This window comes from Pan paniscus, chromosome 2 (genome assembly GCF_029289425.2).
Source record: "Pan paniscus chromosome 2, NHGRI_mPanPan1-v2.0_pri, whole genome shotgun sequence".
In the NCBI taxonomy this organism is placed as follows: domain Eukaryota; kingdom Metazoa; phylum Chordata; class Mammalia; order Primates; family Hominidae; genus Pan; species Pan paniscus.
In genome coordinates this window covers 46,877,803-47,445,037 of record NC_085926.1, presented here as the reverse complement: position 1 = coordinate 47,445,037, position 567,235 = coordinate 46,877,803, and the positions used below count along the sequence as shown (strand labels likewise).

Below are 567,235 nucleotides of genomic sequence, written 5' to 3'. Positions count from 1 at the left end.
CTTGTGAATAGCCACTGTACTCCACCCTGGGCAACATAGTGAGACCAAAAACCATTAAGCCAGATACAAAAGATAGGCCAGGCGCAGTGGCTCACATCTGTAATCCCAGCACTTCAGGAGGCTGAGGCAGGCATATCACTTGAGGTCAGGAGTTCGAGACCAGCCTGGCCAACATGGTAAAATCTCATCTCTACTAAAAATACAAAACTTAGCCGGGTGTGTTGGTGGGCTCCTGTAATCCCAGCTACCCGGGAGGCTAAGGCAGGACAAATTGCTTGAACCCAGGAGGCGGAGGTTTACAGTGAGGCAAGATTGTGCCACTGCACTCCAGCCTGGGCGATAGAGCAATATATATATATGTATATATGTGTATATATATATGTGTATATATGTATATATATAGTGTATATATATATATTGTGTGTGTGTGTGTGTATATATATATATATAGTATGATTCCATGTATATGAAATGTCCAGAAAAGGCAAATCTATAGAGATAGATGATAAATTAGTAGTTGCCTGAGGCTGGGAGTGAGAATGGAAAGGGGGTGATGAAAATGTTCTAAAAGAAGATTGTGATGATAGTTTCACCATACATTTACTGAAAGTCACTGAAATATACACTGGACAATGGGTAAATTTTATGGTGTTTACATCTATTGAGGTTACGATCCTGACTCAGCCACTTACAGCTCTCCTGTAGTAACAAACAGCCCTCAAATCCCAGTTGGCTTAAAACGGACAGCACATTCCTCACTCACATTACATATAGGGGACCATGGGTAATGTGCTGCAGTTCTGCTCCACATGGCTTCTCATCCTGGCACCTGGTCTGAAGGAACAGTTCCAACACAGGACTATGTTCTCCTGGCTAAGGGGAAGAACAAGAGGCACACAAGCAGTGGCTCTTAAAGCTTCTGCTAGACTTGGTGTAGGTCGTGTTCACTCATGCTTTATTGGCCAAGGCTGACAATGGAGAGGGGAGGTGCACTCATCCAGCCAGGAGGCTCTACAGCCACTGGACATTGGGCAAGGGGTGCATGTGTATGATCGATCAGCTTACAGAGAAGACAACAACGAAATAACTGACTATAGTGATCTTACTCAAGTGATTGGACATTTCTTTCTTTCTTTCTTTCTTTTTTTTTTTGAGACAGAGTCTCGCTCTGTCGCCCAGGCTGGAGTGCAGTGGCGCGATCTCGGCTTACTGCAAGCTCCGCCTCCTGTGTTCACGCCACTCTTCTGCCTCAGCCTCCTGAGTAGCTGGGACTACAGGCACCCACCACCACGCCCAGCTAATTTTTGGTATTCTCAGTAGAGAAGGGGTTTCTTATCTTTTCTTTTCTTTCTTTTTTTTTTTTTTTTTTTTGAGATGGAGTCTAGCTCTGTTGGCCAGGCTGGAGTGCAGTGGTGCGATCTCGGCTCACTGCAAGCTCCACCTCCCGGGTTCACGCCATTCTCCTGCCTCAGCCTCCCGAGTAGCTGGGACTACAGGTGCCCGCCACCACACCCGGCTAATTTTTGTATTTTTAGTAAAGACGGGGTTTCACCTTGTTAGCCAGGATGGTCTCGATCTCCTGACCTCATGATCTGCCCGCCTTGGCGTCTCAAAGTGTTGGGATTACAGGCATGATCCACCGCGCCTGGCCGCGATTGGACATTTCTAGGCCCCAGTTTGTTTTATTTATAAAATGGGGAGACATGCTGGCCGTGGTGGCTCACACCTGTAATCCCAACACTGGGAGGCCAGGGCGGGCGGATCACGAGGTCAGGAGATCGAGACCATCCTGGCTAACACGGTGAAAACCCGTCTCTACTAAAAATACAAAAAATTAGCCCGGCATGGTGGCGGGCGTATGTAGTCTCAGCTACTCTGGAGGGTGAGGCAGGACAATGGCGTGAACCCGGGAGGCGGGGCTTGCAGTGAGCCGAGATTACGCCACTGCACTCCAGCCTGGGCGACAGAGCGAGACTCCGTCTCAAAAAAAAAAAAATGGGGAGAAAAGAGTGCCCATTTCATGGGTTTTATTGGGGTTGTTAGGATCAGTAAGCAATGACATATAAAGTAGGCCTGGTAACTGGTTTAAGGATTAGCCACTGCTGCTGTTCTTTTTATTAATTATTATTATTATTTTTTGAGACTGAGTCTTGCTGTGTCACCCAGGCTAGAGTGCAGTGGCATGATCTCGGCTCACTGCAGCCTCTGCCTCCTGGGTTCAAGCAATTCTCCTGCCTCAGCCTCCCGAGTAGCTGAGACCACAGGCGTGCACCACCACGCCCAGCTAATTTTTGTATTTTTAGTAGAGATGGGGTTTCCATGTTGGCCAGGCTGGTCTCGAACTCCTGACCTCAGGTGATCTGCCCACCTCGGCCTCCCAAAGTGCTAGGATTACAGGCATGAGCCACTGCGCCTGGCTGACTGCTGTTGTTCTTATTGCCTGACAAGCTCTTACCCTATAAGGCCCTACCCAAAATCACATCAGCATCTTCTTCATGATTCCTGGTCTTTGGTTTCCAATTCCCTTTTCCTCATAGCATTTGGAAGCTCAGTGGCAGAAGTCCAGGGGCTTTGGGGATAGGTGGATCAACATGTGATGATGCCTCTGCAACACGGCAACTGTGGAACCTCAGAGAAGTTGTCAGAGCTCTGGATGCAATGGTTTTTACAACTTAAAATGGGGTTTATCGGCCAGGCGCGGTGGCTCACGCCTATAGTCCCAGCACTTTGGGAGGCCGAGGCGGGTGGATTACCTGAGGTCAGGAGTTAGAGACCAGCCTGGCCAACATGGCGGAACCCCGTCTCTACTGAGAAAACAAAAGACAAAAATTAACCGGGCATGGTGGCGTGTGCCTGTAATCCCAGCTACCGGGGGCGGCTGAGGCAGGAGGATCGCTTGAACGTGGGAGGCGGAGCTTGCAGTGAGCTGAGTTCCTGCCACTGCTCTCCAGCCTGGGCAGCAGAGCGAGACTCCGTCTCAAAAAAATAAAAATAAAAAAGAAGGGGTTTATCTTACCTGCCTCTAAAGGTCATCACAAGGATTATTTGAGATAAATATATTGTAAAACCTGCTTCTGGCAAGAACCCAACAATCAATAATTGGTTATTATTATGGGCTATTATGACCTCTGTAATAAACCTTATATTTCCTATAAGGTTTTGTTTAAAGGTTCAACACTAAGACAGTTAACTTCTTTAGTACAGGAAATTAACTTATTGTATTCCTGGTCTCTGACACATGGTAGGAATTTGATAGGTAATAAAGACATTGAATAAATGTATTCATTCAACTTTGACATTTTAAATATTTTTAAATGATTGTATCATGGTTATTGAAGCTACCATTGGGGCCAGGTGCGGTGGCTTATGCCTGTAATCCCAGCATTTTGGAAAGCCAAGGCGGGCGGATCACGAGGTCAAGAGATTGAGACCATCCATCCTGGCCAACATGGTGAAACCCTGTCTCTACTAAAAATACAAAAATTAGCTGGCTGTGGTGGCGCGTGCCTGCAGTCCCAGCTACTCAGGAGGCTGAGGTAGGAGAATTACTTGAATCCAGGAGGTGGAGGTTGCAATGAGCTGAGATCACGCCACTGCACTCCAGCCTGGGCGACAGAGTGAGACTCTATCTCAAAAAAAAAAAAAAAAAAAAAAAGCTGGGCGCGGTGGCTCACGCCTGTAATCCCAGCACTTTGGGAGGCCAAGGCAGGCGGATCACGAGGTCAGGAGATCGAGACCATCCTGGCTAACATGGTGAAAACCCGTCTCTACTAAAAATACAAAAAATTAGCTGGGCATGGTGGTGGGCGCCTGTAGTCCCAGCTACTCGGGAGGCTGAGGCAGGAGAATGGTGTGAACCCGGGAGGCGGAGCTTGCAGTGAGCTGAGATTACTCCACTGCACTCCAGCCTGGGCGACAGAGCGAGACTCCATCTCAAAAAAAAAAAAAAAAAGCTACCGTTTATTTCAGTGTAGGCATTTTACATGTGTTCACCCTCCAATTTTATTGTTTTCAAAACCCACAGCTGTTGGTGTTGTTTGCATCTCGGAACCTGACTCCTAATTCGAGGTTCCCTGAGGTGAAGTTAATTCTCCCAGCCACAGAGGTACTGCTTGTGTCAGAGCCAGGATTTGAATAAAAGGAGTCTGGCCCTGAAGCAGCTCTTTCCACTTTGAGATGTTGCCAGCTGCTATCACTAATTGCTAATTCATGATAAGCATGATCCTCAGTGTGAGTGATTGCAAAGACACATCCACATAATCATGAAACTCCTTTATTGTGCTCATGACAGGGTGAGGCAGCTGGGCAGTGGGCTGGAACCTGGAGTCTTGGGTCCCAGAAGGCGGCCCTCTGTTCAGTTCTCAGAGTGACCTTGGACACATCATCTCCTCTTTGCAGAGAAATTTTCTACATTTGTAAAATAAACTTAGCCTCTATATTTCAAGATTGTTCTGAGGATTAATTGAGATCAGGTTTGAGAATTGGCCCAGGGTAGAAGCTCAAGTATTAGAAATTGTTATCATTTCTTGATTTCCATGCCACATTTAGTTTTTAAAGTTTTTGAATGTACCTTTCTTTTTTTTTTTTTGAGACAGTGTGATACCTTACCTTGTTTTAATATGAATAGACTCTTCCTTAGCTGAGAAAGCCGGACAGACTCCATTTGGCTCCTTCATTTGCAAGACATCAAGGGCTCCTTACCCACCCCCTTCCTCAAGGACTTAACTTGTGCAAGCTGACTCCCAGCACATCAAAAAGTGCAATTAACTGATAAGGTACTGTGGCAAGCTCTGTCCACAGTTCCCAGAAATTCGCTCAGGTGATAGTATCCTAAGCCCCCGCATTTGTGTCCTGTAGATAGCACCCAGAGCCCCCGCACCTATCACCTTGTGATGAATTTAAAGCCCCTGCACCTGGAACTGTTTTCCTGTAACCATTTGTCTTTTTAACTTTTTTGCCTGTTTTTACTTCTGTGGGATTGCTTCAACTCGATTTCCCTTCCCCTTGCCAAACCAAAGTATAAAAGAAAATCTAGACCCTTCTTTGGGGCTGAGAGAATTTTGAGTGCTAGCCGTCTCTCGGTCGCTGGCTAATAAAGGACTCCTCAATTCATCTCAAAGTGTGGTGTTTCTCTATAACTCACTCGGTTACAACAACAGAGTCTCACTCTGTTGCCCAGGCTGGAGTGCAGTGTCATGATCTCAGATCATTGCAACCTCCGTCTCCCAGGTTCAAGGGATTCTCATCCCTCAGCCTCCGAAGTAGCTGGGATTACAGGCATGCATCACCACGCCTGGCTCATTTATGTATTTTTAGTAGAGATGGGGTTTCACCATGTTGGGAGGCTGGTCTCGAACTCCTGACCTTAAGTGATCCGCCCGCCTTGGCCTCCCGAAGTGCTGGGATTACAGGCGTGAGCCACCATGCCTGGCCTGAATTCAAATTCACCTTTCTTTTTTTCTTTTTTTTCGAGACGGAGTCTCGCTCTTTCTCCCAGGCTGGAGTGCAGTGGCGCAATCTTGGCTCACTGCAAGCTCTGCCTCCCAGGTTCACGCCATTCTTCTGCCTCAGCCTCCCCAGTAGCTGGGACTACAGGCGCCCGCCACCACACCCGGCTAATTTTTTGTATATTTAGTAGAGGCAGGGTTTCACCGTGTTAGCTAGGAAGGTCTCGATCTCCTGATCTCGTGATCCACCTGCCTCAGCCTCCCAAAGTGCTGGGATTACAGGCGTGAGCCACCGCGCCCGGCCTTGAGGTGTTTCTTTTCAGACTTTTGCATTTCTGCTGACTCCACCCAGAGGCTGACTCAGCGCTTGAGGACTCCTCCTATGATTGCATCCCCAACCAATCAACATTTCCCATTCCCTAGCACCCTGCCTACCAAACTATCCTTGAAAAACCCTGACCTCTAAGCCTTTGGGGAGACTGATTTGAGTAATAGCTCCATCTTCTGCGTGGCCTTGTGCATCGCCAGCCTTGCGTCAGTGAAACTCTTTACTGCAATGCCAAGGCCTCAGTGAATTGATTTTGTCTGCGCAGTGGGCAAGAAGAACCCTTGGGCAATTACAGATAGATGGATAAAAGGATAGATTTTTTTAGATAGACATGAGATACTAAGCAAAACATTAATAGTTGAATCTAGGGTATATGAGTGTTCACTCTATGGTTCTTTCAACTTTTCTGTTATGTTTTCATATTAAATGTTGTAGGAGGCTGGGCATGGTGGGTCATGCCTGTAATCCCGGGATTACAGCGGGTGGATCGATTGGGCCCAGGAGTTCCAGACCAGCCTGGGCAACATGGCAAAAACCTCGTCTCTACTAAAAATACAAAAATAAACCTGGCGCGATGGCGCAAGCCTGTAGTCCCAGCTACTCAAGAGGTTGAGGCACGGGAATCGCTGGAACCTGAGAGGTGGAGGTTGCAGTGAGCCAAGATTGTGCCACTGTGCTCCAGCCTGGGTGACAGAGACTTGGTCTCAAAAAAAAAAAAAAAAAAAAAGGGCCAGGTGAGGTGGCTCACGCCCGTAATCCCAGCACTTTGAGAGGCTGAGGCGGGTGGATCCCACCTGAGATCAGGAGTTTGAGACAGCCTGGCCAACATGGCGAAACTGTCTCTACTAAAAATGCAAAAAAAAATTAGCCAGGCATGGTGGCGCACACCTATAATCCCAGCTACTCAGGAGGTTGAGGTGGGAGAATCACTTGAACCTGGGAGGGGGAGGTTGCTGTGAGCCAACACCTCACCACTGCACTCCAGCCTGGACAACAGAATGAGACTGTGTCTCAAAAAAAAAAAAATGTTGTGGGAGAAGCCCAAAAATCATGTCCACTTCATTATACTCCATGGGGGGCATTCTGTAGCAGATTTACCAGGGCCCCATAAACCCCAGCTTCCCCAGAGGCTCCACAGGATTCTCAGTGGGTTCTCTTAGGGCAGTGGAGGATTGTTTGCCATGCTTCAAGGCACAAAGGTACTTAGCTAGGTGCTTGTCAGTTTTGGAGCCTCTTATTTTTTGTGGGGGAGTGTCCAGACTTCACTGAGGGTCAGTCCTCTGCAAACACAGCTTTGATGGAGTGGTTGGGTGGGAAGAGGTGGTGAGTGAGGAGAATGACAGCAGTTCCCAAGGCAGTCTGGCTAAGTCCTGCCATGGAGGTGGTTAGAAGACAGGCTCCTGACCCTCTCTGGAGAGAAGACTTTGGTACAGTGGGCCCAGGGCTCAGGAGGACTCCTTCATGCCCAAGGTTTCTGAGGGGACAAGTGATGGTATTTCAAGGGATCAGACCTGGAGAGAGTGATGTCAGGATAGGTAAGGGGTGTAGGTAAGTTCCCCTGAATGCTCTCTATTGTTGCTTCTCTCTCATTTAATACAACAAACAGGATGGGCACGGTGGCTCATGCCTGTAATCCTAGCAGTTTGGGAGGCCAACATGGGAAGGCTGCTTGAGCCCAGGAGTTTGAGACCAGCCTGGGCAACACAGCAAAAGACCCCATCTTGATAAAAATAACAAAAACAAAAATGGCATGGTGGCGCTCATCTGTAGTCCCACCTTCTTGGGAGGATCACTTGAGCCCAGGAGGTTGAGGCTGCAGTGAGCTATGACCACACCACTGCACTCCAGCCTGGGTAAAGGAGTGAGACCTCAAATGTAAAAATAAAAATAACCTAAAAAATTCTTTCTTTCTTTTTTTTTTTTTTTTTTTGAGACGGAGTCTCGCTCTGTCGCCCAAGCTGGAGTGCAGTGGCATGATCTCGGCTCACTGCAAGCTCTGCCTCCCAGGTTCATGCCATTCTCCTGCTTCAGCCTCCCGAGTAGCTGGGACTACAGGCACCTGCCACCACGCCCGGCTAATTTTTTTTTGTTTTGTTTTGTATTTTTAGTAGAGACGGGGTTTCACCGTGTTAGCCAGGATGGTTTCGATCTCCTGACCTCATGATCTGCCCGTGCTGGCCTCCCAAAGTGCTGGGATTACAGGCGTGAGCCACCGCACCCAGCGAATACTTTCTTTATAGGATCAAAATTCCCATATTAAGCCAAAAGACAATGCTGAAAATGTCATAACCCTGAAAGTCACTTTGGGCCAAGGCCCACTGTCCCCATTGTTACTTTCATTGTGACAATAGTGTGGTGGGCAAGGAGGGAGGCCAGAGTCCGGTGGGAACTGGGTTTTAGGAGGAGGTATCTGAAGAATGTGTAGTGGGTCAGGGGGCTGGTGCGGTCAGAAGGGCCACCTCTAATTTCTGCCTTGCATTGGTGACTAGATCTGCACTTTCTGGAACTCCCAGAGAAGTTTGCTGGTGCCTTTGAGGGCAGGTACAGGGCCTGCCTTATCCAGGTAGCCCTGGGGTGGGTGCGGGTGTCTCGGGCAGTAGGCAGGGGCTGAGGGGAGGCTTACCTCTGACACAAGACCTGGGTACAGCAAGGGCATGCAGTAGCATGATCAAAGTCCCCCCAGAGTGGTCCGGGCAGCGTCTCTAGTTGGGCCAGAGCTGGGCAGGTGGGGACCTGTGTTTCCCTCGGGGGGAGGCAGCCTCCCCTTCCCCTTCTGTGAGGCCCTGTAACAAGGCCTACCTCGGATTTTCAGGAGGGCCAAATGCGAGGACATGTACAATACCAGCTCCGCAACTGACACCTAGTAAACAGTGAACGTAGCTGTTGCTATTATAACAAATACCTGTTCCCTGTGGAAAATGGTTAAATGTCAACTTATGCTTTTAAATGTCTATAGGGAAACTAGTTTTATGGACATTATTTATTCTTCTCATCTGCATTTGCAGTGTATCTCGGCCCAGGTGCTTCTAATTTTTTGCCATTATAAAACAGGGAACATGAGCATCTTGTGCAGGATGGGTTTTTTGTTTTTTGTCTCACTGTAGCCTCGACCTCCCGGGCTCAGGTGATCCTCCTACCTCAGCCTCCTGAGTAGCTGGGACCACAAGTGCGCGCCACCACAGCCGGCTAATTAATTTTACTTGTGGAGACGGAGGTCTCCTACGTTGCCCAAGTTGGTCTCTAACTCCTCGGCTCAAGCGATCTTCGCGCCTTGGACTCCCACAGTGTTGGGATTACAACCGCGAACCACCGTGCCCGGCTTTCTGCAAGTTCTTGATGACCGATGAGGGCCGGTGGGCCCTAACCCGGCGGGCCCTAACCCGGCTTCACGCTCCGCCCGGCCCGGCCCGGCCCGGCCCGGCCCGGCCCGGCCGTCCATACTTCCCTCCGGTGTCCACCAGAGGGCGAACGGGAGACGCGAATGTGGTTCGACTACGCATGCGCACGCTGCTGGGCGCACGTGCGGAGGGCGGCGGGGCGGGAGGGTAAAGGTAGGAGGTGAGAGGTGAAGGGGCGGGCACCCGGCGGCCAGGAGGGAGAGGGAGGGCGCCACGCACCGGACTGCGGGCCGAGAGCGCGCACGCCGCGCTCCGCCCCTGCTGCCGCCCCCGTCGCCGCCGCCGCCGCCGCCGCCGCAGCTTGGGAGCTGCTGCCACCACAGGTACCGTCACGCGGGTGCTCAGGGCGCCTGCCCGCGGGCCCCAGCTCGACCCCAGCCGCGTGGAGCTGGGAGTTCCGGAATGGGGGCCGCTAGGGGCGGGGGTGCGTGGGCATGGCGCTGTCCAGCAGCCGTGCGGGCCGGCCCTGGAGACCGCAGGCCGGCAAGGAGGCAGGGCCGCGCGTCCCCACCCCCAACCCGGCCGTGTCCCTGCACCGGCCGGCCCCTGGAGCTCCGCGTCCCCACCAGACCTCCGCGAGCCCCTGGTGTGACGGGGGGAGATGCGCGGCGTCGCATCCCCTGGCCTAGTTGCTCCGGGCAGCTGTTGTAGAACCTGCTTTGGTGCTGTCTGGGTTTTCCGGAGTGCGGGGGAGAGCAGGTTCTCCACTTTGCCTCTTTTGGAAGATCTTATTGAGAGACAACGCTAGTTGCTTTGCTGGTTTTGCTTGGTTTCTAGTTTTCCGTATTGCTTAAACCTCAACTTTGCTCACTAATGTTGCTTCTGTTTACTTCTGAGTGGGTTTATGACCTCAGTATTTAACCGGCTTATAATGTCACGATAGCGTTAGTTGCAGGGAGCCCTGGCTCCGGACTGTTTGAATCACAGAAAGTTGTGCAGATGGGAATGCGGAGGGGGTGGGGGGGGGGGCAGTGAGTCGCTGTGGGGGCTCTGGCAGGGGTCAGCCCCTGGTTCGGGTCACTCACTGCTCCACCTTGTATGGCGACAGTCGGAGCTAGGTGAATAAACTCTTTCTGGGGATTTTGTAATACTTATCGTGAAGCGGCCATAGAAAAGGTTTAATGTTAGCGTTGCGTGTGTTTCTTTTATTTGGCCAAAAATTTGTGGAGTTTGGTTATGCCGTGTCTTTATTGGTTTGCTGTCAGGTCAGGATATTGAGCAAAAGACTGACGCTTTTATTAGGGAGTCAGGGTCGAGGGTGTCTAGTTAGTGTTGTATCCATTTTAGGTGTTCCTCAGTGATGCCTAAAGACTTGTTTTTTGTTTGTTTGTTTGGAGACAGGGTCTCACTCTGTCTCCCAGGCTGGAGTGCAGTGGCGCGATCTCTGCTCACTGCAGCCTTGATTTCCTGGGCTCAGGTGATCCTCCCACCTCAGCCTCCCCAGTAGCTGGGACAGCAGGTGCGTGCCACCACGCCCGGCTAATTTTTGTATTTTTTGTAGAGATGGGGGTCTTGCTGTGTTGCCCAGGCTGGTCTTTAACTCCTGGGCTCAAGCATTATACAAGCCTTGGCCTCCCAAAGTGTTGGTATTACAGGCGTGAGCCACCGTGCCCGGCCAAGACCTGTATCTTTTAAAATGTGTGTTAATATAGTTTACATTTTAGGTGTTTTACACATTTGCAGTATTCCCACTGAGCACATGATGTAAAAAACACTATATAAATATATTTAACACTGTATAAATATATTTCCATATTTATTCTTTTGGTCATAAATTGAAATGGAAAGAATTAGGCTTTTTAAATTTATTATGAACTGATCTGATGTTTGAATGCTCTCTCTTTTCTTTCTTTCTTTTTTTTTTGAGGTGGAGTCTCGCTCTGTCGCCCAGGCTGGAGTGCAGTGGCGCCATCTCGGCTCACTGCACCCTCCGCCTGCCGGGTTCAAGCGATTCTCCTGCCTCAGCCTCCCAAGTAGCTGGGACTACGGGCGCCCGCCACCATGCCCGGCTACTTTTTTGTATTTTTAGTAGAGACGGGGTTTCACCGTGTTAGCCAGGATGGTCTCTATCTCCTGACCTCATGATCCGCCCGCTTCGGCCTCCCAAAGTGCTGGGATTACAGGCGTGAGCCACCGCGCCTGGCTTGAATGCTCTCTCTTTTCTTTTGCTGTTGCGGCAAAAACACCCCCTCTCTAGAGATCTCCATGGACTTTATAATCACTGGTTTGGGGCCCTTTCCCCGTTCCCTCAGTCACTGTCATTAGGTGGGTAAAAAGTTTACTACAAGTTTATTACTAGAAAAATGGAGGCATATGCGATTCAGAAATTAAATAAACTAAAAAAGGAAAGAAAAAGTGTGCCTGTGGGCTTCACTGCAGGTATGTATATTAACATTTGGTGGTAGACTTTAGGGATGTTTTCTCTCTCAGAATCTAGCCATGCATGTGAATGTGCCTCAGGGATCCTGGAATGACAGGTTCATGTGCTGTTTGCTTACTGTCACCATTGGTGGTTGCCAGTGTTTTACCGGCTCTGACAGGTACTTCATATACAGTTTGTGTCATCACCCCCGTTGAACAGATGAGAGGACTCTTCATAGAGAAGCTGGGTTCTTACAAGGTCAGTGGATCATCCTTCAAACCAGGTCTGCCACACCTCTGCCACCTGAGCTCCTTCCGTTAGAACTTGCTACCTTACTGAGTTGGCTAAAGAAACAAGGTTCAGGTGTCGTCTTTTGCCACTCAGAGTAATAATTCTGGGTGATATCGAGCACTTGTGCTGTTTAGGCAGTGTCCTAGATACTGTAATATTAGCTTATCTCACTTACTTTTCATAATAACCAGGTGAGATAACACTGTTATCACCCCCTTTACGGAGAGTTTTAGAAAAGTTATTTGACTGGCCCTGGGTCACCTAGCGAATTTGAGACGGAGTGTGTTGTGTGCAAACTGAGATTTGGCTGACAAAAGAGTCCATCCTTTTATGCTGTTCTTGTACCTGCTTCCACAGTCTGTTTTTTTTTTTTTTTTTTTTTTGAAATGGAGTTTCGCTCTTCTTGCCCAGGCTGGAGTGCAATGGCGTGATCTCAGCTCACTGCAACCTCCGCCTCCCAGGTTCAAGCGATTCTCCTGCCTCAGCCTCCTGAGTAGCTGGGATTACAGGCATGCACTACCACGCCTGGCTAATTTTGTATTTTAAGTAGAGGCGAGGTTTCTCCCTATTGGTCAGGCTGGTCTCAGACTCCCGATCTCAGGTGATCCGCCCGCCTCGGCCTCCCAAAGTGCTGGGATTACAGGCGTGAGCCACTGCACGCAGCCCACAGTCTTTTCTGTTGCTCATTGGCAGGTAAGGGTAGTGGAAGAAGGTGGTAGGGGTGGTGGGAGGAAGCCAGCGTCACTGACTCGAGTGTGGGGATGGTGGAACTCAGCAAGAAGGTGACAGCAATTTGACCACTGCCATTTGACAGTTTCTGCTTAAGCAATCAAGGGCACTAACCTAGAATGGTTGCAGGGATGCTAAATCATAAGGAAGCTTTGCAGTGGGGTCCAAAGTTGGTATGTAAGCATAAAGATGCACGTGGATCTCAGGAAAAAAATAAAACTAATTTTCCTGTTTATTTCAGCTTCATTTAATTATTATTATTATTTTTTTGAGATGGAGTCTCACTCAATCTGTTGCCCAGACTGGAGTGCATTGATGCTATCTTGGTTTACTGCAATCTTGGTCTCCTGCCTCAGCCTCCCGAGTAGCTGGGATTACAGCTGTGCACCACCACACCTGGCTAATTTTGTATTTTTAGTAGAGATGGGGTTTCACCATATTGGTTAGGCTGGTCTCAAACTCCTGGCCTCAAGTGATCCACCCACCTTAACCTCCCAAAGTGCTGGGATTACAGGCATGAACCACCATAATAATTTTTATTATGTACTTTATAATGTACACTGTATTATCACTGTAGTACATATGTAATTTATATGTAAGTGTACATGTATTGGGAGCATATACTTGAATTTTTGTTGTTGGGCATTCATGATCAAAACATTTGGGAACCAGTGGCTTATTTGATATTTAGCATTTTCAGAAAGCATAAAATATACAAGGTGTTGGCCAGGCGCAGTGGCTCATGCCTGTAATCTCAGCACTTTGGGAGGCTGAGGCAGGTGGATCACCTGAGGTCAGGAGTTCGAGACCAGCCTGACCAACATGTGTGAAACCCCGTCTCCACTATAAATACAAAAGTTAGCCAGGTGTGGTGGCATGCGCCTGTAGTATACCTCTAAGTATACTAGAACTATGTTGATGTTTTCCTCTCTCTGCCTTGGCCACTAGGAAGCTCAGAGTCAGGTTTGTATCCAGGGTCTTCCGGCTTGTGCTTAAGTGTTTTAATCGTCTAGATTGTTTTTAATGGTTTCTGCTCTTTGTCTCAGGTTTTACTATAAAATACATAACACATTTCCTTCCCGTTCTAAATATTACTGTGATTGTATTCTTATAGCCAAATCTTTGTTCTTATTCTTATTTTCTTTTATTTTTTATACTGTTGAATCCCTCTGAGCCTTGCCTTTCCCTGCCTCCTCTTGTGTACTCATTTTTGCTAAAATTTGTAAGGGGATAAATTCTTGAAAAGCTTTGCACATTTTGAAGACTTGTTTGTTTTTTAATATTTATTATAGTAAAACTCAAATATACATCCAAATAGAGAGCAATAAGCCCTTGTGTACCTATCACTCAGTTATGTCTGTCACTTAGTCATTAACTTGGGGACACTCTTGTTTCATCTATATCCTTTAATCCTCATTGTACTTTTTTTTGGGGGGAGAAGTTTATTAATTGATAGGTGTTACTTTGGGGTAAATGAGGAGGGAGCCCACTAGTATGCTGGGGAACTGGTAAGGTTTTTTTGTTTTTTTCTTGAGACAGAGTCTTGCTCTTGTCGCCCAGGCTGGAGTGCAGTGGTGCGATCTCGGCTCACTGCAACCTTCGCCCCCCTGGGTTCAAGCGACTCTCCTGCCTCAGCCTCCCAAGTAGCTGGGATTACAGGCACCTGCCACCACGCCTGGCTAATTTTTGTACTTTTAGTAGATGGGATTTCACCATGTTGGCCAGGCTAGTCTTGAACTCCTGACCTCCGGTGATCTGCCTGCCTCGGCCTCCCAAAGTGTTGGGATTATAGGCGTGAGCCACTGCGCCCCGCCAAGGTTCTTTTCTTTGGGATCCTTTCCTGTCCTTAGAGAAGACCCTTTAGCTTTCTGCCTGAGGAGCTGATGCCTAGTTGTCAGGCTTTCTTCTTGCCCAGATAAGGGTGTTAACTCCTGTGTACAGATGTTCACTTAATCCTTTTTACCAGTCCCACATCTCACTATAGCCCTATGCTATACCTGGGTTTCTCCATCCCAAGCCCCTTTAGGGTCTCTAGTGCCAGTCTTCTTCCTCATTGGCTATGTCCCCTAGGTTCTTTTTTATTTTTCCCAACGGTGATGCACTTACTGAGCAGATGCAGTAATCTTCTTACCTGAGCCTGCATATAACCATTGGCCTAAATGTATGATGGTTTGCCAGCATCAGCAATAAGACTGGTAATGGGGTAAAAAACAAGTTCTCTTAAGGCTAGCTCTTGATCCCCTGTTGTAAGCTGACCAACTTAATCTGAAAATAATTTGCAGCATGTAAATATTTTAGGATTAGAGCCATCTGTATACACACTTAAAAGTAGTTTTGCTACCATTACATTAGTCTAAAAGAGTTACCTAAGAATGCCAAACGATATTTTGTTCGAATGCCTTGGTTATTTTAATTTAAAAGCATTTCTTTCAAAGCCGCTTCTCTCTTCACAATAGTAGAGCTGTGGCAGTGAACTAAGAGGTCAAGGATTCAGTGAATCTGTGGCTAATTTCTTGTTCCAATCTGAGAGCTCTCTTTGCACTATGATCAAAATGGAGTCTTGCCAACTGCCCAGGGTAATAGCCTTGCAGGTCTCTTCCTTGTTGAGCAATGAATATAAGTTCCACATGGCTGGGGAGGCCTCACAATCATGGCAGAAGGTGAAAGAGGAGCAAAGGCGTGTCTTACATGGTGGCAGGCAAGCCTCTTCTCATTATACTTTTAAAATTATTTGGTGGCTGGGTGCAGTGGCTCATGCCTGTAATCCCAGCACTTTCGGAGGCCAAGGTGGGTGGATCACTTGAGGTCAGAAGTTCAAGACCAGCTTGGCCAACATGGTGAAACCTTGCCTGTACTAAAAATACAAAAATTAGCAGGGTCATGGTGGCACGCACCTGTAATTCTAGCTACTTGGGAAGCTGAGGAAGAATTGTTTGGACCCAGAGGTAAAGGTTGCAGTGAGCCAGGATCGTGTCACAGCACTCCAGCCTGGGTGACCGAACAAGACTCTCAAAACAAACAAACAAAAATTATTTGGTGATTTTTTTTTTGAGACGGAGTCTCCTTGTCACTCAAGCTGGAATGCAATGGTGCGATCTCTGCTCACTGCAACCTTTGCCTCCCGGGTTCAAGCGATTCTTCTGTCTCAGCTTACCAAGTAGCTGGGACTACAGGCATGTGCCACCACACCCGGCTAATTTTTGTATTTTTTGTAGAGATGGGGTTTCACCATGTTGGCCAGGCTGGTCTTGAACTCCTGACCTCAAGTGATCTGCCCACCTTGGCATCCACAAGTGCTGGGATTGCAGGTGTGAGCCAACGCGCCTGGCCCATTTTAACCATTTTTAAGTGTACTATTTAGTGACATTAAATGTATTCACATTGTTATGCAACCATCATCACTATCCATTTCCAGAATGTTTTCATTATTCTACATGGAAACTATTGATCCAGGAGCCATATGTAGAAAGCTGAAACTGGATCCCTTCCTTACACCTTATACAAAAATCAATTCAAGATGGATTAAAGACTTAAATGTTAGACCTAAAACCATAAAAACCCTAGAAGAAAACCTAGGCAATACCATTCAGGCCATAGGCATGGGCAAGGACTTCATGACTAAAACACCAAAAGCAATGGCAACAAAAGCCAAAATTGACAAATGGGATCTAATTAAACTAAAGAGCTTCTACACAGCAAAAGAAACTACCATCAGACTGAACAGGCAACCTACAGAGTGGGAGAAAATTTTTACAATCTACCCATCTGACAAAGGGCTAATATCCAGAATCTACAAAGAACTTAAACAGATTTACAAGAAAAAAATCAAAACAACCCCATCAAAAAGTGGGTGAAGGATATGAACAGACTCTTCTCAAAAGAAGACATTTATGCAGCCAACAGACACATGAAAAAATGCTCATCGTCACTGGCCATCAGAGAAATGCAAATCAAAACCACAATGAGATACCCTCACACCAGTTAGAATGGGGATCATTAAAAAGTCAGGAAACAACAGGTGCTGGAGAGGATGTGGAGAAATAGGAACCCTTTTACACTGTTGGTGGGACTGTAAACTAGTTCAACCATTGTGGAAGACAGTGTGGCGATTCCTCAAGGATCTAGAACTAGAAATACCATTTGACCCAGCCATCCCATTACTGGGCATATACCCAAAGGATTATAAATCATGCTGCTATAAAGGCACATGCACACGTATGTTTATTACGGCACTATTCACAATAGCAAAGACTTGGAACCAACCCAAATGTCCATCAATGATAGACTGGATTAAGAAAATGTGGCACATATACACCATGGAATACTATGCAGCCATAAAAAAGGGTGAGTTCATGTCCTTTATAGGTACATGGATGAAGCTGGAAACCATCATTCTGAGCAAACTATCGCAAGGACAGAAAACCAAACACCGCATGTTCTCACTCATAGGTGGGAATTGAACAATGAGAACACCTGGACATGGGAACATCACTCACCAGGGCCTGCCGGGGGATGGGGGAGGGGAGAGGGATAGCATTAGGAGATAAACCTAATGTAAATGACGAGTTAACGGGTGCAGCACACCAACATGGCACATGTATGCATATGTAACAAACCTGTATGTTGCGCACATGTACCCAAGGGCCAGTGGGTGGGAATTGGTATCTCATTGTGATTTCAATTTGTATTTTCTAAGGAATATTGATGTTGAGCAATTTTTCATATGTTGATTGGCCATTTGTATATCTTCTTTTTTGTTGTTGTTTGGGTTTTTTTTCCTTTTTTTTTTTTTGAGACGGGGTCTTCTTGCTCTGTTGCCCAGACTGCAGTGGCGCAATCACAGTTGACTGCAGCCTCAAGCCTCTGGTCCCAAGTGATCCTCCCACCTCAGTCTTCCAAGTAGCTGGGACTGCAGGCATGTGCCCCCATGCCTGGCTTATATTCATATTTTTTGTGGAGATGGGGTTTCACCATGTTGCCTAGGCTGGCCTTGAACTCCTGAGCTCAAGTGACCCATGCACCTCAGCCTTCCAAAGTGGTGGGATTACAGGCATGAGCCACCCCACCGAGCCTGTATATCTTCTTTAGAGAAATGTTCATTCAAGTCCTTTTCTCACTTTGAGTTATTAACTGTTATTTTGTTGTTATTGTTGAGTTGTAGGAATTCTTTACAAATTCTGGATATTAAACCCTTGTTAGATATATGATTTGTGAATAGTTTCTCCCATTCTGTTGGTTAGCATTTCACTCTCTTTATTGTGTGATTTGCATAATTTTTAACTTTTTTTTTTTTTTCTTTTTTAAGACAGAGTCTCCCTCAGTCACTCAGGGTGGAGTGCAGTGCTACAATGTTGGCTCATTGCAGCCTCCACTTCCTGGACTCAAGCAGTCCTCCCACCTCAGCCTCTCAAGTAGCTGAAACTACAGGTGCACACCACCATGCCTGGCTAATTTTTTTTGTATTTATTTTTTTTTAAGATATGGGGTCTTGCCATGTTGTCCAGGCTGGTCTCGAACTTCTGAGCTCAAGCAGTCCGCTTGCCTTGGCTTCCCAAAGTGCTAGGATTAAGGCGTGAGCCACCACGCCCGGCCAAAAGTTTTTAATTTTTATGAATTCCAGTTTATCAATTTTTTTCTTTTGTTGCCTATACTTTTCAATCCTTGCTAAACTCAGCATCATGAAGATCTTTTTCTTATATTTTCTTCTAAGGGCTTTACAGTTTTAGCTCTTCTTTTTTCATTTATTTGATCTATTTTGAGTTAATTTTTGTGTATAAGAGTCCAACTTCACTTTTACATGTAACTATCCAGTTTTCCCAGTAGCATTTGTTGAAGAGACTGTCCTTTCCCCAGTGACTGGTCATGGCACCTTTGTCAAAAATCAGTTGATTATATTTGTGAGAGTTTATTTTTGGGTTCTTTTTTCTTCTTCTTTTCTTTTTTTCAGGTTAGATGGGTAGTGCTGACATCATAACAAGGTTCGAGAATGACTCATCTCACATGTGTGTGAAACACCCAGGTATCATACCGATGAACTACAGAAGATCTGGGCTCTCTATTGTTTTATATGTCTGACCTTATGCCAGTACCACATTGTTTTGCTTACTGTAGCTTTATAGTAAGTTTTGAAATCAGGAAGTGTGAGTCCTCCAACTTAGTTCTTGTTTTTCAAGTTTGTTTTGGCTATTCAGGGTTCCCACTTTTTTCTTTGGACAAAGTAATGGGGAGAATTTCTTTCTTTTTGTTTTTTTTTGTTTTTTAAGACAGTCTCACTGTTGTCAGGCTGGAGTGCAGTGACGCGATCTTGGCTCACTGCAAACTCCACCTCCTGGGTTCAAGCGATTCTCCTGCCTCAGCCTCCTGAGTAGTTGATATTACAGGCACCTGCCACCACACCCAGCTAATTTTTGTATTTTTAGTAGAGACGGGGTTTCACCATGTTGGCCAAGATGGTCTCGATCTCTTGACCTCATGACCCACCTGCCTTGGCCTCCCAAAGTGGTGGGATTACAGGCGTGGGCCACTGCACCCAGCTTTTTTTTGTTGTTTTTTTTTACAAGTAAATGGAAAGAAATCCCACGTTCATGGATTGGAAGACAATATTCTTTTTTTTTTTTTTTTGAGACGGAGTCTTGCTCTGTCACCTAGGCTGGAATGCATTGGCGCAGTCACTGCTCACTACAGCCTTGAGCTCCCAGGCTCAAGTGATCCTCCCACCTCAGCCTGCTAAGTAGGTGGGACTACAGGAATGTACTACTGTGCCTGGCTAATTAAAAAATTTTTTGTAGAGATGGAGTCTCACTGTGTTGCCCAGGCTGGTCTTGAGGACTCCAGGGCTCAAGCAGTCCTCCCCACTTGACCTCCCAAAGTGCTGGGTTTACAGGCATGGGCCACCGTGCCTGGCCAGCTGTTAGAATTTTGATAGGGATTGCATTGCATTTTGATATGGATTGCATTTGTAGATAGCTTTGGATAACGTTGTCATTTAAAGAATATTGTCCACCCAGCCTGGCCAACATGGTGAAACCCTGTCTCTACTAACAATATAAAAATTAGCCAGGTGTGGTGGCATACACCTGTAATCCCAGTTACTCAGGAGGCTGATACAGGAGAATCGCTTGAACCTGGGAGGCGGAGATTGCAGTGAACCGAGATTGTGCCACTGCACTCCAGCCTGGGTGACAGAGCAAGACTCTGTCTAAAAAAAAGAAAAAAAAAAAAAAAGAATATCATCTTCCAATCCATGAAAGTGGGAAAGTGGGATTTCTTTCCCTTTATTTTACGTCTTTAATTTGTTTGAGCAATGTTTCAGTTTATGTCTTTTGTCTCCCTTGCTTAAATTTATTCCTAAGTATTTTATTCTTTTTGATGCTATTATAAATGGAATGTTTTCCTAATTTTGTTTTTAGATTGTTTACTGTCAGTGAACAATAGAAATGCAACTGATTTTTGCATGTTCATTTTGCATCCTACAACTTTGTTGAATTCATTTATTAGCTGTGTGTGTGTGTAATCTTTAGGGTTTTCTACATGTAAGATCATGTCATCTAGGAACAGAAATAATTTTACTACTTCCCGTCCAGTTGAGATGCCTGGAGAGAAAGGGTAAATGAGGCAGTGAGAAGGTTCTTGCTTAATTTCTCTGGCTAAAACTTTTCAGTACTGGATTAAATAGAAGTGGCATCCTTGTCTTGTTCCTGATTTTAGGGGAAAAGCTTTTAGTCTTTCACCATCAAGTGTGGTGTAAGCTGTGAGATTTTCATATATACCCCTTTATTATGTTGAGGATATTGCCTTCTATTCCTATTTCATTGAGTGTTTTTTAATCAAAAAGTTATCTTGAATTTTGTTAAATGCTTTTTCTGCATCAGTTGGGATGATCATTGTTTTTCTCCTTCATTCTAGTAATGTGGCATATTACCTTAATTGATTTTTGTTAAACCATCCTTGCACTTTGGGAATAAATTCCACTTGTCATCTGAGATGTATGTTTAATATCTACTTTAAAAAAAAAAACACAAATCAGTCCCAGCCTGGGCAACATAGTGAGACCCTCATCTCTACAAAAAATAAAAAAAGCCTGGTGCAGTGGCTCACGCCTGTAATCCCAGCACTTTGAGAGGCCGAGGCGGGCAGATCACCTGAGATCAGGAGTTCGAGACCAGCCTGACTAACATGGTGAAACCCCGTCTCTACTAAAAATAGAAAAATTAGCCGGGCTTAGTGGGAAGCGCCTGTAATCCCAGCTACTCAGGAGGCTAAGGCAGGAGAATTGCTTGAACCTGGGAGGCGGAGGTTGCAGTGAGCTGAGATCATGCCACTGTACTCCAGCCTGGGTGACAGAGCGAGACTCTGTCTCAAATAAATAAATATTAAAAAATAAAATAAAATAAATTAGCCAGATGTGGTGGCTCATGCCTGTAGTCCCAGCAGTGTGAGAGGCTGAGATGGGAGGATCACTTGGGAGGTTGAGACCGCAGTGAGCCACGATTGTACAACTGTATCCAGCCTGGGTGACAGAGCAAGACCCTATCTCAAAAATAAAACAAAAAACCAAAAAACTTACAAGTCAACAGATGCTTATTGAATTCTTCCTAGGTGTCAGACACTGTTAAAGTTCTGGGGATTCAGCAGTGAACAAGGCTAAGCCCCTGTTTTCTTTTAATTTTTAATTTTAATTTTTTTTTTAGGGACAGTCTCACTTTGTCACTTAGGCTGCCAGGCTCGAGTGCAGTCATGCATTCTCAGCTCACTGCAACCTCTGCCTCCTGGGTTCAAGTTATTCTCGTGCCTCAGTTTCCCGTGTAGCTGGGATTACAGGCACTACCACACCCAGCTAATTTTTGTATTTTTAGTAGACACAGGGTTTCACCATGTTGGCCAGGCTGGTCTCAAACTCCTGACCTCAAGTGATCTGCCTGCCTCTGCCTCCCAAAGTGCTGGGATTACAGGCATGAGCCACCGCACCCCGGCCCACTGGAGTGTTTTGAGCAGGGTAGTGACATTAGTGTTTTGTGCTTTAGAAAGATTTATCGAGGATGGAATGAGGCAGGAATGAATAGAGGCATTCCTGCTGTCCCCATGGTCAGTGATGGGAGAGTAGCCAGGGAGATGATGATTGTTGGTCAGGTTGGGGATCTGACTTGGAGGTAAAACTGTTGTAACCAGCTGTTTCAGATGTGGGCTTGTTGTAGGATGTTTCCTAAACTTTCGGCAGGAGGAATAAACAGGGTAGCTAGTGGTATAATTAACTGAGATGGCTGGGAAAGAACAGCTACTGTGGGGAAATCAAGAATTCTGTTTTTGGTCTTGTTAGATTTGAAGTGCTTATTAGGCATTTGAGTGGAGATACCAAGTGGAAATAGTGTAAATAAGGAGCTTAGGGGAGAGGCTTGAGAGGTGTGTATGTAAGAGACATCAGCAAACAGATGAAAATTGGAGCCAGGAGTCAGGCTGAGAAGCCCTGGGGAGAAAGGGTAGATGAGGAAAGCTGGCCAGGAACAAAGCCTATGGGGAAGCAGGAAGGGAGGCTGAGAAGCACAACCTTCTAGGACATCAGTCGGGACATGATGTCACTCACAACTAGGAAATAAGTAGGTGTTTTCCTTTCTTTCTTTCTTTTTTTTTTTTTTTTTGAGACGGAGTTTCGCTCTTATTGCCCAGTCTGGGGTGCAATGGCGCGATCTTGGCTCACTGCAACCTCCGCCTCTCAGGTTCAAGCGATTCTCCTGCCTCAGCCTCCTGAGTAGCTGGGATTACAGGCATGTGCCACCACGCCCGGCTAATTTTTTGTATTTTTAGTAGAGACGGGGTTTCACCGTGTTAGCCGGGATGGTTGTAGGCGTTTCTCATTTCAGCATAGTGTCTTTATGGTCAGCCCTTTCAGTGGCTGCCTCTGATGGTGTTTGATCGTAAGTCATAACTCATCCATGAAGGTGTTTTACAGTCTGTCTTCAAGCAGGCAGGTCCTTAGATTGAAAGAATGGAGGCTTCACTGCGTGTGCCTTTACTACACAGATAGCCGATGGGGCAGAGGTTGTATAGCCGATGGGGCAGAGGCTGTCAGATGACTGTTTTACAGAAAAACCTTTGACAAGTTATATAGTAAACTAGTTAAAAGAAAAAGTTGATCTCCTAGCTAAGACAAAAGGTTACAGTTTAGGAAGATAAAAAAGATGGATGGTGGTGATGGCTGCACAACAATATGAATGTACTTAATGCCACTGAACTGTACACTTAAAAGGGGTTAAAATGATGTTTATGTTAATAATTTTTTTTTACCACAAAACGAAGTAGAATACTTTGTCACTGATTATAGTAAACATTTAAATCTGAATGCTAGATTGCTTTTTTTTGAGATGGAGTCTCACTCTGTCGCCCAGCCTGGAGTACAGCAGTGTGATCTCAGCTCACTGCAACCTCTGCCTCCTGGGTTTAAGTGATTCTCCTGTCTCAGCCTCCCAAGTAGCTGGGATTATAGGTGCCTGTCACCATGCTCGGCTAATTTTTGTATTTTTAGTAGAGATAGGGTTTCACCGTGTTGCTCACGCTGGTCTCAAACTCCTGACCTGAAGTGATCTGTTTGCCTCAGCCTCCGAGAGTCCTAGGATTATAAGAGTGAGCCACCGTGCCCGGCCTAGACTGCTCTTACATAGGTTAAAACACATTATTTTGTTGGGAGGTGCTGGGGAATCAACTCTGTCATGGAAATGTTCCCCGGGCTGGGAGTTGGAACCAGAGTGTTGATTGTTGTCATTTGCTACATGACCAGGGTCATCTGGCATGAATCTTCCCTAAGCCTCAGTTTCTTCCTTACCAATAGGATATTGTGCTGGAGGATCCCATCTCTCCTAGCTCTGAAATCTGGTAGCTTTCTGTTCCTTTGTCTCTATAAATGTCTGGAAGGCAAGCAAGTTCCAGTCTGAGAAGTGACTGTGAACATTTGGAAGAATTGTGTGGTCCCAGTGCATATCACAGTCCACAGTTGTCCTGTTAGCTGGAAAGTTTTACTTAGTACCAGATTATAGATATGAAAAACAAGCAATTAAAACTTACAGCAGGCCTTACAATTTGAGACAGAAACAAAATCTTTGTTTTTTAGACTTTGACCAAATATTTGGGAATGAGCACCATGTAGATGTGATTTGTTTATCTGTGAGGCTTCACACATTGTGACTTGACAAGAACCCATAGCACTTAGGTTTGTGAGCCCAGAGTACCACCCTTTGCCTTGAAGAGTGTGGAGGGAGTCTTAGGGCCAGCGGTGAGCAGGATGAAAGGTTCTTAGAAGCTGGTGGGCATGAAGGGGGTACAGAGGGGAGGCTCTCCTGGGAGATAAGGTGGTGGAAGGGGCCGGTGAAGTCTGGTGTGCTGGAGAGAGCTCTAGGGGCTCCTGGACCCTCACCCCAAGGAAAAGGGGCCCAGGTGAGCCTCATCTCTTGGCTTTCTTCTTTGCCACATTTCCCCTCACAAACTCCTCCCCTCTTTGCACTGTGTTTGGAACCCTCTTCCATGCAAAGTTTATATTAAGAGTTCTTGCTGGGCGCAGTGGCTCACGCCTGTAATCCCAGCACTTTGGGAGGTCGAGGCGGGCGGATCACGAGGTCAGGAGTTCAAGACCAGCCTGGCCAGGATGGTGAAACCCCATATCTACTAAAAATACGAAAATCAGCTGGGCACAGTGGCAGGCACCTGTAATCCCAGCTACTTGGGAGGCTGAGGCAGGAGAATCGCTTGAACCTGGGGGCGGGGGCAGAGGTTGCAGTGAGCCGAGATTGTGCCACTGCACTTCAGCCTGGGGGACAGAGTGAGACTCCGTCTCCAAAAGACAACAACATCAAAAAACCAAAAAACAGTTCTTGAAGTGTTGTGGGAAGTCAGGGACCCCGAACGGAGGGACTGGCTGGAGCCGCGGCAGAGGAACATAAATGGTGAAGATTTCATTTTAATATGGACATATATCAGTTCCCAAAATTAATACTTTTATAATTTCTTACACCTGTCTTTACTTCAATCTCTGAACATAAATTGTGAATATTTCCTTTTAATATGGACATTTATCAGTTCCCAAAATTAATACTTTATAATTTCTTATGCTTGTCTTACTTTAATCTCTTAATCCTGTTATCTTCGTAAGCTGAGGATGTACGTCACCTCAGGACCACTATTGTGTTAGCTGTACAAATTGATTGTAAAACGTGTGTTTGAACAATATGAAATCAGTGCATCTTGAAAACAGAATAACAGCTATTTTAGGGAACAAGGGAAGACAACCATAAGGTCTGACTGCCTGTGGGGTCTGGCAGAATAGAGCCATATTTTTCTTCTTGCAGAGAGCCTATAAATGGACATGCAAGTAGGGAAGATATCGCTAAATTCTTTTCCTAGCAAGGAATATTAATAATTAAGACCCTGGGAAAGGAATGCATTCCTGGTGGGAGGTCTATAAATGGCCGCTCTGGGAGTGTCTGTCTTATGCGGTTGAGATAAGGACTGAAATACGCCCTGGTCTCCTGCAGTACCCTCAGGCTTACTAGGATTGGGAAACCCTGCCCTGGTAAATTTGAGGTCAGACCGGTTCTCTGCTCTTGAACCCTATTTTCTGTTGTTTAAGATGTTTATCAAGACAATACATGCACAGCTGAACATAGACCCTTATCAGTAGTTCTGAATTTGCCTTTGTCCTGTTTCCTCAGAAGCATGTGATCTTTGTTCTCCTTTTTGCCCTTTGAAGCATGTGATCTTGTGACCTACTCCCTGTTCTTGCACCCCCTCCCCTTTAGAAATCCTTAATAAAACTTGCTGGTTTTGCAGCTCAGGTGGGTATCACGGTCCTCCTCATATGTGATGTCACCCCTGGAGGCCCAGCTGTAAAATTCCTCTCTTTGTACTGTTTCTCTTTATTTCTCAGCCGGCCGACACTTACGGAAAATAGAAAGAACCTATGTTGAAATATTGGGGGTGGGTTCCCCTAATATTGAAGTAGTAATGCAACGAGACTCGTCACATCTCCCATTTTGGGATTTGATTGTATAAAACTGTCAAGAGCTTTGATGCCCTCCAGCAAAGCACACTTCTTGCAGGAAATCAGGCAAAGGGTGTTTAGCCTGTGTGGCCTGATATGCTCATGTGTAGCTGGTGGCAGGAGGCTGGTCCTGGCTGTGCTCCTACAAGTACCTGCTGGAGTGGAGGCTGAGGACACTCTGTCCATGGGCCAAGACATTGTGTGAAATGACAAGGCTGCCCCCATGGGCTCTCAAGTTGTTTCTAGCTTTAAAACAGATTCTTGGCTGGGTACGGTGGCTCACACCTGTAATCCCAGTACTTTGGGAGGCCAAGGCGGGCAGATCACCTGAGGTCTGGAGTTTGAAACCAGCCTGACCAACATGGTGAAACCCCATCTCTACTGAAAATAAAAAATTAGCCAGGCATGGTGGCGCATGCCTGTAATCCCAGCTACTTGCGAGGCTGAGGCAAGAGAATCGCTTGAACCCAGGAGGCTGAGGTTGCAGTGAGCCGAGATCATGCCGTTGCACGTCAGCCTGGGCAACAAGAGCAAAACTCTGTCTCAAATAAAGAAATAAATAAAAATAAAACTGATTCTTAGCAGCAGCAGTTCAGTCCCTTTGTTAGTCATTCCTGACCAGGTCAAGAGGGAGTAAGAATGTAGGTAACTGGCATTGTGGAAGAAAATCTTTAATAGGTTTGTTGGTGTTCTATTGTAAAGAGGGTTGACATTATGCACGTGGTTATTTGTGACAACCATTACAACCAACTAATATAATTTGGTCTTCCTTCAATTTGGGTGTTGCTGTGCCATCCCAACAGTTACTCTAAAATGTGCCAGTACTCATCTTCTTGAATATGTGTGTTTTTAGGCTTTAAATTCTCTGAAATCAGCTTTCGTTCATTAACTGAAATTCCTTTATTTTTTCAATACTATTTAATTATTATTATTTTTTTGAGACAGAGTTTTGCCCCTGTTGCCCAGGCTGGAGTGCAGTGGTGCAATCTCAGCTCACTGCAACCTCTGCCTCCAGGGTTCAAGCGATTCTCCTGCCTCAGCCTCCTGAGTAGCTGGAATTACAGACACATGCCACCACGCCCAGCTAATTTTTGTACTTTGAGTAGAGACGGGGTTTCACCGTGTTGGCCAGCTGGTCTTGAACTCCTGACCTCGTGATCCACCCGCCTTGGCCTCCCAAAGTGCTGGGATTATAGGCATGAGCCACTGCGCCTGGCCACGCCCTGCTGATTTTTGTATTTTTAGTAGAGACGGGGTTTCACCATGTTGCCCAGGCTGGTCTCGAACTCCAGACCTCAGGTGATCTGCCCACCTCAGCCTCCCAAAGTGCTGGGATTACAGGCGTGAGCCACCGTGCCCAACCTTTTTTCAATACTATTAACTTGATCTGCTGAAAATTCTCCCAGGTTACTGGCTAATTTTGAAGCTTAGAGAAGCAATTTTCTTTTTATTTATTTATTTTGAGACGGAGTCTCGCTCCATTGCCCAGGCTGGAGTGCAGTGGCGCCATCTCAGCTCACTGCAAGCTCCGCCTCCCGGGTTCATGCCATTCTCCTGCCTCAGCCTCCTGAGTAGCTGGGACTACAGGCACCCGCCACCAGGCCCAGCTAATTTTTTGTATTTTTAGTAGAGATGGGGTTTCACTATGTTAGCCAGGATGGTCTCGATCTCCTGACCTCGTGACCCACCCACCTCAGCCTCCCAAAGTGCTGGGATTATAGACGTGAGCCACCGTGCCCGGCCCAGAGAAGCAATTTTCTGCCCTTAGCATTGGTCCGCTTGACAACTTTCAGAAAAACATTATCCCAAAGGGATGAATTGTTTGCACCAGTGGACTAGTTTAGCTCAGTGAGCAGACCTATAGTGACTTTCTGCTCGGCACCAGGTGAGGTGCTGGGTGCTCTAGGGAACACAAGGTGATTCAGTTATTCCCTTCTCCTGAAGGGGAACGCAGTCAATCCAGGAGGCTGAGAGAGTCAGAATGAGCAAGGTGGAAGTTCACAGTTAGAGAAGCTCAGAGAAGAGGGCTGCTGCTTCCACAGGAAACTTTGCTCATTATTTTTTAATTTCAGCTTTTCAATGTAGAAATACATTTACATGACACAAAATTGGAAAGGTAAACTACATGGGAAAGTTTCCCTTCCATCCTGCACCTGGCTACCAGATCCTCTCCCCAGAGGCTGCTGGTGCTGCCACTTCTCATGTGTCCATTCCCAGGTGTTTTGTGCATTTATAGACAAATAAGCAGAGACTTCTGTTCTCTTACATGAAAGTAGGACACTGCTCCCTTGCTTTTTTCTCTGAATGTTTCTTTATGGTAGTTTATCATTAATTTTTGTATTTTTAGTAGAGACAGGGTTTCACCATGTTGGCCAGGCTGGTCTGAACTCCTGACCTCAGGTGATCCACCCGCCTCAGCCTCCCAAAGTGCTGGGATTATAGGTGTGAGCCATTGTGCCTAGCTGGGCTTTGGTATTTTTAAATTGATTTTGTCAAAATTGCTTATATACGCGGGAACTTAGCACCTTGTCAGCGATATGAATTGCAGTTGTATTTTTCCAGATCTTATTTATCTTTTTTTTTGAGACGGAGTCTCGCTTTGTTGCCCAGACTAGAGTACAGTGGCACGATCTCACACGATCTCGGATGATCTCGGCTCACTGCAACCTCCGCCTCCCAGGTTCAAGCAATTCTCCTGTCTCAGCCTCCTGAGTAGCTGAGACTACAGGCGTGTACCACCACACTGGCTAATTTTTGTATTTTTAGTAGAGACAGGGTTTTGCCATATTGGTCAGGCTGGTCTCAAACTCCTGACCTCAGGTGATCCACCTGTCTCGGCCTCCCAAAGTGCTGGGATTACAGGCTTGAGCCACTGCACCTGGCCTAAAGTAATTTTTATATTTCATATTTTACCTTTAAATCTTTTCTCTATTTGGAATTTATTTTTATTTTTTATTTTTATGTTGAGGCAGGGTCTTATTCTGTTGCCCATACTGGAGCACAGTAGCGTGATCATGGCTCACTACAGCCTGGACCTTGCCAGGCTCAGGTAATCCACCAGCTTCAGCCTCCTGAATAGCTGGGACTACAGGTGTGCATCACCATGCCCAGCTAATTTTTGTACTTTTGGTAGAGAAGGGTTTTGCCATGTTGCCCAGGCTGGTCTTGAACTCCTGGGTTCAAGTGATCTGTCTGCCTTGACTTCCCAAAGTGCTGGGATTGTAGGCCTGAGCCACTGTGCTTTTTGGAATTTATTTTGACGTGAAGTGTTAGATCCAGCTTAATTTTTTTCCGTGGCTACCCATTTGTTGCAATACCTTTTGTTGCACAATTAATCTTTCTCCTACTTGTTTATCATTTACTGTATATAATATACTTTGCCATATGTGTACATTTTGGTCTATTCCTGGACATTCTGTTCTGTTACATTAATCTGTGTATTTATGTGTTAGGACCACACTGTTTTAATTACTCTAGCATGTTTTGTTATTTGGTGAAGTTAGTTCCCTTTCATCATCTTTATTTTCCAGAACTTTCTTGGTTATATTTGTTTTTCTGTATAAACTTTAAGTTTGTTTAGTTAAAGAAGTCCTGTTTTTATTGGGACTGTTACATTTCTAGATGAATGTAGGAAGAGTGACACTTTGGTTACGTTATATTGACTTTTCCTCATTAAGAATGTGGCATGTTTTTCTTTTTGTTGAAGTCATCTTTTCTGTCTTTCGGAGTTTCAGAGATTTCTTTTGGTTTCTTTTTTTTTTTTTTTTTTTTTGAGATGGAGTCTTGCTCTGTCCAGGCTGGAGTGCAGTGGTGCAATCCCGGCTCACTGCAACCTCCACCTCCCAGGTTCAAGTGATTCTCCTGCCTCAGTTTCCTGAGTAGCTAGGATTACAGGAACGTGCCACAATGCCCAGCTAATTTTTGTATTTTTAGTAGAGACGAGGTTTCACCATGTTGGCTAGGCTGGTCTTTAACTCCTGACTTCAGGTGATCTGCCCACCTCGGCCTCCCAAGTTGCTGAGATTACAGGCGTGAGCCACCGTGTCCTGCTGGGAGTTTCAGAGATTTCGTACATTTCTTTTTAAGTTTATTTTCAAGTTTTTGGTTTTGTTATTTATTTTAGTGTTAATGAATCATTATTATAATCAATATTATCATTATTTTACTTCTGCCTGCTTGTTGTTGATGTATGTGAAGGCATTGATATATATTAGTTTTCACTACCTTATGGTGATTCTTTTATCAACTGTAAAAGGTTTTCAGTTGATTTTATATATATACATATGTAATTTTTTTGTATATATATTTGGATTTTGTACATAATATCATTTGCAAATAATGATAATTTAACTTTTTCCTTTCCAGTTGTATACCTATGTTTTCTTTGTCTTGACTAATTGTGATAACTAGTAGTTCCACAATAGTAATAAATAATGATGGTTAAATGCATAGCCTGTATGGCCCCTGACGTTAGTGAGAACACTTTTAGTGTGTTCCCATTGGGCTTGATTTTAGCTTTGAGATTGAGAAAGATGTAAACATTTAGTTGAAGTCTGTATTTATTTTTTATATATATATGTGTATTTATTTTTTTTTATTATTATTTTTTGAGACAGAGTCTCACTGTGTCATCTGGGCTGGAGTGCAGTGGCACAATCTTGGCTCACTGTAACTTCTGCCTCCTGGGTTCAAGCGATTCTCCTGCGTTCAAGCGATTCTCCTGCCTCAGCCACCCAAATAGTTGGGATTACAGGTGCCCGCCACCATGCCTGGCTAATTTTTGTATTTTTTAGTGGAGACGGGGGTTTCACCTTGTTGGCCAGGCTGGTCTCGAACTCCTGACCTCAAACGATCCACCAGCCTTGGTCTCCCAAAGTGCTAGGATTACAGGTGTGAGCCACCATGCCTGGCCTAATATGTATGTATTTATGTATGTATGTAAATCAACGTACACATATCTACTAAGCATCTGTCTATTCTTTTTTTTGTGTGACGGAGTCTCACTCTTTCGCCCAGACGGGAGTGCAGTGGCGTGATCTCTGCTCACTGCAGGCTCCGTCCCCCGGGGTTCACGCCATTCTCCTGCCTCAGCCTCCCGAGTAGCTGGGACTACAGGTGCCCGCCACCTCGCCCGGCTAATTTTTTGTATTTTTAATAGAGACAGGGTTTCACTGTGTTAGCCAGGATGGTCTCAATCTCCTGAACTTGTGATCCGCCCGCCTCGGCCACCCAAAGTGCTGGGATTACAGGCATGAGCCACCGCACCCGGCCTGTCTATTCTTATTTTAAAAGGATGAGGGTTGAATTTTATCAGATGTCTTCAGCATTGGCAGAGATGATCTCTGTTAATATGTTGAACATAACATTGTTTTAACATTAGTACTTACATGTTTCTGGTACAAAATGAATAGGATGATGTTTAGAGAAGGCTTATGGAGGAAATGGCATTTTATCTAGTGCCTGAAGGCTGAATGGAGAAAATTAGAGGTGGGAAATTAGAGTGGGAAGATAGGAAAAGGGCATTCAGTAAAGAGAGAGCCTTGACTGCAAAGGTGTGGAAAGTGGGAATGTAGGTTATTTTGGGGAAGAATGCCAACATCCCAACATTACTGTGATATTCATGAGGGCCTTCTAGATGGGTAACATGGGGGCGTATTACACCTCTGGACTTCAGATTCTTCCTTTGTGGAACTGAAATAGTAAAAGTAGTTATTAGTTTAAGGGTTGTTACAAGGATTCAGGAGATAATGTAGGCAAAAGTCTTAGGCCAGAGGCTGACACATGGTTTATAAATACCAGTTATTTTTATTTGACAAGAGAATAAAGCTGGAAAGAGGTTTCAGTATATTTTGAGTGTACCTGTATAATAAGCAAAGAAGTATGGCCTCAGATATGCAGGCACTGGAGAGCCATTCAGAACTTTTGTGCAAGGGGTGACATAAGCAGGTCTTTTTTTTTTCCATTAAAATTTTTTTTTAAAGAGATGGGGTCTCACTATGTTGCCCAGACTGGTCTCGAACTTCTGGGCTCAAGCAATCCTCCCATCTCAGCCTCCCAAAGTGCCGGGGATTACAGGTGTGAGCCACTGTGCCTGGCCATAAGCAGGTCTTTATTTTAGGAAGCTGTCCATGCTGACCATGTGGGAAGACAAACCAGAAGTGAAGTACAAATGGAGGTAGCAAAATCAGGTAGGAGACTATTAGAATTTTTCAGGCTGGTGGTTTTGGATATCTACCACTAGTCCAGTTCATTTTTTATTTTTTATTTTTTGAGATAGGCCTTGCTCTTCTGCCCAGGCTAGAGTGCAGTGGCGGAATCACAGCTTACTGTAGCCTTGACCTCCTGGGCTCAAGCAGTCCTTCCCACTCAGGCTTCCAAGTAGCCAGGACTACAGTCATCAGCCACCACAATTGGCTAATTTAAATTTTTTTTTTTTTGTAGAGACAGGATCTCTGTATGTTGCCCAGGCTGGTCTTGAACTTTCCTGGCCTCAAGCAATCTTCCTGCCTCAGTGTCCCAAACTGCTGGGATTACAGACATTAGTTAGCTACGATGCCTGCCCTGCTCGTCCAGTTTAGACATATGTTCAAGATGTGGGCACCATAGAGTTGACTTAGGCAACTCTTGGGCTCCAGGTTTGGTAGGGCAGTGTTTCTCAAATTTGAGCATATCACTGTCAGCTGGAGTGTGTGTTAAATAGAGATTTCTGGGCCTCACCGCCAGATTTTCTGATTCACCAGGTCTGGGATAGGCCCAATAATTTGCATTTCTAACAGGGATTTAGATTGGGACATTTGTGAAGAACAGGATGGATGAAGTGTTCCTTGTTTATGATTTCATTCAGAGAGAGGGGATTATTAGCTCTCTTTCTTCCAGAATGCCTGAGGTGCTTTGTATCACAGTTAGAAGTTGAGAAGATATGTACTGAGCACTGTCCTAATAATATCTGATCCTGGTTGGGTTGGTTGGTTTGTTCATCACTTATTCAACAAGTTGTTTGTTTTCAGAGACAGGGTCTCACTGTGTTGCCCAGGCTGGCATCAAACTCCTGGGCTCAAGGGATTGTCCCACCTCAGTCTCCTGAGTAGCCGGGATTATAGGTGCATTTAATAAAAATTTAACATGCCAAGTACTATTAAAGACCCTGAAGAACAGACAGGGAGTTTATTTATAGTCTTGACAGAGGACAGATAGTAAACCAGGGAATAAGTCATTTGTACAATTACAGAGTTTTAAATGCACTGAAAAAGAAGAAATAGGCTCTGTAAGGAACAATAAAGAGAACTACTGGAAAATATATGGTCAAGGGAGGTCTTTTTGTAGAAGTGATATTTCAGCTGAGACTTGAAGAATGAAAAGGAACCAGCCTATAAAGAGAAGAGGGAATAGAGGATGGAACAGTATGTGCCAGGCCCCTGAGATGGGAATGAGGTTGGCACACATAAGGCATTGGAAGAAACCAGAACAGGGAGAGGTGACACGAGGTGAAGTTGCGGAGGACCGGGGTGGGTTGTGCAGAGCCCTGAGAGCTAGGGGGAGGCATTTGGGCTTTGTTCTAAGTGCAGAAGGGTATCCAGCTCACAGCATTAGTAGAATCTGACTCTGACCTCTGAGATAAAGTGAATTGTAAAGGGATAGGAAGGGGTCTATGAGGGCCAGGCATGGTGGGTGGCTCAGCCTGTAATCCCAACTCTTTGGGAGGCTGAGGCAGGAGGATTGCTGGAGTCTAAGAGTTTAAGACCAGCCTGGGCAACATGGTAAAACCCCATCTCTATTAAAAATACAAACATTTCGTTGGGTGTGGTGGTGCACGCCTATAGTCCTAGCTACTTGGGAGGCTGAAGTGGGAGAATTGATTGAGCCTGGGAGGTGGAGGCTGCAGTGAGCCATGATCGTGCCACTGCACTCCAGCCTGGGTGACAGAGTGAGACCCTGTCTCAAAAAAAAAAAAAAAAAAAGGCATTCCAGGACTGTTTGAATATTTGAATATAAACATGTATATTTTTACTTTTATAGTTGAAAAATAGTCAGCATTGGGGCTCATAAAGGGGACCTTTGGGGTAATGTTCTGTTTCTTGATGGAATAGTGTTTAGGTTACATGGCTTTGTTTACTTGGTGGTAATTCATGGAGCTGTGTGCTTATAATTTGTATGCTTTTCTGTGATATACTAAACTTCAAAAGTTTATTTAAAATAGGCTTGCACGGTGGCTCATGTCTGTAATCCCAACACTTTGGGAGGCTGAGGCAGGAGGATTGCTTGAAACCAGGAGTTCAAGACCAACCTGGGCAACATATTGAGACCCTGTCTCCCCACAACATTTTTTTTTTTTTTTAAATTAGCTGGCCATGGTGGCACATGCCTGTAATCCTAGCTACACGGGAAGCTGAGCTGGGAGGACTGCGTCCAGGAATTCAAGGCTACAGTAAGACATGATAGTGCCACTGTACCCCAGCCTGGGTGACAGAGTGAGACCCCATCTCTAAAAAAAGAAAAATAAATAAATGCTTATAGTGAAAAATGTAAAGATACTGAGATTTAAGTTTAAAAATTTCTCTGCTGGGTGTGGTGGCTCACACCTATAATCAGTTTGGGAAATTGAGGCAGGAGGATTGCTTGAGCCTAGGAGTTTGAGACCAGCCTGGGCAACGTGGCAAAACCCTGTCTCTACTAAAATTACCAAAAATTATCTCTCATGGTGGTACGTGCCTATAGGCAGGCTAAAGTGGGAGGATCACCTGAGCCTGGGAGATTGAGGCTGCAGTGAGCTGTGATCCTGCCACTGCATTCCAGCCTGGGTGACAGAGTGAGACTCTGTCTCAAGGAAAAGAAAAAAAAAAAAACCCTGCATATAATCACATTACACAAAGACAAGCAACCACTACTAACGTTTCCCTCTATTCTCCTTTTGTGCACTTTTTGTATATAATTTTTATTTTTTCAAATTGTAAAAGTAATGTGTGCTTTTTGTAGAAAACTTTACTACATGCTTCTCACAATGAAATGATGTGATTGACAGAAAAATGCCAGTAGGCATAGTGTGAAAAGTTTCCTTAGGGCCAGGAGCAGTGGCTCACACCTGTAATCCCAGCACTTTGGGAGGCTGAGGCAGGCAGATTGACTGAGGTCAGGAGTTGGAGACCAGCCTGGCCAACATGGTGAAACCCCGTTTCTACCAAAAATATAAAAATTAGCTGGGTGGGGTGGCGCACGCCTGTAACTCCAGCTACTTGGGAGGCTGAGGCACAAGAATTGCTTGAGCCCAGGAGGCGGAGGTTGCGGTGAGCCGAGATCACACCACTGCACTCCAGCCTGGGTGACAGAGCAAGACTCCATCTCAAAAAAAGAAAAAAAAGTTTCTTTGAAGGCAAAGAATCCTGAAATGTAGGAAGATTATCACATTAAAAAAATTTAAGAGTTCTGATGTGATAAAGATGGAGTAAACATACTCCACCCTTTATGTCTGACAGAGAGCAACTGAAATCCCTGGACAGAATGCATGGATCAGTGGAGTAACCCCAGAAAGATAAATGTTAGCATGCGAATTGGAGAAGGAAACCAGAACTCCAAATACCAGTGAACTGGTAGTGAGTTTCCCATAATTTTTTTTCCTCCATACAATATTTTCCAGCCTGGACTTAAAGTCAGCCCCAAACCTGGAAATGTGTGCTGGATGTGCACAGAAAGAGGTCTAACAGAAGCCATCTTTCTAGTTTGAGGAGCAGGAAAGGGGATCCTCATGGGTCAGGAATGGGGATGGAGGAAGAAATCTCATGTGTTGTTTGCTTTGTCTTTTCTCCTTTTCTCTTGCTCTGGCCCTCCACGTAATTGTGTAGTGGTGGAGACAGCAGTGACATTGGCAAATGGATAGGAGAGGAAGTCTTCTATTTAAAGGGACTGTGGTCCCAGGAGCATGGAGGGAATCCTTGATTTTGTTCTTTCCTTTCTCTCATTGCTTTTCCTTGGAGGTAGTCACAGTTGTGGGAGGTACTCAGCAGGTTAGGGAAATTAAACCCCTGACTTTTAGCCAGAAGACCAGGAAAGGGGCCCTTGGGATCTGGAAAGTGTTAGCAAGATTGTGTAGAGGAAGGAGCTCAACAAATTGAACTCATAAAGTTGCATATGAACTCTTGGGCTGTTCCTCAGAACTAACATACGTGCATCTGACCCTAAACAGCATACCAAAGGCTTTGAGGACCAAACTGTGGAGTAGATTACTGCTCAAGTAGTTCTGCACTGGCCCCTGGACGGTATGCTTGGGAAAAATCAAAATAATACTTAAAAGGCTTTGAAAACTGATATCATGTTGGTACCACAGCCCACAGAAGGTGGGTAGGAACTTGTGGACTGGACCTAATTAGGTTGACTGCTGCAAAGACAAATTCAAAATTTTACGTGGGACTTAAACAAGAGCTAGAGTCACATAGCATAATATTCAAAATGTCCAGTAATTCAGAATTACTTCAGCTATGAAAAATCAGGAAAATCATAAGGGGAAAAGACAGCCAACAGATGGCAACCACAACATGACACAGATGTTGAAATTATCAAAAAATTAAAAGCCAAAGTATAATTAAAGTATTAATTAAAACCTTGCTATAACAAGTAAGGGTGAATACTCTTGAAATGAACAGAAAATCAGAAATTTATTTACTGCAAAATATGACAACCTAAATGAAAAATTAATTGGGTGGGCTCAATAGCAGAATGGAGAAGACAGAAGAGTCAGTGAACATGAAGGTAGAATAATAGAAATTATCCAGTCTGACCAACAGAGATCGAAATAAAATGAAAAAAAACAATGAACAGAGAGCTTCAGGGACCCATGGGACAATAACAGAAAGTTTATCTTTTATGTTTTTGAAGTCTCAAAAAGAGAGGAGAAAGAGTGGTGCAGAAAAAAATTTGAAGAAATTATGGAAAGGAATAAATATGTTTCTGTTCACAGATAACATGATAAGTCTACGTAGAAATTTCCAAAGAATCCACACACACACACACACACACGCACAAAGACTCTGGCACTAATAAGTGATTTCAGGACAGTTGCAGGATAAAAGATTAACATAAAAAAATCAGTATACTAGCAATGAACATGTGAAAATCAAAATTGAAAACATAGTTGCTAAAAAGTGAAATGGTAGGTATAAATCTAACAAAACATGTACAGTCATGTATGCTGAAAACTACAATGCTGATGAAAGAAATCAAAGATCTAAGTAGATGGAGAAATATGCCATGTTCATGGATTGGAAGACTCAACATGCCAGTTCTTTGCAAATTTGATAAACAGGTTTAATGCAGTTTCTATCAAAATTCTATCAAGTTTTTTTTTTTTTTTTTTTTTTTGAGACGGAGTCTCCCTCTTGCCCAGGCTGGAGTGCAGTGGCGCTATCTCAGCTTACTGCAACCTCTGCCTCCTGGGTTCAAGCGATTCTCCTGCCTCAGCCTCCAGAATAGCTGGGATTACAGGCACACGCCACCATGCCCGGCTATTTTGTATTTTTCATAGAGACGGGGTTTCACTATGTTGGCCAGGCTGGTCTTGAACTCCTGACCTCAGGAGATCTGCCTGCCCTGGCCTCCCAAAGTGCTGGGATTACAGGCATGAACCACCACACCTGGCCTTTTTTTCTTTTTTCTTTTCTTTTTTTTTTGAGTCAGAGTCTCGCTGTATTGCCCAGGCTGGAGTGCAGTGGCTCAGTCTTTGGCTCACTGTGGCCTCCGCCTCCCGGGTTCAAGCAATTCTCCTGTCTCAGCCTCCCAAGTAGCTGGTATTACAGGCACTCGCCACCACACCCAGCCAATTTTGGTATTTTTAGTAGAGAAGAGGTTTCACCATATTGGCTAGGCTGGTCTTGAACTTCTGACCTTGTAATCCGCCCACCTTTGCCTCACCAAGTTCTAGGATTACAGGCGTGAGCCACCGCGCCTGGCCTTTTTCTCCTTTTTTGAGACGGAGTCACAGTCTGTCACCTAGGCTGGAGTGCAGTGGCGTGATCTCGGCTTGCTCAACCTCTGCTTTCTGGGTTCAGGTGATTCTCAGCGTACCAAGTAGCTGGGATTACAAGTGTGTGCCACCGCACCCAGCTAATTTTTTCTGTTTTTAGTAGAGAAGGGGTTTCACTGTGTTAGCCAGGTCTCACACTCCTGGCCTCAAGCGATCCGCCCACCTCGGTCTCCCAAAGTGCTGGGACTATAGGCGTGAGCCACTGTGCCTGGTCCAGACAACTGCTTTTTGACAAAGATGCCAAGCAATTCAATGGAGGAAGGATAGTCTTTTCACCAAATGGTGCTGGAACAATTGGCTATCTTTAGACCAAAGGGGAAAAAAAGGAATTTATATCTCACACCTTATCTAAAAATTAACTCAAATGGATCACAGATTTTTATTTTTATTTTTTGACACAGTCTCGCTCTGTTGCCCAGGCTAGAGTGCAATGGTGTGGTCATAGCTCATTGCAGCCTCAAACTCTTTGGCTCAAGTGATCCTCCCACTTCAGCCTCCCAAGTAGCTAGGACTACAGGCATGTGCCACCCTGCCCTGCTAATTGTTAATGTTTTTTTTTTTGTAAAGACGGGGCCTCACAGTGTCCAGGCTGGTCTCAAACTCCTGGTTTCAAGTGATTTCCCACCTCAGCCTCCCAAAGTGTTGGGATTACAGGCATGAGTCACTGCACCCAGCTGGATTACAGACTTAAACAAATGTGAAACTACACATTTTTAGGAGAAGACATTGGGGAAAATTACCTTATGACCAAGCAATTCCACTCCTAAGAATGAATATACTCAAAAGAAAACAAAAAGAAAAAAAATACAAAAACCCCAACTGAAGAACAACAACAACAAAAAAAGTAAACATAAGAATTGAGGGGGGCCAGGCACGGTGGCTCACGCCTGTAATCCCAGCCCTTTGGGAGGCCAAGGAGGGCAGATCATGAGGTCAGTAGTTCAAGACAAGCCTGGCCAACATAGTGAAACTTCGTCTCTACTAAAAATAAAAAATTAGCCGGGTGTGGTGGTGAGTGCCTGTAGTCCCAGCTACTTGGTAGGCTGAGGCAGGAGAATCGCTTGAACCCAGGAGGTGGAGGTTGCAGTAAGCTGAGACTGTGCCACTGCACTCCAGCCTGGGCGACAGAGCGAGACTCCATCTCAAAAAAAAAAAAAGGTTGGCCAGGTGCAGTGGCTCATGCCTGTAATCTCAGCACTTTGGGAGGCTGAGGCGGTCAGATCACGAGGTCAAGAGATTGAGACCATCCTGGCCAAGATGGTGAAACCCCATCTCTTCTAAGAATGCAAAAATTAGCTGGGCGTGGTGGCGCGCATCTGTAATTCCAGCTACTCAGGAGGCTGAGACAGGTTAATTGCTTGAACCCAGGAGGTGGAGGTTGCAGTGAGCCGAGATCGCACCACCGCACTCCAGCCTGGTGACAGAGCAAGACTCTGTCTCAAAAAAAAAAAAAAAAAAATTGAGACAGGGTGTGGTGGCTCACACCTGTAATCCCAGCACTTTGGGAGGCCAGGCTGGCAAATCATCTAAGGTCAGGAGTTCTAGACCAGTCTGGCCAACATGGTGAAACCCCATCTCTACTAAAAATACAAAAATTAGCCAAGTGTGGTGGTGTGCACCTGTGCTCCCAGCTACAAGGGAGGCTGAGGCACGAATTGTTTGAACCACCGGAAGGCAGAGTGTACAGTGAGCTGAGATCGCGCTGCTGCACTCCAGCCTGGGCGACAAAGCAAGATTCCGTTTCAAAAAAAAAAGTTGGAGTTCGAGACCAAGTAAACAAGAATAATGTGGCCCGGCATGGTGGCTCATGCCTGTAATCCCAGCACTTTGGGAGGCCGAGGTGGTGGATCACCTGGTTAGGAGTTCAAGAGCAGCCTGGCCAACATGATGAAATCCCATTTCTACTAAAAATACGAAAAAATAGCTGGGCGTAGTGGCGGGCACTTGTAATCCCAGCTACTCAGGAAGCTGAGGCAAGAGAATCGCTTGAATCTGGGAGGTGGAGGTTGCATTGAGTGGAGATTGCGCCACAGCACTCCAGCCTGGGCAACAAGAGCGAAACTTTATCTCAAAAAAAAAAAAAAAAAAAAAAGAATTGAAAACAGGTATTCAAACAAATACAGGAATGTTAGAATGTTCATCACAGCAGTATTCACAATAGGCAAAACATAGAAACTGCCCAAATGTTTATCAACTGATGAATGGACAAACAAAATGTGGCATACCCATTTGATGAAATATTCAGCCATAAAAAGTAATGAAGTGGCTGGGCTCGGTGCCTCATGCCTGTAATCCCAGCACTTTGGGAGGCTGAGGCTGGCGGATCACTTGAGGTCAGGAGTTTGAGACCAGCCTGGCCAACATGGTGAAACTTGGTCTCTATCAAAAATACAAAAATTAGCCAGGTGTGGTGGCGGGCACCTGTAATCCCAGCTACTTGGGAGGCTGAGTCAGGAGAATAGCTTAAACCCAGGAGATGGAGATTTCATTGAGCCAAGATTGTGCCACTGCACTCCAGCCTGGGCAACCCCATCTCAAAAAAAAAAAAAGTAATGAAGTACTGGCCGGGTGTGGTGGTTCGTGCCTGTAATCCCAGCACTTTGAGAGGCTGAGGCAGCTGGATCATTTGAGCCCAGGAGTTTGAGACCAGCCTGGAAAACATAATGAGAACCTGTCTCTACAAAAAAATACAAAAATTAGCAGGGCATGGTGGTGCACACCTATAATCCCAGCTACTTGGAAAACTAGGTGGGAGAATCACTTGAACCTGGGAGGCAGAGGTTGCAGTGAGCCAAGAGGGTGCCCACTGCACTCCAGCCTGGTCGATAGAGTGAGATTCTGTGTCAAAAAAAAAAAAAAAAAAAAAAAGGTTCCTGGATTGGAAACTTGCATGTGCGCTTAACGCTTCTGCTTTCGGAAAGGTAGAACGAGCAATAGGCATTCCTTTTGGCTTTTGAGTTGGCTGTGGTGTGACTCCTTTTCCTTCTTGTTTCTGGTCTTGACACTTATGAGGAGTCATCTTTGAGTCTGGGTTTTCATCAGTGAGTACAGTCAAGCCAAGAAATGTGTCTGGGCAGGTTCCCTCTAGCACAGACCGAAGAAAACAGCAACATGGAACAAGAGAAGTAGGTTTAAACTTGGATTCCATTAGAAGGCTCAGTAGGGAAGATAATTCTAGATCCCTGGGCCTCCTAGAGTTTTCTATTCTGATTTTATTGGTTTAATGTTATTTGTTTGAAAGCACCAGAAATTAACTTTGGCCAACATAAGCAAAAAGATAATTTATTAGAAGGGTATAGAATAGCTTACAAAACGGAAAAAAAAGTTGATGAGCCAGTCCTCAGAAAGGATGGGAGCCAGAACAGCCTGGGGATCTTGGGAGCAGGAACCTCTGTGGGATGAATAAACATCATGAATATCCAAGTTCCTGTTTCTTTGTGTTCAGAAGTCAAAGTCCAGGGAGAGAGGCCCAATTTGTGTAGCTTGGGTCAGCACGGGGCACCTTGACTCATAGTTAATCCAGGTTAAATCCTGTGGAGCGAGGTGGTTCCCCTGAGCCATACCAGGCTGCTGTTAACTTATAGAAGGGGACGGCTACTGGGCAGGCAGGAACAGGAGCTGCTCTCTGCCTTTGCACTCCCAGGAACAACTATAGGACCAAGAGCAGAGAGTTCTACCAGAGTGAATTTTGCTTGGTGACCATTATGTCAGAGACCTAAGCTTTTTAGCGTTTTTATGTTGAGGGCTGACCTCACTAGACCTTCTTCATGAGTGTATCACTATTTGTACAACAGTGTGTTTTGAGGAGGCCATCCCTATGTAAAGGGTTTCTCTGTATCCCTATGTAAAGGACTTCTCTCAGTGGGATTTGTGCATAGAGGAGGGTGGGGAAGAATGCCTGTTTGACAGAGAGCAGCTGAAGGTGACATCTGTTACACAGGCATGGTTTCGTGTGCCACACATGAGAAAAATGCCCTTTGGGGAGTGGCCTTTTAGCATTGCCTAATATAGGAGGGAGGGAGTTGGGCGGGGAGGGAGAGGGAGAGGGAGAGGGAGAGAGAGAGAGAGGGAGAGAGGGAGAGAGAGGGAGAGAGGGAGAGAGGGAGTGAGTGAGTGTATTTTGGGATTGAGGTCACTAGACCTTGCATATAGGCATTCTGAAACCATTCCCCAGCCACATAACTATCGCCTCCCTCCAGCAGCCCTAGTGTGCAGAGCCAAGTACTCTTTGTTAACTGGCTTTTCTCCCTTCTTACCAGGTACCTGCACATGCTGTTCTTTGTCAGTGCTGTCAAGTGTGTGCCAGGGTGATCCATGGTCACTTTCCGGGATGGCAGCAAGGTGACTTCGGCTGAGGATGACCCTGACTGAAAGGCTGCGTGAGAAGATATCTCGGGCCTTCTACAACCATGGGCTCCTCTGTGCATCCTATCCCATCCCCATCATCCTCTTCACGGGGTTCTGCATCTTAGCCTGCTGGTATGTTTTTGGGTTGCCTTGGATATGGTGGGCCAGTGTCTTAGGACAGTAGGTTTTCTAACCCTAACCACTATGGAGCCCTTGGCCTCTGTATGCTTTTTACACAATGGGAGCTTGGGCTCCTTATAACTGTGAGTGGAGAACTCTAGTCCTGGCCTGGTTAGCTAATATAATAAAATAGTCCTGGCTGGCCCTGACCTACTGATTCACCAGATTTATTCATATCACTGGTACTCTATCTCAAAATAATGTTTAGATACTTCTAAGACACTGAAATAATTGAAAGATATGATATTTCAGTTTTCTTTCTCAATAGTAGTGGTTTCCTTTTAGTACCTGGTTAAGTGCAAGAGCCTTTTTTGTGTGTTGCGAGGCAAAGTCCATTAGAACAGTACCTTGGACAACCTGTGGCAGGCTAACCTCAGAGACTTGCTTCTTTGCTCTCTAGTCATTTTCTTGTGTTCACATGGAGCTTGCTTCAGACTTCTTGTTGATTCTTGTGGCCAGCTGCACTTGCCAAGGACAGTTGTGAGAGCTGTAGCTGCCCTTGTTCCTGTCTGTCTTTCTCAAGGCCTCATAGAAGCCTGAAGGCTATGGCTGACAATGACGTCGTAAAGGAGGAGTTTGATATGAGATGACATCTGATGACCCTTTTAGCTCTAAAATGCTGACAGCTGTGAAAAGAGCCCATCTTATTCTTTTCTCTGGAAAGAATTCTGTTCTTCAGATTCATTGTCTAAAACATTTATAGATGTTTTCAGTGCTATGCTGAAGGGAGGATGAGAAGTCAGGAGGGAACTCCCTGTTCAGTTCAGTTGCTAATGATCTCAAGCTCTTCCCTGATTATCAGTAAGAAAGATGAACTTTGGCCAGGTGCAGTGCTCATACCTGTAATTCCAACACTGGGAGGCTGAGGTGAGAGAATCACTTGAGGCCAGGAGTTCAGGACCAGCCTGGGCAACATAGCAAGACAAAAAAAAAAAGAAAGATGAACATCACTGAGAGTTTCTTGCTGGGTGCTGTGTTGATGCTTCAGGTATAACATTAGGAAATGGTCCAGTTATGTTTCCATTTAACAAAGAGGGGTAGGGACTTAGAGATTTGTCTGGTCCACATAACTAATAATTAGGGAAACTGGGGTTCAAATTCAAATCCAAGCCATAGGGACTCTGGTGCCCGCCTGCACCTGTGTTACTGTCACCTGGTTTCACTCTGGCTCAGTATGTTTGTATTGGTGTTTAAACTGCTAAATTGTGTTGTACAAGATAAAATACTTATAGCTGTGTCCCATAAGTGATGAATTTGGAGTGCTCTAAGAACTCAGCTCTTGGGGTTTTTTTTTTCCTTTAAGTTAATTGACCTTTCTTTTTTCTTCTTTAAAATAATTTTTTTGAGACATGGTCTCACTCTGTCAGCCAGGCTGGAATGTAGTGGCACAATCACAGCTCACCTCAGCCTCAACCTCCTAGGCTCAAGCGACCCTCCCATCTCAGCCTCCTAAGAAGCCACGACCACAGGCGTGCGCCACCACGCTGGGCTGTTTTTCGTCTTTTGTAGAGATGGGGTCTCATTATGTTGCCCTCCTTTGGTTTTACTCTCTGATGGTACTATGGTTTCCTCTTTTGTAGTCACCCTGTTTTTCTTTTAAGAGGAAAGACCTGGCCGGGCGCGGTGGCTCACGGCTGTAATCCCAGCACTTTGGGAGGCCGAGGCGGGCAGATCACGAGGTCAGGAGATCGAGACCATCCTGGCCAACATGGTGAAACCTCGTCTCTACTAAAAATGCAAAAATTAGCTAGGTGTGGTGGCCTGCACCTGTAGTCCCCGCCACTCGGGAGGCTGAGGCAGGAGAATCGCTTGAACCCGGGAGATGGAGATTGCAGTGAGCTGAGATCGCGCCACTGCACTCTAGCCTGGCGAAAGAGTGAGACTCCATCTCAAAAAAAAAAAAAAAGAGGAGGAAAGACCCTTCTGTATTATCCCATTCTTTTTTTTCTTCCTTGAGACAGGGTCTCGCTTCCGTTGCTCAGGCTGGAGTGCAGTGGTGCAATCACTGCTAATTGCAGTCTCGACTTCATGGGCTCAAGTGATTCTCCTACCTCAGCCCTCTGAGTAGTTGGGACTATAGGCGTGCACCACTAATTTTTTGTATTTTTAGTAGAGCTGGGGTTTCGCCACGTTGCCCAGGCTGGTCTCAAACTCCTGAGCTCGTGATCCCCTCACCTCGGCTTCCCAAAGTGTCGGGATTACAGGTGTGAGCCACCAAACCTGGCCTTGTACTGTCACATTCTTAGTGCTGTGTACTTATTTTCCCAAATGAGTATCTTTGTCATGTGATCTTAAAGTTTTTTTTTCAATTTTGTTTTTTTCTTAAAACCTGATTGACTTGAGAAAATTTTTCCAAGGCTGGGTGAAGTCTCTCAGCCTCCAAAGACTAATAAAAGGTTGTATAAGAGAATCCGTAGATTCTGGGACTTGGCCAGAAAACCAGAGATCATGGACCCAGGGACACAAGCCTCACCATTGTCTTCAACCCACTGAAGCTTTTCTGTCCAGAGCAGCAGAGCAGTGCCCCCTTCTTCCAGAGCCTGGGATTGCCTACAGAAAATAAAGTATGGATATAGACTGCTTCTAGTAGTTTTGCTAGACATTCAGTTTCCATTTAATTGCTTACCTTTTATTGTTCCTGGGATGAAAGACTTGTACAGCCAAACCCAAAGGACTGCTGCACTTAATTTCCCTATTCAGATCTAACAGCCACCTGAGCTGCAGAAATACTTTTTGCACACCACTGGCTCACCCCAGGGAAAGTACAGAGCAGTACTGGGGGGATGGTGATCAATGACAGCTTGGGAATGTGCCTGTCTCCATCAGGCAGAAGAATCCAGGGAGTGAGAGAGGGCATCTGTATATGCGTCAGGCTCACCCCAAACAGCACTGAGGATGTGTGACTTTCTTCTCTGAGCTGCTGTTGAGGCTGCAGGTTTCAGTGACTGAGAGCCAAGGACACTACTTCAAATGAACCCAGTGCTGAGCCTTGCAGGTGAGCTAGAGTTAGCTGTTCTTCCTGCCTGGCCCCTGGGTGCAGTGACTGTTCTTTCCTCTGGGAAAATCTGATGAAATGTGTAGCAAATAGGCATTATGGCAAGAGGTGTCTGTTTATAACTCTTGGAGGTTAGACCACTGGGCCCAGGATATGTTCCAGCAGCAGCCCAGCAAGACAGAGGGTACTGTTAATCTGAACCTGCCCTGGTAAACGGTGGGTGCGCCATGGGGTAAAAAGAGCACCCAGATGCCATGTTAGTTGGACTGCCCTATGTGCAGGTCAGAGAGTGATGTGAGTCATTGAGACATTTGATTCAACAAGCTGCTGCTCATGGTGAGAGGTGGATTTTAATTTGGAGAGGAAATTGGAATCACATTGTGTTGTTTTTGATTTTGAGACGGGGTCTCACTCTGTCGCCCAGGCTGGAGTGCAATGGCACAATCATGGCTTACTGCAACCTCTGCCTCCCAGGTTCAAGTGATTCTTTTGCCTCAGCCTCCCGAGTAGCTGGGATTACAGGTGTGAGCCACCACGTCTGGCTATTTTTTGTATTTTTAGTAGAGACGGGGTTTCACCATGTTGGCCAGACTGGTGTCAAACTCCTGACCTCAAGTAACCTGCCCACCTCAGCCTCCCAAAGTCCTGGGATTATAGGCATAAGCCACCTTGCTCAGCCTAGTCATGCATTTTTGACTTAGGATATTTTCAATTTACGACAGCGTTATCAGGACATAACCCCATCGTAAGTCAAGACGTATCTGTACATGTCAAGTGCTTAGAATAGTGCCTGGCACATATTAAATATCATGTATGAGTTTTTCATTGTTATTATTCACTGTCTTCCTAGTCTTCTACCTTCACAGCCAGAAAGCACAAGCAGAATCCAAAAACATGTATAGTCTAAACATAGAACAAAAACTGACTATACTCTGTGATTACTATGCAAACGCTGTAGCCACAGCCTAAAATTTTTTTTTTTTTTTGAGACAGGGTCTCTCTCTGTTGCCCAGGCTAGAGTGCACTGGCATGGCATGATCTTGGCTCACTGCAACCTCCACCTCCCGGGTTCAAGCGATTCTCCTGCCTCAGCTGCCCGAGTAGCTAGGATTACAGGCGTGTGCCACCGCGTCCGGCCAATTTTTGTTTTTTTAGTAAAGATGGGGTTTCACCATGTTGGCCAGGCTGGTCTTGAACTCCTGACCTCACGTGACCCACCCACCTCGGCCTCCCAAAGTGCTGGGATTACAGGCATGAGCCACCGTGCCCAGCCTAAATTAACTTTTTTTTAAGTGAAAGCAAGTTTATTAGAAAAGTAAAGGAATAAAGAATGGCTACTCCATAGGCAGAGCAGCCCTAAATGAATTCTGATCACATTCTCTTGTAGTCGTTTCTCTCTTCCTACTTAGAGCATCTTGGAGGCAGACCGTAGTATTATCTTTTGTATTCTCAGTGCCCAGCATATAATACATACTTAATAAATGGTTTTTGAGTGTAGGTAAAGATGGAAAAGCCAGAGAAAAGTAAAAATTGATTTTTGTGAAGGTAAGGAGATTGTGTAATTGTTTTCTGTAATTAACATAGTAAATGTATTTAAAATATTCAAAACATGGTATTGTCAAAAGACTTGAAGAGGCGTTTCACAAAAGTTGCTATATCCAAGTGGCCAGTAGTAAGTATATGAAATAATTTTTTAATTGTTTCTTATCAGGAAAATGTACATTAAAACCATGCTGAGATACCACTGTCTTTTCCTCTAAATGGTTAACATTAATTGGACTGACAATATCAAGAGATGACAAGGATTTGGAGAAACTGGAACTCCTATTACACTGGTGATAGTGGGAACATAAATTTGTACAACCACTATGGAAAACTGTTTGGTATCATCTACTAAGCTCAATGTGCATATAACTCCATACCCAGCCATTTCATCCTAGGAATATACCCGACAGAAATAAGTGCTTATGGGGCCACCAAAAACCAATAAAGGATAATAGTTTTATTCTTTTTTTTCTTTTTTTTAATTAAAAACAATTATCCAGCCCAAAATGTTTTGTTTTTTTGAGACGGGGGTCTCACTCTGTCACCTAGGCTGGAATGCAGTGGCATGATCATGGCTTATTGCAGCCTCAGCCTCCCGGCTCAAGCGATCCTCCCACTTAAGCCTCCCGAGCTGGGACTACAGGTGTGCACCAGCATGCCTGGCTAACTTTTGTATTTTTTTTTTTTTTAGGGATGGGGTTTCACCATGTTGCCCAGGCTGGTCTCAAACTCCTGGGCTCAAGAAATCCTTCTGCCTTGGCCTCCCAAAGTGCTGGGATTACAGGCATGAGCCACCTCACCTGGCCAACTTTATTCTCCTTTTTTTTTTTTTTTTTTTTGAGATTGAGTTTCACTCTTGTTGCCCAGGCTAGAGTGCAGTGGCGCCATCTCAGCTCACCGGTTCAAGTGATTCTCCTGCCTCAGCCTTCTGAGTAGCTGGGATTACAGGCATACGCCACCACGCCCGGCTAATTTTGAATTTTTAGTAGAGACAGGGTTTCTCCCTGTTGGTCAGGCCGGTCTCGATCTCCCGATCTCAGGTGATCCACCTGCCTCGGCCTTCCAAAATGCTGGGATTACAGGCGTGAGCCACTGTGCCCGGCCCAACTTTATTCTTAATAGCTCAAACCAGAAACAGCCAAATGTTCCTCAACCAGTGGAATAGACAAATGCACTATACTTTATTCATTAGTGGACTAGTATGTATCCAAAAAGGAATGATCTGCTATGTGCGCCAGTGTGGAGAATCTAGCAGATAGAATTTGAGTGAAAGCAGCCAGTCACAAAAGAGTATATAAGTAGAATGAATGGTTTCATTTATATGACATTCAAAAATAGGTAAAACTAATTTATGGTGATAGAAATTCTAATAGTTACCTTTGGTGGTGGGGAGCGGTATGCTGTTGACTGGGAGTGGGCACAAGGCTGCCTTCTGAGGCTCTGGAAATGTTCTATAGCTTGATCTAGATAGTAGTTACACAGATACACACATGTAAAAACTTACTGCACTTTATACTTAAGATCTGTGCATTGTACTATATAGAAGTTATTTCTAAATTTTAAGAAAGTGAGATCTGAAACAAAATGTACATCTGTTTGCCAACTTTTTCTTTTTTTTCTTTTTTTTTTCACTTGAGATGGGGTCTCACTGTGTTGCCTAGGCTGGAGTACAGTGGCATGATCTCAGCTCACTGCAGCCTCTACCTCCCAGGGTTAGATGATCCTCCTGCCTCAGCCAGTAGCTGGGACCACAGGTGCACACCACCATGCCCAGCTAATTTTTTGTATTTTTGGTAGAGATGGGGTTTCACTGTGTTGCTCAGTCTGGTCTCAAACTCCTGAGCTCAAATGATCTGCCTGCTTGGCCTCTCCCAAAGTGTTGGGATTACAGGCTTGAGCCACCGCACCCAGCTTATTTGCCAACTTTTTGATGAAAGGTCAGGGCTTTTCCTTGCATATATCGGGTCCATTAACTTAACTTTCCTCATGATCCTAGTATAAACCACATCCTTAGTTAATTATACGTAATTTTCATGGTCTGTCCCTTTAAGTGGAATAGTTGCTTAGCTATCTGAATTGGAATCCTTCTGGATTTTTAAAGGTACCCCCACTTTTGTTTTTTATTGTTCCCTTATATCTAATTTGGCAAGGTGATTTTTTTTGTTTGTTTTTAGCATCTTGCTTTTATTAAGTCTCTGAAAACTTTTTTCTTTCAGAGACAGGGGTCTTATGTTGCCCAGGCTGGAGTGCAGTGGTATAATCATGGCTCACTGCAGCCTCTACCTCTAGGCTTAAGCAGTCCTCCCACCTAAGCCTCCTGAGTAGCTGGGACCACAGGTTCACACGGCCATGCCTGGCTAATTTTTTTGATTTTCTGTAGAGATGAGGTCTCACTATGTTGTCCAGGCTGGTCTCAAACTTCTGGGCTCAAGCAGCCCTCCAGCCTGGGCCTCCCAAAGTGCTGGGGTTACAGGCATAACCCACTGCGCCCAGCCTGAAAATATTAATATAATGTTATATATTATAACATGTTGGTGTTTCCTTTCAGTAAAAGTTACTCATTAAATGTATAAACTAGCCAGGCACGGTTGCTCACGCCTGTAATCTCAGCACTTTGGGAGGCTGAGGTGGGTGGATCACCTGAGGTCAGGAGTTTAAGACCAGCCTGGTCAACATGATGAAACCCCGTCTCCACTAAAAATACAAAAATTACCTGGATGTAGTGGCAGGCGCCTATCTATCTATCTGTGTGTGTGTGTGTGTGTGTGTGTGTGTGTGTGTGTATGTATGTTTATATTATATATATTAATGTTATATATAATGTTATAACTAAGTATATTTATACATACTTAGCTTATACAGCCTGAAAACATTTAACAGAACAGTCTATTTTACCAGTTGGGCTTCTTCGTAAGGTTTATGTGACTAAAATAAGTTTGAAAAATTCTAATCTAGATGACTTCTGAGTTTCAGCTTTGCAATTTTGTGATTCTAATATTTTGCACATTTGTACAGTCCTGACAGAATTTAGTTATTAACTCCAGTGGCTCCTGTGTCAGTGCTGAGAGAGGACTGCCTCTCTTAGTGTCTAATTCTTATCTCCTTTTTGTACATCCCAGCTACCCACTGCTGAAACTCCCCTTGCCAGGAACAGGACCTGTGGAATTCACCACCCCTGTGAAGGATTACTCGCCCCCACCTGTGGACTCTGACCGCAAACAAGGAGAGCCTACTGAGCAGCCTGAGTGGGTGGGTACTCGTCATGTTCCTGAGGCCAGCACAGAGCATTGGGTGGAGACTGGCTGAGGCAGGGGTCTGCCAGTGAGATTGAGGTTGGTCAGCTTCTGATTTGTGAATTCATGTACTTTAACAGCTTTATCAGTGTACCATATAGATACTTAGTTTATACATTTTTTTTTGAGATGGAGTTTTGCTCCTGTTGTCCAGGCTGGAGTGCAATGGCACAATCTCGGCTCACTGCAACCTCCGCCTCCCGGGTTCAAGTGATTCTCTTGCCTCAGCCTCGAGTAGCTGGAATTACAGGCGCCTGCCACCACACCTAGCTAATTTTTGTATTTTTAGTAGAGCCAGGTTTCACTTTGTTGACCAGGCTGGTCTTGAACTCCTGACCTCAGGTGATCCACCCATCTCGGCCTCCCAAAGTGCTGGGATTACAGGTGTGAGCTACCGCACCTGGCTAGTTTATACATTTATTGAGTAACTTTTTTTTGAAAGGAAACACCAAATGATGCCAAAGCCTGACTATTGTAGTAAAACTGAGATCTGTGCTTGTTCTAGCTGTGGCCAGCCGGGTCTGGGTTCATACCCTGAGTTGCTCACACATGCTGCATGGGTGTGTGGCAGTATCCTGGCAGACACACAGGCCGTCTCCTTCTTGTCCCTGGGCAGTCAGAACAACTGCACATCCCTGAGAGTGTTCTGACACAGAGTGCCAGCACTGTCTAGTATTTGTATCGCGCACCTAATTTTTTCAGGTCTATCAGGTCCTATTTTATCCTCACAATCCAAAAAGTGCAGGTTTTAGATCTCTTTTCCAGGTAAGGAAGCTGGGCTCAGAATGATTAAGTGCCTCAGTTACTTATTTATTTTTAAAATTTTTAAATTTTTATATTTTAGTCTTGCTCTGTTGCCCAGACTGGAGTGCAGTAGTATGATCTCGGCTCACTGCAACCTCTGTCTCCCAGGTTCAAGTGATTCTCCTGCCTCAGCCTCCTGATTAGCTGGGACTGTAGGTGTGCGCCACCACGCCCAACTAATTTTGTATTTTTATTAGAGATGGAGTTTCACTATGTTGGCCAAGCTGGTCTCGAACTCCTGACCTTGGGTGATCTACCCGCCTTGGCCTCCCAAAGTGCTGGGATTACAGGCGTGAGCCACCGCACCTGGCCAGTTATTTAGTTTGGAACTCTAGGTCTCCTGACCCCAGCCCACTCCTCCTTCTGGACTGTACTGTTTTCAGTTGACTGTCTCTGGGCCGAACACTGATATAAATGAGAAAAAAGGTCTTCAGTTGAGGGGCTCAGTCAAGGGACCTAACTCACCATCACACCGCACTCATTATTTGGAGCTCAATGAAGCTTGACTAGCTCATCTGTGTACCTTTTGCCTGTCAGGTGTGGACAAAGTGCCCTTTCTTCTGTGTTGTTCTGTGGTCCCTGGATTCGTGCTGGACTTGCTGAATCTGTTGTTGAGGAAAACCAAAGCTCAGCGAACAGAGCTCTCCTCCCCCTTCTCTCTGACAGTCATAGCATATTCCCATTTCCTTTTTGGTTAACGTAGTAGTCAGGTAACTTGTTATGAACTTGACTCTGCGGCTGAAATAGAGGCATATCTGGCAAGATAGGTCTGTGGCACAACTATACATGGTGTCAGTGGGGAGTGCACCACCCTGGCTTCATGGGGCTCTGCCTATGAAGGTCAAAGGATGCATGGTCTGATGCTGGCTGAAACCAGTTTTGTGGTGAAACCAGTTTTGTGGCTTTATGTCCCAGGTTGGCCATTGGCTCACTGGCTTATTGTGGGACCTTCTTGCTTAAACCTTTTACCTTCATTAACCATTTTTTTTTTATTGTTTTGAGATGGAGTCTCACTCTGTTGCCCAGGGTGGAGTACAGTGGCGTGATCTCAGCTCATTGCAACCTCTGTCTCCTGGGTTGAAAGCGATTCTCCTGCCTCAGCCTCCTGAGTACCTGGGACTACAGGCATGTTGCCACCACGCCCGGCTAATTTTTGTATTTTTAGTAGGGGTGGGGTTTCACCATGTTGGCCAGGCTGGTCTCAAACTCCTGACCTCAGGTGATCCACCTGCCTCAGCCTCCCAAAGTGCTGGGATTACAGGCGTGAGCCATTGTGTCTGGACTTCATTAACCTTTTAATGCAATGTTAGCACATAAGGGAATATTTGTGTTTCCTGACTGGAAGAGTTCATTTGGCCCATTGGTGTGGAATAGATGTTTAATGATGAGGCTGTAAGGGGTGTGATGTGTTTGTGAGCTCTTTGAATGATGGGATGATGATAGAAAGTGTTGGTGCAGAATAACTAGAGGGCTCGGGAATCAGGAGCATTGTCCATTTTCTCTCTCTCTGATTGGAGCGCTCATCCCCTGCAGGATTGAGAAGGAGATGGGCCCAGGGCAGTCACCTGGTGTCACACAGCTCAGTGGTCAGTTATCTCACCTCCATTGACTGTCCTTGATAAAGATACAGGCCAGCGATACTGAAGTGGGTGGTAAGGACTGTTTTAGTTATGAAGAACAGAAAATTCAACCCAAATCAGAGTAAGTGAAAGGGAATTTTTGGTTCATATAACTCAGCCAGGTGCAGGGCTGACTTAAGCACGATATAGTTTGAGCCTCAAAAGGAGTCCATCTCTTGACTTTGTCCTCTCTGGGTCAGCTTCACTTTTGGTCTTCCCAACAGTGGCCCTAGCAGCTTCAGCCCCATGTTTTTGCATCATCCAATCCAGTGGAGGATAAAAGGGAGCCCAGTTGGCTATGAATAGGGTTACCTGCCTGTCCCCTTCCCAAGCCCTATGGCTAAAGGCAGGTATTTCATTGTTGTTGTCAGCACCTTGCTGGGAATGAGAGAAGATGGTTTCCAAAGGGACAATAGGGCCGGGTGCAGTGGTGCATACCTGTAATCCCAGTACTGAGGATCACTTGAGCCCAGGAGTTTAAGGCTGCAGTGAGCCATGATCACACCATTGCAGTCCAGCTGGGGCAACAGAGTGAGACCTTGTCTCTAAAAAAATAAAAAATAAATAAATTTTAAAAAAGGGAAAATAGGAGACTCGGGCAGTAGACAGTACATTGCAGGCATCTGCTGCCTATACGAAGGAGCCAAAACTTCCTTCCCTACTCGACTCACTGCTCAGTTCAGCACTCGTTTATTGCATACGCATGGTGTGGGATGATGTGGGGTACAGATAGAGGCTCACTGTCCTTGAGGAGATCCTATACTGTTTGGAAAGAGAAGACAAAGATTTTTCAAAGTTTAAAGTAAATATAGTGTATGTCAAAGAGACATAGGGGGGCAATCGAAAGAGCTCCCCAGTGGTCAGTGCTAGAGCAATTTTTTTTTCTTTTTTTTTTTCCTTTCTCTTTTTTTTTTTTTTTTTTTTTTCGAGACGGAGTCTTGCTTTCGCTAGGCTGGAGTGCAGTGGCGCGATCTCAGCTCACTGGAACCTCCGCCTCCCGGGTTCAAGTGATTCCCCTGCCTCAGCCTCCCGAGTAGCTGGGACTACAGGCACGCACCACCACGCCTGGCTAATTTTTTGTATTTTAGTAGAGACGGGGTTTCACCATGTTGGCCAGGATGGTCTTGATCTCCTGACCTTGTGATTGATCCATCCGCCTCGGCCTCCCAAAGTGCTGGGATTACAGGCGTGAGCCACCATGCCTGGCCTAGAGCAATTTTTGCAACAAAATAAACTGGTATTGAATTAAGACCCAAAATATAAAATAATTCTCTGTGAGTCCATTCCTGAGTCCATATGCTTGAATAAATATAAATAAATGAATGGATGACAATAGACAAATCTCCTGGGCAAAAAAATTCTAAGTAATGTATCCTAAAGTGTGGACTATGCATGATGACTTTCTTCCAAAGAGGACAGTGTGACTGTGGGAAAAAGTAACTTTACAGTGAAGAAGCCTGACAGACACCTCCTACAGTAAGTGATTGGGGTTAAAGCAGCAGTGATAAATCACATTGATTGATTGTGCCCTTGATATGTGAGGAGGAGGAGGACATTTTACCGCTGATCTTCCTCTCCCAAACCCATAACCGCAGTATAATCAGAAGTAAAACATCAGACAAATCCTAGTTGAGGAACACCCTACAAAATGCCTGACCAGTACCCCTTGAAGCTGCCAAGATCATCAAAAGCAAGGGAAGTCTGAGAAACTGTCACAAGCTACAAGAAGCCTCAGACACTACAGCTAAACGTAACGTGGTTTCCTGGATGGGATCCTGGAAAAGAAAAAGGACATTAGGCAAAAACTTAGAAAACCTGAATATACTTTGGACTTTGGTTAAGAATTTCACTGTGGACTTTGGTTTTCAGAAGGAGGACTACAGAGATGAAATGTCCTTCTTTTTATATACCTCAGCCTCCTAAATTATTTAAAAATTCACGTACATTAAGATTCAGTCTTTGTGCTGTAAAGTTCTTGGTATCTTCAGTTGTTTGGATTTTTTAAAAAGCCGTATTCTGATATAGGGACATGTCATTGTGATTGTGATTTGAATTTTCATTTCCCAGATGACTAATGACCTTAGTCACTTTTTCAAGTGCTTATTGTATTTGCCTGTCTTCCTTTGTGATGTGTGTGTTCAGATGACCCCATTTTGAGTTGTTTGACTTCTTTTTGTTAAATTGTGGATCTTTCTCTATGCTGGAGATGGCTCTCTTTTTATGTAGCCCTCCTCCTCCCCTTTTGCTAGATGCTTCTCCACAATGGGATTGATGGCTGCACCCTACAGTTAAACCTTTATGTGTCCTCCAGAAAGGACTCCAGTCAGTTCTGCCATGTCTTTGTGCTCTGAGTTCGGCTCACCCTGTGTTGTCACTGTGACCACTGGCCTCTGTGGCCACTCTTGGGGAAGGGCATTTCTCTCTGGGCAGAGGGATGTTTTTACCAGAGGAAGAGAAGAACGAAGCAGAAACAGTAGAGACTTTACGTTTTCCAGCACTGTGACCTTGGGCAAGTTACTATCACCTTGTGCTTTAGTTTCCACATCCATAAAGTGGGATAATTATACCTACATTATACATTGTCATTCTTATGATTAAGTGAAACAATGCAAGGGTTTAGTACAGTGCCTGGCTCATCACTTGCATTCAACAAATGATTGTGGCTGTTGCCATTGTCATCATTGTCATTGATCAAGTCTGGCTGGTCAAGCAGAGGGGAGAATGAAGATTCATGTGCTTGGACTGCCCTGTGGTGTGCACCAGAAGTACACTCCTGAGGCTTTATCAACCTCAGCTCAGAGTCACTTCCTCCAGGAAGCCTTCCCCAGCTCCCTTACAATATGTCCTCTGCTTCTTCTCTGTGTTCTACATGACGACCCCATTGGAGTCATGTTTCATTCAAGTTTATACACTCCAATGTTTTACACACAGTAGATGCTCAAGAAAGGTTTCTTGTTGAATAAAGAAACAGTATGGCTTATTTAGGAGACAGTGAGTCTGCAGTTTTTCCTGGAGCATGTTAGGTGGAACCAAGTTGAATCTCCTGATCTGTGAAGTTTAAACTTTTAATTCCATAGGCATTGGGAAGCCATTCCCTTAGAGGCAATGACTCGACGACAGTGGTGATAAGAAGACCCATCGTATTGAACTTGGAGAAACCTGTAGACTGAGATGATTGTGCGTGGGACACCAACTCGTTTTCATAGTTTTAAGGGATAATATAAATGATATAACTAATATATTTTCAGACACTTTGCTAGATCTGGATGGTTCACAGGAGTTGTTTCGTTTGGTCCTCATGGTGCTCTGGTGAGGGCTGAGGTTTTATTCTCATTTCCCTCAGTAAGAGACAAGGCTTGGAGAGTATAGAGACCATCATCCAAGGGACACAGCCAGGGAGTGGTGGCGCTGGGATTTGAACTCAGGCAGGTCTCCTGAGCCTGCTCTTCCCACCACAGCCCTTGCCCACCAGGGTTGGAGGGCAAGGATCAGGAGGCCTTTTCTCTAGGAAGAGCTGAGTGGCAGGAGTCCTCCACATCCTGTTCTGAGGGAGCCCACGGGTACACTGGTGTAAAGGTAAAATACCTGGAGCTCTAGGTTGCTGTATCTAAATAGAAAGGAAGGATTCCATTTTTCAAAAACCTGAGGTCTCCAGCACTGCCTGGGTCCCCAAGACTAGCTCATTGTGAAAACCTGAGCCTCACACGAAGGCCTAGCTGGCAGGTCCACAGAGGTGGCTGGGTTTGTTCCATGCTGGACTTCCACGGCCAACATTGCAGTGTTTGTGGTGGCTGCGTGAGCGTGGACACAGGGTTTCCAGGAAGCTCTGGGTGGGAGCCTCATGCTCTGAACTGTGGTGGCTGGAGACTCCAGGGCTCCCAGGACCTCAGCTCCTCTCCCACGCCGCTTGTGCTAGGCCTTTCCTTCTGTGTCTTGTTCTCCATAAGACTCATATTGTTCAGAGCTACCCAGCCCTGGGTTTCAATCCTGGCTCTGTTGCCTATCAACTGTGTGACCTCGGACACTTCATTTTATCTCTCTGAGCCATGGTTTTCTTATCTGGGCCCTTTAGCTCAGGGTCTCTCACAAGACTACAATAGAGCTGTCAGCCAAGGCTGCTGCCATCTCAAAGGTCAACTGGGGGAGGATCCCCTTCCAAGCTCACTTAAAGGTAGGTTCCTTACAGGCTGTTGGGCTGAGGATCTCAGTTCCTCACTGTGCATTGGCTGAAGGCCTCCCTCAATTCCTTGCCACATAGGCCTTCCCTGAGCAGCTCACAATGTGGTGGCTGGTTTCATCAGAGCGGTGGCTCCCAAAAGAAGGGGGCCAGGGTGGGAGAAGGAGTCATAGTCTTTTGTAACCTAATTGGAAAAGTGATTTCTTATTGCTTTGGCTGTATTTATTGGTCAGAAGCAAATCATTAGGTCCAGCCCACTGTTAAGGGGATGGGATTACACAAGGGCATGAGCACCAGGAGGTGTGGACTGTTGGGGACCGTGTTAGAAGGCTGCCTACCACAGCCTCTCTCTAGTTAGGAGTCTTTTGCCTAGGGGCATCTGGACTCCACTGGCCCTTACTTCCTCCATCACCCACTCAAGATACCAGTGTTTCCATGTCCATTTCTCTCTTGAATATTAAGTAGGGATTGTGGGAGCTCACTCAGCACAGTGAGTGTGGGCCCTGCCCACATCTTCCTTACCAGGTTAGTGCTCCTTTCCTGCTCAGACCTGTGTGAGCTTCTGTTCTGGTCAGCCTGTGGCAGCCAGCTCCATCCAGGTGCCTCTGTGCCTCCCAGCAGCTTCTAGTGGCTGAGCGTGATACAGAAGACAAAGTGGATGAGGCCTTCTGTCCCCAGAGCCCTCACTAAGGCACAGCCACATAAAGTTCACAAAGGCTCAGACGGTTGCCTCTGGTTGTTCCTTTGTGCCCAGGGTCCCAGGAGGCATTAACTTGCTGTGCTTGGTCAGCATCTTGGCCCTTGCTTATGCTGTAACCTGGAGTACTGCATTGGTGAGTGGCTCCATGGCCTCCCTTTCATCCACACGCATGCCCCTTGGAATTCCCGACTGCAGCCCAGGCGTGGAGACAGCCCCTCATCCCTCAGCTGGGCTGGGCCCTGCCCCCTTCAGTCCACACCTCGCAGTACACCGCTGTCTAGGGCCATGTTTCCTTGTCTCCAGTTGTCACCAACTCCCGGGGAGTCTTTACAGAGCACTGCTTTCATCAGGTTGCCCCTTCACCTCAGAGACACTGGGCTTTGCTTTGTCAACTGATTAAAATCCTGACAGCTCAGTCAGGCTTCAGTCTAAGCCTGCTTGTCATCTTCCTCGTAATTTCTGTTATCCCCTGACAGGTTTCCTTGGTGCAGATGTCCAGGCCTTCTGTGCTCTCAGCATCCCTTGCAACTCACATTCCCTCGTGCTCCTCTCCTACCTGTTCTTTTCTAACCTTATGGCTCTACTCAGCTTCTCCTGGGCCATAACCCTGCTGTGGCTGACCCAGCATGTTTTGGGGTGCTCCGTGACATGCCTGTTACTGAGGGTTGCATATGTGAACACTTGTCATTTACATCCCTGTTAAGCTCTCGAAAGGTAGGTGGCAGATTCTAGTGAGAAAAGTATGTGATATTTAGTGAGGAGACCTTGGTTTGAGTCCTTACACCACCCTGCCTGGAGTGTGAAGCTCTAGGCAGGCACAATGCCTGAGCCTCTCCTTGCTTCTCATCAGGCTGTTGTGAGGGTCAGATGAAGTGAAATGCCTGATTGTTCATTGTTAATATTTCTGCTAATCTCTCAGACACTGTTTGTATGCATGTGTGGTGTGTGCATACATCTTGATGCTGCAGGATGAATGTCGTTATTCCTCTTTCACAATGAGGAAATTGAAATCCAGAGATGTCAAAAGTGTTTTCAAGGCCATATGTTTGGAAAGCTGTGATTTAAAATTGGGTCCTTTGATCTTCAAAACCCGCTACTCTGCTGCAAGTGACAAAACCTGAATCAGTAAGACAGGTTACATGCTTTGGGGAGTGTAGAGTCTATAGTGCGGTCAGCAGACATGTTCCATAAAGGGCTAGATAGTAAACATTTAGGCTTTGCGGGCCAGACGGCCTCTGTTGCAGCCATTTGACCCTGCTGTTGTAGAGTGAAAGCAGCCATAGACAATAGTAATGGTAGGGGTGTGGCTGTGCTTCAGTAAAAATTGGAAGTGGAAAAACAGGCACTAACCAGCCTGGGCAACATAGTGAGACCCCATCTCTACAGAAAATAAAGAAGTTAGCCAGGTGTGGCACTTTGGGAGGCCAAAATGGGAGGATCACTTGAGCCCAGGAGTTCGAGACCAGCCTGGCAACATAGTGATACCCTGTCCCTACAAAACATTTTTGAAAATTAGGCATGGTGGTGGTGCACACACCTCTAGTCTCAGCTACTTGGTGGGTGGGGGTGCTGAGGTGGGAGGATCTCTTGAGCCTGGGAGATTGAGGTTGCAGTGAGCCATGATTGGGCAATAGAGCAAGACCTTGTCTCAAAAAGAAAAACAGGCATGGGCCCTGATTTGGCCTACAGGCCATCGTTTGCCTACACCTGGTCCCACAGTGCTTTGCCCATAGTAGATGTGTTATTGAGCAAAAGAGGCTCGCTGCCCAATGTGCTAGAAGCCAATACTGTGACACCAGGATTTGGGGAAAAGAAAAGCTTTATATTGAAGGTTGACTCCCTAGGAGACAGGAGTCCAGCTCAAATCTGTCTCCCTGTGCTGGCTTTAAGGCAGTAATTTTATTAGGAAAGGTTTAGAGGGTGGCTACTAGGATTAGCAGATGATTGGTGGAAGGAAGGGTGATTTCTGGGAAGTCTTTGAGCATGCCCAGTTATCTCTTGATGCCACCTCACAGGTCCCATGTGCAAATTCCGGGGGAGTTAGTATGAAACATGCAGTGGAAATTCAGGCTGTGACATCGGCAAGCTCATTCTGCACAACTCCAGTCGGCCATCTTGGTTCCAGCTTATTTCAGCCAGTTCTTTTATCTCATAAGCGGAGGGAGTTTCTGGGTTTCAGCAAATTGTTTCTTTTCTTATCTGCCATCCTGCAAACTCAAGAACTTGTATTAGTCATTGGTTTCTTTAACTCTGTGGGGCACGGTTTCCAATGCCCATTAAATCCCTTGAATTGGACCGTCTTTCTTCTTCCTGTGCTCAGCTGCCCTTTCTGCCCTCCCTCATTTCTTCTGCAGTATGTGGGTGCCCCGGTGGCTTATGTCCAGCAGATATTTGTGAAGTCCTCAGTGTTTCCCTGGCACAAGAACCTCCTGGCAGTAGATGTATTTCGTTCACCTTTGTCCCGGGCATTCCAACTGGTGGAGGAGATCCGGAACCACGTGCTGAGAGACAGGTACCCCTCTCAGGGACCCTGGCCTCCCTGAATCCCATTCTGTACTGAAGGGAGAGTTACAGTCCTCAGTGTAACTGCAGTGAGCCAGTCAGCTCTGCAGAGATAGAACAAGCAAGAAGGATGGAGCGTGAACTAGCCTTGAATTTCTCAGCATCCTTGTGGGTCTACGGTGGCTGCATTCCGCTTGGACCTATGCAGATGGCACACACATAGCCTTGAGTCTCATCCTTACATCTCAGATGGAGTCAGTGTCCACTGTGCTAACTCATGACCCACATGGCTTCCTGCCTGTGGGTTATGGTGTGAATGTAATGGTGGTGTCTCTGCCGACGAGAAGCAAGCTCTACCTGGGGGTACCTTCTGAAGCCCCAGCCCAAGTCGTGCTCCCCTGCCTATCAGTGGGTCCCTGGGTTATGCTGGCTTGGCATACAATGTGTGTAATTGGCAAGCTGCATCACTGCCAGGTTTTAGTTAGCTAGTGGCGTTGACAGATATTTTGGTGAACTAAATGAAGCCCCTAATTTACCCCAGTCCCTGCTCATCCACTGAACTGGCCAGGGTGTTTTAGTGGGTGGGGTTGTGCATGCTCTTATAGTACACTTGCCCGTCCTCAGAGCTGATGGGCTTTTGGGCTTCAGATGCACTTTGAAAGTCAGACAGCCACATGTTTAGGTTATTGGCCACCTGGAAGTACTTCCCCCTGCTGCCCTAGTGGTCAGGCTCTTTGGCGATACCAGAGAGCAAATATGGGGCATTGAAGAACAGACAGAGGATGTCCCCTAAGTACAGCAGGTCTGCCCTGTGGTGGCAGACACAGCAGGTGCCTTGTCCTGTCTCCTGTGCAGCTCTGGGACCAGGAGCTTGGAGGAGTTGTGTCTGCAAGTGACCGACCTGCTGCCAGGCCTCAGGAAGCTCAGGAACCTACTCCCTGAGCATGGATGCCTGCTGCTGTCCCCTGGGAACTTCTGGCAGAATGACTGGGAACGCTTCCATGCTGATCCTGACATCATTGGGACCATCCACCAGCACGAGCCTAAAACCCTGCAGACTTCAGCCACACTCAAAGGTAGCCCCAGTACAAGTTCCCTTCAGACCTGTAAAGGTGCCCATTGGTCACCGTCTTTTTGATGGGTGCTTAGGCAGATCAGGGTTTACCTTTTGTTTCCCAGGGTGGGGGTGAAAAAGGGGTCCTTGGTGGCTCTGCAGTAGCTGTCATTTCTTTGTCAGTACCTGCTGGTTTCTGCTTGCAGACTTGTTATTTGGTGTTCCCGGGAAGTACAGCGGGGTGAGCCTCTACACCAGGAAGAGGATGGTCTCCTACACCATCACCCTGGTCTTCCAGCACTACCATGCCAAGTAAGATTGACAGTACCCTGGGCTCTTGACTGGTCTGCTGGGTGACATGAGGCTTTGAGTAGTCCCTCTTCTGGTTAGAGTGTTCTGAATGCCCCCTGGAAACTTGGGAGAGTTTCCAGGCCTCCTGTTGAATGTTTACATCCCTCAGACTAGATGATGCTGTCTACCACATTTTAATGGGGATGACCTGACAGCTGGTTAAGCATAGGGGACTAAGGCAGGGCTGGCGGTCTCAGTGTCCTGGTGCCTCCTCTGGTCTCTCTTGAGCCTAGGGCAGGCATCCCCAGCTGGTTACTACTGAGCGCCCTATATGGCCTGTGTCCTTCCCAGTGGGGCACTGCAGGCAGCTCCCCAATTGGCAAGGGCACTCGAGGTGCTTCTGATCGGCTCTCCTAGGCCTCTGGCAATCAAGAGTGTTGGAGGCCGGGCGCAGTGGCTCACGCCTGTAATCCCATACTTTGGGAGGCCGAGGCAGGCGGATCATGAGGTCAGGAGATCGAGACCATCCTGGCTAACACAGTGAAACCCTGTCTCTACTAAAAATACAAAAAATTAGCCGGGCGTGGTGGCGGGCACCTGTAGTCCCAGCTACTTGGGAGGCTGAGGCAGGAGGATGGCGTGAACACAGGAGGCGGAGCTTGCAGTGAGCCCAGATGGCGCCACTGCACTCCAGCCTGGGTGACAGCAAGACTCTGTCTCAAAAAATAAAAAATAAAATAAATAAATAAATAAAAAAGAGAGTGTTGGAGTAGGTCCGGAAAGGGAGACAAAGAAAGGAGCAGGGGGAGCTCCTGAGAAAACTTTGTCCCCTTTGTAATTTTCCCAGTGCCCCTGGAGACTATAGAGAAGCTCAGGCACCATAGAGAAGTTCCCTTTCAACACAGGGGCAGGAGGGAGGTCCTGATGGACCCTCTGTCCGGGGATTGTCTTTGTCCCCAGAACCAAGAGCAACACATCCATTTACCCCCACCCTGCTCCTTGACCAGGTTCCTGGGCAGCCTGCGTGCCCGCCTGATGCTTCTGCACCCCAGCCCCAACTGCAGCCTTCGGGCGGAGAGCCTGGTCCACGTGCACTTCAAGGAGGAGATTGGTGTCGCTGAGCTCATCCCCCTTGTGACCACCTACATCATCTTGTTTGCCTACATCTACTTCTCCACGCGTAGGTTCATGGCAGGGAGGCTGAGGGCTTTCTCCAAGCTAAACGGGCATTTCCATGTCACCTGCTTCCCTGGCTCTGGAGGTGGCTTGGGGTAGAGAGATAGAACACACCTGGTGGTCGTCAGAGCTAGGGCTTTGTCCCCCAGCAGGGTCTTAGGAGCTTGGGTGGGGCCGGGGCTCTTCCCACTTTCAGCCCCTTCCTGGGTTAGGGTTCCTAAAAGGTGTACTGTGTCCATGACACTGGGAAGTGCTTGTGCCTGTCCCTTTCCTTTGGTGAAACCAGGAGTTTTCCCTTCCTCGACTGTCAGGGCAACCTTCTCCCGGGAGCCCCAGTGGGCCGGGGGCTGGGGGAGGGGCCGCCCTGATATGCCCTCTCTGCCCTCCAGGGAAGATCGACATGGTCAAGTCCAAGTGGGGGCTGGCCCTGGCTGCCGTGGTCACAGTGCTCAGCTCGCTGCTCATGTCTGTGGGACTCTGCACACTCTTCGGCCTGACGCCCACCCTCAATGGCGGGTAGGTCCCTAGCAGGCTCCACTGGGCCACAGGGTGGGCTCAGGCCAGAGAGCCTTGCACTTCTGGGTTCTTGGCCTTCCCTGGACTTTGCTGTGACCTCACGTCTTCACATTGTTGTTTTTGACATTTAAGAGGTACATTTTCTTCCTCTTCTTTGTCTGGCTTGTATTCATACTTGTGTTTGTATATAGCATATCTAGCTATAGTGAGTGTCCATATGTGCAAAAGTGCATATTTGTGGGCTGGGTGTGTATATAAGGGGTGTGTGTTGGTATGTTTGTGTATACATGAGTATGTATTGCATGTGTGTAGTCGGATTTGTGTGTCTGTGTTTATGTATTCTATATACACACACCACACACACACTGCAGCTTGATGGCTTAAGCCACTGGAGGTGTGAGATAGAGAAGAGAACATTTTTTTTTTCATGATTAGAACATTTAAATGCCTAATGAAATAGGTCATTTTAGAGGAAGCTCTTTGGAGGATATGAGCACACTGTAATTTGTCGCCTTTTTCACTGATGTTTACTTTCCCCTTGCCACTCCTCTCTGAACCTTAGTCTGGAAGCCCTTCCCTCGGCTTGTCCTCAGGCTTTGATCTTGGCTCTGGCTAGGCCCGCCTGCCTGTCTATTAATGGTTATTAATGGATTATGGATTGGCCTGTCCACCACTTTGGCCCATCAGGCTGGTCGTATGAAAAGCGACGTCGTATTTTGTTTCTGGTAGTTTCGTTGCTCTTAGATACCTGCTCCCTTTCCTGAGCCTGACAGTGTTAAACACCACCCTCCCCCATACCATCTGCCGTACCCTCCACAGGGCCCTCCCTTCCTTCGGCTCCAAAGCAGAGGTCCTGCAAGGTATAACTTGGCTGGCGTTCCTCGCACATAGACTTTCTTAGGGTTTGCTGCGGGGAGTGTGGGACGGTGGGCTCAGATAGCTGGTAGAGCTTTCTGTAGGAACAGTCGTTCTTCTCCACACACAGCTTCTCAACAAAGGTGAGTGGGCCTTCAGGGTAGTTTCATCTCCTTGCATTTAGCTGTGATGGGTCCACCCAGAGTTACTGGTGTGGGTCTTGGCAGCAGTCATTGTCTTTAGCCAGCAGTCTTCTCCTGGGAAGGGCCAGCAGAAGTGTGGTCTAGCAGTGGCGCTGCACAGCTCTCCCTGAGGGGTCTCTTCTAGCCCTCCTGTGCTGGATGGCTAGAGACAGGATGGCTGCTGGCCCCTCTGCAAGGCTCTGGAGCCTGCCTGAAAGCTGAGTGCTGTGTAGATGCAGGTCTTGTTGGGTGAGGTGGACAAGGGAGGGTTTCTGCCCAGCACCTGTGGGAGTCACTCAGCAGCCCCCATGACAGGCTGGAAACCCCACAGCCTTCCCGAGGGCCCCAGTCTGTTGGGAACCACCACAACACTGTCCTCACCTTCTCCTTCTCTGTCCCCAGCGAGATTTTCCCCTACCTTGTGGTGGTTATTGGGTTAGAGAATGTGTTGGTGCTCACCAAGTCTGTGGTCTCAACCCCGGTAGACCTGGAGGTGAAGCTGCGGATCGCCCAAGGTAACGCAGTGGGAGAGTTGGGCAGAGGGCTGCAGGAGGGGCTGGAATGGGGCCTGTTCCTCTTGCTGTTAACGCTCTGTGAGCAAACAGAGCCCTTGAAATGTCCCTTGCTCTTGCCTCCGGCATAATATGCAGTGGGCCACTGGGCCCTGGCAGCTCTTGAGTGTGTGCCCTGGGGAGCCATGGGGCCATTGGACTGTACTTCGTCCTGGTTCATGTGTCAGTAAGAAAGTAAACCAGGCTGGGTGCCATGGCTCACACCTGTAATCCCAGCACTTTGGGAGGCTGAGGCAGGTGGATCACTTGAGCCCAGGAGTTCAAGACCAGCCTGGGCAACATGGTGAAACCCCATGTCTACAAAAGATAGAAAAATTAGCAGGGCATATTGGCATGCACCTGTGGTCCCACCTACTCAAGAGGCTGAGGCGGGAGGATTGCTTGAGCCTGGGAGGTCAAAGCTGCAGTGAGCCGTGATCACACCACTGCACTTCAGTGTGGGTGGGGCTTGTGTTTGGTGGTGGCTTTCTGTCTGGGGAGTTTAGCGCCTAGTATTTTCTCTTACTGCCTCACTCCAGCACACTAGGCCCAAGCCCCGGGGGCTGGCCATTTCAGAGACGCTGCCTTCACGGCTGCAGAAAAGCTCTCTCTGGCCCTGCTGGTAGAAGCTGGGGATCTGGGGTTCTAGGGAAAATGAGAAAAGGGAGAGCCTGGCCTTGGAGGCCTGGTCACTTGAGCCTCTTCTTTGTCATCACCCATGTCTGTGAGGAATGGGGCTGTAGGCAGCCGTCCATTCATCCAGACCTCTGTGAGCCTCTGTGATAAGCCAGGCCCTGTGCTGGATATGGAGTTAGGAAGAGATGGGGCGAAATTGTCCTTACCCAGTAAGAGCACAGAGCCTTAGACATGCGACAGTGTGATAGCGTGGGATCAGGGCTCACCACAGGAAGGGGCTTGAGGAGGAACGCAGCCAGGTCCTCTACCCGCCGAGTGCTTCTGCCATGTGGTTGATGGGCACACTGTCATGCTGGCCCGTGCAGACCAGACAAGAACCACATGCGGAGGTTGGATGTGGTTGTTGTGGGTGGCACTTGGCTTTCCTTGTGGATTTTCTCATCTCCACACTCTGCTTCTTCCCTCTTTTGATGATTATAGCTCTCCTCTGCACCCTCCAGGCTGTGAACACCCGTTCCCCGTAGCAGCTGTGTGGTGGTGATGGCCCCTTAAAGTCTGGGCATTAGCAGGACCCTGAGGGTTGGGGTGCTTTGGTGGAATGGCTCCTTCAAAGGGCTGGGGGGCCTCGCCATGCCTCTGCCACTCCGAGGCCCATGAGGTTGTGTGAGTCATGTCGCAGAGTGGCCACGTGTTGCCCTGTGCCCTGTTGCTGCCCACTGCAGGCCTAAGCAGCGAGAGCTGGTCCATCATGAAGAACATGGCCACGGAGCTGGGCATCATCCTCATCGGCTACTTCACCCTAGTGCCCGCCATCCAGGTAAGGCCCCAAGGCCTGCCACCTGGATGAGCATGGAAGCAACTGCTGTGCTCCCCAGCTGTGCAGCCATGGGCAGGGTGCTCCCCTCTTCAGCACAGGCATCCTTGCTTCTGAGGTGGGACCTCTTTGCCTGGCAAGCAGATCACTACAGCACACAGATGGCCCCTGGCATGCCTGGCACAGAAGTGCTCAGCAAACCCTGGCTGGGTTCCCAGATTGAGCACCTAGCCAGGCAGACTCTGCCCTTGACCCTGTCTTCCTACCCCTCCCTGCCTGCTTCCCCTTCAGCCAAGTGGCAGGAGGAGGCTGCAAGGGCATGGCAGGAGCTGGGGACTGGCTGTGCAGTTCGTCACACCTGTTTCCCATTTTTGAGGGAGAAGCACCGTGGGGTTCCTAGACCCTTCCTCCGGTCTCCTCCCTTGGCCCTGGCCTGTGCCGCAGTCGCCAGACGCATGGCCTTGCCTGGCCTGACCAGTGGGAGGGCCACCACCCATTGCCCAGAGTGACCCTGCTCTTGGCAAAGTGCCCTCACTCAGCTGTGGGCTGTGAGCAGAGGTGGAGGTGGCCCTGCACTGAGCTGGAACCCCAGACTGATGCCAGCGATTCCAGAAGGAGTTGCAGGAAGGGGAGGATGCCATCTTTTCTCCCCCGTCTTTCCCCCAGGGCTGGCAGGCCAGCTGAGGGATGGGGGTGAGCAGAGAACAGATGGGCTGTGGGCTGCTTCTCCTGGAAAAACAGTAGTATCTGCAGGATAGGGTACAGTCTTGGGACGTTAGAGCTGAGACAACCACTGTGCCACTATCTGCACTCCATGGTCTTACCCCAGATCGGAGTAGCACTGTGGTGATGTGCTAGAGGTCTCAACACCGACATCTCAGAAAATTTTGTCTGCTGACAGCTTGGGGAGCAGAGAGCTCACCCTTTTTCAGTTTTAGAGAATTCCTCTCTCTCTCTCTTCATTGTTCCGGGGCAGTTGCTGGCTGGGAACCTTTCTGAGAGCCCCTGAATCAGGCCTGGGCTCTAGCTGGGTTGGTGATGCATGAGCAGGGCGGGGGCTCAGTGGGGAAGGACTTTTTGGGGAGCAGGCTGGTGGGGCTTAGAGGTTTCCGGGTTGGATCAGACCTTCAGTCCTCTCTAGAGGGACCGCAAGATTCAGGGAAGGTACTTCCCCTTCCCTTTCAGCCCTTTCTGAAGAAAGTGTGAGGGTTTCTGCTGCCCCCTGGTGGAGACGGGGTGAGCTGCTGCTGGTATGTGAACTGAGGACCAACCAGCATCTCTCATCTCTGCTGTGCCCTGCCTGCTGCTGCCCTGCCGGTTATGAGGTGGCTGCAGTCCGGGCACTGCTCCTCTTGGGCTGGGACAGTGAGGTCACGGCACCCCCCCACCCCCATGTGCTCTGATTCCAGGAGTTCTGTCTCTTTGCCGTCGTGGGGCTGGTGTCTGACTTCTTCCTTCAGATGCTGTTTTTCACCACTGTCCTGTCCATTGACATTCGCCGGATGGAGGTAGGAGTGGGCTGAGCCCTGCCCTGCCCGCCTCCTCAGCCCTGGCTGTACTGAGGGAGTCCTGGGTGAGAAGGGTGTAGACCTCGGGCAGGACAGCGGTCCTGTGCGGGCAGCCTCTGGACGGTGGACTCAGGCCCTGACCACTGTGCCCCCAACAGCTAGCAGACCTGAACAAGCGACTGCCCCCTGAGGCCTGCCTGCCCTCAGCCAAGCCAGTGGGGCAGCCAACGCGCTACGAGCGGCAGCTGGCTGTGCGGCCGTCCACACCCCACACCATCACGTTGCAGCCGTCTTCCTTCCGAAACCTGCGGCTCCCCAAGAGGCTGCGTGTTGTCTACTTCCTGGCCCGCACCCGCCTGGCACAGCGCCTCATCATGGTACCTGCCACCCCTGCCCTGCCCTGCCCTCTTCTGGAGGGCCGGTGCTCCAGGCCCCTTGTGGTGCTGCACTTGGCCTTAGAGTGGCAAGCGGTATTCCTCAGGCCCTGGTGGCCCCTGGAAGCCTGGCTCTGGGGAGTTGCCCGTTGTGTCCTCCCTGCCCAGACCCTAGTGGCTTCTGAGGAGATAAGCCTGTGGGAGAAGCAGCTCCAGGGTTCTCAGGTACAGGAGCCATCCTCTCCCCAGAGTGGCCCAGGACAGGAGCCTGTTAGTTGAGTGCTCTGGGATGGACCCACTTGTGGCCACCACATTGCCCTGGGTCGGGTTCATCGGCCGCTGCATGGTGTGCAGACACTGGAAAGTGCTGGGCAAAATCATTCACCAGCCGGGCTGGGCTGGCCTTGGGGCAGCAGTGCCTCTTCCAGGGAGCTGAACTGAGATGGGAGGAAAGCTGAGGCCCCCTGGGACTCGGACCTCTGGGGGACTCTGGAGCAGGTCAGGTAGCTGGCCCTCTGACCGTAGGAATGGTAGCAGCTTTCTGGCTCCAGCTGAGGTGGAGCTTAGGGGTGGGGACATTCTGTGTCAAACCTCAGGGTGCTTCAGTGTATTTCCAGGCCAAGAAACTCAGCCTCTAACTGTGGAAAGGCAAGCAGGCCCCTCCAGCAGCAAGTGTTGGCAGGTGTTAGCAGGAGGACTTGGAGAGGCAGGAGAAAAGGACGCAGTGGGGCCTGTGTCCTCTCTCCATCCCCAGGCCTGAGGTCCCTGTGCTGCTTCCTCTCAGCATGAGGGCTGAAGCTGCTGGGGGTTGGGGCCCATTCCTCCCACTGAGTACCCCCTGCCCCACTGCAGGCTGGCACCGTTGTCTGGATTGGCATCCTGGTATACACAGACCCAGCAGGGCTGCGCAACTACCTCGCTGCCCAGGTGACGGAACAGAGCCCACTGGGTGAGGGAGCCCTGGCTCCCATGCCCGTGCCTAGTGGCATGCTGCCCGCCAGCCACCCGGACCCTGCCTTCTCCATCTTCCCACCTGATGCCCCTAAGCTACCTGAGAACCAGACGTCGCCAGGCGAGTCACCTGAGCGTGGAGGTCCAGCAGAGGTTGTCCATGACAGCCCAGTCCCAGAGGTAACCTGGGGGCCTGAGGATGAGGAACTTTGGAGGAAATTGTCCTTTCGCCACTGGCCGACGCTCTTCAGCTATTACAACATCACACTGGCCAAGAGGTGAGCTGGGCCGTGCCAGGTGCCACCTCACTCGATGGTGTCAACTCACCATCCCCTTTCCCCAATGCAGGAGGCCCACAGGTTTGAATTATGCAAATAATTAAAACAGTTCATAAGGTTGTGAGGTGGGAACTGGTGGTTTAGGCAGCCATAACCCAAGAGAGGAGTCCCAGGTTGCTCTGAGGAGTCACTGGTGGCTGCCAGCCCTCACCAGAATGAGACCCACCCACCTGTGCCAGGAGTGGGGAGGGAGATACCCCACACGGCCACCAGGGCTGTTTGGGTGCTGGTATCTGGGACAGCAAGTTGGCTGCTAAGCTGGGCTGGGGAGGGACCTACCTCTGTCCCCAACCCCCATGCTGGGAGAGTCTGGCCGGTGGAGCTGAGGCCTGCCTGGGGAGGAGGGAGAGGACTGGCTGGCGAGCACAGCAGGAGGAAGCCCTGGGAGGCCCCCCGCTGAGGCTGCCCACTGTCCGGATCCAGGTACATCAGCCTGCTGCCCGTCATCCCAGTCACGCTCCGCCTGAACCCGAGGGAGGCTCTGGAGGGCCGGCACCCTCAGGACGGCCGCAGTGCCTGGCCCCCACCGGGGCCCATACCTGCTGGGCACTGGGAAGCAGGACCCAAGGGCCCAGGTGGGGTGCAGGCCCATGGAGACGTCACGCTGTACAAGTAAGGCTGCTGGGTGGGGTGGGGTGGGATAGAGTGCGGGGAGGGGGACGGGTGGGCAAGAGTAGGGGAGAGGGAGGAGGGGAGGGGACAGGCTGTGAGGTGTGTCTCACAGCAGTCCGCCCTCCCGTGCAGGGTGGCGGCGCTGGGCCTGGCCGCCGGCATCGTCCTGGTGCTGCTGCTGCTCTGCCTCTACCGCGTGCTGTGCCCGCGCAACTACGGGCAGCCGGGTGGTGGGCCCGGGCGGCGGAGGCGCGGGGAGCTGCCCTGCGACGACTACGGCTATGCGCCACCCGAGACGGAGATCGTGCCGCTTGTGCTGCGCGGCCACCTCATGGTGAGCAGGGGCACAGTGGCCGGGTAGGGGAGGGCCGGGGCCTGGCCCATACCAACACCGGGCTTCTGCAGGACATCGAGTGCCTGGCCAGCGACGGCATGCTGCTGGTGAGCTGCTGCCTGGCAGGCCACGTCTGCGTGTGGGACGCGCAGACCGGGGATTGCCTAACGCGCATTCCGCGCCCAGGGTAGGTGCGGCTGCCCTTTCCTCCTTTGTGCCCCCCCAACCCCCCTCACCCCACCCCCCGCCGCCACGTATCTCCCCTCCTTTCTTCCTCCGAGGTATCCCCCAACCCCTCCAGGCCCCCTCTCCCCCCACCCCCGCACCCCCTCCCACCACCCCGTACCCCCCTCTCCCCACCCCGCACCACCCTCTCCCCCCACCCCTTTTTCCCTTGCCCCTTCTCACTCCCACGCCCCCTCTCACTTCTCCCCCGCCCCCTCTCACCCCCCTCCCCCGCACCCCCTCTCACCCCCCTCCCCCGTGCCCCCTCTCACTCCGCCCTCCTGGCCCCCAGCAGGCAGCGCCGGGACAGTGGCGTGGGCAGCGGGCTTGAGGCTCAGGAGAGCTGGGAACGACTTTCAGATGGTGGGAAGGCTGGCCCAGAGGAGCCTGGGGACAGCCCTCCCCTGAGACACCGCCCCCGGGGCCCTCCGCCGCCTTCCCTCTTCGGGGACCAGCCTGACCTCACCTGCTTAATTGACACCAACTTTTCAGCGCAGCCTCGGTCCTCACAGCCCACTCAGCCCGAGCCCCGGCACCGGGCGGTCTGTGGCCGTGCTCGGGACTCCCCAGGCTATGACTTCAGCCGCCTGGTGCAGCGGGTGTACCAGGAGGAGGGGCTGGCGGCCGTCTGCACACCAGCCCTGCGCCCACCCTCGCCTGGGCCGGTGCTGTCCCAGGCCCCTGAGGACGAGGGTGGCTCCCCTGAGAAAGGCTCCCCTTCCCTCGCCTGGGCCCCCAGTGCGGAGGGTTCCATCTGGAGCTTGGAGCTGCAGGGCAACCTCATCGTGGTGGGGCGGAGCAGCGGCCGGCTGGAGGTGGGCAGAGGGGCTAAAGGTGGGCAGAGTGGCTGTCCGCCCCGGGGATTGTGGGCTTTTCTGGCTGGCAGGTGCTCACAGCCTCTGGACTCGTAGGTGTGGGACGCCATTGAAGGGGTGCTGTGCTGCAGCAGCGAGGAGGTCTCCTCAGGCATTACCGCTCTGGTGTTCTTGGACAAAAGGTGAGCGTGGCCTGCCTCAGCCCCAGATGTCCCCAGCCTTTGTTGGCTAGGCCATACTCTCTTGAGTCTTGAGTTCTGGTTCTTTTCCACTGCCGTACTGTATGATTCGATTGACCTTCTTGGTGCCCAGCTCCACACCTGTGAGCAGAGGGCAGTCCACTTGGATGGGAAGGTAACAATTAAAAGCGTTAGGGGTGTGACGTGCTTGGAATAGGGCATGGCACATGGTGACCTCCCAGGGCCTTAAGCAGTGACAGTGGGGAGTGATACACTCCTATCCTTTCTCGCCCTTCTCAATGAAGCCAGTTTCTCTGATTAGCTTGTCAATATTGAGCCTTTGGGGTATCTTGGTTGCATTTTTAGTTACAGAGTGCACTTGCAGAACCCTCTCTTCTCCTTGGCCGCTGGCAGCTGTTCTCTGCTCTCCCTGCCTCTGTCGTGCTTGGCCTCCTCAGCAAGCCTGTTGGCTGTGGGCGTCCCCAGTACTCCGTCTGCATGCACACTCCTTGGGGAGTCTCAGCCACCTGGGTTCTGGCCCCACCTCCAAGCTGGTGAACCTGGGTCTCCACCCAGTGGCCAGGTGCCTTCTGCCGGACGCCTTCGCCTGCCTGTCCCACACTGGCTCCTCCTCCAAGGCTCCTTGACTGTTGGTGGCAGCACCATCTGACCTAGAGCTGGAGTCTTTTTCCTTGGGGAGGGGGCGTCCCTTGCCCTTAGTGATACTGATTTCTGCCAGTGGGCTGCTGCCGTCATTCCTGTCACCACAGGTTCTGCATGGGCTTTGGCTGACATCCTCCCCTCCAGCCTGGCCAATTTCACCAGGCCTCTCCATGCTTCTTGGAAATTCTCCTTTGCTGCTTGTTTTAGCTTTAAGGAAAGCCCCGATGTCTCAACCTGACCATCAGGGTTCCTGGTGACTGTGGTCTCTCCTTGTCCACCCACTTCCAATCATAAAACTGGCTTCCCCAGCTCTGGTGTAGGCCCTTCAAATTCATGGGCAGAGGTTGTAGGCAGACGTGCATTGCTTTTCCCTGCAGTAAGATTTTGAACCCCATCTGCTTTGAGGCTTTGGGGTTACTGGGCAAATATACCCATCCCTGCCTGTCAGACTGTACCTAGGAATTTTGGAGAGCAAAGAAAATCCTTGTTTCTTTATGGAAAAAGGAATTGATGTGAGCTGTGCTTGGTTTGAAGCTGCTTTTATGTGGAGAATGGAGGCTTCCGCAACACCCAACATAGCCCACCCTGCATCCTGTTTCCCCTCAGCAGCCCTCCCTTCAGCTCCAGGCTACATGGAGCCCTCTGCTTGTTTTTAATTTACAAACTTACGTGATATTCACCAGGTACCACCTTACACGTTAGCTCACTTGATTCTCATGACCACCCTGTGAGGTGGGTACTCTTATCCCCATTTTACGGATGAAGAAACTGAGGCACAAGGTGGTTAATATTTGGAGTTGCCCTCTGGCTCCAGCATCTGTTCTGGCACCATGCGCTTTCCTCTTGGCCATGTCCCTCCTGTGCCTTCTTGAACTGGCCCTTAACTCTCATGTCCACATGCGCAGCCCCAGGGCTGGGGCTCTAAGGGAGAGGCCCCTGGCAGCTGTTCTTCTCTTCCAGGATTGTGGCTGCACGGCTCAACGGTTCCCTTGATTTCTTCTCCTTGGAGACCCACACTGCCCTCAGCCCCCTGCAGTTTAGAGGTCGGAGGGCCTGGGGTGGGCAGGTGTTCACACTTGGTGGGACGGGCAGGGGCTGTCTACCCATTGCTTTCTCAGAGATCCTTCACTTGGCCTTTTGTCCTCAGGGACCCCAGGGCGGGGCAGTTCCCCTGCCTCTCCAGTGTACAGCAGCAGCGACACAGTGGCCTGTCACCTGACCCACACAGTGCCCTGTGCACACCAAAAACCCATCACAGCCCTGAAAGCCGCTGCTGGGCGCTTGGTGACTGGGAGCCAAGACCACACACTGAGAGTGAGTATTGTCTTGTCTCTTGGGTGCTGGAGTGGCCCGGCACGGGGTGGGAGGCTGATGCATTCGTCAGGGAGAGGCTGGAAGAGTCCTGGTGAAGAACAGAGGGCGTTTCCCAGCCAAAGTATAACTTGGAAAATCCCAGAGACCAGAACCTGAGGCCCATCCCTGTCCCAGGTGTTCCGTCTGGAGGACTCGTGCTGCCTCTTCACCCTTCAGGGCCACTCAGGGGCCATCACAACCGTGTACATTGACCAGGTAAGCGGCCTGCAGGTGGGGTAGGGGGTACAGAGTCTGTGGCCCATGTTTGCTGACTCCTGGGAGCTGGTCCCCAGGGGCCTTCCAGGAAGCAGTCAGGGCCCCACCCACTGGGGCACAGGGACACCACTGTTGACAGAGGTATTACACCATGGTGACCCCACTCCCCTGGCCTGTTTCCCCAGACCATGGTGCTGGCCAGTGGAGGACAAGATGGGGCCATCTGCCTGTGGGATGTACTGACTGGCAGCCGGGTCAGCCACGTGTTTGCTCACCGTGGGGATGTCACCTCCCTTACCTGTACCACCTCCTGTGTCATCAGCAGTGGCCTGGATGACCTCATCAGCATCTGGGACCGCAGCACAGGCATCAAGTTCTACTCCATTCAGCAGGTAGAGGGGATGGGGATCATAGGATTCTTGGGATTTTAGGGAAGGACTCAGGACTGAGCTTGTCATGTCCTTGCCTCCAGGACCTGGGCTGTGGTGCAAGCTTGGGTGTCATCTCAGACAACCTGCTGGTGACTGGCGGCCAGGGCTGTGTCTCCTTTTGGGACCTAAACTACGGGGACCTGTTACAGACAGTCTACCTGGGGAAGAACAGTGAGGCCCAGCCTGCCCGCCAGATCCTGGTGCTGGACAACGCTGCCATTGTCTGCAACTTTGGCAGTGAGCTCAGCCTGGTGTATGTGCCCTCTGTGCTGGAGAAGTTGGACTGAGCGCAGGGCCTCCTTGCCCAGGCAGGAGGCTGGGGTGCTGTGTGGGGGCCAATGCACTGAACCTGGACTTGGGGGAAAGAGCCGAGTATCTTCCAGCCGCTGCCTCCTGACTGTAATAATATTAAACTTTTTTAAAAAACCATATCATCTGTCAGGCACTTTGGGAGCTACTTGTGTCTCTTGGAATTGTTTGTGCACACACTCTGCCTGGACCCTCCTCAGAGCTGCTGAGGAAACATACATACAGTGTGGCACGGGGAGGATGAGCAAGCCAGAACTGCAGGGCCCTTAAAGAACTGTCCTGGTAGTGTGGCAGTTTAGTACCATCCTGTCATCCACAAAAGGTGCTAAAAGTAAGTTAAGTTCCTGGCAGTGCTACTGGAGCTGAGGCAGCAATGGGCAGACTCAGACACGGGCCACAGAACAGGGTGGTTTATTATTTCAATAGCAAAGAGCTGAAAAATGTCGGGTCCCATAAAGGAGCAGAACCTGACCCAGAGCCTGCAGTACATCTCCACCCCACAGGGGTGCAGGCTGGGCCAGGCAGGGCCAAAGGCAGCAGAAATGGGAGTAAGAGACTGTGCCCACTGAGAAGCTCTGCTGGGTGTGGGCAGGTGGGCATGAGATGATGATGATGTAGTGTAAGGACCAGGTAGGCGAAACCTGTTCAGGTCTTGTTGAGTGTCCAGAGTGGATCCAGAAGGCTGAGGGGGTCGTCAGAGGGCCGGGTGGCCCGCAGCCCTTGCCCGTTATGGGCCTGCAGAAAGTTATGTTTGCTCATCCGCTGTTTGCCCCGCAGGGAGCTGTCCAGGGAGAAGGCCTCTGGGGTCAAGGAGGCCAGCAATTCCAGGGAGGAGGAGGGGGGCCCCGAGCTGGGGGCTTCAGGCACTGGCGGCTCCTCCTTAGGCTGGGGAGCCTCAGGTAGTGGGGAGGAAAGGTGGGGCGGGGAAGAAGATGGGATTGGGGTAGACTCTGGGAGGCTGGCTGGCGGGAGGCCTGGGGGCTCTGCAGGGCCTGGCAAGCTGGCAACCGGGGACTCCAACCCCCCAGGAGGCCGAATGCTGAGCTTGGCAATGGTGGCCTGGATGGAGCTGATGGGCACATCCCCACCGAGGACCAGGTCCTGGGAGTCCTGAGGAAGGTGGTTCTGAGAAGACAGAGTGAGTGAGGAGAGGGAGTCCCAAGGCTGTGGCTCTCCCAGCAGCTTCCACGGAACCTTCCTCACCTTCTGGCTGATGCTTGCACTGGCCAAGGGTTTGCATGGAGGAGGCACACCATGGCGCTGCAGGACCTGCTCCACGTGTCTCACCACTGCCTCATAGCAGAACCTGAGGTGCAGCTGCATAGGTGCATTTGGCCAGGTCAGCTGGGCAGGGGCCCGTCACCCTGGGACAGAAGGCCCATCCCAGCCCCATCTGCCCAGATCCTCACCTTCTCCTGCAGCATGTGCTTCCTCTGCTGCCGCATGCGCCGCACCAGCTGAGGCAGCTCAGGGATTCCGTTCCCAGCCTCCACCTCCTGCACAGCTGCATAGAGCAGTGCAAAGGCTCCCGTGCGGCCCACACCAGAGCTGTGCCAAGAAGGGGGTATGAGGCTATGCCAAGAGCCCATAAAGGAGAGACCCTCAGGCCCACCCTCTACCTGCAGTGCACAATGATGGGTGTGTGCAGCGGCCGCTGATGCAGGTAATGTGCGTGCACCTCCTGGATGAAGCACAGCAAGTTGCTGGGGCTGTCGGGCAGGCCTCTGTGGGACAGGATGGGGCCAGGAAGAGCCTGTGAGCCAGGCCTGACCTGAGGCTCTCATCCCTCCCAGCACCAAGGACTGGACAGCACTTAGACCCCCAACCACCATCCAGAGCAGTGGACGCACAACTCAGGCCAAGTGGGGAAGTGCAGGTGCACAAGAGAGCGCTTGAGGCTCTGGTCTCGGAACTGCAGGCTCAGCACGCGCTCCACATGGGTTTCGGTGCTGCGGACGCTGCTCAATGCCAGGCTCAGGGCACCGTGCACCATGGGCTGGCCCCTCTCGGTGGGGAAGTAGCGTGCCACTTTTTGCTGAGGGACAGACAAGCCAAGACAGACCTGGTTTTCCAGGATCCCCTGCCCTGCCACCCCACACTGCCCTCGTGGGCACCCACCCCCTCTTCTCACCTTCTCCATCTCAGCCTCAGAAACCAGCATGACAATGACCGACACTTTCTGCTCATGGACCATGAGCCAGAAGTCAGCAGCTGTGCCAGGCAGTGGGGCCTGGGTTGCCACTAGCGGGGGGCAGTATGGGGAGAGCCCCTCCACGCAGCTGGCATTGATGTAGTCATCCTTGCCTGAGCGCAGCACCACACGGTTACTGTCATAGGGCATGACATCCTGGTGCCGGTTCTTCAGTGAGTAGCAGCGGGCGATGGCGATGGAACGGCCTCGGGCATCATGTTCCTGCGCATCTTGCAGCTCTCGCCAGACAGTGTCCAGAGCTCCCACATCCCCCAGCTGGCCCCGAAAGGCCTCCAGCTCCTGCTGCAACTGCCGCAGCCTCTCAGGATGCTCATAGGGGTCCCGCTCAATCAGCCGCAGGGCCTGCGGCCGACGACCCTCAGCTGCATCCACCTTGGTGGGCTGCAGCAGGGGCTGCCCACCCCCAGGAGGCTGAGTGCCGCCATGCTGGCTCTCCGGGCTGGAGGAGAGCAGGTCTGCAGCTGCGGCGCCTCGGCGCAGGCAAGGGGGTGGTTCTGCTGCTGGGGGGCGAGGGGGTACCGGACCAGGCCCTGGAGATGGGGCAGGTGAAGGCACCAGGTGGGGACTAGGGGTGGACTGGCCAGCAGACGAGGGCCCTCGAATGGTAAGAGGGGCTGCCTGGGGGCCCATGGGTCTGGTAGAAGTGGCAGGACCATATGCCAGTGGGGGATGGGGAGGCTGAGGGGGCCCAGGGCTGGGGAAAGGCAGAGCCCCTGAGTGGGCTGGCAGAGGGTCTTGAGCGGGACCTGGGTAGAGCTGGGTGTGTAGGGGGGGTGGCGGCTGCCCCAGGACCCCAGGCTGAGGGGCATAGGGGTAGGGGGATTGTGGGGGTAGGAGTCCTGGGGCCCGGGGTGGGAAGAGATGTGGATGCTGGAGTGGAAGGGGCTGCTGTGGGGGCTGAGGCCCAAACGCTTGTGAAGGATGGGGCTGAGGATGGGGCTGGGGCTGGGGCCCAATCCTTGGGGCTGGAAAACCTGCGGGGATCCCTGAAGAGAAGTGGTGCTGTGCTGGGATGGGTTGCTTGGCCCCTGCAGGGTAGGTGTAAGGCGTGGGCAGTGGCTGCGGTGGGGGCACAGGGAAGCAGGGCGGGGGAGGAGCAGGGGTGGGGTTTGGCCGTGGGGCTGTGTGGCTGGGGATGGGCGCCTGGATGCTATCTACTGTGGTGGTGGCTGGCCGAACCGCCATAGCCAACTCGGGGCCTGAGAATTGAGGAGGTGGGGCCGAGGGGAAACCTGCAACTGGTGGGGCCGGCCCTACCCCCACATAGGGACTGCTCACCACGCCATGCTGTGGGGAGGATCGGGGCACAAGGCCCAGCTCCGGTGTGTAGGCAGGGGCTGGGTAGAGGGCAGGCCCAGGTGCTACGGGCATTGCAGGGGGCCCTGGGGCCCTGGGCTGTATCAGCTGGGTGGGGCCAGAGTAGGTACCAGGGGGCAAGGGGCCTGAGAGATAGTGGGGTCCTGGGCCTGTGGAGCTGGGGAAGGGGCTGGGAGGAAAGTGGAGTGGGGTGGCACTTCCCAGGAAGGTGTCAGGCAGTCGTGGGCCAGCCACCATGTCAGGGGTGAGGCTGTGCAGCTCCTCAGGGGGGTCTCCTGCTTCCACTGCCTCACTCTCCTCCCTGCGGGGCAGCAGCGGCTTTGGGGCTGTGGGCCGTGGCGGCGGCTTCTTCTTCAGCTCCCTGTGCGACAGGCAGGGAAAAAGTGGGGCCAGGCTCCCATCACCCCAGCCTGTCTGGACCCGAGCCGCACCACAGCCCCAGGGCCACACAAACCTGTCCAGGAGCTGCTGGCGGGCAGCCTCGCGGGCCTGGCAGGTGGACTGCGTGCGCTCCAGCAGAGCAGCCACCTTGCTCTCCAGATCTGCGTAGAAGTCCCTGCCCTCCTGCGACTTCTTCATCAGGTCCTCATAGGCTTCATACGAGGCCACCAGGGTCTGCAGCGTGGAGTTCCACCTGGTGGGCAGAAGGGCCAGCTCCAGGTGAACCATGGGGCTGGGCTCCAGGTGGCTCCGGGAAAGAGCAGAGGACTGGGCACTGACTTTTGGTCCAAGTCGCTGAGTACCCGCCGCACGGCTGCGTACTGCACGTTGGCCTCTGTCAGTGCACGGAGGACACGGTCCTGGGCGGCCAGGTTCTGCTCCAGGTACACCTTCAGCTGGTCATACTTTTTCAGCTGCTCCTCGAACAACTTCTGAGGAAGGGGTGGGGGCCAGGGACGGACACTCAGGGCCTCGACTCCTAAGGGTGGGGCCTGGAGCCAGAGCCCCTCTACCCTGCTCACCCAGCCCACCTTCATCTCTGAGTGGTCTGTGGTGACCAGCGAGGCAGTGATGTCATCTTTCTGGATAAGCTCACGCAGCTGCTGCTCCAGGGACACGCGCTGGTCCCGCATCTCCTGCACCTTAGCCAGGATGCGCTTTAGGTTTTGCAGCACGGCCTTGTCCTCTGTGGGCAGCAGTGGTCAGTGAGGCCAGAGAAACCCCCAGCTCGAGTCTCCCAATGGGGTCTGGTGGGGCTCACCTGGGGAGAGGGCCGGTGTGGGCAGGGCAGCCCGGACCTGGTCAAGCGGCCCGCTGAGCAGGCGCAGGTTGCCGACGTGCAGGTTCATGGCACGGTGCAGCTCACTGTTGGTGAAGGAGGCCTTCTCATGGACTTCCATGTACTTGGCCCATTCTCGCCTCACCTCTGCCAGCTCAGCCTTGGAGGTGATGGAGATGGCCCCTGCCTGGCCCACCGCCTCCTGAAACTTCTGCTCTAGCAGCTCATCCTCCTCCAACAGATCTCTGATGTCCTTCAGGGAAGCCTCCACATCCGTGAACACACCTGACAGCACTGGGGTTGTGGATTGTACAGGCAGCCCCTGAGGCAGGCTGACCAGGCACCCATGGGCCCCTCCCCCAAGAGACAGAACCGCCCCCTCAGGTCAGGGCTTAAGTGAGGCCCAGCGCACACTGAGCAGGGTGCATGAGGTATGCTGATTCAGAGGAGTGGGTGTGGATGCCCGAGCCAGGGCCTAGAGGGGTGCAGCCTCCATCCTCAGTGACCAGGGACACGGAGGAGGCCACAGCAGATGACCTCCACACTCCCTTCCACCTGCTTGCTCTGCCCCTTACTCACCTTGCATGGACTGTACAAGGTTCCTGACAGTGTCGGGCCGGACGCTGAGAGCCGCGCACTTCTCCATGAGCTGGGGTGGGATGTGGCTGTAGGCATCAAGGTTGTCCACCGTCTCAGGATCCAACTGCATTGAATCCATGAACTGGCTGTGGGGAGCAACAGGGCCAGGTGGGTGCTGGGTGCTGATCCAACTCTGACCATGTCAAAGGAGCCGCTAGGGCGAGCCTCACCACTCAATCTGAGGTCTCAGCAGAGAGCAAATTGTGACCTCGGACCCCTACTACCAGGTCTGGCCTGGTCTCACAGAACATGCCCAGGGCACTGCTGGAAACAGTGGAACAGAAGGCACCTCCTCCTCCCAAGACATGACTCCTGCCTTACACACTAGCCCCACCACCCTGGGCGGGAAGGCAGCATTGGGAAACCTGTTTGGAATGGACATTTCATTCCTCTCCCAGCATAGGCAGCCCTGGGGCCCCCAGAGGCCCGGGAAGTGCTGCCTGCCTCCGCTTCCCTGCCCAAGTCCCACACTCACTCCAGGACCTCATTCTTGTCCTCAATCTTGGCCATCATCTCCCGGAGCAGCTTGGCCTTCTCCTCACTGCAGAAGCGACAGAGCATTTGCTGAAGACCCACATCTCAAGACACCCCACCTCCCTCTGTGCCACACTCCACCCACCTGTACAGTGATGAGGCCTCGTGGGCAGCCATGGGTACCAGTTTGGCGAAGATGTCAGGGCCTGTAACAGCTGGGTCTGTGGGGTTCACTGGCAAGGGCTTCACCAAGGGGGCTCCTGGGGGGGTGGGAATTGTGGAGATCAGGCCCACGCAGAGTCCTTGAGGCAGCCTCCTGTGTCCTGTCCCCACCCCACCGTCACCTCTGCCCCCACCTCTCAGCTCCCCGACCTTTTACAGGCTGAAGGGTGTCCAATGCTGGGACAGCCTCATGGTAAATGAAGTCATTGTCCTTCTTGGCAGAATTGTACCTGGGGATCAGGAGCAGGGGGAGTGGGCAGTCACGGGGTGTCAGTGGGGATCCAGAACCTACTTCCCATGTAGATGCCAGCAGAGGGACAAGACCCTTCACAAAAAGAGGGAACCAGGGCCACCCCCACAGACTCACTTTCCCCCAATGACATCCATAGTGAAGCGAAGCGCGTCTTGCACAGTGTCAGGCTGGCCCTGTGGGGTTAGGGACGGGGTGGGGCCTTAGCACTAACCAAGGCTGGCACCAGGACACCCCCTCAGTCCTACCGGGCTTGCTCCTATACCCTCAGGGCAGCCAGGCCTTCCTCAGCTTTACCTTGGCCAACTTGATGGCTTCATTGAGCTTGTCCAGGGCGCTCTGGAAGTATGCAACCTGTGGAGGGTGGCAGGAAAGCCTGCTCTGTCCTCCTCTGCTTGGACCCCTTCTCCTCCTGCCTCCCACCCGGCCCTACCTGTCCATCAGATGACAAGCAGCTCAGGAGGCAGCCGGGCACCACCCCAGCCAACAGCAGCAAGGTAGTGCCACACCCTGCCCCAGCCACCTGCTCTGTAGGGAGCCTGCCCCACCTCCTCAGACCCGGAGGGACGAGGTCTGCACAGATGGGACAACACTTAAGACACCAGGCCTCCAGCAGGGTGATGGCCAGGGTGAGACAGAGAAGGCCACCCCCTGGTGTGTAAGGAGCGGGAGCACACCGGCATCTCACTGAAGGCTGCCATTGGTCCCCAGTCCCCTCCTCGCTGTAACTCACTCACCCGCTCCCCGAACTTCTGCTGCTCCTCGGCCTGCTTTCCCATGTGCAGCTGGGAAAGAAGAAGAGACGCCACGACTTGCTTCCTGAGCTGTGGCCACTCAGCCCCGCCCTGCCCCGCCCTGGGGCCCCAGGCCCTCACATGAGCCACGGCTGCGAAGTAGTAGATCTTCATCTGCACGAGTTTCTTCCAGTCCTTCTGGATCCGGCCCAGCAGTGAGGCAGTGTCGGGGTTCTCCAAGGCCCGGCATGCCTCCTTGTAGTAATCTACCACCTGAGAACAGGGTGGGGCCCAATGAGTGGGGGAGTCAGCAGTAAAGTGAAGGCCTCCCCTCAGCCCCGTCCCTACCTGTGCACTGATGCGGGCCACCAGAAAGCTCTTCCTGTTGTCCAACATCGACTTCTCCAGGAGGCACTCCTGAGCCTGGCCCTGGGGCGACACGTGAGGTGCACTCCCTCGCTCACCCAAGGCCTCCCGCTTCCCCTTCCCTTTATCCTTCCCCAGGGGCAGACTGAGGGATCCCTCTTCACTGCCCTCTCCCCCAGCTGTCCCCACTCCAAGCAGCACCACCGTGCTCCTGATTCAACAAAGCCAAGGCCCCTTGCTTGTCCCTCACTGCCTTGGTCCAGGATCCAGGCCCAACTGCCCCCTCCGTGGCCATCCCCTTCCCTGGATTCAACTCCACTCCAACCAGGGCGCCTCCTCACCAGCATGAGGTTGACGTTGAGCGTAAGGATCTGGCGGCTCATGTCGACGCTGTAGGCTTGAGGGAAGTGCTCCCGTAGGTAGGCGAAGGCGCCGGCTGCGCACTGGAAATGGGTACAGGAGACCTTCATGCCCTAGGAGGGAGTGGGAGGATGGCCTGTGTCCACTCCATGGGTCAGGATTCATCCATACTTGGGAGGCTGCCCCTCCCTGGTATGTCCACATGTTCCACTACTGCCCCTCTCCTCACCTCCTCAGACACCCGCTTGTCCATGGCCCCCAGCATGGAGTGCAGCGCTCCTGGGGAGGGAGGGGACAGTGTTAGGGGCCTGGGGCTGCTCACACCCATGTGAAGGTGAGACAGAGGGGGCACTGCTGTTATCCACAATCAGGACAACACGGCTCTGAGAACCAGGGCAACGAGTCCAAGGACACCCAAGCTGGAGGGAACAGGGAAACTCAGAAGTCCTGCCCAGCCCTCAGTCTCCTGCTCTGCATTTGGCAGAGGATGGAAGGGCTCCTGTCCAAGGGGTCCAATCTTCAAGCTTCAGGGATGTTTGCACAGAACTCTGGGGCTCCCCAAGCTTCTCCCTTGAGCCAGGCTAAGGCTGACTAGCAGGGCAAGCTGAGGCCAGCCACGCTCTCCTCCTGCCTGAAGCAGCCCAAAACCACAGTGGGGAGGGGCTGTCCAGTCAAAGAAGAAAGGCCCTCTCTCCCAGACAGAGCACACAGTGGCAACTCTGTGTGGCAGCCAGCCCAGTAGAGCCTCGCCCCAGCAGAGGCTCCCCACGGGCCCAGCCCAGAAAACAGTGGAGGAGCTGGCAGGGCTGTGGGGAGGTCAGTGGAGGGGCGGGAATCCTGGAGTCCTCCCTTTATCAGCCCACTGCCTTTGTGGCCATCTGAAGAGCTGAAAGCTAGGCTGGCAGGACTGGGGAGTAGGGCCATGGGGAAGGGATCAGGCAGCTCACCAAGGTTGTAGAGAATACAGGCCTGCTCGTACTTGATGTCCTCATGGGCCACAGACTTGCCTGAGAAGATCTCTGTCCTGCAGACATGGCACCCCAGTTATCTCGAGGGCAGGAGCTAGCCAGGGCCCTGAGATTAGGTAAGGGGACTAAACACCCCATTGTGGGGATGTGGGGAGGCCTGGGGGGACCATATGAGGCCATTCCCCATCCTATGCAGCAAGGAGAAGGGGGAAGGGAGGGGAGGAGCACCCCCACCACCCAGACTCCCCGTGGGATCCTCCAGCCCTGCCTGCGGCTCTCACCAGGTGACAGGGACAGCGGCCTCCTGGCCCGAGCCCATGGGGACCCGACTCTGCAGGTAATGAAGCTGGCCGAGGTACTTGCGGAGGACACTACAGCCCTCAAAGTCTCGTGGGACACGGACAGCATTCTGGGGGGCAGGATGGGAGAAGCAGGCCTGTTGTCATATGGGGCAGTGGACCCGCAGGCCAGCTAACTCACAAATGCCAGGAAAATGCATCACAGCTGGCCGACTGCACACACCAAGGGATCCCAAAAAGTCCATGGCTATACCTATAGTCGTTCAACAAAACATTCCACAAGCCAGGGCTGGCAGCTGGCCGACTGAATCTATCCCACATAGTTTTTCCTTTTTTTAAAAAAAAAACAAAAACGGAGTCTCATTCTGTCACCCAGGCTGGAATGCAGTATTCATTGCAACCTCCTGGGTTCAAGCAATTCTCCTGCCTCAGCCTCCCAATTAGCTGAGACTACAGGCACACGCCACCATGCCTGGCTAATTTTGTATTTTTAGTAGAGGCGGGGTTTCCCCATTTTGGCCAGGCTGGTCTCGAACACTTGACCTTGTGATCCACCCGCCTCAGCCTCTCAAAGTGCTGGGATTACAGGCATGAGCCACTGTGCCCAGCCCATCTCAAATATCTGAAAAGCAGTTTGCAACATGTTTTAAGTTTTTTACTCTACTTAACTTTTGGCCCACAGTTTTTTTAATTTAATAGAGACAGGGTTTTGCCATGTTGCCCAGGCTGTTCTCAAACTCCTGGGCTCAAGTGATCCTCCCATCTCTACCTCCCAAAGTGATGGGATTAAAGGTGTGAGCTGCCACACTCAGCATGACCTACAGTTCTGTATCTAAAAGTTTACAGTAACAGACTTCCAGGAAAGCAAATGCTTGGATTTGAATGCAAGGATATTCATCACAGCATTATTACCAGGGTCAAAAACTGGACTCCAGGTCAGGTGCAGGGGCTCACACATGTGGTCCCAGCATTTTGGGAGGCCAAGGTGGGAGGATCGCTTGAGGCCAGGAGTTAGATACCAGTCTGGGCAATGTAGCAAGACCCTGTCTCAACAAAAAAGAATTTTAAAAATTATCTAGGCGTGATGGTGCCTTTGGTCCCAGCTCCTTGGGAGGCCGACGGGAAAAGATCGATTGAGCCTGGGAGGTTAAGGCTGCAGTGAGCTATGGTTGTGCCACTGTTTTCCAGCCTGGGTGATGAAGCAAGACCCTGTCTCTCAAAAAAAGCAAAAGGTAAAACTGGATACCCACCAAAATTCCCACTAAAGGGGACTGTTTTAAATTAATTATGTCAAGGCGCCTCACAAGAGAATATGCTGCAGCCATGAAAACTAAAGACAAGAGTCTCTAGTTACTCATATGTTAAGATGCCTATGGCATGCTATTGGGGGAAAAAAAAAGAAAAGGATGTGGCTGGGCGCGGTGGCTCACGCCTGTAATCCCAGCACTTTCGGAGGCCGAGGCGGGAGGATCACGAGGTCAGGAGATCGAGACCATCCTGGCTAACACGGTGAAACCCCGTCTGTACTAAAAATACAAAAAATTAGCCGGACGTGGTGGCAGGCACCTGTAGACCCAGCTACTAGGGAGGCTGAGGCAGGAGAATGGCGTGAACCCCCGGGGGGCGGAGCCTGCAGTGAGCCGAAATCGCGCCACTGCACTCCAGCCTGGGCGACAGCGAGACTCCATCTCAAAAAAAAAAGAGAATGTAACAAATGGGATCATACAAATACTGATATCCAAATGGGTACACAGGCCAGGCAAGGTGGCTCACGCCCATAATCCTAGCACTTTGGGAGGCCAAGGCGGACGGATCACCTAAGGTCAGGAGTTCGATACCAGCCTGGCCAACATGGTGAAACCCCGTCTCTACTAAAAATACAAAAATTAGCTGGGTGTGGTGGTGTGTGCCTGTAATCCCAGCTACTCGGGAGGCTGAGGCAAGAGAATCGTTTGAATCTGGGAGGCGGAGGTTGCAGTGAGCTGAGATCATGCCATTGCACTCCAGGCTGGGCAACAAGAGCAAAACTCTGTCTCAAAAGAAAAAACAAAAAAACCCACAAATAGGTACATAAACAAAAAGAAAATTCAGAAGACTGTACACCATAATGTTAACCGTGATTATCTCTGAATGACAGGATTTAAGTAATTTATCTTATTCTATATAGATAGATAGATATGGCTGGGCGAGGTGGCTCACGCCTATAATCCCAACACTTTGGGAGGCCGAGGCGGGTGGATCGCTTGAGCCCAGGAATTCGAGACCAGCCTGGGCAACGTGGTGAAACCCCGTATCTACTAAAAACACAAAAAGTAGCCAGGCATGATGGTGCGCACCTGTAATTCCAGCTACTCAGGAGGCTGAGGCAGGAGAATCACTTGAATCCAGGGAGCAGAAGTTGCAGTGAGCTGAGGTTGCACCACTGCACTCCAGCCTGGGTGACAGAGTGAGACTCGGTCTCAAATAATAATAATAATAATTAATAAATAGATAGATAAATATGTATACATCTGACAGACATGTATTTAATTCTTCATATTGTTTATGTATTTATATTAAACATTTTCAATATTTATGATAAACAACAGAGCTATTATTTTGGGGGGAAAACAACAAAAAAATGAACCCTCTGCTTAAACAAACAGAAAAGCAAACAATACACCCTCCAAGGAGCAGGTGCACAGTGAGGGGGATGGCTTGACACCTGTCTGCCCTCAGCCCCCTGCAGAGAGGACCAGAGCCTCTCACTAGGACTTAGCCAGAAGAAATCCTCCAGGACACTCCACTCTGGGAGCTCGGCTCTGAGCTGCCAGCAGGGATGCTCTCAGATGGGGTACATACACCCTGGGGACAGTGGAACAGAAGAGTCAGGCACCAGTTGTACTCTACACCACTTCCCAGCAGTGTCTTGGGAGACTCTGAAACTCAGTCTCTTCTTTAAACAGGGACGATAATCTCCCTGGTAGTGAGGCTTCTAGAATGCCCAGTGCAAGGATAAGGCATGTCACAGCTGCAGCTCACAGCATTAGGCCAATGCTTCTCAAATCTAGCCATTCTTATCATACCCCTCCATCATGACCTCTGCCATATCCAAATACCACTTGTACTTAACATTTTTCTTTAAACAATCCATTTTTAAAATTAAGAGCCACATCCTAAGCAATAACAGCTCTAAATCACAGGTGTGATGCGCTAGCCACACAGTTTTTTTCAATACTCACTAAAATAGCACATATAAAAATATTGAAAAATCTTGGCCGGGCATGGTGGCTCATGCCTATAATCCCAGCACTTTGGGAGGCCAAAGTGGGAGGATCACTTGAGCCCAGGATTTTGAGACCAGCCTGAGGAACATGGCGAGACTCCGCCTCTACAAAAAATACAAAAATTGGCCAGGTGCGGTGATGCATACCTGTAGTCCCAGCTACTCAGGACTACAGGCTTGGGAAGGGGGAGAAGTGATTGAGCCTGGGAGGTGGAGGCTGCAGTAAGCCATGATCATGCCACTGCACTTCAGCCTGGGCAACAGAGTGAGACCCTATCTCAAAAAATAAAATAAAAGGCCGGATGCAGTGGCTCACGCCTGTAATCCCAGCAGTTTGGGAGGCCGAGGCAGGCGGATCACGAGGTCAGGAGATCAAGACCACCCTGGCTAACAAGGTGAAACCCTGTCTCTACTAAAAATACAAAAATTAGCCAGGCATGGTGATGGGCACCTGTAGTCCCAGCTACTTGGGAGGCTGAGGCAGAAGAATGGCGTGAACCCGGGAGGCGGAGCTTGCAGTGAGCCGAGATTGCGCCACTGCACTCCAGCCTGGGCAACAGAGTGAGACTCCATCTCAAAAAATAAAATAATAAAACAAAATAAATAAAATAAAATAAAATAAAAGCCGAGTGCTGTGGCTCACACCTATAATCCCAGCACTTTGGGAGGCCAAGGCGGGTGGATCACCTAAGGTTGAGAGTTTGAGACCAGTCTGGCCAACATGGAGAAACCCTGTCTCTACTAAAAATACAAAATATAGCTGGGCGTGATGGCGAGTGCCTGTAATCCCAGCTACTCGGGAGGCTGAGGCAGGAGAATCGCTTGAACCCTGGAGGCAGAGGCAGAGGTTGTGGTGAGCCGAGGTTGTGCCATTGCACTCCACCCTGGGCAATAGGAGTGAAACTCTGTCTCAAAAATAAATCAATAATAAAATAAAATTTGTCTTGTACTTCCTAAAACCATCTTTGGGAAACAATGGAAGCAGTCTCCCCTCCAGATCCAAGAGATCACCTGTACCCTTTAATCCACCCAAGAATGCAGCCCCCTGTGGTTCTAGCCTGGTCTGTCAGACTCTCAGACGAGCTGCGCAGAGCCACACAGAGGAGTCTGAGAGAGAGCTTGATGCTGTGACGCCCCCATAGCATCCCCTGCACCTGTCAGTTTTATTCCCTGTAATCACAGAGCCAAGAATTTATTTCAGAGTTTAAAAAGGAAAGTCTTCCTAGAAACAACTATTCAAACCCTGGTTTTACAGATGAGGAAACTGAGGCTCAGATCAGGGAAAGAGGACTGCCTAAAGCTTCCAGTAACTTTTTCACTGAAAGATTATTATCAACGTCCTATGTAAGAAAATTTGTTCTGGGGTTTCACAAGTTTAAGGAACAGTGATCTAGACTAGGCGTGGTGACTCACGCCTGTAATCCCAGCATTTTCGAAGGCTGAGGCAGAGGATTGCTTGAGGCCAGTAGTTTAAGACCAGCCTGGGGAATATACGAGACTCCATGTCTACAAAAAATACAAAAATTAGCCAGGCATGGTGGTGCATACTTGTCCCAGGTACTCAGGAGGCTGAGGTAGGAGGATCGCTTGAATCCAGGAGGCAGACGTTGCAATGAGCCGAGATAGACTGCACCCCAGCCTGGGTGACAGAGTGAGACTCTGTCTTTAAAAACAAAAACAAAAAAAACAGTGATCTAGTCCAACTCCCACATTGCTGGGATAAATTAAACCAAGTCCCAGGAAGGGGAAGTGGCTACCCCAGATGGCCATGTGTGAGCTTTTTTTGCACTGGAAAAGCACAGGTCTGAAGGCTGCTGGCTCACAGCTCTCTCGGGGGCTGCTCTACCCAGCCCATTGCTCTGTGCAGGTTGCCTGCCTTATGCTTTGGAGGATATGTCTCAGAGGATGCTTTGGAGATTGGTGGTAATGCTCCTTCTAGGGTGTGTTGCGTCCTTGTGTGTAGTGTGTGCCTGTGTGTGCAAAATGACGGTTGCCCCAGGGGCTAAGATTATCTCACTAGTTTTCAAACTTTGTTCAAATAAACCCTTTTTAAAGATTCAATTTATGAGGAGCATTCTGAGAAGACAGCATAAGAAGAAGCTTGGTCTCCCCACCAAGACAAGCTGCACTGGCAGAATCTGACTTAACTCTGGAGTCTATTAAAGGCTTGCAACTTCTAGGCAAAGGCTTTGACAGTACAGCTCACTGCCATTAATTTTGGTCAATTTCAGCCCCTACCATAGTAGCAGCCACCCATCCCCCACCCCCAGCACCAGTTCCAGGAGCAGCTTGTGGGAGCCAGCATGGACAAAAAGGACTCTGTCCTCCAAATACAGGAGATCTTGCTGATTGCTGCTTCTGATCACAGAGGTACAGAGAAAGAGGCAGCTCCTCCACTATTGCACCTCCCTCCATGGCTGTAAGCTTCTTCACCTCTAGCTGAAGGAACTTCCAAGGGATCTAAAGGCCTGGCATCTTTTCCCTTCATTTTTCTCTTTTTCCTCCTTTGGGAGGCAGACACTAAAGAGTAAGATGTTCAAAAGCAACCACATATATAGGGCAAATGAGAAAGTCTGCGCATGTGCAGGGAATGGTACAGGCTCAGAAAAGACCTGTGAAGACCTTAAGTTTACAAGGCTGGGTGCTGCGGCTCATGCCTTTAATCCCAACACTTTGGGAGGCTGGGGCCAGAAGATCACTTGAGCCCAGGAGTTTGAGACCAGCCTGGGCAACACAGGGGAACCCCGTCTCTACAAAAAATTTAAAAATTGGCTGGATGCGGTGGTGTGCACTTGTAGTCCCAGCTACTTGGGGGCTGCAGTGGGAGGATGGTTTGAACTGGGGAGATGGAGGCTGCAGTGAGCCGTGATTGTGCCACTGCACTCCTGCCTGGACGACAGAGCGAGACCCTGTCTCAGGAAAAAAAAAAAAAAAACTTTAAGTTTACATTTCAGGCTGATTCTTGGCACAGGGGTAGCCTACAACAATCAAAAACACACAAAAAACCCCAGCAAATCCCAGGGAAGGGGGAGAATCTGATATCCAGAGATATGACATCATTCGATTCTTTTTTAATTTCCTTCAAGAATTTTTTCTTTGCATTCCTAACTTGGTGATCTGGTGCAAGAGGCCTAGCTTTTGGCCTATCTCAGTTTTTCACATGCCTTCCTTACTAAGTGTAATAATTTCTAGCTTTTCTTTTTTGAGAGTCTCACTCTGTTGCCCAGGCTGGATGCAGGGGTACGATCTTGGCTCACTGCAACCTCCGCCTCCTGGGTTCAAGTAATTTTCCTGCCTTAGCCTTCCCTAGTAGCTGGGAATACAGGCATGCGCTGCTACCATGCCCGACTAATTTTTGTATTTTTCGTAGAGAGGGGGTTTCGCCATGTTGGCCAGGCTGGTCTCGAACTCCTGATTTCAAGTGATCCACCTGCCTCAGCCTCCCAAAGTGATAGCATTACAGGCGTGAGCCACTGCACCTGGCCTTGTACTAATTTTGAATAACTGACATAGAAAATATCTTCACCAGGCCGGGCGCGGTGGCTCACACCTGTAATCCCAGCAATTTGGGAAGCCGAGACAGGTGGATTACCTGAGGTCAGGAGGTCGAGACCAGCCTGGCCAACATGTTGAAATCCTGTCTCTACTAAAAATACAAAAAATTAGCCGGGCATGATGGTGGGCGCCCGTAGTCCCAGCTACTTAGGAGGCTGAGACAGGAGGCTGAGGCAGGAGAATCACTTAGGAGAATCTCTTAGGAGGCTGAGACAGGAGAATCACTTGAACCTGGGAGGTAGAGGTTGCAGTGAGCTGAGATCGCGCCATTGCACTCCAGCCTGGGTGACAGAGTAAGACTAGGTCTCAGAAAAAGAAAAAAGAAAATATCTTCACTCAGTAGACTAAATGAAAATGTATCCAAAAATTTACTGATGGGTAGTATACTGACAATAGTTGCTAGTACTGCTGGGTTATTGCAAGGATTGGTATGTGGTCCATGATAGACAAGAAAACACTAACAGCTACTGATTTCTATGGCATGTATCTACATCACTGGTACTCAAGCTCAGCCATGCCAGTGCAGACTCTCACCCTTCTAACAAAAACATAAGGGAAAACATGTTGTTATCCAATAGTACATACAATAATCAGGAAAAAAATACAGCATACCTCATTTTATTGCACTTCACAGGTGCTGTGTTTTTTACAGACTGAAGGTTTGTGACAATTCTGCATCACACAGGCCTGTCGGCACCATTTTTCCAGCAGCATGTGCTCATTTCATGACTCTGTGTCACATTTTAGTAATTCTCACAATATTTCAAACTTTTTTATTATATATCTGTTATGGTGATCAGTGATCAGTGATCTTTGATGTTACTATTATAATTGTTTTTGGTGCCATGAATTGCACCCATAGAAGACGGCAGACTTATAAATGTTCCGTGTGTTCTCACTGCTTCACTGGCTGGCCTTTTCCTGCCTCTCTCCCTCTCCTCAGGCTCCCTATTCCCTGAGACACAATAATATTGAAATTAGGCCAATTAATAACCTACAATGGCCTCTTAAGTGTTTAAGTGAAAGGAAGAGTCACACATCTTTCACTTTTGTTTTGTTTTCTAAACAGTCAGGGTCTCACTTTGTCACTCAGGCTGGAGTACAGTGGTATGAACATGGTTGGCTCACTGCAGTCCCAACCTCCTGGGCTCAAGTGATCTTCCCTCCTCAGACTCCTGCGTAGCTGGGGACATAGCTGTGCACCATCATGCCTGGCTAATTTTTTTTGTTTTCTATAGAGACAGGGCCTCACTATGTTGAGGCTGGTCTCAAACTACTGGGCCTGAACTCCAGGAGGAACCAATCCTCCTGCCTTGGCCTCCCAAAGTGCTGGGATCATAGGCATGAGTCACACATCCAGCTGTCTTTCACTTTACATCAAAAGCTAGAAAGGGCCGGGTGGTTTCTTTTTTGTTGTTTTTGAGATGGAGTCTCGCTCTATCACCCAGGCTGGAGTGCAGTGGCATGATCTCAGCTCACTGCAACCTCCACCTCCTGGGTTGAAGCAATTATCCTGCTTCAGACTCCTGAGTAGCCGGAACTACAGGCACATGACACCACACCTGCCTAATTTTTGTATTTTTAGTAGAGATGGGGTTTCACCATGTCGGCCAGGCTGGTCTCAAACTCCTGACCTCAAATGATCTGCCCACCTCGGCCTCTCAAAGTGGTGGGATTGTAGGTGTTGAGCCACCATGCCCAGCCTAGGCAGTTTCTTTATCTCCCTATCAAACCAATCCTGTCTACCCATGCATAAAAAGACAATACTATCCTCCTACCTGTCTGAGCAACTCCAGCTTCTTCAGTTCTTCATTGTAGGCTTCTGGGTTCTCTCCATAATTCTTCAGGACAAACTATAGAGAGAGAAGAACATAAGCCAGTGGCAGAGAAGACCCCCGCCTTGCCCTCTGAGTCCTGGCCAAGCACCAACCAGGACTCAGGATTAAGTGCAGACCTACAACCATAAGCGTGTCTCCTGGACCACCAGGAACTTCGCCTCCTGAACAGGCAGCACCAAAATGCTGACCACGAGAGCCTTGACCCTGCACCAACACTCTGGCAGGTCCTCCTAATGCTGCAGTCTCTCTACAAAGTCCAGGAGTCTGCCAGCTCAGGAAGCCAAGGAACTCAGCGGACTGAAATGGGGTCCTAATAAGGATTCCAGAAAGGGTCACGAACTCAAGCCTCCCTAGAAGATTGGGCCCTGCTGCGTTTTGGGGTGACTACCATAACCCTAAGCTGATAGCAACTGCAGGCAAGAGGCACCAAACAAGAGTGGGAACAGAAAGCCTCTCTCACCAACCCATTCTCCTGGCCTGGGAAAGGATAGCATAGAAATATGTGATCTGCAGTGTCCTCATCTGTGAGGAAAGACTTGCAGCTGTGTGAGGAGAATGGCCCAGGTGGGAGAAGGTGAGAAGGGGAGGTCACTACCCACATCAGAGAGAGCACTGGAGTGCCTGTCCACAGTGGCACTCACCACCTCCAGAGCAGACTGTCTTGGACAGTGAGCATACACACCCACCTGGAGGCACAGGCTTAGCCCAAAGGGCCCCCTGTTCAACTCAGATCACCAGACTAAGGCAACTGCAACTGTCCCTGTTGCAGTACTTGCTGCTGGTGTCTTGGCTAGCAATCTGGGAGGCCAGATCCACTCATGCCACAAACACTATGAGCACTGATACCCACCTCACAGGGCTCCTTAAGGCCATGACCAAGGTTTGCAAGGTAGAGAGAGGTGGCTGAGAAAGGCTGAGATGAGGCAGCCTGCTCTGTCTGGGAGCACACTCACTCACACCATGTGTGTGGCCCACCCATCTTTCCTGAGGTCCCTTCCCAGGACCCAGGATGCATAGCTAAGGAATCAGCCACATGGGAACCGGGAAGCCTGGGTGACAGCTTCTGTCTGCCTGGTGAGCAAAGGGAGAAGAGGAACAGATGGCAGGGAGGCGACAGCTGAGCTAATTACAGCATCAAGCAACCCTTTCCCAAACCTCTGAGTCTAACCCTGGTTCTTCTGTTGGTTTCAGCTCCTGAAAGTCCCTGTGTCCATAAGCTCTTTTCTCTCTCCCCATGCCACCTCTGTCCTGGACAACCCACCCCTTCAAATCCGTCCCTTACCAAGTGGCCAGAATTGTTATTTCTAGCACAACTCTGAGGTCACTTCCAGCTTTAAATCCTTCTGAAACACACACACACCCTTAGGGAGAAGATAGACCAAAACATGCTTATCTCAGGACAGTGAGATGATAGGAAATAATATATAATCTAAAAAGAATGTGTGCAGTAGCTTCCCAAAGCCTCTAGGACCAAATCTAATTTTGGCACAGAGTTTATGACCCTGCATAACCTGTTCCTGGCCGGGCGAGGTGGCTCAAGCGTGTAATCCCAACACTTAGGGTCGCCAAGGTGGGAGGATCACTTGAGGTCAGGAATTAGAGATCAGCCTGGGCAAAAGAGCAAGACCCGTCTCTACAAAAATAAACAACCTGCTCCCCACAACCTTCAAGGATTTTCCTCTGGCACCTCCCAGGGACAACCAGCCAATAGTACTTGGGAATTGCTGCTGTCAGGTATCAATGCCTATCTACATTGTCCCTACTTTCTCTACTAAGACTCAGCCGAAATGTCACTGCCTTGAACATTAGCTGCTCTTCCGCTCACATTCCAAACATGCCTCCAACATACTGTGTGCCGACGGCAGGGTCATGCCAGTGACCCCAACCTCAAACAATAAGCATTAAGGAATGGTAGGGGCCTTATCAGATGTGTTGTATACTCAGCAAATGATTGCTTTTACAGGAAATGCAGAGGACAGATGAACATGAAAAGGAAACACTCAGAAAAATTCAGAAAATGGGGCAACAATGAACCCACTCTCTTCAAAAAATTAATGTCATGTAAAAGGAGGGGGTTGAGCAGTGGACTATTCTAGATTAAAAATGATTAAACAGGTTGGATATGGTGGCTCAGGTCTGTAATCCCAGCACTTTGGGTGGCTGAGGTCAGAGGACTGTTGAGCCCAGGAGTTCCAGAGCAGCCTGGGCAACATGAGACCCTATCTCTACAAATTAAAAAAAAAAAAAAAAAATTAGCTGGGTATGGTAGCCCACGCCTGTAGTCCCAGCTACTGAAGAGGGAGAGGTGGGAGAATCAGCCTGGGAGGTTGAGGCTGTGGTGAGCTGTGTGCACACTCCAGTCTGTTTCCAAAAATAATAATAATAATAATAAATAAACAAATAAATAAGTGATTAAAGGGACAGAACACAACTAAATGCAATATGAGAACCCCAGCTGGATCTGAGTCTGCAAAAAAAAGAAAAGTCATAAAAGATAGGGGAAAATTATTGTAGATTTTCTTAGGTATGATAATAATATTGTGATTGTGTAGAATGTCCTCACTCTTAGGAAACACATGCTGAGATGTGTCCGGGAAAAGTGATGTCCAAAACTTACTTTCAAAGGGCTTGTGGGATCTCTCTCTCTCTCTATCTATCTATCTGGAGAGAAAACAAATAAGGTGAAATACATCCATCAAAACTAGGTAGCCGGGCACAGTGGCTTATGCCTGTAATCCCAACACTTTGGGAGGCCAAGGCAGGTGGATCACTTGAGGTCAGGAGTTCGAGACCAGCCTGACCAACATGGTGAAACCCCATCTCTACTAAAAACACAAAAATTAGCCAGGCATGGTGGTGGGCACCTGTAATCCCAACTTCTCGGGAGGCTGAGACAGGAGAATCGCTTGAACTCAGGAGGGGGAGGTTGCAGGGAGCTGAGATTACAACACTGCACTTCAGCCTTGGCCACACAGCAAGACTCCATCTTAAAAAAACAAAACAAACAAACAAACAAAACTAGGTAACACACTGGGTGCAGTGGTTCACACCTGTACTTCCAGCACTTTGGGAGGCTGAGGCCAGAGGATCACTTGACCCCAGGAGTTCAAGGCCAGACTGGGCAACATAACAATAAATCCCATCTCTACAAAAATTTAAAAATGAATCAGCCAGGTGCAGCGCACATCTGTAGTCTCAGCTACTCCAGAGGCTGAGGCAGGAGGATCACTTGAGCCTAGCAGTTCAAGTCCAGCCTGGGCAACAAAGAGTAAATCCCGTCTCTAAAAACAAAACAAAACAAAAAAACTAGATAGTGAGAACTTGGGTGAGCACTGAATTATTCTTCCAATTTTTCTATATGTTTGAAATTTGGAAAACAAATGTCTTAAGAGTTGCTGAAGAGCTAAATGATACCTGAATACCACTTTCCCCTATCAGTGGTTTTTATTTAGCCTTTTGTGGGTCCTTTGAGAATATGATAAAAGCCATGAAATAAATCCCCCTAGAAATTTTCAACTATGCACAAACATAAGGATTTACCAAGAACTTTAGGGAGCTGACAGGCATTTAACAATCCTCACTCTGATCTATCCAACTCCACCCCCTCTCCACTCCCTCCCTCAAAAATAATTATGACAACAACAACAACAAAAACACAACTATAAAAAGTGGCCTTGGGTTGGGCATGATGGCTCATGACTATAATCCCAGCACTTTGGTAGGCTGGGGTGAGAGGATCACTTGAGGCTAGGAGTTCCAGACCAGCCTGGGCAATATGGCGAGACCCCCATCTCTATGAAAAAAAATTTAAAAATTAGCCAGGAGTGGTGGTGCATGCCTGTGGTCTCAGCTAGTTGGGAGGCTGAGGCAGGACTGCTTAAGCTCAGGAGTTTGAAGCTGCAGTGAGCTATGATGGCACCACCTCACTTCAGCTGGGGTGTCAGAGTCAGACCCTGTCTGTATTAAAAAATAAAAATAGGCCAGGCACAGTGGCTCATGCCTGTAATCCCAGCAGTTTGGGAGGCCAAGGTGGGCCGATCGTTTGAGCCCAGGAGTTCAAGACAAGCCTGGGCAACATGGCAAAACCCCATTTCTACAAAAAGCACAAGAATTAGCCACGTGTGGTGGTGTGCGCCTATACTCTTGGCCAGTTGGGAGGTTGAGGTGAGAGGACTGCTTGACACCAGGAGTTCAAGGTTGCAGTGAACCATGATTGTGCCACTGCACTCCAGCCTGGGTGACAGTGTGACACTATCTCAAAAATAATTAATTAACTAAAATATTTTTTAAAATGTGGCCTAAGCTATGAGGTAAAACTTGACTATATGAGAGAATGTTCTGTGGTTAACTCCTTTGCAGTAAGAGGTTTTGCCCACCCTTAGGTTAGAGAAAATGAGTAAAAGTGTAGCTCAGAGGTCTCGTGGGATAGAGGCCAAAGGAATCAGATGGACAGGGGACTCCTACGTCCTAGAAACAAGGCTTCCCGTGATATCACTAGGAACATCTGACCCTGCTGTTCACACAATGGTGACAGAAAGATGCTGCTCCCACCCCTAGCAAATCATGCCTAGAGGTCACATTCTATCTGAATCTCATCTCCGTCCTCCTATAAGATCAGCAGCAGATGCTTAACTGAGAACCTACCACAGGTCAGGCACTGTGCTGAGTGCCTAGTAATCACTCCATCCTTAGAACAACCCTAAGAGGTAGACACTATTATCATCACCACTTTACAGATGAGGAAATGAGGAAACTGAGGCAAAGAGTTAGGGTATTCACCAAGGTGACGGTGCTAATAACTGATGGGGATATGACTGAAACCTAGGCATTTGGGCTCCAGAGCCCATGTTCTTTCCATATTAGACCATTCCATTTCTATTTAAATTGTTTTTAGTTTATTTTTTATTGTTTTATTTTATTTTCGAGACAAGGTCTTGTTCTGTTGCCCAGGCTGGAGTTACAGTGGTACTGCAACCATAGCTCACTGCAGTCTCAAACTCCTGGGTCCAAGTAATTCTCCTGCCTCAGCCTTCCAAGAAGCTGGAACTACAGGCACATACCACCATACTCAGCTAATTTTCTGTAGAGGTAGTGTCTTGCTATATTGCCCAGGCTGGTCTGGAACTTCTAGCCTCAAGCAATCCTTCTGCCTCAGACTCCCAAAGTGTTGGGATTACAGACATGAGCCATCACGCCCAAACTTTTTTTTATTTTATAGAGATGGGAGTCTCACTATGTTGCCCAGTCTGGTCTTAAACTCCTGGGCTCAAGCAGTTGACCCACATCAGCCTCCCAGAGCATTTCTATTTTTTAAAAATATGGTTCTTACAAACAACTCTGAAAAACAGGCACAGAAAATGAATCCCTGGCCACACAGTGAGTCAGTGGAGCAGCCAGGATATTTATGTTATTATTATTATTTGCAGCCTGTTAGAAGCAAAAGGATATTTTTAAAACCCTAACAAAATCCTCTGTGACTGCTGATCACTCCTCCACTAAAAAAGAAGAAAGAGGCTGGGTGAAGTTCCTGGAGTAAGGGACAGAGACCTTGTCCCCATTTCGCTATGGTCTGGGACTCTGCAGAACTCGGAACAGTCTAGCGGGAAGTATGAAGCTCCAGTGGAGGCTGAGAAGGCAGGCCCAGCAGCAGATGAGGAGAAAGAACCAGAGGCCCTGACAGGACCCCAGTACCTACACAACTAACAGGAAGAAGACCAGAGAACCTCCAAAAACAGCCAGGCTTTGAAGTAGCTGGGGATCCTTTTCTGAAGGAATAAGAGAAGACCTGTGGAGAGCTCTCAGTGAGGGCACGTCCAGGGATCACAGCCACCGAGGGGAAAAAGAAAAGAAAGGAGTTACCAGATTACAAGTGGGAAACAGTGCCCCTGAGTTGCTGTGAAATCTGGGCTTGGTTTTTGTTTTTTGTTTTTTTAGAAATTGTCTTGCTCTGTCAGGCAGGCTGGAGTGCAGTGGTACTATCATAGCTCAATGAAGCTTCAAACTCCAAGTGATCCTCCCACCTCAGCCTCTTGTGTGGCTAGGACTACAGCTGTGTGCCACCATGCCCAGCTATTTTTTTTTCTTTTTTTTTTTTTTTGAGACGGAGTCTCGCTCTGTTACCCAGGCTGGAGTGCAATGGTGCCATCTCGGCTTACTGCAACCTCCACCTCCTGGGTTCAAGCAATTCTCCTGCCTAAGCCTCCCAAGTAGCTGGGACTACAGGCGCATGCAGCCATACCCAGCTAATTTTTGTATTTTTAGTAGAGATGGGGTTTTGCCATGTTGGCTAGGCTGATCTCGAACTCCTTTTTTTTTTTTTTTTTTTTTGAGACGGAGTCTCGCTCTGTTACCCAGGCTGGAGTGCAGTGGTGCCATCTCAGCTCACTGCAAGCTCCACCCCCCGGGTTCACGCCATTCTCCTGCCTCAGCCTCCTGAGCAGCTGGGACTACAGGCACCCGCCACCACGCCTGGCTAATTGTTTGTATTTTTAGTGGAGACGGGGATTCGCCGTGTTAGCCAGGATGGTCTTGATCTCCTGATCTCGTGATCCACCCGACTCGGCCTCCCAAAGTGCTGGGATTACAGGCGTGAGCCACTGCACCAGGCCCTGCTCCCGAACCCTTGACTTTGTGATCCACCCGCCTTGGCCTCCCAAAGTGCTGGGATTACAGGCGTGAGCCACCATGCCTGGCCCCAGCTAATTTTTATTTTTATTTTGTAGAGACAGGGGTCTTGCTATGGTGCCCAGGCTGGTCTCGAACTCCTGGCCTCCAGCTATCCTCCCACCTCGGCATCCCAAAGCGCTGGGATTACAGGCATGAGTCACCATGCCCAGCCTAGGCTTGGCTTTTTTCATGTGTAAAATGGGGTTAATATCACTTGCTACGTCTAGCTCAGAGCTGTCATAAGGATTCGAGTTATTTCCTAAACAGGGAAGGAAGATGCTCAGGTGAAAATATTGTTTACAATAGGCCAAGACCTGTACTAAGAACTTAACAAGCATTAGAAAGACAAACTCTGCATGTTCTCACTTATTTGTGGGAGCTAAAAATTAAAACCACTGAATTCATGGAAACTGACAGTAGAATGATGAATACCAGAAGCTGGGAAGGGTAGTGGGAGTGGGGTGGGGGGGTGGAGTGGGAATGGTTAATGAGTACAAAAATATAGTTAGATAGAATGAATACAATCTAGTATTTGAGGCTGGGCGTGGTGGCTCACACCTGCAATCGCAGCACTTTGGGAGGCCAAGGCGGGTGGATCATCTGAGGTCAGGAGTTCGAGACCACCCTGTCCAACATGGCAAAACCCAGACTCTACTAAAAAGACAAAAATTAGCTGGACATGATGGCAGGTGCCTGTAATCCCAGCTACTAGGGAGGCTGAGGCAGTAGAAACGCTTGAACACGGGAGGCGGAGGTTGTGGTGAGCCGAGATTGTGCCACTGTACTCTAGCCTGCGTGACAAGGCGAAACTCTGTCTCGAAAAAAAAAAAAAAAAAGATCTAGTAGTGACAGCAAAACAGGGTAACTATAGTCAGCAATAATTTATTACATTTAAAAATAAAAGTATAATTGGATTGTCTGTAACACAAAGAAAGGATAAATGCTTGTGGTAATGAATACTCCATTTACCCTGATGTGATTACTATACCTGTTTGGCCATATCAAGTACCCCATTAATTTTTGTGGGTACATAGTAGGTGTATATACTTATATACCTACTTAAGCCCAGGTGTTTGAGACCAGCCTGCGCAACACAGTGAGACCTTATCTCTAAAAAAAATAAGCAAAATTAGCAGAGTGGTGCGTGCCTGTGGTCCCAGCTATTCAGGAGGATGAGGTGGACGGACCACTTGAGACCTGGAGGCAGAGGCTGCAGTGTGCCAAGATCGTGCCTTTGCACTCCAGCCTGGGTGTTACAGCAAGACCCCATCTCTAAAAAAATAAAAATAAAAAAGAACTTAGAAGCATTAATTTTGATTCTCAGAAGCTTATGAGGTATATTATTAGTTCCATGTTTCAGGTAAGAAAAGTGAGGACTACATTAGTTATGTAATCTTTGTGACAGCTCAAGGTCATTCAGCTATTAAAGGAATGAGAGGGGACCTAAACCAAGGTCTGATTCCAATAGCTATGCTATTTCCATGATGCTACTCTGCTATTTTACTGAGCACCAAACAGTAGAGAATTTTGTAGCTAGGTGAGATCACTGGAAACAACCATCCTGGTCCTGCCATGATTTTGCAGATTAGAGAAAGGGCAAACCACAGATAAGCAATGATAGTGCTAGGACCCCAAGACAGATTTCCTGACTCCAGACCTAATATTAATCCCTCTGTGTCACCTTCTCTTGTACTAGTATGTTCTCATTCTTCTATGTATGCTTTGCTCTTAATTTGATATAACATTTGGAATTTCATCAAGCTAATTAAAGCAATAAGACAAGAAGAAAAGGCAATTAAAAGGCATTCACCATTGGTGAATAAAGTTTTACCTTTATTCACCAATTACATTATGTTTCTTTTTTCTCCAGTTCCAGAGTTGACTCAAATGTAGGGCATTCCTTGGGCTACTCTAAGAAACAAACTTTTTTTTTTTTTTTTTGAGACAGGGTCTCTGACACCCAGGCTGGAGTGGCGAGATCTTGGTTCACCACAGCCTCGACCTCCTGGGCTTAAGCCATACCCCCCACCTCAGCCTCCTGAGTAGCAGGGACTACAGGTGTGTGCCACCACACCACGCCTGACCTTTTTTTTTTTTTTTTTTTTTTTTTTGTAGAGACAGGGTCTTGCTTTGTTGCCCAGGTTAGTCTCAAACTCCTGGTCTTGACTGATCCTCCTGCCTTGGCCTCCCAAAGTGCTGGGATGACAGGCATGAGCCAACATGCCTGACCAGTATTGTTAATTAATACAGTATATGTTCAGCTACTAAATTTCAAATGAGACTAATTATATTCAGAGAATGGCGTATTGCCAAGTGAAATCTTCAGCTCCTTGGTCCATGTCAGCAAGCCTGAAAGAAAACCGCCATAGGCCAAGAGTACTGGGGATAAAAACATACCTTCATCCTCCCCTTGTCTAATCCCTACAATAATACTCAAGGCCTCGTTCCCACATCTTTTCTGAATGGCCCCTTGCCTGTCTGAACAACACAGTGAGGAAGACTCAGGTTACCTCTCCCAGAAGGTCCTAGAACTAGACTAGGTCATTCAACCAATGCTTGTTAAGCACTCCCTATATACAAATATTTTATTACGTCCTGAGTAAAGGAAAGAATCTGGTCTAAACTCTAACTGAAATGGATATAGGCCTCTGGTGTATGAGATTCAAGTCAGAGAATAATGGACAATCCAGGTCATCTGTGCCTGGAGCTGTTCCGCTGCAAATACAAGTGAACAGACAGGCTCAGGCAACTGGGTGACTCCAAATCTGTGACAAGAGATAAGACAGGTCACCACCACAGGTAACTGGCAATGTCCCATGCCCCTCACTGCTGAGCAGCCAGAGGCCTTTTAGGCCTTTTAGGCCTCTAGTCCTCTTATTTACCTTTCTATGTGTGTGTCTGTGTATGTACATACATGTGCAAGCTAGTTTTTCAAGAGCCAGCCATCCCATGGAAAATCTGGAAGGGGAAAAAATTCCATAAGCCTGAAAAACCAGGCTTCTACCCGGATGTGAATAAAATGAACAGTAAAAAAAAGGCAACAAGAGTGTGCACTGTGGGCTGGGCACGGTAGCTCATGCCTGTAATCCCAACACTTTGGGAGGCCGAGGTGGGCGGATCACTTGAGGTCAGGAGTTCGAGACCAGCCTAGCCAACACGGCGAAACCCCATCTCTATTAAAAATACAAAAATTGGTTGGGCGTGGTGGTACACACCTGTAATCCCAGCTACTCGGGAGGCTGAGGCACAAGAACTGCTTGAACCCAGGAGGCAGAGGTTGCAGTGAGCCAAGATTGCACCATTTATACCCCAGCCTGGGTGACAGAGCGAGACTCTGTCTCCAAAAAAAAAGAAAAAAAAACCAGCGTGCACTCTGTGGTGCAGGCTAACCCAGTGGTGGACAGCAAGACAGTCTGAATTCAGAGGAGGGAAAAGTTCTTTCTTGTTTCTGGCCCAAACACTTGCTGGGTGGCTGAGAGGACCCTAATGACGTACAGTTCAACCCATGTGATAAACAGGAGGAAGGGAATTCCAGTAAGGGCCTGAGCAAGGGCAGTGACCAGATGTGGAAGGAAGAGAAGCTGAAAGTTCTCATAGGAGAGGACTGGGGAGTGAAGTTAGAGAGACAGGCTGAAGCAAGCTGGGGACAGGCCATGAGCAGCCTGATGGGAAAGTAGAGATTTAGAGATCAACTCAGCCAGAGTGGGAGAATGGGAGATGAAGAGAAGCCAAGTGACAGGCAGGGTGGCTACCAGCCAGATGTACACCTGCACTTGAGGATGAGGGTTACTGTGTAGATTACTAGAAGGTAAGTTTCATGAAGACAGGGTTTTGTGGTGTTTTTTTGGAGACAGGGTCTCACTCTGTCGCCCTGACTAGAGTACAGTGGTGTGATCTTGGCTCACTGTAACATCCACCTCTGAGTTCAAGTGATCCTCCCACCTCAGCCTCCTAAGTAGCTGGGCCTACAAGGCACGCACCACCATGCCCAGCTAATTTTTGTATTTTTAGTAGAGATGGGGTTTCATCATATTGGCCAGGCTGGTGTCAAACTCCTGGACTCAAGCAATCCACCTGCCTCAGCCTCCCAAAGTGCTGGGATTACAGGTTAGAACCACTGCTCCCAGCCAAGACACAGGTTTTTGTCACCACTGTACCCAGGGCTGGCACATGACAGGCACTCAATAACTATTTGTTCAATGAATGAATCAGGGATGAACGTAACAGCTCAGTCCAAGTAAGCTGGACTTGAGCTCAAGTACAGCTGGTTAAGGGCAAGTGTTTGGGCCAGAAAGAATAAAGAACTTCAAACAGTAATACCTGAGGCCAAATCACTCACAAAGAGGACAAGAGTCATCCATCATCAGTTTCCAGTGAATCAGCACTCTGGCCTCCAAAGCACAAGTTAAGAAGATGCAAGGCCAGCAGCATTTCCCCACTAAAAAATTACGTGGGTCTGGCTGGGTGTGGCGGCTCATACCTGTAATCCCAGCACTTTGGGAGGCCGAGGCAGGCAGATCACCTGAGGTCGGGAGGTCAAGACCAGCCTGACTAACATGGAGAAACCCCGTCTCTACTAAAAATACAAAATTAGCCAGGCGTGGTGGCACATGCCTGTAATCCTAGCTACTTGGGAGGCTGAGGCAGGAGAATCACTTGAACCCGGGAGGCAGAGGTTGTGGTGAGCCAAGATGGTGCCATTGCACTCCAGCCTGGGCAACGAAAGCAAAACTCCATCTAAAAAAAAAAAAAAATTCACACGGGTCCAATACCCTAACCTAAAGTTTGCCACTGCAGTTCAAAACCATCCTGCTTTTCTGGCTTCTATTTCACATTATGCCATAATGGAAGGCTTGTCCACTGGGAGTGAAAATCAATACTAGCCACCATGAAAGATTTGTCAAAAGCCCAGCCTTCTCAAACAACGAACCCCTTTACCTGTCTGGAAAACTCCTATTCATCCTTTAAAATCCATCTCTGGCAAGCCTTCCCTGATGGCCCCTCCTCAGGCTGGTATTTCTATACACTGCAAATACTTCTACTCTTTTTTTTTTTTTTTTTTTTTTTTGAGACAGAGTCTCGCTCTGTCGCCCAGGCTGGAGTGCAGTGGCACGATCCTGGCTCACTGCAAGCTCCGCCTCCCGGGTTCACGCCATTCTCCTGCCTCAGCCTCCCGACTACAGGCACCCGCCACTATGCCTGGCTAATTTTTTATATTTTTAGTAGAGATGGGGTTTCACCGTGTTAGCCAGGATGGTCTTGATCTCCTGACCTCGTGATCTGCCCGCCTCGGCCTCCCAAAGTGCTGGGATTACAGGCGTGAGCCACCGCACCCGGCCTACAAATACTTCTACTCTTAATGTCATCACTATAATTTTTAAATTTCCTTTATGAATTCCTTGAAAAAAAAAAAAAAAGGCTGTCTCTTATTTGTCTGCTTATCAAGGTTCAGCATAGTACTTAACCAGTTGATGTAAACAGAACCAATTTTCACCCTTCTATTCTAAACTAAATTCTAACCCTCAGCTCCAATTCACTGGCAGAGGTTCCCGCAGCTCAGAGCAAGCATAAAGCAGGACAAGGGTGCCAGTGGCAGAAGGCAGAGAAGGGGCTCTGCAGTTGGGGAAGGGTGTGCAGGTTGGGAAGAGTCCCCAGGCTGCAGTGGTGTCTGCACAGTCTCCTCCAATGTCTATAGGAGGAATTGTTTCATATCTGATACCACCTCGGGCTAAAGGGCTAATGAGCAACTCCTCTCCTGGAGGCCCAGGTGCATGGAGGGAAGTCACTGGTCACACAATACCCTTTGGGTCGGTGTGAATTGTCAGAGCAGCAAAGGCTAAGTTCAAACAAAAATACTTCCTAGGAGTTTCTGGGCCAAGATTTTATCTACTGCATTCCCATATATTTATGGTCACCATCTCTAAATTTCCGCTCAGCTGTAATTCAATCATTTGAGAAATATTTTTCTGACTGCCAACTATGTAGAGGGTACACTGTTAGGCTCTGGGGAACACAGAGATGCTTCTCAGGTAACACACTTGAACAGGGGGGTTAAAACACAGCATACATAACTGTCACCAGGGAAAGGATGAAAAGAGTTAAGGAATTAAGAGAAGAGAAAGATTAATCCAGGTAGAAAGATTAAGAAAGGCTCTGCAGAAAGGAGAGCTTAAGTAGACCTTGAAAGTTGGATGGGAGACAAGAAAATGGAATTCACGGAGATTGAAGAAGGGCACCTCACCACTCCACAGGGCAAAATGAGATCTCTTCTAGGCAGGAGGAATTCCATGACCAACGGCACAGAAGAGGAAACAGAGTATGGTAAGGAAACAGCAAGTGACTGAGAACAGAATCTAGGGTACCTCTATCAGATGCACACAGTAGATGAAGCACACAGTGGGGACTCAATAAATGCTGAAAGCAGTGGGATAAGTCTGGAAGAACTCTAATGGAAAACTAAAGATACTGGCTCTATTCCAAGACTCCGTCTCCAAAAAAAAGATACTGGATCTATTCTGTAAAATAGAAAACAGGAGTTTTGGCCAGGCGCGGTGGCTCATGCCTATAATCCCAGCACTTTGGGAGGCCAAGGTGGGTGGATCAGGGGTCGGGAGATCGAGACTATCCTGGCTAACACGATGAAACCCCCTCTCCACTAAAAATACAAAAAATTAGGCAGGGGTGGTGGCGGGTGCCTGTAGTCCCAGCTACTTGGGAGGCTGAGGCAGGAGAATGGCGTGAACCCGGGAGGCGGAGCTTGCAGTGAGCTGAGATTGTGCCACTGCACTCCAGCCTGGGTGACAGAGTGAGACTCCGTCTCAAAAAAAAAAAAAAAAAAAAAAAAGAAAAGAAAAAGAAAACAGGAGTTCTGTTGTGTCTTAGAAAAATTCATCCAATTGTATTTGTATGAAACAGCAGATGAAGGCCTGTAATCCCAGCACTTTGGGAGGCCGAGGCAAGCGGATCACCTGATGTCAGGAGTTCGAGACCAGTCTGACCAACATGGCGAAACCCCATCTCTAATAAAAATACAAAATTAGCCGGGCATGGTGGCGCATGCCTGTAATTCCAGCTACTTGGAAGGCTGAGGCAGGAGAATCGCTTAAACCCGGGAGGCTGACGTTGCAGTGAGCCGAGATCGTGCCATTGCACTCCAGCCTGGGCAACAAGAGCGAAACTCCGTCTCAAAAAAAAAAAAAAGGTAGGAAAAAGAAACAGCAGATGAAGAAGAGAGCAACGTCTGGATAACCGTTAACAAAATTCTAGAATTTTGGATCAATTACCCTCATTTCCTGGGCCCAAGAGGCTAGATGATGGACTCAAACACTGTCTGAACTAAGGCAATGGTGTATGGCGATTAGAGGGGAGACAGCTTCTTGGGAAACTACTTCCAAACCCATTTTCTTTTTCCTATTTGTTTTCCCAAGCGTCTCGCTAAGTGGTGCACCATCTAGATTGGGGCTTACTCTGGCATCTGCTGTGCTAAGCCCACAAGGCCCCCCACCTGCGACGGCCTCCTGGTTGTTCCTTTTCATTTCTGCTCTAGCCCTCAGTGCTACCAATACAGCGGATGTCTCGGAGGGCACCTGTGTTCAATCACCACACCTGAACCTCTCCACAGAAGTTCCTTGCCTTAGTCAACGCCAAACCTGCCCGTCTGTTCTTCCAACACAGTAAGATTTCTCTGAGCTCTACAACACTGTTTATGCCCTCCAATCGGTTACGAAAAGCAGTAACCCTCCTAAAAATGTCATGGGATTGTATTGTTTGGTCCAAAGAGACTCCCGAATGGGAGACCATACAGAATCGCAGCAATTGTAAAACAAACCCTCACCGCAGGGGTCGGGCATCTCCCTGGGCCACCGGGGCTCACGTCTTAAACACACGCCCCTGAGCCATCCCCAGTGTCTGTCCCAGGCGGGCGTGGACTTGACAGCGCACCGAGGGCCGGGCGCAGCAAAAGAATCCGCACGGTCAGGGCCGCCCACCGCTGCCGAGCGGGGCGGTCCTGGCATGGAGGAGGGGCGGGGCAGAACTGGGTCCGAGCGTCAGAAGGAGGAAGTGTGCTGCCTCAGTGGGAACAGCGGATGACTCGGGGCAGAAGTCGGGAACCGGGTTCAGATGAAGATGCAGGTGCTAGCACGGGGCTATCGGGGAGGAGAAGAATGGCCTGCGGGCGCCGGGGTGTGGGACAGGCTGAGGAAAACCAGCGAAGGCCCCTCCTGGCCTCACCGGACCCTGCGACCGGGCCTGAGGAGGTGATGGGCGCGCAGGGGGGCGTCACGCGCTTGCAGACGACGGAGATACGCGGCGGATAGGGGGGAAGATGGAAGGCAAGCTCACCTTCTTCACAGCTGGCTGGAAGTGAAAGTCACCGGCCTCCTTCAGGTCCAGCCAGATCATGGGCATGCGGGGCACGGCCTCCATGGCGGCTGGCACCCGCCGGCCACCCGGCCACTCCCGTAGCTGCTGCAGCTGCTGGCTCAGCCACGAGCCCTGCCCCGCCCCTTCGTGCCGGAAGTCACTGGTCACGGGAGGGAATGAAAAATGCCACCGGCCTGCCGGGAGTTGCAGTGAACCCAGCCACCCGTTCGCGTAGTCTTTTGCGCAGGCGCTGTCCCTGTTGCGCATGCTCAGTCTTCTTCGCGCGGAGGGAGTAGGGCGGGGAGGAGCTCGCCAGCCCGAGGCGAAACGGTTTCTGGGATAGTAGTCTTCATCCACTAAACTGAGAGGCGCGGAGCGAGCTTATTCCCCGCTCCCGGGCCAAGCCCAGCTGCGGGTCCCGCCCGCCGCGCTCCTCCCTCCTAGGAAGAGCATGAGACCTCACCTATGAACTTGCCCTCCCACGTATTGTCAAGAGCCGTGGAGGACTGGTGCTGTGGTAGAGATGACGTGGCGGGCGGGCCGCTGGAAAGAAATGACGCGAAAACGGGCCTTAGAGAGGGTGCGGAGGGAGCACCTGGCCTGAAGGAGTCGGGGCTGAGAGCTGGGGGTTTCAGTCCCAGTGCTGCGAAGGCTTTCGAGCTTTGGAACAGAATCACTGACCGGAGACTGGCCTACTCAGCCCAGCCTGGGAGGCCGGGCAGTGCCCAAGAGAGACGGACAATAGGGAGGGAGCGCCTGGATGGAGGGTCTCAAGCGGAGCGAGGAGGCCCCGGGCCCTGTGGGGAAGTGGGTGGGGGAAGGTATACGGCCAGGTGAGCACCCAGGGACGCCCACAGTATCTGGAAGGAGACCACGGAATGGAGAGCACCTGTTACCTCTGGAGAGGGGACCTATAGAACAGGAATTGTTAAATCATATGGCTGTATCACCTACTTTTAGAAATAAATAATAGGCTACTCGGGAGGCTGAGGCTGGAGGTTCAATCGCTTGACCTGGGAGGCGGAGATTGCGGTGAGCCTAGATCTTGCCACTGCTCTCCAGCCTGAGCGACAGAGCGAGACTCCGTCTCAAAATAATAATAGTAACAATAAAAATAACAGAGAATGGCCTGGAGATAGTGAGTGCAAAAGTGTGAGCTGGGAGATCAGTGAGCCTTTTGTAGTCTTCCAGGAGACAGGTGATTGTGGCTTGGAGCAGAGGGAAGTAAAAAGTGAGCAAAGAAATATTTTGCCCACTTTGAGAAATATTTGAGGAATATTTTGGAGACAAAAGTATCAGAACTTGGAATGGATGGATGTAAGGGCATGAGGACGTCGAATATGATTTCCAAGCTTCTGGCTTGTGCAGCTGGGTGGCTGTGGGGCTGTTTACTGATAAGGGAAAACAAGGGAAAAGCAAAGGTTCAGGTCCGTGTTAAGCTCGAGGTCAAGGCCTTTGACTCGTTCTGGATGAAATGTGGAGACCACGATGCCAGGTGCGGTGGTTCACGCTTGTAATCCCATCACTTTGGGAGGCCGAGGCGGGCGGATCGCTTAAGCCCGGGAGTTCAAGACCAGCCTAGCCCACATGGCCAAACCCCGTCCCTACAAAAAATATAAAAATTAGCAGGACATGGTGGCTCATGTACGCCTGTAGTCCCAGCTACTCAGGAAGCTGAGGCGGGAGGATCCTTGAGCCCGGGAGGCAGAGGTTGCAGTGAGCCGTGATTGTGCCATTGTACTCCAGCCTGGGCGACAAAAGTGAAACCATGTGTTAAAAAAAAAAGAAAAAAGAAAAATTGTGGAGACCGTGGGATGTGGGTGGAATCTGGGATTCTAAGACAGGCTTCACCCACAAGGTAGAGCCCAGGTCCCTTTGTTATGAGACCTCAAACCCTTTCAAGACTTAGTCAAGGGCCTAGCTTCATTCCAGTTGGAGTTAGAGCAGAAGAAAATGAAATTACATGAATGTTCATAGCAGTACCATTTCACAGTAGCCAAAAGAGAAGCAATCCATGCAGTGATGGATGGATGCATGAATAAAGATGATGTGTGTACATACAATGGAATATTATTCAGCCTTAAAAAGGAATGAAATTCTGTTACATGCTGCAACATGAATGAACCCTGAAGACATTATGCTAAGTGAAATAAGCCAGTTGCAAAAGGACAAATACTGTATTCTGCTTATTTGAGATACCTAGTTAGTCAGATTTATGGAGACAGAAAGTAGAATGGTGTCTGTTGGGCTAGGGGAGGGGAGAATGGAGAGTTACTGTTTAATGGCTATATAACAATCTGAACAATTTAATGCCACTGAACTGTACGCTTGAAATTGTAAACTTTGTGGCTGGGCACGGTAGCTCACACCTGTAATTCCAGCACTTTGGGAGGCCAAGGCGAGTGGATCGCCTGATTTGGGAGTTCAAGACCAGCCTGACCAACAGGGAGAAACCCCATCTCTACTAAAAATGCAAAATTAGCCTGGCGTGGTGGTGCATGCCTGTAATCCCAGCTACTCGGGAGGCTGAGGCAGGAGAATCGCTGAACCCGGGAAGCGGAGGTCGCGGTGAGCCAAGATTTGTGCCATTGCACTCCAGCCTGGGCAACAAAGAGCGAAACTCTGTCTCAAAAAAAAAAAAGAAAAATTGTAAAGTTTGTTAGGTATATTTTACCACAGTTTAAAAAAAATAAAATATAAGACCTTGCAAATAATTTATTTAAAGAGAAAGAAAAATTTTGCCATTTCTTCCAGCATCTTAGAAGAGCTTGTTTCTGGAAGACTTTTTTTTTTTTGAGACAGAGTCTTGCTCTGTTTGCCCAGGCCAGAGTGCAATGGTGTGATGTCGGCTCACTGCAGCCTTGGCCTCCTGAGCTCACTCAATTCTCCAACCTCAGCCTCCCTAGTGGCTGGAGTACAGGCCTGTGCCACCAGGCCTGCCTAATTTTTTCTTGTATTTTTTGTAGAGATGGGTTTTTGCCATGTTGCCCAGGCTAGTCTTGAACTCCTAGGCTCAAGCAATCTGCCTGTCTCAGCCTCCCAAAGTGCTGGGATTACAGACAAGAGCCACTTCGCCCAGCCTGGAAGACCATCTTGAGGTCACCTGGTCAGAGATAGAGAAATTTCGGGCAAAGCCGGGCATGGTGGCTCACGCCTGTAATCCCAGCACTTTTGGAGGCCAAGGCGGGCGGATCACTTGAGGTCAGGAGTTCAAGACCAACCTGGCTAATATAGTGAAACTCCATCTCTACTAAAAATACAAAAATTAGCTGGGTGTGGTGGCGTGTGGCTGTAGTCCCAGCTACTAGGGAGGCTGAGGCAAGACAATCGCTTGAACCTGGGAGGTGGAGGTTGCAGTGAGCCAAGATTGCACGACTGCACTCCAGCCTGGGTGACAGAGCAAGACTCTGTCTCAAAACAAACACAAGAAAGAAAGTATGGGAAGGCCTACACCCTGCAAAACTGCCCGAACACAATTTGTAGTAAGTAAAATACAAAAGCATAAAGCAGCCTACCTTGGGGCTTTCTGATGGTGAGGTAGTGGTCAGCCATGAGGGAGCTGCAAGACCTAGGCACAACAGCTGAGTCCAGAGCAGGCTGGGAATTGGGAGACTACATCATAGCATTACTGAGCAAAGAAGGAGGCGGCTGCTTGGCCACAGGACACAGACAGCCCAGGACCCAAACTTGAGGCCAGCAAGGGGTCAGGATTAAGCTGTTGCAGTTCAGTATGGGCTGGAACAGGAAGTGAGAGAGGAAGGGGAGAAGTAGGAAGCCCTAAATTGGGCCTTGCAAGACAGAGAAGACCTATAGAGATGGGCATTCCAGGCAGGTGGAATTGCAGATGCAAGAGGGAGCTCTGGCGAGGCTCCAGGATTCAGGAGAGCTGGGCAGATGGGTCCCTATCTCATGAGCTTCCTACAGTGATAGCTTTGGCCCTACTGCCTTTCCTTCCCCTGGCCTCTACTCCCGAGGTGGAATGGGAACACCTTGTCCCCACATGGTGCTTCTGGAGTTGAACTACAACAAAAGAAATAAAGTATTCTGTGAGTTCCAGGGTGTATTCATTTGCTAGAGTGGCCATAGGAAAGTACCACATACTGAGTAGGTTAAGCAGAAATGTATTTCCTCACAGTTCTGGAGGCTAGAGGTCTGAGATAAGGTATTAGCAGAGTTGGTTTCTTCTGAGGCCTCTCTCTTTGGCTTGTTAATGGCCATCTTATCCCTGGGCCTGGTGACCCTGCCTTTAAACTCAGTCACATTCTGAGGTACTGGAGGTTAGGACTTCAAACATGAAATGAGGAGTAATGGAGGGGGCACATTTAGCCCATAACACAGGGTCACAGTGACATGAAGGGCAATTGGTGTGAAAGGCATCAAAGACCAAGAGGACCTTCACAGGCCTCGAATGCTGAGGGTGGGGATGGGTTGGTGGAGGTGAGACAGCAGAAAGGGTGACTCCGGGGCAGGGAGTGCCCTCCTAACATGTATTTCCAGGCAGGGTTGGGAGTTAGAAGCCTAAGACTTGATGGTCCTGGGGAAGAGTCTGCCTCATCACGAGGGGGCAGCACACCCTTTTCTCAAGACAGCCTCCCCATCACACCCAGCAGAGTTGGATGGGCCCTTAAAAACACACACACCCTTCCCCATTTTACCAATGTAGAAACCCAGGCCTGGACTGGGGAGGGGACCACCCAAAGTCTCAACAAGTGAATATACATGAGTCTGGGCTGCACTTTGGGAGGCAGAGGCAGAGGCAGACAGATCACCTGAGGTCAGGAGTTCAAGATCAGCTTTGCCAACATGGTGAAACTCCATCTCTACTAAAAAATACAAACATTAGCCAGGCATGGTGGCGGGCACCTGTAATCCCAGCTACTTGGGAGGCTGAGGCAGGGGAATCGCTTGTACCCGGGAGGCAGAGGTTGCAGTGAGCTGAGATCATGCCACTGCACTCCAGACTGGGGACAGAGCGAGACTCTGTCTCAAAAAAAAAAAAAAAGAGTCTGGGCTGGGCATGAGTCTCATCTCTCTCAGTTCTTTTATTCAACAAATATTTATTCAACACCCACAGTGTCCTAGACATTTGTTCTAGGTGCTTTTGATCAAAACAGGTAAAGAGCTCTGCCCACATGAGGTCCCATTTTAGGGAGGGACATAGACATTAACACAATAAAGAATAGACAGTATGTTAGATGGCAACAACTGTTGTGGTTGGAAGAAAATCAAACAGGGAGAGGAAGGTGGGAGTATAGGTGGGGACAATGCAATTTTATATTGGGTGGTCAGGGGAGGCTTCACTGAGAAGATACTATTTGAGCGGAGATCTGAACGAAGTGAAGGAGCAAGACAGGGCATAACTAGGGGAAGAATGTTTCAGAAAGGGGGAACAGCAAATGCAAAGTTCTTGGACCAGGACTGTGTCTGGCATACCTGAAGAACAGCAGGGAGGCCAGAGTGTCTGAGGTCGAGTGAGTGTGTAGAATAGAGGAGATGGGGTCACAGAGGCAATGAGGAGGGGTGAGGTGAGGGGTTGCAGATGGAGTGGGGTGGTTGCAGATGGAGTCGGGTCTCGAAGACCATGATGAGGACGTGGGTTTTCTTTGGACAAGCTGGGGAACCATGGGGAGGGTTTGAATAGACCTAGGGATATGATCTGGCCTAAGTTTGTTTAAGGGTTACATAGACTGAGTAGGGGATTAGAGGAAGAGCCCTACCAAGGATTCCTAAGACAACACTCTGGGCTCTGTAGAGAGGAGAGTGGAGACAGGAGGACTGTGTCACTCAGATCTAGCTTTCAGGGTCGTCATAGTCAGATCTTGGTCTGGACACACGCAAGAGACATGAAGGAGACTTTTGAAAGGAACATACCCTTGTGGTTTGCGGTATTCAGGCCAGTCAAGGGGGCCAGATCACCCCCACAGAATGGGGTGGGGATAGTGTGAAACCAGAGGGGACAGAGAGCCTAATGGGGCTAGTGAGGAGGGAAGGTTTTCTGGAACCTGGAAGAGGAGACGTGATCCATAGGCTCAGTGCAATTCCTGCCAAACTCCCAAGTTTTTTTGTGAGAAAGTTGGCATACTGTTTTTCAAATTTATATGGAAAAGCAAAGACCGCAGAAGGGCCTAGACAATCTCTCTCTCTTTTTTTTTTTATTTTTTTGAGAGACAAGGTCTTGGTCTGTTGCCCAGGCTGGAGTGCAGTGGCATGATCCTAGCTCACTGCAGCCTGAAACTCCTAGGCTGAAGTACTCCACTGGTCTCAGCCTCCTAAGTAGCTAGGACTACAGATGTGTGCCACCATGCCTGGCTAATTTTTAAATTTTTTATGGAGAAGGGTCTTGCTATGTTGCCCAGGCTGGTCTCAAACTCTGGCCTTCAGTAATCCTCCTGCCTTAGCTTCCCAAAGTACTGGGATTATAGACATGAGCTACTGTGCCCAGCCACTAGACAGTCTTGAAGAGAAACAAAATGAGCAGACTTGTTTTACCAGATATCTAGGCCTGCTAGAAAGCTGAGTAATTGGGACAGTGTGGGTGTTTGTTCAGGAATGCAACATTAGACCCTCAGAACTGAACAGAAAATCCAGAAATAGACCCAAGGCATCCACATCTACTTAATGGACTCAGAGGTAGTATTGCAGGCCAGTGAGGAAGGATGGCTACTGAATAAATGATGCAGGCTAACTGGTCATCCATATGAAAAAAAAACAAAAAACAAAAAAACAAATTGGAGTCTGTTACAGGTTGAATTGTTCCCCTTAAAAGATATATTGAAGCCTTGGCATCCCCCACCAGTATCTGTGAATATGGCCTTATTTGGAAATAAGGTCTTTGTAGATATAATCAAATTAAGGTGAGGTCATACTGGATTAAGTAGGTTCTAATCAGGCCAAGCACAGTGGGGCTCACGCCTGTAATCCCAGCACTTTGGGAGGCCAAGGTGGGTGGATCACAAGGTCAGGAGTTCAAGACCAGCCTGGCCAAGATGGTGAAACCCCGTCTCTACTAAAAATACAAAAACTAGCCGGGCATGGTGGCAGGCGCCTGTAATCCCAGCTACTTGGGAGGCTGAGGCAGGAGAATCACTTGAACACGGGAGACAGAGGTTGCACTGAGCTGAGATTGTGCCACTGCACTCCAGCCTAGGCTACAAGAGAGACTCCGTCACAAAACAAACAAACAACCAAAAGCCAACTAATAGATGTATGAGGTATGAGGAAGGATAAAATTAGAAAATCACTATTTGGCAGCCATATTAATAATTCGACAAAAATCATCAATGGACATAAAAACCAGTAGACTTGAGAAATAAACTAATAGGGTAATTACACAGTCCATGGTATCTCCCCTAGATACTTAATAATCACAAAGGGAAAAACAGTAGCTTTATATGGAGAAACTTAGTAGACCTCATCTTACTCACGTGATGAAGTTTAATATCATCAGCAATGAGAGAAATCTAGATCATGTGCCTTCTGGTATGATGCTCTCAGGACACAGTACCCAAAACGCATTAGCTTAATCTAATCACGAAGAAACATTAGATAATCCCAAATTGAAGGACATCCTATAAAAGAACTGGTCTATCATCTCCAAAAAGTCAGTCTTATGAAACACAAAGAAATACTATTCTAGATTAAAGTATAAAGAAACATAGACATAACCTCTTTAGCATACTAAAGAAGTGTAACACATGATATGGGATGTTCTTTTTGTTCTGAGGAAGCGGTCCCCAAACTTTTTGGGACCAGGGACTGCTTTCATGGAAGACGATTTTTCCATGGATGAGGGGCAGGGGATGGTTTCAGGATGAAGCTGTTCCACCTCAGATCATCTCTCATAAGGAGCACACAACCTAGATCCCTCACCTGTGCAGTTCACAACAGGATTTGCACTCCTATGAGAATCTAATGCAGCTGATCTGACAGGAGGTGGAGCTCAGGTGGTAATGCTCGCCACCCACCACTCACCTCCTGCTGTGCGGTTCCTAACAGGCCATGGACTGATACCAGGGGCTGTGGACCTCGGCTCCAAGGGACATTACTAGTATGAGTGATGAAATCTGAATAAAGTCTGTAGATTAGATAATGGTAGTGTTTCAGTGTTAATTTCCTGAATTTGACAGTTGTTCTGTGGTAATGTTTACATATAGGATAATGTTCTTGTTTTTCAGAAATATACACCGGGCCAGGTGCAGTGGCTCACACCTGTAATCCCAGCACTTTGGGAGGCCAAGGCAGGCAGATCACTCGAGGTCAGGAGTTCGAGACCAGCCTGGCCAACATGGTGAAACCCCATCTCTTCTAAAAATACAAAAATTAATCAGGTGTGGTGGTGTGTGCCTGTAATCCCGGCTACTCAGGAGGCTGAGGCAGGAGAATCACTTGAACCCAGGAGATTGCAGTGAGTAGACATTGCACCACTGCATTCTTGGGCAACAAGAGTGAAACTCCATCTAAAAACAAAAATGAAATATACACTGAAGTATTTAGGAGTAAAAAGGCAGTATTCTGCCCCTTACTCCCAAGTGACTTGGGGCTCAGGAAAGGGGAGGGGAGATATGTGTGTATATATGGGGGCACTGAAAGAAAGAGAGAGGGACACAAATGTCAAATGTTAACATTTGCGGAACTGGGGTAAAGGGTATGAAGAAATTCTTTGCACTATTCATGCAACTTTTCGATGTAAGTCTGAGATTATGTCAAAATAAAAAGTTAAAAAGAAAAACAGGACATCATAAAGAAAATGAACAGACAAGACCAAATTGGGAGAAGATATTTGTGAGACATAATCAAAAAAGGATTACCATTAAGGATATGTAAAAAAGTCTGATGAGTTCTCAAGAGAGACAAACAATCCAATGGAAAAATGGGCACACAACTTGGATGGGAACTTACAGGAACAGCCAAAATCACATGGAAAGATGTCCAACCTCATCAGTAACCAGGAAAATGCAAACCCCAACTACACTGAAATGCCACTTGATAGTCATCAGAATGATGAGTATACATCTGTCAATAATAAGTGTTGGTGAGATGGGGCTGTAGATAGGGCTGTGAATCGGTGCCACCATTTTGGAAAACTGGCCTTATTTAGCCAAGTTGACACTATCAGCCCCTGTGACCTGCTGGGTGCCTGTATACCGTTGAAAGACTCCTGCGTACAGCACCAGGAGCTGTGTCAGGAAGGAATAGTCATAGCCACCCAAACAGGAAACATGGAGTCCTCCCCTGCTGCCATCTCCCATGTATGAGAATCCAGAACCACTGCATTACAGGTGGGGAAACTGAGGTGTGCGATGGGAAAGGGGCTGTCCAAAACACCATGTGGGCTCTGAGGGAGGGCCAGAAGAGAGGTCTGCTGTGGCAGGAGAAGTGGGGAGGAGGATAAGAGAAGGCGAAAGGGGGAAGGGGAGCTCTCTTGGTCTCACACTTGGCAGAGTGGAGGCCAGAGCAGGAAGCATCCCCATCTTATTCCTTCCCTCCCAGCCACCAGCCAGGATCCTAGAGGTCGGGGAGGGGCCTCTGAGGCAGCCCTCTTCCACTGGCCTAGAAAGCAGTGGGGACCTTCCCCGTCAGAGCAGAAAAAAGGCTGCTCAGTGGTGCAGCACTCCTCTTCCCTCCAGAGGGTCCCAGACCCTCCAGGAACTCTAGGAGCGCTGGGCACATTCTCCCTAGGAAAGGATCCAACATCCTGGGTTTGCAAATATTCAGGAAGGTTGGAAGCCTCTGAATCCATCCACAAAATCACAACCCTTCCCCAGCTCCCAGCCTAGGGGTTGGGGGGCCAGCGGGGGGGTGGGGGTTGGGGGGAGGGGGTCACTTGGCCAGCAGATGGCGCCAAGGCCACAGTGTTGCCACAACACAGCCACAATCCTGGGGTGCCTTTGGCTGCACAAAAACACACCCACATATTTAAAATCAGGGCTTTTTGTTGCTCAGGACCAGATTTAATTCTTATGCAAGTGGCCCTTTGGTACCAGTGTCTGTGAAAGGAAAGGTAGCAATGGAGAATTTATTCCTCTCCTGGCTGGTACAAACTCCCAAGTTCAGGCCACTGAAAGGAAGGAAGGGCCTCCGGGGCGGATGGGGCCTTCAGGATTGCCCAGGTACACCCTCCGAGGTTGTCTGGTGCCAGGCAGTGAGCTACAGCACAGCAGAACATGGTGGAACTTTGAGACATCCTCGCCTTTGCAGTGAGACCCTGCAGGCTCGCTGGGCAGCACCCTCTTGAGGGTGCCAAAGCCACTGGGTCAGGACTGGGATCACCTGTGGGACTCTCAGATGCAAAGCCTTCCTAGTCAAGGTCTCTGTCTCCATGGGTAATAGAGTGACTTGTATCCACCATTTGGGTTTTGGAACATCAGGTGGTGCCCCATGTGGCCCCACTGTGGCCACAGCCGCTTTCTTCACCCCATTCGACTTGTGCAGGCCGCTTAGGCAAGGGTTCCTAGAATCTGTGCCCGCCTCCTGGCTACTTCATTATAGCAAAGAGAAGCTGCCACTGAGGTCCGGGGCTTACACAGGCCCACCAGGGTTCTTTCATCACAGTTCTTCAGCCCTTGTGAAAGCTTTTTGCTCCAGCCATCTTCTCAAGGGAGGTGTAGAGGCTTTGGGGACATCCAAAAGGAGTCACAGGTCTCAGCTGCCTGTAGTGCTGGCTCTGTGCGGAGAAGATGGAAGTAATAACTGTGGAGCGGAACCACTCACCTGAAAGGGATCTTTCATCTCCTGCAGGTGAAGACTTTTCCCACGGTGAGGTAGGGGAATCCACTTCCGGCTCTCTGCACCTTCCAGCTGTCACCCAACCTCAGGCCCCAGGGTCAAGTCACATGTGGGTGGGTCTCGGAGAAAGCTCTTCCTGGGTGTCTGGAATCCTGCCCTCGCCTTCTGCAGCTCAGGCCCCAGCAGCCAAACCAACATCAGACTGCCGCTCCTCCTCTGACTGCCGCTCCTCCTCTGAGAGCAGAGCAGCCTGGGGGGGTGACACTACCCTGGGGTGGATCCCCAGCACCTCCACTTACCAGCTCTGTGCCTGGGTCCTGTTTTTGTTGTTGTTGTTGTTGTTGTTGTTTTTGAGATGGAGTTTCACTCTTGTTGCCCCGGCTGGAGTGCAGTGGTGTGATCTCAGATCACCACAACCTCCATCTCCTGGGTTCAAGTGATTCTCCTGCCTCAGCCTCCTAAGTAGCTGGGATTACAGGTGCTCGCCACCACGCCCGGCTAATTTTTTTTTTTTTTTTTTTTTTTTGTATTTTTAGTAGAGATGGGGTTTCACCATGTTGGCCAGGCTGGTCTCGAACTCCTGACCTCAAGTGATCCACCTGCTTTGGCTCCCCAAGTGCTGAGATTACAGGCGTGAGCCCCCGCGCCCGGCCTGCGTCCCGTTCTTCACCTCCCAGTGCCTTTGTTTCCTCATCTGCAAAATCGAGTTAATGGTAGTCCCCTTGTCTATGCTTGGCAGGGGTAAGAGCTCTGTGTTTGATAAGGGTCTCCAGTGCATCTCTGCGCCATGACTGCAGCAAAAGCCACCATACCTGAAGCTTCCCCTACCTCCCACACTGGCCCAGGTTGCCCATATTAGCTTTCTGTCTGTTTTATAGATGAAGAAACTGAATCCCAGAGAGATTGACTAAGAAGCAGTGGGGAAGTGGCAGAGGTGGGATTTGAACCCAGATCTATGGGACCCTGGAGCAGAGGAGGGGCTTATACAGCTGTACCCTGAAGCTGCTCTGGGTTGATTATCAAGCATAGGTTATTGAAGGGTTTTCATGTAGCTATAACAGAGTTTGATCATTTGAACTTATACCCTGTAAAGTCTACCTATCAAAAACACCTTTCTTCCACTTGAGAGCCTCCCACCTGAGTTCCCAAGACTGACTACTGCCTTCCAACCTCAAGTCTTTAGACATGTTATAGAGGCTTAGGGATTGACAGGATCATAAAGGCTACAAGGTTTTGTCCCCACCCCTCTCCATTGGATGCCTGAGCCCTATATTTATTGCATTCATGTTGCCAGTAACAGAAAAGCCCACTCAAACTAGCTTAAACAGTAAACTCCAGAGGCCCCCTCCACCTTCAGGCAAAGTGTGACCCAGCAGCTCAGCGATATCAATAAGGATTTGTTTCTCTCTCTCCTCTGTGCCTTCTGTGCTGCTGATCTCATTTTAAGGGCAGCCCACCTCATATCCAAGATGTCTTCTTTGTCACATCTAGTCAGGCTCCCTTATTATTTCCAAGGAGCAGGAAATATCTTGGTCTGGTGCAGTGGCACACACTGGTAACTCCAGCAGTTTATGAGGCCAAGGTGGGAGGACTGCTGGAGCCTAGGAGTTTGAGATCAGCCTGAGCAACATAGTGATACCCTGTTTCTACCAAAAAATTAAAAAGATTAGCTGGGTGTGGTGGTGTATGCCTGTAGTCCCAGCTACTCAGGAAGCTGAGCAGAAGGATTGCTTGAGCCTGGGAGGTTGAGGCTACAATGAGCTAGGATTTTGCCACTGTACTCCAGCCTTGGTAACAGAGTGTCTGTCTCAAAAGAAAGAAAGAGAGAGAGAGAGAGAGAGAAGAAAGGAAACAAAGACAGAGAAGAAGAGGAAAAAGAAGAAGGAGGAGGAGGAAAGAAAGAGAAAGAAAAAAGGAAGGAAGGCAGGCAGGCAGGCAGGAAGGCAGGCAGGCAGGCCAGGCATGGTGGCTCATGCCTATAATCCCAGCACTTTGGGAGGCCGAGGTGGGCGGATCACCCAAGGTCAGGAATTCAAGACCAGGCTGCCCAACATGGCAAAACCCTGTCTCTACTAAAAATACAAAAAAACTAGCCAGGTGTTGTGGCAGGCACCTGTAATCCCAGCTACTCGGGAGGCTGAGGCAGGAGAATCGCTTGAACCCAGGAGGTGGAGGTTGCAGTGAGCCGAGATCGCACCACTGCACTCCAGCCTGGACAACCAGAGCAAAACTCCGTCTCAAAAAAAAAAGAAGAAGAAGAAGAAGAGAGGGAGGGGAGGGAAGGAAGAAAGAAAGAGAAAGTGTTCTGTGTTCCCACCAAAAGTTTTGAGATGTATTCTAATTGGACCAGCTAATCACATGCATACCCTGAACCACATTAATGGAGGGATGGGAGGCACTGGTAGACTTCGGCTAAGTCTAGTTACTCTAAGTTCCACTCCTAGAACCATGCAGATCCTCAAAAGGAAATTGAGGCCCTATTCGAAGGGAAAAAAGGTAGGGGAAATAGATGCCGAAGAGGCCAAGCATCAGATGGCCCCTACAGTTTCCTATGATTTTCCTGCCAGTGGATTGTCCAGACATAGTTCAATGTTTCCCAAGCCGCCTCCATCATGCTAGGCTGTAGCTGTTGTCAGGAGGCCTTTCCCATTGACATGTCTCCCTCTGAGAGTGCAATCTCTGATTCTGGCTCTGAGGCCACAAAAACATTCTGGTTGTCTTGTTTGTCGCAGCCTTTCAAAGGCAGAGCCGGGAACTGAAACCTTGTTGCTCCTCTCCTCCAGGTAAATCTCCCCAGTTTCCCACTATTCTACATAAGACTTGGCTGTGTAATTTGAACAAGTTTCCTAACTTTTGTTGTTATTGTTGTTGTTGAGACAGAGTCTCACTCTGTCATCTAGGCTGGAGTGCAGTGGCGTGATCTCGGCTCACTACAACTTCCGCCTCCCAGGTTCAAGCGATTTTCATGCCTCAGCCTGCTGAGTAGCTGGGATTACAGGCGCACACCACTATGCCCAGCTAATTTTTGTATTTGTAGTAGAGATGGGGTTTCACCATGTTGGCCAGGCTGGTCTCGACCTCCTGACCTCAGGTGATCTGCCCGCCTTGGCCTCCCAAAGTGCTAGGATTAGAGGCATGAGCCACCACACCCGGTCAACATTTTTTTTTCTTTTTTTTTTTTTAAGAGACAAGATCTTCCTGTCACCCAGGATGGAGTGCAGTGGTGCAATCATAGTTCACTGGAGCCTTGAACTCCTGGGCTCAAAGAATCCTCCCACCTCAGCATCCTGAGTAACTGGGACTACAGGTGCATGCCACCACCCTTGGCTAATTTTTTATTTTTTGTAGAGATGGGGTCTTGCTATGTTGCCCAGGCTGGTCTTGAACTCCTGGGCTCAAGCAATCCGCCTCAGCCTCCCAAAGTGTTGAGATTGCAGGAATGAGCCACTACACCCAGCCAGTTTCCTAACTTGTACAGGCCTCATTTTCCTCATCTGTCAATGCTGGGGGCAATCTAAGCTTCTCAAACTGATGGGGAGTCACATATTGGGAGTGCAGAGTCCCTGAACAAACACGCTACAGCATCTAAAGGCTTGATTTTACTGGAGTTTCTGCCCCACCGTGGAAATATTAATACAAAATGTTTCAATGTTAAAACAGTTATGGACAACTCAACAATAAAAAAACATAATAATTTGGCTGAGCACAATGGCTTACACCTGTAATCCCAGAACTTTGGGAGGCCGAGGCAGATGGATCACTTGAGGTCAGGGGTTTGAAACTAGCCTGACCAACACGGTGAAACCCAGTCTCTACTAAAAATACAAAAATTAGCTGGTGTGGTAGCAGGCGCTTGCAATCCCAACTACTCGGGAGGCTGAGGCAGGAGAATCGTGTGAACCCAGGAGGTGGAGGTTGAAGTGAGCTGGAATTGCACCACTGCACTCCAGCTTGGGTGAAGCGAGACTGTCTCAAAAAAATAATAGTAATAATAATAATTTTAAAATGTGCAAAGGACTTGAATAGGCATTTCTCAAAGATGATATGTAAATGGACAATAAGCACAAGAAAAGATATTCAACATCATTAGCCATTAGGAAAATGCAAATCAAAACCACAGTGAAATATCATTTCATACACACTAGGATGGCTGTAATAAAAAAAAGAGGGGCAGACTGGGCATGGTGGCTCACAGCTGTAATCCTAGCAGTTTGGGGGCCAAGACAGGAGGATCATGTGAGCCCAGGAGTTCAAGACCAGCTTGGGCAACATAGTGAGATCCCATCTCTACAAAAAATTTTAATTAAAAAAAAATTAGCCAGGTGTCATGACATGCACCTGTAGTCCCATCTACTCGAGAGGCTGAGGTGGAGGATCGCTTGAACCTGGGAGTTCAAGGCTGCAATGAGTCATGATCATGCCACTGCACTCCAGCCTGGGCAACAGAGTCTGTCTCAGAAAAAAAAAGCGAGAGAGACAAATGTTGGCAAGGGTATGGGAATATTGGAACCCTCCCAGATTGCTGGCGGAAATGTAAAATGACACAGCCTCTGTGGGAAACAGTTTGGCAGTTCCTCAAAAAGTTAAACATAGAGTTACCATATAACCCAGAAATTCTACTCCTAGCTATACATTTCTGGATAATTGAAAACATATCTCCATACAAAACCTCATATATGAATATTCATAGCAGCATTATTCATAATAGCCAAAACATGGAAACAACCTAAATGGCTATAAACTGATGAATGAATAAATAAAATGTGGACTATTCATACCACAGAATACAGTTCAGCCATACAAAGGAATGAAGTACTAACACACGGCAGAACATAGATGAGCCTTGAAAATACCGAACTAAGTGTAAGAAGCCAGACACCAAATGCCACAGATTAACACGATTCCATTTACATGAAATGTCGCAAATCCATAAAGGCAGAGTGGATTGGTTGCCAGGGATTGAGAGGAGGGGAACATGGGAGAATGACTGCTAATGGTACAAAGTTTCTTTTTGGGGCTGATGACAATGTTCTGAATTGTACACTTTAAAAGCGCGTATTTTATGGTACATAAACTTTATCTCAATAAAAAGAGTTCTATTGAACATTTTAAAAAGCTGGCTAGGGGCCTCATTTTCCTCATCTGTCAATGTTGGGGACAATCTAAGCTTCTCAAACTGACGGCGGGTCATGTATTGGGAGTACACAGTCCCTGAACAAACACATCCGCAGCATCTAAATGCTTGATTTTACTGGAGTTTCTGCCCCACCATGGAAATATTAATACAAAATATTTCTTTTTTTTTTTTTTTTGAGACGGAGTCTCGATCTGTCACCCAGGCTAGAGTGCAGTGGTGCAATCTTGGCTCACTGCAACCTCCGCCTCCCGGGTTCACGCCATTCTCCTGCCTCAGCCTCCCGAGTAGCTGGGACTACAGGCGCCCGCCACCACACCCGGCTAATTTTTTGTATTTTTAGTAGAGACGGGGTTTCACCATGTTAGCCAGGATGGTCTCAATCTCCTGATCTCGTGATCCGCCCGCCTCGGCCTCCCAAAGTGGTGGGATTACAGGCGTGAGCCACCGCGCCCGGCCCAATACAAAATATTTCAATGTTAAAACATTTATAGACAACTCAACATAAAAAATATAATAATTTGGCCAGGTGCAGTGGTTCACTCCTGTAATCCCAGCACTTTGGGAGGCCGAGGCGGGCAGATCACCTGAGGTCAGGGGTTTGAGACCAGCCTGGCGAACATGGTGAAATCCTGTCTCTACTAAAAATACAAAAATTAGCCCAGTGTGGTGGCAGGCATGTGTAGTCCCAGCTACTCGGGAGGCTGAGGCACAAGAATCACTTCAACCCGGGAGGTGGAGGTTGCAGTGAGCCGAGATGGCACCACTGCACTCCAGCCTGGGCGATAGAGCAAGACTCTGTCTCAAAAAAAATAAAAAATAAAAAGCTGGCTAGGCATGGTGGCTCATGCCTGCAATCCCAGCACTTTGGGAGGTCAAGGTGGAAGAATTGCTTGAGCCCAGGAGTTTGAGACCAGACTGGGCAACATAGTGAGACCCTTGCCTCCTCAAAAAATTAGTCAGGCTTGGTGGCTCATGCCTGTAGCTACAGATGCAGAGCACCCAGCTATAGAGCGACAGAGCAGGACCTACCTCAAAAAAAGAAAAAAAAAAAGTTGCAGATGTATTGTGGAATAAAATGCAGACTCCGCATGGGCATTTTTAAAATACTTTTTTATTTTTGTAAAACTGAAAGTTTATTATTTTGAAAGTTTTCAAATAATAAAAGCTAAAAGAAGAAACATAGAGATAAGCATTGTTAACTTTAGTGAACATTCTTTCAGATGCCCTACTAATGATATTGTTAGGATGTTGATTGGTGCTTAATTTTATATACAAGGAGTTATGCCTTAATCGGGGGTGGGTTGACATGCTATCTTCCTTGGTCTGCGCAATCCCCCTCTCTGCTTTTATTTTTATTTTTCCCACCCCATTTCCTATCCCATCCCATTTTCCATCCCCTCAACCTTTAATCTTTTTTTAAATACATACAGTGGCATGATCATAGCTTATGCCATGAGCTATGAGTGTCTGTTCTCACACTTGAGCCTCTAACTCCTAGGCTCAAGCACTCCTCCCATCTCAGCCTCCTGAATAGTTAGGACTACAGGTGTGTGCCACCATGCCTATCTAATTTTTTAATTTTTTGTGGAGATGGGCTCTTGCTGTGTTGGGGTCAGGCTGATGAACTCCTGGGCTCAAGCATTCTCCCTCTTCTGTCTCTGGAGTAGCTGGGACTATGGGCATGTGCCACAACACCCAGCCCTTTAATCATTCTTACTGGCATTTTGGGGGTGTTAGAAAATGTGTATCATTTCAAGAGATGAATTCTAATATCTATATATAAAAAGTAGTAAGTTACACATCTCTTCTTCCTAAAAGTGGCAGTCTATCAGAGAAGGGATAATGGCAGGGGCCTGGAGGGCGTGAGTGTTGGCAGGCTTGACAGTGGTGGCCCAGTGCTGTTGAGCTATGAGATTGTCACCCAGGCCTTAAAAATCTACCATGGGGATAATTGGGAAAGTCCCGTTTCCACTGCTGGAGGCCATCCCATTAGCTAGGTCGGTGAGTGTCTCAAGGGCCCAGGCTTGGGTAGGAGACAGTGGGGAAGCAGGTATTACCTGCCTCATACCTGTAAGGATGGCTGGCAGGAGAGAATGCCTGGCACAGGCACCAAGTGCTTGGTTACTGTTCGTTCTTGATGTTATTATAATGTTTCTCTCACCTGAAGGTAAGACAAGATAGTAATCTTGGGCCTGAAAGCCGGCTGGCTGGTAAATTTAGAGCTTCATCCAGCGAAGTCTGGGGATCCAGACTATACTCAGGTCCTGGGCTTGGGGGAATATGCAGAGCTGTTTCAGAGGACAGACAGGAAGGGAACTGGTCTCACCAACACCTTTGGGGGTTTCCGGTTTCGCCTTCCTGCACTATTACCTCACGTGGCAGCTGAACATGCAGGGCAGGGATTCTTCTTCCTGTTTCCTCACACAGAGGAGGAAATTGAGGGACAAAGACAGGAAGTGACTTGTATTAGGCCGTTCTTGCATTGCTATAAAGAAATACCAGAGATTGGGTAATTTATAAAGAAAAGAGGTTTAACTGGCTCACAGTTCTGCAGGCTTTATAGGAAGCATGGTCCTGGCATCTGCTTGGCTTTTGAGGAGGCGTCAGGAAGCTTGCCATCATGGCAGAAGGTGAAAGGTGAGCAGGCACGTCATATGGTGAAGGCAGGAACAAGGTGGAGGGGACGTGCCACACACATTTAAACTACCAGATCTTGTGGGAACTCAGAGAAAGAGCTCACTTATCATGAAGGGGATGGCCCAGGTCATTCATAAGGGATCCACCCCCATGATCCAAACACCTCCCACCAGGCTCTACCTCCAACACTGGGGACTACAATTTGACATGAGATTTGGTAGGGACATACAGTCAAACTATATCATTCTGCCCATGGCCCCCACAAATCTCATGTCCTTCTCACATTGCAAAATACAATTATGCCTTTACAACAGTCCCCTAAAATCTTATTTGTTTTTTGTTTTTTTTTGAGACAGAGTTTCACTCTTGTTGCCCAGGCTGAAGTACAATGGTGCGACCTCGGATCACTGCAACCTCTGCCTCCCAGGTTCAAGTGATTCTCCTGCCTCAGTCTCTGGAGTAGCTGGGATTGCAGGTGCCCACCACCATGCCTGGCTAATTTTTAAATATTTTTAGTAGAGACGGCGTTTCACCATGTTGGCCAGGCTGGTCTTGAACTCCTGACTTCAGGTGATCCACCCGCCTCGGCCTCCCAAAATGCTGGGATTATAGGTGTGAGCTACCGTGCCTGGCCTAATTTTATTTTTTTGAGACAAGTTCTTGCTCTGTCACCCTGGCTGGAGTGCAGTGGTGCTATCTCGGCTCACTGCAACCTCCACCTTCCAGGCTCAAGTGCTCCTCCCATCTCAGCCTCCAGAGTAGCTAGGCCCACAGGCACATGCCACCATGCCTGGCTAATTTTTATGTTTTTTTTGTAGAGTTGGGGTTTCACCATGTTGCCCACGCTGGTCTTGAACTCCTGGACTCGAGTGATCCACCCACCTTAGCCTCCCAAAATGCTGGGATTACAGGTATGAGCTACTGCTCCTAGCCTACTTATTTATTTATTTTAAAAATTGTTTTATCAACTCCCAAGCACTTAGACTCCAAAGTCTTAACTCATTCCAGCATTAACTCAAAAATCCCCCAGCCTGACCAACATGGTGAAAACCTGTCTCTACTAAAAATACAAAAATTAGCCGGGCTTGGTGGCACGTGCTTGTAATCCCAGCTACTCAGGAGACTGAGGCAGGAGAATTGCTTGAACCCGGGAGGCAGAGGTTGCAGTGAGCCAAGATTGAGCCACTGCACTCCAGCCTGGGTGACAGAGCAAGAATCCTACTCAAAAAAAAAAAAAAAAAAAAGTCTCAAGTCCAAAGTCTTATCTAGAGATGAGTCCCTTCCACCTAGGAGCCTGTAAAATCAAAAAGAAATTATTTACCTCCAAGATACAGTGGGGGTATAGGCATTGAGTAAACATCATTTCAAAAGGGAGAATTTGGCCAAAAGAAAGGGGCTACAGGCCCCATGCAAGTCCAAAATCCAGAAGCCATTCATTAAATCTTTTTTTTTTTTTTTTTTTGAGATGGAGTCTCATTCTGTCACCCAGACTGGAGTGCAGTGGTGAGATCTCGGCTCACTATAACCTCCGCCTCCCAGGTTCAAACCATTCTCCTGCCTCAGCCTCCCAAGTAGCTGGGACTACAGGCATGTGCCACCATGCCCAGCTAATTTTTTTTTTTTTTTTTTTTTTTTGAGATGGCATTTTGCTCTTGTCGCCTAGGCTGGAGTGCAATGGTGGGATCTCGGGTCACTGCAACCTCCTCCTCCCAGGTTCAAGCAATTCTCCTGCCTCAGCCTCCTGAGTAGCTGGGATTACAAGTGCCCACGACCACGCCCAGCTAATTTTTTGTGTATTTTTAGTAGAGACAGTGTTTCACCATGTTGGTCAGGCTGGTCTCAAACTCCTGACCTCAGGTGATCCACCTGCCTTGGCATCCCAAAGTGCTGGGATTACAGGCATGAGCCATCGCACCTTGCCTAATTTTTGCATTTTTAGTAGAGATGGGGTTTCACCGTGTTGGCCAGGCTGATCTTGAACTCCTGACCTCAGGTGATCTGCCCACCTCAGCCTCCCAAAGTCCTGGTGTTAGATATGAGTCCTAAATTTCTCTTCAAAGAGTCAATATGTCAGTATGTTCCATTCTTTGCCTTCTACTTTTAAACTTAACTTCCTCATAAAGCAACCTTTTTCCATCACCTGCTCCACCCTGACTCATTCCGATTACCTGCTCCACCCTGACTCATTTCAATTACCTGCTCCGCCCTGACTCATTCTCCACCCTGACTCATTCCATAACCATTTTTCCTGCCAAACCACTTACCTCATCACTCTCTTTAAATTAGCCAGTCAGAATTAGTTTAGCCTGTGCAGTCTAACCCTAGCCAATAGGGGAACAACACAGCAGCAGGAGAAATTCTTCCCCTCCCTTGCCCAGGTTTGCACTCACCATTGCTCCATCTGTGAGGGCGCACCCTTCTATAGAAGTAAATTGCCTTGCTGAGACGAAAAAAAGAAAATTTTATATTCAAGTGCTATTTCTTTTGCTGCACCAAAACTTTATAACACTGGGATTACAGGCATGAGCCACTGCGCCCAGCCCATTCATTAAATCTTAATGCTCCAAAACAATCTTCTTTGACTCCATATCCTGCATTCAAGGCACACTGGTGGGAAGGGTGGGTTCCCAAGGCCTTGGGCAGCTCTGCCCCTGTGACTTTTCCATGCTGAAATTGCAAGCCATTGGTGGCTCTAACATTCCTGGGTCTGGAGGATGGCAGCCTCCTTCCAACAGCTCCACCAGGCAGTGCCCCACTGGGGACTCTGTGTGTGGGGTCTAACTCCACATTTCCCCTTGGCACTGCCCTAGTAGAGATTCTCTGTGAGGGCAGTGCCACAGCAGCAGGCTTCTGCCCAGACACCCAGGCTTTCCTCATACATCCTCTGAAATCTAGGCGGAGGCTGCCAAGCCTTCACTTTTGGACTCTGTGCACCCACAGGATTAACATAATATGGAAGCTGCCAAGGCTTACCACTTGCATTCTCCAAAGTGAGACTGCAAAGTGGCAGCAGCCTGAGCTATACTTGGGCCCCTTTGAGCCCTGGCTGGAGCTGGAGTGGTCGGGATGTGGGAAGCAGTGTCCTGAGGGTGTGCAGGGCAGCAGGGCCCTAGGCCTGGCCCATGAAATCATTCTTCCCCACTAGGCCTCAGGGCCTGTGATGGGAGGGGCTGCCACAAAGGTCTCTGAAATGCCTTCAAGACCTTTTCCCCATTGTCTTGGTTATTAGCATTTGGCTCCCTTTTAGCTATGCAAATATCTCTAGCAAGTCGTTGTGCCACAGCCTGCTTGAATTCTCTCCTTGAAAATGGGCTTTACTTTTCTACCACATGGCCAGGTTGTAAAATTTCCAAACTTACACATTCTGCTTCCCTTTTAAATATAACTTCTGCCGAGGCATGGTGGCTCATGCCTATAATCCCAGCACTTTGGGAAGCTGAGGCAGGTGAACTGTCTGAGGTCAGGAGCTGAAGACCAGACAGACCAACATGGTGAAACCCTGTCTCTACTAAAAATACAAAAAAATTAGCCAGGTGTGGTGGTGCATGCCTGTGATCCCAGCTACTCGGGAGGCTGAGGCAGGAGAGCTGCTTGAACCTGGGAGGTGGATGTTGCAGTGAGCCAAGACTGCACCATTGCACTCCAACCTGGGCAACAAGAGTGAAACTCCATCTCAAAAACAAACAAATAAATGAATAAACAAAAAAAATATATATGTTCCAACTTTAAGTCATCTCTTTGCTCCCACAGCTGAGTATAGGTTGTTAGAAGCAGCCAGGCCATATCCTGAGTGCTTTGCTGCTTAGTAATTTCTTCTGCAATACCCTAAATCAAACTTCCACAGATCCCTATGGCATGAACACAATGCAGCCAAGCTCTTTGCTAAGGCATAACATGCATTACTTTTGCTCCAGTTACCAATAAGTTCCTCATTTCCATCTGAGACTTTGGCAGCCTGGATTTCATTGTCCATATCACTATCAGCATTTTGGTCACAGCCATTTAACCAGTCTCTAAGAAGTTCCAAACTTTCCCTCATTTTCCTGTCTTCTTCCAAACTCTCCAAACTCTTTTTTTTTTTTTTGAGACGGAGTCCCACTCTGTTGCCAGGCTGGAGTGCAGTGGCATAATGTCGGCTCACTACAACCTCCACCTCCCGTGTTCAAGTGATTCTCCTGCTTCAGCCTCCTGATTAGCTTGGAGTACAGGCACGTGCCACCATGACCGGCTAATTTTTGTATTTTTAGTTAGAGACAGGGTTTCACCATATTGGCCAGGCTGGTCTTGAATTCCCAACCTCAGATGATCTGCTCACCTCAGCCTCTGAAAGTGCTGGGATTACAGGTGTGAGCCACCATGCCCGGCCTGAGCCCTCCAAACTCTTCCAAACTCTGTTACCCAGTTCCAAAGTCACTTCTACACTTTCAGGTATCTTTATAGTAATGCCCCAATCCTCGCTATCAATTTTCTGTATTAGGCCGTTCTTGCATTGCTATATTAAAAAAAATACCTGAGACTGGGTAATTTATAAAGAGAAGAAGTTTAACTGGCTCACAGTTCTGCAGGCTTTATAGGAAGCATGGTGCTGGCATGTGCTTGGCTTTCAGGGAGGCCTCAGGAAGCTTGCAATCATGGTGGAAGGTGAAGTGGGAACAGGCACATGGTGAAAGCAGAAACAAGAGAGCGAATGGAGGGGGAGTTGCCACACACTTTTAAATGACCAGATCTTGTGTGAACTCAGAGCAAGAGTTCATTTATCACCAAGAGCATGGCCGAAGCCATTTATGAGGGATTAGTCTCCATGATCCAAACACTTCCTACCAGGTCCTACCTCCAACACTGGGGATTACAATTCAACATGAGATTTGGCAGGAAGATACGCTCAAACTATATCATGACCCCTCAGGGTTGTACAGTTAGTAAGCGGTATCCTTTGGCTACTTTCCAAAAGCTGAAGCACCTTAAACCTCTGCTGAGACTACTTAACAAGCCCCCTGGCTTTGGTGAAAAGTGCAGACCTGGGGTAAGACCCTTCCAGCCGTGTAACCTTAACCTCTCTGTGCCTTTGTTCCCTCACCTGTAAAAGGGAGATGATCATGACTTTTTTGTTGCTTCTTTAGAACTCAGCTTTAGGATTAAAGAGATAGTATGCATTTCCAGCTGGGAGATGGCCCCAAAAATGTGCCTTCAGGGAGGAGGGCAACTGAGTCTTCATCCCTCCAGCTCCCAGCCCTGTGAGCAAAAGGTCCCCTCCTCTCTTGCTCTAAAGAAGATGTGTGTCTGCCTCCACCCACCTCACCTGATCACTTCACCTGAGGTTCGAATGTGGAAAAAATCTGATTTTTTCTCATTGTTTTTTCTTGCTACAAATTATTGCAAATCCTTATTTATAAAAGCAATACATACTTTAAAAATTACTAAATGTATATAAAAAGAACACACCTGACAGGGTGGCTCAAGCCTGTATCCCAGCACTTTGGGAGGCTGAGGCAGCTGGATCGCTTGAACTCAGGAGTTTGAGTCCAGCCTGGGCAACATGGGGAAACCCTTTCTCTACCAAAAATACAAAAACTAGCCGAGTGTGGCGGTGTGGGCCTGTGGTAGCAGCTACTGGGGAGGCTGAGGTGGGATGATCGCTGGAGCCCAGGAAGTCGAGGCTACAGTGAACTGAGATCTCACCGCTGCACTCCGGCCTGGGCCCTGGGCGACAGAGCGAGACCCTGTATCTAAATAAATAAATAAATAAATAAATAATAAATAAATAAATAAATAAGTGGCCATCCTTTATTTTAATGGACGCGCATCTAGTCCACTGGGGTTCTTCCTAGCGATTGTCTCTCGCTCCTGGCTCTGGCTTGCGTCTATGGTTTGAGGATGACTTAGGGGAAAATACCACAGTGGGGCATGGGATTCCCATGGGTCTACACGGCCCTCCAGGCTCCGGCCTTCCTGGACGGCCGGGGTCCTGGGCTCGGGCAGTCCTGCCACTCTCGGGGTGGGTGGCCCGGACCGGGGTGGGCTCACTTGTGGCTCGCGCCGGGGTCTTTGTTGCAACCGAGGGTCAGGAACCGCAAATGGCCCAGTGTGAAGAATTCTCCCGTGCAGATTGGCCACGGGGGAATTCTTCACGCGGTATTTGCGATTCCTGACCCTCGGTTCCAACAAAGATCCCGGCGCGAGTCAGAGGTGAGCCCGCCCCGGTGTGGCCCCCCGGGTCCCTCCTCTAGCCCGCAGACGCGCCTCCCTGAAACTCCTCCGTGAATCCCGTCCTTCCCCTCGCCGGCGGCTTTAGCCTGGTTACCTCCCGACCACTGGGGTGCCGCCGCCTGGGCCAGCAATTTAGAGCATGGCGCCTCAGTTTCCTCATCTGGAAAGTAGGAGCGGATCCAGCACTTAACGCAAGCTGTTGGGAAGGGGGAGGCCTGTAGTGTGTGGGGAATGCGAGGGTCTAGGTTGTTGCTAGTCCTCCGCAGGAGACGAAGAGGAGGGGTCCGGGCTGGCTGAGGGCGCTCGGTGCTCTCAGGGCCCTGGCTGTGCTCCGGACCCTGGGCTCTGGCCCCAAGAGATTCCTTGGAAACCCACCCTCCCCTTAATCCCACATTTGGGAAAACTGGAGGCAGAAGTGGAGCCTCCTGGCAATTCAGAAGAACAGCCAGGACGGAAACAAGTCTCAGAGTCTGGGCCCTCTGGGATCTGGGGAAAGGGGTTCAGCCAGTGGCCGCCTCTAGCCCCATCCTTTAGCCGTCTGCCGGCGCCTCAGCCCCCTCACCCAGGCCTTGAGGGAGGGGTCGGTCAGTGACGGTGATGGTGGTGACTATTCAACGTAGCTTCTGCAGGTGCCTCCAGGGAGTTGTGGGTCCTCTGAGGCAGCCATGCCCTCCTCCCAGCCTGGGAACACCAAGCTACCGCCTGTGGTCAGGGACCTATATGAGAAAGTCAAGTAGACACCATTACCAACATCCTAAGTCATTTCTAGGGCTGGAAAAGGGAGGGGAGGCCTGCCACAGACCTCCCTTTCCCCACCTGTCCAGCTCACTCTGGGGCCTTCAGCACCCCTGTCCTGCACAGTCCGGGGGTGTCCCTTTTAGACAGCCCCCAAAACTCTAAGCCTGTCCACACTCCTCTGCCTTCGCACACCTGCTTTCCTCTGCCTGGAATTCCTGCCGCATCCTGTATCTGTAAACCCTACTCATCCTTCAAGGCACAGCTCAAAAGTCACCTCCTCCAGGAAGCCTCTCTGCTCTCCCAGGTAGAAATGCCCTTCCCTTATCTTTTTACTCTCACTGTTCAGACAGTACTGTGTTGGCTCACAGCGCACCCTCCTAAACCAGCTGTAGGTGGCTGTGGAACAAGGTTCTCTATAAGGTGCTCCTGGCATCCTGAGAGGCAGTTTGTTTTGTGAGGGACCTGAACACCTCTGCTCCCTGCCCAGTCACGTGACAACCAAATGCCCTTTCACATATCCGGACACCCCCAAAGGGGGCTGCCCATCCTTGGGAGAGAACCACAAGCAAGGCTTAATAAAGCATTTCTGAAAAAAATGATTAAGTGAATGAGTGAATGAATAAAGTGTTAGAGAGAGGCTGGACTGGCTTGATGTGGGGTAAGGAGACCAATGAGTCAGGCTCTGGGTGGGTAGGAACCATGGAGATAAACTGGGGGCCATCAGAGGGCGGGTCTGGAGGCTCAGGAGGGCAGAGGAGTCGACTGCCAGCCCCCTCAGCCCCTTAGTTTCTTAATGCCCCCACCTTTATAACACAGCTCCAGCCAGAACTTCTCCCTGAACAGCAGACTAGGACTATGGGCACGCACCACCATATCCGGCTGATTTTTGTATTGAGGAGACTTGGTTTTGCTTTGTTGCCCAGGCTGGTCTCGAACTCCTGGCCTCAAGTGATCTGCCCCCCTCAGCCTCCCAAAGTGCTGGGATTACAGGTGTGAACCACCACGCCCGGCCTAGTTGACACCTAAATCCTGGTTGGCACCCACTAGTGGGTAAGAGGAGGGGAAAAGGGATGCTGCAAGAGGTGACTCTGGAGTGAGGTTGGGAAATGGGCAGGTTTGGGCTGAGCAAGATAAGTCGAGACCCTCAGATCCTCTCCCACAGTGGAGAAATTGATGTTCAGCTGGCAAAGGCTACTTCCAACCCTTGCAGGCCCACAGAATGCAAAGGTACCTCATTCATGCCACATCACTCCCTTGCAGAACCCTCCACTATGAAAAAAGAGTGCTTCCTGGCCTCATCCAGGTCTTCTGTGGGTCACTAGGCCCAGCCTCTTGGATCCTGCACACGATGGGACTGGGTTGGGTGACTTCTCCCAGGAAACTCAGGGCCCATCTATGGTGGTCAACATCACACATCACACAAGGTCTGGGGAAACTGGCCCTGCAAGATGAGGCTGGCCTGTAGTACCAGCCACAAGGCCCTGCTTCCGGGTGATGCTGATGCTGCCTATCCATGGACTACATGTTGAGTAGTGAGGCTTTAAAGGACATGCACTTCCAAAATTATTTAAACTTTGCCAATAGTTTACATAAAATAATTTATGTGTGAGCACCTATAGTTATTTAATTTGGCCAGGCACAGTGGCTCATGCCTGTAATCCCAGCGTTTTGGGAAGCTGAGGTGGGTGGATCACTTGAGGCTAAGAGTTCAAGGCTAGCCTGGCCAACATGGTGAAAACTAGTCTCTACTAAAAATACAAAACTTAGCTGGGTGTGGTGGTGCATGCCTGTAATCCCAGCTACTTGGGAGGCTGAGGCAGGAGAATCACTTGAGCCAGGGAGGAGGAGGTTGCAGTGAGCTGAGATCGTACCACTGCACTCCAACCTGGGCAACAGAGTAAGATTCCATCTCAGAAAAAAAAAAAAAAGTTATTTAATTCAAAATCAAGAAGATGTAAAGCTCCTCAATCCATGCTTAATGCTAAAACTTAAAGATGGTATAAAAAATAACATTATGAACAAGTTTGCCATAGTCTACTGGCAAATAATAAAAGTAATGCTTGGAATAGTGTCCGTGGCCCTGCTCTCCCGGGGTCCTTCACCCACACTGTTACACCCAGCAGACATGAAGCCAAATCCTTTCCTACCCTAAAACTCCCAGTTTAGGCTTCCTCTAGATTCTTGCAGATTAAGTTCAACCAAATTACAGCCCAATCGTATTAAAACACACAAAATTAGATCTGAATACGACGGAAAGACAGGTCTTGTTCTAGTTTAAGCTCTAAGATGCAGGGAATTTTATCAGTTTTGTTTACTGCTTTGTCCCCATACCTAAAATTCAGTATTTTTAATTAAAAATAAATCGTGAGGCTGGGCACGGTGGCTTACGCCTGTAATCCCAGTACTTTGGGAGGCCAAGGCAGGCAGATCACCTGAAGTCAGGAGTTCAAGACCAGCCTGGCCAACATGGTGAATCCCCCATCTCTACTAAAAATACAAAAATTAGCCGGGCGTGGTGGCAGGTGCCTGTAATCCCAGCTACCCCAGAGGCTGAAGCAGGAGAATTGCTTGAACCCGAGGCGGAGGCTGCAATGAGCCCAGATCGCGCGATTGCACTCCAGCCTGAGTGACAGAGCAAGACTCCGTCTCAAAAAAAAAAAAAAAAAAAAAATCAAGAATGAAGGAGAGTTCTGCTTGGAATGCAGGGGCTAAGTGCCCCAGCCCCTCCATCCTGGGTCGGGGGCACACATCCTGTCTGTTAGGGGTGCTACGTGTAAACTGTTCCCCAGGCCATCCCAACAGGAGAATAAGCCCTGAGGTCCTGGGAGCCACTGGAGGGATCTGAGCATGCTGCAATTTACAACTTTACAATTTCATTCTGGCTGCTCTGCTGTCTATAGATTGGAGGGTGAGCAAGGGGAAGTAGGAAGACCAGTTAGGAGATCATTGTAGTAATCCAGGTTCTTTTTTTTTTTTTTCCTGGGCTTGGGGGGACAGAGTCTTGCTCTGTTGCCCAGGCTGGAGTGCAGTGGCACAATCTCGGCTCACTGCAATTTCTGCCTCCTGGGTTCAAGCGATTCTCCTGCCTCAGCCTCCCAAGTGGCTGGTATTATAGGCACCCACGACCATGCCCGGCTAATTTTTGTATTTTTAGTAGAGACAGGGTTTCACCATGTTGGCCAGGCTGGTCTTGAACTCCTGACCTCATGATCTGCCCTCTTCGGCCTCCCAAAGTGTTGGGATTACAGGCGTGAGCCACTGCGCCCGGCCCATAATCCAGCTTCTAAAAGATATGCTGATGGTGTGGACTAGTATGGCAAGAGAGGAGAGAACTGGATTGGAAGTAGCGTCAACAGAACTAGGTCATGACTTGGTTATTGGAGAGGAGGAAGAAGGAAATGAATGACCCTCAACTTCTCCCACCTCCAAAACCCACGGCTGGGTTCCTGAATGAGCAACTGGGTAGGTGAGAAGATTGGGGGAAACTGGGGGATGACCAGGTTTGAGGATAAAATCAAAATTTCCACTTTGAACTGTGATCATATTGGACATATCCAAGTGAATGCATGAATCTGGGCCAGTCCAAAAAATAAGATTCCAGACACCTTCCTCACATGTGGGATGAGGTGATACCAGCTAGGGAGAATGCATGGAGTGAAATCAGAACCCAGGGCTGAGCTCTAAGGCCTCTTATATTCAGAAGTTAGAAAATGGTGGTGGTGGGCAGTATGAGTGGAGAACAGGGATGGTCTCTGAGACGAGGAGAGGTGAGCACCCTAAGGCAAGGGAGAGAGGAAAAGTGAGGAGCTTGTAAGGACACACACCATGCTCACTCTGGTGATCTCAATCCCTGCTGGTGGGGCAAGAATCTCCCTAACCACAAGGGTCCCACCCCCTAAGAGAAGCAGGTGCCCACCCTAAGGGGGACCCCAGATGAGTGAGGAAAATGAATTAGAAATTTAAAAATTGCCCACAAAAACAGAGGCTCAGATGGCTCCTTTGGTGAATTCTATCAAACATTTTAAAAAGAAAAAATACCAATCCTTCACACACTCTTTCAGAAATAGAGATGTAAGCAACACTCCCTAACTCATTCTGTAAAGCTGGTGTTACTGACCAAAGACATCACATGGAAAGGAAACTACAGAAAATATCTCAAGTGAACACAGATGCAAAAATACTTAATATTAGCAAACCACATCCGACAACATAAAAAATAATTATACACCATAACCAAGTGGGATTTATCCCAGGAATGCAACGTTGGATCAACATCTTAAAAATAAATTAATGTTATAACAACATTAACAGGCTAAAGAACAAAAACCACATGTCACCTCATAGATGCAGAAAAAGCATCTGATGAAATCTCACACCAATTCATGATACAAACTCTCAAGAAACTAATAACAGAATGAAACTTCCTCAGTTTGGAAAAGGTATAGATGAAACACCCACAGGTTAACATCAACTTGAACAGTGATGGACTGAAGGTTTTCCTCCCTAAGATTGAGAACAAGGCAAGGATGTCCACTTTTGCCACTTTCATTCAACACTGTACTAGATTTCTAGCCAGTACAATAAGACAGGAAAAAATTAAAGGCATACAGATTGGAAAGAAAGAAGTAAATGTCTTTATTTGCAGATGACATGATAATGTAGAAAATCTCAAGGAAGACACACACGGACATTTTTTTAAAAAATGATAAAACTAACAGATTGAATTTAGACAGGTCACAGGATATAAGATCAATAAACAAAAATCAATGGTATTTCTATATACTAGCACCAAAAAGTCTGAAAACAAAATTCAGCAAGCAATTCCATTCGTAATAGCAAAGTAATATGAACATTTTAACAAAAGGAGTGTAAGATGTATATACTGAAAATAACAAAATATTGCTAAGAGAAATCAAGGAATATCTAAATAAATGGACACAAACTCCATGTTCACAGACTGGAAGACTTCATATTGTCAAGATGGCAATTCTCAACTTGATCTGTAAATTAAACACAATATATATTTAAAACCTCAGAAGGCTTTTCTGTAGTAACTGACAATCTGATCATAAAAGTGACATGGGAATGCAAAGTATCTAGAAAAGTCAAAAGAATTTTGAAAAATAACAAAGTTGGAGGTGTTACATTACCTGATTTAATGACTTACAAATACTTTAAAGCCAGAGTCATCAATAACACACAATCATGGACAGGCACAGATCAATGGAACAGAACTAAGAGTTTAGAAATAAACCCTTATATTTATGCCCAATTGATTTAGACAAAGGTATCAAAGCAATTCAATGGGGAAAAGATACTCTACAACAAATGGTGCTGGGACAAATGGAAATCGGTCCATGAAAAGATGAATTTAGACTCTTCCCTTACACCATGCCCAAAAATGAACACAAAGTGGATCACATACCTACATGTAAGAATAAAACAAGAAGACTTCAAAAAGTTCTTAAGATACGACACCAAAGGCATGATCCATAAAAGAAACAACTGATAAACTAAACTTCATCAAAGTAAAAAACTTTTACAATTCAACCACCACCACTAAGAAAATGAAAAGAGCCCTTGTTAGTATAGTGGTGAGTAAAAAAAAAAAAAAGAGAAAGGGCTGGGCGTGGTGGCTCATGCCTGTAATCCCAGCACTTCGGGAGGCCGAGGAGGGCAGATCACGAGGTCAGGAGATCAAGACCATCCTGTCCAACATGGTGAAACTCCGTCTTTACTAAAAATACAAAAATTAGCCAGGCGTGGTGGCAGGCACGTGTAGTCCCACTACTCAGGAGGCTGAGGCAGGAGAATTGCTTGAACCTGGGAGGTGGAGGTTGCAGTGAGCCAAGACCACACCACTGCACTCCAGCCTGGCGACAGAGTAAGACTGTCTCAAAAAAAAAAAAAAAAAAAAAAAAAAAAAAAAAAAAAAAAGAGAGAGAGAGAGAGAAAGAAAGAAAATGAAAATAAAGACAAGCCAAGACTGGGATAAAACATTTGCAAATAATATATTTGATAAATAAAGGATTTGTATCTAGAATATGTAAAACTTTCTTACAATTCATTAATAAGACATGTGAACCAATTTAAAAATGGGCAGTAATTGAATAGATATTTCACTAAAGATATACAAATGGTTAACAATCGCATGAAAAGATGCTCAAAATCATTAGTTGTCAGAGAAATGCAAATGAACCACAATGAGATGCCACTTTGCATCCACTAGAATGGCTACAACAAAACAGAAAAGTCCAAGTGCCGACAAGAATGTGGAGGAACCTGAACCATTCATTATACATTGCTGGTGGAAATATAAAGAGGGACAGCCACTTTGGAAAAGCTTGGCAATTTCTTAAAAAGTTAAACCTAAACCTACTATATGATCCCAGCAGTTTCACTCCTAGGATCTACCCAAGAGGAATGAAAATATATGTCTAACAAAGACTTATAAATGAATGTTCATAGCCGTATTATTCATAATAGCCCCAAATTGGAAACAATCTAAACATTTATCAATCGGTGAATGAACAAAATATGGTATAGACATACAGTGGAATATAACTTAAAAACAATAAAAGGAACTATTGGTACATTCTACAATATGAATGAACTAAATTATTCTAAAGTAGGAAGCCAGACACAGAAGGCCACATATTATATGATTCCACTTATGTGAAATGTCCAGAATAGGAAAATCTATAGAGACAAAATAAAATAGTGGTTGCCTGATGATGCAGGTGAAAAGGGGAACTGCAAAAGGGATTAACTGAGTGATGAAAATATTTTAAAACAAGATGGTGATAATGGTTGCACAGCTCTGTACATTTACTAAAAGTCATTGAGTTGGACACTTAAAATGAATGAACTTTAAGGTATGTAAACTATGACTCAATGAAACTATTAAAAAATCAGTGACGTAAAAAGGAGGAAGACAAGGGAAGCATGATTAGGTGACATTTGAATGTGGATATACCTGATTGTCCCTAAATTCTTCAAGAAGCTATTGTTCAGCCTCTTCTTCATGCCCATTGCTGTGTCTACAGTAATGGAGAGTCTCACAGAGCTCACCATGTAGCAGGTAAAACAGGCAAACAGGTCACTGCATGGTAGAATATGGCCAAGGGCCAGCACAGCAGATGGAGGAGGAGTGCCACGCTGACCAGAGATGTTTTCATGAAGGTAACATCTAAACTGAGATCCTGAAGACCGTTGCTGGGCAGCTGAGAGGAAGTGTCAGTATCTCAGTGACATTCTATGTCATGCTATGAAGTTTAGGTTTTATGAACTGCAGAACTAAGCTGGGCGTGGTGGCTCACACCTGTAATCTCAACACTTAGGGAGGCCAAGGCGGGAGGATTGCTTGAAGCTAGGCATTCAAGACCAGCCTGGGCAACATAGTGAGACCGATTCTCTACAAAAAATAAAAAAAATAGCCAGGCATGATGGTGCATACCTGCTGTCTCAGCAACTCAGGAGGCTGAGGTGGGAGGATCGCTTGAGCCCAGGAGTTCAAGGCTGCAGTAAGCAATGTTGTGTACTGTTAGGTTACTGTGAGTAGCAATAAAAAGCAGCAGTGCTGGACTTTGGGGTGAAATGGAGTGGGCTCTGCTGTTGGTCATGAGGGGGAAAGGAGTCCAAATAACAAAAACAAAGAAAGAAAAAAGAAATGGAAAGTCAAGCAGATGAATCCAGTTTGACTTAGCAGTCCACTCTTCACCTATGGGGCTCTTTGGCTCTGGTCAAGGGGGCATAGATTACATGGAAAGGGCTGCTACTACTTTACAAGCAACAGGCCTTTCTCCCAGAGGGCAGAGTTCCCAGATAGTCTGGCTATCCCTTTCAGCATGAAGGCACCTGCTTCTTCACTCTTCCCCTTGCTGCCCAGTCTGCTTTTCCAAGGTCTATGACTGTTGGGAGGAATGCTGCTCCCTTCACAGGTGGAAGACACTGCTGTCCTTAGGCAGACTGGACTGTGAGTGTGGAGATCTGGTCTCAATTTCTCACAATACCACTGGTTAGCTGGAGTCAGGTTAATTACTTGGCCATTCTGAGGCAGTTTCCTTATGCTAAAATGTTACCTGCTCCGTGGGGATTACTGAGGACCATGTGAGATTCAACTGATAAGAGTGTTTATATGTAAGACATGTCCTGGTGGGGTGTGTGTGGGAGTGATATGCCTTCCAAAAACTTAAAAAATTAAGTTGCCATCCAGGAGTCCAATGGACAAGATTGATCACAAGCTGACTTTTGGAAAAGTGTGACTGAAGAGTTTCCCAACAGGCAAAACCACACTAACCACAGCGTAATCTTGGAAGAGCAGATCTGGAATGCGGCTGTATTTGGGGAAGTGAAACTGAAGATGGGAGTATAGTTCTCACACTGAAGAGCATGCAAATCACCAAGGAAACTTGCTCACACCAGAATGCTGAGCTGCACCCCAGCCCTAGGGAACCTGTCTCTAGAGAGGGACTTAGGAACGGATCTGTGGTTTAAACATTTTCCAGTGACTTTTATGTGCACCAAAGTTAAAGCACCTCTCGCCTAGAGCATAAAAAAGGAGCTGGAGATGCTGATTCCAGGCAGTCAACAGGCAGCCACATTCCACTGGGAAACTCTGGAGTTTTAGGGCAGTGAATGGAGAAAAGGGGAAATCCGAGAGTAGGGGCGATCAGGACAGGCACCAATATGCAGTCCCAAAATGCAAATGAAGTCTTTGCATATTTTTCACCAGAAGTGACTCTCATAAAATAAATCTCTCCAAAGACTACTTTTGCTGTACATCTGGCTTTTCCCTTATATTCATAGAAATATTCCCATTTTGTCCAATATATTTTTTTCAGTGAATCACAATTAAAAAACAAACATGTACTTCTAATATCTGAGAAATAAACCAAGAAAGGACAAGAGCTATTAGGAGTGTTCTCTTTATTTCTCTTTGGTTTCTTAACACAAAAGACATGCATTCTATAAATAAAAGGAACTAAGATTTTCTGGGAAACCATAAATTGGGAGGAATTCCCACAGTCACACCTCTGTGGTCAAGAGGATGGTCTTCAGCCCCCATCTGGCTGTAATCTCTGATGAAATCCAGAAGAGAAGGCCCGTGTGTTATCCAAGAAGGTGAAACACTCAAGGACAGTGAATGCCACAGTCCTCTGCTCAGAGCTGGGCTAGGCCCCAAGGCCCACTGAGCACAATGTCTACCCTATCTCCTTGTTACATCCTTTTCACAATATCCTTGGGTGATGCTTCTTTTCATGGGGCTATTGGAAAGGCTCCAACACCAAAGAGCCAGACCAGCCATTTACGAATAGCCATTCACCATCAGACTGAGGAACCTACTGGGAGAGTGTGAATATGTTGGTGTTTCCTGACTTGTGCTCAGAGCCCAGATCAAAACACTGGCTTGATCTTACTTTGAAACATCGACGTCAGGTGCAGCAGTGTAAATTCTACACCAGGAGGTGGGATTGGACTCAGGAAGTCCACTACAAGAGCAGCAGGCCATGGTAGAAAATGATCTGCCATACCCAGTGGCAAAATCTGGGCCAGTATCCTAAGGACCCACTCAGTAGCCCACAGACCGATTCTTAATACCTTCACAATCCAGGCTTGTTGGTGCTACTTCAAATTCACAAAAGAAAGGGGCTTATAATAAGACAAGCACTGATAACACTCCTAACAGGAAATGCACACCCCACCCGCCTTCCGAGTCTACCCCTACAGGCAAACCAGGAAGCAGGGAGAAATGCTGGAGCTCTACCACGAGCCCAGGTTAAACGACATCCGATATCAGATTGTTGAGACGTTAAAAATAAAAATATCATTTTCAAGTGCTTGTAGCAGAGGCCTAGCTCCTAAGTTGTAGGTAACAAAGGTACTTCCCTCTGAATACATGGCGATTGCATACACTGGTAAACCTGACGGTCCTGGGGTGGGGGAGACACCCCAGGCTCCACATTGTGCCTTTCTGAACAGGCTTCCAGGCCACCCCAGGCAGGCAGCAAAGGACAGGAAACCAAGCAGGTGGAGACTGGAGCCCTAAGACTCAGTCTTGGGTTACAGGAATTGAATCTTCTTTTAGTCTCTACTGGAAGAATTTTAGAAAACCAATTTTGGCAGCAGCAGTTGAAGGACAGCCCCACTGCCCAGTGCACTGGCAAGAGAAAATGTCCTCCTCTTTGAGTCCCGCTGTGCTACATTAGGTCCTATCCAGGGAGAAGGAGGAAGCAGTATGAAATCTTTCCAAAAGGTAAAGGTCATTTGCCAAGATTAGAGGAAGAAATATAAAATCTGTTCTTTGCAGCAACAAGAGATTCTTTCGGCCTTTAGTTCTTTATGTCATAAAAGCCAGCTGTGCTTGAATGTAAAGGTCCACCTTGCTGGTCAGTCTGCCCAGGGCTGGAGGGAGGCCAGACTCTTGGGATTGGCGAGTGGATGGAGGAGTAGTGGAATGGCAGGGCAGACAAGGTTACCAGACCAAGCCCGCCCACAGCTGGTAGAAGGAAGCCCTGGTTAGGTTCTAGAGGTGCATATGGTCAACGTGCCCCAGAAGCATCACAATGAGGGAAATCATCCAAGAACGAGATTGATGGGCAAGTGAGAATCTGGCCAGACCTGCTGTTTCCTGCTGGTCAAAAAAGGAAGCAATGTTAGTGAGAGTGGGGAATCTGAATGAGCGCCATGGTGGCAGTAGGAGGTAATCACAGGGGCGCCTGGAGCCCCCAGCCACAGCTAGGAGCCCCCACCAAGAAGAGTGGCAGTAATTCAGCAGATAGCTAACTCTCTACGCCTATGATTTTAAAAGTCCTCTGATGGTGGGTGTGAAGACAAACCCCATGAGCACCTTACTACAGGCCCAGTCAAGAGTGCACTGATTCCACACACACTGGGGCTCAGAGGGAACCCCCAGCTCAATGCGAGGCCTCAGGACCCTGGGATCCGAATGTGGGGTGGATACCGCCCTTCTCCAGTTAGACGGTTTTCCATTTAAACATAGATTTGCCGTTAGTGTCTTTTATGCTTTTTTCTTCTTGCAAAATTTGTTCACATAAAAAAATTATTTTTCTTTCCAGTTTCTTTCAAGTGTTTCTTTGTTTAAATTTCCTTCAGTTTCTTTCAAGTATCTTTTTTTCCCTTCTGTTCTCCTGGACAGATGGAAAAGGCCTCACTGAAATCCCAAAATTAGACATGGGGAAAACTTCTCTTCTCCCTGCTTACCCAGCAATGAGGACAGAATCCTTGGTGCCCCACTGTGGAAGAAGGAATGTGCCTGTGTGCAGCCCTCCACTGCTGTGGCCACACCATCTCAGGCAGGGAGAACGCTTGGGTCTGTCCTTTCGTCCCCAGCTACATCCCAGTTTCCAGCAGGCTTGGACACTGCAGCCTCCCCATGGCAAATTGGCCAGACTCGGCTGGAGAGCAAGCAGGCGATGGGGAGCATCAGATGGAAGGCCTTCTGTGAACAGCTGGCCCACAGAGAGGCGGTGGGTAGGAGCTGGGCCTGGATGGAGCCTGTGTTCATGTGGACCAGAAAACAGTTCCATGTCACCAGCTGCAGGATCCAGAGGAGCTTGTGTTCCGTGCTGTGCATCTTGATGACCCAAGCCTGAAGGTCACAAGGGTGGCACAGTGGGGGAGGGCTTAAGCACCTGGAAAAACTGTACCTCCGGCGAGCTCACGTTTCGCCATCTCTTCTGGTCCACTGCCTCTCCTGAGGGACTGTTCCTGGAAGGAAGCGCCTATGTCTGTACCAGATCCCTGCCCCACCACATCCCATCCTCTGCCTTAGATGGTGAGGAGAGGGATGCAGCCCACACCGACCCCTCCCTCATGGCACGCCATGGGGGCCATGAATGTCCAGCGGTCTGTCTCTGGGTCATACATCTCCACTGAGCTTAGGTTTGACTGTCCGTCGTAGCCCCCAACAGCGTAGAGGCGCCCACAGCTGGCCACCAGGGAGACCCGGCTCCTGCGTGTGTGCATGGGGACAATCAGGCACCACTGGTCTGCCACAGAGCTGTACATCTCGGCAATGCTGAGGAAGCCAGAGCCATCGTAGCCCCCACAGACAAACATCTTGCTCCCCAGGGAGGCAGCTCCGTGCCGGCAGCGCTTGTTGAGCATGCCAGCTGCAGGGTGCCAGGTGGCTGTATGGTGGTTGTAGTGTTCCACCTGCAGTGGGGAGAGAGGCACAGGTACAGGACAGTCAGAGGCAAAGCTCAGTCCATGGAGTGACCGTGCAGGGCACAGCAGCCCCCCATGATGTCAAACTCCTGTGGGAGGTATGGGGACAAGGAGCTCTCCCAGTATTCCCTCTGCTGCAGGCCTGCTCTTTGGTGTATGGGGACAGGGAGAGGTCACCTCACCTAACCCTTTCTGTTTGCATCTAAGGAAACAAAAAGGATGTGCCCAAGGATGCAATGCTAGGTAGTGACAGAACCTGTATGAGAGCTGGGTCTCCTGTAATCTCCAGGGCTCTCCACTGCAGCACTGACTGACTATGGAATGACTAGTAAATGGCTGTTGAGCCTTTTTTACAGAATAAATACAATTTCAAACAAATTATCCAAAAGAATACAACTGTTTGCAAATTTACACTTGGTCTATAACTGAACTTACTTTGGGCAGGAATCTCACAAGTTCTATGTAGTGTTCAACAGACAGTAGAACAGGGTGGTGGCTGCAGATGTGACTACCCTTTGCCCTTCTTTTGTGTACACTGGCTCATTCTCTGGAAGTTCAGAATTTCAGAAGGTGCAGTGGATAGCCTGAAACCTCACTAGATGATACTTTATTCAGCTGTGGCAAGGCTGAAGTTTTTTCAAATAATGATCTTCTAAAATAAATCTCAAAGACAGAAGTAGGTGCCCTTATCCCAGGGGGAGCCCAGACTCACACTGCTGAAGATCTGCAAACCATCATGGCCGCCTGACACATATATCCTGCCCTCAAAGACTGTAACCCCAGCAGCACTGCGATTCGAGCTCATCGAGGTCACCACTGTCCATCTTCAGGAAAGAGTCAAAATAGGAGGGGAAGCATGAGATTCAGGGTTCTTGTTCCCTCAAGACAGCCTAGCAGGGTTCAGGTGAACTGTGCTGGCCATCTCTCCACCTCTTATCACCTCTCCCACCACCTCTCTGACAGTTCTCCCTGGCTGCCGCCTCTCACCCAAGCTGCAAACCCACAGCCCATCTTCTCTGCTCATCTCCATGGCTGCTCAAAATCATTGTCTCATACAAGACCTCTTTCTCCTACAGTTCTGCTCCTCCCTGCACTCCCTGCCTTGTTAAGCAGACCACCAGCCCTCTAGCTGCTGTACTTATAAAGCTCAGTGCTATTCTGGCTGCTTCTCCCTCACCATCAACATTCCTGTGGTCCCCCAAGTCCTGGCTGGTTTGCTTCCTAGTCAGTGCTTGCTCCCATCCCCCCTACCAGTGCCCTACCCCTGACCTCTCATCTGGACCACTGCAACAGCCTCTTTACAGGCAGCCTGGCTTTCATACCAGTCCCATCCGACCCCACCCAGCCAGAGGGATTGCTCCTCCTGTACCTGCACCATGTCCGTCCAGTGGCTCCTCACTGTCTCCTCTAAGAGAATCCAGGTTCCTTCATGTGGTTTTTAATTTTTTTTTATTTTTGAGACAGGGTCTCACTCTGTCACCCAGGCTGGAATGCAGTGGTGCTATCATAGCTCAATGCAGTTCTGACCTCCCAGAATCAAGCAATCTTCCTGCCTCAGCCTTCTCAGTAGCTGGGACTACAGGCTCATGCCACCATGCCTGGCTAATGTTTTTTTCTCTCTCTCCTTTTTTTTTTTTTTTTTTATAGAGACAGGGTCTCTCTTATGTTGCCTAGGCTGGTCTCAAACTCCTGGGCTCAAGTTACCTTCCTGCCTTGGCCTCCCAAAGTGTTGGGATCACAGGCGTGAGCCACTGTGCCCAGCCCTTCATGTGGTTCTTCACCTCTTGGTCCTCATTCACCCTTCAGCTTCACCCCACACCACATGCCACCCACCCTGCTCCGTCTCCCATCCACACGCTGTGCTCTAGCCCATGAGAGGATCATTGCTGTTCTCGATTACAGTGAACACTTTCTTATTGCAGCCTCACTCCTTGTTGTCTCCCTATGATGAGCAAACACCTCCCATTGGCTATCCATGACAGGTCTCACCTTGGAAGACATCCCTGCTACCCTGTCCCTTCCTGCAACCCTGGGGAAGATGAAGGTTCTCTCTGCTCTGTGCCCAAGAGCTTCTGACACAGGCCTCCAGGGTAGGATGATCATGATGCAACCCATGGCCCAACCACATTGGGTGCTTTAAAGGATCTCAGACACCCAGCTTGCTGTCTGATCCACAGTAGATTGGTCAAGTGAACAGAATACTGGCTTAAAGGCATCCTAATAAGTCCATTCAACTAATTTGTTTATATTTTATTATATAAGATGAGAGGATTCAAATACTGAAATGAAAAACTCGGGCTAACCTTGTCAATGTTTTTCAAAGAGTGTTCCACAAATGAGTCCCACAAGATGGTGACTGGTGTGTATATAAAACCCGAGGTTAAACAGAGTTATTTACTGCAGGGTTTCTTAGAGTCTTTAAAATGTTAATATATCTTATGGAAAGACAAGGACTCTGGCAGTTCAGACATCAACATTTCCCAAGCCTACCTGACCATAGAACTTAAAAACATTTTTTTTTTTTTTTCCAAATCATATCCTACCCACTTTGGAACATGCTGTTCATCTACTTCCTATTCCCTCTTGCCTGTATTTCCATTAAAATGGGCTGATTTAGCTAAGAAGTACAGACCATTAAATAAGTATTTCCAAGCAACTATGTAGACTATTTGTTTTAAAATTTTATTTACTCATTCTTTCACTTAACCAAGGGTTATTAAATATCTAGTATATACAAAGTACTATAGGGGCAAAAAGGTAAGACATTCTCTACCCTTGAGAAGCTTAAATTTAAAAAACTACAGTTCTGATTTTTATACTCTCTGTTTATAAGCTCCAGTTGCCCCAAGGGAGCTGGAGTCCTTACTTGTCCGTCTCAGGTGAGTAGGTCTCCACGGAGCTGAGGGAAGAGTTGCCATCGTAGCCCCCACAGACGTAGATCTGCCCATCCAGCACGACTGTCCCCATGGCACTGAAACAGACAGAGCTGTCATCCCAGATGAGCCGCAGCCTTCCTGGAGCAGCCTCTCTTGCCCACTGAGAAATAAACCTATCAATTGCCTCTTTCTGCAACGTAAATCTAAGGTATGTGACTAAGTAAAGGCATAAAACTGAGGTGACAGAAGCTGCCCCATCATTCCTCTTGTGCCCCACCCTTCTACCACAGGCTGCCTCCCCTCCCTGCTCTTCTCTGTCCTTAATCTTTCTAAAATGCTTACCTTCCACCTCACCATGTGAAGGTCGAATTTACCTTGAAGGCCCAACTCAACTTCCACTCTCCTCTTCCTCCCCTTTGTAAGAATTACTCTTTCCCACCCCCACGTTCCCTGAGTGGCTTATTAATCAGCAGTTGTTACAATCATTCATTCATCCATCAGATCTGTAACAGCTGGGGTTTAGAGTGGTAAGCAAGCCAAAGTTCCAGCCCACAAAGCACTTATGTTCTGACATTATAGGCTACCAGGAATCTATCTGCCACTTCTGTGTGTGTGTAATTTTTAATCAGAGCCTTGCTCTGTCACTCAGGCTAGAGTGCAGTGGTACCATCATAGCTCACTGTGCCTTGAACTCCTGTGCTCAATTGATCTTCCTGCACTTCAGCCTCCAAAGTAGCTGGGATTACAGGTGTGCACCACCACACCCAGCTAATTTTTTTTTTTTTTTTGAGACAGGGTCTTGCTATGTTGCCCAGGCTGGTCTCAAACTTCTGTCCTCTTGTTTCAGCCTCCCAAAGTGCTGGGATTATAAGAGTGAGCCACCACACCCAGCCAATCTATCTGCCACCTCTTAATAAGTGAGGAGCTCCTGGAAGACAGGAAAGGGCCTTCATCTGTGTGACCCTCACAGTGATAAGTATGATGTCCTGTATGTAACAGGCACTGAATGTATGTTTGTTGTGTTACCTCTGCTTTTTCCCACTCAATTCACAGATGTTGTTTTCATCATGTGCATGGCCTCTAATTTATCATAGTGGCTGATGCCACAGCTCCTGTTTGCTGTGCATTTACTACATGTGTTAGGTACTCTACATTTGTTATTTTCTTTTTTTTTTTTTTGAGATGAGGTCTTGCTCTATCATCAGGCTGGAGTGCAGTAGCACAATGATGGTTCACAGCAGTCTTGACTTCCTGGGTTCAAGGGATTCTCCCACCTCAGACTCCCCAGTAGCTGGGACTACAGGCGCATGGCACTATGCCTGGCTAATTTTTTTTTGTATAGACGGGGGTCTCACTATGTTGCCCAGGCTGGTCTTAAACTCCTGGGCTCCAGCAATCCTCCCGCCTTAGCCTCCCAAAGTGCTGGCATTACAGGTGTGAGCCACTGTGCATGGCCCACTTGCTATTTTCAGCCCTTAGCACACCCTGCAAGGAAGGAAAGAGCACCATAATCACTGTACAGACAGGCAGCCATAGCTTGGGGAGGCTGAGGTCTCTCCTCAAGACTGCCCAGAAAGAGGCCTGCCTCAGATTTAAATGAGACAAGCCCAACTCCCCAACTCCTTACATGCCAAGCTCTCCTAATATCAAAGACCCAGGGGTCTGGTGTAATCATGTAATCTTCCCTCCTACACAACGCCTTATAAGGAATTCAGCACAAATGCCAAGCTGCCCAATTCACTATTTTCAAATGTGATGCTGGTGAAGATTAAAAATGAATCTAGGTTTCTAACAAACAGGAAAATAAAACATACCAGGCTTAATGCTACCTTTTCTTTTTTTTGAGACGGAGTCTCACTCTGTCAACCAGGCTGGAATGCAGTGGCACGATCTTAGCTCATTGCAACCCCCGCCTCCCCGGTTTAAGCAATTCTCCCTGCCTTAGCCTCCCAAGTAGCTGGGATTACAGGCGCCCGCCACCGTGCCTGGCTAATTTTTGTATTTTTAGTAAAGACAGGGTTTCACCATGTTGGCCAGGCTGGTCTCAAACTCCTGACCTTAGGTGATCCGCCCTCCTTGGCCTCGCAAAGTGCTGGGATTATAGGCGTGAGCCACCGCGCCTGGCTTGCTGCTACCTTTTAAATGTACATAGTAATCAAACTGATCCACAGAATGTCCCTTTCAGGGACATGATAACTGACCCCCTGAACCAGCCAGAAAGAGGAGAGGGACTTGCCTTAGGCAAGTATTGTGGGAAGATCACAAATTTACTAGACATGATCACTATCCTTCTGGATACGGACACAAAACAAACATAAAAATTACATAACAAAACAGGTGTTGAACAATATGAAAATGAATTAAGAGGTGCCCCAAAACTGCATGAGAATAACTATCAACTAGGTGGTAAAGGCGAGTGTGAAGAGAAGGAGAAAATGCTGATCAGCATGGACTGGAATAGTCCAGTGTAAGAAAGCTCTATGGGATGGCATAGAACACTGGGGGAGATAGGAAGGAAAGATGGCAGGATGTCACTAACTGGCAGAACAGACAGCTGTGTGGGATGTCAGAAGAGAAGTGACTAGGAACGTTTTAAGGTAGCCTGTAATTTAAAAGGGATGTAATGGAACCGGGCCCACACTAATAACAGGATATTAACCACAGTGAAGGAAAGGAATACCCAGAGAACTTTCCTCCAAGACAGCCCTCTAAACCCAGTAACATCAAAGCAAGGAAGTGGTCCAGAGCAGACACACAAGGAAGGACAGCTGACTGCAGTCAAAGCAAAAAAGCTACTCATGGTTGGGGACATGGAGCAATGAGTCACTCAAACATAGGAAGCTGCAAAGTATCCAAGGAGCAAAAGTGGGGATGGTGGGAGGAAAGGACTCTCAATGCGTTCTTGGGAGGGGCAGATCTTACGTATTTTTTTCTTCCCAAAGGAACCTACTCCGATGCTTTGTGAACTGGTCTCACCAGTACAAAGGCAGATCCCTCCCAGCTCACATCCACATGCGAACGCTGCTGGATGTGGAACAACATTAGGCATATATCAAGGAAGCTCAATGTGTAAAAGCAATCAGTGCAGAGCTGTCCTGGGTAACGGCCAGGGGGCCCTGGGCAGCTTTCCTCTCCCCTCCTTGGGCTGCGCCAGCTTTTCAGCTGCCCACACATGTGATGACTCCATCACGTGTCTGACATAATGAAACATGCCACCTGTCACCTCAGCAGTAAGAAGGGCTAAACAAAGGCACTGGGATGTCTTCTAATCCCACTTCTTATTCAGACAATATAAGCAGAGAAGTGGAGAGAGCAGGTAGCTAGAATGTACTGAGTGACATATCGACTTGGCCCACCTTGCAAATACCTATGTGCTCCTGTCTGGGAGAATGTGTGTGACCTAAATAAAAGAACATTGCTTTGGTTCGTATTCTCCCCAGGTAGTGGAAGTGCATGTGTGAGGGGAGTCCTGGGGAAGGAAGGTACACAGAAAAACACCTTGGATTTCCTTTTATCACTAATAAAGGTAAATCCTCCTTATTCTTCAAGTTTCAACTTTAATCCCACCTCTTCCCTGAAATCTTCCAGAAGTTCCAGTCCAGTTTCTCTCCCTCTTCGAATCTTCCATAATACACATTTCCAGTCCTTATCTGGCACTTAAAATAACAACACAACTTCCACATGTCCGCGCCTGGTTTCCCCAAGTTCCCCAAAGGACAAGGTGGATATTTTACTTTTAAGCAGATGGGGGCTCGCTCCCAGGAGGTACTGGCAGTGGCTGGCCTGGCTGCAGGAAACTCCCAGGCCAAAGCTTGTATTTTACTCTACTGTGTGCCCCTGCTCGTCTAGCATGGCGCTCCCCAGGTGCTCAGTGTGTATGTTCGGGCTGCACGTGGCTTCCAGAATACCTTCTCTTGCTATTCATGCTCCCCACTCTGGTCCATGTGTCTGTCTCCGGGTTGTAGGCTTCCACAGTGCTCAGCCGTAGCTGGCCGTCATATCCTCCGATGGCATAGAGAAGCCCATTCACCACAGCCACGCCAACGCGGCTGCGGGCTGTTGTCATGGGACGGCATCTCTCCCAGCGATTGGCAATAGGGTCGAACACTTCCACCACATTCAGGGAATCACCTGCATAAAAATTTGCTACTCAAATTAAAACAAATGAGACCACTTGTTTAGAGCACAGCTATTGGGCATTGATTATATGGAACATTCGACTCAATTCTATTAGCTCTTCCCACAGAATTACTCAAGGCACAAGGGCCCACTAAGAAATTTCAGCCATGATCACCTCAAACCTAATTCTTTCAGGAAAATCAGAATCAGACAGGAGGTATTTATTTTTTAGAGAGGGTAGTTTTCAGTTATAATCAGGTACTCCACCTGCTTAAAGCCAAAGGTATAGGTGAATCGATACAATATTTCCTCCAGGCAGGAGGCATGCCAGAGGGACGGGCATGCACTCCAGTGCTTTCATTTGCTAGTGGGTGACCCAAGGCAAGGGGCTTTGTGTCCCCACCCTCTGCTTCACATGTGAAATGGAGATAATCTCTATGGATTAAATGATATAACAGGTAAAGCACCTAGCATGGTTCTAGAATAAACTTAGCACTCAATAAATAGTCATAGTAGCAAGGAATGATCATTCCAGCCCTACCTTTTTCATCAGGTTTTTGTGATGATCAAATAAAATAACCCCCTCTTCCTGTGGTATGCTGCTATGGGGCACTTAGCATTTCATTTGCATGCTGCTCCAGCGTGCACTGAGTTGAGGATTTACCTGTTCCAGGCCCTCTGATTAACAAGCAGCAGCTAGTACCCAACTCTCATTAACCTTCAATTAAAAACAAAACTGGGCCAGGTGCGGTGGCTCACACCTGTAATCCCAGCACTTTGGGAGGCCAAGGTGGGCAGATCACATGAGGTCAGGAACTCAAAACCAGCCTGGCCAACATGGTGAAACACCATCTCTACTAAAAATAGAAAAATTAGCTGGGCGTGGTAGCATGAGCTTGTAGTCTCAGCTACTCGGGAGGCTAAGGCGGGAGAATTGCTTGAACCCGTGAGGCAGAGGTTGCAGTGAGCTGAGATTGCGCCACTGCACTCCAGCCTGAGTGACAAGAGTGACATTCCATCTCAAAAAAATTAAAAACAATAAAAAATAAAAACAAAACTGCCTGGGAGTGCCCACCAACTGCCCCCAAGTTGGGAGGCCATGCAGCTTTCTGAAAACCTTACTCTTAGATTCAAAAACTGCCAATAACCCACGGACTGTAAAGCATGTGTGTGTTTCACAGGGGGTGGGGCTGAAGAGTAAAAAGTATTATTGACAGTGGTAGACCCTGTGTATTTGGATAATCTTTCTCTTGGGGACTTTCTCAGTCTAACCCCAGAGATCCATATGACAAAATGTGAATAGCCTGGTATGGAACTGGGTCTCTGACTGTATCCTATCCAGGGCTGACAGGATGCTATACCATAGCCAATGTGATATTAGGGCAAAAGTGCTGGCTCAGGAATCAGAACACCCAAGTTCTAGTCCTTGCTCTGCCAAAAACAATTGTATGAACATAGTGAAAGTTCTGTGGGGCTCAATTTCCTCACTTGTCAGGTAAGAAGGCTAGGCCTCAAAGATTTCTAGAAGGTCTCTTTAGCACTGATATTCTGATTCAATGGCATGAATATGTGACATGCTCTAACTGTAGAGCAATTGTATAAAATCAAGAGGGGCAAGGGTGGTGACAGTACAAAACAGAGAAACCAGAAGGGCCAGGCTAATTTGTCTGGTGCTTCCTCATCCATGGAGTCCAAGAGGAGGGTCTATAAAGGGGAGCCGCAAGGTACCTGCTGAGTTGAGGCCCCCTACAGCGTAGATAAGTCCAGCGATGGATGTGCAGCAGCGTGGCCGGGTTCTGAAAGCTGGCAGGTGGGGCCGGCGCTCTGGCATGAGGTGGTAGTCCTTTGCTTCGTCTACCAGGTCCCTAGAATAAGGTGGAAGATGCTAGAACAGGAGGTATCCCCCTGACTTAGTCCTCGTTTGCATCTCTGAGCCTGGCTCCCCACTGCCAACTGCAGGGGAAACCTGGGAGGAGAAGCCTTCTGGAAGGTCTGGTCTCAAAGAAACCAGGTGAGTTCTGGGAAAATCATACATGGCTACTGAGATATACTCAAAATTAAAGGGGCAAGACAAGCAAAGACCACCTCAGCTAGTGTAGATTAGGCATGAGAAAAACAAGGTAGTGGCCAAAATGGCTGGACCTGGGAGTTTCGACAAGCAGCATGCACCCTGTTGCCACTCAGACCTAGCCCTTCCTTTCCATCCCTACGACTGCACCGTGGCTTGCAACCTGCAATTAATCACCACTCATCTCCACGGTGGCAGCTCCTGACACATTTCCCTGCCTCAGGCCTGCCCCTCCATTCCACTTCCACACTAGAGTTCAGGCTAAGAACCTTCAATAGCCACCCACTGCCGACAGAATAAAGTCCAAACTCCTCAACAGCACCCTTGAGACCGCTGGTCACTGGGCCCTAGCTACCTCCAGACACTACTCCACCCCATCCTGACACACACCTTCACACCATCTGCCATGGACAGGCACTTACTTCCTCCTGAACCAGCTGATCCCAACTAGGAGTTGGAAAATGAAAGAAAGCTGAATGTGTGTAAAGTTTTTATCAGCAAAGGAGAAAAAAATATTTCAGGGTTGTGAATTTGATAAGCAATCTGGAGGAGAATGAACATTTTTCTCTGCTGTTCTACTTTTACAGCAATTATCCTATAGGGCTGCCATCTTCTGAACTGGGTAACTCTGCTGTACCATGTTGTCATTGATTTGCTCTGGGTAAAAGTTTCATGTGTTGGTAAACACGTCTGCCCCTTGCCCATCATCATAGATGTAAAGCCTACACCTGGCAGAGGCCCTCCATGCCCACAGCACTGACTAATATTTACTGAAGAGGGCAATGAGCCCCAGGAAGTCCCATTTGCGCCACTGAGTGAGCTGCTGGTGTGGACAGGGTCAGAGCAGGCAGTAAAGATGGTTGCACATTCATAAATAGCTCAGTGGGGAAAGATGCTGGAAAATCCTCAGATAACTCAGCAGGGGAAAGCCCTTTCTGCTTTGATGCTCCCACATGGCACATCTCTCTGCCCAACGCATAAGATTCGGGCTCTTCACACTTCCTGTTCCAGCTTCTAGACAGAGGGCAGACCAATCTGTGTGCCATGAATTAGACTGATCACTCTAAATGCTTTCTTTCCAGAACTGGAACAGGTGGCCAACTCCTCTTCCCTGCTTAGACCTTTGGCAGTGTCCTGTGCAGGTCCACCCTCACTCACCTGCATTTGTGGCAGCAACGCACCAGGTCATCCTGCTGTACTCTGTCTGAAAGGAACTGGGGCCGACAGAGGGGCAGGCGGATATTGGACAGCAGCTCAGGCAGGTAGGGACCCCTCTGCTCCCGGTCGTATCTGATCCAGGCCAATGCAGCTTCAAAGACCTGTCATGAGAGTGGATGTTCTGGCAGCAAATCCTCCTACCCAGGGGCCACACCCCAGGCCTCCAATCTCAATGCCTCCACTTCCTATACTGAAGCAGTCCCTTGGGCCCATCAATCTTTTCTCCTACTTGTCTCTGAAATCCCTGATTTCTCTCTACTTCCTAGGCTACTAGAACAGCTTCCTGAATTTCATTATGATTATGATTTCCTAGTGAAAAATCATCAATGGCATCTTATTACTTTCTGTGAAAACAAAATGCCTGTTTCCCTTCCCGCTGCTCCTGTACCCCTGCTCCCTCTAAACTCCCTCCATCACCCTCTCTGTACTCTGGCAAGGCTGGGCTGGTTCTCCTGTTTACACTGTCCCCCCTCATCTAAAATGCCCTCATCTCCTCCTCTTCATCTAAACCCACTCCCCTATTTTTAAGGCCTGGCTCTAGATCCATGTTCTCCAAGGAGCCTTTCTTAATGGCTCCAACCACAAGGACCTCTCCCTCTAAAGCCCTACAGCCCTTATGAAATGTATCACTCAAAGAAATGTGAGCTGCCCCCCCGCCCCCCATCATATTAATTAGTTTAAGAGCTAGGGACAGGACACCTAGTTTTTGGAATGAGGCTTTTTCCTCGAAACCACAGTGTCTATGCTGCCAAGCCCAGGGTCCACTTTTCTCCCAGGCTCCTATCAAGCCCGCTTCACCTCTCTAGCATCCCCCTTTTCTGGAGGAAAGAGGAAAATAAATCATACCTTTTAATCCCTCCTCAAATTTCTTTTTTCTTTTCTTTCTTTCTTTCTTTTTTTTTGGAGATAGGGTCTTGCCCCATCGCCCAGGCTGGAGTGCAGTGGCGCAATCTCAGCTCACCTCAACCTCTGCCTCCCAGCTCAAGCAATCCTCCCACCTCAGCCCAAGTAGCTGGGAGTACAGGCCAGGAGTTTAAGCTGGACCAGGCCTGGCTAACTTTTGTGCTTTTAGTAGAGATGGGGTTTTGCCATGTTGCCCAGGCTGGTCTCAAACTCCTGAGCTCAACAAATCTGCCCACCTTGGCCTCCCAAAGTGCTGGGATTACAGGCGTGAGCCACTGCTCCCGGCCTTCCTTAAGTTTCTAACATTCGTCCCTCATCCTCACTCTCAGGTGAGAAAACAGAAAATCAGAAGAGAATTTCAGTAAGAATCTACCTGTCCCCTGTCCCTGGGCGTGTGCCCCAGCTCTCCCTCCTGCTACTGTGGATATGGATGGCTTGTGCTCCTATCAAAGATGCACACCCTTATGCCCTAGACTGTCCTCACTTATTCCAGAACATCATTCCAACAACTGCTCTCCCATTTCTCCAATATTATCAATTCTTCCCTCTCTTCTGGAAAACTCCCAACAGCAGTCAAATATGCTGTAATTTCTCTCACTTAAAAAAAAAAAAAAAAAAAGGCCGGGCCTGGCGCAGTGGCTCACGCCTGTAATCCCAGCACTTTGGGAGGCCGAGGTGGGCAGATCATCTGAGGTCAGGAGTTCGAGAACAGCCTGGCCAACATAGTGAAACCCCGTCTCTACTAAAAATACAAAAGTTAGCCAGGCATGATGGCGCGCACCTGTAATCCCAGCTACTTGGGAAGCTGAGGCAGGAGAAATGCTTGAACCTGGGAGGCTGAGGCTGCAGTGAGCTGAGATTGTGCCATCGCACTCCAGCCTGGGTGACAGAGTGAGACTCTGTCTCACAAAAAAAAAAAAAAAAAGGCCTGGCATGATGGCTCATGCTTATAATCCCAGCACTTTGGGAGGCCAAGGTGAGAGGATCATGTGAGGCCAGAGTTCAAGACCAGCCTGGCCAACGTGGTGAAACCCCATCTCTACTAAAAATATAAAAATTAGCCAGGCATGGTAGCGGGCACCTGTAATCCCAGCTACTTGGGAGGCTGAAGCAGGAGAATTGCTTGAACCCGGGAGGCAGAGGTGCAGTGAGCTGAGATTGTTGCCACTGCACTCCAGCCTGCCTGGGCGTCGCAGCAAGATTCTTTCTCAAAAACAAACAAACAACCCCTCTTGATTTCACAGACCCCTCCCACAGCTGCCCCAATGTTCTGCTCTTCCTTAGAACAAGATTCTTTCAAAAAGTTATCTATACTAGGCTGGGCACAGTGGCTCACGCCTGTAAACCCAGCACTTTGGGAGGCCAAGATGGGCGGGTCACTTGAGGTCAGGAATTCGAGACCAGCCTCGCCAACATGGTGAAACCCCGTCTCTACTGAAAGTATAAAAATTAGCCTGGCATGGTGGTGCATGCCTGTAATCCCAGCTACTCAGGAGGTTGATGCAGGAGAATTGCTTGAACCTGGGAGATGGAGGTTGCAGTGAGCCAAGATCGCACCACTGCACTCTAGCTTGGGTGACAGAATGAGACTCTGACTCAAAAAAACAACAAAAAAATTATCTATGCTTGCTGTTTCTGGTTCACAGGAGGATTATTTCTAATAGTAAATATTGGAAATAACCCAAACATGCAAGAATAAGTTGAGTAGGTTGAAAAAAATCAACAGAATGCTATTTAGACACTAAAATGTATGGAGGCCAGGTGCGGTGGCTCACGCCTATAATCCCAGCACTTTGGGAGGCTGAACTCACTTAAGGACAGTAGTTCAAGACTAGCCTGGGCAACATGGTGAAACCCGGTCTCTACAAAAAATACAAAAATTAGCTGGGTGTGGTGGTATGTGCCTGTAGTTCCAGCTACTCGGGAGGCTGATGTGGGAGGATGAGGCTGCAGTAAGCTATGATCTTGCTACTGCACTCCAGCCTAGGTGACAGAGCAAGATATTATCTCAAAAAAATAAATAAAACATAGAAAGTTTTCATGAAAAATGCATGATACAGTAAAACAAGCCCAATAATATACAACAGCCACATACATGTCATGATCTTAACTTTGTAAAAAAATACATAAATAAAACAATGATTATAAAGAGCAGCATCTCATGTCACCTGCACAGACTGCTACTGGGCTCACATACCTGCTCCTCAGATTTGACATTCAGCTCATCCCGAGACACCAGCTCAAGCACGTCTTCCAAGGGCAGGGCCAGGAACTCTTCCGACATGGACACCTCCACAAAGTGCTGGTGGATGAAGCTGTTGGCAGCGTCGTACAGCACAGCACACATCATTGTCTCAGCAAACTGGCGCACACCCAGGCAGTTTTTTGGGTGAAGCCTTTGGCATAAGGAAAGAAAAAAAAAATTAGAGGAAGAAAGGATGTTATCTTTGATCATTCTCAGGCTGGTTCTGGGTAGAGCCACAGAATGAAAACAAATTCTTAACCTCAGCTTTGTTGGAAACTGTATTTCTCTGGGACTCAACTTCTAAAGGTATAAAATTAAGAAGAAAGATTATCCTCAAAGGTCCCTGCCTTTTGGGCCTGGTGCTCTGTGCGTCAGGTGGAATGAGCTCTCTGAGTAGTTCTGTAAAGTAACTGTCAGAAGGTGAGAAGTAACCATCACAGGAGTGCAGGCACTGAAAATCTGCTTGAGACGTTCCACCACTGAAATTCCTGGTTGAGTGTCCAGGGCATTATCTCAACTTTGGTCACAAGGAAGGCACTGAAGTCACAGAATTAGAGTTTAAAAAACATAGACAGGGCTGGACACGGTGGCTCACGCCTGTAATCCCAGCACTTTGGGAGGCTGAGGCAGGCAGATCACGAGGTCACGAGATCAAGACCATCCTGGCTGACGCGGTGAAACCCCGTCTCTACTAAAAATACAAAAAATTAGCCGGGTGTGGTGGCGGGCGCCTGTAGTCCCAGCTACTTGGGAGGCTGAGGCAGGAGAATGCTGTGAACCCAGGAGGCGGAGCTTGCAGTAAGCCGAGACTGCGCCACTGCACTCCAGCCTGGGCGACAGAGCAAGACTCCGTCTCAAAACAAAAAACAAAAAACAAACAAAACAACAACAAAAAAAACACAACACGGACAGATGGCTTCTTTAGTATGGGAACTCTTATACTTTTTCTTTTTTTTTCCTTTTTTTTCTTTTTTGAGACAGGGTCTCACTTTGTCCCCCAGGCTGGAGTGCAGTAGCGTGAACACGGCTCACATCACCCTTGACTTCCTGGGCTCAAGCGATCCTCCCGCCTCAGCCCTGCAAGTAGCTGGGACTACAGGTGCCACCATGCCTGGCTAATTTTTGTACTTTTTGTGGTAGAGACAGGGATTCACCATGTTGCCCAGGCAGGTTTGAACTCCTGAACTCCAGCGACCCACCTGCCTCGGCCTCCCAAAGTGCTGAGATTTTTTCTTGTTTTAGATAGAAAGAGACTCCATGGGCCTAATTGTTCAGACAAGCAGAAACAACAGCAGCAGCTATCATTTATTTACCATCAGTGAGTCAAGTGTTTTGCTAGGCCTTTTATACACATTCTCCAGAATCTTCTTAACCTGTAAAGTAGTAACGCACTCACAGATGGAAAACAGGCTCAGGGAAACCAAAAATGGTGCTCACAGTCCCTTGAGACAAGCAAGTGGTGGTGCTGAGATTGAAATCAGGACTCTTGTGCACATTCCCACGGTAGCCTGGCAGACTTACACTCATCAGGGCTAGAGAAACCCAGGATAAATCCTGGCCCTGATGCTCATGGGGCAACTTGGGTGGGTTATGTTCTTCCAAGTGTCAGTAATTTGCTCACCTGAAAGAAGATGATGACAACAGCTACCCACCTCTTAGGGCTGAGCCATGATGCATGGTACCTGGTATGAAGTTAATGGCTGTCTTAATTTTTTATTATGGTTGTTTTTGTTTTTTGAGACAAGGTCTTATTCTGTCACCTAGGCTGTAGTATAGTGGTGCAATTATGGCTCATGATAGCCTTGACCTCTTAAGCTCAAGTGATCCTCCTACCTCAACCTGCCAAGTAGCTGAGACCACACACCTAGCTAATTAAAAAAAAAAAAAGTGTTTTTTGGTAGAGACAGCATCTCCCTATGTTGCCCAGACTGGTCTCAAACTCCTAGGCTCGAGCAATCCTCCTGCCTTGGCCTCCCAAAGTGCTGGGATTACAGGCGTGAGCCACTGTGCCCAGCTTGTTTTTCTTACTACTGTTGCATCTAAGAAAATTCCAAATGAGCCCAGTGCGATTCTAAAATTTTAGTGACAGCAGCAGACCCTGGGGGATTCTTATTTGGCTCCATGACTGATTCTCTGTAGGGATGGTATTGATCAGATTAAAAATTGGCCGGGCATGCTTTTCTTCATTAGAAAGGTTTATGTCTTTTCCCCGACGTTAAGATTTTAGGCACAGGGTTATATTTATTTAGCAATATTCACTATTGTCCCCTAGCAGTTGACCCGTCAAGGACTGAATGAATGGGCAAGGTACCTTGGAGCCTCGCTTTATGACTAGTCAAAATTCTACATAGTTATTTCATTCCAGCCTGAGCTTGCTCTGTCCATTGCTTTGGAAACTGATGTGAATTTAGAAGAGCACAGAAACATAAGCAGAGAGCAAGATGTAGGCAAAGTTCATGGCCACTGAGGAATACAGCGCTGAAGGTCAGAATGTCAGCTCAGTCATCTGTCAAATGCCTTTCTTCTAAAGCACTTATAGTGATTGAATGAGACTTGTTAAAGCACTTTACAAATATAAGGCAGATATAAAGATAAACCTTCCCTGGGCCTCTACAGCATGTGCTTCACTATTTCCTAACACTTTGACATCAACCCGAGAGGAGGATTCAAAATGCCACGGGGCAGAAGCTGGATCAAGTCCAAGGATATGGGAGCCAATGATCAACGTAGCCATTGGCATTCATTTCCAAACTCTCCTTCTCAGGTTAGGATTCTCGTACCTTATTTTTGGGTGTCTTTGATTAGCTTGGCATAATACTGAGCACAAAACACACCTTTTTCTTTCCCTTTTGTTTTTTTTGAGACGGAGTCTCCTGGTGTTGCTGAGGCTAGAGTGCAGCGGCATGATCTCAGCTCACTGCAACCTCTGCCTCCTGGGTTCAAGTGATTCTCCTGGCTCAGCCTCCCAAGTAGCTGGGATTACAGGCGTGCGCCACCACGGCCGGCTCATTTTTGTATTTTCAGTAGAGACGGCATTTCACCATGTTGGCCAGGCTGGTCTCCAACTACTGACCTCAGGCGATCTGCCTGCCTCGGCCTCCAAAAGTGCCAGGATAACAAGCGTGAGCCACCACGCCCGGCCAAAACACACCTTCCTTTTTTTTTTTTTTCTTTTTTTTGAGATGTAGCTTTGCTCTTGTTGCCCAGGCTGGAGTGCAATGGCACGATCTCGGCTCACCGCAACCTCCACTTCCCAGGTTCAAGCGATTCTCCTGCCTCACCCTCCCAAGTAGCTGGGATTACAGGTGCCCGCCACCATAGCCAGCTAAGTTTTTTGTATTTTTAGTAGAGATGGGGTTTCACTATGTTGGCCAGGCTGGTCTCGAACTCCCGACCTCAGGTGATCCACCCTGCCTCGGCCTCCCAGAGTGTTGGGATTATAGGCGTGAGTCAACGTGCCCAGCCAAAACACACCTTCTTAACTGAACTGGGCTTTTACATCCAAGAGGATGGGGGATGTGGGGAGCCTGTTTGTGAGGCAATTAGTGGGGGAAAAGGAAGGAGAGTGGCCACACAGGAAAGGGGCCCATGCAAGAGGAGGAGGGAGATATGAGGGAAAATAAACCTACAGCTAAAGGGTTGATGGAGACACACGTCTTTCATTAGCCACATCACAACCTTCTTCCTTGCTGACACAGCTTGACTTTGGAAGCAAGAAGACAGCATAAGACATAATGCTTTATCAGAGGCAGGAAGCGGTGACTTGAATTAAACAGGTTACTGACGTGGTTCATTGACGCATTTGGTGTTCCAATCTACCTCTGAGATAATTTCAGAAAATACACAGCTCCAAGGCTGGGTGTGGTGACTCACGCCTGTAATCCCAGCACTTTGGGAGGCCGAGGTGGGCAGATCACTTGAGGTCAGGAGATCAAGACCAGCCTGGCCAACATGGTGAAACCCCATCTCTACTAAAAATACAAAAATTAGCTGGGTGTGGTGGCGCACGCCTGCAGCCCCAGCTGCTCGGGAGGCTGAGGCAGGAGAATTGCTTGAACCTGGGAGGTGGTGGTTGCAGTGAGCTGAGATCATGCCACTGCATTCCTGCCTGGGCGACAGAGCAAGACTGTCTCAAAAATAAATAAATAAATAAAAATACAAAAATTAGCCGGGCATGGTGGCAGGCACCTGTAATCCTGCTACTCCGGAGGCTGTGCAGGAGAATGCTTGAGCTCAGGAGGCAGAGGTGGCAGTGAGCCGAGATCGCGAAACTGCACTCCAGCCTGGGTGACAGAGTGAGACTCCATCTCAAAAAAAAAAAAAAAGCAAGAAAATACACAGCTCCAGTGCTTGCCTAAAAGCAAGGAGGCCCATACATTTGAAGGCCGGAAATAGGGCCACCAGAAAAAGTCAACCCCAGCCTCAGGGGGAAAAAAAAGCAGCGGGCTGAAGATGTAATAGACTGAGCAGCCTCAGGAACTGTGGCTTTAAGAACTCTGATGGCATTGCAGCTTCTCTGTGCTGTCACATATCTTCCACTGGTGCTCAGAATGGTTTTCCTCAAGTCGCTGGCAATCAAATCTTGAAAATGATGCACCCTCGGCTGGGCGTGGTGGCTCACGCCTGTAATCCCAGCACTTTGGGAGGCTGAGGCGGGCGGATCACAAGGTCAGGAGATCGAGACCATCCTGGCTAACATGGTGAAACCCCGTCTCTACTAAAAGTACAAAAAATTAGCCAGGCGTGGTGGCAGGCGCCTGCAGTCCCAGCTACTTGGGAGGCTGAGGCAGGAGAATGGCATGAACACAGGAGGCGGAGCTTGCAGTGAGCCAAGATCGCGCCACTGCACTCCAGCCTGGGCAACAAGAGTGACACTCTGTCTCACAGAGCAAGACTCCGCCTTAAAAAAAAAAAAAAAAAAAAGAAAACGATGCACCTTCAAGGGCACATACGAAGTGGGGAGCTGGGAGACACCACCACATTCTGTAGCAAGGCTCAGGGAGAATCATTCCAAGGAACAGAGACAATAATAGGAATTACTGGTGAGAAAACAGAAAGCAGGCCATGGCTCTGGATTCTGTGGCAGGAAACAGGAGAGGTATAGGTTTAGGTCTCAGAAAGGGTCCTGAAGGGCTGAATGAAAAAATGTCAAGGATAGGCTCAAAACATCAGGTTTATGCGTAAGTACTTATTCCTAAAATGCTACTGGTGCATGCAAACCTGCACTGGCCTAAAAATGACTTTTCTTTTTTCTTTTTAGTTTTTAGAGATAGAGTCTTGCTCAGTCGCCCAAGCTGGAGTAAGGTGATTATAACGCACTGCAGCCTTGGGCTCCTGGTTCAAGCAATTCTCCCACCTTAGCCTCTCCAGTAGCTGGGACTATAGATGTGAGCCACTGCACTTGACTAATTAAAAAAAATTTTTTTTTGTAGAGACAGGGTCTTGCTCTGCCATACAGGCTGGTCTGGAAATCCTAACCTCAAGCAATCCTCCTGCCTTGGCCTCCCAAAATGCTGGGATTACAGCATGAACCACCTCATCTGGCCTAAAAATTACTTTTCTAAGCAACTTTTAGATAACAGTACTTTACAACATAGCCTGGATCCAGTGTTGACAGTGACAATCTCAAAAGCCCCCTAGGTGGAGCTGTTGTCCATTGGTGAAGATCCGAGGCTCGCCAACAATCCTTTCCAGGATTAATCCTACTTAGCCACAGAAAGTCATTTCAGCAGTGGTAAAGCCCAAGGCCTCCAAGCCTGGGGCTCTACCTTACAGAAAAAAAAAAAAAAAAAAAAAAGAAAGAAAGAAAAAGAAAAAAAGGAAGTCATTTTCCAAGTTCTGTGGGAAAAAGAGGTGAACTAAGTCCAGTCTGTGTCTTAAAAAGCTCACAAACGAGCAGGAAAGATAGTGTGTGCTCCTCACATCTCCATATGCACCCTCTGGCCTGCCCCAGAAGGCATCCCACAGCAGGGACAAGGTTGGTTCCGCAGCTTTACTCTTACTACAAGGTCTTTATAAAACTGCGAACAGCACCACTTACCTCAGGATGAAACCCTTTACCCAGTGTTCAGCAGATGAGCTCCCCACTAAATCTTAGGCATCATTATCATGGTTATTTGACTAGCTGTACACACAGCAGTACTCAGTGTGATGACCATGAGCACCGTGTGGGCAGGATATGAACAGACAGCGGGTGTGGTCCATAAGCTGCTAACTGAACTGGATAGGTGGAGTGAGAATGGGGGAGGGGAGGTCAGCTCCATGAGGGGATGAGGTTCGGAGGGCAGATCTGAGTCAGGAGGAATGCTGACAGACCAGATACCTAGTGATCAGAGTAGGCTCAGGTGAAGGCTGGGTGTGCGAAGCACCACAGACACAGGGGTGCTGTTTGGGGTCCTCCTGCCTGTCTGTGGCCCAGCACTAACCCACATCCCCAAGCCTCTGCTGGTTAAAAGGCCTTTACCTTATGACTAAGAGCTCTGGCTCTTGAGGGGGAGGGAGAGCCCTCTTAACTGCTCAGGCAGAAGGTCATAGGAGACCCACGAGGCCTACTGCCAAGCACTGGAAATAGGTGGGGGTATAATCCATGGTCCCAACCATAAAAGTGCATACAATGATAGTTCCCAATGGACTAAGGAGGATAGAGAATTCCAGTAAGTGAAATTTGGGTAGGCTCTTAAATAACTGAAGTATGAAAAGGAAGGTCAAGAAATTCAAAGAGGGCTGGGAGCAGTGGCTTATGCCTGTAATCCAAGCACTTTGGGAGACCAAGGTGGGCAGAGTTTGAGACCAGCCTGGGCAACATGGCAAAACCACATCTCTACCAAAAAAATTACAAAAATTAGCCAGGTGTGGTGGCACGTCCCTGTAGTTCCAGCTACTCGGGAGGCTGAGGTGGGAGGATTGCTGGAACATGGGAGTCAGAGGTTGCAGTGAGGTGAGATCATACCACTGCACTCCAGCCTGGGTGACAGAGCAAGATCCTGTCTTGAAAAAAAAAAAGAAAAGAAAAGAAATTCAGAGAGCAAAGTACCTAAACAAAGATGGAGATGGCTATGGAACAGTAGGGGAGCACTGCACAAATCAGTTTGGTGAGAAATCAGCTAAATTAGTGGCTGGTGAGATTGGAGGGGGAGGAACAGAACATGTACATGTCAAGCCAAGGGAAAGGGCAGGCTGGACTATGTAAATCATGTTCTGAAAAAATTCATCTCAAAGAAGTGGGCACTGCTACAAACTGATTTCAAGAAATGTAAGTGCTGCAAAATAACCTTTCCAGCTCACTCCCTTCATAAACCTATATATGGTCCCAAGAACTCAGCAAACTGGCAGAAGATTCCAGAAATGAAATAGTCATGTTCTCCACCAGGCCCACCACATCACCTCACCGTTCTCGAAGGAATGTGCAGCAGGCGTCTTTGATGCTCTGCAGCTGCAGGAAGCTCGCCCCCATCAGCAATGACTGGACATTTTGCTGGTCAATGGCAAGGTTGCCGTTGTAGGCAAAGTTGATCAGAGCCTCCAGGGCACTAGAGGAAAGAGGGAAAGCTGTGAGGTGCTTTCAGAGACCAGTCTTGGCCCACGGGAGACTCAGGCCCTAACTGAACTGACATTACTTAGCCCAGGCCCTTTGAGAATCTATCTAATGGACTAACTACTTCACCACAGCCTAAAACTCATTCTACCAAGCGGTCTACATTGCCCTACAGAAAATTCTAAAAAAGAGAACACAATCACCTACAATTTCACTACTGAAAAAGTCAACAGCGGTCATTTTTCTACATTCATTTTTAGTCCTTGATCGCCAACACGCATGAATTATATGGCTATAATCATAAAATACTTATCAAGCCTTTCCCATGTTGGTACACTGTCTTCATGTTTATTGTTTTTAGTGGCTGCTATATAATATTTCAACATGCAAATATGCTATCATTTATTTCCTTTATTGGTAAGCATAATAGCCATTACCATCTTATTGCTGTTAGAACGTTTTTGAATTATTTCTTTGGGGTAAATTTCTAGAATGAGATTTCTAACATTTTTTCTGCTTTCAATTCACACTGAAAATGAAATCCAAATTCCACCTATAAGGCTGTATGTGCTCTGGTCCCTCTCCATCTATCTATCTTCCTCACCTCCACTTTCTCCCTTTCTTACTTGATTCCAACATTCTGGACATATTCTTACCTCAGGGCCTTTGCAATGACTGCTCCCTGTTTGGAGGGCTCTTCCCCCAGATGGCTCATTCCCTCACTTCAATTAAGATGTCTCAGCTCAAATGCCACCCCATGACAGGTGCCTTCCCTGATCACCTGAAAATAGCACAGACTCCACCATCCTTCACTAGCCTTTACTCTGCTTTACTTTTCTCATATCACTTTCACTCTTAGCCATACCATGCATGTATTTGGTGACTGCCAAATCACTACTAGAAAGCTGGCAGAAGCCGGGCGCGGTGGCTCACGCCTGTAATCCCAGCACTTTAGGAGGCCGAGGCGGGCGGATCACCCGAGGTCAGGAGTTCGAGACCAGCCTAGCCAACATGGCAAAACCCTGTGTCTACTAAAAATACAAAAATTAGCCGGGCGTGGTGGCATGAGCCTGTAGTCCCAGCTACTTGAGAGGCTGAGGGAGAAGAATCGCTTGAATCCAAGAGGCGGAGGTTGTTGCAGTGAACAGAGATCATGTCATTGCATTCTAGCCTGGGCGACAGAGTGAGATTCCATCTCAAAAAAAAAAAAAAAAAACAAAAAACCGGCAGGTGCCTGTAATCCTAGCTACTCATGGGAGGCTGAGGCAGTAGAACTGCTTGAACCTGGGAGGTGGAGGTTGCAGTGAGCCCAGATCACACCACTGCACTCCAGCCTGGGTGCCAAGAGTGAGACTCCATTGCCTCCCCCCCCCACCCCCCCCAAAAAAAGGTTGGCAGAATGAGAAGAGGTGCTGTTTTCTCACTGCTATACCTCAGATATATGATAGAGCTGTGCTCATCATGGATGTTCAGGCAATCTCTGTTAAATGAAGCCCCTGGACTATTCATGGGACGAGCATGCCTCCTTCAGACACACACCTCAGAGAATAGGAGGGCACAACTGCCCTTGGACACCTTACTTCTACGTCTTTCCTCATAAGTAACTGGCCTAAGATTTCTTTCTTTCTTTTTTAAGAGTCAAGGTCTCACTCTGTTGCCCAGGCTGGAGTGTAGTGGTGTGATCACAGCTCGCCGCAGCCTTGACCTCCTCGGCTCACCTCCTACCTCAGCTTTCTAAGTAGCTGAGACTACAGGTGTGCACCACCATGCCCGGCTAATTAAAAACAATTTTTTTTTATAAAGATGTGGTTTATGTTGTCCAGGCTGGTCTTGAACTCCTAGCCTCAAGCAATCCTCCCGCCTTGACCTCCCAAATTGTTTGGATTTCAGGCGTGAGCCACCTTGCCTGGCCTGACCTGAGATTTCTACCTTGCCATGGGTATATAAATCCTCTTCCGGTATTGGGGCACTTTGATCATCCAGAGGGTAACACACAGTCTCCTAGCTCTTTTCTCCCTAGTTGTCACCACTGTCAGATTAAGAGGTTGGGCAATAACTGACTACCAGCTAAGGGGATAACCTTGGGCTTGATCTCCTTGAGCTTCAATTTTCTGAACCATGAAATAACCATAACATCTGCCACCTTCTAGACCTGTGTTGTCTAATATAGTAGCCATTAGCCACATGTGACTATTTAACTTTAAAATTAAATTGATTAAAATTAAACAAAATTTAAAATTCAGTTCTTCAGTCCCACTAGTCGTATTTCAAGTGCTCAATAGCCATCTGTGTCTAGTGGCTACCATTTTGGGCAATACAAATAGAAAGAACATTTGCATCACTGCAGAAACCTCCAGTGGACAACACTGTTCTAGACTGATAAGAAGGGATGTAAATGAAGACACTTATTTGAAGAACTGTTTTGTCAGCTAAAATGACTAGCCCAGAAAAGTGCAGAGAATAATATACCACCATTCTTAAACCCAGCCCCAGTCAAAAAAAAAAAAAAAAATCATGGAGTCTAGGTCCTATTAAATGTATTTCTCTTATAGTAGGGTAAAAACAGCAGCATCAAAACTCCCTTCATTTTAACCCTATCTCAGACCACTGGCCCAGGTTCTAATCTGCTTATTAATCACTTATTATTTGTGTAGAGCTAGGCTATTAGACACTGTGTTCTGCTGCAGGTCCTCAACGGAACCGTGCACAGGCTGAAACTGCACTTGGAAAGCAGCCTGAGAAACCGAATGGTGGGATTCAGTACCTTGGGTCCATTCCTTGCATTACAATCTCATCCTGCTTGCACTCCATCATGTCATTTGTAAACATAGCATGGAAATACGGGATCGAGGCTGCTAAGACAATCCGGTGGGCACTGAATTTGTGGTCCCCAATCTGTGAGCAAAGTAAAATACAAAGACAGATATTGAGGAATGCAAAAAAAAAAAAAAAAAAAAAAACCCACCCTGCCCCTCCGCCCGGCTCCACAGCATACCCCACTGCACATTGCAAAGGCGGTGAAGGCATCCCAGGGCATGGAGGCCAAGGCTTAGCATGATGACCCTGAAGTATTTTAAATGCAATATACTCAGTTACAGTAGAAGAATGTAAACAATACATTTTAATGAAGCGTTAAAACAGCTAAAAAATTTAAGCCTGAATGGTTTCATGTAATCATTTTTACTTATATGGTAGTCTCCAATGCACCCCTTTCAGCTACTCCACCAACTCAAATACCTGATTCCTGTAACACTTTATCCCAACCTCAGGCAGATGGACTAGACAAATGGTCCAAGAATGCTGGTGCTCCTAACAGTATGCTCCTCAAGAAGAGTAAATATGTACTGACTGGGCCGGAGGCAGGGGCATGAGGAGATACACTGGTGTTGTGGACTGGCTGCTGCTCTGCATGGCTAGCAGGGACAGAGGCCAACTCTTCCTCCAATGAGCGTCAAATCCTCACTGACACACCCTTAGCCTGAGGAATTCTATAAAGTGTTTTCCAACTATCTGCCAAAAGGCTCTTCCCTTCAATAAGCCATTTATAGCTCCAAGCTATATAAACATTTCCACTTAAGAACTTTCTATTCTCCAGGAAGAGCAAAACAGTCATTTTTTCCTTTTTATCAGGTTCCACATTAGTGAAATGCCAGAGAATCTCACTATCTGATGGTCATCTCTTTGTGTCATGTTTATCCAAGGATTGAGGTTGGAAGATCGAATCCTTGGATTAAATAGGCATGAGCCACCGCACCCATCCTCTGCTCAAATTTCTTAGAGTTGTTCTATGAGGTTTATTACAAAAGAAAAAACAACAACTAGCAGTCTCTGTTTTCTTGATTCCTTGCCCGTGATTCCTACTCCCAGGGGCAACCTCTTGCTTCTAGGACTTTTCTCCATCTTTCTAAATAATATGTGCTTACATATTACTTGTTGACTTTTCACTTTGAGTTATTCCCTGTGGTACCCAACCTCTAAATAGCTCCCAGTAAATGCTCACTCTTGGTATTTACACCCTTGTGCAGTCCCCTCCCACAACATGTCAGGGTTGGTCTATGTGACCAACAGAATATAGCAGAAGTGACGATGGTATGTCACATTCAAAGCTAGGTCATAAAAGGCACTGAAATTCCTCTTACCCTCTTCTTCTGGATCACTTGCTCTAAGAGAAGCTAAATAACATATCCTTAAGAGAGGCCCATATGAAGAAGACTGAAGACTTCTACAGCTACCTGAGTGAGCTTGGAAGAGCATCCTCCAGCTCCAGCCAAGCCTTCAGATGACAGCAACTTTGTGAGAAATGTCTAAGCTGCTTCTGAACTCCTGGCCAGCAGAAACTGTGAGATAATAAATACTTGTTTTAAGTCACTAAATTTTGGGCCGGACGCAGGGTGGCTCATGCCTGTAATCCCAGCACTTTGGGAGGCCAAGGAAGGTGGATTGCTTGAGGGTGGATCAGGAGTTTGAGAGCAGCCTGGGCAACATGATGAAACCCTGTCTCTACAATAAATACAAAAATTAGTGGGCGCATGCCTGTAATCTCAGCTACTTGGGTCACTGGGGCAGGAGAGTCGCTTGAACCTGGGAGGCAGAGGCTGCAGTGAGCCAAGATCGTGCCACTGCACTCCTGCCTGGGATGGAGTCTCAAAAACAAAAAAGTCACAAATTTTGGGGTAGTTTGTTATGCGGCAAAAGATAACTATTATATTACTAATCTAATTCCTATTATGGAAGATTAAGAATTTGTCCTGATACCTTTCTTCATGTACTATCCCATACACTCTCCCTATCTTTCCAATATAATTAGGTCAAATTTTGGTTAAATTAATATGAAGAGTTGCATTAAGTCTATGTAAATATTATTTGTAGCCAAGCCATGCTGTATACTGTCAGTATATATTTCCTTTTTGTATAATTTTTCTTTTCCCTAGAGCATAAAACTCTGGTTAATATATTCAGTCAGGTACTCTATCAGTTGTTTGTTTTAAGTTGTCTGTTTCTTGAGACATTATCTACTGGAACTCTTCCTGGGAATTCTGTTTCCCTCACCTATACTAACACCCCCGTTTCCTGAACCCCACGTAGTCCTCTTTCTCATTTATTCACTTGTTCTGGTAGAAAGTGTCTTTTAGGCTGGGCATGGTGGCTCACACCTGTAATCTCAGCACTTTGGGAGCCTGAGGCGGGTGGATCACCTGAGGTCAGGGGTTCGAGACCAGCCTGGCCAACATGGTGAAACCCCGTCTCTACTAAAAATGCAAAAAATTAGCACAGCGTGGTGGCAGGCGCCTGTAATTCCAGCTACCCGAGGTGCTGAGACAGGAGAATCACTTGAACCTGGGAGGCGGAGGTTGCGGTGAGCAGACACCGTACCACTGCACTCAGCCTGGGCAAGAAGAACGAGATTCCATCTCAAACAAATAAAAATGTGTCTTCTAGTAGAGCCCCATAAGAAGGGGTCTATGTACAATGTCTGAAAATGTCTTTACTACCCTCAAGCTTAGATAATAATTTAGTTGGTTAAAAAATTCAAAGTTTAGACTTTTTTCCTGTCAAAATTTTGAAAGTATTGCTCCATTGTCTTCTAGTTCTTTGTTTTTAGAGATGGGGTCTTACTCTGTCCCCCAGGCTGGACTTGAATTCCTGAGCTCAAGCAATCCTCCTGCCTCAGTCTCCTGAGTAGTTGAGACTATAGGCATGCTAGTGTGCACCTGGCTATGTTTAAAAATATATATATACATATGTGTATATATATACATATGTGTATATGTATATATACACATATGTGTATATATACATATACACATATGTATATATGTGTATATATACACATATACATATGTGTATATATACACATATATACACATATATACATATATACACATATATACATATGTATATATATACACATATATACATATGTATATATATACACATATATACATATGTATATATATACACATATATACATATGTATATATATACACATATATACATATGTATATATATACACATATATACACACATATATACATATGTATATGTATTTGTACAGACAGGTCCTGCTTTGTTGCTCAGGCTGTTCTCAAACTCCTGGCTTCAAGCAATCCTCCCACCTCAGCCTCTCAAAGAGCTGGGATTACAGGCGTGAGTCACCACACCTGGCCTAGTTTGTTGTTATTGAGAAATCGAATGCTATTTTGAATCCTAACTCTAAGTATGTAACTGTGCTCTCTAGAAGCCTTTAGGATTTTCTCTGTATTCTTGTAGTTCTAAAATTTCACAGTATTGTATCTTGGTATTGGTTTTCTTTTATTGTGCTGTATCAATCTACAGACATTATTTCAGTTCTGGAAAAATCTCTTTACACCATTTAATCCTTGATACTTTCCTCCCTCCTATTGTAATTTTTTCTCCTCAGAAATTTCTATTAGTCAGGTGTTAGATTTCTTGGAATAATCCTCTAATTTTCTTATTGTTCTTCCTCACTTTCCATCTCTTTCATTTGGTCTATCAGTGAGGAAACTTCTTCAACCCTATCTTACAATCTTTCTGTGTTGTAGGTTTTTATACTGGCTATCATATTTTTAATTTCCTAGAGTTCTTGTTTTCAAAAGCTTCCTTTTTAAAAGAATCCTGTTCATCTTTCATGAATGCAATATTTTCTCAAATCTCTCCTGAGATAGTATATAGTTACAACTTTTTTTTCTTCTTTATCTCTCTGCTTTTACTGTTTCCTGAGATATTTTCTCTTCCAATTGTTTTGATCTCTGTCTTCCATGTTAGAGGTTTTCTTTAAATGTCTGGTGACACTTGGCTAGGGGGTAGGCTTGTCGATTTGTGGGCTTCACATTAGGGTGATCAGGCAAGAATCGGCCATTTGATTGAGGACCCCTAGAAGTATTCAGTATCTTCAGGACTTTTTCTCTGGAGTTAATTTTATCAGAGCACGATCTTCCAGTCTCTTGCAGGGAAATATCTGTCGGCCTACAGATATTCTGGAAACTGGGTGTAAGAGGTGGATGGTTCTACCATGCACTACTGATAACTCTTATCTTAAAGCTCTTCTTTTCAGTTTTGCTCCATATTGCACCCCTTCTCCTATGCTTGGTGTGCCTGATTCGGCGCCTCTGGTTCAGTATCTAAGACTAAACTTCCTATCTCCTGAGAGAGTGGGGGAGGGGGTGCAGGCATCTAATTGCCTTTCATGCAGACTTCCAAGTAATCTTCCTGTTTTCAGTATTTGGTGTCTCCAATTCTGGAACAATTCCAAGGTTCTACACTAGAAATCCTCTTCCTTCTCAGTTTCTCCCCCGGGAGGCACTTTCAGTTCCTCTGGCCCACTAAGTCTTCCACACATGCTCTCTGGCTTTAATATTCCATTGATTTCTCATTTGCTGATATGTCTTTCCCCTCTTACTACTATTTTAGTGGGGTTATGGAGGGGAATGAAAGTTAAGTATGTGTTCAACTGGCTGTGTTTAACTGCTGTGCATTTATTTTTCATCTAGAAAATAAACAGAAGACAAAAGAACAAGCTGTATGTGCACCAACAGAGTGACCTGGTTTCAAAAAAAAACCAGCTACAGAGAAGATAGGCCTATCTTGGGATATGTTAGCCTGATTACATTTGAGTTCTGTATTCAGCTAAGGGGAACAACAAATTGGACCTTGTCTAGATGAGGAAGACCAAGATGGGCAAGAGTCTGAAAGCTACATCTTATAAGGAATAGCTAAAGGATAGTCTGGAAAAGGTAATTTAGGAGGAACATGATAGTTGTTGTCAAATCCTAGAAGGGCTATCACATGGATTAGGGCAGATCTAGAAAATTACAGGAAGGCCGATTTTCTTTTATCATAAAGAATAAGAGCTAAGTGCAGGGCGCGGTGGCTCATGCCTGTAATCCGAGCTCTCAGGGAGGCAGAGGTGGGAGGATAGCTTGAGCCCAGGAGTTCGAGACCTGCATGGGCAATATAGCGAGACTCCGTTCTTCACAAAAAGGAAGAAAAAAAAAAAAGACAAAAAACAAATAAGCGTAAGAATAAGAGCTAAGAACACTTAGCAGGGTCCTGGACTGGTTTCAAAACTATTAAGTGACTACTTAGAGGCCTTCCAATTCTACAATCCTGTGATACTACATTTTTGTGAAAAGCTTTTAAAAACCCAAACACTCTCATTTGTAATCTCAGTTTTTACATGTCTCATTTTTCGCTGGGCACAGTGGTTTATGCCTTTAATCCCAGCTCTTTGGGATGCTAAGGTGGGAAGGTTTCTTGAGGCAGGGATTTTTAAGACCAGCCTGGGCAACACAGCAAGACCCCATCTCTACAAAAAACTAGCCAGGCATGGTGGTGCATGCTTGGGAAGATGGTTTGAGTCCAGGAGTTCAAGGTTGCAGTGAGCTATAATTGTCACTGCACTCCAGCCTGGGCAACAGAGCAAGAGAATGTCTCGAAAAATAAAATAAAATAAAATGTCATTTTTTAAAAAAAGAGATGATCATTTATTGAGCTCCTTTTGTATGCCACTGACTATGCCAGGTACCCATTCTGCACATTTTCTCATTTCAGTCCTCACAGCAACCCTCTGCAGTAGGCAGCTACTGTGAATCATGTTCTATAGATGAGAAAACCAAGATTTGGAAGTTAAGTAGCTCACCCAATGTCAGGTAGCTATTATGTGAAGAGAAGGAATTATGCTTAGGTTGTTACTGGTGGAATTGGAGAGGGACCTAATAAATAGCATACATTCTCTCAGCTTGAGTTCTCAGTCAATTGAGAAAAAAATTATAAATAAAAAACCTACACATGATAAAACTACATGGAATTAAATATACATATACACAGAATGAATAAAAGTAAAACTGAAGAAATCTGAATAAGATTGCAACTGAATATTCTAGTTGCAATATTGTACTTTCAGTTTCTCTGGCTTAATAGTTTTGCAAGATATTACCACTGGGAGAAGCTGGGCAAAAGGAAAAAGTTGTGGGCATGGTGGTTCATGCCTGTAATCCTAGCACTTTGGGAGGCTGAGGTAGGAGGACTGCCTGGGTCCAGAAGTTTCAGACCAGTCTGGGCAATATGGCAAGACCATGTGTTTACAAAAAATAAAATAAAATGAATTAGCTGGGTGCAGTGGTATGCGTCTGTAGTCCCAGCTACTTAGGCAGCTGACACAGGATTGCTTGAGCCTGAGAGTTGGGGGTTACAGGAAGTTATAATCACACCACTGCATTCCAGCCTGGGCAGCAAAGTGAGACACTTTCTCTATTTAAAAAAAAAAAAAAAAAAAATTAGGCCGGGCACGGTGGCTCACGCCTGTAATCCCAGCACTTTGGGAGGCCGAGACGGGCGGATCACAAGGTCAGAAGATCGAGACCATCCTGGCTAACACAGTGAAACGCTGTCTCTACTAAAAATACAAAAAATTAGCTGGGCGTGGTGGCAGGCGCCTGTAGTCCCAGCTACTCAGGAGGCTGAGGCAGAAGAATGGCGTGAACCTGGGAGGCGGAGCCTACAGTGAGCCGAGATTGCGCCACTGCACTCCAGCCTGGGCGACAGAGCGAGACTCCATCTCAAAAAAAAAAAAAAAAAAAAATTAAAAGGTATGTGTGATTTCACTGAATTATCTTACCACTGCATGTGATTCTACAATTATCTCAAAATAAAACATCCATTTAAAAAAAGGACTAAACTAAGCATGGTGGCACATGCCTTGGATCTCAGTTACTAGGAGTTTGAGGCCAGCATGGGCAACATAATGAAACCTAGCCTCTCGGGGGGCGGAGGGAGCACAAAGCGAATGGGAGATAAAAATATTATTTTCTTACCAATAAATGTAATATAAACTATAGCTTATATAAGAGGGTAAGTGGGTTCCCTATAATTAATATCTAGAATTACATAGGCCCATGCAAAGGCCACTTTCTCCACTGATCTGCAATTACCTCAAATCTCCCCTCTTCCCCACTCCTAAGGTGGCAAAGACATGTGAACTGGTGCCACACAATTTTTTCAAAAAAATTCATCTGTAAGAAACACATAACTGGTTGGTTAGAAAACTTAAGCCTATTTAGCATACATCTCTACCTTTAGTCACATTTTGCTACATACCCACCTCTAAAAATATACTTCTTATAAAATATTATCAATGAAATGGAATCAGACAGTAGATTTAAAGTATTAGAGTTAGGTTCAAAGTCCAAGATAGGACAGAAAAAAAGAAATGAATCTATGGTATACACAAAACACTCTACACTAAAATAGCTACACCCATGAATACACATGGAAGCTGCTGAGGCTAGATCAGGACATGAGATCTCCTTGTGTATTCAACAAACAGTGCCCCTGCCCATACTACCAACTGTGAAATTATTTGCAATGAATAGCATCTACGAAGCAAATTTGGGGCAATCATGGGACTTCCTAGGTATGCACAACACCTCCGAATTTGCTTCTAAGAAAAAAAGATCAATTAAAATGAGAAAGACTAAACCACTTCCACTAAAACTAGCAAAGACTCAGCATTCATGCCCCTTGGCTTCTACAAAGAGTGGATACAGAATTCTTCCTGAGCAGGGCTCTGCATAATACACTCTGAAGACTGAAAATGCAGTACTCCTGCTTGCCTCTATATTATTTTTTATTATTATGGCCCTGAAACTTTAACACCTGTCAACGGCTTTGTTTGGTAAATTAAAAGAAGCGATGGAGTTACACAAGGGGGAAGAAGATTAGGTCTACCAGTCAACAGATAACTTAAATGTTCATATGTTGTAACTCTACTATACTTGTTTTGTTTGTTTGTTTGTTTTGAGACAGAGTCTTGCTCTGTCACCAGGCTGGAGTGCAGTGGCGCAATCTCGGCTCACTGCAATCTCCGCCTCTCGGGTTCAAGCGATTCTCCTGCCTCAGTCTCCTGAGTAGCTGGGACTACAGGCACCTGCCACCATGCTCGGCTAATTTTTTGTATTTTTAGTAGAGACAGGGTTTCACTATGTTAGCCAGAATGGTCTTGATCTCCTGACCTCATGAACCGCCCGCCTTGGCCTCCCAAAGTGCTGGGATTACAGGTGTGAGACACCACGCCTGGCCTATACTTGGTTTTTAAAATCATGAACATACTATTCCTTTGGTAAATGTTTGAGATCAGTGGCTTCCATGATTCAAGAACAGCTATGAAAAGCAAAGTGATGTGATGTGAGGCTGACTAAATAGATGGGACACTCAAGAATTCTACGTGTTACTTTAAAAGTATCAAGAGGCCAGAAGATCGAGGTCATCCTGGCTAACATGGTAAAACCCCGTCTCTACTAAAAATACAAAAAATTAGCTGGGCGAAGCGGCGGGTGCCTGTAGTCCCAGGCTGTACTCAGGAGGCTGAGACAGGAGAATGGCGTGAACCCGGGAGGCAGAGCTTGCAGTGAGCCAAGATCGCGCCACTGCATTCCAGCCTGGGCGACAGAGCGAGACTCCGGATCAAAAAAAAAAAAAAGTAACAGGAAACCAGGGAACAGGACTAAGGAAGAAATTCGAAGCTGACCAGGCCACTCTGTGGAGATAGAGTATGAACTGGAGGGACAGGAGTGGCAGCTAGGAGTCCAGCCAGGAGACCACTGCCTGGTCCAGAGAGAGAAGAGCTGAGCTCGGCCTGGATGGTGGCAGTGGGAAAGGAGAAAAGAAGTCAGACTCAGGAAAGATGCTGACCTTAGAACTGCTGTGACCTGGTGACTGAGTAGATGTGGGAGTGAGGGAAAAGAGGTGTCAAGATGACTTCCAGGTTACTGGTGCGATCTGGCATGTGGAGGTGCCATATACTTAGATCAGAAACGACAGAGAAGGACAAAGTCAGGAGTAAATGACCAAATAAAGTTTTGGACAAGCTGACACCGAGTGCCTGGGAGGCATCTAAACAGAGACTATGTAGAAAGTGGATGACAGAGTCTGGAATACAGAGATAAGTCTGGGCTCAAATAACACTTTTGGAAATAATCAGTGAAGACAGAAAAAAGATCATTCAGGGAGAGAACTCGAAGTGTGAAGAAAAGAGGCTATAAGACAGCCTTGAAGAACTTCAACACCTAAAGATCACCTAGTAGAGGATGTATCAGCAAAGAAGACACAGAAGGGAGGTACACAGAAAGGAAATGAGAAGAGAAGCAGGAAGATGTCTGGAGGTAGAAGAGAGTGTAGGTCCACCAGACAGGCAATGTGGCATAGAGACTGGATGGAATCAGAAGGTCCTCACCAGCTCTGCTACCTCAGACAGGGCTGCTCAACACAAATTCTGTTCCCTACCACAGGCAGGTGGGGCTCAGCATTCAAACAGTAAAGCAGCCCGGCAAAATCTGAGTTAGGAGTAATCTGAGACAGGTGTTCCCAAAGAAAGTAAAAGATATACCCAGAGTAGATTTCTCTTTGATGGAAAACATTTTGATACTACTGTTCCTACCTTCAGGAGCTCACAATGAATATAAATAAGGCATTAAGAACAGTTAACCTCCCCCTCCCCCTCCCTCTCCCTCCCTCTCCCCACGGTCTCCCTCTGATGCCGAGCCGAAGCTGGACTGTACTCCGCCATCTCTGCTCACTGCAACCTCCCTGCTTGATTCTCCTGCCTCAGCCTGCCCAGTGCAGGCGCCTGCCGCCACGCCTGACTGGTTTTCGTATTTTTTTGGTGGAGACGGGGTTTCGCTGTGTTGGCCGGGCTGGTCTCCAGCTCCTAACCGCGAGTGACCCGCCAGCCTCGGCCTCCCGAGGTGCCGGGATTGCAGATGGAGTCTCGTTCACTCAGTGCTCAATGTTGCCCAGGCTGGAGTGCAGTGGCGTGATCTCGGCTAGCTACAACCTCCACCTCCCAGCCGCCTGCCTTGGCCTCCCAAAGTGCCGAGATTGCAGCCTCTGCCCCGCCGCCACCCCGTCTGGGAAGTGAGGAGCGTCTCTGCCTGGCTGCCCAGTCTGGGAAGTGAGGAGCGCCTCTTCCCGGCCGCCATCCCGTCTAGGAAGTGAGGAGCGTCTCTGCCCGGCCGCCCATCGTCTGAGATGTGGGGAGCGCCTCTGCCCGGCCGCGACCCCATCTGGAAGGTGAGGAGCGTCTCTGCCCGGCCGCCCCGTCTGAGAAGTGAGGAGCCCCTCTGCCCGGCAGCCGCCCCGTCTGAGAAGTGAGGAGCCCCTCCGCCCGGCAGCCGCCCCGTCTGAGAAGTGAGGAGCCCCTCCACCCGGCAGCCGCCCCTTCTGGGAAGTGAGGAGCCCCTCTGCCCGGCCGCCGCCCCGTCTGGGAGGTGTACCCAACAGCTCATTGAGAACGGGCCATGATGACGATGGCGGTTTTGTCGAATAGAAAAGGGGGAAATGTGGGGAAAAGATAGAGAAATCAGATTGTTGCTGTGTCTGTGTAGAAAGAAGTAGACATAGGAGACTCCATTTTGTTCTGTACTAAGAAAAATTCTTCTGCCTCGGGATGCTGTTGATCTATGAGCTTACCCCCAACCCGGTGCTCTCTGAAACATGTGCTGTGTCCACTCAGGGTTAAATGGATTAAGGGCGGTGCAAGATGTGCTTTGTTAAACAGATGCTTCAAGGCAGCATGCTCGTTAAGAGTCATCACCACTCCCTAATCTCAAGTACCCAGGGATACAAACACTGCGGAAGGCCCCAGGGTCCTCTGCCTAGAAAAACCAGAGACCTTTGTTCACTTGTTTGTCTGCTGACCTTCCCTCCACTGTTGTCCTGTGACCCTGCCAAATCCCCCTCTGCAAGAAACACCCAAGAATGATCAATTAAAAAAAAAAAAAAGATGGCAACAATAGACACTGAGGACGATGAAAGGAGGGAGGGAGGGAAGGAAGGAGGGAGATAAGGGTTGAAAAATGACATATTGGCCGGGCACAGTGGCTTACGCCTATAATCCCAGCACTTTGCGAGGCCAAGGCGGGAGGATCACCTGAGGTCAGGAGTTCAAGACCAGCCTGGCCAACATGGTGAAACCCTGTCTCTACTAAAAATACAAAAATTAGCCAGGTGTGGTGGCATGCACCTGTAGTCCCAGCTACTTGGGAGGCTGAGGCAGGACAATCACTTGAACCTGGGAGGTGGAGATTGCAGTGAGCCAAGATCGTGCCATTGCACTCCAGCCTGGGGGACAGAGCAAGACTCTGTCTCAAAAGAAAAGAAAAGAAAAACTACATATTGACGACATATTGGGTTCTCTGTACACTATTTGGGTGACAGGTTCAATAGAAACCCAAACCTCAGCATCACACAATATGCCTATGTAACAAACTTGCACGTGTACCCCCTAAAAATCTAAAATTTTTAAAAAAATAAATGCCTGCACCCAGGAAAAAAAAAAAAAGAACAGTTAAGTGCCCAGACTGCATGGAAAGAATGCCCTTGGGATCAGTGGGGTTAAGACTAAGCTTTAACGCAGTCACAAAGGATGCTGAAAGTGCATGATAAGTAGTAATCCATAATTTTATTGACACACATATTTGAATCATAAAGGCCATGAAGCTGGTGGGTAAGAATGAGTCTATAAAATGGAGAAGCAGTAGGGATAAATTAATCCCCCCCAAAAATTTAAAAGAGTAAGGTAGGCAGAACTGCCCTATCAGATGTCAATACCTATAAAGCAATAGAAATTAGGAAATTGTGGTACTGAAACAAACCGACCAAATGAACAGAATAAGCAGTCAGAAATACATCCCATATATATGTAAACTTGATAAATGACAGAAATGGCATTGCAGATAATATGGAAAAGAGAGTCCACTTAAAAAATGGTGTTGGGACAACTAGTTATCCACATGGAAAAAAAATCAAATTGAATTTCTGCTTCACATCACACTCCAAAATCAATTCCAGATAGAAAAAAGCCTTAATGGCCAGGTGCAGTGGCTCACGCCTACAATCCCAACACTTTGGGAGGCCGAAGTGGGAGGACTGCCTGAGCCCAGGAGTTTGGGATTGGTATGAGCAACATGGCAAGACCTTGTCTCTATTTTTTTAATAAAATACAAAAAAAAAAAGAAGAAGTAAAATCTTAAGCATTAAAGGCAAAACTTCAAAATTTTGGAAGAAAATATTGTAGGTCTTTTTGACCTTGAGATTAGGATTTCTTAAACAATAATTCAAAAAGCATTAACCTTAAGAGAGAAGACTTCAATATCTGACTACAGTAAAATTAAGAACTTCTGTCCAGGCCAGGTGTGGTGGCTCACGCCTGCAATCCGAGCACTTTGGGAGGCTGAGGTGGGCAGATCACTTGAGGTCAGGAGTTCAAGACCAGCCTGGCCAACATGCTGAAACCCCGTCTCTACCAAAAATATAAAAAATTAGCCAGGTGTGGTGGCATGCACCTGTAATCCCAGCTACTCGGGAGGCTGAAGCAGGAGAATCGCTTGAACCCGGGAGGCGAACATTGCAGTGAGCCAGGATCTTGCCACTGCACTCCAGCCTGGGTGACGGAGCAAGACTCCATCTCGAAAAAAAGACAAGTTACAAGTGAGAAAAGATATTTGCAAACATAAAACCAACAAATAATTAGTATCCAGAGTACATAAAGAACTCCAATAAATCAACGAATCATAATTTGAGAAAAAAAAAAGTGAGCTTAAGACTTACCTAAAACTAGGTATTTCATAGGTAATGAAACAGAATGGTCTAAAACAAAGGAAAAGATGATCAATCTCAGTAATAATCAGGGAAATGCTAGCATCACAATGAGATATAATTTCACATCCAGGAGAAGTCCAATTAGGAAGTCCAATAATACCCAAAGCTGATGATGATGTGGATGGACAGAAGAGCTCTTAAGCACTGCTAGAATGTATGTAAATTTATACAATTTCCACTTTGAAAAATAATGCCAATACTAACATGATCATGAAAAGTTGAACACGCACATACTCAATGACCTAGCAATTTAACTCCTAGCTATATACCTTAGATGCATACGCTCCAGAAAATATGTAATAAAATGTTTACATCACTATTCAGAAAAGCAGAAAACTAAACAAAACAAAAAACCACCTAAATAACCACTGAGAGGAGAATCCTAATTTCTGATATTCATATAATGGAACATTATTCATCAGTGAAAATGAATGAATTAAAAGCTACACACAACACAATGTAAAATCCCCAAGGGCAGGAATCTGACCATGTCAAAAATGTTTCCTCTCTTACAATGATATTTGCATTATGCAACATTTGATACATAGAAAATAATATCTGTAAATTAGGAAAATAAACCCTTGAATCCATCTAAGGTCCAACATGCTTCGAAATAGTCTGTAGGTCAAAGAGGAGTCTCTAAAAAAGGAACAAAAATTTAAAAATACATTGAATGAATGAAAGTGAAAACACAACATATCTAAAGCAGTGGTGAGATTATGACACTAAATGCTTACATTAGAAAAGTCTCAAGTGAATAACCCAAACTACCTCTCCAAGGAACTAGAGAAAAAATAAACTCAAAGCAAGCAGAAGGAAGGAAATTAAAAGGAGCAGAAATCAATGAAATTAAAAACAGGAAAACAGTAAACTAATGAAATTAAAAGATGCTTCTTTGAAAATATTGATAAAATTGACAAAGACAGAAAAGACACATCACCAATACAGGAATGAAACAGTCGATAATACTACAGACCCCGCAATCATAAAAATGATAACAGGAGAATACTATGAACAACTCTACACATAAATTTGACAACTGATGAAATTGACCAATTTCTTGAAAATGACAACTTACCCAAGATGGGGGAATAATTGAAAAGCCTTATAACTAACAAGAAAACTAAATCTGTAATTTTAAAATGCTTGAAAAAGAAATCTACCAGGTCCAGATGGTTTCACCAGAGAATTCTACCAAATGTTTAAAATAGAATTAATACCAATTTTAAACAATCTCTTCCAGAAAACAGAAGATTAAGGGATAACTCCAAGTTCATTTTATGCAGTATTACCCTAGTACCAAAACTAGACAGACAGTATAAAATAAGAAAAGTACAGACCAATATCCCTCATGAATATATATGCAAAAATCCTTAACAAAATATCAGCAAACAGAATTCAGCAATATATAAAAATAATTATATACCATAACCAAATAGGGTTTATCCGGGTTAAGGCAGACTTAATATTTGAAAATAAATCTATGTAATCCAGTATATTAATAGACTCAAGAAAAAAGAAGTGACACGACCCTCTCCATGCAAAAAAAAAAAACAAAAAAAAACTTGACAAAATTCAGCACTCATCCATAATAAAAATTCTCAGAACACTAGGAATTGAGGGGAACTTCCTCAACTTGACAAAGAACATCTACAAAAAACTTCTAGTATTCTAGTAAAACACTGAACGCTCACCCCTAAGATGCTGAACAAGGCAAGACTCTTACCACTGCTATTTAACACACTCTTGGAAGTTCTAGCAAGCTCAGTAAGGCAACAAAATGAAATAAAAGGAATACAAATCAGAAAATAAGAAATAAACTATCCCTATTTGCTGATGACATTATGGGTTTTTTTCTTTCTTTTTTTTTTTTGAAACAGGATCTCCCTCTGTCACCCAAGTTAAGAGTGCAGTGATCCAATCTTAGTTCACTACAACCTCCACCTCCTGGGCTCACACCATCCTCCCACCTCAGCCTCCCAAGTAGCTGGGAGTACAGGTGCGCACCACCACACCCAGCTAATTTTTGTATTTTTTGTGGAGATGGGATTTCACTATGTTGCCCATGCTGGTCTTGGACTTGTGAGCTCAAGCGATCCACCCGCCTCGGCCTCCCAAAGTGTTGGGATTACAAGTGTGAGCCACAGCGCCCGGCCTGACATTATTTATGGTTTATGTAGAAAATCCAAAGCAGTTTGCAAAAAAACAAATAACCCTAGAAATAATAAGCGAGTTCAGCAAAGTTACAAGACACAAGATCAACATACAAAAATCAGTTGTGTTTTCCATGTACCAGCAAGTAACACTTGGAAACCAAAATTTAAAATAAAATTACATTTACAATCACTAAAAAAATTAAATACTTATGTGTAAATCTAACAAACCAATGTACAGGACTTGTGTGTCTTGCTCTGTTGCCCAGGCTAGAGTGCAGTGGCATAATCATAGCTCACTATAGCCTCAAACTCCTGGGCTCATGCAATCCTCCTACCTCAGCCTCCCGAGTAGCTAGGACTACAAGATGCGCACCACCATACCCAGCTAATTTTTTATTTTGGAGACACGGAGTTTTGCTATGTTGCCCAGGCTAATCTCGAATTCTTGGCCTCAACTGATCCTCCCACCTTGGCCTCCCAAAGTTCTGGGATTACCGGCAAGATTGTTTTTATAGCTACAGATGATATTATTCTAAAATTTATATGAAAGACAAAGGAACTTGAATAGCTAAAACAATTTTGAATGAGAAAAATAAAGTGCAAATGGCCAACAAGTACATGAAAAGATGTTCAACATTGTTAGCCACTGTATGTGTGTATGTAGAGATAGGGGATATAAGGAAAATCTCTGTAGCTTTCACTCAATTTTGCTGTGAAACTAAAACTGCTCTAAAAAAATAAAAGTTGAACTTTGGGAGGCTGAGGTGGGAGAATCACTTCAGGCTAGCAGTTTGAGACCAGCCTGAGCAACATAGGATAGAGCTCATCTCTATAAAAAAAAAAAATTAAAAATTAGTTGGGCATAGTGGCATGTGCCTGTAGTCCCAGCTACTTGGGAGTTTGAGGTTGCAGTGAGCTATGATCATGCTACTGCACTCCAGCCTAGGTGACAGAGAGAGGCCATGTCTCAAAAAATGATGATAATAAAACAAATAAAATCCATTTAAAAAGGGAATGAAATTCTGGTCAGGCACAGTGGCTAATGCCTATAATCCCAAGACAGGAGGCCAAGACAGGAGAATTGCTTGAGCCCTGCAGTTTGAAGCCAGCCTAGGTGACAGAACGAGAGCTTGCCTATAAAGCTGCTAAGCCCTGAGACTTGAACGGAAAGGATGACACCAGCTGCCAGTCTTTTGGTTGTACAAGAAGATAAGGACGATGAAAACTTTTTCTGGATTGGTTCCTTTGAAGTTTTGTCACTGAAGTCAGGAAGTACCTTGCCAGTAAGGGATGGTCTTTTAAAGTTCTTTGGTATTGGACAATGCCCCTGGCCATCTGGAACCCCAAGAATTCACCTATGAAGGCATCAAAGTGGTCTACCTGCCCCCAAACACAATGTCTCTAACTCAGCCTCTAAATCAGGGTGTCACAGGACCTTTAAAGCTCATTATACACAGTACTGTATGGAAAGGATTGCCAATGCTATGGAAGAGAACCCTAGTAGAGAGAACATCATGAAAGCCTGGAAGGATTATAGCATGGAAGATGCCATCATTGTTATAGAAAAACCTGTGAAAGCCATCAAGACTGAAACAGTAAGTTCCTGCTGGAGAAAGCTGTTCAGCTGTTGTACATGACGTCACGGGATTTATGACATAGCCAGTCATGGAAGAGATCATGAATATGGCAAAAAGGTGAGGGGTGAAGAGTTTCAAGATATAGATCTTTGAGAAATTAAACAGCTAATTGATACTATACCTGAGGAATTAATAGAAGACAACTTGATAGAGATGAGAGCTCCCAAACCAGTGCTGGACAACAAGGAAGACATTCAAGAAGCAGTGCCAGAAAACAAATTGACATTAGACAACTTGGCAAAAGAGTTTCAATTATTCATGGTTTCTTTTATGACATGGACTCTTCTATGATACGGGCACTGAAACTAAAACAAATGGTGGAAAAGAATTGGTACCATATAGAAAAATGTTCGGAGAAATGAAAAGGCAAAAAGTCAGACAGAAATGACAATGTACAGTTGATCCTTGAATGACACAGGCTTGAACTGTGTAGGTCCACTTGTACACAAATTTTCTTCCGCCTCTGCCACCAGGGACAGCAAGACCAACCCTTCTCTTCCTCCTCCCAGACTACTCAATGTGAAGATGATGATGGTGATGAAGGCCTTTATGATGATCCACTTCCACTTAATGAATAGTAAATATATTTTCTCTTCCTTATGTTTCTTTTTGTTTGTTTGTTTGAGACAGAGTCTCGCTCTGTTGCCATGCTGGAGTGCAGTGGCGCGATTCTTGGCTCACTGCAACCTCCACCTCCTGGGTTCAAGCAATTCTCCCACCTCAGGCTCCTGAGTAGCTGGGACTACAGGTGCGCGCCACCACACCCAGCTAATTTTTGTATTTTTAGTAGAGACAGGGTTTCGCCATGTTGGCCAGAATGGTCTTGATCTCTTGACCTCATGATCTGCCCACCTCGGCCTCCCAAAGTGCTGGGATTACAAGCGTGAGCTACCATGCCCAGCCATTGAGTTTTTAAACAACATTTTATTTTCTCTAATTTCCTTTATCGTAAGAATACAGTATAACACATAACATAATACACATAACATACAAAATATGTGTTAATAAGCTGAGCACAAAGGTTCACGCCTGTAATCCCACTGCTTTAGGGGGCTAGGCAGAAGGATTGCTTGAGGCCAGGAGTTCAAGACTAGCCTGGGCATCATGGCAAGATCCCGTCTCTACAAAAAATAAAAAAGTTAGCTGGGCATGGTAGTGGTAGTGTGCACCTGTGGTCCCAACTGCTCGGGAGGCTGAGGTGAGAGAATTGCTTGAGCCTGGGAGGTCGAAGCTGCAGTGAGCTATGATCATGCCACTGCACTCCAGCCTGGATGACAGAGCAACATCCTATCTCAAAAAGAAGAAGAAACAAAACAAAACAAAGTTAATTGACTGTTTATGTTATCTGTAAGGTTTCCTTCTAGTCAACAGTAGGCTATTAGTAATTATGTTTTTGGGAAGTCAAAAGTTGCACTTTGATTTCTGAATGGGGGCAGGGGGTCAACATTCCAACCCCCACATTGTTCAAGGGTCAACTACATAGCTACAGTAAGACTGTGTCATATTGGTGAAGGGACAGGAACAAAGAACAATAGAACAGAATAGAGAACCCAGAGGTAACCTCACACAAGAATGGCTAGCTGCTTATTGACAAAGGTACAAAAGCATTTAGATGGAGAAAAGAGTTTCTTCAACTATCAATGGGGCTGGAACAACTGGATATCCATATACAAAAAAAAAGAACTTCAACCTATACCTCACACCTGAGGCAAAACTTAACTCAGAATGGACCAAAGATTTAAACATAAAACTTAAAACTATAAAACTTTTAGAATAAAATATAGCAGAAAATATTCAGGACTTGGGGTTTGGTGAGAAGTTCTCAGACATGAGACCAAAAGCACAAACCATTAAAAAAAAAAATTGGACTAAATCACAACGAAAAACTTTTGCTCTGTGAAAGAACCAGTTAGAATTAAAAGACAATCTACATACTAAAAAATATATCTGCAAACTACATACCTGACAAAGATCTATCTGTATCTATAATATGTAAAGAACTCTAAAAACTCAACAATAAAAAAACAAAAAGCAATCCAATGAGAAAATGGGCAAAAGACATGAAAAGATATTTCATTAAAAAGGATATACAGATGGCAAATAAACACGTAAGAAGATGTCCAACATCATTACCCATTAGCAAAATGCAAATTAGAATCCCAGTGAGGCCGGGCATGGTGACTCAACGACTGTAATCCCAGCACTTTGGGAAGCCAAGGTGGGCGGATCACCTGAGGTCAGGAGTTCGAGACCAGCCTGACCAACATGGCGAAACCCTGTCTCTACTAAAAATACAAAAATTAGCCGGGCATAGTGGCACATCCTAGAATCCTAGCTACCTGGGAGGCTGAGGCTGGAGAATCACTTGAACCTGGGAGGCGGAGGTTGCAGTGAGCTGAGATCGCACCATTGCACCCCAGCCTGGGCAACAAGAGTAAAACTCTGTCTCAAAAAAAAAAAATCACAATGAGATACCACTACTCATTTAACAGAATGGCTAAAATAAAAAACAGTGATCATATAAAATGCTAGGCTGGGTGTGGTGGTTCATGCCTGTAACATGGTGGTTCATGCTTCTAATCCCAGCTGGTCTTGAGCCCAGGAGTTCAAGACCAGCTTGAGCAATGTGGCAAAACCCATCTCTACTAAAAAATAAAAATAAAGAGAATTTAAATATATACACACACACACACATATATATACACACATATACATATGTACACACATATATACACATACACACGTATATACATATACATATATACATATACATATATATACATATACATATATACACACACACACATATATACACACATATATATATATATAAAATGCCGGTGAGGATGCAAAAGAATTGGGTCACCCATATTAGTCAGGGTTTTCCCGAGAAATAGAATGGGGAAGAAAGTAGGAAGGAGGAAAAGAAGGAGGTGGGGAGAGAGAGAAGGTGAGGGATAAGAGTGGAGAGGGGGAGAGAAGGGAAAAGGGGAAGACAGCGGGAGGGAAGAAGGGAATGGAGAAGGGAAAGAGGACAGGGAGTGAGAAAGAGAGAGGGAGGAGGTATGGCGGGGAGAGACAGAGAAACTTATTTTTATTTTAAGGAATTGGCTCATGCAATTGCGGAGGCTAGCAAATCCAAAATATACAGTGTGGCTAGCAGGCTGGAGATTCAGATAAGATTTGATGTTACAGTCTTGAGTCAGAAATCTGCAGGGCAGGTGAGCAGGCAGGAAACTTAGGTAGGGTTTTTATCTTGCAATCTTTTTTTTTTTTTTGAGACACAGTATCACTCTGTCACGCAGGCTGGAGTGCAGTGGTGCAATCACGGCTCACTGCACCCTGGACCTCCCAGGCTCAATCAATCCTCCTGCCTCAGTCTTCTGAGTAGCTGCAACTACAGGCATGTGCCACAACATCTGGCTAATTTTTCTATTTCTTGTGGAGACAGGGTCTCACTATGTTGCCTGTGCTGGTCTCAAACTCCTGGGCTCAAGCAATCCTCTTACCTCAGCCTCCCAAAGTGCTGGGATCATAGGAGTGAGCCACTGCGCCCAGCCTATTTTGCAATCTCGAGGAAGAACTGCTTCTTCAGGGGAAAGCTCAATTTCTGCTCTTTAAGGCCTTACACTGACTGGATGAGGCCCACCCACATTATGGAAGGTAATCGACTTTACTGAAAGTCTACTAACTTATTATTATTTTAAAATGAGATGGGGTCTCACTATGTTGCCCAAGTTGGTTTCAGACTCCTGGGCTCAAGCAATCCTCCCGCCTCAGCTTCCCAGGTAGCTGGGATTACAGGCACATACCACTGTACTCAACTAAAGTCTACTAATTTAAATGTTAATCACATCTAAAAAATATCTTCACAGCAACATCTAGACTGGTGTTTGACCAAACAACTGGGCCTAGCCAAGGTGACACATAAAATTAACCACCACACTTATATATGCCAATGGGAATGCAAAATGATATCGCTACTCTGGAAAATAGTTTGACAATTTCTTCTAAAATTGAAATACACAAACTGTATGACATAAAATTCTACTCTTGGGCATTTACTACAGAGAAATGAAAACAAGTTCACTCAAAATCCTGTACATGAATATCCATAGCAGCTTTATTCATAATACCTAAAAACTGAAAAATGTCCTTCAATGGTTGGAAATGGTTAGACAAATTATGGTACAATCATATCATGGACTACTACTGAGAAATATAAAGGAAAAAATGATCAATACACACAATAACTTGGATGGACCTCATGGGCATTAGGCTGGGTGAAAAAAGGTCACGAACTCTACGATTTCATTTATATAACAATTTCAAAATGAGAGACAACAAATTCACGGTTGCCAGAGATTAGAGATGGTGGGTGGGAGGGGGCTGGATGTGACTATAAAAGGTGGCACATGGAGATCTGTGTGGTTATGAACTAGCTCTGTATTGTGGAGGTCATTAGTAACCTTGACAAGAGCAAATGGTGGTGGCCTGATATAATTAACTTATCTAATCCTTACTAAAACATAGGCTGCACCAAGGGGGCAATCTTCATGTTTCATGTTTCCTGGAATAGTCGGAAATTAATATTCAGTATTTGTTGAATAAATGATGTTTTTGAATGAGTCAACTCAACATATAATTGAGTCTGGTCATGTCAGTCCCCATTTTAGGGGGCTCCCTACTGCCTACAAGTCAGATCCAAACCCTAAACAGGTTTTTTTCTCTTTTTTTTTTTTTTTTAAGAGACAGGGTCTCACTCTTGCCCAGGCTGGAGTGTAGTGACACAATCATAGCTCACTGCAGCCTCGAACTCCTGGGCTTAAGTGATCCTCCCAAGTAGCCGGGACTATGGGTACCTGGCTAATTTTTTTATTTTTGGCAGAGATGGGGTCTCACTTTGTTGCCCAGGTTGGTCTTGAACTCCTGGATTTAAGGCTTCCTTCTGCATCAGCCTCCCAAAGTGCTGGGATTATAGGTGTGAGCCGCTGCACCTGGTCCCCATCCAGTTTTATCCCCCACCATGACTCTCTTCTAAAAACTGTTGGCAATTCCCAGAAATTGTCTTGTTCCCTCAGGTTGGATTCTTATCCCCTCATTTTTCTGCCCAGTGAATTATTCCTCATCCTTGAAGATTCAGCTGAAATGTTCCCTCCTCTGAGGGGCCTCTGACTTCCAGGCAGTCAGCTCTCTCCTTTCTGTGGCACTTGGTACAAGCGTCCACTACAGCACACATTATATTGTCCCTAATGAATGTCTCTCCATCCAGGCTGAATATTCTTCCCAAAGAAAGGAAGGTTATATCCTAGTACTTAACACAGTGCCTCATACTCAGTTGTACTTAATGAATTCTAAAGCCTATTTCATCTAAAAATAGGCTTCATCTGAGATACAAACAAGTAACAAAATTTCTGATGAATTTTACCTCTTCTTTTTAACCGTTGACCTTCTGGCTCAGGACTGGCAGAGCTGGTCAAAGTGGGAGCTCAAAGGTGGAAAAGCATGACCTTCTCATCTCATCTGAAAATTCAGTTGGCTGAAGTAAAAGGCTCAAGAAAAAGATGGTGAGGCTTAGGGTCAATTTGTGGAGGGCCTGACTCCCAGGGTAACAGTGCATTCCCAGTCCTGAAGAAATAAACAGACCACACTACCTACTTTGTGGGTTTCTAACAAGATGGCATATAAGGAAATGGAAGTCAGGGGGATTCTTTCACCTTCAATGCTGATGGCCTGACTGCCAGCCTCAAATATGGACAGAGAGACACAGGTTCATATAGTACTACCACAAGCAGAAATGATGAGTCCTCATAAACTCTTGGGGTTAAGAAACTGATGGCAAGTATAATAAAATATACTGGGCTCAGTCTGCAGTTTTCGATAGCATTTTAGAGCACGCTCTTTGAACACTCTGTGATGGAGTTTTGGTCTCTCTGCTTTAGAGTGCCCCACTGGGTAGTGACACAGGAAGGGGGTGAGGAAGGAAGTAGCTGACCAGCTGACACTAAAAAAGGACTTGGGGCTCCAGTCCCATATAAACAGCTGGCTAAAACATTCAGGCTGCTTCCCACTTCTTCTAAACCCTCCCCCCACTTCCTACCACTCAGATCCAGCAAGGTAGAATGGGAGCAGAGGAAGGGAGAGAAGTGGGCAGAGTCCTCAGGAACCACTGAACATGTAACTATACCAACTTCAACTGATTTGCAGGTGTTTCTTAGCAGTCTAGACTCCTCACCATGAAAATTTAAGGAGTACACAGTCTGTACTCAATCCACCTCTCCAATCCCACCTTCCACCTTGCTCCTCTATGTCTTACTTATTTAAGAAACACTGTAGGTGTACTTTCATGCCTGGGCCTCTGAACACTCTCCCCTGGCCTGGAATGCCTCTTTCCACTGTGCCTGTCTGTCAAAGTCCTATTCATCTTGCAATGTATCAACTAAATACCATCCTTTCCATGAAACAGTCACAAACCCTCAGAACTGTAAATATCAGCTACTCCTTTGATGTTCTCTTAGGCCTCTGGTGATGCCTATGCAGTTACAGAATTTATCAGACTCTGCCTTTTCTCATAATTATTAATAATTGATGCATAATCTATCTTCCCCACTCATCTATAAATGCCAAAGACAGAGGCTGACTCCCATTCACAGCAGGGTGTCTCATGCACCTACAAAGCACCAAGCGCAGGTAAATGCATTTATATAGTATGTTGACTGAAGAAGCATCTCAAACATAAGGTCAGGGGTTAGTTAGGGTAATTCAGTAAATACTTTTAAGTGCTTGAAACATGCTAAGAACTATACTAGGTAAGAGATGGCTCACAATTCAGGAGTTCAACATCTAGAGGGGAACAAAAACACTCGAACCATCTACATCCTGCTCAGACCGGTAAGGGGAGTAGGACCAATGTGTGGCGGCAATGCTTCTCAAACTTTAATGTGCACAGGATGTAAGAAGCACCAGATTCTAGTTCAGTAGGTCTGGGGCGGGACCTGAAATTCTGCACTTCGAACAGGCCCCCACCCAGGTGATGCTGACGCTATTAGTCCAATGACAACACTAAGTAATGAGGGGTTAAGGTGCAGTGGAAGAGGGGGAGATGAACTACACCTGGAGGGATATGAGAAGACTGTCTTCAGAGAGATGGGACTTCACACAACCCCCCACTGTGATAGGACAGAGCACAAGAAAGAGGGCATGGGTCCCTTTGAGAAAAGAAAACTTTGAAGGGGCCGGGCACAGTGGCTACACAGCACTTTGTGAGGCCGAGGTGGGAGGATTGCTTGAGGCCAGGAGTTCGAGACCAGCCTGGGCAACAAAGCAAGACCCTGTATCTACCAAAAAAAAAATTTTTTTTTTAAATTAACTGAGTGTGGTGGCAACACACCTGTAGTTCCAGCTACTCAGAAAGCTGAGGTGGGAAGATCGCTTGAGCCCAGGAATTCGAGGTTACAATGAACTATGATTGCACCACTGCACCAGCCTGGGCAAGAGCAAGACCCTGAAGAAAGAAAAAAGAAAAGAGGAGAAAGAGAAAGGGAAAGGGAAAGCAAGGGAAGAAAGAAAAAGGAAAGAAAGCAAAGGAAGAAAATATGGAAGAAAGCTTGAAGCATGGATACGGCTCTGCTTGGCAGATGTGAGCAGATACTCCAAGCCAAAGGAACACTAGAGCAAAGGCCCAGAGGAGGGAGAACACAGTCATAGAGAGATGGCCAGCTGATGCAAGAGGACACTGGGGGAAAGCAGGGTAGAATAGCAGAGAGGGGCCACATCTGCAGGACTCTGAATATCAAGAATACAGCTGGCAGTCTTAGAGAAGTCAACCAGAATGGCTGTCAACAACAGAACATGCTTAAGCTTCTCCCTCTGACGTCTGAGACAGCAGTGACTGGCGGATTTCTATGAGCAGCTTAGAATAATCAGAGATTCAGTTAAATCAGCAGTCCTTTCCTAAATCCTACAGAAAACTAGCCACCACCTGCTGCTCCTGCATTCCCATTACCCCTCAGATATCTTGATTACTTAAAATGCTAAGCCATATACACGGAAAACACAAGCTTTCTCCAACATGAGGTAGAGGCACGTTTTACAACCACCAAGAGCTGAGCAGCTCTGCTCGACTCCCGGCTCCGCTGACAAGTTTCTAACCTCTGATTGTCACTGTGTGCAGAACAGAATTTCCTTCAAGAACAAGTCAGAATTAGTCTTCTGGCTCCGGCCATTATCATCATCTCTCCTAAACCGCAGAAGGGGAAAGTGCAAGCAAAACGCAGTGCTGTTTTCATGAACCATGGAATATGCATCCTAACTTTCTATACCTTAGGTATACCTCTAACACCCTGCCCTGATTCTTTATTCATAAATACATAATTATTGATTGGTTTCATTCATTCATTCACAACGTATTTACTGAGCCATACCATACACATGCAAGGAACTGTGCTGGGCTGGGTGGCTACTTCTCTGACCTCGTGTCCTTCCACTTTTCTCCTTGGTCACTCTGCCCTTACCATTCTGGCTTCTTGCTGTTTCCCCAAAACACCAAGTGTGCTCCTGCCTCAGGGCTCCGTGCTTACTGTTCCCTCTGCCTTCAGATATCCTCATGGATTGCTCCCTCACTTCATTTAGATCTCTATTAAGAGAGGCTGGCTCCTGCTTTACTTTTCTTCATGGCACTGATCACCACTGGACATCTTCCATCTGTTTATTGTCTGCTACTCCACTAGGATGTAAGCTCATACTCAAAAAGGCTTGGCCTACTCTGCTCACTGCTGCACCCTCAGCACCTAGAACAGTACTTGGCACATGGAAGGTGCTGACATACCTGCTGAGCACCCTGCTGAATAAAAACGAAATGAGAAGCCACTCAGAGCAGAATAAGATCAGAATTAAGCCTGGGGAAAAACAATCTGTTAGTAGCTCATTCCCTAGAATGAAATCTGTTTTTCCCTAGAAAAACAATCTGTTAGTAGGCTCATTCACTAGAAGGTCGGTAAGAATTCTCTCAACATGCTAGTAAAGTTAAAGAAATCCTGGGTTAGGTAAAAGATGAAGAGGATCTCAATTAGGACAGTGGTTTACTGAGCAGCTATTATGTAGATACCTCAGTAAATAATTCAGTCACAGCCCTGCTCTTGTGGAGTTACAACACTATAAATAATTATGTAATTACTATTGTAATAAGTGTCACAAAATACACATAAGAGAGGATGAGCCAAAGACAATCCCAGAGTTTCAACTGTGCACGACTAGATGGATTGTGTGCCCCCCTAACACAGAGGAAACAAAAGATGGGCAAGGGTGTTCACTTTAGACATAATGAGTATGAGGACCCACAGGACAAATGGGGTAGAAATATAGGTTTGAAAGCTATTTGTAATTTGCAGATGATGCCAACACACCTTTACTTGGAAGACATGTTAGCACGGCTTGTTTTGCTGGTCCTCAAAATAGCTCTGTCAAGGTTACACGACATTTAGAGCTTACAAACCAACCCAAGAAAAATAAGCTTACAACACATCTGCATCTCCTAAATATGTACCTCTTAGAAGGCAATTCCTTTTAAGTGACCATTTGAAGTGCAGCTACAGGGCTGAACTAATACAATTTGACTCTTAACAGCTGAGGCACCAAGTACAAAAATAAAGAGTAGGAAAGATTACTCCTTAGCATCAGATGTTTCTAATCATTGGGTTTCAATAGAAAGACAAATTCTGTTTTTAGTGTCTACAGTCTCAAAGCACTATAAGCAATCTCTCTTGCCCACCTGGTAACAAGTCTTCTTGAGCTAATTATCTTTTGAAAATTGGATTAAATATAAATAACATACAGTTTACCATTTTAACCATGTTCAAGTGTACAGTTCTGTGGCATTAAGTACATTCTACAACCATCACCACTATCTGTCTCCAGAATTCTTCATCTTCCCAAACTGAAACTATACCCATTAAACAGTAACTCTCCATTCCCCCTCCTCCTGGCCCCTGGCAACCATCATTCCACTTTCTGTCTTCATGAATTTGACTATTCTAGGTAGTTCATATAAGTGGAATCACACAACATTTGTCCTTTTGTAACTGGCTTATTTCACTTAGTGTAATGTCTTCAAGGTTCACCCATGTTGCAGCAGAATTTTCTTCTTTTTAAAGGCTGAGTAATATTTCACTGTATGTATATACTTTTTTTTTTTGAGACAGGGTCTCGCTGTTGCCCAGGCTGAAGTGCAGTGGTATAATCATGGCTCACTGCAGTCTTGACCTCCCGGGGCTCAGGTGATTCTCGCACCTCAGCCTCCCAAGTAGCTAGAACTACAAGTGCGTACCACCACGCCTGGCTAATTTTTGTATTTTTTGTAAAGACAAGGTTTTGCCATGTGGCCCAGGCTGGTCTCAAACTCCTGGGTTCATGCCATCTGCCTGCCTTGGCCTCCCAAAGTGCTGGGATTATAGGCATCAGCCACTGTGTCCAGCCATATACCATATTTTGTTTATCCATTCACCCAGTGGTAGACCCTTGGGTTGCTTCCACCTTTTGGCTATTGTGAATAATGCTGCTGTGAACATTGGTGTACAAGTATCTATCTGTTCTTGAGCTTATTTTTTGAAAGCTTTTTTTTTTTTTTTGAGATGGAGTTTCACTTTTGTTGCCTAGGCTGGAGTGCAATGGCATGATCTCGGCTCACTGCAACCTCTGCCTCCTGGGTTCAAGCAATTCTCCCGCCTCAGCCTCCCGAGTAGCTGGGACTACAGGCATGCGACACCATGCCTGGCTAATTTTATATTTTTAGTAGAGATGGGGTTTCACCATGTTGGTCAGGCTGGTCTCGAACTCCTGACCTCAGGTGATCCACCCACCCTGGCCTCCCAAAGTGCTGGGATTACAGGCGTGAAAAGCATTTTTGTGTTCTGATCAGCTATTCAGAACACTCTGCCCACATATACCATTATATTGGGTCATATTTGAACTACAGATCCCCTATTTTGCCTGCCAAAAGCCCAAGCTCTGACCTTTACCTTCAAGGCCCTGAACACAGACTGTCTGTTTCACTGGAACGTAAGAGCCATCAGGGTCTCTAGCCTGCCATTCTGCCAGCAGCTAAGCATCCTCAGCTTCAACTGAGACAGAATGGGAGCATGGTGTCTTTAGTTAAGACTTTGGAAACATTCTGCTTCAAGTTCCAGCAGAGCGCGAAGGCTTTACAAATGAGATGCTAAATTTAACAGTAACTTCTATGTTACTTACTCACTTACTAATCAGTATAGTCCCATGATCACCTGTAGTAAGCTGGGAAAATTTTTTTCACTTCCGGTTCATTTGTATTCTTTAACAAGAAATGCTTCAATTCCTAAATACTGTGTTGAAACTACAGAAGTATATGCTAGAGCAATAAATAATAAAAATAAAACCTACTTCAAAAGCCTTAGAGGCCCTATCAGTATATAACAGGTCAGTAAACTACAGGCAACGGATTCAGCTCATGCTTCTTTTGTAAAGTTTCACTGGAACACAGCCACACCCATTCATTTATACATTGTGTATAGCTGCTTTTGCACTGTAGCATCAGAGTTAAGTAGCTGCAACTGAAACTATATTACCCACGAATCCTTAAGTATTTACTATCTGGCCCTTTACAGAAAATGCTTGTTAACTCTTAGTTCACGCACCTTGGTTCACCCACTTTTGTCCCCAATTGGAAAAAAGTAGTGATGTAATCAGCTGCTTGGATGTTCTTCCTAAGGTCTTCCTAAGCTAACCACAGGCCAGCTGGCTGGTTCCATGCCAAAGAGGCAATGACAGTGCCAATACTCAACAAGTTCGAAAGTAGAAAGGTAGCTGCCATGCTTGTAATTTGGGAAGGGCTTGGAACACACATTTAGAAAAACAATGTGGTCTCATCTTCCATCAACTAGCCTACAAGCTAAACCAAGTGGGGCTAAGGGGCAAACAATGGAGTCTCATGTACAGAATAATAAAGGAACCGTCTGCAGTTAAGAAACATCCCCAAGCACAGGCTTCTTAAATGTACCTGGCGAGCCAGTCAGCCAGCCAGCAAGCTCCAGAAGACTTAGGGTGAACATGATGAATGTTGCTTGGCTGGTAACGGATAGTCCAGGCTGTACCTCCAACTCTCTTTCCCCACCCACATGTCAGGCAGCATCAAGCTCTCTAATTCACCTAATTGGTGTCCAAATTTAACAGCATTATTCACAACATAACTTGAACAAGGAGATTAAAACTGAATTTTTGATAGGAAATTTGTATAACAAGTGCTGTGCCCCTCAAGGAGCATGTTCTTCCTCTCAGTTCTTATTGCTCATTAGAAAGAGACAAGGCTGGGCCAGGTGTGGTGGTTCATGCCTGTAATCCCAGCACTTGGGGAGGTGGAAGCAGGAGGATCGCTTGAGCCCAGGAGTTTGAGATCAGCCTAGACAACACGGTGAGGCCCTATGTCTCAAAAAATAAACAAAATTAGCCAGGCGTGGTGGCATACACCTGTGGTCCCAGCTACTTGGGAGGCTGAGGTGGGAGGATGGCTTGAGCCAGGGATTTCGACGCTGCAGTGAGCTGTGATCCACCACTGTACTCCAGCCTGGGCAAGAGATGAGACCCTGTCTCAAGGAAAAAAAAAAAAAAAAAAAAAAGAGGGAGACAAAGCTAACTACACAGAGAGAGATAAACCTAACTACATGAAAAATGTCAGTAGAAAACCCTGGGAATGAGCAATATTCAGAAGCACAAGTTTTCCAATACAATGTCATTTCAAAATCAGAGTCAAGAATTCATATGTCTAAAAGACTAGTAGAAAAAGCCTGCATCTTCTCTCCTGAAATAAAATGTTGGTGTGGCATCTGGACATTCACATCTTTGCCCTCTGTGCTCAAGAATGACACTAAGGATGCTTTGTTCCCTACTATGCTTCATACCATCAGCAGGGCAGGTGAATAATCTGACAGGATGTAAAAGCATGGCTTCCACCAATAAACAGCTGTGTTAGATCTCAGCTGATACAGCTTTGTGCCATGGGCAAATCCCTTAATAGCTCTAAACCTCAGGGATTTTTACATCTGTAAAATGATGGCTTAAAAATGTTTTTATTTGTATAAATTTAGGGGTACAAGGGCAGTTTTGATACATGGATATATTGCATAGTGGTGAAGTCTGGACTTTTAGTGTAACCATCATCCAAATAATGTACATTGTACCCAGTAATTTCTCATCCCTCATCCCACTCCAGTCTCCATTCATTCCACACTCTATGTCCATGCATACACATGTAAAATGGTAGCTTTGATAGGGAACCTCTACAATTCTCTTTTTTCTTTTTTTGAGACAGAGTCATGCTATTGCCAGGCTGCAGTGCAGTCATTCAACCATGGCTCATACTGCAGCCTTGACCTCCTGGGCTCAAGCAATCCTCCCACCTCACTTCCCAAAGTGCTGAGATTACAGATGTGAGCCACCGTACCCAGCCTACAGCTCCTTTTAATATGATTATTCTAGCTCTATAATTAACCCTGTGTAACTCACTGTACTATATACACAACATAAAAATGGTATGCATCAACAAGCCCTTACTTCATTTCCTCATATCCTTCTCCACCTACTCTTTCATCACAAAGCCAGTGGTGACAACAAATTAGGCAAGATTCCAGATTCAAATGTGTAGCTCTTGAAGCCAATTTCGTGAAAACTGTGTGCCTACATTTAGTGGGTAACACAAGGAAATATTCTAATACTGTACCTTTCACCCATGGAAAAAACATTTCCTTCTGAGGGCTAAATTATCAGAGCCAGGTTCGAAACCTCAGCAGGGGCCTTGGGAAAATGCTGAGAAGACTAATGCCAGCAGATCTTTCAGGAACCATTTATCAGCGGTTGCAAAATAAAGGGTGTGTGTCTATATAGGGAGCTCCTCTCTCCTTTAAACTTATGGCCCTGTGAATAATACTCAGGTTTGGTGACCTCATTCTGCTGTCACTCAAAAAGAAAATAAATGTGTGAGATAAAGGGAGAGCAGAAATATATGAATTTCAATGCCTTACAGAAGCATAGGGGAAAAAATAAATATATAAATCTGGCTCCAAATCTCATGAATAAGAAGAAAAACTCATTAAACCTAGCAAGTGTGCCCAACTGGCTAGACCCAGATGAATCAGACAATGCTTCCTGAGCCTTCGGCTCCTGGCAGCCCAGAGCAAAGGACACGAAACTCAACGCTGGGAAGAGGGGATGAGAGTGTCCATGGACACAAATCTCTCTACCTAGGCCAAGCCTTATGCCAACAAGTCTTGCACTACAATCCTCATAACTTTTAAGATAAAATGATTTGTCAAGGAAAAGGACCATGGGCTTTTTCTCATAACAGGTTCAAGCCATGGGAGATACAGAATGTGATTTTTTTTTTATGAATATGTTACTCTTTTCTGTCATGCCTCTACCTCACTATCCGACAGACTTCCAGTGAATTTAAATTTCAAATATTTTCCAAAAGGAAATTAAGCCTAGGTTCAAGTGTTGGCAGTTAATTTTGAGAATGTGGCATGCCTGCTAATATTTTTCACGTTCTCCCTAAAATTCAGGAAGATAGAAAAGATGACACGCCATTAAGGATGAATACAGTAGACCTGAGGCAGATTAATTCACGTGGTAGCAGCCGAAATCAGTTCATTTACCGTCAGTGACAGAAGATGCAACAGGAGAGCATGAGAGAACACCTGACCCTGAATATGGAGACGAAGAGTCTAGTCCCAGTGCTGCTTAACTCAACCTGTGACCTTGAGTGAGTCCCTTCCCTTTCTGGGCTTGGGTCTTCATTTGTAAAGTGCAGGCTAATGAATTAGTGCAGTGGTTGGCAAAGTCTTTTTTTTTTTTTTTTGAGACAGAGTCTCACTCTGTCTCCAGGCTGGAGTGCAGTGGCATGATCTCGGCTCACTGCAACCTCCGCCTCCCAGGTTCAAGCGATTCTGCTGCCTCAGCCTCCTGAGTAGCTGGGACTACAGGCCCGCGCCAGCATGTCCAGCTAATTTTTGTATTTTTAGTAGAGATGGGGTTTCACCATGTTGGCATGGATGTTCTTGATCTCTTGATCTCGTGATCTGCCCATCTCGGCCTCCCACAGTGCTGGGATCAGGCGTGAGCCACTGTGTCCAGCCAGCAAAGTCATTTAAGGCAATGAACATTTTGTCCAGATAAAATCATTCAAAGTTCAACAGAAGCGAAAACAAATTCAAAATGGCAGGTTGAACACATGAATTTATCTCCACTCCTTCTAGAAACTCCATTAAGTTATTATTAATAAATATATACTACTGGCCGGGCGTGGTGGCTGATGCCTGTAATCCCAACACTTTGGGAGGCCGAGGCAGGCAGATCACTTGAGGTCATAAGTTTGAGACCATCCTGGCCAACATGGTAAAACCCTGTCTCTACAAAAATTCAAAAATTAGCCATGCATGGTGGTATGTAGCTATAATCCCAGCTACTCAAGAGGCTGAGGCAGGAGAATCGCTTGAACCTGGGAGGCGGAGGTTGCAGTGAGCCAAGACTGCGCTACTGCCCTTCAGCCTGGACAACAGAGCAAGACTCTGTCTCAAAAAAAGAAAAAAAAATACACACACACACACACTACTGAGCATTTACTACATGATTATTTGAAGTACATTAACTAATTGAATCCTCAGCACTCAAGTAGGTGGTGATGTGCATTTTACAGACGAGACAGAGAATCACCAGTGTTTAAGGAAGCTGCTCATTTTCACAGCTAACAAGTGGCAGACCCAGAACTCAAACGTAGGCAGTGTGGCTGCAGAGTCTGTGTGATACTGCCTTTCGGACTGATGATCAAGGAACAGCAAAGCTCTGAAGGAAAAAGATGCAGAGAGAGACAGCACATTAGAAGGGTCAACAAAATTTTAGAAGAAGAAGACAAATGAGTAGTAACTGACTTAGAGGATACTGAGTGTTGCGGATGGCAAGCCACTGAAGAATCCCCTCCAAAATGGAACCACTGGAGGTACCAGTTTCCTCTGAAGTTGTGAGCAAGAAGAAGGGCCGAAATCAGGAAGTACTGGTCCCCCTCCCCAGACAAGCAACTGCAGAAGACTGGAGGTTTACTCTTCAGACAGGATGAACAAGAGCCTCTGGACCTGGGTAACCAGGGCACCACAGAAGACAAGGAAGTGGTACCATTTAGGGGGATTAAGTGAAAGTCTGCATACAGAAGGGAGAACCTCCAGACCTCTCCTACCATAAGGCTCCCAAAATAACAGCCAGGCTTATACCACCTAGGAAGAAGCCTGGAGGAAGATCTACGGACTTTGAACACATCCCACAGAAAACGACAGGTCCATCACCCTACAATCATGGCTCTCAGAACGTGGTCCCAGACTAACAGTAGCATCACAGGGGAACCTGTCAGAAATATGAGTTTTCAGATCCATGCCAGACCTAATGAATCAGAAATTCTGGGTGAGGTCCAACAACCAGCGTTTTAACAAGGCCACCAGGTGATTCTGACGTCCACTGAAGTTTAAGAACCACTGCCTGACAGGGAGGCCCACCAGTCAAGAAAACATCTCACACCCAAAAGCTTCCAACCAGTTTTTCAGTGTCTGTTTACTTGAAAAACACTGTGGAGTCACCAGAAAACTGAAGGAAGACTTTGACAAGAAAGAGAGACAAAATAGATTTCCCAGGACAGCTCTGGTGGCAAGTAGTGAAATGTGCAGAGCCTGGTTCGCATGCTCTTTCCCCGGTCCCACCATTATATTGCTACAGAGCTACTCCTTGGGCTCTACAATAAAGTTTTCAAAATCAGTGAAGTAAATGCTCTCTACAGTCCCGTCCAGCTCTAGCCCATGCGTTTATACTAGTCCTTCCCACTGAAGGCTTTTTATTAAAGAGAGAAAAAAATAAATATACTGGTCCTTATGTTCTAGATCCCTGAAGCTAACACAGCAATTCGGGCTGACCGTCTCAGTTGAAACTACGTCTGATTCTTTTTTTTTTTTTTGAGACAGGGTCTCACTCTGTTGCCCAGGCTGGAGTGCAGTGGCACGATCTCGGCTCACTGCAGCCTCTGCCTCCCAGGCTCAAGTGATCCTCCCACCTCAGCCTCCTGAGCAGCTAAGAAAGACTAAAGGTACACACCACTACAGCTAATTTTTTGTAGAGATGGGGTTTCACCATGTTGCCCAAGCTGGTCTCAAACTCCTGAGTTCAATGCAATCCACCTGCCTCGGCCTCCCAAAGTGCTGGGATTACAGGCGTGAGCCACTGCACCCAGCCATGTCTGATAATTTACTTGTCCCTTTGAATGAATAAGCAATATTCTGCTAAAAGATTACCATATTCAGTATCTGCATTAAATGTACTATTAATACTTTATGTAGAAGTATCTGTGACCATCCCACGCTGCCACGCCCTTTTTGATTCCCCGTGTCTTATAAGATTCCCCTGGTTCACCCTTACAGCCTAAATCTTTTTTTTTTTTCCCCAATAGAGACGGGGTTTTGCCATGTTGCCCAGGCTGGTCTCAAACTCCTGGGTTCAAGCGATCCACTCGCCTTGGCCTTCCAAAGTGCTGGGATAATAGGCGTGAGCCACGGTGCCCAGCCTACAGCCTAAATTTTAATCTAGAAATTCACACCTATTACTGCTTTTCACTAGTCTCTATTTACACCAAGTGTTGCTGCCAAAACCGGATCATTTTTCTGCTTACAAGTTTCTAGTGGCCTTAACATCTTCTACCATGTAATCACTGTGGACAAAAACTTCTAATTTACTTTTACTTCCTCTGCTTCCTTTAGTCTAGCTCATTTTTTCTCAATTCTCTTGGTTCCTCTTTCCCATATGAGAAGATCTCACGCCTTCTCAGATCACTTCACTCCTCTCCTGGAAATACAACCTCCTTCAGGAGGGGTTTAGAATGATGAAAAGGGCCGGGCTTGGTGGCTCACGCCTGTAATCCCAGCACTTTGGGAGGCTGAGGTGGGCGGATCACGAGGTCAGGAGCAGTCTGGCTAACGTAGTGAAACCCTGTCTCTACTAAAAACACACACAAAAATTAGCCGGGCGTGGTGGCGGGCGCCTGTAGTCCCAGCTACTTGGGAGGCTAAGGCAGGAGACTGGCTTGAAGCCAGGAGGTGGAGGTTGCAGTGAGCCAAGATCATGCCACTGCACTCCAGCCTGTGCCACACAGCGAGACTCTGCCTCAAAAAAATAAAAATAAAAACAAAAAACCGAGGCTTACAGAGATTAAGTAACTTGCTCAAGGTTACAACTAGGATTTTAATCCAAATCCTTCTGCTTTCAAAGCCATACTCAACCATCCTACTCTACCATCTCCAGAGGTCTGACTCAACTATGTTGCAGAAGAAAAGTTTCCTTAACCATGTAGAAAATAAGAAGAGCAGGCTGGGCGCGGTGACTCACGCGTGTAATTCTAGCACTTTGGGAGGCCGAGACAGGCAGACTGCTGAAGCTCAGGAGTTCGAGACCAGCCTGAGCAACATGGTGAAACCCCGTCTCTACTAAAAATAGAAAAAATTAGCCAGGGGTAGTGGTGCGTGCCTGTAGTCCCAGCTGCTGGGGAGGCTGAGATAGGAGAATCGCTTGAACCCAGGAGAGAGAGTTTCAGTGAGCCGAGATAGCACCACTGCACTCCAGCCTGGGCAACAGAACGAGACTCCGTCTCAAAAAAAAGAAAAAAGAAAAAAGAAAACAAGAGCAAAAGGATCTCTGCATAGTTTTATTTTTTCTTTTATTTATTTATTTGTGTGTGTGTGTGTGTGAGAGAGAGAGAGAAATAGGAGAAATAGGATCTTGCTCTGTGTGTGTGTGTGTGTGTGTGTGTGTGTGTGTGTGTGTGAGAGAGAGAGAGAGAGAGAGAAATAGGAGAAATAGGATCTTGCTGTGTTGTCCAGGCTGGAGTGCAGTGGTGCGATTACAACTCACTGCAGGCTTGACCTCCTAGGCTCAAGCGATCCTCCCACCTCACCCTCCTGAGTAGCTGGGACTACGGGCACAGGCTACCATGCCCAGACAATTTTTTATTATTTGTAGAGACAGGGTCTCCCTACATAGCCCAGGCTGGTCTCCAATTCCCCCATTCAAGTGATCCTCTCGCCTCTCAAAGTGCTGGGATTACAGGTGTGAGCCACCATGCCTGCCCTGTTTGTTTTTTAAACAGGGATCACGCACAGATGCTGAGAGCTTTCCAGCTAAAGCCCAACAGGGAGCCCCACTCATCATCTCCCCAACCGGACGTCTCCACATGGTTCGGTGGCTTGGCCAGGCAGCAGCACAGCATGCCTCTTCCACACGAAAAGACCCAGGCACAGGAGGGAGGCTGGCTCTAGCTACCAGAATGCTGGTGGAGAACAGGTGGTTAAGATATCTTTCCCTCTTAATATCAGTCAGCATCCCTCTCCCCACGCGGCCAGCAGGCCCAGCCCCGGGGACCTTTGTGGTGGTGAGTGGTGCCTTCCAGTATGGGGCAGGGTGGCTTCCCACCTCAAAAAATTTCCAGATAAGATTTTAAAAGCTCTTAAGAGACAAAGTAGTAATTCAACAATTAAGGGCAATGATTCCTAAGGAGAAGCCTTCTCTTCTAGAACAGCACAGCCAAGTTCGACAGGCACAAAGAAATATCTGTAGTGACAAGAGAGGGTGCTTCAGTGGTGCCCATCAGCATGTGGGGCCGGCCACCGCCCCTGCCTCCATAGAAGGTAAGTCCATTTTCTCTTGTCTGCATGACAGAAAAAGGAGGCTGTCACCCCAATGTCTCCCACTCCAAGGGCCTAAGCGGCGCACCTCTCAACCTTTCCTTTCAAGGGCTGAAAGGTTGTCCTCTTCCTCTCCCCACTCGGCCCCGATCCCCTTTTGCTCGGCACCTCTCTCCCCACTACTCGGCCCCCCTCACACCTCTTTCTCCCCACCCCTCTCCCTGCTAGACCTCTCTTTCTCTGTCCCCCGCCCCTTTTTACTCCCCGCTCGACCCCTTTTCCCTCAGCCCGCTGCCGCCCAGTCCGAGGTACCTTGAGGGTCACGTCGCACAGCTTGCCCTGCCGCCGGATCTCCTCCATGACGCCGTAGCCGCGACTAGGCAACTCAGACACGGAGAAGTGCACCAGATCCTCCAGCTCCTCCGCGCCGTCCTCCACCATCTTCCCCGGCCGCTGCAACTGCGCAGGCCTCGCCGGCCGGCTAGACACTAACCAGGGCGGGGCGATAGCGCACGCCGACAGCCGCTCGGAGCGCGGAGCAGCAATCGGACGGGCCTCCGCGGCCGCCGTAGTTGAATCTCCTCGGCGCCGGAAGCCCCGCCACCCCGCTTCCTGGTTCATGTGCGGCCTTCGTTCCCTCGCTATCTCGACCTTGACTTCGCATGTGCATCCGCCGAAGTCTTTCTAGATCAATTGGCCCCATCTCTCGTCTTCCCGATTCGGCCATGACCTCACCCGTATCCTCGACGTAGGACCTCGGACTTCATTTCCGCCACCCCGACACTTCCGGAATCCCCGGAAGCGACCCGTTGCCATGGCGACTGTGTACACAGCCAGGCAGCCCCGAGTGGGGAGTGCAGGTGGTTTCGGTTGCGGCAGTCGCGTCCCAGGAGCGTCGCTGCCTGGTGAACGGTGAGCAGGGGCTGCTCGCCGGTGGGAGTGGGGAGACGGGAAAAGGGTGTGCGCCCGGACTGCTGAAAGTGGCTGGGGTCCAAAAACCGCTTTATCTGGGGGTTCCCAGCTGGGTCGCTCATCTCTGAAACCCAGGCGAAGGAGGGCTCGACGTCGCGGGAGTCCTTTCAACCTGACCGCGGCTTACGGTCTTCGGAGCTAATGTTCATTGGTCCCACAAAGGGGTCCCACGTCGCGTCCAGGACATAGAGGCCGTGAGGCAGGGAGCCAGAGGTCGTCTGGACTCTTCCGTACTAGTCAGTTTTCGAACTAGAGGGGGCTTTGGGATCACCAGTCGGAGCCCTTCGTGTTACAGGTGAGGAAACCTCTCCAGAGAGGGACCGGAATGGATCCAAAGCCCACTGCCGCCCAGGCTCCACGCGGGGGTCCGGCACATTGGGTGAGAAAAAGGAGAAAGTCTAGTTTTGCCTGCATCCTAGTCTTGTTCAGCCAAGGCCAGGTGCAGTTGGACCCAGTGTTTTGGATTCGGGTGTTGCTGCTGCCGCTACAGGTAGCTATGAGGGTTCCCCATGACAGCCCCTCATCTGGACGGGAGCACTGGAAGATAGGGACCCACCTGGTGCCTTCCACCCCACCAAAAGCTCCCTTTCCTCTTGTCGAGTCTTCATGGCTGCTTGTTGCCAATTCTGTTCATTCCCACTAAAGACAAATGAGGAAACCTCGAGCGCCTTAACACAGAAGTCTCCTGATGGCCACTCAGAGGCTTGCTTTGTTATACCAGAAATATCAAAGGGTGGTTCCCCAAGGAGAGACATTCCCCACAAGGTCCTGAGGGAGAAAGGGAGGGGGCCGGGCGCCGTGGCTCACGCCTGTAATCCCACCACTTTGGGAGGCTGAGGTGAGCGGATTGCTTGAGCTCAGGAGTTCAAGACCAGCCTGGGCAACATGGCGAAACCCTGTCTCTACGAAAAATACAAAAATTACCCGGGCGTGGTGGTGCACGCCTGTAGTCCTAGCTACTTGCGGGGCTGAGGTGGGAGGATCACTTGAACCCAGGATGTGGAGGCTACGGTGAACCGAGATTGTTTCACTGCACTCCAGCCTAGGTGACAGAGTGAGACCCTGTCACAAAAACAAACAAAAAACAAAAACAAAAAAAGTGTGTGGTGAGGTGCTGGATGTGGATTTTTGCACCTGGAAACCAAGTGTCCTCCTGGAAGGGCTGTGGGCTTTGGTTGGAGTTGTCATGGAAGGGGAGTGACATCATATGCCCCTTGGGACTCTCTCAGTAGTGACTGAAGATAGACCCACATATGAAGATTCAGCTGCCCTCTGACTTCCAGCCATTACCATCACCAACCACCGCCATTTCCTGAACACCTACTCTGTGCTGGGCTCTGCCCTGGACATTGTGAGGGGATTCAAAAGAGACAAAAAGCACAATCCTTGCCTTCAAGCAGCTTGTAATTTAATTTTGGGAACTGAAACCCACTCAAATGAAGCGACCTAAGAATGGTAACAAGCAGTATTTCAGTAAGTGCAAGATGGCATGGGGTCCCTAAATGTTTGGGTGTTAAAGGGCTGCTGAGTAGCAGGCTCACAAGACGGGTGTGCAAAGGAAGACTTATTGCAGGTGGATATGGCTCCTGGCCTGCTTGGAGCCATGGTGTCAGCATGGGGAGGGCCTTGGGAAGCATACATGGGGTGACTGTGTGTGCATGTGCATGTTGGCAAATAGCAGGGCAGAGAAGGGCCAGGCTCTGGAGGGAGAGTGATGCTTTTGCTTATTTGTTTTGTTTTGTTGAGACAGTCTCACGCTGTTGTCCAGGCTGGAGAGCAGTGGTGTGCCATCACTGCTCAAGTGATCCTCCTGCCTCAGCCTCCTGGGAAATTGGGACCACACGCGTGCACCACCACACTTGGCAAATTTTTAAAATTTTTTGTAGAGACAAGGTCTTGCTGTGTTACCCATGCTGGTTCCTAATTCCTGGCCTCAAGCGATCCTCCCACATTGGCCTCCCAAAGGCTGGGATTACAGGCGTGAGCCACCATGCCCAGCTGAGATTGATGCTCTGAACTGGCCTGTGCTACTCTTGTGCAGGGGCTTCAGGGAGGGAGGCCTGGGCACCTGCTCCTAGAGCTCCCCTGCTTCTTCATGGTCCCTTTCAGAGCATACCCTGGATGGCATCTGAATTTCCCTGGGCAGGAGAATGGGCCCTTGGATGTGAAGAGTGGTTCCCCGGTTCCCCAAGCTTTAGAAATTGAGTGTGAGGCTGAGGTGGGTGGATTGCTTGAACCCAGGAGTTTGAGACCAGCCTGGGCAACATGTTGAAACCCCATCTCTACAAAAATGCAAAACGTTAGCCGGGTATGGTGACACACACCTGTCCTACCACTACTCTGGAGGTTGCTTGAGCCTGGGAGACAGGCTGCAGTGAGCTGAAATCACACCAGTGCACTCCACCCTGAGAGAGAGATCAAGACTCTGTCTGAAATAAATGTCTCAAAAATAATAAATAAATAAAATCTGGAATAACTTTTGTCAGGTAACACCCATTGGACCTCTCTTAGATAATTTTATATAAAATGATCCGCTGAGGCGGGCAGATCACGAGGTCAGGAGATCGAGACCATCCTGGCTAACACGGTGAAACCCCATCTCTACTAAAAATACAGAAAAATTAGCGGGGCTTGGTGGCAGGCGCCTGTAGTCCCAGCTACTTGGGAGGCTGAGGCAGGAGAATGGCGTGAACCTGGGGGGCGGAGCTTGCAGTGAGCTGAGATGGCGCCACTGCGCTCCAACCTGGGTGATAGAGCGAGACTCTGCCTCAAAAAAAATAAAATAAAATAAAATATTACCATTATTTTAATGTACTTTTTAAAAAAGCAAGATAATCTAATTAAAAGTAGTCCCTGTTATACATGAGGGGTTTTTATGGTTAACATCTTAAAAGTTACTTAGATTTTTTTATTTATTTATTTTTTTTGAGACTGAGCTTGCTCTGTCACCCAGGCTGGAGTGCAGTGGCATGACATTGGCTCACTGCAACCTCCACACTCCAGATTCAAGCAATTCTCCTGTCTCAGTCTCCTGAGTAGCTGAGATTACAGGCGCTTGCCACTACACCCAGCTAATGTTTGTATTTTTTTTTAGTGGAAACAGGGTTTCGTCATGTTGGCCAGGCTGGTCTTGAACTCCTAACCTCAGGTAATCTGCCATCCTCAGCCTCCCAAAGTGCTGGGATTACAGGCAAGAGCCAACACACTTGGCCCACGTTAGTTTTTTTTTTTTGAGATATGGTCTCACTCTGTCACCTAGGCTGGAGTGCAGTGGTATGATCAAAGCTAACTGCAGCCTCAGCTTCCCCAGGCTCAAGTGATTCTCCCACCTCAGCCTCCTGAGTAGCTGGGACTATAGGCATGCACCACCATGCCTGGTAATTTATTTATTTTATTTATTTATTCATTTATTTATTTTTTGGAGATGGAGTCCCTCTCTGTCGCCCAGGCTGAAGTGCAATGGCGCAATCTCAGCTCACTACACCCTCCACGTCCCAGTTTCAAGCGATTCTCCTGCCTCAGCCTTCTGAGTAGCTGGGATTACAGGCGTCTGCCACCACAACTAGCTAATTTTTGTATTTTTAGTAGAGATGGCATTTCACCATGTTGGCCAGGCTGGTCTTGAACTCCTGACCTCAGGTAATCCACCTGCCTCGGCCTCCCAAAGTGCTGGGATTACAGGTCTGAGCCACCGCACCTGGCTACCTGGCTAATTTTTGTATTCTTTGTAGAGATGGGTTTTCGCCATGTTGCCCAGGCTGGTTTCAAACTCCTGGCCTCAAGGGATCTGCCCACCTCGGCCTCCCAAAGTGCTAAGATTATGGTATGAGCCATTGCACCCAGCCAAAAGTTAGTTTTTTTTTAAAGCCAAGCCATGTGCCTGTAGTCTCAGCTACTTGGAAGGTTGAGATGGGAGAATCACTTGAGCTCAGAAGTTAAAGGCTAGCCTAGACAACATAAAGAAACCCTTGTCTCCAAAAATAAAACAATGAAATAAATGTTAATTTTTAAAAAAATATTGAACATCGGCTGGGTATGCCTGTAATCCCAGCACTTTGGAAGTCTAAGATAGGAGGATCACTTGAGGCTAGGAGTTCAAGACCAGCCTAGGCAACATAGTAAGACGCCATCTCTGCAAAAAAAATGTAAGAAAACTAGCCAGGCACAGTGGTACACACCTGTAGTCCCAGCTACTGGGGAGGCTGAGGCAGGAGGATCACTTAAGCCTGGGAGGTCAAGGCTGCATTGAGCCATGATAGCACCACTGCACTCCAACCTGGGTGACAGGGTGAGACTCTGTCTCAAAAAAAAAAAATGTATGTATATATGTCCTATGTCTTCCTTTATTTATACTACTATATATGTGTATATGCACACGCATACACACACACACACACACTGAAAGAAAATGATGAGAATATAGTTAGGTTTTAGGAGAGCAAGAGGAGGTAGGGGACTGTCTGTGATATTTTTTCTCAATATGGTAATAAGAGAAGAAAGTTTATTATGGACTAAATATACGTCTGGGTCATCTATTTCTGATGTAGTTAGTCTATTGGAGAAGAGGATGCTGTATCTGAAGCAAGATAAGTTAATGAAAAGAAAATTAGTTTTAATGTATTTCATAGTAAGTATTTTAGAAGAAAATATAATAAATGAAGGAAAGCATAAGTGGACTCATCATCTTAGTTGCAGAACATTTCTAGAAATGACATCTAAGATTAGACCACTAAAGGAAGCATTCTTTTTACTTTGTATTTCAGTCTCTCTGGGGTCATTGGTGGAAAATGGCAAAGCAGTCTGTGAAGCAGAAAGTGTGTGTATTTGTTGAGCAGTGTCTTGTGGGTAGAACACTGAAATGCTGAGGGGTGAAAAGGAAAACTGGCTTTCAGGGAGAGAGGGAAAAATGGACTGCTCGTCACTCTTTTCTGATCTTCTTAATGAATGACCCCTCTCCTCTACTTGTTATTTGATAATGACTACTCAAAATTTCATTGTTCCCTTCTTTTTAGCTAGAATGGGTACTAGGAAAAAAGTTCATGCATTTGTCCGTGTCAAACCCACTGATGACTTTGCTCATGAAATGATCAGATACGGAGATGACAAAAGAGTAAGTGCGATGTGTTTGCCTTCACCTGACTGGGCCTCTCTGTCCCACCTTGCTATAGTGTGACCGTATTTCCAAGCAACCTTTGAAGGACCAAGACAGAATTGGACAGGATCCAATGGACTCTAGAGCCCATCAAATCCAAACCACCCCCTCACAACACTGCTAATGAAGAAATTAATAAAATCCCATCTTTAATTGTCTTTTAATAATTTTACCTTTAATAAATTAATGTTTACCTTTACCCTCGTATCTGACACAGAAGAATTGACATTTGTTCACATTCATAAAGCTTTCTAATGATTGATCTGTCATTGTATAATCTCCCATGGGGTGCAGTAAGAATATCTTGAGTTCATTACTGTTTAGCTTATCAAAACAGCTGGAGAAATACTTATCAAGAGAAGTGGAAAGATATATCCGTCCCTATATCCTCACCCTGAGAATGCTTCTGAAGGCTTAGGACAGTGTGAGAGTGTTAGATATTTTCATTCAGCAAACAATTATGGGCCTACTCTGGGCAGCATTGAGACATTCTTCAAAGGAAAAATTCAAGGGCAAACTGCCCAAGCCTCGCAGGTCCTAGCGGTCAGAAAAGAGCTCACATGCAGCCCTATCAAATGTGTCCTGCTGGACATGGTTTTCAGCGAACACAGAAGCACAGAGCATTTAATGTGTGAGTGGACCAAGTCTTTCTTTCTTTCTTTCTTTTTTTTTTTTTTTGAGACAGAGTCCCACTCTGTTGCCCAGGCTGGAGTACAGTGGCACGATCTTGGCTCACTGCAACCTCCGCCTCCCAGGTTCAAGCGATCGTCCTGCCTCAGCCCTGCTAGTAGCTGGGATTACAGGCACGTGCCACCATGCCTGGCTAATTTTTGTATTTTTAGTAGAGACGGGGTTTTGCCATGTTGGCCAGGCTGGTCTGGAACTCCTGACCTCGGGTGATCCACCTGCCACGGCCTCCCAAAGTGCTGGGATTACAGGCGTGAGCCACCATGCCCGGCCAAGTCTGTCTTTCTTCATCTTAATTTTTCTCTCTGTAGCCAGGTATAGCTCCTGCATTAGGGCAGTCAGTGTAAGATTTCAGCAAGAGTCTTTACATCGGAAGTTCTCATCAAGAAGATTGGAAGCTACCACTGACCTTACCCAGTATGTCCCTAAGCCAGCTGCTACCACAATGGCTTACTATGAAGGGGCATGCATCTAAAAATCTGCTGATGACACCCTCAATTTACTCTTAATTCCTATGTCTGAGAAGTCCGTAGCCTTCTCTGTGGCTTTCATTTCATCATCACTCACTTTGGCTCATAGCGTGTGTGTGGAAGTAGATGTTCACCATAATGCAGAGCTGAGGGAGGCCTCACTGCCAGCAACCAGAGCAATGAGGCTGGAGCCCAGGCCTCTGTTACCAGGCTCACTATTCCCTCTGGCATAATTCAAGGCCTCCCTATGCTTATGGAATCTATCTAAAACTTGTTTAATAAGAACATGATAAATTTGACCTCATATCATAGGTGGGGAAACAAAGACAGCACCATGTGAACTAGGGTTAGAGGTGCTAAAACTAGGAAGTGCTCCACTCTCCTGATCTTTCCATCTCCCTGCAGGAACTCTCTTCTCCCATCCCAAAGAATTCATCTGGAATATCAGCCCCTACGTGGGAGTCCCCATTCATCCTACAGTTCATTTCCTCTGTTCCCTCCAGATTAGGCCTCAGCTATCAGTGATTTTTTTTATACCCATTTTTGAACAAATAACATTTTTTTTTCTCACTCTTTTTTCCTAGAGCATTGATATTCACTTAAAAAAAGACATTCGGAGAGGAGTTGTCAATAACCAACAGACAGACTGGTCGTTTAAGTTGGATGGAGTTCTTCACGATGCCTCCCAGGACTTGATTTATGAGACAGTTGCAAAGGATGTGGTTTCTCAGGCCCTCGATGGCTATAATGGTAACTTAATTAATTAACTGTTGTCTTATGTAAGAACCTGAAGAGTAAGAGATGCAAATATTTTATGGTGAATAAAATAAAAGCTCACTTACTATCATTTGTATGTTTGTCTGTCTCCATGTTCTTACGTTGCAAAACTTACTGTTTGCTTGTTGACATTGTGGGCATGGCTTGATCCAATGTCCTGGGATTCTACCTTCATAGGAAAATTAAAAGACTGTGGCTCTCTATAGGTCACAGGGGTTCAATTATCCTGTTTCAAATCTCTCAAGTATTAGTTTTGAAGATGCGTCTTTATGACAAATTTGATGGAGTCCAAACATTTGTCTTCCTGCTAGGAGCTATTTTCATGTATTCTACCAACACAATCAATGTACAGTTGATATTCTAGTATAGGATTGTATAAAAGAATATGTCACAGTTTGTAGACTTTGCCATCTGGTGGCTGCTGACTAGGATGTTCCCTGTTTTGCAAGTTTAGGTTTTATATTTAAAAGTGCATTGAGTGTAGATGCTGTAATTTATCCTGAATGTGATACGTAGGTGTGGTCCCCACTGACTTAAGGAGATTCTCTTTTGGTTTTCATGATGCTCTGATTGTGACCTTGAGGAGGTGAAGACAGAGGAACTAAGGCCCAGGGAGGTGAATAGCCTTGAGCACTGGTGCTGTGGAACCACAAATGGGCTCTGATTTGCAGCTGAAGTGACTCCTTCCTGTTCATTTGTGTTGGGTTAATAGACACCATTTCTGGCTCCAACTCAGATGCTGAATCAGGATCGCTTGTGTAAAACCTGCTACCAGTCCCAAGAACTAGAGTGTCTGTGTGACAAAGGCAAAAAATTTCCACAGCCCAGCATTGCCTGGGCAGATCTGCCATGTAAATGCCCATGGGCAGCCTGTGGGATGGGGTCTGGCTCAGGCTGCCCATGCTAAGGGGAAGAACAGATAGGAGCCGGAGCTCAGGGTGACTGCATGGTTTGTGTCCCGGAGCCTGGTGGTGATGGTAGACCTAAAGGATGTTGAGAAGTGCAATGAAAGTCTTCCCAGGGTGGGCAGTGGACCAGATCAGGGCCTGATCATGGTGGTACATTTCTGGAAGTGACATGGAACCAACTAGGAGCCCTGTTTCATCCTGCAGGAATTTGTAGTCTACAAAGAATTCTCACCCTTGACAGAAAATGCCCTTTCCACTCCATCTCTTCCTGGAGATTTTGAAAGCCCCTCTTTGCCTCTGTGGGGAAGTTGATGCCTCCTGCCAACCCTGAGACCCTGGCAGTTCATAGCTGTGCTAGAGAAGGGCTGGAGTCTAATGCTCCTATCTCCCTCCTCATCTTTTTAGGAAAAGTTCCAGTTCCTCTGTACCCTGAGATTCCCTGTCCTTCTCAGAAGCCCTAGGGCCGGATCATCTCTTGGTGGAGGGAACAGCAGAGCATTGTGGGGACCACAGATTCAGGGCAGATGTCCTTGTTTTGACCACTTTTGTCCCTGTTCCCCTGCCCACCCATCCTCTTCCATGGTGGAATTCCTGATGTTCTTGGCTGCTCCCACTGGCCATCTTCATGCAAAGGGCCCTGGCTGGCACCAGGCATGCTGGGAGAGGGGAGAGTTATCCTTGGAGCTATTTTCCTGGATGTCACCGTGTTTTGAAATGTTTGCAGGCACCATCATGTGTTATGGGCAGACGGGAGCTGGCAAGACATACACCATGATGGGGGCAACTGAGAATTACAAGCACCGGGGGATCCTCCCTCGTGCCGTGCAGCAGGTAGAGAGTGGGCCCAAGGGTGGGATGCCACACAGGTTCCCTCTCTCTGCCATAGATGTTACTGACCCTGGGCCAGCTACTAGAGACAGTGGGGACCAGGCCTCAAAGGAGTTGCAGTGGATACTGGTACTGGAGACAACATACACAGGGCTCTGGAGTCAGTAGAGTCGGGGGCCTCAGGAAACCAGGAGGTTGGGTGTCAGACTCTGAGCCATACCCACACTGAGCCTGTTTCCTCATTTGGGAAGGAGGGAGTCAGGCATGCTAATCAGCCTCTTGCTGCTCCAATGGTCTGTGATCCTGTAATTAAGGATTTGGAGGTCCTAATCATTCTCTCCTGGTTTTAATGAGGGGCATACAGACCCTTGCAGAGCTTCCTTACTGGCCTACTCTGGCTTTTTTCACCACCACAGCCCCTGAAAGATCAAAAGCAAGAAGGAGGGCATGACTTGAGCTTTCAGGACTGTGTCAGCCCGGGGGGTCTCAATAGCATAACTGAAGATAAGACAGAAGGGCCTTCCTTTGGGCCCCACTAGCCTGGGTTCTGTAAGGACCCTCTGGTCGGAGGTAGGAGGCAAAAGCTGCCAAGAGGCAGCTTTACAGCCCTGTCCTATAAGAAGTGTTATAGGACAGGATTTTTTGCAGCCCTGTCCTATAAGAAGTGTATACATTCCTCTAGTATGTGAACCATCCATGCTCCTGTTTTTGGAGCAATACCCTTAATATCCCACTGTCAAAGCTTCAGTATCTCAGCATCTTAGACTTTAGTAATCTAGCCCAGTGCCACTAATAGAAATATACTGTAAGTCACATGCAAATTTGAGTTTTCCAGTAACCACATTTAAAAAAGTAAAAATAAACATGAAATTAATTTTAATGATATATTTTATTTAAATATATTTAAAATATTTCCGCATGTAATCAATATAAACTTATTGAGATAGTTTACATTCTTTTTCTCATACTAAGTCTTTGAAATCCAGTACATATTTTATACTTGGGGCACATTTCAGTTTAGGCATAAATATTATCAGAAATGCTTGATCTGTATTTAGATTTCATAAAATGTTGAAAAAGTAGATTTACATACCCAAGTTGTTCCAGACATACTTAAAGTTTACCAATAACTGAATTGCATCAGTTTTTAAATCTAACTGTAATTAAAATTACATAAAATTTAAAATTCAGTTCATTTGTACTAGCCACATTTTAGATACTCAGCAGCCATCTGTAACTTGTGTCTACCATTTTGAACAAAACAGGTCTAAATTCTTAGAGGAAGGCAGGACCTCAGGAATTATCCCTTCCTTGATAAGCACTGGGGAGGGAATTAGGAGTTGAGAAGGCTGAGTTCTGGCTTTACTTCTACCCTTACTAGCTGAGTGACCATAGACAAATTATTTTATTTATTTATTTATTTTTTAGATGGAGTCTCACTGTCACCCAGGCTGGAGTGCAGTGGCGTGATCTCATCTCACTGCAAGCTCTGCGTCCTGGGTTCAAGAGATTCTCCTGCCTCAGCCTCCCGAGTCGCTGGGACTACAGGCACACGCCACCACGCCCAGCTAATTTGTGTAATTTTAGTAGAGACAGGGTTTCACCATGTTGGCCAGGATGGTCTCGATCTCCTGACCTCATGACCTGCCCACCTCCGCCTTCCAAAGTGCTGGGCTCACAGGTGTGAGCCACCACACCCGGCTGACAAATAATTTTATTTTGTAGTGCCTTCCACAAATACGTATTGCCCCTGCTCTGCCTCATTCACAGAGATTTATATGCGGATGGAATTAAATAGATTTGAAAGAGGCATATAAATGATGAGACTCTAAAATAAGAAATCCTCACTCCAGAGTCCTTTCCACTCATTATGCCTCTACTTCGTGAGATGGTTCAAGTGTTAGCCAATCTGATGTCAAGCCTCAAAACACTACAAGATGATGCTAAATATCACCCAATTCCTTTAGGACAATAATTATTCTATACATCTTGATGTTCCCTTCTGAGTTAGGAAGCCCCCCCTTATGCTAGTTGGCTGTTGGAGTTCTGCTCTTGGTGACCGCTGTACGATCTGTCATCTAGGTTTTTAGGATGATCGAAGAACGCCCCACACATGCCATCACTGTGCGTGTTTCCTACTTGGAAATCTATAATGAGAGCCTGTTTGATCTCCTGTCCACTCTGCCCTATGTTGGACCCTCAGTCACACCAATGACCATCGTGGAAAACCCCCAAGGAGTCTTCATTAAGGGCTTGTCAGTTCACCTCACAAGTCAGGAGGAGGATGCATTCAGCCTCCTTTTTGAGGTGAGATAATAAAACCTGAGGGTTCCTTTCCTTCTCTCCCTCCCTGCCACCCTGCTTCTCAGCTTTTCTTTTTCTTTGTTCTTTTTCTTTTTTTGAGACAGGATCTTGGTTTTTCTCCAAGTCTGGAGTATACTGGCATGAACATGGCTCACTGCAGCCTCGACCTCCTGGGCTCAAGTGATCCTCCCGCCTCAGCCTCCCAAGTAGCTGGGACCACAGGCGCATGCTACCATGCCCACTTAATTTTTTTTTTTTTTTTGTAGAGACAAGGTCTCGCCATGTTGCCCAGGCTGGTCTTGAACTCCTGGGCTCAAGCAATCTTCCCACCTCGGCCTCTCAAAGTGCAGGGATTACAGGCAAGCTACTGTGTCCAGCTAGTTTTTTACTTACTTTGATTATCAGAATGGAAATTAATATATGCACATTTAGCAAGTTCAGATAGTGCTGAAAAAAATATATAGGAACAAAAAAGAATTTTATTTCCTCTTCCTTTCCTGTTACATAAATAAAAAGAAAAAATGATTCATGCATAATCTGTTTTTTACATAAGGCAACAATAATGTATATTTTAGCTCATTTCCTTCCAGTCTTTTTTCCTGTGCAGCTTTTTCTTTACATAGTTGAAATGATTCTTATGTCCCTTTTTTCAGTTAAATTATGAGCTCTTGTATGGAAAAAAATAAGGCCAGGTACAGTGGGTGATGCCTGTAATCCTAGCACTTTGGGAGGCTGAGGTGGGTGGATCACCTGAGATCAGGAGTTTGAGACCAGCCTGGCCAACATAGTGAAACCCCATCTCTACTAAAAATACAAAAAATAAGCTGGGTGTGGTGGCGGGTGCCTGTAATCCCAGCTACTAGGGAGGCTGAGGCAGGAGAATCACTTGAACCCGGGAGGCACTGGTTGCAGTGAGCCAAGATCGTACCATTGCACTCCAACCTGGGCAACAAGAGCAAAACTCCTTCTCAAAAAAAAAAAAAGAAAAGAAAAAGAGAAAAATAAGAATTAGCATCCTTACTATACAAAAGCTCTTAGAGCCAGGTGTGGTGGCTCATGCCTGTAATCCCAGCACTTTGAGAGGCTGAGGTGGGTGGATCACCTGAGGTCAGGAGTTCGAGACCAGCTTAGCCAACATGGTGAAACCTCATCTCCACTAACAATACAAAAATTAGGCTGGGCACGGTGGCTCATGCCTGTAATCCCAACACTTTGGGAGGCGGAGGCAGGCGGATCACAAGATCAGGAGATTGAGACCATCCTGGCCGACATGGTGAAACCCCGTCTCTACTACAAATACAAAAATTAGCTGGATGTGGTGGCGCTAACTCCCAACTACTCAGGAGGCTTAGGCAGGAGAATAGCTTGAACCTGGGAGGCGGAGGTTGCAGTGAGCTGAGATTGTGCCACTGCACTCCAGCCTGGCGACAGAGGGAGACTCCATCTCAAAAAAAAAAAAAAAAAAAAAAAATTAGCTGGGAGTGGTGGTGGGCACCTGTAATCCCAGCTGCTCGGGGGGCTGAGGCAGGAGAATTGCTTGAACCCAGGAGGCAGAGGCTGCAGTGAGCTGAGATTGCGCCATTGCACTCCAGCCTGGGCAACAGAGTAAGACTCCATCTCAAAAAAATAAAATAAAGGCTCTTAGAAACCAGTCAAATGCACTGGCACAGTGGCTCACGCCTGTAATTCCAGCACTTTGGGAGGCCAAGGCTGGTGGATCACTTGAGCTCATGAGTTCAAGACCAGCCTGGGCAACACAGTGAAACCCCATCTCTACCAAAAATACAAAAATTAGCCAGGCATGGGGGCGCATGCCTGTGGTCCCAGCTGCTTGGGAGGCGAGGTGGGAGGATCACTTGAGCCCAGCAGGTAGAGGTTTCAGTAAGCTGAGATCATGCCACTGCACTCCAACCTGGGTAATAGAGCAACACTCTGTATCAAAAACAAGAAAAGAAATCAGTCAAGTGTATGTTATTCTTTTAGAAGTCATATAGGCTAGGAACTCTTTATTTTTTTATGCAAGTTCTCGCTATGTTGCCCAGGCAATGGGCACATGTGCAATGGCTATTCACAGGCATGATCATAGTGCCTTCTCACAACATAGCAACTTACTTCCTCAACGTCAATAGCAGGATCTTTTTTAAAGGGCCAGAAAGACAAGGCAAGGCCAGGCGCGGTGTCTCACACCTGTAATCCCAGAGCTTTGGGAGGCCGGGGCAGGTGGATCACTGGAAGTCAGGAGTTTGAGACCAGCCTGGCCAACATGGTGAAACCCCCTCTCTATTAAAAATACAAAAAAAGAAAGACAAGGCAAGAGGGTACTTCAGAAGGGGGACTGAAGAGTAAAGGTGAATGACCTGCTGTGGTGGCTCATGCCTGTAATCCCAGCACTTTGGGAGGCTAAGGCAGGAGGATTGCTTGAGCTCAGGAGTTTAAGACCAGCCTGAGCAACATGGCGAAACCCTGTCTCTACAAAAAAATATAAAAAATTAGCCTGGCATGGTGGCCTGTACCTGTGATTTTAGCTACCTGGGAGGCTGAGGTAGGAGGATCACTTGAGCCCGGGAGGCAGAGGTTGCAGTGAGCCAACATCACGCCACTGCACTTCAGCCTGGGCAACAGAGTGAGAATGATCTCAAAAAAAAAAAAAAAAAAAAGAAGAAAAATGAAGTGACCCCTTATATTCTTGGTGAGTGTCACTGGATTTGTAGAACAGGCCTGACCATAGACTATATAGCCTCACTACTATAAGCTATAGAGGTATGGCCACAGGAGTCTGCTAGGCTTGCTCCACAGCCTCAGGCCTTCCCTCTTCAGCGGGTGCTCTCCTCTCCCCAGGGGGGGCTGTCCCCCACCCTCACTTTGGGGCTTGTTCATAGCACTTCTTATCAGCATTTAAGGAGACATCAGTCTATCCCTCAAGGACCTTTTTCTCCAAGAACAGCCATTTCTACCACACCACCACCCTGTCTCTACAAAAAATTCCTTTTTAAGTATATTCTGGTCATAAGGCCTCCTCCTGTAAATTAGAGGTAAGGGCCTACTGTCCCTTTAAAAATACAAATTACTAGGTCAGGCACAGTGGCTCATGCCTGTAATCCCAGCACTGTAGCAGGCCGAGGCGGGCAGATCTCTTGAACTCATAAGTTCCAGACCAGCCTGGGCACATGGTGAAACCCTGTCTCTACAAAAAATACAAAAATTAGCCAGGTGTGGTAGTGCACGCTTGTAGTCCCAGCTACTCAGGAAGCCGAGGTGGGAGGATGGCTTGGGCCCGGGAGGCAGAGGTTATAGTGAGCCGAGATCGTGCCACCACACTCTAGTATGGGTGACAGACTGAGATGCTCTCTCAAAAAAAAAAAAAAAAGGAGAACACAAAATAAATAAAAACATAAATTATTATTTTTTATAGTAATACATGCTCACTAAAAAAACCCCACAAAACTGTATAAAAAAGAAAAAATAACCTATAAACCCCAACCCAGAAGCAACTATTATTAACATCTTATTAGCAGAATTCTGCTTCTTTCTTCTATGAATGCTTTTGCATTTCTTAGATCATGCTATAATATGATTTTGGATTCTACATTTCTCTCTGTTATTAAAAACTATGTGTCAGCATTTTCCTGGCTGCCCAATATCCCACTGTATACATAGATCATTCCCAAATTGTTGGACATGCAGGTTGATTCTGATTCAATATTCATAAACATTTTTAAGGCTCTTGATTTTTATTGTCACTTTGCTTTCCAGAAAGCTATACCAATTCACACTTCCCCAGCGGCGGGTGAAAATGTAGATGTGGACTCCAATTTGACTCCCTTTCTATTAGTTTATAAAAGAGGTTTGCCTGGAAGGCCCAGCTGATCACAGTGATATGAGACCACTTGTGTAGCTATTGGTATAATTGAAAAATGACCCAAGTGCCTTGTCGTTTTAGTTTTTCGAAATGTTGCCTATGATTCCCTTCCTCTTCAGGGTGAGACCAACAGGATTATAGCCTCCCACACTATGAACAAAAACTCTTCCAGATCACACTGCCTTTTCACCATCTACATAGAGGTAGGTGCAAGCTCTTTGATCAGCCCAGGCGGGGCAGTCAATTCCCACGGGGCCTGCTCAGTTAGAAACTTCTCCCTGTGACAGTCTGACTTCTGCTTGGATGTTTTGTAGGCCCATTCCCGGACCTTATCAGAGGAAAAGTACATCACTTCCAAAATTAACTTGGTGGATCTGGCAGGCTCAGAGAGGCTGGGGAAGTCTGGGGTAAGTGATGGGGGCTGGAGGTTGCTACTCAATAAGCCACAAGCCCTTTTTCTGGCACAGTGCCTGCACATCTGGTCCATGACTCATTGGATATTTGTGAACACAGTCCTGAGCTAGGTGAAGTGGGACATGTGGGCTTGCTGGAGGGACAGGATTTGCAAAAAGGGAACGGCTATTACCTGGGGGCGGTTCCTACCTCAGAGGATTTTTGTAAACATTAAATGAGACAGTGCCCTCTACATTCTTAGCAAAGTGCCTGGCACTCAGTGCTCAGTAAATATTCTTTGCTGGTATAGCATTTCTCTGTGTGTGTTTTTGTTGTTGTTGTTTTGAGACACAGTCTCGCCGTGTCTCCCAGGCTGGGGTACAGTAGCACAAATACAGTTCACTGCAGCCTTGACCTCCCGGGCTCAAGTGATCATCCCACTTCAGTGTCTCAAGTATCTGGGACCACAGGTATGCATCACCATGACCAGCTAATTTTTAAATTTTTTTGTAGAGACGGAGTCTCGCTATGTTGCCAAGGCTGAACTTGAACTCCTGGGCTCAAGCGATCCTCCTGCTTTGGCCTCCCAAAGTGCTGGGATTACAAGTGTGAGCCACCACACCTGGCTTCTTTGTGAATGAATATGAGTATTCATATGAGTATTTGCATGAGTATTTCAAATAAATATTTGTATGAGTGTATTAGCAGAAGTATTAACAAGAGTATTCAGATGAGCATTTGTATGTGCATTCATGAGTGTTTGTGTGAATATTCACAGGATTCTTTGCTCAAATATCTAGACAAGTATTTCAGTACATATTCATATTAGTGTGAATCTTTGAGTGAATGTCCATATGAATATTCATGTAAGCATTCACATTCGCATGAGTATTCACGTGAGTGTTCACATGAATATTTCCGAGTTTTGGTATTACCATTATTAGCCCAAGATGGAATACAATCGCATGACATTGAAAGAAGACCCTGGTTCTGGGAAGGAGGCGCTGACCTGACCACAGACTTATAGCATTTCTCCAGACCAGGAAGACTGCTATTCTTAGTGGGGCAGCTGCTTTATTCCATCCAAAGTGGAACTGACCTTTGCTTTGTAGTCTGAGGGCCAAGTCCTGAAGGAAGCCACCTACATCAACAAATCGCTCTCATTCCTGGAGCAGGCCATCATTGCCCTTGGGGACCAGAAGCGGGACCACATCCCCTTTCGGCAGTGCAAGCTCACCCACGCTCTGAAGGACTCGTTAGGTGAGGGGGTACAGTTGCTGCCCAGGGAGGAGGGTCTGTGTCTTTGGGGAGGGACAGGTTTGGCACATCTGCCACTGGTGACGATAGAATTGCTCCCTCCTGGTGGCATGGATTCACCTGCAGCACATTCACAGTGACTTCAGACACCTGGAAAGGCAGAATCAAGCACTGTGCCCAGAACACACTATGCTATTCACTCCTCAGAACCTTCCTTAGGCTTTTTACCTGTGCTAGGAATACCTTCTCTTTTCCCCTTGTCCTGAGGAGACAGCTGGCAGAATCCTTCACAGCCTGAAGACCTGGGGCGAGGGCCTCTCTCCCATGGTGTCTTCCCTTCCCCTGCAGCCTCCTGTACAGAGCAGCGGGGGCTTTGTCTTATCATCCCCATAGCCCTAGGCCTTTGTGTTGAGCCTGACAACACAGTCACTAGTGTCTGATTGTTAACTGAGTGCCACCCTGAGCAAAGCTCCAACTCATACCTCCCTCTCCTGTCCCTGCCCCTCCCTGCCCTGTATCATCTCTCCTCTGCTGTTTTCTCCTGGATCCTCTTTTAGGTACATGTGGTGGCCTCTCTTTCTCTCTTCCCCTTACCTCCCAGCCTCACAGATGTGTGTGTCCTCTCTGACCCTGTCTCAGTTCAGGCTGCTATAAGAAAATACCATAAACTAAGTGGCTTAAACAATAGGCATTTATTTCACATAGTTCTGGAGACTGGAAGGTTCAAGATTCAAGTGCCAGCAGATTCAATGCCTAGTGAGGGCCCTCCTCCTGGCTTGCAGATGGCCACCTTCTCGCGTATCCTCACACAGAAAGAAAGAGAGGGTTCTGGTCTCTTTCCTTATAAGGACACTAACCCCATCATGGGGGCCCCACCCTCTGACTTCAACTAAACCAAATTACCTCCCCCTCCCCAAGTCCTCCATCCAGATGCCATCACGTCGGGGTTACAACTTCAACATATGAATTTTATAAGGACAAAAACATTCAGTCTTGACCAGGTGTGGTGGCTCACACCTGTAATCCCAGCATTTTGGGAGGCTGAGGCAGGAGGATCGCTTGAGGCCAGGAGTTCAAGACCAGCCTGGGCAACATAGCAAGACCTCATCTCTACTAAAAACAAAAAAAATTAGCCAGGTGTGGTAGTGTGCACCTGTGGTGCCAGCTACTTGGGAGGCTGAGGCAAGAGGATCACTTGAGCCCAGGAGACTGAGGCTGCAGTGAGCTGTGATTGTGTCACTGCACTACAGCCTGGGTGACATAGTGAGACCCTGTTTCAAAAAAACAAATAAAAAGCATTCAGTATATAACAGACCCCATCAACTCCTTTGGAGCAGAAAAAACACATGGTTCATAGCCCTTCTGTGTCTTGCTTTCCGCAGGGGGAAACTGCAATATGGTCCTCGTGACAAACATCTATGGAGAAGCTGCCCAGTTAGAAGAAACGGTATGTAAAGACAGTCAGTGAAACCAGGCTGGAATCCCCCTTCATGGGTGCCAGGGCAGGGTAAGGCTCCAGGCTGGCTACCCTGGCACAGTGGCCATAGACATTGTCAAGAGTGGAAGGATCCAGGGGTGAGTCTGAGCCACAGTTGCTGAGGGGGCCCAGAGCTAGGATCCACACACCAAGCACTAAGCTGTGCGGAGGAAAAGGGCCAGCCAGCAGGCAGGCTCAGCATGGGAGACTGTGTGAGGAGGGAGGCTGAGAGCCAGCTTTGTGAAGACAAGGACCACGTTTCCTGGGGTGCTGCTCCTGGAATTGGGATCAAGAAGGATCGTTGGTGACTTGTTCTTTATAATCACACATGTTTAAACATCTTGAAAACCCCACAGGGTTCCAGGCTGTGGTTATAAGGCCAGTATGAGCAGATGGTATTAAGCACCTGCCATGTGCACCATGGTAAGCAGGAGTAACCTGGTAGAAATTAGTCTTAAATGCCCTTGGGCCTCAGCATCCTCAACCCAGAAAGAGAGAGAAGCCATGGTCCTAAGTAACAGGAGGCCCAGAGGGAGGAGACCTTCAGAGGAGGCCAGGATGGGGGTGATGGGGAACTTTTCCTGAAGCTGGAGTAGGGAAAGATGGGCACTGAGCTGGCTGGGGTTAAAGGATGGGCGGTAGGATAAGCAGAGGTATTCCTGGCAGAGGTAATAGTGGGACTGAAGATGTGACCCACACCAGGAACATCTATCTACTGCGGGGGGTGGGGGCTCTCAGCAAGAAGAAGAAAAGAAATCACAGGGGCTGAATCGGCTCTGGTGGCCTGGCCGAGGCCTTGGCTGTTTTCCTGCAGGTGGCTGGAGCTGTCACAGGGTTTGAGTAGGGGAGGGCTGTGGCCAGAGGTGGGATTAGTCAGGGAGATTATCCAAGTGGCAGGACACAGGTGGCCTGGGGAAGGGAGAAGCTTGTGAGAATTAGAGGCAGGAATAAAGGTCTAGCCCAGTGACACAGGTGAGTCCACACAGCTGAGCACCTCCAGCTTGGGGCTTTCCCAACCTTCCTCTGAAGTGCCACCCATCATAAATAAGACAGATTAGGGGCCGGGCGTGGTGGTTCACGCCTGTAATCCCAGCACTTTGGGAGGCTGAAGCGGGTGGATCACCTGAGGTCAGGAGTTCAAGACCAGCCTGACCAACATAGTGAAACCCTATCTACTAAAAATACAAAAATTAGCTAGGCATGGTGGTGCATGCCTGTGGTCCCAGCTACTCGGGAGGCTGAGACAGGAGAATCACTTGAACCTGGGAGGCAGAGGTTGTAGTGAGCTGAGATTGCACCACTGCACTCCAGCCTGGGTGACAGAGTGAGATGTCTCAAAAAAACAAAACAAAAAAACCCCACAAAAGACAGATTAGGAAAGCTATCATTAGACATTTTACTTTTCAAGTGTGGATGTTTAAGGCAAGCTTCAGTCACCTGGAGAATCTACTTAGGAGAAACAGATTATTTCCAAAGATGCTTCAGGGCAAGACATGCCTGCAGGGTCTCGCAGCTGTGTGCATTAGGGACTGTCCCAGCTTCCAAGAAGAGTGCTCCTGTCGTACATCCAGCACCCTGGGACTTGGGAGGCAGGGGAGGAGAGCTCCAGCTGACGTGCAGGCAGCATCCCCAGAGGAAGGCTTCTGGAACTTCTTGGTCTCATGGCATAAAATGCATGGTTGAGGCCAGGTGTAATGGCTCATGCCTGTAATCCGAGCACTTTGGGAGGCTGAGGTGGGCAGATCACTCCTTGAGGTAAGGAGTTTGAGACCAGCCTGGCCAACATGGTGAAACGCTGTCTCTAGTAAAAACATAAAAATTAGCAGGGTGTGGTGGCGGGCGCCTGTAATCCCAGCTACTTGGGAGGCTACGACAGGAGAACCCTGGAGGCAGAGGTTGTAGTGAGCGGAGATTGGGCCACTGAACTCCAACCTGGGTGACAGAGCAAGACTCCATCTCAAAAGAAAAGAAAAAAAAAAACAAAAAAACCCCGCATGGTTGAACCCAAGAAGAGCCATAAGAAATGGGCCTCCTGGCTGCCTTGTTAACAAAGATGCCCTCCAAGACAGTAGAAGCTCCCTGTCTCCCTTTATCCCCACCTCCTGTGATGGTTACAGCTCAGGAAACAACTGCTGGTACCCGCAGTCTCCGGGGGCTTGTGCCCATATACCACTTGGGTTCTCTGCCCAGGACGGAACCCAGAGCTCAGAGGAGCTGTTGGAGGGGTCTCAGGGGTTTGGGACAAAGGTATATTGGGGGTATGGAAGCTAATGATTGTCTCTTCCAAATGTGTTGAAACTTTAAAACTATTCTCATCGTGGATTGTATTGCTTTATGCAGTGACACTGTACATGTGTGCTGAGTAACCACAGGGATGGGACATGGCCATACTTGCGGCTGTACTTGGAGTAGGAGAGTCTGACTTGGCCCTGCACAGAAGCAACACCACCTGTAATGACAGAGACGTCTTCTTGAGGGCTCGCTGTGAGCCAGCTCTGTACAGAGCGCATATACACCTTATCAAGGCAGCTCTCCCTTCACCTTACAGAGAAGTTGTGAGATCTGTCAGTGGTCATGCAGGGGGTCAGTGGCTGAGCTCTGAGCCACCAGAGTAGACTGCCCAAGGAAGAGCCCTTTCAGTCTTTCCTCTGGCCCACTTAGGGGCCAGCCACTCCTAGACTGCTTCCTCATTTCAGGATCATTCATTGAGATATGAGACAGCCCAGCATGGCCTGAGGCAAGAATCTCTGGGCCTGCCTCCTGAGACCCCTGGCTGTTCGTCACTGCCAAGGAGGAGCTCTCCACCCCTCAGCTAACATCCAAGCAATGAGGCATGGCATCTGGGCCTGCTCCCATAGCTGCCTCATAGGCCTCCAGCCATAATTATCTTTGGCTGGCTCCCCCTCCAGAGAGACTCTGCTGGGACCCCCCAGGCATCACTCTTAGTGTCCCGGGGACCCCAGAGTCCATTTTGGAGCATGCTTCTATGCAGAGATTTATCTTTCCTAGTGGTCTCATTTTACCTATTTTGCAAATAATCTCTATTCACAAGCAATGGGCCAAAGACACAGAGGCCAGTCAGCACACACACACATTTTAGACCTCTGCTGAGTTGAATTTTTGGCCTTGTTACTGAGTAGCAAAGGCTAACGAGCATTCCAATGCTTCCCTCCTTTCAGGTTCAACATTTACCAAACACCTACCACTTGCTGGCCTTACCTGAGAAACTGATTCCCCAGGCCCATGATTCCTCAAGGCCTTTCTCAGTTCCACTGCCGGTACCACTGAGCCTCCTCCCAGAGCACCCTGTCATTGTCTCAGTCCACCTGAGATGCTGACCTGGCTCTCGCCTCCCTCACACTTGGGGCGTACTGTCCCTCCATCAGGATGCACTTATCCCTTCCCCATCACCTGGCAAACTACTCCTCTGGCCCCTCCCAGGCCCCACCCAGGCACTAGGATGGGTTTCCTATTGGTCCTGCTCCCAGCTGTGAAGAGCACAGACTTGGGAGCTGGAGTGCCTGAGTTGAATTCCTGTGTGGCCACAGACCAGCTCTGTGGCCATGGGTGGGTGCCTTGACCTCCCTGTTTTTCAGTGTCCTCGTCTATAAAACTGGGTTGATGATACGTCTACCTTATAGGAAGTTGCGAGGATTAAATGAGCAACCACACTTCTACACTTAGAACAGAGCCTGGCCACAGCAAGCGCTGTGGAAGGGTTGGCCCTATCATAACTTGGCATGAGCTTACCTACCCATTATCTGCCCCTTCTCTCACAGAATGAAGGGCTGAGCAAGCTGAGGCCACCCTGGGAGGTCCAGGCCCCAGATGTTGGATGCAGGGTTAGACATGATAGCCATAATCCTTGCTGAAGGGAGGCTGAGAGAGCCCAGTACACCTCCTGTCCTGACATGGCCTCGTGGCTTGGCAGCAGAGAGGTCCCTGAGGGAAGTGTATACAGGGGACAAGACTGGTAGGAGCCCATCTCTGTGCTGGCAGTGAAGCCTTTCAGCTCAAACCTGTGGAGACTCCCTGTGGATGGTGGGGAGGACACTTGGCTGAGGCTGGTGGGCAGAGTCCAGGCTTCATTAACAGATCGGTCACGCCCCAGAGCAGCCTTTCTTAGCATGTGTGGCTAGAGACCCCTGCCTCCAAATGCAGCAGAACTACCCATTCCCACCCAGACTGCTGAGTCTATTCATCAGGGGGCCTGAGCATCTGCCCTCCCAGGAATGGCTCAGGGGGGTCTTCACAGGGTAAAGTTTGAGCAGACGCTGCTCAGGGGCTAGACCTGCACTGGCCACTATGGCAGCCACTGGCCACATGTAGCTATGGAGCACTCAGATGTGGCTGGTCCTGACTGACATATAATGCAAGTGTAAAATGCACACCAGATTTCAAAGACCCAGCACCAAAAAAGAAGGTGTATTAGTCCATTCTCACACCTGAGACTGGGTACTTTATAAAGAAAAGAGGTTTAATTGGCTCATGGTTCCACAGGCTGTACAGGAAGCATGGCAGCATCTGCTTTGGGGGCGGCCTCAGGGAGCTTTTACTCATGGTGGAAGGCAAAGCGGGAGAAGACGTCTTACATGGCAGGAGCAGGAGGAAGAAAGTGAGGGGCAGGGAGGTGCCATACGTTTAAATGACCAGATCTCATAAGAACTCACTCACTACCATGAGAACAGCACCAAAGGGGAAGTCCATCCAATCACCTCCCACCAGGCCCCCCACCTCCAGCATTGGGGATTATATTTCAACATGAGATTTGGGTGGGGACAGAGATCCAAACCATGTCAGATGGTAAAATATCTCAATAATTTAAAAATGTTGATTACATGTTGAAATTATAACATTTTGGGGCCAGGTTCAGTGGCTCACACCTGTAGCCCCAGCTACTTAGGAGGCTGAGGTGGGAGGATTGCCTGAACCCAGAAGGTAGAGGCTGCAGTGAGCTATAACTGTACCACTGCACTCCAACCTGGATGACAGAGCAAGACCCTGTCTTAAAAGAACAAAACAAAACAAACAAAACCCCACAAACAAACCATAATATTTTTGATATCTTGGGTTAAAATTTAAATAAAACATATTAAAATTATTTTTACCTGCTTCTTTTTAGCTTTTCTTACATGGTTACTAGAAAATATAACATTACACGTATGGCTTACATTTGTAGTTTGCATTGTATCTCTGTTGGACATGGCTGATCGAGACCCTGAAAACTGCGTGAAGGAGGGGGAACACTGTGGTTTGTGGAAGGGGCAGAGACGTTTCATGTGAAGGAAAACCAGGAGGGCTTCAGGAAGGAAGCTGATTTTCAGCTGAGCCTTGGAGAGAGAGTGGAACGCAGGAAGGCAGACAGCATAGGGGGACAGAAAAGGGTACTCCAGGCAGGGGGTCACCTGAGCAGAGGCCTAGAGATAGAAAGTGGTCAGGTTTGGATGAAGAAATAGACCAGTGCGCATCCTCACAGTCTACATGACGAGGACCAGGCTGCTGGATGTGCCCTCTGTCACCTTCCTGCTCTTCTCATGGGGACCTCATACCCAAGAACTCTTTTGACCAATGTCCTCCGGGGGAAGGGAACCAACATGGGTTGACAAGGGAGCTTAAGGAGCCAGGAAGGGGCAGGCAAGGTCTCTGAGAAGGCCGGTCTCTTGGGGTCTCACTTTAGTGGCGAGCCATCTAATGTCTACCTGCTCTGTTTTGCAGCTATCTTCACTGAGATTTGCCAGCAGGATGAAGCTAGTCACCACTGAGCCTGCCATCAATGAAAAGTATGATGCTGAGGTACAGCAGGGGTTGTGGACAGGTGTCCCACTGTGGGGAAAGTGTATGGGTTTGCTACTTGGGTCACACAAGCGAGCCTTCCCTTCCTGCCTCAACCAAAGATCCCCATGCAGCCCTGGGTCAGCCCCTTTCCACTCCTGGACTGGCCAGAGTCTTCAGAGTCCCTGGAGACCCTTAGGGGCTGTCATGTGGTAAAAGGGCTAGGTCAGGCCACCAACAAGTTCACATGTGAGGCCTAAAGAACTTATTAGAAATGGGATAGAAGCCGACCTTAAGATGAAGAAAAATTTTTTTTTTGCCAGTCAATAATTTTTTTAAATTAATTAATTAATTTTTTTATTGATCATTCTTGGGTGTTTCTCACAGAGGGGGATTTGGCAGGGTCATAGGACCATAGTGGAGGGAAGGTCAGCAGATAAACAAGTGAACAAAGGTCTCTGGTTTTCCTAGGCAGAGGACCCTGCGGCCTTCCGCAGTGTTTGTGTCTCTGGGTACTTGAGATTAGGGAGTGGTGATGAGTCTTAACGAGCATGCTGCCTTGAAGCATCTGTTTAACAAAGCACATCTTGCACCGCCCTTAATCCGTTTAACCCTGAGTGGACACAGCACATGTTTCAGAGAGCACAGGGTTGGGGGCAAGGTCACAGATCAACAGGATCCCAAGGCAGAAGAACTTTTCTTAGCACAGAACAAAATGAAAAGTCTCCCATGTCTACCTCCTTCTACACAGACACGGCAACCATCCGACTTCTCAATCCTTTCCCCACCCTTCCCCCCTTTCTACTCCACAAAACCGCCACTGTCATCATGGCCCGTTCCCAATGAACCGCTGGGCACACCTCCCAGACGGGGTGGTGGCTGGGCAGAGGGGCTCCTCACTTCCCAGCAGGGGCGGCCGGGCAGAGGCGCCCCTCCCCTCCCGGACGGGGCGGCTGGCCGGGTGGGGGGCTGACCCCCCCACCTCCCTCCCGGACGGGGCGGCTGGCCTGGCGGGGGCTGACCCCCCACCTCCCTCCCGGACGGGGCGGCTGGCCTGGCGGGGGCTGACCCCCACCTCCCTCCCGGACGGGGTGGCTGCCGGGCGGAGACGCTCCTCACTTCCCAGATGGGGTGGCTACGGGGCGGAGGGTCTCCTCACTTCTCAGACGGGGCGGTTGCCGGGCAGAGGGTCTCCTCACTTCTCAGACGGGGCGGCCGGGCAGAGACGCTCCTCACTTCCTAGATGGGATGGCGGCCGGGCAGAGATGCTCCTCACTTTCCAGACTGGGCAGCCAGGCAGAGGGGCTCCTCACATCCCAAACGATGGGCGGCCACGCAGAGACGCTCCTCACTTCCCAGACGGGGTGGCGGCCAAGCAGAGGCTGCAATCTCGGCCTTTTGGGAGGCCAAGGCAGGCGGCTGGGAGGTGGAGGTTGTAGCGAGCCGAGATCACGCCACTGCACTCCAGCCTGGGCACCATTGAGCACTGAGTGAACGAGACTCCGTCTGCAATCCCGGCACCTCGGGAGGCCGAGGCTGGCGGATCACTCGCGGTTAGGAGCTGGAGACCAGCCCGGCCAACACAGCGAAACCCCGTCTCCACCAAAAAAATACGAAAACCAGTCAGGTGTGGTGGCGCGCACCCGCAATCGCAGGCACTCGGCAGGCTGAGGCAGGAGAATCAGGCAGGGAGGTTGCAGTGAGCCGAGATGGCAGCAGTACAGTCCAGCTTCGGCTCGGCATCAGAGGGAGACCGTGGAAAGAGAGGGAGAGGGAGACCGTGGGGAGAGGGAGACCGTGGGGAGAGGGAGAGGGAGAGGGAGAGCAAAGAAAATTTTTTAAAAAGAAAGAAAAGAAAAAGGGCATCTTCAGGTTCTACCCTAGACTGGCAGAATCAGAAACTCTGGGAATGGATCTAGTGACCTGTAGTTCAACATCAGTCAGGTGATTCTGATGCCTTGTCACATTTGAGAACCGCTGCTCTAAGCTCCACTCCCTCCCCAGTCTCCAAACCATGGGTTAGTTCTACAAACTCTGGGTGCTCTAGGCTTCTACATGAGATTTCCTTAGAGCTAAGGGCTAAAGTGTGGACCATCTTTCAGAATCACCTCGCTATGTCACTACAGAATCTCTTTCCTCCCAGTAAACAGCTGGCCAATCAGAGGGAGTGCTCAGCATCACCATTAACAAGGGAAATACAAATTAAAACCTCGTTGGAATTCTACCCTTAAATTGGCAAAAACTAGAATGTTTTTGACAACACAAAATGATGATGAGAATGTGGAGAAATGGAAACTCTTGTCCACTTCTGGTCAAAGTGTAATTGATACAACCACTTTGGGGAGCATTCTGGCACCATCTGGTGTAGTAAAAACACATTTATTGTTAATTTGGCTTTCCTCTAAGATGCTCATGGAATCATAGCTCATGGAGAAAGGAGCATTTGTAAGCCCTAAGCTCGACAAACCAGTTATACTTTTCAGATTCTAAATCCTGAAGGAAAATGACAGTCCCTGTGGCTCTGTAGAACTAACCCATGGTTTGGAGACTGGGGAGGGAGTGGAGCTTAGAGCAGCGGTTCTCAAATGTGACAAGGCATCACAGTCACCTGACTGATGTTGAACCACAGGTCACTAGATCCATTCCCAGAGTTTCTGATTCTGCTGGTCTAGGGTGGGGCCTGAAGATGCCCTTTTTTTTTTCTTTCTTTTTTAAAAATTTCATCTTAAGGTCGGCTTCTATCCCATTTCTAATAAGTTCTTTAGGCCCTTTTATGACACTGAGGCCTCCTCTCTTGAGGTCACACTTGAGAACCACTGGCATCCTAGTTAAGGCCATGGTGACTGGATTGGGCTCTCCTGGGTTTAGCACCCTGCTCTTTCCTCCATTAGCTGTATATAGCCTTAGCAAAATACCTACACTTTTTTGTGTGTGTGTGAGACAATCTCCCTATGTCACCCAGGCTGGAGTGTAGTGGCACGATCTCTGCTCACTGCAACCTCTACCTCCCAGGTTCAAGCCATTCTTCTGCCTCAGCCTCCCAAGTAGCTGGGATTACAGGCACATGCTACCATGCCCAGCTAATTTTTGTTTTTTGAGATGGAGTCTCACCCAGGCTGGAGTGCAGTGGTGCGATCTCAGCTCACTGCAACCTCTCCCTCCCAGGCTCAAGCTATTCTCTTGCCTCAGCCTCCCAAGTAGCTGGGACTACAGGCGCACACCATCACACCCAGCTGATTTTTGTATTTTTAGTAGAGACAGGGTTTCACCATGTTGGCCAGGCTGGTCTCGAACTCCTGACCTCAGGTGATCTGCCCGCCTTGGCCTCCCAGAGTGCTGGCATTACAGGAGTGAGCCACCACACCTGGCCAAAATACCTACACTTTCTAAGGCTCAGTTTCTTCATTTGTAAGTTGGGTAGATAACACAATCCATGCTCAAAGAGATCTTGTGAAGAATGAGATAATGTGTAGAAACCTCTTAGCATAGTGCTGTCATGGGGTAAATGTTCAATAAATGTTGTTTAGCACTCCTCTCCCTTCTACAGAGCAGCAGTATTGCTTCTAGGTATATATAGTCTAGAGACATTCTCACATGTGTGAGAGACTACAGGTCACTATTAAAACAAGCACTGTGAGCACCATTCTTCTATAGAGTCTATAAGTCTCTTTATAGACTTATTGTAATAAGGATTAAATAGTGACTCTTTATAGTACTTACTATAATAGCAAAAAATTAGAAACATAATATCCTTTAACAGGGGAGTAGCTAAGTGAGTTGTGGGATGAGGGAGCCAGAGCTAGAGCTACCTGCATGGATAAACCTCAAGTGAGAAAAAGACTAGATGCCTGAAGTGGCCCAAACAACAGTCTCTATTATTTACACCACATATAAAAACATGCAGAGAGATGCTGATATCATTAATGGATATATGTGTGTGCAGTAAAAGAAAAAATGCATGGGAGTGAAAAAACCAGACTGAGGCCAGAGGTTTCCTTTTGGGATGGGAGGGGAGTGGATTTGTAGCATGGTATGCAGAAGCTTCACATTTATCTGAAATGTTTTACTTCTTAAAAAAAAAAAAATCCCTGGGCCGGGTGCGTGGCTCATGCCTGTAATCCCAGCACTTTGGGAGGCTGAGGCAGGCGGGTCACTTGAGGCCAGGAGTGCGAGACCAGCCTGGACAACATGGAGAACCCCATCTCTACTAAAAAATGTAAAAATTAGCTCAGTGTAGTGGTGCATGCCTGTAATCCTAGCTACTCGGGAGGCTGAGGCACAAGAATCGCTTGTGCCTGAGGGGCAGTGGTTGCAATGAGTGGAGATCATGCCATTGCACTCCAGCCTGGGCAATAGAGGGAGAATCTGTCTAAACAAACAACAACAAAAAAACCACCCCTGAAGCCAATGTGACAGCAGGCTATTAAAGTCACATTTTGGGGCGGTTTGCCCAGGTTTTATGGCATTATTTTGTATGGTTTTCTGCTTTTCTGTATTCTTGAAGATTTTCTTATCTTTTTTTTTTTAGATGGAGTCTAGCTCTGTCACCCAGGCTGGAGTGCTGGAGTGCAGTGGCACAATCTCGGCTCACTGCAACCTCCACCTCCCAGGTTCAAGCGATTCTCCTGCCTCAGCCTCCTAAGTAGCTGGGATTACAGGCACCTGCCACCACCCCCAGCTAATTTATGTATTTTTAGTAGAGACGGGGTTTCATTGTGTTGGCCAGGCTGGTCTCAAACTCCTGACCTCGTGAGCCTCCAGCCTCAGCCTCCCAAAGTGCTGGGATTGCAAGCATGAGCCAACATGCTTGGCCTTCTTATCTTTTCTTATTTGGTGTTCCCTTAGCTTAGGATTATCAACATTGCTACCCGTGAACCTGGCTGGGTGGACGTTGTACCTGTCTTGAAGGTTTTTCATGCCCCTATTTTTTATTTTTTATTATTGTTTTTTAGACAGGGTCTTGCTTTGTCACCCAAGCTGGAGTGCAGTGGCGCTGTCATGGCTCACTGCAGCCTCAACTGCCTGGGCTCAAGCAATTCTCCCACCTCAGCCTCCCAAGTAGCTGGGACCACAGGCCTGCGCCACCACGCCTGACTTAATTTTTTTTTTTTTTCTGTAGTGATGGGGTCTCCCTATGTTGCCCAGGGTGGTCTTGAGCTCCTGGGCTCAGGGGGTCCTCTTAGCCTTCCAAAGTGCTGGGATTACAGGTGTGAGCCACCACGCCTGGTGAAGTTGGACAATCATGCTTTTTCATGTAATTTGTGTTCTAAGATCTGCATTGTTGGCCCTGGCCAACTGAGTGAGTCTCTGTGCCATCCAGTGTGAATGTGTTTATAATCTTTCTGATAAGCATTTTTCTTTACAAACATGAGTTCTTGAGAGAGATGTGGAAAAATTATTTTGGTTGCTGCCTTTCCTAGACTGTAGCCAGTATTCTCAGGTCATTTTCAGCACTGTCTTCGGTATTGATGCCTGTTTTCAAGAGGGTAGAATTGCTTCTTCAGAATTTCTTTGGCTGATGGGGCTGGCTATAAGGCAGAAGACTGGGTTCCTAATCCACCTCTTCCACAAGCTCTCTGTGGCGAGTTGCTCAGACCCTCTCAACCTCAGGGTTGTCCTCTGTGAACAAGGAAGTTGGCCTGATAACCTGCAGTGACCCTCCCATTCTGCCAGTCGGTAATTCTGTGAAGTGGTGTAAAGGGCTGTGAGCCTCAGGCATAAACAGACAGCAGGGAGAGACTTAGTATACCCCACTCTGCCAAGAGAAGATATACTGGCAAGCTGCAGTGGGATGAAAATCGGAAAACTGCCTGCCCCAAGAGCTGCCCCACAGCCTGATGTGCAGCTTAAGCAGAATTCTCTGAATTATCCTCATTACATTTATAATGAAAATGCCTATTAGGAAACTTACATGAGTCTATGCTGTTTCCAAGGCATTTTTTTCCTATCTAAAAAATGCCCCTGTTTGTTGTTGTTGTTTTTGAGACAGGGTCTCACTCTGTTGCCCAGGCTGGAGTGCAGTGGTGCAATCTTGGCTCACTGTAACCTCTGCCTCCCAGGTTCAAGCCATTCTCCTGCCTCAGCCTGCTGAGTAGCTGGGATTACAAGCATGTGCCAGCGCACCCAGCTATTTTTTATTTTTTATTTTTAGTAGAGATGGGGTTTCACCATGTTGGCCAGGCTGGTCTTGAACTCCTGACCTCAAGTTATCTGCCCGCCTTGGCCTCCTAAAGTGCTGGGATTACAGGCATGTGCCACTGCACCCAGCCTCCTACATCACCTTCTGATTGGCCCAGACATGTAAGTTTGGCTCTGCTGTGCCTCACTGAACAGAGTCATCAAGCTGGAGGACCTTGATGGCTCAGTCGAACTTTCTGTAGCTGGGCCATGATACATTTTCTAGAGCTGGGAGAAGGAGGGCATGTGGACAGGTGAGACTGGCCACCAAGCCTCTCCTGTTGACCCCACAGGAAGTCCACACCTGAAGGGGACCTTTGTGGGGCTTCCAGAGGGGCAGATCCAGGATCTGGACACTGGTCACATGCCTTGGGTCCCAGGCTTTGTGCCTGAATTGCCACAGAGCCATCAGGATGCCAGGGGTTCTGTTGACCCTTGCTATGTGAGGGCAGTTGGGCCTCAGTGCCCAGGTGACCTGGTTGGATGAGGGCTAGAATACAGCAGGCCTTTGGTCTGGGAGAGGGCCAGTGGGGCAGTGGAGTGGTCACAGTTTTGGTCACCAGTCCCAGGATCCAGGTGTCAGGGGCTCCCTCCAGTGGCCCTTTTATGACAACTAAAGGAAGTCCTATTGTTCACAGCGAGGGTTCTCAGCTTGGTTCCTTGTGCCTCTTTTAGGGAAGACACTCAGATGGTATATCGAGTATAAAATGACTTAGCGATTCTTCTCCTCAAAATGTGTCATTTATGATCCTTTTGTAGTTCATGAGCGTGATGATTGTGTGTTCATATGCTTGTGTGAGATATGCCACCCTTGAACCTTGTTACGACATTGGCACATTACCCATCTGATCTGAAAAAAAAAGTATCATTTATTTACTTACCTAAAATCTATGGAGTGCTTACTATGTGCCAAGTGCTTTTTAAAGCACTTGGAATACCTGACTGCATGAACAGAAACACAAATCTCTGAGCTTGCAGTCTGATGGGAATAGGGGAGATACATAATAATAATCACAATAAATAGGTAAGTTCTAAAGCTTCACTGTTTAATACGGTAACTGCTACTCAAATGTGGCTATTTAATTAAAATTAGAATTACTTCTTCAGGCACCCTAGCCACATTTCAAGTGTTCAGTAGCTGTATTTGTCTCATCATTACCATACCGGGCAGCACAAATATGGAACATTTCAATAATTGCAGAAAGTGCTATTGGACAGCACTAATCTAGAATATGTTAAAAGGCAAAACGTGCTATGAAAAAAAAATTAGAGTTTTTAAAGCATGTTGCAGGGGTGGAGAAGGTATTACAATTTTTTTTTTTTTTGAGACAGTGACTCGCTCTATTGCTCAGGTTGGAGTGCAATGGTGCGGTCTCAGCTTACTGCAACCTCTGTCTCCCGGGTTCAAGCAATTCTCCTGCCTTAGCCTCTCTAGTAGTTGGGATTACAGGCGCATGCCACCATGCTTGGCCAATTTTTGTAATTTTTGTAGAGACAAGGTTTCACAAGGGTGGTCTCGAACTCCTGACCTCAGATGATCCACCTGCCTTGGCCTCCCTAAGTACTGGAATTGCAGGGATGAGCCACCGCACCTGGCTGGAATTACAATTTTAAAGAGTAATTGTGGTGCACCTAATTTAGAAGCTTTTGAACAAAGATTATCAGGAGGTAAGTGAATGAGTCTTGGAAATACTTAGGAGAAGAAAATTCCAGGGCAGCGGACAAGCAATGCAGAGGCAGAAGCATACCAATTTGTGGAAGTGTTTGGAGTGCACCAGAGAAGAGAAGCAGAAAAGAGGTAATGGGGGCAGATCTCAAAAGCCTCATAGATCACTGTGTTATTCTACAGAAATCTATAAGGACATAAATATATGAGTACAAAAATGTTCTTGCAGCATTGTTTGTAAGCAGCAAAAAATTAGAGGTGAGGCCAGGCACAGTGACTCACGCTTGTAATCCCTGCACTTTGGGAGGCTGAGGCGGGCAGATCACCTGAGGTCAAGAGTTCGAGACCAGCCTGGCCAACATGGTAAAACCCCATCTCTACTAAAAATACAAAAATTAGCCGGGCGTGGTGGCACATGCCTATAATCCCAGCTGCTCAGGAGGCTGAGGCAGGAGAATTACATGAACCCGGGAGGCAGAGGTTGCGGTGAGCCAAGATCGCGCCACTGTACTCCAGCCTGGGCGACAGAGCGAGACCCCATCTCAAAAAAAAAAAAAAATTAGAGGTGACATACATGATTATTATTGGGGAGTGGTGACATGTTCATGCAGTGGTTGGTGAGGATGAGGGTGAAAGGATGAGGTTATAACCATGCATAGAAAGCATCCTGGAGGCCAGGCACAGTGGCTCACATCTGTAATCCCAGCCCTTTGGGAGGCCGAGGCGAGAGGATTGCCTGAGCCCAGGAGTGTGATACTAGCATGGGCAACATAGTGGGACCCCTGTCTCTACAAAAATTAGCTGGGCATGGCAGTGTGTACCTGTAGCATGACCTACTCAGGAGGCTGAGGTGAGAGGATTGCTTGAGCCCAGGAAGTTGAGGCTTCAGTGAGCCATGATGGTGACACTGCACTCCAGCCTGGAGGACAGAGCAAGAGCCTGTCTCTAAAAAGAAAGCATTCTGGTGCTGGGTATGGTGGCTCATGCCTGTAATCCTAGCACTGTGAGAGGCTGAGGTGGGCGCATCACCTGAGGTCCGGAGTTCGAGACCAGTCTGGCCAACATGGTGAAAACCTGTCTCTACTAAAATTATAAAAATTAGCCAGGTGTGGTGGCGGTCACCTGTAATCCCAGCTACTCAGGAGGCTGAGCCAAGAGAATCACTTGAACCCGGGAGGCGGAGGTTGCAGTGAGCTGAGACCATGCCATTGCACTCCAGCCCGGGCGACAAGAGCAAAACTCTGTCTCAAAAAAAAAGAAAGCATTCTGGAGTCTGTAGGCTGCACCAAAAGGGCCATTATCCTGGTAGACTGGAAGGAGCCTGGGGCCCCTGGGAGTTGGGGTTTGAGGTGGCTGTGTGGCTTGTGCTGTCTCTTCTACTGGCAGTAGCAAAGGCCAGGGGACTGTTGAGGTCCTCCCAGACCCTAAACTCACCCCAGTTAGGGAAGAGTCACCAGTCGGGAGGGAATCACCAGAAGCTGAAAGCATACCCTGTGGATCCAGGAATGGCCGGGATGTCTGGCACAGAATGAGGAATTGTGCTCTTGCTGTGGAAGAGACAGGGTAGCTTCTCTGATGATCCTTCCTGTCGGCCCCCACCCTACCATGTTTCCCGGCAGAGAATGGTCAAGAACCTGGAGAAGGAACTAGCACTGCTCAAGCAGGAGCTGGCTATCCATGACAGCCTGGTAAGAGGCTAGAGGCAAAGAAGGAGGGCAGAGGTGCTGGGGTAGGGGGTGACTAGAGGGACTGGGGCTAGGGGCAGACAGCATCATGGGTCAAGGCCGATGGTGGGCGGGGTTGGGGGGCAGGCTCAGTGGCAGGAAAGGGGCAGCAGCAAGGGTCCATGAGGACAGGGGTTGGGAGCAGAGTCCTCCAACGGTCCTGAGGGGCCTCGAGGCAGAGGCAGCGCATGCCTCCCGTCCTCGCCGTTCTAATGCTGCAGAGTCTGCTGGGACTCAGCCAGCAGAGCCTCTGTCTGGAGTAGCAGGCCCCATGTCTGAGGGTCTTTCCTTTCCTCCCCGACCCCATTATCCCTCTCTGACCCAAGCACCTGGCCTGTTGTGTCAGGCCCTCTGGCAGGACCCAATGATGAAGGGAAGGAGCCAGCTTGGGCAGCCAGGGCCTGTGCCCAGCCTCCCCACTTTGCCTCTCAGAATGGCCCCTGCCACTCCCCTGTGGGCTCAGGTTCTTGTTGCTTATCCACATGTTCTTCATCCTCCTTCAAGACCAACCGCACCTTTGTGACCTATGACCCCATGGATGAAATCCAGATTGCTGAGATCAACTCCCAGGTGCGGAGGTACCTGGAGGGGACACTGGACGAGATCGACGTAAGGAACCCCTCTGTGACCACTATGCTCAGCCAGCCTGGGCCTCCCAGTCCTGGGCACACCCCAACGCATGCTCTGCTGGCCTCAGAGCCTCATGTGAATGGGTGCAGTGGGTGGAGGGTGGTGCTGGACTCTTGATGTCAGGGTCCCTTCAGCTCATCTCAGGGGCACAAGCACAGGCCCTAGAGCCAGGCTTTCTAGGATTGAATCCCAGCTCAGCTGCCTCTTTGCTGAGTGACCTTGGCAAAATACTCAACCTCGTGTACTTCAGTGGCCTCACCTGCCTAGTGGGGAGGGAAACAGAGTGGGGATTAACTGAGCTGCTGCACCTGGGGTGCTTGACTGTGTCCGCAGAATGAAGCTGATAAAGGATGATAGTCATGCTGGTTGTCTACAAGGTAGACCCCAGGGCCCATGTTGGAGTGGGCCAAGGAGGGGGAAACCACCCCACAAGGAAGTGTCCTCAGGGGGAAGGCTGCATCCTGTTTTCACAGTGCAGTCCATCAAACCCCTCTTCTTGGAGACATGGGCAGACCCCCCTGGCTGTTACTGTGGGCAGCTCCGAGAAGCAGGCCTGGGACACTAAGGGATGGACTCTTCTGGCCTTCACAGGAGGGGCAGTCCCAAATTAACCCTTGATCAAGGGGAATGCTGTGGGCTTTAGGCTGGGGGGAGGCCAGTAACCTTCCTCCAGCCTCGTGTGTGTGTCTGTGCCCATGCAGACAGGTCCATAAATGGGCTCCATCTGAAGACAGCAGGCAGAACCTTTTGGAAGTAAGAGAAAGCTGAGAAATACATTTTATTTAAAAAAAAAAAAAACCTTTAGAAGGTATTTTCAAGGTATAGAATCATTTCATTTTATAGAGGTCTCCACTTCGAAAAGGTGGTTTTTATAGCCTCAGCAAATACTTAGTTTTAAAATTATTAATCAGGTGTTTCTCTGCTCTGGAGGAGGGCTTGGCTGCCACTTTGCTGAGAGGCTGTGTGCACATGTCCTCTTCTCGAGACAGATGGTCCAGGGGTCAGCCAAGGGGTCTTGATTTCTCTACTAACATAGATGCCCCCTGGTCCCTCGAGGTGCCCTTGGTCTAACCTCTGCCTTGCTGTCTTCCCTCCAGATAATCAGCCTTAGACAGATCAAGGAGGTGTTCAACCAGTTCCGGGTGGTTCTGAGGTGAGAGACCCCCACCCCTACCTCATTCCTACATCAGGCTGCCATTTTCATCTCCTGCGATCTGGGCACTTGCCTCCAAGAGCATCCTCTTCTTGCTTGTGGATGAAGAGCCAAATCAGAGTCCTTGGGGGCATGCCTGGGTCCCTGGTGGATATTCAGTGAGTTCATTAATTGGACAGGAGGTGTTTATGGAGTGCCAGCTCTGAGAGTGCCCAGAGCAGGGCATTGTGAATATTCACCTTGTGAATATTGCAACACACACTCCCACCTCAGGAGGCATTTGTGGTTTATTTGAGTGCAAACATACCCATAGTCTGAGCAGCTTATGCTAGGTGGTGTCACTAAAGCTGGTCATGTGATTCCAAGTGGCCTCTTAGAGACAGAACCTAAGACAGAACCCCACATGGTCCCAAGTGAGGCTTACGGTCCTTATCAAGTGTCATCTTGGAGCAGACACACATGACATAAGGTGGCCCTTGTGGGTTTGGGGGTCGGACAGTGGGTATATGCAATGGGGCAGGGGGAAGTGAGTCCTTTGTCCTTTTGTCTGGTCTGGTTCATGATGAAGGTGTGGCCCCACACAAGGGGCCTCACCCATATGACTTTTAACCCCAGTACTTGGTTTTTGCCCCAGTGGATTCAGCATGGCCCCAGGTACAAGCTGTTCTCTCTTGCTGTCTCCCAAGCCAACAGGAACAGGAAGTGGAGTCCACTTTGCGCAGGAAGTACACCCTCATTGACAGGAATGACTTTGCAGCCATTTCTGCTATCCAGAAGGTAAGCATAGTTGCTACTTGCCGACAGCACTCACCTCAGATTTCCCATCCTCAGACCTTTGCAGAGCCAGCAAGTATTAATGCATTAAACCAGAGCTAGGATTGCAACAGATAAAGGTAACACCAGAATGAACACAGGTGACCTGTGTTAAGAGTAAACCACCTTTGAATTAAAAATAATTTCCATAAGGTAGAGACATGGATAATAATATTAAAGACGAATTCCTGGAATTAGGTTGGAAATAAGCTTTAAGATCCCCAGAGTATGGAATGAGGTGCCATACTGGTGAGGGGGTGCATGTGGAAAGTGGACATTTGGCAGAGTGGTCAGGGACCGCTCTACTGGGGACAGCCTGAGGCTGGCATCAGCAGCTGTCAAACCTTGGTGTGTATGGTGAACATGTCCACCCTGAGCCTTGGGCCATATACATGTGGGTCCCCAAGGGGTCCAAGCCCTTAATCTAACTCACAGACCTTTGGCTGGCCTCTCTATGTAGGCGGGGCTTGTGGATGTTGATGGCCACCTAGTGGGTGAGCCTGAAGGACAAAACTTTGGACTCGGAGTCGCCCCTTTCTCTACCAAACCTGGGAAGAAAGCCAAGTCCAAGAAGACATTCAAAGAGCCACTCAGGTGAGTGACCTTGCCGCTCTGCCTCCTCAGCAGCTGGCCCTCCTCGGTGGGTGAATGGGAGGATGTGCACTGTTCCCACTTTCCCCCTGGTGTCTCAGCTACTGGGTTGGCACAATGGACGTCACTGCTACCAATACTAGCAAGTCTGTGGGGCCCGGGCTGGGGCTGGTTTGGAACCCCACAAGAATCATCTCTCATCCTCACAGCAACCTGGTGAGGTGGGAGTTAATGTCTTTATTACACTGATGAAGAAACAGAGGCTTAGAGAGGGGAAGTCACTCACCAAGGCCATACCACCAATGAGTAGTGGAATGGCAGCAAGAAGCTGGACCAGCTCTCCAGAGCCCATGCCCTCTGGTACTTTATGTTGTACCCCCTCCCCTCACTTCACTAGGGTCTTCCCGCCGACTGGCACTCAGGTCACCTAAAACTCCAGTTCACCTTTCAGGCAAGACTCGTTTGTATGTGCAAGGTGGGAAGAGCATTTAGGTTCACTTAGTGAGCCCTCCCAGGGTGCTGTGTAGTGGTGGGTAAGAGCACAGGCTCTGGAGCTGATGCCCGGGCTCCCTTCCCTGCTCTGCACTTCTCACACCCAAGGGGTCACCCCATGTGAGACATGAGAACCGCTCTGTGCCTGTTTCTGCATCTCCAAAATGGGAATAATAATAATAGCATCCAAGTCATTGAGGTTGTTGTGAGCAAGAGTGTGTGAGCGCAGGCCACAGGCCAGAGCTGATTGTAGAAAACTGTTACACGCAGGACAAGAGTCAGGCAGCAGAGGATGCCAGTGTCCCTGGCTTCCTCCTGCCTCTTCATGAGTGCAGTCACACCCCAACCCTCTCTGTTCTGCTTCCGGATAATCAGTGCAGTATTCAATGGGTTGAGGCTCAGTTCCCTGAGCCATACTCGTTGCAAGGAGGAGGAAAGAGGAAGAAACAGATTTTCTATCCTCAGACCTTTGGGAAGAGCCATGGGCATCCTCCTGCCAGTTCGGTCCTCAGATCTGCCTCTTCTCGGAGAAAGGCACCAAGCACTGTCACTTCGGCAGGGAGGACAGCTACTTTTCTGGGAGCTGGTGTGGAGAACAGGGTGTGGACCAGTAAGAACGGCAGGGCAGAGCCATCCTGCTTTACCATTGGTCCACAGACAGAACCACCCTGTGTGGGGCTCTGCCAGTCCTTCCCGGGGAAGCCTGTATGACTCAGACCTCAGCAGCCATGGTGGTTCCTGAGAACCTGTGGCCCATCCTACAGGTCCATACACTTTCAATCCATGGAGATTGTACCCATTTTTCCCAAGCGTCTCCTGCCAAGACCACCGAGGGCTCTTTGTTCTGATAAAAGGGAGAAAAATGCCCTCTTCTTCCTCCACATCTGCCTGGCTTAGCATCACACTATTTGCGCTTTTACCTAGGCATATGAACAAGATGGGAGCTGAATGAGGTGGGGTTCCCAGTGTAGTCAGTGCTGAGAAAGGTCACTCATCCTGGCATCTGATACCTCACTGTCCATGACTGAACCCTGGGGCTTCCGTGCCTTCTTCCAGCTCCTTGGCAAGAAAGGAAGGTGCCAGCAGCCCTGTGAATGGGAAGGACTTGGATTACGTTTCCACCTCCAAGACACAGCTGGTCCCATCCTCCAAAGATGGGGATGTCAAAGACATGCTTTCGCGGGACCGGGAAACTTCCAGCATTGAGCCCCTTCCCTCAGACTCCCCGAAGGAGGAATTACGCCCAATTAGGTAATCAGCTAATGTTAGCTTCTGCACCAGATCAAACAAAACCATATGTGATCCTCAACATGTAAAGAGTACCTGCAGATAAAAGAGAAATAAAATAAGAAATAATAGGCAAAGACTAGGAGCACAGTCCCCAAAGAAGAAACATGACTTATGCATCTGCAAAATGATCCAACCTCAGGAGTCATCCAAGATGCGCAATTAAACATGGAATCATTTTAGACCCTCCAAATAGCAATTATTTAAATAATTAAAGTTATGTATCTTTTGTACAAGTACTGCATTCAAAAGATTTAAAAATTTTAAGGTATGAAAGAATATAACCTCTTCCCTTTCCTCAAATCACTCAGCCCCTCTCCCTCATGAGTTTTTAAGGATCTATCCTAAGGAAATAGATGTGAAACAAGATTTATGCAAAAGATGTTTATTTCATCATTTATTTAAAAAGCAAAATATATATATTTTTGAAAACCTTCAGTAGCCAACACTAGGGAAAGGGCACTAAGTGAATTGTTCTCTGCCATTGGGTTGTCCGTGAAGAATTTCAGCCTATGAACATTTCTAAACATTCAGAGAAGTTGAAATAATTGTACAGCAAACACCTGTACACCAACCATCCTCCCAATTCTACAATTTATATGTTACTATTCTTGTTTCATTCTGCCTCTATCCTTCTATCCCTCCATGTTCTTTTTTTGATGCATTTCAAAGTTGCCCACATCAATCCAATTCCCCTTACCCCAACACTTCATCTTACACTCATTAACCAGAGTTCTCAAAGGGTTTTTAATAACATGAAATGCTTTTTTGAAAAAAGTAAGATGTAAAATTAAACATACTGCATGGCCTTAGCCATTCAAAAATATATCAAAAAGGCCAGGCACGGTGGCTTATGCTTGTAATCCCAGCACATTGGTTGGCCAAGGCGAAAGGATTGCTTAAACCCAGGAGTTGGAGAGCCTGGGCAACATAGTGGGACTCTGTCTCTATAAAAAATTAAAAGGGAGCTGAGCATGGGAGTACATGCCTGTAGTCCGAGCTACTCAGGAGGCTGAGGCATGAGAATTGATTGAGCCCAGGATCTCGAGGCTACAGTGAGCTGTGATCGAGTCACTGAACTCCATCCTGGGCAACAGAGCATGCTGTCTCCAAAGAAAAAAATATATATATATGTGTGTATACATATAGGTATACACATATATATGTGTGTATATATGTATATACGTATATACATATATATACGTATATACATATATACGTATATATATACACATATATGTGTATATACGTATATACATATATACGTATATATATACACATATATGTGTATATACGTATATACATACATATGTATATGTATGTGTGTATATATATATGCAAGGAGTATGTATATATGTATACATATATGTATATACGTATATATGTATATACACATATATACGTATATATGTATATGTATATATACGTATATATGTATATGTATATATATACACACATATAAAATGTTTTATATGTGTGTGTATGCATATATGTATATATGCGTATATGTATATACACATATATATGTATATACATATATATGTGTGTATATATATACACACACACATATATATGTATACACACACACACATATATGAAATCCAGGGCCAGGCACAGTGGCTCATGCCTGTAATCCCAGCACTTTGGGAGGCTGAGGCGGGTGGATTACCTGAGGTCGGGAGTTCGAGACCAGCCTGACCGACATGGAGAAACCTGGTCTCTACTAAAAATAAAAAAATTAGCCGGGTGTGGTGGCACATGCCTGTAATCCCAGCTACTGAGGAGGCTGAGGCAGGAGAATTGCTTGAACGTAGGAGGTGGGGGTTGCAGTGAGCCGAGATTGTGCCATTTCACTCCAGCCTGGGCGACAAGAGCAAAACTCTGTCTCGAGAAAAAAAAAAAAAAGAAAGAAATACAGAAGGAAATACACCACCATATGCCATTGTTCTTTTCTTTTCTTATTGTTGTTTGTTTCTTATACTTTTCCTTGCTTTCCTCACTTTCTGCCATGGGCATATGTCCTTGTACGTGTGCTGAGTAAAACAAAGAGGAGGGAATGATTCACACACGGTTTAGCTCCTGTCTTGGGTAGGTGGTGCCTAGCACTTCTGCCTCCTGGCCACAGAAGTCCCAGGGAAGAAAGATGAAGTGCCTGGTGGCTCCAAGGCAGCCACCTCATTTATCCTCTTTGGTCTCACCTTTTCATCTCAAGGCCCGACACCCCACCCTCCAAACCAGTGGCCTTTGAGGAGTTTAAGAATGAGCAAGGTAGTGAGATCAACCGAATTTTCAAAGAAAACAAATCCATCTTGAATGAACGGAGGAAAAGGGCCAGCGAGACCACACAGCACATCAATGCCATCAAGCGGGAGATTGATGTGACCAAGGAGGCCCTGAATTTCCAGAAGTCACTACGGGAGAAGCAAGGTAAATGTGTTGGAAAGAGGGCTAGGGAGCTTTGGGGTCTCAGAGTCATGCTGGTCGAAGCAGAACAGCCCTTGGCACTAGAGGACTGAGATGGGAGGGGGCCAGTGGGGGTACTGGGATGTGGCCTTCACCCATAGGTCAGATCACTTAGCTCTGGTCAGCCCCTGAGAGCCGCAGAGTCCTCCCTGTCAGCCAGCCTCTGCCTGTGGGTCCCTCATTGTTGCATTATCTCAGACCTAGGTGCTGGGCCTTCCACCCCATATGTGCTACTGTCCCTGGTGAAACAGGCCCTTTGTCCTGCAGAGGTATCACTGGGAGATGGGTAGCTGGTGACCTCTACAAGGTCCGTGGGTCTCTGTGTGGTTTCCTCACTGCCCCAGGTGGTCAGATTGAGGTGGGGCTGCTGGTAGGGACTATGAAAAACCAAGTAAGGGAACAAGAATGTGGATGCCAGAGAGCCAAGGGACTCACTTTCAGTAAGGCCATTCCCTATGCTGAATCCCTGACACCCGTGCTGGTCTGTCAGAGTCTTATCTCCTAGAGCTGGTGGCAGGGGGTGCTCCAGGCTCAAAGAGCAAAGGACCCCAATGTGGGGAGGGTGCTCACCTGGTTACCCTGACCCAGTGTCCTTGTCCTGGTGGCGTGCACCGCCCACACCTGCACTGAGGGCCAAGGCCCATCAAGCTTGCGTGTTCAGATGACTTATCTGAGAGGGCTGGTCAAGTGCAGATTCCCAGCCCCTCAGCCAGTGGTTCTGACTTGGGAGAGATGGAGCAGGGCCCAGGACCTGCATTTTAGTGAGTGACCATTCCAACTCTGGGACAGGTGGTTCAGAGGCCACACTGTTCTTCACACTCCTGGCTCAGTCTTATTGTCTTCTTCCAGACAGGAAACACCACAGGTTACTGGGCTTTCCCTCGCTAAATCACAACCCTGTTCCAGGCCAGCTTCCATGAGTGATCTCCAGATGTCACTTGGTTTATTCCTGCAAGTCAGATGCATCATCTCACTCACAGGGGGTGCATTTTACTCATTTATTTCTCAGAGGAGCAGGGCGTGGTGGCACACACTTGTAATCCTAGCATCTTGGGAGGCTGAGGCATGAAAATCGCTTGAACCCAGGAGGCAGAGGTTGTAGTGAGGCAAGATTGCGCCACTGCACTCCAGTCTGGGTGACAGATGAAGACTGTCTTGGAAAAAAAAAATAATAATAATTAAACAATTATTATTTCTCAGAGGGCAACTTTATTTTCTAATTCTTGGGGCCATTCTTATCATACCTCACAGACCAATTATGACATGCTATTCCTGAGGGCAAAGCCCTCCACGGGTCTGGGAAGCTGGAGAAGGCCAGTGATGGTGGCTATAGACATACCCCTATCCAGAGCCACAGGGAGAGGACATGGTGAAGATTTTATGGGACAAACAAGCACTTCTTTGTCCTCTCTGCTCACACTTTCTTTGAACATACAGCCCCTTATTACATATTTAAGAAAAAATATACGCATGGTATGCTGGCATATCATTTACTCCTAAATACACCTGAAAGTGGACAGTTTCAAAGGATGAGATGAGGAAGACATTAAATTTTTTTTTTCTTTTTTGAGATGGAGTTTCACTCTTGTTGCCCAGGCTGGAGTGCAATGGCATGATCCCGGCTCACTGCAATCTCCGCCTCCTGGGTTCAAGTGATTCTGCTGCCTCAGCCTCCCACGTAGCTGCGATTACAGGCATACCCGCCACCATGCCCAGGTAATTTTGTGTTTTTAGTAGAGATGGGGTTTCTCCATGTTGGTCAGGCTGGTCTCGAACTCCCGACCTCAGGCGATCTGCCCGATTTTCGGCTGGGCGCGGTGGCTCACGCCTGTAATCCCAGCACTTTGGGAGGCCGAGGCGGGCAGATCACGAGGTCAGGAGATCAAGGCCATCCTGGCTAACACGGTGAAACCCTGTCTCTACTAAAAATACAAAAAAATTATCCGGGTGTAGGTGATGCACGCCTGTAGTCCCAGCTGCTGGGGAGGCTGAGGCAGGAGAATGGTATAAAACCTGGGAGGCAGAGCTTGCAGTGAGTCGAGATTGCGCCACTGCACTCCAGCCTGGGAGACAGAACGAGACTCTGTCTCAAAAAACAAACAAAAAAAATTTATCAGTATTAAAAAAAAAAACCCATTTTTGTGCTGTCCCCCCAAAGTAGTTGTTTTTCCACTGATTATTAAAATATTAATAAAATACCTTTATTTTATTGAATTTACTTGAACAGATCAAGTAAACTCATATCTCCTAGGCCAGGCGAAGTGGCTCACGCCTGTAATCTCAGCACTTTGGGAGGCTGAGGCGGGTGGATTGCTTGAGTACAGGAGTTCGAGACCAGCCTGGGCAATACAGTGAGACCCCTGTCTCTACAAAAAAACATAAAAAATTAGCTGGGCGTGGTGGCACATGGCTATAGTCTCAGTTACTTGGGAGGTATGGTGAAAGGATCACCTGAGCCCAGAAGGTTGAGGTTGCAGTGAGCCATGATCATGTTACAGCACTTTAGCCTTGGCGACATAGTGAGGCCCTGTCAGATCAATCAATCAATCAATCTCTTAGATACCTTATTATTGACAGCCACTTGTTGACCCAGGAAGGTCAACATATTTGGAACATTAGTCTCTTGTAAAAGAACTTGAGGCCAGTAATTCAAGAAAAAGAAAAAGAAACAAAAGAAAAATGTAAAAATGTAAAATCATCTTTAAATTCAACTCTTTTTTTTCCTGGAGATAATCAGAGATCCTCTGAGTAGAACAAAAGATGTTCACAGTTACTCCCCATCTCCATAGAGTACTGTAAAGCCTCTACTCTGTAAAGGATTGTGGCTTATCCAAATAATCACATCAGGGACCTCCCACAGCATAGAGACCACAGCAGATTGCTCTGCATTGAAGGTGAGACACCTGGTGAGGGTGACTCCCACACCCCACTCCAGATCCCAGATCCCAGAGTCTAGACATTTGCTTTTCCATTAATGACTCCATTAGTGGCTTTTAATGTGTCTCACTTTTTTCTCAATAAACATCAGTGGAAGTGCTAACACTTTCCTCTAGCACCTGGGGGCTGCCTCATGCACCCCAGCCACACACCTCAGGTCACATGCAGAACACACTTACCCTACACTTGGGGATGGCGGTTGATGTGATGCCTTTGCTAAGCTTTCAGGTGCTGTGAGCAGTGGAGAGCAGGGTGAATGGTTTTGCACACCAAATTATTGTCTTAACCCAACAACTGTCACTGAACTGACAGACCTTAAAAGATCCATGCAGAGACTAATAGCACTGACCCTTGTCCCTGGAGCCCTTTGATAGCTACTCAACACGATATAGATGTCTAATCATCTCTAACAAGAAGGTAGCTGGTGAGCTGCGCATGGTGGCTCACGCCTGTAATCCCACCACTTTGGGAGGCCGAGGCGGGCGGATCACCTGAGGTCAGGAATTCAAGACCAGCCTGGGCAACATGGTGAAACCCTGTCTCTACTACAAATACAAAAATTAGCTGGGATTGGTGGCACATGCCTGTAATCCCAGTTATTCAGGAGGCTAAGGGAGGAGAATCGCTTGAACTCAGGAGGCAGAGTTGCAGTGAGCCGAGATTGTGCCACTGCACTCTAGCCTGGGCAACAAGGCGAGACTCCATCTCAAAAAGAAAAAAAAAGAAAGTAGCTGGTGGATGTGTGTATCAGCAAGAGACAATTTGAACATCTGCTGTTATTAATAAGGAGCCTTGCCCAAGTGCCTTGTAGTACTAGCCAGTGATGGCAGTTTGTAGATGTAATTTACAAGAAAAATAGACATTTGTATACTAGGGGTGCTTACTAAATATCTTTGGCTACTAGAGTTTTAAATAAAATAAGCATGGAGCATGGGCCTTCTGTACCTTCCCCTGCCCTCTGCTCTTGTTTGTCCTAAAATGCCAGTGTGGCCCCACTGAGCTGAGCTCCCCTCCCTGTGAGATTATGCCCTGGCAGCCTGGCCTTCTTGTGCTTTGCCCATCTCCTTGCCATGGGTCTGCCCTGCCTGTGGTCTCCTGTCTTCATGATTTGCCAGCTCTGTGCCCACCTTCTGGAATCCCTTCCTCCCCCAATTTCAGGTGGACACCTCCTCATTTCCTGACTTCTTCCATCACCTTGCAGGCAAGTATGAAAACAAGGGGCTGATGATCATCGATGAGGAAGAATTCCTGCTGATCCTCAAGCTCAAAGACCTCAAGAAGCAGTACCGCAGCGAGTACCAGGACCTGCGTGACCTCAGGGCTGAGATCCAGTATTGCCAGCACCTAGTGGATCAGTGTCGCCACCGCCTGCTCATGGGTGCGACAGTTGGGAAGGTTGGCCGCCACCTGAGGTACAAGGAGACTCAGGGAGAGGCCACAGCCTGAGTTCTGGAAGCACCCTCAGAGTTTCTCTCTGGCAGAGCCAGGGGCTGGGCAGGGGCTTCAGATGTGTGGTTCCCAGGACTGTGAGGGCCAGAGATGGAGATGGGGACAGGGTAAGACCTTGGAGCAGGAAGTGAACAGATGGTGAGCCTGCAACAGATATAAGACAGATGAGAGCACACAGCCCTTACCGGCTTCCTCAAGTTCTGTCTCCTCACCTCCTTGTAGAATTTGACATCTGGTACAATGAGTCCTTTGTCATCCCTGAGGACATGCAGATGGCACTGAAGCCAGGCGGCAGCATCCGGCCAGGCATGGTCCCTGTGAACAGGATTGTGTCTCTGGTGAGCGGCACAGGGGCAGGGGTGTGGCAGTGGTTGAGCATGGGGCAATGGGCAGTGCCCCTTGACCTCTGTTCTCAACACAAAGATGGCAGTGTGTGTGGTGCTCCCAGCCTCTCCACAGCCAGCCCAGGCAGGTGGGCAGGTACAGGTCTCTCCTCGGTTACCAAGGGATGGGGGAAAATACCACTCTTGCTACTGCCACCTTTCTAAAGCAGTTCATCCTGCTCAGGCAGCAGTTACAGGTTGTCTGTGGGAACACTGACAGACATGGGGGCTGGAGGGCTGTGAGATGCCCTTTTGGTGGCGGGGGTGGGGGTGTGTGGCACAAACCCAGCAAGGGACTGCCCTGATGCACACCACAGGCTCTGCTAGGGTATATCCTGACAATACCATGCTAAAGGGACTGTCCTCCCCCAGGGAGAAGATGACCAGGACAAATTCAGCCAGCTGCAGCAGAGGGTGCTTCCTGAGGGCCCTGATTCCATCTCCTTCTACAATGCCAAAGTCAAGATAGAGCAGAAGGTAACTCAGAGGCCTATGTCTCCAGGAGGATGGGGGCCTCAGTGACTAGGAAACCCAGGATCATATTCCCTACTTTAGAGAGGTAGGGGAGGAATGGCACCATTCCAAGGAGATTAGTCACCCTCAGTCAGCGGGTGTCTTCTGCCAACTAGACTGCAATTGGGCTGGACCCTAGAGGAGTCCCACCAACCACGGCCAGGCCAGGACATGGCTGGTGAGTACTGACTAGCCTATGTATGGTTCGCAGAACAAGGCCCAGGGATCCCCTGAGGCTTCCACCTGTCAGGGAGGACCTCTCCAACGGGGTCCACTCTGCACAGGTGGCAGGGGACAGAGGATCACATGCAGCTGAGGCATAGCTAGACATGGCGTTAGCTATAGATTGGGTGGGGTACTCTCCTCCTCGAGCAGGTTAGGCTGGTGCAGAGGGTCTCCATTCTACTAAGGCCTTGTCTGGAGCCAGAACACAGAGGGCCCTATGCACTGCACACTCCTCTTTGCACAGAGGCAGTGCTTATACAGCAAGTGGCAGATGCACACGGGGCAGGAGCCCAAGTGAGTTCATTCTTTCGCAAATATTTTTGTAGTTAATTTATTAACATACTCATTAGGTGATACATTCAGGTGTTTCAAACATTAAGAAAGCATGAAAGTATATGGCTGGGCACGGTGGCTCACGCCTGTAATCCCAGCACTTTGGGAGGCCGAGGTGGGTGGATCACTTGAGGTCAGGAGTTCAAGACCAGCCTGGGCAACATGATGAAACCCTGTCTCCTAAAAATACAAAAAATTAGCCAGGCGTGGTGGCACATGTCTGTAACTCCAGCTACTCAAGAGGCTGAGGCAGGAGAATCGCTTGAACCTGGGAGGTAGAGGTTGCAGTGAGCCAAGATCACACCACTTTACTCCAGCCTGTGCAATAAAGCGAAACTCTATCTCAAAAAAAAAGAAAAAAAAAATGCTGGGCACAGTGGCTCTGGCTGGGCACGGTGGCTCACGCCTGTAATCCCAGCACTTTGGGAGGCTGAGGCAGGTGGATTGCCTGAGTTCAGGAGTTTGAGACCAGCCTGGGCAACATGGTGAAACCCTGTCTCTACTAAAATACAAAAACTTAGCTGGGTGTGGCAGCATGCTCCTGTAGTCCCAGCCACTCGGGAGGCTGAGGCAGGACAATTGCTGGAATCTGGGAGGCGGAGGTCGCAGTGAGCTGAGATTGTACCACTACACTCCAGCCTCGGTGACAGAATGAGAGACTCCGTCTCCAAAAAAAAAAAAAAGAAAGTACAAACGCTGTCCCCCTCTATCAGCTTCTGATAGGGCACCCCTGTCACTTGTTTCAGATCCTGGCAACCCCTTCTGACAGGACACTCCATCACTTGTTTCTAGTGTTCCCCTCAATTTTCTCTCTTTCTTTTTTTTTGGGGGGTGGGATGGAATTTCACTCTTATTGCCCAGGCTGGAGTGCAATGGCGTGTCCTCACCTCACTGCAACCTCCGCCTCCCAGGTTCAAGTGATTCTCCTGCCTCAGCCTCCTGAGTAGCTGGGGGCGTGCTACCATGCCCGGCTAATTTTTTGTATTTTTAGTAGAGATGGGGTTTCACCATGTTGGCCAGGCTGGTCTCGAACTCCTGACCTCAGGTGATCCACCCGCCTTGGCCTCCCAAAGTGCTGGGATTACAGGCGTGAGCCACCGTGCCTGGCTTCCCCTCAGTTTTCTGCATCTTGCTTTTTCTACTTAGCAACACATCCTGAAGATCATGCTGTGTCAACCTATAGGTGCTTCTGTGTCTTTTTTTTTTCTTTTCTTTTCTTTTGAGACGGTGTTGTGCTCTGTTGCCCAGGCTAGAGTGCAGTGGCATGATCATGGCTCATTACAGCCTCGACCTCACAGATTGAAGCGATCCTCCCACCTCAGCATCCCGAGTAGCTGGGACTATAGGCATACACCACATGCCCAGCTAATTTTTTTTTTTTTTTTGGTAGAGATGGGGTTTTGCCTTGTTGCCCAGGCTGGTCTCAAACACCTAGGCTCAAGTGATCCGCCTGCCCTGGCCTCCCAAAGTGCTGGGATTACAGGCATGAGCCATTGTACCTGGCCGGTTTTTTCTTATTAATTTTTAGGAACTTTTTTTTTTTTTTTTTTTTTTTGAGACAGAGTCTCACTCTGTCGCCCAGGCTGGAATGCAGTGGCACAGTCTTGGCTCACTGCAACTTCTGCCTCTGGGCTCAAACTATTCTCCTGCCTCAGCCTCCTGAATAACTGGGACTACAGGCACCCGCAACCACACTCAGCTAATTTTTTTGTATTTTAAGTAGAGACAGGGTTTCACCATATTGGCCAGGCTGGTCTCGAACTCCTGACCTCAGGTGATCCACCCACCTTGGCCTCCCAAAGTGCTGGGATTACAGATGTGAGCCACTGCACCTGACCAAGAAATTAGCTCTTTGTGATATGATTTACAACTATTTTTTCCTGTTTGTCATTTGTCTTTTGACTTTCCTTATGGTTTTTTTTTTTTTTTTTTTTTGAGATGGAGTCTCGCTCTGTCACCCAACCTGGAATGCAGTGGCATGATCTCGGCTCACTGCAACTCCGCCTCCCAGGTTCACGCCATTCTCCTGCCTCAGCCTCCTGAGTAGCTGGGACTACAGGTGCCCACCACCACGCCCAGCTAATTTTTTGTATTTTTAGTAGAGACGGGGTTTCACCGTGTTAGCTAGGATGGTCTCGATCTCCTGACCTCTTGATCCACCCGCCTCGGCCTCCCAAAGTGCTGGGATTACAGGTGTGAGCCAGCATGCCCGGCCGACTTTCCTTATAGTTTTTTGTAGGTATTTTGTTATTTTTAAGAAATCAAGCTTAGTCCATTTAGGCTGCTGCAACAAAATACCTTAGACTGGGGAATTTATAAACAGCAGAAATGGGCTGGGCGCGGTGGCTCACGCCTGTAATCCCAGCACTTTGGGAGGCTGAGATGAGTGGATCACCTGAGGTCGGGAGTTCGAGACCAGCCTGGCCAACATGGTGAAACCTTGTCTCTACTAAAAATACAAAAATTAGCCGGGTGTGGTGACGCATGCCTGTAGTTGCAGCTACTCGGGAGGCTGAGGCAGGAGAATTGCTTGAACCTGGGAGGTGGAGGTTGCGGTGAGCTGAGATCGCACCACTGCACTCCAGCCTGGGTGACAGAGTGAGACTCCGTAAACAAAACAAAACAAAACAAAACAAACAGCAGAAATGTATTGCTCACAGTTCTGGAAGCTGGCAAGTATAACATCAAGGCATCAGCAGATATGGGCTAGTAAGGGTTTGCCCTCCGCTTCAGAGGTGGTGCCTTCTAGTTGTGTCCTCACACAGCAGAGGTGCAATAAACTAACGAGCTCCCTCAGGCCCCTTTTATAGGGCACTAATCCCATCCCTGAGGGTAGAGACTTCAAGACCTGTCACCTCTCAAGGCCTCACCTCTTCATAGCATCACCATGGGGGTTAGCTTTCAACATATGAATTTTGGGGAGACACTGATATTCAGACCATAGCATGAGTTTATCGGTATTCTTTTTCTTAGTTTCTGGATTTTGTGTCATCATTTCCCCCAGCTGAATTCACTCTTTACGTTTAGGATTAAGCTGACATCTTCACTTACCTGATGGCTGTGAGGAGCTGAAGCCCATCCAGAGAGGCTTAAGCATAGGGGTCTCTTACATGGATTCTGAAGGTCCCATAGAGCAGCACGTCCCATCCTGTGCTGTGCACACAAATCACCAGGGGTCTTTTTAGAATGCAGATGGCCGGTAACAATAGCTCGTGCCTATAATCCCAGTACTTTGGGAGGCTGAGGCGGGCAGATCACTTGAGGCCAGGAGTTCGAGACCAGCCTGGCCATTGTGGTGAAACCCCATCTCTACTAAAAATACAAAAATTAGCCAGCCATGGTGGTGCATGCCTGTGCACGCCTGTAATCCCAGCTACTTGGGAGGCTGAGGTGTGAGAATTGCTTAAACCAGGGAGGTGGAGGTTGCAGTGAGCCAAGCTTGCACCACTGCACTCCAGCCTGGGCAACGAAGAGAAACTGTCTAAAAAAAAAAAAAAAAAAAAAAGTAGATACTGATGGAGCCTGAGATTCTATATTTTGAATAAACTCCCAGATGATGTCCATGCTGCTAGTCCAGGACCACACTTGGGGTAGCACACTTAGAGGCTTTACCTTAGAACCTGCTCTTTATTAGGTTGAAGATGTTCTTTTCTGTTCCTGTTCATTGAGTGTGTATTTTTTTTCTCAATCATGAAAGGAATATTGGAACCATTATCTTTTTGCATACTGCCTCCCTTTTCTTTCTATTCTCATTCCCAGGACTCTGATTAGATGTATTTTATTTCATTCTGTCCTCTGTATCTCTTAAAATATCTTATGTTTCTTCCAGCTCCTCATTTCTCTATGCTGTAATTTAGGTAACTTTTTTTTTTTAGACGGAGTTTTGCTCTTTCACCCTGGCTGGAGTGAAGTGGCGCAATCTCGGCTTACGGCAGCCTCTGCCCCCTGGGTTGTAAGCGATTCTCCTGCCTCAGCCTCCCAAGTAGCTGGGATTATAGGCATGCGCCACCATGCCTGGCTAATTTTTGTATTTTTAATACAGACAGGGTTTCACCGTGTTGGCCAGGCTGGTCTTGAACTCCTGACCTCGTGATCCACCCGCCTTGGCTTCCCAAAGTGCTGGGATTAGAGGCATGAGCCACTGTGCCCAGCCTGGGTAACTTCTTCCCCCCCCCCCCCCCCCCCAAGATGGAGTCTTCCTCTGTCACCTAGGCTGGAGTGCAATGGTGTGATCTTGGCTCACTGCAACCTCTGCCTCCCAGGTTTAAGCGATTCTCCTTCCTCGGCCTCCCGAGTAGCTGGGATTATAGGCATGCGCCACCACTACCGGCTAATTTTGTATTTTTAGTAGAGATGGGGTTTTTTCTGTTGGTCAGGCTGGTCTCGAACTCCCGACCTCAGGTGATCCGCCCGCCTCGGCCTCCCAAAGTGCTGGGATTACAGGTATGAGCCATCGTGCCTGGCATTCTTTTTCTTTTTAATTAAAAACAATTTTTTAAAAATAGAGACTGGGTCTCCCTATGTTGCTCAGGCTGGTCTTCAGTTCCTAGACTCAAGGGATCCTCCTGCCTGGGCCTTCCAAAGTGCTGGGATTACAGGCATGAGCCACTGCACCCAGCCTTTTTTTTTTTTTTGACAAGGTCTTGCTCTGTCACCCAAACTGGAGGGATGCAGTGACATGATCATAGCTCACTGCAGTCTTGATATCCTGGGCTCAAGCAATCATCTCACCTCAGCTTCCCAAAGTGCTGGGATCATGGGCGTGAGCCCCTGTGCCCAGCTAGTTATTTTAAATAAATTCTTATTTTATGCTTTTTAAAAGGCTTTATTGAGACAGAATTTGCATACCATACAATTGGCCCATTTAAAATGTGCAACTCGCCAGTCACGGTGGCTCACGCCTGTAATCCCAGCACTTTGGGAGACTGAGGTGGGTGGATCACTTAAGGTGAGGAGTTCAGGACCAGCCTGGCCAACATGGTAAAACCCGTCTTTACTAAAAACACAAAAACTAGCCAGGGATGGTGGTGCACACGTGTAATCACAGCTACTCAGGAGGCTGAGGCAGGAGAATCGCTTGAACCCGGGAGGCAGAGGTTGTAGTGAGCCGAGATTGCACCACTGTACTCCGGCCTGGGTGACAGAGCGAGACTCCATCTCAAAAAAAAAAAATTCTAAATCATTAAGCAGAGGAGTCCTGTATTTCTACAGGTCAAAATTCTATTCTCTCATTCCCCAATCTCTATAATTCTCTGTGTTGGCCATTTTTAATGTTTAAGATATGCCCATGCACAGACTTTTTATGCAAATGTTATACTCGAACCATTCCATGTTCTTTCAATTCTATGTTTTAGTTATTTAAATATGTACTTTTATATAGGAAACATATAGATCAGATTTTTCATGGTCAAAATCTGTTTCCTGTTTTACTGAGTCTCATGGTGGCTTGACAGTGGCGTGTGTATGTGTGTGTGTTTGTGTGTGTATTGAAATCGTGACCTTGTGTTTGATTGAACTTAAGCTCAAGGAGACCTGAACACATAAATAGAAATTATTTTCCCCCTGAAAAGGTTTGCACTTGCTTTCTGCAGTTACCCATGGGGCATTACCAACCCAGGACCATTTTAACCCTCTTCAAGAATTCCAGTTTAATATGGGAGCTTCAATTCAGACTCCTACTTTGTGGGGAACCTAAGATTCCATGTTCCAAGCTAGTTTTAGCATTTGCTGGCTTACAGCCCACTGTTTCTGTTTCAGCCTACACTTTTCACCTGCTGTCTAAGAGCCTAGTGATGCATTAAAAAGGTATAATTTGTGAACATCTGATTGATTGCAGTGGCAAAGAGAGGGCCCTTCTGAATACCTGGCCCCTAACTCCTCTGGAGATAGAACCCTCTTCTTTTCTTTCTGAACCTATTCCCTATCAGAAACTCCCAAGAATGCCCTTGAAACCTACAGGCCTCCTTTCAAATATGCCTGCCAGACTGTTTTAAAATAGTTTTACACACTTTCTTTAGGATAAAAGAATGAAAGAGTTTGAATGGAATGTTATTTCTCAGAGAATTGGGGCTACTCAGAAGGAATCCTTGTCCACAACCCATGATGTTTGCAGGAGGAATGATAGGGTGAATGTGAGTGGCCTGGTCTGAGTCCCTGCTATGTCTGTCCCTCCTAATAAGTTCCTGTTTTCTCTTCCCTCTGTGTCCAGCATAATTACTTGAAAACCATGATGGGCCTCCAGCAGGCACATAGAAAATAGAACCTCATCGCCAGTACCTTAAAGGACAGACCAGCAACTCCGGCCTACTGTAGTGGAGCTGCTCAACCACCTGCCCAGAGCTGCAGCCCCCTCTACTCCAATGCTGGGACCCAGCACAGAGAACACATTTGGCCTGCATGTTGGGAGGAGCATCCTCCAAGGACAACCTTGCTCATCTCCACAGAGCACTTTGGGTTTTAATTCACTGTCTTATATGCAGGGACAGGATAAAATAACTTTCTAGTTTGGACTTTCAGTGCTCATCTGAGAACTTTGTCTTATTTCCTGTCTGAAAGGACATATTCTCTATGTATGTGTGAGGTCAGAACTGAGTCTCAAGTAGGAAGGCAGAAAAGTAGCTCAGCCAGGCTCCTCCTGGCAGGCCTTTGTCACACTGGTCAGCCCCTTTCCTGGATAGACATCCTAGGGTGGGGGTGGTGAGCTCGGTCTGAGGAGCTCTGCTTCTCACAGCTCCCTCAGACCCTAAGTTCTCTCAAGACATCTTTTCTGTGTTTCTGAGCCAGTGAAGAAGACAGGAGGAGGCCCTCCTTCATTTGGCAACCAGGGAAAGATAAGGTCTAGCCACAGAGACCAGAAAGGGATGAGGCAGAGCTGGCTCCATGTACCAGGGAATAAATGAGCAGCTTCTGGGAGACACGTCCTCTGCGTGTTTCCAGAACACCACGGCCTTCCCTACGCAGCATGCACAGCCACCAGGCGCCAGGGTGCCTCCCCTCCCCGCTTTCTCTCTCCGTGTAGGCTGCACTGAGCAGAAGTGAAAGTGAACGATTTACCCTGAATAGGAACTGGGATCACTGTCAAGGCTGAGCAGGGAAGAGAGAAGATATCACTCTCTATCAAGTTACCAGGCTGCAGCTTGGGCCCTTGGTGGTGGCACCAAAGGGAAAGAGTTCACTACTTTGCTCAGAGAACAAACTCAGGCCCTCTGGGCCTTCCAGGCTGACTGATACGCCCCTGGGTTGGTAAACCAAGTCTCCACTGAGTGAAAAGTTTCAGTGCTTCCTTGGAATTGTATCTCACCCCCTCTTCTGTTCTTATGGGTCAAGGCCTTGGCCTGGCACTCTGTGGGTGCTCCCCCGTCTGACACCCTCATCAGGGCCTTGAGGTTTCTGTTATTCTTCCAACAGTGGGAGAGGAGGTTCTGCTCACCTGGCAGTCCTGTCATGGGAAGCTGTGAGAGAAAAATACATCACTTCTGGTGGGTGATATCTAGCTCTGGGACCACTTTGTATGAGGAAAGATGGAAGGAACTAGGTCTGCTTACCTGAAGAGGAAGAGAAATGTGACAGAGGCCATGAGGGGCTGCCAGGTAGAAGGGAAAGCAAGAGGATGTGGATGTGGGCTGAATGAGTAGCAAACATTTTTCCCAAAGGTTTTGTTGTTATTGTTGTTGTTTTTGAGACAGGGTGTCACTCTGTCATCCAGGCTGGAGTGCAGTGGTGCCATCACAGCTCCTTGCAGCCTCAACCTCCTGGGCTCAATCCTCCCACCCCAGCCTCCTGAGTAGCTGGGACTACAGGTGTGCACCACCATGCCTGGCTAGTTTTTTAAATTTTTTCTGGAGATGGAGTCTCACTATGTTGTCCAGAATGGTCTTGAAACTTCTGGGCTCAAACGATCCTCCCACCTCAGCCTCCCAAAGTGCCAAGGGATTACAGGTGTGAGCCACCTCTCCTGGCTAAGATTGTTATCTCAAAATAAGAAGAGGCTTAAAATGAGAGCAGTCCTGGCATGAAGTCATTAGTGAGGGCCCTGCAGCAGTAGGCTGTCTGGCAAGGAGGTTGCACCTGGTTGAAGGTTGAACTGGATAGTATCTATCCAATCAAAAACCCTGTGATTCTGCTCTTCAGCCCATCAGCAGATGGACATGGATTTTGTTGAAGAAAGTGATAGGATTGCCTTGAGGGCTCTGCCCTCTCCCTCCTCCAGCTCCTTTCTCTTCCCCTGACTGATGCTTCCAGGAGTCGATGCTTCCAGTATGGCAGGAAGGTAGGGGTGTTGTGTTCATTCAGATGGGTCTGTCATTCCAGAAAATAGTTCCTGCTGAGTTAATTTGCCATCCAAGTCACCCCTGGAGGGACTTCCAGTTGCAACAATGTGACAGGTGAGATAATCTGAAAACATTCCTGCTACAAATAGAGGTGCTGACTAAAGTATAACATTCTTTTAAATACAGTTGACCCTTGAGGCCACATGTGGTGGTTCATGCCTGTAATCCCAGCACTTTGGGAGGCTGAGGCAGGTAGATCACTTGAGGCCAGGAGTTTGAGACCAGCCTGGCAAACATGGCAAAAACCTGTCTCTACTAAAAATACAAAAATTAGCCGGGTGTGGTGGTGCACACCTGTAATCCCAGCTACTTGGGAGGCTGAGACACAAGAATTGCTTGAACCTGGGAGGCGGAGGCTGCAGTGAGCTGAGATCATGCTGCCGCACTCCAGCCTGGGGAACAGAGATTCTGTCTCAAAAAAAAAAGAAAAAGAGAAAAGAAATACAGTTGACCCTTGAACAACACGGGTTTGAAATGCACAAGTCTACTTATACATGGGATTTTTTCAACCAAAGGTGGATTGAAAATACAGTATTCAAGGGATGCAAAATCTGCATATGTGGAGAGTCAACTTTTTGTATGTGCAGGTTCCGCAGGGCTGAGTGCAGGACTTATGTGTGGATTTTGGCATATGGAAGGGGCCCTGGAGCCAATCCCACATGTATACCAAGGGACGACTGTACAAAGTAAGATTTGCAAGCAAGAAAGGGAACTGTCAGGAGCTGAACATAAAGGAGGAACTGAAAACCTGAGTGGTCAGCGTGTGAACTGGCTATGTCTTCTAGGGACCAGGAGAAGGTATGTGAGCGGATTGTTACTTTTGAAGGTTAAATGTCCACATAAGTATGAGAAATAAGACTTCAGTTCATGCCATATAGGAAGCTGGAAATGGGACTGCCTGAATAAAGATGGCACCCTGAAGGCTTCATCACTGGTGAAGAGGTGAGCTAGAAAACCGAATGTCTAATTGTCTCCCTAAACATACTTTACCCATAACCTTCCTTAGCCTAATTGCTCAGGCTAAAATCCTTAGTTTTGTACTTCATTCCTCTCTTCTCTCAGACCTCACACTGAATCTATCCAGAAATTCAGTAGGCTTTACCTTCCTCCTATATTCAAAATCTGACCATTTCTCACCACTTCTTGCCTGGATATTGCAACAGCTTCCTGTCTCCTGGCTTCTCCTTTTGCTCACTATTTCCAGAACAGCAGCCTGGCTGAACCTTTTTTTTTTTTTTTTCCTCATGCTGGAGAGCAGTGGCATGATCCTAGCTCACTGCATCCTCGAACTCCTGGGTTAAAACAATCCTCCCATGTCAGCCTCCAGAGTAGGTAGGATTACAAGCCACCAGGTCTAGCCCTGGTTGACCTTCTGAAATATGTTAGATCACATTACACCTCTTCTCAAATTTTTAATGGTTTCCTATTTTGCTCAGAGGGAAACCCAAGTCCTTAAAACATCCCACAAGATCCTATATAATCGTGACTTCTATGATTTCTCTACTCTTGTCTCGTCTACTGTCCCCTTGCTCACTCTACTCCAGCCACATGGGCTTCCTTGCTTTTCCTCCCAACATGCCAGACAGACAGCTCCTGCTTCCAGGCCTTTGCAATGGCTGTTTCCTCTGCCTAAAACATTCTTTCCCTACATGTCCACATGATTCACTTTCCTAAGTCCTTGCTTAAATGTCACTTTTTTCTTTTCTTTTTTTTTTTTTTGAGTCAGAGTCTCGCTGTGTCTCCCAGGCTGGAGTGCAATGGTACAATCTTGGCTCACTGCAACCTCCGCCTCCCAGCTTCAAGTGATTCTCCTGCCTCAGCCTTCCGAGTAGCTGGGATTACAGGCACGTGCCACCACACCCAGCAAACTTTTGTATTTTTAGTAGAGATGGGGTTTCACTATATTGGCCAGGCTGGTCTCTTGGCCAGGCTGGTCTCAATCACCTGACCTCGTGATCCGCCTGCCTCGGCCTCCCAAAGTGCTGGGATTACAGGCGTGAATCACCACGCCTGGCCCTTTTTTGAGACAGAGTTTCACTCTCTTGACAGGCTGGAGTGCAGTGGTGCGATCTCTGTTCACTGCAACCTCTGCCTCCTGAGTTCAAGCAATTCTCACACCTCAGCCTCCAAGTAGCTGGGATTACAGGCGCGCACCACCACGCCCAGCTAATTTTTTTTTTGTTTTTTTGTTTTTTTGTTTTTTTTTAGTAGAGACGGGGTTTTTCACCATGTTGGCCAAGCTGGTCTCAAACTCCTGACCTCGAGTGGTCTGCCTGCATCAGCCTCCCAAAATGCTGGGATTATAGGCATGAGCCACCACGCCCGGCTTTAAATGTCACATTCTGTAGCAGATGCTGTCATGCCTTGACACAGTCCCTTGCACTTGCCATTCCTGCTAATGGCTTCCTAGTGAAAGCATCTGCAACTTTCCACATAAAGGCTTTGTCTACATAGGTGTTCATCTGCTTCAGGGTAGTTCCAAATGCCAGGGAGTTAACGACACCTTTAGGAGCAACCCTCAACCAATAAATCAGTGGATTATTATCTCAACTTTCTCCCCTTTGGGTAGAACAACTCCTCTGGGCATGTTTTCCACTAAATGGAACTTTCCCAGGACTTCCCAGCATAAACACACAAATTCACACATACACGAATGGAGCCAAAGAAAAAAATAGTTGATATATATTTGTGGGCTTGTCAATGAAATGATAACATCTTAAAATACTTAGGCTAGGCACAGTGACTCATGACTGTAATACTGGCACTTTGAGTGGCTGAGGTAGGAGGATTGCTTGAGCCCAGAAGTTCCAGACCAGCCTGGGCAACATGGCAAAATCCCATGTCTATAAAAATAAAATAAAAAATTAGCTGGGCATGGTGGCACTCCAACCTGACAACAGAGTGAGACCCTGTCTCTATATATATATGTAAATGGAATTTGAGGAGAAAAGTAAAAATAAGAAAACAAAAAAGAAGCATAAAAAGAATATATGTATGATATATATAACATTATTTTAACAGCTTTAATTTTTTTTTAATGGGCTCAAGCAATCATCCCACTAAAAATCCTGGCTAATTTTTTTTTTTTTTAACTTTCTATAGAGACAAGTTCTCACTATATTGCCCAGGTTGGTCTTGAACTCCTGGGCTCAAGTGATCCTCCTGCCTTGGCCTCCCAAAGTGCTGGGATTATAGGCATGAGCCACTGCACCTGGCCTATATTTTTAATAATATATATTATAAAAGTGTAATGAAAAGGATACAATTGAATCAGTATAGCACCCAAAGTTTCTTTCTAGAGGTCTGAGATTCAAGGTAGGACAAAAAGCTCTGGAGAGTCCCTCCTATGTTCCATTATCTTTAATCCAAAGAGCTCAGATACCTCTATTGCTATTTCCTCTGGCACTGCAGGGAAGTTCCAATCCACCTGGTCCGCACTAGCTGGGCCCAGGGAGTATCGGTCTGGGCTTGATTGTTGGTCAGTGGATTGCACTTTTATGAAGCAATACAAAATAGGGACAGATCACAGGCTTTGGGCCAGAGACACCTGAGTTTAGATTGGGATTCTGTATCTTACTGACATTTGACATTGAGTAAGTTGTCTAATTTCTCTGCCTTCCTTTCCTTGTGTATAGAACCATGATCACCATAGGGCTTTGTGGAATGATGTGAAGTGCACAGCAGGTCCTCAACCAATTGAAACAGCCATGACAGTAACAATAACTATGAAAATAAAGATGCGAATGTACCCAGCATTATGTTTGATAGGCGATTAGCTTGTACACACACACACACGCACATACATATACATGCATGCACACATACAACCAATGTTAGTCTCCCTCTCCACTCCCCAAAATGGATTTTGGATTTGAAGAGGCAGCATTTGGGCCAATATTATCTCTCTCCAATTAATGCTGACTGTCATGGCATTTTAAGACCAATCTCTGGCCGGACACGGTGGCTCACACCTGTAATCCCAGCACTTTGGGAGGCCGAGGCAGGCGGATCACTTGACGCCAGGAGTTCGAGACCAGCCTGGCCAACATGGTAAAACCCCATCTCTACTAAAAATTTTTAAAAATTAGCTGGGTGTTACAGCTGGGTGAAACAGTGAGACCCTGTCTCAAAAAATTAAAAAAAAAAAAAAAGGGCAAACCAATAATCTAAGGGCAAATTCTTATGCCAAACCTTATTTTAAGATTGGACTCTGGGCCAGGCACGGTGGCTCATGCCTGTAATCCCAGGACTTTGTGAGGCCAAGGTGGGCAGATCACTTGAGGTAAGGAGTTCAACACCAGCCAGGCATGGTGGTAGATGCCTCTAATCCCAGCTACTCCGAAGGCTGAGGCAGGAGAATCGCTTGAACCTGGGAGGTGGAGTTGCAGCGAGCCAAGATTGTACCACTGCACTCCAGCCTAAGCAACAAAGAAAGACTCTAAAAAAAAAAAAAAAAAAGACTGGACTCTGAATAAAGTGAAAAAGAAAATGTGTTATGTACACACACACAACAAAGAAAAAGGGAGGTGCATTTTTGAGCTCTGAGACAGCTGTTCTTAACCCTGGCTGCATATTATGATCAACTGGAGTGCTTTTATAAAATCCTGATGCCTAGGCCACATGTTAGATAAATTAAATCAGAGCCTCTGGGACCTGAGCCTCAGTATGTTTTAAAAGCTCCCCAAGTGACTCTAATGTGCACACTGAGTTGAAAACACCCTTGGCCCCTGCCCCATAGAAGGAAACTTGTATATATATTTGTTCTTCACCTTTGGCATGCACTGTTTACCTGATTAATATGTTGATGAGCCGTTAACCTTAATTAGCAACTATTTCTTTTCTTCTCTTTCTTTTCTTTTCTTTTTTTTTTTTTTTTTTGAGATGGAGTTTCTCTTTTGTTGCCCAGGCTAGAGTGCGATGGCATGATCTCGACTTGCTGCAACCTCTGCCTCCCAGGTTCAAGCGATTCTCCTGCCTCAGCCTCCTGAGTAGCTGGGATTACAGGCATGTGCCACCATGCCCGGCTAATTTTGTGTTTTCAGTAGAGATGGGGTTTCTCCATGTTGGTCAGGCTGGTCTCAAACTCCCGACCTCAGGTGATCCGCCCGCCTCAGCCTCTCAAAGTGCTGGGATTACAGGCATGAGCCACCACACCTGGCCAATTGGCAACTATTTCATAACACGTACTCTCTTAAAAACAAGCACAGAAGCTTCTCTACTTATAAACTTTCAATTCATAAACTTCCATAGTTTCTTATTATAAAGCTCTGAATAGTCCAAGGTGATATCTGAGTGGTAACTATGTTGTACGTGCTCCACAGGTGATTCTGATTTGCAGTCAATATTGAGAGACAGGCTGGGTGCGGTAGCTCATGCCTATCATCCCAACACTTTGGGAGGCTGAGGCAGGAGGGTCACTTGAGGCCAGAAGTTCAAGACCAGCCTGGTCAACCTAGTGAGACTCCCCGTCTCTTAAAAAATATATATATTGAGAGACATTGCAATAGGTGCTCAATAAACATTTAGATGGATGACTATGGATGAATAGATGGGTGGATCACTGGACAAGGTAGAGCAGGGGTTCTCAACCTTGGTACCATGGACATTTTAGGCCAAATAATTATTTGTTGTTGGGGTAGGGGTGCTGTTCTATGTGTTAAATGGGAGGTTTAGCAGCATCTCTGGCCTTTACCCACTAGATGCCAGTAGCATCCCCCAAACCCCCTACTGTCCATTATGACAGCCAAAAATATCTCTACACGTTTCCAAATATCCCCAGGGAGCAAAATTGCCCCGATTGAGAACCACTTGGATAGATTAATGAATAGGTAAACAGATCAATGGATGAATGGATGGACAGGTGGTTGGATAGAAGGATCGATGGATGGATGGCTGAATGGATGGATTATATAGGTTGATGGATTGATGAATGGTGGTTGGATGGGGTAGATTAGTGTTGAGTTGATGAATGAGTGGGTGGAAAAATAGATGAATGGCTACGTGGATGAGCGAGTGGGCAAGTGGATGAGTGAGTGGAAGGGTGGATGGATGAAAGATCAGGCCTCGGCCAGGCGGGGTGGCTCACTCCTATAATCCCAGCACTTCGGGAAGCCGAGGTGGGTAGATCATTTGAGGTCAGGAGTTCATGACCAGCCTGGCCAGCATAGTGAAACCCCCATCTCTACTAAAAATACAAAAATTAGCCAGGCGTGGTGGCAGGCGCCTGTAGGCTGAAGCAGGAGAATCACTTAAACCCAGGAGGCGGAGGTTGCAGTGAGCCGAGATAGTACCATTACACTCCAGCCTGAGTGACAGAGCAAGACTCCGTCTCAAAAAAGAAAAAAAAAGAAGAAAAAGAGAAAAAGGAAGATCAGGCCTCATAAACCTAACTGAATGTCTTTGATCCTGAAGTTTTGACTTTGAGGACATTCTTTGCTCTTTGTCCATAACATAGCATAACATGGAGAGTAAATATTTGGCATACAAAATAATTGGAAGGGTAAAATAGGGCTAAATTTAAAATTTCAGACCTTGACATCATGCTATGACGTCACCTTTGGTCAAATCTGATCCAGGAAAAAGCAGACTTGGTAAACCTAACTGAGATAAAATAAAACCAATTATAGCTAAAACTGACCATAGTAAGTTGTTACTAACTGAAAATTGACAAAAAAATAAAATTTCATCACAACATCAAAATATAAAAATTTGACCCAAGAAAACTAGATTTGATAGCAATAAATGCCACAAAATAAAATTCAGATTGAGAAAAGCTATAGTTATATTTAGTATAAAAATGGTCAAAGATTTAAATATTTTAAAATAAAATGTACAGTAATAACCTCAATAAAATAGTGTTTAAATATTTGGGTTTTTTCAAATTATTATTTTTGAAAATAAATTTTAAATGAAAAAAATCACTTTAGTAATAATGTGTAGAAAATGTGTGAAGGGATTAAACAGACTTAGTAGAGCCTGCTCAAGAAATATTTTCCCAAATTTATCATTGTCGATATGATCCTGATTAAAATATTTGTATTTCCAAACAGTCAAAACATCTGGCTGGTAAAATAATAACAATAATGAGATCAGAAGTTTATCTGGGTAAGAAAAAAAAAGTTTCTCTGGGTAAAATCCAGCTATTGTCTAGCCATTGGGCCTGATGTTCAGAAACAGCTCCCCGACTTTTTTGCAGGTCATTGTTTTTCCAGTTGCTTGGAATTTTTTTTTTTTTTTTTTTTTTGAGACGGAGTTTTTGCTCTTGTTGCCCAGGCTGTAGTGCAATGGCGTGATCTTGACTCACCACAACCTCCAGCTCCTGGGTTCAAGTGATTCTCCTGCCTCAGCCTCCCGAGTAGCTGGGATTACAGGCATGCACCACCACGCCCGGCTAATTTTTTTGTGTTTTTAGTAGAGACGGGGTTTCTCCATGTTGGTCAGGCTGGTCTCCAACTCCCGACCTCAGGTGATCTGCCCGCCTCAGCCTCTCAAAGTGCTGGGATTACAGGCGTGAGCCACTGCGCCTGGCCTCTTTTCTTTCTTTTTTAATGAAAATATAGGTTTCTGTAAATATAAAGATTTATAGAAGATAAGTTTGCCCAGAGTGTAGGGAAAAACTGTGAAAGACTTTAAAATGCAACAAAAGATGAAATCTGGTGTCTTCAATAGACAACAACAAGGTGGTATCTAGCAGCCCCTTCCCAATTATGGGATTTTTTTTTTTTTTTTTGAGACGGAGTCTCACTCTGTCCCCCAGGCTGGAGTGCAATGGCATGATCTTGGCTCACTGCAGCCTCCACCTCCCAGGTTTAAGCGATTCTCATGCTTCAGCTGGGATCCCAAAGTGCTGGGATTACAGGAGTGAGCCACCACGCCCGGCCCAGTTATGGGATTCTAAGGGGGCTCTGGCCTTTCATTGTCTTTCGAGTTATTTTCAGTCCAGTAAATTGTAGATAATGGATAGAAATGCAAATGTAATTGCCCCTAGACTTCAAATTCTCTTTCCCCACCCAACCCCTTTTTAAAAAAGGCCAGTTTTACATCTATTTGTAAATTCATTTCAGCATTCCTGACCTATATAAGTATGGTACTTTATTATTTTTTAATTTTTAAAATTGATATGTAGTAGTTGTATGTATTTTGTGATATATGTGATATTTTGATACATGTATACAATGTATAATGATCAAATCAGGATAATTGGGATATTCATTACCTCTAACATTTATCATGTAAGTGTGGTACTTTATATTCTCCTTTGAACTTGTAAAATCTTACTGGTTCCCTCATTAATTAATGAGTTAAATAAAATTATTGGCTGGGCGCTGGTGGCTCATGCCTGTAATCCCAGCGCTTTGGGAGGCCGAAGTGGGAGGATTACTTGAGGTCAGGAGTTCAAGACCAGTCTGGCCAACATGGTGAAACTCCATCTCTACTAAAAATACAAAAATTAGCTGGGTGGGATGGTGGCCACCTGTAATTCCAGCTACTCTGGAGGCTGAGGCAGGAGAATCACTTGAACCTGGGAGACGGAGGTTGCAGTGAGCTGAGATGGCACCACTGCACTCCAGCCTGGGCGACAGAGCGAGACTCTGTCTCAAAAAAAATAAATAAAAATAAAATAAATAAATAATAATAAATAAAATATTTGCTACATATTCATTTTAACATATGTATGTCAGTCACAATGATAACTTGTTTGAAAAGTTATCCTTTAATAAAAAATACACAGGCATTCTTTTTCACTGTTGGAGACAGCATCAATTGGTTCATGTTTTCTGGAGAACAATTAAGTAGTGTATCACCAGAGGCTTGAAAATGTATATATTGGGCCTGGTGCAGTGACTCATGCCTGTAATCCCAGCACTTTGGGAGGCCGAGCCTGGTGGATCACGAGATCAGGAGATCGAGACCATCCTGGCTAACACGATGAAACCCCATCTCTACTAAAAATACAAAAAATTAGCCAGGGGTGGTGGCAGGCACCTGTAGTCCCAGCTACTCAGGAGGCTGAGGCAGGAGAATTGCTTGAACCTGGAGGCAGAGTTTGCAGTGAGCCAAGATCGTGACACTGCATTCCAGCCTGGGTGACAGAGCCAGACTCCGTCTCAAAAAAAAAAAAACCAAAAAATGTATATATTGGTACATACTTTAGTACACACTTTTTGGATAAAACTTGGCGATACCTTTCAGAATTTTAATTGTCTATACTAGTGGTGTTTCATAAACACATTTTGTTCAAATGTAAATTTTTAATAGTTTTATATTATTTAGATCCCACTGCCGGGTGCAGTGGCTCATGCCTGTAATCCCAACACTTTGGGAGGCCAAGGCGGGCGGATCACTTGAGGTGAGGAGTTCAAGACCAGCCTGGCCAACATGGTGAAACTCCGTCTCTACCAAAAATATAAAAAATTAGCCAGGTGTGGTGGCATGTGCCTGTAATCCCAGTTACTCGGGAGGCTGAGGCAGGAGAATTGCTTGAACCCCAGAGGCGGATGTTGCAATGAGCCAAGATCGTGCCACTGCACTCCAGCCTACGTGATAGAGGGAGACTCCATCAACAAAAAAAAAAAAAAAAAGAAAAGAAAAGAACCTAGTGGTGGCTTATGCCTGTAATCCCAGCACTTTGGGAGGCAGAGGCAGAAGGATTGTTTGAAGCCAGGAGTTCAAGACTAGCCTGAACAACATAGCGAGACCTTGTCTCTCCAGAAATTTTAAAAATAAGAAATTAGCCAGATGTGGTGGCACACACCTGTGATCCTAGCTACTCAGGAGGCTGAGGTGGGAGAATAGCTTGAGCCCAGGAATTCGAGCCCAGCCTGAGCAACATAGAGAGACCCCGTTTCTACAAAGTAAAAAGGAATATTAACTCTCCAAAACGCCCCCTGAAAAAACATGTTTGTTAAGTAAAGCTAATTTTATTAAACTTAAGGAGAACACCAATATGAGAAAGTTGTAATTGTTTTTCAGAAGGGGAGAGTTGGGAGGATATTTTTAGGGTTTTAGGGCCTTAACTTGGATATTTTCAGGAGGGTCTTGCAAAGCAGGAAACTGAGATTAGGCAGAATTTATGATATAATAATTTTGGATTGATGGGCACAGTGAGGCAAAAGTCTTTAAGCAAGTCTTGGTGACTTAGCTTTTAGTTTTTTGCTTTTTTTGAGACAGGGTCTCACTCTTGCCCGGGCTGGAGTACAGTGGTGTGAGCCTCAACATCCTGGGCTCGAGTGATTCTCCCACCTCAGCCTCCTGAGTAGCTGGGGCTGCAGGTGCGTGCCACCAAGCCCAGCTAATTTTTGTATCTTTTGTAGAGACGGGGTTTCACCATGTTGTTCAGGCTGGTCTCAAGCAATCTGCCTGCCTCAGCCTCCCAAAGTGCTGGGACTACAGGCATGAGCCACCACACCTAGTCAGCTTCTAGTTTTTATAAATATGCTCTTTTTGCTAGTTCACAGTCTTATCTTCCAGGAACGAGTTTGTTTGTTGTTGTTGTTGTTGTTTTTGAGACAGAGTCTCACTCTTTCGCCCAGGCTGAGGTGCAGTGGCACCATATCAGCTCACTGCAACCTCCGTCTCCTGGGTTCAAGCAGTTCTCCTGCCTCAGCCTCCAGAGTAGCTTGGATTACAGGAGCCCACCACCATGCCCGGATAATTTTTATATTTTTAGTTGAGACAGGGTTTCACCATGTTGGCCAGGCTGGTCTTGAACTCCTGACCTCAGGTGATCCGCCTGCCTCGGCCTCCCAAAGTGCTAGGATTACAGGCATGAGCCACCGTGCCCGGCCTGGAACGAGTATTTCTTAAAGCAAATAGCTAAGTTATTTTTGCTTGTTCTCAGTATTATTTAATGTAAGGACAGGAAAGTATTCCTGGTCCTAGTATTTTCTAACCCAGGGGAAGGAAATTAATGTTGGTATCAGTTCTGTTTGTCAGGTTTCTGCAAACTATTTTTGTTGTGAGAGGAGATTGGTTGTTAGTAAGTCCTGCTGTGGTGGCATAATTACTGAAAAAAAACAGTGATAAGGCTTGTAGTTGTTGTAGTTAACACCTAACGGATGCCATTTTATCTTTCTTGAGCAACTTGTATAAGTGTATGACAAGCCAGTCCCCAAGTCTGTGGCAGGTTACATAATGTCTTTGGCTGAAAATAAATTATGAAAGCAGCTCACTCTGTGATTTGACTAGTAATTTTGTTATACCCTGCGGTGCTAAAGGAATTGTCTGAACAACACCTGAAGGGTATAAATAAAACACTGTATGTTTATTATTCCCAAACCCCTCATGGTCTTCACCATGTGTGTGCCATTGTCAAGAATGCTCAACAAGCATTTGTTTTGTTTTGTTTTGTTTTACCAACTTTCCATCCTATAAATATTTCCTTAACCAGATTTACTCTGTTCCTGGCTGTGTGAGACCCAGAACTCTCCTGATGACTGTATGAGTTTTCCATTGTTGATGTAACAAGTTATTATAAACTTAGTAGCTTAAAACAACACAAATTTATTATCTTAGGGTCAGAAGTCTGATGTAAGGCTAAAATCAAGGTGGCAACAAGGGAGAATCAATTTCCTGGCCTTTTCCAGCTTTTAGAGGCTGGCCACATCCCTTGGCTCATAGGCCATTTCTCTCATCCTCAAAGCCATCCCTCTGACCATTCTTCCATAGTCATGTCTCCCTCTGACTCTCCTCTTCAGCCTCCTTCTTCTACCTTTTAGAATCCTTGTGATTATATTGGCTCTATCTGCATAATCTAGGATAATTTCTCTGTTTTAAAATCAGTTGGTTAGTAACTTTGATTCTATCTGCAACCTTAATTTGCTTTTGCCCTGTAATCTAACATATTTATAGATTCCAGGTGTTAGGACATGGACATCTTTGGGGATGAGTGGGGAAGGGCACATTATTCTGCCTATCAAAGTCACCAAGTGACTAGATGGACTTGCTGATGTCCTGGGCTACCACATGGGCACTGATGACAAGGTCAGGAAAACCAGAAATGAGTATAAGGTAGCTATTTTGCTGTTTGGCTGAAGTCAAATTCAAATAATAGATTTGGTAGACTACCAAGGCTGAGACTGAAATTCAGTACATCCCTAACACCCTATGACCCAGCAATCCACTGCGAGAAATTTATCCTACAGAATAAATTACTCACACAACCTTGCAAAGTTATACTACAAGAATGTATACTGCCACATGATTTATAAGAGAGAAAAATTGGAGACAAATATCTATCCATAAAGGAACAGTTCACAAAATATGCTACACCTGTATCCTGGAATACTTTGCAACTTAATGAGGTAAATTTAGGCTGGGCACGGTGACTCATGCCTGTAATCCCAGCACTTTGGGAGGCTGAGGCAGGAGGATCACTTGAGATCAGGAGTTCGAGACCAGCCTGACCAACGTGGTGAAACCCCGTTTCTACTAAAAATAGAAAAATGAGCTGAGTGTGGTGGTGGGTGCCTGTAATCCCAGCTACTCAGGAGGCTGAAGCAGGAAAATTGCCTGAACCCGGGAGGCAGAGGTTGCAGTGAGCCGAGATTATACCACTGCACTCCAGCCTGGGCAACAGAGTGAGACTCCATCTCAAAAAAAATTAATTAATTAAATAAAAGGTAAATGTATAATCTATAGGCTAGGAAGATGTTCATGAACTATGGTAGTTTTTATTAAAAAGCAAGCTATGGAACAATATGCATAGTATGACACCATTTTACCCTTTATTAATGTGTGTGTCATACACATATGTGTGAGTGCACAGAGCAAAAGGGCTGGAAGGATATTGCTCTGGTCAGAATGTTTGTGTCCCCCCACAAATTCATATGTTGAAACATAATCCCCACTGAGGTGGTATTAAGAAGTAGGGCCTTTGAGGGGTCATTAGGTCATGAGGGCTCTATCTCATGAATGAATGATATCAGTGCCCTTGTAATGAGGCCGAGGGAGCGTGTTTACCCTTTCCACCATGTGAGAACACAATGAGAAGGAGCCATCCATGATAAAGAGAGCCCTTACCAGACATTATCCTGACAGGGCCTTGATCTTGCACTTCACAAACTCTGTGTAAGAAATAAATTTCTGTTGTTTATAAGCCACCTAGTCTAAGGGTTTTTTTGTTTGTTGGTTGGTTTTTAAAGACAGGGTCTTGCTCTGTCACCCAGGCTGGAGTGCAGTGGTGCAATCACAGCTTACTGCTACCTCGATCTCCTGGGCTCAAGCAATCCTCCCACTGCAGCCTCTCTAGTAGCTGGGACTACAGGTGGTCACCACCATGCCTAGCTAATTTTTTTAAATTATAGTCTTTTATTTTTCCACAACAAAAGCCACATTCAAAAACCTGGCTAATTTTTATATATTTTGTAGATACAGGGTTTCAACATGTTGCCCAGGCTGGTCTCAAATTCCTGGGCTCAAGAGATCTGCCTGCCTCGGCCTCCCAAAGTGCTGGGATTACAGGCATAAGCCACCATATCTGGCCCAGAAATTCTAATTCTAGGAATTGACTAAGGAAAACACCACGATGATGCACTGAGATTTATCTGCAACAATATGCAGCATTATTTATATAAGAGTGAACAATTGTTAGAACGCAAAATGTGGAGGGTGCAACCCAAAATGAGTTGCACATTTATACTATGGAAGAGTATAAGTGAAAATAAGCTATTGAAAATAAGATAGATATATTATTAAGCAAAATATATAATAAAACATTATGTATATTGTGTTCCATTTCACTCAAATACATATGCACAAGAAATAAAAAATATCACTCTGCAAATATTTTCAGTAGTTATCTCTGGAGAGTGGGATGTTGGGTGATTTTTTTTTTTTTTTGGAAGAAGGAGGAGAAAAGAAGTCAGAGGCTCTAGTCATACTCTCTTTTAGGGTTGAACTTCAGAGGATGGTGTAGGCAATAAAGGTCCACAGTTTTGGCGGTGGTGTCAGAAGTGCCAGAGTGGGCAGCTCATCCTAGATTCCCTGGAGCTGCCATTAGAGAGCCTGTGGAGCATTCAGTAATAGCCGACTAACATCCCCCTTCCAACTTGTCACCCCTGCCAACGTGGTGCTCTAGCCAACATGGTGTTCCTCCAACATGGTGCCACCACTAATATGGTGCTATATCCAACAGGGGGTTCCCACCACAGTTGTACTCTATCCCCCATGGCACTAGACTCAACGTGACGTCAGGACCAACATGACCTGAGCCATAGAGTGCCTATGCCTGAGGAAGGCTATCAGGCAGCAGAGTCTGAGGTCAGCCTCACTGACTAGCGTATCCCAGTGAGGTGCCAGAACAGGGGTAGACTCCAAGTGGTCTGAACAAGTAAGAACCATTCACCTTTCCTGTTCAGGTTTCCTTACTCAGGTTCAAAAATAGAGTTTTGCACACATTTGATTTGTGGTTGTTGAATTTATACCTACTATATTTCCCACTGCACCAGCATTGGCTGGTTTTCTCACTATGAGAAGGAATGTCAAAACATTTAAGCTTATCAACAGGATCAGGTCCTTGGACCTGCATTCTGCAGATTCATTTTCTGCCCCAGGAGCCTGTTACTTTGGCTTTTTTTTTTTTTTTTTTTTGACAGAGACTTGCTCTGTCACCCAAGCTGGAGTGCAGTGGCACAATCTTGGCTCACTGCAACCTCCACCTCCCAGGTTCAAGCGGTTCTCCTGCTGCAGTCTCCTGAATAGCTGGAATTGCAAGTGCACAACACCACAGACAGCTAATTTTTGGTTTTTAGTAGAGACAGGGTTTCGCCATGTTGGCCAGGCTGGTCTCGAACTCCTGACCTCAAGTGATCCACCCACTTCGGCCTCCCAAAGTGCTGGGATTACAAGCATGAGCCACTGTGCCTGGCCACTTTGGCCTTTCTTGAAGTTACCCCCTAGAGAGATGTTTTAGGGCTTTTTCCTTCAGAATGCCCTCTTCAGGAATAATTATGACTCTGTTCTTCCTAAATGTACCCGTGTCTTTGGCAGCATTTTGCCACATAGGTTTTTCTATAACTAACCCCCCCTTTTATAATTTTAAGTTCTTTGCCCTTTGAAAGACCTTTTATTTACTAATTAATTTGCAAAGAGTGCTTTAGTTTACTCATTAACAATGACCACTGCTCTTGACAGACTGTATACTCTTATTATACAATCCATATTTTAACCACATTGAAGAAAATTTAAGAAAAACACAGTCCTCTTATATCTCCCACCTAACACATCAATTTTTTCCAGTTTACCTTGAAACCAAAACAGACTCTGACTTGTTGAAATCAATGTTCTAGCTTTTGTACCTAAAATGCTATTATACACATCTCCACATGGTTTGTCTTCGACATTGCAAGTTCTGTTGATTGCCTGGTATTTCATCACACTGATAAATTAATTTTTTTTATAAAAGTAAAAAAAAATAAAATAGAGACAGGGTCTTGTTATGTTGCTTAGGCTAGTTTCAGACTCCTGGGCTCAAGCAGTCTTTGCGTCAGCCTCCCAAAGTGCTGGGATTATAGGTGTGAGCCACTGCATCCAGACAATTAGCATCTTTTGAGCCATTTTCCAAGTATAGGCAGTTTGATCCTTTAAAAAGTGCTCTGCAATGGCCTCAATATAGGAAATTAAACAAGGCCACACAGTGACTACAGATCTTTTTTTATTTTTTATTTTTTGAGACGAAGTTTTGCTCTTGTTGCCCAGGCTGGAGTGCAATGGTGTGATCTCAGCTCACCGCAACCTCTGCCTCCCAGGTTCAAGCGATTCTCCTGCCTCAGCCTCCCGAGTAGCTGGGATTATAGGCACGCGCCCTTGCCTGGCTAATTTTGTATTTTTAGTAGAGACAGGGTTTCTCCATGTTGGTCAAGCTGGTCTCGAACTCCCAACCTCAGGTGATCCGTCTGCCTTGGCCTTCCAAAGTGCTGGGATAACAGGCGTGAGCCACCGCACCCAGCGACTACAGATCTTTAAACAAAAAGAGCTCTAAAGGGAAAATCAAATTTTGATTTTACACTATTCAAAAAAATGAAAACTATTAAACTATTAAAACTAAAAAATCATGAAACTGTTAATGAAAAGGTCTCTCTTGTCAACTTCAATGTCAAATAACATTCAACACTAATAAAAATTAGTGTATGTGCAAACTAGGCATAAATAATAAAAGAAGCTGTGTATGGTTTATTCGTGAAAACCACATATATATATACATATATATATATATATATATATGAAAAAAAGAGTGAAACTAAGTTAAAACCTGGGCACTCTGCCCCCAAGATCTGAATTCAGATAAATAAGAGCAGGGTGGTGGGAGAAATGACAATTTTTGTTCAACAATTTTGCCTCTTCCATCCCTTGATTTGCCCTAGAATGCTTACCTCTTATTAGAGAATCACTCGAGAGTGAGCAGAGACAGTATGGGTAAGAAATTCAGTTCTAGATGCTAAAAATGTCTCTCTACATATGTTTAACATAAGCCAAGTCTTTAAATGTGCATTCCTGGAATGAAAAGGAGTATAGTTATTGGCAGTGATTCTTTTAAATATAATTGAAATGTTTTAATGGGACTACTAAATCTTTCCAGGTACATTGGGTAAAGTATCCAGATGAAACTTTTATGTGATTTCTTTCAGTTTGTTGTTCATTATTCAATAAGGTAGTTAAAATCATTCTAAACAAATCATGTCACAAAATATTTATTATTACAGTAAATTCTTATTTATCTTAAAAATTGTTAAATATTTTCTATCTTCTGTTGATTAGTTTTTAGCAGTAAATATCTTTATCTTTTATTAAATACATTGGAAAATATTACCTAATGAAAATAATGGAGTTAGGCTGGGCACAGTGGCTCATGCCTGTAATCCCATCACTTTGGGAGGCCGAGGCAGGTGGATCACAAAGTCAGGAGTTCGAGACCAGCCTAGCCAAAATGGTGAAACCCTGTCTCTACTAAAAATACAAAAATTAGCCAGGCGTGGTGGCACATGCCTGTAATCCCAGCCACTTGTGAGGCTGAGGCAGGAGAACCGCTTGAACCCAGGAGGCGGAGGTTGCAGTGAGTGGAGACTGCGCCATTGCACTCTAGCCTGGGCAAGAGCAAAACTCCGTCTCAAGAAAAGAAAAGAATGGAGTTGTTTATAGTTTTTCGACTTGATTTTTATTTAATTTTTTTCAAAAACCAAACACTAGAATTTGGTGGGATTTTTGTTGTTGTTGTTCGCTTGTTTTTGAGACAAGGTCTCACTCTGTTGCCCAGGCCGGAGTACAGTGGTGTGATCATGGATCACTGCAGCCTCAACCTCCCCAGGCTCAGGTGATCCTACCACTTTAGCCTCTCACATAGCTGGAACTACAGGCATGCATCACCATGCCCAGCTAATTTTTTTGAAGAGACAGAGTTTTGCCATGTTGCCCAGGCTGGTCTCCAACTCCTGAGCTCAAGCTATCTGCCTGCCTTGGCCTCCTAAAATGCTGGGATTACAGGCATGGGCCATCATGTCTGGCCATACCAGAATTTGAATCACTTACACATACACATATGCACAATTTACCAGGGAAATCATGCATTTATCATATACTCCTTGCTTCAAAAATAATGTATAATTTGGCCAGGCCCATCTCAGAAAACAAACAAACAACAAAAAATTAAGCAGTGAGAAACAGTACATTGATGTTCTACCTTGTTTTTAATAAAATAAAAGTGATAACCTAATTAGACCTATATAATTTTAATCCTGATGATAGGTTTTAGTAACCGATTTATAAGATTTATTTATTTCCTATTGGTTACAATCACATTCCTTGAAATATATACTAACACGGCCGGGCACAGTGGCTCATGCCTGTAATCCCAGCGCTTTGGGAGGCTGAGGCGAGCAGATCACAAGGTCAGGAGTTCGAGACCAGCCCGGCCAATATGGTGAAACCCCGTCTCTACTAAAAATACAAAAATTAGCCAGGTGTGGTGGCAGGCGCCTGTAGTCCCAGCTACTCGGGAGGCTGAGGCAGGAGAATCGCTTGAACCCGGGAGGCGGAGGTTGCAGTGAGCCGAGATTGTGCCACTGCACTCCAGCCTGGGTGACAGAGCGAGACTCCGTCTCAAAAAAAAAAAAAAAACTAACACATTTATTTGAGGTAAAAAATGAATATTTTTCTTCTAACAGAAAGTAATTCTGATTTGACTGAATGACAGAGAAGACGAGCATTACCAACTGGATTGTAGGGCTGACATTTTCCACTCTTAAATGAGGTAACATTGCAGTTCCAAAGTCAGGAATTGTTTTATATGTAAGATAGTCAGTAAAACTTTATGATTTAGAAACAAATCAGTAAAACTTTATATTAATAATTTAGAAATAAATTAGTGTTTTTTTAGTGTTGGTAGGTTACACACTAATCAGTACATCAAGTCTGAGGAACTTGGCTGGGTGCAGTGGCTCGTGCCTGTAATCCCAGCGCTTTGGGAAGCTGAGGCAGGTGGATCACCTGAGGTCAGGAGTTTGAGACCAGCCTGGCCAACATGGCGAAACCCCATCACTACTAAAAATATACAAATTAGCTGGGCATGGTGGTGTATGCCTGTAATCCCAGCTACCAGCAGGGCTCAGGCAGGAGGATCATTTGAATCTGGGAGTCGGAGGTTGCAGTGAGCCAAGATCTTGCCACTGCACTCCAGCCTAGGCAACAGAGTGAGACTTTGTCTCAACAACAACAACAACAACAAAAAAAGTCTGAGGAACTTCTGATAAGATTTGAGGGGTTCACAATAAGATTTTTTTTTAATTTTTGTGGGTACATAGTAGGTGTATATATTTGTGGGTTACATGAGATATTTTGATACAGGCATGCAATGCATAATCACATCAGGCTAAATGGGATATCTGTCAAGTCAAGCATTTATCCTTTGTGTTACAAACAATGCAATTATTTTTTTATTATTTGAAAATATACAATTGAATTATTATTGACTGGCCGGGTGCAGCGGCTCATGTCTATAATCCCAGCACTTTGGGAGGCCAAGGCAGGTTGGATCACTTGAGGTCAGGAGTTCGAGACCAGCCTGACCAACATGGTGAAACCCCATCTCTACTAAAAATACAAAAAATTAGCCAGGTGTGGTGACAGGCACCTGTAATCCCAGCTACTCAGGAAGCTGAGGCAGGAGAATCATTTGAACCCAGGAGGTGGAGGTTTCAGTGAGCTAGGATTGTGCCACTGCATTCCAGCCGGAGTGACAGAGTGAGACTACATCTCCAAAAAATTATGTATATATTATTGAGTATAGTCACTTCAGGAATGGTTAATGGGTACAAAAAAATAGTCTCGGGAATGGTTAATGGGTACAAAAAAAATAGTTAGAAAGAATAATACCTAGTATTTGCTAGTACAACAGGGTACTTTCCAGCCTCTGGTAACCATCCATCTACTGTCTGTCTCCATGAGTTCAATTATTTTAATTTTTAGCTCCCACAAATAAGTGAGAACATGCAAAGTTTGTCTTTCAGTGCCTGGCTTATTTCACTTAACATAATGACCGCCAGTTCCATCCATATTGTTGCAAATGACAAGATCTCATTCTTATAAGGATTTTTATACAAGGACAGGATGTAAGACATGAATCACAAGACCTTCCCCAGACAGCTAATTTGAAAATCTGTCAAATGTGACCTGTAGGTTATCATTTTCCCCATTCAATCAAAAATCTTCTCGTGGAAGCATTGATGAGCAATCTCTGCTAAGGTTAGGGTGTTTTTTTTTTTTTGATACAGAGTCTCACTCTGTTGTCCAGGCTGGAGTGCAGTGGCACGATCTCAGCTCACTGCAACCTCCGCCTCCTGGGTTCAAGAGAGTCTCATACTTCAGCCTCCCAAATAGCTGGCTACAGGTATGTACCACCACACCCAGCTAATTTTTTGTAGTTTTAGTAGAGAGCAGGTTTCACCATGTTGGCCAGGCTAGTAGTCCTGCCCTCAAATGATCCTCCCACCTCGGCCTCTCAAACTGCTGGAATTACAGGCGTGAACCACCGTGCCTGGCAGTAGATTTTTTTTTTTTAATATTTCAGCATTGGGAATGCTCATTTCCAGGAAGTCATGTCTTTTGATTTGGAGAAAGAACCTTGTTATTGCAAGTCGGATGTTATGGCTCATGACTGTAATCCCAGCATGTTAGGAGGCCGAGGTGGGAGGACTGCTTGAGCCCAGGAGTTCAAGACTAGCCTGGGCAATATAGTGAGACCCTGTCTCTACAAAAATAGAAAAACATTGGCTGGATGTGGTGGTGTGCACCTGTAGTCCCAGCTACTCAGGAGGCTGAGGTGGTAGGATCCTTTGAGCCTGGGCAGTTGAGGCTGCAGTGAACTGAGATCGCACTACTGTAATCCAGCCTGGGCAACAGAGCAAGACCCTGTAGCAAAACAAACAAACAAAAAGAACCACCTCGTTATTTCAGGCAGGCCAGGTTGTTAGTAAAAAGGGGCCCAGGGGTCCATCATGACAGGAGGCTATATGTTATTTTTTGAATAATAAATTATCTCTAGTCTCTGGGGGACTATGATTTTGGCCTTCCTTAGCCATTGATTGTTTATGAATTTTGCAGAACTTAGGTTGAAAGAAAGGTAAATGTTTTAATTTTCTTTTCTTTGTTTTGTTTGTTTGTTTGTTTTTTGAGACAGGGTCTCACTCTGTAGCTCAGGCTGGAGGTCAGTGGCACAATCACAGCTCATTGCAGCCTTGACCTCCCTGGGCTCAGTGATCCTCCCACCTTGGCCTCCCAAGTAGCTGGGACTACAGGCACACTCCAGCATGCACAGCTAATTTTTGTATTTTTTGTAGAGACATGGGTTTACTATGTTGCCCAGGCTAGTCTTAAACTCCTGGGCTCAAGCGATCCACTTACCTTGGCCTCTCAAAGTGCTGGGATTATAGGCATAAGCCACCATGCCTGGCCAATGCTTTAATTTTGTTTATCAAAGTATATGTTAGCCTGGACAACATGGTAAAACCCTGTCTCCACAAAAAAATACAGAAATTTGCTGGGCGTGGTGGTTTTCACCTGTGGTTCCAGCTACTTGGGAGGCTGAGATGGAAGGATCACTTGAGCCAAGAAGGTCGAGGCTACAGTGAGCCGTGATTACACCACTGCATTCCAGACACTGTCCCAAAAAAAAAAAAAAAAAAAAAACCAGTAATGTTTTTAAAAAAAGTCAAAAAGTCATAAAAATCATCTTAGCATTTTATCAGTTTAGTCTCATGTAATTTTGTTTTGTTTGGTGTTGGGTTAGCAATCTTTATGAATGTATTAGATTTCATTAGAGTTTTTGAAATTTTTCTTTAGTCTATTAATCTTAAAGTTATTAGAAACCTGTGTTTAGGAGTACTTGTTAGAGTCTTTTATGAAAAGCAATTTTGGATTATAGCTGATTGTAAATGTTTTTAGAGAAGAATTTAAAATAATGGCTGTGCCTGGGCAACATAGTGAGACCCTGTCTCAAAAAATAACAACAATAATAATAATGGCTGTGGATGACAAAAACTTAGAATAGCCATGGTCAGAGTCTGATGAAAGTTTTTAATTGACAATTGCTACATTTTTATTATATGTAGCATTTTAACATAAAAATTAGAATTATGACTGACAATATCACATCAGGACTATTAGACCTTTATAAATGTTATATGACCTTTAGAATAGTTATATTAATGATATATCTATGTAACTTTAGAAAATATTTAACATAATTAAAATTATGACTGATAACATTAGATTTTTATGAATTTATATAATTTTAAGAACATTTATATTAATAACATATCCATTAGATGTAACTAAAAGAGGATTTAGTATTATTTATCAAAACAAGTTGAATTGTTTAAAAGACTTAATTTAGGATTTTGATCTTGGAGAAATTTGTAAAAGATGTCAAAAGGCTTAAAACACTTGATCAAGATAGAACTATATGGCTGGGCCTGGTGGCTCACACCTGTAATTCCAGTACTTCAGGAGTCCAAAGCATGAGGATTGCTGAGCCCAGGAGTTCGAGACCAGCCTGGGCAACATAGGGAGATCCCCATCTCTTAAAAAATTAAACAAAAATTACCCAGGCATGGTGGCATGCACCTGTGGTCCCAGCTACTTGGAAGGCTTAAGTGGGAAAATTACTTGAGCCCAGGAGCTTGAGGCTGCAGTAAGCTGTGATCATGTTACTGCATTGCTGCCTGAGCAACAAGCCAGACCCTGTCTCAAAAATAAAATAAAAACAACAACAAAACCCACAAAAAACCTACACAGATAATACAGAAATTATTATTATTGTTATTATTATTATTATTTTGAAATGGAGTTTCTCTCTCTCTCTCTGTTGCCCAGGCTGGAGTGCAGTGGCATGATCTCAGCTCACTGCAACCTTTGCCTCCTGGGGCTCAAGGGATCCTCCCACCTCAGCCTCCTGAGTAGCTGGGACTACAGGCACACACCACCATGCTTGGCTAATTTTTGTATTCTTTGTAGAGACAGGGTCTCCCTATGCTGCCCAGGCTGGTCTCCAATTCCCAGACTCAAGGGATCCTCCTGCTTCAGTCTCCCAAAGTTCTGGGATTACAGGCGTGAGCCACAGTGCCCGGCCTAGAAGTTATTTTTATTGTTTTTGTTTGTTTGTTTTTTGAGACGGAGTCTCACTCTGTCACCCAGGCTGGAGTACAGTGGCACGATCTCGGCTCACCACAATCTCCGTCTCCTGGGTTCAAGTGATTTGCCTGCCTCAGCCTCCCGAGTAACTGGAATTACAGGTGCACTCCACGACACTTGGTAATTTTTTATATTTTTGGTAGAGACGGGGTTTCACCATGTTGACCAGGCTGGTCTCAAACTCCTGACCTCAAGTGATGTGCCCACCTCGGCCTCCCAAAGTGCTGCAATTACAGGTGTGAGCCACCCCGACCAGCCTAGAAGTTATTTTGATAAAATGCAGAATATTTGGTTTTGAGGCCAGTTACCAAAATGGTAAAGAAAAACCTCTTGTAGTGCAATTGTATGGGAATTGCCCTACTAAATGGGAAGCCCATTTAGATAACCTGGAAGTCAAACTTAACATTAAAAAAAAAAAAAAAAAAAAAAGAGGGTGGGCCTGGCATAGTGGCTTACGCCTGTAATCCCAGCTGTTAGGGAGGCCAAGGCTGGCAGATCACCTGAGGTCAGGAGTTTGAGAACAGCCTGGCCAACAGGGTGAAACCCATCTCTACTAAAAATACAAAAATTAGTCGGGCGTGGTGATGGGTGCCTGTGATCCCAGCTACTCCGGAGGCTAAGGCAGGAGAATTGCTTGATCCCAGGAGGCAGAGGTTGCAGTGAGCCGAGATGGCACCATTGCACTCCAGCCTGGGCAACAAGAGCGAGACTTTGTCAAAAAAAAAAAAAAAAAAGAGGGTGCTCACATTAATCAGACCCAGGATGAGTGTGTCTAGGGTTATAAATGTATATTAAATCATAAAGGAATGTAAATAAGAAAACTAGTATCTTGAGCAGTGGGATATATGGCTCTTAGTAACAGCATGGGAAGTTTTTTGGTTATGTGGAACAATTTAGATATATCAAGAAAAGCCTAGAACACAGAATCAAGTTATACTGGAGGAAAACATTGCCTATTTAGACCTTCAAGACAAACGTTTTAGTATTAGCCATCACAGTAGGGTTAGAAAAAGTTACACAAAAAGTTCACAAAAAGGTTGAAGGAGAGAGTTAACTCAGCTAAGCAAAAAGATATACCTTTTTATGGAAAAAAGGAACAGAAGACAATGATGTATGTAACCTGTCAATCATATGTAGTGAGGCATAGAAAAAGCTGAATTTTTTAGATATAAATCTGGTAAGTTTTAAACAGAAACAGATTTTTTTTTTCTTTTGAGACAGGGTCTCACTCTGTCATCCAGGTTACATGTTGAAATCACTGCTTACTGCAGCCTTCACCTCACTGCAGCCTCGACCTCCTGGGGCTCAAGCAATCCTCCCATCTCAGCCTCCCAAGTATCTGAGACCACAGGTGTGTGCCACCACGCCTAGCTATTTTTTCTTTTTCTTTTCTTTTTTTTTGGGAAACAACAACAACAACAAAAAAAGCCACCATGTTACCCAGGCTAGTCTTGAACTCCTGAGCTCAAGCAATCCTCCTGCCTCAGCCTCTCAAAGTGCTTAGGTTATAGACGTGAACCACCGCGCCTGGCATCATTTTGTTTCTTATTGTCAGTTTAGAAAAATTTGTTGGATCTGAATATCAGCAGTTTTGTGTTTTGTAGTTGTTCTGTTTGTTCTTTTTGTTCCAAATTTAAATATATTTTAACCTATTGAGAGAAAGAAATATGCACATTGTGAAATTCTAAAACTCTCTGCCTAAGAGATGTATGGGAGCCAAGGGAACCAGTAGAAAGGGATGCGTTCATATCACAGGGATCGAAGGAGGAGGAGCAGTTGGAGTCAAAAGGGAGAAAACCTCCAGTCTTTTTCAATTTAGAAATAGTTTTATTTTTCTTTTTTGTTTGCCTCAGTTTCATCATCTGTAAGAAATAATTTTAAATATATTTACCTTTTGAATGGGGCAAATTTTTTTTTAGAATGTATCTTAAAAGCTTTTAGGTGTTATTGGAATTAAGTCTCCCATTCTATTTGGTTCTAAAACCAGCTTTTCTAATTATGCGTGCAAATAAATTATTTTAGGCATATTCAAAAGATCCCCATTTTGGCCATTGCTGTTTTATAACCAATCTGGGTTAGGTAAGTAGAAGGACCCATAAGCATTATTCATAAAACCTAGCTGGCGCATCTTCAGTTTTAGAGGACCCCTTTTCCATCCTGGTTGTTTTGAATGAAACAAGCTATGTAGTGGAGCAAGAGCACGCTCATGCAATTGAAAAAGGAGGAAGCTAAGGAAAAGTTGTCTCACACCAAAACCCCAGTGAGACAATTTACAGAGGTCCCATTTTATCCTGGCCTAGAATTCAACAGAAACTCTTGCCTTGAATTCACAGCAGTAACTCTGATTCTGAGAGAGTCATTGTACCTCCTAGCCAAGGAGGAAACTAGCTTCAATAAACCAGGACCTCAACTAATTAGCCAGGCATGGTGGTATGCACCTGTGGTCCCCAGCTACACAGGAGGCTAAGGAAGAAGGATCTCTGGAGCCTAGGAGGCAGAGGTTGCAGTGAGCTGAGATCACACCATTGCACTCCAGCCTGGACAGCATAGTGAAACCCTGTCTGAAAACAAAACAAAACAAACAGAACTTTGACGAAGACACGAAGTTCATTGAATTTTTTTTTTTTTTTTTGGAAACAGGATCTTGCCCTGTTGCTCAGACTGGAATACAGTGGCTCCATCACAGCTCATGGCAGCCTTGACCTTCCGGCCTCAAGAGATCCTCCCAAGTAGCTGGGACTAGAGGCCCATGCCACTAAACTCAGCTACTTTTTTTTTTTTTTTTAGACGGAGTCTCGCTCTGTCCCCAGGCTGGAGTGCAGTGGTGCGGTCTTGGCTCACTGCAACCTCCGCCTCCTGGGTTCAAGCAATTCTCCTGCTTCAGCCTCCCGAGTAGCTGGGATTACAGGCACGCACCACCATGCCCCGCTAATTTTTGTATTTTTAGTAGAGATGGGGTTTCGCCATGTTGGCCAGGCTGGTCTTGAACTCCTGACCTCATGATCCGCCCGCCTCAGCCTCCCAAAGTGTTGGGATTACAGACGTGAGCCACTGTGCCCGGCCCCACTCAGCTAATTTTTGTACGTTTTGTAGAGACGGAGTTTCACCATGTTGCCCAGGCTGGTCTTGAACTGCTGGGGTCAAGTGAGCTGACTGCCTCAGCCTCCCAAAGTGCTGGAATTACAAGCATGAGCCACTGTGCCCAGCCTGATTTTGGTAGAAACTCACCTGTAGCCCAGCAGGGCATCCAAGTTCGGGAACACAGTGGATTTGTTGCCGGTACATGCACAAAGGCTGGAAGCTGCTTTTGGTCTAGGGAGGTCACTCTGAAATCCTGCCACCTATGTCATTTTGCCAACCAAAATTAAGGTTGCTGAGGCAGAAATAATTTGATAAAGGTTATTGGAAGCCAAATGTGAGGATAAACCTAGGAAGATAAATAAACAAAGTTGGACGTGTTCTAAACTGTTATAAATTGGAATGGGTTTTTTTGTTTTATTTTGAAACAGTCTCTATCGCTGAGGCTGGAGTGCAGTGGTGCGATCTTGGCTCACTGCAACCTCCACCTCCTGGGTTCAAGTGATTCTCCTGCCTCAGCCTCCTGAGTAGCTGGGATTATAGGCTCCCACCACCACGCCAGGCTAATTGTTTTGTATTCTTAGTAGAGACAGGGTTTCACCATGTTGGCCAGGCTAGTCTCAAACTCCTGACCTCAAGTGATCCACCTGCCTTGGCCTCCCAAAGTGCTAGGATTACAGAGGTGAGCCACCACGCCTGGCCTGGAATTTTTTTTTTTTTTTTTTTTTTTTTTTTTTTGAGAGGGAATTTCCCTCTGTCGCTCAGGCTGGAGTGCAGTGCAGTGGCGCCATCTCGGCTCACTGCAAGCTCCACCTCCCGGGTTCACGCCATTCTCTTGCCTCAGCCTCCCGAGTAGCTAGGACTACAGGCGCAAGCCAGACACTACGCCTGGCTAATTTTTTTTGTATTTTCAGTAGGGACGGGGTTTCGCTGTGTTAGCCAGGATGGTCTTGATATCCTGACCTCGTGATCCGCCCGCCTCGGCCTCCCAAAGTGCCTGGCCTGGAATGTTTTTATAAGAAATTTTAGGAGAAGCGATGGGGACTCCTCATATCAGAGCCCTCTCTCTCTCTCTCTCTCTTTTTTTTTTTTTTGAGATGGAGTTTCGCTCTTGTCATTCAGGCTGGAGTGCAATGGCACTATCTCGGCTTACTGCAGCCTCTGCCTCCCGGGTTCAAGTGATTGTCCTCCCTCAGCCTCCCGAGTAGTTGAGATTACAAGCATGCACCACCACGCCCAGCTAATTTTTTTTTTTTTTTTTTTAAGAGGGAGTCTTTCTGTGTGCCTAGGCTGGAGTGCAGTGGCGCCATCTCGGCTCACTGCAAGCTCCGCCTCCCCGGTTCACGCTATCTCCTGCCTCAGCCTCCCGAATAGCTGGGACTACAGGCGCCCGCCACCACGCCCGGCTAATTTTTTTGTATTTTTAGTAGAGATGAGGTTTCACTGTATTAGCCAGGATGGTGTCAATCTCCTGACCTTGTGATTCGCCCGCCTCGGCCTCCCAAAGTTCTGGGATTACAGGCACTGTAAAATTGCCCAGCAATTTTTTTATATTATTAGTAGACACGGGGTTTCACCGTGTTGGCCAGGCTAGTCTCGAACTCCTGACCTCAGGTGATCCACCTGCCTTGGCCTCCCAAAGTGCTGGGATTATAGGCGTGAGCCAACGCGCCCAGCATTTTTTTTTTTTTTTTTTTTTTTTTAGAGACAGGGTCTTGCTCTGTCACCCAGGCTTGAGTGCAGTGGAAAATCATAGCTTGCTGTAACCTCACGGTTCTGGGATCAAGCGATCCACCTGCCTCAGCCTCCCAAGTAGTGGGAGTACCGGTGTATGCCACCACGCCTGGCTAATTTTTTTTTTTTTTTGAGATGGAGTTTCACTCTCGTTGCCCAGGCTGGAGTGCAATGGCGCTATCTCAGCTCACCGCAACCTTCGCCTCCCAGGTTCAAGCAATTCTCCTGCCTCAGCCTGCCGAGTAGCTGGAATTACAGGCATGCACCACCATGCCCAGCTAATTTTGTATTTTTAGTAGAGACAGGGTTCTTCCATGTTGAGGCTCGTCTCGAACTCCTGACCTCAGGTGATCCGCCTGCTTCGGCCTCCCAAAGTGCTGGGATTACAGGCGTGAGCCACCGTGCCCGGCCAGGCTAATTATTTTTGTAGAGACAGGGCCTCAGTATGTTGCCTAGGCACAGCATTATTTTTAATTCTTCTCTAAAAATTCTACGCTTATCCCAAAGCCTTGGGATTACAGGCATGAACCACCACACCAGGCAGAGTTATCTTTGTCTTTTTCCACTAGAGGGTATAATATAGAGGGTCAATCATTGGCTACAGATTACAACATATAGGCTAAAATGTTTTACATATAAGATAATCAGTAAAACTTCATGATTTAGAAAGAAATTAGTGTCTTTTTCAGTCTCAGTAGATACATATTAATTAGTATGTCAACAGTTTGAGGAACTCACATTAAGACTGAGGAACTCAGGTTAAGAGAGAAGGTTCTTGGCCAGGCGTGGTGGCTCAAGCCTTTAATCTGAGCACTTTGGGAGGCTGAGGTGGGCAGATCACCTGAGGTCAGGAGTTCGAGACCAGCCTGACCAACATGGAGAAACCCTATCTCTACTAAAAATACAAAAAATTAGCTGGACATGGTGGCACATGCCTGTAATCCCAGCTACTTGGGAGGCTGAGGCAGGAGAATTGCTTGAACCCGGGAGGCGGAGGTTGTGGTGAGCTGAGATGACGCCATTGTACTCCAGCCTGGGCAACAAGAGCAAAACTCTGCCTCAAAAAAAAAAAAAAAAAAAAAGGTAATTTTTTCTTTTTTTTTTTTTTTGAGATGGAGTCTCGGTCTGTCGCCCAGGCTGGAGTGCAGTGGCGCGATCTCAGCTCACCGCAAGATCAGGCGTGAGCCACCGTGCCCTGCCTGTTTTGTTTGGTCTTTTTGAGATGGGGTCTCGCTCTGTTATGCCCCAGGCTGGAGGAGTGCAGTGGCTCACTGCAGCCTTGAACTCCCCCGGCTCAAGCAATCCTCCCACTTCAGCCTACCAAGTAGCTGGGACTATAGATGGCACCACCACAACCACAAAATTTTTGAATTTTGTGTAGAGATGGGGTTTCACCGTGTTGCCCAGGCTGGTCTTGAACTCCTGGGCTTAAGTGATCTGCCTGCCTCAGCCTCTCAGAGTGCTGGGATTACAGGCATGCCAAGATTTTTTATTAAGGGACAGAATGTAAGCCAAGAATCCTAAGACCTTTTCCAGGCAGGTTAATTTGGAAGCCTGCCAAATGTGACCTGTAGATTATCAGTAGTTTTGTTTGTTTGTTTTTGTTTTTTTAGAGACAGGGCCTTGCTCTATCACCCAGGCTGGAATACAGTGGCACGACTGATCATAGCTCCCTGCAGTCTTGATCTTCTGGGCTCAGCGATCCTACTGTCACAGCCTCCTGAATAGCTAGGATTACAGCCACTTGCCACCACACTTGGCTAATTTATCTTTTTATTTTTGTAGAGGTGAGGTCTCACTAGGTTACCCAGACTGGAGTAATACATTTTGAAATCAGGAATGTGAGTGCTGGTCAGTTGATTTTTGATTAAGGTGCTAAATCGGCTGGGTGCAGTGGCTCATGCCTGTAATCCCAGCACTTTGGGAGGCTGAGGTGGGCGGATCACTTGAGGTCAGGGGTTCAAGACCAGCCTGGCCAACATGGTGAAACCCCATCTCTACTAAAAATACAATAATTAGCTGGGCATGGTGGCGGGTGCCTGTAATCCCAGCTACTCGGGAGGCTGAGGCGAAGAATTGCTTGAACCCAGGAGGCGGAGGTTGCAGTGAGCCGAGATCGCACCACTATACTCTAGCCTGGGCGACAAGGTGAGACTCTGTCTCAAATGAACAAACAAACAAAACAAAACAAAACCACTTCTATAAGAAAACATGGGAGAAAATATCTTGTGACTTTGAGTTGGGCAAAGAGTTCTTAGATACGACATCAAAAACATCATCCGCTGGGCGCGGTGGCTCATGCCTGTAATCCTAGCACTTCAGGAGGCTGAAGCAGCAGATTGCCTGAGCTCAGGAGTTCGAGACCAGCTTGGGCAACATAGTGAGATTTTTGCATTTTTAGTAGAGACTGGGTTTCACCATGTTGGCCAAGTTGGTCTCAAACTCCTTACCTCATGATCCACCTGCCTCAGCCTCCCAAAGTGCTGGGATTGGCGAGGGGGGCCAACGCGCCTGGCCAAAAAATGATTTTAAAATTAGCTAGGTGGCTGGGCGCAATGTCTCACGCCTGTAATCCCAGCACTTTGGGACGCCAAGGTGGGCGGATCACAAGGTCAAGAGATCGAAACCATCCTGGCCAAAATGGTGAAACCCTGTCTCTACTAAAAATACAAAAAATTAGCTGGGCGTGGTAGTGCACGCCTGTAGTCCCAACTACTCGGGAGGCTGAGGCAGGAGAATCGCTTGAACCCGGGAGGCAGAGGTTGCAGTGAGCTGAGATCGCACCATTGCACTCCAGGCTGGGCGAGAGAGCCAGACTCGGTTTCCAAAAAAAAAAAAAAAATTAGCTAGCTATGGTGGCACACACCTGTGGTCATAGTGTCCTAGCCACTCAGGAAGCTGAATGGGGAGGACCACTTGAGCCCAGGAGATCAAGGCAGCAGTGAGCTGTAATCACACCACTGCACTCCAGCCTGGGAGATAGAGCAAGATCCTGTCTCAAAAAAAACAAAAAGTTAATGACAATAGCAAAGAGATATATACACTTCCATGTTTATTGCAGCAGTATTCATATTCATAATGGCCAAGAATGAAATAACCTAGGTGTCCAACAACAGAGGAATGGATAAAGATATGGTACTGATACACAACAGGATACTATCTAGCCATTAAAAAGAATGAAATCCTGTCATTTGTGGCGACATAGATAGAACTAGAGGATATTATGTTAAGTGAAATAAGCCAAGAGCAGAAAGTTAAACATCACATGCTCTCACTCATATATAGAAGCTAAAAAAAGTTGATCTCAGAAGTAAAAAGTAGAACAGAGGATACTAGAGGCTGGAAAGAGTAGGGTGAAAGGGGAGACAGGGAAAGATTTGTTGAAAGACACAAAAGGATAGCTAAATAGGAAGAATAAGTTGTAGTGTTCGATAGCACTATAGGATGACTATAGTTAACAGTAATATATAGTTTCAAATAGCTAGAAGGAGGGTATTAAATGTGCCTAACACAAAGAAATGATAAATGTTTGAGATGATGGATGTGACAATTATCCTGATCTGATCACTCTACATTATATATATCAAAACATTACTATGTACTCCATAATATGTACAATTATTATGTGTTACTTAATTTGTTTTTAAGTTTAAATCTGGGTGTGGTAGCTCACATCTATAATCCCAGTGCTGTGGAAGGCCAAGGTGGAAAGATGAGTTGAGGCCAGGAGTTCAAGAGCCTGGGCAATATAGTAAAGCCCCCTCTCTAAAAAAATTTTTTTTAAATTAGCAGGGCACACTGGCACACACTTATAGTCTCAGCTACTTGGGAGGCTAAGGTGGGAGGATTGTTTGAGCCCAGGAGTTTGAGACTGCAGTGAGCTATGATTGTGTCACTGCACTCCAGCCTGGGAGACAGAGCAAGACTCTGGAAAAAAAAAAAAAAAAAAAAAAAAAGAGTTGGCCAGGAGCAGTGGCTCACGCCTATAATCTTAATCCTAGTACTTTGGGAGGCCAAGGTGGGTGGATTGCTTGAGTTCAGGAGTTCGAGACCAGCCTGGGCAACATAGTGAGACCCCCGTCTCTACAAAAAATACAAAAATAAGCCAGGTATGGTGGCATGTGCCTATAGTCCCAGCTACTCAGGAGGCTGAGGTGGGAGGCTGGCTTGAACCCAGGAAGCAGAGGTTGCGGTGAGCTGAGATTGTGCCACTGCACTCCAACCTGTGTGACAGAGCCAGACTCTGTCTAAAGAGAAAAAAAAAAAAGGCCAGGCGCGGTGGCTCACGCCTGTAATCCCAGCACTTTGGGAGGCTGAGGCAGGCGAATCACCTGAGGTCAGGAGTTCAAGACCAGCCTGGTCAACATGGTGAAACCCTGTCTTTACTAAAAATGCAAAAATTAGCTGGGCATGGTGGTGGGCGCCTGTAATCCCAGGTACTTGGGAGGCTGAGACAAGAGAATTGCTTGAACCCAGGAGATGGAGGTTGCAGTGAGCCGAGATCGCATCACTGCACTCCAGCCTGGGCAACAGAGTGAGACTCTGTCTCAAAAAAAAAAAAAAAAAAAGTCAAACTCATGGTAAGAAAAAAAAAAATTAACATATGGTCCAGTAATTCCTCTCCCAGGTATATATACAAATAATCAAAAGTAGGGATTCTAACAGATATTTGTACACCCATGTTCATAGCAGCATTATTCACAATAGCCAAACTTTTTTTTTCACAGAATATAATTTATTTTCATGTTTATACAAGAATTATTTTGCATTAATATCAGTTATCTACAACTTACAGAGTTGTAAAGTAGCTCAAAGGCAATGATAGAGTTATATTTAGATTACCTGTAAGAGTGTGCACTAAAAATGCATAGCTTTTTATTAGAGACACCAAGTCCTCTTTTCTGCCTATTCCAAAGTTCCTTACATTGTCACATTCTGGTTGATAGGTTACCTCCATCTCTGATTACTTACTGTATATTTGTGAATCTTTTCGCCACAAGCTACAGATTGAGCATCTCTATCTTGTACTATTTTTGTCTCCCCATTTTTCCAAATATAGTATTAGAAGAAAAACTGGTGCTTCTTAACTATAATACTTAGTGTAATTAACTTTAAGAACTCAAATATGCAACAACAGATAAATAGGTAAACAAAATGTAATATATACATACAATGGAGTACTTGTTCAGCCTTAAAAAGTAACGAAATTCTGATACATGCTACTAAATGGACAAAACTTGAAAACATTATGCTAAGTGAAATAAGCCAGACAAAAAGAACAAATACTGTATGAGTAGTCAGACAGAAGTAGAATGGTGTTTGCCAAGGGTAGAGAAAGGAGGGAATGAGGAGTTATCATGTAATGAATACAAAGTTCTTGTTTGGGATGAGGAAAATGTTCTGGAAATGGATAGTGGTTATGGCTGCACAGCAATGTGAATGTACTTAATACTACTAAATTGTATACTTTATGGCAAAAAGAGAACATCAGAAATGTACGAAAAGGAGGATACTGCACGTGTAACTAAGCTCACTCAGCAGTTAAATGCCTGTAGTCCACAAGCCTTACATCAGATGTGATACAACCTCCTATTATGCCTAAATTAGAAATGATTTCTTCGCTGGGCTTGGTGGCTCATGCCTGTAATCCAACCAATTTGGGAGGCCAAAGCAGGTGGATGACTTGAGGTCAAGAGTTTGAGACCAGCTGGGCCAACATGGTGAAACCCTGTCTCTACTTAAAATACAAAAATTAGCTGGGCATAGTGGTGAACACCTGTAATCCCAGCTACTAGGGAGGCTGAGGCAGAAGAATTGCTTGAATCCGGGAGGCGGAGGTTGCAGTGAGCAGAGATCGTGCCACTGCACTCCAGCCTGGGCAACAGAGCAAGACTCCATCTCAAAAAAAAAAAAAAAAAAAAAGAAAGGAAAAGAAAAGAAAAAAGCTGTTGGCTGATGTGTTTGAAGGAGAAAAGGGAGAAGCTGATTATATTTTATTTAATTCCTTGATATTATCTGATAGCATTCAATAGTGGAAAGAACATAGCTGTGGAATAAAAAAGCCCTGGATTCAGGCCAGGCATGGTGGCTCACACTAGCATTTTGGGAGGCTGAGTCAAGAGGACTGTTGAGGCCAGGAGTTTGCGACCACTCTGGCCAACATAGCAAGACCCCACCTCTATTATTTTTTAAAAAGTCCCAGATTCAAGCAGTTTTAACACAGAGAGACTGGATATGCAAATGGACAATAGCCAGACCGTACATAAAAATAGGACTCTGATACATAATCTGCAGCCATCAGCCCAAGAAACCAACCCATTATCTACAGTAACTAGCCTACTATCTATAAGTCAGACTTGAAGGAAGTCAGACCCCTATCTTTAGCAACCAGTCCAGGAAGCCAAACAACAACCCTGTAACAATCAGCCCCAAACAGCCAGGACTTGAATAATAACAGATAGCTTCCGTAATTTTTGTCCTTGCTTCCAATTTAGGACCAATGAAAGAAAGCCAAATATCCAAATAGGATGTCCCACTTCTGATTAGACCACTCATGGGTTCTAATTGAGTCACACCTGAAGTCTTCCCTTTTTTCCACCATAAAGCTTTCCCACTCCTTTGCCTGACTTTGAGTCTCTGCCAAAACATGTGATGATGTCTGACTCCTTTGCTATAGCAAGCTCTGATGAAATCGCTTTTGCCTGTTCTTATTTGGTTGGTCTTCATTTATTTCCACACCACATATAAGCTACATGACTCTATATTGGGAAAAATGCCTCCTCTACCTCATAGGGCCTAGCAAAATGCTAAGAACAGTTAAGCTCCACATCCCATTCTCTGACATCATCACAAGCCAGCCTGTAAGGCCACTTAACTACACAATACAAGAAACCAAGATCTATGAGGTTGTGTTCCTCTCAGGGTATCTTAATTACTGAAATTTAATTTACCCTAGCACAGTTTTTAAGTGTTGTAATGACAGTAACACAGGCTAACAGCCAGAGTTAATTGTCTATCACCCTTCTTTGGTGGTTCAGTATTTAAGGTTTCGTGATTTTTTTTTGCATCAAAAATTCAGTCAAAGCTGAATTTAATAATTTTAAGTCTCAATCTGAGATTGCAAATTTCTCAGCGATTGTACAAAATGTCCCCTTGGGCCAGTTTTAAATTAGGCCCATGCAACAAAAATGCACATTTCAGGCCGGGCGTGGTGGCTCACACCTGTAATCCCAGCACTTTGGGAGGCTGAGGCGGGCAGATCATGAGGCCAGGAGATCAAAACCATCCTGGCTAACACAGTGAAACCCCGTCTCTACTAAAAATACAAAAAATTAGCTGGGCGTGGTGGCGGGTGCCTGTAGTCCTAGCTACTCGGGAGGCTGAGGCAGGAGAATGGTGTGAACCCGGGAGGCGGAGCTTGCAGTGAGCCAAGATAGCGCCACTGCACTCCAGCCTGGGCAACAGAGCGAGACTCCGTCTCAAAAAAAAAAAAAAATGCACATTTCATTTGAAAGCTTTTGTGCAGGTGTGCCCAAGCAGTCAAATCCAATTAAACAGGGCCAAATGCCTTAATAGTTGAAGACTTTCTTTTTCATCAGGATGTCTCTAGAGAGATTCCAAGTAAATAAAATAGTGAAATCCCAAGACACCTTTTGTTTACGCAAGCTAAGAAAGATAGGTATTAAGTAATTTGGAAGAATGATCAAGGGTGATTGGATTCATTACAGCACTGATTCTATGGGGGAGGTGCCAACCATATTGCCCTTGAGGAAAAGTAGTACCTTGACTTCAGCAAAGAGCCACAGGGTTCTTGGTTGAGGGGAGAACAGGGGGGCAATGATTCTGAGGTGTAAGTGTGTGAAATGCATGGGGGGAAAGTATAGAAGGCATTGGGACATATAAAGGCATACTGATGAGTGGTGAGGGACAGAGGGTTCAAATGCTTGGCTGAAGAAATATAAAGGTGTTAAGAAAAATTATTTCAGCCAGGGTGTGGTGGCTCACGCCTGTAATCCCAGCACTTTGGGAGGCCGAGGCGGGTGGATCACCTGAGGTAGGGAGTTCAAGACCAGCCTGACCAACATGGAGAACGCCCATCTCTACTAAAAATACAAAATAGCCAGGCGTGGTGGCGCATGCCTGTAATCCCAACTACTCGGGAGGCTGAGGCAGGAGAATCACTTGAACCCGGGAGGTAGAGGTTGTAGTGAGCCGAGAGTGTGTCATTGCACTTCAGCCTGGGCAACGAGAGTGAAACTCCGTCTCAAAAAAAAAAAAAAAAGAAAAATTATTTCAAACGTGGGAACAAGATAAAAGGTAGGTGGCATGTACTTTCAATGTCATACTGGAGATTGAGAGACATGATAGTCTCATCCAAGAATAATTTAGTTATCCAGGCTAAGGGAATGTGCTTTTGTTTGTTTTACTTGTTTTTTTTTTTCTTTGAGACAGTCTTGCTCTGTCACCCATGTTGGAGTGCAGTGGTGCCATCTCGGCTCACTGCAACCTCCACCTCCCAGATTCAAGCAATTATCATGCCTCAGCCTCTCAAGAAGCTGGGATTACAGGCATGTGCCACCACACCTGGCTAATTTTTGTATTGTTAGCAGAGACGGGCTTTCACCATGTTGGCCAGGCTGGTCTTGAACTCCTGACCTGAAGTGATCTACCTGCCTTGGCCTCCCAAAATGTTGGGATTACAGGCATGAGCCACTGCACCCCACCCGACTTTGCTATTTATTATCCATTAACTTAGACTCTGAAGTTGTATGCTACATGTTATCCAATAGAAAAGATAGCCCTAAAGGTTAACATTTTACTGCCCTATGTATTTAAACATAAACTGATTTAGACATAAACCAGTTTTATATCTAATCTAGTACTTTAACACCTCTTCCCTGCTAATAACATTACTTCTTCTTCTTTTATTTTTTAAGAGATAGAGTCTGGCTCTGTTGCCTAGGCTGAAGTGCAGTGGTGCCATCTTGGCTCCCTGCGGCCTTTACCTCCTGGGCTCAAGCAATCCTCCCACCTCAGACTCCTGAGTAGCTGGGACTACAGTCACCCACCACCATGCCCAGATAATTTTTTGTATTTTTTGTAGAGATGGGGTTTTGCCATGTTACCCAGGCTAGTCTCAAACTGAACTCAAGTGATCCTCTCGCCTCAGCCTCCCAAAGTCCTGGGATTACAGGTGTGAGCCATCACATCTGGCCATTCCTTCTTAAATATCTGTGAATACTTAGTTCTTCAACATGCTCTTTGAACCAGCTTTACTTACCATGTTATCGGTTCCCTTATAATAAGTTAATAAATACTTGACACATGTTCATACTATATTTGTATGAGTCATGTTTTCAACTTTTTGAAAATTATACCTTGACAGGGTTCAACTGTGATGACCCAAACTAACCAAGGTTAAGGGTACTTTGTGAAAAAAAGCAGTCCTCACTCCACCAAGGAGCCCAACTCTAAATTGTCATTGGATTCCTCCTCATTCTTCATGGATTTGTAAAGGACTAAATTTTAAGAACCTGGGAAAATGTATTGCAGGCTGGGCACGGTGGCTCACACCTGTAATCCCAGCACTTTGGGAGGCCGAGGTGGGTGGATCACTTGAGGTCAGGAGTTTGAGACCAGCCTGGCCAACATGGTGAAACCCTGTCTCTACTAAAAATACAAAAATTAGCCAGGTGTGGTGGTGCATGCCTGTAGTCCCAGCTACCTGGGAGGCTGAGGCAGAAGAATGGCTTGAGTCCTGGAGGTGGAGGTTGCAGTGAGCTGAGATCGCACCATTGGACTCCAGCCTGGGCGACAGAGTGAGACTCCATCTCAAAAAAAAAAAAAAAAAAAAAAAAAAGAAAAGAAAATGTATTCCAAGGGAGAGAGGAGCTCTTTCCCAAGGACCACTGTGATATTACACCATAATACAAACCTCAGGCCAGGCGTGGTGGCTCATACCTATAATACCAGCACTTTGGGAGGCCGAGGCGGGAGATCACTTGAAGTCAGCAGTTCGAGACTAGCCTGGCCAACATGGCAAAACCCTGTCTCTACTAACAATACAAAACTTAGCAGGGTGTGGTGGCAGGCACCTGTAATCCCAGCTATTCGGGAGGCTGAGGCAGGAGAATTGCTTGAACCCGGGAGCCAGAGGTTGCCGTGAGTCGAGATTGTGCCACTGCACTGCAGCCTGGGTGAGAGCGAGATTCCATCCCCCCCACCAAAAAAAATCCCAAAAAACAAACTCCAGGTTTGTACTCACAGACATGGCAGGTAAGTGAGGCATTCTCACATGAGCATGTGTTTAGGAATGATTTCAGGCAGTCTTTCATCTTAGACCCTGCTTTGGTTAACTGCTGTTCCATTATTATAAGTCCATGTTAAGATATTCAGATGCTTGCTGGGCACGGTGGCTCGCGCCTGTAATCCCAGTACTTTGGGAGGCTAAGGCGGGCGGATCACTTGAGGTCAGGAGTTCAAGACCAGCCTGACCAACATGGAGAAACCCCGTCTCTACTAAAAATACAAAAAATTGGCCGAGCGTGGTGGCGCATGCCTGTAATCCCAGCTACTCGGGAGACTGAGGCAGGAGAATTGCTTGAACCTGGGAGGTGGAGGTTGCAGTGAGCCGAGATCGTGCCTTTGTATTCCAGCCTGGGCAACGGGAATAAAACGACGTCTCAAAAAAAAAAAAAAAAAAATATATATATATATATATATTCAGATGCTTATAATCTAGCGCATACAGCTGATTGGCTACTGCTTGGGTTCTCTGTAGTACAGGAAGGAACACCCCTCTTGTCTTCTAGTATGGTCCGCAAAGTTACTAACAAACTCACCAATGGAGCTAATAATGTTCACTGCCTGAAAAGACCCTTTCCTGCCTCCTTCTTTAAAATTTTTAAAAAAATTTCTGCCTCCTTTTTTGTCAAATAACTGTTCATCATTTAGTGCTCAGCTTATATATCACCGCCTTTCTCAACTCTCCCAGGCAGAGAGGTACTTCGTTTTCCTTTAGCACTCTGTTGCCATCTTTACAGTACTTTACAGCATTTTTAATACAGTTAGTGCTCCTTATTTGTTCATTTTATTTATTTATTTATTTATTTTTAGATGGAGTCTCACTCTGTTGCCCAGGCTGGAGTGCAGTGGCACAGTCTCAGCTCACTGCAACCTCCGCCTCCTGGGTTCAAGCGATTCTCCTGCCTCAGCCTCCCGAGTAGCTGGGATTATAGGTGCCTGCCACCATGCCTGGCTTTTTGTATTTTTAGTAGATACGTGGTTTCACCATCTTGGTCAGGCTGGTCTTGAACTCCTGACCTTGTGATCCACCCACCTTGGCCTCCCAAAGTGCTGGGATTATAGGCGTGAGCCACCATGCCCGGCCTTATTTTATTTTTTTACAGATAGGATCTGGCTCCGTTGCCCAGGCTGGAGTGCATTGGTGTCTTGCTGTGTCACCCAGGCTGGTTTCAAACTCCTGGGTTCAAGTAATCTTCCCCCCCTCAGCCTCCCAAAGTGCTGGGACTTCAGGCCTGAGCCACCATGCCCAGCCCTCCTTATCTGTTTAGAAGTGTTTCTCCAGTTAGTTTGGGAGCTTCCCAAAGGCAGGAATTATCTCATTTATCTCTGTATCCTCTATTTATTTTTTCCCTTTTATTTTTTTGAGACAGAGTCTCACTCTGTCACCCAGGCTGGAGGGCAGTGGTGTGATCTCGGCTCAATGCAACCTCCGCCTCCCAGACTCAAGCAATTCTCCTGCCTCAGCCTCCTGAGTAGCTGGAATTACAGGTGCGTGCCACCACGCCCAGCTAATTTTTGTATTTTTAGTAGAGACGGGGTTTCACCATGTTTGCCAGGCCGGTCTTGAACTCCTGACCTCGTGATCTACCCACCTCAGCCTCCTAAAGTGCTAGGATTACAGGCATGAGCCACAGTGCCTGGCCTGTATGCTCTATTTCTATCCATAGTGTTTAGCATGTAAAAAGCATTCAATAAATTGCTGTCGAAGGAACATTTTTTTCAAAAAAGTTCTATTGGCAGATGCTATTACTGGGAACCAAAAAATAAAAATAAAGGATGTTGATAGGGAGAAGCAGAAATCTACTTTACTAATTTAACCTACTTTACTAATCTAATTTACTACTCCAAGCTTGGGGTTTATTTCAACTTGTTTAGGTTTCTCATGGTGGGGATGAAATGTTGTTGGGTTAAATGAAACAGTAGAAAAATATAACATTTGTATAAGTCAGTAAAAATTAGCCTTTTGCAGTAAGATCTGAACACCAATTCTCTAGATAGAAACCATCTTCTCAATTTTTTTTTTTTTTTTAAAGCCCGAGGTGGGCCGGGAGCAGTGGCTCACTCCTATAATCCCAGCACTTTGGGAGGTGAGGCGGGCGGATCACGAGGTCAGGAGTTCGAGACTAGCCTGGCCAATATGGTGAAACCTCGTCTCTACTAAAAATTCAAAAAAATTAGCTGGGTGTGGTGGCACATGCCTGTAGTCCCAGCTACTTGGGAGGCTGAGGCAAAAGAATCACTTGAACCCAGGAGGTGGAGGTTGCAGTGAGCTGAGATCGCACCACTCCACTCCCACCTGGGCGACAAAGAGAGACTCCATCTCAGGAAAAAAAAAAAAAAAAAAAAGCTCAGGTGATCACGAGGGTGGATCACAAGGTCAGGAGTTCAAGACCAGCCTGGCCTACATGGTAAAAACCCGTCTCTACTAAAAATACAAAAATTATCTGGGGGTGGTGGTGGGTGCCTGTAATCTCAGCTACTCAGGAGGTTGAGGCAGGAGAATTGCTTGAACCCAGGAGGCGGAGGATGCAGTGAGCTGGTATCATGCCACTACACTACAGCCTGGGTGACAGGGCAACACTCCATCTCAAAAAAAAAAAAAAAAGCATAGGAAGTGATTCTATAACACCTCCTTGTAGCGTACATGAGTCTTCTTTCTGAGAGAGATATAGTTGTGAGTGCTATCTGAAGAGGCAGAAATGAGACAGTGTCAGAGGGATGAAATGACATAAAAATGTCTATACACGTGGGGGAATTGGCTATGCTGAATTACATTCATAGGGTAGAGTTAAATATAATAGTATGAACTAAATTTACAGAAGCTGTGCATGTTACAATGGGGTTAAAAGATGGAGTTTGTGAATATTAGACAAAAAATTTCTAGTTAAAATAATATACCATTTTTGTATCTCAAGCACTAATAATTTTATATTTGCTGTTTGGCACTAATAATCTTGTATTAGCTAAAATTTGGCACAATAGATCCAGGTATTTACAGCACAGGGAATATACAAAATATTAGCAATATATATTCTGTATTTTGATGGGCTTGACTTCAGAAGTTGTAACTAGAAAATTCTACATTTCAAACAGATATATTTTATCTGTGAATTCAGAAAAGGTTCTTTTCCTAAGAGGAATCCATACCCTAATAGTCCATGGGAGGGCTTGAAGGAGACACCATTTACTAAAACTGTAAGGAATGAATTGGTGAGGGGACACCAAGCATCACTAAGTCAAACAGTGGCTTTTCTCTGTAGGTCAGGGTTGAAGTTAGAAGAAGCCATTAATCTGGGCTCTCTAATAGCAATGTGAATAACAATAATTGTGCACACCCCCATAGATATCAGATAGCTTAACCATTAAAAGCCAGGTGGATATAACCATAATGACTGGCAAAGTCAGCATGGTAGCCAAGGGAACTTGCACAGATGGTTAAAAAGATAATTTTTATTTTATTTTTTTTTGAGACAGAGTCTCACTCTGTTGCCCAGGCTCCTGTGTAATGGTGCCATCTTGGCTCACTGAAACCTCCACCTCCCAGGTTCAAGCGATTCTCCTGCCTCAGCCTCTTGAGTAGCTGGGATTACAGGCGTGCACCAACATGCCCAGCTAATTTTTTTGTATTTTTAGTAGAGATGGGGTTTTGCAATGTTGGCCAGGCTGGCCTCCAACTCCTGGCCTCAAGTTGTCCACCTGCCTTGGCCTCCTAAAGTGCTGGGATTACAGGCATGAGCCACCACGCCCAGCCAAAATATACAACTATCTTAAAGACATCAGGGATAGTGTACTCCTTATATCCCCATTTAATTAACCAATACGACCCCCAAAAAACATCAGATGGATCCTGGAGAAAGACATTTGGACTACTGCAAACTCAGTCAAGTAGTAGTCCCAAATGCAGCTGCTGTGCCAGATGTGGTATACTGGCCTAGGCAGATTATCACAGCCTCAGGAAGATGATATATGGCGATTATTCTGGTGAGTGTGTTGTTTTCCTGCCCCTGCCAGATATGAGAATCAGAAACAGTTCACATTCACTTGGAATGGACAACAGTATACATTTCAGTGTTGCCCAAAGTTATCTTACCTCTCCTGCCTCTGTCAATCTATAAACTGAAGAAAAATAAATAATCTGGCTATCCTTCAGAATACTATATTCAGAATACTATAGGTCTGTTATATTGATGGCACTGTACTAAACTGATCAAATAAGTAATAAGTGGCTAGCATGATATAGTCCTTTGGAAGATTCATATGTTACAATGAATGGGAGATAAACCCTATGGCAATTCAGAGGCCCACCACATCAGTACATTTTTTTTTTTTTTTAGATGGAGTCTCGCTCTGTCACCCAGGCTGGAGTGCAGTGGCATGATCTCGGCTCACTGCAACCTCCACCTCCTGAGTTCAAGCGATTCTACTGCCTCAGCCTCCTGAGTAGCTGGGATTACAGGCGTGCACCACCACGCCTGGCTAATTTTTGTATTTTTAGTAGAGATGGGGTTTCACCATGTTGGTCAGGCTGGTCTCAAACTCCTGACCTCGTGATTCACCAGCCTTGGCCTCCCAAAGTGCTAGGATTACAGGTGTGAGCCACTGGGCCCAACCCAGTAAAATTTTTAGGGTCCCAGTAATCTGGGACATTTCCTCCAAAATAAAAAACAAATTATTGCATCTTCCACTTTCTACCACCAAGTAGAAAGCACCAGACATTGTCATAAACACTCAATATGCTCACTCTTTTTAACTTCAGCTACTCTAATAGGTGTGTAGTGGTATTTGTTCTGATTTAAATTTGCATTTCCTCTATGACTAATGATGTTGAGTATCTTTTTGTTTGCCATCAGTGCATCTTTGGTGAAGTTACTGTTCAAATCTTTTACCCATTGCAATGGACTGTTTGTGTCCCCTCAAAATTCATATGTTGACATCCTAATCCCCAAAGTGATAGTATTAGGAAGTAGGGCCTTTGGGAGGTATTTGGGTCATGAGGGTGGAGCCCTTGTGAATGGGATTAGTACCCTTCCTTTAAAAAGGAACCCTTATAAAAGACTACACATTGGGTGCAGTGTATACGGTCTGGGTGACGGGTGCACCAAAATCTCACAAATCACCACTAAAGAACTTACTCATGTAATCAAACACCACCTGTTTCCCAATAAACTATGGAAATACATTTTTTTAAGTTAGAAAATAAATAAAAAATAAAAAGGAACCCCAAGCCAGGTGCAGTGGCTCACACCTAGAATCCTGGCACTTTGGGAGGTTGAAGTGGGAGGACTGCTGGAGGCTGCAGTTCAAGACCAGCCTGGGCAACATAGTAAGACCCCATCTCTATTATTAAAAAAAAAGAGGCCGGGCGTGGTGGCTCACACCTGTAATCCCAGCACTTTGGGAGGCTGAGGTGGGCGGATTACGAGGTCAGGAGATCAAGACCATCCTGGCTAGCACAGTGAAACCCCATCTCTACTAAAAAATAGAAACAATTAGCCAGGCATGGTGGCAGGCGCCTGTAGTCCCAAATACTTGGGAGGCTGAGGCAGGAGAATGGCGTGAACCCAGGAGGCAGAGATTGCAGTGAGCCAAGATCATGCCACTGCACTCCAGCCTGGGCGACAGAGCGAGACTCCGTCTCAAAAAAAAAAAAAAAAAAAAAAGAAAAGGGGGCTGGGCTCAGTGGCTTATGCCTGTAATCCCAGCACTTTGGGAGGCTGAGGCAAGCGGATCACCTGAGGTCAGGAGTTCAAGACCAGCCTGACCAACATGGTGAAACCCCCTCTCTACCAAAAATACAAAAATTAGCCGGGCATGGTGGTGTGCACCTGTAATCCCAGCTACTTGGGAGGCTGAGGCAGGAGGATCGCTTGAACCTGGGAGGCGGAGTTTGCAGTCAGCCGAGATCGTGCCACTGCACTCCAGCCTGGGTGACAGAGCGAGAGTCCATCTCAAAAAAAATAATAATAAGAAGAAAGGGATCCCAGAGAGTGTCTGTTTCTGCCATATGAGATACAGTGAGAACATAGTAGTCTGCAATCAGAAGAGGGCCCTCACCAGAACATGAACATGCTGGCACCAAAATCTCAGACTTCCTAGCCTCCATAGCTATGAGAAATAAATTTCTGTTGTTTAAGCCACCCAGTCTATGGTAATTTGTCATAGCAGCCTGAACCAACTAAGAGTTGTGTGAACATATTTGTAATAGCTGCTTGGAAGTATTTGTATGCTAGGCCAGGTGTGGGGGCTCCCGCCTATAATCCCTGCACTTTGGGAGGCTGAGGTGGGTGGATCACTTGAGGCCAGGAGTTCAAGACCAGCTTGGCCAATATGGCGAAACCCCATTTCTGCTAAAAATACAAAAATTAGCTGGGAGTGGTGGCGCATACCTGTAATCCCAGCTACCTGGGGGGCTGAGGCACGAGATTCATTTGAACACAGGAGGTGGAGGTTGCAGTGAGCTGAGATTGTGCCACTGCACTGCAGCCCAGGAAACAGTGCAAGATGCTCTCAAAAAAATAAATAAATAAATAAAAGGCCCGGCGCGGTGGCTCACGCCTGTAATCCCAGCACTTTGGGAGGCTGAGGTGGGCGGATCTCAAGGTCAGGGGTTCAAGAACAGCCTGACCAACATGGTGAAACCCCCGTCTCTACTAAAAATACCAAAATTAGCCGGATGTGATGGTGTGAACCTGTAATCCCAGCTACTCAGGAGGCTGAGGCAGAATTGCTTGAACCCAGGAAGCGGAGGTTGGCAGTGAGCTGAGATTGCACCTTTGCACTCCAGCCTAGGCGACAGAGTGAGACTCCGTCTCAAAAACAAACAAACAAAAAAAAGTATTTGTTTGTCTACTAAAGTCAACATCTGGGCTCTTCAAAGGCAGTTTCTATTACCTGTTTTGTTTTCTCCTGTGTATGGATCACACTTTCATGTTTTTTGCTCATCTTGTAACTTCGTGTTACAAAGTGGACATTTTAAATAATATATTGTAAGGCCGGGCATGGTGGCTCACGCCTGTAATCCCAGCACTTTGGGAGGCCGAGGCGGGCAGATCACGAGGTCAGGAGTTTGAGACCAGCCTGGCCAACATGGTGAAACCCCATCTCTACTAAAAATACAAAAATTAGCCAGAGGTGGGAGTTGTAGCTGATGTGAGTCAGGGAACCAAGTTCCAGCCCAACTTGGTCTTCTTCATACCCTGTTCCATGATTATGACTTGATAAAAGAAAAAGAAAAATATAAATCTTTTTTTTTTTTTTTTTGACAGAGGAGGCTGAGGCAGGAGAATTGCTTAAACCTGGGAGGTGGAGGTTGCAGTGAGCCGAGATCATGCCACTGCACTAAGTCTGGGTGACAGAGCAAGACTCTGTCTCGGAAAATAATAATAACAATAATAATATATTGTAGCAAGTCCATGTCCTGATCTCTATTCTCACTCTCTCCCACCCACCATCCTCCCCTCTAGACTTTTGCTGTTGTTTCCTTGTTTTCTTCTGTTAACCAAAAGGAAAAAAACTGAGGAAAAATTAACTAAGTACAGAGTCTGTTTGGGCCAAGTTAATGGACTACAACCCAGGAGCATAGATTCAAGTTGCCCTGAATATACGCTCTGATTAACAGCAGTTATAAGTGGGTTTTTAAAGGAATATAGAAGAGGCAATTTCTAAGTTGCTTATCAAGAATTTATGTTAGGGCCGGTCATGGTGGCTCACCTCTGTAATCTCAGCACTTTTGGAGGCTAAGGTGGACAGATTACCTGAGGTCAGGAGTTTGAGACCAGCCTGGCCAACATGGTGAAACCCGGTCTCTACCAAAAATACAAAAACTACTGGGGCATGGTAGCATATGCCTGTAATCCCAGCTACTCAGGAGGCTGAGGCAGAAGAATTGCTTGAACCCGGGAGGCGGAGGTTGCAGTGAGCCGAGAACGCAACACTGTACTCCAACCTGGGCAACAGGATGAGACTCTTGTCTCAAAAAAAATAAAAAAAGAATTTATGTTAAAGTAATATAAGCTATTGATTGGCTGTACATTGTTCTTTATATCACAAATTCCAGGAACAGGAAGATAATGGCTGAGGCTGGGCATAGTGGCTCACACCTGTATTTTCAGCACTTTGGGAGGCTGAGGCAGGTGGATCACTTGAGCCCAGGAGTTGAGACTAGCCTGGGCAACATGGGGATACCCCATCTCTACAAAAAATACAAAAATTAGGGCCGGGCACGGTGGCTCACACCTGTAACTCCAGCACCTGAGATCAGGAGTTTGAGACCAGCCAGTCCAACATGGTGAAACCCTGTCTCTACTAAAAATACAAAAATTAGCCAGGCGTGGTGGCATGCACCTGTGGTCCCAGCTACTCAGGAGGCTGAGGCAGGAGAATTGCTTGAACCCAGGAGGTGGAGGCTGCAGTGAGCTGAGATGGTGTCACTGCACTCCAGCCTGGGCAACAGACTGAGACTCCGTCTCAGAAAAACAAAAGGAAAATTAGCCAGGTGCATGCCTGTAGTCTCAGCTACTCAGGAGGCTGAGGCAGGAGGATTGCTTGAGTCCAGGAGGTCAAGGCTGCAGTGAGCTGTGATTGCACAACTGCACTCCAGCCTAGGTGACAGAGTGAGACCCTGTCAAAAGAAAGATAAAAAAAGATAATGGGTGAGGCAGTCAGGAACCTATAGGGAAGAAAAGAAATAACAGGCCAGGCACGGTGGCTCACATCTGTAATTCCGGCACTTTGGGAGGCTGAGGTGGGAAGATCACGAGGTCAGGAGATTGAGACCATCCTGGCCAACATGGTGAAACCCCGTCTCTACTAAAATACAAATAATTAGCCGGGTGTGGTGGTGCACACCTGTAGTCCCAGCTACTAAGGAGGCTGAGGCAGGGCAATTGCTTGAACCTGGGAGGTGGAGGTTGCAGTGAGCCGAGATCACGCCACTGCACTCCAGCCTGGCAACGGAGCAAGACTCTGTCTCAAAAAAAAAAAAAAAAAAAAAGAAAGAAATAACAAAATGCCTTTAAACCATTGTCCCCAGGCATGAGTGCAGGAGTGTGTGGCTGAAGTCCCATATTCATGTGTGTTTTTTTTTTTTTTTTTTTTTTTTTGAGACAGGATCTGTCTCTGTTGCTCAGGCTGGAGTGCAGTGGCGCGATGTTGGCTACTGCAACCTTTGCCTCCCCAGCTCAAGCAATCCTCCTACCTCGGCCTCCTAAGTAGCTGGGACTACAGGTGCATGCCACCATGCCTGGCTAATTTTTTTGTGTTTTTTGTAGAGATAGAGTTTTGCCATATTGCCCAGGCTGGTCTTGAACTCCTGAGCTCAAGTGATCTGCCCACCTCAGCATTCCAAAGTGCTAGGATTCCAGGTGTGAGCCATGGCGCCTGACCACTCATGTCTCTTTATGCCTGATAAGTTTTGCATACCTCATGTAGCTCAGACCGCTCTGATTTTTTTTCTCATTTCTCTCTTTTGATTGAAATCTTTCTCTTCTGAAAGCATTGATGTTCAACATTTTAGATGTATGTTTCTCCCATGTAGCTGGGAAGGCTCATTCCCAGGTAACCTTGTTCCATGTCAGAGGAAGAGAGGAGAGGTATTGTGGCTTATGAACTTAGTGATGTCTCAATGCTGAATTGATTAACAAAAAAAAGAGACAGAGCAATGGGACGTTGGTCAGGCCATCCGCTTACAAGGAAGCTGCAGAATATTGGATTCTTTCTAAGCATCTAACTATCATAATTCATTTTCTGTTGTTGACCTTAGTTATCTAAAAGTACAAAGCATAATCAGCTTAAGAATAAAAAATATGATGCAAGTAAGGACAATTATTGACAAAACAACTTGAAATCCAGGTCTGAAAAGTGTTCTTATTTCTAAAAGTACCAGGCCAGGTGCAGTGGCTTATGCCTATAATTCCAGAACTTTGGGAGGCCAACGCAGGAGGATCACTTGAGGTCAGGAGTTTGAGAATAGCCTGGGTGACATAGAAAGATCCTATCTCTATAAAATAAAAATAGGCCAGGCTCAGTGGCTCACGCCTGTAATCCCAGAATTTTGGGAGGGCGAGGCGGGCGGATCACGAAGTCAGGAGATCGAGACCATTTTGGCTAACGTGGTAAAATCCCGTCTCTACTAAAAATACAAAAACAAAATTAGCCAGGCATGGTGGCAGTCGCCTATAGTCCCAGCTATTCGGGAGGCTGAGGCCGGAGAATGGCATGAACCCAGGAGGCGGAGTTTGCAGTGAGCCAAGATCGCACCACTGCATTCCAGCCTGGGTGACAGAGCAAGACTCTATCTCAAAAAAATAAATAAAAATAAATAAAATAAAAAATTAGCCAGGTGAAGTGGCATCCACCTGCAGTCCGTTACTCATGGGGCTGAGGCAGGAGGATCACTCAAGCTCAGGAATTTAAGGCTACAGTGAGCTATAATCATGACACTGCATTACAGCCTGGGTAACAGAGCCAGACTCTATCTCTAAAAAAAATTTTTTTAAACAAATAAATGTAACCAAATAAATATTTCATCTATTCCTTGTACTAGTCTGAAAAATAAGGTATTGAAGATCTCTGCTGTTGAAGATGCCCACTGAGGCAGGGCTGCCTGATATGGTTCCTTCTAACATGTTGGAAAGAGTCCCCTATTTGATGTTTTTGTATTTAAAAAATCTCCAGGTTGGAGACTGTGATCTTTGATGGTCTTATATTCTGGGAGCTCACTGTTAAAATAATCCTTAGGCTGGGTGTGTGGCTTGCACCTGTAATCCCAGCATTTTGGGAGACCGAGGCAGGTGGATTACTTGATGTCAGGAGTTTGAGACCAGCCTGGCCAATGGTGAAACTCTGTCTCTACTAAAAATACAAAAAATTAGCTGGGTGTGGTGGTGTGCGCCTGTAATCCCAGCTATTCAGGAGGCTGAGGCAGGTGAATCGCTTGAACCTGGGAGGTGCAGGTTGCAGTGAGCCAAGATCGCACTACTACATTCCAGCCTGGGTGACACAGCAACACTCCATCTGGAAAAAAAAAAAGAAAAATCCTTCATTAATCCTTAATTTTAGTGAGAAGCTTACAAGCCCTTAGCAAAAACAAAGAATATCACCTTTAAGGAGAGCTGGTTCATAGGCTCCTTCATCCTAGGCACATGGACCTTCCCATTACTATTTCAAAGGGAGAAAGAAACCTGATGTTTTCCAAACCAGGTAGAATGTAAGTCAAGCAAATGGAAGAGCCTTAAGCCAGGGAAAGTTAAAAGTTTGCATAAGCTTTGCCAATTGATTCTTTTATTATGCGATTTGTGTTTTCCACCACTCTGGAAGACTAAGGGTGGTATGTACAATGGAAATGCTGATCCATCTTATTGATTGATTGATGGAGTTTTGCTCATTCACCCAGGCTGGAGTGCAGTGGCGCCATCTCAGCTCACTGCAACCCCTGCCTTCCAGTTTCAAGTGATTCTCCTGCCTCAGCCTCCCGAGTAGCTGGGATTACAGGTGCCCGCCACCACACCCGGCTAATTTTTGTATTTTTAGTATAGATGGGGTTTCACCATGTTGGCCAGGCTGGTCTCGAACTCCTGACCTCGTGATCCGCCCGCCTCAGCTCCCTAAGGTGCTGGGATTACAGGTGTAAGCCACCGCGCCCAGCCAACCCATCCAATTTCAATCAGCTTTGATGACACAAGATAAGCTTTCTAGAGACTTTTATAATTTGTTACTTTTTTTTCCCAATCTCTTTCTTTCCTCAACCTTCTATATCCATTCAGTTTTTTTTTTTTTTTTTCCTGAGATGGAGTTTCGCTCTTGTTGCCCAGGCTGGAGTGCAATGGCACGATCTGGGCTCACCGCAACCTCTGCCTCCCAGATTCAAGCGACTCTCCTGCCTCAGCCTCCTGAGTAGCTGGGATTACAGGCATGCGCCACCATGCCTGGCTAATTTTGTATTTTTAGCAGAGACGGGGTTTCTCCATGTTGGTCAGGCTGGTCTCAAACTCCCGACCTCAGGTGATCCGTCTGCCTCAGCTTCCCGAAGTGCTGGGATTACAGGTGTGAGCCACTGCACCTGGCCTCCATTTAGTTTTATCTATCATTCTTTCTTATCCTTTCAACTTAAAATAATCTTTAGGAATCTCTAGACAAAAGTACTTTTCCTTTAAGAAAAACTACATTCTCATGCCTTCTTTATAATCTTCTTTACCAAAGACACATTTGGTTTTTAAATGCTGTGTACACAGAATTGTTTCTCTTATAGCTAGAAATTTTTTTTGTTTGTTTTTGAGACAGAGTCTTGCTCTCCCAGGCTGGAGTGCAGTGGCGCAATCTCTGCTTACTGCAGCCTCCACCTACTAGGTTCAAGCGATTCTCCTGCCTCAGCCTCCCAAGTAACTGGGATTATGGGATTACAGGCACCTGCCACCACTCCCAGCTAATTTTTTTATTTTAGTAGAGACGGGGTTTCACCATGTTGGCCAGGCTGGTCTCGAACTCCTGACCTCAGGTGATCCACCTGCCTCGGCCTCCCAAAGTGCTGGGATTACAGGCACGAGCCACCAGGCCCAGCCTAGTAGTTTTAATATATATATTTACTATAATTTTAACTTTTAGTAACCTAATTTCTAGTGAAAAACCTAGAAAGTAATTTTGAACTTTTTTTTATCAATATTTGTAGATGAAAATTACTTCATAATTTTTTAAAGATGTTTCTTCCATTTTTATTAACAGATTGAAATATATTTAGCTTTGTTAAACCATAAAGACAACAAAGTATATAAGCTTAAGCTTAAAAGACTAAGTATCATTAATATTGATTAATATTTTATCCCAGAGCTTGGGCCACTAGCTATAACCTGCCCTGCAGCTGGTAGGCCTAGGCAAGCCACTGTGCCTGGCCTGGTTACCTTTAGAAACACTTTTTTTTTTTTTTTTTTTTTTGAGACAGGGTCTCGCTCTGTCACCCAGGCTGGAGTGCAGTGGCACAGTCTCGGCTCACTGCAGCCTCTGCCTCCCGGGTTCAAGCGATTATCCTGCCTTAGCCTCCCAAGAAGTAGCTGGGATTACAGGCATGCACCACCACACCTGGCTAATTTTTGTATTTTGAGTAGAGACAGGGTTTCACCATGTTGGCCAGGCTGGTCTTCAACTCCTGGTGTCAAGTGATCCACTCACCTTGGCCTCCCAAAATGTTGGGATTACAGGTGTGAGCCACCACGCCTGGCCAGAAACACTTTTCAGATACGGATTTCAGATTGTTTTGTTAATAATTGTCCTTATTTGCATAGTTTTTGCTTTTTGAGACAGGGTCTCACTCTGTTGCCCAGGCTGGAGGGCAGTGACACAATCTTGGCTCACTGCAACCTACACCTCCCAGGCTCAAGTGATCATCTGACCTCAGCTTCCCTAGTAGCTGGGGCTATAGGCGCATACTACCACACCCACCTGCCATTACACCTGGCTAATTTTTTATATTTTTTGTAGAGACAGGGTTTCTCCATGTTGCCGAGCTGGTCTCCTGGACTCAAGCGATCTGCCCGCATCGGCCTCCCAAAGTGCTGGGATTATAGGCATGAGCCACTGTACCCAGGCCGTATTTTTTATTCTTAAATTGATTATGCTTTATATTTCTAGATGTCTAAAGTCAACAACAAAAAACTAAAAGATTAAATTGATATCTCAGCATTTTAACTTACTTAGAAATGACTCAGACACTTTATGATTATCTATTACATAATTTAACATAACATTACTTCAAGATACACAGTTCAAAGACATATGCATGCTATGGACATACATATGTCTTCAAAGGTCTCACCATGGTCACCTGTCCAGGTCCCAAAATATATATATATTTTTTTGAGACAGAGTGTCACTGTGTTGCTCTGGCTGGAGTCCAGTGGCATAATCTTGGATCATTGCAAACTCCACCTCCCGGGTTCAAGTGATTCTCGTGCCTCAGCCTCCCAAGTAGCTGGGATCACAGGCATGTGCCACCACACCTGGCTAACTTCGGTATTTTTAGTAGAGGGGGGTTTCGCCATGCTGGCCAGGCTGGTCTCAAACTCCTGATCTCAAGCAATCCACCCACCTTGGCCTCCCAAAGTGCTGGGATTACAGGTGTGAACCACCACTCCTGGCCTGAATCACTCTCTTATGTGTCTCAGACTGCCTCTAATCACCAGGTAGCAGTAGGGTTCTCAAGTTATCAGGGTTACCAGTTCCTTATTTATGCCTTTCTGGATAAGTAAGTGTCCCTAAAATGTTCTTTTAGTGAGGAATGCCCTGTAAGTCTGCTTTGTGTCCTAGGCAACAGTCCTGACATCTCTGCACAGTCTCTAGTCACCTAGACCAGCTGAATGGTTCAGACAGAGTCATTGTCTCATCTCTTCAGGGTAATATAATTCACCCTCATGCACTCTTTGGTTTTGAAATAACAGGAATTGGTTATTTCATTGGAATGAAAAGACAAGTCTGAATTATAAGAAATAGAAAGCAGTTGCAATTTCAAAGGCATGCTAGGTAGTTTTAGGCTATAAGAAGTGAAACCACTTGTATTAGTTCTTTCTTACATTGCTATAAATAAATACCTGAGACTAGGTAATTTATAGACAAAAGAGGCTTATTTTGCTCATGGTTCTGCAGGCTGTACAGGAAGGATGGCAGCATCTGCTTCTGAGAAGGTCTCAGGAGGCTTTTACTCATGGTGAAAGGCAAAGCAGGAGCCAGCATTTTATATGGCAGGAGCTAGACCAAGAGAGAGGGTGGGGAGGTGCTACACACTTTTAAACAACCAGATGTTGTGAGAACTCACAAGGGGGCATGGTACTAAGCAATTCATGAGAAACCATCCCCATAATCTAATCACCTCCTACCAGGCCCTACTTCTAACACTGGGGATTCGACATGAGATTTAGTGGGGACACAGACCCAAATCATATCATTCCACCCCTGGCCCCACTAAATCTCATGTCCCTCTCACATTGCAAAATACAATTATGTGTTCCCAATAGTCCCTCAGAGTCTTAACTTATTCCAGCATTAACTCAGAAGTCCAAAGACTCATCTGAGACAAGGCTAGTCCCTTCTCCCACCTCAGCCTCCCGAGTAGCTGGGACCACAGGCGTGTGCCACCATGCCCAGCTAATTTTTGCATTTTTAGTAGAGATGGGGTTTCACCATGTTGGTCAGGCTGGTCTTGAACTCCTGATCTCAGGTGATCCACCCGCCTTGGCCTCCCAAACTGCTGGGATTACAGGTGTGAGCCACTGCACCTGGCCTGGTATTTTACGTTTAATGTATTGTTAGATTTATCAGGCGTGGTGGCTCATGCCTACAGATGTGATTACAATCCTAGCCTTTTGGGAAGCTGAAGTGGGTAGATCACTTGAGCCTAGGAGTTTGATACCACCCTGGGCAACATGGCAAAATGCCATCTCTACAAAAACAAAAACAAAAGAAAAAAACAACCAACCAAATCAAACAAAACAAAACAAAAACTAGCTAGGCGTGGTGGCTTGTGCCTATAGTCCCAGCTACTCAGGAGGCCGAGGTGGGATTCCTTGAGCCCAGGAGGCAGAGGTTACAGTGAGCCATGAGACTCGCTCTGGCCTGGGTGACAGACCAAGACCCTGTCTCAAAAAAAAAACAACAACAAAAAAACAAGGCCGGATGCAGTGGCTCACGCCTGTAATCGCAACACTTTGGGAGGATGAGGCGGGCGGATCACTTGAAGTCAGAAGTTTGAGACCAGCCTGTCCAACATGGTGAAACCCCATTTCTACTAAAAATACAAAATTAGCCAGGCGTGGTGGGGCATGCCTGTAATCCCTGCTACTCGGGAGGCTGAGGCAGGAGAATCACTTGAATCCAGGAGGTGGAGGTTGCAGTGAGCCGAGATCATGCCATTGCAGTCCAGCCTGGGCAACAGGAGCAAAACTCCGTCTCAAAACAAACAAACAAACAAATATAGATATATAGATAGATGTGGGGGTGGGGGAGACAGTTGGATTCAATTTGCTAAAATTGTGATTAAACATTTTGTATCTATGTTAATGAAGGACATTGGTATATAGTTTTTTTCTTATAGCATCATTTTTTTTTCTTTTTTTTTGAGACAGTTTTATTTTGTCACCCAGGCTGGAGAGCCGTGGCGCCATCAGCTCACTGTAACCTCAAACTCCTGGGCTCAAGGGATCCTCCTACCTTAGTCTCCCAAGTTGCTGGAAAAATAGGTGCACACCACACACCCAGTTATTTTTCCAAATTGGCTGTATAATTTTGCATTTCCATCAGCAATGTATGAGGGTTCCACTTGCTCCAAATCCTTGTCAATATTTGGTATTTTCAGTTTTTTTTTTTTTTTTTGAAACGGAGTCTTGCTCTGTCACCCAGGCTGGAGTGGAGTGGCATGATCTCGGCTCACTGAGACCTGTTGTTGACCAAATACACACATTGAAAAATGTAATTCAAGAGTGGGATATCAGATTCTTGGCTTATAACTAATGATCAAGATTGTACAATGAGCAATAGTCAGATTATTCCTTTCAATGGTTCTTATGGCATCTAAATTACTGATTAATCCATCAATCAATCATAAATTGTGATTAAAATTATCAAATGAATTTTCAGCATTGAAAACTGTTGTGTGAAACATGTCTAACCAGAGAAGTAACATCCTATAAACACTACTTTAGCTAAATTGTTTTAAAGTATTATAAATAAAGTGAATTTCAGAGTAAAAATAAGGTACGTTTTCTGAGCAATAATCAATAAGTTAATCAATAATTTCTTAATTTGCAAATTTGTTTCTTATTTCAGGATTTGGAATATAGTGTGAGGGTTTTTTTGTTTGTTTTTTTTTTTTGTTTGTTTTTAAGACGGAATCTTACTCTGTTGCCCAGGCTGGAGTGCAGTGGTGTGATCTTGGCTCACTCAACCTCTGCCTCCTGGGTTCAAGTGATTCTTCTTCCTCAGCCTCCCGACTAGCTGGGATTACCAGCGCGTGCCATGCCCGGCTAATTTTTGTATTTTTAGTAGAGACAGGGTTTTGGCATGTTGGCCAGGCTGGTCTCAAACTCCTGACCTCAGATGATTCGCCTGCCTTGGCCTCCCAAAGTGGTGGGATTATGGGCGTGAGCCACTGCGCCCGGCCTAATTTCTTAATAGATATCTAAATACATATGCATATACTATGTATTTATTTTTTGAGACATGGTCTTGCTCTGTTGTCCAGACTGGAGTGCAGTGGCGCGATCTTGCCTCACTGCAGCCTCCATCTCCTGGGCTCAAGCAATCCGCCCACCTCAACCTCTTGAGTAGCTGGGACTATAGGTGTATGACCCTATACCCAGCTAATTTTTTATTTTTAGTAGATATGAAGTCCTGTTATGTTGCCCAGGCTGGTGTCCAACTCCTGAGCTCAAGTGATCCTCCTACATCGGCCTCCCAAAGTTCTGGGATTACAGTTGTGAGCCACCATGTCTGGCAAACTCAATTCTTTTTAATGACAGTATAATACTCCTCTGTATGGATGTTACAAAATATATTCACCCATTCCCTTATTTATGAGCATTCACTTCATTTCTCCCACCACAAATTATACCATTAATTTGTACATTTAGTCTATGTACGAGTGCTTTTATTTCCGTGAACCAAAATTTTAGAAATAGAATTTGCTGGGTCAAAGGACGCACACACATAGTTGTTACGGAATAATAAATAGATATAAATAACATTCATTACATCTAGTGTAGACAAAATAACAAAACAAATATCTGTCCACTTACTAACTAGTTTAAGAAATACAAATTTACCTGTGCTCTGAGGCCTCCTGGGTGTCCCCTATATAATCCCTTTTCCTGTTCAGAAAGGAAAACCAAACCAAACCAAAACTATCCTAAAATTTTTCTTTACCTTTCTCTTGGTTATAGTTTTCCCATATTTAATTCTCAACACCATCTGTTGTTTAATTTTGACTCTTAAAACTTTACATAAATGGAAAAACATTCTATGCCTTTTATTTCCTGTTCATTATTATGTCCCCAAGACTTTACCATTTTGGTAGGCATAGCTAAAAATTTCAGTTATGGCCAGGCTTGGTGGCACATGCTTGTAATCCCAATGCTTTGGGACACCAGTGTGGGAAGATCACTTGAGGCCAGGAGTTCAAGACCAACCTGGGCAACATAGCGAGACCCTGTTTCTAAAAAAACTAAAAAACAATTATACATCAGCACCATAAGACAGGGGAAAAAAAAAATCCAGGCATGGTGGAGTACACCTGTGGTCCCAGCTACTTGGGTGACTGAGGTGGGAAGATCGCTTGAGCCCAAGTGTTTGAGGTGATACTCCTGCCTCAGCAACAAATGCAGACCCTGCCTTTTAAGCTGTTTAATAGTAGTTCATTATATATACTATAGTTGATAGACATTTGCCCATTTGCCAATACTGCTATGGACATTCCTAGACATGTCTTTTGGTGTATATTTGCAAGAGTTTTAATTTGTATATCTAAGAACAATTGTTGGGTTTTAAGATATGCCCATATGCAACTCTACTAGGTAATGCCAACCAACTTGTCTTCCAAAATGATTGTATCAATTAACACTCTGACCAGCACCCTGATTTCCCTGAAACAGCTTTTCAAATGTTTCCTGGACATTAATTTTTCCTCTTCTGAGGTATTTACCAATTTAAAAAGCTGGGTTGTCTTTCTCTTATTCACTTACATTAGTTCTATATATATCCTAGATCAGTGCTGTCCAAGAGAAATAAAATGGAAGTCACAAATGTGATTTTAAATTTTCTAGAAGCCACATAAAGAGGTGAAATGGTTTTTTGTTGAGACAGGATCTTGCTCTGTTGCCCAGGCTGGAGCGCAGTGGCATAATCTCAGCTCACTGCAAACTCTGCCTCCCAGGTTCAAGCGATTCTCATGCTTCAGCCTCCCAAATAGCTGGGACTACAGGTGCATGCAACCATGCCTAGCTAATTTTTGTATTTTTAGTAGAGAAGGGGTTTCACCATGCTGGCCAGGCTGATCTCGAACTCCTGACTTCAAGTGATCCGCCCACCTCAGCCTCCCAAAGTGCTAGGATTATAGGTGTGAGCCACCATGCCTGGCCTTTTTTTTTTTTTTTTTTTTAAAGAGACAGAGTCTTGCTTTGTGATCTAGGCTGGTGTACAGTGGCAAGATCATTGCTCACCGTAACTTTGAACTCCTGGGCTCAAGAGATCCTCCCACTTCAGCCTCCTGACTAGCTGGGACCACAGGCATGTGCCATGATGTCTGGCTAATTTTTTTGAGATGGAGTCTTGCTCTGGCTGGAGTGCAGTGGCGTGATCTCGGCTCACTGCAACCTCCGCCTCCCGAGTTCAAGTGATTCTCCTGCCTCAACCTCCTAAGTAGCTGGGATTACAGGCACATGCCAGCATGCCCGGGTAATTTTTGTATTTTTAGTAGAGATGTGGTTTTGCCATGTTGGGCAGGCTGGTCTTGAACTCTTGACCTCAGGTGATCTGCCCATCTCAGCCTCCCAAAGTGCTAGGATTACAGGTGTGAGCCACCGCACCCAGCCAATTTTTTTTGTATTTTAGGTAGAGATGGGGTTTCATCATGTTGTCCAGGGTGGTCTTGAACCCCTTAGTTAAAGCAATTCACCTGCCTGAGCCTCCCAAAGTGCTGGGATTACAGGCGTGAGCCACCATACCTGGCCTAAGTTTTATTTTCTTGTCCATTTTGCACTCTTTAAAACTGAAATGTATTCCCCCTGCCTCAGCCTCCCAAGTAGCTGGGACTATAGGTGTGCACCACCACAGCTGGCTAATCTCTTTTGTTTTTTGTAGAGCTGGGAGGGAGTCTGGCTATGTTGCACAGGCTGGTCTTAAACTCCTGGTCTCAAGCAATCCTTCCACCTCAGCATCTCAAAGTGCTGGGATTACAGGCGTGAGCCACCATGCTCGGCCTTTTTTTTGTATTTTTCTTTATTCTATTTTCTTCTGTTAATTTGGAAAAGCAGTTACCCTACATATTTTATCTTATACACTTAAAAGAGTAAAGGTTAAAGTTAATCAGTATTTTTACCCACTTCCCAAACAATACCAGGACCTTGGAAAACTTCAACTCCAACCATCACTCCACTCATCCTGCTTCTAAATATATGACTTTGTTGTCCAGAGTATCAGTTCCATCTTGCTTTACCTTATTAACCACACAAATTACTTACTATTACTTTGTATGGTAAAAAGTTTTTAGTTTTAACCACTTATTTACTAATATTTTTATCATTCCTTCTTGTATAAGGGATCATTTCTTTCTTTTTTATAAAATTATTTACTATGTAAAATTAAAAAAAATTTTTTTCAGCACCTGACACTCCCAGTGTGGGCTGAGATGCTGAGGCTAGGATCATTTCTTGTTGGTGGCAAACTCCAGATTTTTTTGTCTGAAAATGTCTTGAATCAGATAACCTGGCTGAAATCCTGGTTTTATCATTTCTTAGTCATGTGACTCTAGATATGCACCATAACCTCTGGAATCATTGGTTTATTCATCTGCAAAACTGGTAATCTCGAGTACATTCATTCTCTGCTGGGTAAGACAAGTTTGGGAGGGAAGATGCACTGAGAAGCTCCTGAGCAGATGAGTTCTCTAGAAGAACGCCAAGATCCAAAGCAAAACAGAATAAAAGATACACCATAATCACCTCTCTGAATGTTTGAAAACTGTAGGGAGGCTGGGCGCCGTGGCTCATGCCTGTAATCCCAGCACTTTGGGAGGCTGAGGCGGGTGGATCACAAGGTCAGGAGTTCAAGACCAGCCTGGCCAAGATGGTGAAACCCCGTCTCTACTAAAGATACAAAAAATTAGCTGGGTATGGTGGCGCGCGTCTGTAATCCCAGCTACTCAGGAGGCTGAGGCAGGAGAATCACTTGAACCCAGGCAGTAGAGGTTGCAGTGAGCTGAGATTGTGCCACCGCACTCCAGCCTGGGCGACAGAGTGAGATTCCATCTCAAAAAAAAAAAAAAAAATAGAAAAAGAAAATTGTAGGGAAGACAAGGTTAACGCATATTGAAAAAAAAATTACCTAATAACAATATTCCTGTATACTTGAGAGTCACAGTGCATGGTTCTTTTTAGTCAGTCTTTTCAAATCCAGTGAAATAGCTGCTTGTAGGAGTTTACAAAAGAGACTTTACAGAAGAGAGTGCCTGACTGGAAGTCATCAACTTGTTAGCCAACTCCAACAATCTATTTTTAACAGAAAAATCCAATGTGAACACTAAGAAAAAGAATTGGTATTCCATGGATGAGCCTGAAAAAAAAGAAAAAGGAATTGGTAAAAAGGAAAAGTATTAATCAAAAAGTAAGCTTTTCAGAAGTAACAAAGTAGTTATTCATTCAACACTTGCTACCTACAGCCTCAAACACTATAAAATAGGAAAGACAGATTGCTTCTGCCTACAACAAACTTATAAAGTTGGTAAGATAGATATATTATGTAATTAAAATCTGTTAACAAAGCAATATGTAACAGAAAGATTATCTGTATAGGAAAAACAACTACAGAGTATAATAATACTATGTAGGAGGGTGCTGACTTGATACAAATAACATCTAATAGGAATTATAGGAGGTGGAGCTCAATGTAGGTTGTGCATTGTTTTCTAGATTCTTCTTGCCTTGTGTTGGGATGTGCAGAATGAATAGGAATAAAAATAAGTTGTAATTAGGCTGGGTGCGGTAGCTCATTGTTGTAAAATAAGTTGTAAAATAAAAATAAGTTGTAATTAGGCTTGGGACGCTGAGGTGGGTGGGTCACAAGGTCAGGAGATCGAGACCATCCTGGCTAACACGGTGAAACCCCGTCTCTACTAAATATCCAAAAAATTAGCCGGGCATGGTGGCGGGTGCCTGTGGTCCCAGCTACTTGGGAGGCTGAGGCAGGAGAATGGCATGAACCCGGGAGGCGGAGCTTGCAGTGAGCTGAGATGGCACCACTGCACTCCAGCCTGGGCGACAGAGCAAGACTCCATCTCAAAAAAAAAAAAAAAAAAAAAAGTTGTAATTACAGTAGTCCCCACCTTATCTACAAGGGATAGGTCCCAAGACCCCTGGTGGATGCCTGGAACCCTAAATATACTTTGTTTTTTCCTATACATACATACTTATGATGTTTAATTTATAAATTAGGCACACTAAGAGATTAACAGTAGTTAATAAAACAGTTATAACAATATAACAAAACTTATGTGAATGAGTAATTTATTCTAAATTATGCTGCCTTTATTCTGTATACTGACTAAATCTAAATCTTCAATTGTATTGAGCCTCATATATCTACCTAAATTTATAAGGTAGCCAATTTTTTGTTGTATGGCTATTAGTTTACAGGCATTAGGTACTTTGTCAGACATTATCTCATTTCCTGCTCCCCAAAATGCTAAGATGTTGATAGTAAATGTTTCTATGCTACAGAGGAGAAAATACATATTTATTTATTTTATTCATTTTTTTTGTTTGAGACTGAGTCTCACTCTTGTTGCCCAGGCTGGAGTGCAGTGATGCGATCTCTGTTCACTGCAACTTCCACCCCGCTCCGGGCTCAAGCAATTCTCCTGCCTCAGCCTCCCGAGTAGCTGGGATTATAGGCGTGCGCCACCATGCCTAGCTAATTTTTGTATTTTTAGTAGAGATGGGGTTTCACCGTATTGGCCAGGCTGGTCTTGAACTCCTGACCTCAAGTGATCTGCCTTCCTCGGCCTCCCAAAGTGCTGGGATTATAGGCATGAGCCACTGTGCCCGACCTACATTTCTTTTTTTTTTTTGAGACGGAGTTTTGCTGTTGTTGCCTAGGCTGGAGTGCAGTGGCGCGATCTCAGCTCATCATCGCAACCTCCACCTCCCAGAGTTCAAGCGATTCTTCTGCCTCATCCTCCAGAGTAGCTGGGATTACAGGCATGTGCCACCACATCCGGCTAATTTTGTATTTTTAGTAGAGACCGGGTTTCTCCATGTTGGTCAGACTGGTCTCGAACTCCTGACTTCAGGTGATTCGCCTGCCTTGGCCTCTCAAAGTACTGGGATTACAGGCGTCAGCCACCGCACCCGGTCTACATTTCTTCTTTCTACTACCCCTTACCAGGTACCCGAAGCCTACCTGTGGAGAGTGATTGACCTTTGGCCTTCTGTCTTCCCTAAGGCAAGAGATGATTTTGTTTCAGGGTCACTACTGGCAACCCTGGAATCTCCTGGGATAGGGTTGGTCTTGACCCACAGGAGACAGTAACAGTAGGAGAAAGTATAAATATATATATTTTTTTTGAGATGAGTTTCGCTCTTGTTGCCCAGGCTGGTGTGGAATGGCATGATCTCGGCTCACTGCAACCTCTGCCTCCCAGGTTCAAGTGATTCTCCTGCCTCAGCCTCCCTAGTAGCTGGTATTAGACATGTGCCACCACGCCGGGCTAATTTTTGTATTTTTAGTAGAGACCGGGTTTCTTCACGCTGGTTAGGCTGGTCTTGAACTCCCAGCCTCAGGTGACCCACCTGCCTCGGCCTCCCAAAGTGATGGGATTACAGGCGTGAGCCACCACACCCAGCTGAAATTATAAAGGCTTTTACGATTTTAGCACTCTGGGAGTGAATGCCTCAAATATTTCATGCTAGGGCTTTTTAGACATTTTTCCTTTAAACATGTGCAGAAAGTAGGGGATGGTCAGTATTTAATAACACGAAAAACCGAATTATTCCACAGCTTTGATCAGGAGGCCAGGCCCAAGTATGTGCTCCAAGCATGCATTCTCTTTGACTTAAAAATATGAGTCCAAAGAACTCTGAGTGCAGTTATAGATGAAGGCACTGCCTGTAAAAACCCAGTTCATTTGTTTCTGTTTGGGGCTTAGAATTCTCACTGATTCCCATGGCTTGACAAGCTTATTGCACTGGGTTCTGACCAAACCAATGCTATCATGAGACCAGGCATTCCAGTGCCCAGCTGTAACTCCTGCAAGAGAATTGCTTACTTTCTTATTAAGGAAATAGGAAACCTGCACCTGACTGCTTTTTTCTCATTCACCTCAGCTTAGGTCCTTACCACCTCACATTGTTTCAACCACCTCCACCTAAAATTGTCCTTTCCTGCCTGTCCAAGGTCAAGTGACTCCCAATTGCCTATGTGGCATCTAAGGCACAGGGCCTCAATCTATTCTTTCAAAGCCCAAAAGATAACACTTACTGGGCACTTACTCAATGAAAGGCACTGTGCAAGCATGTTCACAACATTCTCTGCACAGTGGCTAATACCCCATTTACAGGTGAGGCACGGGAAGCATAAGAAGCAAGCATCCCAATGTCACAGGGCTAGAAAGTGCCTGGTACACAATGCCAGGTAGAGCTAGCTCTTAAACTCTGCACTATCATGGCTGAAGAATGCTGACGTTTACTGAAAGTTTAAGCCTTTAACAAATAGCTCATTTAATCCTCACAATAATGAGAAGACCTGTCGGCAGCAATATTCTCATTTTATAATGAGAAAAACCACAGGGAAATTAGTAATAATCACGGTGTGTTAAAAAAATGGCCTTGGGAGATTCGAACCTAGGGAGTCAGATGGACCCTGGACCTCCATGCTAACCCTAAAGGTACCAGGAAAAAAAAAAAAACAAAAGCCAAAATAATCCCTAAGTGAAAAACAATGATTATAAAACACTAATAGACACTGTAGCCTACATACATATAAAGGCTATTTTAAAAAGTTAACCACTGAAGGATGTTTATTCTCTCGTATCATATTTCAGTTTTTTTTTGTTGTTGTGGTTTTATTTTTTTGAGACGGAGTCTCGCTATATTGCCCAGGCTGGAGTGCAATGGTGCGATCTGGGCTCACTACAACCTCCGCCTCCTGGGTTCAAGCGATTCTCCTGCCTCAGCCTCCCGAGTAGCTGGGATTACAGGCGCACCACCACGCCCAGCTAATTTACTTTTTATTTTCATTCATTTATTTATTTTTTTGAGATGGAGTCTTGCTCTGTCGCCAGGCTGGAGTGCAGTGGCACAATCTGGGCTTACTGCAACCTCCGCCTCCTGGGTTCAAGCGATTCCCCTGCTTCAGCCTCCCGCGTACCTGGAATTACAGCCGTGCGCCACCACGCCCGGCTAAATTTTGTATTTTTAGTAGAGATGGGGTTTCGCCATGTTGGCCAGTGTGGTCTGGAACTCTTGACCTTAGTTACTCCGCCCGCCTCGGCCTCCTAAAGTGCTGGGATTACAGGCGTGAACCACCGCGCCTGGCCCACTTTCAGTTTTTAACCACTGTTTCTCAATTGGAAGACACATCCTTTCCTTTCCGTTACCAATTGCTGGTAAAATCCGATTCAAAATTCTAGTGGAAAAACAACAGCAACAACAACACAAAAAACGCTAACCCTATGAACCCCCAATGTCAAAATGATCTATCGCCAAAAACTCTTCAGCGTCTAGAAAGTTTAGCTATTGGATTTACGCGTTCCTATCTCTCCTTCCAAAAATAACAACTCGTAGCTCTTTCAAGTTATTCTACTTAGTCTCATCTTATCATTTCTGTAGGAAAGTGATTAATACCCTTTTTTTCATGACATTGCCTCTAAGGCCCCAAGAACCACACAGGAGAGGGGAGCTGCCGCCTTGGAGACTTCGGGTGGGGGCAGAACGCCGCGCCAAGGTGGAGGTAGGAGCCCCGAGGGCACAGCGGGAAGGAGGGCGGAGGAGGCTGCCGGGAGCTCGGCCTCCGAGCAATCCCCCGCCTCGCTGGGCTTCCATGCTTGCTAAAGGGTCGAGATGAACGGGCAAGGGAGAGAGAGGGCGAGGAAAAATAAAAAAGAGAGGGGCGAGTGGGACGAGGGGCCCGGGAGCAGCCGCGGCCGCGTTACCTCAGAGCCCAGAGGCCTGGGGGAGGGGCCCTCGGCGCTGCCGCGGACTCCGGGGCTCCCGGCGGGCAGGTCCTGCAGGGCCGCGGAGCGAGAAGGCTGATGTCTCGTGTGTCTCGGGGAGTTCTCCCGACGTCGCCTGCTGTTTGTCAGTCGCCAGCTGTGACACGGTAGCGGGCCGGGTCACGCTGCCCCCGGCCGCCAGGCGGGTTGCGGGAGGGGTCGCGGTGCCGCCTCTCCAGGTCCGGTCTGGCCCACATCACTGGGGCCGGGGGTTTATTGTTCCGGAGAGCCACAGGCACGGTCGGCCTGGACCCGCCGGGCAGTGTTCCGCTCCGCCCGTCCCGGCCTGGGGTCAAGCCAACAGCTGCAGGCACGCCGACTGGCGGCAGATCGGTGGCCCGTGTGTGTCTCTTTAAGGGGCCGGGCCTGCGAAGCTGAGGGGCGGGTGGGGTGTGCGTCGCTCCCGGTGTGAGGGTGAGAGGGAGAGAGCGGCTGGCGGGCGTCCGAGGGAGGGAGGGAGCGACGAGCGAGGTAGCGACGCGGGCCGCCCCTGCCGCCGCCGCCGCGGTCGGACCTGCGGCCTCCTCCCCTCCCCTCCCCCGCGTCGCCCTGCTGCGGGGAGGGGGCTCGCGTCGCCGTCTCCAGCCGCTCCCGATGAAGCAGCTGCAGCCGCAGCCGCCTCCGAAGATGGGGGATTTCTACGACCCGGAGCACCCGACCCCTGAGTAAGTATCAGCTCCGCGGCCCCCCGCTGCTGTCGGCCGCCTTATTCCCAGCCGAGGGCGGCGCGTCCTGACGGGTGGCGGCGCGGGCCGGCGCGAGGAGTAACGGGCCCACGGTGGCCTCGCGCGGTCGGTGTCGGGAGCAGGCCCGCGCCGCCACTTCGAGCCGCTTGGCCGGGGCCGCAGCAGGCCCGCGGTTGGGCCCAGCGTTGGCGCCGCTGCTCGTGTCGCGGCGGCGGTTGGGCCGGGCCGGTGGGGGAGGGGCGGCCACGGTCCCTACGGTTACCGCCGTGTCCGCACCGACCCGGCCATCCCGGGGCTCGGCGGTCCTCGCGGGCTCCTCGCGGCTCGTCCGGGCCCCGCTGCTAGCCAAAGGGCAGAGTCGGAGGAGCTGCCGGTGCCGGGCCCGGCAAGAGGGCGCCGGTGAGGGTAGGCCGCGAATCCCCGGGCTCGGGTGGAAGCTCGACCCGTCGCCCGACCTCCCCGCGACGGCGGCGCCTCGGACCGGAAGGGCCTAGCGCGGGTTGCCTGGCCCCCGGGCCGTGGAGGGGCCCGCGCTGCACTCCTGAGTTTGATTTTTTCCTCCTGGGAACTCGATCCTGGCCTTGCAGTGCTTCCGGCTTCACATTGTGCACCTTTGGCACTTGGGTTTTGTAATGGCGAGGTTTGTGTGGTCCCGTTGTTGAGGTGACACCGGGTTTGTTTTTCCGCTTGAAAATGAAAGCCTCCTGAGGGACATACATTTTCTTGCAGGTTGTGAGATTTTCACACTTTCGGACACAATTTTCTTGGTAACAGGAATCTCTTACCCTAACCGGATGACTTTCTATTTCTTGTGAAGACTTGGTTAAAAACCAAGAATCGTTTGAGGATTCTCTAAAGAAGACAATGTTGTGGAAAACCGAGACACAGTTTTGCCCAATAGTAATTTTTCAGTCTAGGACACCTTTACATTTCTCTTGAGGTCTGAATCTGCTGCTGTATCTGCTACCTCAGAAAGCCTGGAGTCACTTCTTTCCCTGAACCCTCACGAGATCATTGTTTTGAAAAGCCGTTCTTAAACACCGTTTGCTGGTGTTAGACCTAGGAATATACTATTGATTTAAAACTTATCGGTTGATAGGGGTTTCACATGAAACTGTCAAACTTTTATGACCAGGATGATTCCAAGAGCTTTGCTGTTTTGACACATTTTACCTTAGGTTTGCTCTGGCTCGTTTTTGAATCCCTTGCCACATCTTCTCACATTGGTCCAGAAATGTCTGGATCTTAATTGATAGTTTTGATTGCAACACAAACGGATTCTGTTGAGGTGTTGGTCATTTCTGCACAACAAGATAAATCATTATTTTGCTTTTCTAAAAACCCAACTCTTACTTGCAATAGTAAGTTAACATGGCTTTTTCCTTTCATGGGTTCTTGGCCATTGGTTAACATTACCTTAATTAGATTGGTCTTTTTGTTTTGCTACTGGCAGGGTCAGTTAGGTAAGATTGTTTTGATTTACTGCACAATCAGTCCAATTACAAAGCTCATGTTATAGGTTTTTAGTTTGAAAAACCTCAAAAAAAATTTTATATTACGATTCAATAAATGTTTATATAGCACTTGCTCTGTACAAAGTAACATGCTAACCCCTGAATAGGCTAAGTGCCTGCTTTCACTTCCTTTTACCAGGTTGTTTGGTGAAGTCCGGAAGCTTTAAGGATCACATCCTTACACTTCTTGGGGAAAAACAATTTTTCATAATATGTGGGAAAATGGACTCAGAAGTGCATCTTTGGTAGACCTGAGTGGGGAAGGAATCAAGAATGTTTTATGGTTTTACATGTTTTGGAGTTTTAATTTTTATTGCTTTAATGTAGTAGAAGTCCACTGCTTTGGATTTCTAACAGTGATTATATATTTTTAAATTCTCGTGTATTTTTTACTTTTTTTTTTTTTTTTAGAGGCAGGGTCCCACTCTGTCACACAGGCTGGAGTGCAGTGGTGTCATCATGGCTCATTGCATCCTTGAACCTCTGGGCTTAAGCAGTCCTCCTGCCTCAGCCTCCTGGGTTGGGACTATAGGCATGTGTCACCACACCTAGCTAATTAAAAAAAAAAATTACGTTACTCAGACTGGTTTTGAATCCCTGGCCTCAAGTGAGCCTCCTGCCTTGGCCTCCCAAAGTGCTGGGATTGCAGGCATGAGCCATTGTGCCAGGCCTCTTCTTGTGTATTAACCTGTATGGAGTAAAGAATTGTAACATGTTTTTTGTTGTTGTTGTTTTGTTTTTCCTTTTTTTCATAATACTATAAAGACTGGAGGGGATCGTGGTAGGTATCCTGAGCAATATCACCTGTTTGGCATATGAAGAAAATGAAGGCTAGAGAAGTGAAGTGACAGCAAACTCTTGAGATAGTAAGCTAGTTAGTGTTTATAATGCTAGAGAGAGGAGAGAGAAAGGCAGTATAGGGTTTAAAAAACCTGGATTTCAGAGTCAGACCTGAATCTGAACACTATTTTAACCTTGGACGATGACTTCATCTCTCTGAACTTGGGTTTTCTCATCTTTTATATAGGTATTATAATGGTTAACAACTTACTGGGGCTTTTTGGGAGGATTGAATGAGATAATGCATGAAGAGCACTTGGCGCAGAATGTGGCACGTGTAAGTGCTTCTAGTTGGGGTCATCAGGGAAAAGTTAAAAGGTAGGATTTAAGTTGAGGATGAAAAGACTAGGTGGGCAACATGGCTCAGGGGAGGAATGACCAAGTGCCCTTTTTAGACTTTGGATGGTTTGAAATGGTACTTAGACATATGAAGAAATTGAGGCAAAAATGTAAATTCAGTTTGACTGAAGTAACACTTAGCGTCTGATGTTCTGGGTTTGTCTTGTACCCATGCTTTTAATCAGACACAGCTGCAAGATGTCTTTTTTTTTCAGCAGCATAGAGGACATTGTGTTTCAGGTGAAAATGGCCGTAATCACTTGAGTATCTGTGCAGTGGGTGTCCATTATGGGGCAGGCCCAGGGACAGGTGTTGAGGACACGGCAAAGTAGATCCAGTTAGTCTTTAAGGAACTCTTTTAATGAAGGAGATAGGCAAGTACTTTACAGTGATAGAGGTGCAGGTCTTTGAACATATGCATGTCTGTTGTATGCCAAACATAGGCACACTAGGGGTAATTGGTGTACAAAACAAAATTTTGCCCTTGTGGAGTTTACATCCTAATAGGGGTGATAATAAATGATATAGAATGTTCTGGCCAAGTGGGGTGGCTTTCATCGGTAATCCCAGCACTTTTGGAGGCCGAGGTGGGTGGATCACCTGAGGTCAGTAGTTGGAGACCAGCCTGGCCAAGATGGTGAAACCTCGTCTCTACTAAAAATACCAAAAAAAAAAAAAAAAAAAAAAATTAGTCTGGTGTGGTGGCAGGCGCCTGTAATCCCAGCTACTCGGGAGGCTGAGGCAGGAGAATTGCTTGAACCTGGAGGCGGAGGTTGCCGTGAGCTGAGATTGTGCCACTGCACTCCAGCCTGGGGGACAGAAGGAGATTCCATCTCGAAAAAAAAAATAATAAAATTAAATAAATAATGTAGAGTGTTCAAAGGTAAGTGCTTTGGAAAGTTGAATAGAGTAAGGGGGATTCAGAATTGTTGAGGAAGAGGTTGCAATTTAAAGTGAGGTATACTGGGTGAGTATCCTTGAGAGAGTGATATTTAGGAAAGATTTAAAGGAGAAGTAGCCATGTTAATAACTGGGGTGAAGGCATTTCAATAAGAGGGAATAGTTTCAAGGTGTTGAGGCAGACCTGTGAGTTTTGCCCATTATGGCTAGAATGGAATGAGCAAGAAGGTGTAATAATAAACTGGGTTAGGGTGAGATGGGGTTTAGCTTTTTTTTTTTTTTTTTTTTTTTTTTTGGGATGGAGTCTCACTCTGTCCCCCAGGCTGGAGTGCAGTGGTGTGATCTCGGCTCACTGCAACCTCTGCCCCCTGGGTTTAAGCGATTCTCCTGCTTCAGCCTCCTGAGTAGCTGGGATTACAGGCGCCTGCCACTGTGCCTGGCTAATTTTTGTGTTTTTGGTAGAGATGGGGTTTCACCTTCTTGGCCACACTGGTCTTGAACTCCTGACCTCATGATCCACCTGCCTTGGCCTCCCAAAGTGCTGGGATTACAGGTGTGAGCCACTGCTCTCGGCTGAGGTTTAGCTTTTTTACAGTCTTGTAAAGCCATTCTAAGAACTTTGCCAAGAGTTTTGAACAGAAGAGTGACATAGTCTGCTTTCAGTTTCAAAGGATCATTTGAATTGCAAAGGGAACAACAGTGGAAGCCTGGAGACTAGTAAGGAAGCTAGCTAGTAATCCAGAAAAGAGATGCTGCCAGTACCAAGATGGTAACATAAGAGTAGTGAGAAATGGATGGATACTGGATATGTTTTGAAGATGGAACTAATATGACATGTGAGAGAGGAACCAAGGATGATTCCAGGGTTTCTGGTCTCAGCGTTAGAAAGTTGCCATCAACAAAGACAGTGATGACTAAAAGGAGCAAATTTGAGGACTAGATTAGGAGGAGTTCAATTTTAGGCATAGTAAGTTTGAGATTGCCTGTTAGATATTGAGTTGATTTGATAACCAAGTCTGAAGTTCAGGGGAAAGGTCTGGAATGGAGATAAATTTTGTTTTCACCAGTTTAGGTATTATTCAAGCCATGAAGCTGGATGAGATTACCAGAGAATCCTTGGTAGAAAGAGAGAAGGGCCAAGGATTGGTCTTTTTATTTTTTTTTTAAGATGGAATCTTACATTTTCCCCAGGCTGGTCTTCAGCCTGGGCTCAAGCCATTCTCCCACCTCAGCCTCCTGAGTAGCTGGAACTATAGATGTGTACCACCACACTTGGCTTGATTGGTTTTTTAAATGCCTGTGTTAAGAAAACTGTTTTAGTGTGCAGTTTGAGGTTTTAACATGGATGACATCTGTGAACTTGGGAAAATTACCTCTTCAGTAACCTCTGACTAGAAGTTAGCATTTCTTTCAATTACTAATATAAATAACAAACTACAGTAGTATTAATTGTGATTTGTGTAGAAATCAGATATTTTAATAATAAAATATGCAGGTGACTCTTGATCAACATGGGAGTTAGAAGTACCAATCTGCAACACAGTCAAAAATGTGCATATAACTTTTGTCTCCCTCAAAACTTAACTGCTACTAGGATACTGTTGACTTTACTGAAAACGTAGTCTACTAACACATACTTTGTTGTATGTTATGTGTATTATATACTGTATTCTTACAAGAAAGTAAGCTAGAGAAAAGAAAATGTTATTAAAATCATAAGGAAGTGAAAATATATTATTCATTAAGTGGAAGTGGATCATCATAAAGGTCTTCATCCTTGTAGTCTTCACACTGAGTAGGCTGAGGAGGAAGAGGAGGGGGTTTTAGTCTTGCTGTCTTGGGTGACAGAGGTGGAGGAGGTAGAACTGGAGGCAGGCACAAGGTGTGTAACTTTTATTGAAAAAAATCTGTGTATAAGTGGACCTGGACAGTTCCAGCCCATGTTGTTCAAAGGCAAACTGTATTGTGGTTTTTATAGACTCTTGAAATATGTTTATCATTATATCAAAATCCACTAGATTGAGAAGCACATACTAAGCAATATGACACATTGGTTTTTTCCCCTCAATATAATTGTCTTCCTTTGCAATCATATGTATTTTATCTTATGCATTAAAAAATATTAGACTGAGAAGGAATCCACAAGCTTCATTAGATTGCCAAAATGGTATAGGGCACAAAAAAAGTTAAATCCCTGGGCTCTGGAGACAGAACTCCTGGTTTAGAATCTCATCTCTTTTACTTAATTGCTTTGTGAACCTAGGCAAGTTTCTTAATTACTCCTTACCTATAAAGTGGAGATCATGGTAGTATCATCTGCAAAGGGTTTTATGAGAATTTAAGAATTAGGACAGTGTTAGTTTCTTTTTTTTTCCTTTTCTTTTTTTGTTTGAGATGGAGTTTTGCTCTTGTTGCCCAGGCTGGGGTACAATGGCGTGATCTGGGCTCACCACAACCTCTGCCTCCTGGGTTTAAGCAGTTCTCTTGCCTCAGCCTCCCGAGTAGCTGGGATTACAGGCATGCGCCACCATGCCTGTCTACTTTTGTATTTTTAGTAGAGATGGGGTTTCTCCATGTTGGTCAGGCTGGTCTCGAACTCCTGACCTCAGGTGATCCACCCACCTGGGCTTCCCAAAGTGCTGGGATTACAGGCATGAGCCACCACGCCCCCGGTCAGTTCTTTTATTGTTAGTATTGAATGGAACAAGTCAGCTAGAAAGAACGGTACTTATGAGACGCCATGATGTGAAAGTATGGCAAATTTGGTCAAAAGAAAGTTTAACTGGGAAAGAATATTTCAGCATGTTCAAATGAGATACAAAGCAGTCAGGATAGTCAGATTCTATATTAATTTTTTATTTTTAGGGACTTGTTCTGTTGTCCAGGTTAGAGTACAGTGGCAAGATTATAGCTCACTGTAACTGAACTCCTGGGCTCAAGTGATTGTCCCATGTATCTAGGACTGCAAATGTGCACCACCACTCCTGGCTAATTTTTTTGTTTTGAGACAGGGTTTCGCTCTTGCCCAGGCTGGAGTGCAGTGGCGCGATGATGGCTCACTGTAGCCTCAACTTCCCAGGCTCAGGTGATTCTCTCACTTCAGCCTTCTGAGTAGCGGGGACTATGGGCACATGCCACCATGCCCAACTAATTTTGTTTGTAGAGTTGGGGTTTCACCATGTTGCCCAGGCTGGTCTCAAACTCCTAAGCCCAAGTGATCTTCCTGCTTCGGCTTCCCAAAAGTGCTGGGATTATAGTCGTGAGCCACTGCACCTGGCCCTGGCTAATTTTTTATTTTTTATAGAGACAGGGTTTTGCTGTGTTGCCCAGGCTGGTCTCGAACTCCTGTCCTCGGCCTCCCAAAGTGCTGGGATTACAGATGTGAGCCACCGTGCCCAGCAAGTCAAATTCTTATAATTCATGTTAGAATGGAGAAGATAGAGATACCTTAGGAAGCCAACTGAGAGAAAGTATCATGTGGTTACCAGATTTCATATATAATCTGGACCTTTAGTAGCTTTATAGACAGTTGAATCCATTTTTCTGATGAGAGAGAGAGCTTTGTAGTGATGGAGGTATGGTGCTACAGGCCAGGTTACCTTCTTTGGGCTACTGAGATGCACAGGAGGCCAATATAGTACTTGGAGGGTTTGCTGGTAAGTATGGAAAGCCTGTTGAACTATCCTAGTGCTTAGGCTAGGGTATACCCCTTTAATATTCATGTCCCTCTTTGCCATTTGCTTTTGCTACATTTTAGGCATACCATTCTCCTTTTATTGACACATTATGTCTTTAGAAAAGTATCAAGCAACTGTTGATACAATTGTGTTTTCCTAAGAATTGTCTCTAGTTGCCAAGCCATATTTTATACATACAAGATTATCTATCAGTCATACTTTCCTAGTTTCCTTAGCAGGACTTTGGTGTTTCCAGATCTTCTCAGTCATTTTTCACTGTAGTGACTCATTGATTTAATTTATTCACTTAAAAATTTTGTTTAATACATTACAGTTTATTCTGTAATAGATATTTGTAATAAATTTTCTCAACCCTAATATTCATTGTTCCATGAGCATTGTCAGGTTTTGGATGGAAGCAGGATGGCCAGCCTGGGTTTGAGAATCAAAAGTTGACCAGCTTCTCTGTCCATAAATCTACTACGTGGCTCTGATGGAGCCTCTCTGAACCTATCCTGGTTAAGAGGCTGCTCAATTTGCTAATTGTTCTTTGCTCAGTTTCTTAAAAAAGTTGACTAGCTTCATTTCTGTTAATTCTTCCAAGAGTACCGTAGAGTACTTGATTTTGTAATACACTAAGAACTATTATTGTAAAACCCTGAGAGATAGTTTATATTGGAAACTAAGCCATTTACACCTAAGTCACTGAAATCAGGTTAGAATGTTTTTCTGACAGAAAAAAAAAAAACAACAAAAACAAAAAAACACTTTTTTATGTGTGTGTGAGACAGGGTCTCACTCTGTCACCCAGGCTGGAGTGCAGTGGCACAATCTTGGCTCACTGCAACCTCTGCCTCTGAGGCTCAAGCGATCCTCCCACCTCAGTGTCCTGAGTAGATAGGACTACAGGTGCACACTACCACACCCGGCTAATTTTTGTATTTTTTGTAGAGATGGGGTTTGCCATGCTGCCCAGGCTGGTTTTCTGACCTCAAGTGATCCACCCACCTCAGTCTCCCAAAGTGCTGGGATTACAGGTGTGAGCCACTGCGCCTGGCAGAAAACACTTTTTATTTTGAAAAAATTTTAAACTTTCAGGAAAGTTGCAAGAATAGCACAGTGAATTCCCATAATGTACTTTTAACCTAGATTAACCAGTAATTGGAATTTTGCCACGTTTGTATTACCTTTCTATATTTTAAAAAAAGTTTTATTTACTTTTGGCAGAACCTTTTGAGAGTAAATTGCAGGCATCATGATCTTTCTTTCCTAAATATCTGATAGTGTTATCTAAGAACAAGTATTGTCTTAGATAATCAATATACAGTAATCAAATTCAGACATTTTAACATTTGTAATCCCACTGTTACCTGATATGTAATTTATACATTTTGCCAGTTGTCCCAAAGATGTCTTTTTTTTTCAATCTAGTATTACACATTGCATTTAATTGTCATGTCTCTTAGTCTTTTTCAATCTCTGAGGATAACTTTAAATTTGTTTTGGAAGTACTTTATTACTATGTACTAACCATGAATGTGATATTTTAAAAACAATAACAGGGTCTGATAGTATGTTTAAGATTTTTTTTTTTTTTGAGATGGAGTCTTGCTCTGTCGCCCAGGCTGGAGTGCAGTGGTGCAATCTCGGCTCACTGCAAGCTCCGCCTCCTGGGCTCACGCCATTCTCCTGCCTCAGCCTCCCAAGTAGCTGGGTCTACAGGTGCCCGGCACCACGCCCGGCTAAGTTTTTGTATTTTTTTAGTAGAGATGGGTTTCACCATGTTAGCCAGGATGGTCTCGATCTCCTGACCTTGTGATCCGTCCGTCTCAGCCTTCCAAAGTGTTGGGATTACAGGCCTGAGCCACCGCGCCCGGCCAATGTTTTGTTTTTTTAATTACCACAACAATAAATGTTTATTGCAAAAGGGTCAGACAATACAAATGTTTATAGAAGAAAAAGTAAAAATCCTCCCTGAGTATCTCTTCTCTGCTCCACCTCTCCAAATACCATATCCAAGAACTTAATGTATTTTTCGAGATCTTTTCCTTTTTTTGGTTTTTATTTTTTTACACAAATGGAGTCATATTACTGTATGTATTTTTCTGCCTTTTTCTTACATTCTGTATTTGTTTCCATTTACATATAAGATATGCTTATCTTTCTTTCTTTCTTTCTTTTTGATATGGAGTCTCACTCTCTTGCCCAGGCTGGAGTGCAGTGGCACAATCTCGGCTCACTGCAACCTTTGCCTCCTGGATTCAAGCGATTCTCCTGCCTCAGCCTCCCAAGTAGCTGGGACTACAGGCGCGCACCACCACGCCCAGCTAATTTTTATATTTTTAGTAGAGACGGGGTTTCACCATGTTGGCCAGGATGATCTCCATTTTTTGACCTCATGATTCGCCCTCCTTGGCCTCCCAAAGTGCTGGGATAACAGGTGTGAGCCACCGCGCCTGGCCAAGACGTGCTTATCTTTTTAAATAGTTGAACAATATTCTGTAGTATGGATGTACCATGTTGTTTGATTTTCTTAAGATGTCTGGTTAATATGTTAGGCAGTTTAAAAGAGCCTTAGGGCATATTGTGCTACGTGGAAGGTGTCTCTTTCCAAATGTATTTCTCCACAGAGTGAGTTTTTCTGGTTATGATGGTGTTTGGGGGATTTTGTTTAGAGTTTTTAAAAAAATCTGTACTTATTTCTATTTGTATATGGTACTGATGGATTAAGCAGATAATTTTTATTCCTGCCTTACTTTGATTAGTTACTTGTTTCTTTTAAAAAGCAAACTGAAGGCATTTAAGTGGGATCTCTTTTTTTTTTTTTCTTTTTTGGATCAGGGCCTCCCTTGTCACCTAGGCTGGAGTGCAGTGGTATGATCCCAGTTCACTGTAGCCTCGAACTCTTGGGCTCAAGCAATCCTCCTGCCTCAGCCTCCCAAGTAGCTGGGACAACAGGCATGCGCCACCACACCTAGCTAATTTTTAAATTTTTTTTGTAGAGATAGGAGTCTTACTATGTTGCCCAAGCTGGTCTCAAACTCCTGGCCTCAAGGAATCCTCCCACCTCGGCCTCCCAAAGCACTGGAATTACAGGGCTGGGCACCCCTGTGCCTGGCCTTAAGTGGGGAGTCTCTTGAAAATGGTTGGTTTGAGGCTGGCCAACAGAGCTAAGACAAAATTTGATAGGTTTGTTGTTGTCATTTTTCCATAGTTGGACTTACACAGTATTTGGAAGTCTCTCATTCAAATGAAAGGCAATTACCTTGTATAATTTTTGGTTAATTACCTTGTATAATTTTTGGTTAATAAAAATTGTGTAATAAAATGTTGTATTTGAGTCTCTTAGCTTTGGAATTTGTGTAAATTTACTTTGTTTAATTTGGTTGTCTTTGCTTTTTAATTTTTTAATTTTAAAAATTAGATAATCACTTCACTGGGTCTCACTTCACTGCCCAGGCTGGTCTTGAACTCTTGGTCTCAAGTGATCCTCCTGCCTCAGCTTTCCAAAGTGCTGGGATTACAGGCGTGAGCCACCATGCCTGTTTTTTGTGTTTTTGGTCAAGCTAATGGTTACTTCAGTCTTTTTTCCAGCTGAGCAAACATATTGTCATTTCAATGGAGGTTTAAGATAGGTCTGAATTCCCATAGTTGCTTTTTATTTTAGAATGCTTTTTCTGTCAAATGCTAACATCTTGCAAGTGAAAATATCCTTGGGATGATGTGGGTGTTGATAAGACTGCAATTGTGCTGGCAGGCTTCTGGGAGGTCTGCTTACTGGGAGCACTGCTCTGGGCTTGCAAGAACCTAGAGCAAGTGGTGGTTTCCAATTGTAGTTCTTCCTGTGGCCCACTTCCCTGCCAAGTGTGGTTGGACCCTCTCTTTGGGGAGGACTATTATCGTAATCAACACTATTTGCTTCATGGTTAGCTCTTTGTGAATCCGTGGTCTAACTTGTGTTTTGAGCCTTTTGTCTGATATTTGGCCTCATGATGAATAGTTATTAATTACATACTCTATTTGAAGAAGCAGAAGATGCTAGGTTTAAAGTTTAAATTTTTTATGAGTTTTGTGTGAATGTAAAGTGGAGCAAATACTGTTTTTCACAAATTATATTAAATGACTGTAAAAACTCTTTCTATAGAAATCCATTTATTCTGGCCTTGAGCACACACAGACCTGGTTGAAAATACATCTGGTTAAAAATTGCCTGGTTAAAAATACGACTCTTCCATTAATTTATCAATACTCGATTGGAGTATCAACTCTAAAACATAAGCTACACATTTTATGGTACTGGTTCTGTGCTGAAAATGTAGTTAAGAATTATCTGTAGTAAAGGCAAATTTCTTTGAGGTACAATACAACATTTTAGAAATTGGTGAAAATCTCTTCAAGTTTGCCTCAAGGTAACCATAATAGGTATATTTTCAAGCTTAAGCTTACCATGTCTATTGAGGAACAAAAACAAAACAACTTTTGTTGTACAATTATTCAGGAAACCAGTTGTCACAATTATGAAAAGTATAGTATACTTTTTGGCAGATTAGCAGTTTGTGTAAGGAAGTAGTGTTACTAGCTGATACGAACACCTTGAACACATTCAAACCGTAGTGATTGAATATAAAAAGACTGTTCCCCCAATTATAGTATTGCTCATATGAATTAGGGAGATGATGAGATTTGCAAGAAGTATTTGGTGCTCTTCCTTCTTTGACTACCTATTTTCTTTCCAAACTTTTTTTTTTTTTTTTTTCGAGACAAGAGTCTTGGTCTCTCTCCCAGGCTGGAGTGCAGTGGTGCGATCTTGGCTCTCTGCAACCTCCGCTTCCCGGGTTCAAGCAATTCTCCTGCCTCAGCCTCCCAAGTAGGTGGGATTACAGGCGTGTACCACCACGCCCGGCTAATTTTTGTGTTTTAGTAGAGATGGAGTTTCACTATGTTGGCTAGGCTGGTCTCGAACTCCCGATCTCAGGTGATCCACCCGCCTTGGCCTCCCCACATGCTGGGATTATAGACATGAGCCACTGTACACGGCATACTCTTAGAGAAGATCATGATGGTGTCAGGATATGAAACTGGGAGCAGGAGTTAGAATCTGTGATAGGACTTTTTTTCCAGTTGTGCGTATGTGTGCTGCACAATTTTTTTGTTAGCTGTGTGCTTTTTTGAAATGTACCGATTGCTTAAGCTTTTTTATTTTCATCGATGCTATTTTTTCATATAAGTTTTTAAAAGATATGTTTTTATATATGTATTTTTATAATTCTGTAATTTTTAAGATGTTTTGGTTGATTATTAATACGAAGTATCAAGAAAGGCTAACATTTCATTGAAGCCTGGCTATCTTAGCATTCATCTATTCTCATTAGACCTGTTTGGTTTTGTTGCTAGGACCTAAGGGATTTTGTAGATCTATGTATCAGAAAATTCAAGACCCATGATGAATATATTATAGAATATGTTCTTCTCTTTTAATGGAGGAATCCTAGTAACTAGTAGTTGGGTACATGGTAGTACATGCTTAGTAAATGTTTGAATTGACCTGATTCTTTGTAACGATCATTATTCTAATTTGATTACCAGCAGCATTGTTAATAATTGCTGACCTCTATTATAATACATTCTTTTCTTTTTTCTTTTTCTTTCTTTTTTTTTTAAAGATAGGGTCTTTCTCTGTCACTCAGGCTGAAGTGTAGTGGCACGATCACGGCTCACTGCAGCTTCAACCTCCCAGGCTCAAGAAATCCTCCCACTACGCCTAATTTTATTTATTTATTTTTTGTAGCGACAGGGTCTCGAACTCCTGGGCTCAGGCAGTCTCCCTACCTCAGCTTCCCAAAGTGCTGGGATTACAGGCGTGAGACACCGTGCCCAGCCTATTACCAGACATTCTTAAATAACTATAAGATTAGGACAGAGGTCAGGGAATTGAGTGGTATGTGTTGGGCTAATGGCAGTGACTTGGTGCTCATAGCACTTTTTATACTTCTTCTGTTGGTATGCTAGACCACTTTTTTCTCCCAGCCTTTTCAGTTGTTTTGTACTTGTGTATTTTCCAGGATGGGTAATCCTTAAACTAAGGGTAAGCTGCACTTTACCCTTGTTCTGTTGACTTTCTATCCAAATTTCTCAGATCAGTAATCTCATTTATCTCTTTATAAATATTATGGGCAAAATATTACGGGCAAAAAGGAAGTGAGGAACCTCAGATGCAGTGGTAAATCAAAGGATATTTTTGAGGCCGTGCACGGTGGCTCATTCTTGTAATCCCAGCACTTTGGGAGGCCGAGGCGGGCGAATCACAAGGTCAGGAGATCGAGACCATCCTGGCCAACGTGGTGAAACCCCATCTCTACTAAAATACAAAAGATAAATTAAAATTAGCCGGGCGTGGTGGCAGGTGCCTGGAGTCCCAGCTACTCAGGAGGCTGAGGCAGGGGAATTGCTTGAATCCAGGAGGCAGAGGTTGTAGTGAACCGAGATTGCGCCACTGCACTCCAGCCTGGCGACAGAGCGAGACTCTGTCTCAAAAAAAAAAAAAAAAAAAAAAAAAAGTATTTTTGGATATACCAAAAGACACTGAAAAATGATAGAAAATTTAGTACTCCAAAAATAGAGGCTTTTGTTCTTCTCTAGGGTAGCTGATACTTTTTATACCTAGCATACAAAAAAATTCAGTTTTCTAAAGTCTGTCAGTTTCTAACTGTATGAGGCAATTAAAAACGTTATATTTAAACTCTTTTCATTATATCGAGCCTTTTAACCTAATGTTTAGAACAACTAGCTGAGATTGAACTCTTGAACTCTTGACAATTTATTCAGCTAACATTTGTTGAATGCCAGACCTGTGCTAAGGATACAGAAGTAAGCACAATGTGCTATGGCAGGGATATCTGACTTCTACTGGGATGGGGATCAGGTGGGCAATCAGGGAGGGCAGCCCAGAAGAATACCTGAACTTAGCCTTGAAGAGTAGGACTTAGGCAAAAATGGAGTAGGCAGATGGTAGAGGATGTTGTAGGGCTACATTATGGGGGAGGATACAGAGAGAGGATGAACCCTATGCCCATTTCCCCTTCAGTTTTTAACCAAGTGTAAATTGCTGAGTGCTATAAGAGGTGTCTAGTGTAGGGAGTCCTTTTACTATATCTAATAATTCCTCATTTCTGTGGCTCCCAACTTTTTTTTTTCCCCCTTTAGCTTGCTCATTGTGACTTGCCATGAGTGTGATTTTAAAAGGGCAGGGGAGCTAGTGCCTCTAATTTTATAAAGGGAAGAAAAGGAAGTCCAAAGACATACAGGTTGTGCTCACTAGCTAGTTTAGTGGCATATCAGAACTTGGGTAATATTCATTTACCAGTTTGTCCAAAACTGACTTTTTAATGATGTTAAGGAATAACATTTAGAATAGCTGCCATTCATAAACAACTGGATTTCTGTATTGAGTTACTTGTTTTCCTAAAGGTCTTCAGAATTGACCTTGATGTACTTATAATTGTTCAATTTGGAGGGTGCAGGTGATTCTGTATTTGAATTGGTTCTTTACTCTGACTTTGCAAATGTATATGCTGGAGGATTACGGGTATGAATATCATTCAGCAAAAGGTAAACTGGATATGGGGATCATTCAGATCTGCCCGTTTTTCTGTCCAGGTGCCTTAAGTAGTCTGAAATCTTCACTGGAAATGAGCTTAATCCCGTATGAAACTCAAGCCTTCATTCACCATTATTCCATGTAGTGATCCGCCCGCCTCAGCCTCCCAAAGTGCTGGGATTACAGGCGTGAGCCACCGTGCCTGGCCTATGGCCACTTTTAAAAAAGAAACTTGTATGTAAGTCCATTGGATGTCTATAAAGTTTTTCCTACTGGAAAATGGGGTTTTTATTATTCTAACCTCAGTTCTAAGTCAAACATCATTAATTTAAGACCCTAATTAATGATTGTCTGATTCAGAAATGTGCATTTATTTGAAGTTCATTTAAAAACCAGTGCTCATTTTAGAATAGTATAGAGGTAGAAAGAAGGTATAAAAAATTGGAGAATACTTGAACACAGATTGTACTTTGAAATTTCCCTGTTAGTTTCTGTATTTTTTGTCTTCATTAAAAGAAAGTTTGAGGGGAGTAACATTGTTCTGTTTCAATAAAGTTTCAGGGCCAGGCACAGTGGCTCATGCCTGTAATCCGAGCACTTTCGGAGGCTGAGGTGGGCAGATCCCCTGAGGTCAGGAGTTTGGGACCAGCCTGGGCAACATGGCAAAACCCTGTCTCTACTAAAAATACAAAAATTAGCCCGGCCTGGCAGTGGGTGCCTGTAATCCCAACTACTTGGGAGGCTGAGGCAGGAGAATTGCTTGAACCCAGGAGGCAGAGGTTGCAGTGAGCTGAGATCGCGCCACTGCAATCCAGCCTGGGTGACAGAACGAGACGCTTTATCAAAAACAACAACAACAACAACAACAACAACAACAAAACAACCAAAAAAACAAGTTTCAGTTGGTTATGTTATAGTTGAAGCCTAGGTTTACTAAAATATATTTTTAGCCCACCAATGAGTATAATACTTTAATTTTGTAAGAGGGTTCTAAGCATACCTTTATGAACAAGAGTGCAGAAAGTATAGGAGCTGAAAGAAAATATCTTTTTTTTTTTTGAGACGGAGTCTTGCTCTGTCGCCCAGGCTGGCATGCAGTGGTGTTTGCTCACTGCAAGCTCCGCCTCCCGGGTTCATGCCATTCTCGTGCTTCAGCCTCCCAAGTAGCCGGGACTACAGGCGCCCACCACCTTACCCGGCTAATTTTTTTTGTATTTTTAGTAGAGACAGGGTTTCACTGTGTTAGCCAGGATGGTCTCGATCTCCTGACCGTAATCTGCCCGCCTTGGCCTCCCAAAGTTCTGGGATTACAGGAGTGAGCCACCGCGCCCGGCCTAGAAACTATCTTAAAAAATGACATGCTGGCTGGGCACAGTGGCTCACACCTGTAATCCCAGCACTTTGGGAGGCCGAGGCAGGTGGATCACCTGACATCAGGAGTTCCAGACCAGCCTGGTGAAACCCTGTCTCTACTAAAAATACAACAATTAGCTGGGCGTGGTGGTGCATGCCTGTAGTCCCAGCTAGTTGGGAGGCTGAGGCAGGAGAATCATTCGAACTGAGGAGGCAGAGGTTGTAGTGAGCCAAGATCACGTCACTGCACTCCATCCTGGGCGACAGGGTGAGACTATGTCTCAAAAAAAAAAAAAAAAAAAGACATGCAGTGGCTAGGCTTGGTGGCTCACGCCTGTAATCCCAGCACTTTGGGAGGCTGAGGAGGGCAGATCACCTGAGGTCGGGAATTCGAGACCAGCCTGGCCAACATGGTGAAACCCTGTCTCTACTAAAAATACAAAAAAAATTAGCGGGTGTGGTGGCGAGTTCCTGTAATCCCAGCTACTTGGGAGGCTGAGGCAGGAGAATTGCTTGAACCCGGGAGGCAGAGGTTGCAGTGAGCTGAGATTGCACCACTGCACTTCAGCCTGGGCAACAGAGTGAGACCCTGTCTCAAACAAACAAAAACAAATATGTTACAGCTCTCATTTATTGAGTATAAACTCTCTGCCAGGCACTATATGAAGGAATTTTTTTTTTTTTTTGAAGACAGGGTCTCACTCTGTCACCTAGAGTGGACTAGTAATGCAAAACTGGCTCACTGCAGTTTTGACTTCCCGGACTCTCAAGTGATTCTCCTGCCTCAGCCTCCCAAGCAGCTGGGACCACAGGCAAACGCCAGTATACCTGGATAATTCTAAAATTTTTTTGTAGAGGCAAGATCTCTCCATGTTGCCCGGGCTGGTTTTGAACTCCTGGCTTCAAGCAGTCATCTCGCCTTGGCCTCTTAGAATGCTGGGATTACAGGCATGTGCCATCATGCCTGGCCTATATGAAGGAATTTTTTTTTTTTTTTTAGACGGAGTCTCACTGTGTCACCCAGGTTGGAGAGTAGTGGCATGACCTCGGCTTACTGCAACCTCTGCCTCTGGATTCAAGTGATTCTCCTGCCTCAGCCTCCCGAGTAGCTGGTATTAGAGGCGACTACCACTATGACTGGTTAATTTTTGTATTTTTAGTAGAGACGGGGTTTCGCTATGTTGGCCAGGCTGGTCTTGAACTCCTGACCTCAGGTGATCCGCCTGCCTGGGCCTCCCAAAGTGTGGGAATTACAGGCGTGAGCCACCACACCCGGCTATATGAAGGATTTTAAATAGACACTCGTTCTCTTTTTAAAGTAAATATAGTACTATTTCAGTTTTATAGCTAGCTTCTTTGGCCTCCATTTCTTTTAGTAACTTAGGTTAAAAAACTTTGGAGTCAGTATTCAAATTCAGGTTGACTGAATATAAGAGCTTTTGCTCTTAATATATTGTACTGTGGGTGGTACCTCTCCAGCTGACATTTTGAGAGTACAAGATGGGAGATAAGAGCAAGTGGGATATGCCTTCTGGACAGAGGCACTAGAAAGACCATAGCAGACAATTTAGGCTGTATAGCTTTTTTTTTTTTTTTTTTTTTTTTTGAGACAGGGTCTCTCTCTCTCACCCAGGCTGAAGTGCAGTGGCACCATCATAGCTCACTGCAGCCTTAGACTCCTGGGCTCAACTGATCCTCCTGCCTCAGCCTCTTGAGTATCTGGGACTATAGATGTAAGCCACTATACCCAGCTAATTTTTTATTTTTTGTAGAGACAGAGCCTCGTTATGTTGTCCAGGCCAGTCTCAAATTCCTGGCCTTAAGCACTCCTCCTGTTGGGGGCCTCCCAAAGTGCTGAGACTACAGGCATGAGCCACCACACCTGTTCAGCTGCATAGTTCCTTTTAGGTTATATAGTTCTTAAACTGTATACAGGCCTCAGCTGAATCCAAAAATGTGAAATCTGAAATGCTCCAAAAGTTAAAACTTTTTTAATGCTGACATGATGCCACAGTGGGAAATTTTACACATGACCTCATGTGAGGGGCTGCAGTCAAAACACAGCCAACCTGGGCATGGTGGCATGCACCTGTAGTCCCTTCAGGAGCCTGAGGTAGGAGGATCATTTGAGTCCAGGAGTTCAAGGCTGCAGCAAGCTGGGATTGTACTACTGTACTTGCTCCAGCCTGGGCAACAAAGCAAGACCCCGTCTCTTAAAAACAAAAACAAAACACAGGCATACAACACAGTTTATTCCATGTCCCAAAATTATTAAAAAATATTGTATAAAATTACCTTCAGGCCATGTGTATAAGGGGTATATGAAACATAAACAAATTTGGTGTGTAGACTTGGGTCCAAGATATCTGGCCCCAAGATATCTCGTGTATATGCAGATATTCCAGAATCTGAAAAAGTTGGACATACTTACTGTCCCAAGTGTTTTCAGTAAGCGTTACTCAACCTGCAGTTTTTTTTCATCATTCTAGTTATGTTTACACATTGTCAGTTTTGATTTTTCAGTGTTCTCACCTCTGTAGATGTAGGCATGAAAACCAGCTGCGTACTTTGACTTTTGGATATAATATTGTCTACTATTTAATTCCAAGCCATATTCTGTTATTTTTAAAATATTTATTTATTGTTTGTTTGATTGATTGATTGATTGTTTTTGAGACAGAGTCTCACTTGTCGCCCAGGCTGGAGTGCAGTGGTGTGATCTCAGCTCACTGCAGCCTCAGCTTCCCAGGTTCAAGCGATTCTCGTACCTCAGCCTCCCGAGTAGCTGGGATTACGGGTGTGTGCCCATCTAATTTTTGTATTTTTTGTAGACATGGGGTTTTAACCACGTTGGCATGAACTACTGGCCTCAAGTGATCCACCCGCCTCGACCTCCCAAAGTGCTGGGATTACAGGTGTGGGCCACCGTGCCTGGCCTTATTTCTTTTTCTGGACTTACTTATTTTTTATTTTTATATTTTGAGACGGAGTCTCGCTCTGTCACCAGGCTGGAGTGCAGTGGTGCGATCTCGGCTCAGTGCAACCTCTGACTCCCTGGTTCAAGCGATTCTCCTGCCTCAGTTTCCCGAGTGGCTGAGACTGGGACTATAGGCATGCACCACCACGCCTAGCTAATTTTTGTATTTTTAGCAGAGACGGGGTTTCACCATGTTGGCCAGGATGGTCTCGCTCTCTTGACCTCGTGATTCGCCTGCCTTGGTCTCCCAAAGTGCTGGGATTACAGGCATAAGCCACTGCACCCGGCTGGACTTACTTATTTTTATAATTTTTTTTAGAGACAGGGTCTCACAGTGCTGCCCAGGCTGGTCTTGAACTCCTGGGCTCAAGTGATCCTCCTGCCTTGGCCTCCCAAAATGTTGGGATTACAGGTGTGAGTCACTGCACCTGGCTTCTGATATTTTGCCCTGTGTTGTTTCTGTGAGGTATACATTTACTTTGTCAGCTTGGAGTAGTTCTTTGTCATAGAGCATAAGATTTGGCCTCCTCAAGTGAGCTGTTTATAGCACTTAAGTTTTGTCTCTGATTAAGTGGCTAGAAACTTGACAGCTAGAGCTGTGGGACAACTGCATTTTCTTAAGTTCTGGTGTAATGTGGCCTGGCGCAGTGGCTCATGCCTGTAATCCCGGCACTTTGGGAGGCCGAGGCGGGCAGATCACGAGGTCAGGAGATCGAGACCATCCTGGCTAACACGGTGAAACCCCGTCTCTACTAAAAGTACAAAAAATTAGCCGGGTGTGGTGGTGGGTGTCTGTAGTCCCAGCTACTCGGGAGGCTGAGGCAGGAGAATGGCATGAACCCGGGAGGTGGAGGTTGCAGTGAGCCGAGATCGCGCCACTGCACTCCAGCCTGGGCAACAGCGAGACTCCGTCTCAAAATAAAAAAAAAAAATTCTGGTATAATGTAACTTGACATTTGAGATATAAAACCAATGGGATAAAGTTCTGATAAAAGTTTGTTTTATAGATCAACTAGCTTTATTATATGAATATACAGTTACATACTGTTAGTATTTAATAATGAGCAATTTACAGAAATTAAAAAGATCAGTAGACTAGATAGCAATTCTAATCTGCAAAATGATGTTCAAAAATACTCTTATTTTTCTGTTTCCCTTAAGAGCACAAAAGATAATTTTTGCAGGAAATGAAAATTTAGCACTGTAGTGCCTTATCCTAAAAGATTACAGATAGGTGGAAAGTGGATTTAAATATTTGGAATATTAGTGTTTCTCTCCTTGAACACAGAAGAATTTTATGTCTACTTTTGTTAAGGTTTTTTCCCCAATAAAGTTTTTTTGTTTTGTTTTTTGAGACGGGGTCTTGCTCTGTTGCTCACGGTGGAATGCAGTGGTGAGATCGTAGCTCACTGCATCCTTGACGTCCTGGGCTCAAGCAGTGGTCCTGCCTCATCCTGCTGAGTACCTGGGACTACAGGCATGCATCACCAACGCCTGGCTAATTTTTAAATTTTTTGTAGAAATGGGCTCTCACTATGTTGCCCAGACTAGTCTTGAGCTCCTTGAGCTCAAGTGATCCTCCTGCATCAGCCTCCCAAAGTGCTGGGATTACAGGTGTGACCCACCATGCCCAGCCCCAACCTTCATTTTTCCATTTTGAAAATAAGAAGCCAATGAGCCAGGCGCAGTGGCTCACGCCTGTAATCCCAGCACTTTGGGAGGCTGAGGTGGGGCAGATCACCTGAGGTCAGGAGTTCAAGACCAGCCTGGCCAACATGGTGAAACCCCATCTCTGCTAAAAATACAAAAAATCAGTTGGGCTTGGTGGCAGGCTCCTGTAATCCCAGCTACTCAGAAGGCTGAGGCAGGAGAATTGCTTGAACCTGGGAGGCGGAGGTTGCAGTGAGCGAGATTGCGCCATTGCACTCCAGCCTGGCCGACAAGGGCAAAACTCCATCTCAAAAAAAAAAAAAAAAAGACAATGTATATATGGTATTCCCCTTCCCCACCTCCCCCCACCACGAAGTAGCATACTAAATTTACTGTTTTGTTTCTTGCTTTTTTTCCTTAACAGTACATTCCGGAGCAGTATACAGAGATCTTCATTATGACCTTTTATTTTAATTTAATTAATTAATTAACTTAGATTCTTGCTCTGTCACCCAGGCTGGAGTGCAGTGGCACCATGTCATCTCACTGCACCCTTGGCCTCTGGGGCTCAAGCAGTCTTCTCACCTCAGCCTCCTGAGTAGCTGGGACTACAGGCGCACACCATCACACCTGGCTAATTTTGCTTATTTTTTGTAGAGGCGAGGTCTCACTATGTTGCTCAGGATGGTCTCGAACTCCTAGCCTCAAACAACCCTACTGCCTCAGCCTCCCAAAGTGCTGGGATTACAGATGGGGGAGCTACCACATCCAGCCCATTATTATGATCTTTTAGATCAAAGTTCGTAATTAGAACTTTTTGAAGCTGCATACTACCACATTGAACGGATGTACCAGGGTTATTCAGTCACTGTTACAACCTTTTACTAGCACACAGATAGCCTTTTGCAGTTTATTTTAACCTTTTTCTGTATGAAATGATGGATAGTGGTGCATTCAGTGCATTGTAATTCACAATCATCCTATATTATCATTTGGCTTTGCCTTGTAAGAATATGTGTTTCAAGTGTTTTTTTTAAGGTATGGATAGCTTTTACCCTACTTGTAGTTGTGTTAGTTGACTTGAAACCTTTTCCTTCTATACCTCAGACATTAATTACAATGAAAAAAAATGCTTAAACTCTTTACCAAAACCAGAAAATAAACGATGGCTATTTTTATTGCATTTAAGCTTTTGTTCCGTAAGAGTACTGAATTGTTTTTTAATGTGTTTTGATTTTGGTCGGGTGGTAACTTATGCTAGAAACTTTTTGAATTGTGGTACTTGGTATGTTTCTAAAATAGAAAGCAGCCCACGCATTTTTTTAATTTTTTCTTTATAACAAAAGAAAACTTACTTGTGAAACATGAAATAATAAAATTATTTTCAGAAGCATTTTTAGTATTAAGATGAAAGTAAGCAGTTATTTATGATGGAAAGAGATCTGAAATATGTATAAAAAGAGAGACCTTGTCTTTCTCATGTCTTTCCATTTAATCACATCACAGGTTTTATTTCTGTGTTTTTATTTAGAAGGTGGGTTTTTCAGAGCTAATTTGCATGAAAGGCTGTAACTTGAAAGAGCTGTTTTTGTATTCTCATTTAATGTGGTTAAGCAAGAGTAGGACAGGAAGGCTGACATAAGTACTTAGTATGGTACAATACAGGATAGGTACAGTTTAAACATTAACCAACTGGGTGCGGTGGCTCATGCTTGTAATCCCAGCACTTTGGGAGGCTGAGGCAGGCAGATCGCTTGAGCCCAGGAGTTTGAGACCAGCCTGGGCAACATGGTGAAACCCCGTCCCTACTAAAAATTCAAAAATTAGCCAGGCATGGTGGTGTGTGCCTATAATCCTAGCTACTTGGGAGGCTGAGGTGGGAGGATCACTAGAATGGGGCGGGGGTGGGGGGTGTGAGGTTGCAGTGAACCAAGATCATGACACTGCACTCCAGCCTGGGTGAGGGCGGTGAGATCCTGTCTCACAAAAAAACAATATTAACCAAGCGAGCTTAGAGTCTACAGTCTAATGATAATAGTCTAATTATAACAAGCCATCTCCCTCAGAAACCTATCTCATGTCTTTCTTCGTATTCGATACTTAGAATTTTTAATTTTAATTTTAATTTTTTATTTGAGACAGTCTCGCTGTGTCACCCAGGCTGGAGTGCAATGGCGCAATCTCAGCTCACTGCAACCTCCACCCCACTGGGATTCAAGTAATTCTTGTGCCTCAGCCTCCCGAGTAGCTGGGATTACAGATGACTGCCACCATGCCTGGCTAATTTTTGTATTTTTAGTAGAGACAGGATTTCACCATGTTGGCCAGGCTGATCTTGAACTCCTGACCTCAAGTGATCCACCCGCCTCGGCCTCCCAAAGTGCTGAGATTACAGGCGTGAGCCACTGCACCTGGCCAGTCAACTCTTTCTGTGTGATTCACTGGCTTGTACTAAAGATGAATTTCAGCATTTATGCATATTTATCTTTTGAGGCTTATTTGGTATTGGGGGTTTTCCTCTCTCACTTTTTGCTAATGAGGAAAACAAATGGATAATTGAAAAGATTAACTCAGAGTAATGAGTAAAATTACTGGAATTCAATTGAATACAATAGTCTTCAACACTGGGCTCTAAAATGTTCAGGTTAGGTCACCCAACGTTCCAACTTATGGGTTTTGGAAAAAGCAGATGGCTTTAACAGGTGAATATCATACACTTTAGGTAGGTATTCTTGTGTATCTATTTGGCAGACAAGTAGAGAAACATTTCAGGCATAAATACAGTTGTTAACATTTGGGATTATAGTCTTAACCTTTCCTCACTGATTAGAATTCCGTAGTGACACATTTGAGATTAGCTTTTTAACAAAGTCACTTCTTGTTAGAAGTGACTTTTTTAAAGAAAATAAGTTAGCTTTACTCACTTGTGTAGTAATTCCACATTAAAATAAAGTTTCAGCTATTTTTGGGGTGTAAGAATAGTTGGTGAGTATGATCAAGTTATTTTTTTCTAGATTTAGTCGGTATATATTGATCAATAGGATTCTCTGTATGTTTGAGATACTATACCAGTTGAAGATGTGGACTTAAGTGAGAAGGAGTGCTTGTATATCAAGTCTACTCATGCTAGTTCAGGTTAGCATACTTACTCCAAAGTGCTTTACCTGAAATTTCAATGTCTTTGATAAAGCAGTGTATCACTCATAGCTTTATTGACCACATAAATAACGTATATTTTTCATCAGTGTTTTTTTTTTAATTCACTTGTCTTCACGTGTCCTTGTTCTTAGATGAGAATGCGGCAAATTTCATAAATTTTATGGCCTATATATCTTGCTTTTTCTACATGTCAGTTTTGAGATGTTTCCCTCTTTTCCTTTAAGAATTGCTTGAAGTGAGGAAGCTAAAAACTAGTACTGTTGTTAAGGAGTTTCTTTGATTCAAAAAGTAACGAGAATGTATGATAGGAACGGGAATGTTAGGCCCAGGGGAGATTATATAATAAGGACAAGATGTTGCCTTTGTCTCTTTGAAATTTAAACTCTATATGGGGAGACAAGAACAATAAATGCAAGTCAAGGCTGTATGTGATTGTCAGATTGTAAAGTATATGCTGTAGGAGTTGAATTTAGTAGTAGTATCTGGAAAGGTAAGAAAAGGATAGGAAAAGGCATAATAGTGCTGAGTACCTAGTAGACATTCAGATAATTGTCAAAGGAAGGAAAGGCTTTAGTGGTCCCTGAGTGGATTAAGGTAGATATGGGGGTGATGTGGTATGTGTGTGGTGTGGAGGCTGAGAGGGAGGAAGGTGGTGAAACAAGAGCAATACAAAAAATAATTTGAGAGCTTGGGCAAGATAAGTGAGCCCGTCTCTATAAAAAGTTAAAAAAAATTAGCCAGCTGAGGAGACTTGGGAGGGAGGATCGCTTGAACCCAGGAGTTCGAGGCTGCAATGAGCTATGATCGTGCCACAGCACTCCAGCCAAGACTCTGGGTGACAGTGGGTAACAGAGCAAGACCCTGTCAAAAAAAAGAAAAGAAAAAAAGACGTTGAACAAGACTGATCTAGATTTGAACTTAAAAGAGACCACCATAGCTATTGAGATTCCTTCTGGGGAGTAGTGTAAAAGCAGCTTAACTAGGTAGGAAAATGATAATCCCAGCACTTTGGGAGGCTGAGGTGGGCAGATCACTTGAGACCAGGAATTTGAGACCAGCCTGGCCAACATGGTGAAACCCCGTCTCTACTAAAAATAAAAAGTTAGCCAGGCTTGACTGGGTGCGGTGGCTCACGCCTGTAATCCTAGCACTTTGGGAGGCCAAGGTGGGTGAATCACCAGAGTTTGGGAGTTCAAGACCAGCCTGACCAACATGGAGAAACCTCATCTCTACTAAAAATACAAAATTAGCCAGGCTTGATGGTACATGCCTGTAATCCCAGCTAGTTGGGAGGCTGAGGCAGGAGAATCACTTGAACCTGGGAGGTGGAGGTTGTGGTGAGCCGAGATCGCGCCATTGCACTTCAGCCTGGGCAACAAGAGTGAAATTTCATCTCAAAATATAATAATAATAATAACACCTGTAATCCCAGCTATACATGGGAGGCTGAGGCAGGAGATTCGCTTGAACCCAGGAGGTGGAGGTTGCAGTGAGCTGAGATTGCGCCACTGTACTCCAGCCTGGGCGACAGAGTGAGACTTGGTTTCAAAAAAAAAGAAAGTGGGCCGGGCGCGGTGGCTCACGCCTGTAATCCCAGCACTTTGGGAGGCTGAGGCGGGCGGATCACGAGGTCAGGAGATCGAGACCATCCTGGCTGACACGGTGAAACCCCGTCTCTACTGAAAATACAAAAAAATTAGCCAGGCGTGGCGGCGGGTGCCTGTAGTCCCAGCTACTCGGGAGGCTGAGGCAGGAGAATGGCGTGAACCCGGGAGGCGGAGCTTGCAGTGAGCTGAGATCGCGCCACTGCACTCCAGCCTGGGCGACAGAGCGAGACTCCGTCTCAAAAAAAAAAAAGAAAGTGATAATACTGTAATCCTAGTACTTTGGGACACTGAGGCGGGTGGATCACCTGAGGTCAGGAGTTCGAGACCAGCCTGGTCAACTTGGCAAAACCCCATCTCTACTAAAAAAAAAATAAAATTAGCTGGGTGTGGTGGCGGGTGCCTGTAATCTCAGTTACTTGGGAGGATGAGGCAGGAGAATTGCTTGAACCTGGGAGGCAGAGGTTGCAGTGAGCCAAGATCGCACTATTGCACTCCAGCCTGGGCAACAGCAAGATTCTGTCTCAGAAAAAAAGAAAAAGTTATAATAATGTCAGATATTTATTGAGTGCTCCATATCTTCTAAGTGGTGTTTTTGGCAGTTAAATGCAGCTGTAAACAAGATAAAACCAAATCTCTGTCCTAAAGAAGCTTGTATGCTAGTGGGAGGAAATGGGCATTACATAAAATATTTATAAATAAAAAATAAACAACCAACTCTTATAGTAATAAATACTAGGAAGGCTGGGCGCGGTGGCTCACACCTACAATCCCAGCACTTTGGGTGGCTGAGGTGGGTGGATCACAAGGTCAAGAGATTGAGACCATCCTGGCCAACATGGTGAAACCCCATCTCTACTAAAAATACAAAAATTAGCTGGGTGTGGTGGTGCTTGCCTGTAGTCTCAGCTACTCGGGAAGCTGAGGCAGGAGAATCGCTTGAACCCAGGAAGTGGAGTTTGCAGTGAGTCGAGATCCCGCCACTGCAATCCAGCCTGGCGACAGAGTAAGACCCCATCTCAAAAATAAAAATAAAATAAAAATAATAATAAATGCTAGGAATAAAATAAGGTACTATAATATAGAATGATGGGAGAATCTCAAAGGAAATAACATTTGAGGTGTCATCTTTTTAAAAAAATTATTTTAGATTCAAGGGGTACATGTGCATGTTTGTTACACGTGTATGTTGCATGTTGGTGGGGATTGGGCTTCTAGTGTGCCCATTACCCAAATAGTAGTGAACATTGTACTCACTAGGTAATCCTTTTTTTTAGATGGATTCTTGCTCTGTTGCCCAGGCTGGAGTGCAGTGGCGTCATCTCGGCTCACTGCAACCTCTGCCTCCCGGGTTCAAGTGATTCTTCTGCCTCAGCCTCCCAAGTAGGTGGGATTACAGGCACCCGCTATCATGCCCAGCTAATTTTTGTATTTTTGGTAGAGACAGGGTTTTGACATGTTGACCAGGCTGGTCTGGAACTCCTGACCTCAGGTGATCCACCTATCTTGGCCTCCCAAAGTGCTGGGATTACAAGCGTGAGCCACGGCACCTGGCCCCCATTAGGTAATTTTTCAACCCACTGCCCTATCTTTTGGAGCCCCAAGTGTTAATTATTTCCTTCTTTATGTCCATGTGTACCCATTGTTTAGCTCCCACTTACAAGTGAGAACATTTAGTATTTGGTCTTTTGTTTCTGAGTTAGTTCACTAAGGATAATGGCCTCCAGCTCCATACATGTTGCTGCAAACAACATGATTTCATTCATTTTTATGGCTGTGTGAGATGTCATTTTATTATCGAGAAGCAGCAGTCTGGTGAAGATCTGGAGGGAATGGTATTCCAAGAAGGAACAGCAGGTGAAAGGGCTGTGAGCCAGAAATTATCTTGGAATGTATGAGGGACAGAGAGAAGGCTAATGTGGCTAAAACCTAGAGAATGAGGAGGAGGGACTATGGAAAGAGGTAAGGTCAGAAAGAGGATAAGCAGGTATATGGAGTGGGCTGTGAGTGGAGAGAGAAAAATTAAGGACAAATGAGGTTTGATCTGAGCAATTGGGTAGATGGTAGTATTACTGTCATAGGAACGACTTGGGGGAGGACTGAATTAGGTATATGGGATAATCGTCATCAGTTCAATTTTGACCATGCTATATTTGAGATGTAGGAGGTATCCAAGTAGTACCTATTAGTTGGATGGGTGGGAGGAGCCAACAAATGAGATTAAGGAGGAGTAGCAGTGAGGGGAGGAGGAAAAACTGAAGAATGTGGTCTGTGAAAGCCTAGGAAAGAAATTGATCACTAGCTTTAAGATGCTGGTCTAGTAACTTATTAAAAGCTGTTTGGCTTATGAGAATGAATAGAGAGGAAAGAGAGAGAGACTGATGATAGAGGAGAGGAAATAAATAGAAAATGGAAGTCCTTGAGGCAAGAGGATAGGACACTGAGCAAAGTGGTGGGATCGTCAATTGAGAGTGGTCATGGAGATCATGGTGATAGAGATTTGGGGTAGGGGAATGTGTGAAATAGGCATCTAGGAGAGTAAGGGAACAGAGTGGCACAAGCCATAGAGTTAATAAATGGCAGGGATAGGATTCTGACCTAGGTATCAAGTTTGATTTTTTTTCTGTATTAAATTGCCACCCCTAGGCCAGGCGTGCCTGTACTGGCTCATGCCTGTAATCCCAACACTTGGGAGGCCAAGGCGGACAGATTGAGCTTAGGAGTTCTGAGACCAGCCTGGGCAACATGGTGAAACCCTGTCTCTACAAAAAATATAAAAATTAGCTGGACGTAAGTGGCGTGTGCCTCTAGTCCCAGCTACTCAGGAGGCTGAAGTGGGAGGACAGCTTGAGCCCGGGAGGCAGAGGTTGCAGTGAGCCAAGATTGTGCCACTGCCTCCAGCCTGGGTGACAGCCAGGTCCTGTCTCAAATTTAAAAAGCCACCCTAACAAGCAAAGTAATAAATACTAAAGGTGTGTTTTCATAGAGAATCAGAAAAATTGAGACCAGGTGAGCCCAAAAGTGAAGCTTAAAAGAAAGCACCTTACTGGCTTTTCTACTCATGGCAATTATTATTTATTACCTTGTATTATAGTTATTTGATGTACCTCTGTGCCATGTTACTTCAAGTAAGTATGAAATTCCTGGTGGGGTAGAGACTGTGAACTGACATTTTGCCTTTACAGACCTAGCACTGCTTTTACAAGGTGGATCCTTAAATAATTATTGAACAAATAGCCTCTGATTGATATGAGAGGTGATATTTATAGTTAAGTGTTACCTTTCTAAAATGTCATTCAGGCCGGGTGTGGTGGCTTACACCTATAATCCCAGCACTTTGGGAGACCGAGGTGGGTTGATCACTAGAGGTCAGGAATGCAAGACCAGCCTGGCCGACATGGTGAAACCCTGTCTCTACTAAAAATACAAAAATCAGCCATGTGTGGCGGCACATGCCTATAATCCCAGCTACTCCAGTGGCTGAGGGAGGAGAATCACTTGGGAGGCAGAGATTGCAGTGAGCCAAGATCGTGCCATTGCACTCCAGTCTGGGCACCAGAGTGAGACTCTGTCTCAAAAAAAAAAAAAAAGTCATTGAGCAGTCCATCAGCATGGTTGTGTGCTACTGAGATACGTTCTGATGTAGTTTTCACATTTGCCATAAGCCCAGCTCACTCTTGGTAGTTAGCTAGGACATCCATTCCCTACCAAAACTCTAGCCTACAGAAGGATTGGCTCAGTGTGTTTAGAAGAGGTTTGCAAATGTGTATGACCATAGTCCAAGCAGAGAGCTAGGTAGGTGTGACCTTTTGTGATAAAAGTTTTAATTTTGAAGATTTCTGCCTGATGCATATTTCTAGATCAGTGAAGATTGGAGGAAGTTTAACTCTTGAATATATAACGCCATAGGTGCTTAAATGTGTAAATGTCAAAACATGCATGACTTTAACTCATTCGTTCCAAACTTTTCCCCCCCACAACAGAGGCTTCCACCTGTACTTGCTGGGAAGCAGATCAAGGATTTAGAAACCTAAAATTAAAACAAAACATGAGGTATAGTGTAGGATGGGGCAGCAGGAGCAATGAAATTCCTGGTTTCCTAATGGTGAAGGTAATCACTTAGTAATTGAGAAGAGTTCCCTGTCAATATTTCTGTTTCTGTCTTGCTTTGGGCAGGGGACAACAAGCACCTTTCTTCTAGGAAGTTAAGGGTACTGCTATCCTACCTCTGGGCTAGGATATGTTAAAAGCAATATTATGAAATACTCTTTGATTTGTAATTGGTGGCTTCCTTTCTTTTGTTATCAGTTTTCCTGTCTTTGAGTTTTCTCTTCACAGTATCGTTACCCCTGTAATCTCATACTCCAGAGTCTAGTTTTTATGTAGCTTATTTTTATCAGTGCTTACCAGAATATAAATTTAGGAAGATTTGAGGTAATGTTTTTCCAGCTGAGGCTCTAGGATTTCCAAGGGTCCACATACTCTTTTTTTTGAGACAGGGTCTCACTCTGTGGCCCAGACTGGAGTACAGTGGCGTGATGTTGGCTCACTGCAACCTCTGCCTCCTGGGTTCAAGCGAATCTCATGCCTCAGCCTCCTGAGTAGCTGGGATTACAGGCATGTGCCACCACGCCTGGCTAATTTTTGTATTTTTAGTAGAGATGGGGTTTCACCATGTTGGCCAGGCTGGTCTCCAACTCCTGGACTCATATGATCTGCCTGCCACAACCTCCCAAAGTGAACCACCACGCCTGGCCCACATATTCTTAAGGGTTGGGGGGGATTCTGTGAGAATTTTTAACAACTTTTCATATTTGATTATCTTTAAGTTTAAAAAATAATTACAGAATGGTTTAAAAAATAGAGATTTCCACTGGGTACAGTTGCTCATGCCTGTAATCCCAGCACTTTGGGAGGCTAAGGCGGGAGGATCGCTTGAGCTCAGGAGTTCGAGACCAACCTGGACCACATAGACCCCTGTCTCTACAAAAAATATGTATTAAAATATATTTTTTAAAACACAGAGATTTCCTATATACCCTTCACCCAGATTCCCGAGATAAGAACATTTTACCACATTTGTTTTGTCATTCTTTGTTTATATACATATATGTATACATCATTACTTTTTTCCTGGAATGCTGGAAATTTGCAGACATGATGCCTCTTTACTCCTATATCCTCAAATATGTATTTCCTAAAAACAACATTACAATGATCAAATTCAGGAAATTAACACTGATACAATATTATTTTCTAACCTATAGACCTTAAAAATTATTTTGACAAGTTTTAAGTTTAAAATTCTCTGCAATGACAGTTTTCAAATGAAATAAATTTTAATAGGCTAATTTTTGTTTTCTGTCAGAATTCTTGAACTGTGATCTATTCTTATATGTCTGACAGTTTTTTTCTTTAAATGAGACCTATACTACACTCAAGTGTAAGAAACACTGTATTTTAGTTTTAGTAAGAAATCTTTAGGTAGGAGTGAATTTTTGAAGTCTTTGCTTATTAAAATCAAGATAAAGTAAAAAGCTATTTCTGATTTGTAGTTACGAAATTCAGTAGAAGGTCTGGAGTGAGACCTAGGACCTCACTTTTGGCTGTCCACCTTGAGGACAGGAATATTCTTTGTCTTATCTTAGTTAAGTTCTTATCCAGATTCTTAAACATTTTTGATGTCAAGGAATCTTAAGTGTCCTGTACAGTGACACATCTAGTTTTGTTTTTGTTTGAGACAGAGTCTCCCTCTATCTTCTAGGCTGGAGTGCAGTGGCACAATCTCTGCTCACTGTAACTTCCACCTCCTGGGCTCAAGGGATCCTCCTGCCTCAGCCTCCCAAGTAGCTGCGACTATAGGCATGTACCACCACACCTGGCTGGTTTTTGTAGTTTTGTAGTAGACTTTGTCTCAAAAAATATTAGCCCGGTGCGGTGGCTCACACTGTAGTCCCAGCTACTCAGGAGGCTGAAGCAGAAAAATCACTTGAGTTTGGAAGGTTGAGGCATCAGTGAGCCAAGATTGCGCCACTGGACTCCAGCCTGGAAGATAGAATGAGATCCTGTCTCAAAAAAAAAAAAAAAAAAAAAAAAAGATATGTGTATGTTCATATATGCACACAAAGTATTTGAAATAAGAATATGCAAACTAGGCCAGGCACAGTGGCTCACGTCTGTAATCCCAGCACTTTGGGAGGCTGAGGTGGGCAGATCACGAGGTCAGGAGTTCAAGACCAGCCTGGCCAGCATGGTGAAACCCTGTCTCTACTAAAAATACAAAAATTAGCTGGGCATGGTGGCTCGCGCCTGTAGTCCCAGCTACTCGCAAGGCTGAGGCAGGAGAATTGCTTGAACCCAGGAGGTGGAGGTTGCAGTGAGCTGAGGTCACACCTCTGTACTGTAGCCTGGGTGACAGAGTGAGACTCTGTCTCAAAAAATAAATAAATTAAAAAAAAAAAAAGAATATGCAAACTTAACAATAGTTGCTCTGGGGAGAGTGATTTGTTTTTAGTTGTATATCTCTTTGTATTATAAAATTTCCCCCAGCTACGTATAGTACTTTTTCAAATAAAGAAAATTAATTTGGCCAGGTGCAGTGGCTCACGCCTGTAATCCCAGTACTTTGGGAGGCCGAGGCAGGCGGATCACGAGGTCAGGAGATCGAGACCATCCTGGCTAACACGGTGAAGCCCCGTCTCTACTAAAAATGCAAAAAATTAGCCGGGTGTGGTGGTGGGCGCCTGTAGTCCCAGCTACTCAGGAGGCTGAGGCAGGAGAATAGCGTGAACCTGGGAGGCGGAGCTTGCAGTGAGCTGAGATCGCGCCACTGCACTCCAGCCTGGGCGACAGAGCGAGACTCTGTCTCAAAGAAAAAAAATTAGTTTAAAATGTACTAAAAATGAGCTAAAAGCTGTCATTCTGTAACTTCTATTTGTTGGTCAGAGTTCTGACTTTCAGAATTGCACAAAATAAGATTATTTCATCTTCTAAACTTTCTGGTAGTTTGAAATAAACCACTATGGTCCTGTAAATCTTTTTTCTTCTAAGGTAGATAAAAATACTTCTATTTAGCTGTAACCATTTCTTGTGTGACATGGTATCCAGAATAGATTTCTTTACTATCCAACTTGTTTATATTTATTAATGCGCTTGATAGGGCCAAATTGCTCTCATTTATCGGGCTTCCCTTTGTAAACCTTACTTCTAATGTCCTAGCCTGAGAGATTGGTTGGTTGGTTTTTTTTAAGTCATGTCATTCTTTGGTTCCTTGAGCTTGCCATGACTAAAACTCTTAACTAAGTCTTTTTCTATATATACCATGTGACCTAATAGAGATTTATCTTCATGTTGATATGGATTCTTTAAATATATAATTCCATCAGCAAGCTGCAGATTTGCCCACTTCACTATTTTTTTGACAGATAACTGGCTAACATATTCTTTTTTTTTTCTCTGTAGTAGTTTTTTGAAAGAAGAAATAGGCTATTCTAGCATGATCTCATCCTGTGGAGTTAAATACTTGTTTTCACATGCCTCCTTATTTTTTATGGTAGGGAGTACAGGAAGTTTAATACTCTTAACTTCTTGTTTCTATACCCTTGTTTCATCAACCTTTCTTCAAAAACTCTCTTCTTTGCTCTTGATATTATTTACCGAAACAAGTGTTCTTATGTTAAAAACATTTGTAGCTAATTCTTGCTGTTAATTGTGGTCTCACAATTGTATTAATTTCTTCAAAAAGGTCCTGCCTTCTTATTGCTGCAGCAATCTACTCTTCCTGGCCGTACCTAGGTCTCCTACCCAAGAAGACTCTCCTGGAAATGTACTTCAACTCTAAAATAATACTCTGACCATAATTTCCAGTTCTTCCACCTTATTGACCCTTCTACCTCTCTTCCTGGTTTCCACCAAATCCACTCTTTAAAGCCCCCAATATCTTGTCCCTACCCTATTGAGTTTATGAGCTTCCTTCAGATTTCACTCCCTGTCTATTATCTAGGGATCTTTAGGTCAGTTATTTTAATATTTTTGAGAAATCAGTTCTCTCAACTTCTTGCCTTCTACCCCTCTTGTCCCGCCAATCTTGCTGGATTAATTCACTAGTTGTTGCCTCTGATGGCTTAATCCCTTCAACAAAAATAGAATAAGTATGCTAATGAGCTCAATTATAAATTGGTAATGTCCAACTTTGGGCAGCAACATTGAGGATTACAGTCTACTTCCATTTCTGTTGCCTAACGCTTGAATTTTCTTTGTCTTTTACCCTGTCTCTTCCCCCAGCTTTCAACTAATTATGTCAGAAAAGTAGAGACCAATTTTTTCTTTTCTTTTTTCTTTTTTTTTTTTTTTTGAGGCGGAGTCTCATTCTATCGCCCAGGCTAGAGTGCAATGGCGTGATCTCACTGCAACCTCCGCTTCCCGGTTCAAGCGATTCTCCTGCCTCAGCCTCCCAAGTAGCTGGGATTACAGGCACTTGCCATCATGCCTGGCTAATTTTTGTATTTTTGTAGAGATGGGGTTTCACCACGTTGGGCAGGGTGGTCTTGAACTCCTAACCTCAGGTGATCCACCCGCCTTGACCTCCCAAAGTGCTGGGATTACAGGCGTGAGCCACCGCGCCCAGCCTGTATCTCCTTCTCTTGAGATCACTTCCTCAATCTAATTTGGTGATTCCATACTTTTTCTGTGATCTAAACAACTTGTCTGCTCACCAGCTCTATCATGAGGGAGGGAAGCAAGATACAGAATGGCTTATATGTTTTTAAAAAGAAAAACAATGATCTCTGTTTAAAAACCACACTCAAGTGCATGCACAAACGAGTGCAGAAAGCTCTGTAGATCAAAGTGTTAACAGTAGTTGTCTCTGGAAAGTTGGATTGTGGACTTTTCTTTTGCTTGTTTGTAATTTGATTTTTATTAACACTAAATGCTTTTAATGATGAGAAAATTTCCCTCCAAATTTCTGATTGTGCTTATATTCTTTTATTATAAACATTTTATTTTATCAAGTTCTGGGAAATGTCATTTCTTTTCTTTTCTTTTTTAAACACTTCCCCCTCCTGTCTTGTCATTTCTGTCAAACAATTCTTTGATTTCTAAAATGGACCTTCATTATGCCCCCTTCCCTCCCAACTCCACAAATTTACAATATAACCTGAGCCTATTTTCATCATATTTTGTCAGGATTATTCTTTTCATCTGCCTGTCCAAAATAGAACTGCTGAGGCTTAAGAAAGTGTTCTGGTCACTTTTGTATTTCTAGCATTTCGTATGTGTGCGTACTATGCAGATAAGCCTTGGTTGGACATCTCCTGGTACCTTCTGTCTTGAAAAAATTTCAAATGGTACTAATTTAAATCAAATTGAATATACCATAGGTTCTAATATGCCATCGATTGTAAGAAAATGATTATTTTATGAACGTTGAGACGTGAAAAAAATTTTCAGTTAAAACTATGATACCATTGATAGCATGCATCCTGTGGGCAAAATGTACATCATAGAATTGATGAAGTACAGTAGTGCTAACATCACATTTATGAGGTTTTTAGTGGTTTTGGAGTAGAAAAAAATGGTTAATTTTGGCACTGCTTCAGATCTCATTCATGTATTATCAGGTTACTGCCCCCTCTCCCCCTGTCATTACTTGGTTTTGTATGGCTACCACAGACACTGGTGAATGGAATGAATTATGATGAATTTAGGCCTACATTTGGGGAAAAGGGTTTTATATGTTTCCTTTCAGGAACATTGAAAACAGATTGTTGTATTCCAGTCTTGCCACATAGCCCAATGAGTGACTAGCTGAAAATACAAATCTCGCTGTCATGTCCTTTTGTAGCTTTCTTTTCTCCAAGTAGACAGTCCCTCAGTATGCGTTGGTGTGCTAGTGTACACTAGACTTGTGGCTTTTGATTTCTCTTAGTCAGTGTGGTTACCTTTGTTAGAACATAACCCAGAGAGCTGCGCATTGTGTTATGGAGCAGATGCACTGTAATGTGGAATAGTCTTGCCTTTGGAACTGTTGAACAGATACCAAAAACGATTGAGAAGCATTGATCCATAAGATGAAATATGATTCTTCTCATGAGAAACCTGACCACTGCCTCCTACTCCATCTTATTGTTGGCTTCTTTCTGCCTTACACCTTATATTCAGGTAATATTGAACTGTTTATAGATACTTTACACATATTATTCTATGTTATTTTGTGTGTGTGTGTGTGTGAGAGAGAGACAGGTTTTCACTCAGTTGCTCAGACTGGAGTGCAGTGGCATGATCTTGGCTCAGTGCAATTTCTGTCTCCCAGGCTCAAGCAATCCTCCCAACTTAGCCTTCCTTTTAAAAATTATTTTTCATTTTTTGAGATGGAGTTTTGCTCTTGTTGCCCAGGCTGGAGTGCAATGGCACGACTTTGGCTCACTGCAACCTCCACCTCCCGGGTTCAAGTGATTCTCAGCCTCCCCAGTAGCTGGGATTACAGGCACGCACCACCATGCTCGGCTAATTTTGTATTTTTAGTAGAGATGGAGTTTCACCATGTTGGCCAGGCTGGTCTCGAGCTCCTGACCTCAGGTGGTCTGCCGGCCTCGGCCTCCCAAAGTGCTGGGATTACAGGCGTGAGCCACCGCACCTGGCCTAAAAATTATTTTTAAGAGAGATGAGGTTTTGCTATGTTACCCAGGGTGGTCTCGAACTCCTGAACTCAAGTGATCCTCCCAATTTAGCCTCTTAAAGTGTTGGGATTACAAGTGTGGGCCACTACACCCAGCCTTATTTTATGTGTTAATCTCTGACTCTGCCTGGGATCTTCTCACAAATGTATTCGTCAAAAACGAATCGTCTCTTCAGGATTTTTTTTTTTTTTTTTTTAAAGACAGCCATCACCACAGCTGGAGTGCAGTGGTGTGATCATGGCTACCTGCAGCCTCGACCTCCTGGGCTCAGGTGATCCTCCCACCTCAGCCTCCCAGGTAGCTGGGACTATAAGTGCACGCCACCATGTCTGGCTATTTTTTTGTATTTTTTATAGAGACAGGGTTTCACCATGTTGCCCAGTGTAGTCTCAAACCCCTGGGCTCAAGTCTTCAGCCGGCCTCAGCCTCCCAAAGTGCTGGGATTACAGGTGTGAACCACCACACCTAGGCAGGAAAAATTCTTTGCATTCCTATTTTCCCACTAAACTGAGTTGCTTATCGTCCTCTTTGCTGCCTTACTATATATATTTCTATTCTTATATTTACTCCATTATGTTGGTATTACTTTCGTTACAAATTTCTTTTTTGTGACTTACAGGAAGCTGAGCTTTTTGAGGGCGGGGATGCTGCTTTATTCAAATTTGGTCTCCAGCCCTTAGCACAGTATGTGACACTATCTCGAGTAAATATTTGTTAAACTAAATGTAACTGAGTGTGAAGGAATGGACAATCCATATAGAATATACCTGTAGGTAGTAAGTATCCTAAGTTTTAATACAAATAACTATTATTTCAATCGTTTTTAAGTATTTATGATTTCTTTTTATTCTTTTGCATGTTTTCTTGGCTGAATGGAAATAGAGAAGAAGAAAATGAGGTAAGTATAATTTAACTAGTCATTCAATGATTATGAGATGGACCACTAAACACATTTTAGAAATTGGGTAAAAGCTGAAAACACTCAAAATGTAGCTATCATTTTGAATGTGAAATGAAGTAATAGTTTTTAATTTTGTTTTTAGAGCCATGGTAACTTATCCCAGTGAGGGATGTTGTGTATCTCAGAAAAATGGTTTTTAAACTTTAGAGCTTCAAGAGATTTAGGAAAGGTAGAGAAAGTTGGAAGTTCTAAAAATATCTTTTACTTGTTTTTTATGTATTGAGCTTCCATTTAAGATTTAACTTGAAAAGTGGATTCTGTTTCTTAAAAGTATTTGGCTCATGCCTGTAATCCCAGCACTTTGGGAAGCTGAGGCAGGTGGATCACTTGAGGTCAGGAGTTTGAGACCAGCCTGGCCAACATGGTGAAACCCCATCTCTACTAAAAATAAGAAAATTGGGCAGACATGGTGGCTTAGTCCCAGCTACTCAGGAGACTGAGGCAGGAGAATTGCTTGAGCTGGGGAGGAGGAGGTTGCAGTGAGCCAAGATGGTGCCCCTGCACGTCAGCCTGGGCAACAGAGCAAGACTCTGTCTCAAAAAAATAAAGTATTTGGAATTCACTGCTCCATGATAATATATGTGAAAGTATTTACTTTCCAACTTGAATGACTACTATGTAATTTTGAAAACTGATTTCAGATTTTACTGTGTTGAAAGGGAAGTTATTCTCTTAAATAGCCAAAGTGGATTAAAGAACATTAATTACAAGAATTTTGCATATGAGAAGTATACCACCATCTTTAATTTAGGATTGAGTTTGTTGCTGTAGATTTTTCTGATGCTCTTTCTACAACCTACATTATGCCTCAAACTTCCAAGGCTAACCATTTCCTTTGGTGATTTGGCAAACATGGAAGAAAAGTAGTCTTCTTAGGTTTATACTTTGTAACTGTTGCTTATACAGCAGTATTATTACTTGAGGGTGGGGGGCCCAGGCAGAGACAGTGATATGTGCCAAGGCAGAGTACTCTCCAGGAAGGCAGAAGGCCTGGTCCTCATTTGGTTACCTCATCTGTAAAACAAGTAAGGTGGGAAGTTCCTCTGTATCAGTGGTTTCCCAAACCTGGGACATTGATTAGAATTGCCTATGTAATGCTTTTTTTTTTTTTAAACCAAAAACCTCAAAACACCCCAAAAAACAAACCCTTTCCTCATCTTAGAGCTCAATAGCTCGTTGATATTTGATATTTCCTAGAGTGTGGATCACAGATGAGTATTTTTTTTTAATTTTTAAATTTTTTATTTTTTTGAGACAGAGTCTCGCTCTGTTGCCCAGGTTGGAGTTCTGTGGTGCCATCTTGGCTCACTGCAACCTCTGCCTCCGGGGTTCCAGTGATTCTCCCACCTCAGCCTCCCAAGTAGCTGGGGTTACAGGTGCATGCTGCCACACCCTGCTAATTTTTGTATTTTTAGTAGAGATGGGTTTTCATTATGTTGGCCAGGCTGGTCTCGAACTCCTGACCTCAAGTGATCCTCCCGCCTCGGCCTCCCAAGGTGCTGGGATTACAGGTGTGAGCCACTGTGCTCGACCCAGATGAGTATTTTTACTGTGCACTCAATGTGATGCCAGGAGACCACTGGTCTTGATGACCTCTGATTTTTCATCTCTGATAGAACACAAGAACAAACCATATTGAGTACTGAGATGTTAGATTTTGCCCTTTATACAAATGTCTTTGAAACATATGTCAGGTTTTTAAAAAATTCTTTTTAAAAAATGCTACCTGGAAAATAGTTATAAAACTGAAAAAAGTTATTTATGTACGAGAAAGTAAGAATGGGGAAAATAGGTAATTGTTGAACCTTGGAGTGGATACTTAGGGATTTATTATACCATTTTTTATACTTTTGACTGTGTTTGAAAATTTTCATAATAAAGATATATATAGCTTAGTGAAATTCATACTATTTGTTATTAAAAAGGGCTTTTCATTTCTCCAGTAAACATTTTAAACTGTGCAGTCCATTTGAAAGTAACTATTTATTGTAGTAGTAATTGCTTATTTTGTTCATTTGTAGGCAAAGATTGAAAATGTGCAGAAAACAGGTTTCATCAAAGGACCAATGTTCAAAGGTGTTGCTTCTAGTCGATTTTTGCCCAAAGGCACCAAAACAAAAGTTAATTTGGAAGAACAGGGACGACAGAAGGTGTCATTCAGCTTCAGCCTTACAAAGAAAACTTTGCAGAATAGGTTTCTCACTGCACTTGGCAATGAAAAGCAAAGTGATACTCCAAACCCTCCAGCTGTACCTCTTCAGGTAGACTCGACTCCTAAAATGAAAATGGAAATTGGTGATACCTTATCTACTGCAGAAGAATCTTCCCCACCAAAGTCAAGGGTGGAATTGGGCAAAATTCATTTTAAGAAACATCTGCTTCATGTAACATCCAGGCCACTGCTGGCTACTACCACAGCAGTAGCATCTCCACCTACTCATGCAGCACCATTACCAGCAGTGATAGCAGAATCAACAACTGTAGACTCACCGCCCTCATCTCCGCCTCCACCGCCTCCACCTGCCCAAGCCACAACACTCTCATCACCAGCACCAGTAACAGAGCCAGTGGCCTTGCCACATACACCAATAACAGTTCTAATGGCAGCACCAGTACCCTTACCAGTAGATGTAGCAGTTAGATCTCTGAAAGAACCACCAATTATAATTGTACCAGAATCTTTAGAAGCAGATACTAAGCAGGACACTGTATCTAATAGTTCAGAAGAACACGTAACTCAAATATTGAATGAGCAAGCAGATATTTCCTCAAAAAAAGAAGATTCCCATATTGGGAAGGATGAAGAAATTCCAGATAGTTCTAAGATTAGTCTGAGCTGTAAGAAAACAGGTTCTAAGAAGAAATCCTCACAATCTGAAGGCATCTTTCTTGGTTCAGAATCTGATGAAGATTCTGTACGGACTTCTTCAAGTCAAAGATCACATGATTTAAAAATTTCAGCAAGCATTGAAAAGGAAAGAGATTTTAAAAAGAGCTCAGCACCTTTAAAAAGTGAGGATCTAGGGAAATCTTCACGATCTAAAACAGACAGAGATGATAAATATTTTAGCTATTCAAAACTTGAAAGAGATACTCGGTATGTATCTTCCCGATGTAGATCAGAAAGAGAGCGACGGCGGAGCAGGTCTCATTCTAGGTCTGAGAGAGGCTCCAGAACTAATTTATCCTATTCCAGGTCAGAACGATCTCATTATTATGACTCTGATCGTCGCTACCATAGGAGCTCCCCTTATCGAGAGAGGACGCGCTATTCTCGGCCATACACAGATAACAGAGCACGAGAGAGTTCTGACTCAGAAGAAGAGTATAAGAAGACATACTCAAGGCGTACCTCATCTCATTCCTCTTCTTACAGAGACCTAAGGACATCATCCTATTCTAAATCTGATCGGGACTGTAAAACTGAGACCTCTTACTTAGAGATCGAAAGAAGAGGCAAGTATTCTTCAAAACTAGAAAGAGAATCTAAAAGGACTTCAGAAAATGAAGCAATTAAAAGATGTTGTTCTCCCCCTAATGAACTGGGATTCCGACGAGGGTCATCATATTCTAAGCACGACAGTAGTGCTTCCCGTTATAAATCTACCCTTTCAAAACCTATACCCAAGTCTGATAAATTTAAAAATTCTTTCTGTTGTACAGAATTAAATGAAGAAATCAAACAGTCTCATTCTTTTAGTTTACAGACACCTTGTTCAAAAGGTAGTGAATTAAGAATGATTAATAAAAATCCTGAAAGAGAAAAGGCTGGGTCTCCAGCTCCATCAAATCGATTAAATGATTCACCTACTTTAAAAAAGCTAGATGAATTGCCTATTTTTAAGTCCGAATTTATAACACATGATAGCCATGATAGTATTAAGGAATTAGACTCTTTATCTAAAGTGAAGAATGATCAATTAAGAAGTTTTTGTCCCATAGAATTAAATATAAACGGATCTCCTGGGGCAGAATCTGATTTGGCAACATTTTGCACTTCTAAAACTGATGCTGTTTTAATTACTTCTGATGATAGTGTGACTGGATCGGAATTATCCCCTTTGGTCAAAGCATGCATGCTTTCATCAAATGGATTTCAGAATATTAGTAGGTGCAAAGAAAAAGACTTGGATGATACCTGCATGCTGCATAAGAAGTCAGAAAGCCCATTTAGAGAAACAGAACCTCTGGTATCACCACACCAAGATAAACTCATGTCTTTGCCAGTTATGACTGTGGATTATTCCAAAACAGTAGTTAAAGAACCAGTTGATACGAGGGTTTCTTGCTGCAAAACCAAAGATTCAGACATATACTGTACTTTGAACGATAGCAACCCTTCTTTGTGTAACTCTGAAGCTGAAAATATTGAGCCTTCAGTTATGAAGATTTCTTCAAATAGCTTTATGAATGTGCATTTGGAATCAAAACCAGTTATATGTGATAGTAGAAATTTGACAGATCACTCAAAATTTGCATGTGAAGAATATAAGCAGAGCATTGGTAGCACTAGTTCAGCTTCTGTTAATCATTTTGATGATTTATATCAACCTATTGGGAGTTCAGGTATTGCTTCATCTCTTCAGAGTCTTCCACCAGGAATAAAGGTGGACAGTCTAACTCTCTTGAAATGCGGAGAGAACACATCTCCAGTTCTGGATGCAGTGCTAAAGAGTAAAAAAAGTTCAGAGTTTTTAAAGCATGCAGGGAAAGAAACAATAGTAGAAGTAGGTAGTGACCTTCCTGATTCAGGAAAGGGATTTGCTTCCAGGGAGAACAGGCGTAATAATGGGTTATCTGGGAAATGTTTGCAAGAGGCTCAAGAAGAAGGGAATTCCATATTGCCTGAAAGAAGAGGAAGACCAGAAATCTCTTTAGATGAAAGAGGAGAAGGAGGACATGTGCGTACTTCTGATGACTCAGAAGTTGTATTTTCTTCTTGTGATTTGAATTTAACCATGGAAGACAGTGATGGTGTAACTTATGCATTAAAGTGTGACAGTAGTGGTCATGCCCCAGAAATTGTGTCTACAGTTCATGAAGATTATTCTGGCTCTTCTGAAAGTTCAAATGATGAAAGTGATTCAGAAGATACAGATTCGGATGATAGCAGTATTCCAAGAAACCGTCTCCAGTCTGTTGTGGTTGTGCCAAAGAATTCTACTTTGCCCATGGAAGAAACAAGTCCTTGTTCTTCTCGGAGCAGTCAAAGTTATAGACACTATTCTGACCATTGGGAAGATGAGAGATTGGAGTCAAGGAGACATTTGTATGAGGAAAAATTTGAAAGTATAGCAAGTAAAGCCTGTCCTCAAACTGATAAGTTTTTCCTTCATAAAGGAACAGAGAAGAATCCGGAAATTTCTTTTACACAGTCCAGTAGAAAACAAATAGATAACCACCTGCCTGAACTTTCTCATCCTCAGAGTGATGGGGTTGATAGTACAAGTCATACAGATGTGAAATCTGACCCTCTGGGTCACCCAAATTCAGAGGAAACCGTGAAAGCCAAAATACCTTCTAGGCAGCAAGAAGAGCTGCCAATTTATTCCTCTGATTTTGAAGATGTCCCAAATAAGTCTTGGCAACAGACCACTTTCCAAAACAGGCCAGATAGTAGACTGGGAAAAACAGAATTGAGTTTTTCTTCCTCTTGTGAGATACCACATGTGGATGGCTTGCACTCATCAGAAGAGCTCAGAAACTTAGGTTGGGACTTCTCTCAAGAAAAGCCTTCTACCACGTATCAGCAACCTGACAGTAGCTATGGAGCTTGTGGTGGACACAAGTATCAGCAAAATGCAGAACAGTATGGTGGGACACGTGATTATTGGCAAGGCAATGGTTACTGGGATCCAAGATCAGGTAGACCTCCTGGAACTGGGGTTGTGTATGATCGAACTCAAGGACAAGTACCAGATTCCCTAACAGATGATCGTGAAGAAGAGGAGAATTGGGATCAGCAGGATGGATCCCATTTTTCAGACCAGTCCAATAAATTTCTTCTATCCCTTCAGAAAGACAAGGGGTCAGTGCAAGCACCTGAAATAAGCAGCAATTCCATTAAGGACACTTTAGCTGTGAATGAAAAGAAAGATTTTTCAAAATACTTAGAAAAAAATGATATCAAAGATAGAGGGCCTCTTAAAAAAAGGAGGCAGGAAATAGAGAGTGATTCTGAAAGTGATGGTGAGCTTCAGGACAGAAAGAAAGTTAGAGTGGAGGTAGAGCAGGGAGAGACATTAGTGCCCCCAGGTTCAGCACTGGTTGGGCCCTCCTGTGTCATGGATGACTTCAGGGACCCACAGCGATGGAAGGAATGTGCCAAGCAAGGGAAAATGCCTTGTTACTTTGATCTTATTGAAGAAAATGTTTATTTAACAGAAAGGTAAGTCTAATTAATACTTGTTTGACAAATTTTAACTCTTTTTTTGTTGTTAGAAAAAGCCTTTAAACAATTCAGACTGTATGAGATTAAACACATGAAAGAGTTGTGGGATAAAGTAAATTTAAAAGTCTAAAAAAGTGTTTTTACCTATTTAGATTTGATAGTATAGATTCCTTTCCCCATTCCCCGCCCCCACCCCCCCATCCCCAGGAAAGGAGATGTCTATTTTTTTCTTTCATTACTTGTTTGGTTTTCAAGGTACAATTTAGGCTAGCCCAGTATTTCTGTAATTCCTTTTACATGTGAAAGTCTGACCAAAAAAATAGAATAAAACCCCAGCAAAATAATCTGTACTTAGAGAAGAAAAAAGTGGTTACTTTGGATTTTATTTTCAAAAATGTGCAGAATGAAGTATCTTTGGGTACTGTATTAGTCCGTTTTCATGCTACTGATAAAGACATACCCGAGACTGGGAAGAAAAAGAGGTTTAATTGGACTTGCAGTTCCACATGGCTGGGGAGGCCTCAGAATTGCGGCAGGAGGCAAAAGGCACTTCTTACATGGTGGTGGCAAGAGAAAAGGAGGAAGAAGCAAAAGTGAAAACCCTTGATAAACCCATCAGATCTTGTGTGACTTAATCACCATCACAAGAATAACACGAGAAAGGCCGGCCCCCATGATTCAGTTACCTCCTCAAGTTGAGTTTGGGTGGGGAAACAGCCAAACCATATCAGGTACTTATAAAGTTAGAACTAGACTAGAACATAATTTTCTTCTCTCATTTTTTTTTAGACTATTGTTAATAGATTAAATCTGGCAATAGTGTAATAAATATTTTAGAAATGATAAAGTGGTTTATCAAAAAATCCCTAACATGAAACAAATTATAATGAGAATAAGAGTAATGAAAACATAGTCCTCTAGAGCAGGGCTTCTCAGTCTGTTTTAACTTTAACCCCTCCTTGATAATTTTCTCATTTTCCTGATGTAAATTTATATTGATTGTGCTTAAAAAACCAAAACAAAAAGTATCCTGCCCCCTTACTCTCCTTTTTTGGAAGTTTTCCTGCTAGTTGAGAATCAACCTAGCCATTGTATCTTTAAGGATCAAAATGTTATTAAATCAAATTTTCCTCTGTGTATAAGGTAAAAGACTTAATTTTAAAGGTAGGTCCTACCAGAGATTTTTTTCTATTACAAAATAACCTTTTAACAGAGAGCCTATTACAGCTATTTTCATTTATATCTAGTTATAAATTAGGTTTACATTTAAAATATTCAATATTTTAAGTAGTACCCTTTAGGAATTGTGTGAGTAGACTAATGGAACTTACAAGATCTTTGTAAAAGAATATAAATAAAACGAATCAGTCCAATTCTCTGACTTTTCTTTAGCGTTGAGAATCAGATATATATATATAAAACTGTGCATATAGATTTGGTTAGTGGAGGCATAAGAGGGCTTCCACCACTTTGCAGTGGGAAGGATTTATATATATTTAACTTTTTTTTTTTTTTTTTTTGAGACAGAGTCTCACTTTGTCTCCCAGGGTGGAGTGCAGTGGCGCGATCTCAGCTCACTGCAACCTCTGCCGGGTGCCACCACGCCCAGCTAATTTTTGTATTTTTAGTAGAGATGGGTTTCACCATGTTGGCCAGGCTGGTCTCGAACTCCTGACCTCAGGTGATCCGCCCGTCTCAGCCTCCCAAAGTACTGGGATTACGCCTGGCCTATATATTCAAAATTTTGAAGTGCCTGTTATATGCTAGGCATTTAGGAGCCACTAAGAAGACAAACTCTTATAAAAAATAATATGAATATAATGAAAACATTTTTCTTATGTTTAATGGAAAAGGGCTTACCTGCCAAAATCTATGCCCATTCGTCCTATTCCAGCCTTCTAGAGCAATACAAAATAAAGCTGCTGCTGATTCTTCAAAATTGTAGCTAAGTACTTCTAAATAGATAATTTCGTTCAGTCATCTTCAGGCTAAGCATATTCATATACTCATTAACGAATTGTGTCTTTAATCAAGAGGAATCATTCTTTTCACCTAAACTTAGTTAAAACTATCATAACACTCTTGAGGCACTTCATAAAATTGGCACTAGAATAGAACATATGTTGAAGATCAAAGCAGATTAGAGGTAGGAGATTAGATAACCATTTAGAGCAGCTATGCTGTTTCCTGTTTGATAGTCAAAGAGTGAGTTATAGTTCTTATAGTTCCCTAATCTTAAACATAACAGATCTTTTTTGACCATCTTTGGTTGTTTTGTTTTGTTTTTAGACCAGGGTAAAAGACTAGTTCATCAGCAAAAAGGCCAATAAATAATCACATTTTCACTTTTGCTTTGCACACTCTGGCATGGCTTATTATGAACGCAATCAAATTTTAGCAGTTTATGTTCTTCTCCAAAATAAATCTGTCTGCATGGAGAAAGTTGAGCCCTCTTAAACATTTACCTGATTATTCTGTAATTACACTTCATTTAAAAAATTCAATCTGCTTTTAAACAAAATTTATGCAGATGTGATGTTACTGAAAGATTCTCTAAAATATTGGATTGAGTTAGAACTCACTCTTATTTTTTTAGAAACCCCTTTTCTCCCTCAATCTTATATCTCAACTATTATTTGCTCATCCATGAGGTCTGATTCTTAAACTTAACTTTAACCAGCTATGTCACTATTTGAAGTGCATGAGTTTTCCTATTTTTCCTAGAACCTAGTATGACTTTAACACTTGAAACTGTTCTGAATCCAAGGCTTAGCTGACCTGGAGTAGGAAATAAGGGCTGAGTTCCAGAATGATTAGTCTTGAACTCATCTCATCTTCCCCATTTGCCAAGGTTAAGGTTGCCCTTCTCATGTTTTTTTTTTTTTTTTTTTTTGGTAATGCAGGTCTTAGGATTTTCAGTCTCACAAGTACTAATAATTAGATGTTTTATTTTGAATGGTTGACTTACAGGAATCATTAAATGTGAATCTAGCCAGGCGTAGTGGATCATGCCTGCGATTGCAGCACTTTGGGAAGTGGAGGCAGGGGAATTTCTTGAGCCCAGGAGTTCAAGACCAGCTTGAGTAACATAGAGAGACCCTGTCTCTACAGAATATTAAAAAACAAACAAACAACAACAACAACAAAAACCAAGCGTGGTGGCATGAGCTGTGGTCCCAGCTATTCAGGAGGTGGAAGTGAGAGGGTCATTTGAATCCAGGAGGTTGAGGCTGCAGTGAGCCATGATCGCATCACTGCACCCTGGCCTGGGTGACAGAACAAGACCCTGTTTAAAAAAACCCAAAAGAATCTAATGAGATTTGGCACATATGTTATATCTTTACCAGGAAATTTATTTAATCAGTTTTTATGAAATTTTACCCAATAGAAAGAAGAATAAATCTCATCGAGATATTAAGCGAATGCAGTGTGAGTGTACACCTCTTTCTAAAGATGAAAGAGCTCAAGGTGAAATAGCATGTGGGGAAGATTGTCTTAATCGTCTTCTCATGATTGAATGGTAAGTAAATTAGAATACTCGGCTTTTGCTCAACACTTCTATTAAATGTCTCTAAATATTGAATTATCAATGAAGAATAAAATTTAACCTTTCTCCTACCTATGGATGACTACAAGCAAAAAAGTATAGTAGACACTTTGATGTATAGTAGAAAACATATTAATAGGGAAACAAATATCCCTTGCATTGTGCATTAGATTACAGTACCCACCATGTTTTAAGTGCTTGGTAAAGTAGTCCTATAATATTAATTTCTATTCAGTACTTTTTTATCTTTTATAATATTTATGTCCTAGAGGTAAATGTTGGTATTTTTTAGCTTTCACTATAAAGTGAAATAAAACCCTAACATTTCAGAAATGCATAAAGTGAATGTCTTCTCCCAAACATCAGTCCCATTGTTTTGTCATTTTTCCAGAAAACTTTTAATGCCTGTGCTAGCATAGGTAGATGTTTTCCTCTTTTTATGTATACAGATAAAATCTTATTCTATATACTTGCTTGGATTTGCTAATCAGACCTAATCAGAGCTCTGTGTACAGACCTGCCTAAATCTTTCTCTTGACTGCATTATGTATTCTATTCATAGTTAGCCGGTAATTTGTTGACAGACATTTGCTTCTGTATTGTTCTTATAAATAGTAAATATCTTTACATTAAAAAATTTAATTTTGGCCAGGCGTAGTGGCTCATGCCTGTAATCCCAGCTATTTGGGAGGCTGAGGCGGGCAGATCACTTGAGGCCAGGAGTTTAGGATCAGCCTGGCCAACATGGTGAAACCCCATCTCTACTAAAAAATACAAAAATTAGCCAGGCATGATGACACACACCTGTAATCCCAGCTACTCTGGAGGCTGAGGCAGGAGAAGCACTTGAACCCAGGAGGTGGAGCTTGCAGTGAGCTGTCATTCCACTATACTCCAGCCTGGGTGACAGAGCGAGACGTTGTCTCAAAAAAATTTTTTTAACCAATCTGATTGATGAAAAATATATTCTTGTCTTTAACATGGAAAGAGTATACCTTATTTTTGATGTTAGTGAAGGGTTTTTTTCCCCAAAGCTCAGTTTTTGGTTTTGCTCATGTTATAGTGTTGCAAAAATAAAATATATATACCTTGAAAAAATAAAGAGAAAGGATTTTTGGTATTCTTTTATCCAAACTAGAGAGAGAGATGACAGTACAGATGTAAGAAGAGAAGACATAGAGTTAGCATTATTCTAACTTCATATTGTTGCCCTAGTCATTCTTCTGGGTTTTCCTGCCAACCTTGTGAAGCATACATGAAGAAAAATATTTCTTCATATTATTCACACACTTAAGCTTCTGGTAGTTCTCGGTTGTTCTCATGATTAGGTTCAAACTTAGCCTTGTATTCAGAGCCCTTGGTAGCATATCATCAGCCTGTCTTTTCATCCTCCAGCAACTCACCTTTCTTATCAGTTATCTTTAGTTGTTTCATTTCTCTTTGTCCAAACAGGGATTGTTTTCCTATTTCTGCACACAGGCAGGGACAGTTGTATCTCCAGCTTTCTTTATGCATATCCTATGTATCATTAGAGATTCTGCCTTAAATTCTCTTCCCTCCTGAAAGCTTTCCTTTATACTGCCTCACTCTAGAGCAAATCCTTCATCCTTTGACCATTGCTAAAAATGTTGTTTGCTGCTGGGTTGGCAATAAATAATAATATATTCAAAATGATTGGTAATTTCCAGTGGTCTTTTTTTTTTTTTTTTTTTGAGACAGTCTCCCTCTGTCGCCCAGGCTAGAATGCAGTGGCGCAATCTTGACTCACTACAACCTCTGCCTCCTGGGTTCAAACAATTCTCCTGCCTCAGCCTCCCAAGTAGCTGGGATTATAGGCGTGCACCATCATGCCCGGCTAATTTTTGTATTTTTCAGAGAGACAGGATTTCACTGTGTTGGCGAGGGTGGTCTTGAATTCCTGACCTCAAGTGATCCACCTGCCTTGGCCTCCCAAAGTGCTGGGATTACAGGCATGAACCACCGTACTCAGCCCCTTCTGGTGTAGTTTTAATCATCGTTAAAACCTTTTATCTATCACATATTAAGAAGTCAATCAGTGTTCGATTTTATCATTTTTACTCTAGGATCCATGGGAGAAGAGCCATGCCATGTTATTCTGTTTACTCTGAACAAGGATATATTTAATAATGACTTTAGATTTTCTCAATTGTAGATCAAGTAGTTAGCTGCATTCAAAAAATGAAATTAAAAGTGATTAGAGTAGAAGGAGGGGAAGGTGCACTTACAGAATATAAGTTCTGCAGAGTTGTCAATGTACTGAAAGCTTACATGCAGCCTGAAAATGTATTCTAGACACCTAGGGAGTGGTAGATATTTCTGTGATGACCAGATATCAAGGCTGTATTGTGGGTATGATCTGTTTAAGTAACAATGTAGATACTCAGTTCTAAGGAATCCCTTTGTGATGGAAGGAAAGGAAGACTTAGTTGGGGGTTAGTCATACATATGCTAATTATACCATAAAAGTATGTATATATGTAGTTATACTAACACATTTTTTCAAAGTTACTTTGGTTCTTTTGCTGCTTTAAAGAATTAAATTTCCTCCTTTTCTCATTTCAGTTCTTCTCGGTGTCCAAATGGGGATTATTGTTCCAATAGACGGTTTCAGAGAAAACAGCATGCAGATGTGGAAGTCATACTCACAGAAAAGAAAGGCTGGGGCTTGAGAGCTGCCAAAGACCTTCCTTCGTAAGTTCTTTTTAAATTACCTTTCACTTTCTTTTTTGAGACAAGGTCTCACTCTTTCACCCAGACTGGAGTGCAGTGGCACGATCTTGGCTCACTGGAACCTCTACCTCCCGGATTCAAGCAATTCTCCTGCCTTAGCCTCTCAAGTAGCTGGAACTACAGGCTCATGCCACCATGCCCAGCTAATTTTTTTTGTATTTTTTTGGTAGAGACGTTGTTTCACCATGTTGGCCAGGCTGGTTTCGAACTCTGACCGCAAGTTTTCCGCCCACCTTGGCATCCCAAAGTGCTGGGATTACAGGTGTGAGCCGTCGCGCCCGGCCTTCACTTCATTTTTGTGTTGTTGAACTTAGATGTTTTTGTAGGGAAACAATTTCTTTATTACACTGAGGTTTAATGATGATTATTATGTAGAATGACCACTTGGTAGCTAGTTTGTTGTTAAAAAATCTTTTTTTCTTTTTTGGTAATTATGTTTTCTTTAATTCCAAGCAACTACCAAGTGTTTACTGTGGACCCCCAGAATCTCTATGAAGCTATATAAAAAGAAGTTGGGACAGAATCCATTAGTATACATAAAATTGAGTTGGGATAAGAGTAGAAGAGAAGGCCAGGTGCAGTGGCTCATGCTTGTAATCTCAGTGCTATGGGAAGCTAAGTGGGAGGACTGCTTGAGCCTGGGAGTTCAAGGTTACAGTGAGCTGTGATCACGCCACTGCATTCTAGCCTGGATGGCAGTGATCTCTTGTCTCTTAAAGAAAAAAAAAAAAAGAGTAGAAGAGAATACCTGAGCATATCAAGGTTAAGAATTAAAACATACTTGATAGATAATCATTAAACATTTCTTGAATGAATAAATGTTGCTTTCCATGTAACTGATGTAAGTTTTTAATGTAATACAGCAAAAGGTTCACTTTATTTTCTACCATATTCAGTATTTCCTGGAAATGTTTAATTTTCTTATATATAGCATATTTAAAGTATTCTTGGCCGGGCATGGTGACTCATGCTTGTAATCCCAGCACTTTGGGAAGCCAAGGTGAGTGGATCACCTGAAGTCGGGAGTTCGAGACCAGCCTGGCCAACATGGCGAAACCCCGTCTCTACTAAAAATACAAAAATTAGATGGGTGTGGTGGCGCACGCCTATAATCCCAGCTACCCGGGAGGCTGAGGTAGGAGAATCGCTTGAACTTGGGAGGTGGAGGTTGCAGTGAGCCGAGATCATGCCACTGCCCTCTAGCCTGGGAGACAGAGCAAGACTCCATCTCAAAAACAAACAAAAAACCCAAAATTACGCTGGACGTGGTGGCTCACGCCTGTAATCCCAGCACTTTGGGAGGCCGAGGTGGGCAGATCACCTGAGGTCAGGAGTTCAAGACCAGCCTGGCCAATGTGGTGAAACCCTGTCACTACTAAAAATACAAAAATTAGCTGGATGTGGTGGCAGGCACCAATAATCCCAGTTACTTGAGGGGCTGAGGCAGGAGAATCTCTTGAACTGGGGAAGCGAAGGTTGCAGTGAGCCGAGATTGCGCCATTGTACTCCAGCCTGGGCGACAAGAGTGAAACTCTGTCTCAAAAAACAAAACAAAAATTAGCCAGGCATGATGGCGCACAGCTGTAATCCCAGCTACTCTGGAGGCTGAGGCAGAAGAATTTGCTTGAACCCATGAGGAGGAGGTTGCAGTGAGCCGAGATCATGGCACTGCATTCCAGCCTGGGGGACAGAGCGAGACTGTCTCCAAAAAAAAAAAAGTATTCTTAATGAAGGTCAAGTGCCTCTTTGAAGTTAAATATAAACAGATTACATGTGTTTATGGTTGAAACATTTAAAAAATATATAAAAGAAAAAATGGAAGGAAATAAAACATTTGCTGGATTCTAGTAACTTAGACATAACTATTCTTTCAGAACCCTCTGAGCATATGGCCACAGTTGGATGGGAGTTGGAGTTGGGGCAGGACTTGGTGGGGTTTAATCTGTTTATTGTGGGAATTCAAAACACAGGTAATAAAGACAATAATTTTTTTTTCTCACTGTTTTCCCCTTGGCAATAATTTAGTTTTATGACAGGAATCCTCATATATCTTTTGATAAGCAAATTGTTCTTTTTTTTTTTCTTTGAAGATAAGAAATGATGTTGATATTAATCTATCCTTTTGGGAACCAATCAGAAAACAACATGTTTTGTTACACAAAAAGGGGGCTAGTAGGAACCTCATAGATTTCTCTTCTCCTCTAAGTTTTGTAAAAACACACCCTGGCTCATAACTGGTTTTTATTGTTTTTTATTTTTTTGAGACAGGGTCTTGCCCTGTCACCCTCGCTGGAGTATCCTGGCGCAATCATAGCTCACTGCAGTGTCGACCTCCCAGGCTCAATTTATCCTCCTGCCTCAGCCTTCTGAGTAGCTGAGACTATAAGTGTGAGCCAGTATGCCCAGCTACTTTATTTTTCTATTTTTTGTAGAGATGGGGTCCTCACTATGTTGCCTAGGCTTCTCATAACTGGTTTTTAATTGTTTATTTGAAGCGAATATCCCACAGAATTGTCATATGCCCCACATCCATTCATTGGATTCTTTATAATATTTTAAACAAATAATTGGTTACACTTCCTTTGAACACTGTTAATGATACAGAACTCAATACCTCTCAAAGCAGCCCATTGAATTTCCAAAATCACTAGTTCTAGTCCAGATGCACATTTTCAAAGATGCCTTCTTTCATTCTGCCCTAGCCAGCCAGGCCTTCTTGAGAGTTTTTTTTTTTTTTTTTTTAAAGGAACCACAGTTTGGACACAAGCCTCTCTTACAGGGACAATAGTGGATGAGCTGTCTGGACGCTGGTCTTTTGTGGTATCTGCAGTAAAACACATAGCTTCAAACCTGATCTAAATTCTGTTACTTGCAACAGACACTCTTTGATAGCTCAGTGCTCTTCTCATATTAAGGGGAAAGGAGACTGGGGAAGGGAGGAAAGGATATATGGCTCCAGTTTATAAGCCAGGTTAAAATTTCCTAAAGCTCTTTCGTTTTCTTCAGCTATTCACAGAGAACCCTGCTTTGGTAAAATATACTAGGACTTAATGTTTCCATGTTTCCCATACCTTCCTACTCCTATAACTGCCACATGATGATGGTAATACCAATAGTTTATGAATTTCATAAACTAGTCAAAACTCTTGAGTTGTTTACTGGTAGAGTATTACCATTTAATAAGGACAGATTGTCAGAGCTACACAGGATGAGAAATTATTTGGAGCTAAGTTACTAGTTAGTGTTAAAGTGCCATGGCGGACCCCACCAAAAAAGCAGATTATTACCAAAACCCCTGTAGTTTTAGGAAATCTCCCAGTTGTAGGAAGAGAAGGCAGTCCAGGTTGACTTAATGTAATTGGATACCAGATAGGGTTTTAATTGAGGTAAAATTCACATAATATAATATTGACCATTTTAAAGTTTACAATTCAGTACCATTTAGTGCATTCATAATCTTGTGCAACTGCCACTTTTGTCTGTGTCCAAAACATTTTCAACATCTGAAAAGGGAACTAACTCTGCCTGTTAAGCAGAATCTTCTCATACCTGCCTCCTCCCAGGCCTGGCAGCCACTAATTTGCTGTCTGTTTCTGTGGGTTGATCTATTCTCGGTATTTCGTATAAATGAAATTATACAATATGTGGCCTTTTGTGTCTGGCTTCTTTCACTTAGCATTATGTTTTTGAGGTTTCATCTGTATTGCAGCATGTGTCAGCACTTAATTCCTGTTTATGGCTGAATAATACTCTCTTGTATGGGTATACGATATTTTGTATATCCTTTTGTTAGTTGATGGACATTTGGGCAAATGAGGCTTTTTTTTTTTTTTTTTTTTGAGATGGAGTCTTGCTCTGTCACTCAGGCTGAAGCACAGTGGCACGATCACGGCTCACTGCAACCTCTGCTTCCCGGGTTCAAGTGATTCTCCTGCCTCAGCCTCCTGAGTAGCTGGGATTACAGGTGTGCGCCGCCATGCCCAGCTAATTTTTCTATTTTTAGTAGAGAGGGGGTTTTACCATGTTGGCCCAGCTGGTCTCGAACTCCTGACTACAGGTGATCCGCCTGGCTTGGCTTCCCAAAGTGCTGTAATTACAGGGGTGAGCCACCGTGCCTGGCCGAAATGAGGCTTTTTTAGAAGCCATCTTTCCCCTCCACATTTTTTTGTTGTTTTCCGACACAGGGTCTCACTGTGTTGCCCAGGCTTGAATGCAGTGGTGCGATCACAGCTTACTGCCACCTCAACCTCCTGGGCTCAGGTGATCCCCCCACCTTAGCCTCCTCAGTAGCTGGGACTATAGGTGTACACTGCCATACTCTGCTAATTTTTTTGTATTTTTAGTAGAGACAGGGTTTTGCCGTGTTGCCCAGGTTGGTCTCGAACTCCTAAGCTCCAGTGATCCTCTCACCTTGGCTTTCCAAAGTTCTGGTATTACAGGCGTGAGCCACCACACCTGGCCCGTTTTATTAATAAAAAGTTTCAAACTTACAGAAAAGTTGAAAGAGTTGAACAGTTAGTGTCCATGTAAGCACCACTTAGATTTTATAGTTATTAACATTTTGTTCTGTTTGCTTTATTTTACATTCTCTGTCTGCCCGTCTCTTTTTTATCTATCAGTCTTTTTTTGATGAAGCTTAAAGGGAGTTGCAGACATTACCCTTAACCCCTAAACCTTCCATAGCTTTGCAGTGACAGTGACAATTTCTGTCCCCACCCACCTGCCATAGTAGAGCCCTGTTGCCCTGAACAGGCTTTAAGGAGAAGGAGTTCAATGAAGCGACCCTATTCAGCCAGGAGCAAATTTCAGGCTTAGAAAAAGATTAATAAGAATCATGAGAATCACACTTCTCATTGCCTTTGCCTTCATGGGATTTAGTCACTGCATGCCAGGCAATATGATGTTTTCTGCTTTGTTTTTGTTTTTATTTTGGTTTTTAATTGAGACACGTAGCTTCTCTAAGAAACCTAAATCTTAGAGTTTTAAGGACTGCATGATAGACTTTTACACTGGCCTCATTTAGTTTTTTGGAGGTTAGGCAGCTGGAGGGTCTAGCCACTCTTCCTACATTCCCCAAATTCCTGAGGACTTTGAGATGCTTCTCTCAGCTACTTCCTCAAGCTCAAACTGTTAGATCCATGTGTGTTGGTATATCCTTCCAACTTCCTGATGTGGGGTCTCTACTCTGAGTGATTTACTGGCTGGTCAGGCTCTGATATTTAAGAACTTTTTCTAAATAAGGTGATTTGAGAGTAATATCATTAGAATTGAATATTTTAGTAAAATTCAAGAAAGCATCTTTATAATATAATGAGGTAGTTATTTAGGTGGAGTTTGAATCCCAGGCTGTAATTGAGCTTTATGAAGTTGGATAGATCACCTACATTATCCAAACTCTGTCTTATTTGTCAAATGGGCATAATATCGATGCCAGATGACATCAATATGCTTTATTTATATTTTTCATACTACCTTTCAAAAGCAGGTAATCAAGCCTTAAATGAGTAAGTTTAGGGAAGATAGATTTTTGGCAGAAGAGGGATTGGAAATATTTTTTATGTGTGCAGTTCCAGATCCTGGATAATATATATTTTGTATGTTTTGTAGTCACCACATTTAATTCACAAGGCAGTCCATGATGTCATTTTTCTTTTTCTCTCTTTTTTAAGTTTTTAAAAAATGTTTTAAAACATTTTTTTAAATTTATTTATTTTGGTAGAGACGGGATTTCACCATGTTGCCCAGCTGGTCGGAAACTCCCAGGCTTAAGTGATCTACCCACCTCGGCCTCCCAAAGTGCTGGAATTACAGACTTGAGCCACTGTGCCCAGCTTTTTTTTCTTTTTTAATGCAATGGGGTCTTGCTCTGTCACCTAGCCTGGAGTACAGTAATGTGATTGTAGCTCATTGTAGATTCAAACTCAGGGCTCAAGCAATTCTCCTGCCCCAGGCTTTCAACTGGTGTAGTGGACTATAGGCACATAATACCATGGCCGGCTAATTTTTTAATTTTTTATTGTTTGTCAAGATGAGGTCTTCCTGTGTTTTTCAGGCTGGTCTTGAACTCCTGGGCCAAAGCAATCCTGCACCCCCCCGGCCACCCAAAGTGACTTTTCTTTTTCTTGAGGGAGGGCACTAATCCTGGAAGTGGAGAGTCCAACATTGTAGGACCTCAAATTTTGTCATCATTTTAAATTATTTGCAAGATGATAAGCTTCTGGGGTTAGAAAGGACATTTCAAATATTGGTTATAGAGGTAATAATTTGACTTTCTAGGTTTACCCATGAATAATCAGATTTTTATTATTGAGACCTAAATGTGTTTGTGATGGACTACTATATAAATATATATATACATCCACTATAAACTTCTCCAATCCTGTTTTTGAGCTCTGCTTTTTAATATATGTGTTCTTTTCTCATTTGTTTTTAATTGCTTTATTTTTTAAAGTAAAAGGATTTAATTTTTTTCAGTTGGCGAAGTTAACTCCTTTAATAAGTACATTGATTATGCCAGTATGTTGTAAACAAATACAAAAGATTTACATTAAAAAAATTTCTTTCATTAGAATTAGGGCATGTTTATTTTGAGGGGATAAGAAAAGACTTTCAGGCAGGCCATTTTATGTCAGAACTTCAGAGTAAAACATAGTATAACATTTGTCTACATAGAACTAATAGTTGAAGTCATTGGTTAGAATGAGCTTTTAGAGAATAAAGAGAAGGGGAAAAGACTGAATTTAATATCTTCAGTTCAGAATAAATAGGTAAATAATCAAGAAAAGAACATTCAAAGATAAAGGGTAACTGAAAGATGCCAAAGAAGAAGATAAATAACAATTACCAATAACATTCTAAAGAGACGTCAAAGAGAATGTCATTACATAAAGGGAATTAGATTTGATCTTTAACATTTTTAGAGACCTTTGAGAGTAAAGACAGCAGAAGGGCTGCTATATTTAAGTTGCCTTCTTTTTTTTCTTTTTCCTTTTTTTTTTTTTGAGACAGAGTCTCACTCTGTTGCCCAGGCTGGAGTGCAGTGGCGCGATCTCGGCTCACTGCAACTTCTGCCTCCCAGGTTCAAGCAATTCTCCTGTCTCAGCCTCCCAAGTAGCTGGGACTACAGGTGCATGCCACCACGCCTGGCTAATTTTTGTATTTTTAGTAGAGATGGGGTTTCACCATATTGGTCGGGCTGGTCTCGAACTTCCGACCTCAGGTGATCCACCCGCCTCTACCTCCCAAAGTGCTGGGATTACAGGCGTGAGCCTCTGTGCCCGGCTGCCTTTTTTTTTTTTTTTTTTTTTTTAGAGCAAAAATCCTCTAACTTTTCAGTGTCTCTTGATTTCTTCAGAGCTGTTTTGCAGCTGTTAATAACTGTTTTAATGATATTGTAAGCCAGACTTGAATGATTTAGTATCCAGTTAAAGGATATATATTTTGGTAGTAGGTATAAATTATAAAAGCATCTTAGAATCAACATTCTTTGAAAAGTACTGTGAAGGAGAAAAGTAACCTTGGTTAGAAGCTAGATACTTGACATGTGTTTGAAATTTATTTTGTGTAATAACTGAATTTATCCACATTGCAGTATTTATTTAAATTCCTTATTTTTGCCTGAGCATATATGTTTTCCCTACTGCTCCTAGGTAGGAAGTGCTATTTTTTTCCTTTTGGTTTGCAGGAACACCTTTGTCCTAGAATATTGTGGAGAGGTACTCGATCATAAAGAGTTTAAAGCTCGAGTGAAGGAGTATGCACGAAACAAAAACATCCATTACTATTTCATGGCCCTGAAGAATGATGAGGTAAGCAGCTTGGATATATTTGCCTTGAAACAGATCTGTTAGGTTTGAAGGAGCCATTGATACTGATTTGATTTTTTTTTTTTTTTTTTTTTGGAGACGGAGTCTCGCTCTATCGCCCAGGCTGGAGTGCAGTGGCAAGATCTCGGCTCACTGCAACCCCTACCTCCTGGGTTCAAGAGATTCTCCTGCCTCAGCTTCCTGAGTAGCTAGGATTACAGGCGCCCACCACCACGCCTTGCTAATTTTTGTATTTTTAGTAGAGACGGGGTTTCACCACGTTGGCCAGGCTGGTCTCGATCTCCTGACCTCACCAAAGCATTGAGATTACAGGCATGAGCCACCATGTCCTGCCGACTGATTTCTAAAATATATTAAGCGACAAAAATGAGGGGCAGAGCAGTATAAATAGCGTCTATTTGTTTACAAAAAGCGTGGAAGTTACTGTTGCATGACAAGGTAGAAAATAAAAACATGGAAGAGAGAGGAATTTACATATATATATGTAAAGATAAACGTAGTGTGTTTTAGATTACAACTCTTAGAAATTATTGATGACCCCTAGAGTGCCTTTTTTTTTTTTTTTTTTTTAAGAGATAGTGTCTTGCTATATTACCTGGGCTGGAGTGCAGTGGTGCCATCTTGGCTCATTGCAACCTCTGCCTCCCGGGTTCAAGCGATTGTTGTGCCTCAGTCTTCTGAGTAGCTGGGACTACAGGCACACACCATCATGCCCAGCTAATTTTTGTATTTTTAGTAGAGACTGGGTTTTGCCATGTTGGCCAGGCTGGTCTTGAACTCCTGGCCTCAAGCAATCCATGTGCCTCAGCCTCCCAAAGTACTGGTATTATAGGTGTGAGCCACCGTGCCTGGCCCCAAAGTGCTTTTGCTTATATAGGTTATGTGGGTTATAATTACTTATACTTAATCATATTAAAAATCACAACTGAGAAATTTAGAATGTCTGTTTAAAACCACATTAGGGCCAAGTGGGAGAATCATTTGAAGCCAAAGGAGGCCAGCCTGGGCAACATAGTGAGACCTCATCTCTACAAAAATTAAAAAAAATTAACCGGGCATGGTTTTGCATGCATCTAGTTACAGCTGCTCCAAGGGCTCAGACCGAAGGCTAAAACAGAGAATCACTTGAGTGTTGGCCCAGATTGGCTTCCCAGAGCGTTGGGATTACAGGCATGAACCACTACACCCAGCCCATTTTGGTCTTTATTTAGAAGTTTGTTGATGTTTTGTGGCCAGAAATCTGCCATAGGAACTTAACTATTGTTTAGTATCAGTTAGCCTATGGTAAAATTGGTTTCCTTGTATGTTGTTTTGCTTTTGTAAGTTGCAGTTTCAAAGAACCTGTTGATGACTTTAAGTGAGGACTTAACTGTAACAATAGTAAGCCCATTACTTATTGATAAAAATAACATGGTATTATGAAAAATAACTTTTTTTTTTTGAGTCAGGGTCTTGCTCTGTTGCCCAGCCTGGGGTGCAGTGGCATGATGATAGCTCACAGCAGCCTTGAACTGCTGGGCTCAAGCAGTCCTCCCACCTCAGTCTCCTGAGGTGCTGGAACTACAGGCACATGCCACCATGCCTGGCTTATTTTTAAATTTTTTGTAGAGACAGGATCTTGCTGTGTTGCCCAGGCTGGTCTCACTTCTGACCTGAAGCAATCCTCCTGCCTCAACTTCCCAAAGCACTGGGATTACAGACATAAAACACTGTGCCTGGCCTTGGAAAATGATTATTTAAATTTTTTTTTTTTTTTTTTTTTAGTGAAAAGAGTTGCATCGCTTTACATTTTTATAAATCTCTTTAATGTCTGGCTTAATAAAATTCAGTTCGATTCTCATATATCTGCCTCTGTATTCAGTGTGGAAATGTAAATTCTAGGGACCTAACCCCAGAGCTGTTTAGTTTAACCCTAGGGATGGGTTCAGCAAGTTTTAACAAACTCTCCATGGGATTTGGATACACACTCAAGGTTGAGACCTATGGCATTGTGACATAGCCCACACTTTAAAGTGAAGTATTATACCATGCAGTGAGATTAGGATGTAATAGAATATAAGAAATGGCTAAGGATAAATGGGAGAGACACTGATAAAGATAATTTTGCCTATGGGCAAAAGTTAATAATTAGCAGATCTTCCAAAAGCATCAGTTAGGTATTTGTCGCTTTGAAGTGGGAAGCAGTGTGACAGTTCTCTGAAGCAAGGGCAAAGTGGGGGTAAGGGAGTGTGTATGTGTGTGCGTGCGTGTGCATTGCATGTATCTTACATTTGTCTTAATGCTTTTCCTTTGTAAAATGTGTAAATTTTTTTTGATTGGGTTAATTTAATTCACAGTGTCATCTGTCTTCAGTTAGAAATAATGGAAACTGAGCCATTGTTTACAGTGGAAAAACTATGAAGCTGGTAGTCAGAAGGCCTCACTGCCCTACCTTAACTGGTTAGGTTTCGCAGCACAATCTTTTTTTTAATTGATGCATAAGAGATGTATGTAGTTTTGCAGGTAATTGCATGAATATTTAAGGTATTATTTTTTAATTCTTAAATGATCCTCTTCTCCCAGATAATAGATGCCACTCAAAAAGGAAATTGCTCTCGTTTCATGAATCACAGCTGTGAACCAAACTGTGAAACCCAAAAAGTAAGTTGAGGTGGATTTAGAGTTTGAGGTATTTGTTCACGATTGCTGTTCTGACCATTAATTTTAGATCCCATATCTAAGGTACTCATGAATTTTTTAGTCCCTTTTTCCTATTCTACTTTATTATTTAAGATTTTATTTGGAAATAGGTTTAGATTTATAGGAATGTTAGAAAAATAGTATTGACTACACCCATATATCAGTCTTCACCTAGCTTTCCCCATGTTAACATCATATATAACCATAATAAAAGGATCAGATCCAGGGAATGCTATTAAGTAATATGAAGACCGTATTCCAATTTTGACAGCTGTTGTTTTTCTGGTCCAAGATCCAGTCCAGGAACTCACATTGCATTTAGTTGTCACCTCTCCTTCCTTGCCCATAATTATTTTGTATATTATTTTAATGGTGCCAAAATACAAAACTAAATTTTAATTTTGAAAGTTCAGTGTGTATTTGGATTCTTTATTAGGTCTTATCTAGGTGCAACATTTGACTTTTAATAACACTGATGAGGGACTGAACGACTAACATTGAGAGGGATTGTATCTTTTTTTTTTTTTTTTTTTTTGCCCAGGCTGGAGTGCAGTGACATGATCTTGGCTCACTGCAACCTCCGCCTCCTGGATTCATGCGATTCTCCTGCCTCAGCCTCCCAAGTAGCTGGGATTACACGTGCGTGCCATCACGTCCAGCTAATTTTTTTAGTATTTTTAGTAGAGACGGGGTTTTGCCATGTTGGCCAGGCTGGTCTCGAACTCCTGGCCTCAAGCGATCCACCCCCGTCAGCCTCCCAAAGTCCTAAGATTATAGGCGTGAGCCTCCGCACCCAGCTGGGATTGTAACTTTTTTAGGTTAAAGCTATGAACCCGCTCTGCAAATGTATATCATTGATTTCCTCTCATGTTGAAATAGCGCTTTTGAGTCTGGATATTTTTTGCCCTTTGAACTATACACTAATAGATTTTATGCATGGCTCTTCCAAGAGCCAAGTTGTATAACAAAAAGGAGAACCTACTGTGGAATCATTCAACCTAGGTTTTGGTTATAGTTCTGCCAGAGCTGGTGGCCACATGTCTAGCTATGAGACTCTCACTGTACAGTGTCCCTTAATCTCTGCAAGTCCAGAGTTTTCATTAGTAACATGTGCAAATTGTCTGGATCAGAGCTCCTCAGTCCTTGACTTGCTTACATGTTTTGGAACTAAAAGATCTGCCTAACATGTATCTGCCCCCATTTTAATTCTTGAGTCTGTTCTGATGTCCCTTTCACTATACTCAGCCAGATGACCACCACTTCATGGAATTAAACTTTTGGGATCAGTGTTTCCTAGTTTCTATATCTCATCTTATCTTACAACATGGTTACTTTTAACATATGTTAATATAGACTTGCCTTTGATACTCAGTGACACAAGCATCCTCTATTTGCCAATTTTTAGTACAAGTGAATCTTTACTGTATGGAAATGTTAAGATAAAATAGCAGTTACTTTTTTTTCTTTTTTTTTAGCAGTTACTTTTATTAGAGATGAATTAGAGATATATGCAATCTGGTAGTCCATTAAATGAGAGTTACACTTAAATATTTTAGTTCTTTTAAAGAAAAAAGTCTCCATGTGCTATTTGGGAAAACCTTCATTGCCTAAAGACCCACTTGCATAATTAAGGCAGATGATGATGATCTTTATATATGCACACACACACACACACACACACACTAATAAGTTACTAATTTCTTTTGTTTTCAAACATCATCTCAGTGGACTGTGAACGGACAACTGAGGGTTGGGTTTTTTACCACCAAACTGGTTCCTTCAGGCTCAGAGTTAACGTTTGACTATCAGTTCCAGAGATATGGGTAAGTATTGTTTCTACTAATTTTGCTGCTTCTGATGGGGAAATAGGCTGTTCAGATATAAGGATATAAAACTTTAATATGAATTACTTAAAAGTTATATTTACTCTTAACTCTTATCTATAAGATATTGTTTTGGTTTTGTGTGTTTTTCTACTGTATGACACTTCTGACCCTTAAGGGATGTTGTACAGGAACTGTATGATTTTCTCCTCAACTTCATATGGTCTACTTGTATAATTATATTTCTTATGTAATTCTGAAAAACTTTAGACATGCCAACTCTTTTTGTGTCTGAAGAGAATAGTACAGTATTATAAATTCCTCTGTATCCGTTATTCAGCATTAACAGTTAGCATAACTCATAACCAGTCTATTTCATCTGTACCATTTTGTACTGTTAAATATAATTGGTTACCTAGTTCTTTTTTTTTTTTTTTTTTTTTTTTTTTGAGATGGACTCTTGCTCTGTCGCCCAGGCTAGAGTGCAGTGGCGTGATCTCGGCTCTCTGCAAGCTCCGCCTCCCAGGTTCATGCCGTTCTCCTGCCTCAGCCTCCCGAGCAGCTGGTACTACAGGCGCCCGCCACCACGCCCAGCTAATTTTTTGTATTTTTAGTAGAGACGGGGTTTCACCGTGTTAGCCAGGATGGTCTTGATCTCCTGACCTTGTGATCCGCCTGCCTCTGCCTCCCAAAGTGCAGGGATTACAGGCTTGAGCCACCGCGCCCGGCCTGGTTACCTAGTTCTGTTTCCTAAAAACAGTAACCGATGCAATAGCAAAGACTGCCTAAGCAAAAAGTGTGAGAGTTCTTATTAACACTGAAGCATTAATAAAGATACTGAGGAGGTTTGAAGCACATTATGTAAAATCCCTGTGTTCTAATGACTACTTAAAAATAAAACTACAGGCTGGTTGCAGTGGGTCACGCCTGTAATCTCAGCACTTTGGGAGGCTGAGGCGGGCAGATCATGAGGTCAGGAGTTTGAGCCTGGCCAACATGGTGAAACCCCGTCCATACTAAAAATATAAAAATTAGCTGGGCGTGGTGGCGCACACCTGTAATCCCAGCTACTCTGGAGGCTGAGGCAGGAGAATAGCTTGAACCTGGGAGGCGGAGGTTGCAGTGAGCTGAAATCGTGCTGTTGCACTCCAGCCTGGGTGACAGAGGGACTCCATCTAAAAAAAATAAAAAGCAAACGAACAAAAAACTATGCCTGGGAGGCTGGGTGCGGTGGCTCACGCCTGTAATCTCAGCACTTTGAGAGGCCAAGGTGGGCAGATCACGAGGTCAAGAGTTCGAGACCAGCCTGGTCACATGGTGAAACCCCGTCTCTACTAAGAATACAAAAAATAGCCAGGTGGGGTGGCACATGCCTGTAATCCTAGCTACTCCGGAGGCTGAGGCAGGAGAATCACTTGAGATCATGCTACTGCACTCCAGCCTGGGCAACAGAGAAAGACTCTGTCTCGAAAAAAACAAAACAAAAAAGCCAAAAAAAAAAAAGGTATATTAGTCAACCAATTCATGACTTTGAAGACTAGTTTAAAAATAAAGGAAAAAAATTAAGCATTTAAACATTTATTCTGCCTTTCTCAAGTGACTTCTGCTTTAGGTTAAACCAAATAGTTGATGAGAGGAAGTTTTTCTTTGTACAAGTCTTCCAGTTAATAAATGTAGTAGTAGGTGAGTGGTGCACGCTTATAGTCCCAGCTACTCAGGAGGGTGAGGTGGGAGGATCACTTGAGCCTAGGACATTGAGGCTGCAGGGAGGCATGACCTTGCCACTACAGTCCAGCCTGGGCCATAGCGCAAGACCCTGTCTCAGAAAACAAAAAGATAAAACTAAATTAAGTAGTAAAAATATCACCATTTTGCAACACTTAGTAAGGTATGGGTCCTAAACAGTGGTCATTAGTGGCCACTAATATCAGAAAAAGACAACTAATGTGTGCCTCATAATGAAAGAACACATTACCCGTGAAACAGTCTATCTTCTTTGGGTCTTTAGGACCAGTGACCTATGCAAGATACTTTCTGATTGTTAAGAAACCAGTACAATTAAAATATTGGAAAATTTAAGTAAGGTACAAAACCCTAAAAGTTTTTATTTTATTTTTTTCAGATTATACCTATATCAATTAGTAGCTTTTGGTGTTTATGCCAGAAAAGCACACAGCTGCAGAGTTTCCTGAATATTTTAATTATTTTAATGCTATTATATGATGAGGTTTTAATTCCTGTACTCTGTTCAGTCTGGTGACAGTTACCAGACTTCTGGCAGTGAAGGTCTTTTACATATTCCTTCACATTGTTTCATACATGCTTCATGTCTTAAACATAGTGAACTCTGAAACTGATGATCTGATTATAATCTAGGACAAATGGCAGATGGTTGTTTCCGATTCTGTCTGCTACTCTTGTCAGATATTCAGGGCATGAATGCAGACCAGGTTCTGTGTCGGGCTCCATTTTTTTGCCTCTGTGCTTGTATTGTCCTCTCTGAGGGAAAGAAAAGTGGAAATCAAGTGCTGTTAGGGAATTCCTGCTCTACTTATTGAGCAATTTATTTTTATCCCTCTAATTGCCACTATCATATCCTAAATCCACCAGTTTACTATTAGAATACTCAATTATTGTTATTATTATTTTTTTGAGACAGAGTCTTACTCTGTCACCCAGGCTGGAGTGCGGTGGTGCAATCTCGGCTCACTGCAACCTCTGCCTCCTGGATTCAAACAATTCTCATGCCTCAGCCTCTTGAGTAGCTGGGATTACAGGTGTGTGCCACCATGTCCAGCTAATTTTTGTATTTTTAATAGAAATGGGGTTTCACCATGTTGGCCAGGCTGGTCTCAAACTCCTGGCCTCCCAAAATGCTGACATTACAGTCGTGAGCCACTGTGCCCAGCCAATCTTTTAATAATCAAATGTTTCCTTTTAAGTATCCTGTATTAATCATTTTATGTCTGCTTATACTAATGCATGTTTGTTTGTTCTATGTGCCAATTAAACATTTACATATAAGTAATAGTTCTCTGAACTATTTAAGCAATTTTGTTCTTAATCCAAACATGTATATGATCTCTTATTTTCATATTACTAGGTATTCTCATAAAATGGAAGAATTGTTTATTTCTTGGCTAGTTTTGTCTCCCAAAGAAAGATGATTGGAAAAATAATGAATATTTTTAAAGAGCAGTTTTCAGACATTTCTATTAGTAATAGCAGACTTGTTGGAATCTCTTCAAGTTATGGTTTTTGTTTGTTTGATTTTGTTTAGACTGGTATGACTTTTGTGTGTAATTGTTTTATTGCCAACAGTTTTGTATGGTTTACTTCCGCATAGCTGACTTCTTTCCTATGCTCTTTGAACAGAAAAGAAGCCCAGAAATGTTTCTGCGGATCAGCCAATTGCCGGGGTTACCTGGGAGGAGAAAACAGAGTCAGCATCAGAGCAGCAGGAGGGAAAATGAAGAAGGAACGATCTCGTAAGAAGGATTCAGTAAGTTTGCATTTTTCTTTCAACTTTCACAATAAAAAATTTAAAAAGTGAGGTGGCTTTTCTGATTGAAGGTTATAAAGTCATACTACTGCCACCAGAGAAATCCAAGATCAGATGAGTTGTTACCAGAAAAGAGATGCAATTGCTATTTTTATTTCAGATTCATAGAGATTGGAATTGGGTACTGAGAACTATTAAAGTATTATTGAAAACACCTGGACTAATAGTTTTTCAGTTTCTTTAAAACTCCTAAGTACAAGTAAAACATATCTTTTCTCCCTGATAGCTCACTATGTCTGCTCTACGTTTCTAATCTCTTGTTATTGGTTTGTCTTTGTTTGGTACTCTAAACTTTGAGTGTTCTTCAAATCTCTGAAAATCCTCTTTTGAGTGTGAGAAAAGTTTTGAGAGGAAGTAGGTAACCTAAGACCAACAGGAGTAGTCACAGATGCTCTTTTTATTTAATGAAACAGCAGTTGATAGCCTCATTTTGTACCCTGTCTTGCCTGAGTTACTCCTGGGATGGGGATGGGATTGTTGGTGGGGAATATCCTGTTACTAAAGGGGCTATCAATTGCAAAAAGGACTTTGTGTTTAAAAAAATATTCTCCTCCCTTTTTTGAGGATCCCTTTGCTAGAGTACTGTTTTTCAAAAATGTGATCCTTGGATCACTTTCTTTAGAACCAGCTGGCTGGATCCATAGTAAAAATGCACATTTTTGGGCTACTCTCTAGACCTGTGAATCTTAGTGGAAGGGCTGAGGGTTTACCGGTGTTAGTCAGCAAATCCCCCTGTGATTCTTTTGCAGTTAGCTCATTCCTGGACTTTTCAGGAACTTAATACTCATAAGAACTATAGATGACAGCAATTTTTCTGTTTAGATGGGGAGATAGAAAAAGACATGAGGGAGGCGATGAGAGTATAATGGTTAAAAGGTAACATCAATTGAGCACAAATTAATTTGAGGGAATTAAGTATTAAGAATCTGAATTCTGTAAGAAGATTCAGTTAAAGTAAAAAAAAAGCATTGGAAAGGTCCTTTAAAAAAAGCAGAAAAGGACAGTTTATATAACAAACACCTATATTTGCACCACCCAACATGAACAAATGCATTGGAATGTCATGTGTTCTTTAGCTCTTTCTTTCTCTCTCTCTCTTTTAAAAAATGTATATATTTTCAAATGGTTTGGCTTTGTTTTTTTTTGAGACAAGGTCTCGCACTGTTCCACAGGCCGGAGTACAGTAGAGTGATCACAGCTCACTGCAGCCTCGAACTCCTGGCTCAAGTGATCCTCCCACCTTGGCCTCCCAAAGTGCTGGGATTACAGGCATGAGCCACAGTGCCCAGCCCTTTTTTTTTTTTTTTTTTTTTTTTGAGGCAAAATCTCCTTCTGTTGCTTAGGCTGGAATTCAGTGATGCATTCATAGCTCACTGCAGCTTCAAACTCCTGGGCTCAAGTGATCCTCTCGCCTTGGCCTCCCAAAGTGCTGGGATTACAGGCATGAGCTACCACACCCAGCCTTCAGCCCTCTTTTTAGATAGCATATATAGTGTAACTTTATGCCAAGCACTTTTCTAAGGACTTGATGTATTAGCTCATTTAATTCTCACAATAAGCTCATAAATTAGGTAATGATCTTTCCTTTTTTACAGATAAGAACACACTAAGGCACAGAGAGATTATAGTGTCACCCAACTAGGTGGTGGAAATGAGCTCCAATCCAGCATCTTGTCTCTGCTCTTAGCCATTGTGTTAAACTACAGTTAAACTGTAGAGTGGAGTCCCCTCCTACCTTTGAGGCAACTATGGCCATAACAATAAATGTTTCTGCATTTTAGAACATATTGTTTTGTGTGGCATTTTAAAAGTTTTTAGAAATGGTAAAATATGGCTGGGCGTGGTGGCTCTTGCTTATAATCCCAGCACTTTGGGAGGCCAAGGCGGGAGGATAGCTTGAGCCCAGGAGCGCGAGACCATCCTAGGCAATATAGTGAGACCTCATCTCTATTAAAAAAGAAAAAGAAATGACATAATATAGATGTATTTGTGTGCATTTTTTACTCTTATTTTTGAATTTGATCTGTATTCATATATGTAGATGAACATTTATTTCTAATTGCTGTAATTTTTTTCTTTTCTCAACTTCTGCATGATGGTCATTTGAAAGTTTTTCTTTTTTTTTTTTCATCATGTAACAGTTTATTGACATATTTTCCTACTGATGGATACTTATGTTTCCAATTTTTGCTATTAATTTCAAAGTTAGTATCTTTGCACATGTCTCTTTTGCACATGTTTCTTTAAGATTTATCTATGGAAGTGTAGTCACTGGGTCATACCTAGTCTGTTAGCTTTCTTCACTTGACTACCGGACATTTTTCTTTAAACTCCATTAAATTGCTTTTGTTGTTAACTCTTGTTTCATATAATTCATGGTTTACCAGAGCAACCACAAAGTAGTTATTAAACATGTTGACCTAAACTAGTATCTCCATAAAAACTTTCCAGGCCAGGCACGGTGGCTCACGCCTGTAATCTCAGCCCTTTGGGAGGCTGAGGCAGGCAGATCACGAGGTTAGGAGTTCAAGACCAGCCTGGCCAACATGGTGAAACCCTGTCTCTACTAAAAATACAAAAATTTGCTGGGCGTGGTGGCGGGTACCTGTAATCTCAGCTACTCCGGAGGCTGAGGCAGGAGAATTGCTTGAACCCAGGAGGCAGAGCTTGCAGTGAGCCGAGATGGCACCACTGCACTCCAGCCTAGGCTACAGAGCAAAACTCCATCTAAAAAAAAACAAAAAGAAAAACTTCCCAATGGCTGTTTCCTATTTTCAAAACTTACAGAATAAACACATTTTTAAAACTAATTTATTGATGAGAAGTGACCTTACTATGGATTAAGAGGTGGCATTATATCTGTATCATACCTCCATTAGGTGGCTTTTTACCTTTCTTAGAAGATTTAAGGATAACTCTGAAGAACTAAGGACTAGATATTTCTGTCATTGGTTGGTTGTTTGTATTCAGGTAATAGTGTGTCAATTTCAGGATAGGTCTTAGTGCCTTTGGACTGAATTAGATGTAACTTGTATCCAGTCATTCCATAGGCTATAGTCATCGGTTGCTCCAGATATGAATTTGAAGTTATTCCGGAACAATGATGTTTTATATGAAACTTTGCCCAGATAGAGGAATATCCCAGAATGAACCTAGGTTCCTAGAATGATGTGAAAGATCATTTGCCCTTGACTCTAATGCAGAGGTTAATTGTACTTTAATTTTACTTGGATTATCTGCTGCAGAAATTTCTTTTTTGCATGCCTGGATTCTGAGTTTTGGTCAGTTACAGTTGAGCAGAATCACAGAAGCAGAATCACAGAATTCAACTGTTTGAACTCACAAGGTTGAGCCTTGGGAATTTCTTGGGTAAAGGATGCCATGGAAAGGACAAGATAGCTAGCAGTTCAGAATGCAGTTTTGCATGTATAAACTGTTGACAAGAAGATGTTAATAATGATTGCACTATAATCCACATCCCTCATGTTACCCCTTGATTGCTAAACATTTTTTATCCTTGTTCTTATGATTGCATCTGTATACAGCTTCTTTCCTTAACCAAACTATAAGCTCTTCCAGGACAGGTGATTATCTTTGGCTATGTCACACACTGGGTACTTAATTACTTACTTACTTGATGGAAGTATAATATGTCCCTACTGTGACCTGATGTTATTTGTAGTTTATGGTACGAACAGAAAATAGTCTGAAACTTCCCTTAGTCTCTATTGTTTGAGTTTTTGAAACAAATCAATAATAATTTATGTAATAAAGAAGGTGAAAACCCACCTGAGAGGAAATACTTAACTTTCAACTCATAACAAATGAATACTACTATCCAGAATATGCATAATGAGTGTAACTAGTATCCTATTAATAAGAAAAGAACAGCCAGCACAAAAGAAAAATAGACAACTTCCAGAGACACTTTACTAATTCAAATAGCCAATAAACGTGGAAAGCTGTTCAACTTTATTAGTAATTGGGGAGTGCAAATTAAAATTACTATTAGATGTTATTTACACTCTCACCAGATTGATAAAAATTAAGTTCCATGGTACATAAGAACAACAGATCTCATACACTGTTGGTGAGGGGTGTAAATGAGGGACAACCACTTTTGAAAATACTTTGACATTATTTACTGAAGTGAAAGAATATATACCATATGAGCCAGCAGTTCCTGGGTGTATAAGCAGAGAGGCTAGCTATAATGTATATCAGAAGTCACAACAGCATTGCTTGTGATATCAGAAAAAGTAGAAATAACTCAAATATTTATTAACATAAGAATGGGCCAGGCGCAGTGGCTCATGCCTATAATCCCAGCACTTTGGGAGGCCGAGGTGGGCAGATCACCTGAGGTCAGGAGTTCGAGACCAGCCTGGCCAACATGATGAAACCCTGTCTCTACTAAAAATACAAAAATTAGCCAAGTGTAGTGGTGGGTGCCTGTAATCTCAGCTACTCGGGAGGCTGAGGCAGGAGAATTGCTTGAACCCAGGAGATGGAGGTTGCAGTGAGCTGACATGATGCCACTGCACTCCTACCTGGGCGACAGAGTGAAGCTCAGTCTCAAAAAAAAAAAAAAAAAGGATGGATAAATTATAAAAGAAATAGTCATGAAAATAAACTGGCTGCATACAGTAACATGGATAACTCTTAAAATGTAAGGTTGAGTGAAAGAAGCATGACAAAATATTTTGTCCTGTATGATTTCATTTCCATAAAGATAGACAAAATTTTATATACCTATGTAACAAACCTGCGTGTTCTTGCACATGTATCCCAGAACTTAAAGTAAAATTAAAGTAATTAGGGAGCAAGGACAAGAGTGAACCTTTCATTTCAAATAAAGTTAGCTTCCATCACTTAAAAAAAAATTAATATTTAGGAATTTGCATATGGATAGTAAACCTATAAAGAAAATTGAAGACCTATTTCTTAAAATGTTAGGATAAGTTATCTCCAAAGCATAGGAAGGGTTGCTGTTATAACCAGGAAGGGGTAGGTACATGGGGCACTACAGGAATGCTAGCAGTATTCTGTTTTTTAAACTTACCTGGATGGTGGCTGTATGGGTGTTGCTCACCTGTTTATTAAACCTATTTACTAATTGTTTTTATATATTTCTGTCTATATGTGTATTCTGCATACTGTATGTTGTATTCCATCAAGAAGTATTTAAAATGCTACTTAGACCCCTTAGTGCCACAAAATATTCAAGTATTAAAAAATAGTATCTTGCAATGATTAGGTACTTAATAAATTTTCAAGTACTATAGAATTGTGCATATATATGCACTATATATAGTAAATATATACTATCTATAAATTACAGATAAATATATAATATATAAATATATATTTAATATATATAAATTTTCAGTTTATCAATAATTTAAAAATACACCCTAATCATTCTTACATTTATGTTTACTTTTAGTTACTTACCTCATATTCTTGGATGATGTTGACCCATACATAAAATCTAAGACTTTTAGTAAATGTAATTTAATTGAAAGGAAGGGAGACAAACTCAGTCTTCCCACCTCTGTCTCCCAGGTACCCTAAAAGTTATTGCACAATTGATTGCTATGCTTGAGCACCCAAAATTAGGGAAGCTGTATTATCACCACTGGAATTGGCATGCATTTATGTGTATGTGTGTTACAGTATAACCGCTGAGGAATGTTCAAGGGTTATTCATCTTTATTTTGTTTGCAAAAATTAATTTATACTGCAGTTTCTGCATTTTTACAGTTTATTTTTCTTTAGTTAGAACGTGATTTTCTTTATATCCTGGAAATGCCTTACACAATATCTATTCAATAAATGTTATTGAATGAATGTAAATAACATAATTTAGAGTTTTTAAACAGTCATAACATGCCTAATTTTAAAAAGAAAATACCTCTTTTTTTTTGTTTGTTTTTAAGAGAGTATTTTGCTCTGTCACCCAGGCTGGAGTGCTGTGGCATGATCTTAGCTCATTGCAACCTCCGCCTCCCAAGTTCAAGTGATTCTCCTGCCTCAGCCATCAGAGTAGCTGGGATTACAGATGTGCATCACCACACCTGGCTAATTTTTATTTTATTTTATTTATTTATTTATTTTTGAGACAGAGTCTTGCTCTGTCGCCCAGGCTAGAGTACAGTGGCACGATCTTGGCTCACTGTAACCTCCGCCTCCCGCGCTCAAGTGATTCTCCTGCCACAGCCTCCTGAGTAGCTGTGATTTTAGGCACCTGCCATCATGCCCGGCTAATTTTTGTATTTTTAGTAGAGACTGGGTTTCACCGTGTTGGCCAGGCTGGTCTTGAACTCCTGACCTCAGGTGATCCACCCACCTTGGCCTCCCAAAGTGCTGGGATTACAGGCGTGAGCCACCGTTCCTGGCCTAATTTTTGTATTTTTAGTAGAGTTGGGGTTTTACCATGTTTGCCAGGCTGGTCCCGAACTCCTGGCCTCAGGTGATCTGTCTGCCTTGGCCTCTCAAGTGCTGGGATTACAGGTGTGAGCCACTGTGCCTGGCTGAAAATATCTCATTTTTTAGCCCTGTGAATATTTTCGTCTCAAAAATCTGTCAAAAGCAGTATTCTGGCTGTTACAGTTGAGGGGAAAAGTAGAATTTTAAAGCCCTTGAACTCATCTAATACCGTAGAATTTGGGACACAGGAAGGCTTACATTTAGGATATGCAAGGAAAAGATATCTTTAATGAAATTGTCTTTCTTGGATTAAGACAACTTTAAATTGGTTTTTCTGTTCATGTATTTACTCAAAAACTTAAGTGGTATTGGAAATGAAAAAGAATGAGCCTTAAATGTACATTTTAGAAAGAAAAATGGGTTTGAGTTTCTACAACCTCTCTCAGGCAGCACTTTATTTTTTCTCATTTATTCTTGTTCTTTACCAGAATGTGAATTTTTGGGTACAATATGAAATAAAAATGTTCAGTGCCTTGCCTGAAATTATATTAAGGGATAAATAGTTAAGTAAAAGAAAAAAGTAATAGAAAATTTTCTTAAGATTCTTTCCTTTTAGCTTGCTTTTCTCTGAATCATTTCATTCTAGACTTTTATCATTTCCTGCTAAGTTGTAATGTTACCTGTCTTCTCCTTAGTCTCTAGCTTATCTAAATTTTATTCTGTTATTGCCGCACAAATTATTCTCAAGTTCCACTTTGGGCTGGGCGCAGTGGCTCACGGCTATAATCCTAGCACTTTGGGAGGCTGAGGCGGGCAGATCACAAGATCAGGAGATCGAGACCATCCTGGCTAACATGGTGAAACCCTGTCTCTACTAAAAATACAAAAAATTAGCCGGATATGGTGGCACGGGCCTGTAGTCCCAGCTACTCGGGAGGCTGAGGCAGGAGAATCACTTGAACCTGGGAGGTGGAGGTTGCAGTGAGCTGAGATCCGCGCCACTGCACTCCAGTCTGGGCGACAGAGCGAAACTCCATCTCAAAAAAATAAAAAATAAAAAAATAATAATCCATTTTGATCATATATATTCCCTTGTTCAGGATTCTGTTCAGGTTTTATCAAATTCAAGTTATTTTATGTTAAATTGAGATCTTCTAATCTAACACCAGTCTTTTATTTGTTTGTTTGTTTGTTTGTTTTTGAGAAGGAGTCTCACTCTGTCGCTCAGGCTAGAGTACAGTGGCACAATCTTGGTTCACTGCAACCTCCACCTCGTGGGTTCAAGCTATTCTCCTGCCTCAGCCTCCCGGATAGCTGGTACTACAGGCTCCCGCCACGATGCCCGGCTAATTTTTGTATTTTTATTAGAGACAGGGTTTCACCATGTTGGCCAGGCTCGTCTTGAACTCCTGACCTCAGGTGATCCGCCTGTCTTGGCCTTTCAAAGTTCTGGGATTGTAGACATGAGCCACTGCATCTGGCCCAGTCTTTTATTTGGTATGGTTTTTCTCAGTCCGTCACCATGCCTTACCTGTTTGAGCTTTGCTGACCTAAGCACTGTCATGATTTCTTATTTTCCTTTGTTCACACTTTCCCCACTACTTTGCTTACCCTTTCCTCTTGTCTTTATCTTACCTATTTCTAATCTTATTTCAGTGACTCATTCTAATTACTCCCTTATGTAGGCCTCTTAGTTCTATGTAACATTTGCAGTTAATGCTTCCTTGTTTGGTTTCATATGAATTAATTTAATCTCACCCATAATAAATTCTTTGAAAGAATCTTTATGTCCTGTAACTGCCATAATGCAGGGCTGGAAATAACCTTTGGTAGGTTGATTCCCACCCCCCGTTATTTACATTTAATATTTAAAATACTTAAAGAATATATATGTTACAAAGCATAATTATAAAATCCTTGTTAGTGCTTCTCTGCTTCCTTCTCCCTACCTAGAGGTTACCACTGTTGTACATTTTGGGTCTTACTTCCTTGCCTTTTTTTGAGATAGGATTTCACTGTGTCACCCAGGCTGGAGTGCAGTGGCAAAATTATAACTCACTGTAGCCTCAATCTCCCAGGCTCAGGTGATCCTTCTGCCTCAGCCTCCTGAATAGCTGAGACTATAGACACATGCTACCACACCTGGCTAATTTTTTTGATTTTTAGTAGAGATGAAGTCTGGCTGTGTTGCCCAGGCTGGTCTTAAACTCCTGAGCTCAAGTCATCCTCCTGCCTCAGCCTTTCAAAGTGCTGAGATTACAAGTGTGAGCCACCATGCCCGGTCATCCTTGCCTGTTTAAAAGCAGTTTTTCACATATGTATCACTAAAAAGTTCAGCTTTGAGGTGCATAAAAATGGATTCATATGGCATGTAATTCTTTGGAACTTGCTTTTTCTTAATGACATTTTTAAGATTGATGGATGTTGTTGCATTTGGCTGTACTTGATTCCTTTCACTGTAGTAGTATATTTCATTGAGTGAACATGGCCGTTTATCCAACTTGTACAGATATTTGGGTTGTTGGCAATTTTTTGCTATTATAAATATTGCTTCAATGAACATTCTTATGAATCTCCAGGTACACATGTGCAGAATTTCTCTACAGTTTATTCTGATAAGTAGAGTTTCTGTGCATGGGGATACAACTATTTTATTTTTCAGGCTAATGCTTTATTTTTTTCTGAAGCACCCGGCCCCTATCAGCTGGGTCATTCATATGCTGACATCATAAAAAGGTCATTATATATTATAACATATAAATTATATAAGTTTGAAAGAGATATATCTCACACAGCAGCGTGAAAACCCATTCATCATATTTATGAACCATAAAGGATCTCTGAAGTCCTTTTGGTTTAATGTAATTTGTTCATGGTCTCCCATAAGGGTAGGTTTTTCTGTTTTGGCTCATTGCAGATCTCCACCTAGAATTATACTTGACTCATATAATAAGTTCTTGCTACGTATTTGATGAGTGAATGAAATGCATTTCAAATGTATTATACCACTTTATACTTTCATCAACAGTAGACTTATTATTATCAGCCTTCTTAACTTTTTCCCCCAGTCTAGTACTTTCCCAGTTTGGTCTTCATTTGTGTTTTCCTGATAATTGATAAGGTTGAGCAACTTTTTGGGTTTTTGGTTTTTGTTGTTGTTGTTGTTTTATAAAAAGGTATTTTTATTTGCTGTGGTAGGTGGATGGAGAGCTAGAAGCTCTGATGGAAAATGGTGAGGGTCTCTCTGATAAAAACCAGGTGCTCAGCTTATCCCGGCTAATGGTTAGAATTGAAACTTTGGAGCAGAAACTTACCTGTCTGGAACTCATACAGGTGAACACTTTAATGTTTGTTTTTTATTTCTGGTTTTGTGGTGGGAATGAATGAATGAAGATGAATGAAGAAGGAATAATTCTGATAAGAGTTAGTCTTATTTTATTTATTTATTTATTTATTTGTTTGTTTGTTTGTTTGTTTAGATGGGGTCTTGTTCTGTCATCCAGGCTGGAGTGCAGTGGTGCAGTCTCGGTTCACTGTAACTTCTGTGTCCTGGGTGCAAGCAATTCTCCTGCCTCAGCGTCCTGAGTAGCTGGGATTACAGGCGCCAGCCACCACGCCCAGCTGATTTTTGTATTTTCTTATTAAAGATGGGGTTTCACCATGTTGGCCAGGCTGGTGTGGAAATCCTGACCTCAGATGATCCACCCGTCTCAGCCTCCCAGAATGCTGGGATTACAGGCGTGAGCCACCATGGCCGGCCAGTTTTATTTTTTAAATGGATATGTGAGTTGTGTATGACTTTCAAAGCTTGTACCATATTATTTAAAATGGCTAAAGAGTTCAGTATCATTTAATCTATTAGTACAGGGATCCCCAATCCCCAGGCCATGGGCTGGTTAGGAACGGGGCCACACAGGAGGAGGTGAGTGAGCATTACTGCCTGAGCTCCACCTGCTGTCAGAGTAGCAGCGGCATTCGATTCTCATAGGACCATGAACCCTATTGTGAACTGCACATGCGAGAAATCTAGGTTGTACACTCCTTATGAGAATCTAATGCCTGATGATTTGAGGTGGAACAGTTTCATCCTGAATCCATCCCCCACCCAGTTTGTTGAAAAATTATCTTCCCTGAAACTGGTTCCTGGTGCCAGAAAGGTTGGGGACGATGGCATTATTAGACCTGGTTTGCTTTCTGTCTATATTCAAAGAATGTGGTGGCTTTTTTTTTTTTTTTTGTAATAATTCATCACACTTGTCATAGCCTTTTACCCTCCAGTTATTAGCATCCCAAAGCCATTTGTACTACATGATCTCCAAGCACAAAATTTTAACGGTACCCTTTTTTACACCAGTTTATTAAGTATGCCACAAGATGTTAGATAACACAAAATGATTTTTTTTTTTTTTTTTAGGGTCTTGCTTTGTTGCCCAGGCTGGAACGCAGTTGTGCAATCATAGCTTACTGCAGCCTTGGAACTCCTGGGCTCAAGTGATCCTCCTGCCTCAGTTGCCTGAGTATCTAGGACTACAGGCACACACCACCACATCCAGCTAATTTTTATATTTATATTTTTGTAGAGATAAGGGTCTTGCTATTTTGCCCAGGCTGGTTTTGAACTCCTGGCCTCAACCAGTCCCTCCCTCTTCCACCTTCCAAAGTGCTGAGATTGTAGTTGTAAGCCACAGTGTAAAAAAACCATGATGATTAAAAAAAAAAAAACTAACAGGAAAAAGAGGTCTTTTCAACAATCATCTGAAAGGGAGAGAAGAAAGAATTATTTAAGGACTAATTTTTATGGTTTTAGCTTTATTTAAAAAGTTAGATGCAATTTTTTCTTAGTTCTTCAGAATTTTCATTATAAATGACCTATTAATATTCATATAATTTTCTACGTTAGTAAAATCCCAGTTGACTGGCTGTATTTTGTGTATCAGAGAAGATTATAATCTGTTTAAAGCATTTGTTGTAGAGTTCTATTTAGGCTAATGAAAACAGAGTTTCTAGGTTTTTTTTGTGAATGTAAGTGAACCCTATAATGTGTAATGTATACATGAACTCTCCTCGGGCTCTTTGTAATATTCTGATATTGCCTCCCAATGCTCTGCATCGTGTCTCCCTTCCCCCATGAAAGAACACACACTCACAATCCTGCCTGAAGTCCTTTCTGGAACGTCATGGGCTGTCTTTGTTGTGGATCTGGATGGCAGAGCTAGGTGACGGCCGGGAAAGTAACCAGAAGCTTCAGGAAGAGGTCAGTTCACATTTAGCTTGCTTGTTTCTTAAAACTGTTATATTGATTGCCTAGGTTGTGGATATGTGATAATATCAGTAATTATGAATTTAGCACTGTATCATTGGTATTAAATAATCAAATAATTTTTTCATCTCAGTATCATTCCTTTAACGTATCTAACCGTACATACACCTTGTTAGTAGTTTGTCCCATGGTTTTCCTATAGTATCTTTTTAAAGTTGGTACTACATAGCAGGGAACTACAAGAGCAAGATATAATAACAACAACATAGTTAAGTGAAAGATCCAGTTTGTTGTTAAAACCAGAGTTTTAAAAAGATGGGAAGTCATATAAAATTTGAACTGTGGGGTCTAAAGAATTGGTAAAGATCTGAATTATGCATAACAAGAGTATGAACATTTTGAGGAATCTTTTAAATAAGTGTTTTAAAAGATCTAAGTAAAGGTTCATTGGCAGCATTGTTAGTGGAGTTACGATGTCTTTACCTTGCTATGAAATTAATAATATTTTCTAACTTTCTAATTTGTAATATAATCCCAGAGTCTTTTATTTAATAAAACACTTTTAAAAACAAACAAAAAGGAATGGGCAGATAAGTACTTGTTCTTGCCTCTGTCCTTCTCCCAGGAGATTTGGCTTGAGGAAATTGAGGAAGCCTTGGGGTTTCTGTGGAACTACATTGAGGAATACTTCAGAAAAAATTCTTGGATTTCAAAATGGGGGAGGTTGTCTAAGAATGAGGAGAGGATCTCTCTTTGCTAGACAGCTGTTTATCAAAAGCTGAAGAGATGTCTGCATTTTTGTGTGTATGACAGACATCATTTAAATATGTTGTTACATAGCTGCCAAGTGTATATCACAGACACTTGGTAAACTTTTTAAGAAAAGATACCCAGGATTGGTCCAGTAGTGTATATGTTTAAAAAGCTACCCAGGTTTAGGAACTACTGGTAGAGAATATTAATCAGTCCTATTTGATGTTGTGATTCTTGCTGAACAGTCTTATTAAAAGTTTTTCTTTCTTAAGGAAAACAATATTATGATTTTTAAATATGCTTGTGTTTACAGAGATGTAGTTCTTAATAAAGCAGTAGCAAAACTGCACTACTCTTGCAGAAATAATCTGAGTCCCATCCAGAAATTGAAAAAGTCAACTGTAGGCCAGGCGCTGTGGCTCAATGCCTGTAATCCCAGCAGTTTGGGAGGCTGAGGCAGGTGGATCACCTAAGGTTCAAGACCAGCCTGACCAACATGGAGAAACCCCATCTCTACTAAAAAAAAAAAAAAAAGCTGTGCATGGTGGTGCATCCCTGTAATCCCAGCTCCTCGGGAGGCTGAGGCAGGAGAATCGCTTGAACCAGGGAGCCAGAGATTGCAGTGACCAAGATCACATCATTGCACTCCAGCCTGGGCAACAAGAGCGAAACTCCATCTCAAAAAAAAAAACAAAATCAACTGTAGCCAGGTGTGGTGGCTCATGCTGGTAATCCCAGCATTTTGGGAGGCCGAGGTGGGTGGATCACTTGAGGTCAGGAGTTCGAGACCAGCCTGGCCAACATGGTGAAACCCCGTCTCTACTAAAAATACAAAAGATTAGCCAGGCGTGGCGGCGAGCACCTGTACTCCCAGCTACTTGGGAGGCTGAGACAGGAGAATTGCTTGAACCCAGGAGGCAGAGGTTGCAGTGAGCCAAGATCATGCCATTGCATTCCAGCCTGGGTGACAGAGTGAGACTCTGTCTCAAAAAAAAAAAAAAAGTCAACTGTACAAAGTGATGTAATTTTTTTTTTATGTTTAATCAGATTATAAAGACTTTGGAACACTTGCCCATTCCTACTAAAAATATGTTGGAGGAAAGCAAAGTACTTCCAATTATTCAACGCTGGTCTCAGACTAAGACTGCTGTCCCTCCGTTGAGTGAAGGAGATGGGTATTCTAGTGAGAATACATCACGTGCTCACACACCACTCAACACACCTGATCCTTCCACCAAGCTGAGCACAGAAGCTGACACAGACACTCCCAAGAAACTAATGTTTCGCAGACTGAAAATTATAAGTGAAAATAGCATGGACAGTGCAATCTCTGATGCAACCAGTGAGCTAGAAGGCAAGGATGGCAAAGAGGATCTTGATCAATTAGAAAATGTCCCTGTAGAGGAAGAGGAAGAATTGCAGTCACAACAGCTACTCCCACAACAGCTGCCTGAATGCAAAGTTGATAGTGAAACCAACATAGAAGCTAGTAAGCTACCTACATCTGAACCAGAAGCTGACGCTGAAATAGAGCCCAAAGAGAGCAACGGCACAAAACTAGAAGAACCTATTAATGAAGAAACACCATCCCAAGATGAAGAGGAGGGTGTGTCTGATGTGGAGAGTGAAAGGAGCCAAGAACAGCCAGATAAAACAGTGGATATAAGTGATTTGGCCACCAAACTCCTGGACAGTTGGAAAGACCTAAAGGTAAGGAAGCATCTTTTGTTCATTTCAACTTGAATTACTCAGGTTTAGAGTTCTACAAACCTAAGCAAAATTAACTACTTTTTTTAGCCATGCATATTTCTGAAAAATGGAATACTGTCTCTCTTACTGTTTTATTTATGTGTCTCAAACATCCTCTAAACCGTGGCAAGAGTCATATTAGCCAAACTAATATACAAATGTCTTCTTTTCTGTCACTTAGAAAAGTACATCACAATAGTGAGTTCAGTCATTTAAGTGCTCTTCACATTCAAAACAAAAATCCTTTGAGTAGCAAACTTAGGATTCTATTTGTAATGAGAAAAAATTAGTGTTTAAATTTATTGGAAATCAGTTGTATTAATGGAAAATTAAAAATAATTGGAAAACTAAGGTAATTTAGCAGCTTACTAAAAATGATTGAATGTAAATTTTTATTTTAGAAAAACAACTTTATGGAACTAGTTCGTATTCACTTCTATTATTGTTTCTGAAATGGGCCTGCTTTTAAATGCCTATTTCTTTGGACAAAAGAGGAAAAATAGATCTGGAACTCTTATGCCTATTACATACATAATCTCTTGTTGAAGAATGTAGCAAGATGTGCAGGGTTTGCTTTGCAGAAAACCCAGACTGAGTCTTGGATAAACACAAGAATGAATAACAGGATAAACCTAGGAGAGGTGTGGTACATTTCATTTGTAAGTGATCTGGACTTGGGATCCACGTCTTGAGGACCCTGTGGGAACAGGTTACTTAACTAGCTTCTATTTTTCTGTTCCTCCTTTCTTCTGCCAGAGATGAAGCAACCAAATAAACCAGCAATCCTGACTCTTTGCAGCAAGATGAACACCTGAATCCTCCCTGCCCCTAATTATGATGACAAAGCTCACTCCATTAGATCTTGTGATTTGACCCAATGAAACTGGCCTTAAACACTGAGCAAAATGAGTAGTTGGTGGTTGTGTACTATGCTTCCTCATTTGCTGTGTTGAGACCCTTCTTTAAGTATGTTGTGGTTTCAGCTTTTGTTTACCCATTTGAGCTCTTACTCATGTTACTTTCATCACTTACAATTCAGTATAAAGTCAGCCTTATTATGTCTTAGGAAATCAGGCCTTTTTCTAAATATGAAAGGAAGAGTTCATAGTAAATTTACTTATGAAGTCAGTATGTGAACTGCAGGAATCAGAATTGCAGTTAATTGAAAGAAGTGCTGGGATAGTCACTTGGTGGATTTTTATTTAAGGCCTGCTTTGTGACAGCACAGGAGTCCCTAAAAGGAGTCCCTCTTGTGTTTGGAGGCTGCTAGTGGAGCCTGTAAAGAAGCTCAGTTAAGAAGGTGGAGATGAAGACAAGTACACAAATGGACACAGAAAAGGCCTTTATAGCTGTACTTTTATGGAAGGAGAATAAGTAGGGTTGTAGACCAGTAGTTTACTTTTGCCAGAGAAGTCTCTGGTTGATGTTATTTTTTAAAACTGCTAAGATGTAATCATTGTAAAGCTATCTTAAAATCTGGAAAAAGTAAATATTCTTGTTTCTTTGTATGATAGTGGGTTTCTGTAATTGTGATGGTATGAATTACTCTCTAGGATATACTTAACCCAATTAGATGTAACCATGGTAATTTAAACTCACACTCTGGACACACATTTGAGTCCTACAAAATTATTTCTTCCCCTTCTTCTTGTCTTCCCCACTCCTATCTGAAACATCAAAGCAATTTTATATGTAGCTTGATGATCCTCTTGATTTGAGGTTTAAAACTTTATTTGTACTTAAAATATATCCTTCTTATCCTTTATACTTTGGATTTTTCCTGATTCTTAGTGTCAAGGGAGCCATTAAGTAAAATTCTCCTCTCTTCTTCAAACTTTAGTTTGCTCTGGAATCATTACCCATCTAGAATTGTATTACTGAGAAATGTTTTTACTTGACTGTGAACTGTGATGTTTTGTTATACATTGGTGCTGGGGTTCTTAATTCATCCATCATTCTAATTAACATTTACTATGGCTCTGTTTTCAAAACTCTGATTATGGTGGTTCTTAAAAAAACCAGACAAACATAGATAGCATTTAACCAGAAGTCTGAAATCAGGAATCCATAATTTGAACATGTTTTAGAGAAACACATTGACATGATGTGATTACTGTATATCCATACGATCCCGGCATTGAAAGAGTTAACTACTTCTGTCTGACTTCCACCTATGTGTTCGAGTAGACATTGGCTGAAAAGAAAATGTCTTATTCAACCAACCTTTATTAGGCACCTATTGTCAAACACTGTGTTAGTTGCTGATCTTTAATTCCAAGATAATACTAAAAAGCATTGGTCTAAGATTGTGGTTATGTGGTTATGGCCATTTCAAGTCTCCCCAGCCAACCGGGGGCCACCATAACATTGGTGGACATGTGTTCCGCTTGGCTTTTCTACACACTGGATGGAGTGAAGAACAGAAAGGGATTGCTTCAGATTCCTTAATCTTGGTTTTGCTGTGATGGCAGACTATAGGAATCATCAGTAAATGAAAGAGGGTGGGAGGGAAGGGAATGAAGCTTCATGAATTACTCTTTGTCCTCCCAGATCTGATGATGATCCCCCTTGTAACTTGAACCATTTCCATCTAGCTTCTCAGGGCAGCAAGGAGCTTGTTAACATCACCAGCTGACCATGTGTCTCCTTTTCTCAACTCCATTTCCAACTTCGTGCTGAAGAAAAACGAGAACCTAGCGTGCATTCTGTGAAGAAACAGGAAGATGGTTGGGAAGTTGGATGATGCATGAAAAATATAATAGGTGAAAAGAGGACAGAGGTGGTTAACTCACTGGCGCCGGCGTTATTTTGGTGCGTCCATTGCCGACAATGGATGTCGTTCCGGGAAAATCCCTACTCCTGGCGAGAAAGGATTAAGTGAGCTACTTTTTCTATACCTATATACACAGGACCACTGCCTTGACTCCACAAGGCTTACACATTTTGACTCCTAAAGTAGACCTCAACCAGAAACATCACCTAGCACATTGCCACTTGTGAGCATGTATTCGTTTTCATGTGAAAATTTACTAGGCTACATTTTCAGCAGGGATATGTGCATATATTTCTGTTTGCAGAAGAAATTGTTGCATATCACCCTTCATGCTGAAAATATACCCTAGACTTCATAGGGCAAAACAGCTGGTTACCAGTGGTGACTAAGTGTAACTTGACTGGAATATCTTCATTCATTTGGATCATAAGAAGAGGAGGTAAGGTTCCTGTGAACTTGGCAATTTCATTTGCCATTAAACACCGAGAGATTGTAATGGTTAGTGATTCCAGAGCCTCTCTTATAAACACTTAGATTATAGGATGTGCATTTCTCCTTAGAATGAAGTCTGGGTATTTCCATTTGCATCTGGATTTAGATGATTTAGGGACAAAATTACCTACATGTGATAAGTTGAACTCTTCCTAATGACTATTCTTATTCTTCTCTTATTTCATCTTTATCTCAAGACATTATCTTTAATTCAGCAAATCAAGTATTTCCCTAGAAAGCTACGTATTAAAACTCTCTATGAAAAGTTAAAATAAAACATAGAGTTGCCTAAACTGAGAAGTTTTGAGTCACTGCTTGGAATTTCACTCCCTCGCTAATATTGTATGTGAAATCTGCTGTGCAACATTTGAAAATGAAATTATGTTTCCTGGATTTCTGTGATAATTTTTGAATTCTTACTAGAGTAAGATTATTCTGTATCCATAAGGATTAATATTACTTATCCTTTAACAAAATTAGAATTGCCCCTAAAGAATGCTGTTTTAGCTACAGCAACATTGAAATTTTTAAATAAATGTCTCGTTTGGTAAAAGGCAAAAATGGTCTAAAATTTATTGGTCCATTTTTTAACCAAATACTTTCATCTAAATCAAGGGTTGGCCAAATCTGCCCCACTGTCTGTTTTTGTAAATAAAATTTTTTTTGAAACACAGCCATGTTCATTCATTTATGTACTATCATCTGTGGCTGCTTTTGTACTTCAGTGGTAGAGTTGAGTAGTTGTGACAAAGACTGGATGGCCCACAAAGCCTAAAATATTTACTATCTTGTCCTTTACAGAAAAAGTTTGCCAACATCTGATCTAAAAGATAAAGTGCAGAATCTGGCTGCTCTAAACATTCTGGTTTTGAATGAAGTCATTTTCACTTTACTCTTTTGGGTGAGCTCTTAATTCTGTTTCCCTAAAGACATAATGATCATGTTTCTATTGCTGCCCATGAAATTACTTTTTTTAAAAAAGTCTTGATGCTGTTTAGGAAGTGATTTGGTTGTACAACTATCTTGAGAGGTGGGAGGGTGTATACATTATAGAATTTCCAAGCTAGAAGTGATCATTAAGGAATATTGTTATTCCCTTAGGACTGTGACCAAGTCAGAAACTTGAGACTGTTTTAGTATAGATATAGGCAGTATAATTTAAGTCTTATAGTAACCATAATGAAAACACATACATTTTCCTTCTTAATACTTTAAACTTTTAATTATGATATAATTTCAGGCTCAATGAAAAACTGCAAGAATAGCATTCTGTACATATTCTACATGTTACACACATTCTAGTGACGAGTCTAGAGAAAATTCAGTGAAAAATTCCTCTAAACTTTTCACTGAGATTCCCCAGTGTTAACATTTTACCTTATTTTTTTTATTGTTTTCTGTTTCTGAACTTTAAAAAAGTAAGTTACAGCAGAGGTGGGCAGATCGTTTGAGCCCAGGAGTTCAAGACCAGCCTGGGCAACAAAGCAAAACCCTGTCTCTACAAAAACTAAAAAATTAGCCAGGCATGGTGGCACATGCCTGTAGTCCCAGCCACTTGGGAGGCTGAGGTGGGAGGATTGCTTGAGCCCAGGAGGTTGAGGCTGCAGTGATCCATGATGGTGTCACTGCACTCCAGCCTGGATGACAGAGTGAGACTTTGTGTAAAAACAAAACAAAACAAAACAACAACAACTAAGTTATAGATATGATGCCCCTGGATATTGTGTATTTCCTAAAACCAAGGATATTCTTCTGTGTAACTTTAGTGTACTTACCAAAATCAGCAAATTACAGTGATAAAATACTATGATCTAATCAGCAGACCTCTTTCAGATTTTGCCAGTTGTTCACATAATGGCCTTTATAGCAAAAAAAAAAAAAAAAAGGCTGAGAATCTAATATGGGAGCACACATTAATTGAGTTGTATGTCTCCTTAGTATCCTTTACTCTGAAATAGTTCTTCGGTCTGCCTTTATTTTTTATAAAGTTCACATTTTAAAGTATTTTTGAATTTTTGTAGAATACCCCTCAGCTGGGTTTGTCTGAAACTTTCCTTTGCTTGGATTCAGGTATACATTTTTTTGGTCAGGAATATTACAGTAGTGTTCTTCTCATGGTACTGAATTGTCCCATTACTAGCATTGTCAACATTTATCACTCGATTAAGCAGTAGTCTGCCAGACTTCCAGTGTAAAGTTACGATTTTTCCCTTTATAATTAAAAAGCATCACATATGAGCAACTTTGGAAATACGTAAATACCCTATTTTTCATAAAATGTATCCATTAGATTTAGCATCCAGTGATTTGCTTGAATTACTTACTGTGGTGGTTGCCAAATGGTGATTTTCTAATTCATTATTCCTTTTACTTTGTTTATTGGACTTTCTTTTTTAAGCAAGAAGTTTACTTGTTCTCCTATTTGTTCATTCATTGATTTATACTATTTTACTCATAGATTCTTATTTTACCCAATAGATTATAATCCATTAACTTCATTATTTACTTGATGCCTTCATTGTCCCATATTTGGCCAGTGGAAGCCCTTTCATGTTGGCTTTTGTGTCATTCTGACATATCTCCATTATTTTTTTTTACCTTTTTGCTACAATATGCTGTTCCAGGCTCATCTTGTACTGTCCCTTCCCCAGCCCTGGAATTGGTCATTTCTTCAAGAATCTCTTGTTCCTCGCGTTGGGAAATGTTTTTGAAACCAATATCTGGATTCTAGATGAAGTTGTCGATACTAGGACAGTGTTTCTAGGACCCGTCAGTAGATTGTATAAAATATATGTGTGTGTGTATCAATTAACATGTACGTACACACAATGTACTTCACCACTCTATTATCTATCATTTGTTTCCATCTGTTAATCTGACACCATACCCTCCTTTGAATCTTTTGAGATTCCTTCTGTAACTCTCAGTTGTTCATTCTTCTTTTGCCTGTCCCTTAAAAAGTTGTATTTCTTGGGGCACCTGAGATGTATTTTGTTCTACATGTTAAATAGGGCACAGCAGGCCGGGCGTGGTGGCTCACACTTGTAATCCCAGCACTTTGGGAGGCCGAGGCAGGTGGATCACCTGAGGTCAACAGTTCAAGACCAGCCTGGCCAACATGGTGAAACCCTGTCTCTACAAAAATACAAAAATTAGCCGGGCATGATGGCAGTGCCTGTAATCCCAGCTACTCGGGAGGCTGAGGAGGGGGAATTGCTTGAACCCAGGAGGTAGAGGTTGCAGTGAGCTGAGATTGCACCATTGCACTCCAGCCTGGGTGACACAGCGAGTTTCTGTCTCTGAAAAATAAATAAGGCACAACATCTCTTCTTTGCCACTTTTAATTCAGGCTCCTGCCATTTCTTACTTACACTTTTACAACATTTATCCTTCTTGCTCTCATTCTTTTCCCCTTTCATGTAACCCTTCATTATGCTACAGTATTTTAAAAACATAGATGTGATTAACAGGAACCTCTAGTAACATCTCAGAGACTCCATTACTCTAAGAACAAAGCCTTTAGTGTATGATAGAGAAAGTAATTCCGTATCTGTCTAAACTTCTTGCCTAGCAGGCAGTTTCTCTTTACACACTCAGTGCATGAGGCACATCAGTCTTCTCATACATATTCACCTCTTCATGTCCTTGAACATACTGTTCTCCTTGCTTGGAATACTTTTTTTTTTTTTTTTGAATGAGTTGCAGTTCATGCTTTGTCCTTTTCTGTACTTCTATACAACTGTAATTATCTTAACCGATTACTAAAACTTCTTGTGTAGATGCTTGTTTCCCCTCACTAGACCATGAATTGCTTTCTTCAAAGGCATGGACAATTTTTTAATCTTTGTAGTAAGAGTTACTTTTATTGTGGCATCTTGGCAGTAATGGTTATTATAAATTACTTCTTACTAATAGTGAGTGACTACTATGTGCCCTCTATAATCTGTGCTACATTCAGTAGCTAGAGCAATCTTTCGGAAATATAAATCCTTCATCTCAGTTTCCTATTTAAAATTTTTAAATGGCTCACCATTACACTGTTAAAATTAAGTTCATTTTTCTTAACGTGGCTTGCATGCCTGGCCATGGTCTGATTTCCATTTATTTCTGCGGTCTCCTCTCAAGCCATTCTAGACAGGCAGTAGACCTCTGCTGCTAATATTCACACACATACACTCATTCCTGAAAACTCTTTTGTTTTGGATGTCTCTTCTCATTTAAATTTCTTCCTTTTCCCCCCCGGAAAGTCTTTCCTGTTTCTCCAAGATAGAGTGTTTGTTTTGCCCTTTGTATAGGCTCTCACAACATCTTTTCCAATCAAAGGCAGATAACATTTTATAGTGGTACATTGAGTGAAGGAAGAGACTGCTTATGTCTTGGTCACTTGGGTCTTCCCAGTGTCCTGTGAAGAGCTTGGTAATGTAGTTTGACATTTCAAAAATATGTGAATGAAAATATGAAGAAAGTCCATCTTTTTCTGTGGTAACTTCATACTTTCTTTCATACTGCTTCTCGAATCCCTAGAACATATTTTTTATTTGATAGATGGTCAGAAAATATTTTCATAAGCACATTGTTATCTTTTCAACCCTGTGAAGTTAAGTGGTGGTGTTTTTATCAGCTGTAAAGTGGAATCAAACAGGCCCATGAGGTTGTAACTTAGCTTTTAAGTGACAGCTGACAATTGACTCATGTCTTCTGATTTAAATACTGCCTTCTTCCACTCACTTTTCTGGTCCAAAAAATAACTATTTCTCTGTCTTTTCTAGACAGTTCATGCAATTGTGTTTCTTTGGCAAATACTTTTTAGATTCTTCTTTTTTTTTTTTTTTTTGAGACAGAGTTTCGATTTTGTTGCCCGGGCTGGAGTGCAATGGCATGATCTCGGCTCACCACAACCTCTGCCTCCTGGGTTCAAATGATTCTCCTGCTTCAGCCTCCGGAGTAGCTGGAATTACAGGCATGCACCGCCACGCCCGGCTAATTTCTTTTTGTATTTTTAGTAGAGATGGGGTTTCTCCATGTTGGTCAGGCTGGTCTCGAACTCCCGACCTCAGGTGATCTGCCCGCCTCGGCTTCCCAAAGTGCTGGGATTACGGGTGTGAGCCACCGCGCCTGGCCTTTTTAGATCATTCTTAATCTGCTTCTGATTTAGAAACTATAAGAAGTCTGAATTCATTCTAATGTCATAGAAACCATTTTAGTGTTTTGTTCAAGTATCTTTTTTTCCTTTAATACTGCAGAGATTTTTTTTTTTTTTTTTTTTTTTAAGAGACAGAGTCTCGCTCTGTCGCCCAGGCTGGAGTGCAGTGGCGCAATCTCGGCTCACTGCAAGCTCCACCTCCTGGGTTCACGCCGTTCTCCTGCCACAGCCTCCGGAGTAGCTGGAACTACAGGCACCTGCCACCACGCCCAGCTAATTTTTGTATTTTCAGTAGAGACGGGGTTTCACCGTGTTAGCCAGGATGGTCTCAGTCTCCTGACCTCGTGATCCACCTGCCTCAGCCTCCCAAAGTGTTGGGATTACAGGCGTGAGCCACCGTTCCCGGCCTACTGCAGAGATTTTTAATCTGTGATCCATAATTGAACTTCAGGAGATGTTTAGAACCTCTAAAATTACATGTAAGACTATAGCATTTCTGGGGTGAGGGTCCATAAAAGCAATTTCTCTAACAGGGGCGTGTATATATCTGGGTTGAGAAAGGAATGAACTGTGGTTCAAAAAGTGTTTTTAGATGATTTGGGTATCAGGAGGGCTCCTACTCTTAGCTTTGTAGTGAAGGGTGGGTAAGGCTAGAAAAGAAGGTGGTTGGGGGACCAAGTTTAAATAGAGGCAGTGAACTAGGAGGACTTTCTAGGTATGGCACTTACTGAAGAACAACATTTACAAGTTGCCTTGTGAGTAGCTATGGTCTTTACCAAGAATACACCCATAATGCACAAGAGTCTTTGGTACTACGCCTAGGACTTTTTCTGAGGCATTTTATCTTTTCTTCTTCTTTTTTAGTTTTAAAAACAGGCTATTTCTGCACATGAGGCAAAATATGAAAGACATACAGTGAAATGTTACCTCCCTACCCTTGGCTTCCATCTGATTTCCTTGAGGCAATCAAGCAGTTTCTTGTGTAGCTTTCCAGAGATAATTTATGCATATTATGCATATATTTTATTTTTTAAAATAAAACTGGCAGCATTATTCAGCTCCTCTTTAATATAATGTGAAGATTACTTGATATCAATTTATAAAGAATTTATTTTTCAGAACTGCATATTATTTTACTGTATAGGTATGCCATAATTTAATCATTCTCATAGCCATTTAGGTTGATTGCTTTCTTTGCCTTAGCAGCAAGTAATTTTCACCTAAGTCATTGCACACATTCACACGTAGGAATATGCATGTTGGCTAAGTTACTAAAAATTAGTGTTATTGAGCTACAGTCTGTGTTGTAATTTTGATAAGCATTGCCAAATTGCTCTTCATAGTTATTATATCAATTCAACTCTCATTGGCAGTGTATATATGTAAGAATGAGAATTTCACCACCCCTGGCCAGCACAAGTACTGTCAAGTTTTATCTTGGTCAGACTGATAGGCAAAAATGGAATATTGCAGTTTTGATTTAATTTTTCTCATATGTATTAGGTATTGAACATCTTTCTGTTTGTATTTCCTACTTTAAGAACTTTGTTCATATTCTTCACCCATTTTTCTTAGTGGCTGAAAACTGCACAGATCTTGTTACCTTTCATTTCTTCGGAGCCCTGCTATTCGAAGTTAGAGTGTTTCTTCAGGGGTTTAAAAGCATAAACAAAATTATTTCATTCCCCTTTTCCTCTTCTCCCTCTCACTCTTTTCTTCCTCTTTCCCACCCATGTATGTGATTTTTATGAAACCCTCCAGACATGTATAGTATCTTCTAATCAAATCTCCTTGACCTACTTGCGCTTCCCCTCTACTCAGGTGCAGACTTGCTAGGTCATAATCCTTCTGTTTTCCCTTTGGCCCTCTTAGCCTTATTGCTCAGTAGTATTTCATATTTCTTTAATTCTGGAAAATTTATCTGCTTAATTTTGTAAAATATTTTCTTCTTTCCTAGAATGCCTTTTACCTGAAGTTGGCACCTGAACTTCTAGGCTCCATAGCTTTGCTTTTCTACTTTCTTTTTATCCATTCCTACTGCGTTTTGTCTGTTCTTTTAGCTATGAAAGTGACAGTTTACTCACAGTATTTTTTTTTTTTTTTTTTTTTGAGATGGAATGTCACTCTGTTACCCAGGCTAGAGTGCAGTGGTGCTATCTTAGCTCACTGGAACCTCAAACCTCCTGGGCTCAAGAGCTCCACCTGCCTCAGCCTCCTGAGTGGCTGGGACTATAGGCATGGGCTGCCATGCCCAGGTAATTTTTTCATTTTTCCTTTTTTTTTTCTTTCTTTCTTTCTTTTTTTTGAGACGGAGTCTCACTCTGTCACCCAGGCTGGAGTGCAGTGGCAAGATATCGGCTCACTGCAAGCTCTGCCTCCCAGGGTCACACCATTCTCCTGCCTCAGCCTCCTGAGTAGCTGAGACTACAGATGCCCACCACCACGCACAGCTAATTTCTTGTATTTTTTAGTAGAGACAGGGTTTCACCGTGTTAGCCAGGATGGTCTGAATCTCCTGACCTCGTGATCCGCCTGCCTCGTCCTTCCAAAGTGCTGGGATTACAGGCTTGAGTCACCGTGCCCGGTCCTAATTTTTTCATTTTTCTAGAGACGAGGTCTTGCTATATTGCCCAGGCTCCTGGGCTAAAGCGATCCGCCTGCCTTGGCCTCCCAAAGTGTTGGGATCACAGGTGTGAGCCACTGCACCCAGGCTTGCTTGCAGTCTTTTTTTCTCTTTCTCAGTATTGCTGTCATTTAGGAAAATATTTAGGAAAAAAGGTTTGGTTGGCCTATACGAGATTTGATCTGTACTTGTTAACAAGGAATAACTAAATCTAGTCTTAGTTTTCAAAAATAAATCTGTTATTACAGAACAGATAATCTGATCTCTATATAACAAAAGGTGGAAATCTTGTGCCTGTAAATTATTTTGTTCTTTTTTTTGAGACGGAGTCTCACTCTGTCGCCCAGGCTGAAGTGCAGTGGCGTGATCTCAGCTCACTGCAAGCTCCGCCTCCCGGATTCATGCCATTCTCCTGCCTCAGCCTCCCCAGTAGCTGGGACTACAGGCACCCGCCACCAGGCCCGGCTAATTTTTTGTATTTTTGGTAGAGACGGGGTTTCACCATGTTAGCCAGGATGGTCTCGATCTTCTGACCTCGTGATCTGCCCGCCTCGGCCTCCCAAAGTGCTGGGATTACAAGCGTGAGCCACTGCGCCCCACCAATTATTTTGTTCTTATAAGTGTTGTTTAGCTCAGGAACAGTCTAAACCAGTGGTAACTTTTTTCTTGTCAGAAAAAGATTTCTTATAAATTATTTAATAATTTTGTTTTAATGCTGTTTCTACAGTATATTTTTAGAGTTTATTTGGGATGTATTAATGAAGTGCTGCATTGCTTCCAATGAGTACCTTTTGAGCCTGTCATAAGAAAACGTTGTAAAGTAAGCCATGTGACCTGGTAGTAGTAGGTAACTTGTTCAAGTGTTTATTAATAGAAAACATACTATATGGAACATACTATTTCGAGTTAAAGACTTTCTACCTTTTACTTTTATTTGTTTTTTTTTTCTGTATGTTTTGTGTCTGGGCAATCTCCAGCAGTATCACTATATGTTATTGTTTCTTAAATTTCCCCAAATTGTGATCTTTTGCTTTAGCCTGTTTCCTGAATTTCAAATGTATATTTATCACTCTGACCCTGGAAACACAATGTTTTGGGCTGTAGGTGAGGCCTTTAAACAGTAGTTCTTTCCAGGGATAAAAGCGATTGATGGTATAGTGATAAAAAGCATAGGGTATATGCAGTATTTTGAGTTTATGTAGTACTGTGTAGGTGATTTCTATAAATTAGAAGTAGAATTTCACTTGTTGGTCCATTCAGAAAGGAATTGAGTGTTGATTATGTGCCAGACACTGTTCTTGGTGCTAGAGATACAACAAAGAATAAGACAGTATGGGCCCATAATAATTATAGCTTGAGTGTGTATGAATTGTGTGTTAGTTGAGATTTGCACCTAGTCACTAAAGAAATAAGAGGACAATATGTAAAAAGTATCAGATGGAGTGTGGAAGCAGATTCTTTTAGGTCTGTCTGAGGGCAAGAGCAGTCCTAGAACCTAACTTACAGAATATCAAACCTGCCAGGCATAGTATTGGCACGCACCTGTAGGCCAGCTACTTGGGAAGCTGAGATCAAAGCATCCCTTGAGCATGGGAGTTTGAGGGTGCAGTGAGCTATGATCACACCACTGCACTGGACATGATGGCTTCCAGCACTTCGGGAGGCTAAGACAGGAGGATCACTTGAGGCCAGGAGTTTGAGACCAGCCTGGGCAACAGAGCAAGACCCCATCGCTATACACACATATACACACACAATATTAAATCTTAGAACATCCACAGTATTGTCTTCAGTATTCTCTTCCAGTAAATAACATTTTGAGACCTTATAGATCTGAAAAATGTCCTTATTCTATTCTCCCTTGTTTGGCAGATCATATAATTATCATTTTGAAATGTTCTGTTATAGTATGCCAGTCTCTTGAGTGGAATATTTAACAAAGTAAGGTGATCTTACATTAAGGGTTAACATGAATGAAGCCAATTTAAACATTTTCTGTAACAGACTCTGTGGCCTATGGATGTGACATTATTCCAGACAGACTCAAATATCACTGAGACTAATACTATTATTCACAAGACAGAATGATCTTAAGAATGTCAAAGTTATCCTCGCGTGGCTGCTTCCTTCTCAGCTTTCAATGTTGTGGGACTTTGGAAAACTTCAGTTGTATTTTCAGGACCCCATTCTCTTAATATATAGAATAAGGAGGAGACAGTAGGTAATTTGAGTTGCCAGCTTAAATTTTGTATGTAGCCTTGACTAGAAAGAGAGAGGATCAAGTTAGCAGCTCCAAGTGCTTAGGTACATATTGATAGAAATTGTTTCTCATGTGATTAGGCACACAGTAAATAGTAGCTCCTGGTCATTAGTCAGTAGTAATCATTATTTTGTGAACATCAAAATACATTTTCAACTTAGTAGTTGATCTAAACTTTTGAACGTAACTAAGAATTTATCTTTGAGAAGCGTTTCTGGTGGTACATTAACTGCCGCTACAGAGTGGGTCCCCAACTTGAGGCCTATGTAATAAATTACTTTAAATTTTTAAATAAATGCTTATAATGCCAAAATATTATGCAAAAGAAACTAGGTCAAAATTGTGTTATTCTTAGTGGGACCCTCAATACACCAGTTCTAAGTACCTTTTGTGAATGAACCTGCTGTCTTTTGGAGTGCCTAGGTTTACAGAGTACCTAATGCAAATGTCATTTCCAAGCTTCTTAAAATTAGCAGAATACCTTTTTTCCCTTATAGTGTGGGTAGATGGTAATAAATGGCGTTCTTATTTTTTCCTGTCTAGTAACCCCTCTGAGAGGCAGATAGAGGAGTAAGACACACAGAACTAAGAGTGCCAGCTTGCTCCTTCCTGTCTTTATTCCTGATTCAGTATTACCCATAGCTAGAAATTGACAACTCAGTAACTTCAGATGTCCCTCATAGTAGCAGATGGGAATGTACCCCCTCTCTAAAGGCAAAAGCAGATCAAGGGAAAAGAGAGCCCAGATGTCTCTTAGCTGAGGGCAGGCCTACCTAGTTTTTTCTCCCAGATTCTCTCTTGTGGGGAGGGGTGGGTGAGGATAAGAATAGCCAGTAGTTCAGTAGTTCTCAGCCTTCTCTGTGCATCAGAATCATCTGAGGAGCTTCTAAAAAATACGCATGTCTGGCATCCACATCCAGAGATTTAGATTCACTTTGTCTGGGGTGGTATTTCCATGAACGCTTCTTGGGTGGTTTAATTGTACAACCAGGATAGAGAATCACAGCTCTAATGAAAGTTCTTCTACGTAGGAAGGAGAGGTTAAGGGGATGGAGGATGTCACCTGCATTTGTGCATAAATCTCAGAATGGTACTCCTTCTCAAAATAATGTTGTTAGGCATGTCCTGTGTCATCTAATACAGAAGATAAAAGTGCTCTCGAGTTAGACTGTCTGGTAGCATCATAACCTTGGGTAGGTTGCTAAGCTTTTTAAGTAAGTTTCCTTTTTGGAAAATTGAGGTAATAGTACTTACCTCATAGGGTCGTTTTGAAGCTCAAATAAGATAATGTATTTGAAGGGCCGGGTGCGGTGGCTCACATCTGTAATCCCAGAACTTTGGGAGGCCAAGGTGGGCAGATCATGAGGTCAGGAGTTCGAGACCAGTCTGGCCAACATGATGAAACCCCATCTCTACTAAAAATACAAAAATTAGCCAAGCATGGTGGCATGCACCTGTAATCCCAGTTACTGGGGAGGCTAAGGAGAATCGCTTGAACCTGGGAGGTGGAGGTTGCAATGAGCTGAGATCGCACCACTGCACTCCAGCCTGTGCGACAGAGACCCCGGTTCAAAAAACAAAACAAAACAAAAAGATAGGCCAGGCGCAGTGGCTTACGCCTGTAATCCTAGCACTTTGGGAGGCCAGGGTGGGCAGATCATGAGATCAGGAGTTCGAGACCAACCTGGCTAACATGGTGAAACCCTGTCTTTACTAAAAATACAAAAATTAGCTGGGCATGGTGGTGTGTGCGTATAATCCCTGCTACTCAGGAGGCTGAGGCAGGAGAATTGCTTGAACCCAGGAGGCAGAGGTTGCAGTAAGCTGAGATTGTGCCGCTTTACCCCAGCCTGGATGACAGAGCAAGACTCCGTCTCAAAAAAAAAAAAAAAAAAAGATAGTGTATTTGAAATGTTCAGCATGATATCTGGCACACAGTATAAGTGCACAATTAATTATAATCATCTTTATTAGATAATTTGTCAGCATGCATATAGTATTGGAGGTTTAAAAAAATTTTTCATTTATATAGATTTCCCTGGATCTGTGCAGTCCATATTGATCCTTTTTAATGGCAACTGAATATTACATCATGACCTTTCCTCAGTTGTGTGACATGTGGCTTATTATTTTTCACAAATATTGTTAGAAGCAACAATTGTGGAGAGGAGGCCACAGGTGTGGTTAATATTATGAGATTCCTCTGAAGGGATGATATCACCTTATGTACTATTGAGAGTGTGTAGGCTTGTTACTGTCCCACTTAAGATGACTGGATAAGAAAGTATTGTGCCCAATAGTTACTCGATGGACGGTGGAATAGTGAGGAGCTGTTAAAGAACAAAATAGGTTCTAGGCCTTAGATAACACAAGAAGAGGTACTTAAAAGCCTTTAAAACAGTTCACATTTCTCAGGATCATTTTTGGTACAGTGATCAAGAGGAGCAGTCATCTAATGCTTATCCTTTATATTTTTTATTTTTTATAACAAACACAATGTGAAAGTAGATATTACATTGGCCATTAGTCATGTTGGTTTTGCATTTATAGAAAAATACACTGAATAGTAGGAATTGTCTTTACACATACAATTTTTCTGAAGTGTTTTTATATAACTGGGTAGTTATTAACCTTTTCTTTCTCTAAGTAGAGATGGCAAATGCACATTAGAATTATGAATACTTGGCCAGGCATGGTGGCTCACGCCTGTAATCCCAGCACTTTGGGAGGCTGAGTAGATTGCTTGAGCCCAGGAGTTCGAGACCAGCCTGGGCAATGTGATAAAACCCCATCTCTACAAAAATAGAAAAAATTAGCGGGGCATGGTGGCATCCACCTGTGGTCCTAGCTACTTGGGAGGCTGAGGCAGAAGGATTGCTTGTGCCTGGGAGGCAGAGGTTGCAGTGAGCCGAGATCGTGCCACTGCCCTTCAGCCTGGGTGACAGAGCAAGACCTTGTCTCAAAAAAAAAAAAAAAAAAAAAAAAAAAAGATGCTCAGGAAGCGTATCCTTTGCCCAGTCATTTAGTATGCTACTTTGCTAGTGAGATCGTACAAGCTTGATAGATGTAAATATATGTATTTCTGCTATATATTTTTTACTTATTTTTAAGGGGCCAGGATATATTCTTATTTAAAGCCCAGATATAAGTCAAATTTTAGAGAATAAGTACCAGTTTGTTCCTTTCCATTTCTTTATTGTCATGTGAAAACAGTCAGTTTCAAAGCAATCACCATTTCCACCCTCACTAATAACCCTCCCTCTGGTTTATTTTTTGCAGGAGGTATATCGAATTCCAAAGAAAAGTCAAACTGAAAAGGAGAACACAAGTAGGTATTCAGAGATACTCTGTGTTGATGGCTTTACAAATATTCTTTTGTTATGTGCAGAGGTAACTGATAAGAACTTAAGCGTTTTTGTTTTTGAAACTAGAGAATATATAACTAGGTAAATGAAATATTTGGTGTAAAAGTTTGTAAACTTGTGCTTTTATTCTTAATGCATTTTGCCAAAGGAAATGTCTCTTACACTGTTTTGTTGTCGCTTTCCTTGAACTCAATGTTTACTAGCTTTTTTTCTATTCGTTTGTCCTCTAGAGCAGACATTCTTTATTTTTTTTATTTAGTCTTTTTTTGTTTTATTATTGTGATTTTGATTTTTTTTTTCCTTCGTACCAGATAGAGCAGACATTCTTAAACCTATACTTCTAGATGTCTTTGGGAGGGTCTTTACCTCAAGATATTTATATGCAGCTGGGCAGGGTGGCTCACACCTGTAATCCTAGCACTTTGGGAAGTTGAAGCAGGTGGATTGCTTGAGCCCAAGAGTTTGAGACCAGCCTGGGCAACATGGTGAAACCCTGTCTCTACAAAAAATACAAAAATATTAGCTCAGTGTGGTGGTGTGTGCCTGTAATCCTAATTACCAGGAGGCTGAGGTAGGAGGATCACCTGAGCCTAGGAGATTGAGGCTGCAGTGAGCCATGATCGTGCCACTGTACTCCAGCCTGAGCAACAAAGTGAGGCCCTGTCTCTAAAAGGAAAAAAGATGTTTACATGTAAAATTCTGTATGTACACAGTTGACCCTTGAACAACATAGGAGATACAGATACCCTGTGCGTCGAAATTCCACATAACTTTTGACTCCCCATATTATGTATGTGTATTACGTAACTGTATTCTTAAAGTAAGCTAGATAAAAATGTTATTAAGAAAATCATAAGAGAAAATATATTTACTCTTCATTAAGTGGAAATAGATCATCATAGAGGTCTTCATCCTTATCTTCACCTTGAGCAGACTGACGAGGAAGAAGAGGGATTAGTCTTGCTGTCTTGGGTGGCACAGTTAGAAGAAAATCCACATATAAGTGGACTTTCATCCAGTTCAAACTCATGTTGTTCAAGGGTTGACTGTATTTACTTTTCTGAGGCAAGTTCAAAACTTTGATCAGATTCTCAGTCACCCCTGAAAAAGTTAGAATCATTGTTTCAGAATGGATAGCAGGGAGGCCATGGGAATCTGGTTTCTGGACTTTACCACTTAGTTACATTTCCAACAAACTTATTTATTGATTTATTTTTTAGAGACAGTGTCTTATTCTGTCATGCAGGCTGAGCACAGTGACACCATCCTAGCTCTCACTGCAGCCTTGAACTCCTGGGCTCAGGCAATCCTCTTGCCTCAGCCTCTTGAGTAGCTGAGACTATAGGTGTGTGCCACCATGCCTGGTTATTTATTTATTTATTTATTTATTGTAGAGACAGAGTCTCGCTATGTTACCCAGGCTAGGCTTGAACTCTTGTCCTTAAGTGCTCCTGTTTCCACCTCCCAAAGTGCTGGGATCACAGATGTAAGCCACTATGCCCAGCCTTAAGAATTTCCTTCCTTTCTTCCAGCAAACTTACTTAGAGATTCAAGGAATAGGGTCACTTATGGTGGTTATTGGTTTCATGAGTACCTCCACCACTGACCCACTAAAAGTAGAATGAAGAAGCCAGTGTGATTTTTTTTTTGTCTTTTTATTTTTGGTGTGCATAACTTTTTATATAATCTTAGTCTTATTGGTTAAAGACCTGTGAGATAACCTTTGCACCATTGTTTGTCTTTCCAGTATTTTTAGTTCCACTCTCTGGTTTAGTCTCTTCATAGCCTCACATTCTACTTAGGGCTGCAAATAACTCTTCCTATAAAAAAGAAGGCAGGACTGGGCAATAGTGGTTGGCAAAACCAGTGGCACCACTATAGGGTTGATTATCAGAAGCTAGCTTTCTGGGATCACTGAGTTAAAACTATTAGTAGCAACACAAGCAAAGCTTAAATACCTATGAGCGTTTCTCCATAATATTTTGTAAATATCTAGTCTGGTATGGCTAGATATTTGCAAATTATTGTGGAGAAATATTTTGCATCCATGAGATGCAGAGGATGATCTGTAATGAACAACTATATCTTTTCAGGGAGTAGCCTCTTTTCTGCCGACCTTAGTCTCTCTTTCACATGTAGAACCCTTCATCTCAGTCTCAGGTTTCTAAAATAAGAAAATGCTTATAATATATAATGCTTATAATTATTTTATATTTTTATATATTATATTATTTTATATATTTTATATATATTTACATATATATAATATATATAAGCCTGGTTTCCATTTCTTAATGTCAAACAATTAAAGCATAGAACCTTTAAAATTTGGAAGGATTGTGAAACACTTCAGGAAATACGTAGTCTAACTTTACCCTCATTTTTATAATATTAGGAAATCAGCCTGAATAAATGGAATGACTTGTCTGCCTCACATATTCTAAGGTGCAGAGTCAGAATATGAACTGTTGGTATGATTCCTTTTTTGTTTTATCAGGGTATAGTGAAGAAATAGTCACATTTTAAGGAAATTTATACTAGGTAAGAAACCTGGGTTTGCAGGAGGAAGCAAGATAGACATGGGTAGATCCAGATGCAACTGGATAATGGTACCTCATAAAAGGATATAGTGCTAATACCTTGTGAACTGGAGCAGTTAATTTAATTATACTGCATTTTCTACCCGGATGTGGTACAAATGAGTTCTGTTAGCTTCTCGTTGACAAATGCTCATCCCTGGCTGTAGTTTAGTAACCATGTTGCAAATACTTGGGGTTTTGGGCCACCTAAAAGAACTGTGAGAAATGCTTATGAAACCTAACTCGGTTGCTGAGGGAGTAAAACAACCCATAGCACATTTTTATGAGATGAGAAAAAGAAAAAGCAGTAAATGTTTATTGAGACTCTTCCTTGTCCTATGAGAGAAATTCTCAATAAGAGAGCAATACTAACATACACAAAGCAACAGCATATTATGCCAGTCAATTGATACTGAAATGTTTAGTGGTGAGATTTAGTTGTTGTTGTTTTTTTTTTCCTCCCGAGATGGAGTCTAGCTCTGTCGCCCAGGCTGGAATGCAGTGGCGCGATCTCGGCTCACTGCAACTTCTGCCTCCCGGGTTCAAGCCATTCTCCTGCCTTAGCCTCCCAAATAGCTAGGATTACAGGCACCTGCCACCGTGCCCAGCTAATTTTTGTATTTTTAGTAGAGGAGAGTTTTTACTGTGTTGGCCAGGCTGGTCTCAAACTCCTAACCTCATAATCTGCCCGCCTTGGCCTCCCAAAGTGCTGGGATTACAAGCGTGAGCCACAGTGCCCGGCCGAGATTGACTTCTTAAGGAGATGAGAAACTAGGAGGTGTGATCAGTGAAAAGTAGTACTTAGGACAGCTTTGGAGAGCACTGGAATGGAATTGGGTAAGTGAAAACAGTGAGATTAAGAACGATTCTAGGTAAAGAGAGACACTGTAAATTAAGAAGGTTATTAATACCATCTTTGAATAGGAAGCTGGCATTCTGATTTTTTGGTTTGTCGGTTTGTTTTTTTAAGAGACAGGATCTTGCTCTGTTGCCCAGGCTGAAGCGCAGTGGTGTAAACAGAGCTCATTGCAGCCTAGAATGCCTGGGCTGAAGCAGTCTTCCTGCCTCAGCCTCTTGCAAGTAGCTAGGACTACAAGTGTGTGCCACTATGCTCAGCCTGGTATTATGTTTTTTTAAGATGTAGCTCTCTGGCTTTGATGACTTCCAAAGTTATCACCTGGGTTTGAGATATTTTCCTTTTATATTTATACCTTTGACTCTTGAACAACACAGGTTTGAACTGCACAAGTCTACACATACAGTGGATTTTTTTGTCAACCAAATCTACATAGAAAATATAGTATTCATAAGATATGAAACCAGCCTATAAGGAGGGGCAACTTTTTGTAAATGTGGGTTCCGTGAGGTGGATTGTGGGACTTGAGTGTGCACAGATTTTGGTATGGAGGGAAGGGGGTTCCTGGAACCAGTCCCCCATTTATACCGAGAGATAACTGTAGTTCATTAAAATGTTGCCTGATAAGCCACTTTTTTAATTTTAAGAGATGGGGTCTTGCTTCGTTTGCCCAGGCTGGACTGCAGTGGTGCAATCATAGCTCACTGCTGCCTTGAACTCCTGGGCTTAAGCAATCCTCCCAGCTCAGCCTCCTAAGTAGCTGGGACTACAGCCACCATGCATACTTTAAAAAAAAAAAAAAATAGACTTTTCTCATTGAGGTTCTTATGCTTAGCACATCAGGCTGCTTTTCTATAGATTATAAATATGAAGAGTTATAGGGTAGTTGAAGGCTGTTTTTACATTTTTGAACTGGCAAGTAAACTGCCTTGCTAAATGTAATGGGAATATCTTGCATGCATGTGCTCACAGAACTTATTATAGAAATGTTAACGGCTTAGACTGAGTCTTTGGAGGGAAAGAGGAGAAAAGGGCATTTGTGAAAGAGACTTTTAGTGAGTAGAGTGAACACAGACATAAGACCTTGTATCTCATTCAAATTCAGAACTGGGTAGATGACGGAGGAGTCCATAGATACATTTGTTGGATAGAAGTTTTATTATACAGTTGATACATTGTCATGATGGAGAAAAGTCCACCAAAAAAAAAAAAAAAAAAAAAAACCCACCCTTTTCCCTTAGCTACTGAACGAGGAAGAGATGCTGTTGGCTTCAGAGATCAAACACCTGCCCCGAAGACTCCTAATAGGTCAAGAGAGAGAGACCCAGACAAGCAAACTCAAAATAAAGAGAAAAGGAAACGAAGAAGCTCCCTCTCACCACCCTCTTCTGCCTATGAGCGGGGAACAAAAAGGCCAGATGACAGGTAAGTGGCCTGTGTGAGTTTTTTTGTTCTTGTTTTGAGCAAGTTAAAAAGTACCCAAGTCATATACTTCTGATTGTGAACATCAAGGGCTTTTGGAATTAGTATTTTGCATTTTGATGAGTGAGTATACAACTTTACTGATAATCTTAAGACAGATTCTCTGTTGACAGTAGTAGTAGCTGTGAAGATTAATAGGTTTTGGTTCTTGAATGACTCCTATTTGATAATATTTAAATGTCGTTTTGGGAGCCAAAGATTTGTTCTTTCGAGCGCAATGGGGGTTGGTGGGAGATAAGTCTTCAAAGATAATGGTTATTCTTTAAAAGCCAGAACTTTGTTTTCTTATGAGTTTTGTGCCATACTAATTAAAATGCTGATTTTTAATAAATCTAGTCAGAAGCTCTCTTGTTATGCTGGTAGAAAAACAAACCATGTAATCGTTTACTGGAGGCTAGAAAACATTTATCCCAGACAAGTTCTTTTTAAATTAAATTTGCTTTTTAAAAAATCGAGATAAAGCATTTATATACTGCATTTGGCAGAATTTTTTAGTTTTAAAGTATCTCGGTATGTAATGTGATTTTTATTTGCATTCCCCTAATTACTAAATAGATTGAACATCTTGTCATGTATTTATTGTCCATTTCTTTCTTTGGCATGTAGTTACCCAGTTTTCTCAGCACCATTTATTGAAAATGTGCTGTCCTTTCCCTACTGTAAGGTGCTGTCCTTGAAAAGGTGCTGTCCTTTCCCTACTGTAAGTTCTTGGTGCCTTTGTTGAAGTTGAGTTGGTTTATAAACGAGTGGATTTATATCTGCATTCTCTATTCTGTTCTATTGGTCTATGTGTCTGTTTTTATGCCAGTACCATGTTGTTTTGGTTACTATAGCTTTGTATTGGCCATTTCTGTTTCCTGTTCTGTGAAGTATCTTTTTTTATGAGTCAGAGCCTTGCTCTGTTGCCCAGGCTGGAGTGCAGTGGCATGATCTCGGCTCACTGCAAGCTCCGCCTCCCAGGTTCACGCCATTCTCCTGCCTCAGCCTCCTGAGTAGCTGGGACTACAGGTGCCCGCCACCATGCCTGGCTAATTTGTTGTATTTTTAGTAGAGATGGGGTTTCACCATTTTAGCCAGGATGGTCTCGATCTCCTGACCTCGTGATCTGCCTCAGCCTCCCAAAGTGCTGGGATTATAGGCGTGAGCCACTGCGCCTGGCTGTTCTGTGAAGTATCTTATATGTGTTGTTCATTCATTGAATTATTTGTCTTTTTTAGTTTTATGTGTCCTTTATATTCTAAATATAATTTTGTCTTGGTGATAATTGTTGCAAATATCTTCTCCCAGTTTACGGCTTGTATTTTGACACTTTTTGTACCTTTTGATACATGGAATTTATTAATTATGGTTTAGCTGAATGTGTCATATATGGTATGTTTTCTTTATGGTTTTTTTAATTGTGTTTTTAGAAATCCTCCCTTGAGGAGGTGATTTTTTTTGTATTTTAAGAGAATTAAATCCTTAATCCATTTGCAATTAATTTTTGTATATATTATAAGGGAGGGATTCAGTTTTATTTAATACCCAATTGTCCCAGCACCATTTACTTGAAAACCCATCCTTTTCACTTGTCTGCAGTGGTGCCTCTCTCCCACAAATTTTCATATATGGGAAGATCTCTTTCTGGGGCTCATGATGACTGTAGCTTCTATTAGGTCTTGGTAGCAAATCACTACCGCCTTCTTGGTTTTCCTCTGGGAAATCTTGTCTTTTCTCAGACTTTTACTCTTCTTTAAAATCTGCTTCCTTAGAACCCTACCCACCAAAGAGATGATTCTGTAGCGACTTGACATTGATACAATTTTGAGTATGCCTATCTCTGTCTAATGAGGTCTCTGTTGAGACAGGGTCTTACTCTGTTGCCCAAGCTGGAGTGGAGTGGCATGATCATGGCTCACTGCAGCCTTGCTTTACCTGCACCAGCTCAGGCAGTCCTCCCACTTCAGCACCCATCCAGTAGATGGGACTACAAGGAAGTGCCACGATGCCCGGTTTTTTTGTTGGTTTTTTTGTAGAGACGGAGTTTCTCCATTTTGCCCAGGCTGGTCTTGAATTCCTGGGTCTCGAGGCTGGTGGATCACCTAAGGTCAGGAGTTCAAGACCAGCCTGGCCAACATGGTGAAACCCCGTCTCTATTAAAAATACAAAAAATTAGCTGGGCATGGTGGCTCATGCCTGTAATCCCAGCTACTTGAGAGGCTGAGGCATGAGAATCACTTGAACCCAGGAGGCAGAGGTTGCAGTGAGGTGAGAACACACCATGCACTCCAGCCTGGGTGACAGAGCAAGACTGTCTGAAAAAATAAATAAATAAAATGCATACAGTTTTGTAACCACCACCACAATCATGATACAGAGCACTTCCATCACCTTAAAAAATTCCCAGCCAGGCGTGGTGGCTCGTGCCTGTAATTCCAGCACTTTGGGAGGCCGAGGCGAGTGGATCATGAGGTCAGGAGTTTGAGACCAGTCTGGCCAATATGGTGAAACCCCATCTCTACTAAAAATACAAAGATTACCCGGGTGTGGTGGCACATGATTGTAGTCCCAGCTACTCGGGAGACTGAGGCAGGAGAATTGTTTGAACCCGGGAGGCAGAGGTTGCAGTGAGCTGAGATTATGCCACTGCACTCCAGCCTGGGTGACAGAGCAAGACTCCGTCTCAAAAAAAAAACAAAAAATTTGCGGCCGAGCGCAGTGGCTCACGCCTATAATCCCAGCACTTTGGGAGGCTGAGGCGGGCGGATCACTTGAGGTCAGGAGTTTGAGACCAACCTGACCAACATGGTGAAACCTGTCTCTACTAAGAATACAAAAATTAGCCAGGCATGGTGATGCACCCCTGTAATCCCAGTTACTGGGGAGACTAAGGCAGGAGAAGCACTTGAACTTGGGAGGTGGAGGTTGCAGTGAGCTGATATCACACCATTGCGCACCAGTCTGGGTGACAAGAATGAGACAACCTCTCAAAAAAAAAAAAAAAAAAAAGGCCAGGCGCGGTGGCTCACACCTGTAATCCCAGCACTTTGGGAGGTTGAAGCGGGCGGATCACGAGGTCAGGAGATCGAGACCAACCTGGCAAACACTGTGAAACCCTGTCTCTACTAAAAATACAACAACAACAACAACAAATTAGCCAGGCATGGTGGCGGGCACCTATAGTCCCAGCTACTCTGGAGGCTGAGGCAGAAGAATGGCATGAACCCGGGGGGTGGAGCTTGCAGTGAACGGAGATCGCGCCACTGCACTCCAGCCTGGGCAACAGAGTGAGACTCCATCTCAAAAAAAAAAAAAATTCCCCTGTGCCCCTTTGTAGTCAGTCCCTTCCACATCCCTAACTCCTGGCAACCACTGATCTGCTTTCTGACCCTCTGGTTTTGTCTTCTCCATAATGTCAAAAAAGTGATATATAGTATATAGCATTTGAATTTGCCTTCTTTCACTTGTCGTATTGCATTTTAGATTCATTCATCTATGTTATTTTGTGTCTCGGTAGGTTTTTTTTTAATTGCTGAGTAGTCCATTGTATTCATGTACCATAGTTTATAAATTCATCATTTCAGAGACATTTGGCTATTGTGAATGTTGCTGCTATGTAGAAGTCTTATGTGAATATTCTCCCTCTTTGTTTTTTTGTTTTTTTGTTTTTTTGAGACGGTGTCTTGCCCTGTTGCCCAGGCTGGAGTGCAGTGGCGTAGTCTCAGCTCACTCCCACCTCTGCCTCCTGGGTTCAAGCGATTCTCCTGCCTCAGCCTCCTGAGTAGCTGGGATTACAGGCACACGCCACCAGGCCCAGCTAATTTTTGTATTTTTAGTAGAGATGGGGTTTCACAGTGTTGGCCAGGCTGTTCTTGAACTCCTGACCTCAGGTGATCTGCCTGCCTCATCATGCCTGGCCTCTCCCTCGTTTTTGAAAGGAAGTTTTTTTGGGGAAATAGTTTCTCTCAACATTCTGACTCTATTTATTCTTCAGTTTTCTGGCTTCCCTTAACTGGTTTTGTGAGACTTGGTCTAATTTTCATCCTTCTTTAATCGGGCTTTTCTCTTGGTCTGCTTTTAAGAGGTTCTCTTTGTATATGTCTTTCTACTGTATGTTTTTATGAGGATTTCTTTTTCTTTTCCCAGTTGGAATTCATTGGACTTTTGAATTTGAAGGTTATTTTTCAACTATTTCTCTTCATATCTAATCTCCTGCTTAACCATACTGTGGAATTTAGGGACAATAAATTGGATTGAGTATTGGATTATTTCTTGGTTTATGACACTTATTTTGTTTTTTATTTTAATTTTAGAATTTGTGATTATAGAAATGTCCCCAGCTATAAAGAATAGGATGCTATATCTATCTTTAATCTTAAAATTCTAGAAACTAAGGGTAGAGATGAAATTAGAGATGAAATTATTTTCATCTCTTTGTCAATTCCTTGGGATTCTGTTCTGTGTGCAAGACAAGCTGAGTAATTCTGAGTATAGTTTTAAACCAGTGCCAAATAGGGTTTGATGTGGTTAGTGGTTTAGTCATGAGTGACATAATACTTATTAGTGCTTTGATTATGTCTATGATTTAGGGAGCAACTTTTTGTGGTCCTTATTTTCTTTCTAGATATGATACACCAACTTCTAAAAAGAAAGTACGAATTAAAGACCGCAATAAACTTTCTACAGAGGAACGCCGGAAGTTGTTTGAGCAAGAGGTGGCTCAACGGGAGGCTCAGAAACAACAGCAACAGATGCAGAACCTGGGAATGACATCACCACTGCCCTATGACTCTCTTGGTTATAATGCCCCACATCATCCCTTTGCTGGTTACCCACCAGGTTATCCCATGCAGGCCTATGTGGATCCCAGCAACCCTAATGCTGGAAAGGTGCTCCTGCCCACACCCAGCATGGACCCAGTGTGTTCTCCTGCTCCTTATGATCATGCTCAGCCCTTGGTGGGACATTCTACAGAACCCCTTTCTGCCCCTCCACCAGTACCAGTGGTGCCACATGTGGCAGCTCCTGTGGAAGTTTCCAGTTCCCAGTATGTGGCCCAGAGTGATGGTGTAGTACACCAAGACTCCAGCGTTGCTGTCTTGCCAGTGCCGGCCCCCGGCCCAGTTCAGGGACAGAATTATAGTGTTTGGGATTCAAACCAACAGTCTGTCAGTGTACAGCAGCAGTACTCTCCTGCACAGTCTCAAGCAACCATATATTATCAAGGACAGACATGTCCAACAGTCTATGGTGTGACATCACCTTATTCACAGACAACTCCACCAATTGTACAGGTAACTAATTCTGAAACTTTTCTTTTCTGCTTTATGGTCTGTTCATGGGATGTTAGTTAAATCTGGTATAGGGGAGGAAGTCTTACCATGGACTACTTGTATATATTGATCAACTTTATATGTATTGGTTATCTATTGTGTGAAATATTGCCAGAACTTGTCAGCTTAAGACAATAAGTAACTCAGAAGCAGCTTAGCAGGGTGGATCTGGCTCAGGGTTTTCCATGAAATTACAGTCAAGCTGTTGGCCATGGCTGCAGTCATTTGAAGGCTGAACTAGATATAGAGATTCACTTTCCAACCTACTCACATTGTTGTTAGCAGGCCTCCATTTCTCCCAAGGGAGAACCCTTCATCATGGTAATATTTTTGTGTTTTCTAAAAATCATGGTCAGGCCAGGCGTGGTAGCTCACACCTGTAATCCCAGCACTTTGGGAGGCCGAGGTGGACGGATCACCTGACGTCAGGAGTGTGAGATCAGCCGGGCCAACATGGTGAAACCCCATCTCTACTAAAAAATAAAAAAAATTAGCCGGCCATGGTGGCTCATGCCTGTAATCCCAGCTACTTGGTAGGCTGAGGCAGGAGAATCGCTTGAACCCAGGAGGCAGAGGTTACAGTGAGCTGAGATAGCGTCACTGTACCCCAGCCTGGACAACAGGGCAAGATGCCATCTCAAAATAAATAAATAAATAAATAAATAAATAAATAAATAAATAAATAAATAAATAAAATCATGTTTTCTTTTTTAAATTATACAAGGCAGAACTTTTTTTTTTTTTTTTTTTTTTTTTTTTTTTGAGACGGAGTCTCGCTCTGTCCCCCAGGCTGGAGTGCAGTGGCGCGATCTCGGTTCACTGCAAGCTCCGCCTCCCGGGTTCACGCCATTCTCCTGCCTCAGGCTCCCGAGTAGCTCGGACTACAGGCGCCCACCACCACGCCTGGCTAATTTTTTTGTATTTTTAGTAGAGACGGGGTTTCGCCGTGTTAGCCAGGTCTCAATCTCCTGACCTCGTGATCCACCCACCTCGGCCTCCCAAAGTGCTGGTGGGATTACTGACGTGAGCCACCGTGCCTGGCCGGCAGAACTTTTTTTTATTTTTTATTTTATTTTAAGAGATTAGGTCTTGCTCTGCCACCCGGGCTGGAGTACAGTGATGCGATCATAGCTCACTACAGCCTTAAACTCCTGGGCTCAAGTGATCTTCCCACCTCCCAAATAGCCGGGACTACAGGTGTGCATCACTGTACCCTGCTAATTTTTTTAAGAGATGCGGTCTCACTGTGTTGCCCAGGCTGGTCTTGAACTCCTGGCCTCAAGCAGTTCTCCTGCCTTGGCCCTCCCAAAGTGTTGAGATTACAGACGTGAGCCACTGTGCCTGGCCAGCAGTACATTTAAAGCTTTGAAAAAAAAATGTTCAAAGCATTATCATCACCACATTTCTGTCTCTCTCCCAGCACTCCTCATTACCCCTTAAAAATGAATTATTGTGGATGTTGAAGACTCCCAACAATGTTTCCTGCACATAATACTTAGTATTAAACAGTAATTTTTACTTCTGTTCATATTTTCATAATGAAGCTGTATTAAAACATTTGTTAAAATGGCCATGACAAGGTATCCTGTTTTAATTACTAAAACCCTAACTGTATTAACTACTTTCATTTTTTATGATCCTTTAAAGCAAGTTTTATGTATTTTATATATTTGTCTTGACTTGAAGTTTTTTATCCCATGTTTTCCTACTTAAAATGATTTTTTTTTTAAGATAGTAAGTCAGACTTTATTTAAGAGGAACCAGTGGGGATAAGTATGGGGACCACTGTGATGGGATCTTGGAGTAGGGGAAAGAGATTTGACTCAATTCCTTAAAATGATTTGTAACCACTTTTTCAAATTATTTACTATTATACTGTATGTGTGTGTGTACATATACATATACATACATAAATGTTTTAATGGGTATAGTACCCTATTTGCTTATATAGTCATCCATTTTACTGGGGGTAGTCATTTAAATGGAAAGTTATTTTTCATAATTATAAATAGCATTCCATTAAACATGCTTATAGTTTTTTTCTGCTTTTTGTTTGCTGTTTGGTTTAAAATGACTGTTGTTACAGAAGGCTAGTAAAAATGTGGGCATTATTGGTCATCAGGTGTGAATTGTTTGTGTGTGTGTGTAGGGAGAGAGTATGTTTCATTCTCCCTCCTACAGAATGTTTTGGGTTTTGGTTTTGGTTTTGTTTTACTGTCAGTTTGACTTGGGTATGAGCCATATTCTTTCTTGGACCAAGCCATTAGTTTTGAGTTTTTCCCTAAAAATATGTATCAGGGATACAGTAAAAATGGTTTATGTCTATCCCCATTCCTATTCCTGAAATAGGTCCCATCTTAGTACTAGAGCCTAAGCAACAGCAATGAAAGATATCCATTAAAGACTCCTCAGTAAAGAGCTCACTGGCCATATGATTTTTCTTATAAAATAAAATCCATTTATTCCTTCCCAATGAGAAAAAAAGATTCTCTTGGTTTTATTCATTAGCCCTAAGAGCCAAGCATCACAATTTACTTGCTTCTAGTCTTTCATTCTGTCCCTATCAAGAAGTACTTACTGATTCCCTAATCTACTTTGTGTGTACTTAAGTAGTAGGTAAATGGGCTGTGGTGGTTCAACTATCCTTCCGTTCCCCACTGTGTGAGATTAATTGATCAGATGATACTGGGCTTTGGGGGTATTGAGAAACATAGAATATATTGTTAGTATGTGTTTTGAGTCCTGGTTTATCATTTACTGTGCATCCTAGAAACAGGCATTAATATTCTTGAGTCTTTGTTTTCTCATCTATAAAATGAGCAGAATGCCTCAGGATGGTTTGATTTGCATTAAGATAAGGGATATTAATAATGATAGATTCAAAGCACCATATACCTTGATGGTTACTTACACAAATAGTTACCTTAATAGTATTCAGGGGAGATTATTGACATTAATGGGCTGTGAAGTAACATCTGGTCATGTTCATCCATCTGTTGTCTAGCCCTAAAAATCTGACCTCTAGGAGCCTTGAAGTTTGTGTTGTTGAAGCCCAGTGTTAACCATACAACATGGCTACTCAGAGTTTGCAAGCTGTGATAACCTTGGCGGTGAAGTAATATGTAACATGATATAATATACATTTATGTCTGTGTATCTACATATTCAGTATCTTTAATATTTGGAGCAAATGTGTTATCAGAGGTGACTGATTTTTTTACACAACTGCATACTAAACATAAAAGCTCAATTTTAACAGAGGTCACGTAATTTGTAGTGGTCTTGTGACACTAATAAGTGACTTACTCTCACAAAGTTATACAAAATTACATCTCAAGAGTTTGAGTGCTTAGACTATAATTTTTCATTTTAGGTTGGTGCAAAAGTAGTCATGGCTTTTGCTGTTAAAAATGGCGAAAACTACTTTTGCACTGACATAGTATAAAGTGAAGTGATCCAGATATAAAGTAATAATGATTTTTTATTATTCTAGAGGTGGTAACAGAAAAATTGTATTTTTCTCTCTATAACCTATTGGACCTTCTCACATTTCTTCTGTAATTCCCATTAGAAATCACATTTTAGGCCGGGCATGGTGGCTCACTCCTGTAATCCCAGCACGTTTGGAGGCCAAGGTGGGCAGATCACCTGAAGTCAGGAGTTCGAGACCAGTCTGGCCAACATGGTGAAACCCATCTCTACAAAAATACAAAAATTAGCTGGGCATGATGGTGGGTGCCTGTAATCCCAGCTACTGGGGAGGCTGAGGCAGGAGAATCATTTGAACCCAGGAGGCGGAGGTCGTGGTGAGCCAAGATTGCGCCATTGCACTCTAGCCTGGGAGACAGAGCGAGACTCTGTCTCAAAAAAAAAAAAAAAAAAAAAAGTCACAGTTTAAAGATACTTCTAGTGGGTATATATTTGAGAAACTAGCATTCGTGTAACAATTTTTTTTTATTTTTGGAGACAGAGTCTGGCTCTATCACCCAGGCTAGAGTGCAGTGGTGCAATCTCGACTCATTGCAACCTCTGCCTCCCAGGTTCGAGATTCTCCTGCCTCAGCCTCACTAGTAGCTGGGATTACAGGTGTGCACCACCATTCCTAGCTAATTTTTTGTATTTTTAGTAGAGACAGGGTTTCGCCATGTTGGTCAGGCTGGTCTCGAACTCCTGACCTCAGGTGATCCACCTGCCTTGGCCTCCCAAAGTGCTGGGATTACAGGCTTGAACCACCATGCCTGGCCACATTTGTGTAATTTTAAGTCATTTGAATGAGCGGGCTCTTTAAATGTGATACAGGTTTTTCAGCCGGGCGTGGTGGCTCACATCTGTAATCCCAGCACTTTGAGAGGCTGAAGCAGGAAGATCACTTGAACCCAGGAGTTTGAAACCAGCTTGGGCAACATAGTGAGACCCTGTTTCTACAAAAAGTAAACAAAATTAGCCGAGTGTGGTGGCACATGCCTGTGGTCCCAGCTATTTGGGAGAGCTGAGGTGGGAAGATTGCTTAAATCCAGGAGGTTGAGGCTGCAGTAAGCCGAGATTGTGCCACCGCACTCCAGCCTGGGTACAAAAAAATGAACATTCATGTTTTTCTGTGATACAGAAAAAACAAAAATCTCGTATAGGTTTTTCCTTAGCAAATAGAAAAGTCACATGATATATGTACATGTGTCACAAACGTGTATATCTTCTGCATTATTCCAGTCAAACTGGTTTATAGAAACCAAATTAATACTGTTAAAAGCCTAGAAGTCTAGGCTTTTAACATAAGTAGATACTGCTGTTGTTATCTCCCAGCCAACATTTGGAGGTGTTCTTCTAAACCACAGCTTTATTCCATATGAATCAAATACTAGTGTCTGCATAATGAGCCTTACTTAAACATCCGGTCTTGTCAGAAAAATTCTTCATGAACATATTGTCACTGATGGCCAAAGAAATTTTGTCTTCCAAAATATTAGCAGTTTTCTATTGTACATTTGGATGATTGACTTCCTGGTCACTCTAGAAATAACATGTTTTACCCTGGTGATTTTTTTTTTTTCAAAATTAGAATTTCAACTAGCTTTTTTATTGTTTTATAAAATCAATATCAGAATATTAAATGTTCACACTCAAAATATGTTAGGTAATTATGAAACCCATTCTATTCCAAATAAGTGAAGATACCAGTAGTAGGAAATGAAGTCAAAGAAGTTACAATAGGGTCTTAGGGGGAGCTTTAAGAGGATTTTTGGTTGTTAGACTGAGTAATGTGGAAATCCACTGGAGCAGTTAGAATTGAATAGCGTGATCTGACATATTTTGAGAGGATCACTGGCTGCTCTGGGTAAAAGAGATTGCAGGAGTCAAGGGCAAAAGTAGGAGACTGGCCAGGCATGGTGGCTCATGCCTGTAATCTAAGCACTTTGGGAGGCTGAGGTGGGAGGATCGCTTGAGCCTAGTAGTTTGAGATCAGCTTGGTTAACATGGCGAAACCTCATCTTTACAAAAAATACAAAAATTAGTTGGATGTGGTGGCATGCTCCTGTAGTCCCAGCTACTCGGGAGGCTGAGGCAGGAGGATCATCTGAGCCCAGGAGGTTAAGGCTGCTGTGAGCCTTGATGGCACCACTGCGTTCCACCCTGGGTAACAGAGTGAGACCTTGTCTCAGAAAAAAAAAAAAATGTAGGGAGACAAATAATGGTCATGGCAAGAGAATATGGTCACTTGCACATGGTATGAGTAGAGGGATAAGAAAATAGGCCAGGTGCGGTGGCTCACATCTATAATCCCAGCACTTTGGGAAGCCGAGGTGTGGGGATCACTTGAGGTCAGGAGTTCAAGACCAGCCTGGCCAACATGGTGAAACCTCGTTTCTACTAAAAATACAAAAAAATTAGCTGGGCTTGGTGGCGCACGCCTATAATCCTAGCTACTCAGGAGACTGAGGCAGGAGAATTGCTTGAACCCAGGCAGCAGAGGTTGCAATGAGCTGAGATTGCGCCACTGCACTTCCGCCTGGGTGACAGAGTGAGACTCTGTCTCAAAAAAAAAAAAAAAAAAAAGAGAGAGGAAATGAATACAGGTTGAGTATCCCTTATCTGTAATGCTTGGGACCTGAAGTGTTTTGTATTTCGGATTTTTTTCAGATTTGGGAATATTTACGTTATATATACTTAGTGGTTGAGCATCCCTAAGTCAAAATCCAAAATATTCCAGCGAGTATTTCCTTTGAGCACCATGTGGACGCTCAAAAAGTTTCATATTTTATAGCATTTGGGATTTCTGATTAGGGAAATCAGAAATGTTTATGCTCAGCCTGTACATAAATACAATCATGTGCCATGCAATGGCGTTTTGGTCAACAACAGATGGCATTTATGACAGTGATCCTCGTAAGATTATTATGGAGGTGAAAAATTCTTCTGGCCTTCTGACATCTTGATGATCCTGACTCCGTGTAAGCCTAGGCTAGTGTGTGTGTTTATATCTTAGTTTTTGTTTTTTTATGTTGATACATAATAGGTGTACATATTTTCAGGGTACATGTGATAATTTAATATATTCATATAATTTGTAAAAATCAGTGTATTGAGATATCCATCACCATAAATATTTGTCTTTTCTTTATGCTAGAAACATTCAATTATTCTCTTCTAGCTATTTTGAAATATACAATAAGATTATTCTAAAGTATAGATACCTTACTGATCTATGAAATACTTGGTCATGTTTCCTCTATCAAAATGTATGTTTTTCCCATATATATATGTTTATATATATAAGAAACATAAATTTATATATATAAGAAAAACATATAAATATACGTACAAATATATAAACTTATAGAATAAGTTTATATATAATATATAAATTCAGAATAAGTTTATATATATAATATATAATATAAACTCATAGAATAAGTTTATATATATAATATATAATATATAATATAAACTCATAGAATAAGTTTATATATAATATATAATATAAACTCATAGAATAAGTTTATATATTTAATATATAATATAAACTCATAGAATAAGTTTATATATAGGCTGGGTGCGGTGGCTCACACCTGTAATCCCAGCACTTTGGGAGGCTGAGGCGGGCGGATCACAAGGTCAGGAGATCGAGGCCATCCTGGCTAACAAGGTGAAACCCTATCTCTACTAAAAATACAAAAAATTAGCCAGGTGTGGTGGTGGGCACCTGTAGTCCCAGCTACTCGGGAGGCTGAGGCAGGAGAATGGCGTGAACCCGGGAGGCGGAGCTTGCAGTGAGCCGAGGTCGCGCCACTGCACTCCAACCTGGGCGACAGAGCCAGACTCTGTCTCAAAAAAAAAAAAAAAAGAATAAGTTTATATATATAAGAATACATATATATATATTTAGAAAACTTATTCTATAAAAAACTTATCGAATAAGAATAAGGATATAAAAAAAATATTTGGCCCAGTGTGTTGTCTCACATCTGTAATCCCAACAATCTGGGAGGCCAAGGCAGGAGAATCACTCAAACACAAGAGTTCAAGACTAGCCTAGACAACATAGCGAAACCCTGTCTCTACAAATTTGTTTTTAATTAGCTGGGCGTGGTGGCACATACTCGGGAGGCTGAGATGGGAGGATTGCTTCAGTCCAGGAGTTCAAGGCTACAGTAAGCTATGATCACACTACTGCATTCCAGCCTGGATGACAGAATGAGACTCTTTTTTAAAAAAAATATAGGCCAGGCACGGTGGCTCACACGTGTAATCCCAGCACTTTGGGAGGCCGAGGTGGGCAGATCACAAGGTTAGGAGATGGAGACCATCCTGGCCAACATGATGAAACCCCGTCTCTGCTAAAATAAAAAAAATTAGCCGGGCGTGGTGGCACGCACCTGTAGTCCCAGGTACTCGGGAGGCTGAGGCAGGAGAATCGCTTGAACCCGGGAGGTGGAGGTTGCAGTGAGCCCACATCGCACCACTGGTCTCCACCCTGGCGAGGAGGAGGGAGGAGGGTTGTTTATACAGCTGTAGAATGTGTTTGTATTTTAAGATAAGTGTTATAAAAGAGTTAAAAAGTTGAAAAAATTTAAGTTTATAAAGTAAAAAAGTTATAGTAAGTTACAGTTAATTTATTTAAAAAAATGTTTTATAAATAAACTTAGTGTAGCCCAAGTGTTTATAGTCTACAGTAGTGTACAGTAATGTCCTAGGCCTTCATATTCACTCACTCACCACTCACTTACTCAAAGCAACTTCCAGTCCTGCAAGCTTTGTTCATAGTTAGTTCCCTATACAGGTGTACCATTTAAATTTTGTTTTTTTGAGACGGCATCTCGCTCTGTTGCCCAGGCTGGAGTGCAGTGGTGCCATCTCGGTTCACTGCAACCTCTACCTCCTGGGTTCAAGCGATTCTTCTGCCTCAGCCTCCTGAGTGGCTGGGACTACAGGTGCATGCCACCACGCCTGGCTAATTTTTTGTATTTTTAGTAGAGATGGGATTTCACCGTGTTAGCCAGGATGGTCTCGATCTCCTGACCTCGTGATCCGCCCACTTTGGCCTCCCAAAGTGCTGGGGTTACAGGTGTGAGCCACCGTGCCCGGCCTAAAAAATTTTTATACTGTATTTTTACTGTAACTTTTCCATGTTTAGATACACAGATACTGTTATGTTATAGTTGCTTACAAGTCTTTATTACAGAAACATGCTGTACAGGTTTGTAGCCTAGGAACAACAGACTATACCACATAGCCTAGGTATCTAATAGATTTGTGAGGTGCACTGTATGATGTGTAAGTACCTCATACACTTAGTAGGTTTGTGAAAGTACATTATATGATGTTACCACAACAATGAAATCTCCTAACAATGCATTTCTCAGAATGTACCCCCCTTGTTAAGCAATACATGACTGTACATTTTCCTCTCAGGCTTTGTGATACTATTCTGATGATAATTCTGCCTTAACAATTAATGTTTTTCAGTCTGGTTTATTATCCAAGTAGATTAAGCTGATCCAGAATACCAAATTAAGTGTTCTTTTCCTTTTTCCTGTGTCCTGTCAGTAATTATTCGTTCAGAAACCTGCTAGGTAGCTGCATTGCCTATTCAGACTACTTGAGTTTTTACTGGTATCATTTGGAATTATATTTTGTATTTTGAGTACTTAGCATTTAATGTTTCTGTAATCATTTTACCTGCTAGAATCTCAGTCCATAGGAGCAAAATCTCTCCTTAAGCACAGGATACATGTCTATTCAGTTCCTTAACAGTCACCACCTCTTAGGACAGCAAGGCTATTTTTCAGTCTTCTTATCACCTCTTCTTCTTTAAGCAGATTTTCTATGCTTGAGAAATAATTACAGAGTAGGTTTAAGCCCTAGCATAGTACTTATTTCTTATGAAACTCCAGGCATGGGCAGTACCTGGTTTTGATGGTGGTCAGCACTAAATGAGATGATGTATGTTAAGGGGCTTCTTGCATCATAGAACACTGTATAAATTGGTGTGTTGTGAGAATTTCAGATGCATTGATTCTGCTGTCTTTCTGCCAAGGGGTTTTATCATAGAAGACTACAAAAAGCTAAAACAAAAGGTAGCTTAAAATTTGATCATCTTATTTACTATGATTCACACCCTTTGACCTTTTCTGATCCAAACAACCTGTTTGTTATTTCAAGTTGGTAGCAAAAGCCTTCCTGAAAAGAGCAGCGTGGCATTGTTTCTTGGATATCCCAGGAGCAGCACTTCATTGGTTTTTGCTTATAGAAACTGTCCACCTGTTTAGTTTTCAATGTCATTCCAATGTCATTGAAAGCTAAACAGTTGGAGAATTTCTATGACCAAAAAAAAAAAAGTTTTTATTTTCTTATGATAAAGTAAAATCAAAGTAAGTAAATGAATAGGGAATTAGTAAAAAAAGAAACCTTGGGGTTTGAAACAAAAAATTGTTTTGCACATTTATGTCCAAATATATAAACAAAAAATTTTAAAATGTTATGGGTATATCTTTAAGATTGTGCCAACTTGGAAGTCAGTCTGTTTATTAAAGTGACAAAAGCTTAAATTATTGATTTCTTCATTTTATCTTTTAGAGTTATGCCCAGCCAAGTCTTCAGTATATCCAGGGGCAACAGATTTTCACAGCTCATCCACAAGGAGTGGTGGTACAGCCAGCCGCAGCAGTGACTACAATAGTTGCACCAGGGCAGCCTCAGCCCTTGCAGCCAGTAAGAAATGTTTCAGTTGTTAAAACTCATTGGCTGTCTACTTTGTCTTTAGAAGGTTTTCTTTTTGGTTTGGTTTTGTTTTGCGTTTTATTTTTGGGTTTTTTTTCACCTGTTCTTTGTTTTTTTATTTTTATTTTTATTTTTTTATTTTTTTTTTGAGACAGAGTCTCGCTCTGTCACCCAGGCTGGAGTGCAGCGGCACAATCTTGGCTCACTGCAACCTCCACCTCCTGGTTTAAAGCGATTCTCCTGCCTCAGCCACCTGAGTAGCTGGGATTACAGGTGTGTGCCACCACGCCTGGCTAATTTTGTATTTTTAATAGAGACGGAATTTCCCCATGTTGACCAGGCTCGTCTTGACCTCATGACCTCAGGTGATCCACCCGCCTCGGCCTCCCAAAGTGCTGGGATTATTTATAGGCATGAGCCACCACGCCCGGCCCGTTTTTAAATTTGTGTAGCCACCAAATTCACCTGAGCCACCCTGAGGGCGTGAACTCAACCATTTTGTAAAAAAAAAATTTTTTTAATTCTGTGGAATTTATAGTTCCATTAATACATATTTTGCTCCGCACCTGTAGTCCCAGCTACTCAGGAGGCTGAGACAGGAGAATGGCGTGAACCTGGGAGGCGGAGCTTGCAGTGAGCTAAGATCGCGCCACTGCACTCCAGCCCAGGTGACAGAGCAAGACTCCATCTCAAAAAAAAAAAAAAAAAAATGCTCCTAGGATCCTTTTTATTTGTTGTTTACCCTGACCTTGTATTTTTATATTTTACTATGAATTTTTGAAGTAATAATTTTTTTTTTTTTTTAACTCTGTCACCTAGGCTGGAGTGCAGTGACACGATCTTGGCTCACTGCAACCTCCACTTCCTGGGTTCGAGTGATTCTCCTGCCTCAGCCTCCTGAGTAGCTGGGACTACAGGTGTGCATCACTGCGCCCAGCTAATTTTTGTATTATTATTTTTTTTTTTTTTTTTTTTTTTAGAGATGGAGTCTTGCTCTGTCGCCCAGGCTGGAGTGCAGTGGCATGATCTCGGCTCACTGCAAGCTCCGCCTCCTGGGTTCTCGCCATGCTCCGGCCTCAGCCTCCTGAGTAGCTGGGACTACAGGCACCCGCCACCACGCCTGGCTAATTTTTGTATTTTTAGTAGAGACGGGGTTTCGCTGTGTTAGCCATGATGGTCTCAATCTCCTGACCTCGTGATCTACCCGCCTTGGCCTCCCAAAGTTCTGGGATTACAGGGATGAGCCACTGTGCCCAACCTTAATTTTTGTATTTTTAGATACGGGGTTTCACCATGTTGGCCAGGCTGGTCTTGAACTCCTGACCTCATGATCGCCCACTTCAGCCTCCCAAAGTGTTGGGATTACAGGCGTGAGCCACCACACCTGGCCGAAGTAACAATTTCCTAGACCAGCTATCTATCAGTATTTACTGCGTACAGGTTGAGTATCCCTTATCTGAGCTTCAGGGGACCAGAAGTATTTCACATTTCAGAATTTTATGGATTCTGGAATATCTGCACTATAATTACCACTTGAGCATCTCTAATTTGAAAATGTATAGCTTGAAATATTCCAATAAGCATTTCCTTTGAACATGGCCTTTGAGTGTCATGTCAGCACTCAAAATGTTTTGTATTTTTGTATTAGGGCTGCTTAACCTGTACTAGAATATGATACTGTACTAGTCACCATGGACTAGGCATGTAGAATTGTGTGATATACTTCACTATACATGTTGTACAATGTTTAAAAAAAGTTTTTTATATGATGTTTAATATTAAGATAAGCTTTTGGTATTCTGCAACATATGTAGGAGGATATGGTGAAATCTCAAAGTGTTGTTGTTTTTGGATAAAGTGGAAAATAAGAGGTTGGCATGGGAAACAATTGAAAAAACTAAACAGAATAGCATGGTCAAATCAGCACTTTAGAACACTTACAGTTCTGGAGAAAGCTCTTGCAGCAATCCAGCAATTGATGATGACTTTAGACAGGACAGTTAGTGAAGATGGACTAAAAATACTATATGTGAAATAACAGAATAATAAGATAATGTGTACTTAGAGCAGATGTTTGAGTGGTTGTTACGAGTTGAGTTGAGCCCTTCTAGGCTTTTTTTTTTTTTTTTTTTGAGATGAAGTCTTGCTTTGTTGCCCAGCCTGGAGTACAGTGGTTTGATCTCGCGGCTCACTGCAACCTCCGCCTCCCAGGTTCAAGCAGTTCTCCTGCCTCAGCCTCCTGAGTAGCTGGGATTACAAGTGCACACCACCACACCCGGCTAATACTTTTGTATTTTTAGTAGAGACAGGGTTTCACTATGTTGGCCAGGCTGGTCTCAAACTCCTGACCTCGTGATCCACCTGCCTCGGCCTTCCAAAGTGCTGGGATTACAGGCGTGAGCCACTGCGCTTGGCCGACTAGGCATTTTTAATACAAACATAAATAAGTTTCCATTTGTATTCTTAAAAGCTGATCTTTCAAATAAGAGAGAGATGATGATCACAAGAGAAAGATGGTGACTACACTAAAAATAAAGTTTTGTGTTGGGAATAAGTACTGAATGGTTTGGAATACATATTTTTTCTTTTTGCCTTAAACTATTAAGAGATAAATGGTTTGGAATATTAAGTGACACAGAAGCTTGGGGAAAAGAGGTCACTTTATAAGCTAAAGGATAGGGTAATGGAGGAATTGAAACTTAAGCTGGGCCAGAAAACCCCAGCTGGGTGAAATAAGAGATAAAAAAGAGTATACACAAAGCAAGAATGCTCAAAGACCCGTGTTTGCTTAAAAGTGAACACATTTTATCTGAGCCTGGGGTCTTCAGGTTCCTCTTTAACTGTGCAAGCAAAGGTAAAGGTAAAAAATGTATTCTTCATTAATAGGCTTGAAAGAAGGAACAAGTATATATCCTTGTGGTGATTACTAGTCTGCTAGGGCTGCGGTAACAAAATACCACAGACTGAGTGGATTAAATAACAGAAATTTTCTCACAGTTCTTGAGGCTGGAAGTCCAAGATCAAGGTGTCAGCAGTGTTGGTTTCTCCTGAGGCCTCTCTCCTTGGCTTGCGAATGGCTGCCTTCTTGCTGTATATACCTTTTCTCTGCGAGTGTCCTCTGGTGTCAGTTCTCTTTTAATAAGGACACCATCCTATTAGATAAAAAGTCCTCACTCTTTTGACTTCATTAATCTTAATTAGCTCTTTACAGGCCCTGTGTCCCAGTAACAGTCACGGCAGGATTAGAGCTTCAACATACATGTTTTGGGGAAACAAAAATCAGTCCATAAGTGATTATGAGGTTTTTATGTTTTTCAGAATGTGGCACTAATATTTTATAGTTTTGAGGTTTCAAGTACGGAAAAAATATAATGGATAAATGTTAACATTCTGTCATATTTGCTTCTCAGGGGGTTTTTTGGTTTTTCTTTTTTTTTTTTTTTAAAGATAAAGATATTTCTGGATCCCATTTAGTTAATTGGTATCCTGCAGTTGATATGCCTTAGAATTGGTGTTTTAAAGTTGAAAAATGCTGCTCTATATGATAAACTATAGGGTATCTTGGATGGTAAACTTAGAGCCAACTGTCACTTTTCTGATAGCTCTGTAAACCTCTTTATATATACTGTCCCTTATTTCCCAGACTGTACCTTTCCTTTATCCTTTTTTTAAGAGGGGGTAGATGTACATTTTTACATATTTAAGTGGGCTATTTTGTCATATTCAGCCAGATTAAGAGAGAGATCACTGATCAAAAATGTGTGTGTTTTCTTTGTAGTCTGAAATGGTTGTGACAAATAATCTCTTGGATCTGCCGCCCCCCTCTCCTCCCAAACCAAAAACCATTGTCTTACCTCCCAACTGGAAGACAGCTCGAGATCCAGAAGGGAAGATTTATTACTACCATGTGATCACAAGGTAAGAGGAGCTGTATGGGCGTTCCCATGTCTGCTTTTACTTAATCAAAGAAGTTGCCACTATAAGGGGAGTTTTACAGTTGTAAACTTCTTGTCATTAGCTTTTCACTGTGCTTGAAGGCTGCTGGATTTCCAGAATCACATCTTAAATGTATTTTAGATGTTAGACTTTGGTTCTTTTTGTATTTGTTTTGGTGTATTTTTATTTTATTTATTTTGTCACCCAGGCTGGAGTACAGTGGTGTGATCTCAACTCACTGCAACCTTCTGCTCCCATGTTCAAGTGATTCTCTTGCCTCAGCCTCCCCAGTAGCTGGGATTACAGGCATGTACCACAATGCCTGGCTAATTTTTGTGTTTTTAGTGGAGACGGGGTTTCACCATCTATGTTGGTCAGGCTGGTCTCGAACTCCTGACCTCAGGTGATCTGCCCCGCCCGCCTTGGCCTCCCAAAGTGCTGGGATTGAGCCCCTGCACCTGGCAGTTTTGGTGTATTTCTAATCTGCAAGACTCTTGGAGAAAGCTGAGGAGATTTTTAAAATGTTCCTTCATCTAATATTGTGTAAGTATCAGGGGTCATAGACAGATCTTTTCTGTAAAAGGCCAGAAAATAAACATTTTAGGTTTTGCCAGCCAAGCAGTCTATATCATAGCTACTCAACTCTGCTGTTCAATTTTTTTTACGGACAGCGCTTTTCTATTTCCAAATTAAATAGCTAGATTGTTTATCCTTGACACACATTATTTATGCTTACTGTAGAAAGCAAATATAGTAGAAAAGTACTAAAAAAGGAAGTATAATTCCTGGAACTGCCACTACTCAGAGATAACTCATTAATGTTTTTAAAAAATACCGTTTAGACAGATAGCTTTATGTGGGTATATGTACTTTGTGTGTGTGTGTCTCTGTGTGTGTGTGTGTGTATATACACCCATCTATATAATCTTACGTAAATTGTTAAGATAGATGTTTTTGTAGTCTGCTTTATTTACTAATCTATTTCATAGAGCTTTATCAATTAACATAGAACTATGGAATTTTTTCTTTAAAATTTTTTTTTTCTTTTTTTTGTAGAGACAGAGTCTTTCTTTGTTGCCCAGACTGATCTGCACGAACTCCTGGCTTCAAGCGATCCTCCCACCTAAGCCTCCCAAAATGCTGGGATGACAGGCGTGAGGCACCACACCCAGCTACAACTGTTAGTTTTAGTAATTGTTTATACTTTGCTGCAGGGCTGGCAAACTATGCCCACAGGCCACTTGTTTTGGCAAATAAAGTTTTATTGGAGCACAACCGTGCACATTTGCTTACAAATTGTCTATGGTTGCTTTCACACTACAATGACAGAGTAGTTGTGATAGAAACCATTTGGCCCACAGGTCAAAATATTTATCATCTAATCATTTACAGAGAAAGTTTGCCAACCCCTGCTCTATTGTATAGCTATATCAAATTGTATTTAACTCACTCTCATTGATAGGTCTTCACTATTTTATATCTAACTATAACCTTGGGCATCCTTAGGGACACTAATCTTACTACTTCTTCGAGAGGGTACTTAGAAGTGGAATTGTTGGGCAAAACAGGTACACATTTTAAATTGAGAAATATTGTCAGCTTACCATTAAACAATAGTTTGTATCAATTTGGACTCTCACAAAAAGAAGTATGTATAAGTTCCTTTTAGCCATGTACAGCAGCTCATGCCTATAATCCTAATGCTTTGGGAGGCTGGGGCAGGAGGATCGCTTGAGGCCAGGAGTTTGAGACCAGCTTGGGCACCATAGTGAAACCCCATCTCTACGAAAAATACAAAATTAGCTTGGCATGGTGGTGTGCACCTGTAGTCACAACTAGTTGGGAGGCTGAGGTGAGAGGATCACTTGAGACAGGAGGTCAGATCTGTAGTGAGCCATGATTGTGCCACTGCATTCCGGCCTGGGTGACAGAGCAAGACCTTGTCTCCAAAAAAAAAAAAAAAAAAAAAATCCTTTTCCCTCATGTCATCTATTTTAACCTTGCAAGTCCAACAGGTGGGAAATATTTTTATTTTCAGTTATTTTACTATTGAGATGGGATGTCTTCATTCGATTGTTGGTCATTTGTATCTTTTGTGAGTTACTTGTGTGGGCCATCTACCCATTTTCTGTCCAGTGTTAGATTTCTTTATCAAGAGTTTTGTTTCTGATATCTTGTGACATAAAGAAGCTTAAAATTTTCATATATTTTCCCTTTCTGCTTAGAAGGGCCTTCCTTACTCGCATTAAAATGCTTCTATAGGTTGGGTGCAGTGGCTCACACCTGTAATCCCAGCACTTTGGGAGGCCAAGATGGGCAGATCACCTGATTTCAGGAGTTCAAGACCAGCCTGGCCAACATGATGAAACCCCGTCTCTACTCCAGATACCAGAATTAGTTGGGCTTGGTGGCAGGTGCCTGTAATCCTTCCTACTTGGGAAGCCGAGAGGCGGGAGAATTACTTGAACCCTGGAGGCAGAGGTTGCAGTTAGCTGAGATCGCGCTACTGCACTCCAGCCTGGGTGACAGAGTGAGACTCTGTCTCAAAAAACAAAAAGGCTTTTATAAAATGAGTCCTCATTATGTTGCTAATTGAATGTGTAACGATTTTAAAAACCATGTGTGGTTTAACCAGAACTTTTTTTTTTTTTTTTTTGAGACAGAGTTTTCACTCTTGTTGCCCACGCTGGAGTGCAGTGGCGTGATCTCGGCTCACTGCAACCTCTGCCTCCAGGGTTCAAGTAATTCTCCTGCCTCTCAGCTTCCTGAGTAGCAGGGATTACAGGCACCTGCCACCATGCCCAACTAATTTTTTTTTTTTTTTTTTGTAGTTTCGGTAGAGACAGGGTTTAACCGTGTTGGCCAGGCTGGTCTCAAACTCCTGACCTCAGGTGATCCACCTGCCTCGGCCTCCCAAAGTGCTGGGATTACAGGTGTGAGCCACCACACCTGGCCAGAACTTTGTTTTTTAACACCAAAACAAATTTTAAATATTCTATCAATCTTCCAAAAATAAAAAAAGTTTGGGCCGGACATGGTGGCTCACGCCTATAGTCCCAGCACTTTGGGAGGCTGAGGTGGGCGGATCATGAGGTCAGGAGTTTGAAACCAGCCTGACCAACATGGTGAAACCTCACCTATACTAAAAATACAAAAATTAGCTGGGCGTGGTGGCACGCACCTGTAATCCCAGCTACTCAGGAGGCTGAGGCAGGAGAATCACTTGAACCCAGGAGGCAGAGGTTGCAGTGAGCTGAGATCACGCCATTGCACTCCAGCCTGGGTGACAGAGCGAGACTCCATATCAGAATCAAAAAAAAAAAAAGTTTGTATTTCTTATTTATATATGTACCTTTCCCATCTTTTCTAGGTTTTCTTTATCTGGTAGCTAAGAACAGACATGTATATATTTGTTCAGTTTCTATAATAACACCCTTAGCTGCTTGTGGTTCTTTTATTGTGGTAGAAATCTTGAGCCTTTTAAAATAAATGAGTTGCATAGGTCAGAGGTAAGCCTATTTTTACAATAGTCTATATATATGTATATACACTGATTTATATCAAGTGTCTTTAATGTTATGTTGTTGACTGAAGATTGATGTGGTGGTAAAGCAGAAGACTGTAGTGACAAGACTGACCTGCCAGATTTGTTAGATCCTTTGAGGCTTTTGACATTTTAAGTCACTGTCCTCATAACATTCTCTGTTACAGCTGGCTTCAGACTCCTGAACGTGAATATCCTTACTTCCACTTTTTATCCTACAGATCTTTTTTAAAAAAGAAAAATCTTTGCTTGCTTATTTTCAAAATGACTGTAAACATTTAAAGGGTTAACATGGCTGAAACCTTCTTTTTGCAGTCGGTTGGGAATATTTTTAGCAGAGGGTACAAGTTTTTGTTTTTTGTTTGTTTGTTTTTTAAGACAGAGTTTCACTCTTGTTGCCCAGGCTGGAGTGCAATGGCACGATCTTGGCTCACTGCAACCTCCGCCTCCCAGGTTGAAGTTATTCTACTGACTCAGCCTCCTGAGTAGCTGGGATTACAGGCGCCTGCCACCACGACTGGCAAATTTTTTATATTTTTAGTACAGATGGGGTTTCACCGTGTTGGCCAGGCTGGTCTCGAACTCCTGACCTCAGGTGATCCACCTGCCTCAGCCTCCCAAAGTGCTGGGAGTACAGGCATGAGCCACCATGCGTGGCCAGGGGTACAAGTTTTTAAACTGTACGTATTTTTCTTGTCAGTCATTAAACCAGAGGGGCAGAACTATTAAAAAGAAAACTCCTAAAGCAAGGGATAATTTTCTCACGTGGTCAAGGACTGCGAGAGGTGTTACATGATTTATTTTGCTCCAGTTATATGCTAGGTACAGTCACTGTTTACCTCTTCATCTACAGAGGGGTGACATAGGCAGGGACCTATTTCCTGTACATTTTAGGCTTTGCCCAGTCTTATTTGCATGACATTAAGAGTCAGGTGAGAGACAGACAGGATGTTTGGGTTTACTGCTCTCTTTGACACCCAGTCAGTGTTGCCACATCATTGCCCACAGAAATACAGTCATTGAGGAGGGGCATGTCTCTGTGCTAGAATCATTGCTGTTAGGAAGATAGAAAAAGTTTGTCTTTAACTCATGGAGCTGACTTATTCTATGTCTTATTGTATGTTGTATTTTATGTATGTATGAGCAGTGATGTTTATGTCAGGATTCTCTGTTTCCTAGCCCTGACAGCATGGCTGTTTTTGTCTCTTTCTAGGCAGACTCAGTGGGATCCTCCTACTTGGGAAAGCCCAGGAGATGATGCCAGCCTTGAGCATGAAGCTGAGATGGACCTGGGAACTCCAACATATGATGAAAACCCCATGAAGGTGAGTGTGGCTTACACATGTATTTCCTGATCATTTGGGAGTCCATCCAAGACCATCCCACATGGTCTTGGGATTCTTTTTTCTTTATTCTGAAAAATAAGTGAGTGACTATGCATGTATCAAGGTGTAGAGATGAAGTCAGGGAGAAAGAATGGCCTTTTTACATATACACCATGGAATACTATGCAGCCATAAAAAATGATGAGTTCATGTCCTTTGTAGGGACATGGATGAAACTGGAAATCATCATTCTCAGCAAACTATCGCAAGGACAAAAAACCAAACACCGCACGTTCTCACTCATAGGTGGGAATTGAACAACGAGAACACATGGACACAGGAAGGGGAACATCACACTCTGGGGACTGTTGTGGGGTGGGGGAGAGGGGGGAGGGATAGCATTAGGAGATATACCTAATGCTAAATGACGAGTTAATGGGTGCAGTACACCAACATGGCACATGTATACATATGTAACAAACCTGCACGTTGTGCACATGTACCCTAAAACTTAAAGTATAATAATAATAAAATAAAAAAATATAAAAAATAATCCCATTACAACCCTGAATCCCTTAAAAAAAAAAAAAAAAGAATGGCCTTTTTTAGACATTGAGAGACTCAGATGCATACTAACTACTTACTCATTTGAGGGAGATATATGGCCAAGAATTGTGATGGGTGTTCAAAACACCCATTACTATGATCGCTTCAGGGCCTCTCTTGTTCTCTTTGCCTTTTTTTTTTTTTTTTTTTTTTTTTTTTTTTTTTAAATGAGACGGAGTCTCACTCTGTTGCCCAGGCTGGAGTGCAGTGGTACAATCTCGGCTCACTGTAACCTCTGCCTCCTGGGTTCAAGCAATTCTCCTGCCTTAGCCTCCCGAGTAGCTGGGACTACAGATGTGCACTCCACGCCCGGCTAATTTTTGTATTTGTAGTAGAGACAGGGTTTCACCATGTTGGCCAGGCTGGTTTTGAACTCCTGACCACAGGTGATCTGCCTGCCTTGGCCTCCTGAAGTGCTGGGATTATAGATGTGAGCCACCACGCCCGGCCTCTCTTTGCATTCTGTTGTTAGTACCCATAACATATGCTTTCGTGATTGGTCTGTTCAAAACCAATAGGAGGGGTGGGTTTTGTTGTTGTGTTTTTTGGTTTTTTTGGTGTGATCTTGGCTCACTGCAACCTCTGCCTCCTGGGCTTCAGCAGTTCTCATGTCTCAACCACCCAAGTAGCTGGGATTATAGGTGTGCGCCACCATGCCTGGCTAATGTTTGTATTTTTAGTAGAGATGAGGTTTTATCGTGTTGCCCAGGCTGGCCTTGAACTCCTGACCTCAAGCAATCTGGCTGCTTCAGCCTCCCAAAGTGTTGGGATTACAGGCATGAGCCACCACAGCTGACCGTATGAAGTGTCTTGAATGAAATCAGATATCATATTTTTATGTTCTAAAACCTGACTAATATTTTTTTAATTTTGAAAAGAATTAAGTACTTCAGTGGTTAAATTATTGGGAATAGGTGGAAGAAGGAAGAGAGAAGAAAAGGAGCTGGAGTGAGAAGGGATTAAAGTAGAAATGAATTCATTCTTGTTTATATTTTATTCACTTTTGGAGGAAATATTTTCCTCTTTTCACATGTGTTTGGCATTTGCAAAAAGATACACACTTATGTTCAATCCATGTGGAGTTTGCTAAATTTCAAATGAATCACATAAATCACTTAGCCACTTCACTCCAGCTGTTGTGCTGTCTTGTTTTCCTGAATCATTTAGGAATATGCCCAAGACTGCTAGGCACTTGACATTTAAATTATATGTAAGCTTAAATACAAACAAAAATCACAACTCCCATTTCCAGACTTCTGTACTGTGTTAGTTATATCTTTTGAAAAATAAACAAAGGGATTAAGATAAGATCTGGTGCAGCAATACAGCTGAGTTCTGGGGCCAAGTTTATAAAGCATGTTGGAGGCCTTACCCTTCTTAAAAGCCCAAGTTCATGGGCACTGTAACTATTAATCTTGATTCAGTCTTTTGGTCTAGTATATGCATATTAAATTAGGCCTTTCAAAGCGAATGAGGAATGGGCATGAAGTTCACTGTTGCTTATTTAATGCTCAAGGAATTGCCTTTCTTATATGAAGACCTGTGTTAGGAAATCCAGGTCATCAAACTAGCCAAGCGCAAAGTAGGAGCTGAGAAGTAGGGGCCAAGTAAAAGGGCAGCTTATGTGCTATGCTACACAATTATACGTTCATTCTCTGGCTAGCTGGTGAGAAAGGGAAACCTTTAAAGTAATTTGATCAGTAACATTTGCCTTTTACAAGGCTCTCTGCTGGAGATGGACTGGAGGGGTTGACCATGGAGCTGGCGCCTTCACAATGAGCTTATTGTAGTAGTTAGGTCTGCTCAGCACCCAAGAGCACCAGGCACCACCTGTTAAAAATGCAGACTCGCACTCCCTGTCCCAGACCTGCTAGATCAGAATCTGAAGTGATACAAGGTCCCAAGGTAATTACACATTCAAGTCTAAATAATTGGCAGTATTGTCTGTGATCAACTGTAAGAGAAGTATGATCATAAAACCTTACTATATCCAACCACCCAGAGTGAGTATATTTGTCAGGTTATGTTTGATCTTTACTCCTCTGTTACCATAGGTGCATGTGTGCCTGGGGAGTAGGCTCTTGAAAGTATTATATCCAAAAGGCAATGCCTGAATTATAATCTACTAGCTCGGAACTTTGGATCTCTAAATACACATTTTAAATACACACAGATCTGAACTTAATCTCACTCTTTCACATTTTGGTTATTTATCAGACATTTGAGTTCCTATTCAGCACAAATGCCATGCCCAGACCTGGGGGTACAAAAACAGTATAAGGCAAGGCTATTGCTCCCAGGGGTCATAGGAAGGTAAGGTTTGAAAATGTACGGTATTATATGTTAAGTGGTAAACTGAGGGATTTATTTATTTTGTCATTTGATTTGCTTTGCTTTGTTTTTAGAGGCAGGGTCTCCCTCACTCTAGCCCAGGCCGGAGTACAGTGGTGCAAGCATAGCTTACCGTAACCTCGAACTCTCAGGCTCAAGTAATCCTTTCGTCTCAGCCTCCTGAGTGGCTAGGACTATAGGTACATGCCACCATGCCTGGCTAATTGTTAAAAATTGTTGTAGAGACAACAAACAAGGACTTTAGAGGCCTGCAAAAGAAAATATAGTCTATCCTAGGAAGGAAAAGAGCACTAAACTAAATCTAACACTTAATTCACAATTAATTCTGATATATTGATATGCTCATGTGTGTTGGGGGAGGTACATGTATGAAAACGAAAGGGAACGGGAGATTATAAAGAGAAAACATTCCTCCTAATACTAGCTCTTAACTGCCTCGGGGGGTTATAGAGTAGTAGTTCCAATGGAGATTGAAAGGTATCAGCTTCACTCAGTTGTTAGAGAAGATTGGAGAGGAACTTTTATTCTTTTCTGCCATTGTATGTATACATAAATAAATCCACAAATAATAATGAGAGTGCACAAAGAATTAAGCTGCCAAATGTATTTCCTGTTGTGAACAAATGAAGGTAGAGGTCTTCTCTCCCAAAAAGAATAATCATAGGCTAGGCACGGCAGCCTACTTTGGGAGGCCGAGGTGGCCCGGTCACTTGAGGCCAGGAGTTCAAGACTAGCCTAGCCAACATGGTGAAACCCTGTGGCTCAAGCTTGTAATCCCAGCACTTTGGGAGGCCCAGGCAGGTGGATCACCTGAGGTCAGGAGTTTGAGACCAGCCTGGCCAACATGGTGAAACACTGTCTCTACTAAAAATAGAAAAATTAGCTGGGCATGGTGGCACATGCCTGAGCACATGGTAATCCCAGCTGCTTGAAAGGCTGAGGCAAGAGAATCGCTTGAACCCGGGAGACGGGGGTTGCAGTGAGCCAAGATTGCACCACTGCACTCCAACCTGGACAACAAGAGCAAGACTCTGTCTCAAAAAAAAAAAAAAAAAAAAATCAAACCATGACAGGGCTTATAACTTTAGTTACTTGAGTGCAAGTGTTAAGATTTGGTCTTGGTTTTCAGTCAGAAATTCACATATAGAATCAATCAGATTAATTTCTCTATACTCAAGAGCTGAGTCCCCCTCAGTTCTTAGGAGATACACACATTCCCCTAGGCTTCAAGCCAGCCTCCTTCTAGATTACTTCTCCTTCAAGCCTGTCCCTGCCTACACTGGCAGTCCTGCACCATGTGCTTCCTCAGCATGGTACAAATGGTTGCTTATAACTCTGTTATGCTTTTTCATCCTGGGAGCATAGAAGAAACTCAACCAGAGAAAGTTAGGAGGACTTTGTGAGAAAGTGGCATTTGAGCTTTAAAGGATGAGGAATTTTTCAGTAAGCAAAGATAGGCTAAAAGGAAAGCTGGAGCAAAGGCAGGGAAGGAAGGGAGTGTTCGGGATATGTTTGGGGAATAGCTCTGTTTACTTGTAGGAGGAACATACGCATCATAAAACTTGTAATCCAGCATGAGGTTGGAAGGGCATTGTTGGGCATAGATCTTGGGGATTTGAAAATGTAAAAGAATATGAACCTTTGTATGGTGGGAAACCTTTGATTTTTTTTTTAGTAAAATTTATCTCAAGGCTTATGTTTATAGGCCCTAAAATTCAGAAATGATACTGTAAATAAAGGAATTGACAAGTACTTGTGGAAAGCAATTCAGTCTTTAAGGATGGCTTTTTTTTTTTTCCTCTCTGAGACAGTCTAGTTCTGTTGCCCAGGCTGGGGTGCAGTGGTGCGATCTCGGCTCATTGCAACTTCCGCCTCCCGGGTTCAAACGATTCTCATGCCTCAGCCTACTGAGTAGCTGGGATTACAGGCACCTGCCACCACGCCTGGCTGATTTTTGTATTTGGAGTAGAGAGGGTTTCACCATGTTGGCCAGGCTGGTCTCGAACTCCTGACCTCAGGTGATCCACTTGTCTCGGCCTCCTAAAGTGCCGGGATTATAGGTGTGAGCCACCGTGCCCAGCTTTATTATTTGTTTTTAAATTTTTATTTGTCTTTGCTTTCTTTTGGATTGATTTAGAATTTATTTCAAGTATTCTGGTTTGTTTTTGTTTTTGTTTTTCCTATTGGCTTAGCCATACCTCTTTATTTTCTTTCATTTTTTATTTTTTTGAGCCATGGTTCACTCTGTTTCCCAGGCTGGAGTGCAGTGGCACCATCAGGGTTCACTGTAGTCTCCACCTACCAGGCTCAGATGATCCTCCCGTCTTAGCCACCCAAGTAGCTAAGTTTTGTACATTTTTGTAGAGACAGGGTCTCGTGGTGTTGGTGACCAGGCTGGTCTCAAACTTCTGGTGTCAAGCAATTTTCCTGTTGTGGCCTCCCAAAGTGCTGGGATTATAGGTGTGAGCCACCACACCTGGCCTGCTTTACTTCTTGGTGGTGGTTTTAAGACAGTGGTTCTCAAAGTTTGGTGTGGGGACCTCTAGGTTCCTAAGACTCTTTCAAGGGAGCCACAAGGTCAAAGCTGTTTTAATAATAATATGAAAACATTACGTGCCTCTGTCACATTTGGTACATTCACAAATATACCATGGAATTTTCCAGGGGGCACATGACATATTTGAATGCAGAAGGCAATGAGACTTCAGCTGTATTCTAAGCAAGATGTTTAAAGAGATTTCCAAAATGTAAAACTGCCACTCTTAACTGAATTGCTTTAGTTTTGGAAAACAGTTATTTTTCACAAAAAATTATATTATTGTTATATGTATTGTTATATAATAGATTTGCTAATGTTATTTTAAAATAATGCTTTATTTTTTCTCAGTTTAACTTATTTTCTAATATGAAAAATTTTGATAGCTATAACCCATATGAATAAAAGCTCTTTGCGGTCCTCAGTGTTTTAAGAATATAAAGGGATATTTATACTCTTTATACCTACACATTTGAAAAAACAGTGTTGTAAGGTTTACAGTATGCATATTTATCTTATCACAATCTACCATTAAGTCCTATATTTACCCACATATTTACCATTTCCAGCACTCTTCATTCTCTCATGTAGATTTGAATTTCCATCTGGAATCATTTTCCTTTAGCCTAAAGAATTTCCTTTAACATTTCTAGTATTTCAGATCTACTGTTGATGCATTTTGTCAGCTTTTGTTTGTTGAAGAAAGGTATTTATCTTACCACTTTTTAAAAAGTAGTCTTTATTTTTAAAGCAATTTTAGTTCTGTTTTGGCATAGCAAAATTGAACAGGAAGTACGGAGAGTTTCCATATACCCCCTGTCACTACACACGCACAAGCTTCCCTTTCTGTCAACATCAAAGCACAAGAGTGGTACTTTGTTACAATTGATGAATCTACTATGACACATTATTACCACCCAAAGTCCATAATTTACATTAGGGTTCATTCTTGGTATTGTACATTTGTGGGTTTTAACAAAGGTATCGTGTCATCTATATAGCATCATAGTAACGTACAGAATAGTTTCACTGCCCTAAAAATCTTTTGAGCTGCTGCTTATTCATCATGCCTTCTCTTCTCATCCCTCTTCCCCAGTTCCTGGTAACCACTGATCTTTTTACAGTCTTCATAGTTTTGCTTTTTCCAGAATGTCATATAGTTAGCTACAGTAGGTAGCCTTTTCAGATCGGCTTCATTCACTTAGCAATATGCATTGAGGCTTCCACCATGTCTTTTCATGGCCTGATAGCTCATTTCGTTTTAGCACTGAATGTCTGAGTGCACCGCAGTTTGTTTATCATTCACTTACTGAAGGACATCTTGGTTGCTTCCAACTTTTGGCAATTATAAATAAAGCTACTAAAAACATCCATGTACAGGTTTATTATGACAGATACTCTCACTGGATATGGAATTCTAAATTTATATTTTCTTCCTTTCAACACTTAAAAGACGTTTCCATTTTTTAATAATAGTTTCTAATAAAAATGTAATTATCTTTTTCCCCATATGTCTTGATTTTGCCTTTTATAAACAGTTTTTAGCGGTTTGTGGTATACCTTGGTTTTGTTTTCTTTGTGTTTAATCTGCTTGTGATTCTTGTACATTTTAGATCCATGATTGGTAGTTTTCATCAAATATGGAAATTTTTTCAAATATATCTTTTTATACCATTGTCCCTTTTCCTGGGACTCCAATTACATACATGTTATTAAACCGCTTGATACTGTCTCACAGAGCACCACATCTCTGTCAAATTTTTTTCAGCTCTTTTCTCCCTGTGCTTCAGTTTGCGTGGTTTCTGTTGGCCTCTATTTAAAGTTCACTGATTCACCTTCTGCTGTATCGAATTAGCTAAGCTCATCCATTGATTCATTTTTAAATTTCAGTTATATTTTTCTGCTCTCAAATTTTAATTTGCATATTTTTTAATAGTTTTAATTTCTTTTTTATTTTTAACAGTGCTGATAAATAACCTTTCACTTCATTGTATTTTTCATATTTTATTTTATTTATTTTTTTTCAAGACAGGGTCTCACTCTGTTGCCCAGGCTGGAGTTCGGTGGTGCGATCTCGGCTCACTGCAACCTCCGCTTCCCAGGTTTAAGTGATTCTCCTGCCTCAGCCTCCCAAGTAGCTGGGATTACAGGTGCCTGCTACCATGCCCAGCTGATTTTTCTATTTTTATGGGGTTTTCCCCTGTTGGCCAGGCTGGTCTCAAACTCCTGACCTCAAGTGATCTGCCCATCTGGGCTTCCCAAAGTGCTGGGATTACAGGTGTGAGTCATCGCGCCCGGCCATTTTTACTTCATTTAAATGTCCGCTTTTTGTAGTCAAGTCCCAGAATAAAATGCTATTTTTAGGAATATGTTTAACTGAAAAACTGCATTTAAGTGTTGGCAGTTAAGCAAACTAACTTTGCATGATAAACCCCCTATCAAGTATCTCATACTTAAGCAAATACCCCCAAATCATAGTTTGTAGCTTTATTGTAGCTTTTTTCAAAATACATTTTATACCATGTGTTCCCCAGGAAATCCCTGATATCTTCCTGTCAGGTCAAAGAAACAAGAAACACAATAGGACAGTGATTATATTTTTAAGTATTAAGGGGGTTAGAGTCCCAGGTATTCTATATGCAGACCACTATACTTATATTTGTGTGTTTTTTATTTTTTTATTTTTTGTTTTTTTGCTTTTTATTTGTGTGTTTTAATAAGTTTCTGATCCATAGGCTTACATTTTTATAGAAGCTACAGTTTGAGTTCCATGACCAGATAAAGACAGGGCAGCCCTGTGATCTACAAGATTGAAGGGTGGCTTGACGCAGTGGCTCACACCTGTATAATCCTAGCACTTTGGGATGCCAAAGCAGGTGGATCCCTCAAGCCCAGGAGTTTGAGACCAGACTGGGCAACATGGCAAAACCATTAAAAAAAATGCAAAAAAAAAAAAATTAGGCATGTTGGTGCACATGTGTAGTCCCAGCTACTTGGAGGGCTTAGGTGGGAGGATCACCTAAGCCCCAGAGGTCGAGGCTGCAGTGAGCCAAGATCATGCCACTGCACTCCAGCCTGGTGACAGAGTGAGACCTTGTCTCAAAAAAAAAAAAAAAAAATTAAAAGTTTGGGGGTGTTTGATAGTTCAGGGTTAGGACCATTTGTTGGTGACATTGAGATGGTCGAGCTAGTCTACAGCAAATCTATGTGAGGGAACTTGGAAGTGTTGGCTGTCTTCATGGCCTCAAAGGCCTCTGCCCTGTGCACTACAGTGTAGCCTACTCCTGCCCTGTGGTCAGGTAGGGCATGCTCAGCCAGTAGTGGTTCTCCAGATGACCAATCTACTGCCACCAGGAATGCTACTGTGGTTGGGGAGGACAATCAGGAACATGATGCCACCTGTGCTTCTCAGGAGTCTGTCCCTTTGGCCCAGTAGTTTTAATTTCTTCACTGTGTTCATGTTTTCTTTCATAACTGTGAACATTTATAATAGCTTTTTAATAGTTGCCTGCTATTTTCAGTTGAACACTGGACATTGTGACCGTTACATTGTTGAGTTTCAGAATTTTGTTACTTTCCATTAAGAATGTTGAGCTTTGTTCTGATAGCCAGTCAAGTTACTTGTGGATCACCTTGATTTTTTAGAGGCTGTTCTTAATCTTTGTCGGGTTGAGTCCAGAGTAATTTTTTCTCTAGGGTATCTCCTAAGGCATCACCTGTCTGGGATCTCCACTGAATGCCACAGGTTATCTAATGGATATCTCTTCACTTTAGCTGATGGAAGCTCACATGTTTCCCAGCCTTTTGTGAGCTCTGAGAATTGTTAGCTTATAGTTTATCTCAGATACTCTAAATTCCAATCCCTGTCTCCTTAGCTCACTGAGAACTCCATGCTGTGCGTGGGTTTTCCTCTCTGCCCCAGAGTCTGGTAAATTTCTCCACGCAGAAAAGCCAAGGTAATCATAGGGCTTACCTCATTTTGTCCCTTGTCTCAGGATCATAGTTTAGTGCTGCTTAATGTCCAGTGTGTGCAAACTGCCTTTTTCATGTATTTTGTCTAGTTTTCCAGTTTTTAACTCTGAGAGGGCTAATTCATTTAACAGTTAATCTGTCATGACCAGAAGCACAAGTCTGGACAAGCTTTTTAAAAACAAAACAAAACAAAAAAACCAGCATCCTGGCTAACACAGTGAAACCCCAATTCTACTAAAAAAAATACAAAAAATTAGTCAGGTATGCGGCGGGGGGGGGGGGGGGGCGCCTGTAGTCCTAGCTACTCGGGAGGCTGAGGCAGGAGAATGGCATGAACCTGGGAGGTGGAGGTTGCAGTGAGCCGAGATCGCGCCACTGCACTCCAGCCTGGGCAACAGCGAGACTCCATCTCAAAAACAAAAACAAAAAAAACAAACCAGCAGCAGCAGCAACTTTATTGAGGTATAATAAACCTAGTATAAATCTAGTCGCTTTAGATTTACAATTTAATAGCTTTTAGTAATTTACCAAATTATGCAGCCATTACCATAATCTGGTTTTAGAACATTTTCCTCCTCCCAATAAGACCTCTCATACCCATTTGCAGTGACTTCCTAGCCCAGGCACTAATCCATTTTTTTTTTAATTTTATTATTATTATACTTTAAGTTTTAGGGTACATGTACACAATGTGCAGGTTTGTTACATATGTATACATGTGCCATGTTGGTGTGCTGCACCCATTAACTTGTCATTTAGCATTAGGTATATCTCCTAATGCTATCCCTCCCCCTTCAGCCCACCCCACAACAGTCCCTGGTGTGTGATGTTCCCCTTCCTGTGTCCATGTGTTCTCTTTTTTTTTTTTTTTTTTTTTTTGAGATGGAGTCTTGCTCTGTCGCCCAGGCTGGAGTGCAGTGGTGCGATCTCAGCTTACTGCAAGCTCCACCTCTCGGGTCATGCCATTCTCCTGCCTCAGCCTCCTGAGTAGCTGGGACTACAGGCGCCCGCCACCACGCATGGCTAATTTTTTTTATATTTTTTAGTAGAGATGGGGTTTCACCGTGTTAGCCAGAATGATCTCGATCTCCTGACCTTGTGATCTGCCCGCCTCAGCTTCCCAAAGTGCTGGGATTACAGGCATGAGCCAATCCATTTTCTTTCTTGATAGATCTGCCTCTTGTGGGCATTTTATGTAAATGAAATAATACAATATATGGCCTTTTGTGATTGGCTTATTTTATTTATTTATTTTATATATATATACTTTAAGTTCTGGGGTACATGTGCAGAACGTGCAGTTTTGTTATATAGGTATACACGTGCCATGGTGGTTTGCTGCACCCATCAACCCATCACCTACATGAGGTTTTTCTCATAATGCCATCCCTCCCCTAGTCCCCTACCCCCTGACAGGCCCCAGTGTGTGATGTTCCCCTTCCTGTATCCATGTGTTCTCATTGTTCAACTCCCACTTATGAGTAAGAACGTGCGGTGTTTGGTTTTGTGTTCTCTTGTGTTATTTTGCTGAGAATGATGGTCTCCAGCTTTATCCATGTCCCTGCAAAAGACATGAACTCATCCTTTTTTATGGCTGCATAGTGTTTTTTATGCTGCATGGTGTATATATGCCACCTTTTCTTTATCCAGTCTATAGTTGATGGACATTTGGGTTGGTTCCAAGTCTTTGCTATTGTGAAGAGTGCTGCAATAAAAATATGTGTGCATGTGTCTTTACAGTAGAATGATTTATAATCCTTGTGGTATATACCCAGTAATGGGATTGCTGGGTCAAATGGTATTTCTGGTTCTAGATCCTTGAGGAATTGCCGCACTGTCTTCCACAATGGTTGAACTAATTTACACTCCCACCAACAATTAAAAGCATTCCTATTTTCCACAACCTCTCCAGTGTCTGTTGTTTCCCAACTTTTTAGTGATTGCCATTCTAACTGGTGTGAGATGGTATCTCATTGTGGTTTTTATTTGCATTTCTCTAATGACCAGTGATGATGATCATTTTTTCATATGTTTGTTGGCTGCATAAATGTCTTTTTTTGAGAAGTGTCTGTTCATATCCATGCCCACGTTTTGATGGAGTTGTTTGTTTTTTTCTTGTAAATTTGTTTAAGTTCTTTGTAGATTCTGGATATTAGCCCTTTGTCAGATGGAAAGGTTGCAAAAATTTTCTCCCATTCTGTAGGTTGCCTGTTCACTCTGATAGTAGTTTCTTTTGCTGTGCAGAAGCTCTTTAGTTTAATTAGATCCCATTTGTCAATTTTGGCTTTTGTTGCCATTGCTTTTGGTGTTTTAGGCATGAAGTCTTTGCCCATGCCTATGTCCTGAATGGTATTGCCTAGGTTTTCTTCTAGGATTTTTATGGTTTTAGGTCTTATGTTTAAGTTTATAAAGCAAGAATACAGTGGGGTAATTGCTATAGTAGAAGAAAGTATGAAATGCTTTGGGAACAGAGAGATACATGGTTTGAGATGTATAGGAGTACAGTTTCACCTATAGGTAACCAGGACTGAGTATGCTAGGTAGATAAGGTGATTTTTTGCAAAGGCTTAAGAAAGAACAAGCCAGTATATATAGGAGACTGAAAAATAATTTGGTTTGGTGAGAGTTTGGATGCATATAGGGAAGTTAGCAAGACAAAGATATGGAAAAGTAGGTTAGATTTAAATTGTCTGAAGTCTTAGTGCTCTGCTAGTATGGTTAATGTAATGTTGTATAATAGGTACTTGGGAGTCAATAAATGGTTTTAATGCAAGGGAGTCAGACAGTCAAATGTGTGTCCTTCTAGTGAAATGGGCTCATTAATAAAGGTGAGATCAGTAATAGTGAAATCAAATTGGAGAGTGTTAATAGTTAGGCAAAGTTAGGAACTACGACTGGAGATGCTGGGGAATCTTGCCAAGACTGAAAAGCAGGATTGAGGGTTTAGCAAACAAGTGAGTAAGGGAGTCATGGATGGCCTGCACCCTCATTCTTAGCTTGGGTGGATAAGATCCCATCATTCAGTCTAGGGAATGAAAGAAAGAGGAGGAGGTGTGGAGATTAAGTTCATTGTGGAGTTTGAGCTCCCTGCAGTGGCTGCTAGGCAGGCAAATCTGGGTTTGAGTCATCAGTAAATTGGTGCTTGTTGGAGACAGAGAGAGCTGTATGGAGTGACATAGGGAAGGCATATAATGGTCAGATAATTCTTTGAAGAGTGCTGTCTGGTAGTAAAAGCTTTTGATGATGAGACTAAACATTGTGAGACTGTTCCTTTTCTCTTTTCCATCCATTGTTGTTCCCTTCATTGTCTTGTACTCACCATCAAGATAAGTGTAAGTGGTGGTAAGTGTAAAGTGTAAAGTCAGATCTTCCCTTTGAGCACCTCTGACCTGAATTATTACTACTTGCACAATTGAGGCAGCAGTTTATTTACTGCTGCCTCCTGGCTTTTAATTAACAGTCATAAGGTATAATAGATCTCCTCTAACTATGTTATGTTAAAATAGTAGTTTTAGAGTATTTGTTGCATTGAGGGAGTTGCAGAGAGGTGGCATCAAGATCCAATGTATTTTTCAAACAGGGTCTTGCTCTGTCGCCCAGGCTGGAGTGCAGTGGTGTGATCTCGTCTCACTGCAACCTTTGCCTCCCAGGTTCAAGTGGTTCTTGTGCCTCAGCCTCCGAATTAGCTGGGATTACAGGCATGCACCACCAGGCCCAGCTAATTTGTTTGTTTGTTTGTTTATTTGTTTATTTGAGACGGAGTCTCACTCTGTCGCCCAGGCTGGAGTGCAATGGTGTGATCTTGGCTCACTGCACCCTCTGCCTCCCAGGTTATAGCAATTCTCCTGCCTCAGCCTCCCAAGTAGCTGGGATTACAGGCGCCTGCCACCACGCCTGGCTAATTTTTCGTATTTTTAGTAGAGACAGTGTTTCACCGTGTTAGCCAGGCTGGTCTCGATCTCCTGACCTCGTGATCCACCCGCCTCAGCCTCCCAAAGTGCTGGGATTACAGGCGTGAGTCACCACGCCTGGCCTTTTTGTATTTTTAATAGAGATGGGGTTTTGCTTTTTTGGCCAGGCTGATCTCAAACTTCTGGCCTCAAGTGATCTGCTCGCCTCGGCCTCCCAAAGTGCTGGGATTATAGGCCTGAGCCACCACATCCAGGCTATATAAAATTTGTTTAAGAAATAAATAATGTTGAAAATTTCCCATCTTGAGAGAGGGAAATAGGCATACGGATTCATGAAGCCTAAAGGATCCCAAGTAAAATCAACCAAAAGAAGAATACCTTGAGACACATTACAGTTGTCACTCTGTATCCATAGGGGATTGATTTCAAGACACCCTATCATGGATGCCAAAGTCTAAAGATGCTCAAGTCCCTTATATACAAGGGCGTAGTGTTTGTATGTCACCTACGCACATCCTCCCATATGCTGTAAATCACCTCTGTGTTGCGTATAATACCCAATACAATGTAAATGCTATATAAATAGTGGTTATACTGCATTGGGGTTTTAAAAATTGGTTCTTATTTGTATTATTTTTATTGTATTTTTTTTCAATATTTTCTATCCATGGCTGGCCTACAGATGCAGAACACCAGCTGTACTAAGTTTTTATTATTTTCAATGATCTTAACCTTTTAAAAATTGACATGTACAGGTTCATGTGCTGCAGAGCTTAGGTTGAATTGTGTGGATAGTGTTTATGATGGCTCAGCTTCTCCTCCTGCTTCTGGATTCATGCTGCCACAAAAGATGTAGTTCCTCACTGAATGATTTACATTTTATGTTCTAAACAGTATTTTTTTTTTTTTTTTTGGAGACAGAGTCTCGCTCTGTCGCCCAGGCTGCAGTGCAGTGGCACGATCTCAGCTCACTGCAGACTCCACCTCCCGGGTTCAAGCAGTTCTCCTGCCTCAGCCTCCCGAGTAGCTGGGATTACAGGTGCACGCCACCCCGCCCGACTAATTTTTGTATTTTTTAGTAGAGACGGGGTTTCACCATCTTGGCCAGGCTGGTCTCGAACTCCTGACCTCATGATCCACCCACCTCAGCCTCCCAAAGTGCTAGGATTACAGGCATGAGCCACCGTGCCCAGCCCTCTAATCAGTATTTAATTAAATACAGGGAGAGAGAAGTATTAGCTGGGTATGTCCTGCTCTGCCTTTATCAGGACTCATTTCTGTAACTCAAGCCATACCCTCTTGGTTCCAAGTCACATGGGCTTTGTGACATAGTCATGTCAATATTTATAATAAAGGATGATTCTGTTGTGTTACACAGCCTGTGTATGGTTACCAGAACTGCCCAATAAGCTTAAGGCCATTGCCAACTAATCCAGAAGGTCTCAAGCTTCACCTTGGGTAATATAAAGGTACTCAGGCCTGCCTTGTCATAATCAGAACAGATTTCCTAGGAATCCAAATGTGCCACAGATGAAGGCTGACAGCAGGGTCAGCTTCTAAAGGCAGTAAGCTCTGGCTTTCTGCCAGGCCCTTTGCCTGCTCATTTCATTGTGTACTCTTAACTGTCCACGGCCTCACATAGATTTCCACCAGAATCTTTAATTGACTGATACTCTATATAAGCCAACACAGAGAAAAGGCAAACTGATTATTGTTTATTGCTGAGGATCTGGAAGCACTCGCTTTTTTATGTATCAGAGCCCCCACCCTGTTCTCTGGTGGTTTCCTTAAAAGTGCTTTTTTTCCTTTTGGAGACAGCATTTCACTCTGTTGCCCAGGCTGGAGTGCAGTAGCATGATTACAGCTCACTGCAGCCTCAACCTCCTAGGCTCGTGCAACTCTCCAACCTCAACCTCCCAAGTAACTGGGACCACAGGCACAGCCACCATGCCCAGCTAATTTTTCAATTTTTTTATAGAGATGCTGGTCTCGAATTCCTGGGCTCAACCAATCTCCCCATCTTGGCCTCCCAAAGTGCTGGGATTACAGGCATGAGTCACTGAACCCCACGTGCTAAATTTGTGTGTGTGTGTGTGTGTGTGTGTGTGTGTGTGTGTGTGTGACAGATTGTTGCTCTGTCTCCCAGGCTGGAGTGCAATGGCATGATCTCAGCTCACTGCAACCTCCACCTCTCCCGGGTTCAAGCGATTCTCCTGCCTCAGCCTCCCAAGTAGCTGGGACTACAGGCACGCGCCACCACGCCCAGCTAAGTTTTGTATTTTTAGTAGAGACGAGGTTTCACCATGTTGGCCAGGATGGTCTTGATCTCTTGACCTCGTGATCCGCCCTCCTCCGCCTCCCAAAGTGCTAGGATTACAGGCGTGAGCCACCACACCCAGCCTTACCTGCTAAATTTTTAAATGGGACTTTTTTGGAGTGGGGGGTCCTAAGGTTGTTCATGTCAATAACAAGTGCTGTCCTCAACTCAGACTCTGGTTACTTTGCCTGGCATTAGATTTGAGTAAATGTTAGCCAGTTTCTGAAATTATTTCCCATGCCATTTGCAAATCACAGACCACGAAGAGAGGGTTTCATGAATTTCAGTACTCTCAAGAGTATTCCATTTTGGTTCATGATTTCCATGATGTAAGTCTGGGGACCCCTCATTTTATCATTTCCTTTCTCGATCCCAATTGCTCAGCACTCAGGAGGACCAAGAAAACTCCTAGACAGAGCTCAGTGGATTGTATTCTATAATTGTGTTTTTAAAGGCCACCCCCCACCAACCCCCCGCCAACCTCATCAAGTCAGGGATTAAATTATAAATCTATTAAAAGTGCTTTGGGTTCATTTAGCTTTGTGAGTGCATACCCTATCCAGAGTGAAACAGGACATTTCTATTTACATAGTACCCTCGCTGAGAGCATGGCCTCTTCTATAGGACCCAGATCTTTGAGATACCCAGACCTGAAGGGGCTTTCTGTACTCATTTCTGTTGCTGCTGACTTCTGAGAGCTACAAGAGAGTAGCTGGGGATGTGTTGAAGTTTTCTTGACTTACTCAAATAATTCTTGATCCCTTGCTACCTGAGGTCTTACTGTGGAGCATACTCATACCCTCTACAACTGGGGGAAAAAAAATAACAAAATCCCAAAGCAAAACACTTGAAAATAGGCTTAACTTATATTATTAGCATTATTTTTGCTTAGTTTTGTTTTCTTAAAAAACAAATTGGATCTTTATATTCTTTTTACTCTACCCCCTAATCTCCCCATACAGCTACATGAAGAAATTGGAAAAATGGAAAATACGTAAGGCTTTTATGACACAGCAGAGAAAGTTGATTTGTAACAGCCTAAAGCCAAGGGAGTGCCACCTTTCTCTGGAGCTAGTCCAGCTGCTTTAGAACCAGAGCCTTCATACTGTTTATGGAAATGGAAGAAGCAGAACCAGGAGATGGGTGGGGAGCAGGAAAATTATTCTACCCTGTGCCCCTAACAAAAAAGTATGAAGTACCTATAATATCAACTCCAGCTTCTAGATCCATTATGAAGTAACTTATATTTGGAGGGTAATGCTCATAATTATTATTTTCCGTGGAAAAGCACATTTACTGGGAAGGGGCCTGATGGCCAATGGTGGGCAAAGGTATGGGGAGATGGCCTGCATGACAGGTGCTCTGAATACCAAAGCTTCCAACTCATCGCCTCCTGGTGCAGTACCTAGTTAGAGGGAACTTGGAAGCCTCCCTCTAGCAGTGCTGGAAGGGAATGTTCCTGGGTTTGTCATTATCTTGCCAGCTGGGGACATAGAGTATCTTCTGTGTCATCATCTACTTATCTGTTCACTGGCTTTGATGACCTTCATCACCTCCCCGTCAATATCGTGATACTTCCTTAATCTTTCTGTTCCTAAACTGAAGGTACCAACCTCCAAGGAGCCTCTCTTGCATACTGAGACTGTCTTCTACAGTCTAGCCAACTCCACCTTTGGAGGAAAGGTGATGAGTATTCAAGAGTCTTCAGAACAGAGCATTTCGCCTCTGTCCTGGAATCCTAGAGTGTCAGAGGTGGGAAAGATGGAGCTTGTTTTGTGCAGGCCTTGCTTGATAGTTCAGGGAGCTGAACCCAGAACAGGGACATGAGTGACTCTGAAATGTGTGGCTATATCAAAGTTGTAGCTTTGACTTAGGGTAGAGAATTGGAACTTAACTTATAAGAAGGAGAGCCAAACCATGTAACAGGATTTGAAACATAATAGCCAAGTTGACTCCAGGCCTTGTACCTGAGTCAGGGCCTCTAAACGGATTCTAATACCAAGAATCAGGTATCCCTGCTAGGGGAAAGAAAGGAGGGTTCTGGGACAGTAGGGCATCACTAAACTGACTTCTCATGCCAGCACCATTGTGTTTTCTCCTCCATTTTTAGGCCTCGAAAAAGCCCAAGACAGCAGAAGCAGACACCTCCAGTGAACTAGCAAAGAAAAGCAAAGAAGTATTCAGAAAAGAGGTAAGGTTTGGTGGATATAAGCACTAAGCTCCTCAGGCTTAAATCTGAACCCTTTCGTTGCTTGTCCTAAGTATGTCGAATATCTCCTTTGCCCCAAGATAGGCAGGAACACAAGGTGTTCCTTGTGTGTATGTCTGCTGAAGTGCTTCTTTTCGCACTGAAAACTCCTCAGCCATCTTTTCTTGGCTTGACAGGAGCCCCTCTCAGACCACATTTGCTTGTTTGACTGTGGGCCTTCTGTAGCATCTATGGCAAAAGAAAGTTGTCTGTAGTGGTAGGCTGCCTTGTCTTTGGGTATTCCTCTTGCTTCTGTGATTTGACTTAGTTGTTATGTGAATGACACATTGGTGAAAGAGGTGTGGCCTTTTTCGACTGGTTAAGCACTTCAATACCCATTGACTCATTTTGTCCCCACAACAGCCCTTGAGGTAGGCAAGACAGATTGCCTTTCCTCTTATTCAGGTGAAAGAACTCTTAAGGTTCAGAGAAGGCAAGTTCTAGACAAAAGATTTGAACTCAGGCGTTCTGGCTCAAAGTCCACTTCTCTTTCTGTAATATCTCATTTGGTAGCTGCCTAATTCTCCAGGGCTTGGGAGAATGCTGCTCCTTTTTATGCTACCAGAAGTGTGTCTTACCAACCATCAAGACACTAAACTTGTCTGCTTCATAGCATCTAGGTTCTAAACTCCAATCTTCATTCACTGAAGGGGCTTGTAGTGTTTTGGAAGAAACAGACCTGTAAATAAGTAGCGGCAGCTGTGTGAAAAGTATGCCATATTAGGGCTGGGAGCCACAATCTGGGCTGTCAGGAAGGGCGCTTGAATCAGGGGTAGGAATTGGCCAGATGGATCAGCAGGGGATCTAACTTATGTCAATAGAATGTACAGAGGCAAGAGAGAGCATCTTCCCTTCCAGGGAGTTGTAAGTGGCCTGATGGGCTATAGCACAAGATATGGGAGGGCTGTTGAAAATGAGGTGAAATGGTATTGTTCTTCTTCATATAGGAACTATGTGTCTGTGGGTTATCGGGAACCATTGCAGAATTTTAAGCAGGGGGTAATGAAATCCCTATCTGTGTTTGAGGGGATAGACTGAAGGAAGAGAGTTTGGAGGCCAGGAAACCCCAGAAAAACCTTGAGTTAAAAGGCTTATATGCAGAGATAAAATTTAGTTTCTTATGGTCCCTTTGTGAACATATTGGTATTTCAGCTCATTGAACCAGCAGCTGTTTATTTAGTGCCTACCTTGTGATATAGCCTTGTTCTTTGAACACCTGAAGGCTCACTGAATTTTAGTGATGGGTAGACTTCGTTCAAAGTGCTCTCTGATGAAATGGCTATGACTGGCCTCTTTATTCTCTTTGTCCCCTGTGATCTTAGCACCACAAATACCTCTGAAGGTCCTATTCCTAGAGTGTTTGGGAGCACCTGGGTAGGACAGACCATACTTAGACAGCCCAGGGAGGACATAGTAAGTGGTGGAAGGAAAAGGATTCTGCTTAGGTTTTCCTTTGCTGGCTGTCATATCATGCTTCCATCTGCTTCACATGCTGTGGTATGACCACTTAAAGAATCTAAGTACCCTTCAATGACAAAATTCCTGTGGTTCCTGGGATTGCTAAGCCTCATAGAAGCTCTGGAACACCTGCTGTGCTCTGCCTTGCCTCCAGGGCCCAGAGAACCCAGCTACTGTCTTTATGCCAAGGACACAAAATTCATTGACTGAAACCTGGGGCTGCTGAAGGACTCAGCATTGAAGTCATGCTGTTGAGTCCCTCCAGCCTCCTTTAAGGCTTGCTTAGTCCATCCAGGGGAGCTCTTTCCCTCTCAGGCTGAGCCCGTATCCTCTTCTCAGATCTTACTGGCTTACTAGTATTCCACTGTCCAAACCAGTTAACCTGAGGGAGGAAAAGGAGAAGGATTGGCTGGCTTTACTCACTACCTTTTCTAGTTAGTTCCTCAGTACAACTCCTTGCCCTCTCTGGACTGTTGAGCAACGTGTTCTCTTTTCTCTGCCTGCAGATGTCCCAGTTCATCGTCCAGTGCCTGAACCCTTACCGGAAACCTGACTGCAAAGTGGGAAGAATTACCACAACTGAAGACTTTAAACATCTGGCTCGCAAGGTACTCCCCTTGCTTTTGGTAGCCCACCAGGCAACGTTCTGGGCAAACTGTGTACCTTCTAAGAAGCCCTTTTCATCATAGAAAGTATTTTTTTTTTTTTCTTGTCAGATGTCAGAGCTGGGGACCCAGGAACGGGGAGGGAAGGTTTGGGGAGGGATGCGCACCTTACATGACAGCAGTAGTTCTCTAAGAAATTTTCAGAGCTCAGCTTGTCCTTTCTGGTGATCATAGCACCAGCCTGCCCCAACATCTACCCCCTTATTAACTTCCTGTCTTGGTGAGAAGGGCCCTGAAGCAGCAGGCTGGATTACCACCCCTGTCCTCCCCCTCATATAATTTCTGCTCTGATTGGTGGCTGTGGTCTCTCTTCCTGTGCCCTGGACAGCTGACTCACGGTGTTATGAATAAGGAGCTGAAGTACTGTAAGAATCCTGAGGACCTGGAGTGCAATGAGAATGTGAAACACAAAACCAAGGAGTACATTAAGAAGTACATGCAGAAGTTTGGGGCTGTTTACAAACCCAAAGAGGACACTGAATTAGAGTGACTGTTGGGCCAGGGTGGGAGGATGGGTGGTCAGGTAAGACAGACTCTAGGGAGAGGAAATCCTGTGGGCCTTTCTGTCCCACCCCTGTCAGCACTGTGCTACTGATGATACATCACCCTGGGGAATTCAACCCTGCAGATGTCAACTGAAGGCCACAAAAATGAACTCCATCTATAAGTGATTACCTAGTTGTGAGCTGTTGGCATGTGGTTAGAAGCCATCAGAGGTGCAAGGGCTTAGAAAAGACCCTGGCCAGACCTGACTCCACTCTTAAACCTGGGTCTCCTCCTTGGCGGTGCTGTCAGCGCACAGACCCATGCGCATCCCCACCCACAACCCTTTACCCTGATGATCTGTATTATATTTTAATGTATATGTGAATATATTGAAAATAATTTGTTTTTTCCTGGTTTTTGTTTGGTTTTCGTTTTGCTTTTAGCCTCTACATGCTAGGATCACAGGAAGACTTTGTAAGGACAGTTTAAGTTCTCCTGCAAGGTTTAATTTGTTATCATGTAAATATTCCAAAGCAGGCTGCCTTGTGGTTTTGGCCAGCCTTGTGCTATGTTGATAAGATTGATTTACTGCTTAAAATCACTTTACTTTATCCAATTTTTACTGAACTTTTTATGTAAAAAAATAAAATGAATTAAAGAACTTGGCATGTGTGTTCCCTAAAAGTTAATTAAGCATATCTGTGTGTAATGATGTCACTGGAAGAAGGAGAGATAGTGAGTGGCCTTAGGTGTGTGAAGTCCAAGGTTAATCCCTGTGATTGGATTTTATTACAGGACTTGTTCATTCTCCACAGGTCCTACTATGACTGGGGCAGACATTTGCCAGGTGACTGACACTTGTAGGCTTGGGATCTTTTGGCTGTGCTCAGGCATTGGGTCAATTTGCACATGCATTCCAGAGCAAAAGAAGCAGCATCTAGGGCCTCTTTGGGACTAGGCTTCTTTATTTTGGTTAATTATCAGTCAAGAGAAAGGCAAATTTATCTTCTCCCTTGATACTTTCTCCTGGCTGGAGAGAAGTATTGAATCTTTTCTCCCCCATGGACTTGATTTTTCTGAGCCCACTGGAATGCTTTTTTTTGGGGGGGGTGGGGGAGGGGGGTGGGGAGAAAGGGTCTCGCTTTGTTGCCCGGGCTGGAGTGCAGTGGTGTGATCATAGCTCATTGCATCCCTGAACTCCTGGGCCCAAGCAGTCTTCTTGCCTCAGCCTCTGGAGTAGCTAGGACTATTAGCTAATACTTTTTAAAATTTTTTGTAGAGAGACACAGGGTCTTGCTATGTTACCCAGGCTGGTCTTGACTTCCAGGCCTCAAGTAATGCTCCTGCTTTAGACTCCCAAAGTGTTGGACACCTGGTTTGAAATGCTCATTTGATGTTTGGGCTCCCTAGCTTCCCACTGTGCTCCCTAACACTGGGGTTGGACACTAGAGGACAGGACAGGACCCCTATAAAAGAGGTATAGTGCACAGGTTATGATGATAGTGAACATTTCCAGGAAGATGCAGGGCTTGGTGAGAGACCTCTCTCCCACTTGTTGGATCAGTTATCTAGGCAGTGAGGAAGGCTGAGGGCTTCAGGCCAGACTGGGGCCCATCTTTGCAAAAAGGTTGGTCCCACCTGTTTCTCACCAGGGTTATTCTGCCTGCTGCAGCAGTGTTCTTGAGGTCAGGTCAGGTTGTGGCCTGCCAAATCTTTGGCAGGGTGAGTAGCAATTAGAGCAGTCACTGCCTGCTAGGCACTGTGCTGAGCACTTAGAGCTCAGGTTGTGGTCACAGTCCTGAGGCACAGGAATTGGCACTATAATGAGGAAAACTAAGGGTCAGAGAGGTTCAGTAACTCTTCTAATATCCTCATATTAAAGGAAGTGTTAAAAGAGGGGAAAATCCTTATTTTAAACTTAGACATGCTATTGTTTTCTCATGATACTGCAGCCTTCAAAACTGTAAAGCACTTTTTTTTTTTTTTTTTTTTTTTGAGACAGAGTTTCGCTCTTGTCCAGGCTGGAGTGCAGTCGCACGATCTTGGCTCACTGCGACCTCTGCCTTCCAGGTTCAAGCGATTCTCCTGCCTCAGCCTCCCTAGTAGCTGAGATTACAGGCATGCCCCACCATGCCCGGCTAATTTTGTATTTTTAGTAGAGATGGGGTTTCTCCATGTTGGTCAGGCTGGTCTCAAACTCCTGACCTCAGGTGATCCACCCATCTCGGCCTCCCAAAGTGCTGGGATTACAGGCGTGAGCCACCACGCCTGGCCTAAAGCATATTATTATATCACATGCCCAGTTGGTAATTTGCTCAACCCTCTTAACGTCTTGGAATTATGTCTGTTACAGAGAATATTTTAGTTAATATGCTTAAGCACATTGAAAGGGGGCATTTCTTTTTCAGTGGGTTTACAGTGCAGGGGTACAGCCACATGCACTGCTGCCTGCAACCAAATCAAATGCATGGTTTTGACCCAAATCTCCAGGTTATGATGTCTCCAGCAGCTGGTGCGTATCTTCCCTGCTTTCTCTCCTGATTCTTCAGGGTTATTGCCCTAAGGTCATCTGAGGAGGAAGGTGGCTATAAACTTCCGGTTCTTCCTTAGTTTAAGGGAAAGATTTACAGAGTATTAAGCAGCCCTGGTCAACTATTTCTGAGGGTAGCAGTAGCAGCAATCTGATGAGCTTGGTACTCACAGAGTAGTCAATCTCAGTTGCATCTCATTTCAGCAGAGGGACAGGATCTACCTTGGGCCCCCCTAGACCATGACTGGAACCCATGTCTTCTGAGTGAGTTTGGATGGCTGTGCTTCTGAAGCCTACTTATGCTGATAGATGCCAGGATGGTAGCCATTGTTCCTTCCTAGGCAAGGCTTGTCTTTTATAGCACCTTCTTCAAAAGGCACTTGTGCCAACCTACCTGCCTCCCCCTTTGGGGTGGGCATATGTATGGAGTGCATATGCATGGACTTGGCTGCACCTGCCTTGTCCTGAGCTGCCCAGGAGACCCACCTGTCCTTGGCATGTGTAGCAACCACATGAGCAGATGTGGAAGTACATTTGGAACTCCTTGTCCTGAGTTCAGGTCTTGTAAAGAGAGCATTTTCTTTTTTCTTATCTAGAGGTGACCTGAGGCCCTTGGTAATTAACTGCCCAGGACCAGCCTACTTCTTGCCTCCTGTCTAGAGGAACAGGCCTCCAGCCTCCCCTTGGTGCTGCTCATAGAACAAGTCAGGAAAATGATCTCAAACCCAGGGTCCCTCAGCACCAACCTGGGAGTCTTAGGTGTGGGGGAAACTACTGAATGTGTCACTTAAACTTATTGTTCTCCAGCTAAGGAAGTTGATAAAATACCAAGGTAAAATAATCAGCAAGGTAAAATAGCTTCCAAACATGATAAAGCCAGCAAATGGTAGGCGCAGGATATGAACTCTGATCTGTGCCTCCAGAGCCCATGCATCCTATAGGATCACACTGCCTGCCATCCCAGGTGCTGCTTGGAGAGGCCCCTCCCACAGCCTAGGGACCCCCACCCCTTTTCTGGGCCTCTGCCTCATAGCCACCCACTCAACTGTCTCACAGGCCCAAGGAGCCAGATAGAGCCAGCGGAAAAGTCCGAATCACCTTTTTAATATGGGTTACAAAAGTAGCAAAACCAGCTGAGGCTTAATAAGAGGAGGTGGAGTAGGGATCCAAAGGGCAGGACCACTCCTCACTGCCCACTCCCCACCATATCCTGGGCCCTCTTCTGGAGGGGATGGGTGGATGAGGGGAAGTGAATGGTGGCTGGATCTTCGGTTTTCTTCCCCAGAACAGAGCAGGCTGAGCCCAGCAACCCCAGGAAGCCCACAAAGGGAAAGATATATGAGATGGGGGTAGGGGAGCACCGGAGCAGTCTCCGAGAGTGCAGGCTATGGAGACAGCACTCACACCACAGAGCAGTCCTCAGCTTGGGGGCCCAGGACCTGGACCACATCTTCCTGGCCCATGGCAACCAGGGCATTCTCTAGCACCTTGTGGGTGGCACCACTGTCTTCTTGGATAGCCCAGTCCCTCAGCAGTGTGTAGGCTCACACCTGGCCTTGGGCCATGATTTCTACAGCCTCAGCTTGGTAGCCCAGATGGTCTGCCAGTCCCCGCCAGCCCTTGTCAGGTTCACGTGACACCTCTAACAGCCGCTCCACTTTCTCCTGGTGCTGCCGAGGGAGATCAAGGTAAAGTCGGCACCCAATCTCAGGATGTGGTCCTGGGGCAGGAGACATGAGGATCACACAAGGGCTGGGTGGTGAGGCAGTTCTGGGAAAGGGGCTCACCCTGGCTGGGGGCACAGGGCTCCAGACTGCTAGGAGAGTCCAGGAAGACACTGCTGTCCCCATGCATCTGGTCCTTGTTGAGACCTCCCAGCTCTGCAGTTCGAGCTTTGGCCAGCTGCTGTCTTTGTTTATGTGAGCGCCAGCTGTGGGGAGAAAGGGAGACCTACCAACCTGCCCCCACCTTCAAGACAGGGAATTGGTTGGGAGTCCAGACAGGGAAGGGGGTGCCACAGGGCAGTGCCCAGACCACCTGCCACTTGAAGGCCATGTAGGCAAGCAGACCGAGGACCACAGTGGCCAGGAGGGTACAGTAGACTGGGATGATGCTGCCTGAGACCCCTTGGAGACTCCAGGAGGAAAGGGGAGGAGGTATTGGGGGCCAGGGCTCCCCCTGCCCCTACCCATACTCCTTCCCTGTCCCTCTCCTGCCTCCTCAGGATCTTACCTGTGGAAGAAAAGACAGATCAGGTCAGGAGCAAGGAACAAAGGCTAGGGTCCCTGGGTAGCCTCACCTAAACTTTGTTGCCAAAAAGATTTGAAGCCAGTAGTCCCTACTATTAGAGTCAAAAGCTTATACCACAGCATCAGGAGCTGTCTGGCCTATTTTTCCATTTTCATCTACTTCTTCCCCTTTGCTTACCACTCTGGACACCTTGTCCTTCCTAGATGCACCCTGTTCTCATAACCTTCCAGACTTCTGCTCTTGCCAATCTCCCTTCTCCATCTGACATATTGGCAAGAATCTTCTACTCTGGGAAGACTTCTTGATCTCTTCCTTTTTGGGGTCCATTTGCACCTCCTGTCTACCACGGCACTAAATCCAATTTTTTTAATCCAATTATCCAGGGCACAGGAAAAAAGACCATGGCACTGTCTACCATGGCACTTGTGTCCTGTCTCCGCCACCAAGTCTGGACTGTGAGGGCACATTGATTCATGTGGTCCCCACAAGCATCTCTGTGCAAAGGAGGCCTTGTAAATTTTTGCAAAATAAAGCTGAACTGGAAAGGAAGTGTTGTTGCTTTCTTCTGCCTGGAAGCGACTTGTCCTTCCAATCTAGTGCAGTCAGGGCACACGGGGCAGAGACTCCAGAACCTGTGGCTGGACTTGGGTGTGACCTACCCACTTGGGGTACCTCCCAGCCTGCCCAGTGCCCGTGATCTGGATCAACGGATGCTTACCCACATAGGCCAGGACTTTGCTGTGGCTAGAGTTGTGAATCATGGCTCTGTTAGTGGGTAATACTCCTGGGGCTGTTTCTTGGAGAAGAGGTTAGAGAGTTTTAGGCAGCGCCCAGGCAGGGGAACTGGGAGCTGCTTCTCTCAGTCCAAAAAGGGCTGTGTGCAGGAGGAACATGGGGGAAATCTCCAGGCCTGACGTTGGCAGTCCCTTGGGGTAGTCTGTCCCCCTTTTCTCACTTCAACCTGATTCATTCTAGGGCTGGACCAGTTTCCTCCTGTGTCAGATGGGGCGGAGGTGACAGAGCTGGTCCCAGCTGGCCAAAATTAGAAGGGTCAGATACAGCTCAGGATGGAAGACAGGTTGGAAACCACCCTGTCTCAAAGACGTTGCCAAACACCTGGTCTGAGTCCAGGGATGGTAGGGAGGATAGGGGAGACGTGCCTTCTAGCTCCATCTTGGCCAGAACCAGGCTGGAGAGATGTACTGGCCAGTGGGAGGCTCACCACCAGGCTTTTAAACTAGAGTTCAGGAACCCAACATCCTAAAGCCCCAAGGCAGGAGGACTTTCTGCAGTGACCATGCTCGCACTCTTTCCTCAAGGGTCAGTGTCCAGCCCTCTCCTGATCAGGAACTGGGTGGAATGCTACCCTGGTGGGTTCAGCGAGGGAATAGGGGATATGGGCCCAGAGACCCCCTAGTTGATCCTGCTTCATCCAGAAATTCAGAGAGGGCCTGAGACTCAAAGGATAGGACCGCTCAGTCCTACCTGGATCCTATAGGGCTGAATCTGCTGGGACCCACTTCCTGAGGTTTGGGGAAGAGAAGCTCCTCGTCTAGACTAAGGAGAGCTTGCCTGGAGAAGGAATGGAGGAGACATCCGGGAAGGCCCTCCAGCTCCCCAGTATCCACCACCACATATTGGGTACCGATCTATCCCACACCATGTGCCCATGTGTATGGCTAAGTCAGCAACCCAGTGCTGTGGCCAAGTGGGTGCGACCTGGTGGCCCTTGCCACATGTGGGTGTGTACCTTTGTGTCACTTACATTAAGGGGCCCTGCAGGATCCTGGATAGTGGATGGGCCTGTGACCAGGACGCAGCAGCAGACAGGCCTGGCTTCCGCCCAGCCTACTCTGAGCAGAGGGACTGGAACCCCTCCCGCCTCCCACCGGTACTCCAGGCCCACGAATACGCACACACAATGCAACCACCCCGCACACCCACACTACCCCTGACTTCTCACGCACACGCCGACACCAGCACATACAACACCCGCAGGATCGCGAGTCTGGAGATGGGGGACAGAGAGGCAGCCCCCGGCTCCCTCCGCTCAGCAAGGGCTCTGCCCCCAACTCCTCCTGACCAGTGGCCGCCAGGATGGATCCACTCAGCAGGGCAGGACCGAGCCCTCCGGGAAGACAACGTGGACTCTCTGGGGTGGTTCTGGCCCCCCACCCCCAACCCCGAGACCACAGCGGCGCCACAGGGGGGCCCAAGAAGTAGGCAAGACAATGAGGTGGCAGGGCCGAGCTGGAGGGGCGCGGCCTCGGGTGTTGTCGCCCCTGCCCGGCGAAGGAATGCAAACGCGCCTGCGGGGCGCCTGGCCGGGTTGTGGTTGTGGACGAATGGCGTGCGAAGGCGACCCCATGAAGAGATCGTGGGGAAATCACAAGCCGGGGCGAGATGTGGGGCAGGGGCTACACTGCCGGGTAAACTGAGGCCCCAGTTCAGCGACGGCCACGCGGAGGGGGGCGAGTGGGCCCAGAGGGGGTCACGGGCCAGGGGAACGCGAGCCAGGCCAGACTCAGACGGCGACCCTGGGACGGTGGCCATGGCAGGCCGAGACGCTGCGCGCGCACGCACACTCGGAGACGGAGCAGCTACAAAACTAGGCCTGGTTTATTGCCGAGAAGGGAGAACCGGGGCCGCCGTTAGGAATTAAAGCCACAGGCGGCCCTCGTGCTTTGACGAAACAGGGACTTGGAAGCCAGGGAACCCCGCCCCAGACTGTGCAAAAAGTGCTGCTGCGGCCGCAGACGCCAGTGCTGGCCCTCAGGGCGGCCCCTCAGCCGGCGAGGGGCGGGACTTCCGCCCGCCAATCCCTGAGGGGGTAACATCGCCCGCCAATCCCTGAGCTGGGCAGGGTGGGCCCCGCTCACCCCCCTGGGCTGCCCACCCCGGGGTGTTCCCGCCGACTTCTGGGCGGGGCCTCCCGGGCCAGGCCTGCCGGGGGCGGGGCCCGAGCAGCCGGACTGGCCAGGTTCAGCGCGCCTCAGCAGGGTTGTATTCCGTCTCTCCCGAGGACACCTGGGAGATGCGCCGCGAGGACCGCCACAGCTTCCGCGCGAACTGGCTGCTGCGCACCTGGTGGGCGTAAGGGTTGAGTAGGATCAGCTGGGATCGCCGCGCCACGCCCCGCCCCGTTCGAGGGGCCTCCCCACCCCCGCCCCATCCTCACCTCAGAGGGCTGCCCCGCGACCACCACGATGAGCTTGCCATCCTCCAGGCCCACCAGCACGTGGCTGCGCTCCTTGGTCACGGCCACGCTGCGGATGGCCACCTTCATGGGCAAGGGAGGCGCGGCCGGGAGCAGTCTGGAAGGGAGAGGGGATATACACCAACTTGCGACTGCAAGGGGGCTTTGCGACCAGCAGATATCCCTTATCCCATATACCCTCTCTGTCCTCATTTTAAGGATGGTTAAATTGAAATTCTTATACACAAAGAAATCTCCCACAACTGTGGCTAAGCGGAGGCCCAGGGCAAGACCTCCCCATGGGAAGATGAAGGGACAGGTAACAAACCTTGAAATATGTGCCCACAAACATGTATGGTGTGTGGGTTCCTAGGGCCTTTATCCTACACCAATGACCACCACCTTCAGGGGCCATGAACCCATAAATGGGGGGCTTACGTGTTTAGTTGGAGGATGTGCAGGGCGCACTGGGCGGTGCCCAGCAACACAAAGTCCTCTGTCACCGTCAGGGCTGTAGGCTGCTCTGCCAGGGGCAGTGAAGCCCGCAACTTCCCATTGACTGAATACAGGTGCAAGGAGTAGGTGACCTGGAGGAAGCAGGGAGTGTCAGCAAGGACAGGATCCCAACTGCCCCTCCATCTTTGCTGGGCACCCCTTCCCCATACCTGGGCCCCAGGACGTTCCCACGCTGAGCTCTGTACCACAATCTGGCCTTCGGACCCCAATGCCAGGTGGAAAATAGGTCCAGGGAATGTGGCACCCAGAGGCCGTAGTGCCGCCACAAACTGGCCGCGGCGTACGGTGTGTATGATCACAGTTCCATCCTGCAGGAAGGCAACTTAGGGTCCTGGGCAGGAGTCTGGGCTCCAGGGGGATTGCCCAGGAAACTCACCCTCCCCAGGGCACATGCATACACACACCTCAGATCCAGACACAGCCATGTCAAGTTCAGTGCTGATGGCCACACAGCTCACTGCAGCCCCATGCCCATACAGGACCTGCACAGGCTTTGGTGCCAGGCCTACTGACAGACCACCCTGTGGAGGACCAGGGTTGGCTTAGGACTGTCCCCTGAGGCTCAGGAAACGAAGGCCTTGTCCAAGACTACAGGAGGACAGGACTGGAAGGCCACTGAGGGACGGATGGGCTGCAGGTCTGGGCTACGGGGGCCCCACAGAGCTGCCCACCAGGCACACCTGATGCAGGAGCCGCCACACCATGCACGTGGTGTCCCGGGAGCCTGAGATGAGGTAGATGCCACAGGTGTCCAGTGCAAGGCAGGTTACTACATCTGCATGGGAAGGGGAGGGTACAGGCAGAACGGAGGAGTCACATCCGCCCTGGCCAGCCTCAGAACCCGGCCCCATACCTGTGTGCCTCATTCTCCCCAGCTCCAAGGCTGTTCATACCAAGGTGGCGGCTGAGCTGGCTCAACAGCTTGCCACGGGGTAGTGCAGTCACCCGCAGGCTGCCATCCCAGTGGCCACCGCTGAATAGCAGCTTTCCATCCGGGGCCACTGCCAGTGCTTGTCCACTCACACCACTGCCTGGCACCCACGGGCCACTCAGCAGTCGCTGCGTCCTGACCCAGTGAGGGGGATAGCAAGTGAGGCCAGGCCACATGGAAGAGACCCAGGCCCTCAGGGAGCCTGGCCAGACCTTTCCCCTGCAGCTGGCCTACATTCTGATTAGGGAGGGGAATAATTCCGGGTGCAGGGCATTTGTAGCCCACCCCACCCACAGCCCTCTGTCCTACTTGTGGCTGCCCATGGTGGGGTCTTTGCTGAAGCTGAAGTAGTTGCTTATGTTGCGGTCATAGGGCAACCAGCTGTGGGTGCCCAGCAGCCCACTGGCACTCACAGTCACCTGCAGGCAGGAGGGGGCAGAGGTGGGTTTCTGGCAGAGGCAAGGGGGAGTGGAGCTGAGCTGGGGCTCTGCACAATGCACTTACCAACAGGTCTGGGGAACCCTGGGTGATGAAGGAGTGGGGCTGCCGGTGGGGGACCAGGGCTAGCACCAGGGGTACACCATCACTGACAACCTGCAGGGGCAAGGGCAGGCCTAGCTATGCCTGAGTACTATCAATCAGATTACACTATCTGCTCCCTGAAGCATCATCCCTTCCTTTACCGTCAGTCCCCAGGGGTCATAGATTAGGTGTCACAGATGCAGAGGTTCCCTCCAAGAAACAGGCAGAGACTTTAGGAGGGCATCTCAGAAAGTGGGTGAGAAGCTGGGACAGACATGGAAGATGCTTCCAGAGTATCACACTTAGTTTCAACCTTGGTCCTCTCACCCTGTTATTCCTTGTCCCCCTAGCCCAAAGGCAGGAAGAGAGGGAAACCTAAAAAAAAAGTCAGGCCTGGGGGCAACATTCAGGAATGTTCCTGTCTAGGAAGGCGATGGAAGGGGTCCAAGGACAGATCTCCTCCCTCCTGATCTCCCTAAGGCTTTCAGAGCTTGTTAGGTGAGTCGACACTTTATCCTGGCCCTGATGAAGAAGGCACCCCTCCTGCCCCCATACTCTTCCCATGTTTAGCTCATTTTCTAAGGTGCCTTGAAATCAGTGACCTTGATTAGGATTCCCATCTGCCCCACGTGGTTGGTAAGGACAGTGGGGTTAAACCCATTTCACAGAATATAAAGTTGAGGTCTTGTCTTCCTTTCACCTCTGCGAAGAATGCCTTGAGTTCGTCCAGGTGCTGGAAGATGCTAGGTGAGTTAGTGTCCAGGCGTGCAAGGCGATGGGCTGCTTCCTCAGCTGAGAGCCGAGTTGGATGTGGCTCCTGTGGGTAAGTGGCTAGTCAGCACCATGGCATGGGCATCCCTGGCCACTATCCTCTAAGCTGGCCTTACCTTCAGCAGCTGACAGGGAGTCTGCCCGAAGTTGCTGATAATGCCCTCCAGAGCCTTCCGTTCCCGCTCATCTGTCACATGGTCCAGGTCTACAGCCCCTGGGAAGGCAGGCAGAGCAGTCAGGGCTCCCTGCGTGCCCTCTGCATCCACCCGACCTGATCTTGTCCTGGCCCTGACTGGAGTCCAGCGCACTGCCCACCCTCATAGGTGCAGTAATAGAAGACATTGAGGGCCTCCTCGGCGGCTGGCCCCCGCTGCTTGTAGCCAAAGATGAGGTCGATCCACTCGTGTAGGTGTGCAGACACATACTCCGACTCCTGAGAGTAGGGAGGCAGCAATCAGTGCGGGGACAGCTGACCCCCCATGATCTTCAGAACCCCGGCTGCCTGCCGTTTGCCTGTGGTTCCTTCCTCACCAGAGCCTGGCGGTGCTGCTGGATGAAGTCCTCAGGAGAGCTGGCCCACGGGGGTAGCACCACATCGCCCACCTTCTCGTTGGTCAGCTGGAGACAGCCCAGGTCAAAACCTGGCACAGAGGACTGGGTCAGCTGTCTCCCTGTCCATCCCGACTGCCCCCTGGCCACTCCACCATCTGCTCTCCATCCCTACACCTGCCCGCTCCAGTGTGAGCACCTCACACCTACCGTTTTGGTTCTCAAGGAAGTCAGGAAAGTAGAAGAATTCCGGGATGAGCTCCTTCACATCGGCAGGGCTCTCCAGGCGTGCCTGCCAGGCTGCCGCCACCGAGTGGAACTGCCGGTCGGAGCAGTCAAAGCTGGGGGAGGGGCACGGGGCCAAGGTGAGGTGGGGAGAATGGAGACAGGGAGGGAGATGCCGTGGCTGGAGGGAAGAAGGGAGCCAGGGGTGGGCCCAGGATGTGGGGAGGACCAGCCTCCTCCCCTTGTCTGCCCCCTAGTCTGCCCACCAGCCCCTGGGCCGCACCGGCCACTCTGCAGCTGGACGTGCAGGGAGGTGAAGGGCTCCACGCGGATGAGGTAGTGCATCACGCCTGCTGCATTGGAGTAGTGGGTGCCATAGTGGAACTTGTCAATGGTCCCCGCTGGGTCCTCAAAGCTTTCATACCTGGGGCCACAGTTGGACGTGTCAGCAGAAGCCCTCCCCTTGCCTTTCCCTACCCGCTGAGCCCAGCCCTGCCCACATGCTCACTTCTCCCTCACGAGCTGGGCATGCTTGGGGTTCACCACACCGATGGGCTTAGACAGGTCCCGGAAGACGGCTGGGTTGCTGAGGTCCAGGGTTGGGGACACGTAGTCCTGCAGGACCCAGGGGAACTGGCCACCCACCCGAGCAGGGGCTGCATGAGGGCCCTGATGGCCTACCAGCCCACCCTGCCCTGCCCACACCCTCAAGAAGGCGGGCACAGAGCCTGCCCACAGGTTGGGGGAGCACCACTTAGAGGGGTCACAGGGGAGAAGGACAGAGTGTCCTGGAACAGGATTCCTTTTGAGGAATAGAGGCTAGGCAGGGAGGGGAAGGGAGTGAGGCTGGGGACCTCTGGGGGTTGGCAGGGAACAGAGGCCAGGTCTTCATTGGCACATCTACCCTTGACCAAGCTCAGAGCTTGGCCCACTGGCAGGTACCTACACTTGGGGGAACCAAGGGCTGACAGGTCAGAGGGGCAGGGGTGGAGGGGTGCAGAGTGGGACCCTCACCACAGGGTACTGAGACAGGTCATTGTAGGTCCGCCCCGCAATGGTGTTGAGTTGCATCAAGTACTCGAAGTTGGATATCTCACGCTGTACCCATTTCTGGGGACAGGGGCAGACAAGATGTGAGCCAGGTGGGCTGTCCAGCACTGCCCCGTGATTCAGGGTCCCGACTTCACATCCCTCACACCCAGGGCTCTCACCTGGGTAAGGCCTGAGGCACGCAGCATCTCCTGGGGGGAGCGGCTGCTTAGGTAGCCTTGAGAGGGGGGCCGTAGGCGCAGGAGCCACGAGTACACCTGGTTCCGTACCTGGGTATGGGGTGGGATGGGGCCAGGCTGGGGTCTGGGAGTCTGGCTAGGAGATGAGACTGGGGTCGTGCCCACCTTGCATGGGAAGTTGAGGAAGTAGTTGGCCTGATCGATAAAGAAGAGCTCAAGTGCTGAACGGCGCAGGTTGAAACGCCGCAGGTGGACCTCACGCAGCTGGGCCAGTGGGCGCCGGAAATCATAGCCGATGCCTATGGGGAGGAACAGCAGGTACGGGAGTCACTCACCCCAGCCCCACCCAGAGCTCAGCCATTCCCTGCCATCCTCCTAACCCACACCACCAGGACGCACCCTCCTCGGTTTCCACGCGCTCAGTGCTGCCATCGTAGAAGTATACATTCTGTGTGGTGACCTCCAGCAGCCCTGGGACCACGGCCACTACCGTCACCAGCTGGCACTCGGCCGACAGCACCAGCTTCTCACGCTGCTCATCCAGTTCTGCTGCCTCCATCCTAAAGACCAGCAACCCACCTCACGCTGTAGGCTCTGGGACCCCCTTCTTCACAAGCCCAAAGGGCATCCAAGTGCCATTGAGTCATGGGGTATATACTCTCATGACTCCCAGAGATGGGGAGGGGCTGCCTAGGGTCCAGAACCTACTGGTCCCAGCCCCTGTCCCCGACCTGCCACCCACTGGGCTTCTGGATATTTTGCCAGGATGCCAACCCTTGTCCCCTGCTCCCCTCACCCAGCCCCTGCCCACTCCCTGGGCCCCCTTCCTGCTCTGGTTTGTGTTTCTCAGTGCTGTCCTCAGGTGCCTGGCTGTTAAAAGAGCAACTCTCAGCCCTGTTAGGAGACTCTCCCAGTCACCATCTGGCTTTGGACAGTCCCTTCAGGGGGACGTAGTCGGGCAGCAGAAGAGGACACACTCAGGGAGTTGATCCCACAGAGGCATGCACACACTGGAGCAGAACCCTTGCCCACCACACCAGTCCAATCTCTCCAGGGCCCCACTCACGGGGTCTCCAGCTCAGCCAGCTCATCCTCGCCGAGCTGGTCCTCCTGCAGCTCCTCGGGTGGGGTGCTCACTTTGGCCTCTTTGGTCACTGCCAGAGGCAGTGAGGACTCCTCGGTGGGTGTCAGGGGAACCTCACCTGCAAGGGGCCAAGGGTACTCAGCGGATGCAAGGCAGGACGGGAGACGGGACAATCGAGTTCGGTGGACCCAGCTCAGCACACTCCCTCACCCAGATTGTCGCGGAGAGCACTGGCTTCCAGGTGAGGGTCGAAGTGATGGTTGGGCACCAGCTTCAGACGCATGCGTGAATATGTCTCGGCGCTGGACAGTTTCCAGCGGGGGGTGGGAGTGTCCCTGCAGAATGTCCCCCAGGTCATGGGTCGGTAGAAGGCTGTAGACACCCCCATCCCTCCCTGGCCTCACCCCAAAGGCAGCCTGGGGCTCCAGGTGGCTCCCTCCCTCCCAAGCCCCACCCCTCCACAGCGACCCTGCCCCAAGCCCGGCCCACCTCAGCGCCCAGGCCCCACATGGGCTGGCGAGCTGGCGCCACAGCGCCCCCCAGTGCAGCAGGGCCATGGAGTGCTGCGTTGCCTGCTGCTTCAGCACTGCTGTGTAGCGTAGCCCCTCCAGGCGCGCCCGCCTCTGCGCAGGTTCCAGCACCAGCTCCTGGGGTGGGGGAAATAGGTCAGTCCCCTGGCTGCTGCCTGTCCTACCCGTTTCTCCACATTGTCAGCCATCTCCTGGGTGCATGTGTGGAGCAGTTTCCCATCCCTTACCCCGGGTGGCACACCTGGAAGGCCCGACGACTCTGGGCGCGCTCCCGCTGGCGCCGCTGCCCACTGCTCATAAGCATGTCATAGCAGGCATTCCAGAAACCTGACATAAGGTCGTGGCTCTTAGCATACGTGTCCATTTCGAACTGGGACATGGTTGGCTGTACCTGGAGGATTGGGCAGAGGAGAACAGTGCTCGATGTGGGCCCCAGCCCCCACTCCTCTTCCTGGGCCCCAACCTCCAGGCACCTGTTTGTCGATGAAGTGGCGCCATTCGGGTGTGGCACAAAAAGCCTGGAAGTCTTCAAAGAAGGTGGGGCTGCCATTGGTGGGTGGCAGGGAGGGCAGTCCCCACTGCAGCCCCAGCGGCTCATAGGCACGGTCTAGCAGCGTGCGCACCAGTGGCACCAGCCAGGAGCAGCGCTCTGCAGCTGCTGCAGCTGCAGGTGGGGACCCTGCCTCATCAGTGGCTGACTCCGAGGAAGAGGTGTTCAGCGCCCGCCCCAGTGCAGCCTCCAGCTTGGAGAGCACATAGCAGGCCTCCTCGCGGCGGGCTGGCACTGCAGTCTGTAGCAGCATGTGCAATCTCACGTAGGCCTGGGCATGCAGCTGTGGGCGCAAGAGAGATGAGTGGCACCCAGCCACTCTTGGAGCTCCCGACATCTCACACGCCCCCTGCCCCCATGCTCACCCTGTGCTCACCTGTGGGTCTTCCAGCAGGATGTAGCCAAGTACAAGCCGTAGGCCAATCTGCGCCATCTCACGGAGATCAGCTGTGCCGTTGGCCAGGTGGGGCCAGGCTCCCAGGCGATCAAGTAGGCTGCATACACCTTCAAAGAGCTGCCACAGAAAACAGGTTCCCAACAGACATCACCAGGGGAGGCCAGGAGTCCATGGAAAGGGAGCAAAGTAAAGTTTGCGCTGGGGGCCAGGTAGGGTTTGTGCACACAGGCAAGTCCACACTCACAGGCATTCATGCTGATGCACCCACACCTGCGCACGTGTACCCTCCCAGATCCACCTCCCAGACCAGATCCCTGCAGGCTTGCATGAACATGAGTGTTCATGTGGCTCACGCCTCTCTGAGGGGTCGCACCTTCTCACTCCACAGTTCCTGGTTACCATGGCCTTCAGCACACAGGAAGTCCTGCAGCAGACGCAGCAGCCAAAGCGCCTGCTGGGTGAGGCTGGCCAGGACCCCCACGGGGGCCTCTTTGATGTCGGTCAGGGCTGACTCCAGCATCATCTCCAGGAGGCTGGCGGGTGAGTGGGGAACTCAAGGGTCTACCTGACTATCTTCTCTCCTTCCCCTGAGGCTTCCTGAAGCCCCTCCCCCTCCAGACTTTCCCTCTCACCTGCGCTTGATGCAGTCTGGTGGGCGCACAAGTGTGGCTGAGGCCCCCAGCTGGGTGAGCACCGAGAAAACCTGGCCACGCTCCCGCCAGGCAGCCTCATCGCTGCCTTCCACGCCACGCCACGTCACCGAGAACAGCACGTTGGTGAGCAGATTGCACAACTCTTCCTCAGAGGTTTGCTGTGGGCACAGGTGGGTGGTGTGGGCGTGGGTTGTGGGTGGCTAAGGGAGGGAATCAGGCTGATGCCCACCCATCCCCACTCAGCACCCCTCCTGGGGTAGCCACCCAGGAGTCAGAGCATTTGGCTAACAGTGAGCCTGGCACTAAGGGCCTGGAAGAATGGTATAGGGGTCTCAACTACTACCTGAGTTCCAGGCAGAATCCTGGGGTCTTGCCAGACTCCCAAGAGGAGATGAGGCAGTTCACATAGAACAAGCAGAGGCCCATCCCCAAACCCAGAAGCCCAGGGCAGGGCCTTTGGAGTTTGCTGCCCTTGGACCCTGTGAGGTGTCTGCCCTACAGGCTCTCTTGAGGGCCCTTCTGAAGCCTGGCTGGTGTCACCCACTGTGGCTCATCATGACTCACCCTGTTCCAGGAGCCCTCTGGGAACACAACTGCAGATGAGAGCTATGAGGGGACAGCAATAGGCCTGACCAGTGGCTGCAACCCTGGTCAGACAGGGCCACACCTTTGGAGAGGCTACACTGCCAGCGCTGTGTACCAGAAGTGTCCTCCCTTGGGTACCATGCAGTGGCAGAGGGTGGGCCCACCTCACCTGTGGGTTGCTGGTGTTCGAGGTATCATCCCCGCTAATGGTGGGCTCCGGGAGGCTGCCGTCCTCCAGCACATTGGAGAGACTGGAGCTGTGGCGGCCAGGAGCAGCAGGAAAGGGCCGCGGCCCATCCAGTGGCGAAGGAGTGCCGGGCTGGCTGGCTGGAGTAAGAGTCCCACTGCTGCCGCCACCACCAGCAGTGTTGCCTGATCCTACACTAGACCGTTCCAGGCCCAGGTCAAAGGGCGTGCAGAATGGGGAGAGAGCATGGTAAAAGCCATCAGGGTCAGGGCAGGGGGCCTCTGAGGGCAGGAAGACATCTGAAGGCTCAGCAGGTGACTCAGTGGGTGGCTTGGGTGGGGCTGGCTTGGGGGAGGTAGGTGACTCTGGGGAAGATGGAGGGGGGCTGCCGGCTGTGGCAGCCTCCAGGACATATAGCCGGGTCAGCACATCTTGCCAGCCAGCCTGTCGGGCCAGAAGCCGCACTACATCTGGCTGTCCGTAGATGAGGTGGAAAAGCTGCAGGCGAGAGCACAGCAAGTGAGGACGCATCCAACTGCCTGCTCCAGACCCTCATCCAGGGCCTTTGCAGAGGAGGGCTCCAGAGACCCCTCAGGAGACAGGCAAGGTGAAGGCCAGAGGGTAGAAGCCACCCTCCCCCTCCCCCAAAGCTTTTACCTCTCATGCTCACCTGGCGACAGATGTCTAGGCGAACGCTGAGGTCAGCCTGGAGGGACAGCTGTACCACAGCCAGCAGATCTGAGAGGTTCAGGCAATCTGGGGGGATGGGTTGGGGGGACCTGAGGGACTGACCAGACTAGGAAGGGCAGGGCCCAGCCCTGGCCCCTATGCCACTACCTTCCTTCTTCCGGCCTGCCTGCCCTGTTTTTCTGACATGTCACCCCCTCCACTTGGCCCTAACCAGGTTGTACCTGCCCCCAGGAACAGCTTGTAGAGGCCCTGGCAGAGCTGGGGGGAAACAGTCCCCTCAGGCAAGCAGGCAACCAGACCCTGGAGACCACACTCCCGCAGCCGGAGGCGCTGGCGGCTCCGCTCAGGTAGCCGCTCGTTCTGCTGCAGTCTGCGCAGGATCTGTGTGGGGGTCATCGGAGGACTGTCATCATGTGGAAGGAGTTACTGTAGGAGGGGAAGTCACCGTGCAGGTGTGTGGCTCAAGAGGCCCTTGAAGGCAGCTTCATCCGCTGGCCCAAGGCCTGCTGTACCTCCCTGAACCCCAGGCAGGGGCCCCAGTGAATGGGATGCCAGGGGAGGGGGTGGGCTGGGTGTACCTTGCAGACTCGATCGGGCAGCAGGGGCAGTGACCCTGGCCGCACTAGCAGGGCCAGTAGCACTTCGAGGTTCCCTGGCTCCAACAGAAAGACAGCCAAGGACTCCTGCGCCAGGGAACCGTGCAGCAGGGCCAGCAGCAGGTCCAGCGCACCCACCACCTGGGGATGCAGGGTCTCACACTGTGCCGGGCCCCCACTCCCCTCACCCAAGCCTCCCCCTCCCCAACCTCCAGCCTACCTGACCGTCATCGCCTGTGGCCGCCAAAAAGCTCAGCATGGTCTGCGTGACCTGCATGTCATCTGCTGAGAGACTCCGCACCAGGAACTCCCTCGCCAGGCCCAGGAGGGAGGTCTGCACGGTGCGTAGGTCGTCAGCAGCCAGGGGGCGCTCCCGCTGCGGGCTGGCAGGTCAGCAGGCACACCCAGCCAGGTCCCAAAGAAAGGCGGGGAGAGAGGGTGGGCAGGTGAGTCAGGGAAGCCCGCCCAGTCCCCAAGGCCGGAGGCCACTGTGTCAGCCCCCCATGGCCCATCTGGCCCCACTGGCCTCACCTGTAGTGGGTGCGCAGAGCATCCAAGATAAACTGGACGCCGTACTTCTTCCGCAGCTTCTGTCTGTGCTCCCGAACTATGCTGGACATGTACTGGATGTGACCTGAGCGGGAATGAGCAGAGGGCTTAGGCCACTAGGCTGAGCTGGGCCCTTCAGATCCTCCAGGCCAGGGCCACGTGCCTGTCAGACTTCCAGGGCAGGGTCATAGTCCCCTCAGCCGCCCCATGGCATTCTGGATTTCTAACAGGTGAGTCCCTCAGATCCCCCAGAGCAGAGTTCTAACTTCTCAGTGCTCAGCTGCCCTATGGCCGGCCCCTTGCTCAGGTCCTCACACCTACCGAGGCGCACGGCGAAGTCACTGAGGGTCCAGAGGTGAAAGTTGAAGAGCAAATGCTGGTAGAGTAGGTACAGGAGGGGCCCGCTGCCCTCAGCTGCCACCTGCTCCATCAGCAGCTGGGCGGACATGAGCACGTTCATGTCCATGGCCCAGCTTGGGACCTGGGATAAGACAGGAGCTGGAGTGAGGGCTCAGGCTCTGCCTGTCTGCTGTCTGAGCTTTTCAGCTGCCACTCTTCCCTGCACAGCCATGACGGCCACAAACATGGCCACCAGCCTGCTCAGAACCCTTTGGGGGCTTCCTGCCGCCTCTGACATGCAAGCCTCCTGCCTGCTGTGCGGGTCCCTGCCCCGACCTGTGCTGGGCCTTTCCCCAGATCCTCCAGACCCAACCCTGCTCGGCCTTTCAGGCCCCACTCAAGTGGCAACTCTCCCAGGAGGTTCTTCATGACTGACAGGGTTCCCCACTCAGTCCCCTCGGTCAGACAGGCTGACCATACCCCTAACCCCCTTGCCTGTCCCACCGGGCCCCACCTTTCGCAGGAGGGCCCCGATGATGGCAGGCCCCTGGCACTGCACCAGGCTCTCTTGGTTCACCATGTGACCCTGAAGGAAGTTCCGCAGCATCAGCAGAAAAGCAGCCACTGCGTTCCTCTCCATCCGTTCCTCTGCCAGCCATCAGGAAGGGGACAGATGTGCGTCAAGGGCCTGCCAGTGGCCAGGAGACCTTGGGCACTCCACCCCGCTACCATGCCAAGATTCCCTCTCCACAACATAGGCACCAGGAACACTTACCTGAAGATTTACCCAATGGGAGAACCAGGCCCTGGGTGTTGTGACCAGAGGTCAGTTCAGGACCCACGAGGTCATGCGTTTCAGTTGGACCTGCTTCAGCCTCTTTGGGCTGTGCAGCTACTCGCTCCAGCAGGGGCAGCAGGGCACCCATACCCCCAACGCAGTTCACCACATCCTGGGGGAAGGAGGATGGCAGTGACTTCCAGCCAGTTTCCTGCCCTACTCCACCCCAGCAGACCACCCAGAAGGGAAGTTTTGCTCTCTTGAGCTGGACTGTCCAAATCCTCCCCAGGCACAGTGCTGCTCCCCAGCTGACTCTGAACACACATGTGCCCCATATTCATGCCTCCTGCACACACCACCCACACGTGCTCACAGACCTTCACATCCCAGGTCTCCACTCTGTGGCCCGTCAGGCGCCCATCAAGCCCATGACTGGGGGACAGGTCCAGGCAGATGTTGTTCTTACAAGCCTAGGGATAGGGGAATGGGCAGGCAGCCAGGGTCAGAGGGAGGAGGGGGTGGCAGGCAGAGTGTGGGAGCCGGGGAAGTAGCACAGTCGAGCCAACCACTCCCCTGGGGCCCCCAAATACCTGAGGTGAGTAATGGAGGAGCAGCCTGGTGCTGAGCTCATGCAGCTCCCCCTCAGGCTTGAAGGGTGCCGTCTCATTGGGCCCTGGGAGGTGGGCAGGGGGCTTCAGACCTTGCTAGGCCTCTGGCCAAACCCCATCCAGAAACTGCCTGACCACAGGAGAGACCCCCAGAGATGCCTTCTCCCCCCTGGATCCCTAGATTCTGGCCTGGGGCTGTGGCAGAGATGGAGAATGCTGCATACCCAGGGTGCACAGGGTCCTCAGAGCCGTCGCCTGCAGGGCTTCGTGAAAGATGGCCACAGCCCCCAGCTCACCCTCCAGGGATGTGGGGCTGCCCCACCGAGTATCCTGGGTGCCTGCGAGGGTAGAGTCGATGCTGCCCTCCTGCAGGGGGGCCACCAGCCCGGACCCCCAGCCAAGCCCTGTGGAGGCTGGGACTGACTGGGAGCGGGTGAGGGCGGGGTGAGTGTAGGCCAGGGTGGCGGGGACTGGTGGTGTGGGCAGCCCTGTGGTGGTGGTCGTTGTGCGGTATCCAGCGGAGCCGATACAGCAGGAGGAGAAAGGCTGTGGGGCCGGGGTTGGGGGAGCGGTCAGGTCACAGCAGAACCTGGGGCTCCGCCTACAACCAGTTCCTCACAGTGACCCCCATGGCTGCATAGACCCCAGTGGCTAAAGTCAGGCCTGTGGGGCAGCACGGGACACAAGGGCTCCAGGCTACACCCTGCCCACTGTGTTCCAAGTCCTCCCATCTACCCAAGGCCTCCCCAAACCTTGCTTGGCACACCTCACTGAGGGAGGGGCAGCGAAGGGGTGCTGTCTTGACCAGATGGCCGTCTTTGTAGACATGGACCAGGTTCTGGCTGAAGGGCCGGCGCCCAGGCACATGGACGATAGCCACGCAGTGCTAGAACAGAAGCCTCACATTAGGCCATACTTGGGACTCAGCACCGCTCTCTCTACTGGGCCACATGAGAAGGATGGGGTCTCACCCAGGCAGAGTCGGCAAAGGACACTTCGGGCAAACTCATGGTCAAATACTCCTTCCGTGTGCACACAGCCACCACCAGGGTCCCGGCCGCCGTGAAGAAGGCCTCAAACCCTGAGCCGCTGCTGGTAAAGAAGCTGGGGGCAGGCAAGCCAGTTATGTCTGCTTGTTCCTGCTCACCCTGGCAGGAGGTCCCTGGCCCCTGGCAGTCACCCACCTGTACAGCTGCTTTCGCTGGAGTGGTCGGGTGGGGGCAGGGGTAGGTGCTGTATCCATAGGGTGCAGACAGAGCCAGGCATGAAAGGTGAAGCCAGGCCCTGGCCATCGCTGTACAGGGGGTACCATGATGCCCGCCATGCTGGGCGTGAGGTCAAAGTAGCGCAGAGCACGTGCAGGACCCTGGTGCCTGGCCATGCCTGATAATGCGCGGATGACAGCACCTGCGTGTCGGGCCTTTCCAGCCTCAGCTCCGCCTGGTTCCGAGTCCAATCCTGGCGGGGGACGCAGCAGGTGACGCAGCTCCATGGGCCTTATTGATACACGGCCCAGTGCTTGTAGCAGTGCCAGCAGCTGCTCTTGGCAGCGGGCCTCCAGGGCTAGCCCTGTGCTGAGTGTGTCCAACAGGCAGCCCACCAGGCCTGCCTGCACACAGGTGGCACGGCTGGCAGGGCAGCTGTCACAGAGCCACCTGAGGCGTTGTGCTAGGAAGAGCCGTAGCTCAGCGGTGGGCAATGACGGCAGCCACTGCGCCAGCACCAGTACCGGCTGCTCGTTGCGGATTGGTGGAGGTGGGCACATGCTGTGGTCACCCTCCACAGCCTGTGGGTGGAGAGAATGACAGTCCCTGGTCAGCTGTGGCACCCTGTCAACAGTGGGACTTTCTGGCTCCATTTACTTGCCTACAGCAGCAGTCAGCAACATGATCTACTCCATCCTGCCCACAGGTTGTGTGTGAGGCTCAGGAAAGTCAGAGGGGCACAGATGACAGTCACTACTACTAAGAGTCCTTCAGCATTGTTAATCCCTCAACCTTAGTTTTCAGCCTGGGTTGGCCTAACCCCTAACTGCATGTTCCTAAGATAATCCTGGGGCTTGCTAATATGCAGTTGCTTCCAGGACCCCTACAGGGCCAGAATCCTCATTCCAGTGACACTATCAGACATGGCCAGGCTACAGGTCACAGTATGTACTGGCTGCAGTCAATACGGTCCCCCAGGGTGGAGAGCTCACCATCTGTGGTAACCCTGACTCAGTTCTGGTTGCCTTTGGGACCCTGGTCCCAAGCCCCTTCCCTCACCATGTTGAGCAGCTCTTGCAACAGCCGATGGGTGGGGGGACCATGACTCTGCAGAACCTCCTGCAGGTGAGGGTAGCCGATGCGCTCCTTAAACACCTCCTGTGTAAGGTAGTATGGGGAAGAAGTGAACATATACATGGGCCGGAGGGCAAACTCAGACCCCCTGGAAACTCTGGAGGGGCATCATGTTTTGGGGTTCCCTTGCGTAGCTCTGCCTCTGGGTGACAGTGCTGGTGGGCAGTGGGCTGCAGAGGGATGGGGGGGATGTGAGTACATCTCAGAAGGCTGTAGATGGAGGTGGGCCTACAAGTGTCCGTTCCCCATCCAGCCCTGATAGAGAAGATGCAGCTCCCAGGACAGACTGGTGACCACACCTGCCCAGTGAGCTTTAGGGCAGGGCAGTCACCTCCCAGCTCGCTTGCTTTGCTCCAGGGAGCAGGATGCTTATGGCCACCGGCCAGGCCTGTTCTGGGGATATGGTCAGTTGAACTCCACCCCGCACCCCTACTAAAGCTGCAGTGCAGCAGCCTCACCTTGGCCGAGGGGGAGTCACTCATGATGCAGGTCAGCACTCTGACTACATGGACTGCAATGGCGTCTGTGTCTTGGTCCAGGACCTTGGGGTGGGGAGGGGCCATCAGGAGAGGCAGGGGCCAGGGTGTCACAGCTGGCAGCCCCCTGCAGTAAAAAAGGTGCAGAGCCAAGCACCCCAAGGCATGTGGCATGTGCTGGATCAGCAACTCTGTCAGAGCACCAGGCCTTCTACTCCTTGCCCCAACTGCTGTGACCCTATCATGACCTAGGGCCCTCTCTGAGCAGCTCAGCAAGACCCACTCTAACAAAGGCTGGGAAGGGCCTCACTGGGACAGATTAATGGTGGACACTCTGACTGCACCCTCCAGTCCCCCTTTCTCTAGTGGAGTTAGGGCCCTACCCCCAACCTGTCTCCGTAAAGCTAGACACATGAATACAGACAGGCCAGCAAGTGCCCCATCACCCACAGTGATTGACAGGGGTCAGAGATTTAGGGACAATCAATCACAGGATGTTAGAACCAGAAGAACCTTCGAGACCTTTAAGTCCCACCTTGCCCCTTCCCCCTAGATCCAGGTGGGGGCACTGAGGCTCAGCCTGGCTGAACCTGACAGCCAGAGGCATGCTGCTGCCTCTCCTGCCCCACCCTGAGGGGGTCAGGGGTTGGGAGGGCTTGGAGAGTTTCTCAGCAGGGACTAGGTCATATTCGGCTCCATGGGGCCTTTGGTCCCAGCTTTGCCTGCCTCCCCAGGTGACCTAAGGCATCAGTCCTCCCCCTCCAGGCCTCAGTGTCCTCATCTGTAAAAACAGAGGGGAGTCACTTTGCCCTGCCTGCTTTGCAGATGAATAGACGTGTAAGCTCTCAGAAAATGACCACATGCGGTGAACACATAGGGTTACCTCATGAAGACAGAGCCAGGGTAGGGGCTATGGAGGTTGGGGCCCACAGGTTGAGCCCCCAGAAAGGGTGCCCGCTGTGAAGCTGCCAGCTGACACCCTGCAGCCTCCTACAGCCCACATGCAAGGTGAATCAGGGATCACATCATCAGGGGCTGGGGGACACCCAGTGACCCGCTGAGGGTGGGTGCAAGAATCTACAGAAAGAAATGGCACCATGAGGGAGACCCCTTTCTCTGTGACTATAGCCAAATCCTTGAGTGTCTGGGCTTCTGTCTCCCCTGCTGAGAAATGAGGTAGGTGGCTGAGTTTCGAAGGTTCCATCCAGCTTGGCACAGCCAGACCCCCAACACCCAATCAAACACCAGGCAGGGGATAGACCACCTTCTGTCCTGTTCCCTAGGATGGGGACTTGGAAGGCAGGCGAGACAGCATGGAGGACCCACACCCATTTCTAGACCACACCAGGCCTTACACACATCTGCTCATTTCCCCAGCTATAGTGCAGGAAAAGCTCAAAGAGGGAGTCCCAGGGGGTGTCTGAGCTGGTCAGCCCCAGGATGGTACCTTTTGGACATCGGGCTCAGTCAGTAACCGGGTAGCCAGGTCACTGTCCCCCTCGGGGGGCGCCCGGGACTGCAGGTACAGCTGTGGGGAAGTGGGGAGGCACAGGGTGGAGGAGGCAAAGAAGAGAGGAGGAAGATGGGAGAGGGCGGGGTTAGAGCAGGACCAGGGGCAGCTGCCAGGTGCCCTGCCCGGCACTAGGGAAGAGTAGGGTGCTGAGCCCCCTGTGCCCTGCTCAGATGGGCAGTCGGGGGGATGAGCGGGTGGGAGCAGGCACTGCATCTGAAAGCAGTGGTGCCCTCCTCTAGCCCCTGTACTTGGGGCCACGGAAAGGGAAACAAGGCACCAGAGCAGCTCCCTTCCTTCCATAACAAGCCCCGCTTCCATGGGGCACAAAGATGTCCTAAGCCTCAAGCCCAGTCCTATAGAGGCCCCAAGGGATGGGCCCTTGTCCATGCCCCACACCCTCCCACTGAACTGCAAGCCATCCCACCAGCTGCAAAAAACTGACTCTGTCCAGCCCATGTTTGCTCAGCAGCAGCCTGGCACCTATGCGTGGCTCCCCTAGCCTCTGGCTTCCAGACCCTCACCCCCAGGCTGGGCCCTACCCACCTTGCTGTTCTGAATGAGCCGAGTGAGGTGTTCAAAGCAATTGTTGCTGAGGAAGGTGGCTTGCAGCACTGGCCGGTCTTCACATGCCAGCATCATGGGGATGGCGTCTGTGGAAGGGTCAAGGGTCAGGCCCTGCCCAGACCCCTCTAGGCAGCCTTAAGCCTTCCTTCCTATGCTGCCCTATCCAGACCTTCCATCATCACTTAGGCTTTTCCCTCATGGTGCCCCTTCCCCAAGAGCCTGGGAGCCCATACCCACCGAGCATGCTGACCCGGAGGGTGACAAGGGCCTCTTCGGGGCCTGAGCTCAGACCAGCTGGCCAGTCAGCATTAAGGACATGGAAGTAGCTCTCAAGCAAGGCACGAAGCTCTGGGCCACGAGGAGGTGCGCGGCTGGCATGCAAGACATGGACTGCACCTACCAGTGCCTCTAGAGCCAGTGGCACTAGGCACGGGTCCGGGGCTGGCCCACGGCTCCAGCCCCGCACCATACTCAGCAGGCCCTTCACAGAGCCATCACTTACAGCCATCTGCCCGTTCTCCTGCAGGTGTGGACAGAGATGGGCAGTGGGCAAGGGGCTCACCCAGCAGAGAGATACTGAAAGAGCTGCTCTCTAGTCCACAGGCTCACCTCCCAGCCTACCTTTCCTCCAGCGAGGACGGCGCAGAAGAGGTGGATGAGACGTAACAGCAGTACGGGAGGCAAGTGGTCTGCATTCTGTAGGCTCTCTGGGTAGGGGGGTGTGGGCAGGGTAATGTCACCAAGGTTGCAGGGCTATGGACCCAGGGGGCTGCACAAGAGGTGAGTGCCCTGGGGTGGAGGGGAGAGGGAGCTGGGCCAAGTAAAAGATCCAGTGTGAGGGATAAGAGCTGGCTCTGCCCTGGGGGGCATCTAAGGAGTTATGGCTGTATAGTAGAGGGCCTGAAAGGGACAACCCTTCTTTGGGGGACTTAAGGGTGACAAAGCCCAGCCCTGAGAGTCTAGCCAGCTTCCCAGATCCTTAAGCCCCAAAGTGAGGGCCCCAGCATGAGCACATACCCTTCCACTTCCCCATGATGACCAGGGCTTAGTTTCTCAGATGCAAATCTCTTGCTCCCTCTGCCCTGTGACGGTTGGTGCTTCCCATGCCGTGCTCTGGGGACTCTGCTGTATCTACTATACTGATGCCACCTCCCCCCACGCCCATGCCTTTGCCTGGGACTTCTAGGGGCTTTCACAACCTAATACGTAGGAGGCCCACCTGGCCCTGCGCCAGCAAAACTGGACAGGATGACAGGCCAGGGACTGAAACTCAGAGGGCAGAAGGGACTAGCCCCGGGTCACATGCCTGGCAGAGGAGGAAGAGTAGGGCTGGGGCTTGATTCCGGCTGGATGGGTGGGAGGCCTCCTTGGGGATGGGGCTTTTGAGGGGAGACCTGAGAATGCAGTTGGAGGGGAGAAGGCACAGCATGGGCTAAGACCCTGAGGTGGGGTCAGTGGTAGCAGTCTGGGAATGAGAGGACAGAAGCCAGGCTGAGCAGCAGGGCAAGTGGAGAGAAAGGCTGTGGGAGGAGTAGGATTTCATCTTGAGGACATCAGGTTGACATCAAGGGATATGATGGGAGGAGAAATGAAATCCAGTTTGTTTTAATAACAGCACCCAGGCTATGGGAAAATAAAGTCGGGGAGCTCCCTAGGGGTGCCTCCCCTCCTGGAGCTGCTGCCCCAACTCTAGATCCAGGCCCACAGCTCCATGGGGGCATCACTGAGACATTTAATATCCCAATAGGTCACCACCTTTTCACAGCCCTGCCCACCTCTGTCCAGGCCATATCCCACCCTGAGCCTATCTAAAGTCCTGGCCAGTCTCCCTCCAGTGAGAGGAGAGAGGGGACCCAGGGGTGGAGGGTCACCAGGGAGAACAGGTTCACAGGACCACCTGTGAACAGGCAGCCACAGCTGTCCTGGGCACCAGATCCTCCAGCAGCCAGGGAACAGGAGGTGGAGATACCTCCTGTGTCTCCAGGATGGGTGGAGATGCGTGGAGGCTATGGGGACAAAGGGATTGGACCAGAGAGTTTTAAGATCACAGTAGGGTACAAGTGGCTAGAAGGATCCAGGAGATGGGGGGGAAAGAGGATGAGAAATCTGGATAGGCAGGTTGACCCCACCCCTCCACCTGATGGGAGGCCCTCGCTCCAGCCCAAGATGTCTTCTCTTCTCTCTGTCCCTAAACTCTTGCTTGGTCTTTGGTTCTCCCAGTCCTGCATGCAGCCACCACCAAGTGGTTCCTGTGTATGGCAGGATCAAGGAACGACAGGAAGGGGCCTAGGTTTGGGGGTGGGGCCAAGTGGGGGCAGGGGCGGGGCCTGACCTTGGAAGAAGGCGCTGAATTCCTGGGGCAAAGCAGCAGGAGGGAACTTGTATTTGCTCTTCTCCTTGGAGCTGATGACTTCCCTGGGGGCAGTGAGGCCAAGTACATCAGCCCGGCTCTCACCACTCCTGGCTGTCACCCCTCCTTGGGCCCAGCGCGGCCATCCTCTCCCCACCCTCCTCTGGGTTCCCTTCCTGTGGGCTGGGTCTCACCCACTGCGCTGGCGCCGCCAGGTTTGGTAAGGGTCAAAGAGGCCCTCGCAGAGAAGCAGAGCATGTAGGGCCACATTCTCCAACTGCGTCCCTTGGCCCTGGGGTGGTGGGCATCCTTTCAGCTGTAGGTGTGGGGAGAGAGGGTTAGCCCTGCCATGGCTACCGCCTGCCTCCCTGCATACACCCTCTGCCCCCCAAGGTAGAGGCCACTTCACCTCCGCCACCAACTTGGTCAACAGTGCCAGCACTCGGGGCACTAGCACTTGGCCCCGGCCTGCCTCTATGTTCTCCAGGTTCCTGGGGGAGTCAATGATGAGAGAGGTCACAATAATACACCATGCCCCTCCTTGTCCCCTCTCCCTCTGGCCCACAGTTCTAGGCCCCTGCTTGTAGAGTGGACAACAGAGACACCTGCAAAGAATGATGAAGAGCTTGAGCAGCAGGAGGGCTTGCTCCAGGTCAGCCTGGTGCAGCTGTTCGGCCAGCACATGCAGCTCATCCAGTGGTAGCAGCGGGACCTCTGCACCTGCCTCCTCTGGCCTGCAAGGAAAGGGGAGACACGGGTGCTGAGGACCCCTCAATCTCCCTGCTCTGTCCCTGCCCTCAGTGCAGATCCAGCCTCACCTTCGTGGCTCCAGAGAGGACAGTGAGATGCTCTTCTTGAAGGCACCTACAAAGGCCTTCAGCCACTGCTGCAGGTAACCCAGGTCCTTCTGTAGGCAGAACAGGGGAACAGTGGTGGGGGGCAGAAGGGATGCAGTAAACAGGGCAGGGACAAGGGGATGTAGACAGAGGTGAAGAATGAATGGAGGTGGACACAGGGCATGGACAAGGGGTTAAAGGCAGAGTGGAGGGTGTGGAGAAGGGGAGTGGGGGACGGGGGAGGGAGGGCAGGACATTGGAAGGTCAGCATCAGAGAGTTAGGTACATACTGACCACTTTTCCAGGCACCCCACTGCTTCTCTCAGCCTCCTAGTTTCTGCTCCCACCTCCCTAATGCCTGCAGTCCTAGGCAGGTCTGACACAGCCAGGGGAGGGGCGTAAGTGGGGTGTGGCTTTGGCCCACACTGGTGCTAGGGCTGGAGAAGGTGTCCCACACAGCAGCCACCCCCTACCAAGAGCCTTGGGCTGGGTCCTCATCTGCCATCTTCACCCAGCCCAGCAGCCACCACCTTCAGTAGCCTTCTTTAACTGTGGATCCCAGGACACATGTGTACCATTAGACAGGCAGACCCAGACATGCGCACATCCTCATGTGCAGCCCTGCCTTGCCCCGGGAACCTCCACCCACCCTTGCTGGTTACCTGGACCCCAGGCCCCAGAGCTGGTTCCATGGGCAAGAGGGGCAGTGGCTAAGCCCAGGTCTAGGCGCTGCCAGGAAAACTTTGGTGTGAACGGGAAACGTCTCCTCCCGCCCCGGGGCTGGGGCAGGAAGCGCAGAGTCACGGTGGGGGAGGGGGACCGCTTCCTCCCGGCAGACCGCAGGGATGTGGGGGGGCCGGGGCACCCTGGGCCCCAGTGAGAGAGGCTGCAAGCGACCTGGCCTGCACAGAGGGTGGGACCTGTTACAGAGGGGTGGAGTCACCTGTCCTGGGTGGGGCTGGTGGGCCAAGACTAGTTTTACAAGCATGAGGTCGGCGCCTGGAAGAGCTCTTATCCAGGTGAGGGTTCTGATCCTGCTGCTGCAGTACCCTTCACTTAAGGCACCCACAGCTCCCTGACCTGCGCGCAAGGCCTCAGGCCACAGGGGTCGATGTAGAAGACTCAGCCATACCTTTGTCCCGCCCCGCCGCCCGCCATGTCCTGGCCACCTCATCTGAACTCTGCAGTTCTCTTCGCTCAGGAACACAGCTGATAAATCCTAGCCTAGCCCGTATCTGCTCTAATCTCTAAGCCCCTCCCAGGGGCCAGGGGTGGGTTGTGGCTTATACAGGAGCTCCTCCAGGCTGGCCCCATATGGAGCTCCTAACCAGCTGAGTCCAAAAGGCAGCCTTCTTTTCCTAGAGTCAGAGAGGTGGACAGCGGGAGCTAGAGTGGAAAAGGATGAAGAGGCAAGGGACACATCACAGTCAGCACTCAGCAGGCCTCAGGCTGCTCCCCAGGGGCCATGGACCTCATACCCAAGGACCTCCAGAACTATCTTTGGATGGATGGCTAATTTTTGCAGCCTATGGGCCCAGACCACAGGCAAGGCCTGAACGGCCCCAGGGCAAGAGGCCTGACTGCAGCAGACCTGAGCCAGATCCCCAAAAAACCTAGGCAGAGCAGCCGTCCACCCTGTGATTGGGGAACTCCCTGGTACATTTTAGTGCAGATCTGAAGCCCAGACAACTCAGAGAGGTGCCAGGGCCACCATGGTGCAGACCCACACAACCATGACATTTTGTCTGTCAGTTACATTTATTGACCTCTCCACCCTCTCCTGCTGGCAGCCTCCTCCCGAACAATCAGCAAGGAGCCCAAAATACCCAGATCCTGAGACAGCAGAGGTGGCCAGGGGCCCTGGACCATTTCTTCTGAACCTCTCCCATTGCAGATGGGGAAACAGGAGGCCCCACAGGGGGTGCCTTATCTACTACTTTGTCTTCAGTGTACCTTTGAGGATGCTAAAAGCCAGACCTTAGTTCTAGGCCAGGACCACTCATGATTGCTAGCAAGCCAGCCCATGAGGACCATGCGGACCCCGATCCTTGCCTCAGTGGCCCCACAGAGACCCCTGGCTGCCTTCAAAAATGTCCCAATACTGTCTTCCTCTCTTCTGCCCCTCAGTCAAGCCAGTCACTCAAAATGTGAGTCTTCCTGCCAGCTGCAGCTCTACTGAGCACCTGAAAGCCCAAATTTGACCGTGTCTAACCCCTCCCCATAAAGGCTCAACTGCTGAGCAGCATTCCAGGCTGCTGGTCCAACCAGAACCTGCTTCTCCAGCTTCCACCTCTCCCCCTCTGTGGTTCACATCCTCCTATCCAGGCCTTTTCCCACCCTATGCCCCACTGCCTTGTGTGACTTGGGCTTTTGGTACTTGAGCAGGAACCTCCCACCCTCCTGGTGGCCATCACCTTGATCAGCCTTCCCAGCACAGGGGTGGGTCCCTCAATCTCTACATACTCCTAGAGTATGTAGACAGTACTTTCTGTCCCTAGAACCACACCCTTGGCCTGTCCAGTCCTGTAAACTTTCAGCAGATTGGGCTGAGCTGGGTTCAGGGCTGGGACAATCAAGACAGCCTTCAGGGGCTCTGAAAGGGGATGACGAGGTCTCCAAAGCACAGTATTAGGCAGGGGTGGGGTGGCTGCCTGTCCTGCCTCCCTGGGTCTCACCGTTTCCCCCTGGAAGACCTCAGGCCAACTCTGACCTAGGCCCCATGGCTTGAGACTGCAATGTGTCGGGGTATGGGAGTCCCTCAGGGAGCCAGGGTCAGAGGGCAGAGAATGGCAGGGGACGAGAGCATGGTGGCAGTGCTGCATGTGAAGGTCCAGGGCCTGGGAGGGGTGGCCATGATGCTCAGGCTTCCCATGACTCTCTCAGAGCTTCTGCCTTGGTCGGTTGTGCCAGCTCTGAGCAGGAACACGGGTCAGGGACAGTCCAGCCCCTTGCCCCAACCTAACTGGGTCAGGGCCCCAACTCTGTCCCCCATTGAAGGCAGGTCGGGAGCAGCCACACCTGCCAAGCCCTCTCCAGGGCCCACAGATAAGTGATGCCCAGGTCCTGCAGCAGGGGAGAAGGTTGTGGGAATGCGGAAGGCTGGTGTCCCTGGGAAGAGGGGGTCTCATGTGCACCTCCACAGAGACCCCAACTTATGCCCAACTAGCTGTGAGGGCACTTGAGAGTGCTGGGGGTGAGGGGCTCCCGAGGGCTGCTTAGGCTCAAACAGTCCCTGGGTGGGCATGGAACTGCCACTCCTCTGGAATTCTGAAGTAACCTGGAGGGCTGAGGGCTGGTGGTTGTGACATTGGTGGGGAGTACAGGGAGTACACCTTGTTTGCCAAGGTGACAGGGATCATTGAGCTGCCTGACACCATGCTGCTCCCAGACCCTGCCTGACGTACCCCAAGGCCATTGCACAATGGGCCTCGAGTAGACATCTGTCACCATCACGGCTTGATCAGTCAGTCACATGCCCTATCACATCTGAGGCCCTGTCGGGTGGTGCCCACCTCACCTGCAGCCTCCATACCCCAAACCCGCTGGATGCCTGGGCCCAAGGGCGTGAATCACTGTCTCTACCCCCACAGGTCTGCCTGTGCTTTGCTCTTGTTTGCTCTGCTGGAATGCCCCCATCAGGGGCATCAGCACCTTTTGTAAGACCCATTCCTGTCTGGTGCCTCTCACCAACCGAATCAGGTGAGGGCATGGGTTCCGGAGTCCAGTCCCCGTTCTAACTCTCAGTAGCTTGTTACTTAACATTAACCTCTTTAAAACCATCCCTTTGCTTCTTGGGTAAAAGTTCTCCAGCCACACCTACCCAACTCGAGGTCAGGGTAAGGTGAGTGGAATTCCAGATCCAGGGGCTCTGGCCTGCCCGAGCTCCCTGAATTCCAGGCAACAACCCCCAGCCCCCTCTGTGAGTGACAGTAAGAGGCATTAATGGACCCCAGGGAAGAGCTAGGAGCAGGAAGGGAGAGAAGAGCACAGCTCAAGGGTGGGTGACTCCTCTCAGTCAGAGCTGCCTGGGCGGTAGTGAGCACTCCATCTTCAGGGACAGACAAGCAGAAGTGGGACAGGGTGGTGTCTATGTGGAATAGCCTATCCCAGGCCTAGGGGGTCCCCCCATTCAGTATCAGGACGGGGAGGACAATGTCAAGCTAAACGTGACTTCTGGCTACATCACCAGGACTGGAGGTCAGGCTTGGAGGATGTTAGGCCATGGGATGAAGCAGGAAGAGGGGACTTTGCTGGGGCAGGGCAACTGAGGATAGTGGTTTGAGTGCCTGGGTGGCTGGGCCAGTCTCTCCCACTTACCTGGAGAGGGGGTGCTGAAAGGGTGGACCTTTTGATCTCCATGACACCCACCCTGCCCCAGGGCCTGACCATCCCCTTGTACTATTGTTTTTTTTGTTTTCTTTTGAGACGGAGTCTCGCTCTGTCCCCGCCCAGGCTGGAGTGCAGTGGCGCGATCTCAACTCACTGCAAGCTCCGCCTCCCAGGTTCACACCATTCTCCTGCCTCAGCCTCCTGAGTAGCTGGGACTACAGGCACTCACCATCACGCCTGGCTAATTTTTTGTATTTTTTTTTTTTTAGTAGAGATGGGGTTTCACTGTGTTAGCCAGGATGGTCTTGATCTCCTGACCTCGTGATCTGCCCGCCTCAGCCTCCCAAAGTGCTGGGATTACAGGCGTGAAACACCGTGCCTGGCCACTATTTTTTTTTAAGCAAGGAAAGCATAGATTTATTGAAATGAAAGTACACTCCACAGAATGGAAGTAGGTTCAAGCAAGCGGCTCAAGAGCTGACCAATCCCTTTTACTATCACTAAGGAAAATGGGAATTTCCTTCTAGGGTCCCCATAGACCCCATGGTAACTGACCCTGTTTCTACGGGGACCCCACACTTCCCCATCAGCTCCCCAGTTGTCATAACAACTCCAGGAATCACCAGTGCCCACCCAAGCCTGGGCTGTGTGCTCATCTCCCTATCACTACAGGCCCTTCTCCTTCAGGTGCCTTGGTAATAGAGGCAGGGGACCAAGTACCAAGGAAGTGACTCCACCTTCCCTTTACCCATTTCAGGAAGGTAAACTGAAGCCCAAAAAGGATATGACCAGATAAAGCCAGGTGCGGTGGCTCACGCTTGTAATCCCAGCACTTTGGGAGGCTGAGGCGGGCAGATCACAAGGTCAGGAGTTTGAGAGCAGCCTAGCCAACATAGTGAAACCCCGTCTCTACTAAAAATACAAAAATTAGCCGGGTGTGGTGGCACACGCCTGTAGTCTGAGCTACTTGGGAGGCTGAGGTAGGAGAACCGCTTGAACCCGGGAGGCAGAGGTTGCAGTGAACTGAGACCATGCCATTGCACTCCAGCCTGGGTGACAGAGTGAGACTCCGTCTAAAAAAAAAAAAAAAAAAAAAGGAATATGACCAGGTAAAGTACCGGGGGAGTGGAGGGCCTGACCAGGTTTCTGAGAGGCAGTAGAGATCATCAGTTAGGGAGAGGGAAGTGTAGGCAGGACGAGGTTGCCTCCAGCCTGACCTAACCTCCCTGAACCCTTCTGAGGCCTTAGTGGCATAGCTGGACAGGTCAGCTTCTGCTCCCTCCTGTCACCTGAGGGTTTGTTCTGCCCTGAACTTTGTGACCCTGAGTGCCCTTCCACATTCAGTGCCCCCTCACTCTGTGACCCCATTCACTGGAGGGGTTGCTGAACATCACTGCTGCTCCGGCCTGAACAGGGGCCACTCATCTGCATGCTATGTGGCATTAACTTTTATGGGCTGCCCAACCGCCAGCCTGTCAGGTGCTGTCCCCAGTCCCCCAAGACTCTCCTGCCCTTCCTATGCCTTCCCTGGGGGAGCTCTGGTGGGCTCTGAGTCCTCTAGATGAGCCCCCACCTGTCCACCAGGCCTGCTTGACTAGCTCTGCCCTGCCCCAACTCCTGACAATTTGCTTCTTGTCCCACTGCTCCTGCTGTTTCTTCCTCTCAGCCCTCAAAGCCCAAACTCAGCCTCCTCTGGGGTGACTTCCTGACTGGTCACTGCCATGGGACCCACCTCCTCTATCCAGTCATTCAGCTAATACCCAAGGAGCACCTACTGCATGTGAGGTCTGACAATCGTAGTAGGACCCTGCCTTGGTTTCCCCACCAGGGCCCTAAGGAGCTCCAACTGAGTGAAGTCCTGGGATGCTCTGACCCTTCCCTCTTCCCTCAGCAGCCACCCACAGCCCCCTCCCTCACTATGAGGCCCCCAGTTGAGCCGGGCCCACAGGGGGAGGGGGTGGGTGGGTCTAAACCTGGGGTCTTTAAGGAAGAGGAAGGGCAGGAAGGAGTTACTCCCCCCTCTCCATCCCCACCCAGACCCACAACTGGGGAAACAGGTTTGCCAGCTGATGTCAGCTCTCACTGCTGAAGGGAGGGGTGCAGGTGTTGCTGGCTGGGTGGCTGGCCAACTAAAGGGTCTCTAAACACCCACTTTCAGCTCTGCCCCTTACCTTGCACTCCCCCTCCCCAAGCACACACACAATAGGTCCCTAACAGGACTCAAAGTTGCATAGCCTACTCCTCCCTGGATTGGGGGTTCCAGGATCAGGGGCAGGAGCAGGCGGGCAGGAAGGCGAGCTGGGAGGCTGGCCCTAGCTTCCTCTTCCCAGGCAGCCTGGCCCCGCCTGGCTCCTGGGTTTGCTGTTACATCCTGGATTTGTTTGCCTGGCCCCAGGCTGCCCACTGTCTGCTCAGGCTTCCAAAGCTACAACCTGCCAGCCTATGCTCCATACCTGCCCTGCGAGGTGAGGAGCTCCGGGAGGGGGAGGCTCAGCACAGATATGAGCCATAACCACCTCCTGAGGGGATGGGGGGTGGCCATGTACAGAGCTCAGCTAGATGGGGCATCAGGAGGCAACCATGCTGGAGTTACTGTCCTGGGAGATACCAAGACACTCCCAGCAGCCTGCCACCCAGGCTGAAGACCTATCATTAACATCCCTCACACTCATCAGCTGGTTTAAGCCCCCTTTACCTGCCCATGCACCTAGAGCCTGCCCATAGCTATGGGGCAGTCCGAGGAAGGAGGACTAGGGGTAGGCTTCTCTTCAAACCCTCTGCTCCTTCACAACCACTGGGGATGCAGGCAGAGAAGCTGGGGCGAGGGGACCCAATGGGGCCAGGAAAACAGGAGCCTTCTCTGGTCTGGACCAGCTATAATGGCTACCTCTCCGCAGAGTCCAGGAAGCCCCTGAGGTCAGGGCTGTGTCAGTTTTTTTTTATTTTATTTTTTTGAGACGGAGTATCACTCTGTCACCAGGCTGGAGTGCAGTGGCGCGATCTCGGCTCACTGCAACCTCTGCCTCCCTGGTTCAAGCGATTCTCCTGCCTCAGCCTCCCGAGTAGCTGGGATTACAGGCACACCCCACCACGCCCGGCTAATTTTTGTATTTTAGTAGAGATGGGGTTTCACCATGTTGGCCAGGATGGTCTCGATCTCCTGACCTTGTGATCTGCCCGCCTCGGCCTCCCAAAGTGCTGGGATTACAGGTGTGAGCCACCGTGCCCGGCCAGGGCTGTGTCAGTTTTACAGGCAGGAAGCAGAGGCTCAGAAGTCGAGTTCGATCTGAGTTATACCAAAGAGGGACTCTACTCCATGCCTGGCCTCCTGCTGGGGCCTGGACCTCTCACAACCTGAGCGGACTGAAGAGGCTGTGGTCCTTCTGGCCTGGACTCCAGGTCCGTGGAAGACAGTGGGCCAGCCTCCTTATGGAGGGCCAGCGTGTCTGAGCATGAATTCCCCCCACTGACAAACTGTTCAGGGCACACAATGGTCCATTGTGCCCAGGGCACACCTGAGCCAGGAGCATGATGCCAGGCAGGTGCAGGGAGGGAGGTGCTGGGTGAAAGGGAGGGGAGTGTTACCCTGGGATCCCTCCCTGCTGTGGGTACAGAAGGAAAATGGGGGACTATGTGTGTGAGACGGTGTGAGTGATACCAGGTTCTCAGCTGATGGGACACCCACGTCTGAGTCACTCCCCTCACCTTCTGACTCCACCTGAAGTATTTTCTGAGATGGGTGGGGAGCTCAGGAGGAACGGGCCTCCCTCCAACCTTTTCAGACATCCCTCAGGGCCTCAAGGACCCACCCTCACCCTGGGCATCCAGAGGAAAACCTTTTCTTCTGCTCCTAGAGAGGTCCTGGGTCTACCCCTCAGAATGGGGGTGAGGTGGGGTGGGTCATTTCAAGTCAGGGAAGAGCTTATCACAGCCTGTTCGCTGGGGTGTGGGGGGATGCAACTCAAGAAGGACCTGAAGTGGGAGCATTCCCCTTCCACACACCTCCCTACCTTGGCCCACACCCCCAGACCCGTTGGCCACGACCACCCAATCAGGCCGCGCCCAAGGGAGAGGCAGCTCATAGACAAATTGAGTCCCCCTCCCCCTAGCCTCCTGGCCAGTCTCCAGGTCTCTCCAGGTCTCAGTTTCCCCATTTGTAAAAAGGCCAAGTGTCCGGCCGCCTCGGCCCAGGCCACTCTCCTCTAGCAAGAAAGACTCAGGCTGCACGGTCCTGCTCGCGGGGGTGGGTTGCTATGAAGTGCACGACCGCGAGCTCTGTCCCCAAGGCATAAGTGCCAGAGGCACCCGGCGGGCTGGGGGCACACACGTGTGTGCGGAGCCGGAGCATGCCCTGCGCGCGCGCGCGCGGCTACGCGGCCCCAGCGGCGCGGGGCGCAGGTGCAGCAGGCGCAGGGCGCGCGAAGCTGGGGGCACCGCGGCTGCGGGTGCGGGTGCGGGTGCGGGCGCGGGGCGGGGCGGGCTCACCTGCGCGTAGTAGAGCAGCCACAACTCGTACAGCCGCTCCGAGGCGGCCATGGCCCGGCCCGGCTCCGGCCCTGCTGCGCGCCACCTGTCGCCGCCTCCTCCGCGCCGCCCGCCGGTTGCCCTCGGCCAGGCCCATGGGCGGAGGGCGTCACTCCGGGGCGGAGCGGCGCGGTACTACTGGGGAAGTCTGCGGCTGTGGCCTCCGCGGCGCAGAGCCACCCAAGTCTGCTCGCTCCTCCTCCTCCTCACTGCCGGCCGCCGCCCGGCTTCCTGCACTTCGCTGCAGTCACCGCCGCCCCGCCTCTCCTGGGACCATGTAAAGGGCGGAGAGCCTGGCAGGAGGAGGGGCCTATGGGCCGGGCGGCCCGGGAGGGTGCCCCGCCGCCCTGCCCCACCAGTGCCATTGGAAGGGCCAGCCTGAGCCTCCGGGACGAGGGTCGGGGTGAGGAATTCCAGACTTCCCCAGTGTCTGAATCCGCCCAGGACGCTGATCGCCTGACTGCATTTGCCGCCATTCAGGGAAGGGGCGGCGGGCCGCGTGGAGGTGGCGAGGGTCCTTCAACAATAATCACCACCACCACCATGACGACCCCTTGTAGCGCTTATCAAATGCCAGGTGCTACTCTGTCGCTTTATGGGAAGACCGAAACGCAACTTTTGAGCTCTAGCTGTTTGTGGAGTGTGATGGCGGGAAGTTAGAGAGTAGCAGGACTAGCCTGAAATACCTTCGGGGCCGCGGTGCCCTCCCAGATCCCAGAGAGGCTTAGACCGTTCCCACGGGTCCCCCTCCCTCCTCCAGGAAGCCTTCCCAAACGCTCCAGTGGAGGGGCTCCCCCCATTCCCCAACTCCAGGGCCCAGAACTTGCTTCACATATGTTGTTTCTTTAACCTCAACAGGTGGGTGCCTCATGGCTCTGTTTTTTGTTTGTTTTTGAGACAGAGTCTCACTCTGTCGCCCAGGCTGGAGTGCAGTGACTCGATCTCGGCTCACTGCAACCTCCGCCTCCTGGGTTCAAGTGATTCTCCTGCCTCAGCCTCCCGAGTAGCTGGGACTACAGGCGCGTGTCACCAGGCCCAGCTAATTTTTTGTATTTTTAGTAGAGACGGGGTTCCACCGTGTTAGCCAGGATGGTCTGGATTTCCTGACTTCATGATCCACCCGCCTCGACCTCCCAAAGTGCTGGGATTATAGGCATGAGCCACCGCACCCGGCCGGCTCTGTTTTACAGATGGAGAAACTGACGCCCAAGTTGACCAAATGAGGACCACCTGGGCAGCAGGGGCAGGGACCTAGGCTTGACTGACTCTTTTTTGGGTCCCTGCCACCATCACCCCGTGCCCCCTTCCCCATCCCCTTACCTCACAGTCTGGACACGGGGAAAGGGGCACGGGGTGATGGTGGCAGGGACCCAACCCCTGGTGTTGGGCAGGGATCAGGCTCTTTGTTGGGGCTGGGGAGAAGTTTTCTGGGCCCAGAGAGGTGCTACTGGTTCCAGGAGTTGACCAGTCTGGAGACTCCTAGACCTTGGTTGGCCAAGAGAACAGAGACCCTGTCCTGTTTTGTTCTCCCAGCTTCTTGGTTCACCTCTGGCCTTTTGTCCTGCTTCATCCATCATAGCTCTGAGCTGAGGTTTCCTGAGCACCTCCAAACTGCATGCCAGGCCTTGGCAGAGCAACCCATCCACTACAGGGAAGAAGGCTTAGACAGACCCAGGTTAGTGAGGACAAGAGGGTTAGTGAAGGGAGGGCTAGATCTGCAGTCTGTGGCCCATGGGCCTCTGAAGGGAGTTGGAAGGGGAAGAGTGGATGTCCACCTGTAGCCAGCTTGGGAAGGGAAGACTCAGGGAGGGAACAGCCTAAGAGGCTAGTTGTCCCCTGGCAGTGGAGGTGGGGAGGGGGCGGCATGGTCTCCTATTCCCAAGTGGGAGGGGGTGTGGCTTTGGGGACCCCCACATACTGAAAGAATATCTTGACTTCAGCCTAAGTGGTCTCGCGGTTATCAGGACACTCTAGTTCATGCAGGAAAGAAGACTCTGGCAGCTTCTGCTGGGTAGCCATGAATCTTGTGGCGACTTGCAGTCGAGGCCACCCCAAGTCTTTCTAAGCTGGGGATTGGGGGCAGTACTTGAGGCCCACTGGACCCAGGTTGGGGTTTGCTCTTCCCCGGGAAAGGTAACTTGACCCTGAGGACTTTGCTGCTCCAGGAGGGGATGGGAATGAGAGGGGATCATCTCTGAGTCCAGAGGGAAACAGCCATACAGTCAGGTCCCCCTCACTGTGCAGGCTTTGTCTGAGCTGAGAGTGGTCACAGAGGGGCTTAGGGGCGCTTGTCAGGTGAGTCCGGGGAGCCACTGGCAGCTGCAGAGGTGTAAGTCATACCTTATATTAGGGTGGGATCGAAGTGGAGGATCAGGGAAGGCTTTTTTTTTTTTTTTTTTTTTTTGAGACGGAGTCTTGCTCTGCTGCCAGGCTGGAGTGCAGTGGCACGATCTCGGCTCACTGCAACCTCTGCCTCTCTGGTTCAAGCGATTCTCCTGCCTCAGCCTCCCGAGTAGCTGGGATTACAGGCACGCGCCACCACGCCCAGTTAATTTTTGTATTTTTAGTAGAGATGGAGTTTCACCATGTTGGCCAGGATGGTCTCCATCTCCTGACCTCGTGGTCCGCCCTCCTCGGCCTCCCAAAGTGCTGGGATTACAGGCGTGAGCCACCGCGCCCGGCCCAGGGAAGGTTTCTTGAAGGCATTCGAGCCTTGTGAGGTCAAGTGGACAAGGATGAGTCAGGGCATTCCAAGAGGCCAGCATGGAGTGATTAGTGTGGTTAGTACTTGGGCAAAACCGGAGCGATCGACGCACTCTTTTCTCCTTCTCTCAGGTCTGAATTCCACTTGCTGCTCTTTCACTGATCAGCGTTGGATAAATCAAGCCTTAGCTTTTTTTTTTTTTTTTCTTTTTTTTTGCTGGCTCCCCACCCACTAGGCAAGTTGCCTGGAAGAATAAGGGCGGGGCGGGGCGGGGCGGGGCGGGGCAAGGCGGGGAGGGCTCGCCCATAATAACCCGGCATTGATTGGCTTTCAGGACCTCCCAGTCTCTCATTCTCGTCCTTGGATTGGCCGCGAGACATTTATCCACTCTCCTTAGGCCTGCGCGATGCAAGACGGGAGAAAAGGAGGGGCGTACGCGGGCAAGATGGAGGCGACTACGGCTGGTGTGGGCCGGCTAGAGGAAGAGGCGTTGCGGCGAAAGGAACGGCTGAAGGCCCTACGGGAGAAAACCGGGCGCAAGGTGAGAAGTGTGGAGTGAGGGTCGTAGTTGAGGCGTCCAGCGTTCGGGGTCCGGGTCGCGCTTGAGGAGAGCAGAGGGCTATTAAGGAAAGACAGCTGCCGAGGGCGCGCATGCGCGGGCGCTAACGCATGCGCGAGAAGACGGCGCCCTCCGACGATGTCTGGGGCTGCTTGGCGTGGGACTCCTCTGGCGCTGGTGCGGTCGTCGCGCATGCGCGGGGGTGGGCAAGGCAGTGGTCAGCGACCCGCAGTCCATCTGACTCCTGCTTCCCGGGTGTTGCTCGTGTAGGTGTCTAGGGCTGCCTGTAGGTTCAGATGCTTGTTGGGTTAGGCGTGATTTGTTCCGTTCCTCTATGGCCTAGCTGGTCTTTAACCCCCGCCTTCGATTCTGAGTCAGACAGACTCCCCAGTCCGGCAGCACTCCTTGGACAGGGCAGCAAGTGACAGCAATGGGTATACAGCCGGAGTCGTTTCGTGCAAAAATCAAAAAGAGGCCGGGCACGGTGGCTCACGCCTGTAATCCCAGTGCTTTGGGAGGCCGAGGCAGGCGGATCACTTGAGGTTAGTAGTTCGAGACCAGGCTGGGTAACATGGTGAAACCCCGCCTCTACTAAAAATACAAAAATTAGCCGGGCGTGGTGGTGCGCGCCTGTAATCCCAGCTTCTCGGGAGGCTATGGCAGGAGAACCGCTTGAGCCTGGGAGGCAGAGGTTGTAGTGAGCCGAGATCTCGCCACTGTACTCCAGCCTGGGCAACAGAGCGAGACTCCGTCTCAAAAAAAAAAAAAATCGAAAATAAAAGATTTAGCCGGGAGCGGTGGCTCACACGCCCAGTACTTTGGGAGGCCGAGGTGGGCGGATCACGAGGTTAGGAGATCGAGACCATCCTGGCTAACACGGTGAAACTCTGTCTCTACTAAAACTACAAAAAAATTAGCCGGGCTTGGTGGCGGGTGCCTGTGGTCCCAGCTACTCGGGAAGCTGAGGCAGGAGAATGGCGTCAACCCAGGAGGCGGAGCTTGCAGTGAGCCGAGATCCTGCCACTGCACTCCAGCCTGGGCGACAGAGCGAGACTCCGTCTCAAAAAAAAAAAAGAAGAAAAGATTTATTTCTAACTAAGGGCGGGCCTTAGAAATTGGGAACGAGGGCCGGGCACAATGGCTGGTGCCTGTAATCCCGCACTTTGGGAGGCCCAGGCGGGCAGATCACCTGAGGTCAGGAGTTTGATATCAGCCTGATCAACATGGTGAAACCCCATTTCTACTGAAAATACAAAAATTAGCTAGGTGTGGTGGCAGGCACCTGTAATCCCAGTTACTCGGGAGGCTGAGGCAGGAGGATTTCTTGAACCGGGAGGCAAAGGTTGCAGTGAGCCGAGATCGCGCCACTGCACTCCAGCCTAGGTTACAGAGTGAGACTGGTCTCAAAAAAAAAAAAAAATAGGGAAAAAAGAAGAGGGCCTTAGTTCTTTCTTTGGGGATGGGCCTACTAGCCTATTAATTGCCATATTCGGAAGCATTTTTCTTTGCTGTCGTTTAACAGCAAATGAAAAGTTCCATTTCTACTTTGTTCATCTTTCCAACGTAATGGAGAGGAAGAAGAATTCTGAAGTTCACTACCTGTGTGCAAACCCTAGTTTGCTTTTTTACCTGGACTTGGGACACATTGCTTCATCTCTCTGAGCTGGGTTTCTTGATGTCTCCAGTGGGGAATGACAGTCCATACACATTCATTCTCATTGGGTTATTGTGAGATCTAATGGGATAATCTGTGTGAAAGGGCTATAGAGACAGACCAATGAGGGCCGTAGTTTTAGATGGGTGAAAACTGTGTCCTTCAGTGTATGAAGTACAAAGAATGTTAAATAGCTAGACCTGTCAGAGATGGGGGGCACTTCCCACTTTCCAACTGAAAAAACAGGCTGGATAGTCTGACCCCTATTTTCCTTACTGCATGGCAGTCTGGGGGTCCTGTGTGAAAGTGAAAAGGGAAGTAATAGAGTGTGAAAGCCGGCTAGAGTGGCTTCTGCTTTTGTTGGCTGCCTGTGGAACATATCAGACAGTTAGCCCCTAAATTGCCTGTCCCAGAGAAACTCAAACCTCAGCCTTTCAAACAATGGCTAGTTCACCTGAGCTGTTCGCTTGGATTTAGGGCAGATTATTGGGGCCGGGTTTGAGGTCGGAATGCAACGGACAAAATAGCATCCACAGAGCCCATTGCCAGGGAAGGACGTGCTAGATCATCAGGAGAACTGGCTTTTAAAGAGGGATCCTCTCAGTGGGCTGGAAGTATGGCCTGATTGTTATTTTTTCTATGTTTTAAAATTGTGGGAAAATACACATACAATTTACTATTTTAACCATTTTAAATGTATAATTCAATGTCCAGAACGTTTTCATCATCCCAAACTCTGTACCCGTTAAACAATAACTCTCCATTCCCCCTTTCCCCAGCCCCTGGCAATCACTGTTCTACTTCCTGTCTCTGAATTTGACTACTCTAGGTACCTCATGTAATCAAATCATACAGTATTTGTCCTTCTGTGACTGGCTTATTTTACTTAGCATGTCTTCACACTTCATCCATGTTGTAGCATATGTCAGAATCTCAGTCCTTTTTTAAAGGCTGAATAATATTCCGTTGTGTATACCATGTTTTGTTTAGTTGGGTTGCTTCTACGTTTTGCCTGTTGTGAATAACGCTGCTATAAACATGGGAGTACAAGGCCTGGTGCGGTGGCTCATGCCTGTAATCCCAGCACTTTGGGAAGCCGAGGTGGGCAGATCACGAAGTCAGGAGATGAGACCATTCTGGCTAACACAGTGAAAACCTGTCTCTATTAAAAATACAAAAAATTAGCCGAGCGCGGTGGCGGGCGCCTGTAGTCCCAGCTACTTGGGAGGCTGAGGCAGGAAAATGACGTGAACCCGGGAGGCGGAGCTTGCAGTGAGCTGAGATGCGCCACTGCACTCCAGCCTGGGCGACAGAGTGAGACTCCATCTCAAAAAAAAAAAAAAAAAAAAAGAAAAGAAGAAACATGGGAGTACAGATACCTGTTTGAGTATCTGCTTTAAATTCTTTTGGGTAGATAGCCAGAAGTGGAATTACTGGATCATATGGTAATTCTTGTTTTTTTTTTTTGAGATGGAGTTTCGCTCTTGTTGCCCAGGCTGGAATGCAATGGTGCAATCTCAGCTCACTGCAGCCTCCGCCTCCTGGGTTCAAGCAATTTTCCTGTCTCAGCCTCTCGAGTAGCTGGGATTAATTTTTTTTTTTTTTTTTTGAGATGGAGCTTCGCTCTTGTTGCCCAGGCTGGAGTGCGATGGCACGATCTCAGCTCACTGCAACTTCCACCTCCTGGGTTCAAGCGATTCTCCTGCCTCAGCCTCCCCAGTAGCTGGGATTACAGGTGTATGCTACCACGCCCAGCTAATTTTTGTATTTTAGTAGAGACAGGGTGTCACCATGTTGGTCAGGCTGGTCTCAAACTCCTGACCTCAGGTGATCCACCCACTTCGGCCTCCTAAAGTGCTGGGATTACAGGCGTGAGCCACCACACTGGGCTTTTTTTTTTTTTTTAATTCGGGTGATGTCAGGTGAGGAGAAGGGAGATCAGTCTCAAATCTGTCTTTTCGACGAACTAAAATCAGGGGTTTATATAGCAGGGAGAGGAATGTAACTATGTGTAGGGAAAACAGCTGGATCATATGATAATTCTGTTGAGCTTTTTGAGGAAACACCATAGTGTTTTCAGTAGTGGCTGCACCATTTACATTCCCAGCAGCAGTGTGCAAGGCTTCCAGTTTCTCCACATCCTCCCCAGCACTTATTATTTTATTTTCTTTCTTTCTTTTTTTTTTTTAAAGGAGTCAGGAGTCTCACTGTGTTGCCCCAGGCCGGTCTTGAACTCCTGGGTTCAAGTGATCCTCCTGCCTTGGCCTCCAAAAATGCTAGGATTACAAGTGTGAGCCACCAAGCCCAGCCATCTTCTTTTTTCGTTTTTTTAATTATAACCATCCTAATGGGTGTGAAGTGGTGGTATCCCATTGTGGTTTTGATTTGCATTTCCCCAGTGATGAGTGATGTTGAACATCCTTTCATATGCTTGTTTGCCACTTGTATATATATTTTCTTTGAAGAAGTATCCAGATTCCTTTTGCCCATATTTTTAATTGGGCTCTTTTTCTTGTTATTGAGTTGTCATTGAATTGTTCATATATTGTGGATATTAAATCATTATTAGAGATGAGATTAGTGATATTTTTTCCCATTCTCTGGATTATCTTTTCATTCTCTTAGTAGTGTCATTTTTTTTAAAATTAATTTTTTGTAGAGATGGGGGTCTCACTGTGTTTCCCAAGCTGATCTCAAACACCTGGCCTCAGGCAGTCCTCCCGCTTTGGCCTCCCAAAGTGTTGGGATTACAGGTGTGAACCACCGCACCTGGTGGATAGTCTCATTTGCTGTGCAAAGAGTTTAAAATTTGATGAAGTTCAATTTATCTGTTTTTGATTTTGTTGCATGTATTTTTAGTGTCATATTTAATCCCTATAGTTCTTGAGTGATTTTTTTTATTAAGGTGAATGCCTGGGGACAGGACAGGTAAGGGTCTAACCTTTGAGTTGATTTTCCAGCCTGTGGCCCTTTCTGCCGGACCTTTTAAGTGGGGAGTCTGGGGAGGAAGTATGACTGCCTGCTGTGGCCAGATAAAACCCCTTGAGTCTCCTCCTTCAGAGAGGAAGCGGCTTCACATTTTTAGTTCAGGTTTCTGATGTGACAACAGACACCAGGATTGAGCACCTTCTCTGCCTGCACTTGGAGAGCACCTGTCTGCCCCATGAGGATGGCATCTTGCTGGTTTCCTAGCACTCAGTGGCAGGTCCTTCATTGAGTTCTTACTGTGTGCATGGTTTTGCTGGAGGCCTTAGGAATTTCAGGCATGGAGTTGGTTTTCCTCACAGTTTTATCTTTCTTCCTAACTCTCACCAGACTATAAACTCATAATTTAGTGATATTAAGACAATTCAGGGTCCTGAGGTTGTGGCAGATGGAAAGAGACAAGATTAGGGGTTGCAATGTTTCCGTGTATTCTGCGCAAAACTGTCTTGTAGTCATGCAGCTGTAGTTTTACAAAGACTTCCTGGTCAGCCCACCTGATGCCACTTATTAGTGAGGGGAGCAAGGCAAGAGGCTGAGGAGAGCTGGGATGTCCAAGGCTGAGGAGGGGAAGTAATGTCTCCTGGATTCCAGGATTCCAGCCCATGCAAGACCCCCTGGGGGAAGGGGATTCTGTAGAGGACACAGCACTGCCTGAAGCAGCATCTTGTAGGTCAGCCAGTTCCCGTTGACAGGCAGAAAGACAGTACTGCTGGGGTTCATTTTCTGGGAAAGCCAGGCAGAGCCTGAGGAAGCTTCATGGGAAGGCAGCATGGAACTTGAGCTGAGCCACGGAGGATGGGGAAGTGGGAGAAGGTCATCGAGGTAGCTGGAAAGGAGAGTGTTCCCAGGGAGCATTTTAGAGGTGGGAACATTCAGGTGCATAGAGGTGAGAGTGGAGATGCTCCAGGGAGTCTGACAGCAAGCACTTGGCAGTGATACAGGGGCAGGGGTACAGTCTGAAAGTGCTGGACTGGGGTACTCTGGTAACCAAGTTTTGCAAGAGCCAGGGTTTCCAGCAGGGATGGTAGCCAGCCTGGGCACACTTTTCTGTATTGTATTTGAACCTCATTTCCTGATGCTCATCCAGAAGTTCCAGGCTGGGTGAGTAGGTGAACAGTTCAAGGCTGTGTGGATGAAACTCTGGCATCTCTTTACAGTGCTGTCCGGCAGGGCAGTGTGAGGCCACTCTGTCCTCCTTTGACCTCTTTCTTCTTCAGCAGCCAAATGGAGGCTCTCTAAAGGTGATGATTAACTTGGCATAAACATGCCAAGCTTTCCTGAGCGTTTGCCCTGAATTGGGCTGTCTCTTGCTGCTCTGAGACAGGGAGACTGGCTGTCTGGCTGACCAGCCCTTGGGGCTGAGGTCTGGCTGTCAAGTTGCAGGTTCCAGGCAACCAGCAATTCCTGGTTGTCACTTGGCTCTAGAGATTAGAGCAGCAGTGTTGCTCACTAGAACTTTGTGCAGTGATAGTGTTCTCTAATCTGCACTGTCTAGTACTGTAGCCATGGGCCACCTGTGACTTTCAAGCCCTTGAAATGTGGCTACCGGCCAGGCACAGTGGCTCATGCCTATTATCCAGGGGTGTCCAATCTTTTGGCTTCCCTGGGCCACAATGGAAGAAGAAGAATTGTCTTGGGCCACACATAATATACAGTAACACTAATGATAGCTGATGAGCTTTAAAAAAAAAAAAATCACAAAAAATATCTCAATGTTTTAGGAAAGTTTACGAATTTGTGTTGGGCTGCATTTGAAGTGGTCCTGGGCCTTGGTCTGCGGGTTGGACAAGCTTGCTATAATCCCAGCATTTTGGGAGGTGGAGGCAGGAAGATCACTTGAGTCCAGGAGTTTGAGACCAGCCTGGGCAATATGACAAATCCCCATCTCCACAAAAAATACAAAAAATTAACCTGGAATGGTGTCGTGCACCTATAGTTCCAGCTACTTGGGAGACTGAGCAGGGAGAATTGCTTCAGCCTGGTAGGGGCAGAGGTTGCAATGAGCTGAGATCACGTCACTGCACCCCAGCCCGGGCAACAGTGTGAGACCCTGTCTCAAAAAAAAAAAAAAAAAGAAATATGGCTACTGCGACATTTAATTTTAGTTAGTTTACATTTAAACAGCCACACTTGACTTGTGACTGCCTTATTTGACGGTGCATCTCTGGAGGACTTGCTGCCTTCAGCCTGACTTACAAGAAACTGTGTCTCTACCTGAGCTCCAGTTGTTGAGAGCTAAGGGGCAAGTGGAAACCCAGATGACCATCACATCAGCCTTGGGAGCCCAAAGCTGGGCAGAGGGCTTGGAAGTTGGCCATATTCATGGCTGGTATCTCCATCAGATGCTGATTTGGGGCCATCTGTGTATGTACCCTGTGGAGTTAAGTGCTGGTGATTCAGAGTGGTATAGTTGTGATTTACACACTCAAGAAATGGGAGTGCGGGCCAGGTGTGGTGTCTCACGCCTGTAATCCCAGTACTTTGGGAGGCCAAAGTGGGCAGATCGCTTGAGCTCAGGAGTTCAAGACCAGCATGGGCAACATAACAAGACACCATCTCTACAAATATAAGTAAACAAAATTAGCCGGGCATGGTGGCCCGCGCCTGCAGTCCCAGCTATTCGGGAGGCTGAGGTGGGAGGATTAAAAAACAAACAGAAAGAAAAAAATGCACAGTGCAGAGAGTGGGAGCAATGCCAAGGTAGAAGGCATGCACTAGGACTCTCTGACTTGGGAGTACTAGGGAGGGTCCCTGGCCAGGTTGGGGGAGGGTAAAAGAGGGAACCAGAGGGAGGGGCTAGCAAGTCTTGCTGGAGGAACAGAGGCAGTGGGTGAGAGCCTAGTATGCTGGGTGAGGAGTCAGACTTGTCCGTGTCCTGATCATGTCTCAAGAAGTTGCCTCTATCTCCATCCCATGTGGCCACATCCCCAGGCCCAGCAGCCTGGTTGCAAAGTCAGCCAAGGCGATCACTGCCGCCTCTATTGACAGCTTTTGGCAGGTTGGCAGTCATAACATTTGCGTGGCAGTTGTGGCAGAATCGTGTTCCATCCCTGAAGCAGGACTTTGAAGCAGGGTGTATTGCTTCATCCCTGTCTGATAGACCAGGAAACCCTGGGCTGAAGGAACATCCCACAGTCATGCTTTGAGTTGTTGCTGACCCTAGATTGTCCCTTAGGCTCTGGCCTTCTATCCGTCTACACCTCTCACCCCCAGGTGCTTGGGAATAAGTACCTCCCGGGAAGGAGCCTCCACCCATCACACATATAAACTGTAACCAGACTGCCAGGTGGAGGCCTAGTGGTGGAGTGGAGAGAAAGGACTTTGGAGACAGATCTGATTTAAACCTCTGCACCATTAATCACATCTATGGTACTCAGAGCAAGCCTTGAAAAATCTGAGCTTCTCTCTTGTCTATAAAATCGAGATACAGCTTCTGAACTCATCAGTAGCTAGGAGAACAGAGAAAGATGCTGTCTATGAAGTGTCTAGCTCAAGATCTTGCACACAGGCCTTTTATAAACGTGGATGCCTGTCCTTTCTTCTTTACCCTCTTGTAAGTGGGGACATCCAGGTGGTCCTGCAGCCTTCTCCACTGGGTGACAGTGGGTGGAACTGGCCCCGGTTCCAGTGGAAGCAAAGAGGTCCTTCTCCTGCACCCTGGCTTTACTCATCCTAGCCCTAATTTTTTGAAGATGGAGTGTTAGTGCAAAGTGTTAGATTAAGAAGAAAATGGATTTGCAGAGTCACAGCCGAGGTGGAGTGTGAGTGCCCGTTCTTCCTAAGGACTCAGCTTTTCTGCCCAAGCTCTCAGACTCCAAGGTTGTGGAGGCAGTGAGAGGGAGAATCTTCTGGGTGGGAGATTTGGGGTTCCCAACACATACCTATGGTGAGCCAGCATTTCCTTCTGAGGCCCTCAATATGTTCATGTATGAAATGATGGTGTTGGATTTATCAGAGTTTCTCAGACCTACCTGTTCGTTGGGTTGTCTTGAGAGACAATTTGCAGTCCTTTTTTCTGGCCCTACCTCAGACCTATTGTGGTCTTGGTATATAGCCTATAAATTCATGCATTCTTAAAGTTCCCCAGGTGATTCTGATGAATTTTTCTGGACATCTCTGATCAGTCCCTGGCATTCTCTCATTGGAAGAAGGATACTTTTTTTTCCCTTGGAACCTTAGCTGCCCATGCTCACTGCAGGAACTCTGCAGCTAGCCACTAATAAGTATTTATTGAGTACCAACTGTATGACAGGCCCTGGGGATACAGCTATGAACAAGACTTCCTCCTTGCCTCAAGGGGCTTCTGTGGAAGGAGTGGGAATACTTAGAAACAAGGAACATGGTGTCCCTGTTTATGTGTCCCAGGAACTTGGGAATGTGGTGTGTGTGTTGGGGAGAGGCTGTGCAGCTGCCCAGGCCGGGAAGACCACCACCTGGGAGTTCTGAGACGGGGGTGGAGGAGTGAGATGCCAAGATCTAGGGAAGAGCATTCCAAGCTGAGCAAGACTAGCTTGGCATGTTTGAGGAGTAGGAGTAGAGTGAACAGTGGGAGGTATGGAAGGGGGATGAGGGTGGAGAGGGCCTGGGAGGCTGGGCTAGTTAGAAGGGGGCCTTGCAGACCACTGCAGCTAAGGGTGTTGGGGAACCACTGGAGGTCTGAGCAAAGCTGACATGCCCTTGGATGACTGTGTGTGGAGGTGTGGAGGTAGGAGGCAGCTGCAGGAGCCCAGGTGTGAGGCAGTGCGCACAGACAGGGTTCCTGAGATGGCAAAGTACAGGGGAGAGGGGCTTTGAAGGGGAAGGCAAGAGTCTGGCTTTGGCCACATTAAGCCAGAGATGACTGTTAGACAGGTAAGCGAAGAGAGACATAAGCAGGCATCTGGACTAGAAACAGATACAGGATATCAAGCCCTGGGGCTAGATGAGACCCTCTGGTGACAGAGCTTAGACCACAGAGACAGAGGACTGGGAGATCATTCTGTGCCCTGAGGCTTGCTCTGCAGGTATTTAGCAAGAGTTAGAAGAATCCAAGGAAACTTGGTGGGGTGGGGCGGCATGAGGACAGTGGGGCTGAGAGAAGTCAGGCGAAGACTGGGGATGGGTTTTGGCAAGACAAGGTGATAGGTGAGCTTGGTCCAGCTGTTTCAGGGAAGTGTGTGGTGCCAGTGGAGTCCAGGCCAGCTGGGTTGAGGTGCAGCATGCTGGCCACAGCCTTCCTGTAAATTAAGCCTCCTTTCCACTGCTTGAAGTCCTCACTGGACCCCAGCCGGGACATCCATCCCTCCTCTCAGGAGGGTAGCGCCAGGCTGAGGCAGTGCCCTTATAGCCTTGCTGTCTGAACTCACCTGGTGTTTGGATGCTGGCAGCCTTCTTGCTGGTGCTCAGGTCTTCATATTGCCACTCTAGCAACTCTAGCCCTTTTCTTTCGTTCTTTCTTTCTTTTTTTTTTTTTTTTTTGAGACAGAGTCTCACTCTGTCGCCCAGGCTGGGGTGCAGTGGCGCAGTCTCAGCTCACTGCAGCCTCTGCGCCGCCCCGTGCTCAAGCCGTTCTCCTGCCTCAGCCACCTGAGTAGCTGGGATTATAGGTGTGTGTCACCACGCCCGGCTAATTTTTGTATTTTTAGTAGAGATGGGGTTTCGCCATGTTGTCCAGGCTGGTCTCAAACTCCTGGTCTCAAGTCGTCTCCCTGCTTTGGCCTCCCAAAGTGTTGGGATTATAGGCGTGAGCCACCGTGCCCAGCCCACTTTCTTTCTTTCTTTCTTTCTTTTTTCAACCTGGGAGCACAGATTCAAGTTGCCGAAAATGTACACTACCCCCTCCCCTGTCCTTTCTGTCCCTGCACGTAGGTCCTGAGGGCTGCACTGCAGCTCCTACAATACGACCACTGCTTCTGGGTCAGGCTGGCCGTTTCTCTCATGATTCCCTGCTCTCTGGACAGGTTGCTTTGCCCACCTGGCTCCGCCACCCTGCTCACCTTGGGATGTGTAGATAGGTAAGTCTCTTCACATCCTTTTTAGCTGGAAGATGGTCACAGTACCTCCTCCCTCCCAGGATAAGGGTTAAGTGAGATGGTGTGTGCAGAAGGGAGCTGAGAGATGGGAAGTGTGATGTGTGCATTTATTCTTTCTCCTATACTCTTATTTTACCTCTGGTTGAGGGCCCCTTTAACTTGTACCTGAGACACCACAGATGTGGAGAGGTAAGGGACCAAACACAATCACACAGGGCCAATCCCTTGTCCTCTGGAGATGGAGCCAGAGGGATGGGCCAGGGAGCCCACTGCCTCCTGGCCAAGTTTGGGGGTGCTCTTCCTCTGGGATAGAATTGGTGCTGCCCTCATCCCTTGGAGCTTTGCAAGGAGGGGCTCTGCAGTGAGCTACAGGGAAGAGAATGGGACCCCATTCAGTTTGGTCCGATATGCTGGGGAGAAACACCTGGCCTGGGCGAAGGGTGAGCCTCTCTCTGGATTTCCCTCAGAGGGCACGGTTTCCATCGAGGCAGATGGGTGGCTATTCAGGATCCTTCACGGTTTAGCTCACCTGTGGTGGCTGAAGCACCCTCCATGTAGCAGAAGAGGCACTAGACAGCCACAAGACAAGGTTCCTCTTTCTTGCTGTGCCAGTGACACAGTTGTTCCGCCACAGTCTCCCGTTTGGTTGACTTCTGTGGTATTACAAGGTGTAAGTTGTGTTCCCCAGGCCTCACTGATAGGGGGCAGGGAATTGGAAAGCAAAGGAATCTTGAAATTCAAGTTGGTTTTTAATCTTTCTGTTAGCTTTTGCAACAAAAGAATTTGCATGGTCTTGATGGTGAATCCCTCAGTTTTTTTCTCCTGTCTCCTGGAGCCAGGAGGGTGTGAATGGGATGTGCTTCCCTCTCAGTGTCCAAGTAGCTGTCTTCTGGGTGTGCTTGGGAGTCCTTAATCTTCTCTTTGGAGGACTTTTTCCTTATGGTCCTCTTGACTGAGTTAGTTCTCTCTAGATTTTAATTATTTTATTTTATTTTTTTTTTTATTGATCATTCTTGGGTGTTTCTCGCAGAGGGGGATTTGGCAGGGTCATAGGACAATAGTGGAGGGAAGGTCAGCAGATAAACAAGTGAACAAAGGTCTCTGGTTTTCCTAGGCAGAGGACCCTGCGGCCCTCCGCGATGTTTGTGTCTCTGGGTACTTGAGATTAGGGAGTGGTAATGACTCTTAAGGAGCATGCTGCCTTCAAGCATCTGTTTAACAAAGCACATCTTGCACCGCCCTTAATCCATTTAACCCTGAGTGGACACAGCACATGTTTCAGAGAGCACGGGATTGGGGGTAAGGTCATAGATCAACAGGATCCCAAGGCAGAAGAATTTTTCTTAGTACAGAACAAAATGAAAAGTCTCCCATGTCTACTTCTTTCTACACAGACACAGCAACCATCCGATTTCTCAATCTTTCCCCCCTCTTTCCCCCTTTTCTGTTCCTCAAAACCGCCATTGTCATCATGGCCCGTTCTCAATGAGCTGTTGGGTATACCTCCCAGACGGGGTGGTGGCCGAGTAGAGGGGCTCCTCACTTCCCAGAAGGGGCGGCTGGGCAGAAGCGCCCCCCACCTCCCAGACGGGGCGGCTGGCTGGGCGGGGGCTGACCCCCCACCTCCCTCCCGGATGGGGCGGCTGGCTGGGCGGGGGCTGACCCCCCACCTCCCTCCCGGACGGGGTGGCTGCTGGGCGGAGGGGCTCCTCACTTCTCAGACGGGGCGGCCGGGCAGAGACGCTCCTCACCTCCCAGACGGGGTCGCAGCTGGGCAGAGGCGCTCCTCACTTCCCAGACTGGGCAGCCAGGCAGAGGGGTTCCTCACATCCCAGACGATGGGCGGCCAGGCAGAGACGCTCCTCACTTCCCAGACGGGGTGGCGGCCGAGCAGAGGCTGCAATCTCGGCACTTTGGGAGGCCAAGGCAGGCGGCTGGGAGGTGGAGGTTGTAGCGAGCTGAGATCACGCCACTGCACTCCAGCCTGGGCACCATTGAGCACTGAGTGAACGAGACTCCGTCTGCAATCCCGGCACCTCGGGAGGCCGAGGCTGGCGGATCACTCGCGGTTAGGAGCTGGAGACCAGCCTGGCCAACACAGCGTCTGTTGTGGTGGAGACCGTCTCCACCAAAAAAATACGAAAACCAGTCAGGCGTGGCGGCGCACGCCTGCGATCGCAGGCACTCGGCAGGCTGAGGCAGGAGAATCAGGCAGGGAGGTTGTAGTGAGCTGAGATGGCAGCAGTACAGTCCAGCTTCGGCTCGGCATCAGAGGGAGACCGTGGAAAGAGAGGGAGAGGGAGACCGTGGGGAGAGGGAGAGGGAGACTGTGAGGAGAGGGAGAGGGAGAGGGCTAATTATTTTATTTTTGATTTCTAAGTGGGCTTAAGTTTTTCTTTTTAATGACTTCATAGTGGCATAAAAAATCTTTTTAATTAAGCGTACAAACTATACAGAGAGAAAAGTACATAAATCAGCTCAGTAATTTTCCTAAGGTGAACATGCCCATGTCATCAGTCACTCAGATCAAGAAACATGATAACATCCCAGAATCACTTCTCAGGTGCTCACTCTTCAAGGGGGAACCACTCTGGACTTGTAACACGAGAAGTTGCCTTCCTTCCTTTTGAACCTTATATAAATGGAATTAAACAGTATGTAGTTTTCTGTATCTGGCCTCTTTCATTCATCATATGTTGGTCAGTTGTTGGGTGTGGAATTAGTGCATTCTTATTTCTGTATAGTATTCCATTGTTTGAACAGACCAGATTTTATCCATTCTCCTCTGGATTTTCAGGCTGGAACTATTATGGATTGTGCTGCTCTTCCCAGTCTTGTACATGTCTTGGTGAACATATGTACCCATCTGTAGGATCTATGCCTAGGAGTGGAATTGCTAGGCCATAGGGTGTATATAGGACAGATACTGTCAAACACTTTTGCAAAATGGCTCTACTATTTTGCACTCTGACCAGCACTGTATGGCGGTTCCTCTCTAATACTTGGTATAGTTAGTTTTTTTCATGTTAGCCAGGCTGGTGGAGGTATAGTGGTATCCTTTTGTGGTTTAAATTTGTATTTCCTACCTAATGAAGTTGGATTATCTTTTCATATGTTTATGTGAAGTGCCTGTTCATGTCTTTCACCTCTTCTTTTTATTCAGTTGCCTGTTTTTCCTATTGATTTCTAGAAGTTCCTTATGTGTCCTTTGTTCTGTGTATGTGATGTGACTATCTCTTCTGCCTGCCTTGGCTTCGACTTTTCAGGCTTTTAAAATTAAATTTTTTTGGGTTTTTTTTGTTTTTTTTTTGAGATAGAGTTTCGCTCTTGTTGCCCAGGCTGGAGTGCAATGGCACAATCTTGGCTCACTGCAATCTCCACCTCCTGGGTTCAAGCAATTCTTGTGCCTCAGCCTCCTGAATAGCTGGGATTACAGGTGCCCACCACCATGCCCAGCTAATTTTTGTGTTTTTAGTAGAGACAGGGTTTTACCATGTTGGCCAGGCTGGTCTTGAACTCCTGACCTCAGGTGATCCACCCCCCCTCAGCCTCCCAAAGTGCTGAGATTACAGATGTGAGCCACCTCACCTGGCCCAAAATTGAATTCTTTGGCGAATAGTAGTTCTTAATTTTAATGTAGTTTATCATTTTTTTTCTAATATCTTTTGTGGCCTGTTTAAGGAAATAGTTGCCTGCATATAGGTCTAGATGATATTCTTTTATGTTATAATCTAGAAGTTTGCTTGTTTTACTTTAACCTTTAGACCTCTAACCCATCTCGAATTTACTTTTGTGTGGTGTGCATAGGGATCAAGATTCTTTTTCTCCCCATATGGGTATCAGTGACTTGGCACTATTTGATATTTGACATTTGTGTTTTAGAAGAGTTTCCTGTGACTTAATTGGCATGCACTGTTTATGATCATGCTGTTAACCTTCCATAACATCCTGATAATTGTCATTGTACATATAGTAGTAGTAGTAGTAGCAGTGGTAGCTGCTAAAATATATTTGTTTTCTCATGCTTCTAAGTCCCAATTCATGCCACCCCTTCAGTGGACAGGCAGTTCCTTGTAGGCAGAGACAACTCTTAAACTTATTTTAACAAAACATTCAGACATTTCCTGGGTGCCCCATGGCACTGTAGTGGGTATGCTGCGTCCTGTGACTCTGAGCCCCTTAGGCTTTGTGCACTAGAGAAAAGACAACATGGACTCCCAGGGAAGACAAGGACCTGCTGAGCCAGGCCCTCCAGTGCTGGCCTCCTGACCTGCTAGCCAGACTCTGTCCATACTCTGGACCTACTGAGCCAGGGGTGTTCTGACTAGAAATATGTGTTACCTCCGATAGTTGCTTCAGGGTCAGTTGTTTCAAACTGGGGCTGTATGTTTTAAATGGTTTTTGGCTCTTCCATTGACCCTGCAGACATTGGGAGCAGCATGTGATTCTGTAGCACTAAGAATTGTAATAAAGAAATGAAATGCAATTCATATTTTTGTTTCTGGAGAAGATGTCTCATATATCATCTTGGAATATTTTCTGTAACCTATCCCACATACCTCCAACCCACCTCCAGCACATATACACATGCACATACAGCATGTACTCTCCACACCCAGCCCCTTGCCTACAGTGCATCCCACCTCCTTACACTCCCTTAACCTCACAACACCACCACACACCCCAGGCCCTACCCCACACACTTCCCCCCACGATAGTACCTCCCTTCTCCCCACACCCTCCCATTCCCTGCACACCTCCAACACTCCACAGCACCCCTCCACATGCCCCCAACCCACACCTACAAACCCCAACCCCTTTACACCAATACATATCTCATACACACCTCAAAACACACATAAGCAGCACCACCTTTATACCTCCATACCCACAATTTGCCTTTCCCTACACATACACCTTCAGCAGCTGAGAGGGACTTGCTGTTTCTAAGCCAGTTGTTCAGAGATCTGGGAGACCCCATAGCGAGCTTGATAAGGCTCAGTCATGCCTGGCCCTCTTCCTTCCTTCGGAGCTTTCCCTTAAATTCTGGGGCCCTGGCTTCTCCCTGGTTTTGTTTTGGAGGGAAGCAACAGCTTGTATCCTTGAAAGAATTCCAAGAGGAAAAACAGTTGCTTCGGCAACGGTGCCCTGTGGCAGTAACATCCACACTCCTGGGCTGTTTTGATTCAGGGCTCTAAAGAGCTGCTCTGTCTAGAGAAAATGTGAGTGGCTGGAGCAGAAAACATTTGTCCTTTCAAGGACAGCCCCCCCTCCCATTGTTTTCAGGGCAGGGCACCACTAGATTTCTTGCAGGGTAATTTGAATCCTGAAGAAAAAGCACCTGTGTTTGACATCATCTGGTTAAAGCAGGACTTTCCTGTCCTGGGCCCAGGAGTCCATGACTCAGGCAGCTTCCATCTATGTAGGAAGTGAGAGTGAATGCTGGGCTGTGTCTGGGGTGAGGAGTCAGTTTCCACATCTGGCTGTTATAAGTGTTATTGTTGAGGCCTCTCTGTGCACAGAGCCTGGGTGGGAAATCAGGTCAGTGAGGCTGGCCCTTGCCTCAAGCACGGTCAGGCTGGGGCCCTGTGGGGAGGCTGATCTGTGTACCCCCAGGTATAATACTGTATACTGCCATCCACGGAGGAGGGGCAGAGGAGAGCTGTCAGTGTCTTGGAGGGAGGGCATGGACAGGGGGTGGGGGACAACACTTGCATGCATGTCGCGTGGAGGAGAGCGCTGAACCCAGTATCGATATACACACACTGCTTTATCTCATTGGTTGGCTTATGAGTAGTGTCCCCATTTGGGCTTTGTCCCAGGCTGCATAACTCACAAGACAGAGCCTGAGCTGGTAGAGGTGCTGAGAAAACACTTGAGGGATTGAGTGGATGGCATGGAGAGTGATAGCTGTTTCCAGGTGTGAAAGAGGTGGAGGGATTTTAGGCAGAGGAGGGGCAGGAGCAGAACAGGCAGGCATGGAGGTGGTCTGAATTTGGGAAGATGATCTGTGGAAGGCCCTTCTTCCTTGCCACCTCCCTGTCCCCCCACACTGGCTAGCGTTTTCTGACTTGGATTCATATTCTCTGCACACGTGTAGGGTCTGCTCTTTTCAACTGTGGTAGCTCGAGGGCAAGGGCTGGGGCTTCCTCCGGGTGACACTGATGGCCGCTCTGGGTGAACTGAGGGAAGGAACAAGGCATGAATGTGGGGATCTGTTATGTGACCCCTTTGTCACGGGATGAGAGGGCCTCACCCCGAAGACACAGGTGAGAGTCTCAGGCTCCACCATCATCATCACTGTGGTTGGCGCCTACTGACTGAGGACGTACTCTGTGCCAGCCACAGTGTAGGGCTGTCACTCACATGCGTACCCTTAAGTCATGCCATCTAGCAATTGAAGAAACTGCAGCTCTGAGAAGCTAAACTGGCCCAGAGTACCACAGTACACAGTTGTTAGTGCTGGGTATTGACTCCTCATGTGGTTCTGCTTTCTCAACCTTTCCATATGCTGAGCATGTGGATTTTTAAAAACGCTTTGCAGCTAAAGGAAGTGTGTGTAGGTGGGGATAAGACCTTGTGAAGCAGTATTTCCCCCCACAAAAAAATGTGCCAGTTCCGACTTGTTTAAATTTGGTTTAATTAGGATTTTTATCACTTGTAGATCACACCAGAGAGCAGACAGCTGTCTTACCTTTACTTCTCAGACTGTGACACTCCGAGAAGCAGCTGACCAGAGGGTAAAATAGCTTCTAGTCTAGGAGCTTCAGCACATTTTGTTGCTGTGTAAACCTCTGACTTGCCTGGAAATTGACTTGTAAAGAATTTTGCATTTCATACTGGGGTGCCTGATGCTGGGGTCTGGTATATTTCATGCTCAGCTGTGTGTTGGCATGGAGGGAATGGAGAGATGGCTCCTAGCTCAGGTAAGGGCCTTGGCTTACATCAGTGACTGGCCTTTGTGGTGGTCAGGAGAGTTGGGGAGGATGCTGGGACCAAGCTCATAGAACACTTAACAAACATCCCGAGTCTCAGCTCCTCCTTTCGCAGAGTGGGCATCACAACCTTTGCCCTGCCCTTATCTTGGGTTCTCCTTGGGGATTGGATGAACAATGGAATGTAACGCAACTTTGAGCTCTATAAAGTGCTGGATGCATTTGTTCCAGAATCAAACCGAGGGTCGGGCTGCTTATTCCCTTGGCCCAATAACGAGATGCAGATGAACTGGGAGAGAAGGGAGTTTTTTTTATTTCTGCAGCTGGTTACAGGGAGAAGGCCTGGAAATTATCACCAGACCAATTCAAAATTACAAAGTTTTCCAGAGCTTGTATATCTTCTAAGCTATACATCTATGTATAAATGTGCATTCATCTAAAGACTTAAGTGGTTAACTTCTTCTAGTCTATAACTAAGATCTGAGTCCTGAAGACCTTCCTCTGGACCCTCAGTAAGTTTACTTAATATCATGGGTCCAGGTGCTGGGGTGATTACCCTTATCTTGTCTCCTGCTAAATCATGGAGGTTTGGGGCGTTCCTTTTAGTCTCCCAATAAACTTGTTTGTGGAGGCCTGGGGAGTTTCTTCAGACCGCCAATAAAACTTATTTAATCCTAAACAGATCCTGTTAAGAATTCTTCGTTATCTTGTCGTGCTTCAAGGCTCAGGAAAGGCCTAGGCCAAACTCTTGGTGGGCTTTTGTTACATTCTAGCCTTTGTGTAAGGGCACTGGTTCTATCAGCTTTACACACACACATATATATATGTGTGTGTGTGTATTTTTTTTTTATTTTTTTATTTTTGAGATGGAGCCTCCAGCCTGTTGGCCAGGCTGGAGTGCAGTGGCACAATCTCAGCTCACTGCAACCTCCTCCACCTGGGTTCAAGTGATTCTCCTGCCTCAGCCTCCCGAGAAGCTGGGATTACAGGCGCCTGCCACCACACTCGGCTAATTTTTTGTATTTTTAGTAGAGACAGCGTTTCATCATGTTGGCCAGGCTGGTCTCGAACTCCTGACTTCAGGTGATCCACCCACCTCGGCCTCCCGAAGTGCTGGGATTACAGGCATGAGCCACCGCCGCCCTGGCTAGCTTTTAATATTTAACCTAGCTACTCAGTCAGTACTGAAACGTAACGGAGGCCTGCGTTAGTGAGACCTGGCCTGCCACACCCTTTGTTGTTAGGTTATTGCTATAAATGGCCATGCGTAGCCAAGGCACTTATTTGCAAACAACAGAAATCCATTCTGGCTGATTTTAGAAGAATACAAAGTGCTTGTTGTTTTAGAAATCGAGCCACTTACAGCTTACCAGGAGTAAAAGAAAAAAAAATAATTAAAAAGAAAGAGAGCCAGCCTTAGAGGTACACAGCTTGAAAGAAGCCCAACATTTCATAAGAAAAATGGAAAATGGCTCAATGAGGAAACTGCTACTGCCTTCGAGTACTAGATACTACAGTTAGCCCTGTTGCCCTGTGCCCTGGAATCAATCTTGAATCAAATCTTATTGCAGCTTCCCTAGAGAGAAGTCTGTGCCACCCCACCCCTACCTCTCTGCAGGTCACAACTCACCATTTGGAGTCTCTTATGGGTATATTGGATCAACAGGGCCAGAGTTACCTTCCTGCTTCAAGGCAGGCTGGGAAAGTGAGTGGGGCACTTTTGGCTTCTGTAGTGAGGGGCAGGGTCTTCCTCCCCCAAGACTCAAGGTGGAGCTTTTGTAAGTGAAGGGAGGAGCTCGGGCTCTGGGCAGCCCATAGAATAACTTGGGAACATGGTGCATTGGACACACCAGTCTACTTGAGGTCGAGACCCGAGGTCTGGCCCTGGCTTCTCCCCTTCTCTTGCTGCACACTTCACCTGGATCTCCTGTGGCCCTCCGGATATTTACGTTGTATGAATGATTTTTATTTTGGGGGGGTGGGTGTGGTGGTGACAGGGACTCTCACTCTGTCAACCAGGCTGGAGTGCAGTGGTGCAATCTCGGCTCACTGCAGCCTCGACCTCCTGGGCTCAGATGATTCCCCCACCTCAGCCCCCCAAGTAGCTGGGACTACAGGTGCACACTACCACTCCTGGCTTTGTGTTTTTTTGTGGTAGAGACAGGGTTTCACCATGTTTCCCAGACTGGTCTTGAACTCCTGGGCTCAAGGAATCTTCCTGTCTCAACCTCCCAAAGTGTTGGGATTACAGGCGTGAGCTACTGAGCCTAGCCCCTTATGAATGATTTCTTTGCGTTTCTTCCTATCCTGCCTGCCCTGTGTCCAGAGCCCACCTTGGTGACCACAGTAGCCCTCAGGCAGCTGAGTGTGGCCTCATGCAGTCCGCTTTCTCTTCTAGGTCAGCCTCTTGAAGAGGAGGCAGCATGTGGTCTCACTCAGAGGCTCCTCAACTGGGCCATGTATTAGAGATGTGACCCAGGAGTAGGTGGGCTCTTTGAACATTCAGATTCCCAGGTCTTACCGTGGAAGATTCTGATTTGGCAGGTGCTGTTTATAACTGTTCCCTGGGCTGCTGCTAGTTTATCCTCTATCAGCTCATATCTGAGGCCTCTGCAGCCCTACCAGTTTGGTGGTTTTCTTATTTTTCTCATTTGGTGTAAGAATAGATGTGATCACACTTCTCTGGCTGTTAGGCAGAAAGCAGACCTAAGCCTTAGGGCTATTTATTTGAGAGAATTTTGAAAGCCTGATGCAATCAGAAAGCCCCTGTTTAAATGTGGGCCTATCTTTTATTAGCCCTGAGCCACTGGTTAAGTTTCTTAGTTGTTCTGAACCTGGTCATTTGTATGCAGTGATAATACCTGATTCCGGGGTATTGGTGGGGGCCAGAGGCCCTGGTGTGCACAAGAGTGAAGTGTGAGTAGATGAGCAAGTACCACATGGCAGCTTGCAGTTGGAAGGGACTGTTCCTCCCGACAGACTCAGAGACAGCTGCTCTTCTGCTGTCCTTGGGGTGAGAAGGTGGCTCTCCTAACCCACATCCAGCTTGTTTTTTGGGGGGCCCCTTTGCTTTCTGGCCTTTGCTAAATGCTCTTTATAAAATACTCGAATCATATTGTTGCCACCTCTCTACCTGTCCTCCAGCTTCTCAGTGCTTGTGAGATAAAGTCTGTAGCCCATCAGGCAGGCCCATCCCACTTCCCCAGTGCCCTTGGATATCACCACTCTCTGCCTGGACACACCTGCTCCTTCTAGTGACCCTGACATTCCCCTCTCTGACTGCTCAGTCTGCATCTTCCCTCTTCTCTCCCTGGACAGCCTGCCCACCTGGCTGGCCCTGCAGGTGTTCTCGGGTCCCACCTTCTCTCATTCCCAGTGGCATTCAGGCTTTGGATGCACTATAGGGTGGTTATCTGTTCACTGTCTGCTTCCCCCTTCCCTGCCCCTGACTTCCCTGAGGGCAGCCATCTTGCTTTAGTCACCTTTTTGTCTGCCCCATGACAAGACTCAGAGATTCCGTAAACATTCAAATGAAGAAGCAACTAGGCAGGCACATGGATTTGGGAGTTGGTTGGGCTGAGATTTTCCTCAGGGAAAAACAGACTTGCCCACAAGGACAAGTCCAAGAGTTTATTTAAAAAGTGCAGGCTGTGGCGATGCTAACAGCAAGAAGAACTTCACTGGGTGATTGTGAAGTCAGTTAGGTTTCTTCGATCTGTAGTTTAGGCATGGACTAGGGGTGCTTTGACAGCCGTTAACATTGGAAAAGAACTGGGCATTTTAGTTGGTCACAGGCTTTGAATAAGCCAGTGGTGTGACGTGGATACCAGGAACACTGATGTCCCAGCTGTGGTGTTGGCTATCGGTTGGTTGGGAAATAACTTTTTTTTTTTTTTTTTCAGACGGAGTTTCGCTCTTTTGCCCAGGCTGGAGTGCAGTGGTGCAGTCTTGGCTCACTGCAACCTCCTCCTTCTGGTTTCAAGCAATTCTCCTGCTCAGCCTCCTGAGTAGCTGGGACTACAGGTGCCCGCCACCATGCCCAGCTAATGTTTGTATTTTTAGTAGAGACGGGGTTTCACCATGTTGGCCAGGCTGGTCTTGAACTCCTAACCTTGTGATCTGCCCGCCTCGGCCTCCCAGAGTGCTGAGATTACCAGGCGTGAGCCACCGTGCCCGGCGGAAATACCTGTTCTTTTAATAAATGGTAGCTCTTATTCCCTTGACCCACCCCATTTTAAGAACAAATCTACCCACATGAAAGGTCACATAGTTGCTATAGAGGTTGATGCATCTAGTGCCAGGTTTGAGTGAGGGCCGTTGGCAGCTATCAAGGAAACTGTTTTAGGGGACCCAGAATTGATGTAAACAGGCCCATGGGACTAGGGTGTGTGTGGGAGGCGAAAGGGTATCATTTACAGGGGCCACCCACTGAGGTTTTCAGGTCCTTGCTTGCTGTCTCTATTGGATCCAGCGAAAGTGAACACATAGTGGTTGGGCTTTCTCCTCCTCTTCCCTCCTGGGCTCAGCCTAAGGATCCTATCTACCAGCCAGAGTTTGTGGAGAAAGGTCACCTTCTTTTGTTCTACAGGCCTTACAGATCTGGGGATGGTCAGGTAGCAGCCACATGTCCTCAGGACCAGAGAGTCTGGGTGGTTGTTCCAGTCCCTGGAACTGACCAGGTGGGCCCCCTGTGCCTGATTCCTCTGACTGTCCACTGTGAGGCAATGGGGAAGGGGTTTCTGGGTGCCACACGAAGCTGTCTCCCACCAGGGGAGGGGTCTTCCAATCTGCATGGACCTTATCATTTGCTTTTGTGATTTGCTCACTGCTGCTCCCCTCGTGAGCTCAGAATGGTGAGGAAGTCCTAGTGGTTGTGAATTCTGCTTTGTGGTGAAGGAGGCTTTTTTCCCCTCCAAGAAAAGGGAAATGGTGGGGTAGGGTGAGAGGGTGGGGAGGTGACTTCATTGCTCACCACCAGTTAGTTTCTTAACCGACATTTTTAGTCCCCCAGTAATGGAGATGTCTATCCTGATTTAAGAGGGCTTAGTCTACAATTGGCTGCTGCATTTGCTACTGTGGTTAGAGTCCCAGGCTGCAGAGGGACGCTGGTGTGTGCAGGCTCAATCTGTCCTCTTCTGCACCAGCAAAGCTGGACTTTTTTTTTTTTTTTTTTCCAAGGTTGAGAAAAGTCATTAGGCATTGACAAGGCTGTGTCAGGCCTGAGTGCCAGCCATGGTTTCCTGCTTCCCCATTTAGCCAGGTGAGGGTCAAGAGAATCTGTTTAGGGTATGAGTCAAGATAGTGAGCCATAGTCAGCTAGGTTCCTCTGGTTACTTTTATGATTAAGTCATTTTGACAGCAGAATTAAGGAAGATGGAAAAAATACTACCCACGGTTGAGTGCGAGTCCGTGAAGTCTTTGGCCATTTGTATGTATGGTATTGCCATGGTTGCAGTCATGAGTATGTAATATAGGACTCTTACCCCTGGCGTTCGTGTGTGTGTCTGTTGCATAGTGCTGCCTCGCTATTTTAATGCCTCCCCTGGCCCATCATATGAATGCTGGCCTGCATAACTGTGCCCTACAGGTGTTGGGCTCACTGCATAGTTCCACTTCTCCCTACTGTGAGAAACACAGCTCTAAACACCTCTGCATGCATTGCTCTTTTATTTCCTTGTGATGTCTTTTGAGACTGGAGTTCTTGGCCAAGAAATGACCATATTTGGGGCTCTCGATGGGTTTGATTGTATCTCTCTGAAATGACACCAGAAAGAGCTGTCAACTGTCATGTGATGACAGATGGAGGCACCCTAGACACACTTGAAACCATTTGCATGTGAAAGGTAGAGACAGGAGTGGGACAAGAGCAAAGGGCAGGTGTTCTAGAGGGAATCAGCCTATGCTTGAAGCCTGCCCTGCCATTTGCATCCTGGCAACCTCTAGCTGTGTGACTCTGGATGGATTACTTAATTGTCCTGGGCTTCCATTTTTCTCATCTGTGGTAGGAGAAAGGAGTGCTGACCTTACTAGATTTTCATAGTGATTAATTATTGATTATTTTTGATAATATCAGTACTACTGTTTAATTAATGGAATAATCAGTTGCCTGGCATACTGTTATTACCAAAGAATTGACAGTGTTGTAAGACATGCAGAACAGAGAAGAGTGACATTTGGGTTCGGCACTGCCCAGGGCTCACCTTCTAATGGAAAATCTTCCAATTTTATGGAACCTAGTTAAAACCACACTCCCAAGAAGTGGGCAGGGTTGGGATTTTTGTCTTCATTTTGCAGGAGAGAAGCAGAGGTGCAGATAGTTGTTGGAAAAGAGGATAGAACAGACAACTAAAGGATAAACAAGCAGCATGTGTGGTAGAAAGAACTGAGGATGTGGCAGCGGGGAGCTGGGCTTCTGTTTATTTCCCAAAACTTGTGCTCTATCCAATGGAAAGAGTATTAGGTATGACATGCACAGACCTGGTCCAGCCTCAGTTCTTGCATCTGTGCAACAAGGCTAGTGATAACCGAATACGTGGGTGCTGTTGGAAGGCTCACACAACAGAAGTTCCTGTAACATGGGAAGTTAGCATGTGCCTTCTGCCTCCCCAGGTAGTTCCTTTACTATTGGTCCAGCTGCTCTTAGTGCCAGGTGCTGTGAGCAGTGATGGAGAGGCCTCTGAGAGCTTCCAGTCTAGGAAGGAAGACAGATGTCAAACAAAATCTCATGTGGGGAAATAAAGGTAGAATCATATGTCTGGGATGGTTATCATTAGAAGGCATGGGAAGAACACCTTTGTGCTAAAAGTGGTCATGACCTTTGGCCCACACAGGAGAATGTGCTGAAACCCACCCACCGAGTTTTGTGGTGGGGTCAGAATTAACTTCACAGATGGGTGGTGCCTGTTCTTGTAGCCTGGGGCCTCTTGACAATCCTAAAGGAATCAGATAGCAGATAGATCATTCTTAATTTGATCCTCATTAAATATATATATATATATATATATATATATATATATATATATTTTTTTTTTTTTTTTTTTTTTTTTGAGATGGAGTCTCGCTCTGTCGCCCAGGCTGGAGTGCAGTGGCACAATCTTGGCTCACTGCAAGCTCCGCCTCCCTAGTTCACGCCATTCTCCTGCCTCAGCCTCCCGAGTAGCTGGGACTGCAGGCGCCCGCCACCACGCCCGGCTAATTTTCTGTATTTTTAGTAGGGACGGGGTTTCACTGTGTTAGCCAGGATGGTCTTGATCTCCTGACCTCGTGATCCACCCGCCTTGGCTTCCCAAAGTGCTGGGATTACAGGCTTGAGCCACCGTGCCCAGCCCTAAAATGATTTTTTTTAAATTGTTAATTGATAAATAATAGCTGTATATTTATGGTGTACAACGTGATGTTTCTACAATATACATTGTAGAAAGATTAAATCAAGCTGATTTAACATTTTTTGTGGTGAGACTTTAAAATCTAGGCTAAGCAATTTTGAATATACATTATTATTAACCGATCACCATGCTGTGCAGTAGCTCCCTTAAACACACTCCTCCTGCCTAACTGGAACTTTGTGTCCTTTGACCAACATCTTCACTTTCTCCACCTCTCCTGCAACTCCAGCCTCTATAACCACCCGTCTAGTCTCTGTTTCGGTGAGTTCTACTTTTTATTTTTTTATTTTAATTTTTAATTTTTTTGAGATACAAGTCTCACTCTGTTGCCAAGGCTGGAGTGCAGTAGTTCAGTTACAGCTCACTGCAGCCTTGACCTCCTGGCCTTGGTTGATCCTCCCACCTCAGCCTCCTGGGTAGTTGGGACCCGCCTCGGCCTCCCGAAATGCTGGGATTACAGGTGTGAGCCACTGTGGCTGGCCAGTTCCACTGTTTTAGATTCCACATATAAGTGAGATCATGCAATATTTGTCTTTCTGAGCCTGGCTTATTTCGCTTAGTGTAATGTTCCCCAGATTCGTCCATGTTGTTGCAAATGACAGGATTTCCTCTTTTTTTTTTTGAAGCCTGAATAGTATTTCATTGTGTGTATATACTAAATTTTCTTACTCATTCATCCATTTATGGACACAGGTTATTTCCATTTGAGCCTCACTTTTAAAAATTAAGTTTAGCATATACAGAGACTTAGCCAAAAAAAAGTAGCACTTTCAGAAAAGGATAATGTGCTCCATTCACATGAATGTTGTTACATTTTAAAAAATGGGCTGGGCATGTGGCTCATGCCTATAATCCGGCACTTTGGGAGGCCAAGGCAGGAGGATTACTTGAGCCCAGGAGCTCGAAACCAACCTTGGCAATATAGTTAGACCCTGTCTCTACCCAAAAAAAAAAAAAAAAAAAAAAAAAGCTGTGCATGGTGGCATGCTCCTGTAGTCCTAGCTACTCCTATGCAGGAGGCTGAGGTGGGAGGTTTACTTGAGCCTAGGAATTTCAGGCTGTGGTAAGCTATGATTGCACCATGCATTCCAGCCTGGACAGCTGGACAACAGAGCGAGACCCTATCTCAAAAAAATGCAAATGTAGATCAATTTCTCTTCTGGTTGGTCTAATACTAATAGGCCTTCTGTTTCCCAGCATGGATCTGGGCCCTGGGTGCTGGGTCCTGGGTTCTTGTTAAGTGCTTTCTTGGTTTTCGTGTCAGGGCAAGGGGTGGGTGAGAACAGAAGGAACATCAGGTTCCCTAAGAGGGATGCAGCAAGAACCAGGGTTCGAATTAGGCCCATCGCTGAGGGACAGCAGGACTTGGGACACTGCAAGATGTCAGCAGGCAGTTTTTTTTTCTTTTCTTTTTTTTTTTTTTTTGAGATGGAGTCTCACTCTGTCACCCAGGCTGGAGTGCGGTAGCGCAATCTTGGCTCACTGCAACCACTACCTCTGGGTTCGAGCAATTCTCCTGCCTCAGCCCCCTGAGTAGCTGGGACTACAGGCGCCCACCACCATGCCTGGCTAATTTTTGTAGTTTTAGTAAAGATAGGTTTTCACCATATTGGCCAGGCTGGTCTCGAACTCCTGACCTTATGATCCACCTGCTTTGGCCTCCCAAAGTGCTGGGATTACAGGTGTGAGCCACTGTGCCCGGCCAGCAGGCAGTTTTTCATGGTGCAGGGTCATGTGGGACCCTGTACCACATGGTGGACCCAAGTTGCCTTGTATAATCCTCACATGCCCCTGTTAAAGTAGTGCCAGCCCCACTTTGACAGGGGAGGAGACAGAGCCTCAGGGAGGTCCCACCACTGGTAAGCAGTGTGTCCTGATGTTCCCACCACCTGCCCAGTCCAGGGCTGCAGGCTGGGCTTCCTGCATACCACAGTGCCCCTACAGGGAGGACCCTGGAGGGAGTTTGGAGCCAGGCCAGACTTCCCAGAGGAACTCGTCCAGTCTGGCTGCATATGAAGGAAGGGGAAGAGACTGGTCTTTGCCCTGCCCTCTGTGTGACCTTTCAAGAGGTTATTTCCTGCTGGGGCCAGTGTGGGTGAAGTCTCAGGGCAGTGGGAGGGGCCTTTTGCATACTAATGGTTCTGGTTGTTCCCTCTGCTCTCTTCCCCCTCCGTCCCTCTGTCCCCACTCTCACTCATCCTTTAAGGTGACACTTCCTTTGGAAAGCCTCTGTAGACACCTCTTAATGCCACCCAAAAAAACACTGCCTTCCCTGGCTGTTGACACCTTCCCTTTTCCCCTGTGGGTCACCACCCCCTTGAGAATCTGAAGAGCTCCAGATTTCTCATCCACTAAGATTCACCTTCTCACACTCGCCTGTGTTTCTGTCTGGTCATTGACCTCTGGAATCTGTGCACCGAGGATAAGAATCCCTGCCCTGCTCTGTGGGCACTAGGTGCCTACTCGTTCCTCTTCCTCCTCAGTACCCAGCATGGAGTATCTGGCACAGGGGAGCCAGTCAGTATTTGTCGACTAATAAAGTCTGCTGGAGGAGCTCTGTAGTGCCTCCCTTGAGCACTTGCAGCAAGAATAGGATCAGAGTTGACTTGGGCTGGCTCCCCACACTCCTGACAGACACATGGAGGATATCTGGGCAGGGCCGTGTGACGGGCCTGGCGAGGAGCTGCACTGGGCATGCCGTGGCCTGGGCCTTGAGGTGCCATATGGATGGTGGGTCCCAGTGTGCCTCTCTTCTGAGTGGAGCGGGCCCTCCTTTCCACCGCTGAGGGCACCTTGACAGGCGCTATCCCTTGGCACCAACCTTCGTTAGGCCTTGGGTGTCAAGCCTCACCGTTAGAATGCCTGAAGGCTGCCGCACCCTTTCTCTTTGTCCCCTAAGTGCCACCACCTTTTTGTCAAAGGCGCCTTCCTTCCCCCAGTGAGTCACCAGCAGAACCTCAGTTGTTTCTGCTCCTCCCTGTCTCCCCACAGCGTTGAGGCACCTCCTTGTTCTAGTCCACCGCTGTTGACCTAGTTCCCGTCCTTATCTCCAGTCCTTATCTCTAGCCTCGCTGTTCTCCCAGCCTCCCGCTCAGCGCTTTGTTCTTGCTCTGCTCAGAAGCCTTTAGGGAACACATGAACCCACAGGAGAGCAGTGGCTCTTAGCTAATCCCAGCCTCTTGGATGGTAGTCACCACCTGTTCCTGCTGACTCTTGGTGAAGCACTGAATGGGGAATCAGATCTGTCTACACTGCACAGATCATCTGACGTCATCTTCTAATGTCTTGGTGAAGCAAGTATTACAACACTGCCCTGTCTGCTTACAGGATTGCTGAGAACATCTGATAAGGATGATGGGCATGGAAGCTTACCATGACCTCTGCAGAGGCACACCGTTCTGGGCCTGTGCCCCGCTGGCTTTTCTGCAGCCCTTTCCTTCCTGCCCTGGCCTGATTCTCCCTGTTCTTCAGGCTCGACTGCTTCGTCTCCCTAAGCTGCAGGCTTTTCTCCTTCATCATTTCCTTGTAATGGTGATATGATGTCAGTATGATTATCCTCATTTTTGTAGATGAGGAAACTGAGGCCAGACAGGTCATATAACTTGCCCAAGGTCACACAGCCAAGATGAAATGGAGCTGGGATTTCCCCGCTCCTGTGCACTCCTCTACCACAGTGCTGTGCCTGCTGTAGTTGGTGTCAGGCCTGTGGGTGCAAACTGGTACAACAAACGTCTGCCCTCTAGGAACTCTTGGTCTGGTCAGCAGATAGAGTGGATGCTCGGACCAAGTCATCCTAGCAGCACATTGAGTGCAGGGGACCCAGAGTGAGGAGCTCTGCAGCCTGACGAGATCTCAGCCTGCCCAGGAGAAGCAGAGTCTCTCCCCCTTTCCCCCTGCCAGTCTCTGGGCAGTAGAGATCTGTGCAGTTTCTGGTCCCAGGCATGGTGGTGTTCAGCTCACTTCTTATCACTCCATCTTCAGGGTGAGTCAGACTCCGGGTGACTGCCCTACCCGCTAAGTGCCCTTGGAACACAGCTCCCACCACAGCAGCACCCGACAGGAAGTCCCTCCACCCCAGCATGGGGCTGCAGTGGCCCTGAGGATGGGCACAAGGTGACACTGGGGAGCCTGCCAAGTTTGCCCCAGCATTGTCTGTCTCTTCCTGTCACCTTCAGGCACTATGTGCCTATCTCTTTTGATTTTTTCCCCACCCTGGGCCCAAATCAGAACTGGAAAGGCTCAAAGTGGGGCCAGTTTGGCCTCTTCTTAGGGGGCTAGGATTTCGAGGTCTTATTTTCTCTTTAACTTTTGAACAGAGGGCAGTTTCCCATGGACATTATAGCAGGCATACTCAGAGCTAATGGGGCATATCACCTGGGGATTGGAAAGTGTTTCTGTACCCATGAGTTCCTGTTGAGTCTCTAGCTTCTTCAGGAAGCTAAAGAAGGGTGGGAAGACCCTAGATGAGAAGTTGAATGTCTCTCTCTTAACCCTTTCCTGCTTCTCTTATTTCCTTCTGGAAGGGAGAGCTCTAGTCAGCAGCTCCTAAAAGTTTGAGTCCTTGGGAAGTCTTAGGGAGAGGGAGGGGCTTATTCCTTATCCCCTGAACTCAAGTCCTCCTGCTTCGGCACACCCGCCCCCAGTGACAGTTCCCAGCCCTCATTTTAACTTTAACCCCCCTCCCAAACACAGACACACAGACAGCAGCAGGCTGGGGCAGGTCCAGGCTGGGAGTGGAGGATCTCACCTGACTTCTGGTCTTCCCCGTTCCTCCCATGACACATCTTGTAGGCTACCACAGTGCCCGTTCAGGGTGTCAGCCCTCATGCTGGGCTCAGCCCTCCCACGGTGCTGGAGGAATGCCCTGTGAGCCCTGCCCCTGACAGCATCAGGTGAGGCTGGGCCAGCCATGTGGGCCTGCTCTGCAGGCTGTGACAGTGCTCTTGCTCCGCTCTCATGTCTTTGTAGGCAGTTACCACTCCCAGGAATGCTCTGCCTTCTTTAGCTGCCTCATAATCCCCCAGTGGACATTTAGAATTGAGTTTAAGGATTACTTCCTTCCCCGACAACACCTATCCCATGCTAATTCCCTAAGTGTACAAGATATTTAGTAAAGCTTTCCTCACTACTCATGGCACAGAGTTACATTTTCTAAGTCTGATCCTTTGAGTAGACTTGAGATTCTTGAGGATAGGGTTCTTACTTTATCTTTGTGCCCAAGGTGGACCTGGCCCACAAAGGAGACTGAGGGGTGCAAGGAAAGAGATCTTCATCTTACTGTGGGTGGGAAGGGGCAACAGGAGGACATAGAGCAGCCTCTCTTCTTCCTCCCTCCTCCTGTAGGCCTGGTTGTTGATTGACCTGCTTCTAGCAGTGGTGCTACATTCAGACAGCAATGTGGATTGATTCTGCCCCCACGCTTCATGTGCCATCCAGAGGCAGGTGTACTCATCCATTGAGGGATCCTTCCAGAGAGAGGTGACTGAGGAGCAAAGCCATTGTTGAAACACCGAGTCTGAGGAGATGAGATGGAGGCACGTCCCAAAATTGATAAACCTCTAGCTGGTCTGATAAAGAAAAATGACACAAATTATCAATATCAGTGAACATCACTACAGATCTTACAGACATTAGGCTATTAGGAGAACAATATAAGTCACTTTGTGCCAGTAAATTCAATAACTTAGGTGAAACAGACATCTTGAAAGACATAAATTAATAACACTGGCTGGAGAAGAAATAGAAAATCTATACAGTCCTATAACAAATATTTTCCCAAATAAAACTTCAGGCCAAGATTGCTTCACTGAAGTCTTGTTGAACATTTAAGGAAGAAACAATACCAACTTTGCACAGCTCTAATTTTATTTGTAACAGTTTTGTCCCTGATAAAAAGGATTTCAAACATTAGGAAACAGGTCAGTCAGACTCTGTCCTGAGCAGGGCTGTATTTGAGACCCCCTGAAATCCTGCCTCAAAGGCTTCTTCCTGCTGAAGGCTCTGGGAGGAGGTGAGGGCAGGGGTGCAAGGTCTAGGTGTGGAGATGTGGGCAGGGGTGAGAAATGGGGGAGTACCTGCATTAATAGGCAGATAGGCTATGGGGAGGGCCCCAGCCCAGACCATGACTCTCCTGCCCTCCAGCCATCAGCGTTCCTGAGGTTTACTCTTCTGGAGTTGGTGGAGAGGGTAGCAGTTAAATTGGTAGCATTTCTGAAGGTTGTCTAGCCCAGGCTCTGGGCTAGGCCTTGAGGTGCTCTAGGAGATGCCCCATGCTGAGAGGTTCTTGAAGGGAAGGGGTAGTAAAGCCTACATGTGAATAGGAATGGCCACAGGCCTGTGCCCTGGGCCTACGGTCAGACCCTGATATGTACTAGGTAGGCCCAGAGGATTCTTTTGCCTGGGAATCTTAGAAGGCTGCTTTGAGGAGGTGGCCTTTGGCCTGGCCTTTAGGACTGGCCAGATGGTGTGTTTTCTTGGGGGTTATCAGAGTAGATATTTCAGGATTTGAGACAAAATGTGGGGTGTAAGAGTGTTCTGGACAGAGCAGATGTGAGGTCGAGATGAATGGCTATTGTCCTGGGGGTGTGGAGACCCAGTGAGAGCTTTGAGCAGAGGTGCAGTGTGGTCTGACCAGTATCTTTGAAGAGGAGGCCAGGAATGTGGATTGATAAGTTGAAGAGAGACTTAGGGGAGACAGGTTGGAGAAAGAGAGGGAAAAATGCAGGAGGCAGCTGTATTCTCCAGAGTAGAGGGGAAGGCTGGCTGGCAGGCAGGGGTGGAGGGGAATGGCTGGGGGCTTGGTTGTGGTGGGGAGCTAAGGAGGTGGTAGACGAGACTATGGATTGGGAAGGAGGGAGAAGATGGCAAGATTTGGGAAGGGTATTGAGTGGGGAGTGGGGGTGGTGAGGCATTGAGTCTGATTTAAAGGTCTCAGGGTGAGCGAAGTGTCTCTAAATTCCTGGGGAGGCTGTGCACCTAGGGCCTTGCCTGCTTTCCTACTGAGTGTCCAGCAGGGCCTAGGCTTGGACTTGGGCTGGCTGTGGCCGCATCTGAGCACATGGGACCAGGTCTGAACTGTGTGGGGAGCGCAGGAGAGGCGGGTAGAATCAGAGCTCTTTAGAAACTCAGCGCCACTCTTCCACTCTTGATAGCCTCTCTCTCGTCTCCTTGGCAAGAACGAGGGCCAGGCATCAGGACGACCTGGATCCAGACTTGCAGCTACCGCTGATGGGTTCTGTGACTTTGGACAAATCTTTTCCTTTTCCCTGACTGCCATTTCCCAAGTTTTCCCATGGGTTACATTGAGGACCTAGAATGGGTGATCCTGCGAGCCCTCCAGGTCTGAGGCTCTTTGAGTCTCTCAGGTAGGGGTGAGCTTCAAGTGGTCTGCGCTTCCCTCCACTATCCCGGGCAGCAAAGGGCCTTATCTTGTGATTCAGGCCAGTGTCACCAAAAGCGATTTTCCTTCCCGTGAATGCCCATTGTCCTATTTATGAATCACTCTTTGTCAGGAAGGCTGAGGTACACCTTATCTCCCCCACTTGTGTGGCCTGTTCATTTGTTCACCTGCTCCTGCCACAGATGTGGATCTTTATCTTTTTTGAGCCCCTGCTCTTTGCACAGCATCCCAGGCTGGGGTCATTTTTAACCTCATGCTGTCTGCAGAGCTAGTGCTGCCCCCCACCCACCAGATTGCTGGGCATTTTTAAAAGTCATTTAGATAGTTGGGTGTTTTCTCATTTATTAATGAATAACTTGGCCTTTGCTGAGGCACTTGAATGTCTCTGGGGCTCCAGGAGGGTGGTGGCAGCTGTTTGACCTTGCTTGAGAGCTGAGAAAGGGCATGGTATTTGCAAAGCACTCCTCCCAAAGGCTGGACACTTTCCCGTAGTCCCCACCTGCTTCTGCCAGGTGGTTCGGGTTAACAGAACCCCTGTGGAAAGGAGTCGTCTTTGTGGCTGGGGGTCTTGCCCCACTAGCCCAGTGTGGGGAAAGAAGAGCCCTTTCTGCTTTTCCTTCTCTGCCCTTACCCAGGGCAGGTGTCTGCCGCTCCTTCCCCTGAGGTAGGCACTGCAGGGAGTAGCCTTCAGGGTGTCCGCTGGTTGGGAGTTGGGAAGGAATTTTTTGCTAGAATTTGCAGGCTCTGGCTTGCTTCATCGGCTAGTCTTTAGTCAGGGAGGGCTGCATGTGTCAGCAGGGCCCGTGTGGAAGCCCCGTCCAGGTCCCTGCAGCCCTGGGAGCCATTTGGAGAATCCTGACTTGTTTCTCAGTGAAGCATTTATACTCTGTTCTCCCTTCCCTCTTTGGCCATCACCAAGCATCTGCCTGTCCACCCCAGGGCCTGCCTTCCCCAGCAGAGGTCAGTGAACTCTCTCCAGTCTCTCCTCGGTTTCTCCATTGCTTAAGAACACCGGCCAGAGCCCTCTGTGTTCGGCCATTGCCTGCCTTGACCCTCTTACCTGGCAATCATTGTCACCCCCTCCCCCAACCCCAGTCACCTGCATGCTCTTCAGACCACACCCTGCCTTTGTTTAAGCTCTGCTTCCCACCGGGAATGCCCTTCCCACTTCTGTCCCCCTATGCTGTATCACCCAATTCTGCCCAGCCCATCTCTCAGTAGGAAACCTCTCACCCATCGCCCAAGAACCACGTTCCATATTGACCTCTCTCGTGTAGCTGCTGTCACTTGGTCAGTTATTTTGTTCTCGCTGCCTCGTTGCCATGAGATGAGCTGCCCTGAGTTGGGGTGGGGGGCATGTTGATCTGTTCACATGACAGAAGCCTTTCTCTGGGCCAGGCCTCCAACCTGGTTTTGGTAGTCTGCTCCCCGGAGGTTGTGTGGCCAAGGAATGGCAGGGTCTGGTTGATGCCTGCAGTCTCCACATAAAGCAAATACCATTCTTAGGAAGGCAGTTGTCAATGGCATAAATAAATGTCTAGGAAAGGTAGTTCAAGTAGCTGTTTCACTTATAATTTATATGCAGGCTCCAGCGCATTCTGTGTCCACCAGAGCAGGCTCCCAATGGAAGGAGCTCACAGATCTCTCTCAGAACACTGCCCTGCAAGAGTCGAAGGCAGGACGCTGCCATAGTGAAGTGAGCATTGTCACCTTCTGGAGTGCCAACCCTGGCATGCAGGGAGACCCACGACGGCTCTGTCTTGGGGCCTCTCAGTCCATGCCCTGGGCCCCAGGTGTGGTCACACGAATTTGCGCATGTGCACACACGCCCTGCGTCAGTTTGTCCACAGGCAGGCTGACCTAACAGAGGTAATCACATAATAAAGGAGAAAGTCCAGGAAGATATTTTCTGCTTCAGGTGGAAGCAGTATGGCAGTTTCCTTCTGTTGTGGCCCCCAGTGCACCCGAGAACAAGCATAACATGTCAAGGTTGAGATGAACATGACTCTCTAGACTTCAAAAAGAGGTGCAGTTGGTGGGAAGTCAAAAGAACCAGATTAAGAAAATTTTCATGGAAACTTCAGACTAATTCCCCTTGCCTCTGTCTCCCTGAATATAGCATAGGCCTAGGCAGTGAATCTTGTTGCAAGCCTGGTCCTAGTTCATGTTACTTCTAAAGCGAATCAAATAGGTATTTCTGGAGAGGACTCTGGCCTGAAAGGTGTCTCAGGAGGCCTGAGCTCTCATCCTGCCCTGGTTGCTGGTAACTTCTTCCCCCAGTCTTTCTTAGCTTAGCAGGTGGTTCTGTCTAGACCCATGAAGGTGACTGCTGGCCTGCCAGCATGGCCCCTCCATGGCACCAAGTGGCTGCATTTCTCACCACCTAAAGCCATCCAGCTCTTTCTGTGAGTGTTCTCTAAGGGCTACCAGGTACCTGGGACTGGGCTGGAGTTACGGACTTTTTTTGTTGCTTTTTTTTTTTTTTGAGATGGAGTCTTGCTCTGTCGCCCAGGCTGGAGTGCAGTGGCGCGATCTCAGCTCACGGCAAGCTCCGCCTCCCAGGTTTGTGCCATTCTCCTGCCTCAGCCTCCCGAATAGCTGGGACTACAGGCGCCCACTACCACGCCCAGCTAATTTTTTTTTGTGTTTTTAGTAGAGATGGGGTTTCACTGTGTTAGCCAGGATGGTTGTGATCTCCTGACCTCGAGATCCGCCCACCTCGGCCTCCTGAAGTGCTGGGATTACAGGCATGAGCCACCGCGCCCGGCCAAGAGTTACGGATTTTTAAATTCTGCACAGGCAATGAGGCTCCAGTTGTGCCTATGAGATGCAGCAGGCGTGTACCCTGCTTGGAGTCTGGGACACCAAGCTGGGCCCTGCCAGGTGCCCCCCTTCTGAGATGTCCTGTTCTTTAGCTCCCTGGGCCACGTGGACTGGAAGTAGGAGCTTTCAACTGAGCTGGTGGTTTTCTCCCTTTCTTTGCAGGACAAGGAAGATGGGGAGCCAAAGACCAAGCATCTCAGAGAAGAGGAGGGAGAAGGCGAGAAGCACAGGTAATGCCCGTGTGCAGCTCCAGGGTCTGCTCTCTCCTCCAGCACTCATCGGTCTCCCAGTCTCTGGGTCCTCCCAACTCTGTTCAGTGTCTGCCCTGTTCCCTCCCCTCTTCTTTCTGCCCATGGCTGTCCTGTTCAGACCTTAAAATCTCAACATCTCAGAAGGCCCTTGTCGAGGCTTTCTCTGCCTCCTTTCCCTCATTTTCCATTTGGCTGTTACTCAGCCCCCAGCATTTTCTTTCTAGCCCTTACATTATGCCTTTTTACCCTTCTCATACACCTTTCGTGGCGTGGTTCTCCATTGCCTGCTGAGTAAGTGCCCCTTCTGCACTTGGCATGTGAAGCTCTGCCTGGACCATCTAGCCTCATCCAACCTCCTCTGGTTTCCCTCTAGCCAGAGCCCTTTGTGGTTGGCCCTTGCCAACCCTGGCCACTCAGCATTTCCTGACCAGTCTTTTGTCCGTCCTCTCAGCCTGGAGGTCCTTCTCATCTCTCCTATACCTTCGATGTCTGGGTCTTCACATAGAGTTCGGCTCAAAGGGCGCCTTTCTCGTTGTCTGTGCCCCTCTGGCTTCATTTCCCTCTGTAGTATTTATCTTATTTTGTCGAATACTGTCATCTGGTTGGGTCCACTTAAGTTGCCTAAACACAGCACACGTGAGGGTCTTGGGTACCCTTCCCTCGTGATTGCAGGCACAAGGTCTTCCCCCGCAGTCTTGAGGGCTGCAACCTCCACAGAGCCTCAGATGCTGCTTTGCCTCCCAAAAATCTGGAGCCTGGAAACTGTTGCCGGAACCAGTGTGTGGGGTGAGCGAGGCAAAGCTGTGCTGCTGATCTTTGTGAGCAGAGTGTCTGACTACCACTCCCGTGTCAGCAGTTCCAGAGGTCTCATGTCCTCCCTCCCATGCCTAGCCCTGAGATGGGGCTCTCTTCCTGGGGCCCGACTGTGTGTCTTTCTGGACAGGTTGCCTTGATTTCCTTTGCTCTGAGCAGCTTCCTTCAGGCACAGGGGGGTGTAGATCTTGATGGGCTTAGGCTCTGCTTTGCCCAGGGGGAGCGGGAGGGGAGGGAATGCTCTTTAGAGGAAGCTGGGCAGCCACACCAGAGCAGGCTTTCCTAATGCCACAGCCTTTTTTCACCTTCACCAGTATGAGTAGAACCTCCCCACATGCGCGCCTCATCTCTGCCTTTGTAATCAGGAGCAATCACAGACACGACTTACAAAGTGTTTTCACACACCATCCTGAGAGCCCTGCAGAGTCCATGCCCCCTACTCGGGTTCAGACATGCTACCAGCTCTATGCTTAGAGGCTGGTGATGCTAAACGGTGAGTGGGTCTGCTGGCACTGGGCCTGGGGCTTTTTGTTGGGCCTCAGCCCCCAGCTCTTGAAGGTCCCTGGCTGGTGATGGGAAGACGAAGGCCAGTTAGTTGCTCCTTTGCCAGGTGACCCCAACATATGTGGCTTTATGGGTGGGTGCTGGCACAGTTTCCCCCATTCTGTGGTAACTACATATTACAGGCCCTTTGGTCTTCTGGTTTATTCTTAGTTTTTCAAAAACTGGAACTCTGGCTGGAGCCTGAGTTCCAGTTTCTGGGCTTTGATTAGCTGGTGGTGTTTTCTCTGATCCCCACCCCTCCCCCTCCTCGATGAGAAAGAAGGGTCACTGGTTTAGCAGGTGGGTGGGTGGGTCATACAGTAAGAGGCTTGAATGTTGAACCATGTGGTTGTGAATCTCAAACATGGTGTTGAGTGAAGGAAAAAAGCAGGTTTCAGAACTGAGGCATACAGGGCAGGAACATTTATATCAAATTTAGGAACACAAAATGATATATGTGTGTTACTCAGTTGGCAAGTACTGACTTTATTGGTTGTCTGCTCTGTGCAGGGCACCATTGTGGGCCCCTGGAAGGCAACAGCAGACAAAGTACAGCCCCTACCCTCATGGAGCTGACATTTTCTGGAAGGAGACAGGCTGTTAACAAAGAAGCAGGTGTGTGATACAGTGTCAGGTGCTGCCAAGAAAGCGAAAGCAGAAGTGTAAACACATACATGAGGAGTGATGCCTCCGATTGATGTCTGGGGAAGCAAGGAGGAAACAGGATTAGGGGAAGGCTCTATGATGTGTGATTTTTTCTTTTCTTTTTTTTGAGATGGGGTCTCGCTCTGTCACCCAGGCTGGAGTGCAGTGGCGCTATCTCAGTTCACTGCAACCTCCACGTGGCTCCCAAGCTCAAGCGATCTTCCCCACTCAGCCTCCCAAGAAGCTGGGACCACAGGTGCGCACCACCATACCCAGCTAATTTTTGGTACAAAAACAACATGGTTTCACCAGGTTGCCCAGGCTGGTCTCAAACTCCTGAGCTCAGGCAGTCCACCCACTTCAGCCTCCCAAAGTGTTGGAATTACAGGTGTGAGCCACTGGGCCTGGCCAATGATGTGTGATTTTGTTGTAACAAAAAACAAAAACAAAAACAAACAAACAAAAAACAACAGGAGGGGAACAAACCTGTCTGGAATATGGCAAAACATTACTTTTATTGACTCTGCAGGAGGTGAGTATATGTGTTAGGTTATTCTCCGGACTTTTCTGTGTGCCTGAGATATATCATAATGAAAACTGTGGGAAAAAAACCAAAGGGCATGTGCAGTTCCAGGCTCCTGTCAGTGAGTTCTAGATAAAAGAGGCCCTGCCATGTGAGGACCTGCTTCCTGTTAGGTCTTACAGGTCATTTGTAGTGGAGCACAAGACCTGCTCTGAGGCCCTGTCCTGAGCCCAGTGAGCTGGGCAGGTGCAGGGCCCTGTTTGTTTTCTCACCGCAGCCCAGGGACCAACCATGCTGGACATTGAATTGGGTTCTGCTTCAGCTCATCATATTCTTCTGCTTTGCTCTAATCTGGCCTCTTTTGAGGCAGTGGAGCATGGTGGAACAGGTTTGCCTCCCAGTCGTTGAGAGCTTGGCTTTCGGGGCTGTCCTTCTAGAGACTTTGGGCAGGTGGACTTCTAGCATCCTGTACCTGGCAGGGCCTGCTACTCGGTCACTCCCTTGGTTGCCAGGAAGCCTAGCCTTAGCAAGGAGTTGTGCCTGTATTTGTAGGGCCCAGAGAAAAACAGACTCTTCTGACTTTAACAGATCCAGAGCAGAGGGCTTGCTCAGGTTATTTAGGAAGGCAGATTAGAACATTGGTTGCCTAACACAGGGCCAGACCTATGTGGATGTGACTTTAGACTGCAGGGTCCAGGGATTGGGGATGATGGACTTTCCAGGAAGAGCAGGATGCAGCAGAGGCCGTGTCCATCCCAGGGGATCTTGCTTTTATTTGTACCCCAAGTCTGGAAAGGGGCTCTTACACAGGATGCTTATGGATTGGGAGCTGATTCCAGAGAACCCCCTAGGCCATAGCCCCTGCTACAGCCTCCTTTGCCACTGGAGAGAAAGAAGTGACCTTCCAGTCCATTGGAGAGATGACCCCTGAGGCCATTCGCCAGTGAGCATCCTTCTTCCTTGGCTGCTGGGAGGTGAGAACAGCCTACTTCAGTCAGGGTCACTCTGGGTTGAGCCCAGGTGCCAGGTGTGAAGCCCCACCAGCACCAGCCATTCTGGAGTGTGCTGAGAGGAGTGTGGTGCCCACTCAGGGGTGCTTTCAGCTAACACTGTCCTGCCTTCAGTGGGATAAGACCTTATGGAGAACATACCTTTTAAGTCTGGAATCCAGATGGTAGGGTTTGGGTGGCAAAGGTCCAGAGGCATGAATCTGCAGTGTGAAAGGGTGGGTGCTATAGCCTCTTGTTGGGGAGGCATGAAGAGACATCACCCCAACTCTCCTTTACACAGTGTCCCTGGGGGCCCCTTCCAGTCTGACCCCCTCACCATCTCAGGAGTGACGCCAAGGGAGTTACACAGATCTGCATCTGAGACCAAGGGCCCAACCTGGATGGGAAAGACTGAGTTGTCTCTGATGCGTCCCTGACCCAGGCCCTACAGAGAGATGGAGGGGGCACCCTCCTCTTCCCCTTGTTCCCTAGTTTCTCCTCTTATGCCCTGACCAGGATTCCTCCCTGAGTCATTCCATCCCACACTGCCACTCAGCTCTGAACTCTAATGACTGAATGACCCCAGGGCCTGCTGCCTGTGAGTGTCTCGGCTCCCTATGTCCCATTAGCTGGCAGAGAGCAGGGTCCATCTGCCTCAGTTACTCTCCAGGTCACTCAGTGTCCCCTGCCTGGTGGTCAGTTCCATATATTGATGTAGCTAGTTCATCATGCTTTAAATTTTTTTTTTCTGTTTTAATTTAGGGACTTAGGGAAAGAACACATGTTGAGAAGATTCTTGGTTCAGCAGCAGTCCCTGAAATGAAAGGACATAGACAGATGGAGCAAGGTCAAGCTTTGGAAGCAGTTCCCGGGTTTGAGGCCAAGCCCTGCCAGTTAATTTTCTAACCCTGGGCAAGTCACATTGCCTCAGTGAGCCGCAGAATCTTCAACCAAAGGTGGAAAAAAATGAAATAAAACTTGCTTCACCTAATGAACAGAGCAAATGCCATACCTGTTTGCCCAGCTAGTGCTGGGGCTCTGGGCAGAAGGAAGGCACCGTGAGGTCCTCCCGAGAGAGTGAAAGGACTCTGGACATACCTCGAAAAGGCAGAAGTAACTTTTACATAAAGCGTGTGCCAGCTTTGCAAATAAGGCAACAGTTGGGGGAAATGTGAGGCAATGGATAGGAGCAGAAATAAGGAAATGTGACTTAGAAGTTTGTGATTAGGAATGATTTTGTAGAGCCTCGCTTATTTGCTGCATTAGATAGTCCTTGGAAATAAGCTGAGTGGCCTCATTTTGCAGATTCATTTGTCTAATCAGATACACTGTAGGGCCAGGGTTTGTGGCTAAGTAAATGAAAATCCAGCAGGATTGGAGGGAGCCACCCCAGGACCTTGCCCCTCACCAGCCATCTTGAAGAGCCACCCGCCTGCCTGCCTGTGTTCCTGCCCCACTGCCTGAGGAGACCTTTTCAGAATTATGTTAGCTATTCTAACAGTTCCTTTGCCTTTCCTTATGCATTTTATAGTTAGCTTGTTAATATCTATTAGAAAAAGCTTGCTGGGATTTTGATAGAATTGCATTGAATCTATAGATCCAGATTCCTTTTTAAAATTTGTATTATTCTCCTAGGATAAATCCTGTCCTATCCCCATACAACCAAATCCCCATTGGGTGGGAGTGAGCTCCAGCAGCTCCACCAGCCCAGGCTCTGTGGGAAGAAAGGATGCATTCCTACCCCTAGATGGGCCCTACTTCTCTGGGCTGACTCTTCCCTGTCTCTGCCAGCCCTCTTGTAGCTAACTCTGTAGAGGCATGGATGACTCATCCCTAAGGCAGCTCCCTTCCCCTAGCCCCCTGTGTACTGCCCAGATAAGATGTGCCCTGGAAAGCTGGCCCATGGAAGAGGGCATTCAGGGGCATTCATGTCAGTGTCAGCTGCTTAGCTGCCTTTTTTTTTTTTTTTTTTTTAAAGCTCTCCGTCAGTTCTTCCTGATGGGAGGTTGGCTGATATGTGCCATGGAGGCATGTCTAGGGCAGCGTTTGTGGCTGACAGCCATTGCCACCCTGCCTTGTGGGGTGGATGGACTGTTGGGTTGGGGCTGACAGGTGGGAGGAGAAGGGAGGAGGCACTTAACCAGGAGCACTCGCCTCCTCCCATGCCAGAAAGTGCCTGAACAAGCAAGTCCCGACCTCCCAACCTCCACAGCCACCACCTCCCTGTGGCTTTGTATGGAGGTCTGCACACAGCTGGAAAAGTCAGTCACCATCAGAGATAGTTGTTTGACCAGGGCTGGGTGTCAAATATTGCAAAAGCAATGAGGCCACTAGCCTTCCTTCTTCAGAGATGGAAAATCTGTTCCCCAGCTCAATGTGTGCATGACCCTCTTGTGGAGAGACTTCCCACCCCAGCTAAGGCCCAGCCCTGGCCCAGTGCCCAAACCCTTGAGTCCAGCCAATGCCAGGCCTCTCTGCTCTGTGTGCTGGGCCCCACTGATGGTTTCCACACACCAGGGTGTATCACAGATCATGGTTGTTTGATCCATGACATCAGCTTGATTTGGCATGCATTGCTCCACCCTAGTGGTACCAACCAGGGCGGCTCCCATCACGCCTCCTGAGTTCTTTCAGTCCCACTGTAGAGGATGTCTACATCTGGTGATGTCCCAGTCATGGGCAGTGGACATCTCCTGCTGAAGCAGCAGCACAGAGACCCACCACTGCCTCGTTTTTCCTGATCCTGTTTCTTGGGAATAGGCCTGGGAATGTAGGAGAGTGAATCAAGAGAGAACTGGTTTAAGGAAGATGGTGAAGCCGACTCACCGTGTGCTGGCACTGGGCACCTCCCTTCTGGGTAGGGTGGGGTAGGAGCACAGCTGAATCCTTTCTGTGTGCATTAAGTCATGATATCTTGTATGTCCTGATCTCAGCTTCCAAAGCCCCTCTTATGAAGTCTTCACCTCTGTTCTGGGACTAATGTGATCTGCATTTATAGGTGAAGAAACTACAGTCCAGGCAGGTGAAGCGACTTGGCTAAAATTTCCTTGGCTGAAATCCTCCAACTTTTGAAAGGGAGTGGAGCTGGCACTGAGACCCCTCCCTGTGTGGGGAAAAGAGTCTTTGGCAGAGTGCAGCAGCTGCTGGCAGTTTGCCACTCAGGGCAGCCTTATGGGGTTGAGCACCATCCACTTTCCCAGAGTGGTCTGTGGGCTAGATTGGGCCCTGGGAGGGTGAGGGGCAGTGGGCTATGCAGGCCCCTGTCCCCCAACATCTGGGTCCCACATGGCCAGTGTGACCAATCCAGTTCTCACCTTATGGGCCCTTTGGGGCTTAGCTCATCTGCCATAAACGTTTACTCCTCTCCTGTTTTAAAATTTAAATTGATATTTACGACCAGGTGCTGTGGCTCACGCCTGTAATCCCAGCACTTTGGGAGGCTGAGGCAGGAGAATGGAGTGAACCCGGGAGGCGGAGCTTGCAGTGAGCCGAGATTGCTCCACTGCACTCCAGTGGGCGACAGAGCGAGACTCCATCTCAAAAAAAAAAAAAAATTAAATTGATATTTACATAAATTATAGATTTTTTGATTGTAGAAAACTTAGAAACTACAGATCAACATGTATCTGTGCATATCATGCTGTTTTGTAACATTTTTTGATGAGCCGTGTCATGACTATCTTTTGGTAAATACACTTTCATGAAATTATGGCAGCTTAATATTTCTTTGAGAGTACCATGATTTATTTTTCAGTCTTGGGGTTTTTTGTTTTGCTTTTGGCAGACCAGTTTTTTCTAATGCCTTAAGTACCCACTAGCTATGGGCTTTCAGGTGGGATGGGTGCAAAGTTCAAACTTGTCAGTGTAGAGCACCTTGGTTAGGTTCTGCAGCGTCCGGGATGAAAGTGGGTGCAGACCACATGATGCAGATGCGATGGCAGCTCCGGCAGGGCAGGGGCCTCTTTTAACTAACACTCAGCCCTGGTCATTGCCTGGAACAGCCGTTGGCTGCTTATAAGCCATCCCTCAGGGGCCTTTGGGTAGGCCTTGGTGCCAACACGTGGCCATAGCTGTTGATCTGTCTTGGTGGGGGCTCCCATACAGATCTCATCCCCAGCCAGCTCTGGCTTCTCCGGCCTCCTTGTTTTTAAGGCAAGGGCTTGACTGTACTACTTCTGAAGCTCCTTCTGCCTCTAAGACCTGTGACCTAAAATTGTAATTTTTAGGGCTGAGGAAGGCTTCTCCTGGCAGTGGGGAGAGCTGAGAGGCTGGGCTCCTGTTGAGGGAGGGAGTTTCCAGGATAATGCTGTAGGCTGAACTCCACTGTGGGGTAGGCTGCAGGAGTTTTTCCTTTGAGGAACACTTGAGCACTCAGAGCCCTGGCAGAGCCACCTGCAGCCCTGGCCAGGCCCCAGTCACTGTGTCAGGTAGCTTCTCTACTGCAGTTGCTGGTCCCTGAGGAGCCACATGCAGGAAGCTGGTGTGAGGTCCACCCCTAGGCCAGAGAGCAGGGTGTGGATACTGCCTCCGGCTCTTCCTTCAACTCTGGCACCTTGGATAATCTTTCTGTACTGTTTTCCACATTGAGAAAATGTCAGTGACACCCTCTTCGTCTGTGGAAGGGTGGTCTCGAGAGGTGGCCTCTGAGAGGCCATGTGTGGAGGCTGCCCCTACTGGGGAGGGTGCGTTATCTCATGCTTTCTGGCCTGTGGTTTCAGGTCGGGGCACAAAGGCGCTCCCACTCCTTTTTCTGAAACCCGCTGAGGACGCATTTGCCAGGACTTGCTTGGAGGCCTGTCCACCCCCTGGGGCTGTGATGTGGCCCTGTCCTGCCCATGGTCACTTCTTGTGTCATGTGCTCCAATAGACCTTGTCCTCTTTGTGTGGCCAGAAGGACAGGAGGCTTGGGGTGGGCTGGATAAGAGAAGGGAAGGGAGGTTTTATTGCCTTACACTGTACCCGTTCTTCAGGCTGGGGCCACAGTTGCCTTGCTGGGCGACAGCTGGAGGACAGTCTCCTCTGCCCACGAGTGGGGAAGCCACTGGGCTCTTTAAAAGTCTCATTTGCTGCAAAGCCAGCCATTGAGTGTTCTAAAGAAAAATATCAGCCACCAAACAAAAACATCCCTGTACTAAATTGTCCTTTGCCCTCATAGCCTGGTGGTACTTTAGGCCACTCTAGGGCACTCTGCCAGAAGAGATCCCAGAGGTGTTGTAGCTATTATGAATTATGCTGCCAGGATCGTGCGTATATAGAATGCTTTGTTTTGCTTGCTCCTGTCTTGTTACTATTTCTATGGAATAATTTCCCCAGAGCAGGGTTACTGGGTCAGGGGGTTTGAACATTTTAATGGCCCTTGAAAGAAAGACCAGATCAGCCTCTAGAGCAGTTGTGTACCTCATTTGGGGTAGTTGCCTCTCCCCTCATTTTCATGCTTCTGTCGAGTCTGGCCTCTGGCAGCAGCAACTGAAGCCTTGTTATTTATATTGGGGACAAGGGGTAGGTCTCTATGTGCAGAGCCTAAAGCAAACAGAGGATTATTAGGGGCATGTCTGAGTGTCATGAGTGTGTTTTCCTGGCAGAGCTCCAGTGTCTCTGTACTCTGAATATTAAAAATGAAAGTGTTCTTTGATCAAAGTTGCCAGTCTCTCTGGTCAGTGGTGGCCTCTGCAAGGCCTGCAGGCGCATCCTGGGCGTGGCCTTCCCTGTGGTCTGTTACTAGGAGGAGTGCCTCACAGCAGTTCTCTCTCTGGCTCTTGATGGGGCCTGTATGGCCAGGAGGGACCAGGGTGGCCAGGTGGAGGACCTTGTTCTCAGGGAACAGGCCATGTGGGACTGTCCTGTCCTTATCCACTCTGCCTCCCTCCAGGGGCCCAGGGCAGCGGGTGAATGTGGAGTAGCCTCAAGATATAAGGGATGAGAAGGGAGGCTAGCGCCCCAAAGGATAAGCCTGGTAGCATGAGTGAGTGAAGTGGACCAGGGGCCATGAAACCCCCATGAGCAGTGTAGGCTTTGAGGCCAGTTTGCCAGTGATGGGGTTGGATCAGATTCATAATCTCAAAGCTTCCTTTCATTTCGCCATTCTAGAACTCTACTCTGGTTCTATACTTGACAGAGAACATCAACTTTCTCCACCTGCTTCCTCTCAGTGGCACATGTGAAAAAGCACCCTAGGGGTGATTTCCCCTGAACCTCCCTGGCCAGCCCATGTCCCGGGCTCCTGCAGCTGGCCTGAAGCAGAGTAAAGTAAATAGAAAAGGTCAGCTACCCATTTTAGAAGGAAACTATAGAATGCAAACTTGGCATTCCCTGTTGCTTTGCCACAAAGAAGTTGCTTAGGGGTTGGCTGCCCCGGCCCAGCCACATTCCTGCCCTCTCTGCTGGGCACAACTTCTTTGCTTCCAAATGTCTTCTCAAGTCATTGAAAGGCTCAGAGAGCCCCAGGCTACCCATAAAGCTCTTTCTTGAGTGCCTTCTGAATTCCTTTATCCAGCTTGAGGCAATGTATGCTGAGCCCCTCCTGGAGTTGCCTGGTGCATTTAGGGCAGGCTGTGAAAGACAGACATGCAGCCGACACAGGGCCACATGCGTGGAGTGGGGCCTGCTGTGGAGAGGGTAGAGAGGCAAGTGGGGCAAAGGGGGCCCAGGAGAAGGGCGGTTACTGTGCCTCAGGGTGAGTAGGGACACTGGGAGGGGCCCACAGGGCCACCTCCTGGAGCTGGCTCTTTAAGCGTGATGGACAGGGAAGTGTGTAGCTGAGGGGGTGAGCAGGCTGTGGGGCCAGGACCGCGTGAAGAAGCTTAGACTTGTTTTGGGGACACTGGGGTCCCTGAGTCAGAGGGAGGGCCAGTGGAGGCACTGAGGTGGCTGCTGTGTCTGCTCCTGTGGAGAGACAGCAAAGCTCCACCCAGACACTGGCTGCCGGTATAGGGTGGACTTTGGGTGGCCTAGGGCATTTGGTGCAAAGGATAGTGTCTTAGAAGCCATTGGGCTTTCTGGGCTGCCCTCCTTCCCATAGACTCTGGGGCAGAAAGCCCCAAAAAAGCATGGCTTGGTCTCTGCTTCCCTTTGGCTAGGGGACAGCCTGGCCCTAAGCCACAGAGACTGGCCACCAGCAGAGCTGAGGTGCTGGTGCTGCCTGACTCAGAACCCTGCCACAGTCCTCTGCTGCCTTATGGCCCCTCTGGCCTGTTTCCTCTTTACGTTTTTGAGTACTTCGTTGGTTGTTTCTGTGTAGGAAGAATACTGATTAGAAATTCTGGAAACTACAGAAAATCAAAGAAGCAAGTAAAAATCACTCAGAGCTGGACATGGTGGCTCATGCCTGTAGTCCCAGCTATTCAGGAGGCTGAGACAGGAGGATTGCTTAAGCCCAGGAGATCAAGTCCAGCCTGAGCAACACAGGGAGATCCCCATCTCTCTCTTTTTTTTTTTTTTTGAGATGGAGTCTTGCTGTTCTCGCCCAGGCTGGAGTGCAGTGGCACCATCTCGGCTCACTGCAACCTCTGCCTCCCAGGTTCAAGTGATTCTCCTGCCTCAGCCTCCTGAGTAGCTGGGATTACAGGCACCCGCCACCACATCTGGCTAATTTTTGTTTTTTTAGTAGAGATGGGGCTTCACCATGTTGGTTGGCCAGACTGTTCTTGAACTCCTGACCTCAGGTGATCCACCCGCCTCGGCCTCCCAAAGTGTTGGAATTACAGGTGTGAGCCACCATGCCCAGCCAAGACCCCCATCTCTTGAAAAAAAGTCAGTCCTAGAGATAACCACTGTCAACATTTTTGTTGTTTTTATTTCTTTTCTTTTAGCTAGAGCTAGTACCTTCTCCCCTTAGCAACTTCCTCATTCTAAAATGGGGGTGGCAGAACCATTGTTTGGCTCCAGTGGTCCTCAGAAAGGTGGCTTCCAGATGCCAGTGACTGCTGGTGAGTGCAGGCTGCTTCAGTATTTCCTGGCCAGCTGACAAGGTGTTAGGTGTTGGCCCGCCCTACTGGTCTGGCTGGCACCATCTCGTCACACCCTGCCCAGTCTCCAAGAGCTGTGGTGGCCCCGGACACTGTAAGGCTATGGGAGCTCCTAGGATAGCAGCCTGGACCTGCTTTGTGTGTGAACCTGTTGTCCTACTATTTGTTTCTTGACTTTCCTTTTTTATCTCCATTCTTGTCTCCTTTTGGATTTTTTTGCTTTTAATTATTCCACTTTCTTCCTCTGATAACTTGTTAATTGTATGCTGTTTTCCCTTTCTTTTAGTGATTTCCGCAGGCATAACAACATACATCCTTAACTTATCAAAGTCTAATAGAAAATAGTAGTATTTTTACCATTTCCTCTACAGTGCTTAGGACCTTAGAACACTTTAAGGCTATTTGCCACTCTGCCTTTTACACTATTGTTGCTATATTTTAAATACTATAAGTTGTTATTACTCTTTTATACAGTCAATATTCATTTAAATTCTCTTTTCCCCCTGCTTTTTTTTTTGAGACAGGGTCTTGCTTTGTCACCTAGGCTGGAGTGCAGAGTGTGATCATAGCTCTCTGCAGCCTTGAACGCCTGGCTCAAGCAATCGTCTTGCCTTAGCCTCCCAAGTAGCTGGGATTACAGACACAAGCCATTGTATTTACCCTTTCTGAGGCGTTTTATTTTTTCCCTGCAATTCCATGTTTCCGTCTGAGATCATCTTCCTCTAGCCTGAAGTATTCCTTTTAGTATTTCTTGAATAACGGATTCACTGATAACTGATTCTCCTAACCTTTCTTTGTCTGAAAAAGTCTTTCTCTTGAAGGCTTCTTAACTAGATTTAGAATTTTGTGTGACATTTATTTTGTCCACACTTCTGAGATACCATTTCATGGTCTTATGGTTTCCATAGTTTCAGTTGAGAAGTCAGTAGTCTGTTTTAGTTTCTGCTTAAACACACTTTTTCTTTTTTCTCTCCAGGCCCATGAGATTATATGAGGTTGGTGCAAAAGTAATTGTGGTTTCTGCCACTATGTTCAATGGCAAAAACCACAGTTATTTTTGCATCAACCTAATGGGAAGCTCTGCTCAGTCTTTCAGCTTTTCAGCTGCTGCATGTAAATAGACATGCTTTAAGGGGAAAGAGGGACGTGATGTCAGGCTCACTTTGTTGTACTTCCCTTATCTCCATGATTGCAGCCCCTGAAATCCTTGCTGTCTTGGTACTTCTCTAAAGCCATTTAAAATACATATATATACATTTTTTTTTTTTGAGACAGTCTGCAGCCTAGGCTGGAGTGCAGTGGTGCGATCTCAGCTCACTGCAACCTCTGCCTCCTCGGTTCAAGCGATTCTCCTGCTTCAGCCTCCTGAATAGCTGAGATTACAGGCATGTGGTACCACACCCACCTAATTTTTGTATTTTTAGTAGAGACCGGGTTTCGCCCTGTTGGCCAGGCTGGGCTCAAACTCCTGACCTAAAGTGATCCACCTGCTTTTATAAGGGAGGTTAAATCTTGGGCCTGTGTTGGAAAGGCCAGGTCCCCAAGCTGAACCCCGCCATGCTCCTTGACCTCTCCCAGAGACTCCTGTCCTTTTGTAGTGGTGGAATTCCGGGGGTGGGCAGTTAAGTGGGCATTAGGGAGGGGAAGTCTCTTAGCTCTCCACGCTAAGGGGACTGGAGGTCAGAGAGACTGCACCATTTTCACGCGATCACACAACAGTGGCTGCACATCAGATTAGCCCTCCAAGAGTGAGTCTGGGGAGGGCGTGGACCCAGCTTGATAGAGCTGGATGCACCCAATACAGCCGTAATGTTTCTAAATGTGGAAACTGAGGCCCAGAATGAGACCTTCCCATAGTGGTCGGGATCTAGTGTTCTTGGCTGCTTGGCCAGTGCTCCGCTCTGGGGGTGGCAGGGCACAGTGGGCGCAAGGCTCTGCTCCCGCCTCTTGCTTCTGGTTCACTCCTCCAGTTGGCCTTCTGAAGCCTGGGGCAGTGGGTGGGTCTGGAGGCATGGGTGCGTGTTGCTGCTGTGAGTTCTGGGTACAGTTCCCTGTGGCCTCTCCTCTCTCCTACTGATTTCTCACAGAACCCTGGAGACCGTTTCTGAAAGCGACAGTTTTTTTTCTTACTAATCCCTGCAGTTTTCTTCCCACACCCAGTTTCTCTTCCTCATTTCTCCCCAGCCTGTTGTGAACGAAAGCCTTTGCACCCAGTCATGCCCCACTTTGTCTCCCTGTACCTCTGTGACCTGACATATACCCCCAGGCCCGAGGCAGGTGTTCAAGGATGGGGGACGGGGTGGGGTATCTCTGGGCCTTCTGGGAGTGCAGGTGGGCTTCTTCCACACAGGTGATGCTGGTACTGCCCCATCCCCCGCAGTGGTTCAGCCCAGCCCCAAGGCTCCAGGCTCAGGGGCCCTGGCAGGAGGGAAGGAGATGGTAAGTAAGCTGGGGGCAGGAAGCAGGTGGAGCCCTTGAATAGGAGAGTGAATAGCATCTGAAAGCCCCTGAGTCCAAAGCACTGCCGCTTGCTAGCTGTGTAGCCACAGACACCCCTGCCTCTGGGAAAGCTTGCTTTTGCAGGGCCTGAGGAAGTCAGCAGCACTTTTGCCTGGTCCAGACAGAGGGCTTGGGAGATGGCAGACTGTGGGAGGCCTGTTGGGAAATTGTTTCCTGCCTTAGAGGCCCAGGACTTTTCTGAGGGACCAGTGGTCAAGAACCGAAAGAGGTACTGGGGAAGGAGGAGGACCTGCGGCCTAGTCTCACCTGGCCGGCATCTGAGGGGCCACTCCTGCATCCCCTGGGGCTAGGGGTCTGTCCCACTGCCTCTGCCTTGCCTTTCTTAGACCCTGCAGCCCCCAGGACCTCTCGCCCTGCCGCCCTGTGGAGTTACCAGGGACACATTTTCCTGGGAGCCTGCTTCTGTGTGTGTGGGGCTAGGATTTAATGAGCCCCTGAGCCAGAGAGGACCCCAGTGAGTTCTTGGTTCAGCCACCCCTGCCTGAAAAGACTGAGGCAGGAAGAACATAAAAACATAGTAGCTAGCCGCAGCTCCCGCCGGGAGATTCTGGCCCCTTGTGGCTCCTCTCTCTTCATGGAGGCCTTTGGGGCTGTTCAGTTCTCACTGCTGTCCTGGTGGACTGTGGCCTTCCCAGCCTTGCACATGGTCATGCCTATTTCCACAGCCCTCACTGGCCACTCTCAACAGTCTTGGAGCTGAGTCAGCCTCTCGTGTGCTTTGTGCCTTGACCCTGTCCGCGTCATCGCAGGCCCAGGCGCCACCTCCTCCTGGAGTGTCTCCCCTCCACATTCCCACAGCTGTAGGCAGCCGCGCCCCTCTGGAGCCCTCCAGCACCTGCTTCTCTGTCCACATGTCACTCCTCACTGCCACATGCCCCTGGCCCAGCACACCCAGATGCTTTTCTCTAAGTAGTTGAGGCGTATTCCATGGCATGAGCCCCAGGGCAGGAAGGCTCTGAAGAGGGGCCAGACTTGGGGAATTTGTGGGTGACCACTGGCCTTCTCTTTTGGGAATCACTCAGCCTAGGAGCTTTAGCCCTGGCTGGGAGTCATACATTGCCTTGAGCTAAGATGTGCAGCCACTGCTGTGTGATCCTATGAAAAGGGTACAGTCTCTCTGACCTCCAGTCCCCTTATCTGTCAAATGGGATGATCCAGGAGAGACACCCTGTGAATGCTCCCTAGGCGTCCTTGGCCCAGCTCTGGAAGAGAACCGTACTCCAACAGAGTAGACAGGGCCTCTGGAGGGCAGCCAGTCCCGCTAAGTGGCAGGGGACGGTGCCAAGGGGCCTGCCTGATGACACTCCATTCTGTGCTTCTCCTCCTTACCAGGCTATCTCCAGAGAGTGCAGAGGAAAGTCAGGAAGTCACGGGCTATGCAAATTGTATGAATGAATGAATGAATGAGACCATGTCACACACTGACTTCATCTCTGCTTGTTCTCTCTATTCTTGCAGGGAACTTAGGCTGCGGAACTATGTCCCGGAGGATGAGGACCTGAAGAAGAGGAGGGTGCCCCAGGCCAAACCGGTTGCAGGTAAGCAAGCTGCCCCTCTCCACCTCTGCTTCCTGGCACTGTCAGCCGCCCTCCACCTCAGCAGGCTTTGCTCTCTGAGAATAACCAGCAGTACCAGGACAGGAGTTGGGCCTGCAGGCAGGACCCTTTGTTACTATCTCATGGCAGATGCACACAGTCGGCCTTCGGCAGCAGCAGAGGCTGTCGGGGCACTGAAGAGGCCTCTTGTGCCTTCTCAGTCCTGCTCACACCCTGAGACCGAGGCCTCCCAGGGATCTGAGTGGGGTTTGAAAAAGGCCACATCCTCTCAGAGGACTCCTGGCTGAGAAGTGGATGTGGTCATGGGGCCCTTGGGCAGCAGGGCAGGGTGATGGGTCCTGTGGGCCCTGGGTGGGTCAGAGACAGGGGCCAGTCATTCAGCCACACACAGCAGTGGACGGGCAGTGTGGAGCACTGAGGCAGGGGAGAGGGCCTGGCCCAGGGCTTGCCTAGACTCTTGCCATGGCGTGGGAACAGCACAGCCACCAGGAGCTTCTGGCCGTCCACACCACTCATGCCAGGAAGTTTCTTAGTCCTGCGGATCCCTGGGCCCTTGCCATGGAGGGTCCCCATTTTAATTCTTTATGTTTGTTATTTATTTTATTTTATTTTATTTTATTTTGAGACGGAGTCTCGCTCTGTCGCCTAGGCTGGAGTGCAGTGGCATAATCTCAGCTCACTGTAACCTCAGCCTCCTGAGTAGCTGGGATTACAGGTGTGTGCCACTGCGCCTGGCTAATTTTTGTGTTTTTAGTAGAGACAGGGTTTCACCATGTCGGCCAGGCTGGTCTTGAACTCCTCCTGACCTCAAGTGATCCACCCGCCTTGGCGTCCCAAAGTGCTGGGATTCCAGGTGTGAGCGACTGTGCCTGGCCTTGTTATCAACTTTTTTTGAATTGCATAAGTAACAAGTGAATAAATACGTTTATCTTGGGAAAAAGTAAAGTGTTGCCCATTTGGCCACATCCCAGTCTGCTTCCCCACCTCCTTCATCCCTGAAATCCAGACACTTCCCCGTGATTTGCTTTGTAGTTTGGGCCCCACCTGGTAGGGTAATGGTGCACTGGGGGACAGTAGGCAGGACAGAGAGGTGAGGAACTGCCCAGCTCAGGGGAAGCCCTCAACTCTCATCTGTATCTGGAGGGAGGTGAGGCAGAGCAGGAGGGCACTCATGGGCCCACTGAATGCCAGGGGTTGGAGGAAGCCCACAGAGCCCAGAGTTGTTAGTGCTTCTGCCATTTGTCCCCAAGGGGCAGGACCCTCCTAGTCAGATTGCTCAGAGGCCCACTATGCTGGCAGTAGCTTGGAGGAGCTGGGAGGTGCCTGTGCCCTGGTCTTGGGAGCATATACCTGAGGTGGGATGGAGGAAAAGCCACCTGTGGCTCTGGCTAGGCCGGGACCCAGAGGACATCCTCAGAGCCCAGGAGCCCTGGGATTATGTGAGAAGCCAGTCCTCACTTTGTATGTATCCAGGCAGCTCTCTGGTCTTGTGGTTATTGTCAGCATCCATGCTTCCTGAATGACTGTGGCTGGCTGCCTCCTGCTGTCCCATTCTTGGCCTGTGGGGAATGCTTCATCCTGGGAAACCCAGGCCCCTCCTCCAGAGCTGCCTTTGCAGGGTCTTCACCTCTGGCTGGTTGGGGGCCACACAGAGGTGGGAGCAAGGAAGCCTGGGGTCCCGTCTCTCCCTGGGGGCCATGGTAGGCAGTGTCCCTGCCGAGTGGCAGCGCCTTTTCCACAGGCCTTCTCTGTTTTATTGCACCCTCTAGTGGAGGAGAAGGTGAAGGAGCAGCTGGAGGCCGCCAAGCCCGAGCCCGTCATCGAGGAGGTGGTGAGTGCCTGGACCACCCTGGCATCCTCGCTGCTTCTGTGTGTCCTGTTTCTCTTCGCCACTTGCTCTCCCTCTGCCCCCTATTCCTTCTCGTCACTTCTTTATTCCCTTCCCACCAGCCCTTTTGCTCTCGTCCCTCTCCTTCCTCCTCCTCTTTCTCCCATTTCCCTCCTTCTCGAGCCTGCCCTCCCCCTTGTCCTGGGGTGGCCCCTCCACCCTGATGTGTGTCTCCTCCCTTCCCAGGACCTGGCCAACCTCGCTCCTCGGAAGCCTGACTGGTGAGTGTTGCCCGTGCATGGCGGGTGCAGGCTGACTCGGGGACTCTTGGTGCCAGCATGGGCCTGGGGCTTGGCCCTTCTTGCCATCACAGTGCAGAGACTGGCAGTACAGACATAGAGTTACACGAGATAGCTACTGTTGGAAACCAGTGCTGAGGAGGACATAAGTGGTGGGATGAGAGGGGAGTGATGGAGTGGGGCTCAGGCGTGGGGAGCAGCAGGCCCCTCATGAAGGCCCTCCTGAGAGGTTGAGAGCCCATCTGCTCCAGAGCTCCCATTTGAGCAAGGCCAACCGCTGTCTTTGGGGGCCAGGGGTGGAGGGAAGGGCAGACACAGTTTTCTGTTCCTGTTCTACCACCATAGCTTGTTCCCTCTGGCCCTGGTTTCCTCCTCTGTGAAATGGAGGTCGTCATCCTTCTTGCTAGGCTGAGAGAGAGTGGGAGAGAGGGTGCTGTGGGCCAGGAGCCTTGTGTCTGTCTTCACCTTGAGCCGGAGGTAGGGCTATATCCCTCTCGCCTGATTCTTGGTTAACACCAGCTGTTTTAATTTGATGAAACAAAAGCATGGGGCATATGTCCTGGGAAACCCAGAGCCAGAGACAATGGGCTGAGTGCTTGTGCACTTCTGGGTGCCCACAGTGGAGGGGCTGGGCCGGTGGCTGGAGGAGGAGCAGGGCCCACAGTGGGCAGGAGCAAGTCACTCCCTGATGGTGACCAGAGGACCAGAGCAAGAGAGGGTCCCTGAGAAACCATCCACCTTTGCCTTAGCTCAGTCCCTTGTGTTGGGTGGGTTTGTGATGCTAGTCCCCCTGCCTCAGTGGGACAGGGAATGATGGTTTGTGCTGGGTTTCGGAGGGTACAGAAGGGGAATGTCCTGGCCTCTTCCCCAGGGCAGCCCCCTCCAGCAACCGAGCATGACTCCTAATGCCAGAGGGCTGCAAGAGGGGAGGGGGCCCAATACCACATCAGGCCAGCCTTCACCTTCCTGCTTCTCCCTGCCTCCCTGCTCCAGGGACCTCAAGAGAGATGTGGCCAAGAAGCTGGAGAAACTAAAAAAGCGGACTCAGAGGGCCATTGCCGAGCTGATCCGTAAGTGCAGTGCCTGGGAAGGTGGGGTCCTGCCCACTGGGTGGTGGCCCAAGCACAGGGCCCCTCCCCACCCCTTCTGTCTGCCATCCATCCCAGGTGAAAGGCTGAAAGGCCAGGAAGACAGCCTAGCCTCTGCAGTGGATGCTGCCACCGAACAAAAGACCTGTGACTCCGACTGAGGCATGCCCTGCCCCACCACTCGCCCATCAGGCCTGTCCTGCGGGGGATGGTCTTGGGCAGGGATGGGGGCTAGGCTTGCCATCACCTCCAGTTTGGCTTCTGAGCAGAGACTCCCTGCCCGTCAAGTCTGAAACCCCCATGGATGAGGTCAGCTCCTTGTCTCCTGGGTGGCCCCTGCCATTCTGAATGGAGGCAGAACCAGCAACAACTCTGGGCTTGCCTGTGTCTGCACATGTGGATGTACATATGTCTGTATATATGTATATATTTTGAACTTTCTAAAAAAAAATCTGGAAATAGAGACAAGTAAACCCCTGTGTGTGGCAGAAATGTGTCAGATATTTCCTAGGTCTGAGGGTGCAGTGGATTTGGGCTCCACAGGATGGAGACAGGGTGACTGCAGAGCTGGTACTTAATATGTATGAATAACCCCTGTGTTGGGCTGGGCATGTTGAGGCCGGAGGGGTGGGAAACACTCAGGGCTGCCTTCTGCGGCCAAGTCCTGGCCCAGTCCATGGTCAGTGCTGGTCATCTCAAGATCCTTGGGTGATAGAGACAGGGTCTGAGAAAGTCCTTTTAAGACCTCCCCCAGACCTAGGCCTTGTAGTAGTCTATGGAGTAGCTGGAGAGGCTCCCACCCTGGTCCTCTGGGGATCCTCAGTGTGAGAGAGACTGGGCCTTGGCAAGCCCCAACTCAGGGCCACTCCAGATTTGATGCCGCTGGCACTGCTTTCCCCACTCTCCCCAGCCCCAGGCGGCCTCTCTCCCTACTCCACCAGTCAGAGCTAGACT

The 567,235-nt window shown here is 46.3% G+C and overlaps 8 protein-coding genes, 1 long non-coding RNA gene, 2 other non-coding genes and 1 pseudogene across 50 annotated transcripts; 5 read left to right on the top strand and 7 right to left on the bottom strand.

Moving 5' to 3' along the window:
* The first annotated feature begins 9,278 nt into the window (after positions 1–9,278).
* On the top strand, positions 9,279–74,254 carry SCAP (SREBF chaperone). 10 transcript variants are annotated; one of them, XM_034956322.3, is made up of 23 exons: positions 9,279–9,496; positions 41,849–42,068; positions 49,776–49,905; positions 59,604–59,761; positions 60,607–60,827; positions 61,012–61,117; positions 62,104–62,276; positions 62,662–62,788; positions 64,228–64,340; positions 65,735–65,829; positions 67,236–67,334; positions 67,493–67,711; positions 68,561–68,937; positions 69,421–69,609; positions 69,742–69,943; positions 70,015–70,130; positions 70,464–70,983; positions 71,080–71,165; positions 72,786–72,868; positions 72,973–73,139; positions 73,314–73,394; positions 73,580–73,786; positions 73,867–74,254. In XM_034956322.3, the coding sequence occupies exons 2-23, from the start codon at positions 41,947–41,949 to the stop codon at positions 74,110–74,112; spliced, it is 3,837 nt and encodes a 1,278-aa protein (XP_034812213.1). In that variant the 5' UTR covers positions 9,279–9,496; positions 41,849–41,946; the 3' UTR covers positions 74,113–74,254. The 10 variants fall into 10 exon arrangements, with proteins under 10 accessions (XP_034812213.1, XP_034812212.1, XP_054965788.1 ...); XM_034956321.3 differs by having other exon boundaries at positions 9,303–9,496; positions 70,461–70,983; XM_055109813.1 differs by lacking the exon at positions 9,279–9,496 and adding an exon at positions 9,586–9,872.
* Positions 18,502–18,601, bottom strand: LOC112439507 (small nucleolar RNA U13). The gene has a single exon (XR_003027780.3). It is a non-coding gene; the product is annotated as a small nucleolar RNA U13 (small nucleolar RNA).
* Positions 74,255–74,529: 275 nt separating the features above from the next.
* On the bottom strand, positions 74,530–109,652 carry PTPN23 (protein tyrosine phosphatase non-receptor type 23). Of its 3 annotated transcripts, XM_034956319.3 has the most exons (25): positions 106,862–109,638; positions 91,793–91,867; positions 83,177–83,304; positions 82,875–82,951; positions 82,157–82,206; positions 81,909–82,040; positions 81,550–81,630; positions 81,343–81,474; positions 81,205–81,252; positions 80,765–80,821; positions 80,585–80,643; positions 80,368–80,447; positions 80,141–80,255; positions 79,997–80,062; positions 79,462–79,607; positions 78,865–79,176; positions 78,635–78,789; positions 78,384–78,535; positions 78,118–78,297; positions 76,266–78,024; positions 75,985–76,169; positions 75,754–75,858; positions 75,544–75,682; positions 75,338–75,451; positions 74,530–75,259 (listed from the first exon to the last, which is right to left on the bottom strand). In XM_034956319.3, the coding sequence occupies exons 1-25, from the start codon at positions 107,147–107,149 to the stop codon at positions 74,780–74,782; spliced, it is 5,115 nt and encodes a 1,704-aa protein (XP_034812210.2). In that variant the 5' UTR covers positions 107,150–109,638; the 3' UTR covers positions 74,530–74,779. The 3 variants fall into 3 exon arrangements, with proteins under 3 accessions (XP_034812210.2, XP_063458366.1, XP_063458367.1); XM_063602296.1 differs by having other exon boundaries at positions 74,530–75,451; positions 106,862–109,652; XM_063602297.1 differs by lacking the exons at positions 83,177–83,304; positions 106,862–109,638 and having other exon boundaries at positions 74,530–75,451; positions 91,793–91,869.
* A 31,585-nt stretch (positions 109,653–141,237) lies between these two features.
* On the bottom strand, positions 141,238–205,294 carry KLHL18 (kelch like family member 18). 4 transcript variants are annotated; one of them, XM_034956316.3, is made up of 10 exons: positions 204,986–205,294; positions 168,243–168,373; positions 165,333–165,473; positions 157,897–158,095; positions 154,737–154,897; positions 153,239–153,375; positions 151,300–151,537; positions 147,382–147,501; positions 145,228–145,339; positions 141,238–144,503 (listed from the first exon to the last, which is right to left on the bottom strand). In XM_034956316.3, exons 1-10 carry the CDS (start codon positions 205,292–205,294, stop codon positions 144,117–144,119), a joined length of 1,935 nt encoding a protein of 644 aa, XP_034812207.1. In that variant the 3' UTR covers positions 141,238–144,116. The 4 variants fall into 4 exon arrangements, with proteins under 4 accessions (XP_034812207.1, XP_008970033.2, XP_034812208.1 ...); XM_008971785.5 differs by having other exon boundaries at positions 147,382–147,486; XM_034956317.3 differs by having other exon boundaries at positions 151,300–151,522.
* A 152-nt stretch (positions 205,295–205,446) lies between these two features.
* KIF9 (kinesin family member 9) lies at positions 205,447–258,880 on the top strand. Of its 13 annotated transcripts, none has more exons than XM_003818437.4 (21): positions 205,455–205,585; positions 210,658–210,755; positions 212,539–212,704; positions 214,364–214,470; positions 216,550–216,774; positions 220,750–220,833; positions 220,945–221,037; positions 222,136–222,283; positions 223,663–223,727; positions 229,473–229,550; positions 238,992–239,060; positions 239,601–239,705; positions 240,824–240,879; positions 241,566–241,656; positions 242,153–242,286; positions 243,832–244,026; positions 246,275–246,489; positions 250,664–250,840; positions 251,134–251,249; positions 251,667–251,771; positions 258,574–258,880. In XM_003818437.4, the coding sequence occupies exons 2-21, from the start codon at positions 210,663–210,665 to the stop codon at positions 258,622–258,624; spliced, it is 2,373 nt and encodes a 790-aa protein (XP_003818485.2). In that variant the 5' UTR covers positions 205,455–205,585; positions 210,658–210,662; the 3' UTR covers positions 258,625–258,880. The 13 variants fall into 13 exon arrangements, 12 of the variants coding, with proteins under 12 accessions (XP_063458365.1, XP_003818485.2, XP_008970028.2 ...); XM_008971777.5 differs by having other exon boundaries at positions 205,467–205,585; positions 210,662–210,755; XM_055109803.2 differs by lacking the exon at positions 205,455–205,585 and adding an exon at positions 205,808–205,940.
* LOC112439478 (small nucleolar RNA U13) lies at positions 236,454–236,557 on the top strand. The gene has a single exon (XR_003027753.1). It is a non-coding gene; the product is annotated as a small nucleolar RNA U13 (small nucleolar RNA).
* Positions 240,481–324,672, bottom strand: LOC134729893 (uncharacterized). Of its 2 annotated transcripts, XR_010111424.1 has the most exons (6): positions 324,390–324,672; positions 319,568–319,795; positions 248,977–251,226; positions 248,725–248,891; positions 247,096–247,679; positions 240,481–244,098 (listed from the first exon to the last, which is right to left on the bottom strand). It is a non-coding gene; the product is annotated as an uncharacterized LOC134729893 (long non-coding RNA). The 2 variants fall into 2 exon arrangements; XR_010111425.1 differs by lacking the exon at positions 248,725–248,891 and having other exon boundaries at positions 251,097–251,226.
* Positions 324,673–324,871: 199 nt separating this feature from the next.
* On the top strand, positions 324,872–472,272 carry SETD2 (SET domain containing 2, histone lysine methyltransferase). Of its 6 annotated transcripts, XM_003818444.6 has the most exons (21): positions 324,872–325,114; positions 362,307–362,322; positions 364,407–368,773; positions 372,165–372,296; positions 374,907–375,035; positions 382,759–382,882; positions 385,463–385,540; positions 387,305–387,402; positions 390,778–390,904; positions 400,592–400,726; positions 402,528–402,647; positions 404,454–405,116; positions 421,726–421,774; positions 426,488–426,671; positions 431,332–432,001; positions 442,112–442,246; positions 446,034–446,173; positions 450,949–451,060; positions 468,865–468,945; positions 470,967–471,068; positions 471,454–472,272. In XM_003818444.6, the coding sequence occupies exons 1-21, from the start codon at positions 325,044–325,046 to the stop codon at positions 471,613–471,615; spliced, it is 7,695 nt and encodes a 2,564-aa protein (XP_003818492.3). In that variant the 5' UTR covers positions 324,872–325,043; the 3' UTR covers positions 471,616–472,272. The 6 variants fall into 6 exon arrangements, 3 of the variants coding, with proteins under 3 accessions (XP_003818492.3, XP_054965776.1, XP_063458363.1); XM_055109801.2 differs by lacking the exon at positions 400,592–400,726 and having other exon boundaries at positions 324,875–325,114; XR_010111422.1 differs by lacking the exons at positions 468,865–468,945; positions 470,967–471,068; positions 471,454–472,272 and adding an exon at positions 447,248–447,371 and having other exon boundaries at positions 324,875–325,114; positions 450,949–451,057.
* LOC112439511 (small nucleolar RNA U13) lies at positions 400,092–400,231 on the bottom strand (annotated as a pseudogene).
* Positions 472,273–473,222: 950 nt separating the features above from the next.
* LOC129397538 (death domain-containing membrane protein NRADD-like) lies at positions 473,223–478,952 on the bottom strand. The gene is made up of 4 exons (XM_055111036.2): positions 477,110–478,952; positions 476,179–476,373; positions 475,929–476,071; positions 473,223–475,811 (listed from the first exon to the last, which is right to left on the bottom strand). Exons 1-4 carry the CDS (start codon positions 477,150–477,152, stop codon positions 475,686–475,688), a joined length of 507 nt encoding a protein of 168 aa, XP_054967011.1. The 5' UTR covers positions 477,153–478,952; the 3' UTR covers positions 473,223–475,685.
* Positions 478,953–478,992: 40 nt separating this feature from the next.
* NBEAL2 (neurobeachin like 2) lies at positions 478,993–509,040 on the bottom strand. Of its 3 annotated transcripts, XM_034956298.4 has the most exons (54): positions 508,769–509,040; positions 499,937–500,025; positions 499,724–499,852; positions 499,528–499,609; positions 499,313–499,434; positions 499,101–499,183; positions 497,390–497,475; positions 497,006–497,288; positions 496,748–496,854; positions 496,139–496,219; positions 494,674–494,757; positions 494,141–494,239; positions 493,061–493,662; positions 492,848–492,980; positions 492,643–492,762; positions 492,101–492,422; positions 491,859–491,941; positions 491,646–491,738; positions 491,266–491,440; positions 491,005–491,138; positions 490,473–490,632; positions 490,134–490,236; positions 489,823–489,985; positions 489,585–489,743; positions 489,228–489,387; positions 488,987–489,072; positions 488,299–488,814; positions 487,524–487,702; positions 487,265–487,424; positions 486,871–487,008; positions 486,418–486,777; positions 486,186–486,335; positions 485,904–486,061; positions 485,625–485,749; positions 485,397–485,532; positions 484,730–484,890; positions 484,313–484,629; positions 484,116–484,211; positions 483,610–483,734; positions 483,385–483,525; positions 483,087–483,217; positions 482,859–482,968; positions 482,643–482,760; positions 482,444–482,541; positions 482,257–482,373; positions 481,539–481,628; positions 481,344–481,453; positions 480,997–481,169; positions 480,784–480,878; positions 480,508–480,624; positions 480,253–480,411; positions 480,026–480,174; positions 479,570–479,705; positions 478,993–479,475 (listed from the first exon to the last, which is right to left on the bottom strand). In XM_034956298.4, exons 1-54 carry the CDS (start codon positions 508,817–508,819, stop codon positions 479,374–479,376), a joined length of 8,256 nt encoding a protein of 2,751 aa, XP_034812189.2. In that variant the 5' UTR covers positions 508,820–509,040; the 3' UTR covers positions 478,993–479,373. The 3 variants fall into 3 exon arrangements, with proteins under 3 accessions (XP_034812189.2, XP_034812190.2, XP_063458354.1); XM_034956299.4 differs by lacking the exon at positions 496,139–496,219 and having other exon boundaries at positions 508,769–509,039; XM_063602284.1 differs by lacking the exons at positions 496,139–496,219; positions 497,006–497,288; positions 497,390–497,475 and having other exon boundaries at positions 508,769–509,037.
* Positions 509,041–509,045: 5 nt separating this feature from the next.
* On the top strand, positions 509,046–566,758 carry CCDC12 (coiled-coil domain containing 12). 6 transcript variants are annotated; one of them, XM_063602291.1, is made up of 8 exons: positions 509,046–509,210; positions 511,909–512,052; positions 547,425–547,492; positions 562,969–563,048; positions 564,836–564,897; positions 565,141–565,175; positions 566,187–566,263; positions 566,360–566,758. In XM_063602291.1, exons 2-8 carry the CDS (start codon positions 511,918–511,920, stop codon positions 566,440–566,442), a joined length of 540 nt encoding a protein of 179 aa, XP_063458361.1. In that variant the 5' UTR covers positions 509,046–509,210; positions 511,909–511,917; the 3' UTR covers positions 566,443–566,758. The 6 variants fall into 6 exon arrangements, with proteins under 6 accessions (XP_063458361.1, XP_063458360.1, XP_063458358.1 ...); XM_008971794.4 differs by having other exon boundaries at positions 509,115–509,384; positions 511,846–512,052; XM_063602290.1 differs by having other exon boundaries at positions 566,187–566,758.
* The last annotated feature ends 477 nt before the right edge of the window (positions 566,759–567,235 follow it).

Coding starts and splice junctions, on each gene's coding strand:
- KIF9 (XM_008971777.5), top strand. CDS start 205,488: ATGGCGACTGTGTACACAGCCAGGCAGCCCCGAGTGGGGAGTGCAGGT. Junction 222,284..223,662: donor CGCTCTGAAGGACTCGTTAG/GTGAGGGGGTAC, acceptor TGCTTTCCGCAG/GGGGAAACTGCAATATGGTC. Junction 240,880..241,565: donor CAGTTCCGGGTGGTTCTGAG/GTGAGAGACCCC, acceptor CTGTCTCCCAAG/CCAACAGGAACAGGAAGTGG.
- NBEAL2 (XM_034956298.4), bottom strand. CDS start 508,819: ATGGCCGCCTCGGAGCGGCTGTACGAGTTGTGGCTGCTCTACTACGCG. Junction 497,476..499,100: donor ATTCAGCGCCTTCTTCCAAG/GTCAGGCCCCGC, acceptor CCCCCTACCCAG/AGAGCCTACAGAATGCAGAC. Junction 492,423..492,642: donor GCTGCCCCTCCCTCAGTGAG/GTGTGCCAAGCA, acceptor CCGGCCCCACAG/CCTTTCTCCTCCTGCTGTAT.
- KLHL18 (XM_034956316.3), bottom strand. CDS start 205,294: ATGAACCAGGAAGCGGGGTGGCGGGGCTTCCGGCGCCGAGGAGATTCA. Junction 147,502..151,299: donor AGCATGAATAGCAAGAGAAG/GTATTCTGGAAG, acceptor CTGGGATGACAG/CTCTGTCTGTTTCAGTGCCA. Junction 144,504..145,227: donor GTTTGCAGATCTTCAGCAGT/GTGAGTCTGGGC, acceptor TCCCCACTGCAG/GTGGAACACTACAACCACCA.
- SETD2 (XM_003818444.6), top strand. CDS start 325,044: ATGAAGCAGCTGCAGCCGCAGCCGCCTCCGAAGATGGGGGATTTCTAC. Junction 402,648..404,453: donor ACCAGAAGCTTCAGGAAGAG/GTCAGTTCACAT, acceptor ATGTTTAATCAG/ATTATAAAGACTTTGGAACA. Junction 471,069..471,453: donor TTAAACATCTGGCTCGCAAG/GTACTCCCCTTG, acceptor TGCCCTGGACAG/CTGACTCACGGTGTTATGAA.
- LOC129397538 (XM_055111036.2), bottom strand. CDS start 477,152: ATGATTCACAACTCTAGCCACAGCAAAGTCCTGGCCTATGTGG. Junction 476,072..476,178: donor ACATGGCCTTCAAGTGGCAG/GTGGTCTGGGCA, acceptor TTCTCCCCACAG/CTGGCGCTCACATAAACAAA. Junction 475,812..475,928: donor GCCCTGTGCCCCCAGCCAGG/GTGAGCCCCTTT, acceptor CTCCCTCGGCAG/CACCAGGAGAAAGTGGAGCG.
- SCAP (XM_034956321.3), top strand. CDS start 41,947: ATGACCCTGACTGAAAGGCTGCGTGAGAAGATATCTCGGGCCTTCTAC. Junction 68,938..69,420: donor AACATCACACTGGCCAAGAG/GTGAGCTGGGCC, acceptor GTCCGGATCCAG/GTACATCAGCCTGCTGCCCG. Junction 69,610..69,741: donor GGAGACGTCACGCTGTACAA/GTAAGGCTGCTG, acceptor CCTCCCGTGCAG/GGTGGCGGCGCTGGGCCTGG.
- PTPN23 (XM_063602296.1), bottom strand. CDS start 107,149: ATGCGCAACAGGGACAGCGCCTGCGCAAAAGACTACGCGAACGGGTGG. Junction 82,207..82,874: donor CTGTATTCTCTACAACCTTG/GTGAGCTGCCTG, acceptor CTCCCTCCCCAG/GAGCGCTGCACTCCATGCTG. Junction 81,475..81,549: donor TGGCCCGCATCAGTGCACAG/GTAGGGACGGGG, acceptor CCCTGTTCTCAG/GTGGTAGATTACTACAAGGA.
- CCDC12 (XM_063602290.1), top strand. CDS start 511,918: ATGCAAGACGGGAGAAAAGGAGGGGCGTACGCGGGCAAGATGGAGGCG. Junction 512,053..547,424: donor GGGAGAAAACCGGGCGCAAG/GTGAGAAGTGTG, acceptor CTTTCTTTGCAG/GACAAGGAAGATGGGGAGCC. Junction 564,898..565,140: donor AGCCCGTCATCGAGGAGGTG/GTGAGTGCCTGG, acceptor CTCCCTTCCCAG/GACCTGGCCAACCTCGCTCC.